This window comes from Equus przewalskii, chromosome 2, assembly GCF_037783145.1.
Source record: "Equus przewalskii isolate Varuska chromosome 2, EquPr2, whole genome shotgun sequence".
Taxonomy (NCBI): Eukaryota; Metazoa; Chordata; class Mammalia; order Perissodactyla; family Equidae; genus Equus; species Equus przewalskii.
Window position 1 is genome coordinate 81,744,780 of NC_091832.1, and position 576,716 is coordinate 82,321,495.

Here is a 576,716-nt window from a genome sequence, read left to right on the forward strand (position 1 = left end):
CTTCATCTAAAAATATAGCCTATCCTCATTCTCCTCTTTCAGTGAGGCCTGCTCACTGAAAATGGGCCCCTACCTTTTCGAGACCTTTTTCTCTACAAAACAAGTATGGTTCCTTCACTTGTCACTTCTTTAAGAGAAAGCCCAGAACATTCGCACAGCCTCCAAGAACAGTAATCATCAGGATCACAGTTTCCTCACTGGTTTGGGCTAGATGATCTCTAAGGCTCTCTCTATCTCCAAGGGTCTCTGAGTCTCTAAAAGGATTGCCACAGGGGCTGGCCCGGTGGCACAGTGATTAAGTTTGCACGTTCAGCTTCAGCGACCCCAGGGTTCACTGATTTGGATCCCGGGTGGGGACCTACGCACTGCTTGTCAAGCCATGCTGTGGCAGATGTCCTACATATAAAGCAGAGGAAGATGGGCAAGGATGTAAGCTCAGGGCCAGTCTTCCTCAGCAAAAAAGAGGAGGATTGACAGCAGATGCTAGCTCAGGGCTAACCTTCCTCAAAAAATAAAAAAATAAACTTAAAAAAATAATAATAATAATAAAAAGATTGCCACAATGAATGCTCTGCCTCACCTATCGTGACAGTTCATTATATTGCTGGCCCCAGTGAAATACTCCTCCTGAGATACTCAAGTCCTGGAATTCATGCCCTTGTGTCCTCCCCTCCCGTTGAATTTGGGCAAGGCCTGTGACCTGCTTGAACCAAGAGAATGTGGCAGAAGTGATGCCATGCCTGTGTCAGGACTAAGCCTTAGGAAGGCCTGGTAACTTCTACTTCTGCATTCTTGGGAGCCCTGAGGTGCTATGTAAGATGTCCAGCTTCTCTGCTGGAGAGATCATTCAGAAAAGTTGAGGCCCTGGGCCTTCAAAGAGAGAGAGAGAGAGGCCCAGCCACACCAGCATCTCAGCTGAGCCCAGCACATAGCTATCCAGCCAGCTAAATGCAGTCACATGAGTGACTACTGGCAAGGCCAGCCAAAGAACCACCCAACTGAGTTCAGCCCTAATTGCAGAATCATGAGCAAATAAAGTGGTTGCTGTTTTAGGCCACTAAGTTGTGGGGTGGTTTGTCACATAGGAATAGACAGGCAAAAAACAAATACAATTATGATTCTACAAAACAAAGGTTGGCAAGGGATGTGTGTTAGGCCAAGTGTCTGATGCTTTTCCCTATGGAGGTGATAGAAGGTAGAATTGTTCATTTGTCCCAAGCTGTAACTATATTAATCACGTCTTTTTATTCTGTATTTTTGATGCTTTGACATCTCGGGGCCTTGCTGACCCCAGAGGAACTGTCCCTTCCTGGGATACACAATTCCTGGAGATAATAAAGGGCTCCAATAAAGGGCTTTCATATGCAAGCCGACCAATCCAGAGCCTGTACTCCTCACCTCCTCCTTCATCAGGTTCTAACGCTCTGGGCCACTATCCACCTGCCCTAATCACCAGGGCCAGGTCTCAGACAACCAGGGACAGCCCCTATGCCTCGGACCCCACTGAAATCATTCAAATTAGCCAATTCTAAGCCTGTAAACCCTGCGTTCCCTATTCATTCACACAGAAACCACAATAAAGGGTCTTGCCCAGGTTTTCCCCTGCTCCCTCTTCCTCCCAACTAACCCTGGTGCTTCCCTGTGTGGCCCTCCCCCATGGCATGGCATGCCCCTCCTCTCGGGATCTGTGAGTATAACAAACCATCTTTTCAATGGCAGTCATCTCCTGATCGGTTAGCCTTGCTGTACCTAAATGATAATAAAACCTGCATAGTAAAACAATAACTTGTGAGTATAAATGAGTGAGTGAATCCTATGGCCAGAGTGACTCTCATAGGTAACTGAGATCGACGAGGCAGAGGAGGTTGGGAAGGACCATCTTGTAACATTGTGCCACGAAAAATAGTAACCACTATTTTTGAATGCTTCTCATTAATCCTCAAGATAACTCCAAAAGGTGGGTTTTATTGTCCCTGTTATCTACAAGTGAAAATTAAGACTTAGATTAAATAATATGCCATAGTAAGCAGCAGAACCAGGATTCCAACCCAGTTTTGCTGGAATCCAAAACCAGCACTCTTCTCATAGGCTGCCCCAACAATCTTTTCTAGGCTTATCGCAGTTTGCCAAGTCTTCCTACATTATACAATACCTTGGTCGGTTTTCTGTATTGAATTTTTGAACAAATGAGTTTTATCTTCTTTACACACTTTTTTCTGATTATGAAAGCAATAACTCTCAGTGACAATTTGAAATATAAAGAAGAAATTTAAAATCACTCATACAAGCGCTCAGAGATAACCATTGTTAACATTTTGGTGTCTATCCTTCTAGTCTTTTTTCCATACCTATTTTGTACATATTTTACAAAACTTGGATTAAACTCAGTATCTCTTATAACCTACTTTTTTAACCCCAAAATAAATTGTGAGCATTTTACCATGCCATTAAATACTCTCCTAAGATAGGAATTTTTTTTTTTTTTAAAGATTTTATTTTTTCCTTTTTCTCCCCAAAGCCCCCCGGTACATAGTTGTATATTCTTCGTTGTGGGTCCTTCTAGTTGTGGCATGTGAGACGCTGCCTCAGCGTGGTCTGATGAGCAGTGCCATGTCCGCGCCCAGGATTCGAACCAACGAAACACTGGGCCGCCTGCAGCGGAGCGCGCGAATTTAACCACTCGGCCATGGGGCCAGCCCCTCCTAAGATAGGAATTTTAATGGCTAATTTTTACCACTTTATAAATACTATAGTCATTTATTAATCCTCCATTGTTATCATGTGAATTATTTCTAATATTTTGCGATTAAAATGCTGTGTTAATATCCTCCTATGTCCTTATAAATAATTCTTTGTGAATATCTCTGGCTAATATTTTAGGATAAATTCCTAGATTTAGAATTGCTGAATCAAAGAATACGCACATTTTTAAGACTGCTGATATTTATTTCAAATTTCCCTCCAAAAATGTTCTACCAATTCCCACTTATCCCAGAGTCCTTTGTTTTAAACATAAAATGACTCTCTACTAGAGATTGCTCTGTGTGTGTGCATCTGCGTGTGCCTGGGTGTGTATGCGTGTGAGTGCATGTGTGACTAAACCACCCACAGGGTCCTTTCCATGCTAAGTACAAGCAAAGTTTAGTCTTTAAATAATATCTATAGTCGGTAAATAGACTCCTTAGACTTGAAATCTTTATTTCAAAAGAGTAACTTCATTTCTCAAAGGGGCTTGCCAACCTAATAGGGGAGTGACTTGTTTTTCAGCCATGCAGAACTGTGACACGTGACACTACCTATACTGCTTAAAGGACAGGTTTCTGTGCAGCTCTCAGATACACTCAGATTGGGAGGAACCCGTGTAATATAAGTCCACAGAAAGAAGGCTAGCAAGCAGCACACACTACTCCAATAAAGGAAGGGTAGCTAAAAGAGGTGGCATTTTATCTGACTCTAAAAAACTAGAGAGGTGCAGAGTCTCAGAATAAAATGCAAGGCTGTATCACCCCCCTGCATACACAAGCAAAGGAACAGCCGCTTACCTGGTGTGATCTAAAGTGTTCCCCGTACAAATTCATGCTCCCAAATGTCACCTTCCCACCAACCTTTTGTCGTGTGCCCTAAATTCTAAGTAGTAACACCTTTGGCTTCAGGCTGAAAGTCCCTGTCGGGATGCAAATAGATGAGCTAGAAGGGCTAACACCTTAAACCATTAGCAGCATTAACAGCTCTGCTCAAATGAGCTTATCAAGTAGCTGGAGTCACCTAGAAAGGCCCCAAGGAAATGAGACCAAAGTAGGTGATATTACACAGAGGCCAAAGTCAGGGCAAGTGGGTAGCAAAGAAATGTCCTGGATGATCTGGGACATCTGGGACAGAAGGATGGGTCTGGTGGCAAAAGGGACAACACTTGGTGTTTTGGGGGTCCCAGAGTTGAGAGGCTTCAAGGGAAGTGTTCAGTGGGGTTCAGGCAATTAATTGGACTTGTTGGACCAAAACCTAGAGCCCCGTTCCCCGCTGGTCTCTTCACCACCACAGTTCAGAGCAGAAAACGGATCTGCAGCTTCTATTCCCTGCCACCAGCGGAACTTCCAGCAAACAAATTACTCCAAGTGGCGGCACCTCTTACCTCGTCCTCTCCCAGGTCTATATTTATTGTTAGTACCATAGACTAAATGCCTAGTGACCCTGTGTACAGTAGAGCAGAACGCTGTTCGGTCTTTTTGTGCCATCCTTTCACCTTCTGGCTGCTATTAATAGTTTTTCATGGCCAATTTTTTCAGAATTGGGTGGCCAGGTCCTTCTTCCTAGTCTGTCTGGTCTGGAAGTTCCACTGAAACCTGTCCACCATGGGTGATCCTGCTGGCATGTGAAATACTGGTGACACAGCTTTTAGCATCACAGTAACATGCAGCCACCACAGTATGACAACCAACAGATGGGTGGTGTGGTTCCCTGACTGGGAAAGGAACCCGGGTTGCTGCAGTGAGAGCACTGAATCTTAACCACTAGACCACCAGGGCTGGCTCAGGTGTATTTACACAGTACCTATCTGAGGCGGACCCTGCACAGACCGGGTTACACCCATCAACAAGGCACTGGTTACATCAATGGCAACCCTGAGGAGAGTTCTCTGTGCTGAAGTAAGGCACTAAATGGAATAGCCTCTTAACTGGCACATTGCTATCAGTATTATTATGGCTGTCTCTTCATGCCTGTCACTGGATTATGGTAATTTTTTTTAGTCATGGGTTTTAATCAGAGTTGAAGTCTCTGGGTTACTGACAGCTCGGGAAAGTTGTAACTGCCGTAAGATTGACTTCACACTGTCACAAAATCATAACATAAGCAGAAAGCTAGAGGCTCCCACAAGCCTCCTCCTGCCAATTAAAAAGAAAGCAACTTTCTAAACAGCAGGCTCCTTTTCCAGGCTTGCCACAAAAGGGAGGGAAGCAGAGGGCACCTGCTTCTCCCTCCTTCTTCCCCCAAAGTTCAAAGCAAGAAACAACGATCCTGGCCAAGGTAGTCCTAGAAGCAGATTTTGCAATTTAGCTAATGGTATCTACAGGAAGCTGGAAATCATTCCTTTGACACACTGTGGTACTTAAACAGCTTCCGGCCTTGTGGCGTTCTCCTGACCTTGCAGTACCTCCTCACAGACATTGTGTCCAATCCTTCATTTGAAGAACCACAACAGACCTGGGCACGTGGGTCATGGTAGCTAGCCTCTTTGGAGGTTATGAGACAGAGGCACTTGCACCTCTGGCCTTGTCTTCTTGTCATCACATGCAGTGGAAGTTCCCTCCTGACCAAATGGGACCCCAGCTGCAAGGCATCCAGCATCAGGCTGTGTGTTAGGCTGAGATCACTAAATCCCTTTCCTGTCACTACAGAGAAGGCATAGGAGACCATAGTACCAGCCTTAGACAAACTCTAGATGTTTCTCCACTTTGCCTTCAGAGTCATTCTACTTCCTCCAGTCACAACAATTTCCCCATTTCTAGTACCATCATTCTTAGGGACCCCAGCATAGGCCACTCTGGCATCTAACTTAGGTTTGTCCTTTACATCCATCCAAACTCCCATTTGCCTAAGATCCTGTTCTCAAATAACTATTACAGAGGGATGACCTGAATACACAAGGCAGGCTAGGCTAGGTTATGCTGAGTAATAAACAACCTTAAAATCTCAGTGACCAAAACAAGGGTTTCTCACTCATGTTGCATATCGATCACAGGTTGCCAAGGGACTCTGTTCCTCAGAGTCACTCAGTGACTCAGGCCGCCAATCAGCAACCCACGCCACCATCTCAGAAGTTGCAATCATCATCCCCAAGGGAAAAAAGACTCTAGAGTCTTCTCCTGGCAGTTAAATGCACTGGCTCAGAAATTATTAATATTACTTCCACTCTCAAGTCATTGGCCAGAATTAGTCACATTGCCCCATCCAACCAAAAAGAGGCCAAGAAGTACAATCCTCTTTTGTGCATCAGAAGAATAGAAATATTTGGTGAATTACATAAATGACTAACAGACCAATTAATTAACTGACACTAAGAAGACAAATAAAGATTCACAGAGTGAAGAGTGCCCCTCCCGGTGGTATTCACTAGTACAATGAAGCTTATTGTGTTCAACTCTCCAGTGCTGGGCAGGGAGGAGCAGATAACGGAAACTGTCTACTCACAGTTCTCAAAGTAGTTTGCTAGAGTGAATCCAAAAATCAGATAACTATGTGTGGAAGTTGCAAAGGGTGTGCTGCGAACGTTTACCAAAGAATATGCTAAACAATTTAAATTGGGGGTGGGGAATGAGGGGAGAAAGAATTGGAAGCCAAGATAGGAAGCTGAAAGGGATTGTGGGATGATGAAGATGAAGCTGGACAAGGATAATTTTTGCTGTTAGCTCCTAGTTTTCTGGAAGCAAGAAAACAAAAAATCCATTGTGAAAATTATAGTATCAGTCTAACGCGAAGCAATTAAGGCTTGGAGCAGAGTTTGAAAGAAAGAGACATCTGATCTCAGAATCTGAGATTCTGGTGAACAAATAATTGACACAATGAGAGGACGGTGTGGGGAAGATGGAGACGCTCGTTGTTCATGGATCCAGGAGAAGTGCTGAGCCTTAGCAGGACCTCCTTGCAACAACAGTAAGAAGCTGAGTTTCAGAAAACAGAAGGACAGCAAAATAATGTTCTTGTGCCCTAGCAAGTGCTATATATGTGCCCAGGGCAATAACCAGCAAACCCCAAATATGACCCATGGTGTAGCGTTGAAAATGCATCATCAGAGCCAAAGCAGGAGGGAGGAGGAATCTCAAAGATATCTGAGCACCTTCAGAGCAATTCAGGGAAACAGACCTACGGGGTGACACCACACCCGATCTGTCAGCAAATTCTGTTGGCTCTACCTCTCACATATAACCCAAAGTAGAATACCTCTTACCACCTCCGCCTGCCACCTTCTTCCAAACCACTCTAATCTCTTGCCTGGATTTTTGAGGCAGCCTCCTAACTGGTCTCCTGTTTAAACCCTTGCCTCCCGATTGTCTATTTTCTATGAAGCAGCCAGAATTATCCTCTTGAAATGTAACCATTCCTCTGCATTAAACTCTTCAATGGCTTCCCATTCTGCTCAGAGGATCCCAAGGACTTCCCTTGACTTAGAAAGCTCTGTAGGATACAGTCCTCTGAATCTTCTGGGACCTCATGCCCCATTACCACTTCCTTACCCACTCGGCTCTGGTCACACTAGCATTGCTGCTCTCTCTGCCAAGCCTTTGATCTCAGGGCCTTTGCACAGGCTGTCCTCACTGCCTGGAAGGCTCTTCCCCCAGAGATCTGCACCAGGCCTTGCTCCCATGCTTCCTTTGGTCTCTGTTCAAACACCACAATATCAGTGAAGTCTTTCTAACCCATTTTATGTAAAAGAGCAGCCGCCACCTCTAGCCCTGAAGGCCCTATGCCCCATCAACTCTCTTTCCTTAACCGATTTTATGTGAAATGGGTTGTCACATGTCACCTATCTTACATTCTACTTGTTTAGCTGTAGCATAAGTAAGCTCCCAGAGGGCAGGAGTGTTTCTTGCCTGATTTGTTCACTGCTGTAACCCGAGTATCTAGAACAGGCCCTGTCACAAAGCATGAGTTTGAGCTCAATAAATATGTGTTAATTGAGTAGAATGAAATTTACCCCAACCTTACTACTGTGTGTATTCAACGTCAAAGAGATAGTCAAGGGACAAGGCATTTCTTTGTCTTGAAATGCCCTGTGAGGATTCAGGTCTCCTCCCACTCCTACCTGGTATCAGCTGCCATGGATACATGTTTCCTAAAGGGGTCAAGGATGCGACAGATGCTTTACATTAGCTTTTATGTCCTCCATAAAATTAACAACAAGCAAACCTTGAGTAAAGGAGCTATAATTCTGTCTTGCAATTCCGATCTGACACAGAGCGTAAGAGCTTGGCTCTCGAGGCTAAAAGCTGTTTCCAAAGCCCTCCATGGAATTATACCTCTGTAATTCATTTACCGTTATTCATTTTATATATGTTTACAGATACAGCCAAAAAAATCACACGGCCAGCAAAACCAAAGCAAAGCAGAAAAGATAACCTAGTGGTTTTCATTTTTAAATTACAATCATTATATAAGACACAATATTTTGTCACACTACAGCACTTCTAAGCTAAATAAGAAATACACTTAACATCAACGTAAACAGAATACTATAGCTTTTTAAAAGAATGAATATTACCTTGCTCTGTCTTCAGGGGTGTTATTTTCAATAGCAATATCAATTCACAAAGAAAAGTCAGGAGAATAAGTATGGCTTTTTAGCCAAGAAGATTCACATCTGCAAACAAGATCAGACAAAGTATTTGATAATATCCTTGAAAGGCCTCTACAGTTACCGTCCCACCCCAGCTATTTTCAACTACCCAACCAAAAACAATCCAATAAGCCTTATGTCCACATTTCTAACGAAACAAACCTTATTAAAAATAAACGAGTATACAGATGGGCTTGGAGAGATCAAGCATCCAATCCACCTTTTACGTTTCTTTATTTTATTTCATTTTAAAACCATTTAGGGTATTCAGAAGCAGTCTCTTAGAAAGAAACATTGGGGGAATGACATTTTCCATCTACCAGACACACCCAGATAAAGATAAGAAGTATGTACTTTCTGCAGCCAGTGAGCTGCGACTTCATTTGAGAGGGAACGCAGAGGACCTAGAAGACTCCCCAAGTGCCAGTTTCAATCCGCAAGACATTTGGCTGCGACTTACAACCTATTTCATAGATAGGCTGCTGAACGGCCTCCAGATGGTGTGTATAAGATTTTACAAATGTTTTTCTTCTTCCAATCAGACACGCCCTTTCAACTATAGAAAACTGTCCATAAGAAAACTGCCCAAAAGACTTCTAGAAAAATTCAGCAAATTCAATTCACAAATATTTTGGAGCACATACTATGTGTGAAGCGCCATTCTGGGTACAGAGAATACAGTTGTGAATAAAATAGATTTAAAATCCCTGCCTTCTCTTCTAGTGTGTGTCTGGGGTGAAGGAGGGGGCAAGATGTAAGCAAAATAAGTAAATTATAGATTTTTAAGGTGGTAATCGCTAGGTGCTATAGAGAAAAATCAAGTGGGGAAAGAGCCAGGGAAGGTGGGGGGCGGGTGCAATTCTACACAGAATTAGAGTAGGCTTCACTGGGAAGGAGACATTTAAGCAAAGCCTTGACAGATGCTGATACCTAGAAGAGACTTCCAAGCAGAGAGAACAACAAATACAAAGATCCTGAGGTGGAATGAAATCTTGCCCTTTGCAACAACATGAGTGGACCTTGAAGGCATTGTGCTAAGTGAAATAAGTCAGACAGAGGAAGACAAATATCATATGATTTCACTTATACGTGGAATCTAAAAAAAAGAAAAAGAAAAAAACCAAGCTCACAGATACAGAGAACAGATTGGAGATGGAGAGTGAGGAGTGGGCAAAATGGGTGAAAGGAGTCAAAAGGCACAAACTTCCACTTACAAAATAAATAAGCTCTGGAGGATGTAATGGACAGGATGGTGATGACAGTTAATACTGTATTGTATATTTGAAAGTTGCTAAGAGATTAAATCTTAAAAATTCTCATCACAAGAGAAAAAAATTCCGGATATATGGTGACAGATGTTAACTAGACTTATTGTGGTGATCATTTTGCAATATATATGCACAAATATGGAATCATTATGTTGGACACCTAAACTAATATAATGTTGTATATCAATTATACCTCAATTAAAAAAAATAATAAAGAACCACATGAGGATCAGAAGCTTCCTGAATCAACAGAAGGTGTCATATCCCTGCTCTTCACTATGCACATGTTGTGGGGGGAGTCACTCAGTCTCTCCTTTAGTCACCCATTCTCTCCCTGACCCATCACTGTGCTAGGAGCCGTGAACAACAGAGCCAAGAGTACTATTTCCATGCTCAAAACCTGCCAGTCTAGTTGGGGAGGCATATGAAGCTACCTCCTCCTTTCTTCTGCTGTTCTTGCTCCTCTCTGTTTTTCTCCTCCCCCTCTGCCCCTGCCAGGTCTCCCTGACGTCCTCGAGGCACCAAGCCCCAAAGCGTTGCCGACTCCTGCTCCTGACAATGGTGAGCACCATGGAGACTGCTCTTGTTTGTGGCTATGTCCCTATTTGCTGTCTGATGCCTGTTTACATACAGCTCCCCTCTCACGAGTGGCATGGCCCTGCCTCTGACTTTCTTCTGTTTCTTTCTTTCGCTCCTAGTTAAGGTAAAGCCCCAAACCAAACAGGACCCAGCCCTATAAACTCCAGAATCAACCTCAGATTATCGACAATGTGACCTTCCATGGGGCCTTTAACTTAGATGCACACAGATCTACTCCTACCAGGGAGAAAGGAGAGTCGATCACTCCTTTCTGAAGCTGTGTTCCATCTTCCAGGTTTCTTGGCCCTTTTAATAAATGAGCTCTCCGAGTGCCAGAGGTCATTATGGTTTCGGTTCCTGATGCCTTTGAAAATACAGCTCAGGTTTTGTCCTGGAGATCATGTGGGCCTAGGAACCCAGAGTTTTACTGTCTACTTAGTTTGTAAACCATGTCTTTTAAGCAGATGCTATGGCAGATGGTAAGTGATACCATGGGGTGTTTACCCTGATGGAATCCTTGCTAAAGTTCACCTGACCCACCCGCATCCTCTAGAAGCCAGGACATTCTAGTACCTGTGCTAAGAAATCCATCAAAACCAAAAAGACCTGTTAAATGGTAAGTAATAGTAATGGGTCTGTGCTAATGAAAATGCAGAGCTTCTCCACCCAGAGTGGAAAAAACCAAGCTGAACCCAGCATCAGAGATTTTCCAGCGAGGCTGTCACTGTGATCTGCGATGTGCTATCAAGATGAAATTGGAACCAAGTGTACTTTATTCAGGACATCTGTGAGATAAAAAATATAATGCTCCTTTTCTATCTTTGTGACATTGTTCGCAAAGATGTGATTTGGCTGTTAAAACCGCTTGCGCTGTATCTCAAGGCTATGGTTGACAATTCAAATAAAAGCCTCTCTCTCTCTCTCTTTGGTTTGCTATCTGAACTGCAGTTAGCTGTCATGGCCATTCCACATACTGGGGCACTTGGAGAGGGGGCAAGGCATTTAACTGACCTACTGGAGCTTCCCCTCGGACTCTGTGCTTCTGATCTCATTTAATTTCCTGGAGTTCTGGGAAGTGTTGTGTTGTTTTCCTTTTTAATGCCTTCAAAATCAGGTGCAGTGTTAAAAGACAAACAATGATGTTTAATTTTTAAGAATTTTATTGTATACACTCCGCAGAAAATTTAGAATATACATATTAGTACGAAAAAGAAAATAAGATGCCACCATTTTAGACTAGCACTGTGAATATTTCAATGCATTTCCTTCTGATCTTTTTCCTATGCATGTGCGTGAGTGTGTTTTGTTGGCTTGTTTTTGTTCCTGGAGTGAGGGTAGGGTGTGTCTGAATGATCAAGTTTGTGAACTCCTCATTAACTATTTATGACAAACATTATTCCAACAACCTTTAATTCTCAACAGATGTGGGCACACTATTTTTTGCCATCATCATTACTCTGCAAGGAACACCTTTCCAGACGAGTGTCTCTCTGAATTTCCATAAACCACTTGAGTCTTCATCAAAAGAAACATTGTGAAATGTCTCTCTCTACAGAGAAGCAATGTTGTAAACATAGAATCTTATCTAAAACACTCAAAATTACTGGCCTTTCCGACTCTAGCTCAAGCAAGCACTGTATTTTTATTTGCTTAACCTCAAGCCCGCTCAGAACCTTGAGTCAGCCTGATATGTGGGGACATCCTGTCCTGCAAAAGGTGCTCCCAAGATGTCCTACTTACTACCTCTTCTCCCCCAAGGGTGCCTCTGGCTTATTCTTCAGAATAAGTCATTCATAAACTAAATCCAAATGGACTAGTTCCCTATAAAAAGGCAACTTTCAGATATATCTGTACATTTTCACTGGAGACACTGGGTTATTGAATTTCTATTGAATGCTAGTTAAAGTCTTGTGGTGCTAAGGGGGAGAAAGATGCAGTTTAAATCCAAGAAAAGAAACACTATAATGTCACTCATTGGGATCTAGAGTTGGCGGACAGCTATTCAGTCAGCCCCAATATTCGCTATTCTTTGGTTTGTGACATTTTCTCATAATTACGGCACACTCCCATTAAGGAAACCCCAGGGAAAACTAGTGGTTTGAAGAGGAACAGTGTGGCCTCCTTGAAAGAAATTTCACTTTTGGAACAAGAAAAAGGTGTGCTGTGCATTCACTTGTCTTTTGTCCTCTGAGCTGACCTTGCATCAAATTCAGGCCAACAGGAGTTTGGCCAAGATTTCCATCTGGGAGGCGGAGTAGTTAGGACTAACCAGGGGCTGTCATGTCAGCTGCAGGTGCCTAAGACCACCATTCACTTGAAACTTTGGGCAGAGTGTTGCTTGCTTATTTTCTTTTCTCTACAGTCAATGTAGACATTCATTTTCGATCGCATACAAATTTTTAACATTTTGAGACGTGGAGGTAAGAGGAAACAAAGACACTATCATTATCCATTTGTTTCTTGAAAGCTAGAAATCGCAGTATACTATGAAGAAGATCTGAAATCTCATCCACATCAGGGGGACATTAAATTGTTGTGTTAAATTGTTATTGAATTTCCCTTTCCTGGGTTGTGGAAGGCAAGGAAAAGAGAGGGATATTCAAACATCACTGGGACATGTAGAAAAAATCTGGCTAAGATGTGGCTCAATGATTGCTACTCGAAGAAGCTGCACATATGTTCAAGTCTGCAATAGTCTTCTTATTTAAGGACAATCACGGGCTTGCAATGATTTTTCCACCTCTGCTCCTGATGACTTGCCACTATTCCTTTCATCATTTTAAGCTATTCGTAAGTAACTGCTGCCATCCAATAGGCGAATTCCAGACTTCTAGGCAATAAAAGTTAATCTTTTACATTAGGATGTGCAATCTGAAGTAAACTCATTGATTGTATAGTCAAAAATCCACAGGCATTAGTGGCAATCTCTTAGCCAATTGATTACACTTTGTTATGCTAGTTTCATAGTAAAATTAACTGAAGATCCAAGTAAAAACTGTCAGTATGAGTCAGAGGAAACAAAGCTAGAAAACATAGCTTTCAACTGTGAGAATATTGGGTTCAAGACCCAGCACAAAAATGAGAGAAAATGAAATAAAAAAATTTCATTTTTACAGAACGGGTCAGGGTCAAGGGCACTTCCATTAGAAATAATATTCTATAAACATGGAAATCAGTCACTTGTTCTCAGGAAATGTGAGAGCTAGGAAGAAACTTACAGGGGCTGACATTTTCACTGGGTAACAAATGCTGACCAGCAAGGAAATACATCAACAAACGCCTAACCCAGAAAAGAAGAACAGGGAAATCTAGAAGATAAAGTCCCACCTCCAGGGAGAAACCTGAGCAGTTCTTGGAAAGTGAGGAAGGGGAAGCTGGCTGAGAAACTTGAGAGGGAAACTTCACATTGATCACACCCATCTGATGGTGTGAGGGTCAAAGAAGCCAAGAACAGGAAAACATACAAAATGGACAAGCTCTTGAAAGAGAAATCCCAACTAATGCAAGTAATCAAGGGTGTTTAAAGGACAACTAGTCGAAGGGAATTGCCTGAGACATTAATGCGGGTGCCTCTGCCATCACCTTGAGCGGAAGGCAGATTTTACACGGATTGCAACAGTCATTTTCATTTCATAAAGCCTACATCTCTGGAAAATTGGGTTCCATGAATTGAGATTTTTGTGATATTAAGCTTTACTGCCACCTCTCCAGTAGCTGTAGAGGGGTGATTTATTTGAAGTATTTGGAGGTATAGAACAAGCTTGTAAGAAAAAAAATGAGTCAAAAGTTTGAAAATTAATTGGATAAATCAATTTGATAAGTACTCAAACAACACTGATTTTGGGGGAAAAATAAATTGTGTATCACTTAATAAATCTGAAATTAAATGCAGTCAATTTTCAATTATCAATGCTAATAGAGAAAAGGCAGATGAGCAGCAAGATCCTCAGAGAACTCTGAAATCTCATTTCCATCTCAGTCTTTTTCCCATTTCCATTTCAATTTTTTTATGGAACTAATTTGAGTTTGGAAATCTTCTCTGTTTCCTTTCTAGTCATTAAATAAACATTTATGAGGGGCCTCCTGTATGCCAGGCCCTTGACAGGGCATCCAAGAGATAGAGACCAAGGCCAAGGGGCTGACAAAGACTCTAACAATAGAGTTGGTTTCAGTTGTTTCCTTTTATCACCCCAGCAAAATGCATAGCATAAATTACAATTAATGAAAAGAAGACAAATGCCTTTAGTAAATATGGACATCCTTATTACAATTCTTCTCTAAAATAGAGTTTTTCACTAGCTCTCATTCTTAATCCTGATCTATGTATGAACAAGAAAATAGCAGCTGGGGAAAAATGGAGAAAGAACAGAAACTAGGCAAAAAGCAAAAGGAAAGTATATAGAAAATTAAGATATAAATAGAAAAGCAGAGTATAATTCTTTTACAAACAATGTTGAAACTAACCCCAATTCTTCCTACTAGATAAAAAGCTATAAAAATGGATTTATAAATGAGAATGTCATGACTAACAAGCTTATGTGGAGAGGATGTAGGAGTGAGACAGAAATGATGTCCATTCCATCAAATACCTAAGAAGAAAAGGTAGCTGAAGAAATCAGTAAGCAGGAGCATTTGATCCAAATTCATTCCAGAAATGACCAATCAGAAAGTCCATGACACAAGGAACATTATCAGGGCCATTCATAAGGCACTCCTTCTACAAATCATTTTCCTCTTTACTCATTCCACAAACATTTGAGGGGCACCTACTGAGAGCCAGGCACCCACAGAGCCTTTCTAACACAATGGTGTACAAGAAATGTTTTTTGAAACAGTAAAAAGACAAGAAGAAAATAATGGATAATCAAGCGAATGCTTCAGAAAGTCTACACGTCCTTTAGCATCCACAGCCCTCTGCTGGGTACTACCTTGTCCTGGGCTCCTGTTGGGCTCTTTCTCACCTACCCATTAATAAACAATCTTAAATCCCAGTTTCCATGACTTCAAACTTTCACGGACCACACCAAGCAAGTGAACCCAAGTGAATCTGGTCGACTAATTCTGAGGAATCCGAAAAAAGGCAGGCTGTAGAATTTCAAGAAGTAAGATTAATGAACTTATTCTTAATTCTATCACTCATGGGCAAAATGGAAATATAAACATTATGTTACCAAATACCATAGAGATACCAGGTATATTCATTAGATAGTTCTAGTCTCTCACAAACAGAAGTGTCCCTAACTTGAGCCGTCACACTCAGCACCACACCTTTCTGCTATAATAAGATATGCCCTGTGCCTGACGGGATCTTGGTATCCGGGCTCGTCAAGCATCCACAACACTGGGTGGGATGACATTGCAGGTATTGACACAGCTGTATAAAGGTGCAGCACAGGCTCATGCTAAAGTCAAATAAGTGATGCAAAGGGCTGAGAAGAGAGGATGGAGAGTAGCGAGCGCAGGCTGAGGAATGTCACTCAAACACAGGCCAGTGCCAACATCTGAAAGAGAAGTAGCATGGACCTGACTTAACTACAGAAATCCAAAAGGTGTTCTTCCAGAATTCAGAGCCTGATCAATGTTGTCTCAGAAACTAGAGCTTAAGTAATAATAACAAACTCTTACATACTGACATGTACATAGTTTTTAAAGCTCCCCAGGTGATTCTAATGAGCAGCCGAGACATAGCATCACAAAAGCTTCTAGTTCTTCCTCCTCCCTCCTCCAGACTCCACCAGGAAAGTTATAGGTTCTTAAAACATAAAAATAAAGTCACTAGATAAGGCTATCTGAGAGTGTCACAAGACTTGCCCAAGACTAAATCCTTGGGAACATGCTTGTCAATCTGAAATAAATGGGGAAAATTGCAGAGCAAAATTAAGTGGTTGACTGGTCAAGGCAGTGGTGAAACGTGGTCCATGCCTTAATGAAGGGGACAATATGATCTCCTTGGTGCCCTTCTGCTAAGTTTTTTTCCCCTGTAGGGGAGGAAAACCTTTTTCCTTTATCCATCTTAGGTTCATTGGCTGGAGCCCTGCAAATTAGACTGACCAAAACAGATTAACAAGAGAGAGGAAAAAAAAAAGAAGTTTATTAATATGTGTGTTGCATATGCACACAGGAGTATTCAGTGATAAGTAAGTCAAGGGGATAGTTAGAACTTAGGCTTATATAGCAGCTCAACAAAAGAACAATAAATCTCATAAAGAAGTGACAATGATACCAGCTCAACACAAGGCTGACATAAGGGAAGCCATATTATAGAAAAGAAACCATACCGTAACTTTGAATGACCTTTGATTAACTAATCCAGACATGCTCTGTAGATTTTATGGCCCCTCTCAGTTGCTATAAGTTGATAACTTTGTTCTTTGGAGTTCTTTAGGAATGTGATGACCCCTGAGCACAGAGTCTATGCTGATAGCCATTATCAATGAAAACTGAAAGATCGGGGTATAGGGCATTGCTCTTGGTCTCTGATACATATCCAGTAAAACAGAGGACTGTTGAGAACTAAGACCAGATGTCTGCCTCACCTGGAGACCAGCCCCTATGGAGCTGGCCTGTGATCTTTGTTCTGCAAGATGGTTCTTTCGGACATTAGTTGGTCATCTTCCCCCTTGCTAGCAAGCTGTAATAAATCCCTTTCTCTCCTACCACCTTGCTTCTCAACTATTGGCATGTCTTGGGCAGGCAGACGACCCCTCTTGGGCAGTAACAACAAGACAGAGGAAAAGGGCTTTAGGCTTTTAGGGGTGGCAAATTGTGGGAAGGTAAACATATGGGGGATACTAATGGAAGATAAGGGTTGTTCTGGCAAGGTTTGTAATGTAGATTCCTCTGCTGCCTGCCATCTGGGTTGATAGAGTCTAGAGCTGTCTCTAGCAATTAAGAATAACCTTGCCCTTTCTGGTAGAGAGAAGGAAGGCAGAGAGCTTTTCTTGCGTCTGCTTTTTTTTTTAATTGCCTTCAGCTCGAAATAATCCTTATGCCAAAGTGGCATATTTTAGGGTGGCATACTCTGAACTCCTACACTCCTTCAGGGCTGTTCGATGAGCTGGAAAGCCCTCTGTGAACTCCCACCAAGTTACTCTCTCTGTCTCATCACCCAGTTGATTTCTTCTTTGGCACTTGTTACTGAGTAACTTATAATTACTAAGTACATTAGAAATGATATTTTGAAGATGATTTAATTAGCTTTTCCTGTTTGTTTTTGTACTGGCAGGCCCAAGGTATCCATCTGCCATGGGGGAAATTAGAATTTGTTGTAGAAGTAACAAAGAAAAAGGATGAGGGTGGTATTCACTTCTGACATGCAAAATAGGATTATGAAGCAAAACAAGAGCTTTACTAGCCAGGCATCCCATCCGTATTGAGAGGATTTCCCAAAGTCCTCTAATATCCTCTTTATGGAGGGCCAGAAATTGAGTTCTTCTGTTGTGGTGAGAAGCTATCCCTTTCCCCGAAGACAGGAAAGCTGGCGAGCCTTGTTGCTCAGTGAGGGGGACGTAATGCAGGGGAAGTCAAAGAAAGAAAACCAAAGCCTGGGCAAGACTAGGGGAGTAGAGAGAAACAGAGGAGAGAGAGTCCACAGACCAGCTTTGAACGAGAGAAGGGTAGTTGCTGTAGATTAATGAGTATGGTGAGGGTAACACCAATAGCAAATGTGAGCTCTTGCTCCCACCTTCTGTTCGGGGCTCTGGAAGAGACCACTCAGCTTAGAAGTTGGCTCCTGCAAACTGACTCTGCAACGTCATTAGGCAGAGAAGGCTCTGAGCTTTAGCTTTTCTGAGCCACACCTCAGTTCCCATCTAATATGAATTCTGAGTTAAAAGCAAAGAAACTTGACTTTTTGGCTAGCCTGTGCAGCCTTTCTGTGGACACATGTACCATTTCTGTCAGGTTTATTGAAATAGTGAAACTGGTTTTACAATGTGAAATTGTAGTGTTTCTACCTACTACAGTCAATATTTTTCAGAATTATGAATTCTAGACACCCAAGCAGGAGTCAGGGGCCCTTTTCTATCAATTACCAACATCTCCCCAACTCCCAACCCAATGACTGTGAATACATACGCTTGCTTACTCATTTATCAGTCATTATTTATCAAGCACTGCAATGTACCAGGTGCCAGGATATATACAGCTGACAAAGAAGTGTCCTCAAGCAGCTCACAGCGCAGTAGGAAAAGGTGACAATGTAAACAAAGATTATAACACTGTGGTGAGTTGAATTGTGTCCCCAGAAAGATATGCTGCAGTCCTAACCACTAGCACCTCAGAATGGGACCTTATTTGGAAATAAGGTCTTTGTAGACATAATCAGGTGAAGGGTAGTAGAATGTCACCCCAAAATATGACTGTAGGAGTTCAGGACATACCATCTCAAAATAGCCACTTTGGCATATTATTTTGAGCTGTAGGCACTTGAAAAACAGCAAATGCAGGGAGAGTCTTTCTGTGAACTCCCTTATCTACCTAATGACAAAAGGAACTCAATTGTCATGAATCCCCTCCCCAGGAGTTTCATCAACCAGGGAAGACTAACTCTCATCACGGGAGAAAACACTAGAAGTGGACACCACACCCGGACAAACTTTGTCACAAACCAACATACCTCCCATCTGTTCTTCTAAGGGCTCATTCATCTTCCTAAAAATCACTTACTCCCACCTCAGAGGCCAACATCTCCCCTCCTGTTTCCCTGTTAAGATGGCATTCAGGGGAAAGCCTGGTGGTGTAGTGGTTAAGTTTGAATGCTCCGCTTCAGTGGCCTGGGGTTCGTGGGTTCGGATTCTGGGTGCAGACCTACACACTGCTCATTAAGCCATGCTGTGGCAGCATCCCACATACAACATAGAGGAAGATTGGCATAGATGTTAGCTCAGGGCCAATCTTCTTCACACACACACACACAAAAGATGGCATTTAATCCTGAATTCTAAGCCACCTTGGGGAGCTACTCATTTTTCCCTGGGTATCTCCCATGTATACATGAGGTATACATGCTAATAAACTACTGTTTGTTTTTCTCTCATTACCTTTTTATTACATCTCAGCTAAGAACTCAAACGGGTGCAGGAGAAATTGCTTTTCCTCCCCTACAGCAGTTAAGATGACATCATACTGGAGCAGGTGGGCCCCACTCCAATATGACTGATGTCCTTATAAGAAAAAGACAAGAGAGACAGACACACACAGGGGAGGACACCATGTGAAGAAGCAAACAGAGACTGGAGTTCTGCTGCCACAAGCCAAGGAAGACCAAGGATTGCCCGCAAGCACCAGAACCTAGGAGAGAGACAGGGAACTGATTCTCCCTCAGAACCCCAGTGGGAACCAACCCCGCTGACTCCCTGATTTGGCATTTCTAGCCCCGAGAACCATACAAGAAAAAATGTCTGTTGTTTTAAACCACCCAGTTTGTGTGATCTTTTACAGCAGCCCTAGGAAACTCGTACAAGTACCACACAAGGAGTGCTTCAACAGCGCATTCACACAGTACCGGGAAGCACAGTGGAGGGAGAAAAGACCCTCGCACAGGAAGTGGGACGCTCAGTCCAAGTGGTGCAGAAGTGGTCAGAGGCAGCAGCTGCATGAAGTCCCCAGTTCAGCCAGAACAATGCAGCAGACCTAGAAGAGAGGCTCCTCCATACTCAGAAACTGTTTAATGGCTCCGAGAGAAAATCGAGCCCATGGTGGACCATGATGGAACTCAAAGTGTAGGGCAAGGAGTGTTCCAATGGTATAAGTAAAGGAAATGAGGACTCCATGACAAAGCTTGAAAACAGGAGATGGAACAATGCTTCTCCAAGTATGTTTTTAGGGCCTTAAGCAAAGGAGCCCAAGGAAATGAGGCATCAGGGAGCAAGGTAAATTCATAAGCTGTAGATGCAGTACAGCCAGCTACTGGTGCTCATTGGAGAAAGGGGGATGTTGCTCAAGGAGATATTATCATCTTCATTATTATTACTTCCACCAAGAAGACACTTTATCTACCAAGCTGTTAATTCAAGAAAGGCTTTCTTAGTTGAAACGGATTCCTATCTTTTTGTACCAGATTCTTAAAATAAAGGTATACCCCCAGAGAATGTGTATTTGGAATTCCAAGGGGTTTTCTAGTTAAAATTTACTCTGCCATCTTTTAAAACAAATGAGTTCGGTTGCACAAATACATTCATGCCAAACCATTTCTAAAAGAAATGCACTTCAAGCTTCATAGATCATATTCGAGTTTTTATTCCAGTATTAGATGTCATTGTAAATCACAGAAAGAGGAGAGGCAAAAAAGTTTGAGCTATTGTTTCACATTGCAGAAAATGTTATTTTTTTTTCTAATTCCAGTTTAATTGAAATTATTTACCAAGGTAAATATATTTACCATGCAGGAAAATGTTTCAAGATACAGGTAGGGGGAAACACATAAATTTTTCTCAATCAGACTATTGAGCAGGATCTTTGGCAAGTCTCCTGGAAAAAAACATATTAACCTTCTGTTTTTCAGAGGCTGGTTATCCAGGTCTGTCTTCTTGCTCCTACTATCGACTGATCAAAGTCAGAGAGAAGCTGGGTGAGTCAGGAGCTTGCAGGGTCCTTCTCAGTCCTTGCTTCTGGTACATTTGCCTTTTCAGCTTCACATCTATTAAAGGGTATTCCTTCATGAGTTATTTTATGTGGCATAGCCTAAAACCTCAGCACCCAGTAAGCAACATTCTCATCCTCTTACGGATAACGCTAGCTCTGCAAATCCAGAAATAAGTGATATTAGAAAGAAAAAAGTAAAACAGAAAATTTACATGCAATTAAGGACCCGAAGTCCAAATGGCTGGTTTTGATTAACATGTCCCCTTTTCCTAATGCTAATTCATTTGTTCACTTATTGGATTTCAAAATTGCACCCTATGCCCTCCAGCCTCGGCAAACAAAGACATAATTTAAAATACCAAGACACAAATGTGCTATTTATTACGGTGTAAAAGAGCTATTATTACAGTGACATTTTTTTTCTTCAGGAAACTAGCTCTTTTCAAGTTATTTACCATGTTGTCAAGTATTACCATCATTAATAATGATAATGATAATCATTGAGAACTAGCAATGTGCTGAGGGATAAATAGAGCACAGAGCTAGGCATGGTCCCAACCTCATGAAACAATGGTGATTTTGTTTCACCCCAGATTTCACAAAGTGAGGATGGCAGCTATCAGGAAAGTCTTTACCCATTATCCTCCCTCATCTTTTCAGTTTCAAAACTCCCTTTTGCAATTCCTTGTGCACACAAAGGGTGTGAATTCACTGCCGCCTCCTTATACGTGACCAGGCATGTGTGTGCCCCAATCCTTGCAGTTCTTCAGGCTGGCACTAACTGCCAGATTCCCCCCCACACTGAGTGGGACTGGATGTGAGTACCACTGGATGTGCTATTAGTGGAATCTGTTATCAAGTCACAAGACAAGATGCCAGTCTGGCACTATTCTGCAAACTGGAAGTGCATGGGGGAAACACAGACCCCCTGTCTGACGATGAATAGCTAAGCTGTGAAACCAACTGACTGGGCACCTACTAGAAACTAGCCTGTCAATAGGATTGCACTGCATGAGACAGAGCATCATGTGTTCGTCTGTCTGTCTATTTGCACACATGTGCTTCCTTCAGCTTCATAAATGCATGTGGAAGTATATAAGGAAAGTAAACGATAACTGAGATTCTCGGGCAGTATCTCGCTTGGATCAATGTGTTCTGATAACATTCTGAATATCAATCTAAGTGAAACATTAAGGGCAAGAGTAGAAATTGTATAACAGCTCTTTTCTAAGGAGTAATCTCTTTGGATAATTTATTCTCACTATTTTCATGGATGTGTAGGATGAAATGTGTAATTTATTTGTATCACATCACAGAATTTGACTTAATACAAAGTTAAAAGTACACCCCTCCCCCAAAATGTCAATGCTCTTCATCCCAAGATTCTGAAGCTTTATTTTGAACATGAGGACTATGGTTGTGGAAGATAAGCAGTAGCCTTTCTTATTTCCTTCTGCTCCTTCCTTGGTTCAGCTTCTACAGAACAGAGGTCAGAAAGGAAACCAAGCAATGCTGGTGGAGGGAAACACTCGTGGAAGCACCCTATTTGGTGACATTTCGGTTTCCTGGCTCCATTTCCTATTTATCCCACTTCTTGGCCACCTATAGACTCTAATCACAGAGGATGAGAGGAGGATCCTCATACGCATGTGCACACACACACACAAACCTCTAAAACATAAGCTTTTCTGAAGGCCACAAGCAGAAATCATTTAACAAGAAGGAAAGTGAGTACTCATCCTCTTAGCCCTAATTTCTACTCAGTCATTCAGTTTTCAAAACCCTTCTTTTCCTAGGCAGTAGATAGAGACACAGACACACTACACATACTTACAAACACTATGTACAGAGAACACGCACACATGCTAAAGATCAACTGCAGCTCTTGAGAAAAAACATATTATTCTGAGATCCAAACACAGCCTTAGCTTTTGTATAATTATCTCAGTGGGAGTTACCTGTGTGTATCAAAGGGTGAAATTTGGTCTAGGCTAATTAAGTTTGCTTTCCTTTTGTCATTTAGACACATAGAGTTGTATTTCCAAAATACGTTGATCATGTTTTTAAGAAAGAATTTTTCTTACATACACTTATAAGTTAAAAGTGCTATGGATAAGGACTTGGTTGTCAATAGTTCTCAATTTTTTTCTTCACTGGGAGTTACAGACCGGTATCAGATTATTTCTGAGACAGATGTTTTCCTTCAATTTTTAGAAAAGGGAGAAGGTGGAAGCAATATTGAGCTTTTTATTTAAATGACCTGAGATCTGTGCCTTTAAACTTCAATTACAGACCACAGATTTGCTGCTGAACCTTCTGTAAACCTATCAGTTAAAAGCCTGTGTAGTTTTATGGCATGTCACCTCCAGCCTCTGATTAGCAAATTGCAGGCCAAGCTAAAACACTTAAGCAGTGCTGCCGCTTGTCTCATTTTGGAGGACTAGATCATTACAGTTTAGTAATTTAGATAAATCCTTGCACTCTATACTTCTTCCCTCTGTAGAGATCTGTTGCACAGAGAAGGCACTCAGGGACAAATTACACACTACGTTTTCCTTATGAGAAAATGCCAAAGAAATTTGCACTGATGGAATTTATGAGGGGTTTATTGCATTCACTATCTGAAATTACCTTGTTCATTTACTCATTTATGGATTGTCTCCTCCTCTAAAATGTAAGCTCCATGAGATCACAGACCTCATCTGTCTTGAGCGTTGCTATATCTCCAGATCACTGTTCGGAGTTCAGCAAATATTTGTTGAATGGATAGATTCATTCATTCATCCACTCCTCAAATATTATAGGTGAGAAAAATAAGTCCCATGCCTTCAAGAGGTTCACAGTCTTTTACAAGAGACACAAACACTAAACCACAACAATGCAAGAACATGAGCCTAGGGGAGGGTAGCAAACATGAGATATTACCTTTAAAAACAGAAGCTACTGGGGCCGGCCCGGTGGCGCAGCGGTTAAGTTCGCACGTTCCGCTTCTCGGCGGCCCGGGGTTCGCTGGTTCGGATCCCAGGTGCCGACATGGCACTGCTTGGCAGCCATGCTGTGGTAGGCGTCCCACGTATAAACTAGAGGAAGATGGGCACGGATGTTAGCTCAGGGTCAGGCTTCCTCGGCAAAAAGAGGAGGACTGGCAGTAGTTAGCTGAGGGCTAATCTTCCTCCAAAAACAAAAACAAAAAAAACAGAAGCTACGTATTACCTCCATGTATCATATATATGCTATGCTACAAACACAGATATACTCACTGTATTACCCCCCACTGATTAGTTATTCATTCAACAAATATTCATTGAGCACTTGGGCAATGCTGCCCTCCTTATAATTTGGAACCACTCCAGAGCATGAAGCTGGCAGTCCCAAGCCAGAGGGAGCTTAGTGTCAAAGGCAAGCTGGGGTAAAGTCGGGGCTGGTGAGTGGCTTAGGAGGTCTCCACAGTCAATCTAGTCATTGGTTGGGGTAGGCAACTAGTATCAGAATATTAGAAGTCAGGAGGGCAAAGTTCAATACTTTCTATAAGTTCTCAGTTTGGGCACCAAATGGAAAGGCCATACTGTCTGAAGCTATTTGGGGATGCCCACAAGGTCAGGAAGGCTGATTAGGAGATAACACACCCCGCCTCTTCCCCTTGTTGTTTCCCAATTTAGGGCTTCTACTTTTCAGGGCAGAATCAGGACTTGGCCCAGAGCCCTGACATCAGAATGTCTTCGAATGTTCTCACTCTAGCCATCCCTGGCTTAAGGACCTTTGGGACCAGGGACACAGGACTGGAGGCCCTTTAGATAATGAGCCACCCAATGCCAGGACAAGTCATCTCTATTTATTATGTGCAACTTTATTTTAGCACACAAATTAAATTACATCTGTGGCTTTATTTGGACTCAATGCATGGTTGAAACAGTTGCTTTATTATTCAGTAGCTAATAACAATAATAATAGCTAATATTTACTGAGTGGTGATTATGTGCCAAAACTCCATTCTAGACATTTTCCATTGACTAACTTACTTAATACTCATAACCACTCTTTAAGGTAGCTACTGTTACTATCCCATCTTACAGATGAGGAAACAGACCCAAAGAGGTAGAGTAATTTGCCCCAAATCACAAATCTTAAATGGTATGATAAGACAGAACCCAGACAGCCTGGCTCCAACCAGCAGACACCTAACCACTGATAATTGCTACAAGGATTGAATGCCAGCTATGTGCCAGGGGCTTTACGTTTGTTTCTATCTCTGTAAGTCTATTTCATATAACAACACTGTAAGGTAGGCTTTATGTTCCTCATTTTGCAGACAAAGACATTTATGGATGGCCCAGAAAATTCTGAAATCAGGGTGTAAACCTTGTCTGTCTGTCTGTCTCAAAGGCCTGCGCACCATCCACTGCCCAGAGCTTCCTCTGTGACCTTCCTTTCCACTGACCTTGAATAGTATCTTACCTGACTCTTGTTTTTTCTATTCTTGCTTTATTTAGCTTGCCCTGGTCAAAAAGAGCAACAAGAAGTCCTAATTAAGTCTCATTAGCAGGTTCTGTTGTATTTTCTGAGAGTTATAATGTTTCACATTAACATACCACTATACATCTTTCCAATAATGTTCATTTACATGCCTTCGTTTGATTGTCCCAATAACCTAAGCTATAAAAGGTGGGCATTATTGTCCCTTATTTCTGAAATGAGTATGCGTTGAGAGAGAGAGAGTGAATAACACTCCCAAGGGGCTTGCACCTGGTCCTGCTCTACTCTCATTTACTCGCCTTTGTTTCTACTTTGTGTAAACATCCTGAAGCAAAGTTTGATAGGTGGGAGAATCAGACCAACAAAAGGAAATCTGTCTCTCATCTCAGAGGGACCATATGGATTTCTATGTTAGCTTCCCTACCTGCCATAAAAACATCTGAAAAGAGATCAGAGCATTCCAGTTAAATACAGAGGACTGGACACATGTATTTACCATTACTCCTTCTTGAAATTATATAAAAATGACAGAAAATGCCTAAGCAGAGCATAAACCCACAATAACAAAGATACTGAAAGAGGAGATCAATCTAAGAGGCCCAACATCTGAAAAGTAGGAGCACTGGGAAGAGAGAACAGAGAATTACCAAAAAACTAATTCAAAATTTTTATCCAGAACCGAATGGTAGAAATTTTAGATTGAGCTAGTCAATGGAACACCCAGCTTAATAGATTTTTAAAAATCTACATAAAGAGACATTGTTATGAGATTTTGGAACACTAGGAAGAAAGAGAAGATCCAAAAAGCATCCAAAGAAAAAAAGCAGACAACATAAAAGGGTTGAGAAGCAGATTGGCATAGCACTTCTCAATAGTAACACTGAAAACTAGAATGGAACAATGTCTTTATAAAGTCTAGAGGAAAAAGAAAAAAAAATCTGGAGGAAATTATTTCCAGCCTAGAACTTTAAGCCCATCCAAATTATCAATCAAGTATGAGGTTAGATCAAAGATGCTATCAGAGATGCTTCTCAAAAAGATTTACTGCTAATGTGTCCTTTCTCAAGAAGCTACAAGAGAATACGCCTTATGAAACAAGGAAACAAATCAAGAAAGAAGACATAGGATGGGATCAAGGAAATACGAGATGCAAAACATTTCACCAAGTGAAGGAAATCCCCAGGATAATGATAGGATTGTTCGAGAAGACAGTTCTGTATCAGGACCAGGGAGCAACCAGCCCAGATCAGAACAACAGGAAACAGAGGATCCCAGAAGCATGTCTCTAAAACAAAGGTGAAATTGATAGATAAATATATGTTTGGCTGTACTGAGATGCAATTTACACTTAAATTAAGAGCTCAGGAATAAATTAGGGATGTATAAAACTAAGCAAAGGAAAACGTAATTCAGTCAAAATTAAAAATTAAAAAAACGATATGTAACTACAATATACTACATAACACAACTTTGATTCATATTGATATGCTCATAACAATATAAACATTGAGTATTGAGTGAATAAGATTATGACAATTATATTGCAAGAATGGGTGAAGGGAATGGGAATGGTATTTGCATAAGGCTGCAAGAGAGGCAAACTTCTCATTTTCCATAGTAAAATAAACAGATAATATTTAAAACAAGAAAAGAATTAGCAGCACAATGTTGTTGTTTTTGTCTGAATATGAAGGTAAATGCTGGGGAAACAGATAAAAGAGTTAAAAATAGTTACCTCTAGGAAATGGGAATCGGGATGAGTTAGAAGATGGTCAGAGGACACAGTTCTTTTTAGAAACTATGACAGAAATGTTGTTAGCTTCGATTCTTCCCTTTTTCCTTGGTAATAGAATCTCAATTTTATTCAGGAGAGCAGCGTGCCCAGATCAAACGCCACGTTCCTCAGTCACTCTTGCAGCTCAAGTGGCAATGTGACTTCATTCTGGCCAATGAGACGTAAGCAGAAGTGTTGAGTATGACATGGCTTTTGTCCTTCCCTCTTTCTTCCTTCCGTTGCCTGGAATGCAGACATGAATGGCTGGAGCTTATTGTGACTAAGGCCAGAGAAGCAGAAAGCTAGAAGGAGCTTATCTTTCTGATAACTTCAGGAACTGCCAAACAAGCCCTGGGCTATCTAGCACTAGACAGCTTTTACTATGAAAGAATAAACCTTATATATTTAAGACACCGTTATTTTGGATTTCTGTTAAATGGAGCTGAAACTAATTCTAACTAGTACATATATTTTAAGTATCTGCCTGGCTTATTAAACCATGTATGTGTGCCCTGGATAAAAATTAAAACTGAAAGAAGGGAAGGTCAGCAAATGCATGAAGAAAAGGGCTGCCAGATCCACACTTTGGAAAATTTCTTTAGGACCCTGAATGTCCACCTGAGGAATGATGCTCCTTCCTCACAGACCTCATTGCTAAAGGTGTGTCTGAGACGAAGAATACACTGGATGGAACTTACGACAGATGAGACATTACAGAAAGTAAGATTAGTGGTTTGAAGAAATAGTAATAAAAACTATCCAAATAAAAATGCACAAAGAAAAAGGAAATTTAAAAAATGAAAAGACTCTCAGGAAGCTGTGGGATGTCATTAAGGGGCCTAATATCTATGAAACTGGAATCCCTGAAGGAGAGGAGGGGAGAAGGAGGAGGTGAACAAAAAAAATATTTGAAGAAATAATAGCTGAAAATTTTCCGTATCTGGTAAAACCTATAAATCCACAGATCTAAGAAGATAAATACATCTCAAGTACAAGGCACAGCAAATAAAATTGCTCAGAGCCAGTGATAAAGAGAAAAATCTTAAAATCAGCTAGAGAAAAAAACTGTCAGTCTAGAATTCTACACTCAGCAAAAAAAAATTGATAATAATATTTAATAATAAAGGCAAAATAAAGCCTTTTTTGTTTACATGGAAATGCTGCAATCATTCCTCATCAGCTGACCTGGACTATAAGAAAGGGTAAAGGAAGTCCTTCAGGCAGAAGGAAAATGATAACCAATGGAAATATGTATCTACACAAAGAATCAAGGAGTGCTGGAACTAGTAACTAAATGGGTAAATATATATAAACATACTTTCTCCTTAAGATTAAGAACAAAGCAAGAATGTACATTCTCATGACTTCTGTTCCGATTTGTCCTAGAATTTCTAGTTGGTGCAATAAAGCAAGACAAAAATGTGTCTGGAAAGGGAAAAAGTAAAACTGATTTTATTTGCAGACAACATGATTGTCCATGTAGAAAATCTGATGGAATCTACAACAAAGCTAATAAACTAATAAATGATTTTTAGTAAGTTTGTAGAATGCAATATGCAAAAAAATCAGTTATGTTTCTACATACTAGTGACAAACTATCCAAAATTAAAACAATATCATTTACAATAGCACCAAAAATATAACATAATTAGGGATAAAGCTGACAAAATTCTACCAGACATGTACACTGAAAACATTGCTGAGAGAAATTAAAGAACTAAATAAAGACTCAATATTGTTAAATGTCAGCAGTCCACAAGTTTATCTACAGATTCAATGCAATCTCAATCAAAATCCCAACAATGTCTTTTGTAGAAATTGACAAACTGATTCTAAAATTTATATGGAAACACAAAGGACTTAGAATAGCCAAAACAACTTTGAAAAAGAAGAACAAAATTGGAGAACAAAAACCAATGTCAAGGTTTATTATAAAGCTATAATAATCAACACAGTGTTGTACTGATGTAAAGACAGACATAAAAGTCACTAGGACAAAATGGAGTCCAGAAATAGATCCACATATACATAAACAACTTATTTTTTTACAATGATGCAAAAACAATTCTGCAGAAAAACAATAGTCTTTTCCACAAATGGTGCTGGAACAATCAAATATCCATTAAAAAAGACAAGACCTTTGATCCATACCTTACACCATACACAAAAATTAACTCAAAATGTATCATAGACCAAAATGTAAAACCTAAACTATAAAACGTCTAGAGGAAAACATATGAGATAATCTTTGTGACTGGTTCCCAATTCATAATTTTGGAGTCCATCTTTTATAATGCAAAAAACCTTGTGCACATGCAGGCTGACATCTGACTTTCATCACATTGACCTAGAAAGGGAGAGTGGAATATGAGGAACCCATACAGTTAGAATAACTCTGCCTCTGATCCAGAAACCTCATTTTTGCTCTCAGGAATATACACACACACACACACACACACGCACATCCCATCTCAGGTAACTCAATCATTCTCATGGTCTTAACCATCACTTGTCTTCTTATGACTCCCAAATTTATATTTCCAGTCTAGCCTCCTTGGTGGATACTTAGATCTCCCACTGACATCTTGAGCTCAAAGTGTCCAAAAGTGCACTTAGTATCCTCTCCCACACATCTGTTTATTTTCCTAAGGAGGCATCATCTCCACTTAGTCACGAATGCCAGAAACCTGGTGATCACCAAACACATGTGACAGTACAGGAGAGGCAATATTCACATGTAAGTTCAATGTTTGTAGCCAGAATGACTCAGAGTGGTTTATTATTAACAGGAAAAAGTCCAGGGACAGAACATTACATCCAGGAGGCAAGATGCTGAGATTGTGGACATGTTGATTTCAAGGTGCTGACAGGGCATCCAGGTGGAGATTTCCAGCAGTCAGTTGGAAACGCCACTGTACATGACAGATTGCTGATCTTGGTTACAGAAATGAAAGTTCAAGAGCTTTTCTGAAAAGTTTAAGCTGTGGTTTGACAGGAATCATACTGTTTGTAAGAGTGAAAACATTCAGAAGCATTCAGCTGTGGAGGACAGACCATAGGGAGGAAGAGAAAGAGAAGAACATTGAGGAGAAAAAGGTGTGGCATTTGGAATATGCTTTTCTGGCCAGTTAAAGGACAGGCAGCACCAGTCCAAATTTTTGTGGAGGTCCTTTACTAGAGAGTTCTTGAATATATGACTTCTTTCTCCTCTGCCTGACAAAATCTCTTTCCTCTATTTCCAGCTCCCTCTCTTACCCGATTTTTTTCCAGTCTGGGAGTGCCTGCATGAGGGAAGGCAGCGTCCATGACAAAGGCCTGGCTGTAGGTTTTTCACTCCACTGCTTTAGGAAGGCAGACAGTAAGGAATAGGTTAGCCGGAAAAATCTTAAGGGTCTGGCTGCCCTTTTTGATTTGTGCATTAATGCTATGGGGTTGACAGCCTGCCTGAGAGACGCTGAAGGGATGTGTGTTCTGCATGTCTGAAATTTATTCCTTTGGCTCTGTAAGATGTGACACTGCATAATGCCCATGAAGAAGTAATTTTGATCCTGTGACTATGTTGGCAAAAGTTCCAGAAAGACATATGGACATAGTCTTCTGGACATTTGTAGAAGAGCCTTCCCTTAGGGGCTGCCTTTGCACGCTTGCTTTCCCTTCCAGGCTTATGGCTCTCACCTTAGCTTTATTCTGTTTTTGCTTAGGAGATAAAAAGCTAAATTGTATTCAACTGAAGGAACTAAAAATATTAATGTAAGAGCAAGTCATCATTATGACACATATCAATTTCTCACCTCTGAGGCAGTGCACAGAAGCAGGACTCTGGCTATCAACCCAGCCATGATCAGGAAAAAAGAGGTCTGGGTGTATCTTGGTACGCACTCTGAAAATATGAGTCTTCACCATGCTGGGGGGCCAGCATCTTCATCTATAAATTTACGAAGAGGTGACAGAAACAAAAAAGTCTTCCTAGGAATGATAACTTGCTTAAATATTACTCTGCAACAAGCTGTTCTGTATCTAGGATCCTATATTTCAGGGATATTTGAGGAATTGCTTATTTCTCACTGGAACACATTTCAGTCTGTATACATTTTTATTTCAAAATAGTTAGGATAGTACAATAAATCCAGCTGTTTCCCCTAGGTTTCTGTGCATGCTTGAGAAGTAACCACTTGTTCAATTCAAACTTTATTTACAGCATTCGTTTAATTCTGATCTTTGTTTCTCTCCTCAAAGAGTCTGACTAATATGGTGATAGAAAAAACTCAGATAATACCAAAGCCCAGCCCCCAGTCCATGGAAAATTACTATGTCCTGCTCTGAAAGTTGCCTTTTAAAATTAGCTCCCAGAAGAATGCCAGTTAAGAGGTCTGCCAGGAGCCAACATTTATTCACTTACTAGTGTTTTATAAATCCTCTTCGAGAAACTCCTTTGGAGCTATACTACCGGGAAAAGGAGAAAGAGACCGAAACTGTGGAGACCGCGGTTCCCCAGGGTATGAGGTCTTCTTTCCTTAGGCTTAAGTGATTGCCCCCCAAGGAGGCATTCAAAATCACCTTGCTAAAAAATTGCCTTGGCTAATGGCCAGCCTTAAAGGGACAAGTTATTTATCTCAGTGGTCACTACACTATCAAAGCCTAAGCAAATGATTGTTCTATGAACCTATGCAGAGCAATTGAGTAATCACACACTCTTCTGTATTCCTACACATTATGCTTATAGATGAAGCCAGTCTTACAGAATCTGATTATAGACTCAGAGAATTACGGATCTTGAAAATGGCACCAGAGGTCATCTGATCCAGCCTCCTGAGCCTCAAAGCTAGTGGATAGTAAGTTGCAGGGGCACACGGACACTAGCAGGCTATCAGGACCTTAGATGGTATTTGATTCATGCACAAAATTCCCCTGCACATGTCTAAGGTAGACTAGAGGGATGTGCGTTTGGCATGTCGATGGCTGTCTTCACATGGCTGAAAACAAGACTGCTAATAGGTTCTCAGTTTTACCCAACTGGACAAACTTTTTTTCTTAGTTCTAGTACAAACAAACAAACAAACAAACAAATAAACCAGGAAACGGCTGATTGCTCTTATTTGGGTGAGATATTCCCTTCCCCCAGGAACCAATGTACCATGGCTCTGTGTGTATGTTCTTGTGTGTGTAGAGTAGACCTGGCTTCATGGGCATGCAACCTGTGTAATCACACAAGGACCTATGCTTAGAAGAGTCCCATGCTGGCTTAATGCTCTGCTGTTGCCATCTAGAAATTCTTAATAATTTTTGAACAAGTGATTCTGCACTTTAATTTGTACTGTATCCCATAAATTATGTAGCCAGCCCTGGCATGGAGTCCTAGATCAGCTTGGCAATCTCTAACATAGTCATATGGATAGAGTGGGCGGAGAAGGGGAAATAATTTGCAGGAGCAGTGGGGAGATGGTGGCCAGCACAGCTAGCATAACTCTGAGAACTGAAAGGACATGAAACATGAAATGTATGGTTCTTGTCCTCAAGAATCTCAGTCTAGTGGGGCAGATTCTCTTTTCAAAAGTTTGTCTTTGCAATACCCACATATCCAAATGAATATAGTTATCTTGAGTGGGAATGGGAACATCTGACTGCTGTAAGAAAGTGGAGGTTCCTCAAGAACTAAAAATAGAACTACCATATGATCCAGCAATCCCACTTCTGGGCATATATCCAATGAAAACAAGATCATTATCTTGAAAAGATATCTGTACTCCCATGTTCATTGAAGCATTATTCACAATAGCCAAATTATGGAAACAACTTAAGGGCCCACTGATGGATGAATGAATAAAGAAAATGTGGTATATATATATACAATAAAATATTATTCAGCCTTAAAATAGAAAGAAAAAGTCCCGTCATTTGCAACAACATGGATGAACCTGGAGGGCATTAGACTAAGTGAAATAAACCATGCAAAGAAAGACAAATACTGCATGGTATCACCTACACGTGGAATTTTAAAAAAAGAAGTTGAACTCACAAAAACAGAGAGTAGAAAGTGGTTTCCAGGGACTTAGGAGTGGAAGAAGTAGGGAGGTTGGAAAAAACGTACAAACTTTCAGTTATAAGATGAATAAGGTCTGAAGATCTAGTGTATAACATGGTGACTGTAATTGATAATTGTATAATTGAAATTTGCTAAAAGAGTGGAGCTTATATGTTCTCACCACCCCAACCCCTCGAAAAGTAAATATCTGAGGTGATGGATGTGTTAATTAATTGGATTGTGGGAATCCTTTCATAATGTATATGTGTATCAAATCATCATGAGGTACACTTTCGATATCTTGTAATTTTATTTGTCAATTATACCTCAATAAAGCTGAAATTTAAAAAAACACAAGGAGAATGTCCACCTTTGCTTTTAACATCACAAAAACTAGTGTTTATAAAATTATAAGCTAGTCTCTGATTACACATGGAATTAAGAGTCTCTCGTACAACAAGAGTGACGCCACTCTAGCAGCAGTGACTTACTATTACAGGCTGTTAAAAAATATTCTTTCTACCAAAATCCCTAAAAAATAGCAAAAAGTAAGCCTTAAAATGGTGCCTGTAGCCTAGGAAGGACTCAATGAATAGATGGAGAAGAAAGCTGAGCAAACAAGAGAAAGAAGGAACAGAGAGAAGGAGGGAGATAAGTTGGCTATGCTCAGTTTTTCAAGACAGTCAAGTTGCCCAGGAAGACGATGGATGGAAATCATTAATATAAAGGGTAAGCCATAGCTACAGCAATAAATTTTATGAAATGTTAATTGGGTTTACTCTCAGAACTCTTCCTTTCATTATTATGTTTAACACCAAACACTAAAAATTTAATCAGGAAATTCCATCTGGCCAAGAATTTTAATTTATAAAATTCCTTTTGCTTCTGAAGATTAAAAGCAATTCTCTGAGTGAACTGAGCATTCTAAGAGAGCCCCACACAGCCCTGAACAAAGACCCTAGAGTGTCATTTCCTTTTATATTGTAACATCTTAGAGTCAATTACAATCTATAAATAAACTTGCATTTTACAGAAATGGCTCTACAAAAAGCACCATGCTGGAATTCAATACACCAGGCTATTTTTAAAAGTGTTTTGATTTTTAAAAATTAATTATAGGCTCTAGATAACACAAGACTTATAACTTGGCTTACTACAAGTTTTAGGTTGCTTAACAACTCTTTAAAACAATTCTTCTACATCTGTGCTTTATGTTAAGTGTAAGTCATGCGGCCGGCCCTGTGGCCAAGTGGTTAAGTTTGTGTGCTTCGTTTCGGTGGCCCAGGGTTTCGCTGGTTCAAATCCTGGGCGCAGACATGGCATCGCTCATCAGGCCACGCTGAGGCGGCATCCCACATAGCACAACCAGAGGCACTCACAACTAGAATATACAACTATGTACTGGGGGTATTTGGGCAGAAGGAAAAAAAAAGATTAAGTGCAAGTCAATGTTAATCAAAGATTTTATTGATTATGGCTGCCCTATTCTATAATAGAGAAAATGGAATTACTAATAGTCTGAAATCAGTAATAAATGTTGTTTACTTTTAAACATATAAATCTGGTGCTCCTGTTTTTAGATCTCTTTGGTTTCGCTAGGTGTAATACAAGAAGTTATCTGAGACCAAAATGAATCTTTGAAAGAAAAGCCCTTCCCTTAAAAACAAATACAAGAGAAAAGCAAGGCAAATTTGGGGACAATGTTTATCTTGGCAGAAAGGTATGTTTAACTGTAAATCTATGAAAAAATAATATTGTGAAATAACGAAAACTTTAGGCCTAGATATATTTGTCCAGTTGAATTTGTTAGTTGATTTTCTATCAAGGGACAACAGAGAAGAGTTCTTGATGTAGATGAGACTTATATGAGACCACATGCTTGGCAAACATTATTGCCTTTCTCTTATATCAAAAGGCATAGATAGTATGATATAGAAGTTGTAGTATTTAGAAATTTTAGGCCTCAGAAAGTAAATATTAACTGCTCTTTCAAGGTTATGTGGTTTAAAAGTGTAAGAAGAAAGTGATTATTTCTGTCTCATCTTAATCAACAAAGAGATGAAATGCCTTTGTCTTTTCTGGATTTTGCTCTAGAGAAACTATCTTTGGGTGATTTTCTCCTAAGAATTCCTTTGGAGAGGAGCAGACATCAGCTATAGTAACCAGAGACAGAACAGGACTTTGGATACACGACTCTTGTAACAGAAACTAATTGATTTTCTGTAATTTGGCCTGTCTTGTCACAATATATTTCAGACAGAGGAAAATTACCACTTCTAAGCTTGCTGTTTCTTGACAACTGAAAATAAATAACAGTATTTTCTGAAAGAAGAAAGAGTAAACGCAACATTTGATTCAATGTTGCCATAGAAATCCAACAAAAAACACATACTCAATTTTGTTTTTCAACTCCGTGGACAACAACTATTAACTTACACAGTGAGAAGCACAGTTCATGTGATCCATTGCACAACAGAACCAACGCAAAAGGATATTGTCACTTTGAAACAAGTGACACCTTAGATCTCTGTTGGGTAAAGAGAACACAAGGGCATAAGGATAAGTCTAGTTAAAGTTTCTAGAAAGAGATAATAAACAATGTAAGCAAACAGCAAAATATTCTTGGTCTTCCTTGGGGAAGTGAGCTACTGTTTTAGTAAAGAGAATTGCTGTAAGGGAGGTTGTTACACAGCAACTAATGTCCTCTTGTCATAGATCCCAAGAGAAAGGCCCCAGGCACATAAAATGGTTGCCAGTCCAGAGAACTAAGCAAGACGAACATTTTCTTTCCTAAACTTAAAATTCTTCATCTTGACATCTGCTAAAGACACTAAACTCTGAGAGATTGTGAAATGTCAAACTGACTCTCATAAATTGTGAGAACATTTCATGAGATTGTGTGAATTTTGGTGTGGCAAGGAGAGGTAATGCATTTATTTAATAAATCTATATAAAATTTTAATAATCATGGGCTTAGAATCACTGCAAAATGTTTCCCAGAGAAACTGAATAAATGTACTATGGCAGCCAAAATAAAGTTAACGGCTTTAGAGAATGAACGCAGATAGACTATTACAGTAGATGGGCCCTTGTTATTTCTTAGAGTGGCATTTTATATAATCTTACTTTCTTTTGCCTTTTGAAAAACACAATATCCAGTCCCATTCTTAACATCATTTCTTTTCATTTTTACTACATATGAGACAGGTGAAAATGCCTTTCAGTAGCAAAGCTGGTCTAAGTGTGGAATCAACATCAACTTGAAATCACTACTGGGTCAAGTTATCAAGTCTTATTGGTGAACTGGAATCTAAAGTCAGACTCCAAGGAAACATGTCTGTGCTGGTCTTTCCCTCCCTAATTAGTATTCTTGAATCCCTGGGAAATTTTTTCTGCCTCTCTCTTTGCATTTATCTCAGTAGTTATATCATTTGATTGCTAATGTGTTTGAATCGAGCTGCTTGATTTTAATTCAATCTGGCACCTCTTCATGGAGCACTAAATTTCCTCTCAATCGCCATACATTAAACTGTGGTGAGTTCTGAAGGCTCTGCCACCAACAAGATTTCAGCCTTTATTGCTTTGTTCAGCCCATCCACTCTTGGTTCAAGGGCAGCCTAGTTACAGAGATCCCAGTTCAGATACTCACAGGTAATGACACCGATTACCTGGCAGGATGTGTAAGATAAGCCTTTCTGTTCTCTTCTGCACCACCCTGCTGGACTCTGATACAACTTTCCTTCAATTATCAAGTAGGAGTTCATTTACTAAAGGAAAAGTGTCATCAAAACTCATGTGTCTTGGTGGCGTAGTTCTTTAACATCATACTTTTACTCCTGAGAATCTTCAGACTTAAAATCAAGAGACCCTTCTGACCCAAGAAAAAGACATCATCTATTTTGGAATCTAAAAGCTCTTGATCATTATTTGTGCAGAATCTTGAAATTAGATAATCCTGAAATAAGAGATTGCTTAGACGTGTGTGTGCACGTGTGTATGTTTGTGTGCACGTGTATGTATAAAAGCTCTGTAACTTTGAAGGCCAAATATCCAATTGCAAAACACAAAAGAGAGAGCTTCTGAGCGCATAACAGGGATCTGACCACATGCTAAACATAGCTTACGGGGACACAGAGCTTAACATGTTCTACTACTGATACTTGTGACTCAGGGGTATCTTCTTTCAAGTAAGTGGTGAGTCATGGGGATGTGTAGAGGTGGAGCGTCTTTCTTACACATGATTCCTGTTTGCTTCCAGGATTAGTCAGATTTCTAGAAAAGAAAAAGCCTGGGAAACAGCACACCATCCCTTGAGACCAGATAGAAGAAGAAAGGACATGAAGAGATTACAGTTTACGGGCCAGGCAGGCCTAATAGCAGCAATGTCCTGGCCTCATCTTCCCCACATGGCACTTCATCTCCACAAAGACATTGGACAGGGTGTTCTATTTCCCTGCATTGCAAAGGAAGAAAAAGTTATAGATTTCTTTGCCTCAAAGCAATCTTCTAGAGAAAGCAATTGTTCCCTCCACATCAGTATTTTATCAGAATCAAGATGTAATGGTAAAATAAAAGGAAATGAATCCTGTCCTCCCGGTGGCCCGGCATGCACGTATCCCCAGCCTTTCTTCTTCCCCAATGACACTTAACTGGATCTTAAAATGCGGTTTTTTTAAGAGGGAACTTTATGTTTTCAGAATGCTTTTTCAAAAACAGGACTTCCTCAAGTGCCAATGTTCCTCCTACATGAAAATGATGCTGTCAATTTTTGTCATATGTACATCATCTTAAATGGATTTTTTTAGAGAATTTATACTAACCTAGTCACCCTCCCCACATGGCATAAAATTCAAGACAGCAGGCTGGGTGCTATAACCATAGAAACTAACAGTCCCACAGAGAAACGAAACTCACGACTATGTTAAGAAATACTAAGACAACCACTCACATTCAGCCCTGTTAGACTGCAAGGGGCATTTTGTTTGTGAGTTTGCTAAATGTCTTTAACACACTGCCTTTGTTTCCACAGGACCAAAGCAGTTAATCAAAGAAAAGGTTAGTTAACACAATTTTAAGATTCAAAATTGTATACAAATAGATTACGAGACACGTTGCCATGAAATACTATTAGAATGAATAGTGGAAACTACCTCCTTTAAATTTTACCTGAAATTTTAATGTTTATGTTAAAATTGTTTACTTCATTTTTAAAAATGGAAACTTAGAACCACTTATATCATTCCCTCACATTGTACCCACATTACAGAAGAAGTTATAAATCCTGAAATACCACGTTTTCACATCATTTCTCCCATCCCAAATCAGTGAAAGAATGAGAAAAAGGAGCAATTACAATTAAACACGACTTAGATTTGGGAGAAAAAATGATTTGTGTTCAGAAATCAACGTCTTTATATAGATACCTGGGGATTTCGAGTCAAACACAGAGGTAACCAAGTTCATTCCAACTCTGACATCTGAAGACTCTCTAAAGAATACTAAACAAAATCAAGCACGTTACTCTAGACATACTTCCTGACTATTGTCATTTATAAGTAACAACTCGAAATTCTGCTCTGGCTTATATATCTTTTTAAAACCTTGTTCTAAATTTATTTGTACTGTGTCAATTATGTGAATAAAATAAGAGCTGAGAAACTCTCCCTAAGAAAATATTTTTGCTAGAAACCCTGTCCTGCTACCTTCTGAGTTTCTTGAAAATGAAAATCTCTTGTGTCTTCCAGATGACAGCCACCTTTTCGGTGGAACCAAAATAGCTCTCTCAGCTAGAGAGCTGTCTGTCAGTAAGAGTTCTGACAGATATCAGATTTGGCATGCAGAAGGAAGGCAAGAAACGGTCCCATGGTAGGAGGTTTGGGGGAGCACCTGACTAGCTAAGGAGAACGCAGGAGGGGCGCTTGGAAGACAGTGCACTCCTAGACACCAGACCACGCACGAGGAAACCAATGAGCGTTTCTGGAAATGACAGATAATCCTGGGGGAGAAGGGAACCATTAGCTCTTGTGGGATTTTGAAGGGGCTGTGTAATAGGCACAGAATTGGAAGGTTTCCATTTGTGAAAGGAATCAAATACAAGTTCATGCATAGGATTTTCTCTCCCTCTAGTGGTGGGGTGGGAGCCTTTGAAGTGATATGCTATCAATGCATAATACTGCTTTATAAACAAAGATGAGTTTCCATTACAGTGCATTTTGCCCATAAAATTAGGATTTTCATTAGGTGTGCTGCTCTCTCCTATGGTGGTTTTCAAAACACCCCCAACCCTTCAATGTTAGGGAGTGAATTGCCTCCTAGGTACACTGATTACCAGTGGCAAGATACAAAGGATCTCCCTCTCCTTTTGGCTAAAAGATGCCCATGCTCACTCCCAGGGTACAAGATTCTTCTCTCCTCTGAAGTCTTATCAAAGGTGGAACCATGCTGTGATCAGAGGCAACTCTCCTGATCCCCAGTCTGGCCAGAAAACCCAAGGAGCTAAATACAAAAGAGAAAGCAATCTTATCTAGTGTAAAGGTGGGAAATATGGAAACTAAAAGGGGATATACTAATAAAGGATCTAAAGAGTGATCTGAACCTGATAGAAAGGGCGATATGTAATTAGAGATAAATTTTGAAACAAATCTCCACCTCTACTTAGCAGTCTGTCATTTCCCTCATTTTCATTTTCAGTCACATGAAAATATTTCTGGTGTAGCAATTTGGATCAGTGATAGTGGATGAAAAAAGTAGGAAGGATAGAAAAAAATAAATAACAGCAATTCTAAGGAGACTAACATTGCCTCCATGGAGGCATTAAATTGCATAATATAACTGTACGAGAGTATTAATGGAAATAGATCATAGGTTACAGATGTCAAATCAATAGGTATTGATCAATAACTGAAAATCTATCATTATGAAGTATATAGAGTATGCAGGTTTTTCCCCTGCTACATACTCGGAGTTAGGTATCAACGATGCCTACTTGACTTCTCCACTTGTGTGTCTCCAAGGCAACCAAACTCATATTTTCCTGTAAATCTGTTTCTTTTCTAGTTTCATTATCTCAGTAAATAATTCCATTAGCTATCCAGTTGTACAAGCCAGAAATCCAAGAGTTACTTGACCTCACCTAGTCTTTCACCATCATATCCAATCCATCACTAAGTCCTTCAGTCTTACTTCCTGAATCTATCTCACATAGGTCAATTTCTCTTTGCCTCCACCACCACACTATTTCACTACCTCCCTCCTAAACAACTACTCCTCCAAAGGGCATCCACTGTCAAATGCATTCTCCACACTGCATTACATCATTCAACAAATATTTTTGAGGGGCCTACTTTGTACTCTGGTAATACTGTGTTGAGTAAGACAGACAAATTCCTCATTCTCAAAGAGCTTGTGGAGACAGAAGACAAACATCAGATAGTTATAAGCACTATGTGGAGAATTAAAATAGGGTGATATAATAGAGAGTGCCTGAAAGGCTATTCTAAATTGTGTCTTCAGATACAAGAAATCAGTGGGAGTGTCAACAAGGAGTATGAGTTTGGAAGCAGGAAAATAGAAGTCCACTGGGACGATGGTATCCACTATCAAGGCTTCTCACATATAAGGAGAGGGTTTCAAATACTGGCCAAGATCAAAAAGGAGAATAAGTTAAAATGTACCCGAAGGTTGAATCTAGGTCTGTCTCCAAGCACCTCTGCTTAAATATAGCACTTTTTACCTCCATGAAAATATCCTATTTTTTGTTAACTTTTCTGTATGTCTCCTCTCCCAAGAACGTAAGCTCCATGAGCATAGGGGCCATAACTGTCTTGCTCACTGCTGTATCCGCAGTGCCTAAGAACTGTGCCTGGCATACAGTAGGCACGCAAATAAGTATCTGTTGCATTAATGCACAAATTGGTGTGTGAACTGGGAGAGTAGACAGAGAAAATAAGTGAGTGAGTTGGGGGTTCAGGAAGTCTTCGCGGAGACGTCAAGGTCATTTACTTCAGCTCGAAAGTTTAACTGGGGTATAAAATCCTAGCCAGGTTTCTCAGCTTTGGATCTGCGGCACCACCTGTTCTCACTCAAACTCATCCACAAGCTCACGGTCACAAACTGAGACTCCCCGCTAGGAGGAGTCACACCTCTCGACCCAGAAACCCTCTCACCCTCTCCTCTATTTCTCCTTCCCTCCCCTCCCCGCAAGGGTTCCGGCAGCCTTCGAGTCGCAGTGCTCACCGGGAATAGTAGTCTTCCGGTCCGAACCGCTAGAGGTTTTGTACAGTTCCAGAACTACGCTTCCCAAGGGGTCTTGCGGCGGAGGGAGGCTGCGTCACCTGACCAAGACTGTGGAAGAGGCAATGGCGGCGCCCATGCTCCGCTTGTGCTGTCCTGGAAGGCGTTGGGCTTTAGCCTGCATTGACGGTTGTTCTCGCCACAGAAGAGGGGCTCCGAATGGGTGCACGTCCAGCAGGAGAAGGGGACAGAGCTCAGTGGCTCAGCAGCCCTTCATCACGGCCCAGAAGCCGAGGAAAGGGTATACTATTTCATACCATTACTGCCCACCTAAGTGTGAGGTGGAAGTGCGGGAGTGGGGAGATGATGGCCACTACAGCCCAGCCTTCAGTGTAGATGTTTTGATTGGCGGGAGGGTGTTGGGCTATAACTTAGAGTCTTGAAACCTAAACGAAAGCACAAAACAGACCCTCTACCAGCCCCGCCCCTACACGTAAACCACTGTCTTCAATTAGATAAGTATATTTGGGGAATTCGCGAGTGTAACCTCACAGGTGTTTTCTTGAATCGAAAGCTGCACAGACAGAAGAGTGGATTCAGTCGCCTTACTAATAGCACCAGCAGTGAGGTCGGTGACACTAGAAGCGGGATCTTAATTAGCTGACAGTTATTTAGCGCTACTATAGGCCAGCAACGTTCTAAAGGTAGAAAGAGAACCTTTACCTACAAGCTCTGAATAGTGATGGCTTAATATCATACGAGTAAACACCACCATTCTGTGGAGGCGTTTCATGTTGAACATGTGTATCTAGACCTAGGAGGATGCAACCAATACAAGACATCTTTGGCCTAGTTTGCTAGTTATCCTCTGAACAGCTATTTATACTTCACTATATAATACTTAAATATGTTTTGTTTTACTCAAAAACATACGGCATGTGTCTAATATTTTGTTTATCTTTTGAGCTAGTTAGGTTGGTATTATTTTTGCTTTTCAGTTCGAGAAACAGGGAAAATGTCCAGAAGAATTCACTTTCTATTCTTTTCATAAATTAGGTAATCTCACTGTGAATAGGAAGTGTTTCTTTCATGTAATGAAACTGGAGAAATAACTTTGAATAGTGTTTTAGTGAATGCAGAATTTCTGATAAGGTCTTCATTTCATTCCTCTCAATTACAGGCTGTTCTTCCAAACTTTAAAAAGAAGGAATTAATCTTCTCACAATACCATAGATACAGAGCTTCCTATGTTGAAATGATTGAAACAAAACCCAATACATATAAACAAAAATCTAGATAATATAGAAAATTGCTTGGGAGAAAAGCAGGATAGGAACGACAAAATATGGAGAGAGTATGTGTAAACAGGCCATTTGCAGATTGTCCAGGATACATGAGTTTCAGGGGATTAAGCACGCTTATAAGAGCCTGGAGAGACCTGTGTATGGAATGTTCATACAGACCTAACAGAGTAGGAGGGGCCATATTAAGAGATTATTACAGCATTTAAGAGCTTTTTAGATTTGATAGCAATCAAGCATGAACAAACAAGCAAAGGAACCTGAAACTAGACCTTGGGAATTGCAAGTGATTTGGAGCACCAAAAAAATGCTACTTCTGATAGTTTAATGTTTTTCTTTGTGCAAAATTCCCAGGAAGAGTATCATTTAGTGGTGATCTGTTATATGTGTCACTCTGGTCATTTTATTTGCAAGCCATTGTTATGAAATGACTGAGAATTTCCTTTCTTTTTTAAATAATGAGCTGTGCAACTATTTATTTACCATTATGTCTCTAGTAGTAGAACACTTATGTTTATATTGATTCTAAAAATATCCCCAAGATGGGCTTTCTTCATTTACTGAATGACTAATTGGTAAAGGACAGTTAATTTAGAAAATGCTGCTTTTCTCTGAAGTCAGCCAAGCAGTTGCCACCTGATACCCATTTCTAAATTGTTTTAAGATGCCAAATTGTTCCTTTCTCTATCACCTTCCTGTTTGTACAGTGCCCTCTCCCTATGCCCTGTTGTAAATGAATTTTATTTTGCCATCTTGTAGGTGTTCGCTATGAATTGCTTTTGATTTAGTCATCAGTACAATATGACACACTGTTTAATGTAAGGATGTAAATTTTTAATAAGTTAAAAACACAAATAGGAAATTAACATTTGTGGTTTAGGTTCACAGAAAGTCATGCATGGTGACAAATCTAACTACTTCTTAACCACTCTATCTTTCTCTTTAGTGAACACGAGTGGGCAGCTGTGGTAGGTTTGGAAATTCATGCCCAGATTTCCTCCAAGTCTAAACTCTTCTCTGGATCTCAAGTCCATTTTGCAGCACCTCCAAATTCTTTGGTATCTTTTTTTGATGCATCTCTGCCTGGAACTTTGCCGGTAAGGTTTTTATTTAATCTTATTTTCATTAGAAAATGTTAATATTTTACTGAACATAGATAATGATTTCCTTGTTTTAATATCTTGGCACAACTCTTAGGAGATGCTTCTTTAGGGAATTTTGGATGAAGTGGGATGGACTAAATGTTTTCTAAAGACCCATCTCTATAATTCTGTTTCTAAGTCTAAAGTCATACCTTTATTCGTACATTTAATCACTTGTATTTTAGAATGTCTACTAAATACCAGACACTATGCTATGAACTGGAACATAAAGATAAGCAATGATTCTTGCCTTTGAGGAGTTCAAAGACTAGTTGGGGAGATGGGTCTTATAAATGGAGTACTGTGATCACTCCTAGGAAGGTAATATGCAGAGGATGGTTTTGGAACCTAGTGGAGGGCCACCTAATTCCATAAGAGAAGGACTGTTGTGAGAATTTGGAGAAGGGATATGGTTGGTTAAGAAAGGATTGTTGAATGAGGTAGTGCCTGAACTGAGAAGCCAGGTAGGAGTTAGATAAATGAAGGAGGAAGAGGAAGATGCTTCCTTTGACTAGCATCATATATCACATCGTATTATGGTGTAAGGTCGATAATGATAGTGGTTGTTGAAAATTAAGTGGTCAATAATGGAGGAAAAAGTCAACTACAATATGCATTGTATTGCATATTGTGTGTAAACTGCTTGTATAAGTACTCATTTTCACTTGAACCCAAGGAATGACTGGGTCCAATGTACCCATCAGTAAGATTTTTAGCATATATTTTCATGTATTTGGCTGAATTTTGAAGAAATTCAGGATGGAAGGACCAATGTGAATATTTGGGCTAATAAGTAGCTCATAGTCTGTCCAGGACGTATAATATCAACTGGGTATGGGGTTTCCTGCCATCCTTGGAGGGAATGTGAATATATGTTGGTGATGGTGTTCGGGGAGGTTGTCACAGGTGAAGTCCATACTCTAACATTTAAATACAAGTGAAGGCTGGTTGAAGTGAGCACCAGCAGGCTTACAGGAGCAGAGATTTACTTTTCTCAGAGTCACTGCCCAAAGTGGCAGGTTATAGGCAGTGCCCCCAGTGTGCCTGTTGTACCAGGGCTTTGGTTGTATTGGGACAGTGTCTCTATCTTGGAACTTTTTCCTTAATTGTGCTTTTTGTCGTGGAGGACTCTCTTCCCTGAAAATGATGTCTAGGGTCACTTTTGATTTATTGCTGGGTCTCTCTGGGGGAAGACAAGTATAGTGCCCCTCTCTTCTTCCCTCCCTCCCCCTCTGTCTTCCTCTCTGCCTTTCTCCTTCTCTCTCTCTCTCTTCCCCCCCATTCCCACCCTTCCTCATTCGCTCCCTCCCTCTCTCTGGCTTAGAGTATCTATCTATGGAGAGATTTTTTTTGTTTGAACAGATGCAGTTTTTCAGTTGTAAATGTATGAGTTCTTTTTTGGGCAGAGACTCAGATAGAGTAGAAATAAAGTAATATCTATTCAGACAAGTGAAATGGAAAACAATTCATCACAACACTTCTCCTTTTTTCCTACTGAGCTCAGAACATTTTTTTCCACATAGTAGTTCATTATCAAGAGACTAGACATAACCTCTGAATTCTTTCTGGGTTTTTCCAGCTGGGAAAAACCTAGCAAGGTATTTATTACGGTTCACAATTAGAAACAGATCTGTTTTGTCAATAGGCATAATAGGCTCTTCAGTTGTGGCTAAATGTGTTCAGATATTAGAGACAATTCAAAATAACTAAAATGTCAAGATGCTTTTGAAGACTTCTGTTATGCACCAAAGAAGAAGACACTTGCTGGTGATAAGCATATCAGTAAAACAGTGAAGGTGTTTCAGGTATTTGAACATTGAGAACTTGGTTTATATTAAATGACAGTCTGGAAAGGCTGGAAATCCAGTTTTACTCGAGCTGGGATTTGTTTTTCCCCCTCAGAGTCTACCACACTCATGGTTTGAGTGCGTAATAGGTTATCCCCTCAACAGAGCTAAGCAGCCTCCTTTTTAGAAATGTTTCTGAAGAAGATAAACATTTCTTTAAAAGACCTATTTTAGTATGTGAGCAAAATTATACCAAAACTACCAGAATAAAACATTGCCACTCCCATAGCATTTTGAAACCCTGTGATTTACCTGTATGTAGATTTAAAATATCCTGAAACATTTAGACTGTTGTCCTTCTCTAAGCCCTATGGAGATGGTGTATTGATACTCTGATATTCTGACTCTCCATTTGGTTGTTTTTGTATAAAATGTGGTGACTGTTTGTCAGATACGCTGATAAGAAGATAGAAAAAGGCAGCCAAAAGAATTTAGGTTTTGGTGTAAAGTCTTTTTCTACAGACTGAATTTGGTCCATGTGTAATTTCATTTGTTCTGCTTGCCCATTAAAGAGAAGATATGATAATCTGTGTCTTTCTGTAGGCATTTGATTCGCCCTCTCTCTTGATTGTGTCTTCATTCATTCACTCAGCTGACATTTATTGGATGCCTGCCATGCGCTAGCCATCGTACAGCTCTAGTGACACAGCTTTAAAGAGGTAAAACATAGATAGGGTCTTGTCCTCATGGAGCATGGACAAGTGAGCAGACAGTTGCAGTACCTTTTAATGAACATGTTGGAAATACAGGGTGCTCTAGGAGCACATAAGAGAGGCATTCAACACAGATATAGGGGATTTGCAAAACTGGCCAAATAGAAATTCATAGGATGTACAAAGACCAGAAGCAAACAGGACACGGCTTGCTCTAGGAAGTGAAAGAAGTTCCATGTGTCATAGCATAGAAGTTGAATATGGCATGGCAAGAGGTGAGGCTGGTGTGGGAAGCATGGTCTGTACCATATAAGCCCTGCTAAGGAGTGTGGGTCTCATTTGCAAAGAGGTAGGAAGATGTAAGGAGAATACAGGGTCAGAAACTCCAAGGAGAGGAGGGTTCTGAGAAGGAGGGAGTTCAGCAGTGTCAGATGTTACTGAGAGGTCAAGTAAGGTGGAGATTAGGAAGTGCCCTTGGATTTATCCACAGGGGTATCCTTTGCAAGAACAGTTTCAGTGGAGCGATGCGGGTAGAAGGTAGGTAGCAGTAGATTCAGAAATGCAGGGATGTTGAGGAAGAGGTGAGAGAGTGGGGCAACTGTTTCACGAAGTTTGACTGTGGAGGAAAAGAGAATGCAGTAGGTGGAGGTGGAATCAAGGGAACATTTTTTTATTGTCCTGTTTTCCTTAATATTGAGGACACTTGAAAATGTTTAAATGCTGATGAATTATAGTCAGCAATAATGTACGCTTTAAAATATGTTAAGAGGGTAGATCTCACGTTGTGTTTTTACTGCAATAAAATAAATTTCTTTTTTTGCATGCTGATGAGAAGGAGCCAATGAAGAAAGGGCAGTTAAAGAGGCTTTTGATTAATATGGCAAGTTGAATGTATATATTTTAATCTGTCTCTCTCCCTACCCCAAAGAAACCCACTGAAATGACAGTAAAAGAATTGAAAAGTTATAAATCTGCAAGAGAATGGGAGAGGAGACCAGAGTGCGTGAGAGACGGTGGATGGCAGTTGCCTGACTTGGCAGACAGGAGTTAACTGTAACCCAAGAGAGGCACAGAAAGCCTGCAGAAAGAGACACTAGTGAGAAATGAGATGATGTGCATTACAAAACCTCAGAAAGGGTCGGGATGTGGGATCGTCGGTATTGTGGAAGGCCAGGGAGAGGGGAAAACAAAGGAATTACTTCAGAGTCTGGCTACAGAGCAGTTAGACCTAAGGTCCTCTCTCTGACCTTCTGCAGCTGCCCCACCCCCACAGGAATCTATAGTTTAGAGAAATTCAGCTGATGATATACTCCCCTTGGGGACTCCAGGCAGAGCAGAAGGCACTGGTGTCAGACAATGCCTGCACTCGGAACTCCAGGGTCCGCCCAGTCATTTTCTCTGCACTGTTTGAGGAGCTCAGGGGACCTGGTATGGCCATCTCTCTTCTTTCTCCCCTCCCCCAAGCAGGAATCTGCAGGAACTTATTTGGAAATTATATGTCCCTAGAGGGAAGAGCTTCAGGTATTGATATGGGTTGGGGGGGGTGGCGTGTCTCACAATAAAAAAGCTACCTGGCCACGTTGAAGGCCACTAAGCCAACAAGTCCTGGATGTTTACATAGAACTTTTAATCAGCATCTTAATACCTTACTGTAAAATGTAAATTGGAGCCAACCCTGATAGCCCAGTGGTTAAAGTTCAGAGCTCACTGCTTCAGGAGTCTGGGTTCACTTCCCAGTTGCAGAACCACACCACCCATCTGTCAGTAGCCATGCTGTGGCAGCGGCTCACATAGAAGAACTAGAACAACTTATGACTATCATATACAACCATGTACTGGGCCTTTGGGGAGGGAAAAAAGAAGAGGAAGATTGGCAACAGATGTTAGCTCAGGGCGAAACTTTCCCTGCAACAAAGGAAAAAAAATTTGTTGTTAAAAAATGAAAAGTAACAATAATAAAATAAAATATAAATTGACTGCCAAAAAATCACTAGACATTTGAGGAAATTCTTCAGCATAATGCACAGAGCCCAAAATAAAAAGAAACTAAAAGAAATAAGAGGCAACATATAAGGCACAGGGTAAAAGAATACTTTTAAAATTAAAAGCTTTTATAAATATTCTCAGAGAGATAAGAGAAGTAGCTGCATCCTTGAAACAACATGATACTGCTTTTTAAAAATAAATAATCAGAACAAAAAGCTCTTAGAAATTAAAGTTATGATGGCAAAAAAAAAGAGAGAAGGATAAAGTCAAGAAAATCTTCCAGAAAGTATAACACACATACTATCAATTAGACAATAGGTAAAAAGTAAGAAAATTAGAGAATCAATCCAGGATGTCCAACATCTGGTTCATAGGAGTTCCACAAGAGAGAAAATAGGTAAAAGGAAACTATCAAACAAATAACACGGATTGATTTCCCAGAACTGAAGGACACAAGTCTCTGAAAGAGAAGGGCCTGCCAACAACCCCGTGCAAGGAGTAAAAATAGTCTCACATGCAGGCACATCATCATGAGGTATAGAAATGCCAGGGATAAAGATACGATGCTAGAACTTACAGAGAAGAAAAGAAAAATCACATGCAAAGGACTGGGAATCAGAAAGGCATTGGACTTCTTAAGAGCAGCACTGAAGGCCAGAAGAGAATGGAACAGTGCCTTAAAAAAATCTTAGGAAAAAAAAAAATCACTCCAACCTAGAATTCTGCACCCTACACTGTAAATCAAGTATGACAGTAGAATTATAATATTTTCTGACAGGCAGGTTCTCAAAAAATTGTCCTTTCATTATCACGGGAACCTGTTGGAGTAATGGAGAGGTACCAGATTGCCAGCTCTGCAACAAGCCCAGAGAGCTGATGGAGAGGAGGAGGGGTGACTCCAGAACAGAGAGCTTCCAAGGGAAAAGCGGAGGTGGGGCGGGAATAACATATATAATGTTTGTGTCGGAAAGAGATTTTATATATAAGCTGGAGTCTTTGAGAATAATAAGCAATAGGTAGTAAAAAATGAAGCAAGTAATAAAATGAAAGACCTCTCGAATTTAAAAATGTGGACAAAGAGAATAGATTAGTGGCTACCAGGGGAAAGGTGGGGTGGGGGTGGGCACAAAGGGTGAAGGGGTCCACCTACAATACGAATGACAAACATTAATGTACAACTGAAATTTCACAGGATTGTAACCTATCATTAACTCAATAAAAAAAAAAAATGAAAGACCTCTCAACTCCAGGAAAAACAAAATGTTCAAGAAAGGAAATGTAATCATAGTGTACTTAGCTCAGCAGAGAAACATATTTACATAATAATAATAATAGAAGCACCAACTACTGATTTAACAAAAGCTGTGGTATAACTGGGATATTGGGAAATAAAAGAACTAAGTGCTTATCTACGATAATTGCAAGTCTTGTTCTAAATTGATAAAGCAATAAGAAAGTAATGTAAGAACATGCTTTAGGAACATTTTTGGCCGCAGATTAGGGTAGGCCTCTCTCCTTTTCAGGCCCCAAGTTGGTTGATTAGTTTTTGGGTTTTGGCGTTATTATTTCTTTTTGTTTTTTATTTTTTTACATGAGGCAATGAGTGAAAAATTAGAGCTCCCAAGAGACAGATTATTAATCAAAAGGGTTTTCAACAAAATTTTTTAAAATTTTATATAAAGATAATATTAAGAAATATTCAGATATTACCTCTGCTGGTTTCTCAGCCTTCTGTTGGTGAAATTTCTTTCTTTTTTGCTCCCAGAGTCCAAACAGTGACAGACTCCCACTAATCCTCCACCTATAACTCTTACCCTTACCCTGATCTTAGGGAAAATAGGCTCATCCACGTTCATCATTCACACTCAAGCCCTTTATGTGGTGGGAGTCCCTGTTTCCCCTCGGGTGAAGTGACCTACCTGCTTACCAACTTGACTTTTTGTACTTTAATGTTAAAGTCCAGCTCATCATGGGGTTGCCCTTGGGGGCAGCATATTTGGTTCTAGAAGAGAAATATTATAAAGTAGCAATCATGGGTAAATTCTTGTGAGACAGATTGAGGTATAAAAGTATTACAGTATATCTCACCTTATAACTTATATAAATTTTCTCTTGAGAATGGAATAGGCCAAGTCTGTGGCTCCATGTTCTAAAAACAAGAACACTGTGTCATTGGGACAGTTTATCAAGGCTGTCTTTTTCCCAGATTAAGGAAGGATTGTCACATGGCAAATGGCCAAGAGCCTTGACCAGCAGATGCTGAATTTTCCAAAGGTCCCCTGGCATGGCATATTATTTAAAAATAGGAAGATAAATACCAGACAACTCAAAATCTGAAGGTGGTTGCTATCAGGGACCAGGACTGGTGGGGGAGGGTGGCGGGAACTGCTGCTGCTGCTTCTCATTATTAATTATTTCAAAATGCATGCCTGTAACATTTTGTTAAACAATTGAATGTTAGGTTTAAAGGAGTAACATATAGGGGAGAGAAAATTATTGCTGGAACCGGGTTCCTGAGAAAGCAGGAGGTGTCCTGAGAACAGGGGGAGAAAGACAGCCCTCCCACTGTAACCTCAGGGAACATGTGCCTCTCTGCCCGTGGGCGCAGGCAACTTTTTAGGTGGGGTTGTGGAAGGCTGAGGAAGCTCCCATCTGATTTTTTTCCCTTTTCCAGCAAACACTGTTTTCTTACATCTGGCTCTCTCCTTTTTGGTGCTCTTTCCTGTCTGTGTTAGTCTGTCTTGCATTTTGGGTCTGTGGGTGATGCTCTCTCTTAGTTTTTCTGTGCCTCCAATCATTTCTGTTTCTCCCTAGCTCTTGAATGATAGTAGAGAATTCTAAGTTGACAGTTATTTCCCCTCGGCACTTTGAAGACACGATTCTATTGTCCTCAGCATCTATTACTGCTGATGAGAAGTCTGTGTCCGTTGTAGTTAATCTGGTTTTTTTCTCTCTGATAGCTTTAGCCAGGATATGTCCAGGTATGGGTTTGTTTTTATTTATTCTGCTCAGTACTGAGTGTGATTTTTCCACTTGAAGACTCTACCCTGGACTGTGGAAGTATCCCTGGGGGATGAATTCATGGTGCCCTCTGCCGGGGCCCTTTGGGCTTTATTGAACGAACAGTGTCTGTGTTAATTTCTCAGCCCCCGACTGTCACATAGCTTGGATAGTGCCAACACGCACACACCACACCCTAGCCAGGTACAGGGCGAGGGGCTCTGATTTCTCAAGACTCTCTTTTCACTCATGGCCTGACGTGGGTGGCCTCCTCCTTATCAACTCCTCCATTTGGTGGTACATTTTCTGACTGAACCAGGATTTTGTGGCTCCCAGCTCCTTACCACAGTGCTTCACAGCCTTGACTTTCACTCCTGAGGTGCTTTAAATCACCAACATCTGGTGTCTCTTCAAACTGGTTAACGATAGTAAAATCAACTAACAGTTACTGAGTGCTTGTTGTGCAGCAGGCACTGTTCCAGGTGCTTTCATATATGTATTAACTTATTTTAACCTTGTAACAACTCTATGAGGCAGTTCCCATCATTATCCCAATTGGAAAGTAAGTGGAGAAGCCGGAATGAAACCCAGTAGATGGCTTCCAAGTTCATACTCCTACCCCAGGGTGATACATGGCTTTAAACTCTCACTACTGCTGTGGGCCCCAGGAGATTTCCTTTTTTGCACTTGAGCTTGCCTCTGTGTGTGTGTATCTATAAATTTACATGTATATATAAATATCTGTCTGTATGGATATTTATATCACCCCCTCACCACCACCCCCAGCATGTCTGTACTACCAGCTCTGTATCACTTAGGCTGCTATCTTGACCAATGGTTACAAGCCCCCACCTGATTCTGATGAGTAACCCTTCTTCTGAATGTTGCTAGGACCACAGGTGTTTTATCTTTTTATTTTACCTTTAGTTTTGGAGTTATATGGAATCCCATCATAAATCTTCAGACTGAAAAGGTTATTCAGCCCATTTTCCTGCTTATAGGCAGGATTACAGCTAAACCAAGGACAGCGTTCTTTGTTTTTATTAGCAGGGATTCAGCCTCACTCATTACTTTAACCTAGTAAAACCTCTTACTCTGGTACAGAATCTTCTTTAATTTATTAAATAATTATTTCTCTGCAGACTTATAGAATTTTAGGTTATTTGCTTAGAGTTAGTTATTTCCTATTTATCAATGTCATTCCAATTTCTCTACTTGTAATGCTTTGTATATGAGATGTGAAATGAGAAGAAAAATAGGAAAGAAAATATATTTGATAAACTGTCATGGGATTTACAAGTTTGTTTGTTTCATAATTTGCTAATGTTTCCAGTAATAGGGAGGTGTCAGCCAGGCATCAACTATGTTTGAAATTTATGCCTGTGCAAACCTACTTGCTTGCACACGACACACTCATTCTGTTATTTGAAATGCTTGGCCCCCTCCAGAAATGCAGACGAAAGTGAAGAGAACATTGTTGCCTCTGCTGAGGCTGGTAGGTTCCTCAGCTGTGGGCTGTAGCTAACTCCTCGTGATAATCAGGCTGCACCACAATTAAATTAATTAGAAACTAGTGACTCTGCTCTCGTTTTGCTTGTCTGAAAGCGCTTATCTGTACATAACACAGAACCCTGTAGTAACTATGAATGTCTCTTGTTTCCAGAACTGGGGATAGGGGTATAAAAGCTGTTTTCCACACATGTCTGCAAGAATATTCTCCTCTTTTCTCAGGATTGGCCTGTCTAAAAAAGCATTTGAGGCTTTCCATATCAAAGATGTTTGGAATTGGCCCTGGCAGCTGTGGAATGAAAACTGGAACTTGAACATTGTTCACTATATTTTCCAAAACCTTTCTTTGTTCGTACAAGTATGTACTACTATTAGCAAGAAGAAGGAGAATGAAGAGGGGGAAAAATATAATGTGAATAAATCTGATGTGAGGCCTGCCCTCTGGGAACCAACAAACAATGCAGATGTCATGCTTTATGCTGGAGATTCATTCTTGAACATGTATGCAGATTGCACCATAAGGGATCTTGCCCCTTAAAGAAATGATAATGTGACTGCTTTTGTGAAAAATTTTGAGATTAAGTTATTTTTTAAATTTCATATGATAGATTTATTTAAAGCTAGGTAAATCTGTAATATTCTAGCTCTCTGAACATAGCAGATATTGGTAATAACTTTTGTTTTGAAGGACCTACTAGATTTTGGAATACTTGACTAGCTCTAGAGAGCAGTAGGCTGCAGCGCTTTCCTGACCCTTCATTCTAAATGTAATTATAAAAGTTGTTTTTAACTCAAAACTTCTAAATGAAATAGAAAATCAAGGAAACAGCATTAGGGAAAAGTATTTAAATGCATACATTTATAATCAGATCTATATTTACCTCTCTGTCCATTCACACTTAGATGATGTTTGGTTTTTTGACTAAGAAGACAGAATGTCGCAGTTTTCTATTAAAATTGTTTTCCATTTCAATGATTTGCTTTAATGTAATCTGTAGAACTTATAATTACATTGTGTTCTCAGACTTTAATCTTGCCAGTTACTCTCCAAGTCGCTTCTCTAGTTTTCCTTCATCCCTTTGCAGAGTGGGGGTGCTCCAGGAGTGAATTGTGTTGCCCCAGACCCTTGCCCCTATAAAAGAGATGTGTCTGTGAGCTCATATACACAAATGTGGAAAGGTTCCCATTCAGCTCCTAAGCTCTTCTGATGGGCCAAACTTGCCTTATGATGTCATTAACTGGATGTCTCCCATGAACTCAGATGACTCATGACGATGATGGACTTTCATGTTCACTAGGCAGCATGATCTCACCTCCCCAGATGTGGAAAGCATTTGACTTCTTTCCTGCCACGGATCTTTTTCCAGCTTTCAGTGGATTCTTGACTGCCCCCTCTTCACAACCATTTTCACTTCCCCCACCTCTCTGCCAGTCTTACATGGAATATACCCCACGTGAAATCTAACTAGTCAGTCACGCACAAAACGTAATGATGTTTCGATCAATGATGAACCGAGTGTACATTAGTGGTCCCATAAGATTAGTACCATGTAGCCTAGGTGTGTAGTAGGCTATACCATCCAGGTTTGTGAAAGTACACACTCTATGATGTTTGCGCAATGACGAAATCGATGCATTTCTTGGAACGGATCCCCATTGTTAAGAAACACACTGACTGTATGAATAGTTGAGCTTCTACTTTATATCAATATATATTTGTTTCACACAGTTGATTGATTATCCTTTTATGAATGTTGTTTATAGGGGTTTCTGTGTTTGATTATATGGTTCTAAAAAGCAGTTCATGGATCTTTCTTGGGCCATTTGACAGTACCTTGCATAAAACATGTATAAAATACCCTTAATAAATATTTCTCTATATAATTACATACACTTACATGCACATACATGAGTCCATATGAAAGAATTTTCCAGGTGTCTAAAACCCTTTTGATATTTTTTAACCTCTTTGTGGGAATCTTTCTAAAATGCATTTTATACTTTCTTGCTTTTAAATAGAGTATATTGAACATAAGCTAACCTTTTCTTGATTATTCAAGGTTATCAGCAACATCAGTTGTTGCTCAGTTTTGTAATATAATGGTGCCTTAGAGGGCTATTGAGGTGTGTAAAGCTATCTAATTTACAGTAAATGGCTAATGATAGCCATTCTTTTAAGGTTTCATATTATAATCTTTTTCCTTATTATTACAGTCATCTACCTCTCACCTCCTTTTTTAAACTACTGTCAGTATATTTCACTCTAGGAACCCCTTCTTGCTCATTTTCCACTTCCCAATTATTACTTCTGATCTGCTCTAGCCCAGAGAGCCAGATTATCAAATTTGTTAATGTAAGTAACAACAGGGCTCTGAGTAGGGACCTATCCTGTGAAATGAAGTACCTGGATGGTGTGAAGCTGGTTAGCTTCTTGAAGTTATAAGCAATATGGGAATAGAGTAGGGAGAGATCCTGGAAATCAATTTAGTCCTTTTAGTTTACAGATGAGAGAACTGCTGTTGTGACTTGCCCACAGTCACACAATTACTTAATGTCCCAGTCAGATTAGAACTCTTGTTTCTAATCTCAGTTTAATGTTCAGCTTCCAGTCTTTCTTCCACCATAATTGGAGTTGCTAGAAGTCTGATTTTTGTAGGCGCCATTATTGTGCGGGTATTATATATTATATATTTCAAAACATGAATACCATTAAGATGTAAATGTAATGTGTTTATAGATGTACGTCCACCTGCTTTTACACAGTCATTGATTAATCAGCATTGACATTGATTGTATGTGCTGTTAATTACAATGTGTACTAGGTGAGAGATCTAAATCTAGGGAGAGAGAAAAGAGGAACTGTGATGATTCAGAAGAAAAAAATGGATAAAAGAAATCTAACCTAATTAGCCAACAATTCAGTGCCCCAGGCACTGGATTTCCCCACATCCACTATTAAGAGAGTAGCCCTGACTGTGGGCAGCTCTTAGCTGTACATATCACCATGCAAATAAGGGTTATAATAGAAAATTCTTTTAGGATCTTTTCTCTATGCTTCATTCTGGGAAATTTTCTCTACACTCTCTTCCCTTTCACTAATTCTCTCTTTGTTATATCTACTCTTTAACGTATCCACTGAGTTTTTTTACTTCATTGAAAATATCTTTCATTTATAGAAAGTCTGTTTTTCTCTTTTAAATCTCTCTTGGCTTTTTGAAAATGTCGTGTTCCTTTTTTATGTATTTGGTTCTTTATTTCTGTAGTAATTTTATTTTCTTTTATTGCAGTAAGGTTGGTTTATAACATTATATAAATTTCAGGTGTATGTCGTTATATTTTGATTCTTGTGTAGATTACATCATGTTCACCACCCAAAGACTAATTGCAATCCATCACTCTTTAGTAATTTTAAATCTACTTATTTTATAGTCTGTGTTCAATAATCCCATTACCTGAAGTTCTTGGGCCGTCTTGTTCTGCTGTTTGTGTGCCTCCTGATTCTGGCTAATGGTAGATGATCTGTGTATTTTGTAATTTTGGATTGTGAAATCATGTTTGACAGGGCTTTATTAGTGGGAATCTTGTGGCTGGGTTGACAGCAAGTCTTTCCAAAGGACCTTTTCATTGGCCTTTCCCAGATGCCCCAGATCTAAGCCAGGGCCATTTTTCACATTTATCTCTTAGTTTGGGGGTTCCTAGACCACAGAGTTAGTAAATTTGAACCCCAGGCCTGCCTGAGAGCAGACTTGTGACAGTCAATTCTTAGGGCAGACTTTTTTGTTTTGTTTTAACCCCACATGTGGACTAAGCTTTTACCAAGATTGAAACCTTTCAGGAGGGAACAGAAGGTTTGACCATGTAGCTGGGGCTGTGGCCAAGGCTGTGAATGTGGGTGACTCAGAGACTCAGAATGGGGCAGGAAAGGCATCTTTACACCTCTCCCTGGCTTCCTTTCCTCTACTACCAAGATATCCCTCCCTTCTGATTGCACTTCTTCTGCATTGTTCTGTGTGTCTTGCAGTTCTTCACACCGCTTGCGACTGAGATCTGTGCACATCCCAGCTCATCTTATTTGTCCTCTTGTCACAGACACAGATGAAGTGATTGAGCTCTTTCCAAATTACCTCTAATTATTCAAGGATGCACACTCTCACTCATTGCTTTTTAAGGTTATTAGTTTCCAAAAAAAATTTTATCCTTAATGAATCATTCCCTTCACCTTTGTGTGGAAATGATGATGCCATCTCATTCCTCCCAAGGACTAACAAAAAGCAGTATGATAGAATTGAGAGGAGCAGCTGGCTCTGGTGGGAAGAACCCATGAAGAAACTGAGGGTTTGTTTTCCCCTCCATCCAGCCTTGGGGGACCTGAGGGGCCTCATCTGGCCAGGTGACTCTCAAGCATCTCCCTGAGCCGGCCATGTGCTCCTTTCCTGGTAAGGGAACGTCTCCAGGCAGCACACTCATCTCCCTAGAGATTCATTCTTGAGCAGGAAACCTTCAGTATTGTGTTTGGAAAGGGATTTTCTTCCATTTCTACGTCCCCTTATGCAGGTTTGTTTTCTCCTCAAAATGTATGCTTGGATGAGAGATTGAGCACAATAACAACGAGCCCTTGTTAGCAAAGACAGTGCTGTACTTACAACTCGTAACTGTGTAGAGTGAATTTGGTACACTGCTGCACCCAAAAGTCCGTAATACTAGCAAGTGAGGTGGGAATGTGTAGAAAATAAAATGTAAACAAATTACCAAAGATGCCCAGGAGTATGAAAGCCTAGGGGTCTTTTGTTGATATAAATATATAGTAGTTAAAAAAATTACCTAACAGTGTTCTGTGACACTATTTTTGTCTCTGACATTCAGGCAGCTCATACAGGCTTTGTTCTAGTGATTTATACTAGAAGCCTATAATAAAAATGCAGCCTGAAATCATGCAGCTGGGTACCATTCATTTTTCTTCCACGGACAGTTCCAGAACTTAAAAAATTGCGGACCTGTGAAAGCTCTTCCCTCGTAGGAAATGCATGTCCTGCTATGGCAGCTGGCCCTCTTGGGTTTCTTCTGCTTTGTGGAGTCATTGGTAATGCTGTAGGGGTTTCTAGATTGGTTTTATGAGTGCTAGAAAATAGTTTCCAGGAAGATATTCTGTGGTTTTAGAGAGTAAATAAAAATAATACTCCATCCCGCTCTTGAGTCAGAACCAATTGAGAAATCAGCATAGAAGTCAGAAGATGGAGATGAACATACCAGCTTTATTACCAATAATAGCTTGATTCAAAAATGCAACTTGATATATAGCCAAATCACTTCTAGTAATTGCTGCCTAAGTTGAACTCAACTCCCCAAAATTGTAGGCCTTCCACTTGCAGAAAGCTTGTCATGTGGCCAATGTAGACCAGAATATACCATCCCTGTGTGCATGCCAATCAGAAAGAGCTCATATGGGCTTTTTTCGGTGGTTTATATTGGATGGCTATAATAAAAATGCTGAGCCCAAAGGGACCCACCCACATGTGCTCGATTCCTTTTCCCAAAGTCACTAGTCAGAAAAGTCACTACTTTTTGGGGGACAAAAGAATATAGAGTAGAGAGCAAAATCCAGCCACAAGGAAACATGGAGGCAGGAGAATAGACGATGCCCAGTTCTGCCCTCGAAAGCATAGGCCAGTTTTACTGTATCTTCATTGTGTCTGAGAGTAGATGTGAGATACTCTTTTTGGGTGGCTTCTGTGGAATTCTGTCTCCACACCACAAGTATGTACCCTTGTCATCTAAGGCCATTGAGCCTTAGAAGAGCCTTTCTTACTTGGTCATTTGTATGTGTATTTTCAGCTTCACATTTAGTATGGGTGGAGGAGTTGGCTGTTCTCTACACTGCAGCATCTGGGGAATTTTTTTTCTTAGCTCTTTTTAAAATCTTGGCAAAATTAGGAAGTCATTTTGCCATTGGCATCCCAGATATGACAAGTGTAGGCTTGGTGATATTGGCACAGTTAGTGTAGTCAGGCTGGGCTCCTCTGAAGAGCATCCTGTTCCTCGTGGCAGAGGGTTCTTGCTAGCGAGCCTTCATCTTTGCCAGCCTTCCACCGCTCGTTGTATCCATATAACAAGGCCTGGAGCTGGGACAGGGAGTATAAGTGGGAATCAAAAAACGTTAGTGTTCCCAGGAGCCTTAAAAGTATTCTGTTTCGAATTTGGATGCATGAATCTGCTTTTACAAGCATAAAAGCAAGAGGTGTCATCAATCAAGGGCCTTTGTCATGCTCTGCAGCTTTCTTAGGAGATGCAGACAGGCAGTAACATGTGATTGTCAATAGTGTCTTGAATTTTCAGTGATGTTCACCAACTCCTAGGCCACCCCAGTGAGCAAGATCAGGGGCTCCAACCCCAGTTGATAGGAGAAGAAACTGAGGGCCTTAGTGACTTGCCCAAGGACACAGGGAGGTCAGGAGCCTAGTTAAAAATAGAAGTGAAAATTGTCTGCTTCTGATTCTTAGCATGAAGCACCAAACTGCCTTCGCTTCTGCAGTGTTTGCTAATTGTTCATTTCTGACAAACCTAACAGGGAATCTTCCTCTATTGCCGGTTGTAAACATTTAAGATGCCTATAGTCACTCGTAGCCTTTGTCTGCTTATTACAACCAGCTAACCATCTTATTCACCGTATTTCTTGTTCTCTTCCATTTTTACATGTATGCAGAGAAGTTAATGTATAATGAAAGCAGTTCATAAACTCTCAAGTGGCCTGTAAATGTTATTTGGTATTATTACGATGCTCACGTTCTTAACTTTGCATCGTTAAAATATACATATGGACAGTTCCATTTCATTGTGGCCAGTAGGGTTGAGCAGGGAGTGTTACTTGTGTAACACTCACCTGAAATAACTTAAAATGGTGCATATCACAACAGCATGAGTAATGTTTAATATGAAGTTCTCAATCATAGATGTCCTTCAGAGAAGCACAAATTGAGAAATTACATATACGTTTACATAGTGAGGCAACAGAATGGAAGCATTATCAGAAAATGAGATACATGTACAACTTTGGGGGAGGCTAAAAGTATTCTCGACTAGAAAAGATATAATTGGGGAAAATTATTTTCCTACCAGGTAAAAGAACAAATCTTCCTTTCATGCTCTTGATTATATGTATGTTGTCTATATGCACTATTTATATACTTATATATAGTTAGTGCAGAATTCCCTGCTAACAGATTTTTCACGTTGCTAGAAAGATTGCACCACACTTCATTACCTACACAAGGACCTTAATATGTTCCATCACTTAATTATGGCATAGGAAAGTTTTAGATAGCTATAGTATCTAGGATATTTTCTTTTCTATAACTGATTTTCAGCAACAGTGAATGGAAGCTTCTGATACACATGTATGGTTTACGAGTTACCATCAGTTTAAATAGCTCTGGCCTCCTCTAGGCTCTCTCTCCCCCTTAAGGCTTATAACGTCTCACTTTGATCTCGGGTAGAATTATCAACTTCTTTCTCCCTCTCTGACACTTTTTATTTTGAAAAAATTCAAACTTACAGAAAAGTTGAAAGAATAGTACAATGAACGTCCGTCCTGCACCTAGATTGTTTTTTTCCTTTGGATGAGCCATTTGAGAATAAGTTGCAGACGTCGTGGCAGATCTTCCCTAAATATTTCAGCATCAGAATCCTAGGAACGGAAACATTCTCTTATCCGATTGCTGCGTAATATCATACTCACGAAAGCTAACACTGATACGATGCTCTTATCTAAGACACGGTTCATACTCAAGTTTCCACATTGTCTCAGTATTGTCCTTTATTTTCTTCTCCCAAATCTGGGATCCAAAGATCACACATTGTATTTAGTTGTCATGTCTCTTTAGTCTCATTTTTTTTCTTTTTCCTTTTCCTTTCCTCTCCCTTTCTTTCTCTCTATTTTCCCTCTCTCTCTTCCTCTCTCTCTCTTTCCTTCCTACTTTCCCTCCTTTCCTTTCCTTTCATGACATGACATTTTTGTTGTTGTGGGGGAAGATTCACCCTGAGCTAACAGCCATGCCCGTCTTCCTCTATTTTGTATGAGGGTTGCTGCCACAGCATGGACACCAAGGAGTGGTGTGGTTCTATGCCTGGGAGTTGAACCCAGGCTGCTGAAGTGTAGCATGCCAAACTTAACCACTAGGCCATGGGGCTGGCCCCATGGCATTTTTTAAGGTCCAGGCTCTCTATTTTATCTTGTTATCTACTCTTGAAGCAAACATAATTAAGGTAATAGGGGGTTTTACCCTGTGAAAGTTTGGCTTTTTTCTTTTTCCTCTTAACCTCCATGATTTCATGGCTTACTATGAAGCCTCTAACACGATGCTGTGTTCCCCTTGGATGTATAAAATTAAAGATAGTTTTTTCTTTCTAAAAATCTGTGTCCTGATAGACTCTTCCAAATGCTCACTCCTCAGGACGTTCCTGGGACTGATGAACATAGCAGCTGCACTTTGGATAGAATGGCATATATCTCTATGAATTTGCTTTTGATATTCACAGGCCTTGTTCTATCAAATTCCCTGTCCATACTAATAGCAAATACCTAGCCAGCATTTCTTAGAGTTCAGTTGGTTCAAGCCAGTTGTTCGTTTCCTAGCAATAGTCAAATCTTTCAACTCAATACTCTTCTTCTGTTTAAAGATGAAAATAGATTTCATTCTGGATCATTAGAGCTTATCACTCATGAAATTAAAGTTTCTTATCACTAACTGATTACTCTTGAGGTTTCAGTAATGTGAAATAGTTTGTCCTTCCATTGAATCTCTCCAGGTATAGAGTCTTCTGGGTAAATTTTAGGATAGATTAGAAAAGACTTGGCAGTTTCAGCATGAGGGAAATCTAAAACGAACGGGTTTGTATGTTTTAGTTTTTTTAATATTAATATGCTTTTCTTAAAAGTTATAAACAAGAGAAAGACAAATATTCTGAGTTAAAATGGAGAAAATCTTTCTCCATTAAAGATCCTGATCCTATCCCAAAGTTTTGTTCAAAAAGAATAATGATTTGTCTTTTTACTTGATTCCCATGTCTACTCCATGCCTTCATACATCTCTTCTCCACAGACTCTCTTTGAATCTCAAAAGTAACTACTATCTTAGAAGACAAAAAGTCGCAGATGCGTGGTGGGCAACAATGGGATGGACTCCTTTTTCCAAAATTGGCTCAATTAACTATTTTATAGCTGTTCAACTTGTTGGAAGGTAGTTTCTTTCACTTGAGAATGGAAGCTTTTTCCAGCTACAGACAAGCATACAATGTCACCCAGGAAAATTTTGCTTCACTATAAAACAGAGAAAATGAGGTAATATAAGCTTCCTGAGACATTAAGAAATATGGGCTCTATTCCACTGGAGGTAACACACTAATTATCACAAAAGGTGTTGGTTATCATTTAAGGGGGAAATATTATGTTGACATAGTACATAATTTCAGCATCTGTTGTGCCTTACTTTGGATTATAAATCCAGACTAATGGATCCGTGGAGCTGCTTAGACCTTTTCTGATTAGATTTCCTTGCCTCCCGGAAAAGCTTGCGTAGGAAAGATTCAGTTGAGATGGGCATTTTGCATTTAACAACACTTTCGTTCTGAAACTAGTATTTACCAAATATCTGCCACTTCTTGAGTCATTTTATTTAATTCACAGAACAATCTTGCAAAATAACTATTCTTCCCTAACAGATAAGGAAACTGAGGCCAAGAGAGGTTAGGTAATTTGTGCAAGGTCACACAGCTAATAAGTAGTGGGAGTGAGATTTAGACTCAGGTCCTTCTGACTCAGTTTTGCCCCAGTTTGTCAATTAGTAAGTCTGTCAGAGATCAGATTAATTGCCAATGAGTAATGCCAAATTAGTAACTGTTGGGAATGTTGTGGGAAAGAGAAATAGAGATCTGTTAACCTGCACACCCAATCTTGTGTTTTGCTGGCTACGAATCACTCTCAAAACTTCCTGTCTGACTTGGCTAAGTGGCCAAGTAGGAGACTCCACAAATGAACACTGTAGTAGTTGGGCCATTGGCCTGCAACTCCAAAGTGAAATCCAGCACACAAGCTGTCATGAGTGAACTCTTAATCTAGGCTAGAGGCAGGCCTAGAGCTGCCAGGCCCAGAGCTTTTCCTTCCTTCTTCTACAAGCCCAGAGGTGAAGGTCAGATCTTAGTATTCCAGTGGTCGGTAGAAGAGAAAGAGAGATTGCTCCAGTGCCTAAGGCCATGCTGGCTGCTTTCCAGCCCTATCTGGTGATGACTGTGGGCACCGGCTCTAGGCCACCTGACCTTGCCAGTTAGACAGAGGCAGGAGGAGAATGGAATCCCAGATGAGGAGAATGGGCCTTCTGACACTTTGGATCAAGGAAATATCCCTGTCCTTAATCCTGACTGGTCCTGGGGAGTGAAATTGGTTCCAGAGGGCTCGGAATAGAGGAGCACTGGCACTAAGGGATGGCTGAAATTGCCGGACCACACCCTTCTTCTTTGGAACAAGAGTTGTTTCCTGTGAGATGGATATTTGATTTTTTCTGTTTTTGTGAAAGATGGATTTAAACAAAAGAGAAAATGTTGCATTCACTTTTTCCCTTTCCCTGGGCAATACTCATGTTTAGGATAAAAAACATATATATATATGTATGTGGGTGTATCCATATAAATATTTAATATCTGCATAAAGCTAGTAACTTTCAATGGTAAAATTCCACTTTGAAAAATTCTCTTAACTAACTGGTTTTTGCAAGCTTAATTATCATAACTCAGGAATTTTTGCATTTGTTTTGGGTGATGATAAAGGAACTCAATGGTGAGAAGGGATGTGTGGGTGAGGAAATGGGGGAACCGTTTTTTCTACCATAATGAAAATTTATCTGTGCGGTAACTTTTGCTTTGAATACGAATCAGAGGGAACTCAGGCTTTGAGACAAATTTATGGTTAGCAGTAAGATAAAGGCCCACTTTACTGCCTTATTTTTACTTAATAAATCTTAATTACTTTCTCTCCATAAATTAAAGCATTTACCATGCTATATCTTAATCATCGGATTTGTCATGTATAGCATTAGCTTCACAGAATAATTGCCATTTGGGCTTTTTGTAAAACATCACCTTTATAGTCTTTGTTTTAATGCTCCAGAGGGATTGCTAACTGGGTTTTCAGTGAGTTCAGAGTCTTGTGATGTTGCCTCAATTTTTTATGGAGGTACTGATACCCGTTGGACTAACTTTAGGTATCATAGCAACAGGGGCTCACCAGTTGAGGGTAAAGTAGGAAGGGGAGAGAAATGGTGTGAATTACAGGCTATTCTGAAAGACATGCAGTTTTATTCCTTTGAAGTATATCAGAAAATATTTCCTGGTATAGGTCCCAGAGATTGACTTTAGTGAGTAGATATATTTGTAATTAGTAGAATTTCACATAAATGTGCTAAAATCCTAGGGAATATTTTATTATTGACTGAAGTAAGTTATGCAGTTTTCTTCATTGTGTTAATTTGCTTAGCAAACCCTTTCCTAATAGTTAATGTAGACTTAGAGTTCAGTCCGAGACAAGTTGAGTTATCACAAATGCTCCTTATAAATGAGTAGAATTTCATAATTTTTGGCTCCCAGTGTGTGAAAAAGGAGTCCACAGAATTTTCGGTTTTATGTTGATTGGACACACTTGAGAGTGGTGTCGTTTTATTGATTAGCAATTTATCAAAAGAATTAGTCACGTCACAGAAGTGAATATAAAAGTATGTATCTGCTGTGCAGTCACGGCTTGTGTGTCCTCAGATCCTCGCCTCACCATTCCCATGTTCCGCCGCAGGGGGCTCGCCTACAGGCTGCAGTTCCTCGTGCCCCAATCAGCTGGCATCTGGCTGGTTCAGCCACCTGGAGGCTCTGCAGAAGGACGGGAGGTGGGAGGAAAGAAGCAACAGGGTATTTCTCCTTCCCTCTCTGGCAACGTCACTGGTAGTGGCTGGGTCTTGTCCATGGCTCCAGCTACTTGGAGACAGGTCTGCCATGTTTCCAGCGTTCTCTGGGTAGCCCATACTCCAGCTCCAGCAATGCTAAGGCTTCCTCCCATCTCCCAGCCCTGGGGCAGGAGTGGTTTCGTGCTGTGGGGAATCTCCTAAATTGCCTCATTCATGCCCTCTTTGATGTCTCAGCTCTTCTATCATCTGTGTAATAAAGCCTCAGCATTAAATTTGTTCTCGTTTACATGGTAGGAGCGGTTTCGTTTTCCTGACATATGTATTTTATAGAACAAATTTGCTTTTATTTCATAGCTTATAGTCTTTTGGATGTTGATAAAGGAAATGTTAAATTATTCATTACCTCAGTTAATGTTTCATCAGCTTGCTATCATTTAGGTAATGGGGCAAAGAAGAATAAGAGAAAACAACTCAGCTGCCCTCAAGGAGCTCATTCTGGTTGGGAGACAGCTTTACCAGAGTGTGGGAGCTGAGAAGGAATACCTAGACTTGGGTAGTGGTGCCAGGTGCTAAGATCTTCCTCAAGTGGATGAGGAAGAAGGGTGTTACCAGTGGAAGCAGCAGTTTGTACAGACACTAGTCGCATACATGGCTGCAGGAGAGTCTGTTGGGTTAGGGATAGTGGAGGAAGAGGAAGCTAGAAAGATAGCGAGGCTAAAGCACAAAGGGCATTGAAGACTCCACCAAGCACTTGGACTTTATCCTCTTGGTGGTGAGGAACAGTGAAGAAGATGTTCAGCAGGGGAATTATATGAACAGATTGAGCCTTTAGAAAGGTCCCTCTTGAATGGGGGTGGAGGCAGAGAACCTGGCCAGACAGTCAGTGCAGAAGTCTTGACTGAGGGGGACAGTGTTTGAACAGAAGCCTGAATTAAACCAGAAGATTTGGGGAAGGGGAAAAATCAAGATATACTAAGAAAGTAGAATATGTAGAACTTGGTGATTTATAGTGGGGGATGTGTTGGGAGTTGTCCTTAAATGATGGCCTGTTGTACTCAGAGATCAGGAAATTCTTGTTTGGTTAGGCTAAATAAATCTTAAAACTAAAAGACTGTTCCTCAAATTGGGGTCACAGTGTCTCCTTGGAGGTGTCATGCACATTTCTGGACTGTTTATGCTGCTTTATGCTCTGGATGTGTTTTAGGTTCCAAACAAGTTATGGTGGCAGCACGACTCTGGTTTTACAAACAAACCAAACCAATGATTCTTTTGAAAAACCATTCACTATTCCCCTCCCCGTGCCCCCTCGCCCCCCCCCCCCATGCCAGTATCCTTTTCCTGGCCATGATCTAGCCAGTCTCTCTCCACTTGTCATGAAATTTATTGACTATCTCATCTCCTTCCTCTACCAGTCACACCTTTCTTATCTTCTGATTAAATAAAAGAATTAGCCTCTTCACTTATTCAAGAAATTGTTTCATGGATGCTAGTGTCTAAGGGTTTCAGAAGTCTAGCAATGAAACATCCCCTGCTAATTGGGGATGTTTGAGAAAACCTATAAGGTTTGCTTATTATCATGCCCTCCAGATGCCAGAGACTGTGTGTTGAGTATTTTACAAGTTAAAAGATCACAATGCTTGCCCTTTAGAAGCTCAACATCTGAAAACAAACCTATAGAGGTAGAAACTGGCAAGAAGAAAATGTTAGAAACAACATCTGCTTTAAATTACCTACAGTAGGATTTGGATGGGTAGCCGCTCAGAGTTATGGCCAGGTGTTAGTAGCCTTGATAGCTAACACTGCCGAACGTTGTTCTTTGAAGATTTAAGATTGAGTATAGGAGTTGAGAGCCTGGGTTCTGGGGGTCTGACTTCCTGGCTCTCCCACTTATTATATGTGTCACCTTGGCCAAATTACTTAATCTTTATGCTTCCTCCATTATCTGTAAGATGAGGATCATCATAGTATCTGCCCTAGGATTGCTGAGAGGATTAAATGGCAAATGTACGTGATGTGCATTGCACACCTCCTGACGTGGTGCAGTGTGCAGTGAGTACTTGCTGTTGATCATAACTGAACCCAGAGTGAAGGCTCCTAAAGCTCACTTGAGAAGGGTGTGCTGTGTGAGTTCCAAGGGGCATTGCTTTCCTTCCACGTGAAAGCTGTTGTGGCTGACCCTGAGATCCTTTGTAGTCTCTTTTGTTAATTGCAGAGAAAATGCTTTTTCAGGACAAGTTAGTCTTTTGAGTTTCCAAGCTACCTCTTTGATCACATCATACATGATTGGTATCGCTTCTGGGCATTTCCAGAAACAAGTTTGAAGGCCAGCAGGTGATGGGTGACACCTTAGAAGAGACTCAGGCATCACTGCCTCTCTGAAACCTTCCATTGGTATCCATCACCTCCCTCCTCATTCCAGTTCAACACATATTAATTGAGCACCTGTATTAGGCTCCAGGGATGCAAGGATGAACAGATGATTCCCATCCTCGTGAAACAGTGTACTATGTAAACAAATTCGATCCACTGTAATGCAAGCACAAATGGAAGTGTGAAAAAGGTCAGAGAGGTACACAGGAAGAATAGTAAGGAAAATTTCACAGATTTGTTGACGTCTCAGTAGATTTTGATTGGAATAAGAATGGGGAAAGTCACGGATCAGCATGGTTTGTACAGGAGAATGGGACAGTATGTGTGTAGGGGGATGTGATAGGATGTGAAATGAAGATGTGGGCAGAAGCTGGATCATGTAAGGGCTTGGCCTTTGACACGTGGATATTGGGGGCATGGAATGATTTTAGGCAACAGAATGCTATAAGATTTGCGTTTTTACCAGCATCATCCTCGTACAGAAGATGAACTTGAGAAAGATGGTGGAGATCCTGGCAGGTTCCTGTCCTCACTGCAGATTCTTTGAGGCCAGTGACAGAGTCCTATTGACTTCTGTATCCCTAAAGCCTAGTAGTTTATAGATATTGAAGAAATTTTTTGTAATAAAGGCAGGCCAAGTTGAATTCTCCATTTCTGCATCCTATCCTCAGAACATGCTGACCTGGACCTCCATCTGTCATAAGCAGCTTGACTAAGATCATAATAAATTCTTTTTTCTTGGCGTTCTTTTAACTGGCACTCTCTATTTACTAGCCCCTCTGTGCAACTGTAGTGTGGTGATGATTGATGTTTATAATTCTGACCCCGAGGTGCTTCAAGCTTTCTAAATCATCAAAAAAAGATTAAAGTATATTCAATATCGCTGTAATGTTTGTGTGTTTTACTGCATTCTTATTCTTTGGAAATTGATGGTTTATCAAGTGCCTGTATACTCATGTGCTCATAGGCACAGTGAGAGGCTGTGATCACCCACAACTCTTCACTCCCTCGCAGTGCGAGGCACCGGGAGTTTATTAGCAATACATGCTCAGAAATAAGCAAGCAAAACAAACCTAGGTGCTCTTCATGCCTGGAAGGAGGAAGCACGTTGGCCCCAAAGGGGCAGATTGGACAGAGATGAGAGAGAAAGTGGTGTTTGGAGAAACAGTGGGAGTGATAAAGCAAGAACTGGTACAGACCAGCGAGTCAGGCAGTTTACAAGCCAGCCCATGGTGCAGCCCAGCCCAGGAAGAGCAGGGCTCAGGGCCAGGACACCAGCTTCGTGTCCTTGTGTGCCTTGACCTGGGTCATCAGGCTTGGGTTTGGCAGCATTCTCCACCAGCTATATTTGTATTGCAGTAACAACTGTTCAGTAAAAAGACAAACATTAGCAAGTGAAAACATCAATAACTAGAGCATCCTGTTCCACACACACACACATCTTCCCATGAAAACCGTTACTACTGCAGAACTGATAGTATTATTCGGCCTAAAATGAAGAACTCCGAACAGAAGCTGTAAGATGGCTCCATTTTGTAACCTGGCTTCCCTAAAAAGCATGTGATGTTGTTACCAGGAGGGAGTTTTGCTGTTTGGGATTTCTTTTGGGGGTTGTATACTACAATAAGTAGAAATGCCTCTTACATTTTGTTGTATAGATTTGTTTTTAAAATCTCTGTGTTTGATCAACAAGTTACGCCTGTGTCAGGGCAACACACTCATCGTCCCAGGCCGGAGAGCCCGTCCCCGACCCCCAGGGATTCTCTTTGCCTCCCTTTAGGCAAAGGCGCCTGAACTCTAGAGCTGGCTTGACCGTTTGCCAGCTCTGTGATTTGGGCGAGTCTTACAGTCTCTCTGAGTCTTGGTTTTTTCTTTTTCTGAAATAGTGGAATACTACAAATTCCTTTTTACAGGGTTGCTGTTAGGGTGAAATAAAATGGTGGATGTGAAAATGCTTAACTGGAAAGCCCTATAGAAATAATAATATACTAAATATACTAAAGAACATCATAAATATTCTAATAAAAAATAGAAATATGTTTCATCAGCGAGCACAATGTCCTCAAAAATTTCCCCCAAGTAGAGTGGGGAGAATGAGCTCTATTGAATTCCTACTATAGAGTAGAGGTTCTAGCTGTTACTTTATCCACTCTGCAAGGTAGATATCAAACCTCTGTTTCAGAGATGAGGAAACTGAGGCTTCCAGTCACACAGCTGTATATTCATAGCGGGAGTGGGATTTGGACCTGACTCCAGAACCTAATGCTCCTTTCTCCTTGTCTCTAGTTGTCTGTCTTATTCCCAACCCCCACCCCCACCCCAGAGTTCTTAAAAGCTGTTCATACCCTTTTGGGCTAGGGGGTCTACTAGTCATTTCTTGGTCATTCACTCCTGACAGTGGGCAGTGTGGGATCCAGAGGAACTCCTCAGCTCTGAGGGCCTCTGGAGGGACCAGCAGCTCAGGGAGAGTCAGGGCGTAGGGCCTGCTCAGGCTCCACTTTTAGAGGCTGGGCCAGGCCTGGACTGAAAGCGTGGAGGCAGGCATCCCACCTTTCCTAGCTTTGAGGGAGTGGCTACAGCCCTGTAGTTTCCAGAAGTTCATTCTTTCTCTGTCAAGGTGTTTTCCAACCTCACTGATGTTGTTTGTGAGCTGCCTCTTGGACTCTCCTCTCAGGAATCAATGCCTCTCATGTATTCTGACCAGCTCCTTGTTCTGCTTGCAGAGGGAGTGAGATTAACTTTATTCCATGTAGTAACCACTCTACTGAGCTTTTCTGGGACCTTCCCTGTTAACTTTGATGTCAGGTATTGGGGGAAAGGATCCCTGATGTGGCAGTTTATTAAGTACCCAGGGTGACCCACCGCTGCATGTATTTTCTTTTTTATATGAACTTCTCCTGATTCCAGAGAGACAGAGTTAGCTTGTGAACTGGAGCTGCCCACACAGAGAACCAGAGATAATGCCCGTTGAAGGCCAAATTGAATATTCAGGGAGGATGTCAGCGTGTGGGAGAAGCATTTGTTCAGACTGTGGATCTGAGAGGAGCTGTGTGTCGTGTTTCCATAGGTTCTCAACAGGAGGTGCGTAGAAGCGGCGGTGATGACAGGCCTGGCGCTGAACTGCCGCATAAACAAGAAGTCCTTGTTTGACAGGAAGCACTACTTCTATGCAGACCTCCCTGTAAGTATGCTTTGTGACCCGCCCTCTGTGCATGCTCAGTGCTGGGGGTTTGGAGCAAGGGAGGCTGGCTGTGCCTCTCCTGTTTGCAGTCAGAGCTCTGTCCGTCTCAGCGGGCACTTCTGGCCAGCCCTGATGAAGGCAGGTGCCCCCCGACGTTTACTAGATTGGATGTGATTGTCCTGATTGCGGACTCCTTCCTTAGCCTCATGCTTCTGGTGGCTCACTCATAATTGAACGGGGAGTAGAAGCCGCCAGTGTTCTCAGGCTCGGCCCAGCCGTGGTGTTTGCTGCTAATTGCCTGTTAGGACCAAAGCTAACTTTGTGGCTGATGCCGTGGTAAACGCATACTGTAGCTCTGTAGACAGTGAGAGCGTCCCTCTTTTAAGCTTAAGTTCCTAATAATAGGACTGTCTCCGTTGGAGACACTTCTGTCATCTCACAAGGGGTAAATCAGTGGACACTAATAAGCAGAAACATGCACCAGAAGCCTGACTAACAGCAGTAATTGGCTGAGCAGTAAACCCAATATTAACCTGCTTTCTCCTTAAAATTAGAAAGTTTGTTTAAGAGAAGCCGGTGTGAACTACAGCCAATTTTTCATAATATTGAACTGAACCAAAACTGTGATGTTGAGTGTGTTTCCCAAAATAATGTTTCATTCTATCTGAGCCTCTGATAGTAAGTATGGCCCTCCTTCAGATTTAGAAAAACAGTAGTGACAATGTGGCTTCACATTATTCTCCTTGAACTGAAGATTAGGGTGAGCTGTTTTTTAATGGGTGAGGGCAGGAGTAAAATTAAATAAAAATGCAGTTAGAACCTGAATTCTCCAATTGCTGCTGCTTTTCCCCTCTGGCTGCCAGCCTTTTAGCAAATTATGCTGCTTAGTAGGATGGAGAGAATTAAACTGCGTTTTTTCATCTTTAAAAGTGGTAACCAGTTTGGTTAAGGTGGGAGACTGACCAATATGTGACTAAAATGAGATGTTTTGATTATCTGTGGCTTTCTCTTCTTTCTAGACCAGGTAGCTCAGATAATCTAGGGTTAGTCTTGCTAAATCTTACATGGAACATACTTATGCTAAAGAAGTATTTGTTGTTTATCTGAATAAACAATTTATTCAAATTATTCAAATTGGACTTTAACTGAGCATCCTGTGTTTTTTCTGACAACCCTGCTCAGAATTTAATTTTTACAAATTGAGACTTCCTATTTCAGTCCAGGGAATGAGTTGGCCTAATGCAGTGGTTTTCAAAGTATGTTCCCCAGGCCACTAGCATCAGCATCTCCTGGGAAGTTGTTAGAAATATAAATTCTCACGTGCCTCCCCAGACCTGCGGAATCAGAAACTCGTCAGGTGGGGCCAGACAGTCTGTGTTTTGATTAGCCTGCTGAGTGATTCAGATGCAGCTAAAGTTTGAAAAATGCTGGCCTGCTGACTAGGAGCGCAGACTCTGGAGCTAGACCATCTGAGTTGAAATCCTGATGTTAGTACTTACTAGCTCTGTGGCTTTGGGCAAGGCCCTGTACCTCCCTCATAGGGTTGTCATGAGGATTAAAGGGGGTAAGGCACTGAGGACAGTGTCTGGACCACAGACGCTACAGATGCTTCAGATGCTTCAGCTGTTATTCTGTTTCTCTCCAGTTCTCCGTGTTGACCCGCCATCTCTTTAGTGTGTGTTGATGATGCGTGTGTCATTTGAAAGTAATTCTTCCTCTCCACTTAGAAGGAGGTGAGGGATTCCCTGCAACACCCATCAGTATGTCAGTACTGCGTACTTTCCATTAGCCGCGTGTGAGTGTCACAGCGTTTTTTGGCTAGAGGAGCAGGGAAGTTGGGTTAGGGAGGGCAGCTGGCATGCGTGGTTAGCTTACAGAGCAGGAACAAAACAAGCTTAAGCGCACCAGCAACTGCTGTCAGCCCCGCTGAGAGTAGATGGCAGAATGCTTAGCCAGCACTTCCCAATAAGGGGGGTTCTGTCAGGAGCCCAGTAATCAGATGCGGAGTTTAGGCTAATGAGCTAAGTGGAAACAATAAATTCTTTTCTTAGAGGTCTCTGACAGTGAGATTATTGTTATTCCCCAAAATGGTACTTTGGTAAGGAAGATGAGATTCGTGTTGTGTGTTGCATCATTATTGGGGGTAGGGGGCTGCAGGGAACGCAAAGGGGGATGGGAAAAGCCAGAAGAGGCCAGACTAAATTATGGCTGCAGTGCATAAACTAATTTTTCTTCTCCTTTTCCTTTTTTCTTTTTGTTTTGTTGTGTTGTGTTTTTAAGTAAGCCTGTAGTTTTGTGACATTAAAAGCAATAGTAAACTGGACCTAGCTTTTATATCTGGACTAATGACTGTGTAACCCATGTTTGTGTGCAGGCAGGCTACCAAATTACCCAGCAAAGGCTCCCAATCGCTGTGAATGGGAGCCTGGTGTACAGCTTCTGTGCAGGCAAGAACCGGAGTCAGGTGATCAACAAGACAGCGAGGGTCAAGCAGATCCAGCTGGAGCAAGACAGTGGCAAAAGCCTCCACGATGACCTGCGCTCTCAGACGCTCATTGATTTGAACAGGGCGGGTAGGCTTGGAGATTTTCCACTATTTTTCCTTCCAGCCACCTCTCTTCTCCTCCAGAGTTCTCCCAACCCAATTGAGGAAACAGGCCCAGGAACGTGACAGATGGAGATGAAAATATCAGCTTTGGTGTTGGCACAGCTGATTAGAGAGCATGGCTTGAACTGTGATTACTATTGGGTTTGCTAATAATCCACCCCTAAAATGAGGCAGATGTAGCTACCTAGTCACGGACCCAACAGCTGGACATCTTAAGTGGCCTTTAAAGAAATGAACCAAAGTTAAAAATCAAAATGTAGGGGGAAGAGAGAAACAATTCAGAGTCTAGAACCCACTTTGAGAGTCCTTCAGTAACGCAGGGTTTTCCTGAGACTTCGGCCTAACTTATCTGCTGATCCAATTGGAGAGCTCCAGTCAGACTGACCCTGCCTCTCTTTGGTAGGAGTTGGCCTGCTGGAAGTGGTCCTGGAGCCCGATATGTCCTGTGGAGAAGAGGCGGCAACAGCAGTCAGGGAGCTGCAGCTGATACTTCAAGCCCTGGGGACCAGCCAGGCAAATATGGCAGGTGAAGCCACAGGAGCTGTGTCCCTCCTCCTTTACCTCCTCCCTTTCTGCTTCCAGGCTCTCTTCTCACTGGAGTTTTGTTCTCTGCATCAGCTACATTGAGGTGGTATACCTCCTTTTTTCAGCCTTTTGCACTCTTGTTTGTTTTGTTTGTTCTTAGAATTTTCCTTGGATTCTTTTCTGAGCACCCAACCATGGTAAACACACAAACAACAGTGCAGAGAGACTAAGCCCAAGAAGGTGAGATTACGAGGCAAAGGACTAGATGCTTTCTGCTGGCTTCATGCATCAAAATGTTGAGGATTAATAAAATAATGTGTTTGAACAGTTTCATCTTTCTCAGAAGGGAGAAGCTGTGTTTACCCAGAATAACTCTTAGTTTGTGAGTGCTGTGTGGGTGGCAGGTTTTTGCTGTTTGATGCTTTTCCGTTAGGTCTCTTTCTTTTCCATCTTTTGTAGAATTTTCATCCATGTACAGCTGAAGCCAAATTCTAGCAACTATAAGCTAAGGTTACGATTTCACAAAACTTTAACTTTGAAATAAAATCTTAAGTTCAGTAGAAATATAGTAAGAAATTAAACAAAGAAAAAAATACTTGTACCCTTGAGACCAAGCAAACTGGATATCATTGATTACATTGGATTAAACTGGATATAAAGATTGATTGAGTATTGGTCAAACTCAGTTTCTTCATGGCTCGCTGCCTTGGTCCCTTCCTAATGCTGCCTTGCTGGTCCTGAAGTCCCTGGAAGTTCATTTCTCCCATGGTTTTCCGCTGTTTTCTGTTCCCAGGGGCTTTTTAAAAATTGCCGCCCGCAGAGCACTCCCTGATAGAGTGGAGGAAGGATACAAGTTCTGCATATACAGTTGTTGATCTGTACTCAGTACAGTGGTGTGTTAGTGAGGGTTCTCCAGAGAAACAGAACCAATAGAATGTGTGTGTGTGTTATAAAAATACGTATGTGTGTTTATATATAAGAGATTTATTATAAGGACTTGGCTTATGTGCTTATGGAGGCTGAGAAGTCCTAAGATGTGCAGTCAGCAAGCTCCGGGAGAGTCAGTGCAGGAGAGCTCTTGCAGGAGAGCAAGCTCCAGGATTGCCAGTGGAATAGTTCTAGTCCACGTCCAAGGGCCTGAGACTCAGGAGAGCCAATGCTGTAAAAGTCCGAAGGCAGAAGACTGATGTTGCAGCTCCAAGACAAGTAGAGCAAATTACCCCCTACTCAGCCTTTTTTTCTATTGAGGCCTTCAGCGGATTGAATGCGGCCCATCCACAATGGGAAAGGCAATCTGCTTTATTCAGTCTACCATTCTAATGTTAATCTCATCCAGAAACACCCTCACAGACACTCCCAGAATAATGTTCAGCCAAATATCTGGGTACCCCATGGCCCAGTCAAGTTGACACATAAAATTAACCATCATAAGTGGTCCAGTGGGTGCAAGTAAATACCAGTGATTATGATGCTTCATCTCTCTACCAGTTTATAATGCTATTTACCAACCTTTTTATGTCTCATAATATATTTGCATGTTACAAAGGGACTTCTGAATTTCTAATGCCACATTTGTCACATGGGACGTCTTACAAGCAACAAATTGTAACATCAGAGCCCTGGTACAAGTTGAATTTGGAGACAGAACTTGCTGATTTGCTATCTTCTTTAAGCCAAAGACTGGAAAAACACAGCCACATAAGTTTGAGTGGTGTAAAGGTTAGCTGCCTACAAATTTGTGTTATAGAAGTGAGGCTCTGTTTTAGAATAAAAGCGCTCTCCATTTTAGGTTTATGGCTCATGCTGCTTTTTTACCCCCAGAACATAAATGAGATATGGGCAGTTTGAATGGCTATCCATTTATGCACTGAGTGTTGATTCTCTGTTGCTTTAAAAAAGTTTTTATTATTCCATTCTTCCTCAAAATAACTATTTCCTACCAAACTTATGGAATAATAAACAGGCCACCTGTTAGCTGAGAAATAGTCCCATCTGGGACCTTGCCAAGAAATAAACCATAACGCAAGAACTCATCAGTCAGTGACAGCTGAGAGGGTTCATTAAATCGCATTTGTTGTGACACTTTTTGTTGCTTTTAAATACAAATCCAACAGCTTTGCCCCTAGCACAGCAGCAGAGTTGCTCTGGTTGTTATACAGTGCTCTGGGGATTGAAGGCCTGCCTGGAGTCTGTGGGGGTCCAGCTTTTATGCTGTTAGCATTTTATCTGCCCCGAGCCCTTTGCTCATTCTGCTGTCCCACGACCGACCGTAGGACCACTGTGTGTCAGCAGTGGAGACTGCAGCCTGGGAACTGAGGACCACCCTAGGGAGGACCCGTGGATCCCCAGCATGCTTTGGAATGACTCTTACATTGCTCTGGGCTGTGATTCAGTGAGTTCCTGATAGTTTTGCTAATGAGCATGGACCAGCTCAGCCCAGGTTCCAAAAGTCATTTCCTTCTCAGTGGATGTCTGCCACTGTTGAGATCCTCAAGGCAGTCTCTTGAGTTGAATGTGTACTTGATGTAGACGTACTAAATATTTCCATGATAATGATATCTGCCAGTTTGAACATTTAGTAGTGCTCATTGGTTCACTAAACATTTTTTAAAATTAATTTATCATCTCATTTAAACTTTATGACATTCCTGAGAGATAGGTATTATTATCCCTGTTGTACAGGTAGGAAACTGAGGCCTAGAGAAGTTGGGTTATTTGCCCAAGGAAGTGACCGAGCTGGAATTTGATCCAAGGTATGCCCGACTCCAGGAGCCCTTTCTTTAAGCACCGCAACAACACTGCTTCCTAGTGGCAGCGATGACACTGTCATAACAGCCATAGATAATGGCTTAGAGAGGCAGTGTAGCAAAGCATGGGTGCTGAGGGTGCTGAGGTCCCAGACCTGGGTTGGAATCCTGGCCTACACGTCTAGCTGAAGGAACCTGGGCAAGGTGTTTGATTTCTCTGAGCCTCACTTTCCGTACTTATACTTTAAAGGAAGACACCAAAGAGGAAAGGAAGTCATCCTAGTCTTCAGATAGAGTTGGGGCAGCTGGATGGTGTCACCCTTTACTGAGATAGGGAAGATTGGGAGAGGAATGGCAATCTGGAATTCCGTGTTGGATGGAAGTTTGAAATGCCTAAAGGATGCCTAAGTGGCTTTGTCGTTGAAGCTATATTGTAGGGAATGAACGTGGTGTAAAGTGTATAAAATTGCTCACAGGTCCTGACAGATGGCCTGTGCTCAGTCAAGGTTGGGTGCTTTTGTTAACAAGAATAAATAGTATTACTTCTGCGGAATCACCACTCATTTTGGATGAATAAGCTGTGTGAAATATGTTTGATAAAATTTGGTCACATTATTATTTTTTTGGTCAAACCTTGTTATTTAAGTTCTGGAGAGTATTCATCCATCAGAATGAGATAGCTTAACAGACCTTCTCACTAACTTCTCAGGCCCCTGCTGTTTACAGAAACAGTTTTCTCTCCCGATGTTATATCTCTGATGTGTGAATGTGTTTTAGAAAAAAAATATGTGACTGCACCATATCACTGTGCTCAGCGGTATAGTTTTTTAGTTTTGCTGTTACAAACCTCTACTTCTGGAGGGTAGAAATTGAGCTTAATAACATTCTCGTGATGTGTGAACCAAGGCCCTCCCTCAGTGTTGCAGAATGCATTGAAGTAAACCTGACTGGTAAGGCTTTTGCGCACTTGAGGCAATTTAACTTAATTTGTTTAAGAGGTATTTTGTCTTCCCTGGATAGAATGTCTTTTATTAATGTTTGATACTGTATTTGAATCCAGGCTAGTGAACTCTCTTTCAACACTGCAGGATGCTAAATGATTCCTCTCAGACATTTATGTAGTATGGTCTTCTCTGGGAGAGACTGAAATTCATGCTTTTATTCCCTTTCCAAATTAGAATTCTAAATTGTGAAAGATGGTTTCGTTTTTAAAAGCAGGTGAGGTCCAATTCAAGGCTCCCTTGAGTTCAAAAAAAGTTGTCTCCCCAAAGGCTTAATATCCATAATATATATAGAACTCTCGCAACTCAACCACAAAACATCAAACAACCCAATCAAAAAATGGGCTGGAGACATGAACAGACATTTCTCCAAAGAAGATATACTGATGGCCAATAGGCACATGAAAAGATGCTCATCATCGCTGATCATCAGGGAAATGCAAATCAAAACTACACTAAGATATCACCTTACACCCGTTAGAATGACAAAAATATCTAAAACTAATAGCAACAAATGTTGGAGAGGTTGCGGAGAAAAAGGAACCCTCATACACTGCTGGTGGGAATGCAAACTGGTGCAGCCACTATGGAAAATAGTATGGAGATTCCTCAAAAAATTAAAAATAGAACTACCATACGATCCAGCCATCCCACTACTGGGTATTTATCCAAAGAGCTTGAAGTCAGCAATCCCAAAAGTCCTATGCACCCCAATGGTTATTGCAGCACTGTTTACAATAGCCAAGACATGGAAGCAACCTAAGTGTCCAGCAATAGACGAATGGATAAAGAAGATGTGGTACATATATACAATGGAATACTACTCAGCTGCAAAACAGAACAAAATCATTCCATTTGCAACAACATGGATGGACCTTGAGAGAATTATGTTAAGTGAAATAAGCCAGCGAGAGAAGGACAATCTGTGTATGACTCCACTCATATGAGGAATTTAAAATTATGGACTAAGAACAGTTTAGTGGATACCAGGGGAAAGGTGGGGTGGGGGGTGGGCACAAAGGGTGAAATGGTGTACCTACAACATGACTGACAAACATTAATGTACAACTGAAATTTCACAAGATTGTAACCTATCAATAACTCAATTAAAAAAAAAAAAAGTTGTCTCCCAAGTATTGGGATTTGGTTGAGCAGAGCCCCGTGGACTTTGGAAGTTTCCTTTGAGCTGAATGGGCCTTTGAGATGATTCCAGCTGTAGATTAGTCCTATTCAGACAGAACTTTAGAACTTGTCAGGAACCTACGGTGAGACAGTAACCGGTCTGCTTATTGTTGAGGAAAATACCAGAGTTTTGGCTCACTCAACAAGGTATTAATTTATTGAACAATTACCATGTGCCAGACCCAGCTCTCGGTTCTGAATAGAGCACTGAAAAAGACATTGTTCCTGCTACACAGAGCTTATATTCACAAGGGAGAAAGATACATTAACAAATAAAACAATTATAGAGATAAGTGCATTAAGGAAATAAATAGGGTGCCATGATAAAGCATAACATTGGAAGGTACAGGCCTTTCAGAGGAGGCAGCATTTATTTGAGACCTGAAGGATGACCCCAGGCCGCAGCCAGCGTAGAACTAGGGAATGGACACTCAGGGAGCAGCAAGGCAAAGTCCCTGAGAGGAGAAAAAGCTCAGAATGTGCTCTGAGGTCACAGAGGTAAAGAAGCCGACTGGAGCGGAGGCGTAAGGAGCAGGGGAATGTGGCATCAGAGAAGTCAGAAAAGATAGGCAAGGGGTAGATTACCAACGCTGGTAAGAAGTTTGGATGTCATTCCAAGTGCAGTGGGAAGTCATTGAGGGGCTTTTAAGCAAGGGACTGTTTAATGTTTTAGAAAACCGCTCTGTGGAAAGCAGATTTCAGAAGGGTAAGAGTAGGAGCAAGGAGGCCAGTTAAGAAGCTTTTGCAATAGTTCAGATGAAAGAGGGTGTGGACAGGGCTGGTGTCAGTGAAGGTGGAGAGATCAAGATGAGTAGATTCAAGATGGCTTTTAGACATAACAGGGTTTGTTAACAGTATGGAAGGCAAGGGGCAGGAAGAAATCAAGGATGCCTTCAAGGAAGTTTGAGAAGCTAAATGGTGGTGCTATTTACTGAAACTGGGAAGATGAGGACAAGAATGGCTTTGTAGAAGGGCTACTCAGGATTTAGTTTTAGAAATTGAAATACCTGTGAGACCTCCAAGAGGTGGTGTCAAGTAGATATTGAAGGTCAGTGTGGAGCTCAGAGCAGAGGTCTGGGCTGAGGAGAGAAATTTAGGAGTTATCAGCACATGGATTGTATGTATTTAAAACCATGTACCCCTACAGAGAGAGTAAATGAAGAAGACAGTCCTGAGTTTGGATGGGAAAGAAAACACCAGCAAATGAAATGGAAATAGAGTGTCCAGGGAGATAGGAGAGAAACCAAGAGAGCATAAAATCTCAGCAGCCGAGAGAGGAAGATATTTCAAGAAGGCAGGATTAGTTGGTATGTCACATGCTGCTGAGGTGAAGACAGAAGGTATCCTGTGTTGGATTTGGATTTGGTGACTTTGACGAGGCATTTTCAGAGAGCTGGGCATAGAAGCCAACCTGAAGTGGGTTTAGGAGTAAATGGGAGGTGAGATGGTGGAGACAATATGTGCAAGAAACAAACTAACTAACAAACAAAACTTGTTCAAGAGGATTTGCTGAAAAGAAAATCAGAGAAACCATAGCTGAATAACTGATGAGGAGAGAATTGGGTTCAAGGGAGTAGGTGTTTGGTTTTCAGTTTGTTTTTTTAATGAGAAATCCTATTGCATATGTATATATCAGAAGTAATGCTGAGTGCCAGCCCTGATGGGCCTAGTGCTTAAAGTTTGGCATGCTCTGCTTGGGTGGCCTGGGCATAGAACCACACCACTCATCTGTCAGTAGCCATGCTGTAGCAGCCACTCACATAGAAGAACTAGAAGGACTTACAACTATACACAGCTATGTACTGGGACTCTCAGGGAGGGGGGTGGGGGAAGGAGGAAGATCAGCAACAGATGTTAGCTTAGGGCGAATCTTCCCCTGCAAAAAGAAAAAGAAGTAATGCTGAGAAAGAGAGATTAATGACTGATGTGGGAGAGAAGAGTAGAAGAGAGAACTTAAGGCAAGAGAGGTGGAGATTTAAAAAAAGATTTAAAATCTGGGTCCTCAAGGGCTTTCCATTCTGGTCTTAAAGATAAGATTAATTCAAAAAAGACTATAGTCATGTGCTAAATTCTGTGGTATTCATTGTGTATATTCTAATAATTCAGAGGAGCCACCAGTGGTGGCTAGCTTATGGATATGAGTTTCTAGGAGGAGAAGGTGGTAACAATTAAGTGAGACCTTGAAGCTTGAGCAGAGGTTGAAGAAGGGACAGTAACACTGATAAAGAGAATGTACAGGAGCCAGCAGAGTAGACAGGGTCTTGTATGCAGAAAGCTCCTCTGATTAAAGGAGAGCTTTCTCATGGAATGAGTAGTAGAAAATGTGGGTCATGTCAACGAAAACCAGATGAGGGCTCTTGAATACCAAGCAGGGGAGATGAGATGATCCAGCAGGAGCTGGCTATACACTTGAGCAAGCAACAGGAATGATGAAAACCATGTTATAGCAGGCTAAAGTCATAGCCACATTGTAGGTGACTGGACAAGGAGGGCTTGCGGTGTTAAGTCAGGATGCTCTCCTGTAACCAGGGCCTGAAGTTCCTCAGGCGAGGGTGGCAGCAGTGGAAATGGAGAGGAAATGCCAGATATGAGGGATGTTTGGAGGGAAGAACTGATAGGATCTAGTTGTCAGTTTGGATATAAAGGGTAAAGAAAACAGAAGCAGAAGATGACTTCAGGGTTCCTAGACCAAGAATCTGGTGATGTCAGTAGTGGTGGGGACTTCTTGAGATGCGGGTAAGCACAAATTGTCCCAAAGGTGCTACAGGATTTCATAAAAAATGTTTAGAAGTCCACGCTAGAGTAATTTCTGGACCGAAAGTCACCTTTTCCCTGACTGTTGGCATGGGTGGCAGTTGGAGCCGAGGGTGGGTGAGCTCTTTCCCTTTTCTGAGGGAAGGAGTGGAGAGCAAGGCAAGCAGCGGCCGGCAGCCTCCTCAGACCTCAAGAGGAGGAGCTCCTCCTCGAGCTCTGGGGAGACCGCCATTCCCCCATTCAGCCGTGGAGGAATGACAGAGACGACCTCCAAGGGTCTCCTTTTCTTGGCGTGGAATTTATGTATACTATTTTATTATGTTAATATGCTTTTGCTGAGGAATCTTGGAAAATGAATTTATTTATTCAGCTCATCAAAACATCCCGGTTTGTCAGATTACTTTTTAGTTTAAAAACCTGCCCAGGAAAATAAAAATCCAGCAGTTTGTCTTCTCATTGTGTTGTGTTCTGTCTTAGTATAAATATTGTAATCGAAATTGGAGAATAGAGAATTTGAGCTTTACCTTGTAGGGTGTAAAACGTGATTATTTCTTATCTTCATCTCCCTGTTTGTCTTGGGATTTTGCCTCCTTCTCCTCAAGGGCCTCTTAGTGCCCTCCACAAACCGCTTGCTTCCTTAGGGGTTATGGCTCCTAATCTGAGAGGGCTCTCGGGGTCGGAGAAGGTCCAGGATGGGGACGGCCCCCCACAGACTCTCTGCCTACCAGCACTGTCTGCTGCGGCAAATCCTCAGCAATCAGGAAGGATTCAGAGTCATGTTTGTGGAAGGAAGAGATTATTACAGTACCTGCAGGACGAGGAAGGAAAAAGCCCAGGGTTCTGGCTCTTGCCCTTGAGCTGTAAATTCTCAAGGACTCTCTTATAAATCTCCTGGAATCGCTGTTGGAAATCCACATTCCATTGGAGAGCAGTGTAGGGTTATCAGACGATCGTTTCCGAGGCCCTCCCCCCAACCCAGCTCTGACACTTTGAAAAAACTTCAGAATAAAACTGCAGAGTAAATCTCCATTTTAACAGTGTTGTTTTTCTTATTTGGCAGAAAAGAAATTAGATTTCCCCAGCTAGTAAATCCAAAATTTCTCCTCTTTCCTGCTTGTGCAGAAGCGCACACAAACACACACACAGATACACACACAAATGCCCCAATGCCTTGGGACTGTAATTCTCTTCAGTGGACAGCAGTACCAGCCATGTACTTCAGGACCAACCATACAAACAGCAAGTAGAGTTAGATATTGCTTGCCTGGACACTGTTTTACCTTAAAAAGACCATGTTGCCTAAAAGAATTTCTAGAGAGTTGCCTTTTTTCTTTCCTTTTAGAGGGCCAGTTGAGAGTGGATGCCAATATATCTGTGCATCATCCTGGAGAGCCTTTGGGCGTTCGAACTGAAGTGAAGAATCTCAACAGTGCCAGGTTCTTGGCCAAAGCAATAGGTGAATATCAGCTGTTATTCCTGATGTACCTCTTTGTATCAGTTATCTTTTGCTATGTAACAAGCCACCCCAAACCTTAGTGGCTTATATAATAACCATTTCAGTTTTCACAGTTCTTTGGATTGGGTGGTTTTTCTGCTGGTCCTGCCTCAGCTCACTCATGTAGCTGTGGGAAGCTGGCAGCTCAGCTGAAACAGAGGATCTAAGATGACCTCACTCACATGTAGGGGCATTGGTACTACGGGTCTGCTAGGTGTCTCTGTCCGCCTTGTTTTCTTCATTTGCTTGCCTAGCCTGGGCCTTCTTTCGCAGTGGGGCATTCCAGGAGGATGAAGGCAGAAGCCTCAAGGCCTCTTGAGTCCAAAGCTCTAGAACTCACACAGTGTCTCTTCCAGGATAGTCGGTCAAAGCAGATTGAATTCAAAGCAGACTCGAGGGAAGGGGAAATAGACTCCACCTCTTTGTTGGAGGATCTGCAAAATACTGTAGCTCTGTTTTTCCACCTACCGCATTCTTTCTGATGAGCCTGAACTTTATAATGTCATATTTTCTCATTATAGATTGGCCACAATTTGACCTAATTGGTCAATATGTTTTTCTGCTCTTTACTGTTTTTGCTAATAGATTGTATGCGACTATGTAATCAAGTATTGGTCTTGTTGGAGTACATGCTGTGGGTATTTCAGTGTTAACAAATATATAATAATAATTAAAATAGAACAGTTGAGCGAGATGAACATCTGGGGCAGTCCTTCAGGAATTGCTGACTGTGAATCTGAGGGGAAGACATCTCAGAGAATAAAAATATTCTTTAAAACCAGAGGGCTCTAGAGAGGAAGAGAGGAGGTAGAATTTAAAGTCACCCCTTTGAGGTGCACAGACCACAAGACAACTGAATGTGTTGCTACAGCCAAAATGTTGAGTAGAGTCCTGGATCTTGTCAAGAAAAGTATTAGAAACAATACAGAAAAGATTTTCTAGTCTGGTATAAAACCGTATTATCTGAACCTGAAATGATCTACCAGGGTCAGTGAAGACATTCTGAGTCTACAAATTTTTAGGACAAAGGCATTAAAATGGTCAAAGGGATAATATGTGGGAGGGGAAGGGTTAGGGGATGGTCCCTTATGAAGACATGCTGCTGTCTCCAAAAGGAGACGCAGTCCGTGCTTCTGAAGCCATGGAAGGTTGGGTCAGGGAAAACCCTTCCAGTCCAAGTTCGTGAAGGGGAAGCCTGAACGAATGGAAGAAAGTTCCACTTCACTAGTAGATATTCAGTGTTCTGGGACTCAATATTCTAAGAGGTGGTGACGTTAACCTCAAAAAACAGACAAGCAACAAGATTTTAGGTAGATTCATCCATGATGAGTTATGAAGGAGACTCCTGCCTATTTTTGGCTGTCCCTAACCTTCAGTTGTCCTATGAAGTACCCTTTGGAGCAATAGTCTGAGATAGAATTCTACCTGTGGTCTGACTCAGACTGGAAGAACCAAAGCTTTACTATTATGGGCTTAATTCTCCAAGCCTATAATTCCCACCCCCCACCCCCCATTTCTCTCCCTACACCAGGCCTTTTAGCCATCACCTCATGTCAGTTGAAGAAAGCATTGGAGAGGGGGAGATGAGGAGCAAAAACTAAGATGTTTTGGTGTTGCTGCTTCTTATGAGCTCAGATGAAAGACTTTGGATTTGGGCAAGGGAAGGTGGTTCGTGATGGGGGTGCGGAATTACGAGGGAGGCTAAAGCTGTTTTCATAAAGGAGCTTAGCAGTTGTGGCGATGTTTTGATTACCACAGTCTGCCTTGTTTGAGGGTGAGAGAACATGGCATAGAGCTGTGGCTCCTAATCATTTGGGGTCAGAGATCCCTTTGAAACTACAATGGAAATTCTGGACTCTCTCTCTCCAAAAATGTACATATGCACACACTCACATTTTGTATATAATTTCAGGAGGTCCCAGAACCCCCTGAAGCCCATCCACGGATCCCAAGATAAGAACTCTTGATAGGCGGGCAACAGTCCTAGATGTGGAGTCACGAAGCCTCGGTGTGGGTCCCAGCCCTTCTTCTGCCAAGTTGTATAATCTGTACTGGGTTGCTTGAGCTGTCTGAACCTGAGTTTTCTCAAAAAGTGAGAGAGCGGAGCTTCCTAAAAGGCCTTTTCTAGCACCATTGTTCTGTGAGTGAGAAGAAAGCAAGCACATAAGGGAAGAATTATTATAAACAGCTCTCTCAATTATTTCTTGACTTAAAGATTGAAAAAGATTTCTAATTATTGCTTGACTAGATGAAAAGAATCAAAATATGGTACTAAATTGCTTTGTTTTTCTTAGACTATGAAATTCAGAGACAAATCAATGAACTTGAGAATGGAGGTGAAATTCTAAATGAAACTCGCTCATTTGATTCCAAGCTGGGGTGAGTTTGCACTGATGGGCATCTTGAATACAGCTGGGTGCTACAGGCCAGCCGTGTACCCTTGAAGAAGGTATTTAGCTTCTCTGCACTTTGGTTTCCTTATTAGGAAAATTAGGAAAATACTGTACCCCACAGGGATATAATATACCCTCGTAAGAGGGCTGGTAAGAGTTTTAAGCTGGACCAGACTCGTACATAAGCGCTTAGTCTTAGCTACTGGCCTTCCCTTGCTTTCAGCTTACCTGCTTTTTGGCAAGAATTTTTACTTCCTCACATTCTGTCATACTTAAGCTCTACCAGTTTAAGCTAGAGGTAGAGGAAAGCTTAGAGCTGGTTGTAGATGTGCCTTTTTCTGTTTAGATAACTGTGACTCTGGTTCTCTAACTCTCAATTTTGAGGATTTTATACTTTTAGCAGAAGACTGAAAAAAGCTCAAAAGTATAGAGTTTGAGCTGGTTAAAAGCTGGAAGGGTTGAAGCATTTTCTTTTCTCCCTTTTTCTTTTTTTCATTATCTTTCTAAATATTTCTCCTTTTTTAATGTTGTTTTTTAATATGGTTGTGTAAGTGTCTCCCAAGGAAGGCTGAAGAGCTTGAATTTACCCATGTCCTTTATTGTAGGGAAGCCCTCTCTGTGTAGACACACTAGCCAATGCTGCATGCAATGTTTAATGTTTTCTTATTTGTCCATCGTAGGTGCACCATACCGATGAGAGACAAAGAAGGAAAACAAGACTACAGGTGGTTACTCCTCTTGTCAAAATACCATTCTGTATTTGGGGTCAGGGACATATTTCAAATCTACTTACAGATCAACATAATGATCCTGGGTAGTTTTTAGGAACCACTTTTCGTTGTTGTTGCATGATGGAAAATCTAGACCTCCTATTTTATGTGTGTACTGAGAGATAGAAAGAATATTTTCTTGATTTGGTGGCCTCAGAATGCCTTATTTGATGGGATTCAACTATTGGAAGACATTTGTTCACTCATCACCTCTGTGTCAGACTTGTTATAATTGAGCTAAAAGGATAGCAATTGAGGATGGGGCTTAGGCTGTTCTTATTCTTATATTCAGTAACAAATTCAGTAAAATACTGATTGATGTTCCATGAAAAAAGAGATGTGTAAGTTAACAGCATTTCCCTTCAAACGTCAATTTATGCTATTTAATTGATAAATTAAACAAATTGGATTTAATATGAGACCCAGAAATAAAACAAATAGTAAGGATAGGCTTAAGATAAACTGTACCTTTTGTTTTTTCCCCATTGAGTTTAGCCGATTGCAAAGATTGAAGTTTTAAGCAACAGAGTTGTTGTTGAGGTTAGCCCACCTTTCCTTTGTGAAGTGCAGGAAGATGCAAGTGCAGCTATTGCTGTCAATGAGGAACAAATGTAGCATCATGATGCGGGAAGAAGCAGCACAGAAACCTTAGCGTGAACTTCAGTTCCAGGCCTCCTCTCCTGCGTCTGTCAAAGTCAAGATTATTTTAGTTGCTGTGAAATTCTAGATTCAATCTGTACTTCCCAGGACTTCTTTGTTCTTCAGTTTTGCCCCTACTCTGTTTTTATGCTTTCTTGCTAAGCATGGAGTTTGGCTTTTAGCTTAGTTGGTGGCATCAGCTCGACTCCTCAGGTTAATAGATGGTGGGATTCAGGAAGCCTCCCTTTGGTTTCCTCTTGCCTTCGCAAGTCGGCTGACGGGTAACACAGATCTTCCGTCAGGTGATGGGTTGTTCTCATTTCTAATCTCTTACCTTGGAGCCACCGTTTGTTCTGCATAACCTGCTTCTCCATTAGCCCTTTGACAAGTGTGGGCAGAGAGAAAATGTTAGTGCTAGAACAGAACAGAGGGAGAGACATCTTTGTTTCATAAAATTGTATGCAGTGGTATAGCTTCCACATTTTTTAAAATTAATTGACTTTATTTTTTTAGAGCAGTTTTAGGTTTACAACAAAAGTGAGTGGAAATTACAGAGAGTCCCCATAAACTCCTACCTCCTCCCACCCACCCAGCCCCACAAGTTTCCCCTAATACCGTCTTGCTTTAGTGTGGTCCATTTGTTACAATTGATAAACTGATACTGATACCTTATTATTAACTAAAGTCCATAGTTTATCTTAGGGTTCACTGTTTATGTTGTACGTTCTGTGGATTTTGACAAATGTCTAATGACACATATCCACCATTACAGTGTCGTACTGAATAGTTTCACTGCCCTAAAAGTCCCTTGTGCTCCACTTATTCCTCCCTGCCTCCCTCCTCACTAGCTTCTACATCTTATTTCAGCAAAATCCGTTCGTTTCTTCCACTTATCAAGAAGGAAAGTATTTATTTTTCTTTTGACTTTTGCTTATTACTCAAATACTATTAAAAATAGTGAAAATTTAAAAATGGGGGAAAGTCATCTTTCTCCCTAATAAGTAAGTGGTTCTCATTTGGTCTTCTTTTTTCGAGTTCATCATTACTAATACATGCTTTATCCACAATTACAAATCACAGTGTGGCATCCACCTTGCGTTGTGCCTTTTCCACTCATCACGAGTTCGTAAGCATGGAGAGTGGCAGATGTGGTGGCTTTGACCTGTAATTTACACTCGTGCAGAAACTAGTTCCTGGGAGCCAGGAAGAGTTGATAATACAGGACATTAGAAAATATTTGCAAGTAACATGGCATCTAAACACAGAAACTTTCATATTACTGATAGATTTTTTTTTTCTTGTTAAACCAAATGCTTCAGAGTCAGGCCCGGTCTCCTCTCTCTGCCTAGGTTTATGCCCGAACCCAACCTCCCTCCCCTGCTGCTCTACGACACTGAGTCTCTGCCCGCCGGCGCAGACCCGCAGCAAGTGATCGATATTGACCGGATTCGGGAGCAGCTGCCCGAGCTCCCCAGCGTGACCCGGGAAAAGCTTGTCCAACAGTATGGGATGCTGCCGGAACACAGCTTCACCTTACTGGTAAGTATTGATCAGAAGCTAAAATACACCCAGCTCGGCGGCTCGGGTAATGCTGTTCAGTGGGCCCTGAGTGGAGCGGGCAGATTGCTTCGGCTATATGATAGATGGTTCTGAGAAGAGCGAGGCCTGATGATCTTTGCTCATTACCCTTTATAGTAAATGCTCCTCATAAAACCAGAAGATGAAGCAGAATCTCGTGTCAGTCATTTTTTCTGTGTAGAAAGGAACAGCTGCTCACAGGAGCCGTGGAGGCTTCCTCAAGACAGTCCAAATGTTATGGATGAGTGTGTGCTCATATGTCTGTGGGACAGAAGAAAAATCGATGTATAGGCTTTCTAGATATCTGGCAGTATTGAACCGTGACAAGGTCTGACAGGAAGTTAGGTTCTCAAAAGCTAGACAGTTGTTTTACCAATTGCAGAAGAAAAGATTTATTCCACACGAAATGCTGAAAACTCTGACTAAAAGTATCGGTCCTTTGAGGCTTGAGGATGCATCTAAGGGGGCCGTTAGAGACTCTGACGCCACTGAGATCTGCTTAGGGATTTTCCAGCCTTTTCAAAGCTGCTTGGGGCTTTGCAGCTTTCTCTGTCATGGCAACATTAAAGCGAGACGGCCTCAGCGAGTGTAGCATTTTGTCACAGTTGTCTTCTACTTGTCTGTTAGGCAGGAGTGGAAAGTTCTGCTGTCACATCTTTCAGAGACCAGGCATATGCCATGCTCATCTTTTGGAGCAGCGGAATCTATGGAAACTCTGGATTTTTGCATTTTAAATGACCAATAATAAATATATAGGGGTGTCAGGATATACATATTTATGTGTATATTTATATTCTTCAATAATGGCAACTCAGCCATTTCTGGTACAAGGTAGGCAACCAAATGTTTGTTGAATGATTTTTCTCTTTATCATCTATAAATCAGCTAATTTGAGAAGTATCCAGAGTGTCTCACATGAAAACTCCTCTTTTACTACCAATAACGATTAGGCATGACCAGGTATTTTCCCATACTTTAGTCAGAGGAGATCACTATCTCCTGTGGGTGCTGTTGTCTCTTATTTAGGCCTCTGTGGTGAGTATATCGCTGTATTTTACTTACTCATTGGTGTATCTTGTCCAGCGCCTGGAAGGAAGGACTGTTTCATCCTCTCACTCTCTGTTACTCAGCACAGCTTCGCACATCAACAGTGCTTAATGCCGAATCTCTGTAGGAAGCAGTTAGTCAGCATCTCGTACAGAACACCTTTTAACCTGAAGCCTTTTACAACTCATGTATTTTTCCTAGATTGATTTAACCGAACTGAGTTTTAGTCTTTTACAGCTTTCCCACCATCTTGATCACTTGAATTTCCAGCCCACTTGAAATCAATTCCAGACTAAATACTAAATGCTAAATTCCAGTCCTGCATTTTATAACATATTTGCCAAATTATATAGGGGACACGAGGACAGGGACGGAGGCTACCCAGCCTCAAAGACGTCAGTTCCCTCTCTCCATTTGGCCTTCTACCAGGTGGACAAAGGCGACCCTTGGAGGTCGTGAATGATGAGCTCCCGTTTCTTGGCCATTTCTTTGCTCAAGACTGTGATTTGCAAGAAGAATCCAGTAAATATGTTAAGAATTCTTTTCATATATCAGGTTTCTGCATAAGAGAAGTGAAAGACCTTTCAGAATCTCCTCCCAAGAATATGGCTCTTTCTGTCCAAGGCACTGTCTGAAAACATACGCTCCCCTCAGAGAGCATCTCTGTAGGATTGTCACACTCGGCCTCTGACCAGCTTGTGATGGGGGACCGTCTGCCTCCCTTTGCTGAGAGGAGGCTCTCTGAGGGTAGAGACATTTTTACATTCGTGTTTGTGTCCCAGGCTCCATGCATGCGTCCTTCCACTGCCAGAACCCAGGAGGCCTTGAAGAAACGTCTGCTGAGACGTGGCAGAGGAGTGAGTTTGTGTTTTCAAGTTTAAGGCCCTCTTTAGGGAAACCTGCCTTTGATATATTCAGTTCAGCACTTTTATCAGCATCTCATATGTAGCAAGTACTGAGATAGGGACAAAGATTTAAAAAAAATTTTTTTTTAAAGAAGAGGTTTTCTTTGGTTTCCAGGAGTTTATATATACACACATATGACACTACAGCTAACCCAGCACCCGAGGCAGATTGCATTAGACAGATGTATGATGTAGGAGGGGAGCCCAGAGGAGGTGATGATTAACTTGATTGGGACAAAAGGAGAAAACTTCAAGGAGATGATTTTTGAGCCAGTTTTGAAGGGACTTATTTTTTGGTATCTTAAAAATATGCTTATTTTTTTGGCTTGCAGATAATGTAGTATTTTTTTTTAAGGGCTAGTACTTGAAATTTCCAAGATAAGTGAGAAGAGAACTTGATAAGAGTGGAAAAAAGAACGATTCAAATTGTTTTTCTGAAATTAGGCATCCTGAGCTCTCTCTATGACTTTGTAATCATTGGAAGCTGAGATACTCATAACATACTCGAAAATGATATGTTCGTATTTTTCCCTGCCTTCATCAGAAACACAACAGATTGCTGAGAAGGGCAGATGCACAAATCTAATGAACCATCTTCCAATTTAAAGAGTGCCCAGGAGTATTCATTAAATAAATAGCAGCAGTGGAGGTGTGCTTTGCAGAGCTTCAGCTCCCTGCTCCCTGCCTTTGGATTGCTTATTAAATTAAGCATTAAGCACCTACCCGCCCCCACACACATGCCTTACCCACAAATAATAAAAAACTTCAGATTTTAACTCCAGTCTTTAATTTGTCTTGTCATTTTATTGTGTGGTAAGCACTGAATTATCTATTGTTAATTTATCCTTGATATTTACGGAACTCTAATATTATATTCTAACTCTATAATATTCTATCTTAGCATCTGGCACATAGTAGGCACAGTGAATATTTGTTCAGTGAATGGATGGACGCATGAGTGAGCTCGTAGGATACTATTCCAGTACTCGTGAGAGTCCTGGGGGAAGAAATTTTCTTGATGAAAGCATCCTGTTTCCAAAGGTCAGATACATAGCACTCCTGACAACCCAGCAAATCATAGACTGATCCCCGTGTCATTGATCTCTGGGCGAGAAGACCTGGATGGCCGCTGCAACCACGCCATATACCATGACCAGATGCGAGTCACTTGGTGTCTCTGACTCCTGTTTACCAAACTGGTTTCATTAGGATATTAAATCAAATCTGTATTCTGATTTTCTCTCTTAAACCATTCTGATAATACCCTCTCAGCAGAAAACCTGTATTACTCTTTTTTCCTCTGGCCACATAAAAAGTATCTTGCCCCACGTGGAACTTCAACCTGTTTAGCTAACCTTGCTTCCCTATCTTATGTCAAATTGCCTTGATTTCTGACCTCAGTTGTAAGGATTAAGGAATAGAAATATGGAAGCTGAGATGCAGGTATTAGGAGTCTGAAAAATTAGAGATTCTGATAGCATAGTGGGTCCTTCTCTGAGTCAGTATATCCTAGAGTAATTATTAGAATGATCAAGTTTGTATCATGTGCATATTTCCTAGCAAATAATCCCAGGGTGATGTCTGTGGGGCATCTCTTCCTAAACTCTGCCTTCCCTGACTCAGGGAATGCAAGTGAATTGTAGTCTCTTTCCTGAGCAGCTCATGACAGAGGCTGCTCACTAACAGCATGCTCTGCGGGTTGGAGTTCGGGGGACCCTTTTTAATCTGTCGTCACAGGAGCCCTCTGAGGTAGGTATTGTTGCTCTCCCCATCTTGCAGGTGAGCAAACAACCTCTGTGGTTGAGTCTAAGACTTTAATTAACTGCGCTGAGCCTGTGGGTGAGCCAGGTTTAAACCAGGCCGACGTCAGGGCCCGTGCTCTTCATTTCTAATCTCTGCTGCCCGCCTGCATGGATCGTGTGCCGCAGTGCCAAATAGGAGCAACGTTTCAAGTTCGTTGCTGCTTTGGGTCACTTAATAGAGAGAATGTGATTTGTAATTTTGTTAATATTAGTGCTTTGTATAGTCCCACTAATGCTTCGTGAAGCACAGTCCTCTGTCTAGTTCGTTTAAGACTTTGACCATCCCTCTTGGTTTTTAAGATGCCAGACTGCTCTTTAAATAAACACCAAGTGCTGTCTACTAAATTTGGTGAAAATCAGTCAACTTCAATGAAAAGCAGAAATTATGTTCATTTTCCAAGTAGGAGATTTAAGTCAGAGAAATGTAAGCTCCCCTCTGTAGCTTTATTTATTTTGTTTCTTAAACTTTCTGCCCTAGGTAGTTGGCTCCTTGTGACTGAATCATTGAGAAGTCTCTTCATAGGGCAGGGGGTGTGGGTTCGTGGGTTTTGTGGGATGATTTTGCCTGGTGCCTCCTGTCAGGCACTCGGCACATGGTAGGCACTAGGTAAGGAACGCATGTGAGTTCACAGGGTGACTCTGAATAGACAGAAAGATTTCAATTGCATCTGTCCTGGGAGATTTCAGTGGAGGAATGGTATAGCATTCCCCAGTTTAGTATTTCTTTAGGGCCTGCCATACTCTCCACAAGGCCCTGTGCTGGTGTCAAATGGGAGAACGTTATCTTTTCCACATTGCTTTTAACTCTCATGAGTAGCCCTATGGGCTGATGGGTTAAAACACTGAGTAAGAGACACACTCTTGATTCCAGATCTCACCTCTGACTCTTAGGAACTGGGAGCGCTCTGCAAAGGTTACTGGCACTGTTACCCTCCCCAGATGAAAGAGGAGGGTAATGACCCATTTACCCCAAAGATGATAGACACAGCAGGATCTTCACTGAATCTAGAAAAATCTCAATACAGGCAAGCAGACTCCCAAGATTATGCTGCCAGGGAGAACAGTGGCACCAAAGAGCTGTTGACACATCAAGAGCCACAGCAGGCAGAATTTTAAGAAAAATCCAGCACGGCCACACTGAGACTGTAGGAAAACATGATTGTGACCCTCCATATCAGTGACCTTTGCTGCCGTATGTGTCTGTCTGTCTGTCTTTGTATGCAGCCTCAAGCTGTGTGGTCTTATTTGAACAACTTCATTTTCCCAAGCTGGTTATTTCCCATTTAAAGTCATAATCCTTTGCTTCCGACATCGTGGAAAAGGTTAAGGTGTCTCCAAGGGACAGAGAAGCAGAAAAGATCATGGCTGTGGTTGGTTGTTAAGTGGATTGTTTTCCGAGAATTTTGCTTTTTGTCTCTAGTAAGCTTGAAATGACTTGGTTTTCTTTCTGGATGAATTGCTTATAAAATCATTTCCCATCATAAATATCTGTCTATCCCATAGGTAGTACTACTTTAAAGCTAATAGTTTTAAAAAGCATCTGAAACCATATTGACTGGGTTTAGACTGCCCACATTACTGGGGAGCAGACTACTCATCTTCTGACTACTGCTGGAGGAAAATTCGTTTGGTCAACATTGTCACTCACCATAGTTCAGCTCCATGCAATTTTCGAAATTGATTTTACTTTTCATTTTACAAAATTGCACCCAGTGCTTGCCAGCTTAAGGGTGCTTTCACGGTTAGTCTATGCACTGGAAAAAGAACCAATATTTTGTTCTGGTAAAGTTGAATAAAAAGATGCATCTTCTGACTTTACTCCTTCAAAACCAGCAGTTCATTTATTTCAGATGCAAGTGATGAGGGGCCTTCAGAGATGAAGATCCTCTGGGCTCAGAGCCCTCTTACCCTCAGGGACCAGCCCTTTGGGGCAAACGTGCAGGGAGGAGTGAAGTCCTGCGTGGCCAGCCTGGGGGACTCGCAGGGGCTCTGTCCCTAATCCATCCTGAAGCCTGATTTCCTGTTTGTGGATGATTTCCTTTTTGGGACAGTTAACAGAGAGCTGCTGTTGAGTAACACAGGTTCCCTCTGTGTGGGACCGTTTGACGACAGTGGCTTCGGGCACATGGAGATGCGATTAGAATCAGAATTGATTTCTTGACAGCGAACTTGTTATGTCCCATTCTTGCAGATAGAGTCTTCTAATTATACCTGTCTGCTGTCAACTTTCATTACCTGAATTATTTGGATTTTGATTATCCAAGGGAAAGTATTATTCCCAAGTTGGTTTCCCTCAACATCTCTCCTGCAGTTAATGCGTCTCAGAGAATGTAAACTCATTTTCACGTTCGTCTAAGCCAGCTATAGGTGGGAACCCTCCCTGAACGGAACTGGTACCCTGAGTTGAACTCAGAGGCTTATACTTCCTGGCTTGGCTGGGAACAGAGCACAAGTGAAATTGTTGGGACCAGAGTTTTGCTCAGATTTTAGGGGCTCTCAAGCACTGCTGGGAACATGACCCAGAGGTGGAAATTGTGGGGACCAAATAGGGCTGTAGACCTCTCTAGTTGTGTATTCCTTGAGACAGACTGGAGAGCACACCCTGGGTGTTTCTGAGTCAGTTTCAGGGCTCCTACAGAGCACCACAGTCTTGAAAGTTGCAATGATTGTTCAGGATTCTGGCTTCCTCCGGACGTACTCAAGTGGAGAGTGATGTTTCCTATGCCAGCCTCACACCACCAATTAACTACCTGGTGTTTTTCCTCCTGAAGATTTCTCTGGATGAGTCATTTTTTTTGCTCGCTCGATGAAAGATTTCCACAACCAATTCTTGTTTCCATGAAAAGCAGAGGGAGGACTCATTCGACTCATTCGTATCATAGATCCAAGTCACCACCCTATTGAATGTTCCAATCCTTAATCTAACCAGAACTTCTGCTTTCTGCCTTAGGACCACCACTCTCTCAGGGCCTCCTTACCTAATTTCCATCCCAACACTAGCATTTGGTGTTATTTTCAGGGCCACTTTTCACAAAGTTGTTGGGTCTGTGTTCTGTTTTTCTTACCATGTAAGAATGACCAAATTCACAGGAATAACAAGAGAACATCAGAGTCCCGATCGATATGCAGATACTGGGCCCTCTTACAGGGTCTGCAGAAATGTTCAGTGGCTGCTCACCCTGGCACCCCTACCACGGGATGGATGCAATTCCAGCTGGTACCTCCTCAAAATGACTCATCATGCTCATGCCACATGAGAGCCTTACCCGGTTGAAGCCACTGTCATTCAGTCCTCAGATGCAGAGTCCCCTTTTCTGTCAGCTACTCCCACCACTGGCATGACCTGCCCAGTTAGGTATAAAGTTACCCATGGCAGACGAGTTAGAATGCAATAAAATACCTATGCTTAGTTCCAAAAGTATGTGAGTGATAATGGGATTTACTGTGTAATGTCAGAAAGTACTTCAGAATTGGGCAGTGTCTTGGTTTGGTGTACTCACTGTAATTTCTCTGAGGAGAGGGTGTGGAGGGGATGCAGAAGAGAGGCCCAGGGGGCCTCTGGCTGCCCTTCCATCCCCAGGAAGCCCAGGGCAGGGGATGTGCCACTGTTTTCCTCCCTGATCTGGGAACAGATGTGTGTCATGTCACAGTGGAGAGTGCCACATGGTTTAGGTGTACATTGGCAAAGGCAGAAAGTGAACTTGGCTATTTTCTCCTTCTAATTTCTACGCTAATTGCTGAGGGCCTTTGCAACATTTTTAATATGTTAAGAACCTTTGAACAGCTGGCAGTTCTCAAATAAAATAATGAAAGTGGTGCAAAAGTGCTTTTTTCGTGAGCTAGTTGCTTGATATTGTGCCTGGCCCTAGTAAGTGCTCAGATTCAGCCCCCAGGAAGGCGGGGATGTGACATTCATTCATCAGAGGCAGCATAACATGGAGGTTAAGAGAACAGCCTGCAGAGTTCATATCCCAGCTCTGCTGCTTTCTTACTGTGTGACCTCAAGCACTTAGTGCTCAGTGTCCTCAGCTGTAAAAGTTCTAGTAGTACCTAGCTCATAAGGTCGTTATTAGAATTAAATCAGTTAATATAGAGAACCTACTTAGAACAGTGACTGGCACTTAATTATTGTTGCTGTTAAAACTGTTATCATTAATATCATTTTCAGCAGCAGCCATGTGCGGCTCCCCGCAGGGCTGGCTGCTGATCTCCGTGTCTAGCTGGTGTCCAGGAAATACTCTTGAACTCGAGAGCGAGCCCAGGATTGCTAAGCTAGGGTCCCTGTAGCTGCCAGGTCACTCCCTGCCACATAACCAGCTGTTCTTCAACTTGTACTTTGTGGGCTTTTTCTTCTCTAAGTCTGCCACTGGGCAGCTGTCTCTATCAGGTGTCGTTCTACTTCTAAATATAGCCCAGCCACATTTCTGCCCTATCATCATCTTCACAGGGTGTGTGACTTAGACAGAACAAGAATGGCAGTTGAGAAATCAGCCTTCATCCTAGTCCAACGGATAGTCTTCTGACATTTTATCCTATCTGAAGGTAGAACTCAAAAGACAACTTTGTGGCACATTGCTTCCAGGGCCTGATGCGGGGTAAATTGGGGTTCCTTCCCAGAGCAGGTGCTGAAGGCGAGGTGATCCCTCTGCCTTGCCTCACACTGGCGTTGACCAACTGACAGATCCATTAGCAAAGGAGGGTTCCTGTTAGTGTCCAAGAGGCTGAGCTGGCATCGGCTGTGGGTCTAATTGAATGCTTGGGGAAATTTGATTAAAATGTGAAAAAGATGCTTCCTGGTCATAGAGCTGTAACACTGTCTGGTATTAGACAAGAGACAGGACCAGTTGTCCCTGCTGCTTTAGCCATCTCTGAAGGAACATTTAGAGTCACACTTGGCTAGGAGACTTGACGCATGGTGTGGCTGAAGTTTCAGCTCCCTCTCATGTAGGGTAGATCAGTGCTGAGTCGAGTGCTTGCTCGTTGCCTTTGAGAAGGACATTAAGGGTGACCTAATGCAGTGGCCTTTCTGCGTTGCTGTTAATAGGTTTTTATGTAAGGGAATTGCTGGCCCACAGTTTTCCTGGGAAAATCAGATGGCTGCACTGCCACGTTCACCAGAGACTTCTGAGATTGGTGCCAAGCTTATTAGCATTTGCCAATCTCATAGAAAAACTAAGACCTTATCTAGAATGCTATGTGTTTTTTTCTGAAAAGCGGGCTTCTGATCTGAAGAGCCAGAGCAGGCAGCCCATGTGTGACTCTTTATTGATCCATCATTCTCTGGGCAGCAGTGGCTCAGCCTCTGTCAGCCCCGCTGCCTGAAGCTCACCCCATCCCAGCAGCAGGTTTTCATGTCTGCTTCAGACTGTGTGCTGAAAGCCTGTATATCCCCTAGTGAAGCACAGTTCCAGCTCGGAGAGGCTTCATCACAGCACTGACACGAAAAGACAAACAGAAATCTGACTTGCCATGTTATCCATCCAATAAAAAAACCACCCAGGGGTAGAGGAATAGATATTCATCACGTCCCAGCAACTCAGCCAAGCCTGGGAGTTCAAGTGCAGTATTTCTAGGAGAATTTAGAAAAACCTTTCCTTGGCAAAGCACAGAGTTCTCCTCCTGACAGCTCTTTTCACCAGCAGGCCAGCCTGTCTGGGTTAGAACAAAGGGAATTCTGCCCGTCTGATTTGGGCCGGATAGCGGTTTTCTACTTCCCCAGTGGTTTGTGTACCATCCTGGGAGTTTGAATACTTTTCCTTAAGTTAAGCAGAGCTCCCTCTTCATGCTGCATGGATTTGCCTTTATCTGTAGTCAGGCTTTGGCTGCTGAGGTGACCTTTGCCCTGGTTTAGCATGAGCAGAATAATAGCATTGGCTTGAAAAGAGATTCGGGAGGTGATTATGGGATTATTCAGTAGGCTTGTCACCAGAGAATTTATGTTACAAAGAGCATATAGATTTTTTTTTATTATGGAGTTTCTACTGTAGCAGCTGTGTGCCTGTGTGTATATTACAGCATCTACAATTGCTAAACTTTCAGAGAACTTTTGTTAGTATGTCTTCCTTCCTCCCAGTATCTTATTTTTCCAGAAAGTTCTTGTAGTTAATGAAGGTTCCCTGAAAGGGGTAAGGTTGTGGGCCTTACCTGCAGTATAAAGTTAAAAAGGAATATTTCAAGGAAAGCATGGTTTGGTTTGATTTGAGCAGGTAGGGGAAATCTACTATTTAAAATATGCAGTGGTTCCTCTGCATTTGGAAACTTCAGCTGCCCCTATGTGAGTGGAACATGTGTTTATATTTCTTACTGAAAAACGATGGATGAACTTAGCCAAATTTCTTGGTTTTGCCAAATCGATCTGAGCTGGCAGTGAGTCATAGTGCATAACTTGATGAGTGCCTTGAGGTTACTCTTCTCCATAGTTGTGGCCATTCTAATATTTAAAGGTGAACGTGGTATGATAAAGAATGAGCATTAACATGTGATTTTAAAAAGATACCCATGGAGATAGGAGACGTCGATTCCATCCATTGATGCTTACTTACCAAGCAGTATCATGGCCCAGCACTGACTTAGCTCTAGTTATAGAGTGAACAGGACAGCATGGCTCCTGATTCACAAGGCTGACGGTCCAGAGGGAGAGAAACAATGCAGTTGTCTTCAAATAAGTCTCCTTGATGAGCCAACCTGGCTGATTGTGTTCCTGGAGCAAGACGAGAGGCCGGTCAGCTGTGCCAGGCTCGGCTCAAAAGGTTATGTGGTCTAAGTGGGTCACATGCGCGTGTGTCCTTCCTCATTTTGAAAACCATTTTTCTCACCTCTTGGGATGATATGAAGATGAACACAGTTACAATCCACTTTTGACGTTCTGAGGTAGAATGTTCTGTTTGTTCCTTCTTGATTTGCTTCTTTTCTCACCTTCTTATTCTAGCAAGCACTAGGACTTCCAGCAGAGGATAGGAAGAGACAGGACAGTCAATTCAGACCAACATCATGGGCCTGAGGATACGGGATGCAGCTCAGGATGAAGGTTGTAGGGTACACAAAGCTGACACTGAGAGGGCAGGCGAGTTTGGGGGATGGTGAATTTCATCATCCTCTGGTCCACAAGTCAGGGCTCTCTGAAGTATGTTCATTCCTTTGAGAAAATGCTATATGAATGCACAGTGACAGTAGTAGAAGAAGTAGAATATTTGCTATTTACCGAAAGTGATCAGAATTTCCTGGTGATGTCTCCGTGTTTAGGAAAGTGCGAGTAGATGTGTCAGAGGAGGCAAAGGTGACAGTTTCACATTTGCCTTCAGAGTGCTGATCTTTCGTTTTCTGGAGGCTTTATATAATTTTTTTTTCTTTACAGAATGAAGTTGGCCTACTGGAGTTCTTCCAAAATGTGATGAAAGAAACTAGGGCAGAGCCAAAAAAAGTGACTAGTTGGGTCCTCAACACTCTTCTGGGTTTTTTAAAGCAACAGAACCTTGCTGTCAGTGAGAGGTGAGTGGATCTGGGGATTTCTTTCTTCCTTTATGATGAACTCTGTGCCCAGAAGCAGCTGAAATAGGGCAGGGCCAGTGTTTTGCTCTCCTCGTTCCCCCTCAGGATCTCCTGACAAGACATGAACCTCCCCCATGAGTTCCAAATTCTAAAGCTGGCCTCTGTCACATCTGAAAGGTCATTTATGTGTTCAGATCTCTGACTCTCCGTGCTGTCCTTGGTACTGTGCTTGGGCTGGGGGCCTGAAGATGAATAAGACAAGGGGTTTACAAGCTGCGGGGAATACAGACCTGTGAGAAAACAGTCAGTCCCCTCCGTATGACCCTGTTGTACTTCAGGCATGCGTGCGGTACTGTGAATGCACAAAAAGAAGCCCTGAGCTGAGGCCGAGGAAACCAACTGAGGTTTCCCTCAGAATGAAGGAACTAGATTCCCTCAGAAACCAAGCCCTGAAGAACTGGTGGCAGTTGTCAGGTGGTGGGAGGGGCAGGGGCATTCCAGAGAAAGGAAGCAATCCTGCAACACTCAGGGACAGGCAGGCTCAGGAGGCCCAGAAACTCCAGGGTGCTCAGGCAGGCAGGCAGGCAGGCAAGGTAGGGGGAAAGCTCCCGAGACAGGCACAGGTCACCTGGAGGACTTGGTATGCCTTTGTCAACAGCTCTCGGGAGCCACAGATGACAAGTTCACTCCAGTTTCACTTTGGGGGAGTGGGACGGAAGAACAGACTAGAGGCAGGTAGCCCAACTGGGAACGTCCTACAGGAGTGCCAGTGAGAAACGCTGGGCCTGAGCCGAGGTGGCCATAGCAGGGCTGAAGTGAGGCGGACCAAGGTGAGAGCAGTTCTCTCACACAAGCACAACTTCCAGATTTCCTGCTTGGGCAGTGGAGTAAAATGGAGGGCAGTGCTTTTCAGTGTAGTGGGAGGTAAAGGAAGAAGAACAAATCGAGAGGGCTGGGGTAGGGGAGGAAGCCATGTTCCTTTCCGGACGTGCTGAGTTTGAGCTGCTTGTAGAACAGACATCCCCCTCACAGGGGTGACCGTTACGCAGTCAGATATGCAGATCTACAGCTGACGAGAGGTGTCTGGGAGGTGTGAATCTGAGCGCTCTCATCTGTCCGTTATTCAGCACAGATTTATTTAGACTCTGCTCTGTGCTAAGCCTGGGAAAGACCAGTCAACATGACAGACACAGTCCCTGCTCTCAGAGCTGACAGTCTAGAAGCCGGTGATTCCAAAGCGGTGGGTTAGGTGCTCTGAGAAGGGGAAGGTAACAGCTAAGCTAAGACCTGAGTGAAGGATGAGTAGGGTGAGTCAGACAAAGTCCGAGGGATAAAAGTGTTCCAGGCCTAGGGAACAGCACGTGTAAGAATCTGGAGGTGAGCCTGGGGGTGCCACTTTTGGGAATGCAAGCACACAGCCCAGTGTAAATGTGCATGGACTTAGCAACGTAGAGATGGGACTTGAAGTTGTCAGAGCAGATGAGAACTGTCACCGAGGAGCCAGCGTGATAAGAGGGCTGAGGAAGGAGCCTGAGACACTCTCGACTTTAAGTGAGAAGCACGGACAGAGAAGGGAGAGGAAAACCAGGAGAATTGGTGACACAGAAGCCGAAGAAAAGGAAAGTTTCAGGAAGGAGAGAATGAGCAGCAGGTTTAAGTGTGGGGAGTGGAGGAGACAGAGTTCATTAGGGACACATAGGCAGGTGACAGGGCCCTGGCAAGGTCTCAGTCTCAGCGGTGTGTCATTGTCTCAGCACCATCCCACGGCCATGGAGAAGTGGGGTGGAGAAGACAGGCACATTCGATATATGATTCCAAAAAGTTGTTAGTTCAAAGAAGTTAACTCTATACAATGCCAGCTTCGTGTTCAGCCTCTTGCTCGCAGTGTGTAAATGCATGTATTAACGTGGCCGTGTGGGCTCAGTTCCCTTCCTTCCTTGTCTGCGTATCAGCAGTGACCTTGGATGGGTTCCCCTCTCTGACTCTCAGATTCTTCACAGTTAAATGCAAGTGACGGTACCTGCCTCCAAGGGTTTTTGAGAGGGAAATGTGCAGTGCCTGGCCCATAGCAGGCCCTCAGCATTGGCTTCCTTCTCTTTGCCATGTTGGTATCTTAAGTACCAAAACAATGGCCACTCTTAGTTTCCTGAACTCCTGTGGCATCTGTTGCCTCTTGGTCTTTCATTCCTGTCCTCTCAGGTTTGACCTCTCTATTCAGAAACTCCATTCTTCACACTGAAAATACTGTGGCCATTCAGTGAAGGCTGGAGCCACCTGGAAGAGTTTATGGAGGAGATACAGCTGTCCCAAAGCCTTAAAGGATGGATAGGATTTGGTGAGGGAGAGGGCTGGACGATGCCTGTGGGGAGCCAAGACGTGGGAATGACTAAGAGTCGGCAGGTTTTTGGACTAGGGAGGAGCACAAGCCAGTAGGAGCAAAGGGAGGAAAACAGCAGAAGAGTACAGTTGACTGTATAATGGGAGCAGAGCTAGAATATGGAGGGTGTGGAAAGTCACAGAGGAATTCAGCTGTGAATCTGGAAAATAGGTGCGAGGACCACTCTGTGCAGTGTGCACGGAGAGATGAACAGGACCCCATCCCAGCCCTCAGGAAGCTCTCAGTCTCCTGGGGAGGACTAGACTTGTGCATCAATATTTTAGTTCAAGGCAGAATGGGTGCTTCCTATTTGAGAACCATACGCAGAGCAGAGAGGAGGGAGATAATGTTAGCCAGAAGAAGCCAGGGAGGCTCCCAGAAGATGCGGTTTGAGCTTTTGGAGGAAATATAAATCTTAGCTTTAAATTTATGGTTTTCCATATTGTTGGCTGTAATTCCTAGGGTCACTGAATTTTAGTCTTGGCAGAGACCTTAGATATCTTCTGGTTCAGCTCTTTCATTTAGCAGAGAGGAAATTGACGCCCTAGGAGGTAAGGTGACGTGCCTCAGGTTGTACACCTGCTAAGACTGGAAGCCACGTCCCCTGACTTTCAGATCAGTTTCTGTATATGTTGAGCTGTGAAATTAGGGCTTTGCTAACCATCATTTTGGTAGCTTCTAGAGGAACTGAGGTTGATAAATTTGCCTGTTGAGTGAACTTGGACCCCAAGTACTTACCCAAACAATTCATAAGCACTAGAGTTTTAAGGTTACCCAGTTCTAAATAAAAGTATACCTGGTTGTCCAAAATCAGGAAAAGAGGAAGCTAAGCAACAGTTCTGTTTTACAATTTATGTAGAGCAAGAACGGAGGAGCCAAAACCACGCTGTAGCAGCTTTCTTCCTCCATAGTTCAAAGAACTTTTAGCTGGACTGGATATAGCAGCCTCACCTTGGAACAAGCATTAATTAATGAGCAACCTCAGCCGCTAGGGCGAACGTTCCCGAAGCTTAGAGCAGCAGTGGCTGCAAAGCTAGCAACAGTCTCATGATGACACCAGGCAAGGAACCCTCTAGAGATCAAGTTGGCAGGAACTAATTTTGCAAATTAGCATTCATCTTTAAAGACCTCTCAGAAGACTGGGGTTTAAAGGGTCCAACCAGAAAAGCTCTTGTTGAATTTGGCTTTGTAATGATTTTGAGTATATTGCTTTGAAAGTTGTTTTTTGTTAATAACTCATTCTACATTACAATTCATAACAGGTTTGATTTAGGTAAGAAAGTGGGAGTTACAGATTCCCTGACCAAGCATTTCATGGTGAAAGCAGGCAGATGCGGGTGTCCAGTTGTCCGATCCAGCTGAGGAGCCCGAACTTCCAGGTCAGCTCTGGCAGCAATTCCTGAGGCCCTCGGAAACCAGGGACGGCCTTTGAGGCCAGAAGGGCCTATGCTGACAGGAAGATTAATCCAGTAGTGTGGTATGTGGGATGGCGTCCAAGAATGGGGCTGCAGGAGTTGGGAGCCTGTTAGAGATCACCGTGTCCACAGTCACACCATGTCAGACATGGAGGTATTGGGACTGCAGAGGAAGGGCTGGCTATCCTTAATGTTTTGAAGGATCCCTCGGATTTGGTAATATGGACTAGATTTATGCAGAGTAAGCAATGAATAAAGCAAAGACAGCATGCCAGTTGGCACCCAGGTGACTAGAAGCCTGATGGTGTCATCTGCTGAGACAGAATCTGTGGGGTAGAAGGGCAGAGGAGCTGGTCTGTGGAGAAGATAAGTTTGGTTTAAAACAAGGGTTGGCAAACTATGGCATGTGGGCCTGCGGCCTGTTTTTATACAGCCTGTGAGCTAAGACCAGTTGTTACCTCTTAAATAAACCACAACAAAGAAGAATATGTGACAGAGGCCACGTGTGGCCCACAGAGCCTTCAATATTTACTATCTGGCGCCTTCTGGAAGTTTGCTGGCCCCTGCTTTATTGCATGTTGTTTGGGTGAGATGAGACCTCTCGAGAGGTAGTTGAATTTAGTGGGAGAGAGAACTGGACCCTGAAGAGGCAGTGACAGTCTTGGGGACAAATGTGCTTTCCTCCTTTCGCAGACTGAGGGAAAGGCAGAGAATCACGGAAAAGAGCACCAAGGCTGCTCGTAGTTACAGGCAGGAAGTAAAAGAAGGACAGTCGGAGAAGGAAGAGAATCTGGAGGCCCAAGGAGAAGGGGTCTTCACCAGGGAGTTTAAACATAGCCCGGAAGTCAGGAGGCAGCAAGATCGGGGAAAGCTGTTATGTTTGGCAACAAGTGAGGGAGGTGATCTTTTTAAGAGAACAGCTCTGTAGAGGAATAGCCTTAGAATCCAAATGACGTGCCCTTAAGGAGGTAGATAGTAGCCACTAATGCTAGGTCTTTATTGGTAGAACTGAGGTGAGAAACCAGACAGAAGCAAGTGTCTACATGATCAGTTGAAGGCATTTTTAAGACACAAGATCTGAGCATTTGTGAAGGTGTGAGATTAAGGCCACAGGAGATTGGAAAGAAACGTCTGAGTAAAATTCATAGGAGTGGAAAGAGATGGGATTAAGAGCCTGGGTTGAAGGGTTTGTTTTATGGAAGAGGAGGAGGGGCTCATAGAAAATTCTGAATCTCACATCAGCTGATGTTCTTACGAAGTGGGAGGTGAGGGTTTGTGCCAAGAAGGGGAGTGGGAAGGAGACTGTCTTGAACAGTTGCTTGGGTGGGGGCACCAGGTAGGGGGCGCTAGGAAATTAGTGAAATGAACAAAAGGATTATTGACCAGCAGGAGCCACCTGGATGTCCAAGTCCCAGTGTCTTCCTCCAGGAGCTTCCTGTGTCCCATTTTAACAGAAGCAGAGAAGGTAGACTCTGGGCCTAAGGTGAGCTTGGGGATTGAGATGAGCAGCACATTCCACAAGTATGGGGCAGGGTTGGGGGGAGTGGGGTTGGGTTTGTGGTGGTAGAAATGTTAGGGTGTCTGCTTCTGGAATATAAGCTGGGGATGGAGTTGTGACCCTAAAAGAGCTCTAGGGGACTGGATGAAGTTGGGAGATTTGAAAGATCCCATTTCTCCTCCTCTGTAGATACACTGGCCTTGGAGGGATTGGAGACCAGCACACAAAGCTTAAGCCACTGATGTCAGGTTCTTCATTAGTGGAGACATGTTCACTATCCGGAAACCAGTATCACCTGACAGCAGCAAATTAGTAACTTGTGCTTCTGTCGCCTGTATATTGTCGCCAGATCTGATGGTTTATTTATTTAACTGATGAGTGGAGTCTTTCAGGCTCAGCGGAACAAGTACATATCTTTGTCATCATCTCGCTGGAGGTCAGCCCTGGCATATCTGGAATTTGTATATGCAGTATACCAGCTTTTCCCGTTGGGGGATCAATCCCTTGACATAGATATTATTGACCGAGTGTCAAGCATTATGGGTACAAAAAGGTGACTGAGAAACCCCAAGTGCTGTTAAGTCAGTGGAGATATTTCATAGTGTAAATTTATGACCTAACTAATGAATTAAGGCCATTAGATGGAAAGTGAAATATTTTCAGTTGCCTTGTGTTCTGTTTCCGTCCTTCTCCATCCCCACAGCCCTTATATCATTGACTCAGGGGGAGGAGGGGCCCTCTCATTCGCATGCTCAACCTCAGTGCTTCTTACGGGTTCCACACACAGTCTACACTCTAATTAATCGATTGTGCTTTCTAGGATTGTGGAACATCCGAGAAACCCAAATTTAAAATTTAAAAAAAAAAAAACTGATTCCTTGTTGCTTGTCAGTAAGGGTAGGAGGTTGGAAAAAGGTTTTCAGTGTGTTTCCTACCCTCTAACTCGTCCTCCAGTTGAGATTTAATCACGGTGGTTCCCACATCTTCTGAATACCAACGTAATAACACCAGACCCTCTCCAAACCTAATTTCGACCTGGAGTTACCTTTATCCAGACTTTGGGATAAACAGACACTGTAAGGATGATGGGCAGCCTTTGTGTCAGCTGTTTTAATGAACAGCCCGCAGGAGGTTTCACTCTACTGGAATCAGACCACAGCAAGTCATACCTGGTTAACTTGTGCTCAGTTGCTTTGGAATTCATGGGAATTGGCATGGAGGCTAAGTGGCAGTCTCCTTTTTATTATCTAAGAGCTTACAAAGAAATTAATAGCAAATGATAGCAATCAAGACTTAAACAGAAGGTGTTTTCACCTGGCATCACGCATTCCGGCTTTCATTTATACAGACTCACTGATGTGCTGTTTATAAGTCCTCCCTATCTATTGAAAACAAGTCCCCTAACGACCTCAGACAGACAGCGTTTCGTTAGTCTGGTTGCTGTACATGTTTAGAAATAGCAAAACCATATATTTTAAAAGAAACAGTGTGTAATTCAGTCTTGTCTTTCACTAATCTAGGCGCTCACCCCCCAACCCTCACCCTTGAATGTGAATTCATGACACCTTACGTGTTTGGTTGTCCCTTGGCCTTTTGTTTCGTGGGACCTTGGCAAATATGCCACGTCCTAGAAGTATAACTATAATGAATTCTGGGCCCTTCTGTGTCCAGAAAGCCATTGTGAGCCTGCAGGAGAGACCGGTCTGTGGAGATGTCCATGAGGATGGATAAAGACATGGTTGGTCATTGTGTTCTTTTAAAAAAAATGCTCTTATAATTAAAAGGAATTTATATTTGCACAAAAACTCTCAGAAAAGTGGCTTTGTTAGCTGTTTTCTTTGAAGTAATCTTTAGGCTGATCTTTCAGTTGAAAATATTTAATTACCGGGTTTTTTTCCTTTTCCTCCTCATGGTTCATGAATTTTGCAGCCACCTCCTTTTTTTGACTAATTAAACTGAGCAGTTGTCTGTTGCTACAACTTCTGCCAAACAGCTGTTATTGTTGGGTGGTAAAATAAAGAAAACAACACTAGTCACAAAAATTTGTTGTATGCTAAGATACAAGATAAGTAAATAAAATAGAGCCCAGTTGGCTCATTATTTTATTCCTGGTTGTGGGTTTAATTATTTAAGCCTACAAAATGAAGTGCTTTGATTCTGAATAACCATAAATGGATATGCTGACAGTGTGAAACGTACATTTCTTTTCTCTCCTTGTGGGGGTTGCTAGTCCTGTCACCCCTTCTGCACTGGCCGAGCTGCTCAACCTGCTGGACAGGAAAGCAATTTCTTCATCAGCAGCTAAACAGGTATGTCCACACTTCCTAAAGCTTCTCGCTGCTCTGCTATCTCGATGAATGTTTTATGTGAAATTCAAATGCCAGCATTAAGTGAATTTCATAATTGAAGTATTCAATGCTTGTGGGTGCTATTTTTATACTGAAAGGTAGAAACATTTTATTTAGCAAAGGAAATAAAGCCAGTATGTGCAATGCAGGTAGTTTGCTTCTCATCTACTAGTGTTTGTCTTCGCCTGCAATGTTTCCCAAACATTTGCTTCTGTAAAGGGCTGGGGTCCAGCAGCTTGTGGGGGCTTCAGACTACGTGCACCTTCCCTGTGCCCTGCAAGGCCCACAGTAGGCTGGGCCCTGCTCCCTGGCCCTCTGGTGCTCCCTCACGTCCTCTGCAGCCTCCCAGCCGGTACCAGGGGCTCATCTGTCTTCATCTCGTGGTAGCCCCCTAAAATTCAGTCTCCCAGTGGGAGGGTGAGGTCAGACAGACTGCTTCCTCACACTTAGTAGACAAAATTTTACACACATGCCCAGTGTGTGAAACTCATCATCAGAGGTGGCCTTCTGCCTCATCTCTGCCTCCACCTGACAGTCTTAGGTGGGTGAAGATTCCTAGAATTCAGAAAACTCTACAAAGAAGTACTCAGAAAGATAAAGAACACCAACACAGCTGCCTGATCTCGACTTCAGATATCGCAGTTGTCAATGCCTCAGCCAGAAACTTAATGTTATTTTAATGATGCCTTTTACATTTAATATTTATATGCATTGACAGTAGTGGCAGGTTACAAAGCGAGGCTTTGGAAAAGCGTCTGCTTTTGGCTAATTATGAGGCACCGTGGAGCATACTCCGCTCTGTGCTGTGAAACTGGAGACAAGAACTAATAAAGGCTCTGTTTACCCACCACCCAGTGAGGCTGTCAACCACAGGGACCTCGCCACATTTAGGAAAGGATTTTGGTTGCCTGGATGTCAGAGGAATACAAATGTTTATGACAATGCTCAGCAGTAGCAGAAAGATTAGATGGCCTGAGGGCAGAAAAACATGATATATATATATATATATAAGAGCAGATGAATTGTAGCATTTGAATTGAAAGAGGAAAAAAATCTTCCCCTTCCCACTCATCTTGCCCCACCAAGAACAGGGGGAAAATACCTAGTGCAACAAATATAATAGGTTCAGTGGGAAGAAATAGAAAATGCTAGAAGATACTGTCAACTGGGTTCAGATATAGACAGACACTTTTGGATTCTCTCAACTTCCAGTGTGTTTAAAGGAGGTGGGGTGAATCCTGGCTTCTGTGAGGCAGTCAAATAAAAATAAAAGTAAATGTTAAATGTGTGCTGCATAAGGGAATCTGCCTTATATATCATTGCCTTGAGGGGCTGCTTTTTTATTTTTCTACTTTGTTTTCTGTCTTTAAGAAAATCACTTACTGATTTTCTGGTGAAAAAGATGTTATCTATTCATTATAAAGAATTTAAGTAATGCAGAAAAATGTAAAGATTTTTGAATTCTACCACCTTGAAATAACTACCATTAATATTGGGTGAACATCATCCCAGGCATCTTTCCACGCATATGTACCATTAGAAAGATGGATTGGGGCTGGCCCCGTGGCGCAGCGGTCAAGTGCTCACATTCCACTTTGCTGGCCCCGGGGTTCGCGGGTTCGGATCCCGGGTGCAGACATGGCACCGCTTGGCCAGCCATGCTGTGGTAGGCGTCCCACATATAAATTAGAGGAAGATGGGCACGGATGTTAGGGCCAGCCTTCCTCAGCAAAAAGAGGAGGACTGGCAGCAGTTAGCTCAGGGCTAATCTTCCTCAAAAAAAAAAGAAAGAAAGATGGTTTGATGGCATGGGCAGACGTAAGGTTAGAGAAATACAGACTTTCGAAAATAAGAGGTTATGATATATTGTTTTTTAGTTTATGTTTTTATAAAGTGTACAGTTCATTCGTTTTTAGTATATTCACAAAGTTGTACAACCATCACCACTCTGTAATTCCTGGAAAACCAACCCCACATTCATTAGCAGTCACACCCCATTAATCCCTCACCCTAGGCAACCACTAATCTACTTTCTGTCTCTATGGATTTGCCTGTTCTGGACGTTTAATATAAATGAAATCATACAATATGTGGCCTTTTGTGTCTGGCTTCTTTCACTTAACGTGATGTTTTCAAAGGCTATCTATGTTGTAGCATGTCAGTATTTCATTCCTTTTTATGGCTGAAGAATATTCCATTGTCTGTATATACTACTTTTTGTCTATCACTCATGAATAAATGGACATTTGAGTTGTTTCCAATTTGGGGCTATTATGAATAATGCTGCTTTGAACATTTCTGTACAAGTTTTTGTTAAAGCGATGATGTTTTCAGATTTCTTGGGTATATACTTATAGGAATGGAATTTCTGGATCATGTGGTAATTGTATGTTTAACATTTTGAGTAGCTGCTGAACTGTTTTCCAGACTGACTGCATTTTACATTCCCATCAGCAATGTGTGAAGCTTCTAGTTTCTCCACATCCTCGCCGGCTCCTCTTATTGTCCGTCTTTCTGATTGCAGACATCCTAGTAGGAGTAAAGTGATGTCTCACTGTGGGTTTGACTTGCATTTCCCTAATGACTAATTACATTGAGCATTTTGTGTGTCTTATTTTTACAGTGTACTTTTTTAAAAAAGAAAAAATGTGTTACAATTAATTTTTACTGAATTTAACAGAAGACTCCAAGTAGACCTTGGGTTTTAGAAACCCTGTGAGCCAGAGGGTGCTCAGGCAGAGCAGAAAGACTCTCTGCTTCTACTAGTTATTCGCGTTTCCTCTGACAGAACTGGAAGAGGTTCCGTTAGTGATGAGATGACCAGGAGACGAGGAAGAGAGTTCACCAAGAAACTGACTCCTCAGCATGACAACTGTGCAGAAAGAGTCATGCTGTCCTGGGGACATTCTGCATTCTAAAGAATCTCCCACATTATGTCTAATTTATTATTAATCCGTCTCTCTCCACCTGTCTCTCCCTTACGTTATTTTCATCCTTTACACATTTCACTGCACCTTCCTCTGGGTGTTCCAACGTGCTTCTGAGATTTACAGACCTCATCCCTTCAGGACTCCAGGGGCCAGGGGAGTTAAGGGGTTGCTGCCATGAAGCAGCCCTATTTTTCAGAAGTGGAAAGAGAAACTCAAAGATTATTTATCATGATGAGCCACACGCTGGTAACTGTAGACAAAAGCATCTGGATTCCTCTCAGAGGATCCAGTTCCGTCTATTGAAGTAGCGGGTGCAGCCCGCATCTCCTCCCCTCACCCAGGACAGGGCCCACCAGACCCCCAGCCGGTATCATCACAGCTCACCTGCAGCCAGCATCCCAGGATCCCAAGCCTCTTGAGACTCAGAGGCCCTGGGTGTTGTCCAGACTGCTGGCCAGCCAGAGCCACAGGGGAGATCGTGTGGGACGTGTATGTGTCTCCTTTGTGCAAACCTGAAATAGATTTGGATGATCCGTTGTCCCCCGAGGGTTGTCCAGTTAGAGTCTCCAGGGGCCCAGGCCGAACTGGAACTCCACAGAGATGGAGATCGAATTTTAACATGCAAGTGTGCCTTTTAACCAGTTTCCTCTTGTCTACTTTGTGGTCTGTTTTAAACAGAAATCCTCAAAAACCTTTTAATGTAGAAAATGTTGTCTGTCATGCAGTAAAACCGTTACAAATGATTTGATGTCTTTTTCTCCCTTTTAAGGGGTGTTTCAATTCTTTGCACATTTTACTATGCCCTGCTTCTCTTAGGGGCTTGGGTTGCTGTTTGTGCCTCTCTAGAAGAATGACTTTTCACAATACTTGCCTTTGACCAGAGGGGGCTCCCCGCTCTGTGACTGCGACAGCTCCCTCCCTGCCCTCTCCCCTAATAGCTCTTTCCTCCACACTCTGACCCCTGAAGCTCCAAGACAGGCAGGGACAGGCGAAGGGTCTGCCTGCTTTCCTTCCATCCTTCTTCCTTTCAGATACTTAAAAAACAGCTTTAGCTAGAGAAACAGTTGGGTCGTAGTTAAGAGGGTGTGTGAATTCAGTCCCCAAGGAACCGAAGGCTGAGTTTCTGCCCCGTGTGTCAGAGCTGGCTCTGGTGGTCGTTGTGTGACTGGGGCCTCCCAGCTTGCATGACTCCATGCTTTCGGTGGCCATTTATTAGCACGGATGACCAGCGCTGCACTAGGAATCCCTTGTTGTGTATGTTTGTCTTGGGTGGGCAGCAGCAGGGCCTGGGAGCTGCTCGCCTGGCCAGAAACAATTGCACTTCGATAGCACTTCCCAGGGTGGTGATTAAACACAGACAAAAGCTGAGGATTTATGCTGCAGCACGGGGCTGGCAACCACAGAGGCCATTATGTTTGCAGCAAGACGGCCCAGAGCCCTGCAGAGTCTGGCCTGGAGGCGGGCCGGCCCCCTTCAGTGGCTCTCACCCTGCTGGGCTCCAGCCAGGACTGCACAGTCTGTGTCTTAAATAGGAATGAGCAGAGGGTTGGACAGCTGGAGTCTACTGTGTCAACCCAGGGGGCCGGGGCTGGGGTGCAGTGACCACTTGACTAATTTGGGAAGTTAATAAGCTGATGTGTTCTAACTACAGGAGTAAAGGACACTCCAGCCACCGGGCTCCCATTTTTTCCTGGAGACCACTGATGTTTCTCTAATGTCCCTCCTTTGCGCCCTTACCCTGCCCCACTTTCTCAGGGAGCAGCCAGCCTCTCTGCATTTCAAAGCATCCCTTCTAGCTTTTCTCCTGCTTTTCCTTCCAAATGGTGTGGTTTGGCAGCGATCCCTGAGCTGCCTCACATCGCCTCTATTCTGGTTATTTTGGCTCAGGCAAATCCTACCAGGGGTTGAGCCTTTGGGGTCCCAGCCGTATTAGGTGCCAAGCAAGGCTGACCTCCTAGTCGGCCTGCTCAGGTCTGCTCTGTGCTTTCAGCCGCAGCTGCAGTAGCTGCCAGGAGAAATGACGTGGGCCTGGGAGTGCCCGCCACCCCCACCCCATGACCTACCAGGCAGGCCTGCCCCAGGCTGGGGCTGCCAGGAGCGCCCGTGTCTGCTGAGCTTTGCGCCTCGTTTTCCTGTAAAGAGATGCTGCGTAGCTTCTTTGTGAGTCCTTGCAGGTGATTTGAGATGTCCACTCTCTTCCTGAATGTGGGACATTGTCAGCTAGGAACCTTTTTAGGAGACTGTGCAGATGAACAAAATAAACACTGCTCAGTCTAAACACCCACCAGGAAGGAATCATTTAAATTACAGTAAATACATTTGATGGGTATTAGGTTTTTTAATTAATATGAGAAAGTACATCTGTAACAAGTGAGACAAAAGCAGGCCACAAGTTGTATATGTTATTACAACCCTGTTACAGAGCAGAAAGAAAAAGATGGGAGGGAAAACAACACCAAAATGCTGACATTGGTTATCTTGAGGGAATGAGAATACAGGTGATGTCTTCTTATTTTTTCTGTATCTCTTTATTTTCTACAGTGAACGTGTATTAACTTTTATAATTAGAAACACTGTTTTAATAATTCTTAATTCAAGAAGAATAAATATATCAGGGAAAGGGGGCCGAGAAACTCTTCAGACTTGCTTAGGGCAGCCCCTGAGTATAACACACTGTTCTGTCCAATTCTTCTGCTGCCGACGCTCCATTAATAAGTTTGTTGAGGGCGGGGGAAGTTCTGACCTGCTTTCGTGCCCCTCTCTCCCAGTGCCTCACTCACTGACTCATTGTCGGGCTGAGTAAATCTTGGAAGGATTGAGTTGGAGACACGTATGTTCAGTATTTTTCTAAGAGCAGGGACAAGTTTCCCTAAGCAGCTGTGAGGGGTGCCCTGCAGGGGACCCACCAAAGACACCCCTCGGCCACAGTCACTGTGGGCGTCCTGACAGCTGAGCTGAAGGCGCACTCCCCTTCCTAGGCATATCAGTGTTTGTGGTTTGTTTTGATCCAGATTGGGGAAACTTTGGGCCCTGCTGAGACTCCAGGCATCCTCCCCTGCTTTTCCTTTGCTGCACGTGCTCATTATTGATGATCTCTTCTTCTGGGAGGAATGGCTCTTGGGTGGCCGGTTCTTCGCCAGAAGGGTCAAAGGGAGGGTTCTGCACTCAGTGCTACTACAGGCTTAGAGGAGGGAGGGGCCGCAGGAGACTAACAGGACCCCCGCCCCCACCCCGACACACACCCCACCGCTTACACTAGAACAACAAGAGGAATGAGGAAAACTACCCTAGGAAATGCCTTTTTGAAGAATGTTTTCCTTTTTCCAACTTTGATAAGTTTGGGGATTTGTTATTTTTTAAGTAGAAGAATACACACACCATTAACTGGTTAATTATCCGTGCCAGATTTGGGTCCAGCTCCACCTGTAGGGAATAATTGTGGTAGGCCAAGGGCCCCTGTGGATTATGATTTATGTTTTTAGTTATTTTAAACTTTGTGTCTTCATTATGGGGCCACTTTCCTTGCCCCCCTAAATCATGTTTCCTGGCGGACTGGGTTTTCTGGACGTCATCTAAGTGCAGTGGTTACCTCTGCAGCCTCTGTGGCCCCATCCTTCACCAAAACGTCACCCCAGTTAACTCATTCAGTGGACGTGAGACAGAACTGTCCCTGGCTCTCTGGACTCCTGTCAGCAGGGGCCCTGTGAGTAATCTACTCCCACCTGCCCCAGCCCCTCCCTGCCACGTGGTTTGAGTCAGCCAGTGGGGAGGACCCGCCGTCTCCACAGGCACGGTGTCCTCCTCTGTTCTGAAGGAGCAGCTCAGCGTGGCGAGACTCCAGGTGTCTGCACGCCCTCTAGAGTGGCTTCATTCCCGGATGTTTCCGGAGTGACAGGGCACCCTGTGGGCCAGGCCCACTCAGCTGGGAACTCATTGAATCTGCTTTTCCTGGCCCAGCTCCACTTGTCCCAGCACTAGCAAGTGGAGCTGGCAAAAGAGCTGATTCCTCGCTTCTCTGACCCCCTCTCCCTCCTCTGGCCTGCAGGTGTTCGAGGAACTGTGGAGGAATGAAGGGAAGACCCCAGCACAGATTGTTTCAGAAAAGAAGCTGGAACTGATGCAGGATCAAGAGGCACTGGAACAGCTCTGCCACGCCGTGATGGAGGGACATCCTCAAGTGGTAATTCTCACCCACAGGGAGAAGAGGGTCTTCACGTGCAGCGGGAGTGGGGTCCACCCTCCTGGCCAGCAGAGGGCCAGGGCGGCCTGCAGGCCAGCCTGAGGGCGAGAGCCAAGAGCCTCTCCACCGCGCCCTCTTGCAGCTCAGCGGTGCCTCCCAGTAATGGCTGGCCCAGGTTCACCAATAATGCACTGAATATTTTTGTCAGATTTTAGCTAAGGTTAAGAGATGATACGAGGTGAATATTGGAAAAATACAACTTTTCCTATAAGGAAAACCCACTCCTGGAGTTGAATCTCATGGAGTTTGTTTAAAGGGGCGTTGTCACGCTCACTAGATCAAGTTTTGACCTCCCAGCCATGTCGGCCTCTCCCAGGTTGGCATTTTGACGCTGGTGTAGCCAGCTCTGCTTTATAAGGAGGCCTCTAAATAACAACTCAGCAGGCGTGACTGCAGAGGGGAAAAAAGGTAGGGAAACACTTGAGCTTCATGCCTTTAAGAGGTGGGAAGAAAGGCAGAAAGGAAAATTACTTGTAAATTATGGGAGAAAATCCTTGACGGGAGCAAAGTAGAAAACCAAGTCATTTTGTGTTCTGAGCATAGAACCAAAGAGAAAAAGCTAAAACGAGTAGCATCCCTCTCTCCCCAAGTCTAATCATATTGTCTAGAGAGATTTTTCAGTGGGGGAAAAAAACTGCTAGCCTCTCTTTCGGAATAATACCCACCCACTCACCCGTCAGCTTGCCGGGGACACTAACAGCTCTGTAGAGAGCTCTTGATAAGGAAAATGAGCTCACGCTGAGTCTGGGCAATCTCCATCTTCCGGCCTCATCTGTGGTGACTGATAAAGACACACTCTTAGTCCCGGGCAGGCTCGTTCTCAGCACTGAGTGCAGATACTCGCAGACGTTCCTGCCGATCAAGATGCTGCAGAGCAGGAGGTCGGAGCCGGTGGCCCTGACAGTCAGTGACTATTTGATAGGAATTCAGCACCTCCTGCCTTTGTTGTCCCCGTCCTGCCCACCACAGTGCACCCCCCCACACACACATGCTCTGGGAGAGTTGCCATTTTGTGGATTTGTTTTCTGGTAAATGGAGCTTCTGGCAGGGAGTGGGGGGAGAAGGCAAGCCGTGCATTTCAGTGCCTGCCGAACACCCCCGGAGATTAGAGTGGTACCTCACTGATTAGACGAGATCATTCATCTCGGAGGACTGCAGAGGGGCCCCTGACAAGACTCTGAGAAGCTCTACGTCCTCATGTCCCTGTGGCACCCAGGAGGGGCGCACCCTCGTCTCTGCGCGCCAGCTTCTCTAGCTGAGGGCCATCACTCATGATACGTCACAGGCCTCCTCTTGTCCATTTTAATCAAAAGGCAGAGGAGCCAACATCGCCTTTGATGGGAGCCTAGAAACCTCCTCAGTTCGCCTCCCTCCCCTTTTTCCTTTTCTCATTTTATATCTAATACTAACAGGGAAAAAAAAGACCAGAATTTAAGTTTCAGTAAACATAAAGCTTAATTTAGGATTTTTAGGTATGTCTCTTTATTTTCTCCTTTAAAACAATTTCTATCTTTAAAGGTAATGGATGTGAAGAAGGGAAACCCCAGAGCTATAAATAAACTGATTGGGTTGGTCCGAAAAGCGACTCTCAGCCGAGCAGACCCGACCGTGATAAAGGAGATACTGGAGAAGAAGCTGGCCTCGTGACATGTTTCGGGTCCCTCTGCCTGAGGGGGCCAGTGCAGCCATGGCCAAGAACCGAGCCTGGGAAACCTGACCGCTGTGTGCTTGAGGTGCTGCATCTCCCAGTCCCTGGCCCGGGCAGAGCCGGGTGCCCCAACCGAGCCTGTGCCTTGGGATGCCCCGTCCACAGAAGACCAGCAGCCTGGCCCCTGTTTGCATCACTGACATCAAAATGGTTCCATGACAGCTGCAACAGCTAGCGGTTAAGAAATAGCACATTCTCGTGAATTAAAGGAGACCTACTGTTACCATTCTAAGAACACTTTTCATTCTGCAGTTCCTTCCGCAGATATTGCTGAGCATGTCCTAAGGGCTGGGCGTTGTTCTAGGTGCTGAGGATCAGCAGTGATAAGAGAGACGTAACCTGGATGCAGTATTTCAGACCTGAAAATAGGTTAAGGAAGATGAAAACACAACAGAATGAATTAATTGACACAGCTAAAGACAGACTGTTGAGGGCAGTCTCCGGAGGGTGGGGAGGGAGGAGCTTATTAGTCTGAGGTATTAGCAGCATTCACCCATCCACGGAGTGAAAGTCCTGTTGCCCATTCGACTCCCTAGGGATCCCAGAAGGCAGAAATCTGAGAGACTTTTTTTTTTTGTAAAAAAGACCACAGAAGTTTTCAAATAAATTTAATGAATAAAATATATACTGAAATATCACATAAAAATTAACTTACACTTCAAAGATTGTGCAGTTGACAACTCCCCCTTACCCTCAGGCCAAAAAAGATAAAAAGAAAAAAAAAGCTGTAACATTAAATTGATTTGTCTTGCCTGGAAAGAATAAGATTATAAACTAGTAAGTCAGAATCTTGACCTTTAACGGTAATGGTGGTGCAGTTGACGGTATCTCCATGAAGGCTGCGCTGCCTTCATCCCGTTCTCATGACAATAATACTCTACTCTGTCTGTGTAACGCACTGGGGCACCCCCTTGTTCATGTTATGCCTCTGTTGCCTCTGACTCACAAAGCTCGAAGACCAGTTTTGCAAATGCTGTTTTTCAAAAGCTCATGTTAAATAAACTGTGACATAAGTAAGAGAACAAAATCGTTGGAGGCCCTGATTGTACACTGGATTCGCTAGCCTCCTGAGAAGAGTACAGGCATTTCCGTCGTGCATGGTGCCCCAGTGGCAGCTGGGGAGCTGGAGAAAAGGGGACCTTCCCCACTTTTCCCCACCAGCAACTTAGCAATGAACGGTTCCTGAGTTGCAGACAATGCTCAGGACTTCCATATCTAGGAGTGAGGAAAGAAGCGTCCCTCTTACCCAACCAAAAAAGCAGGAGCAAAAAGGAAACCAGTTGTGCGGTTTATTTTAGACAAGCATGAAGAGGTAAGGATTAAACGAAATTATCTTTTTTTTAAAATTTGAGACTTAGAATTATAAGAGAATATGTTACATTTCCCAGGAAGCCAGGTGCCCCTCACGCATTCTGTTGCAATACTGAAAACTAGTGGGCCTGAAAGTAAAGTATTTTCATTTAACCTCTTTTCGAGAGAAAGACCGAGTCAGTTCTCACTCCACAAGTCTCTGAATTACAAACGGGCAGAGGTGGTCTGAGACTGGAATCTGGCAGGATCATTACCTTGTAAGAAATAATGAGGTTCAGTTTTGTTTTACAAACTCTATTTTCACCAAAGGTCTGGCTTCTTTGTCATCAAACTTTACCAAAAGTACTTGAGGATCTTTCCAGACCATTTTAAATCAAGAGCTTACTTAAAGGGGGATTGTGGGGAGCAGCCAGATGAAGACAGTTTACCAAAACTATTATGTCAAGTGTGAACTGTATTACAGATTGATCATTTCCAGAGAAAAATGCCATCATTAAAACACTTGACCTTTACAATGTTAATTGTCCAGCTCTCACAGTTGCCTGTGGTCTTGAATGCCCACTTGTGAAATCCTGAAAATCGGATTGTTATGTTGTTATAACTGCTAATAGGAAAAAAGAAAAAAAAAAAATCAAAGCACAGCTCAGATATCTTACTTGGAACCTGACTAGATATCGGAAAGATATGTTTATATAACAGCCTAAGAAATTCAGAGAGTATGGCTCTGCTCGGAAACGGGCCTCAATGAAACCAAGTTTTAAATACACGTTTGCATGAGTGTGAATTTAGTCTGGTTCTTTGTTTGCTATTCAGGGGGACATCTCATTAAAATGTATGAACTGGCACCATACGTGAAGCCATTGCCATCTGTCATTGGAGTCCATATACCTGTAGTCTGGAGGGGAATGTGCTGGAAAACTGGCTCTTCCCCAGGTCCGCCTGAACCAGCTCTGCCTGGTCTGGCCCAAACCGTGTGTTCTGTTGCTTGAGGTGGAGGTCGGCTGGTTGGCTGGTTCAGGTGGGAGGCTAGGATGTCAGCCTCACTGCTCAGCATGCTACCTGGCACAGAGTACGTATTTAGTAAAAGTTCATTAAATTTCTAAAACAAAATTAATGGACAGCCTTTTGTGGGGCCCCTGTGTATGAAAGGTTGGAGGTGCCAACTACTAGGCTTTTAAATTCTGGATAGCCAGGTCTTGGAAGGAGCTCCTTGACTCTCTCCAGACTTAAACATCAAAGTTTTAATGAACTTCTGTTCCTGTTTTTCAAGGTGTAGACAGCCCAGGAAAAAGAAAGAACTTAGATCATTATTTAGACCAAGTTAAGGATACTGTAGCTGTTCCCCACACACGTACACTTCTTTGTAATTATTGCTAATCTGGAAGAAGGCTATGAAATTTTTGAAAGTACACACCCTCCTAGAGCTTTGAGTTAGTTGGTTAATTGAATATGTAGCTTATGGCCATGACCCACAATTTACATTGTATTTTTCATTTCCATTGAATTAGCTGCATCATTTCAAGGATTCTACATGGTAACTTTTTGCAAAAAACCACTAAATCTATCTGAAAGGCCATGTTATTTACCCATTACCAAAGGCAGCATGGAAATGGCTGCCATGCTTCTTCAACAGATTTCAGACAAATGCATTCACAGATTATTTGTGAACAGAGCTGACCCTCGATTTGTGAGATGGAAAGCATCTGAGTGAAATCCTCTCTTGCTGCCTCCCTTAGTCAAACAACTTAGCAAAAAATCATTTAAATAAGATCGTCAACACCAAATTCCCTCTTTTCAAATATCTCCTGGGCAAAAGGACCCTTGTTATAGGTGGGCCTTTTGTACACATACGCCAATAAAAAGTCAGCTGACACGCTAAAAAGCACAGAGCCTCTGCAGCCTCAGCTCCATGAAATTTATAATCCGGCCTAAGAACTCCCATCACCCTTGTCAGGATCTGAAATGACATAGTAAATCTGAGTTCCCCAAAAGATCCCTGCAACACATATTGAACCCGTGCTGACAGAACGCACTGGCAGCCTTGTTACTTGTGTGGGTGACAGTGAGTTAGGTTTACTCACATGTTGTAAGACAGGAACAAAATTCAGAATGACTCAACAGGATAGGGTCAGTCCCAGAGAAAAATCATCACCCATTTTAGGATTCTGAGTGCAGAGGCCAAAGAAGTGAAGGCTTCCCCCTCCCTTGTCTCTGTCCTTGTCCCTACAGAACCTTACCAAAAATCTTCCACTAAAGCCCTGTTTATCCAGCTAATGAGCTACCAGGATAATCTGTCCTCCAAAACAAGTAATGGCCTAATAAATGCCTGAACGTAGGGAGGATTTACAGAGGCAAAATTATCCCGAAAACAATTCTTGGTCTTCGAGAGCTCTTTCTAAAGCGTTAGGTTTATGATGGTCATTCAAAAATAAAAAAAAAAGAGTCAACTCCATTTTCTTAAAATGTTTCTGCAATGATGTGATTTAAGAATGGAGTGTAAACTGTTTGGACAGTTTTCTGTTTGAAGCTGTTATTTGATGGAGAATTAGTGTCGTGTGATTTATAGACTGATGGTTGAAGCAAGAAGGGGCCTGAGAATATCTTCTTAATGACTTAAAGCTGATGTGGCCTCGGCTACCAGAGGATGCTGTTTCCAGGAAGAGCTAACACTGCAATGCTGGCTGAGATTCGCAGCAAGCCACAAATTACACTGGCCGGGGCCAGTGACTTGAAGTAGCATGTGCGATAATAGCTGTCCTGCAATAAAGTGTTTCATAAAAATGGCAAGCATGACAGCCATTTCAGTAAATATAGGGCTGGTAATTAGCAATTAAATTGAACTGCCCTTAAATGAGAACTGGAGAATATGCTGCAGATACCTAACATTCACACCAATGACACATCCCCCCTGTGCCCGGACAGCTCCTCCCTCAAGAAAGCAGCCTAGACACACTGATCCAGATTCCGAATGGGCGGCCCATCCACAACCCCACACCTCTAAACAGATCTGGAAACCAACCCACATGCCCACTGCAACCAAGCTGATTTAGAGACGGCAAAAACAACTTTCAACCCTGAGTACCACTGGCTGCCCAAATTGAAGAAGCAACCCAAATATTCACATAACCTGATTCTAGATGCTATTCATAAGAGGATGCTCTCCTGACAACACCCTGGCCCCTTGATGTCTTAACGGATTGAAAATCAACAACTACATCTGACCTACATAAAAGCCACTTGCTAAGGAAAAGGTACTCCCGAGGGCCCGTAAAAGAACAAAATGTGCCCTCCCTACACGTGGCAGAGACATCAGTTCCAACCCCAGCACATCAAAGTATTTTCCAAAATAATCCCAAGTAAAATGGGGACAATTTCATAATTCCTCCAAATACCCGGGAGAGGAAGTATCTACTGATAAAGAAAATCACATCTCTAATTGGTACTCCAGCATCCTCATTTCATGGCTGGGATTTTGTATTTTACCCCATGAAATGGTATGAAAGCTAAACTCAACCTGGAATTTCTTTGTTTAAAATTTTAAAGACATCTACTTGGCTATTTCCAAAAATCAATTTTAAATATCCCAGTGATCTCATCTACTTTGAACCACAGAATTCACTCCATCTGGAACTTTACCTCAGACCCTGAATTATGAATGGAGGTTAATGTTGTGATGTTCCAGGAACCCTTGACTCGCCTTCACTGCCTGGGACCATTATTAGGCTAGACACAGTGACGCCAGCCTCAGGGGCCGCACCAAAGCGTTTGTGTCCACTGTGTCCTCCAACAAGTAGCAGAGCATCTGACGTGGGAGCCTGTCACATAGAAGAGTGTCCATACTCTGGGACCATATTTTGAAGCATGCCAAATATTTTTAAATTTTTTCCCCCAAACTCCTTACAAAAAAGATATTTCTATGGGCCTCACCTATTACTTTGTGACTGGAATACTCTACTTCATTACTATGATTTGTTCCCACCAAGGAGTTCCCATGGTCACCCACCTGCTGTACAGAATCATCATATCTGCCTAGATCAACGTTCCTCCCCCCGCTCTCCTTAGCATTTGCTCTTCTCCTCAGGTTTCTGCTGTTTTTCCTCTGGCAAGTCCATGCCATTCCCTGAACGAACAACCCTTACCTAGCCCACCTGGCTGTTGCACTCAAAAACATGGTTTTTCTGGTTCTGTATAATGTGCTTCCAGGTTAATTTTCTGACTTCATTTTGAAAAACGCTGCACACGGTACTAGGGAGGAGGGTGGCAATGGATTCAGAAACATGCACCAGCTTCCAGTTCCAAATGGAGAGGGTTATCATGTGAGTTTGCCACCAGCACCCCACTGTGGGAGTTAATTCTCCTGCCTCTCACTCCAGACTCTGGCCATGTCTGTCCTCCTTTAAAGTAAGTCTACTTAAGTACCTATTAAAAAAAATACTAAGAGGCACGACATCGGTCTCCTTCCCAAAGGGCCCCTCCCACAAAGGGGACTGTGGGGCTCTACAATAAAGCAGCGTGGACTCAGGAACAACTGACACCGTTACCACATAACGGGGAGAAATGTAAATCAAACCCAAACCTAAAGAAGACAGTTTCCAGATGTGACTTTAGCATTTTATATACTAGGTAAGTCCAAACTGGGAGATAAATACTAGTGCAAAACAAAATCAGAGGATAATAAATTACAGCTTAAATTCCATCTTTCTCTTCTCTACCTTCAGCAACCTTCTTTCCCAGTGGAGACTAGTGCATCACACAAGCAGGCCAGTCTGCTGGGTCCCATACATTCTGGCCGCTGCACCCCAGGTGGGCAAACCATTTTTCAAGACGAATTTGAAGTCAGAAATGTATGCCAAATCAGTATTTTTGGTTTCTGGCTTAGACTCAGAAACACTGCAAGGCTGGCTCCTAGGAGCCACTCAGGCCAGGCCAGAGCTCCTGGGGTCTTCAGTCCACCGGCCAGCTCTCTCTCTCTCTAATACAAAGCTGCTTCAAGATCCCTGAGCCCCAAAAGGGCGGCCTCCGCTCAGGAGAGTCTCAGACATGATCCTTCCTCTCCCCTCCTGTACAAGGGGCCTGATTAAAATGAAACCAGTGCTCCAGAAGCACAACCTCCAGACCCGGGGGTCAGCAGAGGTGCCCACCAAGAGAACAGAGAGAGCTGGGCTTCCCATGTCCCTCCCAAGAGGGAGGCTTATCCTCATTACATGCTTCTCACCTGCCCAAAATAGAGGGGGGTGGACTGAATATCCATAAATATCAGTTATTTATGGTCTCATTTTTAGCCCACAACTATTCTGTGCGTTTCCCCCTCTTGGTTTGTTGTAAGGAGACTGTGACTCTAAGTATAATTATGCCTCTTGGTGCAGGCTGGAAAGCAGCAGAGAGGCGCCACTACATCATGTTGGGGCTCCTAATGAACCCCATTACTCAGAAGGCAGCATCTCCGCGCGCACTGAGACACCAGCAGGCACGTGGCTTTGCGGGGGTCCCCCATGACCTGTGCACATTGACATTCCCGCTCCCAAAGCGGCTGCACAGTTCCTCTTTCTCTACAAAGTGCAATATATTAGAAAAAGGAAACAATTTAAAAGAATTACCAATGTTTTTACAGGTTGCATTTAGTTTACCTTTATCCTTTTGCCCCATTCCATACGCCCCCCCCCCCAAAAAAGAGCCCACTGTGAAAGAGCTTCACAGATTAGTCTGTTTTTCATAAAACACTTAAAAAAATTAATGATGGTTGTCTCTTCCATGAGTATGTGATACCATGCTTTCTCCATCTGATCAATAAGCTCCTAAAAACCAAAGTCACAGTTTGCATAGGTATATTTCATTTTGTGCAAATCTTACTAAAATAAGGCTATTTTCAGTGTTTAGGTAGTGACATACTGATTAAAGAAAGCTCTCAAGCAATAGGAAAATCTCCCTGCATCCCCAAGCCTCTCCCAGGCGGACAGCGACACCAGTGGTCTGCCTGCACTGTAAGGCAACACACGTCGGGCCGAGTACAGTCTTGGAAGTAAAATGCAAAGGACATATGATATGTGCTTGTGTGATGGAGGCAAGAGGGGCTCCATCTTTATTCTTCCCTTTTATAAAATGGAAGCGGAAATGCAGAAGGCCACAGGGGTGGATGTACATTCTTCATGTGCTGTTGAAGAGCCAGCCTTCGGACATGGGCACTTCCAGAAATCACCGAACCCCAATATTCGCTTGGTGTGATCCACGCTGCAAGATGAGTAAACTCAAAGGGATGGGAGAATCACAACCAGAAAATCTGAGGAAGAAAAACTGAGCAAAGAAACCTGCCAAAGGAGCACCCAGCTTACAAGACTTACATTCTATGTAACATAAGGTGGAAAGACCCGGCTAGAGAGAGAGGAGGTACATGGAAAATCCCCTCCCACAAATCAAGTATTGTCAGGAAATATCAAAGTAGAAATTTTTGTAAGCAGCTCTGCATTGAACATTCAGTCAAGACACTAAAACCTTAAAAAATAAGAACCTCTATTCAAAAAAAAAAAAAAGAGCTAACAATAGGAGTCCTCAAAGTCCCCCAGGATCTTGTAGCACAGAATGGAGTGTTCCTGGGCCAAGGCAGCCAGTTCCTTCAGGAACTCTGGGAAGAGGGCAGCGGCCAGCATGGTGTTCCTCACCGGCAGGGGCAGGCTGGGGGGCACCCCGGCCACCTTGGCTCTGTTCGTCAGGAAGGGCTGAAGCACTCTTGGGGGACCATCCAAAAGGTTCTTGCCACTTTCTGTCCTGGAAGCATCCTGAGTGGGATCTGAAACCAGAAAGCAGACTGTCACGGTGACCCTCCATAGCCTTTCACGTCCACCGTCTTAAGTGAAGTGTGCGTGCCTGGGGGATGGGAGCTGGTGGAGAGGGTCCGGTCGTGGGTTCAGCTCCTGCAGCTGACTGAAGTCTGAGGACACGGCCCTTGAGCACGACCTCATCCACTCTGTGGCACACACATCTGCCCAAGAGGTAGCCTCCACAAAGGGCATGTGAAAGGACTTTTATCCCAAGTCCCGGATAAGCAACGTTGAGCAGATATTGTGGCAAGAATATCGGTTTATCAAGAACCCTCCATGCCCAGGACCTGGTGGGGGAAAATGAAAAAGGCAATCTCTGCCATGACATCAACCACTGAGCTCACGGCAGTGGTTATCTCTCCAGCCTCCCGGTGTTGGGGACCATCCTACCTTTGCCAGTTAAGCCCTGATCACACAGCAGAGCTGCAGGAGGCAGGCTGGGTGAAACAAGCCACTCTCTGCAGCTCGTGCTTCGGCCTCTGGGGCTCCTCAGAGACCCCCAGCTCCTTCTGGCCGGCACCTCTGGCCTTTTGTGGAGAAGAGAATGGAAGAAGCCTTTTAAAGGCTGGAAATAATGGAGAGGAAGTTGGGTGCTGGTAAGAACAGACTTGGAAGTTCCTGCAACTGTGGGCATCTGGTGACAGCAAGTGGCTTGGAAGCATCCATTTCAGGGAGGTTTCCAGGGTTTCTGCTCTCAGTCCCAATAACACAGGTCTAAGATGATATGAGCCCAAACTTTAACACATTCAAGTGATTTGCATTTTCATTTCAAATCAGCTTTACTAATTAAAACGGCTCAACTTTCCCAACTATTTAATTCCTGAACATCTCCAGCCTTCATACATTTATAGGAATTATTTATGCCTTCTTCTGTCCCCTTCTCAAACAGTCTCATTACTCCTTATAAATCATTATATTCAAGCTCTTCATTATTTTGGCTGCTTTTTAGAATTCAGTCCCATTTTTCAACACTCTTCTCAGAGTGTCGCTTAACTACAGTACTAAAAATTCTTGACATTTATAGTACTTTCCACATCTCACTACTATAGTCTTTAGTGTTAAAAAAAAAAATCCTCTGCTTTACTGCTTTAAATATCTTTTTAGATTAAAGCTTATCACAGTTCGTGCCACAAAGAACTGAAGAAGTTGTTGAGAGTCTGTCTACTGCTATCTTTCAGCAGGAACTCACGACATGTCCTGACAACAGAGTAAGGACAAATGTTGACATCACTGAGGTACACAGCCAACCTTGGAGACCACCCTAAGCACCCCCACCCTGGCCGTCCACACTGCAGCTCTCCAAAGGGCCCAGCGAAGCTCATGAAGGAAGCTGGCCTGGATACCAGTGGACAATGGGACACTCACGGGCTCTAAGCCAAGACCAAGACCTGTATTGTTCATGCTAGTTCCCCCACCTGGAATTCCCATCCCCGTCTCTGCACACCTAAATCTTACTAGCCTCAAGAGGCACCAGTACAGTGGTTAGGAGCACAGACTCTGCCACTTACTGGCTGAGTGACATTGGGCAAGTTGCTTTATCTCTCTGCACTTTAATGTTCTCATCCGTCAGAAGCTCACAGAGTCACTGTAAGGATTAAATGAATCAACAGGTATAACGTACACAGGGACCTCTTGCTAACTGTCAGCCATCACATTATCATCAAGTCAGTTGCTACTGACTTCACAAAGCACTTCCTGTTTCCTGCCCCTGGAAGTAATTCCCTGTTCTAGCCTCCCACCCCACTTGATTTATCAACCAAGGCCTGCATTGCCCTTTAGCCTTGCATTGTTGTTTATGGTTTTTCTCCTCCACTAGACTTTGAGATTTCTGAGGGCTGAGCCCCTATCTGATAATGTGTCCTTCGTGGCCCCTAACACACTTCCTTATTCATAGTGGAAGCCAATAAATATGTGCTGAATGAATGAGGGAAGGAACTGACCAACATCAGGTCTTCCCCACAGCTGATTTTCCTGGAACTGGTTCATATTCCTCATCTCCATCTTTTTCTTTCAAATTCACTCTTTCTCTTCTCCCCCAAGACAGGTATCTGTGGCTCATTTACGTAGCTTTATCCCTGAATTTAAAAAGTGTCATCACTAAGGCTCATCTACCCAGGATGAATCCGAGAACCAAAATTCATTCTAATGAAGGCAGGAGAGCACCAAGGAGAGAGACTGAAAACTAGCAGGAAATCCTTACAGTGCTTCCGTCCTATCATCACGGGCTTTCAATGTGTCACAAGCGCCATCGAGCTCTCAACTCAAAAGCAAAGAGACCCAAGTTATGGTCCCTACCTGGCAACTAGCTTATCATATAATGTCTCAGTTTCCTTCTCTGTGAAATGGGGATAACTCCTACCTGACGTCCCTTCCAGAACAAGACCAGCGAAAGGACTCAGAATACAAGTAAATACAAGGAACTGTTCCTCTGTGGTCTGAAAGTAGTTGAGGGGAAAATGAAAAGCCTGGCAAGTGGCTGAGCCTCAGAGACCAATGGTCTCAAGAATGACAATGAGACAGCTGGCACAGAAGGTCCACCAGCTCTGGATCCGCGGTCACACGGACTTTTACTTCTCTCTGCATGTTAGTGAGGAAGCTTGTTTTCCACGGGGGCTGCCAGGAGGCCAAGGGAATGCAGGGCCTACACGATGGAGCAGCTCTGGGGGACAGAAAGTCTTCTATCCCGAGAGAGGCTCCCACAAGTCAAAGTCACCTGAGTGTAACAGACCTTAGAAAGCATCAACCACAGCTGACTGTTCTAACAACCTTACACAGTGGGAATGAGGTGCCCTGCCACATACGTGTGGCATCCAACAGTCTAAAGCCAGGACAAGGCACAGGTGTGAGGGACCCCACAATCCCCACCCACCATCCCTCCCTGGAACGTGTGGGTTGAGGTTCTCTCTTGCCATGGAGAGCCTGAGAGGCCAGCCAGCGTGTGCTTGCAGCTCCCTGAGCCGGGCAGGGCAGTCTCAGGCACTGGAGCCTCGTGATCCTAGCTGACCAGCCTGGGCCTCTAATTTCAGCTTCCTTATGTGAAAATGAAGCTAACAGTACCTTTCTTGCCCATTTCCCAGTGCTGTTTGAAAATAAAAACGGACTGTCTGGGAAAACATTCTACAAATTGTAAAATACAAATGAAGACCAAGCCCGGAGTGTAATGTAAGGAGACTGAATTCACCTTCTGTCTAGCAGATTGCAAAAATGGCCATCATTCTTTGCAGCTCTTCCCATCAACAGATGGGGGTTTTGCTCCATTCCTGAACCTGGGCTGGCCCAGCAACTTGCTTTGGCCAACAGAATGCAGCAGAATTGCCTTTGTGTAAAGCTCCAAGCCAGAGCCTCAAAAGATTTTGTATGTGCCTGTTCTTGCTCTTGCAACCCTACAGCCACAATGGTGACAAGCTTGGACTAACCCGGTGGATGATGAAAAACACAGACCCCCATCATCCCCATCACCCCAACCAGCAGCTACCTATGTGAGTGAGGCCATCCCAGACGTCCAGCCACCTGCTGATGGCAACACGCAGGTGAGTCCAGCCAAAATCAGCTGAGCCTGGCCCAGATCAGCAGGACGTCCAGTAACCAGGCAGACTCAAGAGCACTCAAAAATGGCTTTGTTTCACGCCACTGAGTTCTTGCAGTGGTTCATTATGTATAATGGCTAACTGGTGCACCTTCTCTCCCAGGGCGAGTTACGGCAGCACGCTCCCTGTTCAGGAGGAACACAGCTGTAGGACTGTGTACTGTGGCTAGGAGAGGCCATGTGGGGATGTGGGGCCTGCTGTTCACCTCCCCACAGAGACGTTTCCCTCCTTAATGGCCTTGCTTGCTCTTCTCAAGAGCTGAAGCTTGAAGCCTGCCCCCTGCATTTTACTGGTGGCACATGGCCCACCTTTCTTTCAAAATCTGCCTTGTGGTACCCTAAGGGCTCTTCACGCCCAGAGGTCTACAGCCAGAAAGGACTTGAGAGAGGGAAAACAAATGCTTCATTTAAGAGTCGAGGAACATGAGGCCCAGTGAGGCAGTGACCAAGATCAAATAGCCACACAGAGGCAAGGTCAAGCCTTCAGAGTTCGGGATCTTTTCAGCTTCCTTTAGAGGTTTAAACATTGCCTTGAGTTACATTTCTGCCTTCAGAGCCGGTTTCTGGCCTTTAGCCCAGACCTGCGAGCCCCACTCTCTCCAGTGTCCACCTGCCATGAAGAAGCTTGTCTTGTCCTGAGAGGTAGCAAAAGCCAGTGTGAGATGGGGCATTTCCTAGGCTGCATTCACCAAGGCCTGAGTCACAGCTGAGAAGACAACTGGTCATCAAAACTATCCATCCTGGGCTTGAACGAGGCAAACGAGCGGCACTCCCAGGCTTCACCAGGGCCCCAGCCTAACGCGCCAAGAGCTGATGGAAAGGTCCTCCCAAGGATTTTAAGCTGAGCATAAACTTTACTTCTCCCAGTCCAAATGAACATTTTTTACTTTCCAGAGCCCTAAAGCACATTTCTTTTTGGCCAGAGAGTCTCTGAAAACATAATAAAGAGAACAGATGCCCTCCTAAGGGTAGGGCTGGCCAAAACCTGGCTCAGGGCATGCATATAACGCCTCTTTCTGGCCCATATGTGCCGAGTTATTTATTCTAGCCTGGCAGCAACCCACACATCACTCCTTCCCCGAACCACTCTCAGGGAGGGAAACAAATGCTCCGCTAGACCCTCCAAACTGGGAACAGGCCAGGTGCAGGCAGGGCGGACCTTTCTTTAGGTTTAAGAACACCAAGAGGAGGCTCCTCCCTGCTGGGTAAAAATGAGAATATATTTAAATGCTTTAAGCACGCAAAAGCCAGTGCAGGCTCTGCGAACCCAAATCAGGACGCTGGGGAAACGGAGGGGCAGTTGAAGGAGAGACACAGGCTCACCTTTGGTTAGTGACTCTGGGGTCAGGTCGGACATGTCCACTCGGAAGAGCAGGTATTGCTGGGCTTGTATGAGGAGTCCTGGGAAGTCTCTCTCCACCGAAGCAAACTGTTCGATCTTGTTCTTCACAGATGCAAGGACCTGTCAACAACAACATTAATGAGGCTGATGCTTCACAACGAATTCCACCCACAGTTATCAACATATCATTCAGGTAGAGCCCTCCTTGCAGGAACTATTACGATATTAGGCATCTGCTCATTTTTAACTGCCTGGGCGTTCCTGCTAGGACACCCTCAAGACATCAAACTAAATGAAGCTTTGCAGTTTGTCTAGAATAATCTACACAACTAACGTAATAGGACAAGGAAGGTGAGCAAATGATTTAGAACAGAGGGATTTTTGAAAAACAACGAGATAACAAGGAGAAAAAGAGAAGGAGCTCCACTCATTAGCAACCATATAAGCAACAGGTATGGTGGATGTGGCTCAGTTAACGGACCTGATACAGAGAACGGACGCTTGGCTGGAAGACCATGTTGGTGTTGAGCAGAAAGGAGCGCAGGAGTGGCTGGGGGTAGCTGGCTAGCTGAGTAATGATCCCAATAAGCAGCAAATTAACATGCAAAGAGTTCTCCAGCATGTTCTCCAGCTTTGACAGGACCACGCTGATGAATGGGCCTGTGGGAAGAACACAAGACATGAGGGCTGGCTGGGCATACAGGACGTCTTTCCCCGACAGCGAGGGGGCCGCAGCTCCCGAACCCCCAGAGGCCCACCATGTGCAAATCAAATACAGACACGGCAGATACAGCCAGGTCTTCTGCCTCAAAACTGAAACACAAAACAAACCACCTCCACAAAAAGAAAGCAGAAAAATATGCGTAAGAGCTAATATTTTGATTGCATGAGTGCTTTAATACTTTGAAAATTATCATAGACATTGAAAAAAATAGACAAGAAATAATTTAATTTTAAAAATTAAAATATACTTTGCCACACTATTTCTGTATTTTTAGGGGCTGCCAATGCTCAAAAACATGACATCATCATCTCGTGATACTGCGTGCCGGAGGGCTCCATGCGAACATGAGAGGCTATCAAAAGTTTAAGTAACAAAAAATCTCTGTGCTATTAATTAAAGAATACCAAACACACGTGAACTCTGTTTACCAAATAGCAACACTGTAAACAAGATTGTCTATCCCCAGCAATCACTGTGAGAAAGATTCTGTCTTGTCAAATGTCACAATGTGGAAGAATCAGAAGAAGAGAAAGACAGGGATGAATGAGGCCTGGGTTGCAACTTAGCAGCCCTGGGCAACTCAGCAACCGCATGTTACTTTTCAGATGTGAGTGAGAGAGAGAGAGAGAGAGAAGGGCCTGGGTTTGGGGAGATATAGTTTGCTGTATCATAGGTTCCTTAAAAAAGAAAATCCATATGACTACAAAGGCAGTTCATTAAAAACTGAGGCAAAAAGAAGCTTCGACTAATTTGGGTCACTATAAAATTAATATGCTTTATGTTCGAGTTCATTGAAGACAAGGAAAATCAAGAAAATAAATCTGGCATTAATAAAATTACTTGAAGATGTTTTCCATTTTTACCATAAAAGTGGTCCATTAAGCAAAATCAATGAGAATTTTATATTTCCCCCAGTGGAGCTATTGAGGATGCCACTAAACCGTGGAGTGTTTATAACAAAAGCACACAACCCTTGATGAATAAACGTGCCTTATGAAGACTCCACCAACATTAATAGTTTAACAAAAACATACCTCATCACAAGATGCTTCGTTCAAAAGCCTTGGTAGTGTAAGAGAGTAAAACCCTTTGCAAGAAAACACAAGCTATCTGTGAGAAACGGAACACCAACCCTTTAGCCATGCAGCCGAATAACAGGGTAGCGGCAATATTCCCCTAGGAACACAGGGGATGTCTCTAAACGACCTCAAAACACAGAAAAGGCATCATCTCCTCCTGCGTCGAGCTTAGCCTCAACTTCTCCATCCTTGGGATGGCAGGCAGGGCTCCTCAGTCACTTTCCATAACCCAGGAGGTCAATGAACTCTTCAAACAGAGAGTCTTTGCAGAGCCCTTGCTTACTAAACAAAACGGGGAGAGTTTGCCAAACACATTCAGAAACTCTGGGTTGGAACCCTAGTTTGAAAAGCAACTTGATGGTGTTCCCATAAAGAACCCCAGAAATGTCACTGATAACTCTTCTTGAGGCATCACAACACAATTCTAGCTTTTGAGCTAGATCTACAAGGAGAAGGCTGCCGTCCTCACCCTCCTCAAGTCCAGACCCAGTCTTTCCCCATCCCCTCTCGCCCTTTCTCCTGCCGTCCCGGGCTCAGCATCTGTTTCCTTCCAGAGGGAACAAAGATAGGTGAACTAAGTCATATTTAGGTGAGCAGAGTCTTCTGTAAAACATATGTCCTAATGTGAGCCCTCAAACTCCCCCTGATCCCAGACTGCAGTTGGCCTCATCCAGCCATCTGCATCAAACATGAAAGCCGCTAACCACGCAGTGACCAGGGGAGACCATCCACAATCCATCACTACCACAAGGGAGGAAAAAACAAAAAAAACCCAGCTTGAACCCAGGCCCTGTGGAGAGTGTCATCATCGTCTCACTTGAGCAACAGAATATTAGACCAAGGCCAGCAGACTGTCATTATAATCCACTACTGACATTAATTATAACTTCTTAGGCATGTGCATTAAGAAACACATATTAAACCCTTTCAAATTTATGTTTTATTCTTAGTTGATTTCTAGCACTTACAAAAAAACTGCTTAGCAAAAAGCAGTTGCTAGGGGAAACTGGTAAGGAGCTGAAGTCAGAAAACTCAGCTGCAATTCAGAAAGCCACCAGTGTATATGGAGAATGCAGGGCGTATTTTCCCCCCTTTTCTAGGAGGATAGATAAACTCCCCACTTATAAAATATTTCATTTGTCAGAACAACTAAGACCATCTCCACCACCCCTCCCTGTCATTCTCTTCTCTCCCCTCAAGGAACCTCTCCCTGCCTCAAATCCACATACCCGCCTCCTGTATTTCCTGACTCCAAGAATGGAGCTGCCATCAATTCTGTGCCTCGGCTCTGCCAATTCCACCTTGGACAGACCTCCTGAGTGTGGACCTTCCTTCACCTCTACTGCCTGAGGTCAGTCTCATCATTTCTTGTCTGGACTCCAGCAACAGTTTTGCTATTTTAACAGAGATTAAAATGATTTAAATTTTTTTTTCTTCAAACAGCGTAGGAGTGTAGGAGTATAAAATGAAGAACAGGCCACCCCCTGGAGGCAATCCCTGTTAACAGATTTGAGTATATTCTTCCAGAAATGTTTTATGTGTGTAAAGAAAAAAAATAATTGAATTATTATTAAAAACATTTATTAATCACTTCTTATGTGCCAGGCAGTGTTCTAAGCACTTCTCATGTATCAACTTAAATATTCACCACAACCCTGGGAAGTATGTTTATTATTTATCTCCATTTAAAGATGAGGCAGAATGCTAAGTGCACACAGCTGGTAAGGAAAGAGTCACAATTTTAATTCAAACTATGTGTTTCCAGTGCCTGTACGCTACCTCCCAGGGGTGTGTGGGTGTGGGTGTATGTGGGTGTGTGGGGGTGTGTATGTGTGTCTATCTCCTGGTATTTTTTTTTTAAACAAATGACAAAAAGACAACATTCTGTACACACTGTTCTGCACCTGGCTTTTCCACTTAGTATTTCCTGGAGCCTGTCCGATCTCAGCACATCCAGAGCTGTCTCGTTCATCAGAGGGCCTCAACATACTGGACTGCCGTGCATGTTGCATTAGTAAAGCAGTCTTCTACTGGTGAACACTTGGGTTGTTTCCAGTCTTTTCTATTATAAACAATGTTGTAATGAACATCTTTGTAAATACATCTGGACACCTAAGCGTGAATACAGCTGTGAAAACATTCCTGGAAACAGAATTACTGGATCAAAGCTTTAGTGCATTCTGAATTCTGGTATGACAAGAGCCTCTTACTAAATCTGCCTGCCACCTCTCCCCACTCCAGTGCTGTCTCCACACCACTCCAAGGCTAGCTGTTTCACACACGCATCCAGTCACATCACTGCCCAACTTCAACAAGCACTTTTGGGCTTGTCTTCAGTGCCAGGAGCACAAGGTTCCCATTCCTCAGCGTGGCCCAAAGGCGCCCCACAAGCTGGCATCAACCAAGCTTTCTAGCATCCTCTCTCACCTCTCTGCCTCCCACCACCCACTCTTGGTCATACCCCCATGCACTGTCAGGCTCCTCTGTCTTCTCCTGCTGTCTCCTCTGCCTGGACTATTGTTCCCACCCACTTTTACCTGTAGCTTCAGTACACCATTCCAGTCCCTCCTCCATGAAGCCTTCCCCACGCCCTCCACTGGGCTCCCACAGGACTTGGCATACAATGACTAGTACACATTTCTCACTGAGAGCACAGTTCTTTGTTGATGTCTCCTCTGAAAGTCTGCGAATTCCTTCATTTTTGTGTCCTTAGGACCTAGCATAGAACCTGCCAAATATTAGACGATCGATAAAAGATTGCTGGATGCACAAATGAAATTAATTACACAAATGGAATGCTTTGACTTTGCTGAGAAGCAAATTCATTTCAGTGGAAATCAACATTCCTCGCTGAGATGGAAGTTAAGCCTAATGCTACAGAACACACTCAGAGGTTTGGAAATGATGAAGTTCACATACGTGGAATTAGAAAAGATGTTTCCTGAAGTTGTGCACAAGTTTCAAAGGAGGAAAAAGGCAAGGTTTTAGTTAAAATTTACCTATGTGTATCCAAAAACTCACGTTTTGTTGGTTCTCAGATTTATCCTCTGCAAAATATTGTTGTTATTTAATAAGGTGTTTTATTAGCTTTTTTTTTTTTTTTGCCCTAAGCTATACTTTGTTTCCTGTTGAGGAAACATATTTCCCAGAGATGAAGCTCCTTTCTAAGATAGCTGGCATTCTACAGAACAACCTTCATCAGCCACAGGTAGCCCTGGAGGCCTGGAGAACCCTGAAGGATGAAGCTGGGATTTCCTGCTGGGTGAAGGTAAATGGAGGGAGGCCTCAGCAAAACCAGGACGTGTGCTAGGTTACGCCTGCCCCTTTCTCTCCAGCTGGGCTCCCTGCCCCTCCTTCAGCCAGCCAGGCCCGCCCTGCTCCCTCCACCCCCCAACCGTCCCCTTATCAGCTGGGAAATGCAGATTATCTAATTCTTTTTACTTATGATTGACTGACTGATTGAATTTTAATTAAAACCCACTCACACTGAAATCTTATCTCAACTAGAACCTCAAGCCTTTTAATTGTGGAATTAAAAGCTTTCTCCCCCTTTAAATAAATTTTCAGGCATCAGTAAATAGATGGGTAAATATTGGAGGAGGGTGGGAAGCTCCCTGAAAACCATTAGGCCCACCTGGCTGGACCAGAGGTAACATGATTTGATCTACTTTGGGTGACCCAAGGAGGTGGGAGCATGGTCTCTCCTCACCAAGTGCTCCCTGCTTGCCAGGGAAGGGCACCCAGGTGGGCTTAATGGGATTAATAACAATAATAATGGCCTGTAATAACAATAATACTGACTCTGCGCACACACACACACACATTCAGTCCTCACAGGGGCAAACAGAGAGTCAGGGACACTAAGGCCACATGGCTAGAAGCGCTAGAGCCAGGACTCCCCCACAGGCCTGGCTCCAAGGCCACTGTGTCCCTCTGTGATGCTAGCTCCTTCAGCATCACATCCGAGGGTCCCACTCCAGTTGGGTCCACTCCTGAGCTTGATGAACCCTCTGTGTCAGTTCCCTCCGTACCACGATTCGCAGATTCAGATTTTACTGGCTAATATTTAATGTTTCCAATCATAATTCCTCACCCCAATCCACTTACCTGATGTCCTATCCTGTCCCTTTGCCTCTTACGTGGTTTCTGCCTGTTGCTGGTGGCGTATCCCTGGAACACGCCTATTCTTTAGCAGAGTCATGAGTTTATGCGAGTCTACTCTACTTATTTTGGACGGAGTTTTGTGATTATCCGAAAAGAGCTCCCAGGCAGAGGCACAACAAACCCCAGTGGTCTCTGATGTGCACACAGCTACACTGATCCAGCAAGTATTCTGAGCACCTGCCACGGGCTCTGTCCACTGTGCAGGTGCTGCGGATGGAGCACAGCACAAGTCAACAGCCACAGAACATGCCTTCCACCGGGGACGCCATAATCGTTTTTAAATACACATAAAAATAAATGCTAAGGAGGGAAATAAATTAGACTAAAGGAAATGAGGCTATTAAATAATGAGACTGGATTTCCTGTATGGTCGAATCAGTTCTATTACTTTATCACAGGCATATCAAGGGAAGTTATGAAACAGTAAAATTTAACCTCTAAGTTGCTGGGGGAGAAAAACAAGACAATCACTGCAAGAAAGACAAAATAAAATAAAAATGAAACCAGCTCTCTTTGCTCTTTACAGCAACACCTCATCCCTCTGTTAGGTAACTTAACAATGCTCCTTACCTCCATCTACCTCACTTTCCTGGTGCAGTAAGTACAAGTACTTTCAAAGGCAGAAATCACAAAGCAATGAAAGACCGTCACCTGTGAACGGGGTGCTCTGAGTCCTCACGGGATGGTGACTGGCAAAGGCAGTCTCCTCTCTCACCCCAAACAGGGACGGCACAGGCTCTGGGGCAGGAGTTTCCGCTATAAAAGAGTCAAAGTCGTCGTCCTCCTCTTCTAGTTCCTTTTTCCCCTCCTCCTCTTCCTCCCTGTTTCCTTCTTTGCTCTCGTCTTCCATCCCCTCCTTCTCTTTTGTGAGAAGCAAAGGATCAGGTGAGGAGAAATTCTGTTCTGTCAAGCCCTTGGTGCCAGAATCCAGGTCTTTAATGATTTGGTCACACTGGGCAATGAAATCTTCCCCCTCCGGGTTAAGAACTGTCAGGTTTGAATTATGCTCTGCCTCAGAGACAGGGGGTGCTAACTCTGAGTCTGGTTCTGGGGCGACTTCAGGCTCATTCTCTTGTTTTGGTTCCGTGGACACATTTTGAAACAGGTCTGAATTGTCCCTACTAGGTTCCTCCTCTGAATCTGTTTGTGGCTGAGGGCTGGGCAGAGGGCCGTTGTTCATGGGGGGACCCTGAACCTCGGACTGGGCTTGACTTGCAGTTTCCTCCTGTGAATTCCCAGTGTCCTCAGAGTCCTTCTCAGCACACAACCTGTACACCATCACGTCGTCCTGAAAGTCGGATTCTTCAATGTAGGACCCTTTGAAGAGCAGGATGGCATTCTTCTTCATCTCCTGGATGTGTTTAGGGGGATCAATTGGTGCCGGCGGGTCTGAATTCTCCAGATTGTTGTAAGGCCCAGGGGAACCCACACCTGCCCCTGGGGAGATTCCAGTGTCGTAGCTGTCATCCCACTCCAGCTCCGTCTGGCCCTTCTCCTTTGTTGGAGCCAGCTGAGACCCTGTCTTCCTGGGGAGTTGCTGCGGGAGCCTGAACACAGGCTGGGCGGAGTTGGTAGCGCTCTCCTCTGTCAGACTCCGGAGCAATGTCTCAGGATGGGGGGAGTCTCCGTCATATAGGGCGGACCAGACACGACAGTCCCTCATGCAGCGCAGGATGTTGGTGTGGGCCTCCCAGAGGTACTGCAGGTAGCTGATGTCCAGGGCTTTGCCATACTCCACGATGCAGGCCGACGGAGAGAACGCCTCTGGGAGTGGCTGCTCCATGGGCCCTGTCACAGGAGGCAGAGACAAGTCTGAATGACAGAATGAGGCTCTTTCTTACACTTTAGAGAGGGTGAGGACCAGCGTAGTGGACAGAGATGTGACTCACTCAGGCTGCTAAGACTTTATCTTGCCAGCTAACTGGTTCTAATAATTTCTGATTAAATAACTTCTGAATAATAAAAAGTGGTTAGATTTTTAAGAAGGAAAGAACAGAAACTCTACCCTCATAAAATATATAGAACCAGTATGGCCAGTCAGATACTGGCTATATTCAACATAAAACTCTTATTTGGTATCAGTCGTTAGAGAAATAAGAGCTAATAATATCAACCCCTCACGTTGTTGAGAGGATTAAATTAGGTAATATATCAAATATAGTACCTACCACAGGGTAAGTCATAATTAAAAAGATTTTTACATTGACTATAAAGTGGAAAGTCTGTAATCCATGAATTTGGGAAACAGATTTTCTCTAGAAAATCCTGGGTTTGTAGAAAAGCCTGTTAATTCATTCTGCCTTCCTGGGAACTACTGGGATGTTGACATGTACCAAATGGTCTCTTATGATAAAGTCATGTTCACTACCAAAACAATCCTCTTAACTGCTTCCTCTGTTATCACATGATGCTCTGCCTTTGATGTGAAAAGTTCTCAAACGGATAACTGAAACAGCTGTGAAAATGTCTGCATTTACGCTTACATTTTCCTTCAGGAAAATAGAAGGACTCAGACAAGGAAAAATACTCTACCATTTCTTAAACTCCATCTACTATGTGGCAGGTGCTTTATCAGTGCTATCTAAGTCAAGCCCCACAATAACCCTACATGGCAGATATTATTTTCTCCATTTACAGATGAAGAAATTGAGGCTCAGAGACAAAAGATCACCCAACTGGTCAGTGGCAGAGCCGCAACTCAAGCACAGGCTGTCCCCCGTCAACCCCATTCTTATCAGGTTCAATGCCACAACTTTGCAAGCTTCTTGTCTCTTCAATATTTAAATCTCTACCAGATTGGGCCAGAGTTGAACCTTTAAGAATACACATTTTCAGGTCATTAGGGTAGACATAATCTGTTTTTTACAGCTCTACTATTAAAAGGTTAATGTTTACCTCTTATCCACTTTAAATAAGAAGACATCAAAAACAACTACTAGCCATATTTATTTAGCACTTACTATGCCAGGTTGTCCTCTAAGATCTTTACATGTCCTAGGTCACATATCCTTGGAACAACCTTTGCGGTAGGTACTATTTCACAGATGAGGAAAGAAGTTTAGAATGGTTAAGTAATTTGCCCAAGAAAGTAGCAGAGCTGAGATTCAGACTCCTAGCTCTAACCACTGCACAATAATTACATTATCTATCCACCCACCTACCTACCTATGTAACCATCCATCAGGCCACTTATCCGCTGTAAGGCAGCCCCAAAAGTAGGACAGTAGAAAGAACATGGAATTTGGAATCAGGGGACCTACCAGCTGTGTAACCTTGAGCAAGTCACTTCCTCTCTCTGAGTTTGTTTCTTCATCTGCAAAATGGGAATACTACTTTCTTCAAAGGATTAAATGTGATAACAGAATAAGAATGTGGCAAGTTGCAGGCACTCAACAATTGTATGTTTAACTTGAATGTTGAATTCTGCAGCAAGGTCAGTCACAGAATCGTTCTTGAAACAACTTTTTCAGTAAATAAAAAAGACATGAATTTTCAAATATGTCTTAAAAAATAACTATTTGGGGGGCTGGCGCCGTGGCCGAGTGGTTAAGTTCACACGCTCCGCTGTAGGCGGCCCAGTGTTTCGTTGGTTCGAATCCTGGGAGCGGACATGGCACTGCTCATCAAACCACGCAGAGGCGCATCCCACATGCCACAACTAGAAGGACCCACAACAAAGAATATACAACTATGTACTGGGGGGCTTTGGGGAGAAAAAGGAAAAAAAAAATTAAAAAAATGAAATAAATAAAAAATAAAAAAAATAACTATTGGGTAGGAAATATAAGATATCCATACTAGTTTACCTAACAGGAAAATATATTTAAAATACTTGTTATACTGCCACATAACTTATTAATTTCTATGGTACACTGTATCTTTATTTAAAGACCAAGAATCAGTAAGAGAACTTTAATTTCTAAAAATTACATTTATACCAAATGAGCTGATATTCTCTTAGTCGAGTAGCCTGGCTCTTAGAGAAAATATATTTTCTCTAAGAGGACTGTAGCTGGGTAGACAGAATGCCATTGTTTGGGGGGATAGCAGAATACAGATTGCAAACACCTGGGTAACACCAGGACTGGACCATTTCCTAATGGTCCCAGGACAAGCAGAATCTTCCTGAACTGAAACAATCTTCTGACCACCACAGATACACAAATGCCCCCTTGCTTTAGCTGCCTGCCAGAAGGCCAAGGATGACATGAATGGCCATTTAAATTTTACTTATACAAGATCAAGTGCAGCTGGCAAACAGCACATGAGTACTATAACCCCTGTAAAAACAGACTGCTTATGAAAAACCCCTCATTCAATCAAATGAATCAGATACTGTCACCATATCACAAATTTCAAGTTTTATAATGATATGTTATTGGCAAACAAACATCCATAAATGGGTCATTTTGGAAATTAAAATAAGGGCTAATTCTATCTTAGCTACAGCTATCTCTACATGCCCAGCCCCATTTTGTTTAAAAAGACATGCCGGTTCACGTTTTCACATTTGGCCTCTCAGGATGCCACTATATAGCCTAGTTAAAATAAAGGTCTGGGAATACTGACTAGGTGCCAGCTGGGCACTTCAATCAACACTGATTACAAGGTGTCCATAAGTCCTTACAAAGCACAAAAAGACCCCCAACTAGTCATTCATAAAAGAAAGGGGACTCATTACACTATTCCTTGTCTACCCAAAGAGACACATATCCGAAGGAGAGACGGAATTTGGCATCCTTTCATTTAGAGATCATCACCAGCGAGTTCCTACCTGAACTGTCATGTGTACACTTTGACCAAAGAATATAATCCCTCTCTTGGTTCCCAAGTGTCAGGGTGATCCCACTGGAACAGCAGACGGGGGTCAGGGCGAGTAGCTTGGCTGCAGAGACAGAGTAACAGTCTCTCTCCTTCACAGCCCACCTCTGACTCAGCATCATGTGATTGCAAGGGATCAGATACCTGCAACGACAAAAAGGCCCAGCATTCAGTCTCTGCAACGTCCCTTCCCAGTCAGCCACCTCCTAAGCCATAATCAGGACTAGCCATGGCCAAGGTAGACTCATCTTCTCCCCACTCTCAATCCATCCATCCCACCAGCCCCCAGGGTTCACTCCCTTGCTTAAAAAACTAGTCAAGGGCTTCTTTCTTCTGACAGAACAAACCCCTTGCAGAGCATTTAAGGGCTTTCACAATTTAATCTCCACAAACTTCCTCATTTCTTAATGGATCTGCCATCCCTCTTTGCCTTCGTGCCTTTGCATCCACTGCAACCTTTGCCTGGAACGTGCTTTCTCCTTCCTCTGCCTGACAAGTGCCTTGTCATCCTAGAAAATCCAGTGTCATCTTCTCTAGGAAGGCTTCCGGGCTTCCTACTCCAAGACAGAGCTACTCTCCCCCTACTATGCTCACAGTCCTCTACTAAAGCACTATTACCTAGTATCACAATTATTTCAGCATCTGCCTCCTCAAATAGTGCTACCAGAGGAGGGACCTCCTTCAATAGTTTTGCCTTATAATCCCAGAAATTCTGACTCACAGTGGGCACTGAAGGACAGTGGTTGCACAAAAAGGCAAAGAACCCCTCCACAGTGCAAACTTCCTCTCATATTCTCATGGGTGACCATGAGAAAATATGGTGGCTGAGGATTCACCGAGGAGCACTGGGCCCCGTTTCACACAAAACGGTGATCAAAAGCATCTTAGTATCATGATGAGCCTGGAGACAAGAAAATCTGGACAATCATTTCTTCACTTCCAACAGATTTGGAGCACATCAGTGGGCTTCATGGGTAGAATAAAGTGTGTTTAAATGGTTTAGTTTCTTTCTCTCTGTCTTTTTTTTTTTTTTTGCTAGGGAAGATTCACCTGAGCTAATATTTGCTGTCAATCTTCCTCATTTTTTTTGTACGTGAGCCATCACCACAGTATGGCCACTGACACACAAGTGGTATAGGTCCAAGTCCGGGAACCAAACCTGGGTTGCTGAAGTGGAACATGCTGAACTTAACCACCAGGCAACCAGGACTGGCCCTAGCTTACTTTCTTAACAGAGAAAAGGGCTATACTGTTTATTTAAACAAAGATGGGGCAAATGGGATGGAGGTCTCATAGCCAGAACCAAGTGTCACAGGTGTGTGCAGGAGCCAATTTCAGAAGAGCATGAGCCCTTACGTGAACAATCACAATCTTCAAGAACCAGAATGTTTTTGTTTCTGTATTCAGCTTTCAAGAAAGAGGCAGCACAGAGGAAAACAAGCTGTAATTAAGGATTCAGTGAAAAAGATAAGAAGTACACAACTTTCAGGGTTTTGAGCCTGTAAATATAAAGCTGTCTCCCACATCTGTTGATCCAAATGAGGAACATGTATTTTTATACTGATGACTGACCTACTGCAAGAGCCTGAGTCAAGGAGGAAAAAAGATTTAACTTTCTTCATGGTACTTTACACCACAGGTCTTAATAACTTTCAAGGTATGAAATGACAAAAACTTGCCATGTAACTTTCCTTTCTCAAACAAAATATCAAACCATTCCTCAACTACTCTGCCTATCTAGTAGCTAGGTAAGGGGGTCCTGTTCTCCTCTCCCCTATACTCATGGGCACATGCACGCACACACGCGCACACACACACACACACCCCCTGAAGCCTAAACTACTATCACTAAGATCCAGAACACAACGCATGCATCTGATGTAGAGACACCTATTTTCATAAGTTCCGTTGCATAAAAGTCAAAGTTTATAAGAACAAAAAGGAAAGATGGAAGAGGACAGTATGGGAAAGGGGGCAGGTCTGTTCTAATTCTTGGCCCTGCTTTGGGGACTTATATCTGAGCCCTACTGGAGAGGAAACGGATGCTGTAGGCAGAAAATGAAGGAGTTCTTTTCACAAGGATCTCTGTGAGCAGAGACACTTTGGTGACCAAGAATGATGCAGAGAGAGAGGCCTTCTCCCACCTGTGTGAACACAGCACAGCTCCGGCCCCACGGGCACAAGGGAGGGCAGTGCTGCTCCAGCAGTCAGCACCCATGTACTCTCAGAGGGGCGGGGGGACCAGCAGGGACAGAGGTGAGACAGCACCAACCAAAGGGGCCACAGCAAGTGAGAAGACCATGGCAGACGCTGCCGTGGCAACTGTGGTGGAAGACAGCCTTGGTGATGAAGACATGTAAGACCCCTCCCTTGGGGCCCCGGAGAAGTGATGGCTGACACTTTGCAGGGGGCCAAGGTCTTAGAAGAGGGGTGGAGGTGAGAGGCAGAGAAACCTATCCTGTGGTTGTTGATGTGAACTCCACTGTTCTCAGAGGCTGGTGACGCCAAGGCAAATTCAGATTACACAGGATTTATTGTATCCTTATTTTGATCATTAATTATTTAAGAAGTAAACTGCTTCAGTCATTGAGCAGAAACTCAATCACTAGTTACAGCTCAAACCAAACGTATTTCATGAGTTAAGTTGATAGACATAGATTTCTACTCTTTGTTTGAAGTAGTAAAAAAATGCAACAATGCATCAAACCTAATAAAGCTATTTATCAAATATCACCAGTGGGTAGCTTGAAATTATATTAGAACAAAGTGTTACTGGGAATTTGCAACTTTGCAAATACATGCTTTCAGTAGATACTAAGCATTTTCTTCTTGAGTAAATCAAATAAAGAGAGATCCCTATAGGTTGAAGGAGAGGTTCTATAAAGTCAGAAATGAGGGATCAGTTCAAATGAATAGCCCCCCTTACATCCAAAGCAATACTTCTACTGAGCCTTTATAATGAAGCATTATCCCAGAGGGAAGAGTGGGAAAACCGGACACTGACCCTCCATCTTTGCATCATTTACAAGGAAAGATTAGGAACAGAATGACTATCAGAAGCTCCCCAAATGTCACATATCAAAATGAAGTGGCTGTCAATGGCAGAAAAATCATTTAGGAATTTAGTATAGGTATTTGTCATCAAACTATCTTTTCATTTACACTATGCTTATTTTACTTGAGGATTTAATTTAAATTCGGGAGAGAGTAAAAAATCAGAGACTAATAAATATCTGATTTTAGAGGTCCAGACTACTTGAGGCCATTCCACATTATAGCAGGAAAAAAAAATACATTGTCCACATTGTCCTCACTTTTTTCATTATTTCCCAACTCTCTGTAACCCTGGGTCTATTTCCTATTTTCCTGGATATCACTCATTAAAATAAATCATCATCACTTCTGAAACAATTCAGTGACAACCAATTGATAAACCAAGCACACATATTGCCTATTGCTACACTGACGATAAAAACAGAACAAAGCAGTGAAGTCCAGCGAAGTAAGTGAGGTGCTTCTTATGAGATGATAACCTCAGTAAGGCACCAACGGGCAAAAATCTACAAGGCAACATTAGTGAATTTCAAAAAGATCATTTGTTATTCAAAGACGTTCTGGCCACATTTCTCCTATCCATCTTACCCCAGGCTGGCTTATATATATATATTTTTTGCTCTCCTCCAAACACCTAACTCCCATGCAAGATGGAAATGTTCCTGAAGTATACATACAGCTTCTCTTCAAACTAACAGCCTCTATCTGAACACAAAGGCAATGCAGTTCATAAACCTGACAATGGACTAGCACTTCTGAAAAACACACCCTAACCAGAATACTCAGGGACAGCATTCAGCAATTTAACTCAGCAGTTAAATTTTGCCTAAACTGGAAGTGCCAGGGACACGGGGGGGAACTGTCACTTCACTGCTTGTCAGCATTTCCTGCCTGCCTTTGGCCTATCATATGTCACATTTGTGGAGGTGGACAATTTCTCCTTGGTTTTCTGCTCACCAAAATAACCTCTCTTTTTGAGTACCTTATTTCAACTTATTTTTCTGATATTTTGCTAAACGAAAGAAACATATCAACTACAAATGGATTATCACTTCAAAATGTCAATATTTCAGAGTATTTGGGTTGCAACAAAAATTAATGTAGTTATTATTTATCAAATAACAAATAACTTCATTAAAAGGATTCACATAACCTTCACTGCTCTAATGCCTCTCAGATCTCCAAGTTTATCATGTACATTCAAATGACTACAGTGGCAACCATAAAAAGGATGGATTATACATCTATTTTTTTTACGGCCCTTAAAATAAAGTTTAAATGACTAGAAGAATCCGGATTTTTTCATTTCCTTGCTTTCGGTACAGATTCTAAATCAGAAAAGACATTGTTTTCATTAGTTGAAAATGTTATTTTCTAGAAAATACCCCTCCTTTAAATTCATGGAATACAAATTTACAACATTTCAAAACATTTTCACAGATATCACCACAGTGGATCCTCCCAAAAACCTTATGAGGTAGCAAATTCCCAAACCAGAATAGGTCAAGTCAAAGCAGCAGTTTACTCTCCCTCTGAGGCTCCATGTGGATATGTTATATCTTATCATTCTAGCCTCCATTGTTCATATGTCCTTGTTTTCATATTTTTTTAATCTCCTAATCTCTCTGCTGCAAATTTAGTAACTTCTTTAAATCTATCTTCCAGTTCATTAATTCTCTCTTAAGCTGTGTCTTAAATGCTTTACCCCAAACTGTTTTTCATTTTAATAATTACCATTTTTATTTCTAAGAGCTCTAGTTGGTTCCTCCTCAAATCTGCCCGTCATTCTTTTTTTTTTCCCCCTGAGGAAGATTTGCCCTGAGCTAACATCCACTGCCAATCTTCCTCTTTTTGCTTGAGGAAAATCTGCCCTGCACTAACATCTGTGCCAATCTTCCTCTATTTTGTATGAGGGTCACCAACATAGAATGGTCACCAATGAGTGGTATAGGTCTGCATGCAGCAGCAGAACCTAGGCCACGGAAGCAGAGCACGCCGAACTTAACAACCAGGCCATAGGATCAGCCCCTAAAATATCCATGTTTTTAACAGAAAATAAAAAGTGTTGGCAAAGACATGGAGAAACTAGAAACTTTGTGTGCTGTTGGTGGGCATGTAAAATGGTGCAGCTGCTATGGACAACAATAAAAAATTTTTTTTTAAATAGAATTACCATATGACCCAGCGATTCCACTTCAGGGCATATACCCAAAGAACTGAAAGCAGGGTCCTGAAGAGATATTTTACACCCATGTTCATAGCAGCATATAGCCAGAAAGTGGAAGCAACCCAAAACGTCCATAGACAGATGAATGGATAAACAAAATGAGGTATAAACAATGGAATATTATTCAGCCTTAAAAAGGAAGGAAATTCTGACACATACTACAACATGCATGAAGCTTGAAGATACTAGGCTAAATGAAGTCAGTCAAGCACAAAAATGCAAGCACCATACGATTCTGCTTATATGAGCAACCAAGTGTAGTCAAATTTACAGATACAGAAAGTAGAATGGTGCTGCCCAGGGCTGAGGCGAGAGAGGAACGAGAAGTTATTGCTTATTAGGTACAGAGTGTTAGTTTTTCAAGGTGAAAACAGTTCTGGAGATGAATGGTGGTGATGGTTGTACAACGATGTAAATGTACTTAATACCATTGAACTGTACACTTAAAAATGGTTAAGAAGGTAAATTTTCTATTATATGTATTTTACCACAATTAAAAATAATTTTAAAATGTAGGGGGAAAAAAATCAGTAATTCAGAGGACAGAGACCAGGAGGCAGAGGTCTGCGTGCCTGCCACGTGCCCGACTTCTAAGTCCTCTCATCTCTCTTCTCATGGATTGTCCCAGGCAGTACAGAATTAAAAATAGAGAAAGTATTCAATAAAGGAGAATTATCATCATCATCATCATCATCCTCATTAAAGAAACAAAGAAGAAACTTGGTGTCAGAGAGCCTAGGACCAGGTGGTCACGTCTGGCATTTTCTCCATGATTCCAGTCAGAACCCGTGATAACATGCCCTTCTGGCACGTTCCTGGGAAAGTACTAGTCCTTGCTCGCCCTGGAAATAACTAGCCCTGACTTGGACATGTAAACATTTTAACAATAAGCTAATTCCTCCACCTTCATAGGGTACAGGTCTGGGTCTCAAAAGAAGCATTAACTAACACAGTCTCTGAGGACAGTTTTTAACCCAACAAGCACCGCTTTATGAGCAGACAAAAGGTGATGAGAGTCCACCTTGTAAAAGTCACTGAACAGCCAGTGTCCACCACCTGGGCTAACTCTGATCTGGTGACTCAGACTTAGGAAGCTCTGCACCTCTGAGCAAGGCCAGGCTTCCAGGTACACTGAAAAAGACAGCTGCTTTTCATGCCATCAAAGCAGCAGTATTCAAGAATTTCACATTTCAATATAATCAGGTTTTACCCTGGTTGGAGGCAAAGTCTGGTTTTTGGCAATAAAAAAGGCTTTAACAAGTTGCTCTGACGGATTTCACAGAGGCCTTGCTAATGCGTTCTGTCATATCAGTAGAGGCTTGATGGGGAGCTAAAGTAATCCTTTTAGGACAGATAACTAATGTTCTACCCAGACTACCCAGGGTATTTCTTTATGACTGGATTTGTTCTTTGCTAATACCTTACCATTAGTTACTGATGACCTGATCTAAACCCCTAAAAAGTCCAAAACCTCTTTTTAAACTAAAAAAATGGATAGGTGATACTCTCCCATAAAACGCTAACTCTGTGAGGCCTCCACCAGCGGTTCTGCCCCCACCAACTTCTCCAGCCTGGTTTCTTTATCGCTGCCTTTCGCAGGATGCTACAGTGACACTGCACCATTCCTTAAACACCATTCCTTTAAATTCCTTAAAGCCCGTTCTCAAACTCAGTCAAGTACCAGAACCCCCTGAAGAGTCCGTTAAAACACAGCTTACTGGGGCCCACCCGCCCCCAGGCTTTCTGATTCTACAAGTGTGGGAGAAGGCCAAGAATTTGCTTTTCTGATGAGTTCCTGGGCCACGCTGCTCCCGTTCCCACGATCACACTTTGCCATCCCCACACTTCTCCACAGCTACTGCTTTGGAAATGCTGTCATATCCACCCGGAACGCCATCTCCTCAGCAATTCTACTCTCATCCCATCAAAACCCCAACGGGGACCAGGGGCAGCCCCAGCCTCCTCCCTCTCCCCCTGCTCTCAGCTTCTTCCACCCTTGTTCCCAAGGAGGGGTCAAGGGAAGTCTCAGAAAATGCAGAAGGAAGGATGAGGTGGAGAGCGTGCAGGATGACCCAGGTGGTCTTTTTCCTTTTCGCATCCACAGCACCAGAGAGGAGTGTGAGAGCAAAAAGTCTAACTAACTCTCCCTCTCCTCCTTTACAAAAGCAGATGCTGCCCTCAAGGACCCCATTAGAAGGGGCATAGCTGGGCCAAGGCAGGACTTGGTGTTCCTGAGTCCCCTTGACAAATGACCAAATTAATGTCATCTTAATAGCAGTCTACTTTGACTCCCGACATCTGTCTTCCAACAGCCACTCCATGAAACCTTTCCCATCTGTACTTCTGGAGGACATACCTTTTCTATCTTGTGGATAAGCACTTTTCAATTCATCTGCTCCATACCTTACTCCCTTCTCAACTGTACACAGAAAGAACTCATTAAATATTTACTGAATTTAATTGAAACATACTCGCAGGTCAGATAGTGCACACTGTATGTGTACCATTACTAAAGCAAGAGTCAAAGAAATTATCAACAGCATTTCCTATTTGGAGAAGTTGTTTTCAGTAACACAGGTCCCCTAAAAAAGCACGTTAGAACAAAAACAGTCAGCCACGTATCAGAAGAGCTTTCATAAAACCTGAAAATTTCCGAACATTCTATCTACTGTTTCCAGGAGCCTACTATAATACACTGCATTTGGCCCCCTACAAACTTTTAATAGTAAAACTAAAATTAGCTTTGGGAAATAATGCAAAACTTAAATTCATTTTCTTGATAATTTTCTTCCTTAGAAGCATGGCCCCAACTTAGCTTATATTACCAAACAGAAATATGACAGCAATAATACAGAGTGAGTTTTTCTTTAAAGAGAGCAAAAGATGGCAACTCACCTTAGAACTAGCTGCAGCATCACATCTTCACAGTGTAAACCGATGAGAGTTCTAAATAACGCCAAGGACACCACACAGAGCTGGGAGGCAATAAACACACATTCAATTTCAGACATTGGAAGGATAGCTCTACTCCCCACAGGTGGTAAATAAATCAGAATTACAAAATAAAACAGCCTTTTTTAGCAGTTTGGCTAAAAACATGCTGCTGCCAGAAAGAATGTGTATTCAAATTATCAGTTCTCCTATAAGATTTGACTTAAAAGTCTATGCCTGGAATTATGCCATTAATCAGAAGTACCCTCCTACAAAATGCCTCGGCTCATATTTCCAACTTTAAAAGATCCAGATAAACATGCCCCCTAGATTCCCCAATAAACACATGTGCATGCCCACGTGAGCACACGCACGCACATGCACACACAAACTCCTACTTAAGTCATTTGTTTTCCTAAGTTATTTTCAAATAGGACATTGGTTATTTATAAGACAGGACTAACAGAAAACTTGCATATACTCTGGCCACCTCTCCCTCTAGAGTTCTCAGCCCCAAGCCTCAGCTCTTCTTGACTTGTCTCTTGGCTTTGGGGCAAACATTCTCCTTGGTTCCATTTCCTGTAGTGTGATAATACACTTTTCTCGAAGTTCATTAAAACACAAGAATTCTGTCAATCTCTGATTTCCAAAAAGGAAAGATAAACAGCCAAACAGGGAAAACCCAAAGGTGTATTATAAAATCGTCATGCCTTTTGGGGAGTAAGCTTTAATCATTCTATCAGGCAGGCCACTTAAGTAATTTAGGCCCTCATTTTTGCATAGGAGAGTAAGTGCTAGTCTGTCTTCTAGGCAGGATGGGCTCAAAACCTGGCCACCGAAATCCACAATGTTGTAGAGAAATAGCTGTACTTGGCCTGTCCCAAAACATCTCCTGTGCTCAGGACAGGTCAAACCTTGTAGTTAGCCAGAAGCAACATATTTCATCCCATTCGTTCCACACCTTTGCACATGCTGTTCCTTTGCCAGGAATGCCTTTTCCTGTCTCCTCCACAGGCCAACCCCTACTTATTTTCAAAGAGGTACCTTAGGCATCATCCTCCCTAGGAAATCTTCCTTCTCCTTCTCCCAGTGTTACCACTCAACACACCTCCTTTCCCCAGTCTCAGGGAGGTGTCCTTCCTCTACATTGCCATAGTAACCCCTGCATATCACTGTCTAGGGTGCTCAGCATGGTATATTTGTCTTTTTATTATTGAGTTGTAGTTCTTTATTCTATGTGTGAGCTCCTTATCAGATATGTGATTTGCAAAACTTTCTTCCCATTTTGTGAGTTATCAATTCAATTTCTTTCTTTTTTTTTTTTTTTAAAGATTAGCACCTTAGCTAACATCTATTGCCAATCTTCTTTTTTTGTTTGTTTGTTTCTTCTTCTCCCCAAAGTTCCCCAGTACACAGTTGTATATCCAGTTGGAAGTCCTTCTGGTTGTGCTATGTGGGATGCCACCTCAGCATGGCCTGATGGGCAATGCCATGTCCACACCCAGGATCCGAATAGGCGCAACCCTGGGCCACTGAAGCGGAACGTGTGAACTTAACCACTTGGCCACAGGGCCGGCCCCTCGATTCAATTTTTTAATGGTGTCCTTTGAAGCACAAAAGTTTTCACTTGTTTACAGATTTTCAATTTCTTCTTGAGTCAGTTTCAGAAATTTGTGTCTTTCTAGAATTTGTCCTTCTCATCTAAGTTATGCAATATTTTGGCACACAACTGTTCACAGTATTCTCTTATAACCCTTTTTATTTCTGTAAGGTCAATAGTAATATCCCCTCTTTCATTCCTGATTTTAGTAATTTGAGTCTTCCCACTTTTTTTCCTATCTAAAGGTTTGTCAATTCTGTTAATCTTTTCAAAGAACCAACTTTTGGTTTCATTGATTTTCTCTATTGTTTTTCTATTCTCTAACTTATTAATTTCTGCTCTAATCCTTATTATTTCCTTTTTTCTGCTTGGTTTGAGTTTGCTCTTCTTTTTCCAGTATCTTAAAGTGGAAGGTTCACTTAAGTGAGTTGAGATCTTTCTTCTTTTTTAATGCAGCTGTTTATAGCTATATATTCCCCTCTAAGCAGTGCTATCACTGCATCCCATAAGTTTTGGTATGTTGCGTCTTCATTCTCATTTCCATCAAAGTACATTCTCATTTCCCTTGTGATTTCTTCTTTGACCCACCGCTATCTAGGAGTGCTGTTTAATGTCTATATGTGAATTTTCTTTCTGTCTATAATTTTTAATTTCAATCCATTTTGATCAGAAAACATACTTGATGTGATTTCAATCCTTTTCAATTCATTGAGGCTTGTCTTATGGCTTAGCATAAGGTCTGTCTTGGAGAACATTCCTGTGCACTTGAGGAGAATGTATATTCTGCTGCTGTTGGGTGGAGTGTTCCACAGGCATCTGTTAGGTCTAGTGGTTTATAGTGTTGTTCTAGACAATTTCCTTGCTGACCTTTTACCAAGCTGTTCTAGCCATTATGGAAAGTGAGGTATTGAAATATCCAATAAGTATTGATGAATTTTCTATTACTCCCTTAAATTTTTCACTTCATGTATTTTGGGACTCTGTTCTTAGATGTATATATATTTACAACTGTTATATCTTCCTGATGGGTTGACCCTTTATCACTACAAAAGTCTTTCTTTCTCTCTAGTAACACTTCTTGTTTTAAAGTCTATTTTGTCTATTATTAGTATAGCCACTCCAGCTTTGTTTCGGTTGCTATTTGCATGACATATCTTTTCCCATCCTTTAACTGTCCATCTACTGGTATCTTTGAATCTAAAGTGTATCTCCCTTAGACAGTATAGAGTTGGATCTTTTTTTAATCCAGTCTGACAATCTCTGACTTTTGATTGAATTTTTTAATCTACTTGCCTTTAATATTATTATTAATATAGTTGAATTTATGTCTGCCATTTTACCTTTTTTTCCTGTATGTCTCATGTTTTTTTGTTTCCCTATTTCTCTTTTACTGTCTTCATTTGCATTAAGTGAATATTTTCCCTAGTATAACATTTTAATTCCTTTAATTACTTTTTTCATTATAGTTTTTAAGTTATTTTATTGTGGTTGCTCTAGACTTTACAATATACACCTCATCAGACTCTACTCCGGATTTATACTAAATTAGTTCCAGTGAAATATAGAAATATTATTCCTACATAGCTCTGTTCCCTCTCTCCTCCCCTTTGTGCTATTATTGTTAGACATATTATATCTATATACATTACAAACTCAATAATACACTGTTAAATTATTATTCTTTTGCTTTTAAAACAATAATTGCAACTAAACAGACACAGCCTTTGGGAAGAGGGTTGCAAAGGGTGACACTAGTAGTATAAGTGGATTTTTAAAGTTAATCAGAGCTCCAAACTAAATAATGACTACCTAAATTCACAAGTGCCCAGACTTCCATTCCAAAACATTTGCAGACAGAAATATGCTCTCTAATACCCAGACTTGAGACAGTCTGGTTCCTTGGCTTTACCTGCACTTAAGTTCATATGTTCCCCTACATCCTGCCTCTTCAGAAGCACACTCTGCTAGATCTACAGAAGAAAGTGCCAACCCAGATAAATTGAGAAAAACGTTCCATGAAAGGCATGTAAGTGCCACCTCCCTGACAAAAGGATTTCTGATAGCAAAACACATTATCTAGTTCCAAAATAGAAAGGTAATGACTGCAAGAAAAAAATAGGGAAAAGAGAGAAAAGAGAACATCATAATTTTATCCCAAAAACAAACTCCCCTGAAATCTGTTAGGAGTTATAAATTCCTCTCCTCTGGGCTTTCCTTACCCGAAACGGGGTGTTGATTCGGCTTGTGAGAGTATCAAGGATGTGGACGTTCTCGTGCTGGTGCAACAGGATAAAACGGAGGAAGATCTCAAGTAGTGCTGGTTCAGAGATGCTACGTAGGAAAAGGTCCAGATATGCAGTTGTGGTCATGACCTCCTCCACAGTCACCTAGGACCAACGACAGAGTGAGCACAGGTAAGCATCCTCTCGATGCTGTGATACATGCCTCCCGAGTGGCCTCTGGCCTCACCACAGTGACCCCATCAAGGCAAGAACACGCCTGCCACAAGAACATACTTCAGAGCTTCATCTGAAGCCTATAACCTATTCACATTCCACAATACCTCATGCTGCTTCTGCCCTTTAATTCGGTAAGAAAAAAGCAAAGGCATGAAGAAGCAATTCAAGTGTTCTGACAACACTAATCATCAAATGCAGTTCAAATACCATAAAGATTTTAGTGTGTAATCACAAAGGGGAAAAAAAGATAATGGAAAGTATTTACACTGTCAGTAAAGGATTAATTAGAAAGTTCAGTATAACTTGTTTCATTATTAGTCACTCAACAAATACTTATTGGGACCTGCTACGTACAGGAGCTAGAAACATAAGAACATATTTACTGTCCAGGAAGATGGGTTATATATATGATTTAACAAACAAAATAATAATAAATGACAAATGAGAAGTACAGACACAAAGTGCTGTAGATATTCAGACACATTTCTGGAAAGTTGCGAGTCAAATTTTTATAACTGAATAATATACATAAAGTGCTATTTATAAAGTACTAAAAGAGTTTACTGCTTATAAAGTAACTGTGACTTTTTTTATAACACAAATTAAGATTTTCTATGTGGTGTGATTTTCCCATGCAGTAAAATGTCAATCTTTCAGGGAATAGAAAACTCTGAAGAGTCAAGTTTTTCAAAGAGCTGAGGATTTGATGCTTAACGCATCAAAATTTTAATTTTAAACATTTTGAGTGGGAATATTTTAAGAGCTATATACATTTCTTTGTCTTCCTAAAAGCAGACTATAACATCTCTTGCTGAATAAGGATCATCAATGGCTTTATTGTCTATAGTACAGAAATACTCAAACTGGGATGCATGAAAATCACCAGGGAAACAGCTCAAAATTTCAGATTCTAACACTATACCCTAGAGATCTTAGAAATCTCCCCTGTCATGAGTCTAGTGCACTTGATGCTAAATGAAACAGATGGTGATACTTTTTGAGTGATTACATCATCTCTTTTCCAGTTTTCCATCTTCTTTCTTCTTCTCTTTCAAAGTGTTAACTATCACTTTATCATATGTTAAAGGGTTGTTCTCTCTCTTTTGTTTTTTTTTGGTGAGCAAGACTGGCCCTGAGCTAACATCTGTTGTCAATCTTCCTCTTTTTGCTTGAGGAGGACTGTCCCTGAGCTAACTTCTGTGCCAATCTTCCTCTATTTCATATGTGATATGCCGCCACAGCATGGCTTCATGAGCCAGTATGTAGGTCCACACCTGGGATCCAAACTTGTGAACCCTGGGCTGTCAAAGCAGAGCATATGAACTTAACCACTATACAACCAGGCCAGCCCCCCCGGGCCATATTTTTATAATACAATCATGCATCACTTAAGGACAGGGACACATTCGGAGAAACACATCATTAGACAATTTCGTCGTTGAGTAAACATCATAGCGTGTACTTACACAAACTCACATAGTATAACCTACTATACATCTGGGATATATGGTACTAATTTTATGGGACCACCATCGTATGTAGTCCTGTCGTTGACTGAAATATCATTATTTGGTGCATGACTGTATGTGCATTCCTTTTCCCCTTGCAATTTTCTGCTTTCAAAATCCACAAATCACTTTAGAAACCACATCTCTAAATCTGCTATATAAGCGTAGCTACACCCTATGTGGCTGCATCTATACATAAATGCTTAAATCACTTTTATAAATTTTCTTGGTTCTTAAGTACATTCTGGATAGATAAATCCAGATGGATATTACTGAATCAGTTTTGTCTGTTTTCTTTATTCTAAGCAAGGCATGCCTATACAGTACATTTGAATCCACTCTCTCAGAATCTACTGAGTGGCCTGAGCACTGCATCAGAGTGGAAACACCCTCCTCCCTCCAGCTCAGCACCAATGCTCTGAGCCCTCAAAGATTCAACATACCACTGTGTCAGATGACCAACTTTAAAGGGCTCTCTGTGGCCCAAATACAGCAAAGGGAACAGGTAAGCATCAATCACTTGCCAAATAAATTACCTTGAGAAGAGTGCTTCTCATGGGCAGCCCCTGCTTCTATCCTCGGGTTTTCTGGTGTTCTCTAGTCTCAAGCTCATGGTGCTCTTAATGCTGTCCTGGGACACATGCTGTCTTTTCCTTTATTACTTCAGGGCAATGTAGAGTCTGGCACACAGAAGGTACTTAATAAATGTTTTCTGGATAAACGACAGCCCTCAAGGATCTAGTGATTTACAATTGCCAGAGTTGAGCTTAATTTTTAATTCTTCCCTCTTCTCTGCATGTGTTCTGAAGGCTTCAGGGACTGGGGACATTTTTTATAAAGACCTATGAAATAAGTGACGTCGCCAAATATAGCTAAGGGGGAAACTCAAAACAACACTACACGCATAGTTCCATTAGCTCACACCCATTCCTCGACTGCAATCTCAGGGTCCTCTGGCAAAAACTTAATCCAAAATCATTTAGATAAAAGTCTAATCCCTCACAATCTTGGTCAACAGAAAAAAGTAGCACTAATCATTCCAAAAGGGCCCTGCGTGTAGTTTCTGCAATACCATATTTTCAACTTACCTAGTGAGCACTGTGGAGCTGACGTGTCACGCAGAATCCAGGAGCTGCCTTTGCACACCACAACGCAAAGAATGCAGCATCAGCTTTTCCCCCCTTACGTGACACATGACCTTAATAAGCTCAAAAGCACAGCAATAAACTCTTTAGAATATAAGTCTCAGTCTTTGGGGGCGGACATGAAAGGAGGGCATTAGCATCTATTGTTTACTACTCTTAGGCTGGATAAATGAAAAGATTTAATTTTTTTTTTTTTAGAAATCAAAGCTGTCATTTATAAGCTAAGAGGATTTAAGAAAGTACTCGGAGGGGCAGCATTTACATAACGTGCTATAAATATTAAAAACTCATTTCCATTACGCATCAAGTCACAAACTCTTTATAAATCGAGGTCATACTCGCCTTAAACTAACCCAAAGCAGGAAAATCTGGTTTCCTTCTCTTTCCATCTCTTCCCTCTACCATATTCTCAGAGCCCTGAGAAGACTTTTATCCCAGAAAATCTTTTCTGCCACATTGTCTTCCTTTTAAGAATCTTCTTCTAATTTCCCGCATAGGCAACCTCCTTCACAAGGATGAGACCAGAGGCTAAGCGTGATCACCTGAAAGCTAGCAATGAACCCCCAGGGGAAAGCGACTCTGCCATGCAGAACGTAAAACTGAAGCTTCTGCTAATGCCCCAAAGAGGAAGTATTAACAAAACAGGAGAGCAGCCTCCTCTTCATGGTCCAGTTATGAAGAACCATCAGTTGTTGATGCAAGTAAGACCTTTTGCCTTAGAGATGATCGTCAATATTTATTGACCTTGTTCTATAAAGAATTGCAGAGAGCTACAAATTTACACAGAAATTCTAGTACAGTCATGCACTGCATGACAACTTTTCAGTCAACAACAGACCACATATACAATGTTGGTCCCTGAGATTAGTACCATATAGCCTAGGTGTGTAGTAGGCTATACCATCTAGGTTTGTGTAAGTACACTCTATGATGTTCACACAAAGACGAAATGGTCTAACAACGCATTTCTCAGAACATATCTTTGTTACATGGCACATGACTGTAGTTGAAACAGTAAATGAGGTTTGATCTTACTACCATATAATTCACAATGATAAAGTTTAAGGATTCTAAAGCTTCGGAATGTTATTTCTTACCAAAGGTAGACCACAATGACTGCAATAACGTAAGGAAAACTTTTTACCACAATCAAATAAATTATTATTGACAAGATAAATAACAACTGTGAGCCCAAACAATACATCTGCTTAGACATTCTTATATGCTTACTTTTCAGCCCAAGTTCTAGAATGGAGCCCTCACTCGGGTAGTTCATTTTACTGCTATCAAGTCCAGTTTAGTCTATCCTTTGAAATAAATCTTTTCACCCACTTTCTCCACCCTCCGCCAGCCCTTATCTGAGTCCTCCTTCATGCCAAGCGCCGTTCTCCAATCCCTTAAGCTGGTGTTTTTCAAACTACAGTTTGAAACGCAGAGGTGGACAGTGAAATCAATTTATTGGTTTGCTAACAGTTTAGACCAAATTCAAACAGAAAATACTAGAGTACATTGTCTGCAGTAAGGGTACATGCTGTTTTGTGAAACTTTTGTATACATATACTGTTCAAACTGTATGTAATACAATATGTTGTATATGTATGTGCCTTGTTATATATTCAGTTACATATATATGTCTATGTTCATATATATACACATATATATAATAAATTTCTGGCTGTGGAATGCAGTCAAAAACATCTGAAAAACACTAAAGTAGCACTGCCACAACCAAACCCACTCACAGTCCTTTCTGCCATCCTCTCGCCCACCAGCTCAGTCGAAGTCAGTTCTCTGAACAGGACAGCAAATGAATTTATGGTCAATCTACTCCTTTTTAATCTTGGCCTAAGAGCTCCGACAGTGTATTTTTATTTTTTTATTAAAATCTCAAGCTTCTCAGAAATGGACAAAATAGTTTGTTTCCTTTTAAAAAGGGAGTGAGTGGGAAGGGAGAAGTTGACACTATCTGCCTCATTCCACTTCTGTAAAGTCAAAACTCTATCAAAAATGAAGGCCAGGACCAAGCCCAGCCATCGTGCCCACAAGTGAGCGGCACATTAACTTAATGCACAGCGTAGGAGTGAAATTGAGCACACAGACCCTCTGACCTGTCTGCAATCAGCTCTAGTTGGGCAGTTCTATTTGCATCTAAATGAGCATCAGAATCCTCCCTATAATGGCAGGTCTATATGTGTCCTGAAAAATACATTTCCCACCTGCTAATTGTTTTTTTTTTGTGATCCAGTCACATTGGAACAAACAGATGGGTCCTACCTTTTGTCACTCAGGCAGGTGGCAGGCAGTAGGGTCAGGTGACTGTCACACCCTCTCTAAGTCAGAAGCCACCCTTTCCTTGGCTTTTCCTTTGATGTAGAGGAGAAAACTAGCTGGCTCACCGAGTCATCTGTAAGCTCAGCTCCAGTGGCTCCAACTGGAGAGTTAGGAAACATTGAGACCCAGGTGAACCCTGCCCGCTGAAAGCAGCAGTGAGGAAAGGAAAGATGAGGCTGGATCGCGTGGAACAGGAATGAAGGAGTCTGTACAGAGGACACAGGCTCAGAGCCTGCTCACTGCTGCCAGGGAGAGACAAGCTACTGGACAGGCAGGAGGCATGTCCACCAAGCGCAGCCAAGGGCAGCAGCTGCATGGGCTCTTCACACCTTCTGCCCTCCAAGGACACCGAGCACAAAGAAGAACATTCAAGAACAGAAGGGAAGACAGACACTCCAATTCTCAGCAAGCGGCCCCAGTGTCTCAGCCAAAACTTCAGGAGAGAAACTATTCAATTATTCCAAGTCTGAAAAGAGTCTGCAGTTGATGATTCAGGCTCCCACCCTCCTGGCCCCCTCCCGCCTCCCTTCTGCTCCTTGACCTCTCGGTTACACGCTTCATTCACACCACCGCCAGAAACGGGCTGGGGAGGTAAATGGAGGTGATATCCACAGCCCGTGAGTTTGGCTATTTCTTCCTAAAATATCTGAGGAAGGGAGAAATTAAAATGTTGGCTAGAATGAGGACTTCAGCAAAAAATTTTAAGGAAAAGATGTTGAAAAATATAGCCAGTCTCTTCCCCTTATTCCCAGGATTTCTTCAATGTACCTGTAATATGTTAGTATATCAATATTTTAATATAATTAATTAAATCAAATATTAATTAATTAATTCTATACAATAAACTTCCTCTTGCTCATCAAGCTCTCCCTGGAGGAATCAGAAAATGACTATTTCCAAAGCCTCCCCTCCTATACTATGTGTGTATAATTTGCACCCCACCACTTCATTATGATATAACTTATCAGACTGTAATTCAATATACGATCCACTGTATCTGAACCTCATCCAATAAAGTTTAGTTACTGAAATACTCCAAATACCACATAAGAAAGGCTCTGAGGTCAGAATTAATAGGAAAAGTGTGGGGTATTTTAGCTCAGAAGCAAAGATCCGAGGAGTATTCCAAAGATCACTTGACCCATCCCTTCCTGTTTACTAATTGTTCTGGAAAGATCCTTCTTAGTTGCAATATGAAGGAGCATAGAGACAACAATATCACTGCCGAGGTTTTGAGCACCTCCTGTGTAATTAAGGACTCTTCTCAGCATATTGTTTCAGTTCTTTCAATCTACACAGTCTTATGAGAACCGACTTGATCTAAGAAGGAAAGATACTTATTGAAGGGACCGTGGGTTAGCTAAGAAGCAGGCTTAGAACGGAAGGGAGGGCTGACACCAGGAAACACAAATGTCCATGAACCCTCTTCTAAACTCAGACAGGGATTACCCAGCTTCCTTTGCCGACACAGCTCAGTAGGTCTCTCCGAGCAGAAAGCATCCTTCATCAGAAAGGAAGATTCCACCTGCTGTAATTTAAAGTGTGCCCAACCCTGCCCTCATGTTAAGAAGTGGTGATGGAGAAATGCTTCCCCCAAAACTCAACTTTCCTTCCTATTCTTGAATTATTAAACCCCTCCACTTCCTCTTTTCTAGACTAAGTCCATTCCCTTTCTCGTTTTTCTTAATGCATTTATCCATCCTTTAAGATGCAGACTTACTGGAGAAACGAGTATGTCTGACCTACAGTGTGAATTCTCAAAGCACCTGCTGCACCGGCAGGTAGTCAAAGGGTAATCAATAAATGTGTCAAGATGGAAATCGGCAGCCCTGTTACTAACAAAAACACTCGGTTTTCACAGCCCGTGCTGGGGATGCCTTCATTAGCGAGTAGTCAGATTAATTTGACAATACGTGAATAGCAGAGGAAATTTTATGGTGAATAACACTTCATTGAAAATACAGAGCCTAACTTATGCCACGCTCTTGAATTATGGCAACCTAGAAAAGTGATCCATGGGGAAAAAAAGAAATGCTTCCTCAGGCTTCCCCCTAATTTCTCTTCTTGATTAATTAGACAGTACTATTGAATTCTAATGAGACTGACTTTAAACCCAGCAGTAGAGGGGAAATGGCTCATAGGACAGAGTCTCAACCAGCAGCTGCTTTAGAATGAAGTATCTGAGAACAGTTATAAGAAGGTGGCATCTAATTCTTCCTGGCCCCCATTCAATCTGCCTACTGGGTTAAATGCATCCTTTGGGTGTGGAATCTTATACACAGACCAATTTTCGTAGACACCAAAACTATAACAAAGGCACGTTCTGATGATAAGAGACAGATTTCACTCCTGGCTTATTTTCTATGAGAGACAGAAAGACCTCAACATAATGGAAGACTGAGGAAACACACAGGTGTCTGCCCAAACGAATTCAGTAATTCTAGTCTTTCTGGCTTCTTTTCTCTGTTCTCCCAAACCTGCTCATCATCTGGCACTGGATAATCACAGGGTAAGGCACTCTGAGGAGCATCCTGTCAGAGCTCTTCTTCCTCTATCTCACCTGAAATGCGCAAATGAGAGGAGAGGGGGCCCTTAAAAAAAGTTAGTGTGGGGCAAAAGAAAATTATACCAAGAAGGTAAAATAAACAGCTTATAAACTTCCTTTCTGTTTTCCTTGCTTTTTGGTTTTCTTACAACTACCTGAAGAAAAACTTGCAGCGCATTTGTGCTGATAAATTTTTAATGTTCTCTTAGGAGAGTGCAGAGAAAGAACAAAAGATTCACACCAACTTTCAGACCAGATTCTCCCTCCCCTCTCCACGTTTGTCTCCGAGGCGAACACCACCTGGCTGCCTTAGGTAAGGTGGGGTTTTGTTTGAGTTATTTCTTGTATTTCTCTGGGTAGGGAGGGTAGGACCCTTCCTATCTTGTATTTCTCTGAGTAGGGAGGGTAGGACCCTTCCTATCTTTTCATAATTCTGATGCTTAAGAACTGAATCCTTCGGTACAGCATTCTCTCCCTCATGCACTTGTTGAAATTTAAAAGAAAGAAAGAAATCTAATTTTCCATTTCAAATCAAAAGTAAATGTAAGCTTAATTTATAACCCTAATTTTCCTCTCCTACAATGGAGAGAAGTGACATGAAGCACTACAGACAGGTCAGAGATGAGGACGCTTCAAAGTACTTTACACTGATTCAGACTCATTATTACTCTGTGCATGCGTGCATGTGTGTGTGGGTAGGGTGTCTCTGTGTTGGGGGGGGGGGGGCAGGGTGTGTGTGTGTGTGTGTGTGTGTGTTAAGACAATGAATTCGGTTTGGTCTCCGAACGTCTATAATTTTTTAAAGTAGTAAAACCAGGTGAGAAGAGCTGTACTAGGAGAAGGGGCAGAATCAAGTATGTCCAGGGTCAAATGTTTAAGGCCACCTCTAGGCTACCTGAGACCCAGACTCTGAGCCAAAACCAGTCCATATAGTGCATTTCTGCAAATTAGTAAAAAGCGTTCCCCTGGGCAGAGTAGCTGCTCAGGCCCACAATTTATAAGCAGAGGCATGGCCAGAGCAGAAGGTGCTTTCTGCCAATTAGATAAAGGAGCCCCTTCCTGTGGGTGGACACAGCCCCATGCAAGGGCACACAGTCTGGAAAGCAGGATATGAACTTCATCTCTCCTACCTGCCCCCTCAGCAGGGCATCCTTGAGCAGTGGACAATCTCAACAACACTACACTTGCCCAGTCTGTGCTCTTCCAATAATTTTAATAACAGAAACTTCCAACTTCCCATCAATAGAAACAAAATTTTGTTAACACGGAAGAAACTACTAATTATCTCCCCAACATTCATTCTCCCTTTCTTCCTTGGGAATAAACCCTAACTTTATAAAAGCTAAAAAACTACATTTCCCTTCTTCCTTTGCATCTAGGTGTGGCTGTATACATCCTGGCCAGTGAAGTATAAACAGAATTGGTGTATGGACTAGGAAAGGGTCAATAAAGGGAATTTTCTGTTACATAAAGGGAGTTTTCTGTGATCTACAGCTAAACTTTACACAAATTGATATAGTGTTTTCTCTGAAAATAAGATCTGCTTTGTAAGTAAATTGCTATAGAGAGCTCATCTCCAGCACTTAAAATAGTGCCTGGCATATACTGGGTATTCAAATATATTTGTTGAGTGAATGAATTAATAAGTGAATGTTTTATACCAAAAGAAAACCAACTAACATTTGCAGACCATGATAAAGCAGAAATGTAATGTCAAGACTAATCTCATAATCCATTCTCCAAATAATCCTCCAAAGCATGAGAATAGTGTTTTTCAAACTTTTTTAACCATGACCCATCATAAGAATTATATTTTATAACATATAATTTTACCAATACTAAGTATAATGTATTGATATTTTCTATTTTATTGTTTTTTTTAAAAAAACGTTTTCTTCTTTTTCCTTTTTTTTTTTTTTTGAGGAAGATTAGCCCTAACATCTGCTGCCAATCCTCCTCTTTTTGCTGAGGAAGACTGGCCCTGAGCTAACATCCGTGCCCATCTTCCTCTACTTTATATGTGGGACGCCTGCCACAGCATGGCTTGCCAAGTGGTGCCAAGTCCGCACCTGGGATCCGAACCGGTGAACCCTGGGCCACTGAAGTGGAACATGTGAACTTAACCGCTGTGCCACCAGGCTGGCCCCTATTTTATTATGTTTTTAAGTGCTAATTGTGACTTGTCAAATTGACTTTGTGACTCATTAATGTGACAAAACTCAGTGTTTAAAAATTCTTTTTAAAATATATAGATACTTTCCATTAATTCATAAACAAATAAGAGCCAACACTAAAGTTTAATTTTTTAATCAAAAACCTAAAATATTTAAAATTTAATGGAAAGAAACAGTGGTAGAAATAACCAAAACTTTGTGCTTACTTTGATATTTTTATATTAAATATGCTCACTGATGTTTTGGGGTCTCTAGAACATAAAACAAATACAGTTATGTGTCACATAACAATGTTTCAGTCATTGATGGATTGAATATACGACGATGGTGTCATAAGATTAGTACCATATAGGGGCCAGCCCCGTGGCCTAGTGGTTAAGTTCAGCATGCTCTGCTTTGGTGGCCTGGGCTCAGTTCCCAGGCACAGACCTACACCACTTGTCAGTGGCCATGCTGTGGCAGTGACCCACATACAAAATAGAGGAAGACTGGCACAGATGTTAGCTCAGGGTGAATCTTTCTCAAGCAAAAAGAGGAAGATTGGCAATAGGTGTTAGCTCAGGGCAAATCTTCCTCAGCAAAAAAAAGATTAGTACCATATAGCCCAGGTGTGTAGTAGGCTATACCATCTAGGTTTGCGTAAGTACACTCTATGATGTTTGACAATGCATTTTTTCTGAATATATCCCCATCATTAAGCAACACATGACTATATCAAATGTGCACTGGAAAAATCTGCCTGGGACTTAGGAGGAGCTGAGAGCTGGCTAGTTGACCTGTCTTCCTCCCATATCAACTCTGGCCTTCTAGTCCACAGTGGCAAACAGCAGCATCCTCTGTGTGCACTCATCAAAGCTAGGCTGTCCTTTCTCCAAGCTTCGTTCCTAACTTTCTGCTCTGGGTGGTTAAGTACTTATGTTAGCTGTTCTTTCTCTTTGCTAATAACAAGGGAATCACAAATGTGCTTCCTTTCTAAGCTGGAATTCTCAGTCTACAGATAATAATTTAAGGACGAAAAAGGCATCATGGGTTAGTAAAAAAATGGACTACAGAAGGAACATAATAAAACACTTACATTTTAATCCTTAGTATCTGGTGACCTTGGGCAAGTCAAGTAATCTTCTGGCATCTCAAAATGCTACAGCTGTAAAACAGGCATCGTGCCTTGACCTGCTGTGTCATCTAGCATGGTAAATTTACATATGTCAGTGAAAAGTTTCACAATGAGATGTGGTGAAAGCTTCTGTGAAAAATGCCTTCCTCCACAGATTTTGGTGAGAACGTGAAGAAGTGAGGCTCTACAAGATAATAGAAAAGCACTTTGGAACACTTAGTGGACTCCCTAATGCAAATAGAAAGCCACCGCAGAAACCTGCTGTGGACAATCTAATATAAAGAATTGAAAAAATCATCTATTTCATATCCTCTATTCCTCTCACAAATAGTAAGCTCACAGACTTTGAACATTTCTTTTCAAATCATGCGCCTTAGTGTTCTCAGCTATAAAATGATGGTGCTGAACGAGATGATCTATCCTCTCAGTTCCAGAAATCCGAGATTCTTTGATCCCATGTGAATGACGTGAAACAAGAGCTAATCTCAGTTCCTTGCCTTGGTAATTTTATCTGCCAGCATAATCAACACGTCACTCTTCTAATACAGTGATAAGGGTGCTAGCCACTTTCTTTTGATACATTTATTTAACCAACTGCATATTTTTTTAGTGTTTTTCAAGTGTACAATATACTAGCAGCTGAGGATACACAAAAGAAGTATAAGAAACATCCTGTCCCTCGTGGTACTTAGAGCAGTTGACTGGTAGAGCTCACATGATGAAACAAGCGCTAAACTGCGTGGTCCCCAGTGAAAGCTCAGCAGCAGTTTAGAGATGAGAGGAATCAGCGTGTGCTTAAGCACAAAGCTTAGCCCAACATGGGGACTGTACTGGGATTTAGACTTGACAGACTTAATATTTTAGACAGACAGACAGGAAATGGAAAGAAAATCCAGCAGGAACATGCTAATAAGAATAGAAGACGATGAGGACACTGCTCTGACTTCGGATTTGCACTTGAAAACAGTGGGGGAAGGAAGGTTAATAGGCAGGATGAGCCAGATTAGGAGGGGTTTTCAGAAATAAGTGAAGGAATCTGGATTATCTTCTGCAAGGAACAGGGACCATTACAGGTTCCTGAGCATAGGAATGACAGTTAAACCACCCCCTATTTGTTTTTTAACATGAATTACTACTGCCAAATTTGCTAGAACTTAGGAAGGTTGGAATTTTGTAGACCTGATAAAGAAAAATGAAGTCTCCAATCCTAATGTTTCCTCCCACATGCAGGATCTCCTAAGAGAGGATTTGTGGCCTCTGTCTTCCTCCCTCAGTACCTCTTCCCCTGGGGAGGAGGAGTAACTTGTCCTTTTGATGAGCCTGGGCCTTCCTCTCTCTTTTCCTGTGGGAGTCATGCTACCATCAGGAAGTACACATTCTTTCTGCTCCTCCCACCACAGGTTCTGTGGTGCATCTGAGTCTGGCTAATTCTGGAGCTCAATACAGGAAATCTTGCCCACAGATACACACTCTATTCTCCAGTATCAGTTTAATTGGTAATAAAGGTGCTCTTTTGGTCTTCCATCTGCCTCACTCATTTTTGATAATTCTCAACTTGTCAGAACTCAGCTGGGGAAGAGAGCCCTTTATACCTCAATTAGACTACCGACTTTTCTAAATCTGCATTACAGGTCCCTCAGCTATACAGATTCAGTTTACACTGATTCAAATAAATGCTTATACTCTAGATCCAGTGCTTCAGTGAAATGGGAATGTACTCCAGACACTGCCAACTTAAGGCAAATGACAAAGGTGGCACCAAGACAAACTAATGGCAACACACTGGCAGTCCTATCAGGGAACTCTGTACAGCAATTGAAAATTGATGGCTGCTATATTGGGGCCCTTTCCTCCCTCCAGTCCCTCATCCTGGCATCTCCTCTTCTCAGCTACCCAATGGTCCAATCCTTTCTGGATGTCCAAAGCCCACAGCACCCCATGGCACCAGGCGTGAGTTATACTAAAGTAAGATTTCCCTAGAAATCATATTTTCCCCTCTTCCCTACTATCCGTCTTCCACATTGTTTAAATAAAAATCTGTATTCTATCCAGGTAAATAAGCAGGATACATACAAGATGAATCATCAGTGAAATTAACTTTTCTAGGGAGCAACTATATTTTAAGGGATTGATATGTGATGAGAATAAATTATAACATGTTGATTACGTGAAGATGAAAATTCTGAGTACACCTTTCTCAGCTGGGACCTCTGTCGACACCCCTTTGCCATCCCCATTCTCAGCCCACCAGAAGGAAAACTGGACACATAGGCCATAAAGTTACTTATATCCCAGGCACCACTACCACAGGAGGGGGAAAAAGTTGTTTATTATTCTCAATATCATCATTAACTATTCCTATTCTTAATAGTAGGTTCCAGAAATAGCTACCAGTATGGAGTCCCAGCTATGTGCCAAGCATTGTGTTAGGTGCGTCACAAACATTATCTGAGTTAATTAACTCACCTTGGCCCTGCAATGTAGGTATTAGGGTTCTCATCTTACAGATGAGAAAACTGAGGCCCAAAAACTTGCCCCAAAAGTACACAACAAGTGGCAGAGACCAGGTCTGCCTGATACCAAATTTCATGTTCTTTATACTATTTTGAGGAGAGACCAAGACAAGAATTCTAACAATTCCTTGACATTTTCGTCCCTTGGCCTCTGAAAACAGAGCAGAAATACTTTGAATAGTTGTACCAACTATGTGGAGTGATTAAGGTCAAAAAGACTGTCTCCCACTACAAGAGTTCAAGTTACGGTGCTTTGGAGGATTTATACCCATCCCTACCATTTTACCACCCCATCCCTCCTCCAACCACTTCAGCTACATTTCTCAAAAGCACGCTGCTCCCAGTGACAGATCAGGACTTTACTTCAGAAAACACTGAGCAGCTTACTCCTGGAAACCACAAAAAGCTGAAATTCATCATTAAGTCAACAAGAGAAAAAAAATGCTCTTTAAACCAATAAGACAAAAAAAAAAAAAAAGATTTAATGTGAGACACCAACTTTCCTACTGTCACTGGGACAACTGCCAACAATATAGAATCAATGCTCTCAGATGAGGACAATTATAATAACACATTAAACTGCCACTCACAAAAGCATTAACTCCAGGCCCTCACTGCTCCAGGCTATCCCTGAAAGTACTCCATTCCTCAGACCTGGATCAAACAGCAGGACTTACTCCATCAGCACCAACTAGAGATGTAAAAATGGAGTCACTTAGATGCAACAACAACTTCATTATTCCAATCACAAGACAGTACAACTTCTGGCCCCAAGGAGAATACTGGTATTCAAATATGGATCTCCAATGTTCAAACTTGATTTAGAATCCAATGATTCACAACACACTTTCAAGGATATTATACAGCAGTGGTTCTCAACCCTGGCTCCATAGTAGAAGCACCTTTTAAAAAAATACCCATGCTCACACCCCATCTGGATCCAGGTAAGTCAGAATCACCAGGGGTGGAGCCAGGCTTCCCTTGTTGATTCTGACCTGTACCAGGGTGAGAACCACTATCACAAAGGAGGCCTACGCTCCACAGGTGCTAAGGTGCCATTTAAGATACTTCAGCTGATAGAGTAACAAAAGTGAAAAAACAAAACAAAAAACCTGGTTTTTGCTGAGCAGTGCTCTGTAAATAGAAAGATGACCAATCACATTCTTTTCAAAGAAAACTCAGGCCCAGAGGTAAATGAGCATTTCAGGTCACAGGGCAAAGTCAGTGGTGAGAACCCCGCCCCATGTTGCCCACACAGCTATCAAGTTACCTGCTTGACAGATACCATCTTCTGCCACCTGCCACACGAGATAAGTATTTTGCAGAGCTTGAAAAAAGATTCAAAATCTTTATTCAAGGAAACAAAGGAATAATTTAGAAGCTTCCCAAAACTTCATTTATCCAACTGGGTAGTAGAATACTGTACATTATGGAATAAGTTAATTGCCCAAACAAGTACTAGAGGATTTCCCAGGCATAATAGCAGGATTTGACTAATTCCCAACTATTATGGGAAGACCCATTACAGAAGAGTTAATGTTCTAAATTAATGAGTAAAAGAATCCAAGCACTGGTTGAAAAAAATAGGTTGATATGTGACCCATTTCCTTACCCTCCTTCCACCACCAAAAAAAAAAAAAAGAAGCATGGTCAATGAGGTACCTTGTTTCTAGCACTGTGAGGTACCAAGTGACCCTACCGTCATTCTGGGCTGCTAATCTCACTCTCATAATATGAACAAAGGGTTCCATGTGAGAATCTGCAGATTAATTAAGTAAAAATATTGTTCCTTTCTTTTTAAAGTAGGGCCACCAAAAACTGAAACCCGAGAGGCTCTCCTCAGATCCACTAGATGGTGCAAGCTCTCCTTTTCGAGCAGACTCACCAGGGGAAGAAACTCAAGCAAGACACTGAAAAATTAATATGGGCGTACCTAAGCAGCCCCTGCACTGCACAGGAGCCTTGAGAGGAAAGGGATCTGCTCTCTAAGAAATCTTTCTATTTTTCAGTTAAAAATAGAAAAGTTTTTTCTAAATTCTGCATTGGAGCTCAGAAGTTAACTTATGCCGTGGAAGGAATCACATAACTAAGATTTACCTCAGAGAGGGGTAATGGAAAGAGATGATATTGAAGCCTTAAAGACCTCGAGATTTGGGTTTGGTCCAAGGTTGGCCAGTAATCACTGGGAGAGCCTGAGCAAGTCACTTAACCACTCTGGTCCTTAACGTCCTTATCTGAAAAATGAGGAGCTAAGACTAGACAATCTATGGAATTATGTCTAGTAGTAAAATTCTCTGAGGGTACATAATGTACTGGGTCTCTATCCCCAATTTAATCTTTCCACTTAGATTTAGCAAGAACACAGAGGATATGTTTCATATAATCCATCCAGCCTGAAATTTGTTTCAACTGAAATTTTATTAACTCGTTTACTGAAAAACTGAGATGTTATCATTCTTTTACTGAAAAACATCTACAGAGCACCTATTGGGCGTATATACCATGCCAGGGAATAAGGACACAGAGACGAATGGAGTCCCTCACCTTTGCCCCACACATAGATCCTTTATGAAATTGAAGTCTAATGGATTTCACAGTTCTAAACTCCTAAATTCTGACAGACAGAATGCTATCTTCAAAGAAAAAAACTGGACCGCGAAATCTACCAGTTCTATTAAAGCATTTAACACAAATATAAATATCACACATGCTTATCCAGATAGTTTGATGTCTTGATAAATAGCCCTGGCAATGATATATTGCCAGTTTTTTTAACTTGATATCTCATAGGCAACTCAAGCCAAAAACAGTAAAGAAAAGTTTGCCCACTTCATACAGTCTCATTTCTAGACATGGGGAGCACATTTCAAACATGTCTCTTAGAGCCCTCACTGATGCTTCAGTATTATATTTTTTGTTCATTTTCCTTTGGCTTCTTTCTACAAAGTGTCTATATCTTCCTTTATATTTTTCCAGCAATATCTGTCTCAAATCTGGTCACTTCCCTTTAGGACTTCCACAGCAAATAACAGTTGTCTCACTGTCAGCAAAAGCCACCTCTAGCCAACCCCAAACACCCCTCCCCTCCAGAACCTCACTTTTCTCTGACTCCATGGCAGCCCAGCACGCCAGCCATCAGCCCGACAGCAGTTCATCAACGTGACTTGGGCCCAACGGCTCTACTTAACCTTTCCTTTGCTTTCTCCTCTCATCCCCTCCCATTCGCTGCACACTCACACATCCCTACTTAGTCACCATATCTATATTCACACATTCACTTATTTATTCAAGAAACACCCAAATACCTATTATGTACAAGGCAATGTACTAGATATGCCACTATAAGATTTGTTCAATGAATGGATAAATACATAAAGATGCACTAGCCCCACTTTCATGGTGTCTACCACCTGGCAGAAGACGTAAGATAAATTAAACCCATAATGATCATACAAGGTGACCTTTGAGTGCCACATGAATGATACCAACCAAACTCTAGAGAAGTGAGGAGTGACTGTCTATGCCCTTGAAGGAGGTAGCGTGTGGTCTGGACACTGGAGGGTGAGAAAGATTTGGATAAGCATAGTTGGAGGAGAAAGGCATCCCAAGAAGAGAGAACGCATAAGTAGAGGCATTTAACCTGAAGGCCAATTCACCCTCAGGGTGTAGCAAATGATCCACGAGAGCCAGAGAAGTGAGTCTACGGAGAGGGAGGTGGAGGAAGTTTGGGATTAGCCTAGGGAAAGAGTCTAATAGTCGGACTCTCCCAAGTCTACGTCTCTGAGTTATTTCTCCCAGTGGCTTCATGGCTACAGTTCTCTACCTATTTCCTTCTGGCAATATGCCAAATTTTATAAATTACAGATCAATGAAAGGGCTGTTTGGTCATCTATGATTTTCTGACAAGCACATAATAAGAACAAAAACACTAATAAACAAGTTACAGCACTTACTCTGTGCCAGGCACCATTTTAAAGTATCAATTCATTTAATCCTCACAAATCGTACAAGGTAGGCACTATTATCATCATCCCCATTTTATAAATGAGGAAAGTGGCTCAGAGAAGTTAAAGGTTCTGCCCAAGGGCACACAGTTAACAAGTGGCAGAGCTGGATATCAATCCCGGCAGTTTGATTCTAAAGTTCACACCATGCTAAATCCTTTGCGAAGAACTTATTCACTGGATACCACTACATCTAGGTTTACGTCAGTGAATAAATCTGCCTTCCTCTTTGCTCTCTATTGTAAGTCTATTTACCTGGGCCAGTATTTCTGTTTGCTTTGGCACAGCATTAGATACAGCATTATAGAAAGAGGGATGCCCCCAAGACACTAGGAAGCTAGCTTTGGGCCAAGGTGATGATATCATGAATCCTATGGACAATTAGTTCACTATTTGTTCTGTGAATACACAAAATGAGAGGAAAGATTTGGGTCTGCATTCATAACAATACGGCCAGGTCTCAGCTGAATACATGCCATGTGCCTCACCTGGAGCCTCCACGTCTACAAGATTTTCTTTAGAAAAAAAAGAAGTGAATGTTCTGATACCTTCTATTATAATCTATTTCCACATTCTCAGAGGCTTTCACAATAATTACTAGATATTTCATTATGTTCCACAGTTGGTCCAAAAGTGATAGCTCTGGGATAAACAAGGGACTCCCTTTTCTATATATTAATGAAGGGAAAAGTATATTTGTATAGGGACCTAAACGTCTGCGTGCATCATCTTTACACTTAATAAGCTAGAATATGGGAAGTGAAAAGAAGTAATAATGGTTACAGTCAACTGAAGGAAATTTGCCAATCCCATCTTTATTGTGCAAGCTCCAACTACAGGGAGCACTAGTTTTCCCTTCTGCTCACAGCACCAAGGCATCTGGTGGAACCGGGGCAGCAGAGGAACAGTGACGCCTTATAACATTCTGTGATATACATGGCATCAGTGAATAGCCAGTGTTTCCATTGCCAAGCTGACAACATTTCCATCTGAAAAGAGTTTTTATGATACTGACATCACCATCCACATATTTTAATAGCATCACACAGGAGAGCAGAGCTGTTTTCATAGTAATAAATAATGGCACTTGCCCAGCATCCTGAACAATATGAGGTATTCCCCTCAAACAAACACTACACATACACTGAGGGACAGAAACACATTCTTAGATCCAATACTTAAGAACCTAGCAATCTTCTTTCACTACTCACCTTTAGATACTACTATTACTAAGTCCGTAAATTATGCAAACTATTTTGACCTATGTTATCTGCTTTGATGGCTGAAACAGCTCCAGAGGGAGGCAGGGCAGGCCTTACCCTTATTTTAATACCTTGCTCATTTGGAAAAGGCTCCACAGCTTCCCAAAGCACTGTTATCTACCTCCTCAGCTGATATTCACCACAGTCTTGGGAGGCTGACAGGGTGAAGATTACTATAGCTGAAAAAACTGGATCCTTAACTGGATTAATACCGTTGAGATCATACACAAAACTAGAAAAATCCTAGTCCAAGGAAAGAGCATAACTAGCCAAAGAGCCAGGAGACGGGCATACATCAGGATGATCAGTCAAGTGTGGTCCTTGGAGCACCTGGGTGCTGGCTGAAGGGCAAATCCTGGGCCTCAACCCTACCTCTTAAATCAGAATCTCTGCTTCTCTGGATTTGGATGCCAGCAGTTCCCAGGTAATTGTCTTTGCAGATTTAAGTTTGAGAACCTCTGGGATTAAGAATTAGAATAAATAGGAAAATAATTCTATGAATAACTGAGTTGAGAGAGATAGGAAGAGTAAATTCAAAGTTATGCTGTCTATGAGATAATGTGAAAATGTGTTAAGGACCAATAAGCATATCATCTAAAATCAAAATACTATAGTGGCTAAAAATTGTATAAAATTCACTGTCCAGTAACAGTGTCATGCGAAGGATGTCTCATTTTAGAGATTCAGCTGGTTAAGTTAACAGATGATAACGTATTTAGTACTAAGAGCCAGAGACAATATGCACTTTAAATGTAGTATCTCATTTATTCTTCACAAGAATCCAACAAGGTAGGTATTATTATCCATAGATTATATATATATATGATGAAGGTACTTGCCACAGTCACATTGCTAGTTAAGGAGCAAAGAGCCAGAACTCAAACTAAGGTCTCTTCAAAACCCATTTTTTGAAGTGTTAAGCTAGGCTGCTTCCCCATATTGTATTAATCAAATATAATGCATTAACTGAGTGTACTGGATGGCACACACTTTCAGTTTTCAATTACTAAATCAAGTATTTCCAAGTCAAAGCCTCTTGGAACTGTCACTAAAATCTTCTAGGTCTATTTAATAGCTGGCTCTCATTGGATAGAGCAATTATTAATTTAGGCTGTCTAGAGCTGGCCTGCTTAATATGATTTTTTCAATCCACATTTAATAGTGCTACTGCCGATCCATGTTACATAGCTGCAGGCCCACGGCAGGACTGGGCCTTTTAATTACCTCGTTCCGCTGCCATTACCGACAACTACAGGAGTCGTTACATCTGGCCTCTCCGCTTCCACGATACTCTTCTGTTTAAGTAACTGAGGAGACAGAAAGATTGTTTGGGCCCCACCACTGCCATCCCAGCTCCTCAGGCACAACCGGATCTCCAGCATCAAACAGGGACCATGACAATAGAACATAACTTTGAGATGCCGCCAGGTGTATCGAGCTTTCCTGCTGAGCTCAAGCATCCGCAGCACACGGCTTCCCCAGCGGCCAGAGGGCCCTAATGGGAATACCTTCCTGGCTGGAGCCACTGGAGCCTACCTCAGAGGCTGTGAGATGGTAGCAGCGGCTCTGAAGAGGAACGAGACCTCATTTCTCCAGGACATCTTTAAGACCCCTTCACTTGACCCGAGAGCAGCCGTCTGTGGGCCCAGGTGAGCGCACAGGTATGCCTTCAGTGCAGTGGAGGACAAAATCATTTCAAGTGACTGGTTTACTCCAAGCACAGTAAGAAACAAAGTTCCATATGAACAAGTATAGCTCAACAGCATTCCAGGAAAAGGAATAAGGAGCTAGCAAACACGGAGCAGGACATTCAGGAGCCTTTAGTGATTGGACACCTCGGGTCAATAATGTAGAGAATGGGTTTTAAAAAGCAAATTACTGAAATGCCCAAGCAGAAATATGAAATGGAGAGACCAAAATATTATCGCACTATGGGTTTTAGTATGGTTCACCCCAGAGCTGGAGTCGAGTTTGGAGCTCCATAACTCAAGGGAAATTACAACAGATTTAGCAAGGAACGACGAAATTTGAAAAGTAAAATCTCAAAATTCTAGGGCCAAGATGGCATCCTAAATCCATGTTTTTGATTCCTTCTTTCTTCCTATTTTCCACTGAAAGGAATGATCTAATCAATGAAATTTTACAGCATTACTGGAAACTGGACATAAAACTTCAAAGTGTTTTTCATCAGGAAGTGACGCAGATGACAGCAGAGTGACAGACTACCAACATACTAGGCATCCAAAAATGCAACAGGAAGCCTGCCAGAAAAGCAAGTAGGAAATCTGTGTCTACCCTCTGGGCCACCCCAGAGCCCCTCCACCATCTCCCAGACTAGAGATGCGTGAAGAAGGATGGACAGGAGAAACGAAGGTAAGTAATAGGTAGGGACAGGCTGCTCTGCCCACTCCTCACTGGAGACTAAGAAGAGCATGACATAAGGGGTCAGTGTATGCCTCCCATAAACTCAGCACCCAATTACAGCTCATTAACATTTATTAAGGGTGATAGTTTGAAGATGATATTTAATTGCTCTTAAAATCTCCAGTCACTTGTTTCACTGGGCATAAAAGTCAAAAACATCCCTAGCTAATGAGAGCCCAATTGGGCTCTAAAGGGGTCCTAGCCTACCCTACCCAGAGACACACTACTAGCAATTATGCGATTCACATGTGTGGCTACTCCCAGCCTCTCAGAATCTCCATCTTTTCTTCCCTAGTCCCCAAAAAACTTCCATCCATCAACCTAAGTCAATAAGCCATGAATTATTGAGCTCACAGAATACAGATCATGAATATGTATGTGTGTATTTGAAAGACAAGATTGTAAAACAAATAGGCTCCACAGTGGCTTATTGAAAGCCAGCACACATGCCTGTAAGAAAATGGCTGAAATTATTCTACCCCTGTATATTGTTCAAGCAAGGTTTTAGCACACAAGAAATGGTGGAAAAATTGGTTTTTCTGGTAGACTTTTTGCTTCTGTTTTTCCAAGCGCACTTGTATGCAATAATTTGCTGAATGAAACACAGCTGGCTGCTCTTTGCAAAAACCAAAGGTACAAGCTTTCTTTGAGGTCACAGTTATTACTGCTAACGCCTGTGAGCTGTATGCAGAAACGGATGGTGTATAATTAATTTCCTTCCATCCATCCTTTACTTCAGCACACTCGCTTCAAGGTCTCTGCCTCCAACTACTACAGATAGCCTCAAACTTCTGCCCTAATTTCCTAACAGTCTCCAAATAAAGGAGCCAAAATAACCCACAAAACAGGAGAACATCCAAGTTCACAAGACACTTGACAGAAATAATATGACTGAGCCCGGGGTGCTATTTACACAACTCTCCCCCCTCCAAACACGCTGCTGCTCCCCTCTTTCTAACCCCGCTGGAGCCAGGGCAAACACTGAAGCCATCTTTGGCTGCTACTGCCAACTGTCAGCTGGTCTCTCGCCAGCCTAGGACCCCCTACACAACACACCTGGACAAAGATTCTTCCAAGCTAGTGACAAAGTCAATCAGCCAGCTTCACTTCTGTTTGTCTGCCACTCCTCAGCCTGATCACTGCATTCAAAAAAAAGGGGGCAGGGGGAGCTTGATAATCCTTTCACCAGGCCATCTTTCTCTACCTGGGGACTTTCTTCCACTATTATCATCATCTTCAAACATTTACTGATCACCTAAAATATAGAGGATGCCATGCTACTCACTAGAGTAGATGTCAGCAAACTTTTTCTATAAAGGACCAGAGAGTAAAATATCTTAGGCTTTGTGAGTCACATCCAGTCTCTGTTGTATACTCTTTTTTTTTTTTTAAACAATCTTTGAAAAATGTAAAAAATATTCTTTTTTTAAAGTGTGGTAAAATACACATGATATAAAATTTGCCAACCTAACCATTTTTAAGTGTTCTTCTTATACACGGAATCAGACAGCACTTATCTCTTTATGACTCGCTTATTTCACTTAGTATAATGTCCTCAAGGTTCACTTCTATTGTGGCATGTATGAGAATTTCCTTCTTTTTTAAGGCTGAATAATATTCCACTGTATGTGTAGACCATATTTTGTTTATCCATTCATCTGTAGATGGATGTAAAAACCATTCTTAACTCTCAGGATATATAAATACCGGCCACAGGCCAGATTTGGCTCACAGATCGTAGTTTGCCAAACCCTGCTCTAAAGGCATAAAAAAAGCATATAACATAGACCAGCGGTTCTAAAACTTTCTCAGTTCATGGCACCTTCAGTATATCACTAATTTTTCACAGTACCTCTAAGCCAAAAGAAATACCCGACCACCCCACTTAGTAAGTACAGTCATGTGCCATGTAACGACACTTTGTCAAGGACAGACCACATATACAACAGTGGTCCGGTAAGACTAGCACCACACAGCCTAGGTGTATAACAGGCTGTAGCATCTAGGTTTGTGTAAGGATACCCTACGATGTTTGCACAATGGTGAAATTGCCTAATGATGCATTTCTCAGAACATATCCCCATCGTTAAGTGATGAATGACCGTATTTAAGTGCAAACAACTTAACATGCAGTTAAGTCATAACACCCTAACTCCTACTGGGCTCTCAGACCTTGGGATCAGACTGGATACGGCCAACCTCATCCCCTGTTCCACACTGATTTTCATGTGATACTTGCTTTAAAGCACAATACCCACCAAAAACTCAGCTTCGCAAAGGTATGATTATATTGAAAGGAATGTATATGATTTAATGCTGAAACAACTATTTCGAGCTAGTAATTCACGTGGTGTCCAATAGATGTCACTGTATTTCCTTCACAAATTTAAAGTATCTTGTAGCTCCCCCGTGAATTTACTGAGAAGCCCCAGGGCTTCTTGGCACACTATTTGGGAACGGCAGATATAGACTCTTCCAGGGGTCTCAGGATAGAGATGGGGAAAGAGAGTCAAACACCAAGAATATGCTAAACAATAGAAAGGAGCATGCTCAGCGCTAAATGACTGACACAGACACTAGACTACAAATTCTAGAAAAGAGAGATTCCTAGAACCCCCAACGTCAGAGACAGCTGCAGGAGGGGGTGGGATTTAAGCCGGTCCTTGAAGAGAGAGTAAAACCTGCCAAGAGAAGAGGAAGGCAGAGAGCATTCCAAGCAAGGGAAACAGACTAAGCATAGAAGAGGCCCTGAAGCAAGAATGAGGATGCCTGGAGCAGGGCCAGGAGCATAGTGCAGACCAAGGGAGCCAGGTAAGGTTTTAGAGGAAGGGTGATGTATTTAAAGATCTGTTTAGAGAACTTAACCCAGCAGTTATGTGTGAGACAATCTCAAGAAAGGAGTTGTGTCAGTGAGACTCCAGTAGCAAAAACTAACCCTGGTCAAGGTGTGTGGAGATGATGACCTCAAGTGACATTGTTGGGAGAAGATACAAAAAGGATCAGACTAACGAACTTTATGAAAAAAGCTTGGCGCTAAATACAGAGAGGGTAAGAGAAAAGATTCAAGAATAATCAAGGCTTTTAGGCCAGGTAACTAGCAAAAACAGTATTATTTACACAAAGGAGGGTGCAGAGGATGAATTCAGGCGGCCTGGGGAGAAGGATCTTATGAGCTTGGCTTTTGACATTCTAAGTCTGAGGGGCACAGTGGGTCATTCAGGCAGAGAGATCCAAATGGCAGTTGAATACTCAGGCCACCTGTGTAGAGTTGATGGCTGATCACAGGGGTTGATTGGCAGAAGACCAAGCCCTCAGCATGCCCACATTCAGGGCAGGAAAGGAGAAAGTCAAGTCAGTGGAGCGGACAGATCCTAAAGGACTAGGAGAGTGTGGAGTGCGGATGTCAAAGGAGAAAGGAGGTAACGCTGGTCTAGGAGTCAGAAGCCTCAGGTTTGTTAATAAACCCATTCTTTAAAATCCCAATATCTTTAAACAAACATTTAAGTGCATTTGGTGATGTGGTGAGGGAAAAGCTAGCAGTTGCACATAAGGGAGAAGCAGGCATCTCATTCAGCTAGTCTGGCAGGGTTTATGGCTGGTGAGCGGGATAATCCCTTCTCTTTGGAATCTTTATTTCCTTGGATCCCTGGTTTCTCCACCCCTTCCCCCCAACCCTTCCCTTCCCTTGAACCCCCTCCTTTCTGTTTATTCTTTGTTCATCACCACACTTCCCCAATGCCCGTCCACACCGGCTGCCGTACTTTCTCACCGCCATACCGTCCCTGATCCCCTTATCATCTGACCCCTCTCTGCACTGAAACTGCTCACGATGCATGTAAATGCTCATCTGCCCCAAATAAGGGTCATTTCTCAGTCCTCCTCCTCCCTCACTGCCCGCCCGCACACCATGGCGCCCAAACTCACTCCTCCAAGCCTTGGTTCCTGCTGGAGCTCCCTCTCCCTGACTGTCCTTCCCCTTCAAGGTCCAGCACCACGTCACCGTCACTCTCTCCCTAACTACTCACTCCTCTGTGTCGGCCTCACAACAGGCCCCCGCCCGCCCTGGCTTCTTTCTCTGTTACTGCACTTATTCTAGTCCATCTTGCTTTAAGTTTGTGGTTAACACGTCAGTCTCCTGGGTCCCAGATTATAAACTCCAGGGAGACAAGAGGATTTTTCAGTCACCTTCATTTCCCCATGGGGTCTGGTAGAGTGCTTTGCACCTGCTGCACACACACTAAATGATCTTTGAACAAATGATATTATCCTTTTACTGCATATGCGATGGCAGAATTTGTCCTGGAACAACAAGGTAATACTTTTGCATATAACAGTATGTAATGTTCAGAATGCTCTCATGTTTGATTTTCATTCCCTGTAAGGAGGAAAGAGGAGTATTACTACCCCCACTGTGCTGCTGAGGAAACTGAGACTCAGAGAGGTTTAAAGCTTTGCACAAGGTCACACAGCAATAAATATAAGAGTCAGGACTAGAACCTAGATCTTCTGACTCAGGGCCTCGTACTCTTCCACTGTACACCCTGCCTCTATGTGAATCCGTGTAACAATAAGCCTGACTTGGTGATGGTTACCTGTTCTTTAGATATTTCTTTGTTGTTTATTCATATCCAGTATGTTGTTAGCATACCTGCCTGTCACAGTGAAGTCTAACTATGATTTAGGTTCCAGACGACAAGGATCAATACACAGAATTAGGCAATCACTATAAACTATAAAAAATAAACTTTCTTATGTGTTTCCAGAAAATTTTAAGCCACAATTTACTTAAGCATTAAACCCAAACACATTCTATAGGTGCCATCCATACCTGCTAATTAACACTCTAAAATGCTGATGCTAGTAAATAAGTGTTCTGGATGGCTTCCATTTGCCCCTCTATATCTACTCTCTGTCTTTCTCACCCTCCTCTGAGGCCCAGTTGACTTGTACGGACCAGTTTTTTTCCACAGTTCCCTTGACATCTGGTTTTCAGCGGGAGATTAGAGAAAGAGAAGAAAATGAAGTTTGGCTATCTATACCCGACTCCCCCTCTGAGGGGCTGCCTCACCTTGCTTGTGATCTACGACTGAAGTTCACAGTTTTTAATCAGGTGGCCCTCTCCCTATAGCTCTTTAAACCTTTACACACATATTCAATCCTAGAGGTGGTAACCATGGTAAACCTGCCTAGAATATGCCCAAAAATTCTTTAGCACTCCTACCATGTCTATGTCTTCTGTCCTCAAAAGAGGGTGGGCTCTGTGACTATTAGGAATAGCAAACTATGATAGAAGTGACACTGTTTCAATTTCCAGACTGGTGAATTCTACTTTCTGTCTCTTGGAGCCCTGAACCAACACATAGTAAGTCCAATTACCTGAGGCTGCCATGTTGTGAGAAAGCCCAAGCTAACCCTGTGGAGAGACTGTGTGGAAGGAGGGAAAGAGAGAGAGAGAGAGACCCATCAATCCAGTCAGCTCCAAGCTATTCAGGCCCCAGTCACTGTACTCATCCTAGCTGAGGTCCCAGACGTCATAGAGCAGAGACGAGCCGTCCCCACTGTGCCCTGCCTGAACTCCTAAACCAAAGAGTTCTGCTTTATATCAATAATAAATGGTTGTTTTAAGTCACTAAGTTAGAGAGTAGTTCATTACATAGCAACAGATCATTGAAACACCACACTCTTGTCCTCTCACTACCCAATTTGAGTACCATCAGTTCCTTCTGGGGCCCTGATTGACAAAATCACATTCTAGACTTCTCTTCTTCTGGGGAAATGGCATAACTGCACTTCCCTCTGAGGTCAGATGTGGCCTGGTGACTTGCTTTGCTTTAGACAATGAAATGTGAACAGAAATGACGTGTCATTTCCAGACAAGAGCTTCAAGACTCAGTGGGCCATGCACTATGTTCTCTTCCCTCTGACATTATGACCAGTTATATCAGTTCCAGATGGTGAAAGTTCTATCAACTTAGGTCCCTGAGTGAGGATAACATGGAGAAAAGCTTCCTATAAACTGCTCACCCCACACTCCAAAATAGACGTGGGGTATGAGAAACAATAAACATTTGTTGTTTCAGCGTGGGAGATTCTGGTGTTGTCTGTGACTGCAGCATCATCACAGGACTAAGACAAAGTTCCTTTGTCAAGCTAATCCTGACCAAAACGACTCCATGCAAAAGGGGACCATTTGAACTCCTGAATATTCTGCACACAAGGAAGGAGGTCTGTAAATTAAGCAAATATATATGTCCATCTTTTTTACATCAAGAGCCAGGAGTACCATGGAAATCAGTCAACCGTATGGAACCATGGGAAAGCACCTCTTAGACCTCCAACTACAGGGAGCGTAACTGACCAAGGGCTCCTGCTGCAATCTTTGTCACACTCCCACAGGCTGCTCCCAGCCAACGACCGAATGCAGCATGGATACTAAGGCAGACCCGTGCCTGGGAAACACAGGCTTCCTCCAATGACCTTTCTTAGATGGCACAGCAGTCTAGGACACTCCCAGCCAACCTGTCCCTCTCTCCTTCACTTGGGTCAGATTTATACTGCAGTCTGACAACTCTCCCCCCTTCCCCACCCTGCTCCTTATTTTCTCTCTCACAAGCATTTCCCTTAATAAAATCCTTGCACTTTTAATCCTATCTTGGCACCCGCTTCTCTCAGAACCCAGACTAATACAACCATACCGATGAAGATTCAGCCGTGAAAATTTAGCTTTGATAAATTAAACATTCAGAGACAACAAAATTAGCTCTTGCTGGGTAAGAGCTGTCCCATTAATCTAAAGTCATAATTAACCATTTTTGTACAACGTGATGTCCATATCTATGGCTAGATCTAATTCCTAAATGGCCTATATTAATCTAGTATCATTTTCCTTAATGACTTTTACAAAGTATGATTTTAACCTCTCTCCAAAATTTATCCTTTCCCAAATGTCCAAAATAGTTTTCCAATACTTCATCCAAAACCCTGGAGACCATGTGTATTTTGGAATTAAAACATCATATTTTAGAAAAGTAACATGTATATCTTCCATATTTGACATAACCAAGCATGTCTGGGGCAGCACCCTATAATCAAATACACTAACGTTTCTTCCACAAAACATACAAATATTAACACAACTGGGATAAAAACCAGTAGCCTCAAGACAGTTCAGGCATGGATTTGCCACCAAATGAGTTCAGCAAAGATTAGGTTGTGCCACTATACAAATTATTAAAAAAATTTCAGTATTCAGAGCTTTTTGAATTTTTGAGTTGTGGATAAGGGATTGGGAACCTGTATATCCACACTACAGAAAACTATGCAGCCTTTTTAAAAAAACAGACACTCTTGTATTAACACAGAAGAATAAATGGCCATCCCACAGTGCTGGATGAAGAAAGCACAGAGCAGAACAACTTGCAACAGCAGCATGATATTATACATATACAGAGTAGGGAGAGGAAAGGTGGAGACCATCTTCACTGGCCAAGCACCCCCACTCCCCACTTTTTATTACCCACAATTCTTTGTAATAACTTCATCTCCGGTTAAGAAATGCTGTGGAAATATTGTTTATGAGTATTGATTGTGATGTGGGAAAATTTTTTAAGTATGAATTTATTTATATTATTTATGAGAGAATAAGTTCACCTCTGCAAACTGCCTACATTGATGGCAGGTAACTAAAATATTATGCATAAATTGGGGGGCTGAGATGGTGCGCAGAATAAATTTATTTAGGATACTAAATCAGGTTCCTTTGTCAAGGCAAGGGACACATAATATGAAAACAGGGAAAGGAACCCCTACAGTAGACCTGAAACTTCCAGATATCCCTTCCCACATCATGGGAGAGGATACAGGATATAGGATGTGACTGGTCCCACTAGGAACTCCTCAAGAAACACCTAATTCTGGATTCTTTCCTCATCTGCCTCTGAGCACCTATCCTGCCACTCACGAAAGGCTATTTCCTTCATCAACTTCTTCGGGAGCCAAGAGCCAAAAGACTATCTACCTTCCCCCTTTTCCTGCCCCCTTCCTAAACCTTTCAATTCTACATGATAAAAAACACAAACACACAAAAAAAGATGGAAAGCAGGGAGAAAAATTAATTGAGGAAATATTCTCCCTAGTCGCTAAATAACCCTAGGAGAAATGGCCTGCAATGGATAAAAGTTAAGGAATCTTCATTAGGGACTGGAAATTCAAATCTAATATAGTAAGGCTCACTTTGCATTCTATATATTCAGTATTGACCGTATTTTTTTTTCACAACAAGCATGTATTAATAACTTCATGATTTTTTAAACCTCATGTTTTAATTACAGGCATAACTGAGAATAATATCAGTTAACATATGTAAAGTGATAGTCTCATTCTCTGTGAACTACTGTCTGGGAATGTACTAAGGGCCAACGCTCTGTTTGGTACTTCAACAAACATCATTCCATTTGTGTGCTGTTTATTCAACCTCCTAAGTCTAAGGTACTGTGCTTGGCACTGGAGGTACCCAAGTAAAAAAACAGGTGTGAGCCCCAGCCCCAAGAAGCAGGCATGCCAGTCTGGAAACAGACATTAAACAGGTTATTGCACATTTAATGACTTGATTCCACTTGACGTAAGTGCTACGACAGAGAAGTACAGAGTGACCAGTGAGATCCTCAGAACAGCTCTCTGAGGCCGATCTCATCCTCAGTTATGAACAGAGTTATCATTAATATTTGTAATATTAAAGCATGCCAATTATAATAACATAAAATATCCTGAACAAATAATAATTATCACTATCACAATAATGACTTGGGAAATTATTTTATATCAACTGATCAATGAGGAAAAGCATGGGAATAAATGAGGAAGAAAGCTTAAGTGTGTGAGAGAGTAGATGGATAACTACTGCCAGAGAATTTCAATAGCACTGTTGTATTCCTCCACAGAAGAAGATTTCTCCATGCAGAGGCTTAGAGACCTTCCATACAAGATGTCCAGCTCACCTCCAGAAGGCCAGATACTAACAGAAGGACAACCTGGAAACAAATACTAGGTTTGTATTTTCCAAAGACGTGTCCCATATTGTCCAAGACGGACTTAATTTTAAAGACATGGTCCTTTTGTGCCCATAAACTACTAAAAGAACCTGTAAATCTCAATATATTGATGTTTAAACCATACCCAAAATTACCCTTTGAACCTAGAAGTAACACGAAAATCCTGGTCAGACCAAGTACCCCCTTGGTTTTGGAAAATAGTGCCACTATACTCAACAGGCACTAAAGGTTAAAAGATCAGGACCTGCCGCTCTAAGCTAGGAACCCCATCAGCCTGTAAAGCCAGTCTTCAATGGTGCCATAATCTGGTATTCTTAGATTCTGTAAAATGAGAGGCCATGGAAATGGGACTTCCAGATGTAGAAAAGTGGGCAGTCCATCAACAAGCAGGTGAAAAGTTGTTCCTTTCTTCTCTCCCTACCAGGGTTGGCACTTCCAATAGCTTGACAAAGATCATCAGAATTAAGTACTGTATATGTCTCTTTACTTAGTGAAGAAAAAACTCCTTAAAATTAGAATTCTGGGTCCATGGGTGTCTCCTGACAGCTGACAATGTAAAAGATATTAGTTGATTCATTATACAAAATGAGAGTGTCATAAGGAATTCCGAGTGGCGCTAATTAGACAGTCAACCTTTGATGGGACCTTAACTTGACTTCACTTTAATTTTTGCTGTCACAAAATTGTTATAATAAAAAATTATGTCCAATTAAGGAGACGGCAAATCCATGACACTTGTGCTACCACTGCCCTCTCCACACCCACAGGAAGCCTTGCACTCTCTATGACAGACTTGGCCTCCGAGGACAGCTTAAAAGAGAGTTTCAAGTAGCCACTGTCCATGAACTGAAGTAGGCATGAGAGTCAGAGTCTGTTTGCCAGTCCTCGTTTAGACTATCTGACTTGACATTCACAATGCCATATTCTATGACACCAAATGAATCCCTTCAAACTTAAGCTGTCACCACTATCAAGACCTGTGTTTGATATTGCTCAAAAATGTGAATGGAATGAGAAGAAAAATAACACTAACGTCCCCATTAAGTGAATTATACTGTGTTCACCTTCCTCAGTTTCCATCAGTTGTACTACGAACAGATAAAAAATTACATCAGCCAAACACTGACCTTATGGAGAGCAGGAGCCAAGACTGGTACCAAGAATCCATTGTAAATGTAATTGACAAGCTGATTACGAATCAAGGGGTGAGCCACCTAAGAGAAAAGCAGGTAGTGAGGAAAAAGACAAAGAGTTCAATCTTTAGGTCTTCTTAAAATCAAACATTTCTGTGTACATCCTGAATTCAAAAACAAAATCCAAATTTTTGGTCATTTATTCCAGGGATAAAGAATAATTTAGGCTTCAAAGCACCACATAATTTTTTCACATGGTTTATTCCAGTATAAACAAAAGCTGGTAATTTTCAGTTTCTATTTGAAAAAACAGACAATAAATAGACTGAATATATATAAGGACTCATGAATTAAAATTAACTGGAAAATATAATTTTCACCCTATAATTTCATCTATGTTCCATCTCAACTTATGACTAATTTAAAAAAAGAATATAACTGTCAAATGGACAATTAAATACAGTTATTTTGCTAGCAGAAAGAATTTTCTCATTTTGAAGATGCATTTTCCAATAATCATTTATATTGGGGAGGAAGGCATTTAGAAAACCTCTTCCTAAACAATAGACACTGTTCAAAAGTGGAAAACATTATCAGAGGTACAACACTTCCTATATTTGATTTTCAAAATACATTTAGCATGGAAAACCCTTTACTAATATCTTTGGTAAGTAATCTTTTCAGTAGTACTCCCAAACAAAAAAAGTCTTAAAAGTATATGGCCTCAACTTCAAAATAAAGAATGAAATATAAGATTTCCTTGTTCTTAACCATGCCTGTTAGCTTTGCTTCCCTTTCTTTAAAAAAAAATAATAAATAATAAAGTCAAACAATAAAGTAAAAAACAATTTCTAGGGAAGTGAGGCTACCTCTTTAAATTACTGATAATCTGTCTCTCTGTATACATTTGGGGAGGAACTAATAGTTTCGTCTTTTTTACTTCCACACATTTCTGCAAGAAATTGTTGATGGACTACAATATTAAAGGAAAAAATAACTTACGATGTAATCTATTTATCTTATATATAAATAAAACTTCCTTTGACTTAGCAATAAAAATGAGATGGGAACTAAAGCAATTTACTTGCATTTTCTTCCAGAAGCTATTTCTTTATTTGGTAGATAAACAGATTATAACTAACATTTTTCTCCTTACAATCACCATAAAGAAAATTTGATTTCTTAATAAATCCAACATTAAGGTAATATTCATGCTGTATAGAAATAAAACATTTTTTTGACGAAAACCTACTACATCCTTAAATATATATAAAATCTGATTTTTATTGAAAACAGTAACAAGAAATCTGAAGGTAAAAATCTAATCAAGAAGCCAAATATAACAGAGTTCAGTGGTTGTTTTTTTCCCTGAAGCAGGCCAATTTCAAAGCAAATTTAATTTGTGTTGCTAAGAAGATGCTTAACTTCTCCTAAATTCAATTGGGATAACAATATTCTTTATGTAGTATGCACCATTAAGCAAAATAAAGTGTTTTCCTTTGTAGACTCCCAAAAAGACCTTGAAGTAAAAGTGGTATAATTTGGAGTATTTAGAAGCCTAAAAATATCTATTTAATGAGTCAGGCATTGAACTGATTTTTGATGGTTAAGTGGATAATCAAAACAGAATTAACGCTTTTTATAAGGAAGAGAAAGAAAATCTATTCATTTTTTTCTCAATTAAAACTTCCCAGAAACCTATAAACTAAATTTTTACTCTTCAAGGACATTCAGTATACTTAAAGTAAAGCATCAATATTCCATAAACATTTACTACCATTAAAAAAGAAATGTTTTGGGGCAGGCCCCATGGCCTAGTAGTTAAGCTCGGCACACTCTGCTTTGGCGGCCTGGGTTCAGTTCCCAGGTGCAGACCTATAACCACTTATCAGCGGCCATGCTGTTGCAGTGATGCATATACAAAATAGAGGAAGACTGGCACAGATGTTAGCTCAGGGTGAATCTTTCTCAAGCAAAAAGAGGAAGATTGGCAACAGATGTTAGCTCAGGGCAAATCTTCCTCCGCAAAAGAAAAAAAAAGAGAGACATGTTTATAAACTAATCCTTTACAATGCTTGTATTCTGAATGGACTGTAACAAAGAGTTCCTTTATTGTGCCCCAGTACCTGTATGACAGCATTGCAAAACTCCAGCGAGTTCATGAACTGGACAAGAGAAGGGAGGAGGAGCCAGTCATCTTTCAGAAGGCAGTGCCATTCCTCGCCTTTCTCTTCTAGCTTTGTAGGCAGAGACGAGTAGAGACCACTGAGCCCAGTTGCAAGTACCTGTGTTCAGAAATAAAAATGTAATAAAGTCTTTCCCAAAGTTCTTAACCTGCAACCTACAATTCCCCGATGATGCCAACGCTGCTGGTCCAAAGACTGCACTTTAAGTAGCAAGATATTAAAGAATTAGAGGATATCAGCTAGCTGGGAGGGAGTCCACAGGTGGAGGTAGCAGGGAAGGACAACTCCCGCAGAGGGCACAGCAGTACCAGTGGTACTTGGCTAATGCATACATGGTTGATATGGATTGCTTATCTCTTATGTGCCAGGTATATGCTGGGCTGACAGTGTGAGGAGCGAGGGAGACACACGCAAAGATGAAGAAAATATGATTCCTGCCCTCAAGGTGTTCAGGAGAGGGGCAAACTCATAAACAATGTGTTATAGTACAATACGTTGAGCACAAATACAGAGAAGGCACATACCCCAGTCAATGGGAGGAAGCCCTGAACACGAGCAAATTTAGAAAGCACTTTAGTCTGATTTTCACAAATTATAGCAAGAAGAAAGAACTGGGGGTCAGGGGTCAGTCAGATGTGACAACAACAGGTCAAACAGAGCTAAAGTGGATCTGAACTGAAGCATAGCAGTAGGAAAAGAGGAAGAAATAAATCTGAGTATCCCATGTAAGGAGGATGTGAGGATGACCTAACTATGACATCTCTCAATCCAGTATTAATCCAAAACTCAAGGGGATCACTTCCTCCCTCAGCGCTCTGTTCCTAAAATGAAACTGACTGTGTTTGGGCTTAGTAAGTGAGGGTGACTGAGAACTTAAAACTGTCAAGTTATCCAGTTTGGTCACTAAGAAAATGGTGATGCTTTAACAGAGACAGAAATGCAGAAGAGGAACACACTTATGCTGAGTGCCTGTTGATTTTATCTTGTGGAGTATAAGACCAAGGCAAACAATGAATTTCACAGTAGTAGAGGCCTCCCAACTGGGAAGTGATGCTAGCCAAATGGCACCTTAGAGATGCTGATCTGGCACATGTGCAAAGGATGGACGGACAGGAATGGCACAGAAGAGAAACAAGGAAGTGATCTATAAAAGGCCATTGCTCTAGGGTAAAGCCTGAGGTAATGAGGCACTCAAAAGGGATGGAAACATTCAATTGTGAGGTAGGCCCAGAACAGAAATAGCAAAGTATTCATTGATCTCAAAGTCTAATAAGACATGAACAAGCAATTATAAATAGTGTAATAAATGCTCAGAATCCATAAAAGAAAATATGCGGTGCTGTGAATATACAAAAGGCCCATAACCCAGACTTAGGGCGTTGAGAGCAGGAAATGTTCTCAGAAGAAGTGATGCTCAAGCTGCTGAAGAATAAATAGAAGTTAGCCAAAAAAAAAAAGAGTGTTGGAAGGAAGACTATTCCAAGCAGAGGATGTACAAAAGCTCAAAGGAGAAAAAAAAGATGGCATGTTCTAGGAATTAAGAGAAGTACAGTATTATTGGAGCATAGAATTACAGGTAGAAACAGGCTAGCAAGGTAAGCAAGAGTCAGATCCTGCAGGGTTCTGCAGGCCAGAATAAAGAGCGTGAGGGACATCCCAGTGGACAGCCCAGGAGACAGCTGTGTGGGTCTAATGCTTAGCAGAGGGATCTGGACTAGAGATGGAGCTCTGGAGCCCTCCATATGTAGATGGTACCTCAAGCCATCCAAACCAGAGAGACAGGGAAGGGAGTTTAGACAGATGAGATACGACAAAATAATCCCTAGTGCCCAGCATCAGAAACAGAAAGTCAGAAGCAGGTATGGATTCAGGTATGTTGAACTTGGAAAAATCATCTACAAACTCATTGTTGCCTTTCCTTTTCTTGTGTCCTGTTCCCACAGCACCCTCTGTATCCCTTTGTGTAGCAACTGTTTTTCTTGGATTTATTAGTTTATTGGCTGTCTTCTCCATCTCACCCGGTCTGATTTGTTCACTCCAGTCCCCACTGGAGGTGTGGATGATTTGTCCAGTCAGGTATGTTGAGTATCAGATGCTAGCAGTACTTCCTAGGAGTAACACATCCAGCTCAGCAATAAAGTACAGGCCTGGGGACTGAGAACCTGGAGGTCTTAGCACAGAAAAACCAGATGCCGCCATGAGAGGGAGTGGGGGCGGCAGGTAAAAAGGAATAGGAGCCCACAATGGAGTAGGAAGGGCAGTGAGAGAAACAGATGAACCATTTCCACATTGGAGAAATCAAAAGATTATATACATTTCTCTGTTCTGTTTCCTAGTGACTCATTCATTCACTCACTCATTAAAAAAAAATTACTGAGCACCTTTCAGGCCAGGTACTATGTTAAGTGCAGGAAATACAACAATGAACTGGATAGTGCGTTTATCCCTTTTTCAAACTCAGGGCATCTGTGGTCCCAAAGGAGAATGTCCCCTATTTAAAGTATTTAATTCCTTGTCAACACATCCAAACAAATCACTTCAATTCCAGTTTTGAATGTGACCAGGGTGAGTTGCCTGTTATAAATTAGAAACCTCTAGCCAGAAAGAACAGAGACCAAAAGTTCTCCTTTAAGAGAAATCTAATCTTGATGCCACATTTTTTAAATCAATTACATTTGCTAACTCATGCTAAATTAACCACAGAACAAAGGCTTTAATTCTGCATACTCCTGATGCCTTAACCACTTTGAGCCTTTGAAGATGAATTCATAAAGACAGACTTAATTTGTCTGACTAAAAAGCTGGGAATAACTATTCCGTATATCAATATAATTACAGCAACATTAATTTTCAAATTACATACATTGGTGACAGTAATTAAAAATAACACATACTTAATATTCACTTTTTTAAAAGAGTATTCTGAAAAAGGCATGGCTGAGACGCACACAGAAGCCTGCCTGTACGGAAGGACGGTGCAGTGTGGTAGCTGGACAGGCAGTGCTGCCATGTTCCTGCCCCTGGAAGGGGAACTAGAGACTGTCTCTATCTTCTTCAGAGTGGCAAAGAGACATGGAAGAAAACATTCTGCAGAATAAAGAGTACACATACTCTTAAGAACAAGATTCCAAATCTTTACTGCTAAATATTTATACCCTCCTTTCCAAGACTTTGCTCAGAGTTCAGATTCATTCACCTAATCCACATATATTTCTAGAACACTGACTGTGGGCCAGGCACTACGTAAGCTTGGTCCTGGGGAAAGTATAGTGAACAAGTCAGACCAGGTGAGACGGAGAAGACAGACGATAAACTAATAAATGCAAGAAAGACGACTGCTACACAAAGGGATACAGAGGGTGCTGCGGGAACAGGGCAAGGGAAAAGGAGAGGCTACAACAGACTTGTAGATAATCCTTCTAAGAGTTCAATGGCACAATCTATTTACTTTCAAATTTCATTTCGAACTTAAAAAATAAAAAAAATATATAGACATCAAGAGCTAATTAAAAATAAAATACCCATCCACTATTTTAGCCTTTTATTGATCCTGACCACAAAAAAGGTAATTGTAAAACATTATATTTATTCCTAACACATTAAGTATTAACCCAGTATTTTTAATTTATCGTCTCTCAAGAGTCTCCTTAAAAGAAATTAATCACCATATAAAACCATTGAGGATAACAACAGACATTTGAAAAGCAATCCACTTCCCTGACAGCAGAATAGCAGGGTAGTTGTCGAGACCACGGATTTTAGTATTAGATCAACGTGGTTCTGAACAAGACTCTGCCATTTACAGGCACTTATTAAAGTCCTCTAAGGTTCAGTTTCCTCAGTAAGTTATTGCAAGAATCAAAGAAAATAATGCACATAAAGAGATAAGCATCATGGTTTACACACAGCAATGTTTCCAACGGAGGGAAGAAAGACGACATGCACAGAGACTGAACAAGTGAGGGAAGGTCTATCTTCAACTTTAAACAGCTAATGGTACCCGGTTAATTTTAGCAAAAACAAAACGATTTTTAGCAGATGGCTTTAGTCTGAAGCTAGCAGCAAAACAGCTGGTGGGGACCATTTGACACAACTTGCCAAAATAAAAAACTTCATAAATTTTGGATATGGGATAAATAACTTTCTATCTGTGGCTATGTACCTAAAGATTGCTTATTTCAACTTGCATTTCTTGATTCATGTATGAGCTGTTTTCTACAATTTTGCCAATATATAACGGGTGGCAAGGGTGTAATCATCAATATTTGGTTAAAAAAAAAAAACAAAAGAAGTGATAGGGTCATACAGAGTCCCCAGTCATCCACTAGCACTAAACTGTTGCCAAGAGTACTCTCATTCTCCTTCTTTTCTTGGGAAAGCACATCCTGAGATAAGAGGCAGCGGAACCAGCAAGCTCTTCCTATCGACTACAACAAAAGTTCCCAAAGTGGTACATCTTCCTAAAAGAGTCATTACTCTTCCCAAAGTCTGATGCTAACATACTTTGACAATCATACTAATTAGAGAAAGCTTTTTGTCAATTGTGGTCCTTAGCCAGATGGTTAATAGAGTATGCTTTTATCTTCAACAAAAAGAGGACTTTTTTCTTTTTAATTATGTTGGCAGATGTAATTATAGAAAACTGGGTCTAAATGAGATTATGGGATCTATCCTGAGGGGCAACTTAACACAACGAAGCTCTGTGTTCCATTCTAGCAAATAAGATCAGCTGGAGATGTTTTTCCTCCAATTTTAATGAACTGTACAGTGTTTTAAAACATGTTTTTATAAAGCAACAATCGCAGTGAAATCTGCTTATGACATAATAAATGGAAATCTAAACATTAAAAACAGCTCCATTCTAGGTCTAATATACCTAAATTTTTAAGTATGAAATATTATAAACATATGAAACAGAATAGAATACCATCCCCAAGACTGAACAGATTTTAATGTTTCGCCATAATTTCTTCAGAGCACTATTTTTTGAAAAAATAAAGCATTACAAATAGAGCTAAACCCTACTCCACTCCCATCACCAACTCTTCTCCTTCCTTCATTTCAAGTGTAACTACAGTCTTAAACTTACTACATATTATTCCTGTGTTTGTTTTTGTACTTTTACTGTACACATATGTATCCAAACAACAGCTAACACTAAGATTTTGTGCCTTAAAACTTTATGTAAATACTAATATACTACATGTATATATGTTTTTATTGGTATTCACACATGCAGATATAGTTACAAAATGTGATTTATGCATTTTGAATGCTGAGTAGTATTCCACTGATAGAGAATAAACCAGTTTATCTTTCCCTTAGTATATTTCTATTTCTCTCTTCCTCAAATCACTGTTCCATTGAATATCTTTGTGCCTGTATCCCTGTCAACATGTGCCAGATTTCCCTAGGGCAGATACCTAGAAGTGAAGATCCAGGATCGGATGATATGCAAATATTCAATTTTATTAAATATTGCCATAATACTTTACTGAGTTATTATACCAATTTATATTCTCAAGAGTTCCTGTTTTTCCAAACACTTGATAACACTTGGCATTATCAGATGTCTAATGGTTAGCCACTCTGATGAGCATTATCTGGTGTCTCATTGTGGGTTCGATTTGCATTTCCCTGATGCTAGGGAAGATGAGCATATTTTCATATGTTTAGTGACTTTGGGTGTGATCTAGGAATTGTCTGTTCATAATCTCTGCCCATTTTTCTAATACATTTTTTCATTGTTTTCTTATTCATTTGTAGCATTACAAATATTTTTGGGTACCAATTATCTGTATTTATGTGTGTTGCAAATAATTTCTCCCAATCTGTGTTTTTGTTCTTAATTCTGGTCTTTTCTTTATGGTTGGGGCTTTATAGGAAGTCTTGATATTTTATTACTTATGTACAAGGTAGTGTTTAAGCACATGGGACCTTGAGTCAGACTGCCCAGGATCAAATTCTGACTCTCTCTCTTACCAGCCATGTGGCCTTGTATAAATTTACTTAATGTCATTGTGCCTCAATTTCTTCATCTATAAAAAGAGAATAACACCAGTATCTACAGTTGTGAGGATTAAATAAACACACGTAAAGCACTAAGAACAGTGTCTGGCATATAGTGAGCTCGCTACAAATACATTATTGTTACCATTATTCATAATTATCTCAGCTATTCCTGGCCTTTTACACACTTTTATATGACTGTTAGCATCAATTTGTCACGTCCCACGAAAGGCCCTACTGGGATTTTGATTTAAGTCACATTAACACCTCACAAATTACACCTTACAATTACAAAGGGGAAATTTTACCTTTGCAACAGAGAGATCTAGTGGTCACCACCTTAACCAAACAAGTGATCAAGCGCAGCATCACCAGCAGTGGGACAACCTAACACACGCCTCTTGATGTAACGCAACAGGAAGTGTACACCACCACCTGTAAGGTATTCTTGCCAAATTTATTTAACCTGAATTTAATCACGCACTTATACATAACTTCCAATTTGAAGGAAATACAAGGGATGGGGACAAGTCAAACTACACAAGAAACCAACCCAGAATGTGGCGTGTTCTACAAGACGATGGTTGATCTCTTAAAAAGTCAGTGTCACAGGGAAAGAGTGGCAGGCTCTGTACAGATTAATAGGGACTAAAGAGACACGACAATTAGAAATGTACCTTGTATTGGACTCTAGTTTGGAAAAAAAAATCTAGAAAAGTCATTTGGGGCATAATTGGGGACCCAGATATTAGATCATAATATAGAATAACTGAATAATTTTCTTAGGTATAATAATGGTATTGTGGTTATGTAGGAGAGTGTCCTTACTTTGGAGATACTAAAGTATCTGATGTCTGTAACTTAATTTCAAATGTCTATAACTTAATCTCAAATGGTACAGCAAAAAACAAGCATAGATGACAAATAACACCAAAGTATGGTAAAATATTAACAGTTTCGAATTTAAGTGGTGTGTATATGGTGTTCATTTCAGTATTCTTCCAAGTTTTCTGTATTTTTATAATAAAAAGTTGTAAAACATAAATTACATTAACTTTATAGATTGATTTGCAGGAAAGTGTCATCTATATAATATCTACAAAGTACAGAACTTCCCATTTATTTAGATCTTCTTTTATGCCCTTCAATAAAGTTTTATAATTTTCTCTGTAAAGGCTTTCATGTATTTGTTAGATTTATTCAAGACACTTTAGGATTCTTTTGCTTTTTATAAATGATATCTTTTTTAAATTTCCTTTTGCATACTGATATGGTGAACCACATCTGAATATTCTGATGATTTGTTTCAATATTTGCATTTCTTCTTTAACAGCAGAGCTACCCAAAACAATTCAAATAAGCCCAAACTCAAACCTTTGTAGAGCTCCCTCACTATGCTATTTATTTTTTAATAAGCTTCTACCTCCATAACATTGCACATATCCAGCTCCTCCTTTTCATTCTCATTCCTACCACTCTTGTTTCTAGACTCTAATGTGTCTCCCTACTTCCTCAGCATCTCCCAAACTCATCCACCTTACAGAGTCACATTAAACTCCTAAAAGAATTCTGATTATGTTGTGTTCCTGCTCAAATTTCTTTAAGAGCTCTCCAAACTGGATACAGCAATTGTGGAAGGCAGAATAATGTATGTGTATGTGTATGTGTATGTGTGTGTGTGTGTGTGTGTGCACGCGCGCGCACGCGTGCGCATGTGTGTCCCTTCCACCAAAGCTGTCTACATCCTAATCCCTAAACCAGTGAATATATTAGGTTACACGGCAAAAGGGAATTAAGGTTGTTAATCAGCTGATCTTTAAATAGGAAGATTATCCCAGATGATTCAGGTAATCCCAATGTAATCACAAGTGTCTTTAAAAGTGGAAGAGGCAGAAAGAAGAGGACAGTCAGAGGAAGGCCTGACTACAGAAGAATGGTCAGGGACATGCAATACTGCTGTTTGTGAAAACGGAGGAAAGGGGCCATGAGCCAAGGAATGTGGGTGGCCTCTAGAAGCTGGAAAAGGCAAGAAAACAACTCACCATGAGAGCCTCAGAAAGGGGCACTGCCCTGTCTTGAATAAATTCAAAACACCTTGATTTTAGCTCAGTGAGACCTGCTGGACTTCTAACCTACAGTAAGATATTACTACTGTAAGATAATAAATTTGTGTTGTTTAAAGCCATTAGTTTCTGGTAATTTGTTACAGCAGAAACAGAAAACTAATAAAGCAATATATATTCCAAAGATGCTTAGATTCAGCATAAGAAGTCCCATTTTTGCTTAAGATATATTCTTTAAAAAGAGTTGTTAAGGAACTGCACTATCGAAGGAGATAAGGAAGGGAGATTTAACGTCAGCACAAATGAATGGAATTTCACTTCCCATTTGACTATCGAATCTTTGTCCAATTTCTTATTCCATTGGTCAGAACCAGAAAAGAAGAGACACATGGCACTCTGAGTTTCTTAATTGAAATTTTTTTTTTTTAATTTTCACTCATTTGTTTGCCCTGAAATAAATATTCATCAGACACTAAGTGACCCTGGTTTATTAGTAAAAATAGGAATTTAGTAGTATAAAGAAGATTACTGCTTTTGAACCTTTAACAAAGTAAAATACAGTATATTACTCACCAGGGTTGCTATTAGCATTTGGGGCAGGTCAGTTCTTTACTGTGCAAGACCATTCCACAAACTACTGGACATTAAGCATCCCTAGCCCCTGTACACTGAAGGCCAGCTGATCCCTGGCCACCCCATGTCCCTGTGACAACCAAACACATTCCACATACATTTCTAAATGCCCTTGCCCCTGGTCAACAACTACCCATATAGTGTTCATTAACAATGAATCTAATCTACTTATGGCAACTTGCTTGGCCTATTCCAATAAAACTCACTAAAGGTCTTACACACTATTCCAGCAGAATCAGGCATATATAGTTTATAAAGAAATATAACGAGGTGATTGGTAAAAACAACAATGGAAAAAAATGGGAAATTTTCAGTGAGTTGGGAAAATAAAAATTTTTTAGCTGTTGCTCAACATATCTGACAAACCAGAAGAAGACATAAATCTGTCATCTAAACCCCCCTTCCAAAGACAACACTAACACCAAAAAATAATCAGAGCCTTAAGGCATCTGAAGAGTCCCAGACAGCTCCCGTTATTTTCTGGAACTGTGATTGGGCCAGGCCACTCCAACACGTGCAAAGGACCTTACACTTCATTTCTCACCATACTAATGATTAAGAAACTACACAGTGTAGAGTATTTCTTGCTACCTCAAACTGTAAATATGTATTTTTAAAATAAATTCAGTGCTTTGTATCTACAATTAGGATCATTATCTTGCTGAGAAACAAATTAACTTATGAAATCAGTTGTGAGGCATCTCGCCACATGCCATGAATCATTGGTGCAAAAACAACCTGAAAAGGTAAGAATATAGAAAGAGCAGGTTTTACCAATGGTGCAGGGTATGCTCTTATAAAAAACTAAAATAGTTCCTAACCCAACAGAAATGAACCAAGAAATCGTAACACATATAGTTTCCCCTGTTGGCTTATTTTGAGAGGACACTGCTCAGCCAAATAGCATCTCAACTTAGATTCCTCTGCTCCCTCCAAAAGATTTCCTCTAAACATCTTGCCATAGAAGATGCCAAGTACAACTTGCTGAAAAGAAAGGAATAAAAAAGTATTTATCATTAGCACAGGAGAGGAAAGAGAAGTGGGTGGAAAACATGTCAACGAGAGGAACTTACTGGACAAAAGTAGGTGTTCTCCACGATGTGATGGGCCACCATGCTGTTCTCAGCAGAGAGAGACATGATGAAAAGTAAAGCATCCCGGGCCTGCTGACCTACGGCCCCCTCTCGGTGAATGAAGGGAATTAGAAGGGAGAAGATGAGGAAGTTGGCAGCACCTTGGTCCTCACTGGTGTGGAAGAAGAGTTCCAGAATGGATGGATCTTTGGCAAGGATGGAACAGAGCTGATTGAGCAGGACAACCAGCTTCCCCTCCACAGCGGGGGTAGTTGTTCCAGAACAAGAGCTAAGCAACATCATCAGGGGCTTCAGAATGGGCTTGTGGTGGAGCAGAGGCTGGTGAGACTGGGTGACCAACATCTCATACATCTTTAGCTGCTCAATTTTAGTCTCATCAGTAAATTCCCGCCTCAAGCTCCAAAGGAAGAGTTTCTCCATGATGTTCTCAGAGACCACAAATTCCAGAATTGGCCCCATCGCAGCATCCTTGGCTTGTTCTTCAATCAACAAGAAGAGCATGTGTTCTACATAATTCTGCACAGCACTGGCTTCATCTGGAGGGATGGATCCATATTTCGCCTGGGTGTTCTTCAAGGGGTCATGCTTCTCTAAGATTTTCACAACCTGTAATCAAATCAAACGTTTGTCATCCCCACCTGATGTTTAGCATAAATACAAAAACACACCACCACTGATCATACCAAATTTTCATGGAAAATTCGGAAGCCATGGCCCACAACAAAATAAATGTGAGCATTGTGTTTGTCTCTCTCTCATGTGAATAAATTGAAGGGGTTAAACTAGAAAGAAGATGTTTGAAGATGTTCATTTATAATAGTTATAAATTTTGACAAGCTAAATGTCAAAGAAAGTAGTATGGTTATATAAGGTTAAGCTACAAGCATTCCTGGGCCTGTTATTATGAAGACTATTCAGCAAAATGAAAAATTGTATAAGTGATACATTAGATGAAAAAATAAATTACATGTATATAGTTAGATTCATAATTATCAACTACGTCAAAAACATGGATGTGAGGGGGCGGGCCCCGTGGCCAAGCAGTTAAGTTCAGATGCTCTGCTTCTAACCAGTCTGGAACCTGGGTACGGATCTGCACACAGCTCATCTAAGCCATGCTGTGGAGGCATCCCACATAGAGGAACAAGAATGACCTACAACTAGGATATACAACTATGTACTGCGGCTTTGGAGAGGAAAAACAAAGAGAGAGGAAGACTGGCAACTGACTTTAGCTCAGGGCCAATCTTCCTCAAAACAAAAGAAAAAACATGTATGTGAAAAAAGCCTGAAAAGAAATATGGAAAAATAGTAATTGTTTTTGTGTTCAAAGTGATGACAAGTTCTTAAGCTTTTTCCAAACTGTCAAGAATATAATATTGCTTTTTAATTTTAAAATATATTAAATTAGTAAGACTACACATGTTTTCCTACAAATAGAGTTGATTTGGAGATTTCAGCAGGGGAACAGAGTTCCCTGTATACCCTTGACAGAACAATACCCCTCCCTCCTCTACTTGGATGGGCATGCAACATTAGGAAGGATGAAAGGAAACTGATGAACAAGAGACACATACCTAGCAGAATCAACCCTAATATATGGCCTATGTTGAAACTTAAAAAACCAAGGTTTAGAACTCTGCATTTCTTTAAACCAGAAAAAGTTCTGAGACAACCAATTACAAAATAAGTCCCTAAAGTACAGAGTTTCTGTTTGGGGTGGTGATAAAGTTTTGGAAATAGTGGTAATGGTTTCACAACATTGTGAATGTAGTTAATGCTATTGAATTATACACTTAAAAATGGTTAAGATGGAAAACTAACAGACTTTACCACCACACAAAAAGAAACCAACTGACAGTAAGAAAGAAATAAACCCCAATTAGGTCATGTGACAGTCCTGGTGTTTCTCTCCCTTACCACTGCTGGTCTGTGAATGCTTCCTTCCTCTATCTGCTCATCAATACTTACTTCTACTTTGCGATGTGAAAATTAATCATATATCTCAACTTCCATGTAACTTTATGATTTGAAATTTCTATGATAATATCCATTCAATTTACTTCCCTTAAAATGTACACAACATGAAAATTTTTAAACAATCAAACATCTTATCGATGACTTTATCTTTGTTCCTTCTTGCCTTTCTGAACTGCATGTTACATGGAATATGTTTGCCTTTTGCAGCATCTTCCTGGCCCAGTTCTCTGACATGCTGTTACATGTTCTATATTTAGGCTATAGAATTTTTGCAAGTCACTGGGGAAGCTGGCAAAGGTACAATGCTTATGTCAGCACACATGAGCAATGAGGGAAATTTATTTCTCAGGGAAAGGCTTAGTTTTTCTCCTGTCAGAAACAAGGCAAAGGCACCTTTATGGACCAAACAAGTATATCCTTATAAAATGAATAGATTTCCATAGAATCTGTAATTTCTATTGACTTCCATTATAAAATTAATAATGCTATCACCCAGGAAAAAATCACCCCGACACCCTTGACATTTTCAACCAGGAAGGGCTTCAGTTAGGAAGTACATGGCTCAATGCCTGGTGGCCCCAGTGTGTGCATTGGACATCCCCTCTCCTTTGCTGCATGCTGGACTCCAGCATGCCCCCACCCTTCCCTACCCTCCAAGAAGCCATCCAGAACTCCTCGATGGCCTGATGACCTCACTGGCAGAAACACTGGGACTTCTGGCTGTCCTCCTTTCTCTTTGCTCTGGCCTCAACATTTCACAGCGCAGGAACACAGTACCACACTTGTCCAAAAGGGGCCTCCACATCAACACGGCATGTTCTCCAGGCCCAAAGCCCTAACTTCAAGGCTCTACATTCTGAAGAACAAATCAGCTACATGTTTCATCAGTTCTATAATTTCAAAGTCCACATATCAAGTTTACGTATGAGAGCTATCTACACAGGTAAGCCTCGGGGTAGAAATGTAATTATACTCTCATGTGTGCCCAGACTGTCTAAACTGCCTAAAATTGGGACTGTGCATTATACATTCACAGTGGCACGGCAAATTAGCCCAATCTTTCTGGAAAACAATCTGGCAATATGTAACAGAAGCTATAAAACTGTTCCTGCCCTTTGGCTTGTTAATCTTACTTTGGGGAAAATGCCGCAAGGAAACAACCCAAAAATAATTTGTTAAAAAATGTCCACACCGGGGCTGGCCCCGTGGCCGAGTGGTTAAGTTCGCACGCTCCGCTGCAGGCGGCCCAGTGTTTCGTTGGTTGGAATCCTGGGCGCAGACATGGCACTGCTCATCAAGCCATGCTGAGGCGGCGTCCCACATGCCACAACTAGAAGGACCCACAACGAAGAATATACAACTATGTACTGGGGGGCTTTGGGGAGAAAAAGGAAAAAAAAAAATAAAATCTAAAAAAAAAAAAAAAATGTCCACACCAATGATAATTTCAATAATGAAAAATAAAAATATTATTGACTCAGTTAAGAATAAGATAATTATAATCAAAATGTTATATCATCATATAATAAAGCTATTAAAAATAAACAAGTCAATTAATACCATTACATGCAAATGTATACATGAAATAATTTAAGTTAAAAACTAAATATACTGGGCCGGCTCGGTAGCACAGTGGTTAAGTGTGCACATTCCACTTCGGCGGCCAGGGATTCGCCGGTTCAGATCCCAGGTGTGGACATGGCACCGCTTGGCAAGCCATGCTGTGGTAGGCGTCCCACATATAAAGTAGAGGAAGATGGGCATGATGTTAGCTCAGGGCCAGTCTTCCTCAGCAAAAAGAGGAGGATTAGCAGCAGATGTTAGCTCAGGGCTAATCTTCCTCTGTCTATTCAGAAGCATAGGTATCTGTATCCTTACTCTTGAAATTTGCTCTGCTGAATGCTGTGTTTTATAATGATGTTTTCCTTATAATTTCTCAGTTCTTAACTACTCTTCATCCTGTATTACTAATATTTGACAGTTGTTTAAATAAAAGAAACTTTATAATAAAACAAACAAAAATAATAATAAAATAATAAATAAAAATAATTTAAAAAACCTAAATATACTGACAGATGCATGATTAGAAGTGTCTGAAAAGATATAAACGAGATTTTAAGGTTAATTAATTCTTTCCTGTAAATTGATTTAATTTCATAATATAAAGATAAAAGTAGACAAAGTAATTTTGTACTAATGTCTAAAAAAAGGACCAAAACATTGAGTTAGAAATAATAATTGGAAATCTCCTTATTCTCAGAAATTCCTAAGCAATATAAATTTATACATATGAATATTATTTATACTATATGCATGCATGCAAATATTTATTACATATCCAAATGTATATATGTAATATACAGCAAAACTATTTATATGATCACAAGCTACATTTTTCTCATGAATTAATCTTTGTTTATCTTATTTTTCCAATGCATTCCTTCGCAAACAGACCTACTTTTTTTTTGCTATGAAAAACCTAAAAAAGAGAACTGAGATTTCTACACAGAATACAAACTATTTAGCAGCTTTTAAATTGAAGCATCTTTTACCCTCTTTATAGTAGCTCCCCTATATTGCCTTCTGGGTTAACGGACAGAGAAACGTGAGAAAAGAGCTATAATAACCCACGGAGATATAAGGTTTGTTGATCATCTGGAATGGAGCAGACACATTAAGAGCCCTTTACTCATTCCCAGCGCTGGCCTGGTGGTTTTACTGCCTGTAGGGTGGGTGTGTTAAAACCAAGGCTTATGAGTCATGGAATACACAATGTTCAGCAAAGTGCTGATTATGCCTGTGTTGCCACATGTCTTTAACTTCTCTTCTTGAGTGTCAGGACCCTCCCAGACCACCTCTCTTTCCCTTCCAGGGAGAGACACCCACGACCTGCTTTTACAACTGGACTCCAGGGCCCCACACCCTGGGACTGGTTCCTATTCTGACAGGGAATGACTAAGAAGCTTCTTGGCTAGAGCACAACCGGCACTGAAATGCCATGGAACTTCTGTTCTCATGTCCCAAGTTGGCTGCCCCGTGCTATCATAGTTCTTTCAGTTTCTGTAGACTGATTCCTGATGCAAGTTGGACTTTTCCTTGTTTTTTCCTTTTGTGCCCTCTTCTCACATCACTCCCACCTAACTCGGATATTCCTGTGTCCCTGATTTCTGCTCGCTGCCTGGTTTCACCTATTTATCAACTGTGACCTTTCTGTCCCACGGATCCATGATCCCACAGTGGTTTCCCCAGGCGTGGCCCATTCTTCTGATTACCTCTCCCCCATACTTTTAACCTTGCCTCAGAATTACCAGCCCTGGCTTCTTCTCAGTCTCAGGGATTCAGTTCAGGAGAAAAAATGCAAAGGGCCTGGAGGGATCCCAGTAGGGAAGAGAACGAAAGCAAGCAAAATACGCTTTGCAAATATTTCCTTTACTAAACAGTTCACTTTGTTAGGCTGAAAATAAAATTTAATAAACTAATCAACCCCTCTTAAAGCCTAAGCTCATTAAGCAAACCAGCTGAGATGAGAAACAGCACTGTAAACATTTTGCTGATCATAGCTAGGCATTTGTTGATCCACAAACTTTAACAAGTCCAAGCTGGTGTGTGTGTGTGTGAATCATGAGCCTATATCACATACAGAGCCACGTGTAAATTATCACAATTCTCAAACGAAACAAACACACAAAAAAATCAGTAGTATGAACAATGGTATACAAATTATCATCTGACCAACACAGCTAAATTTTAACCTAACTTCAAAGTCATTTGACCTATAAATATGATTCTTGAGGCTAAATAAGATGAACAAATAGCATATTTCTTTCATCCAGGAATATCAGTTACTCCCATCTTTAGCTCTAATGATGGCCCCCATTAGTCAGTGATAATGGGCCTGAATTTCAAATATCCACAAATTCCAAATAAGAAGCTCAAATACTTTCAGAATAAAAGACCTACAAAAATCACACAATCACACCTTAAGCTAACAAATGATTCTTCTTCATGGTAAACACAAGTGTTTCTCTGTCGGGAGACTACCTTTGACTCCATCTTAATATTGTTCTACGTCTTATATATGTGCATGTATCAATAGATGATTATTTATGCTACTTTGGTTAGAGCCTAGTTATTTCAAGAAAATCACATGAGTACAACTCATACTTCCAAATCCTTTGGAACGCTAATTTAAAGTGGCATTGTGGAAAAAAAAAGAAGTTGCTAAGTAACATTTTCCATCACACAGAAAAAGGGCAGGATTTAGCAATCTTAAGCCAAATTCCACTTAAAGCACCAAATAACTACAACAAAAGTAAGTTTCCATCCAGTCTTTGTTCACTGCTTAACAGGTGTATTTGGGTTATTCCTTGTATACCTATCCCCATGAGAGACCTTTACTTAGTCATTTCTTTTTATATTAAGATACTAGCCTAACAATATATGTGTACTTGCACAGGTTGGTTAATGTCAGCTCCAGTCTTGAACTCCAGAGACTTGTCTACATCTGGGATAAAACAGGATAAAGCAGGAGCTATACTGACATTCCATACCTCCCTGGGACCAAAGATAGTCTAGTAATTACTGCAATAGAGATACATGGTAGGAGCATCTGCCAATAAGATAACGTAATAAACTAACCCTGAAGTTAGGTATATTTTTTTTAATTTAGTTATATATGGAAAGGACCTGAGAGCAATGATCTATGTCATAATATTCCAGAGAACACTGTCATTTCAACCATAGCAGAAACAGACTTATCACTAACCATACAGTGGGAGAGTCGCTGATATTTCAACACGTTCCACCACTTTAGAGTGTAACAGAAGCACAAGCTAAAACGCCTTGGCCCTCTAAAGACACATGGCTTTTGTTCTGCTTTACTTTCTACTGTCAAGTTTAGAGCTACTTGAGAAGCTGAGAAGAGAGAGAGAAATTTTTTAAATGTTAACAAACATCACTTTACCAAGACATTAAGAAGATGAATCTTAACTTCTGTCTGTCATTTAGTCTAGAACAAGGCACAAACCAAAAGAGTGAAGATGAAAAGAAGAAGACAACGAGTTTCACGGGGAACAGACTGAAACACACATCTCAAATCCACATGTAAGTAAGAGCTCCATACTTCTTTCATAGAGTCAGGCAACTTGGAGTTCTGTATAAGATACTGTACTTAAAACACATTATCTATTTTTCATCACTGTGGGAAGACATCTGATTTAATTAACTAATCTAGATGATTCAGCTGTTTCCCATCCTCATCCCATCCAAGAAGAAAAAGGTTACTAAACCCACTAGCTTTGTTCATCCATTGCCATTACTTTGTTTGAGCTCTGAAATGTTCTTAGCTTTAAAAATTGTATAACAGCTTATTTTTGGAGCCTGAGGATGGCGAGGAGAAGTTTTGGGCAATTAACTAACTAGAAGCATACAGAAATGTGCATTTCCAATTGATTTTTTTTTTTAACCCATCACTTTTGTTCTCGCGGCTCTAAAAGCAGATACCATTTAGTTTATAACAATATTGATTCAAAGCTTGAAAGGAGAGGATAAAGAATGAATAGAGCAAGGTCTATGAAGCTTCACAAAGTACCACTGTGCCATTAAGAAGGACTAGTTAATTCACATGGCAACATAGTTGAATAGTTTATCATTTGGTGGACCAACGCTTCTTACTTCTTACTCTCTCTTCCATTCAGAAGAAGCAAAGAAGCAAAGGCAAGAGAGAAAAACAACAGTCTACTAGACTATAAACTGTTCTTATAGACAACTACAAAAATTAGACACACACACACACACACACTTCTCTAGATCGCTGATCATTAAATATAAATCCAGAGACCTTTCTGGTAGCAAATTATAAAAGGTTTTAAAATTAGTGTATGTTGAAGGCTGTTTTCCAGGTTGCCTAGCTCTTCTAAAGTTATAGTTCATATCTCCTGTCTTTCAGTTCAACATTTTATTGAACATCTACAATATGCCACACTCTGTTCTTGGCATTGGAGATGTGGGTAAATTACAAATGATCTCTGATCACAAGGAGCTTTATGAGGTTGGGAAGAAGGTATTGTACACATAATTTTAATAAAAGGTGGTTTGCATGACAGTGAAAGAACATTCAGGGTGCAACTGGAGCACAGAACGGGACCATGAAAGAGGGCAGAGAATGTTTCCTGGAGAAAATGATGCCCCAAATGAGTCCTATAAAAGAAGAGGCATTTAACTAGAGGGTGGGATATTCCAGGCAGAAAGAAGAGCAAGTACCCAAGGCAGAGAGGCATGAAATAGCATGATGGGCACTGCCCAGGGCTGGGGGTGTCTAGGAACTCCAAGTAATTTTGCATTTCTGGAGACTAAATGAGTGAAAGAGGCCAGGACATAAAGAACCCTATGTGTCATCCTAGCCTGTAGGTGGCCAGATACCACTGAAATGTTCAACTAGAGAAACAACCCAGACAGATCTGAATTTTAGATTCATTGCTCTGACCACTTACGATGCAAAATGGCATCTCAGAAGGTGAGAGGAAGTACAGGCCAGAGGCTACTTCTTCCAGCTTGGATTCTCCAGTGTCATTATTAGGAATGTATCTATTCCCGAATGTCCACTATAAAACTATTCTGGGAATGCCATGAGATCACTAGACCCAGGGAACAGTTTGGAAACTCAAGTGCACCACTGGGCCACTCAAGATCTCCCTCCAGCCACCCGCTTGGATCACAGACTGCCTTGAATGATGGCTGGTTGTATAACTAGCTGTCCCTGACAGACTGCAAAGTGTAGGTGGGCAAGCAGATATCTTCCTCTGTCAAAGTTTGCTTTTAACTCAAGGTCTGGAATAGAAAGTACTAGTAAACAGTAGAACAGAACCTGTCAAACGTAATTATACTGAATTTGTACTAAAGTATCCTAACAAACAGAAAAACTTGACACCACAGGCTTTTGTTGCCTTCATTCTTCCTAATTTAACATTTAAAAAAGCATTGTACTTGCCAGCTAATGGGACACCTCAGTAAATAAAATGCTGTCGTACAGTTGGGTCTATGCCACATTTCTCACCGCCCCTACAGGTTTTCTTGAGCTGCCTTTGGGGAACCCAGGGGCTACAGCCACAGTAGTCGTAGGAGTTCATGTCAGATTTTAGCTCATTTCTCAATCCTCTGCAACTGCTCTTCATCCACACCCTGCTTGAAAACCTGACAGCAAAGTGCTAATGTATGAAACTCCAAACGAATGAATCAGTGGCATTTATTCCTATCAACTGAAGGTCTCCATTCTTATCTCACACTTAGCCCCACATCTCTGCCTTTCCCGGGCTTCCTTGCCCTTTTTTACCATCCAAAAAAGCTAAGCTGAGCATTTGTTCCCAATACCCCTTTTCTAAAACGTTCTTTTCCTTTCTGTCATCAAAACCTCCTTTGCCCACAGTCAAGCTAACATTCTCCATTTCCCAGGCCATTTCCATCCATAAAAGACCCTTCCCTTGACTTAATTCCTGTAATCGTTATTATTCATTTTGTAATACTGTATCTCACATTGTCATCCAAATTAGATTATACATTCTTTAAAAGCCCACACCAAGGTTTATACATTCCTGCGTCCCACCTGTGATGCCTACAGTGATGTACCTGAAGTTTGGACTCAGTAAATCTCCATTCAACAGTAACCACATTGACATCCACATGAATTTCTTCAATCAGTATTTTTATTCATAAAGGTAATAGAAAGGCCCTCAAGAGCCTTTGGAAGTAGACAGAGACTGAGGGTATTTTCCAGATTTACTTAAAAGGAAAAATCAAGCCTAAAGATTACAGTAAGAAACTTTCCCAAAGTTAAAGAAATGACTGAAACAACAGTAAGACCAAGAGTGCCCCCGCTTTACAAAAAGAAGTGTTTAATCACTAAACACCATTTCCTGTGATAAATTTATCCTTACCCTCAACTCAATATTTTCCTTCACTAAACAGAGGGTGTTATGCATCAGCACTAAAGGGGGGCGCTATGCTTCAGATAACCCAACACGTCTGATAATGCTGAAATCATTCACATTGGATATGGAAATGAATAATATGATTCCGGGACCACTACTTACTCCTTCACCAATGTAAAAGAGCATTCACACATTGCTGAATTAAGACGCTATAACAGCATTCTAACAGGAAAAAGCTTACCCAGGATAGAATTTGACAGGGCAAATGATCCACCTACATAAAATCAAGAGGTGGATGATACATTGTGTCTTTGAAAAGTGGTACGGAATACTAAATGGATTACATCACAGAGACCCCAGCAGGAATGATTACAATCAAAGGTGTTACACACAAACAAATAAAACAGGGCCCAGAGCAAAGAATAATATTAGAATGATAGACTCCTTCAGCCAAATGAAATGACTGAGGCTGAAAATGTTCTCATATAAAACATCTGACTATGAGCTCCTACCAGTTTAAAAATTGAGCTCAGATAATGAAATAAATTAAAACACATACACATACTAATATATTATGTACATTATAAACACAAAATAGAAATTTTTAAAAGATAAAGATAGAAATAGAGCTTCTAAAATATTCTTCCCATACCCAATGGACTATGGGGCGATAATATCCCGTGGGGTTCACTGCCCCACTCTGGAGCCAGTGCTTTAAAATGCTTATAAAAGTGCAAAGCCAAAGATAATTACTCTAATTATCTGGAAAACTCCTGAATTACTTTCTTCCCTTTGCTAAAGCACATGTGTTCTTAATATCCAGAGCAAACCCATTAAGATTCTAACAGTAAAAATCAGAGAATGGAAAATGCATAAAAAAATCTCGGAAGCTTTACACTGGATAGTGACAAGAAGTTACAAAGCGTAAATGGCCCAGAAGCAGAACTGGTTTTGGTTTTGATCTAAATTGTGTTCCCTGGAATTGCTGTGATTTACAGGCTCAGTGCTTTAACACAGGTGCTGTTTCCGGCCACAGGAAGGAACTGGGTAGTCATTAAAAAACTGTCACATAAATAGCCACTTTCCAGCTCACCTGAGGAGTGCAATGTTGGACAATAGTAAAGAATGCCAATTTTATTTATTTTACTACTTGCAAACTCCCTGAGGAAAGGTGTTAGCCGGTAAATTTTGTGAACATTCAACCCTCAATTATACATACAAGCAAATCAGAGAAGAGTCACAGAGAAGTCAGATGAATAATCAAAAAACTTTTATAGTCAGCTTTGTAATGAATTCAGATATCACCAGGCATCTTCTTTCCTTAAATTACACAGGGACCATCAGCCCAAAACATGGTGGAGCACAGAGGCCAAGCACACAGGTCTTGAGGTCAAGAGACCAAGGTCTAAGTACTCCCTTGGAAACTCACTAGTTGCATAACCTCAACCAAATTATTTAACCTCCATAATTTTCCATTCCCTCATCTGTAAAATGAGAAAGCTAACACTAATGGCCTTACGGGACTGTGGAGAAGATTAAATGATATAAGGCTTTTGAAGTATTCAACACAGCACTTGGTAAATATTTAATAAATGTGTATTTTAGCATTGGTAGAGTGTAAGAACTGGATGGAAGACAGCAGGGAGGAGAGAAAGAGAGAGGATGTAATCACGGTCAAGTATATTGCAAAGCGATGTAAAAGTCAATTTAACGTCATGGGGGGGAGCCCTGTGGCCGAGTGGTTAAGTTCATGTGCTCCGCTTCAGCGGCCCAGGGTTTCACCAGTTCAGATCCTGGGCACAGATATGGCACCGCTCAACAGGCCATGCTGAGGCAGTGTCTCACACAGCATAACCAGAGGCACTCGCAACTAGAATATACAACTATGTGCTGGGGGGGTTTGGGAGGAAGAAGAAGAGAAAAGAAAAATGAAAAGAAGATTGGCAACAGATGTTAGCTCAGGTACCAATCTGCAAAAAAAAAAAAAAAATTTAAGGTCAACTGCTATTCTTCTAAAAACATCTGAGGAACATACATGTTTCCTAGTTGCTTTTGTGAAAACCGTGGTTTTTAACCACATACATATTCTAGGAAAACAAGAAGAGAAAATTGCTTTTCTTCCTACCTGAAAAGAATTTCTTCACTATGTTTCTGGAAGCCTAGTTACCTGTCACACAAGTAGGAAACTCTGGTTCAGTGTGATGGACTCTGGGGCTACGCAGACCAGCAGAGAAGGTGGAACTCATACATTACCTGCGCCCAGTGGTTTTCAAATACAATCATGCATGTTTCTGGGTCAACTCCCTGCAGGCTCACAGCCTGCTGGAGTTTGCTTTCTGTCGCAACTGATGACATCATAAACCTTCATAAATCAATGCTTCTAAGTCATATTTAATCTTCACAAAAATTTGGCAAGCAGTCACTAACTTTCAAGTATCACATTTCTTCACATTTCACCTTCCAAAACCTGTAATGACAATAACAAAAAAAATGCATCTGTTATGTTCATATGTTAAACAGGGCACTATTAAATTTAAATCAAAGTATAGACATTTTCGAAATCCAACACAGAACAAATTATCTACAGGATAGACATTTCTACTCAATCCAAAGGTTTCTCTATTTTTCCCTCACCTTACTAAAAATATACTAAAACATACTAAATATACTAAGTTACTAAAAATATAAAATAATGATGCTACCAAAGGTACCCACATAACTTAAACAATTATTGGGTTTATTCTCTCCACTACCACCAACCACAACCCCCTAGGTTATAATTCTAAATCGTTCAAATCTAGTTTCTATAATCAAGCAAGAACCTATAATGCCAATGTCTGTGGAGTTTAAAAACATCCAGAAACAGGAAAAACATTAGTTAATAGTGACAGAAATAAATGGCTTGATGCAACTTGGGGTGGTTATAAAACAGCACCCAGACTCCTGGGTCCAATATTATTGAATTTTTTTTTTAATCAATGACTGTCATAATGAAATTGAAAGCATTCTCAGTCATTTTGTGGCTACAGACTAAGTTAAGGTTTCTAGCTTTTCTGAAAAATAACAGAATTCCAAGTAAACTTGACAAATCAGAGATAGAAAAGATCCATTAAAAACAAGATAGTGCTTACTAGGTGGGAGTACAAAGTACCACACTTACAAATGAAAAATGAATTATGTGGATAAAATATGAAGAAAGCCTGACTACAACGTAGCCCGCAGGGAGAAAAAAAGATATTGAGGTCATAGTGTACAGTGAACACGATCCAGCTGTATGGTGCCAACTCACTGACAGAAGCAATAAGATAGTGGTATTATCTCACCAGTTTGATCAGCCCATAAAAGGACTGGGTACAATTCAAATATTATTTTTTTAGTGTACAGATTGGAGAGTGTTCAGAGAAAAGTAATTACATTATAATTACTAGAGCACTGGAAACCAAAACCCATGATAAAATTTCCAGATTTTTAATGCCAAAAGACAAAAAACAAAAATGGTTATTTTCAACTGAGTAATATGAAAGGCATTACAAGGAGAACACTGATCAACTGTTCCTCCTACAAACAATAAAATGTGGGAAACGGGGCTTAAGGTGATGATTCAGGTTAGACTTATGGGTCAAGCTCTTTGTGGGGAGTAGAATTAAACACTGGAAAATAGTTAAGGAATATTCAAAACAAGTGCCTCTATTGGGAGATGGGAGGCTAATCATTCAACATTGAAGGATCTTTAAAACATATAATTCCTAATAATACAAATTTGTTGTTTTCAATAAGACATCATCCACTGCCAACCATGGCCCTTTGCCACTGACAGGCATGTTTTGTTGGACCTATCTGGTGTTTTAAAAATCAGAAGTGGCCGCCCCACGCATGCAGGGTATGAGTTTCCAGTCCCCACAACTCCGTAGGATCCTACAGCCAGCCTCTTCATCTCATTTTGGCCGCTGGGCTAGCCCTTATGGATAACATCTCAATGTGCAGCCCTATTTTAAGCGATGAGAGATAAAACAAGTTCTGACTCAACTTCCTCGTTGTCCTAAACAGAATACTTCTGTGAAAATGCAAAGGTCTTTTACTAAGATGATGTAATGATGATAATGAGGAAAATCAATGTTTTTGTTTATCCCAGAGGTTGAAAAAGTAGAAGATTCCTTGCCTTCCAGCTCCAGGATTCTCAGATTCTTCTTCAAAGGTACAAGGGGAGCATACATCATGCCAATTGCATCTAAATCAAAATCTAGAAACATGCTCTCTAAGATCCTCTAAGTTGGTTCTCAAAGGGATTTTACACGCAATCTTCAGATAGTGAGACTGCATTACAAACAGGATAAATATTTTAGCTAAGGTCATAAACTCACAAGTTAGTTTTGATGGAAATAGACTGTGAGTCTCTTGATTCCCAGTCCAGTGTTTTTTTCTAAAAAACTACATTCTCCTTTCTCCTGTCTATAATCCCTGGCTCTATTCCCTTAAGGAATCTGTATTTTCTCTGAGAAAAGTGCTTCTCACTTGGTTGATGCTTATCTGATCATACCTTTGAGGCAGATGCCTGAAGAATCTAAATATGTCATGAATACAGAAACCACAACATGAAGAAAACTTGGGAGAAGGGCCAGCCCCGGTGGGCTAGTGGTTAAGTTCAGCACGCTCCATTTCAGCAGCCTGGGTTCAGTTCCCAGGCACAGACCTACACCACTCTGTTAGTGGTCATGCTGTGCTGGCAGCCCACATACTAAAAAATAGAGGAAGATTGGCCCGGACGTTAGCTCAGGGCAAATCTTCCTCAGGAAAAAAAAAAAAATCTGTAAAGAAAACTTGGGAGAGAAACCAGGAATGTCAGGCAAGTCAAGCAAGCCACGTTTGAGAAGGGAGAAACTATGACAGAAACGAAAATACTACCTAACACACCCAGAGACCCAAGAGTTGGGTATTTCCACTCTCTCTCTCTCTTATTCCTACGTTAGAGCATTAAAGCACTGGAAGGCCCCCAGGGTAATATAAAACTGAAAGAGATGGCTCCATATTTAGGAGAGATGTGTAAGGACATATTTCCTCAAGCACCAAGGTTTTCAATATATTTCTCCATTTGCCTGTTATCAGGATTTACTTTTTTCCTTTTTTGCATTTTTCCACTTCAAGCTTTTAATTTAACTCTTAGATCACAGCTAAAAGTCCCACGTGAAGAATAGAGAAGGACAAAATCAAGCAAAAAGCCATGAGTAGGTTACGAGGCTGCAGTCACTAGAATGTGTGCTTGCGTCATGAGCACGGCATCATTGGACATTCCCCCTTCCTTGCCCTCTGCTCTCTTCAGCCTAAGGTGTCTGAAGCTGGGAACGTTTAAAACTTGCCACTCCTGGCACCCAGTCAGCCTGTTCTTCCCATAAATAAACACAAGCACATCGACTCAAACTTCATGCCTGAGAGAGAGCTCTATAAAGCATTCAGACTCTAATGAGTGATTTTCTCTTTCTTCAAACAATCAACACCCAAAAATACCCAAAAGACTCTATTTCCAACAGTGATTGCATGTGGTTTTGTGGTGTGGTTGTTGAGTTTTTTGGCAGGAATGTAGAGATGCGCTATCACAATAGATGTATAACAGCCTGAAATATCAGCACAGATTCTATACTGCAAAGACAGAACTGACTTTTTTACGTCCAAAGCCATTACTGAGTAATCACATTTTATATCATACTAATATTATATATAAAAATATTTTCCATCAATAAGGAAAGAAAAACTCTATTATATTATTGTTAGAGAAAAATAACTGATATAAGAATTATATTTTTATTTGCCCTTTTTTGAAAGTATGTGATATCTTTTATTTGACGATGAAAAAAGCTCAAGCATATGCTTCCATATCACAGAATTATAAAATATACCACACAATTATAAAAGCTTAGATTCTAGTCATACAGACCACACCTCTTTCCAATATAAAAATTCCTTCACCCTCACAAAAAAAACACATGGATAAGGAGAACAGATTGGAGGTTACCAGAGGGGAAGTGGGTAAGGGAAGGGCGAAAGGGGTAAAGGGACGCATACGTGTCATGACAGATAAAAACTAGACTATCAGTGGCAAACATGATGCAGTCTATACAGAAACTCATATATAATAATGTTCACCTGAAATTTACACAATGTTACAAGCCAGTATGACCTCAATAAAAAAATTTTTTTTTAATTCCTTCAATCTCATTCCCAAATAGACATTTTTATCCAATTTCAGACTCTTTCGAAAACTACAATACTTAGGAAAACTATAAATGTCTCAAAACCACCTTTTTTCCTGAACTACCATTGACTGTAGTTTAATGTATCCCTCTTTCATTATCAGACTGAATTTACAATGTAAACATTGTGGCATTGAATTACGTATCATATCATACTATCCTTCAATTCTTTTATCTATTTAAACAAAATATCCTCTTACAACGGATTAGAAAAAAATTCCTTAAGAAAGAAATGGATGGTTACCTTAAGGGGAGACAGAACCAAGGGAATATTTTTATTAAGGAAAAAGTGTTCATATCTGCAGGCCTAATGGGAAGGAATCAATGAACATAAAGAATTTGAATATACAAAAAAAAAAAAAGGATTTTGATGGAGCGAGAGGGGCAGAAGAAAGGTAAGGTCAAGACCACAGGTACGAGAAGCCTAGAGATAAAAGGGAAGCAAAACTGAGTCTTTTCATAGTGAGTTACCAAAGCAGAAGTGATGTCTTGAACTTGATGTAAAGACACGGCAGGCTCCCTCCCCACCTTTCCTCCTTCTTCCCTCCTGATGTTTCTCTGGTTGGTTTGTTGAAATGGATAGAGAATTTAGGTGGATTTAAAGCGGGGAACAAAGGGTTAGGGCTAAGAGTTTTTAGCTCAGTCCTCTAAGCATGGAAGTCAGAAAAGCTGAAGCCCCTATTTAGGGACTTCAGCTCTGAACTGGGAGACAGGACCCCAGGACTCTAGTTCCAGTTCTAAGTAGCTGTGAGACCTTTAGTAAAAATAGGGCTCTTGGTTTAGAACCTTGCTTAGGAGGGTAGTTAGGACTAAATGATTATTTCTTAGATCTCTCCCAGTTCAAAAGTCATAATTTTATGTACTTTATTGCAACTGTTATAGTAATTGGGGAAGGATAATCAGATAACCATTAAAGAAGGATAACGGCATATTATATACAAATCTTTGTCTGAATTCTAGTTGTAAATGGGATTCTATCTGTAATCTTTTAATGACTAAAGCATATTTCACCTACGGAACCCAAAGCACAGGAATCACCCTCAAATATAATTCGTGGTTGGTTGGTTGGTTTTTTTCTGAGCAACTGCCAGTAGAAAAACTCTGTTTCCAATGCACTTTGGAATGCCCTGAATTGGCTGCTACTAAATACATAAAAAGTCTATTACTGTAAATGTGCTTATCATGTAAAACTCCATCTAAGGGTGAAGACTCTTCAAATGTTGGGAACACCTGGAGAGGGGCACCTTGTGCCCTCAATTATAACTAATAGCAGCGGGGGGAATTCATTTTGGGTCAAACTACCTCACATAACCTCTACTTAGAGCCTAATAAAATCCTGTTAAACCTAAATCCTCCCTGTGCTCTAATCCTCTGGCTCAGCTTCCTTTTCTCTCTCGCTGTCATATCACATGGCAATGCCGGGCTGTGGAGAAGAAAGCAGGCATCTAACAGCCCCTGATTCTTCTGGACCTTGCAAAGCCTCCTTCAACCTCCCATAGTTTGACTCTGGCTCATTCATTGTTCACCGTCCAGTAAAGCACTAGCTTGTTTTGTCCCCCCAAGCTGTAGGTCACCAGTTAACACACAGAGCATGTACAAAGAAAATTCTTCCAACACGTACATTCCAAACGGTTTCAGGCTTTGATAAATGCCTGCTTCAAAAAAGTACCAAGATTATGGAAAATTCTTAATAATGCCATGAAATAATTCCACCATGTTTTACATCTTAATTTCATTACAACAGGCTGCCAACCAGGTCATACCCAAGTGCCATGCAACTGACTGATAAGCAGAATAAATGGAGAAGAAAAATTAAAACTAATATGCAAATTCATTACCTGAAATTTGTTTGGGGACTTAATATTTAAGGCTACTTAAGAAACTAAACGCCTATCGGCAAGGACTTGGAATGTAAAAATTATAGCAAGTGTTGAGACACCAGCTCATTGGTGACTGAACAGAGAAGTTTCTTATACACACGAAGTGATTTGTTGAAACATGAAAACTGGACCATTCTTGGAGGAAGTCTCCTCAACAACTCAATCAATCACTATAATCTTGGTAGTATGTACCATCCTTTCACATCATTATTTTGTTGAAAGCTATTAAGAACAACTCAGTTAAGATTTCTGCCACAAAACCCTAAAATTTAGCTAAGGCAAATGCAGAAATAAGATTATCTGACAACTTCTGTGGGGTAGTATTTGAAAACAGAAATTTGAAGTAGATGCTCTGAATTTCTCTAAGAAGACTTCTTCTGATGCTAATGAAGTTCTTCTCAAGAAACATTTCTGGGAAAAAAAATATTTAAGTTTTTGACCAACATGTCTTGGTCATTTTCTCTGGAAAGGTAGATACCTTTGGGAAGTTATGCTATTTAGTCTAATACCTGTCTTGACAGCTCTATCAATCAGAATTAGCTCCCTACAGCAGTCTTTCAAATGCCTTCATGTGGAAATTTTCAGATATGCAACCTGTAGTGTAATCAAGATGTTGCGATGACTCCCTTTTGGAATAACAACATGAAAAGCCTCCTTTCCGAAAATGTCCTTCAGCCATGCATGGCATAAGATGTCCTAAGTGCAATGAGTGGAGCAACAACAATATTCCATTTATAGCTATGAATCTCATAAATTGTGGGCATATTTTCTGGAGAGAGGTGGCTATAGTTTTCAGCCAATTCCAAAAAGGGTCCATGAAGTGCCTGCCTTCAAAAAAGTTTAAAAGCTGCTTCAAAGATGCATTCATGAGGCCGGCCACATGGCCGAGTGGTTAAGTTCCCGCGCTCTGCTTTGGCAGCCCAGGGTTTTGTCAGTTTGGATCCTGGGCGCAGACATGGCACCACTCATCAAGCCATGCTGAGGCAGTGTCCCGCATGCCATAACTAGAAGGACCCACAACTAAAAATATACAACTACGTACCGGGGGGCTTTGGGGAGAAAAAGGAAAAATAAAATCTTAAAAAAAAAAGATGCATTCATGTTAAAACCATGAAGAGTCCCAAAACAGAGGCTACCAGCCAGTTCTGAAGAGACAGTTGTGAAATTTTTGTGACTTCAGTGATAACAAAAAGTTCTGTTTCAGCAGCTTGGGGGTTGTTCCAGCCTGTGAGTAACCATGCTCTTGAATAATAATCACTTCAGGCCTCGTGCCTTACAAATTTCATGGCTGGCTGGGCACTTCCTCTCCTACGCATAACACCGCAGCGTGAGGCATCAGAGTGACTAGCAATTATTATAATGTTAGCAACAGGCTCAGAAGTCAACAATCTGCTGGTCTCTAGAACATGCCCTATGCCAATTAGGACAAAGCACCTTTCTTCACCAGTCTATGAAACGGGCCATGAAGAGCTAGGTGCCTTTGTGTACTATAAACATGACAGAAACGCAGTAAACCACTCGTGCTTGAGCTAACTGATACAGGTATCCCGCCTTCAGGCAGGTGGAATAATAGAAGCACGTCTGTGGTAACCTAAGACTATGAAGTTCTAATTTCACATTTCTTTATATTTTATGAACATAAACATAATGTAAGACTTCCTTACACGTTAAGATAATAATCCCTCTAACAAATGGTACCACTATCATCCCAAGATCTAAAAGACTACATTTTTTTCATCTATGAGCAGGTAAAAGATTCTAGAAGTAGATAATAAAAACCTACAGGTTTAAAGTAGTTTACCACTCACATATATATTATTGCTATGATTGGTTTATCATCAAGATAAGATGTCATATTGATAAAAATAAAAAGCAAGATCTTCTAGAAGCAAAAAATTTCAGTGGGAAAAAAATTTTAACTTGAAATCTCTCCCTCTTGAGCAACAACTACATAGGCTTGAGTAGTATACAATCAAGGTCCAGATCTACACATATCAAGAGGTGACTTAAGAGAAGTGAAAATGGGCTGCATCTCATACACCTCAGGTGAGAGCATAAATTGGTGTTCTACCTACAGGGAGCAATTTGGCAATAGTCTTCAAAACTAAATTTGATCAGCAAAACCAGGTCTGTGCATTTATCCTATAAATACACTTTCACCTTACAAAATGGCATACTGAGTTGTCCAGCTGTTGCTAGACTTAATACGTACTGAGCACTTCTCTGTGCCAGGTACTACTCTAAATACATTACACCATTAACTCATTAAATCTTCTCAACAATCCTGTGAACCATATTCCCCTCTTTCACAGATAAGGAAATTGAGGCACAGAGACGTAAAAGAACTGGTCTAATCAAGATCACACAAATATCCTGGGGTCTGACCCAGACACATTCTCTTAATTACTAGCACCTTTCTACCTAGATGTTCTTTGCAGCATTGTTTAGATAGCAAACAATTGGAAAATCCTAAATGTCCATCAGTAATAGTCTGGTTATATGAATTATGGTACTTCCATATAATGGAATACTATGTGACAATTGAAAAAAAGGACACAATTCTGAATGCACCGATATGGAAAGGCTGTTAGGAGATGTACAGAACAGCAAGTATAGTATGACGCCATTTGTGTAAGAAAAAAAAACGCAATGTGTTATTCTCTAAGCTTGTAAATGTAGAGACGATCTCTGTGAAGAGCCACAAGAACTCTAAGGTGTTGCCTCTGCAGAGCAGCACCAGATGGCTGGAGATGGGGGGACAGGGAGACTTGCTTTTCACTGTGTACCCTTCTTCACTATTTTAATTTGGTACCATGTCTATGTACTACTTAGCGAAGACACTTCTTTAACTTAACAAAATAAAAGCAAAAGAACACCCTAAAGAAAAGGAAAATACCTAAATTCAGCTTAAGGGTAGCAACTACAGAGGACTTGGAGTCTCTTCTTCATCTCAATATGAAAGGAGAGTGCCTGCACAGTGATGATAGCCTGATGAGTAGGAGGAGGGAGAAAAGAGTACCTTAATATAAAACGCTATTCGAATCATTTATAATGACCACAGATGTTCGAAAATATTTAAAAGGAAACATGCAAAGGAAGACCAACTACACCTGTAGTTTTATGAGTTAACGTTCTGTGGAATAAATATGGATGAAAATGACATGCTAGCAAAGTGTAAAGAGTTCAGAAGAGTGGTAGCCTTATTTTTAAGGACCACTTTTTTAATGCTTATTTTAATATTATTGTGCAATAATACTTATTGGATTAAATTTATTGTTTACCTTTGGTTTATGGGGTTCACAGCTCTAGGAATTTGGAAAGTTACTAGGAAATTGCCAAAGTTTTGTGGGTTTTTTTTTTCATTTTTCTTCCCAAATCCCCCGGGTACATAGTTGTATATTCTTCGTTGTGGGTCCTTCTAGTTGTGGCATGTGGGACACTGCCTCAGCGTGGTTTGATGATTAGTGCCATGTCTGCGCCCAGGATTCAAACCAACGAAACACTGGGCCGCCTGCAGCGGAGCGCGCGAACTTAACCACTCGGCCACAGGGCCAGCCCCATCTGCCAAAGTTTTTGTCAGGCTAGATCAATGGTTCTCTAAATGTAGTTGGAGGAACCCTGGAGTTCCCCAAGACCCGTTCCAGGGGTCCCCAAGGTTCTCAACAATTTTTTAAGGGCCTCTTTTTAAGAAAAAACAAAATCACTCAAAGTAAATATAGCTCACCATGAAGATTTCTCATATCCAAAAAAGCCTCCAGTATTGCAATTTACTGTAGTTATACTTGAGCAGTTTCACCACTATTCACTACAACTTTTTTAACTATTTGGGCTTTTTTAATAGGATTTTTTTTCAACTTGTACAAAGCCTATTCTTTCAAACCAACATTTGCCCTGAAAATCAAAGATCACTATGCACCTGTAAATAAGTTTCTTAAACTTTCTCTTTTAAAAGTATTGTACTCATTAACAACTGACCTCGCTGCTCTAAAGCCTTCACTTTGCCACAAGCATCATTCTGTGGAATTCTGAAACAGAACTTGGTGAGAGACTGGTTACTCCTGAACGGAGCAGTGCTGCACCTCAATGAGAGGTACGTTCTCTCTCTCTCCTTGTGCAGGAGATACACACACGTGCATGCACACAAACACAAATCTAGCTCTGCCCACAGACATTGAATATGATCATTAGTTGCTGACTTTCCAGAGACTCTATAACAGAAAAGTCATGTGTAATTTGCCATTAACAAAGAGTAATGGAGGCTCTAATTTCTGCTTGGGGGTCTGGAATTTAGATTTACTGTGATGCTTTTCCAAGAAATAAAAGTAAAAGCTGAAACGACTTACATTAAGCAGTTCCTCTGTTGCAGCAAGGATGGCTTACTGATCGGATGGCTGCCAGCCCCCCAAGCAGACCTGCAGAGAGGCTGTCCTCACGGGGAGGAAGGCATTAATTTATCTATAAGCCTCCTGAAGCAACTACGTAGAACACAACTTTCCCATATTCTGCTTCTATTCATCCACACTTGCCTCTAGAGTGACTGGCACAGTCTTGAATGGTTTCAGGCTATCTACGCTTCTTTAATTAAAACTCTGCTCCACTAAATTAACATGTGTGTATCGATGACTTTTGTACAGAAGGGAAAGAAAGAGAAAGAAAAAGCAAGAAAAGAAAAATCAACGACAGTGTCTTAAATTAAGTTTTGCTTCAGATAAATTTTGTATTTGGCACTATTTCTCCCTAGGGTTGGTGCTTCAGGTAGAAAACAATGAGCAAGAAGAGCAGACAAGGGTTCCTACTTTCCCCTCGAAAGCATCCTGTACTTTAGAGCTAATTAACTTCTCAAATCACAGGAGTTGCAGGGAAGAGTATGGAAGTAAAAGAGGAATCTGGCTAGTTCCGTTTTTTGGCAATAATTTATTTAATATTAACATATATATCCATAATAATCCATTTCCATTTTATTCCCTGTAGGATTACCAAAAACTGATGATCTAACTCAATACTATCAGAATGGAATTGCAACTTACTTGGAGATTGGTTCTAATGTCGGTGCACAATGCAAGGCATGCAAATACTCAAAATTACTACTAAATACCCTTTAGCAAAGCACTTGTTGGAAATCAACATATTTTTTCTCATTAAGTGGGAGAACTAGTTGAGTACCCCACGAAAAAATAGGCATTTGGGATCAGGTTACACAAAAAATAATGTGTGTCTTTCAAACACAAGAATTACTTTCAGCACAAGGAGATACTCACACCATGAGAGGCAGGTAGAAACTGGGACCAAACAAGTAAAGAGATATACATCTAATCCCCCAAGAATAAACTCAAAATTATCTGAACCTTTTAAATTATTGTTCTCTTCTTCTCTTTCTGATTGGTTGGTTGGTTGGTTGGTTGGTTGGTTTTTTGGTCAAGAACACACAAACTGGATAAAGTTACTACATAACATTGGAGCGTTCTTCAGAATTACTACCCTGGAGGAGCTGCACAAACGTTAACTAATTTTACAGCAAATCTGTACTAAGTTCCCAGTAGATAACATTTCCTGCTCTCATAGAAACGGAATCTAATATAGGTAAACCATCCAGGAGACAACTCAAGCAAAATTAAAGATAGATCTTTCCATTAAGTAAATGTCTCTGTTTCAAAAATATTTTAAATTTATACCCACAGATATAGCATACAAACACTGCCAATTAGAAATTCAGTAATAAACATCATACTCTGTAGAAAGACTTCTCAAAAGTGAGGAAAAGGATAATGATAGAATGAGAATCAAACAAATATAAATATTTGGGCTTTTAGGGAGACCTGATCATGCTAATGTTAGTATTTATCTAATGAACTGGTAGGGAAATTGGTAGCAATAACTTCTGGCTCTGCCATACAAATTGTTCATTTCTAGGTTCTTGCTGTGAGAAATCTAAAGAGAATTTTGCACTTGAAATCTGGCCATATTAGTTCTGAGGGTTTCCAAAACTATGCTTATTATAATTAAAGTACATTTAAAATATAAGTATTTACCTTAGCACCAGGGAGTCTTTCACACATACACTGTTTACTGAGAGAATACAAAGACTCTCTCCAAAAAGTTGCCACAACTTTTTTCTATAGCATGTTCTGAGAATCTAAGCCTTAAAGCAAGAAAAAAGTAAAGTGCTGTAATGCTGGAATTAAAGACTTTATAGGATTATATCACAATAACATCTTCTTTAGTCTAACATAATCAGTATTCTATATTTGTTGCCTGCACAAAACTATAATTACTCGTTGATTTGATCAAAATTGCTAGTTAACTTTAGCAATTCAGTCTGCCAGCCAGCCTTCGGGGTAATTAGTCAAATCAACAGTATATCAAAATGACTAATATGTTTCTGAATCACAGCTTCGACTACCTACAACATCATGGCAATGCTTAGGTTCAGCTCCAAAACTCAGTTCATTTTGTTTCAGTCCATAGACTATTTTCCTCATAATTTAATTTATTCTGTACACAGTTGAGAGTTTTTCCTCCCCTTCAAGGGAAAAAGAAAAGTGACAATAAAAGCCAAAGTACAAAATTCAATGAAACCAGATATTCTTGTTTCAAAAAATACGAGGAGGAGGAGGAGGAAAGTTGTTTCCTTATTGTGTGACAGGAGTATAGTCAAGGAGAAAGAAACAAAAATGGATTCTTACCACCTCTCTGTGCTTCAAATTCCATTAAAGGCCACAATTCTGTTGATTTGATGCCAAATGCCTCTAAAATGTTCTTACCCAAGAAAAGTGTGTTTTTTGAAAGAACAAGGAAAGCAATACATTTAAAGACTGGAGAAAATTTTCTTCCATTTACTCGGGTCAGTGAAACATCCATCATACAGAGACACAAACACCTTACAGAATAAAAGATCAGAGGAGCTACACTAGTAGAAGATCAAAGAGCCAGAGCCTCTAGGGGAATCAAACAAGTAACTGTGTGAACACAGCCCCTTGTGATTTCTCTCCTACATCTAGCTTATGTGATTGGGGGGAGAACCAGGAAGCAGAACATGCTAGACAAAAGAATGTGATTAAGAAATAATTAATTCTAGTTTGGCGCTCTCTCTGGAGAAAGAATCTTTTCTAAGTCATTAAATAGACTAACTATATAATGAAAATTTTAGAAAAGCAAAAATGTCCAAATTATCTACACACACTAACTACAACCAAGTATACGAAATTAGCATATGCTCAGCATAACAGCACACCCAGTGTAAATGATGAGAGATACATTCGGTAAATGGTTGCTAAAGTGTCAAAAGGACCTGGATGCATTTAACAGACGCCCTCAGATCTTATTCCACCTGCCTGAGCTAAAAAAGAACACTCTGTCCATCCCTGTTACATGTACAGTTCAAAGAACAAGTTGTCATTAAAAGTTGAGGGGGAAAGAATTCAGAGTAGAAATATAACATGACCAGTATTATTCAGCAAAAATTTTCAGCATCCCAAAACCTTTGAAGAATGTGTTTGCAAAACATTATGCTGCACACCTACCAAGTGCCTGCCTTAACCTGTCTTATTAATATCTTTCTTCTCTAAACCTCTCAGTTTAACTACATCTCCCAATGGTGGTATGTTTCTGCTTTGTGTTGTAGTTATTTCAGAACCAGACTCTGGTCTCCTTGAGGGTAGGGATCACATCTTATGTTATTCACAGGTGATTCAAGAAGCATTTATCCACTGCCCCAGATCTACAGAGTGAAGGATATGAATAAGATCCAGCCCCAGGCCTTGGGAGGAAAAGCAGCTCACTGAGGGCAGATGTTTGCCTGGGCAAGTAGTGGTAGTAGCCACCAGTGAGAAGGGCTGCCATTTTATCGGGCACTTACTCTGTGCCAGGCACCACATTAAACTGTCTATTTAATTCTCACAACCACCCAATGAGGTAGGGACTACCATCCCCGTTTTACAGATGAAGAAATTGAAGCTTAGAGAAAAGTGACTGGTCACATGGCTAGTAAGAAGCAGAGTCAAGAGGACTAGGAGGACTGGATGGAAGAAGGAGGAATCAATTTACAGCCCTGATTAGGAGAGGGAACTAGGAATGGCTTCACCAAGGAGGAGCTCCTTCATAAGAATGTATCTGATGGTGACACAAGGAAGCAATTCACCTAATCAAATGAGAAGTGTGTTGATAAAAATATGACGTAATTTCCTGCATTCCAGCCTCTAATGAAATATCTCCATTTGTTTGTTTGTTTCTTTGTTTTACAACAGTGTCGTAGAACTTGTACCCATAACAAATCTAACTTTTAGGAGGATTAGAAGTTTGAGGATGACAAAATAATGGCTTGAAGAAGCTGTAAACACTAGTGAACTAGTCATTGCTAATATCACAATGTATCACTCAAACAGCTAGTTAGACAAGTTGAGGTTTCAGCCCCTGGAGATGCTGTTGCAATTTCCTGTTCACCTAAGATCTAGATATGCAAATAAAGTCCAACTGGTTAGTAATTCCAACACATGTTAGAAAGATGAACAAAACTGATTATCCTATCAGTAAAAAGAAAAAAAGCACTAAACATTAGCCATTTAATATATCCCGATTCATCACTTTAGTTCTGAGAGGGGCTATCTCTATCTATTGAGAGATGCATTACCCAAAATGCTGATTCAAAACATTTTTACATTTTCTTTTTCATATGGCATAAACTGATCAATAATATGAGGGGCAGCCCACAAATTCAGTTGCATATCTACTGCAGTTTTTTGTATACAATTTAGATTAGCCAAGTAAGATATAACTGTATGTGTTTTTCTGTAATTGTTTATAAAATACAAAACCATGCAATATTTTAAATAAAAATTCAGGCATTAATTCTTATATTAAATCCTCTCTGTGGATTGGATTCTGCAATTTGGCTCCTGGTTGTGTAAAATTTCTGTGGCTCATGCTCATCTTCTCCATGCAGCACAGTCCAAGACTTTTCCTTGGATAATTATAATACAAAGCACATTCCCGTGTGAACAATTTAAGGATCTGCGACTTAGCTAGATTTGGAATTTAATACTAGAATAAATCACATCGTGAATTAGGTAAATCGTATAAGAAAAGTGATGGTTCTATTTTTATAGGGTTATGTATCAAACTTTCTTAACACACAAGGGAAAACTGGATTTGTTAACAGATGACATCTTGTACAACTACTCATCTACCTTAAGACTATATTCATCACACAAAGATTATCCGATGACCTTCTCTTCACCTTCCTCTAACCTTTTATTGAATTTCAAGAGTTAACAGCACTGTACTAGATGCTGTGACATCCACCTAGTCCTTCCAGGACCAAGAGATTTATTCTGCCAGCTGCTAGGAGTGCTGCTGGCTGTCAGCCCACTCTAGAAATTGCCCTCTGCTGAAAACAGCCACTTTGCCCAAGATTACGCTCTGCCCTTAAAGACAGGCCATATCCATGCCTATACTAAGGGAGCGTGTGACCCCCTGGCCCCAACTCAGGACAGCTCCAGAGCTCTCTGTAGGGTCAGCCCAGGCCTTTGTTGAGACTTTATGGCAGTCCAGCATCTCTCTCTGCCCGGTCCTGCTTCCTTCTCTCTTCACGGGGATTGATTCAAAGAACACACCCTAACAAACTCCTGCATGCAAAATCTCCATCTCAGTCTGCATTCCAGGACAACCTGCAACCAGCACTATCAGTCAACTACAATAAACTCCATATCTAAGGTTATTCAAGACACTTAAAAAGAAAGAAAGTCTTTTTTTTTTTAAATAAGAATTCTTTAAAATGTTACATGCTTTCAAACAGAGAAAGAACATCACCATTGCTAGGCAAACTAACAAAAACAATACCAAGTCTGCTTCAATAAGCTCAATCAATATTTTCCAATATTCAGTCTTTTATAGTTCTAAATGATTCCCAAACCAATCTTAAGAACTTAACACAAAAAGTGGCTTTTATTCTATGTGCTTACATTACCATTTAAAAAGCATTTATCCCTTATGTTAGATTGGTAGGTGATTTAGCAAATCGAAAATAAATAAATACCAACAACCTGGAGAATAAAACAAATAAATTAACCCAGCTACTTTTTTTCTTTCAAAAATAAACCCTTTTCAAAGATTTTTCGAGTCATCTGATTACGGGAGAGAGAGTAGGAGAGGATGGAGAAGGAAAGAGACATTTTCCCCCTCTACTTTAACATATGTTCGTGTCTCTTTCAAAAAAACTATTCTTAAGCTATGTGAAAAGAAGGACACGTGTCCTATACTACATTTTGTATTAAGGGAACTGTGTTTCCAGGAAGCTAGCTCATTTATTAAATATAACTTTGATATTTCCAAAGCAGTTGTCGCTATGGTACAGCACAAAGAACACGGGGCCAGGGGTCAGAATTCCTGGGTCCCAATCCTGGTGCTGGCACTGACCAGAAATGTGACCTCAGGAAGGTCATGACAATATCCTGTGGCATCCAGTGCTGAGATCCCACTAGATCAGCAATAAAGGGCATTGTTTGGTTAGTCAGGGAGACCCAGGTTCAAGTCCAACTTCTATCACTTACTAGCCATGTAACCTGGGCAGGACATTAAACCTCTATAAGCTTAAGGCCTCATCTGTAAAACAGAGGTGATCACAATGGTGCCTACCTCCCAGGGCTGCTAGGGAGATGAATGTGACACTGCAAGTCAGTGCTGAGCACAGTGTATTTCTCATTGCAAACACTAATAAAAGTGTGTTATTACTATTAGCTATTTTTCTATTTGTGCCTGCAAGAGCCCAACAGCTTTGGGAGAAACAGCACTTGAGGCATTTAAAAAATAATGACTATTAAAACTCTCTGTGTCAATTCACTGCTTTTATCAGATTCATAGTCTAGATTTCCATAGAAGATTTTGTTGAGGAAAAAAAGTGTCTAAGAAAATTCAAAGAACATTGACTAGATACTCTTGGAGCTTTAGCCTCAGAGCTGCCATTTACACACTAAAGTAGAGAAGTGTACCCTGACTGTTTCAGAGACCTTCTTTCTAATATATCTCCAGCACTGCATCTGCAGGTACTTCTGCCACTTCTCACACAGTTTAGGATGCAACTGATGGCCAGCAGTCCTTTATGACAATTGTTCAGAGGACAACGTCCAGCCAATCAATGGCACCCCAGCACAAAAGCATGTCACAATTATTTTCTCCTACTTTCTGAGTAGAAATAATCCACTCTAATCAGAGCTGCCAACCTAGAGAAAGAGTCACCACGCAGTTTTTAAACTAAAGGAACAAGGGGCAAGCCATGGAGTAGCTGGAGCTGCTGGAGCTGATGAATTGGGGACCAAAAAGTGCTTTGGGTTTAGTGCAATTTGAGCCATGACTATGGCCCTGGATCAACTATCACATTATCAATGACTAATCGAAATGTTACTGATCGATAAGAACAGTGAACAAGTAGTCAACAAGGACAGTAAAACACCTGGAGTTTCCCAGTACCGTACATACCAGAAGTCCTTGTTAAACCCATGACCTATGACCTATTTAACTGGAGAAATGTTTATCAGTCATTTAAAAATGTGACGTAAACAATATGTCTACTGTAGACAAATTAAGTAATGATTAAATTGTTTGCACTCATTATAATGGTGACTTGGAATAATACTTAATGACAGAGGGAAATGCTCACACTATAAATGTTAAGAAAAGCAGGATACAAAATTACGTAGATGGCATGACCATAATTATATATAATGTATACATATACCCTATATCATCATGTGTGTATGTACAATATTTATAAATAAGATTAGGTGGAGAGAGAACATGTGAATAGCAGTTACCTCCAGCTGTATTTTATTTTCTTCTTTGATGTTTCCATATTCCAAATTCTCTATTTTAGCATGTAGTAACTCTATAATCAAAGGAATTTTTGTACATATACAGGGCTGAAGGATACAAAATAATGAGGACTTAAGCAAGTACTTACCTATTCTGCCTATTACATACATTAAGAGTTCAGACGGGGAGACATCACTATGGGCTGGGTGGCTGAAGCGATGTGTGGAGGAGTTCACAAGCAGAATTTAGGTTTATAGAAGAGTGCATAAGAGTTTTCACTCTAGAGCTGGATTTCCTAGATTCAAATCCTAGCCCTGCCACTTACCAACTGTGTAAATTCAGGCAAGTCACTCAAACTCTCTCAGACTCAGTTTTCTCATCTATAAAATGGGACTGGATCAGTTCTTTCCTCATAGAGTTCTTGTGAGCAATAAACAAATTGATGTAAGTAAGGGTTTTAGGACAGTGCCTGACACAGAGTAAGCATCATATAAGTACTAACGTAATTATTAGAAGGGCATTTTAGACTACACAAGCATAATACATTAATAGTTCATTCTGGCTGAATTCTTACTGTGTCAGATACACAACTACTCACACCTCACACCTCTATGAAGGAAACTATCCTCATGCCCGATTTATAGATGAGAAATCTAAGGCACAGATTGTCAAGTGGCTGAACCAGCATCTGATCTCAAGCTAATATGAGCCCAGTGCCCATGCTCTTAACTATGGCACTATCCTGTAGAGAGCAGTAAACAAGCTTACCCTGGGCAGATGACTTACTTTCCAAGAGTAGGGGAACTACCACTGACATAGTGCATGGAACCGAATAATGAAAGCCAGGCAAGGGAGTTAAAGCTCTAGTTCATTAGGCAATTGGGAGCTGATAAAGATTTCTGAGCAAAGCTGTAACAAGACAACAGAGGAATGTAAGGAAATTAGTCTGGCAGATAAACATGGAATACATTGGAATGAGTCAAAAGGAGGCTGCTGACAGAGAGAGATTATAGACAAAGCAGGCGGTGCGGTGATGAGGGACTGGGCCAGGTGACAGCACAAAGAGAAAGTACAGCTGGGCAAATAAAAAAAATAAATAAAATAAAAATAAATAAAAAACGCTTTGAAGGGAAAACTAAGAGAAGTTAGGAACCCAATACTGGGAGCACAAAAATAAAAGAGAGAAACAAGTCACATCTCACAACCGACTGAGGGCCAGACAAGAAACATTCCCTTTTATTTTGATTTCTATAAATTTTGTGAAATGTCTACTGCAATTACTTATTTGTAAAACATTTTTTCAAAACCTAGCCAACTGAAGCACAAAACGACACATCGCACAACATTGTACTCTGTATAAGCAACGTTTGGTGACCGAGGTGTACTGCAGTAAGTGACTAAAGTGATTAGCAAGAAATCATAGAGCGTCAACATCTATTGTGTAAAGGAAGTGGCTATTTACAAAATCAAGATAAAGAACCCACTAATGGCTAATACTGACAAAGAGCCCACATCTGATAACATCTCCCAGCACAAACACAAGCTGATTTACCCCTTGTTTTAAAGAGGCAGCCAGAGCTTGCTAACAAAAACATGTGATTGATCTAATTAGCTTACTGAACTGAGGAAAACAGCGTGACAAAATCATGTGTACTCACAGATTAGACCATCCAGGACAAAGCAGTGTCGTATAAAAAGCCTATCCTTCAACCTAAACACTCATGCTCAGTAAAAGAGGACGAAACCCAGCAGTACTCAGCATGTAGAGCTTAATGAATATTATCGGATGGTGATGACACAGACAGGAGTCTCAAAAGAATGAGCTCTCATGGTGGAAAAGAGAAGAAACATAAAGGACTGTCAAAATGTATGTGCTATGGCTAAAAGTCCAATTACCAGCTCAGGCGAGGCAATTTTACTATATTATGCCTGCATTAACATTCCCACTCTCAACTTAATGCTTTATTAACCTAACTGATAATGCCTGTCTTCACTTGGGGTTATTAGCAAATATAAGCGATATCTGTTGAGACTGGCAAAGTCATTCACTCATTCAACAAATATTCTTGGGCACTTAGTATGCGAGGTAATAAGTGATTATCTAGTCTTTTGCTGCTAAAGCAAGAGAAAATCTAAAAATCAGTGCGGTATGCTAAAAACTTCTAATGGAAAGAGATTAACAATCTAGATAAAGGAAAAGTGACAATACTAGCTTCACCTAATAGTCTTCAGACCACAAACAGCAGTTGACTCACTGGTTACCATTAGGGGGTACGATTTATCCAAAAAGCAAATTTTCTTCCTCAAGGAGGGTATTATTCAACTGTGTTTCTCTCATGGACTCAGGCCAAAGTTAGTATAAGGAAAATTTTATGTAGTTGTTAATCCAAATTGTCTTGCCTGTTTTACCTTCAACATCTCTACCTAGAAGGATCCTCAGTCCACGAAGCCATAGACGCTTATGCTTCTGGAGCCGTGGGTTAGTTGGGTGTGACGTGAGCAGCTGTGCAGCCTGCCTGATTTGGAAAAGCGGGACACATCCAAAAGATATAGTGGGAGTAAAACAAAGAGTCGGCCATATAAGCAGACTGTTAATATTTTTTATTTTCCAAACTTACTTTTACCACTAAGAGCTTATGTAAAACAATTTATCAGTTCACATCTGAAGTAAGGATAATTTATTATACCCAATTTTACTGCTATAGAGTATTCCGAATAGCCTTGAACTTGAAAAATGAATCACTTTATATCAGCTTATACTGAATAATGAGTATCACTTAGAAATTTTTCATAGGAAAAGAAAACAAAATGCTGATTTTACCAAATGTATAATTACTTCTACTTAAGTATTTGAAAAACTAATACTAGCCAGAGCTATGGTATAAAATAAAAGAGTTAAACTTCAAATTTCAGTAAGAATTTATTTTTAAGGTATTTATAGAAACTTTGATTTAGAGCATTGTTTTCTCTAAAGAGAATACGCCCCCCCAACTTGGCTGAAGATTAGTCTTAGTCAACTACTCAATGTTCTGTGGGATGGAAGAACTGCAGAAATCCTGTTGCCAAGGAGACGATGGTTGGTAAATAAATAGAAAATTACATGTAAGGCACAGAATCATTAAAAATGCACACTTTAAATACCTTATTTTATCATGAACCATATAAAAGCAAATTCATTTGCCGATATTTTCACATAGGCCAAATCTATTTTTTCAAGTACAGGTCTACTAATTTAAGTTTAAAGTTGTCTTTCCTGCATAAACCATACTTAAAATGTATAATACATAATTTCCAGTTTGCCTACTTGAAGTTGAAAAAAATCTCAGTGTAAATCAATCTAAGTGTAGAATCAATCCCATAATTTAAACATATTCCCAATCTTTCAGAGTTATCTCTTCTGTATCTAATTTAACAGCAATGTCTTACAGCAACTTGCCTTTATTTAGTCTTTCTAAAGAATTCAACTGCATAGAAACAAACAGCTTTCTTTTCCCACACATATTTCATCAGTTTCTATGCCATGTGATGAAATTATATAATTACTATAACAATGCACCCAACTCACCAGTGGAAGGAGTTGGACCTGGAGAATACCCTGGAAATAGCCAACCAGACAGAGGACTCAGCAGGGAGTGGACATAAATCAGTGCATTCTCCAGAGAGAACAGAAAGAACCAGCAATCCAGGGAACCAGTTAGATTGGTTAAGAGAATTCCCACTGTATTATAAAAAGAAGCCAGTTTCTGTCTTCAAGAGCTAGCCTCTAGCTTAAAAGGGTATCACCAGGCAAAGCTACGTCTTGTTTAGAGGAAATGTCAGTTAAGTCTCTCAGGGAGGGAACTTATGTGTCTTCCTGTGACATGCCTATGGAAGAAGTCCTACAAAGTCATTCTTTTTGAGAAAGGAAGCAAGTACTGCTATCTATATAGCCTAAGCTTATCCCTGAAGTTTAATTTCCAGTATTTACACTGAATGATAATCCCTAATAGACAAGCCAGTAGAAAAATTAGAGGACTTGAGCAGCCCACTTACAAGAAAATTGACACAGATTTGTAGTCTCTCACATTGTGCCCTTCTCCACAAAAGACACTGCTCCATATTTTCATAAGACTGTTAAAATTGGCAGCCAGAATACTGAATCCAGCCCACAGACTTATTTTTTTATTACTATTATTTTTCATTTGGAGATCTTTCAGTATGATATTCATGGCTCCAGTTTACCACAGACTCCACTACTCCCTACCGTCTCACACCTGCCTCACCCTAGTGGGCATGCCACTGAATCAGTTGGATATATAATTCCACCATAACTTAATTCTGTATAGGAACTTTGGTTAGTCTCTGGCAACACTAGGAATGCTCTTAGAGACAAGGCATTTGCCTTGGCAGAAGCATCCAACCACACCGCTAAAGAAAGACCAGAGAGTTCACTTACTATGGAGAAACAGAAATGACTGACAGCCTAAGTAGCTGTTCAAAAACTTCAGCCTTCACAAGAACCATGTTGGAACCTTGCTGAAATGCAGATTCCTGAGGCCCTATCCCTTCAAGTTCTGATGCAGTGGGTCTGACAGTGGAGACCCAGGAAAGTACATTTTAATAAGCACCCAAGGTGCTACTGACGCAAGGGGTGTGATAATAAAAATATTAACAACAACCTAAGTGCTTACTAGGCCCTGCTCCAAGCACCTGACATGTAACAACTTAATCCCTGGACCAACCCTAAGAGGCAGATACTATTATTATCCCCGTTTTACGAATGAGGAAAGTGAAGAAGAGAAAGATTAAGAAACACGCCTCTGCTTACTCAGCTAGTAAGGAGAAGAGCCGAGATGAAAAACTAGGCCATCTAACTAGAGTTCACAGTCAACCACCTTGCTATGCTACTATACTATATGTTGGCCTAAGAAAGGCTGTAAAACATAAAATACAAGTCCCTAAAGGTTTGCAGCTTCTGACTCAGTAAAAGCCCTTTACCTCTTCAGGGGAAGACATTAGTCCCAAGAATCCTTGTTTTCACATTCATCACCATCCTTCCTGGCAAGAACAAAGAGCTCCTTTTACATGTTACAATTAGAGATACTGTAGAAGAACTGGCAGGAGAGACTGTGATGAGGATGCATGATCAGATTCAGACGCCTCCATTCTGAAGCAGGATTGCAACATTTTATGAAAGCTCTTGACGACGTGAAATAAAAGGGAGACCTTACATTCTCCCAAATAAAGATGGGAAAAAGGGAAAGACAATAGTCTAGTTATTGATAAAGCTAAAAATATTCCAACCTGACTCCTACATAGTTATCTCAAGTTGCAAAATTATGATCAACATTAGAGGGTCTCTGAGGAACAAACCAAAGGTCCATGCCACCTACGCAAAGAGTTCTGGAGACTTGACACCACCAGCACAATCCACAAAAAGAAAAAGTGGTGAACTGAACCTCATCTAAATTAAAAAACTTTTGCTCTATAAAAGCCTACATGAAGAAGATGAAAAGACAAACTAAAGACTGGCAAAAAAAATCTGCAAACTACATATCTGACAAAGGATTAGTGTCTAGAATATTAAATAACTCTCAAAACTCAGCAGTAAAAACTTTAAATAATCCAATTAGAAAATGGACAAAAGACATGAACAGATATTTCACCAAAGAAGATATACAAAAGGCAAATAAGCACATGAAAAGATGTTCAACATTATTAGCTATTAGAGAAATCCACATTAAAACCACAATGATGTATCATTATACATCCATCAAAATACACTAAAATAAAAAACACTGACAACCTAAATGTTGGCAAAGATGTATAGAAACGGGATCACTCATACATTGCTAGTGGGAAGATAAAATGGTATAGCCACTCTGGAAAACAGTCTGTCAGTTTCTTAAAATACTAAACATGTAGCTACCATACAACCCAACAACTGACCTACTGGGTATTGATCTCAGAGAAATGAAATTTGTTCACACAAAAACCTATACACAAATGCTCATAGCAGCTTTATCTGTAACAGCCAAAAACTGGAATCAGCCTAGACTTCCTTCAACAGGTGAATGGCTAAACAAATTGCGATACATCCATACCATGAAATACCACTCAGCAATAAAAAGTAACGAACTATTGATACCAGCAACAACATGAATGAATCTCCAAGGAGTTAGGCGGAGTGAAAAAAGTCAATTTCAAATGGTTGCACACCGTACGATTGCCTTTATTTAACATTTCTGAAATGACAAAATTTTATAAATGGAGGACAGATTAGTGGTTGCCAGGGATTAGGTATGGGAAGATGGGCACTCGGAGGGCAGGAGGGAAGTGGCATGATTATAAAAGGGCAGTAGGAGGGATAGTTGTAGTGCTGGAACTGTTCAGTATCTTAACTGTGGTGGTGGATACACAAAGCTACACAAGTAGTATAGTTGTACAGAACTGAATACAATAATACAGGCACACACAAATGAGTACAGGTAAAACTGGGAAAGATCTGTGGATTCTATCAATGTCAATATCCTGGTTATCATACTATACAATACAGTCATGTGTGACTTAATGATAGAGACACATTCTGAGAAATGCGTCATTTGGCGATTCCGTCATTGCGTGAACATGATAGAGTGTACTTACACAAACCCAGACAGTATAGCCTACTACACACCTAGGCTATACGCTACTAATCTTATGGGACCACCGTCATATATGCAGTCCGCTGTTGACCAAATGTCGTTATGCAGCTCGTGAGTATAGTTTTGCAAAACGTTTCCATTGAGGGAAACTAGACAAAGTGTACAAGAGATTTCTCTGTATTATTTCTCACAAGAGCATGTGAATTACAATTATCTCAATAAAAATTCAATCAAAAAAAAAGGTCCATGATCCCAAGTGTGTAGTGAAATCAAGCACTGCATGCCTTCACTGGGAAGGTAAAATGGCACAGCCTTTCTGGCAATGCTAGCAAAAGTAAGAAACACACACATACCCTTTGATCCAACAGTTCAATCTATAGGGTATTAATTGCAATGAATCATTTATGACGTGTCAAACATTTAGGTACAAGAGTGTTTATTTCAGCAGTGCTTTTTTATAAAGACCAGAAACAACTAAATGGTACCTTCACACTATGAGATTCTCTCTAGTCATCAAAATAACCTTTGGGGAGTAAAACAGCTGACCTGGAAAGATAGTTAACATATATGCAGTTGTTCCATGAATATTTATTCAATTCCTACTATGTGTCAGGCACTGTTGTTGCACGGGGAACTTTGACGTGCCCAACAAGGCATGGTCCCTGTGCTCACTAACTGTACAGTCTGATGGACTGTCCTCTACTGATAAGGAAAGCAATCAGGTGAGAAAGCACTATACATACATCTCTGTGTGTGATTACGAAAACACACGCACACGTACGTATATATACTATAAATTCTGGAAGGACATAACCCAAAATGTCAAAAGCGATTATTTTCTGGAAAGTGAGATTATGTGTGTGTTTTATTTAATTTTATTTGTTTTGCTTATCTATATAGTCTAAATTTCTACAATAAACAAGTTTCACTGGTATTAATTTTAACTATTGGAGGAAAAAAGGCTGGTCCCCAGAGAGTAAGTGCCTTTTTTTTGTTTTTTGTTTTTTTGGCTTTTCAGTTTCTTTTGTTTTCTATCTGGGTACAATCAGAATGAAATTTTTCTAAATCTTGATTCAGAGAACTCAAAGACCTCTTCAGTGATCAAAGTGAATAAAGGCAAGTTAACCAAATTGGATTACCTCAGGGTAAGAATCGTGCACATTCATAACAATTACATTTCCTCAACTCAAGTTTGTAAGAAATTTCTAGCCCTTGGATTGAGCTGCTACTTGAGGAGGTTTATGTTGTTTGCTTTTGCTAATTTTTCTTATCACTGAAACAATGCAGATGCAATTTTCTTACAGAAAAAAAAAATAAATGCAGATATGCAAAAAAAAAAAAATCCCAGTAAGTTAATATCACTCCTAACTATTTTAAGCCCCAGATATACAACTTTAAACTAATATCTATGTGTGCATATTTGCTAGTTCGTGTGGCTGCACTAAGATGGGTTCACACTGCACATACTGCTTTCTAAACTGTATACATTTTTTTTGCTTCACAATACATGCCATTTTAATGCATATTTTAACATTAAACATGTATATTTAACCAATCTGCTAGTGTTTGGATATTTAGTATGATAAATAGTAGATAATGAACATTCTTTTAACTAAATATTTGAGCATTTCCTTGGTTTTGTCCTTCAGTTAAAATCCCAGAAACGGAAATATCGGCTCAAAGGGTATGTATACCTGAAGGCTTCTGAGGTAAGTGGGCTTCCAAAAAGCTGATTTAGACTCCCAACAATTAATTAGTCTAGGAAAGAAAGTGAGCAGTTTTTACATGCTCCCTAATGCAGCTGACCAACAATAAGGATTAACTTGTTCCTGGATTTTCTAGAATTTCACTTTTGAAAAAAAAAATTATTTTAACAGTAGATCGAAACAGAGGAATTATTTGGTTGTCAGTTACATTAGAAATTTCAATTTGTCAATTTCACATTAATTGCAGGATTTTGTCAGACCCACTAAGGCAAACAAAAGATCATCTCTGCAGGACTCTGGACTCAATTCAATGATCTTTATGTAGATGACCACTGTGGATTCCTATCTGACATCTCCAGATCTTTACCCTGCAGAGATCAGCCTCTCCACCAACATCTCCCAGGCTAAGACAGAGGTGGCCTTTCCATTGGAACTACCTCACAGGGAGATGCGGGAATAAACGAGATGACGCAGGCTCCTTGCACCTGCTTTAAGGCACAGTACTGTAGCCCAGTGCCCAGCACATATCAAATGCTCCAAAAATGTTGTCTACTGTTAGTACTCTATTATAATATAACTTTAACATGACATAATGACAACTTAAACACCAGCTAGTTCAATCTTCTTTTATTTTATAGATGAGGAAACCAGGGTTCACAGAGCTAGGACTAGAACTCAGGTCTCCTTGATGCCAGTCTGAGACTCTTTCTCTAACACTCCTCTGTCTGTTGGCACGTTTTCTCTGTACAGAGTGAAGGCTAGAGACACTTTAATTCACACAATTACACTTAATCAGAGCAATCTGCAATTTGAGATTTAAGTCTACATGCTCAAAATATACTTGGTTTATAGATATCTGCCTGGTTAAATAATAATTCTCTAAAGCAGATATTTTAAGTTGCAGGCTAAAAGTAAATCGGTTTATATCTACCTCAGAAGATGATGAATGATTGATTATAAATCTCTACACTGATAGAGGGTTTCTGATTGCATTAGATAGAGGCCATGAAGACTAATTAAAAATGCTCATACATTCATCACCACTGATTGTGCATAATCCACTGCAGAAAGTACAAGTGCGGCACCTTCTCTAAAATGACAGAGGAAACAGATGAATTTCCACTTAGATCTCCCAGAGGCTATCTGTCTTGATTTCAGAGTAAATGGGCTTTCCCTAATAATGTAAATCACAAATAGAATGACAGTTCAAAAACCCTGGACCAAATTTTACTATTCTATCTGAGCAGGGGCTAGCCAGGGCTGCTCACATGACACGTGATCAATAAATAATTACAGATGGATTGGTAAACAGGTCTATAGGCATACTTTAGGGATTTTCAAAACTGATTTTTCTAGGCCCCTACATAATTGGAAGTCACAATATGTGGTCAAGTGAGCTCAAGGAAATACATCCTGTATGCCACCAAAAACAGCCCTTAAGCTGGTTCATACACGAACTCCAGCCCTATAGTGAGTGGCCTGTACTGATCTTTCCCCACTCCTTTGGGGCCACAATTATTATCTGACAGTACACAGTGCTGCATTCACCCAGGAAAACATCACCAAAGTAAAACAATGACAGGTGCTCTCTAACAAGGAAAGACGGGTGGTTCTCACCTCTGTCCTCTAAGGAAACTTCCACTCACCACACATCACCATCACCAATACATGCAGCTGAGCTGAGAAGAGGAGGATGGGACGGGGCTGATGGTCAATCTGATTTCTCCCACTCCTCAGGAAATATTTGCCCCGTACTCACCCCTATCCCAGAAAGCCACCACCACCAGGTTCCTCTTTGACCTGATTCAGGAGTTAGCATCCTTACCTAGCTTCAGGATGAGAATAGGAGAATCCACCCATTATGCTGCCTGAAAGTGCCCCAGTGCTTCAGGAGCATGTACTCATCTTCTTCCAGAAGGCCCCTGTGGCACCTCTCTAAGTCTGCAGTGGGAGCAGCCAGGGACGTGGGGAAAGAATCTGGCCCATGGAACCTGCACAACAGAGGGCATGTCTGGGGAACTGGCTTAAAATCAAAATTCTGTTGAATGAAGATATTTGTCGTACTAGCCTTTGATCCGCTTGACGCATAAAGGATCAGAAAATGGATAAGAAATTACATAATCTGCAATAATAGCAAGGAAAAGTATTTTGAAATTAACAGTAATTCAATACAGCAACTATAAACCTAAGGTAGGAAAAGAAAAAAATAATGAGACTCTGAGCTTGAAATGTCATCTTAGTTTAAGCAATAAAAGGACAAAATCAAGAAAAGATATAGACCAAACAATATCAAAATTGTCATGCAGTTGCTCAACCTCTGCTTTTTTAAAAACAATCAAAAAGCAGCAGTGAATTATGCAATGCCTCACATCCGCATACTCTATGTTCCTTCCATATGAATTACCAGCAAGTGAAATTTACACTTTTTATTTTATAACTTTCTTATACACTCCTAACATATTCCTATGTCGTTGTTGTTGTTGTTGTTAATTCTTGCCTTCTTTACCTCATTCCCTTCTTTACACATCTCTCACTGGGCCCTGGAGATCCAGAGTGTGGCCCAGGTTCTGTCGTTATAGATATCAACGTAATTTACATAAGGATCAGTATGTCTCCTTTTTCCCATTAATTTATTCAACAAATTCTACTCCGCACCCGGTTCAGTGCTAAGTACAAGGTATACAACATGGAACAAGTCAAACATGGTCACTGTTCTTACGGAGTTCAAAGTCTATAAAAATGAGGGTTAGATATGAAATCAAAATTCCTTTAACTTCTCAAGTTTTTGACTTTTCTCTCTTTTTCTTTTGATTCTCATGGCACTAACTTTATCTTTTTCATTTCCATTATTAACCACCTTTAACACCCCCAAAAGAGTCAGTATCATAAGAAAATTTTATTCTCTAACATGAAGATTTAGCCAGATTGGTATACAAGGCAGGAAGGAAGAAAATGCAACAGATGGATTCTATAAAAATCAAGGCTTCAAAAAGAGGTATGGCAGCACTGTTTTAGATCAACATCGAATGTAAGTAGAGGTTACAGGAGAAAAATGGGCAGGGGAGATGAGGAGAAAGCATAACTGGCTCCTCCTCCTCAAAAATTGGAAGCTGATCCCCTGAAAGTCTGGCCACTGGGTCATTCAATCCTGATTGCTTAATGAAAGTGTACAAATCAGCAGACAGTACGCCTGCGTGTTCCAAATGTCTCTAATTATGACCAACTAGATGAAGGTCTTAGAAAATCACACTTCACCTTATTGAAAGGGTTGCTGGCACATGATTAATTAAAACACCTCAGCTTCCAACTACATTAGAAACACGATAATTATGTTCATACTAAATGTGCTTTATAACACTTGAAATGCTTCAAACCGTAGGATGACAACAGAATAAAAACAAGAAGACCATGCTTTAAGGCTGCTGTCCATTACTATGTTGCTGCAGCTCAAAGATAAGAGCTCCCCCTTTTGGGAATAACGAGCATTAACAGTTCTGAGAAGAAAATGCACTAATTATCATGATTAGCATTATAACAATATTAGCAGCACCTAACTTTTCTTGAGTTATTACTATGTGCCATGCACTGCACTAAGAGCTTTTCTACATGCCTCAAGCTCAGAGAGACTGAGTAACTTGCCAAAGGTCACCCAGCCAGGAGGTATCAGAGTAAGAAGTTGAACCCAGATCTGTCTGGCTCCAAAGCCTATACTGTTAATCACTAGACTGCCACCAAAGAGGTATGTAATGTCAAAGGAGAGGAGCAGGCAAGAGAGAGAAGGAGTTGGCAGTTGCGAACATCTTTATTTCCTCAAAGCACAGTTTACAAGATTAAAAACCATTAGAACCACAGAAGCTGAATATGGAACCATGAGAAAAGTCCAGACAGAATTCCAAAGAATTCCCCAAACAAGTATCAAAAAACCTGCCTTCTCACCCAAGGTTGGTAAAATTTGGACAAAGAGAAAAGGTGAGGCTATAACGTGAGGACAAAGTGATTTATCAAACAGGTGCCTACACCTGGGGACAGGCAGTAGCGCCACAAGTTACCCAATAAACATGTCTTGTATGCCCACCGTGTGCTAGCTGCCAAGCTACTGCCCTGCTTATGGTCTCTAGCCTCCATGTGCTGGAGAGAAATCACAAAACCCAAATGACACAGAGAAACTACATACAGAACCTGTGAAGAGGAAATGAGCAGGATGGACAGGATCTACTCAGGAACGTTCCCCTCTGGGGTTCTTCAACTCCCATGAAGACTTCTCAGTTTGAGAACCTCCCAACCCAGCCCCTAGTTCAGCTGCATTATAGTGAGAACGGCATCAACTTCCAAGCACTGAGTTTTAATTATTTCTTTTCAATAGCCAAAAACTCAGAATCTTTCCTAGAAGATCTTTTCCTTGTGATGGAAAAATGAGAAGCTACCCTAGTTATCAAGCACTAGGAAGAAATTCACAGTCCCGGCCCTTCCAAGAACAAGAAAGGGCCAGCTCTATTTCAAGTTTCAACACGGCCTTGCCTCATCTTTGAAGAACTCCAAAGTAAAAAACATGTCAGAGCCCAGTAGAGTCAAAAATCTGGCTTCAAATTCCAGTTCTGCCACCTCCTAAGTCTCTAACTTTAAGCAAAGTATTTAACCTCTTTTGGCCCCAATTTCCTCAGTTTCAAAACAGGAATAATAACTTCCATCTCATTGGTATCTTGTGGGCATTACATGAGAGTGTACTCTTCACCCCATCACGGCATATGCCCTGCTCACAGCCCCTTCTAAAGGAAATTGGTAATATTGCCAACCAATGCTTGAGGGAAGCCCTAGGTAATGATTTTCTGTACTAAAACACACACACACACACACACACACACACACACACACAAACACATGCCATTAACCTGCTAGTCATATGGAACAGAACCTGACAGGACCGGGGTGGAAACCAACTAATCCCTAGGCTGGCCATCAACCTGTGACAGGATTTAATCTCAAAGATGATGGTTAATTAGCTCAACCATTCAAATTCTCTTCGAGATTTGGACTAGGAAGTAAAGCCAGCTGGTAGCGGGCAGTGAAGCAGATAAGCCCCAAGACAGACTAGCAACTTGGAGAGCAGCTGGGTTACCAGGGAGGGCAGGTTCTCAGAATGATGCTCCACAGCCCCTCAGCAAAGGCCCCCAGAACTAGTGGGGATCCTAACAGACTCTGATTCCAGCCTCCAGGTGTCCAGTTCCCCTCAGCCCGTGCCCTTCATGAAGCCTGGCTCTTGCCTTTTCCAAGAACCTAACAATAAGCTTCCTACAACCTGAGGTCACAGGAGTGTATCTCTGTTCTTTGCAACCAGAGATAAGGCAGTTAAGGAACCTATACCCACCTGTGAAATAGGCATGAGTGGCAGAGAATCATTCACCAAGCTGCACTGTAGGACCTCACTGAACGGGGAGGGAAACTGAGAAGAAAGGATATGACCCATTTAGCAAAGAAAGGTTCAAGACGCCTTTTACAGATGCAGGCTACCAAAGGAAACAACTCAGGAGAGAGGGACACTCCTGTTCTGATAAACATGTGGGTATCTTTAAGAAGTTCCACAAAATGAAACACTGAGTGAAGTCTAAAAGCCCTCACACCTTTGCCACCTTTTACAGCTTCCTTTGAAGGGAAAAAATAATACTCTGACACGTCTTGAGATTGAAACAAAGATAAGTGTTGCTGAAATGTTTTCCTTTTGAGATAAATTTTCAGTAAGGAGTGAAAAAACAAAGCAGACTATTCAAGCCCCCTCAAAACAAAAAATAAAACAACAATAAAAGCCTTAAAGCCAAGACTCCCTCTTCCCCCCACCCAAATACATAATTTAGAAAGTGACAATCAAAATAACTAGCTGCATTAACCATGCAGGAGCCATTACATGAAGCTATTCCCCACAGCCACCTCCTCCTAGCCTGGCCTCCAAACCCATGCCGGTTTTTCTGGTGAACCTTTGGGGTCCCTTTCCATTTATCATTGATTTTATTATCTGGCTTGCAACCCAATTTGTTCCACTTCGTGTTCCTGGTTTAAATATGTGAGTTCTATATTTCAACACAATGGACGACGGGTTTCAGCAGACAGCCTCAATGTACATTTCACAGCTACCTGCTTCAGTGCGTCTCTCAAATCTGCATACAACAGAAAATGTGTTTGCTGTAGATTTAAAAGCGGCAGCAGACAAGCACTTCTGCATAAATCAAACCTGGGAAAGGAGTCAGGGGTACTCTAACAGACCAAAGCATAATTTATCTGGATTTACTTTTTGTCAGACCACTACTCAGCTGAGCTGGAAAATTGTCATTCCTGTTAGCTTTCCCTTCAGCCACCAAAAGAACCAGGCTCAAAGCAGCTGCTGTTTTGACAAAGTATTCGCTTCTCACAGGGGTGGGAGTGAGCAGAAACATTCAGATCTAAAGCCACTGGCCTGGGTCCATTCAACATGTTGTGAGAAATACCTGAGATAAGAACACTTAAGGCTTCTGTTTGGAGCTACATGGTTTTTATTCTGTTCTCTCACTGTGCCAGATTCAATGCCTTCCTGGCATTGAGTGGCAATAGCTCAAGGTAATAAGCAGTGAATCACAACAAACTTCATTGAGTGTTTTCTTGCAGCCTATAAATAAAATGAGAATCTTTGAAGCTAGTAAACCTTCTGAGGCCTGAACATCTCAAGGTTACTCATTTCTAAACCTCTCTGGGAAGGATATAAACACAATCAAAAGAAATACGGTTTATGATGAAAAAAATTTCTTAATGCACAAAAATTCTCATTTTAATCATTAGGACATTATACTAAAGCATTGCAGACCTTTAACTTCTCACCTGCTATGTCACCAAAAAAAACCTCATTTTCCAATAGGGTTTGAAAAGTGCAGAGGTGAATAGACAAACATCAGCTTCAAGGAAAAGCTAGGGTGCTGAATTATTTTTATATGATGAAATTGAGAAAATGGACCGAATTGATATTATTCCTCAGTGTGCCACAAAGTTTCAAAACATTTATGCAACAAATGGCAAATGACTTTTTAGGAACTCAGATAACTTTAAGTGGAAATTTTCAGTTTGTTGGGAGTATCTCCCCAGGCCCTCTTCTCTGGCCCCAACTGAAGGGTGCGACCTGGCAGTACTTTGGCATTACAAGAGGCTGGTTGCCCTGCCTCCCATCTTTGCTGACTGGACTGCAAAAACGGACTGAGCCAATCAAATTTTCTCCTCCAGGAATTAAATCAGAATTGGAAAATGCTAAATGAGTTTCTCTAGTTGCTTCAATAACTGGGACATAAATTCAGGAGACATAAAGCAGCCCACTTTAGCTATGTGGAATGAAAGCCAGTTTAGCGAGAGAAAGAAAGAAAATGGAATATAGTGCTGAGCTGGCATTCCCGTTCCTGGACTGATGGCAGGCTGAGCCTGAGTTTCATCTGTCCTGAGGTCCAGCTGAGCCTAGGTTCCTTAAGATATCAGTATCCTTTCAATAAATTTCCCTTTTTATTTAATCTAGTAGAGCTTTCTCTTAATTTCAACCTACTTCAACCAGGTCTAGAGCTAGAGTCGCATAAACGTGGGATGAAGGCTAAGTAACAGTAGAATCATCCTTCAGCGAGTGAAAATAAAATAAGATAATCACCAAAATGCAGCATCAGAAAACCTACTTTGATCCAAAGAGATGGAGCTGACATGCCATTTGAGAATTTGGTTCCTATTTCTGTCATCTATTTATTATAGCCTCTTAGTTCAAATTCAAAGAGCATCAAGTTTCCATGTGTCAAATGGGTAACACTCCCCTTCCAAGGTCACTTCTTGCTGTCCTCCCTGCTCCCAACCATACTGACACACAGCAGCAAGTATCTCTTGCATCTCCCCTTGAGTGTTAATTTGCACATGCTAAGCTTCTTCTCAGAAGCCTACATTGGTTTCCAACTGTTTGATGTGTCAAATTAAAACACCTGAGAATGTGTTGCATCCATTAGCTCTGCATTATCTAACCACCGTCATAACGCATTATGCCTAAACTCAGTGAGTCCTAGAGTCAGCTCTCTTGTTCTTTATCCCACGGTCGCAAGACTGCCACTCCAAGTTGAGCCCATGGCACTTGCTGGTGCTTCCTCTCAGAAGTGAGTAAAGAGGAGGGATCTCCAAGTCTGGACACTTGGATGCCGGTAGTGATTCTTCCATTAAGCAGTTACCCTTTAATTTCTACAGATCGGATTCCTTCTCTATTAAAGATGCTGGGACTTGACCACTGGCTTTTGGCTTTTTTCCTGCCCCAACATATCTAAGAAGTATGGCAAGAATATAAGAAAAACTAAGTAATAATATAAGAAAACAAGATAAAATATGTCACATTAACGGAGTAGATTATCCAAAAAGAGATGGCTATTGGCTTGGCTGGCGGCTTGGCACAAGTGGAGCTTGAGCTAAGCCATGAAGCATAGGAAGGACGTGGGCCTATGTCACTTAAGCTTTCATTTATTTTTGTTGGTTGTTGACAAACGGTATTAAGAAACCACTGGGAAAAAACATATATTAAGAGATTGTACTGGGAAGGAAGAAGAAAGAAACTATTCAAAAATCTATCACTTATTAAGAAAGGTTTCTGTAAGGCAAAGGATAGCGCTAAAGGGGGAATCCAAAGATAAGTGGACACAGTCCACTAGCATCTAACCTCTGAGGGCAGGGACTCTATTCTGCTTTGCTCACACTGCACCCTCAAACCCTAAGATGACCTAGCTGAATGCTCAATAAATGTTTGTTGAAAGAATACATAAATATAGCCCCTACCTTTAAGGATTTATGATCTTTTTTTTAATAGAGAATAAGAGAGAATATGTTGTCCTTTCCCTTCAGGATCCCTGATAAATATGGCATCCATTTCACTTAAAGGGAGCCCTGTTAGGGATAACAGAGGAAAGAACGTAAACCTGACACAATAACCATTTTATACAATATAGGATCAAATCCCACCATGTTAGCAAGTAAACAAATCTGTCACGTGACTCATTTTCTATGCTGGGGCATTAGCTAAGAATGAGCCTTTTAATAGAAAAGAATAAGTCATTCCACAATGGTAAGCCCAAGAACTCTCTGAAATATGTATTAATTTGCTTCAAAAGGTTACCTCCTCTTAAGTTGATTTCCCCCTCCAAATGCCTCAACCACAGGCAATTATGTCACATGCACCATATACATGCAGTCCAAATGACAAACAAGCCCCTTAAAACAAATGTATTACCATAGCAACAAAGGGACTACATTTGCCATTCTCTACCTGCCATGGCCCGATCAATTATTTAACATGCCTACACTACAGTGACATTGTATAAATGATCATGTTCATTAGCAGCAAGAGTCAGCTCTGAGCAAACCATAAACACTAGACAGCTAAACGGATCACAGACCAAACACACAGACCTTGATGGTGATGTCAAAGATCACAGCGCAAAGGGAATGAGGGAGAACAAAATGTTCTTAATTTTAAGCTGCTACTTTAGCATTAGATGAGCACACAAATCTCCTAGCTCTTATTTAAAAAAAGGAAAAGATATACATAAACTGATTTTATATATATAATACATGTTATCCAAAATTGCTGGAAACAGGATGATCAGATGAGAAGATTAGAGAGCCAAAGGATGAAATTCATCTTAAACTTGTTTTATGGTTTTGGTTTTTGTTCTGTCCCCTATTCTGGCTTTTTCTCATTAGGAGAATAGGCAGGAGACTGGAAAACTGGACACTGAAGGGTATGTACAGGAGTCAGCAGCCAGCTGTGACCATCCTGGTTAAATCACCATTGACTTCCCACAGGGAGATTCCTGAGCAGAGAACAACTGAGGACATCCATCTGGTTCCAGGAGAAAGGAGAGAGAGTCTTTCATCAAGAATAACCAGAGACTGGGCCAACCCCGTGGCCGAGTGGTTAAGTTCACATGCTCTGCTTCAGCAGCCCAGGGTTTCACGGGTTCGGATCCTGGGTGTGGACCTAGCACTGCTCAACAAGCCATGCTGAGGCGGCGTCCCACATGCCACAACTAGAAGGACCCACAACTAAAATATACAACTATGTACCAGGGGGCTTTGGGGAGAAGAAGGAAAAGACTTTTTAAAAACAATAAAAAAAAAAAAAAACCCACCAAAGATTGAATTCAGTCCAGGACTCTGTAATTCACTCTGGGACATACCTCAAAACCTTAAGGCCAATACATCTAAAACCAACAATTCTCTTAAACCATCTTGTAAATTTAATCCAGATAGGGGCTGGGTTAGAGGGGCCCCTGTGTCTTGCGTCCACAATGACCCAGTCACAAGATCAGCACTGAAGGCTGGAATCAGCACTGGGGCTAGAGTTGAGGGCAAATACCTTTTTGACTTACTTTGTTATACTCTTTATTGTCGCCCCTCAGAAAGAGGAGGAAAGAGAGAAAAAGGGGGTAGCCCTCTGGGGGTAGCCCTCTGAGAGAGTCTAATTTATTTATAATAGACCATAGACTGACAGTGAAAGCTTCACAGAGACAAGAGTTTATAGTTGGCTAAAAATAACTGACATGGCCCAGAAAGGAAATCTCTAACTTACTGACAAATTAAAAGGTAGAAATAAAAATTTGAAGAACCCATTCTTCTACAGAGTTCCTATGATACTGTTCTAGATACATATAGTCCTCTTTCTCATTCACCAAAATCTAGCTTGCAACAAGCTATAGCTATTAAACTTTGATTACAGACTGCAGAGATGACTTAATTTATGAAAACTGTAGTTTTCCAGTCTAGTAGCCTTTCCATCACAGATATTAATTTTTATTATTGTAAACACAAGAAAACCTTTTAAAAGACTATGATGTACAATTATTTCACTGTCCATATGGAAAAACACCAAAGTTTTGAGAACATGAAAAAAATATGAAATATTCACCCCAAATAATTGTTTTCCCCTTAAAATCTACCCTCCCCAAGAAAAGCATTACAAATACTTAAAATGATGACTAGGGTGTCCTATACACTGCAGACTGCTCCTGTAAGTAGATAAATTATCAAGTAAAGAAGCTAAGCATTTACAAACACTTCACACAGTGGTATAATTTTATTTATATAGCCACATAAAATAAAAACATGGACCTCAGGGATCATTTACACAACTAAACGTCTTGCTGATTACCACATAAAAAAGCTTAAGACAGATAACCTTTCACATTTGACAGTACACAGGACATGAGTTATGACCACTGCTCTGTTTCCATAATTGAGTCAATGTCTTTAGACAATTGGTCAAATATCTGCCTCTCATTTTCACTTACCTACCATGCATGCAAATACATGTTTACAATATATTATGAGACCCATGGAGAATAATTAGTTCTAAGAAAGTCCTTTTGAAGTTTTTAGTCTTTATACTTCTCTAGTCTAATAACTTAGTTGGACAATATAATAGAAGCAATCCATAAATGACATTTAGAAGCAAAGTGAATTTTCTTCTCCCAGATGATAAGGACTTCATGCCTGCTGGTCACAGTACTCAGTCTACCTTCTAGCCAATAACAGGCACTCTCATTTGTCACAGAACTAAAAATTAGAATACACTATGTCAAGCTAAACAATAATGTTACACTTGTACATATTTGCCTTTAAATTCTGTTTATAAATTATTTCTATCACTTGTAATTTAAATAATCAAAGATGAAACAACAGAAGTAACATGCATCACGGCATTGTTTTCAACAGCAAAAAATTACAAATTTCAAAGAAGTCCAACAGTGGCAAAGTGATTCCATATGATTATGCACATCCAAACAATATGCAACTATTACAAATGGTGCAAGACAAGAGTAATCTAAGTAGATCAATGGAACAGAATCAACGGAACAGAAGACGAGCCCCACATACACAGTCATGATTTTCAACAAATGCACCAAGGCAAGCCAACAGGTGAAGAAAAACCTTTTCAACAAATGTGCTGGAATAACTGGATATCTACTGGAAAAATATTAACCTTGATCCCTACCCTGCATCACTCACACAAAGTGATTCACAATGTAATACAGATATAAACGTAAAAGCTGAAACCATAGAGCTTTTAGAGGGAAATATGGACTACCATCATGACCTGGGAGTGGGTAAAGGTCTCTCAGACAGGTAACAGAAAGCAATAATATAAGAAAAATAATAAATATGACTGTCGAAATTTAGAAATTCTCATCAAAGACACAGTTAAGAAAATGAGTAGGCAGGTCACAGACTGGGAGTGAAGATCGCAAAACAAATATCTGACAAAGGACTAGTACCTGCATATATAAAGAACTTGAACAACTCAATAATAAAAAGACAAACAACTCAATTTTCAAAATGGACAAAATATCTAAACAGTTACCTCACAAAAGAAGATATGCAACTGGCCAATAAACACATGAAAAGTGTTCAACGTTATTATACCACTATGCACTGACCAGAATGACCAAAATTTAAAAGACTGACAAATTCAAAGATGTGGAGCAACAGGAGCTCTCATATAATACTTACGGAAATGCAAAATAGTACAACCAGTTTAGAAACAGGTTTGTCAGTTTCTTACAAAGGAAAACATACACCTATCCTATGATCAAACCATTCTATTCCTAGGCATTTACCCAAAAGAACCAGGGGGGGTGGGGAGGAATATATATATATATATATATATATAGTAAGGGCCGGCCCAGTGGCACAGTGGTTAAGTTTGTGTGCTCTGCTTCGGTGGCCTGGGGTTCGCCAGTTCGGATCCTGGGCATGGACCCTACCCACCGATAATCAAGCCATGCTGTGGCAGACATCCCACATATAAAGCAGAAGAAGATGGTCACGGATGTTAGCTTGGGACCAATCTTCCTCAGCAAAAAGAAGAGGATTGGTGGTGGATGTTAGCTCAGGGCTAATCTTCCTCAATAAGTAAATAAATAAATAAATATATACACATACATATATAAATACATGCATATGAATGTGTGAATATGTATTATATATACCTAAACACACACACGTGTATATACATACAAACACATACGTCCACAAAAAGACTTGAAGAAGAATGTTCATAGCAGCTTTATTCTGGAAATACTCCAGATATCCACAAAAAAAGGAAATATCCCAGGTCTCCATCAATAGAAGAATAAGGAAGCTGTGGTATATTCACACAATGAAATACTACTCAGCAATAAAAAGGAATGAAACTATCGAATAATAACAGCAACCTGGATGAATCTCAAAAAAATTATGCTGAGGAAAAGAAGCACCACACACAAAAAAGTATATATTGGATGATTCCATCTATATGAAATCACAGAACAGGCAAAACTAATCTACGGTGAAAAAACTAGAACAGGGTTGCATCTGGAAAGGTAGGGGGAGGGGACTGACTGGAAGGGTCATGAGGGAACTTTCTAGGGTGATGATGATGCTGTATAATCTATGCCATGATACAGTCTGAGTTACACAGGTGTACATGTTTGTCAAAGCTTAGAAAATAAACATTTAAGATGTATGCATTTCATTGAGTAAAAATTTTTTATCAAAAGAATTCTGTAAACAAATAGTGACTTTTAGTTCATGATAAGCATGCTAAAGTTTTTACAGGAAATTTCCTGATGTTGGCAATTTACTTTGAAATGTATCAAATAATTAAGATGAATTAATGAATAGAAAGAAGGATGGATAAATGGACAGATAAGTGACAAAGCAAGTATAGAACAATGTTAATAGCAGAATCTAAATGATAGGTATAGGCCTTAACTGTTAAATTCCTTCAACTTTGCTATATGTTTGAAATTGTTCATGATAACATTATTCATGACAAAATGTTGATAAATAAGGTGTGAGCAGTATATTTACTAACATTGAAAGATTATATATATATAGTTTAATATAAAAAACAGGATATAAAATAGCATCTATAAAATGACCACATTTTAATTTTTTAAAAGGTAAAATTATGCACAGAAAAAGGCCTGGGAAGATAACCACAGTCAGCATATTGGTGCATTTAATAACTACATTTTAACCCTGCTTCACAGAGGGACAATATATTACCCATTTATAAAATAACAGAGCACTGCCAGTCTCCTGGATTTATTACCCAGGCCATATTAATGATAAGTTTTAACTGAACAGCACATACATATTTCAGACTCTCCAAAGAGTGCTCTTTCTAGTTGGGGTAGCCTAATGAGGATCTGTCCGATCAGGCTAGGTTTTGGGGTCTCTTCTCACGTGCTTCCAGGCACCTTGTCTGTATCTCTACCAAAGCATTTTCATACTGTTTTGCAACTGTGTATTTCCCCCGCCACATCATAAACTCCTTAAAGGCAAGAGCTACATTTTGAAGTTCAACTTAGTATCTCCAGAGATTACCACAGTATTTGGCACATATGGGACAGTCAATGAATGCTAAATGAATAGAAGAATCAATGAATGAACAACCAGCAATTTCAAGAGCCCCAGCAAGGACTCTCAGTTCAAAAATATCTCCTTCACCCCAATTCCACTGTAACTGAAATAAGATCACTAGAAACTGTTACCTTTGGATTCACTACTACTGTTACCAGAAAAATGTTTTAGAATGTAAAAATTCTTATGAGACCACAATAAACCTTTAAGTCACGAAAACCCACTACTAGATTGCTGCTCCTTGGAGGTAAGAGAAAGAGATCACATCATGGCTGGATGCTGAGTCGAACAAGGTCCCTAGGACAGGAGAGGTTCAAAAAATACACTCAGTAGAAATCGTGTACACAAACTGTTGACAGGTCAAGCAAGAGGTGAACACCAGAGGAAGGTGGGTGAAAGGGACCTGGGAACTCTCCATATTATTTTTGCAACTTTTCTGTACATCTAAAGTTATTTTGAAATAAAAAGTCTTTTTTAAAATGCTGACAGGGAGGGCCCCATGCAAAATGTGAAGGGAGGAAGCTAAAGAAGCATGAGGTGTGTGGGGGCACTAAAAAGGAAAAGGCCAGAACAGGAGAACAAACCTTTCCTTCCCAGACTTGTCCAGGACCACCCGTATTTTAATACTTTCCGTTGTAGGAAAAGTATCTGAGCTTCCCAAAAGGTTTCTGCCCAAAGAAGAAAGACAAATCAATCCTTGACTAACTGACGCTTCCAATCGAGATCACAACATGTCAAGAGAGAGATATAAGGGGGGGAGGGGGGTGGATCTCTTTAAATATATTTATACCTACACAAAACAGAAGGAGTAACTGTACCAAGTATGCATGGTATTTCTAAAGTACTTCCAGTAGCTCAATGAGAAAGGAACATGGAGTGAACAAAGGAGGAGCCCTGGGGTGCAGCCTACCTGGATGCTAGACTTCCATTGGCCACCATTATTCCTTGCCCCAACCACTATTTACTTGTTTGTCATCTAAGAATGACAACAGAGGTAAATTTCACACAAGAATAAGCTTACAAATGGTGCTCTCAGTCTCTAAGGGCAGAAATCACATCTGCTGATGCATTTTGTACCATCCCTGGCTCAGTGCCCCATGAAAGTAAAGAGCTTAATAAATGCTTCCAGCAGTGCCAATGGCTGAAAGAGCTTGTTTCCCATCTCATTTACTCTCCTCAAGTAATATTTATTAAGTATTCATTTGTACAAGGGTAGCCCCTTGCTAGGGGCTATTTGTATTCTTCCCAAAGAATGCCTAACATTGCCCACAGGGAGGAATTTCATACAAATCTAAAAGAAGGGAAAAACTGTTGTTCTAAGGGTTTCCTGGATTTATCTTGGGGGCAGAAGTTTTAGGACGCATATTCCCTCAAAAGTATGAGTAGTTTTTAAGGAAGGCTGGCTGGGGAAGGGGAGAGTACATAAGAGCTGACTGGTGGGGAAATAAGGCTTTTCCAACCTCTGAGCTGTCTGTTTGCTCTGCTCCGTCTCTGCCAGGACCCAGACAATCCCCAGAGACTGGCCCTACCTGGTTCCAGGACTACCGTGGGTTCCGAGTCCAAAGCGCCAATTTTTGTTAGCCCATAATTCCAAGCTTTGCAAGAATAATAAAGTCAAACCTTGATCCTGAGAGCCTTTCTACACAAGTACACTGCTGAATTTTTGGTTCAACCAATGATTGTGATCAATGGTGTGCTGCTCTTCACCCACTGGGCAGGTAGAAGGCACCCTGTTCTTCTTCACCCCCCTAGTCTTTCACTCAGAGCTCCAGCCTGGGGCCACACACAGTCACTCACTTATTCTTAGTTCCTGTGTTCGGAAGAGGAACCTCTAGATGAGCCAAATCCCATCCCAAGGCAAAAGGCTAACAATTGCAGAGCCAGCAACCTAAGGAGACAATGCTGGCCCGTGATCAGACCTTGATATGCTTAATATCACCACACTGTGCATGAAGGCGGTCCCCAGAGGCTTTCTCCCCTAAGTAACTGTGCCTGCCTTGGTCTTTCCTAGATCTTAAGTGCCCAAGAGGTTGTTTTTCTATTGCAGATGTTGCACCTCTCTGAGATATTCTAAGATTAAATACCTACTGAGTTACTCCAAGCCACAGAGCCACATAAAATTATGCATTTCTGTTACATAACCTCTACTCATCTCCCTAGTTCCATCTCTGTGCCTCTTCCAAACCTTTTCGTAAACCTGCTGGGTAAGGTCTGCCTGACTGCTCAGCCTTCCTATGGCACCCCCTCTAGTCTTCACCTTGAAATGGCCTCTTCAGTTTTCATTCTCTATTCTCCGTCTTGTCCTTCTGAATCTTTCAGACTCAAAAAGCCTCAGGAAAGAGTCTCTAACTTCAGTACCACGACTGCTTCCAGGATCAGTAACATTTACCTTTACTGTCTAAATAATACATGACATGATCTCTCTGGTAAGCACTATCCTACGCTATCCTTTTCGGCTCCTGATCTCCTCTATCTCTGTAAATGTCTCCCTCTCTCTCTCAGATTCAAAACGGTGGTTCTCAAAGTGTTTAAATTCATGGGGGGGTGGGAGAAAGGTGGAGAGAACAGCGGGGGCTTTTCCATAGGTCGTTATAACTTTGAAAATAAATGATAAAAACATCATAGACGTCCCTTGTCCATTTAATTGTCCAAGAGAGCATTTCTTATAAAATATAACATGGATCTAAGATCATCTGCCACATCATTTAACAACATATAATGACATGAAAATAAAAATACATTAGATAACTCCTTAATTATCGAACACTAATAAATGCATATATTGACAAAAAGAGGTAATAAATGGAGAATTTGGGTTTGAAATAATACCTAACATGTTTTAACTTTTTAAAAAATGTTTTTCTGGGGCTGGCCCGGTAGCCCAGTGGTTAAGTTCAGCATGCTCCACTTCAGTGGCCTGGGTTCAGTTTCAGTTCCCAGGCGTAGATCTACACCACTCGTCAGTGGCTGTGCTGTGGTGCCGACCCATGTACAAAACAGAAAAAGGTTGGCAACAGATGTTAGCTAAGGGCGAATCTTCCTCAGCAAAAATAAAAAATAAAAAAATAAATGTTTTTCTTATTTTCTAGTTTCTATCTCACTCCTTGTTGTCTTCCTTTTAAAAATTGGATACAGCTATTACAGCATAAACAGAGACAGTGGTACAAGTCACTGAATTAAGCAGTGCTACTCTGGATAGGAAATCTCAGCTAGAAACAAGTACTTCTTGGTGAAGATTATGGAAGTCTCATTTTTTACTTAAACACTAACGGAATGTCATATTTGATTTCTCCTTTGTAGAAGTGGGAAGATTTGCCCTCTGTCCCAGGTAACAAAGTTGACTTGTAAATAAATTTAAGAAATAATTACCACAGTTCTAAATCTCTTCCCATATTAGATAACTGGTTTCATATTTTTATGTTCTGATATTCAGCACTCTTTCAAGGTATGTCTTTTTTTTATTTGGTGGAAATACTTCTCTGGCAAAGGTCATAGAAAACTCAGTAAAGCCTTGCAGTCATGGTAAATATTTTATTAACGATCCTGTCCAACAAATCACGCCTCTCTACATACTCACCTCCCAGGTCAATTCCCTTCCCCTATTTCCCATGACCCCATTCAAATTCTATTCCCAAAATGTATGTCGTGCCTGCCCTCATTCAAGAACATGATTTATGAATGCAAATATGCTAGAATCTGAGGCCTGATCTTTATCTTTCCAAAAAAACCATATGACAAAACATCTTTAAATAAAAGTCACTGACCAATCTTGGCAGACTATCAGTCTCCTGAATATAGCATAATCTGTCCTACTTTATTAAGAAAGCTTCTTCAAGTCTGACTACTGATTCTTTCAATATCTAGCTCTAGGCAAATGAAAATGGTTTGCAGATGGACCAGAGCTCAGAAGATTATTAAACTATTTTATATTTTTAGAAACCCCAAATTATTCAGTGCTAGCTAGCCATTAGGTACAGAAGAAGATTTTGTTTGTGTCCACTCAGTTTATCATTAATGGCCCCGAACAACATATAGTTTTGTTGTTAGTTCACAGCACACTAGTACAACTAAAAACATTCCACTGGGTGCCCACCAGGCCGTGCTGGAGTTGTGTCATTTCCCTGTCTCCTGCAGTGATCACAAGGATAGTGTCAGCCCACATTTTCCATACAGTTAAGGAATTTAAATGACTGCTATACTGAAACATTTGTTTTACTACATTAACTTCATATTCTTGTTCCGAAACTGGACTGTGCCCGTTTTGTTTTTCTGTATTTGTCCCTTATTTGTCTCTGAGGAAACAAGTAAAAGTGGTAACTCTATTGCAATCCCACAGAGAGAAAAATGCTAGATTCTTCTGGCATACTTATTCCTTCTAGGTTCCATGTAGTTCAGTGGTTCTTCCCAAGCGTACCAGGAAATACTAAGTTCCAAAGGCCTAACTGTCCCATTGTGACAACACCGGACTTTCTCCACAACACAGGCTACTGTTGGGCAGATCCTAACTTCATACCTTTTGTCCTCAGATTTTGTCCTCAGATTTCCAATCAATTCAGTTACCACCCTCTATCCTTACTAATTAGAATTCCACTCAGGTTTGCTTTGAATGCAAAACAATAGGAATGTCCCCATGGCGCATGGATCCCAGCTAAAGAGAACCTACAGGTAAGTATTCTCCACACCGCTTATAAGGTTATGTTTTTACAAACTATGAATAGCCAGGAGAGACAACTTTTGACATCAAATTAGCCTCAACAAAAGCAACTCAAGATCATTTGAGTTACTATTCTATTCTAAAATTATCCCATTTAGTTCAGTGCTTCCTCCCCTAATATTTTTTAAGTATATATCTTCCCACATTTAATTAGAATAATATCTCCCAGGGAAAACCTTTGCAACTCACTTATCCTAAAACATTTACCGGGAACAAGCTACAGTGCTTAAAATTGGCCAGTGATCGTTTCCAAGGTGAGAGGTTTTTTTCCTATGGTCATGATTGGCAATTAGTAATACCAGCTCTGGGAAAATTCCAGGATAGGTTTAACATGCATGTGCCCTTCAGCATGGAACACTGGAGCCTCAGTGGGTCATTAAGCCAGGTATTAAAGTGAACATTCTAAGGAAAAGTATGACTCTGTCCTCAGATACTCCGTCAGCATATTCATCAGGATGTTTGAAGTTACAGTTAACAGAAACCCAACCCCAATCTGCTTAAGCAAAACAGAAAACATATTAGCTTATCCAGCCAGGAAGAAATTTTGGATAGCACTTAGAACAAAAGAAAATTGGAGTCAGGACTCAATACTGTCAGGAAATTTGTTTGCTCTCACCTACCATCCACCTTATCTCTGTGTCTCCTTGCCTAACGGCCTCCTTCCCTCTACACCATGTGTGTCTTCCGTGTAATCCAGGAAATAAACTCCAGGCTACCACCTGTCCTGTATTTACATCCAAGACACCAGTGTCTTACCCACCAGCTGAATCACAAAAGTCCTGGGGAGGATTCTCATTTGCCTGATTAGATCACATGCCTTTTCCTGAACACTTCACTGTAGCCTAGAAGACGGGGCAGCCCAGGAGATGGGGATCTCCAATTCATCAGGCCTCCATCACACGCTTACTTTTGTGGCCAGGAATGGGAGGTAGGGACTAGGGAGGTAATAGACCAGCAAGATCATTATCCTTATCAAAATCACATGAAATGGGAAAGAAGTCTCCAAATGGAAGGAGCCATTATTACCAAAGGGGCAATGAGAGAAAACTATTCAGGGCAGCAATAATCAGTAGCTAACAGTCTACAATAGATCTCTTCCACACAAGGACGAGGTGGCCATCTACTCAGGTGTGATTCCTAGACATCTTCTAAATTTTGAGAAAGGGACGCAACCTGCCACCCACTCAGATGACCACTGAAAAGAATATGGATATATTCTTAATAATTTTGAATAGCTGAACTCTGAATGCTCTCAAAAAGAGAATAACCTTGAACTCTCTGCTGCTCAGTTCTTATCAAAATCCTAGTTTTAGGAAACAACATTTGAGGAAGATTACATGAAGGATTTACTGTCTCTCTTTAACTACTGGTTACCTTTCCAACAGCCACTTTGCCCTTTTGTTGTTGTTGGAAGAATGATTTTGTTTGGGTATCTACCCCGGCTCCACATGACTCAGGGTTAACTCTCCCTTTAGGGTTAAACTCTGATGAGTTAAATTCTAGGCCAGTCATAATGGTCCCGTGCTCCTTGCTAGGGCTGGTTTAAGGGCTGGCAGGTGACCCATTTCTGGCCAACGAGACAGGGGGGGAGTCTGCTATGGAGCTTCTAGGGTAGGCTTCCCTGTTCCTATAAAAAAGACAGAAGACTAGCTGGAACTCTTTCTACTTCTGGACAATACCGCAGCCACCTTGCAATCCAGAGAAGGGCTAGCCTAAAAGCAAACACATTGAAGATGGTGGAAAAGAGAGATCACTCATTGATGACACTGTAGAGCTGCCAAATAACTTAGTCCTGAAATCTATCATAGAAATACCCGTTATGAGGGATTACAAAATTCCCTGCAGTTCAACTGATTTAGATTTGGAATGTTCTGTCTTTGGAGTAATAGATACACCAAGAACGTTTCTTTACCCAGAATGATCAGATTGGACAGTTAATTGTTGAAGAGATGGCTAACCAATGGAATCATCAAAAATTACATAAATTTTCATTTAAACATACGAATATACATCCATTCACCAATCTTTTCATGTAAGCCCAAGGTGTTTTGTGCATGGGACTCTGCTGATTGGCATTATATACCTTGTTTCTTACATAAACTACCTCCATAATGCATACTTATACTTCTCTAATTTGTGATTCTTAAATACAGATTAATAAAGATACTTGCTAAGAAATCTGAATGCAAAATCCTTATAGAATTTTTACAATTTTTTCATAATAGTTCACAGTTGTCTCACCTACACCAAATTTAAAAGCAACTTTTTAACTCATTCCCTCTTTTTTTTTTGCTGAGGAAGATTCGCCCTTATCTAATACCTGTTGCCAGTCTTCCTCTATTTTGTACATGGGTCACTGCTACAGGACAGCTGAAGAGTGGTGTAGGTCCATGCCCAGACAGCAAACCTGGGCTGCCAAAGTGGAGCACGCCAAACTTAACCACTAAGCCACTGTGCCGGCCCCTTATTCTCATTAATTTTTTTTTTTAAAAGATTGGCACCTGAGCTAACACCTTTTGCCAATCTTTTTTCTTCTTCTTCTTCTTGTTCTTCTTCTTCTTCTTCTCCCCAAAGCCCCCCAGTAGACAGCTGTATATTTTTGTTGTAGGTCCTTCTGGTTGTGCTATGTGGGATGTCGCCTCAGCATGGCTTGATGAGCAGTGCCACGTCCACACCCAGGATCCGAACTGGCAAAACCCTGTGCTGCCAAAGCAGAGCATGCGAACTGTAACCACTCAACACAGGGATGGGCCACTCTCATTAATTTTTTCCAAATCATTAAAATCTGTTTTCTTAGAAATGTCTTTTTGCTCTCTTATTTAATTGCTTTATACAATATTTAAATTATTTAATTATAATATTAAGTAAAATTTGCACACACACACAGCTGACTGATGGTAAATATAAGATTCAACAGGAGGAAACCCAAGTGCACAGGTCTATTTAAGTAGCCATTAGCTGCTACTACAAGTCAGCATGCTGTGGACAGCAGTCACTATGCTTTGCAGAGAAAATGGCGGCTGGATTAATCATGAAATTTGGTGAAGCAAAGGTCAATTAAGAAAACTTATAGAGGCCGGCCCTGTGGCTGTGTGGTTAAGTTCGCACGCTCCACTTCGGCGGCCCAGGGTTTCACCAGTTCGGATCCTGGGCGCAGACATGGCACCACTCATCAGGCCACGCTGAGGCAGCATCCCACATGCCACAATTAGAAAGACCTGCAATTAAAAAATAAGCAACTATGTACTGGGGCAATTTGGGGAGAAAAAGCAGGAAAAAAAAAGAAAACTTATAAACTTGTATCTTATTGGGTATATGACTTCCAAATATTTTCTCCCTTTCTGTAGATAGTCTTCACTTTCTCAATAATATCCTTTGATGAGACAAAAATTTTTAGATTTTATGAAGTCCAATTTATCTATTCTTTTCTTTTGCTGTTCATGCTTTTTCGTGTCATACCTAAGAATCCATTGCAAAACCCAAGATCTTTAAGATTTACCCCTAGATGTTCTTCTAGCTGGTTTATAGTTAACTCTAATATCTAAGTCCTATCCCTTTTGAGTTAATTTTTGTAGAACAAGTGAGCTCAATAGTCATTCTTTGCCATGGTTATCCACTTATCAGCACCATTTGTTGAAGAGACTATTCTTTCTCTATTAAATGGTCTTTGACCCTTGTTGAAAATCAACTGGCCATATACGTTTGAGTTTATTTCTGGATCTTCAATTCTATCCCATTGGTTTATATGTCTATCCGTATGCCAGTATCACACTGTTTCGATTACTCTGACTTTGTAGTAACTTTTTAAACCAGGAAGTGTAAGTCCTCAAACTTTGTTCTTCTTTTCCAAGATCGTTTTAAATAATCAGGGCCTCTCGCAATTCCACATGAACTCGAGGACTGGCTTTTCCATTTGGGGGGTAAAAAAAAGCCATTGCGGGGCTGGCCCCATGGGCCAAGTGGTTGGGTTCCCGTGCTCTGCTTCAGTGGCCCAGGGTTTCACCAGTTCGGATCCTGGGCAGCGGACATGGCACCATTCATCAAGACATGCTGGGGCAGCGTCCCATATGCCACAACTAGAAGGACCCACAACTAAAAATATACAACTGTGTACCAGGGGGCTTTGGGGAGAAAAAGGAAAAATAAAATCTTTAAAAAAAAAAACAAAGCCACTGGAATTCTGATAGGTATTCCACTGAGTTTATAAATCGCTTTGGGGAATATTACCATTTCAACAATATTAAGTCTTCCAATCAATGAACATGGGTGTCTTTCCATTTATTTACTCGTTTAATTCTTTCAGCAACATTTTGTACTTTCCAGTGTCTAAGTCTTTTTTACCTCCTTAATTTTTATTTTTTTATTTTAAAATAAAAAGTAATAATTTTTATTATTTTAATTTACCTCCTTGAATTTATTCCTAGATTTTTTTTTTTGGACGTTTTCTTAATTTCCTTTTAGGATTGTTCATCTCTGGTATATAGAAACACAACTGATTTTTTGTGTGTTGATCTTGTACCCTGCAACTTTGCTGATTTTATTAGCTCTAGTAGTGTTTTCACGTGTATGCTTTGGGATTTGCTACATATAGAATTATGTCAGATGCAAACAGAAATATTTTTACTTCTTTTCCAATTTAGATCCTTTTATTTTTCTTCATAGCCTAAGTGCCTTGTTTAGGATTTCCAGGACAATGTTGAATAGTAATGGTAAAAGCAGACATCCTTGTCCTTTTCCTAATCTTAGCAAAAAAGCTTTCAGTCTTTCACCATTGAGCATAATGTTATCTGGGGGTTTTTCATAAATGCCCTTTGCCATATTAAGAAAGCTCTCTTCTCTTCTTTGTCTTCTGAGTCTTTTTGTTATGAAAGGGTGTTGAATTTTGTCAAATGCTCTTTCTGCATCTATTGAGATGATCACGTGGTTTTTTTCCCTTTGTTCCATTAATGTGGTATATTACATTGATTTTACTAGTGGTTACCATGGGGATTACAGTTAATATCCCAAATTTATCCCAAACTAGTTTGAATTGATACCAACTCAGCTTCAATAACGTGCATTACTAAATCTGCTCCTATCCAGCTCTGTGCCCCATTTTATATTGTTATTGTCACAAGTTACATCTTTATACACTGTGTACCTGTTAACATAGATTTCTAATTATTGTTTAGATATTTGTCTTCTCCTATAAATCACATAGGAACAAAAAAGAGGAGTTACAAACCAAAATTACAATAATACTAGTTTTATGTGTAACTATAGTTACCTTTATCAGTGATCTTCATTTCTTCATATGGCTTTGAGTTACTGTCTAGTGTCCTTTTGCTTCAGCCTAAGGACGCCCTTTAGCATTTTTTGCAGGGCATGTCTGCTAGCAATGAACTCCCTTACCTTTTGTCTATCTGAGAATGTCTTACTTTCTCCCTCATTTTTGAAGGAAGATTTTGCCAAATATAAAATTCTTGGTTGACAATTCTTTTTATTTCAGGACTTTAAATATATCATCCCACTGCCTTCTAGCCTCCAAGGTCTTGATAAGAAATTGGTTGTTCACCTTTTTGAGGATCCCTTGTATATGACAAGTTGATTTTCTCTTGCTGCTTACAAAGTTCTCTCTTTGTCTTTGGCTTCCAACAGTTTGATTATGATGTGTCTAACTATGAAACTCTTTGAGTTTATCCTACTTGGAGTTTGTAGAGCTTCTTGGATGTGTAACTTTATGTCTTCCATAAAATTTGGAAAGTTTTTGGACATTATTTCTTCAAATAATCTTTCTGCCCTTCGCTTTCTCTCTTCTCCTTCTGGGACTCCCATAATGCACATATTGCTAAACTTCCCTTTTTTTTTTTAAGATTGGCACCTGCGCTAACATCTCTTGCCAATCTTTTTTTTCTTCTTCTCTCCAAAGCCCCCCTGGTACATAGTTGTATATTTTAATTGTGGGTCGTTCTAGTTGTAATATACTGCTAAACTTGATGGTGTTGTATAGGTCCCTTAGGCGCTGCTCATTTTTCTTCATTCTTTTTGCTTTCTGCTACTCAGACTGGGGAGTTTCACTTGCCCTACCTTCACATTTGCTGATTCATTCTTCTGCCTGCTCAGATCTCCTGTTGAATCCCTGCAGTGATTTTTTTCATGTCAGCTACTGTACCTTTCAGTTCCAGAATTTGTATTTGGTTCCTTTTTATAATTCCTATCTCCTCATTGATATTCCCTATTTGGTCATACATCATATTCTCCTGATTTCCTTTATTTATTTATTCATCATTTCCTTCAGGTCTTTCAGCATTTTTAAGATAGTTAATGTAAAGTCTTTGTCTACTAAGTCTAATGTCTGGATTCCCTCATGGATGGTTTCTGTTAATTTCTTTCTTCCCTATGAATGAATCATACTTTCCTGCTCTTTATATGCTTTGTAATTTTTTCTTGAGAACTAGATGTTCTGATAAGTGTTTCATATGCAGAAAATATAAAGAATTCTTACAGCTCTACAATAAAAAGATAAACAACCCAATTCGAAAATGGGCAAAGGACCTTGAATAGACATTTCTTCAAAGTAGATATTCAATTGGGCAACAAGCCTATGAAAAAGATGTCCAACATCATTGGTTATCAAGGAAATACAAATGGAAACCAAAATGAGATACCACTCCACATCTACTAGAATGGGATTAATAAAACAATTAAAATTTTAAAAAATAAGTAAATAAGAAGTGTGGTTAAGGATACAGATATATAGGTACCCTCATTCATTCCACTGAGAAGTAAAACAGTATAGCCACTGTGAAAAAAGGTAGGTGGTTCCTCAAAAAGTTAAACAGAGAATTACCATATAAGCCAGCAATTCCACATTTAGGTATATACTCAAAAAAATTGAAAACAGGTATTCAAACACTTGTTCACAAATGTTCATAGCAGCATGACTCACAACAGCTAAAAGGTGGAAACAATCCAAATGTCTGTCAATAAATGAATGGATAAACAAACTGTGAAATGTGCATACAACAAAATATTATTCAGCCATAAAAAGGAATAAAGTACCGATACATGCTAAAATTTGAATACACTTCAAAAACGTGGTAAGTGAAAGAAGCAAGACACAAAAGGTCACTTATTCTATGCTTCATTTTATGTGAAATATGCAGAATAGGGAAATCCACAGATACAGAAAGCAAATTTGTGGTTGCCAGGGGATGGCGAGAAGAGGGAATGGGAGTGATTACTTAAGGAGTAGGCCCTAGTGGTCTAGTGGTTAAGATTCAGCACTCTCACCGCTGCAGCTTGGGTTTGTTTCCCGGTCAGGGAACTACTGTAGCGGCTGCCTGTTGCTGTGATGCTGAAAGCTATGCCACTAGTATTTCAAATCCCAGCAGGGTCACCCATGGTGGACAAGTTTCGGTGGAACTTCCAGACTAGACAGACTAGAAAGAAGGACCTGGCCACTCATTTCCACAAAAAAAAAAATGGCCGTGAAAACTCTGTGAATAGCAGTGGAGCACTGCATGATAGAGCGCCAGAAAGGGAGAGACGGCACAAAAAGACCAGGCTGTACACACGCTCGCTGAGAGTCAGGATCAACTCAACAGCACTAACAACAATAAGGTGTTCTTCTGGGTTGACAAAAGTTTTGAAACTATAGAGAGATAGTGGTTGCACAACAGTGAATATTCTAAATTCCACTGAATTTTACATTTTAAAATGATCAAGTGCACATTGCATGAGTTTCACCTCAATTTAAAAAAGAGGAAAACAACTTCTACTGTGTCTTAAATTATGTCTCTATATCAGGCTTTAGCATCAGAGCCTCACACTTCAACTTCACTGCTTTATCTCCTGCAAGAATCACTACTACTACATTGTACTCTAGCATTATGTACTTGGCTTGAACTGAGTGACATTACAAGTATCAGCTGTATGAAAATCATTATTGTAGCTGTCGTAAGCATATTGTTAACAGAATGATGCCTTCCCTGGGGCCCAGTACCCTCTTCATAAGGATCCACAGGAGTAATTCCTCTCAGGCATCAATTCCTGCAAAGGTTCCTGGATAACCAGTATGTTTTTAATCCTTAAAGATACTGTGTGACTTGAAAGACTGCACTAGAGATGTTTAGAGGAACCTGCTCCACTCACACCACCTTCTCACAAATCTCCAGAGTGGGCCGCAAGCCTTTAAACCTTCTCAAGTATTTGAATTGGGAGAAATAGAGAGAAGTCAGAAAAAGTAAACAAACTGGGTCACACCGATGGCAGAGGACTGGGGTAAAGGTCCTAAAACTCCTGCATCTGAGGTCTGCAAACACCATGAATCCAGAACCAAACTTCAGCCTCAGGGAGATTCAGTCCTCTTCAGGACACCTGCTCTTAGATCAATGTGATGCTTCAACTTGTGGCTCTCCCTAATTTGAGCCAGCTGTTCCCAACAAAGCTCAGATCCAAATTTATGGTCCACGTTCTGTAACAGGGGCAGACCTTGTCAATGCATTTCTGTGGGCTTTAACTTATTGTAGTGCCTTATTTTCACCTTCACGATTTTTTTTTATCCTATATTTCTATTAACCATTCAATCGTTTTTTAGGACAAGATGGAATATAAATAACAAGAAAGTAAAAATGAGTGCCACATTACCAGTCTGTATGGAAAGTAAGCTACCTGTCTACAGACATAACCACAGTCCACCTCTGTGCAGTGGTGAGATGATTCACCATTGGGTAATAATATTTAAGATAAATTGTTTAGGAGCTGGCCCCATGGCCGAGTGGTTAAGTTCGTGCGCTCCACTTCTGCCCACCAGGGTTTCCCCAGTTTGGATCCTGGGCACGGATATGGCACTGCTCACTAGGCCATGCTGAGGCGGCATCCCACATGCCATAACTAGAAGGACCTACAACTGAAAAAATATATATATACAGCTATGTATTGGGGGGATTTGGGGAGAAAAAGCAGGAAAAAAAAAGAAGATTGGCAACAGTTGTTAGCTCAGATGCCAATCTTTAAAAGAAAAAAGATAAATTGTTTAAATTTTCTTACAAAATATCAGCTCATTTTTCAACAATTTGAAATTACAGCACTCATCAGAAACCTTAATCTAAAGTTATCTACTATCCAGTTCCTTTCTTAGACCTGGGGAAATCACTCATACTTGAGAGGAATGGTCTCCAGTACAACTGTTTTCTCCATTTTATCATACACTTTTATCCTTGTAACAATGGTTAAAGTGTATACATTTATGTCTTACTGTCAGCTTCAAATCCATTTTGAAAACAAGCAAAGTTAACCAGAGATTGAAAGAATAACTCAATGGTCATTGCTTTCTTCCTTTCTCCCTTTCCACCCTCCCTCACCATTAGAAACTCAATGTAGACGATTTTTATCAGTGGGCACAATTGTCTCAAGTTGTATCCTGGAAAATGTACAATAGTGCTAAGGAACCAAAAAGAATATGATGAGATTCAACAATACTTCTAAATAACACGTGAGTCAAAGAAGAAATCTCAAGAGAAATTTTAAAAAATTTTAAACTAACTGAAAATAAAAATACAACTTATCAAAATTTGTGAAATGCAGCAAAAGCAGTGCCTGGAGAAAAATGCATAGCATTAAATGCATTAGAAAAGAAGAAAGATCTAAAACCAATAACATAAGCTTCCACCTTAGGAAATCAGGAAAAAAAAGAGCAAATTAAATCCAAAGTAAGCAGATGGAAAAAATAACAAAAATTCAGAGCACAAATCAATGAAATTGAAAACAGAAAATCAACAGAGAAAATCAATGAAACCAAATACTAGTTTCTTATCAAGAAATTCTTAGCCAGATTAAGAAATAAAAGAAGACAAATTATTAATATTATAAACGAAGGAAGGGCCATCACAACCAATCCCATGAACACTAAAAAGACAATAAAGGAATATTATGAAGAACTCTAGGCCCACAAATTTGATAACCTAGATGAAATGCACCAATATCTTGAAAGACACAATCTACCAAAATTCAAACAAGGAGAAAAAGATCATCTGAGTAGGCCTATATCCATTAAACAAATTGAATCAATAAGTAATAATCTTCTAAAACAGAAACACCAGGCCCAGATGGGTTCACTGGTGGATTCTACCAAACATTAAGGAGGAAATTATACCAATTTCCTAGAATTTCTTCCAGAAAATAGAAGCAGAGAGAATACCTCCTAACTTGTTCTATGAGGTCAGTATTACTCTAATATTAAAACCAAATAAAAACATTATAAGAAAGGAAAACTACAGAACAATATCTCCCATAAACATAGATGCAAAAATCCTCAACAAAATATTGCAAATCAAATCCAACAATGTATAAAAAACATGTGGTACAGAAGGATGAGGAACAGGCTTGGGCTCAGAAGGCCTGGGTTAGAGATTCAGTCTGTCACATACTGTTTAATAGCCTTGGGGCAAGTCATTGAACCTTACTTTCTCAGAACTGACACCTGCCTACCTACTGTATAGTATTAAAGAAATCAAATGAGAAGAAATGTGCAAAAGTACATCAAATTATATTGCTGCTCCAAATTAGGAAGCACTAATTTAATGAACAGCAACAGTGATACCCTGAATGACTAGAATCAAGAGCAGGAGTTACAGAAATCAAAGCCATAGGTTTAATCTCGGATTGGCTTCAAATTCACACTGGCGTTCACGGCAACAGACCGCAGCGCCAAGACTTAAGTAGCCACCTCAAGGATGCACAGGCACCACCAGGATCTGACACAAACTCCCAGGAAAACGACTTAAAGATTCAGATCTGCAGACAGTGGCAAGACACCACATCTCTCAGGCACCTAAGTACTTGACAACAGTGCCATCCTATGCTTTTGCAGAAGCTGCATTTATTTTCCACTAAGTGTTCTGGCAGACTGCTTTACCGGAACCTATTACGCAGCCACCAATTTATTCCAAAAAGGGAGAAAATAGATACACACAAAAAAATTCATTACCCATGGGGTATGTCACAGTTAATGGTAATTAATCAAACTTTCTTCCCTTCATGTAGAAAACCAGCCACATAAATAACCATATCAGGGATCAATGGAGCATCTGTTTCATCCTTTAAAAAAAATCAACTGGCAGAATGCTGCTCAGATTTTCTGAAGTGGTTAAAGAAAACCCTTTTCAGAGAAAGAAGCTGCATTTTTCTTTGAAAAAAGAAATCCATCATCTCTTTCCTAAATTCATTTTCTATACCATACATTCTTTTATACATGTGTACACATTAACACAGGTGCTTTTGATTATAAACACACAGAAAATTTAGGCTAGTGACATAAAATATCAAGATAAAGCTTTACAAATTTCATTTGGCATTTCAGGAAAGCAAATCTCGTTTGGATGTATCTCATCTGTACATATAAATAGAACAACCATATGTATAAAAAAATGTTTAATCTTCTGATCCCATGTCTACTGAACAAAATGAAGGAAAACTGTCCCCTCCATAAACGGGCAATTTATTCTGTCAACTGACCTAAATGTGGGTGTTTATATTGCCTTTATTACTGCTGGTATCACTGAAATTCAAATTCCATCTATCCTCTCCAAAACCAAACCCCACTGGGACCTTCATTCCCTATGCTCTTTAGCAAATCAATATTTGCCCAGTGAAAATTATTTAACCGAGTGCCATTTTAACCAATATCCCTGATAGATGCCCAAGCAGCAGCAACAGTACCTTTCAGTGCCTCAGAAACTCTGAGAAACACCTAAACATAAAGGTACATACTAGCGTGTCTATGGTGAGTAACCTATTTGAAAACATAATATGTAACACTGCCAACTATTTCATTTATCTTTCTCTGATTTATGGTATTTCAAAGAATTATGCTTACACTTTTCTTTCTGGAAATGTCTGAACATATTCCCTTGAATTCCCTAAACATATATCTGGCTAGATTAGGTCACTAACTCCAAAACCACAATAAACACTACTAATAACAGCTAAGGCATCAATGGCAAGGTGCTCTACACTGTTTTAAGTACTTTATATACAAACTAATATAGTCCTGACAACAACCCTGTGAGGTAGGTATACTATTACTTTCCCTATTTCACAGCTGAGGAAACTGAGGCAGAGAGAGGTTAAGTAACTTGCCCCAGGTGACGTGGGCAGAGCCAGGATTCAAATCCAGGCAGGCTATCTCCAAAGTCAGTATTCTTCCATCCAGATTATACAGCATTTCTTAGGATAGATTAGCAGATTCTTTTTTTTAAGGGAAGGATTTGAAGAGAATGGCTAATCTCAATCTAATCCAGAAAAAAAGGAGATTTTTCTATGTCTATTAACTTAATCACAAATAGTAAATTAGTAAGTTCTACCTAGTTAACTGATAGTTGCCTTCTTTTATTGAATTCCTAGTAGATTAAAGTGGTCCTTTCCTCTGTACAAATTTTAAAATTTCCCCATGTCTTTCTGCACATCTTCTATGCTGGCAATTACAAGTCATTAAAACATTCTCTAATAATAGCATGATAGTGGCCATAAAGTCACTCTGGGAAGATTCCATCTGACACAAAGTCCTATAAACAGTAGCAGGGTCTGCTCTATGACTTCCAATCATCAAAATAAAAGAAGATTTCCAGAAGAAAACTAGGAAAAAATCAAAATCTATGTGGAGAATGGAGGGAAATGCAAAGATAAGTTCTAACTGGCATGCATAAGGACTTTGCGGCCATTTTGTAACTAGCTTACTTTATGAAGTCATATATCCGAATCCACTCAGGAATAACATGGTCAAGGAAAACGAGGACGTTAAAGAAAATCAGACCCGTGGCACAACCTGAACCATCAGCTGGAATGGTTCGGCTGACAAGGCTGGACTTGCACTGGGCAGGTCCAACTTCACGTAAAAAAGAGAGAAGTTCAGACCAATACATAAGCCACAGGATCCAGAGGTTTCTGCCCAGAGAACGAAGCTTTAGCTAATAGAAAAACCACATGAATAGAATAGATGCCAAGGCTCCAGTTCTTAAGAAACAAGCAGGGAAAAGAAAAGGGGGCCTGGACTCAGGTATATAAGAAGAGTAAAGTCAAGCTCTAACTTTTTTCTGTCTTTAGTTTTCTCTTGCTTCTCACTCACCAACGAAGATCTCCAACCTCCTTAACATCTGCCCCGAAATACAGAATACATTTTCAGACCCCGTGCATACTCTTGTTCTCCAACCACACCCCTAAATGAGAACCTGGAAAGATACAGTAATCACTTCTATTTTATTGCTTAATAACTATCTAAACTTGTTTTAACACGTCATACATTTGCCTTTTAGCATTTTACTTTGAACTGAAGATTGCAAGGTTTTTTGTCTTTAATGAAGATCTGAACAGGTAGAAAAATATTAGGGAGGAAGGGAGGTTGAAATCCACCGAGACAGAGGCAACCTCATTTCATTCTTAAGGATACCAGGGAACAGAGCCAGGGCCAAACAGAGCATGGCCACCCCTATCCAGACTGCCCTCCTCTGCCCCGGAATACTGCTGGGGTAAAATATCTTTACAACTGGCCTCTTCCAAGTCCTGAAGGCAACTGCTGGCTAGTGCATGTTTGTGCTGGCCGGTCATTCTTCCCTACAACAATGGAACCCCAGAGGGAATGGGGGCTGCTGCAGAATCATTTGTAGAGGTGGTCCCTGAATTCATACATGTACCAAATATTACTTTAGCCCAGGGTTTCTCAACCTCTACACTACTGATATTGGTATATATATATATATATATACACATGTGTATGTATGTACACGCGTATGTATATATAAATGTATATCCTCACACTTGTTAAACTGGTAAGGAAGACTTTATTCAGGACTATTGCAATAGGGTCAGTAGATGGAAAATTACTAAGACAACACATTAAGGGTAGGGGATGCTAACTAAATTGATCTAACAGGATTCTTGCTGAATACAGGCCAGAGTGATCAAATATCAAGCGTGGGGGATAAGGCATTTGATCAGATATCAAGGGAGATAAGATATTAAGAGTGGGGGGATTTTCACTAAACTAACTCAGCAGAATTATTGCTAAAATTGGGCTAGGCAGGCCAAAGACAGGATGCGAGCCAAGGCTGAGGCCTAGTCAAGAAGAAAGTTCAGGGGCCGGCCCCGTGGCCGAGTGGTTAAGTTCGTGTGCTCCGCTTCAGCGGCCCAGGGTTTCACCGGTTCAGATCCTGGGCGCAGACATGGCACCGCTCATCAAGCCATGCTGAGGCGGCATCTCACATGCCACAACTAGAAGGACCCACAACTTAAAAAAAAAATACACAACTATGTACTGGGGGGCTTTGGGGAGAAAAAAGGAAAAATAAAATCTTTAAAAAACAAAAAAAGAAGAAAGCTCAGAGGAACCCCACTAAAATTTGGGCAAGGAGAGGGTCCTTGTCAACATTTTGGATCAGTTAATTCTCTGTCTTGAGGGGCCATTCTGTGCAGTGTAGGATATTTAACAGCATCTCTGGCCTCCACCCACTGATCACCAGCAGACCTCCACCTCAACTCCAGTTGTGACAATCAAAAATGTCTTGAGACATTGCTGAATGTCCTCTGGGGGCAAAATTGCCTCTGGCTGAAACCACTGCTTTAGAGTGACGGCTGGCAAACTTTTTCTGTAAAGGGCCAGATAGTAAATATTTTATGAGGCTTTGTAAGATCTATATACGCTCTTTCTACGTATTCTTCTTTGTCTTTTCTTTTCAACCATTTAAAAATGTATAAACTATTCTTAGCTGGTGGATCATAAAAAAAAACAGGCCACATGACGGATTTGGTCCATAGGCCACTGTTTGCCAAACTCTACTTTAGACTAAATACCACTTTTCAAATAGATAGAGACAGTATACAGATGGTACTATATTTAACAAAATACAGATTTATTTAAAACTATGATTAGGGTCTTAGTAACTTTCTATCAGTATTATTTTCTCATCTGAGGGAGAACAAAATTGGAGGGAGAATCTTGTAGCAGTCCACAGTATGTTTTTATATTAGAAAAGTACGCTCATTCTCCTAGCCTGGGGAAAACTGCTCAAAACTGGTCCAGCAAATCTGCCCTTTCCCCCTAAACATAACCCAAATCTTGCATTCCCATCCCTAGGTCCCAAAATCCCCAACTATATACTGTTGTTTTAGGGGTTTGTTTTTGTTGTTTTTTAACTGACACTATTTTGGTTTATATTTAACATGTTTTTCATACTCTCTCTCTCCTTATCTAATGTCCTGGATTGCATCTCTAAAATTAATCTATTCCTGGCTACAGAATCTGTGAATACGAAATAGGTCACTGGGACAATTTATCTTGCTTAAAGGTCAGTTACGTGAGCCCATATGCTCCATGATGCTCTCAGCTTTTGCCTCTAGAAACAAATATATACTTATGTATTAACAGGATTACCCTGGAAACGATGACATAGTAAAAATGACCCTATAACTATACATAAAGATTATACCACAATCCAGCTACTGAGTGTGAGAATTTAAGTTTTCTGGTGCTTTTGTTTTTAACAGCTACAACAAATGCCACTGGGGAAAAAAAAAAGACCCAGCAACTTTCAGTTTACTAGATTCCATTAGGCAAGGTCTAAATTACCAGGAAAACGGACAACCTATCTCTAAACAAATGCAGGAAAACATGTCTAATATGTAAATTACAAACCCAACAGGGTTTATTCTTCTTTGATTAAAATATCAACATAAAAAAATCACCTTTGATGCTGAGACCCTAAATAGCAAAGCAGCAGGTGATCACCAAAATTGAAGGCATATTACTTTCAACTGAACTCATTTTTAAATCAAAAGAATGATACATAGTCATTGTAAAAAAGAATATATAGAACATGTAAAGATAGTAAAAATCACTCAAAGCACCATCACGAGAGAAACCATTTTTAAAGCTTTAATACCTTTCTTTCTAGTCTTTTTTCTATACTTTCTAATAATTTCATAAATTTTACAAAATCAGAAGCATAATATATGTGTGTGTGTGTATATACACAGTTGGCAAAAGGTTTGGCAATAGATAAACAAGGGATCTATATCTTTAATCTCTTCTGTTCATTCTCCTATAAATCTATCATAAAAACCCAGAAATCTAAACAAAATTATATGCAAGTGTATTCAATCATTCATCGAAGAATATTTCTAATAGTGAATAACTGGAACAAGCTAAGTGTTCAATAATAAGAAAAGGATTAAATATATACGGGAAATCCATATACTGGAATGAAGGACAACTATTAAAACTGGATTTTTTTTTAAGAATTTAATGACTTGATATTAAATCTTGATTTCTGCTCCTTCCATTTAATATTATATCCGGAGCATTTTCCCAAGTCATTAAATTCTCAAAAAAAATCCAATTTATGGAATTTAGATTTTAGATGTATAGAAGAATGAACAGAAAGAGATTTAAGATAGAGATTCCTTATTTCTCCATATCTATTGCCAAATCTTTTGCCAAATGTTCTAGCCATTTACACGCTCACCAGTAGATTCTGGGGTCCATCTCAATGAGACTAAGAAGTTGTACTCTTAAATCAACAAGTACAATACCCAGAAAAAATAATAAGGATTCATAAAAGCAATCCTTTAGATTTTTTGGATGCCTACAATTAAATCTCCTAAAATATTCAAAAAGATTGCTAATTTTATGTAAAGTGACTAGAGAAAACAAAAGGCAAGACTCCTTTCAAATCCACATACACTATATATATATATATATATATATAACATAATATATATATAAAATATATGTATATTTTATAAAAAGTGCTGACATACTGATCTGCAAATTATTTACTAAAACGGTCTATGATCACTTAAGAGGAAATCATCCTAAGCTATCTAGGGATTTCTAGTTACCACTCAATATCTACTCTCTCCTTCCTTATTAACAGAACCCCAATTTTGTAGCAAGCAGCAAAGAACTAAGGCAAAAAACTGTATCTCCTAGCCTCCTTTGCAGCCTAGAAGTGATACTGTGACCACATCTGATCAATGAGTATAACAGGAAATCCTTGGAAGTCCTTTCAGGAAAGCCCCTAAAAGGGGTGGGGTCAGGAGGCAGAAGCTAACAAGCTCCCTTTTGCTTTTTTCTTCTTCTTCTTCTTCTTCTTCTTCCTCTTTTTGCTTGAGGAAGATTGGCCCTGAGCTAACATCTGTGCCAATCTTGCTCTATTTTGTATGTGGGATGCTGCCCACAGCATGGCTTGATAAGCAGTGTGAAGGTCCATGCCCAGGATCCAAATGTGCAAACCCTGGGCTGCCAAAGCAGAGTACAGGAACTTAACCACTACACCACCAGGCTGGCCTCTCCTTTTTGCTTTTTCACCTGTCCCTTCTTTCCTAGAATGAGGAGCTGCAGATGACTAGACTCCTGGCAGCAAAGCTTGAGATGAAAATATGGAGGCAAGGATCATACCCAGGAGAGTGGAACAGAAAGAAAGAAGGAGCTTGGGTCCCTGATAATCAAGGAAACACTGTACTAAGCCTGGATAGCATAGTTCCAGACTTATTTCACGTGGAAGAAAAATAATGCCCCAATGCATTTAAGCCTCTGATTCTGATAGTTACTTATGGATGAACCTAACTCTAACTGACATATTACCTGCTGGAATTATCTTACAAAGATAAGAAGCAGGTAGAATTGGCAGAAACAAGCGCATTTAGCTACTCAGTTACTCTTCCATACAATCAATATTTATTGAACACCTATGCTGGATGATAGAAACACAGAAATAAATAAGATACAGCTTACAATTTAAAAGAAGCAACTGAACAAACAAGTAAAACAAAGTTTGACGAGTCACGTGGAAGGGCAAGAACGATATGCTATGGCAGTAAATAAGGAAAAGCACTTACAGCATTATTCACAATAGCCAAGACATGGAAGCAACCCAAGTGCCCATCAACTGCTGAATGGATAAAGATGTGGTAGGGGTGTGTGTGTGTGTGTGTGTGTGTATACTGGAATATTACTCAGCCATTGAAAAACACAAAATCATCCTATTTGCAACAACATGGATGGATCTTGAGGGTATTATGTCAAAACAAAATAAGCAAAAAAAGATAAACACCGTATGATTTCACTCATATGTGGAAGATAAACAAACACATGGATAAGGAGAACAGATTAGTGGTTACCCAAGGGGAAGGAATTGGGGGGTGGGCGAAAGGGGAAAAAGGGCACATATGTACAGTGACAGGTAAAAACTAGACTATTGGAGGTAAGCAAGATGCAGTCTACACAGAAACTGATATATAACACTGTACACTTGAAATTATACAATGTTCTAAACCAATGTGACCTCAATAAAATAATTTAGAAAAAGAAAAAGCACTTAACCCAAACTGTTGGAAGGTAAATGGGATCAGAGAAGGCTTTCCAGGTGATACGATATTTAAGTTGAGACCTGAAAATGGACATGGTAGTATGGTAGTGTTAGCCAGGCAAACGGGGCAGTGAGGGAAGAGTATTTCAGAGAGAGGGAATAGCAGGTGCAAAGGCCCAGAAGAAGGAGAGAAAACAGGACACATTATAGGGAGTGCAAGTTTACTGTGGCTGCAGCACAGAAGTGGAGCGGGAGTGAGGAGACACTCGTCTTAGGGACTGCCAAGATGCCACCCGTCTCTGGGCCAGACTAGACTCTGATTTTTTTTTATTGTTCTTTTATTACAATAAATAGAAATTAAGGATCAAAAGATAGCGTTTTCCTTTTATTTTCTAATTCTCAAAGTGTCAGGTACCACCCAGATATTCCCTACACTCTTCTAGCTCTCTGCCTTATGGTGAGATTCTTCAGATGTCTGAAGTGTCCTATGCTGAGGATGAGTGGTGCCTGCTTCACAATGAAGGGGATAACAGAGGGTTTGTCTAGCACCGGATGACTGATGGTGGAGTGGTTAGGCTGCTGAATGCCAAGAAGTGTCATGATGAGATTTACTACCAGGAAGAATAATACTCTGACAATAATACAAAGACATGGATGGGAAGAGGACACCAATTACAACAGTGGAGGCAAGCGATGATAGAGACCTGAACCAGAACACTTACAGTGGAATGCAGAGAAGTGGAAGCACACTTCTACAAGAGATTTAGTAGGTGGACTCAAGAGGTCTGACCAGACATGCAGGAGAAAGAGGGCAAAGTAAAGGGGGAATCCTAGGTTTCCGGCTTGAGCTGCTGAGAAAGGAAGGCAGGAGAGCACAATAATGAAGACTACATGCTCTGGGATTCCATCTGCACCAATTAACAGTTTTGCTTCTTTGGGAAAGTTACTTAAACTCCACGCACTTCAGTTTCCGCATCTGTATAATGGGAATAATAACAGACTCTATCTCAAAGGATTTTGTGAGGAGTTACATAAAAGTTCTCAGAACACTGCCTGGCATGCAGGAAATGCCAGATCAATGTTAGCTACATAAAGGGTGATGATGATGCCATTCAGCAAGACAGGGGACACAAGAGGAGGCACAGAATTCATGGGAAAAGGATGGTGAGTTCCATTTTGGATATGTTAACTTGATCTACCTGTGGGACATCCAGTAGGCAGCTGATTATATGGGGCTAAAGCTCAGAAGAGAGTTGTGAGAGTCAGATGCTGCTTTATAAAGGGTGGTGTCACGGTGACATTGGAGCAAGGACCTGGCAGACATGAAGAAGCAGGCCCTGAGGGGACAGCATGTAGGTGAGACGCGGAAAAAAGAAAAGAACTTGGGCAGTTCCTAGGGAACACTGACAATCAAGGGATGGACAGAGGAAAAAAGATTGAGAAGGAACAGCCACTGAGACAAGAGGAAGACCTGTAAAAAATAATTCTAATTTTAACAAGGTGGCACCATTAAAGAAAGAAACACAAACATGAATGACAGTGAGAAAGGATAAACATCATCATGCACTGGGAACAAGCTTACAGACTGGAAATAAAGGATAGGGACAAAAAATAACATCTCAATAAAAAGTGATATTCCCTAAGAATCAGTATTTACAGTTTATTAATTATTTTTAGAAACTACTTAGAAGAACCATATAATGAAATCTCCAAGTTTACAAGAGTCAGAAAGCTCTTTTCGAGAGTGAACTGCCTTACCTATGAGGATAAGCCTCAGAGAAATCTCATAGTAATCTGAGTAGGCAAGAAAGAATCATGTTTTTCAAGGCAAGAAATCAGAACATAATGGCTTCAGTGAAAAATAATCCAAACTGCATTTTTCAAATAAAGTTCTGGCCCCCAAGCCTTCAGCTACTGAACCCAAAAAAGCCATTTTAAACCACACCACTTTGGGGCTTGAAGAAAACTCAGAGATATCCATTGGTCCGGATCACAGATTTGAGAACTATTTTGGAGAGCTTGCTGAAAAGCAGATAATTGAGTCATCTGAGACCTACTGAATCAGAATCTCAGGGTATGAGGTTAGGAAAACTATTCTGCTTTTGAAATTTTTTAAACAAGCTCACCAGATAATTCATGTGCCCACCAATGTTTGAGAACTCCTGACCTACCTGCTCAGGAGACCAAAGGCTAGAGAAAATGAATGGCTTGGACAACAGCACAGAGCTAACAGAGTGTCTAGGGCAGTTCTCAAACTTCAACACGCTTCAGAATCACCTGGAGGACTTGTTAAGTACAAATTTCTGAGCTCTGCCCTAAGAGTTTCTGATTCAGCCCAAGAATCTACATTTCTAACAAGTGTCCAGGTGAAGCTGCTGCTGCTTATCTGGGGACCACACTTGGAGAACCTCTGGTCTACACTAGAGTCTTTAGAGACTTTTCTCCGAGCACATCAATTCAATGCAGCCTTGTACCCTTAAAGACCAAGAAAAGACAGGGTATTTTTCAGGAATGATGTTGAAAATGAAACAAACACGACCAAACATATATTACATACTTTTATTCTAGGCTGTTCTGGTCATTTCGAAGACACACACAGAGCTGGAAAAGATCCAAACTAAGCTAGAATGAAATTATAAGGGTCAGGGAACACATGAAGACAAAAATGACTAAATAAATAAAAAGACTAAATTCACAAAAGAAGGTAGAGGTGGACCATGATTTTAAAATCTACAAAATTTTGAAAAGATGTGTAGAATGAACAAATTTCAGAATTATATAACGTTAGGTAGCTGGTTTGATTACTTGACAGTAAGAAGTCATTTTTAGGTCTCTTTTTGCATTATTTACTCAGAAAAGCTAGTCCCGAACCAGTCTCGAGGCTAGATTTTTATTCAAAACTACTTTTGAAAATGGTTTCCCACTGGTTCCACACAAATCCAGAGAAGCCACAGAAAAACATTCCTCACTTACCACCTCAATTCTGCATGACGCAGACGTCCCGGTATCACATTAGAAGGGACAGCATTCTAATGCTGCCATAACTGCTACTCTTTTCTCATGCAGACAGATCTTAACCCTGAAATACTGTATTCAAATGTATAATTCTCTCAACAGCTCAGAATATCTGTAATTGCCTCTGTCTACCTGCTATTTGTCTCACTGTTCTGAGAACACATCCAAAATTCATAACAGATGAAGTCCACTGACAGCATCTCCTCAGGACTATCATACACATTTTATATCATATTGTCTTCAACCCTTTTCAAACCCATTTTCCACTTGTGGTTCTTGCTGTGCTACCTTTAGTATTTGCTATCATTTCCCCTGAAGAAAGTAATACATGAGTGTTACATCCTTTCATTATCCATGTTATTCCTACACCTGCCTAAACTGCTGCCTCGACCTTAAAATATCCTCACACAGGCTTTCCTCTTAGTTACATATGTTTGCTTTTGTATTCTCCCCACTCAACTCCCAACACCCTCCTGTCCTCCCAAAAATAACCTCACTTCTAAGGGCACAATATCTGGTTTTTGACTTTTTCAAAACCAGTGTAAATATCATTCTGTCAACACACATATTGCTTTTTAGAGCTGAGAGGCAAAAACAGGTTCCAAGTAACTTCTCCTACAGACAGGTGATTGGTTCGAGCTGGCTATAGGTTTTTCCTTGGATTCTTTACTGGTTATTTTTTACCATGAGAATGTTGATTCCGTTTATGGCCCTGAAACTAAAGCTCCCTAAAACACAGAGGATCTCTCAGGGGCTGGAGTTAACTAGAAAAAGCCTTATAACAGGACACACACATGCTCACACACACATCTACGTGAAGACCAAAACTCAGAGTTTGCCATAATCAAATCCCAAATATAAGAAGTCACTGCCCACCAAATAACTAACATAAAACTTAAACACAGGCTCTATGCTTACCACAATTATTAAATCTTAGTCTAAGCTGAGCTTCAAATCTACAAAACATCCTTTTGTTTCTGAAATATTTTCTTAATTAGAAATAGGGGACATTATGAGAATTCCTACATAGACGCAACATAGCCATTTATGATTGTCTGCTTTTCTTTTTCTTATCCTAAACTATCCTTAAAAGCATAAACTTCACTTCAACAAATAGCGTTGGGAAAATTGGATATCCACATTCAAAGGAATGAAGTTGGATCCTTAATTTACACCATATACAAAAATTAACTCAAAATGGATCAAAAACTTAAAATAAGGGCTAAAACTATAAAACTCTTAGAAGAAAACATAGAGGGAAAGCTTCATGATGTTGGATAGGGTAATGATTTCTTGGCTATGACAGCAAAAGCACAAACAACAAAAGTGAAAATAAATAAGTTGAACTACATCAAAATTTAAAACTTCTGAGCATCAAAGGACAGAATCAACAGAGTGAAAAGGCAACCTACAGGATGGGAGAAAATATTTGCAAACCATATATCTGGTAAGGGCTAATAATCCGGATTATGTAAAGAACTCCTACAACTCAACAAAAAAAAAGACACATGACCTGATTAAAAAATAGGCAAAGGACTTAACTAAACATTTCTCCAAAGAAGGTATACAAATGGCCAACAAGCATATGAAAAGATGTTTAACATCACTAATCATTAGGGAAATCAAAACCGCAAGACAACACCTCACCATCAGGATGGCTACTATCAGGAAAAAAAAACAGTGTTGGCAAGGATGTGGAGAAACTGGAACTCTTGTGTACTATTGGTGGGAATGCAAAATGGTACGGCTGCTGGGGAAAACAGTATGGTTGTTCTTCAAAAAATTAAAAATAGAATTACCATATGATCCAGTAATTCCACTTCTAGATATATACCCAAAATAGCTGAAAGCAGGAATTCAAAGAGATATGTATACACCCATGTACATAGCAGCACTATTCACAAAAGCCAAAGGCTGAAGCAACAGTAACGCCCATGGATGGATGAATGGATAAACAAAACGTGGTGTGTATAGAAATGCAGCGTGGGGGGAAATGGGGAGTTGTTGTTTAATGGGTATAGAGTTTCAGTTTTGCAAGATGAAAACATTCTGGAGATTCGTTGCAAAACAATGTGAATATACTCAACAATACTGAACTATACACTTAAAATGGTTACAATGGTAAATTTCATGTTGTGTATTTTAATAATTTTTTAGTATAAATTTAATAGAATATTTCATACCAATAAATGTTTTAATAAAGAAACAAGCATATGAAAATAATAGCATTAACTTATAAATCTATAGTCACAGATTTATTTTACATAAAATACGTTATCTCTCAATATTAATGCACACAGAACGTTACAATATTGTATACAACTTTTTTTTTTAAAGATTGACACCTGAGCCAATAACTGTTGCCAATTTTTTTTTTTCCTTCTTCTTCTTCTTTTTCTCCCCAAAGGCCTCCAGTACACAGTTGTGTATTCTAGTTGTGAGTGCCTCTGGTTGTGCCATGTGGGACGGCGCCTCAACACAGCTTCATGAGCGGCACCATGTCCACGCCCAGGATCCAAACCAGCGAAACCCTTTGCCGCCAAAGCAGAGAGCATGAACCCAACCACTCAGGAATGGGGCTGGCCCCTATTGTATACATCTTTTAAAGTAAAAGTATAATCTGTTTATAAAATTGAAAATATCTAAAAATTAACACACTTTATACACAAAGCTTACACTCTGTAAAATTAACAAATTTATAGGAATGATTACTAACGAATGTACAGGAAAATAACTTCATATCAAAACCTACTGTTTCATTTCATGTTAATACTCCCTTTCATTTGGGGGATTCAAAAAGCTTCACAAAATCTCAGGGTACTATAAAGAAAGGATTTCATCTGAACCATACATTGCACAGCAAAACTTTCATCACAATGTTTACTGAAAAATGCTCGACTGGATGCTAAGTGTAGTGTAGCATTGACTCCAGGGGCCTCCAACGCCTACCCCATTTACTCTTTACCCTCAACTTGAATAAGATACCTGAAGTACAACTTATTAGCAAATTTGAAGAGCAGATATTTCATAAAACTTAGTATTTGGCATCTAGATGTCAAAAATAGATTTATCCATTTGAATACAAGGAAAAATATATCCATTTTGTATTTAGACAAAGTTCAAAGTGCAGTTTTATTCAACTACAGTCTCAATTTGATCTAATAATAAGCTAACACATAACCCTGTGTCAAAACAGTATACGAAAAACACTGGCATTGTTTTATGCAAAGCAAAAATCAAGAAAATAACTATGCAACATATTTAAATCAAAAAATACAGAGATTAGGTAAAAGTATGATTTTATTGTCCTGGGGCTGTTAATCTTTGGTGGTACTTACTTGTGAAATGCACATTCCAAAATTCTGCCCCCTACCATTCTGATTCTGATACACTAGATTGAGGCCTAGTAATATGAATTTTTCATGTGCATTTTTAACAAGAACTCTAATAGCACTTTGAGAAACAATGAAAAACACACAGATGGTAAGATGCCAACTACAATGATGTCGAGGTATACCTTATTAGGATGTTTAGATCTCATCTTATTTAACCTGATTAATACAGGAACCCTTGCTACAATACTCACAGATTAATTGAGTGATTGATTTTAATAAGAAAGTATATCAACATTTACATAGTCAAATAAATAACATATGCTTCTCTGTAAGCTACAAGCCTAATCACTTATTTTAACAATATAACCATTATCCGAAACTTAGTCACCTCTTCTTAGAACTAACTTGCAATACAGTGTATGAGCCTTCAAACACATGTACAAATTAGAATTAAAAAAAATTGGTTTATTAGGTTATTGCTCCTTCTGGTTTTTGATCAAAATTAGAGCTCCCCAGACTCATCACCCTAGCTCTAAAGGAGGTTAGACTACTTCCCAAATACATCCTCACAGGGTTGAGATTTTTCACAACAGAAAACAGGATGTTTAAAAGAATGCTACCAGAGAATGAAGGTGCAGTTTCTCAAAGAAAAAAAATTTTTAATGTTTTGAGTAGAGGATAGAGTATAGCTTCTCAAAAAGACTGTTTTGAACAAGATAATGTTCACTTGGATGTATAAATTCAAGTAGGCTCATTTTTTTTAAGTATATGATTGAACGTGACTGAACACATATCAATAGTAATAAGAAAAGAAGACATTACCTGTGATCACTCTCTTCAAGAGCCTACTGCCGGGTTGTAGTTTCTCACCTCACTCTATTAGAGGGACAGAAAAGATTCCTCCAACACTTGGCACTGCTGGAACCTCCCAGAAGACTTTCAAAATCTATAGAAAGGAATAAAAAAGGTTCCACAATCATTAATAAACTGCAAAAACCCAATCTAAGTTTCTCTAGTTTTCTTCCCCTACCATTTACCATCATTTGCTGTGCACTGGGTTCTCTGCAGGTTGCACTTATCTTTATTATTAAAAAAATTATAAGCAAAAAGTAAAATCTTTATTTAGAAATCTGAATGCTAGCCAAAAATGAGAGACTCATGCTGGGTAGCAGAAAGTAGAGAAGGATTCTTCCATCCTCTAGGAGACGCTAATTATATGCTTCTTTTAGAAGAGAAAAAAAATATGAAGCTAAATAAATCCATATCCATGCATCAGCAACATCATATTAAGATAATGACAACAAAATATAAAATAGCAAAGTGAGGACCACAAATAACTTTCATAAACAACTTGTTTTTTTAAAGCTTGCTGTTTTTTGGGTTTTTTTAAAGACTGGCACCTGAGCTAACAACTGTTGCCAATCTTCTTTTTTTTTCCTTCTTCTTTTTCTCCCCAAAGCCCCCGAGGACATGGTTGTGTATTCTAGTTGTGAATGCCTCTGGTAGTGCTATGTGAGACGCCATTCAGCATGGCCTGACGAGTGGTGCCATGTCCACGCCCAGGAATCGAACTGGCAAAACCCTGGGCCACCGAAGCAGAGCACATGAACTTAACCACTCAGCCACGGGGCCAGCCCCAACAATTTTTTTTAAATGTGCAATACTCCCAAAATATTCCCTGGTACCTTTGACCTATCTGGACATTGACAGTTGAAAGCTCAGGTTTTTGCCATCTCATAGGCAAAGTTTACTTTGGTCTTAGACACACGTCTCATATCATCAGGCCTAACTGGGAAGATACGTTTCAGAACACAAATGCATGGCTCAATCCATACTGTACAACCAAAAAAACATGAGTTTGAAGAAGGCTGGGAAACTATCCTGCCTGAGAGAAATACAGAGAACCAAGAGGTGTCCAGGAAAGCATAGCAAAGACTAACCCCAAATGCATTAAGTACAAAAGGCAGAAGCTAACGCAAATGTTAAACAAAACCATGAGAAGCCACCATTCAAGATCAATACAGGTGGAAGCTAGAGAAAATTTCCAAGAAAGGACATTTTTTTAAGAAAGGAATAAATACTATACCTAAATTTAAAGCATAGAAACCATTTAAATGCCCAATAAACTGGGGAAGAGTTAAGTAAATGTGACCCCCATTCATAATTTACTTAACCACGTTTTTTCCGCCATCAAAAAATTTTGAGTTTATAATAAAATGGGAAAGTGCCATTTATCATATAAAGAAGAAAGAAAAAGAGGAGTACAATGTTGTAATTACATATGATCACAACTAATTATACAAAAGCAAGAAACAAGAAGCAATTTGTTCTGATATAGTTATAAGTATTAGGTAAAATACTTTCCTAACTCTAGATGGGTTAAGGTGAGCAATTCAAGTCGGAGTCTAGTACAACAAATACAGTCAGCCCTCCATATCCACGGGTTCTGCATCCACAGATTCAATCAACTACAAACGGAAAAGCCTTCAATGGGTGCATCTGTACTGAACCTGTACAGACTTTTGTCTTCATTATTCCCTAAACAATACAGTATAACAACTATTTATAGACCATTTACATCGTATTAGGTATTATAAGCAATCTAGAGGAGATTTAAAAGCATATGGGAAGATGTGCGTAAGTTATATGCAAATACTATGCCATTTTATATAAGGGACTCGAGCGAGCATCCACACATTTTGCTATCTGTGGGGGAGTAGGGGGTCCTGGAACCAACCCCCTGCAGATACCTAGGGATGACTGTACATCTTTTCAAAATCTCTGTGTAACAAGGATTAGGCACTAATGTAATAATTTTTCTGCAACAGTCCAATATATTATTAGATGGTTATATATTATTAAAAGATGGTTCCCTAGAAGTCACTATGAGAGTTTTTGTGTGTGTGTTTGACCTACAAATGCCTGAAAGGCTTGAAATGTAATACCTTTTCTTAGACCAAATGTTTCATGAAAGGGAAAAAAAAAAAATAGGGGAGGTGATCTCAACGTGACCTAAATCTTCAAACCTGGGCACAGGAGTGGCAGTGACCAGGCACAAGAGTGAGATGGGGTATGCAAAGTAAAGAATAACATATCATAAGCAAATGAACAAATACTTCATGTCAAAATTTCCTCAGTACCTTCAAATCTGCCTTCTGCACTCTAATCATTAACCGGGGACCTTGCAGTATAATTCATAATCAAATCTCTGGGCATTTAATCGCAAGAGGTCTTAGAAGTAACAGAATTCTACTTCTTCCATAATCCCACAGGAACAGTTTTATTATCATGTACTGGAGAGACACAGGCTCTTCTACTGCCTTTTAAGAACTGCAGATTGCTTCCAGATGCTTTTCAGGTGATTTCAAGTCTTTCCTCATTCTGTGACTCAAATTATGAAAGGGCATCTGTAATTCATGAGAAATATTTCTCCCATCCTAGTGTCCATCATCATACATCCTCTCCTTACACTCTACATTTTTAGGCACTCACACACATATGCTTTTACTTAGGTAATAAGGTATCGCTGTGTATCAGTAAGGACTTCACTGAGAACCGCTCTTATATTTTACCAGCATGATTCTGCCAGCAGCAACACTCCAAGACTTAAAGCTGAGTCCTTTGACAGTAATGTACAGAATGACATCGAAAGCAAGGTTAAATGGAACTCAAGTAAATTGAAAGGACTCTCTTAAAATTCACTGGATCTTGATAATTCTCTTGGTTGTCATCTCATTTAAAAACAAAATATGTCTCCCGCTAAAAAGAGGGGAAGTTGGCGGTTAACAATTCAGTCACACTCAAATCTCTCCTCAGGCAAGTGCTTTTCTTCTAACGAAACATTCTACCTCCACATAATAAAATCAAATTCAGGCTCACAATCCTTCTGTGGAATAGCTATGCCACATCCCTAATTTCAACAGAGGAACAAAATTTAAACCTCATTTCCAGATAGCATTAATTCAGTAAATTTAGGCCTCTACTGTGCTGAGTTCAGAAATCTGCTAATAGGGAATGCACAAAAAGCACAGCAAAACCACCAAATGAAGACTGTGTGGGTGGGGGGAGGATAATTAATACCCACATCATGGATTTCTCTCTGTATCAGGGAAACAAATGCAGGGAGCGTTTATACAGGAAGTGTGGATTTATCCATAATATTGTATTAATTGACCTGTGTTATAATCAAGTGCTTTTCTGGAGGGTAATCAACAAATGAATCAATCAAGATAGAAGTCTCGAACAACTGAACAAGTTTTCAAATATATGGAGTTGACTCTAACCTAATTATTGAATAATTTCATTCTCCAAAAGAACTGAACTGAGACAGGTTATATTCACATGTGGAAACTTGCAGAGTAAAATAAAATACTCTACATTGGCCCATAATCTTCCCTTAAACATATTATTAATAAGTCAGTCTTAAATGGATAGACCTAAACCCAATTCCTGAATTTTACAGATGATAAAAATGAAGCACAGAGAGGCTAAGTGAACCATTCAAAATTACACAGCTGGTAAATGGTGAAGACAGAGGTAGAACCCATATCTTCTAACCCACAGTGATGCTCTCTTCTCCACGTGAAGCTAACGATTCCCCAACTACCTACCCATTCTGTTGATTTCATTCTTCCCCGTGAACAGCAAAAATTTCAAAGCTCTGGGAAAACTGAATCAAACGACACTTCAATCCTCAATTTCCATTCAATCAATCCCTGAGATTTCACAGTAATTATATAGATTCTCTTCTTTGCCTAAGAAAACAGTGTAATTGGGACAATTTTGAGAAGGTCTCAACCACGAAACAAATTAGTGAGCTGCAGCATATCAGGGAGGAGGAAAAGCAGGCAGAGAGAGAGACTACTGGCATCTTAGAAATGAATCGAGAACGCCGATTTATTAAAATGAATAATGAAGGTGAATAATATCAAAATCTAAGTATTAAAGTGATGTTTCCCAACATGACAAATACTCATAACCTATTTCTTAAAGGAAAAAAAAAGTAATAATCATCATTGTTTAAGGTTCTCTATTCAAATAAATTTGGGGAATGCTGAACTCTAAACATCCCTCTTGAATATTCGGAAAGCACATTATGTGTAGTAAGGCTCTAAGAAGGCCTGTATGAAAGAAGCCTGCTTAGCGTCATTTAATCCAACATTTCCCAATCTTATTTCACCTTTGGTTTGCAGAGCTTGTACTGACATCCTCCAAGAAACATACTTCAGGAAGCACACATAGCATTTTGATGAAGAACATGAGAATGCCACTCATTAAGTAGCATTTTTAGTGAGAAGGGCTTCCTCTTCCAGGCCCAACCGTTAAAAATCAACTCTTGAGATAACGGAACCCTGTGATTACATGAAGATCACGACCACCACCACAAACATGTAGCAAGTGCTAAGTGGAAGGCACTATGCTACCTACAAATTTTTTTTTGAGAAGGAGTGAGGGTGTCTTCAAATTCAAATTATACTCCCCAGAGGCTGTATCTATTCATAAAAAAGCAAAACATTTTTTAACACAACCATATTATATACAGTGTCCTGTATACCTTGCATTTTCCACCAAACAACATATATTAGCGATGTTTCCAAAATGATACATAAAGAGATTCACTGGTATTTTTTTATGACTGGACTATTTTCTATAGTACTGTTGTAATGTAATGTATGTATTCAGTCTCCCGTGGATGAACATTTCAGTTGTTTCCAATCTTTAGCCATTATAACCACTACTACAATAAACATCTTTGTACATAAATTATTTTCTCATCCATATGATATGTATGTATATGTAGGATACATACATAGTATATTTGAATGTGTGTACATCTAGAATGTACATGAGATAAATTTCTAGAACTGAAGTTTCTCGTCAAAGGACATGAGATTTTTCATACTACAGATTTTGCCTAATTACCCACTAAAGAGACTACCATTTTGCACTCATAATCTCTACAGAGTAGATTATTAAACTTTTTAATTTTTGCCCATCTAACAGTGATCAACAGTACCTCAGTATAGTTGTAATGTGCATAGCTCTTATAATGAGTGGAGTTACACATCTTCTCATATGTTTAAAAGCCACTGTTATGTCCCTTCCTGTAGAATATTTGTATACTTTGTCCATTTTTCTATTGGATTGTTGGACTTTTTCTTATGGATCTGTAGCTCTTTATTGGGGAAATCAGTCCCCTTGTGATATCAGAAGTAAAAATTTTTCCCAATTTTATTGTTCTTTGTCTTCATGCAGGATTTTTTCAGGTTTTTTTTTTTTTTTATGTAATCAAGTTTATCAATCTCTTTTATGGCTTCTCAGTTTTCTGTCTTACTTAGAAAGGCCATACTCCAAGATTATAAAATAATTTTCCCATGCTTTCTGCTATAACTTATTTTTTTTTAATTTCTATTGACTATAGACTGATTTTGGCTTAACACTTGAGATATTGCTCTAAATAGTTTTTTCTTTTTCCCTCAGATGGCCACCTGTTTATCCCACTAGTACTTATTGAACAGAGTATCTTTCTCCAATTAATTTGAAAGACCATCTTTATCATATGCTAAATGTGGCATCTGGTAATACCAATGTTTCGATTACTGTAGCCTTACAGTATGTTTCTGTAACCACAGGCCTTCCAGGACCAGTTCCACTGACCCTATCTCTTACTAACAGAGTGATTAAGAATTGTCTTTCGGAAAAACTGCAGTCACGTAGCCAGAGCATGTGTAAAAGAAATCGTGATCTGAAACAATCTCGGAATTAAAGAGCCTCCTCCCCTACGGAACCTAAGGACCAGGACATGATGGGAACTTGAAGGTTGGACTCTTACCAGAAGCGAGGGGGTCCCTCACTCAGGAAGGTACGGTGTTCAAATTCCTTCCCCACCTCATCAAAAATGTTTAGAACCCCATCACAAATGTTTAGAACCCTGTCATAAATGTTTAAAGCCCTTCCATAAATGCTTGAAGCCCACCAATCAAAACCTGACCCACTAGCATTTCTGCGTGCCAGCCTGTTCTCCCTAACCTCTTAAATTTCACCTCAAATCCTGAATGGGGAGATAGATCTGAGGGCATGTGCCCCGTCTCTCTGCAGATTGATCTCACAGAATTAAAGCTGATTTCTCCCCACAAAGGCTGATGCCATAATTAATCAGCTTGTTTATGTGCATTGGGCAGAGTACCCCAATTTTGTGCAGTAACATTTCAAATCTCTTTTTCAGAATTGTCCTATTTGTGCTTATTTATTTTTCCATATGAACAAAGAATAAGGTTGTTTAATCCCCTCCTAAAAATTTTGCTATTTTTAATGGAATTATGTTAAACATACACATTAATTTAAGGAGAACTGGCATCTTTATATCCAAGAATATGACAGGCATTTTCACATCTTTTTTGTATCCCTCAGGAGCATTTTCAAATGCCTTCATATATATCATACATATTTCTTAAGTTTATTCTTAGGTATTTTACCCTTTTTTTAAGTTAGTGGTTTTTTCTTCCACTACATCTTCAAACTAGTTATTATTAGTGTATATGAAATCTACAAATTTTGACTTATTATTTTGGTAACCATGCACATTTATAAATGACCTTATTCTTTATAATTAGTTTTTCACTTGATTCTCTTGGGTATTCTAGTCATATTGTGCTATCGTTTGTGAATAATGTTCACTTACCTCCTTTCTGGTTTTTATACCTTTGTAACTTTATTTTCTTTCTCTTGTCCAACTACACTGACTTGTGATTGCAAACACCATTAATAAATACTGAAAGTAGTGAACATCCTTATTTTCTTACTGACTTTAATGGAAATGTTCTCAAACTTCCTATTAAGCCTGAGATAGTTTTTGGATTGAGATGGACACACATTATTCTGCTAAGGATATTTTCCTACTATATTTTTAGGGGTTTTTAAAAAAATCAATAATTGGTATTGAATTTTATCATACACCTTTTCTATCAAAATGACCGTATGATTTTTTTATACATATATTTAATAAGATGTTGAATGTCATTAACAAATTTCATACTACTGAACTTGCATTACCAAAACAATCCTCACTTGTTATGGTGTATTATTCTTATAATGTGTGCAAAGTTCATATTAAATGTGTCATCTCACTCAATTTTCTAAGCAACCCCACAAGGTGGGTACTAACATCCCAGCTGTTCTGGCCCTCGCTCACTGTACTCCAGCTCTCCTCCTCACTGCTCCTGACACACACCTAGCTTGCTCTGACTTCAGGTACTGTGCAGTGCCTGCCAGGCTTGCTGTTCCCTGAGATCCTCTGTCCCCAGATAGCCTCATGTATCATTCCTCTCTACATTTATTTCTCTGCTTACAGGTCACCTCAAGACAGAGGTCTTCCCTGTCTACCCCACATAAAACAGAAAGAAACCACCTTACAATCTCATCACTCTCCCTGAGATCCTGTTTCATTTTTGTTTGTAGCAACTGTCATCATCTGTCACATATATTTAATTTATATTAATTTATATTCCACTTCCTTCAATAGAACATAAGCTCCATGAGAGCAGGGGTTTTGTCTGCTAGGCTCACTGCTCACTTCCCAGAACCAAGAACAGGCCTGACACATAGAGATTATTTAACATTTGTTAACTGAACAAATGAACAAATGAAATGAATGAATGAATATCCACTCATAGATAAGAAAACTGAAGCTTAAAGAGGTTAAGTGACTAAAATCATACAGTGGCAGAGCTGGGACTGAAACCCAAGTCTAACTTTCAGCTGTCTACGCTTAACCCTTAAAACAAATGACAGGCCATTTTAGGCCACAGAAAATGCTCATGTAATCTTATGAATACTAAAGGGCAAGTTAGTGACTCTATTGAAAGTCAGAAGACAATTGTAGATGGTCCCTGCACAAGGTAAGTGAAAGAATCAGAAGATGGCATCCAAAGAATTCCCTGGAAATTATGGACATTCTCTCTCCTCTCTAAATACCCATGTGCCTCAGAGCAAGCATCATAAAGCTCTGACCTGCATCCACATGTGTCCTTAGATATCCGGAAGATAAAACTGGATGCTTCAGGGCTCACTGGCCATTAAATATGTGTTTACTACCAGTGCTGGCAGACACAAGGACTAGAAGTACACTCCCTCAGGGACCAGCCATATTACAACCAGCACAGACATAAAAGACCTGGCTTTGAAAATTATTTGCTCTTTCAAAGTCTAAGAATCATCTTTGGTTTTAACAGGCAATTTACAATTAGATATTTTTCATGTTCTTTCCCTCTTCTATCATTGGGGTACTTGCTTGAATCAACTTTAGGCTAGAAACAAAATTTTATAAATCTCCATTTCTGACATTAAACAGTATCTTTAATTTTTTTTTCCAGAATTCAGTCAAAACAAGTATTTTAGAACTGTGGGGCTGATCCAACATTGCAATGTGTCACATTTAATTCCATCAATGTAAAGAATAATGAGCAAAGATTGAGGTAGTGAAGCATAACTAAATGTTTTGAACCTGTGAATTTAAAAAGCAAAGCTCATTTATGTTATTTCTAAACAGTAAATAAAATCACTTTCCAACATTTCACTGTCAAATTACAGTAATTTTTCCGCCAGCACATACTTTAGGAATGCCACAAAAAGGACTTTTCTAACAGTTCATTCTATTGCTAACCTTCTAAATATTTCTCTCATTGGCTTCTATTCAAAGGTAAATGGAAGGCAGTAAAATTTATGGAAAATATATTCAACTGCTTAAAATACATCAACTAAAAGAAAAAAGATTTTAGAGCTATGTTATGTGTTGTGAAATTATATCTCCTTTACTTAGTCTCCAGTTTCAACGAAAGGTAAAAAAATTGACAGACTGGTCAAGTTCCAAATCACCTCCTACACAGAGCCCAACTCTTTCACCTCAAATTCTCACCTTGGTCAAGGCCAGAGTAAATACCTGTCCTTCACATTTTTACACAACGTCACTTTGTGTGCCACAAATACAAGCTTTCACACCAGGGAAGAAGCGAATTCCAGTGCACTGGACAAATTTCCGCTCTCTTAAACTAGCCTGTTGATCGTTCCCCTGACTTTCTCCGCTGTCAAGACAGTGAAAGGAAGAAAAGGATCTTTCTGTAAAAACTGTAAACTGCAACCAGATAAGTTTGCTCTTTAAGCAATTCACAGAGAAAGGTAAAATAAAACTCCGGTTTAGGTTTAAAATTTAGCTATGAAAATTATACGCTAGGACTTGACCAACATGTTGCAAGATTTTAATAAAATAAGATTATTAGAGCGAAGTCAACTGAAGTCAAATTTTACATTTCATGAGCCAAGGAAGAGACATTAAGAATTTTTTTAAGTAACATTTAAAAGATCCCAAACTTTATAAAATTAAGAAGAAAATGACAGTTGTACCAGTTCAGTTCAGAAATGCCTTCAAATAGAGAATTTAGGGAATCTAAAGACCATTGACGATATAAAAAAAAGGAAGACTAAAGGCTTAAAATCCTTTTTATAACGAAAGATTAATAATGAGAAAAATTCAACTTAATAAAATGCAGCTTAATATAAAAAAATAATTTATTCATCTTGCATAATACTATTTCATTTTATTTAGTTCTTTCTCTAAGAATTCTAGAGATTTTTATAATATTGTCCACTTAATCCTTCATTTACCAGTATAAAAGGAAAAAGCATTGCTATTATCATTTGCAAACCTGCAAGAGATTTTAGTAACAAAAAAAAGATATAGTTTCAGCAAACTTCAATCAAAGAAGACAGGAAGTACACTCTTTTTGCTTGGGTTTCTTGGAGGAGATGGGAGTGAAACATACAATAAAAACGGAAATATACGCCATCTAGGACTGGCTTAAGTAAGCAAACAGATCTGGAGTTTATTGGGCCAACGGTCTTGCCGCGCATGGACCTACAGGAAAAACAAGTTTGGCAGACTCCCAGTTCACACTCCAATATTTGAAAACACCTTTTTTATATTAAGTTATATCAAGCGCATGTTTTATAATTCTAATAGACTAACATCGGGTATCACCACTTACATTTCTGTCTTTGAATCTTAGAAGCAAGAAATGTTCAGAAGCATGTGGTAGCTGACAAAATTCTAACTTTCATATGAAATCCCTAACAGAAAACATTAAGACAACGAAGTAAATGGAGCAGGAGAAAGAAAATCCACCATTTTCAGAGGTGGAATCAAAAAAGAGAGTGAAGTACATATCCTTTGCAGTCACAGGGCATCTTGTACATGTCTCTATTAATATTTGTTTATGTTTTTATCTCCCTAGGAGGCTATGATCTCCTCCAAGGCAAGGACCTGGGTTTATATCATCCCAGACTATCAACCATTGAATTGAAATAAATGAACCAAGTGTTGAGTCAATTAACCTTTCTTAAATTCTCCTGACAAAAAATATTCACAACATTTGTGTTATATAAATTTTATCTGAATTAAAAAGAAACTCCCCCCAAAAAGAAAAAAATCATGGCCTGAAACGCATGTTAAAAGTCAACTGGCAGGGAAACGGCTTTTTAAAATTATTAAGGCAGGGGCCAGCCCAGTGGTGCAGCGATTAAGTGCACATGTTTCACTTTGCAGGCCTGGGGTTTGCCGGTTCGGATCCCAGGTGCGGACACAGCACCGCATGGCACACCATGCTGTGGTAGGCGTCCCACATATAAAGTAGAGGAAGATGGGCACGGATCTTAGCTCAGGACCAGTCTTCCTCAGCAAAAAGGGGAGGTTTGGCAGCAGATGTTAGCTCAGGGCTAATCTTCCTTAAAAAAAACAAAAAAAAAAAACAAAAAAAGCTTTAAATTATTAAGGCAAACCTACTTTAAAGTCAGATCATAAGTCTCTGGACTCTAACATAAGGGTAATATGTTTTAAAATAAACAATAAGCCTTGTAATCACAAGGTATTTCCTAACCCTACATATGTCCAGAGCCCTTAACTGTCCAGACAGGTGAATACACAACCTCAAAACACCCATTAAGCTATGGGTGGTTTCTGGGTCAGCTGATGGCATGCCATTGAAGCTGACTGATGCTCTTTATTTAGATACAAACAGATTCTATAATATTAGGTTTCACCATAGGAAACGTGGATTGGGAGTATGGGTTTTTTCCTCACAGGAAAAAATACACTAATGTTTAAAAAGAAAGAATGATGCTAGGCCAGTCCCGATTGCCTGGTGGCTAGGGTTTGTCGCGCTCTGCTTTAGTGACGTGGGTTTGGTTCCATGACACAGAACCACACCACTCATCTGTTAGTGGCCATGCTGTGGTGGTGGCTCACATAAAAAAAGAGGAAGATTGGCAACAGATGTTAGCTCAGTGCAAATCTTCCTCAGCAAAAAAAAACAAAAAACAAAAAGAATGATGCCAAAAGAGATCTGGAGTTAAAAGGAACTTCAGGAAATCCAGAGGCCTGCTCTGCTTCAGGCTCCCTCCTAGCCACAAGCATTTAATCTATTCTGCTTCTTCCAAGAAATGTAAAGACCACCACCATGGGTGGAGGCCTGATTGACTGAGACATGGCCCTGGAGCTCCTAAACGAAGCATCTGCCCTTCATCTCCCTCAATCTCCACTGCATCTGCACCCAGTGAAGATCGAAACAACAACAACAAAAATCTTATCCAGGTAAAAACATGGTTTTGGGTCACATTCACACCAGTCAGCATTTGAGGCAATTAGCTAACATCATGCCCACTGTCTTTGCCCCACAAACTAAAATCCTGGGGGAAAAATGCAGTGTGGCCACAGGCCAAAGAAAGAAAACAAAAAACGTCAGTAAAGGATGCAGAGGACGAAGATATTATTATTAATTACCCAGTCTCAACTCCTAATACTGACATCAACAGCTTCAAGAACACAGAGCTTTCACGTGACCCATCAGATTTCACTTGATAGACTGTAAGACGGCAGGGCAGAAACCCTCTTCTCTTTATTTTCACTGTTGTTCAAACCACAAATGTACAAACTCTAAAATTAATACACATAATTTATATTCCTCCCCCCAAAAAAGTCTAAATAACATTAATATGCATATTCCTGACAGAAATAAGGAGTCACTTGCTCAAAGTTAACTGTCATAATCAAACCTCTGACTTGCTGACAGAAAGAACCACTACCCTACACACTAATGCCTTTTCTACCCACGCACCGCCAGGAAACTGAAATAAAATGATGGACATCTTGATGTCCTTTTTAGTGACCCCATTGAAGTGAAATAGTAATTCAAGTCAGGACAAGAATCTTTATAAGAAGTTTTCTAAGCACAAATACTCCTTTTGGAAAATGCTCTGGCCCTAAGCCCTCAGCACAGATACCTTTTATGTGCCAGCCTGCCTTTACACACAGAATATCATTATGGAATCACAGACACAATGCATTCGCAAAATAAAAGTAAATTAAATATCCACATATACAGCTTTCTTTTCTGCACTATTAGACAAAAAGCACAAGTAGAATAAGTGAGGCACTGACCTCTAGCTTGAACACAAATGGAATTACCCTACCACACATTATTTAAAAATGCAAAGCACAATCTCAAGTTAATTTGTCACTTGGAGAAATCGCTGTGCTTTTATGATAAGAATTCATTTATGAGAAGCTCTTAGCACAATTTTCCCCTTAACCTTCTCAATTTATCTTACATTTGCTACTCTTCCATAGCAAACTTTTATGTGCAATTTTAAGGCTGTGTAATGTAAGTTACAAGGGCACTAGTCTTTGACACCCAAAGAACAATCTAATGAAAATGAGGTGATGCTAGCAGCTGCCAACGACTTGCTCTCTTCTGACCCAATATGCTAAAAAATATAGGATTTTCTATGATCTTTGTGGAGGAGAAAAGAAGAGGGGCTGGGGCCGGCTTTTATTTGACTGAGAAGTGGGAAGATTATATCTATAAAATTTTGTTGAAAAATCACTAAAATACAGAACAGCAAAAAAGAAATCCACAATTTTAACATGATCCATTTCCTTTAGAGAGAGAATAATAATTGTAGGTGCCAGTTAAACAACTGGTCTTTTATCCACAATGAACTTTTGAGACTTCTCTAGGCATCATCCAAGTGTATTTAGAAGTAACCAGAGCATGAAGTAGTGGGAGTGTCCAATGCTTTCCAATTAAGGATAAACTTAGTGATACTGTTTCACGCTTTTCTCTAAGCCTCAGTGTGATCAACTATAAATAGAGATAATATCTCCCCACTCTATATACCTCACAGGATTGAATTTTTAAAGGAAACTATACCTGAAACTACTGGATAAGCAGGTTGTTGACAGCAAAAAGTAAGCACCCTTCCCACCAACAGAAACAGCAAAGCATCATTGCTCAAGTTAAAGAATCAGTCTTACTCTACTTAATGTATATAGTAGCACCTGAGGGGACCATAAGGCAGGCTAAGACATGGTTGCCAATCCCCCTGAAAGCTCTTCCATCTCAAATGGCTGCACATCTTGTGAAGATTTCCTAAAACTATTATCCAAAAGCAGCTAAAACAATCATTAATCAGCTTTTTTGGGGGACAGGGCACAGATCCTTTCTAGAATCTAATGTGGACCCTCTACCCACGAAAAACCATATCCATACATCTAAGCAAGGGTTATTTTCCTGACATCAAGGGTGGTTCTTGGGTCTTACGTTAAGAATCCCAGCTACTGAATGAACCCCAGGCTGCTGAATGACTGACTAGTTAATCAGAAAGACAGAAGAGAAAAGAAACAGGTTGATAACCCTAAAGCGGATAAGATGATCATGGTTACATAACTGCTACACTTAGGAAATCCTCCATCAGACTCGTACTGGAGACAGAAAGCTAAAGGTTTGCGATTTCGAGTTACCTCAGCAGTCTTCAGACAAATGAGTCCCTGGCCTGGTCAAGCAGAAAATCACTTCCTTTCATTAAACAACCAGACTTCCAACTAACACCTAAAAAACAATGTTAACGTACATCCAGTGGCTACTTCAGAATTTCCACATAAAAGGGACCAAGGGGTGGTAATCTAATTGGAAGCCAGAGCTGGAGTATTTGTTTCAAAGATAAAGTTGCTTAGGACTTCACAGAAGATGGAGAAAACATCATATTTCCATAGCAAAGCAAGAAGAGTTCTATAGGAAGTGGGAGGAGGAGGGAAGCAGCATTCACACACACCCCCAAGCCAACCCTTGGCACCATCACTGTGTTCTCCAACACCAGTGGTTCTCAAACTTTAATGTGCAGCAGAATCACCTAGAAGGCTTGTTAAATACCAGTTGCTGGGCTCCACCCTCAAGGTTTCTGATTCAGCAGGTCTGGGGTAGAGGCCAAGAACTTGCACTCTAACAAGTCTGAAGGGATCCTGCTGCTGTTCAGGGGACCACACTTTGAGAATCACTGATCTAGACAGTTAGAGCCTATCCATGTAGGACATCTCAACTTCTTAAGTACCTTCATAGTCTCATCCAGACGCCATACTTGTCATCAAATTAAGAAAACAGCACCACTCTGTCACGTGAGTCAGCTTCTTACCTGTGGTACCTAATGGTGCACATCGGTTGGGCTGAATATTCACAACGTACAATAAGTGTCTTGACTAGTGAGTTGTCTATAGGTAATTCACACCACAGATAAATGCAGAGGAAGAACTCTGAGCAGTGTGTCTTAAAATTTTACCCTCAGGAAGCAATAAACAGTAAATTGGTGCTAGGAAGATTTACTTAACACAGCAAAACAACCATTACTCCAGAGCTGTGGTTTTCAAATTGAGCTCCACAGAGCCCCAGATGTTATATCCAGATACCTCAAGGTTGGGGTGGGGAGTAGAGATATGACAGAGGCTTTTGGACTCCCATTTTTAGTCTCTCTCTGAACTAGAAATTCAGCTTTTTTCTGATTTACACATTGGTATAAATTATATTTATGAGTGGTTTTACTGTCCCTTTGAGGGAAAGAAAAGTTCAAGAACACCAGATTTGATTACCTCTATGAGTCCCTTCACTTCTGTGATTCTATTATAATGCAACAATCAAAAGTTGAGTGGCAAGCCAGCCCTGATGGCCTAGTGGTTAAATTTCAGCGTGCTCTGCTTCAGCAGCCCGGGTTTGGTTCCTAGACACAGAACCACATCTCCTGTCTGTCAGTAGCCATGCTGTGGCAGTGGTCCACATAGAAGAATTAGAAGGACTAGTTATACTAGAAAATACAACTATGTACTGGGGCCTTGGAGAGAAAAAAAAAAACAGAGAGAGAGAAAGATTGGGAGCAGCTGTTAGCTTGGGGCAAATCTTTGCCAGCAAAAAATAAACAAAAAATAACAACAAAACTTTAAAAATTGAGTGGCACATTACAAAAATAAAAATATCAAACTGGCCCAGGAGGCTGACAAAATGCTAAAAATAGCATCAGAATGAATGGCTAGCAGTCAGATCACATTTGCTTCTGGGATAAAGGTCTAGACGTCATACACAGAAGCTTCCAAACTCACTGAGGGAAGCAACTGAACCTCTGTAAATGGAATGTGAAAAACAAACTCTAATGGTAATTTATCTCTACTTAAACTTGCCCTGTCAAGCAGATACCTTGCAGAAACAAGAGTCTTTTCAGTAAGTGCCAGGGTGACACTGTGAGATACAGAACAAGATGCCACATGCTCAGGATTGTTTTCAACAAGGTCACTTACTAAACTGCTAAAACTTTTCTTTATGATATATGTTTGCAAGCTACCAGGCAAGTTATGCATAAAGTGCTAGGATCATTACTGTAGTCCACAAGTGGACCAAGCTGAAAAGACAGAACGGGGCACAGGGCGAGATAAAGGGGAGAAAAGGTGGTTTGGGGGTGATGGACAACATAGTATTATTATGCTTTAATTTGTAAGTCACCCATAATTCTAGTGTTCAAAACCATCTCTGAGGGGCAAATAAGGAAATAGAACCTTATAAGTGGGGGGGCATCCATTCCTGGGATGTCAAAACTGTTTAAAATGACTAGAGTGTCCTGTCATGGAAGACATGGGTTTGGTATTTTTAAAAAAGCATAGTAAGGGTATCAAAGCTACCCAGATCTCATACACACATCATCATCCTACTTTCAACCAATCCCCATTGCTACCTTCTTTGGCTAGGGCAGCATTTAGAGGTAGGGAGAAAAGATAATCTCAGTAAGTCAGTAATTTGCAATCCAATTCCAACAGACAATCTAAACCACTCAGCAAAACCCATCTCTTCTAAACCAAAGCAGCCAGAATGTCCCTAGTGGTATCTGCTCTGGGGAACGTGGAGGGTGGAGAGGGCATCAGGCAGAGGTGTTACGTAGTCATTATTTCGTTCAACAAAAATGTTTTCTGAGCTCCTTTGGCAATGATGAATAACACACACAGATAAGGGAGGACTACTGTAAAGTCATTCCTAACGACACAAGGGTCTAGGTTAGAGTCCAAAGTCAAACTCAAGGCAGTAATTACAAACAATTGAAAATACCCCCTGAAAATTCCCTAAAATTCCTCATAAAATATAACACTATGCTGTTTCTCACTAAGTCCAAGATAACCAGTATTTCCTGCCCTTTGAGGAAGACGATTGTCACCCTCAGGTAAACACCAGATGAAATATTTGGCCTGCACTTTGTGAATCATTCAGTTAAACCCAAATGCTCAAACTCTGAGAGGAAATGAAATCTCCCTCCACACAGCAGGCTCATATCTCCCAGCTCATGTTCACTCTAGGACTATGCTCTCATATTTCGATTGTCATTTCTTGTCCCTTTTTTTTCTTTTGGCCAAGTGCATTAGTTTAATTCCTAAGAGTAAAATATGCATATCATGACTGCTCTGTAATATCACCACCTTAACATTTACCCAAAGACATGCCCCAAATGACCCCATTTCTTTGAGTCAACATATTGTGAACTCTTCTTTTGGATGCAAACATATGACAGAGAAGGGTTAACCGTTAAACATGTTAACTCCACACAAAACAATCAGTTTTACCAAAGTAGCTCATTTATCTGCAAAGATGAGAGACACGAGGGAGCAAACTGGTAGGTTTTGGTAGGTGGAAAGAAAATCAAGATGCAGAATATGAAATACATTCCCAGAAAATTAGACCCTGTCAGGGAACAATGTAAACCCATGGTGCACCCCAGAAAGAGGACTGGAGGAGAAAAGAGGGGGATTCTAATGACATACATTCCAAAGTTCTTCATGGTCAGCTCTACCCTCATACATTACAAAGCAGAGCCCATTCCCAGAGTCCTTCAGGTGAGGGATGATTCAAGAAACAGAGATGGGCGTGGTAGGCTATTCTGATTCAACTCAACTAGATTACCCACTCAATTACATAGTCCCAACTACTGTCTTCCACTCCCTTCAAGGTCACACAAACTGCTGTGGTTCCAAACATATCCCTGGAGCTAATACAGGCACCCACATTCTTTTCCATTTCTATTCTCACACAGTCATAAGAGCGAACGCCACACCCACCACACCCTAGCTTCTGCCGGGCAGCATCCACAAAGTAAACTTGACCATTTGCCGGGAAACATGGCCCTCTCCTATTCCCAGAGATGCAATATACGGGTTTCCCCCCACTATCCCAAAGTAGAGCGTTCCTATGAAACCTTTCGTAAGCTGAAATGGCATAAAGCGAAGAAGCAATTACCATTACTGTATACGGGAAAAATTTTTTAACATTCCCAGAAACAAAAGAAAACCTACCAAAATAAATGGAGACACAGCACAGAGGCTCACAGACACAGGTCACAGCTCTGGTGGCTTGATGCCTAGGCGCTGAGAGTAGTTCCCCGGAAAGGGGCTTGGGGGCACCACTCTCACTGCTGGGGCGTGAGCTGCCTCTGCAAAGGCTCCCTGCGAAACGAACGCTGAACACCATCTTCCCTTTCAGCCATTTGTCATAAAAGCAAAAATCCTCTTCAGATTTCTTTCGGTTAGTGAAAACAAGTACTACAGTAGGTGTTTTGTAAAAGCAAAGTGGCGTAAAACGAACTTTCAGAGAGGGGAGAGAACCTATACATTATTCCAGTCAATCACCAAATGTTTTCTCAGGAAACAAAGAACTCTTCCAGTCTCTTCCCCTCATCTTTTTTTCAGTCTTTTCTCTCCTTGTCATACTATAGTCCTACTGGGGTCGCCCTGGGCAGGCTCCATATCTAACCATTGTTTCCCCTCCTTCATGTTATTATTTATAGCTCACTGGACATTGCTCTGTCTTTTGTCCTCTCTAGAGTCCACCTGGTCTTCATTTGTTTTTCCTCCACCTTCCAATCGTCTAATCCCTAGCCTCCAGTTCTCTGGAAGAATAGGTGGCACATTTAAATGCAGAAATGCACAAAAGAAAACTGTTTATACTAGTCAAATGAACATCATAGACATCTTCATACAAGTACACAATTTAAGCCCTGTTCCATTCTTCTGGATGCAAATACTTTAGCAATCCTCCACTCTTCCACATCAGCCTTAAAACCATTCATCTCTGCGTTTCCCTCCTTCAGGGAATTCCTCGGCTGCTTAGAGCTTTTACTTGACCTCTGTCCACACTTATCACCATCTTAAATTCTTCAGCTGATTTTGGAAATGAAAAATTTTCAGCAGGCAATTAAAAAAGATTAGTAAACCTGTTCTTGACAGGACTAGATTTAACTCTAATGAGATAAAATGACAAGTACATGGCTTGCTGCCACGGTATCAAGAACAGTTTAAGAATTAGATTCAAAATAGCTGATAGAATCCGAAAGACAGAGTAACCTCTGTACATTTTATCTTTTGCTTGGTTTGCACTCTGTGCAAGACATGAAACTCAAAATATTAAGATATTTTCCTACTTAAGATACTTCCTACCAGTTTAGCAAGAGACCTTCAAGACTTAGGAAGAGGTGTTGGGGAGGTTACTACAGCGGAATACTTACTAACTAGACGTAACTAATTTTATCTACAGTGAATATGAAACATATACAGTTTTCCTGAATTTTGTGCTCTGAAACACTTCAGTAACATTTTTTTCTGTCTTACAGAATAAAGTGATTATTTCTTTGCTTAAAATGCTTACCTCTCTCACACAAATATTTAAACCTAATAATTAGAAGAATTTAACATGGGACCTATAAAAACTTTAAATTTAAAATGTATCCACATTTGAAAAAACAGTATGTCAGCATTCATATTTACATAACAATGTATTCTCAAACATCAAAAAGAAATGTCATTTTTCACTAGACATCCACAATTTCAATAAGAAATGTTTTCCCATATGAGGGAAAAAGTCAACTCTTAAAACACGAAAAATCATAAGCATTCAAAATAGCTGACTTGAGATTCCCTTAGTTTCATTTGTCCATAAAATTAAGAGCATGTGTCCTATAATACAAAAAATGTAAAAAGCTGACGTTCAAGTTTATGCAAAAGCCCCTTCTCACTCCCCCACACCACCAACCTTAAGGAGCAGTTATAGTGTTGGTAGCCCTACAACAAGAGTATTCATCCTTTAAGCCATCCTAGCTTCAACCAGTTCTGGTTTCTTGCTTCAGACACTGCTGTCACAAACCCGACACTAGACATAAATAACGGCGATTAAAGCAGTATTACCTTGAACAAGCAATTAAAAGAGGCTGAAAAGCAGCAACTAAACTCCAAACCATTTGCTCTCTCACAATAGGAAGCTGAAGATAATCTTATTTACTAAACATAAATCACTTGAGATCTGGCCAAATTCTTAAATGATATTCCAGATGGAAAACACTGCAAAGCCAGGAGCTGCTTACATAAGTATTTTCCTCCAACTCAGAAAACAAACTGGACCAGTTTTTCTTGTTGCTTCTAGGAAAGTGATCATTTCAAACCAGTGAAACAATCCAACAGAAGGGCTTCCCTGGACCCACTCAGGCTCTATTTTAGTCCCACCCCTACCCTCCTTCTTCTAGCAGTATTAGGTTTCCTGCAGCTAAGTTTGCTTCCTCCTCCTTCAGTATCTATTTAAGTCTCTAGGCTGCAGAAAGCAAATTCCATTATTCAATCTTACCTTCTCAAATATTTTTGTATTTACATTTTTCAGGAAAAACGTCACGATATAGTCCTTTGATTTTTTTCGTGTGTGTGTATACTTCTCTTTTTTTAATTCTCTTTAGCATTCGGAGAGGTTTATGCAAACTGGCCTCTCAAAGAGGCTGCTGTGTTTCCTAGGGTTCATGCTCACGTGCAGCTGGTTAGGAATAGCTTGGCTTTACTTTTCATTTCCTTGAGTTAAAGTCACTTAGACAGAGAGGCTTTGAGAACTAGAATGTGCAACAAGTCAGTGACTTGTTTGTTTAAAGGAGCTATGTTAACAGCCAAATATTTTCATTGTGCTGGTTAATTCAACCAAAGGTTTGTGAGGACACTTCCTTTATGACTCTTTTTTACTACATATTATGGGAAATGCCAGTGATCCTGACAGAGGTCCACTATGCCCCAGAAAAGCTGTTCTGGGGCATGTGAGAGGGAGCCCGAGATAACCAAACAAAAGACAGCAGAGAAGTCAGTCCCCTCCACCCAGACTAAAACCTCATTTAGTTTTAAAGTATATTGTAACAGGAAGCCCTGGATTAAATGTCAGACCCGGAACGTTTTAGTTCTTTATTCTACAGTTCTAGATATTCCCTCATACACAGTTAAGAAACCAAGAATACAAAATATCCCAGTAGACTTTACTCACAACCGCCAAAACCTCCAAGTTCCTACGAAACTTCCATTGAGTCTGATTTTCCACCCCTATCTACTGCACGCACCTCTAACCCCACACACATCTTCTGCACTTCACAGGAACTATTACTTTCTTTATCCCCTACCAAGGTAATCACCTCCCAAGGCACCTGGTGAAGACTTCGAGAGCTGGTCCACACTGCAACAGACCTGATCCTGCTGTTTCCTCTTCCTCTAGGACCAAAACACTGCCCTTTATCCCAGGCCTGGCTGCTTCCTCGAAGGCCACAAAGCTGGTCCATGCCAACACTCTGAGCAGCTTAACCACTGAGTGACAATTTTCTTCCTACCCAATGCAATTCGAAGTTCTGTGGCCTAAAATCCACAGTCAGACAAATCTAGCTTTGACTCTGCTATTTACCATCTCTGTGACACGGGCGAATTAACCTCTCTAAGCTTCGGTTTTCTCTCTAACTGATGGGGATAATAATAGTATCTACTTTTACTGTGAAGACAGACTGAGATAACGCATATGCCAGGCACACAGCAAGTTCTCAAAAAATGTTAGCTAGTTTTACTATCACTAAACTACTACTCTACTACCGTTATTACTACAGGGATAACTGGCATAAACTGGTAGGCTTCAGGCTAAATTCACACTTTCTGTTTGGCTGTCACAATATATTTTGATTTTTGTTTTTTTATTACTTTTGGAGAGGTAAGCATTCTCCAGTCTGTCACATTCCTCACCACTCTGCCTTATAATCTTACATTTTCATTATTCTACCTGTCTGGTCCCTGAGTTTCTGACACTCCTTCCCCACCAAACACAAGTTCTCACAGCTACAATGGATTCTGTTGTTGTGGGGTTTTTTTTAACAAAGACATTACAGAACTAGGGCAGCCAGACATTATACTAAAAACAATGCCTTTTTAAAAACCATAGCAAGCAGCCACCAATTTCCAAAAAGGTTAAGACCTCTCAATCAGTCAAAAGGCATACATGTGACAGGCAGGGAAAAAAGGCATAAACGTAGCTACTTTGTAGTTTTATGGTCAGCAACAACATCCAAGACATGGAGAATTTGTGAGGTTCTTCTAAAACATGGAATCCCACTGTCCTGGTCTGGCACAAGATGGACAGACCAAATATAATAATGGCAGATCGGAGAATATACTTCAAAAGCCAGGCTCTTCTCTGAGTGCAGAAGGCCAGTGTCCAGTAATTTCTTGTTCCAAATGCACCTGTCAGTGGTCAAGGTCTTAAATTCACCAATAGCTTCATACATATCGAAAAATTAAGTTGTCTGATATTTAGTATTTTTCTTTTCTTACTTAGTCTATACAGATTTTCCATTAATAACAAAAAGTCATAACTAATAATTAAGAAACACATATATATACACCTTCTTAATAACATACATCATTTCTGGGAAAAAAATTATAAAAAGTACAAAAAATTAAACACTATAAGACTGTGAAGATATTTACCTATTACAGATTTGATATCATAAAATTAAACAACCATAATTCTCTTTATTAGAAAATCTCCATCTCCTTCTATTGTTCCCAAAAATCTATCCATTGAAAATAGTCTCTTTAAAATAAAGACATTTGCTTTCAAATACTCTAAAATGAAAACCTATGGGCTTTTTTCAAAGTTTACAAAAGATTTTCAAAATAATCAAATATAAGGTAGACAAGTTATCACAATAAACAATACAATGATCTTGTATGAATCCAACTCATATTTATTCTTCATGGAATCTGTACGCCCTCTGGTCTGAGAATCCAAAGTAAATATAATTAAAGTCATTTAAATAGAAAAAAAATAAGGGCTATCCCAGAATGTTAATCATGATTACTTCTAGGTGGCAAGAATATAGGTGATTCTTTTTTCACGTCTATGTGTGTGTTTTCTAAGTCTTCTGCTCTAGAAAAAAGTTACTTTCATTATCAGATGAAAATTTTACAATACAATAACAATACTGTACCTAACTACTTTTGGAGGAGCAGCGTATATTTTCTAAAGGGCGGAGCCCCTTAAGGAGTCAGGAGTCAAAGTACAGGAAGTAGCTCTCTCTGATAGTCTTCATTTGCTTTGCCTTCATTTCCTCTTCTGGGAGGTTACTGACCAACTCTCCTCCCTAGAGTGCCAGAGCACTTAAGCTCTGTACCACACAATGCAGTCCTTTCTGCTGCCAGCTGGGTGTGTTCTCTAGCGCTCCTTCTATCTTATACTCCAGACTACTTGCAATAGGAACTACATTTTACATTTGTTTTATAAACCTCTACAGAGTGTAGCACAGCTCTCTCAACATACAGCAGACTTCTGATATCTATTTGCTAAACATAAATGAAACAACTCGTCAATCAATTAATTAAAAGTAAGGTGAACCCAGCCTGCTGCTTCTTTGCCTTTAGAGGCAGCGCTGTATTGTGTGTAGTAACAAAGACTGAGATGCAGTCCCACTGACCCAGATCAGGGCTACTGATGGGAACGCTTTCAGAAAACACCCAAAGCACTGAAGGAAGAAGAGCCTTCTCCCTGAGTCAGCTCTGAACATGCAGAGAGAAACAGACCTGGGAGGTGCCACATCTCAAGACAGCAATGAAGCCCACTCCGGCTCCTTGTCACCATTCCCATGGAAAGACATGTGACATTAGCTGGGGACTCTTAATCCAGCTTTACTATTCCAAAGAGAATTAAATCAGCAAATCGTATGAGGCAAAAGAGTAGCTGATCCCTGCTGGGGGACGACCTGCCCTCCTTTAGTGACAGCAGTGGTTATCTCAGTTTACAAAGCCTATAAAAAGCACTGGCAGAGTTTTCAGGGTTCTTAGACAAAGCGCTATTATTTCAGTGACGCTGAAGACTGGCTAATAATAGAGGAAACATCCTTATATTCTTCGGCTTCAATAGCTTTAATTATATTTATTGTGAATTCTCCAACCAGTGGGTGTACAAATTGCACAAAGAAAAATATGAATTGTATGCGTAAAATTAATTTTACCGGGTACCGTGATGCTGCTGTTAATCCTTAGCCCTATGTACCCGTGATTGTTAAACTGAGCTGCTTCTGAGTCAAATTATCATCTACACAAGCTGTAGTTTAGAATGGCAAAATGGAGGAGGGGTGGTGACTGGGCTTTGACCTCCCAGTGAGAGGGATGGCTCTGTCTGTCTCAAACCACAGTAAAGAATGAGTTTTGTTCTGCCCTTGCAAGCCACCAAGAACTGCTCTTGGAGTGAAGGGAAATCCACACAAGTGGACAAGCAAAGAAAAAATAAAGCCACGTAAAATTTCCCATTTTCACCCACAAACTAAGTTAGGGGATGACTCTAATCTTTCAGGAAGTTGTAATGCAACCTTAATGGTCAAACATATAACTCTTTCATGATTTCAAAAATGCCCTTCGGGAAGCTCCTGTGCATCTCTCAGTTTCCTGTATTTCTCTACAACCTGTGCTCCAGATTTCTGAGTCCTAATTTGCCTAACTTGCTCCATTTTCTTCACTATCCTGTAACTGTTAGGTACGCAAGTGTTTTTAAACAAACAAAGCTGTAAACACTTAGGAAGTGAAAATTGCCCCGGGGAAAAAGGTAACAAACTTACTAGCCTCTTTACTTCTGCAACAGAGTCATTTCAGAGTCTTTGTAGTGAGAAATGCCTGAGTTTTGGCAGAGCTGGTCCTGTATCACACAAGCAGACCCAAAGTTACCTAGGAACAAAGTTCCTTGCCCAAATAAGGAAAAGAATGGCTGCCAGTCTTTCACACCAATAACTCCAATGCTTCTCAGTGACGCTCCAGGGTGATATGACTGAATCAAGAGATATATGAGGGACCCACCCCACGGCCTGGTGGTTAAGTCTGGCACGCTCTGCTTCAGCGGCCCAGGTTCACGGGTTCAGATCCTGGGTGTGGACCTGCACCACTCATCAAGCCATGCTGTGGTGGCGACAGACATATAAAGTAGAGGAAGACTGGCACAGATGTTAGCTTAGGACTAATCTTCCTCAGCAAAAAAAAAAAAAAAAAAAAAAGCATATGAATGCCACATCACAACCCTTTGAGAATCAACTCTCTTTGACTTAACCCTCTGATAATTAAAAAGCTATATTGTATCACTACCTTCCCACGACAAAACCAAAAGAGAACTACATTATATCTGAAAGCCTTAATTCCCAGTAATCCCATTTCTACTATCAAAAAAATAGAAAATAACAACTGTTGGCAAGGATGTGGAGAAAGTGGAACCCTTGTGCACTGCAGGTGGGAATGTAAAATGGTGCAGCTGCTGGGGAAAATAGTATGGTGGTTCTGCAAAAAATTAATTAGATATTAATTAATAGAATTACCATATGATCCACCAATTCCATTTCTAGATATACACCCAAAAGAACTGAAAGCAGGATCTTGAAGAGAGATTTGTATACCCATGTTCATAGCACCATTATTCACAACAGTCAAAAGGTGGAAGCAACCCAAATCTCCACCGGTGGATGAACTGATAAACAAAATGTGATACACACATACAATGGAATATTATTTAGTCATTTGATTTCACACATATGAGGTACCTAGAGTAGTCAAATTTATAGAGACAGAAAGTAGAATGGTGGTTGCCAGGGGCTGGGGGGAAGGGAGAACAGAGTATAGAGTTTTGCAAGATGGTAAAAGTTCTGGAGATGCATGGTAGTGATGGTTGCACAACAATGTGAATGTACTTAATGCCACTGAACTGTGCACTTAAAAATGGTTAAAACGGGGGCCAGTCCAGTGGTGTAGTGGTTAAGTTCACTTGTTCTACTTCAGTGGCCTGGTGTTCACAGGTTCAGGTCCTGGGCACAGACCTACACACTGTTCATCAAGCCATGCTGTGACAGCATCCCACATACAAAATAGAGTAAGACTGGCAAAGATGTTAGCTCAGCAAAAATCTTCCTCAAGTAAAAACAGAGGAGGATTGGCAACAGATGTTAGCTCAGGGCCAATCTTCCTCACCAAAAAAAAAAAAGTTTAAAATGATACATTTTTTTATTATACAGTCTATTAATTTGTTGGGGCTACCACAACAAAGTTCCACAGACTAGGTGGCTTTAACAACAGAAACTCATTTTCTCACAATTCGGGAGGCTAGAAGTGTGAGAACAAGGTGTCAGCAGGATTGGTTTCTTCTGGAACCTTTCTCCTTGGCTTCTTGATGGCCATCTTCTCCCTGTGTCTTCCCATGGTATCCCCTTTGTAACTGTCCATGTCCACATTTCCTCTTCTTATCAGGACACCAGTCATACTGGATTAGGGCCCACCCTAATGATCTCATTTTAGCTTATTTACTTCTTTAGAGACCCTATCTCCAAATACAGTCACATTCTAAAGTACTGGAGGTAAGAGCGTCAACATATGAATTATGGGGAATGCAATTCAACTGGTAAATTTTTATTTTTATTTATTTATTTATTTATTTTTTGCTGAGGAAGATTTGCCCTGAACTAACACCCAGGACAAACTTCCTCTAATTTTTTTAGTATGTAGGCTGCCAAGCACAGCATGGCTACTAAGAAAGCAGTAGAGGTTCATGCCCAGGAACCAAACCCAGGCCGCCAAAGTGGAGCACACTGAACTAGGCTACTGGGGCTAGCCCCACAATTGTCTTTGTGGGAGGGGTGTGGTGAGGAAGATTTGCCCTGAGCTAACATCTGTGCCAATCTTCCTCTATTTTGTACGTGGGTTGCCACCACAACATGGTCACCAGCAAGTGGTGTAGGTCCACACCCGGGAACTGAACCTGGGCAGCCGAAGCAGAGTGTGCGAAACCTAACCACTAGGTCACAGGGCCAGCCCCAACAACTTTTTTAAAAATACTAAAATAAGTGAGAGCAGATGGAGGGAAAAGAACAACCTGTGGGAAGGCCCTGAGGGAGAAAATGGATGGTGATTAGAGGACACAAAAGAAGGCCTGTGAGGCTACAGCAGAGGGGGAAGTGATGGTGAGTATTATGAACAGAAGATAAACGAAAATACAATCCTTGAAAATTCATTCCAAAATTTACAAACTCTGAAAAAGAAAATAAACCTTCTTAAAAGAATAATCATAACAGGGGCCAGCCCCATGGCCAAGTGGTTAAGTTCGCATGCTCCGCTTTGGCAGCCTAGGGTTTTGCAGGTTTGGATCCTGGGCACAGACAAGGCACCACTCATCAAGCCATGCTGAGGCGGCATACCACATGCCACAACTAGGACCCACAACTAAAATATATGACCATGTACTGGGGGGATTTGGGGAGAAAAAGCAAAAGAAAAGAATAATCATGACAAAGAATAACCGGCTTATGTAAAAGAGGTATTGGTAGTTACCATACATGAGTAATCTGCGTTAACTTTTGAAAGACCCCTCTGCACTCAAAAACAGACACACTGTGGAGCTGGCCCCGTGGCAGAGTGGTTAGGTTCGCACACTCCGCTGCAGGCGGCCCAGTGTTTCATTGGTTCGAATCCTGGGCGCAGACATGGCACTGCTCATCAAACCACGCTGAGGCAGCGTCGCAAATGCCACAATTAGAAGGACCCACTACGAAGAATATATACAACTATGTACTGGGGAGCTTTGGGGAGAAAAAGGAAAAAAGTAAAATCTTCAAAAAAAAAAAAAAAAACAGACACACTGCTTCCGAGTGTCATATCTGCAGTTTTGTTAGAGTCCTAAGTTCTCCAAAAAAGAAATTTTTTTCAGTCTTGGAGTCTTTTAAAATTATTATTGTCGTGAAATATATATATATAACATAAAATTTACTATATTAACCATTTCATCGGGTTTTTATTTATAGAAATAAAAATTATATTTATAGAAATCACCACTTAAAAGAAAAGTTAACATCAGGGTACACTGTTAAATGGAGAAAAAAATAGGTAATAATTAATGCTATCATTTTATAAAGCCGGCTTACTTTTCCACTAAATTTCAGAAATGTGTTAACCAGAGTTAAGAAAAATACTCGAGCTCTCACATTAAAGAGCTAGACCAGCATTCAAAACCCAGCTCCCCTACTAGCCCAAGCGCCAGCCAACCTGTGTCTGATACCACTGAGACAGATGTGTCAGCATCAGGCATTGCAAGTACCAAGCATCATAAGCATCGTACTCCAACTTCAATAGCATGAGCTCCAAAGAAAACATTCTGAGTTACTGAATGTCAAGGATACTTTCTCAACCAAAATTGTTTCACAATAGGGGTGGATTAGGAGCAGGGAAGGGAAAATGACACCAAAATTTTTAAAGTGCCAAAACTTACTTCTCGATTTTTTCAGAGATTAGACACAATCAAAAAGAGAAAAAGAGAAAATCTCATAATCGTATTTGCAGAAAATTGACTACTGGACATGAGCATTGTTTTTTTCTCCTGGTGGAATGGATCCTGCTCACAAAAAAATAAATTCCATCATATATTATAGATATATACTTATATCCACACACATACTTATATATCCAGACTTTATAAGGAACACCTACCACTCAATAAGAGAAAACTAACTGGAAAAACATGGCAAATTTTCATAGAAGAGAAAGCACGAAAGGTTAATAGCCATATGAAAATATTTATCTCTAACCTCATTAATAATCAGAAAAATGAAAGTTAAAGTCACAATATTAAATCCTACTACCCATAAATTACATTTCAATTTTTTTTTTTAAGATTTTATTTTTCCTTTTTCTCCCCAAAGCCCCCTGGCACAGAGTTGTGTATTTTTTTTCAGTTGTGGGTCCTTCTAGTTGTAACATGTGGGACGCAGCCTCAGCATGGCCCAATGAGTGATGCCAGGTCTGCGCCCAGGATTCGAACCAGTGAAACCCTGGGCCACCGAAGTGGAGCGCGCAAACTTAACCACTCGGCCACAGGGCCGGCTCCTAAATCTCAATTTAAAAAATACACAAGATATGATTTCACAACCACCGAACACGCAAAAATTTAAAAATCTGATCACATCAAGTGTTGCTGAGCAACAGGCAACTTCATACACCAGTGTAGTACACATTGGTACACCAGTCTGGCAAACAGTAGTCACTGCTTCGTAAAACTAAACACGTGTAGGGGCCAGCCCAGTGGCATAGCAGGTAAGTGCCCATGCTCCACTTCAGCAGCCCAGGGTTCGCCAGTTCTGATCCCAGGCACGGATGTATGCACCACTGTCAAGCCATGCTGTGGTGGGCATCCCACATATAAAGTAGAGGAAGACAGGCACAGATGTTAGCTCAGGGTCAGTCATCCTCATCAAAAAGAGGAGAATTGGCGGCAGACGCTAGCTCAGGGTCAATCTTCCTCAAAAAAACATACGTATACTCTATGACCCAGCAATTCCACTCTTAGGTTTATACATTAGAGAAACTCTGGCATATGTGCAACAGGAACTACGTTCATACCAATCTTTCTCATGATTGCAAAAAGTTACACGACAACACAAATGTTCACCAGCATTAGAAAAGATAATGAAATGTTGTATATTCCTACAATGCAATGCTATACAGCAGTAAAATAAATAAAATATAGTTTCATGAATAAACACGGATGAATCTCAAACACATATTCTTGAGTAAAAACAGGAAGGTACCAAAGAGTACATGTTATATATGATTCTAATTAAAAGAACAAAAGCAGCTAAAGTTAACCAATATACTTTTAGAGAATTAACCAACACATAAGGCAAATCCATTTTTTAAAAAAGCAAGGGAATGACTAAAAAATGAAGTATAATGGTCACCACAAGAGGCAGAGAGGATGAAGAAGAGGCAATCAAGGAAGGACATACAGAAGTTTCTAAGGTACTAAAAATATAATATTCCATTTCTCAAAGCTAGTAGGTACCAGTGTTCATTTTATTATTTTACTTTAAACATACACTGATACATATTTTTTTATTTGTGAGTGTGTATGTATGATATATCTCTCATTTTAAAAAGTAAAATTAAAGCCAAAAACCAAATGCTATTTTTTAAAAGAACAACCTGACGAGGCTTCAATTTCAAGACGGTCCATGGCATGGTTGTCCCTCCTGAATCCCTAATGATGTGAAAGTATCAGAAGACAAAAACAGAAGAATTCTATAAGATTAAAAAGAGTTGGCTGGAAGAGAATTTTAAATGGACAAGAGATTTCAACAAATTTCTGGAAGACAGAACAGGAAATGAGAATGAGCTGACAGATGAGCAGTGAGGACAAAGCTGCTGCCCAGGGGCCACACAGGAGGCAATCTGCTCAAGAGAATCCCAGGGAGGCTCATGGCTCAGAGTCAACAGGTGTCACAGAGTAGGGAGGATGACAGGGGGCCAGAACAGGGGGGCGAAGTGATGACAGTTAGCACTCCCGCCCCAACTCCCCTACCCTCGAACACAGCCTTCGGGCAGCTTTTGCCGAGTGGAATGACAGACAAAACATCTAGGGGTTCACCTCTAAAGGAACCAATCATGATGGCAGGGAGCAAGAGACGGTTTGTGAAGGCTTCCGATGTATATTTTGGTCCCTCAGAGTAAATCCTCCTCATTAGGGCCCTTTTAGGGTGAAGCAAAGCTGGCCAGCAGACAACCCAGTACCCTACACACACACACTGAGCTCTATTTGGAACTGCTACTCAGGGAGAGATGCAGCTGTTGGGGGGGTGGGAATCTCTACATACAGATCTTTTTAAAATAGTGGAGGATAGGCCAGCCCCAGCGGCCTAGTGGTTAAGTTCGGCACACGCCACTTCAGCAGCCCCAGGTTCAGTTCCCAGGCACAGACTTACACCACTCAACTGTCAGTGGTCATGCTGTCACGGTGGCTCACATACAAAAAGAAGAAGATTGGCAACAGATGTTAGAGCTCAGGGTGAATCTTCCTCAGCAAAAAAAAAAATAGTGGAGGAAACTCTCTCCAGTCCTCCATTCTTAATTATGAACACACAGGCAGCCAACCCTACAAGGGAAATCACTAACAATAGGGGGGGGAAAACTGACAGTGAGAGAAACAGTTAATTCAGGAAACAGACAAGCAATTTAAAAAGACATAATTCTAGGGGCCAGGCCTGTGGTAGCGCAATTAAGTTCACGCATTCTGATTCAACAGCCCAGGGTTCACAGGTTCAGATCCCAAGCACAGACCTACACTACACACTGCTCATCAAGCCATGCTGTGGCAGTGTCCCACATACAAAAAGCAGGGGAAGACTGGCACAGATGTCAGCTCAGAGACAATCTTCCTCAAGCAAAAAGAGGAAGATTGGCAACAGATGTTAGCTCAGGGACAATCTTCCTCATCAAAAAGAAAGAGAAATGATGCTAATACAACTCAAAGACGCAAGAAGATACAATAACCATTAAACAAAAACGAGACAATGAAAATAAAATGATTAGAGAACAATAAAGAACATACAAAACATTTTTGAAAATATGATTACCAAAATAAAAATTCAGTAAAAGTGTACTATAAAATAACAATGAGGAAATCTCTCAGAAAGTGTAACGAAAAGACAAAAGGATAGAAAACATGAAAGAATAGATTAGAAACAAAGAATCAATGCAGGAGGTGCAATATCCAATTAAAAGCTGCCCGATCTGTACCACGATAAGTCTTCCCCAACCCCAACCCCAACCCCAACCTCAACAGGTCAGTGAACCCAGGGTACTATCTGATCCAGAGGGAATAGATCCATAGGCTGAATTAAGCAAATCAAGTTGTTGCTTCTGAGAATCTGACTTATGAGAAATATATGCTCTAACACGGCCCAAAACCAAAAGATCATGTCATTGCTGGCAGGTATAAATATTTTGGCCCATATAAAGGAGAACGGAATAGAGAAGCAGAAAAAGACAGAAAGAGAGAGGAGGCAATGTGACCACGATTCTTAACTTTTAGCCCATGCCATAGTCCCTAACAGGTCCATTGGTGTCACTGAGATTGGCCGTTAAATCCTACGTTTTGAAGGTTATTTTATTTAAGTTAACTTGAATGGCTTTCTGTTCTTTGCAACCAACAAACTCTGACTAAAACAGTAGGTATCTATTGCCTGGAACTGCACAGTAACCAAGAGATACCACATTGTGTCTGCTCTAACGCGATAACACACTGCCTTTCCCTTCACCAACCAGCTGTGCAAAACACAATATTGGCTTGCACTACCTGTCATTCTGTCAGCATTGGCACCGATGTGAGCTGTGTGGTATTGTTGAATATTATTAAGATTAAATGTGATCAAATACTCCTAATAATTAAAATGTCAAAATCCAAGAGTAAACATATAGCATATTCAATGAAAACTTGAAATTGTGGAACAATGGGAAAAAGGAGGAGAATGTTAACTTGCTTTACAATATGGAAAAAGAAAATAAATAGTTCAAGATTTTGGAAAGAGAACGAACAAATTAACGTCTTTTGTGCCCTCACTGAGTTTTTCAATCAGCCTGAAAAATTAGAAAGCCATACAAAATTTCTCTTTTGATGATATGAATAAAGCTGATTTACTTGGAAAGGGCATGGAATGCCATTGTCTAGATTAATCTGCACTGAATAAGAAAAAATATTCTTTGAAGTTCAAGAAAGAGAAGGAAAGTCTTTTGCATATTTGGAAGGTAACTTTCATGCATTCTGCAGAGTCAAACCACAGCCTGAGAACCTTAAGCCAATGTCTGAAACCCTAAAAAATGCATACAGTGTGATTGAGCAGGGGAGGGAAAGGCCACCAGGTGGAAGGTAAAGGGAGGGGGTATGTATGCTTCCATGATTAGCAGCCACCAAGACTAGTCTTTCCTAGACTTCCTGATTTCACAAACCAGTAAAATTACATATATACGCACGCACGCGTGCACACACACACACACGACCAATTCAATGGCCAACTTTCTATTTTTCCAAGTAAAGATAATACTTTTAAAGCCATTACTATTATTAGATATTATTACCATCATTTAATTTTTTTTTTTTAAAGATTTTATTTTATTTCCTTTTTCTCCCCAAAGCCCCCCCGTACATGGTTGTATATTCTTCGTTGTGGGTCCTTCTAGTTGTGGCATGTGGGACGCTGCCTCAGCGTGGTTTAACGAGCAGTGCCATGTCCGCGCCCAGGATTCGAACCAACGAAACACTGGGCCGCCTGCAGCGGAGCGCGCGAACTTAACCACTCAGCCACGGGGCCAGCCCCCATCATTTAATTTTTTTAAAGGACATTTTAACGCCAAAACCAAGTAGGAAGGACTCGATCTTAGCATTTTCTAAAGCCCTTGAACACTTCATCACAAGCTGGTGAACACACTTACACGAAGTCGGTTTTGTACCACAGTTACGCAGGTTTTGCTTCAGCTAAGATTTGTGATTCATTTCCTAACCCCCAAATCCATTATTCCATTGGTCCCTTCCCTCAAAAAGACTGTCATAAAGGTAATAAATATGCAAATGGACTATTTAAGGATAATGCAGAATTTGGGAGCCCAAAAACATGATACAGAGGGCTTCATGTGAGTAAGGGCTGAAAAGCTTCCCTAGTCGATTAAGTAAGATAGATTCGGATGGGTGAAGAAGGAAAACCTACCACACGATGAACGACAGCACAGGGTGAACAGCGGGACTTCAAAGCAAGAACGGAATGCTTTAGGAGACACTAAGGAAGAGGCCTCAGCTGAGGAGAGAACTGACAAGGAGCACTAGTGTGAGACAAAACTGGAAAGTCTTATGAGCTTTCACCAGATGCCAGGCTGCAGAGTTGGGACTTTGTTTAGAAGCAACAAGGAAGCTCCGAAGGGACAAGCATGACAAAGGGAGCATATTAGGAATATTGACCCAGGAGAAGCTATGATTTAGTAAAAAGTTTAGGCAACGTGAATTGATGTCCTGGGCAGTTAGGCAGTTACCTCTAGTTCTGGCTCATAAGGCTCTGTTTGAGAAGATTCAGGCCCACCCACCTGTGTGAAAACGTACTGTCACTATTTCTGCACCTAGAGCCTTGGTGGGAGCGACTGTCTAAATCCCCCTGAAAAATCATCTAATTTTCTCTTTCCCAGGTGTGGCTGCCAACTCCTCTAGGATTTTGCTCTCGGTAACATGAAAGTAGTATCATTGGTGCAAATAAGGAAATCACGAAGCAGAGCTGTTTTAGAAGACAATCATATGTGATCAATTAACAGAAATGTTCACTAGGCAACTTAAGGTTCATTCAATTGTCCGACAATATTTACTGAGCTCCTACCTGGCATCTACTATGCGGCAGGCACCTGAACAAAAAAGATAAAGATCTCTGTGCTTGTGAAGCTATAAATAAATACATTACAAAGAATGTAAAAAGTGCTTTGGAAAAAAAGATAAAAGCAAAAACAAAGACTGATACTAATCTTAAAAAAAAAAACAAAAACACTAATTGAAGCTAAAAGAAGGGATAAGTTCCCCAGAGAGTGTACTATTTGGCTAATGCTCCTTCTACTTCTAAAATTCTACTATTCTAGATCAAGGAATTTGACACAAACAATCTCAATCTTCTTGCATAAGCAGAAGGCAAGAACAAAGCATCACACAATTGCTGTGGCTTGAAGAGATATCAGCGATCCATCGCCATGGTACTGTGCCCTTACAGATGAGGAAATGGAGGACCACAGAGTTCAGCTCACGTCATCTTAGAGGGAAACAGGACTGCAGAACTCTTTAGCTTTTTTGTAGCTTTTAACAGCAGAAGCCCTTTCAGTCAGTTCAGAGGAGCCTCAAACCCTATTGGAAGCAATAAAAATAATTTTTTTTAATTACATAGATAAATGGCTTAAGCTATATAATAGCAATAATAAAAACAGCAAACACTTACATAGCACTTACTTGGTGCCAGACACTCTTCTAAATCCTTGTCATGAATAATGAACATTTAATCCTCATAGGAACCCTATGAGGCAGTCAGACTCCAGAGTCAGTGTTTCAAGGCCATGCCACCCCCTTCTAACTACTTGTGCATAGCTTCACAGAACATAATCTTCTATCATTAATAGAATGGGTATTCCCATTAGTTACACCCAGAAACTAAGGTCTAGATTTTTCATTTGGTCCTAGCAGAGTTAGAACATATTTGTATGTCAAACACACTATTTAAGCTTCATTTGAAGAAAATATGGTTTAGAAGTAAACTTGAAACTAAATAATAGAATTAGTATTATGCTAAATAACTGGTATTTCATTAATTCAATAAAGGATCCTTAAAGGCGTATTTTCAACTACGTACTACTTCAAAGACATTCTTTTAAGACACTTAGCAAAGTTTTAAAAAAATGAAATTCCTGGAAAGCACAGTTTTTGCTTTTGGGGTTTGTTTTTTTAATTAAACAAATCTTATGCTTTGGTTTTCAAAGGAGAAGAAAGAGAGAAGTACAATGCAGAGAAGTTCTTTCTCTGTTAGTATGTTTCCAAGCAACTAATTATTTAAAGTTTTACTATTGGAATCATGACATTTACCAATAACATGTGATAACTCATAAAATATAACATATTTAAATTTAAAAAAAAAGAAAAAAAGTTTCTGGGGCTGGCACAGTGGCACAGCAGTCAAGTTTGCACATTCTGCTTTGGCGGCCCAGGGCTCACCAGTACATATGCCGGGTGTGGACCTACACGTCACTTGTCAAGCCATGCTTGACATAAAGTAGAGGAAGATGGGCATGGATATTAGCTCAGGGCCAATCTTCCTCAGCAAAAAGAAGACGGTTGGCAGCAGATGTTAGCTCAGGGCTAATCGTCCTCAAAAAAAAAAAGTTTCTCCTTCTCAACACACCAAATATAGATTTTGTGAACTTCATTATAAAGTATTACCAACTCAATGTCTAAAGTTGATGATCTTTTGCCTCCAGTTAACTAGGTTCATTTTCACTTCAATGGACTTTCCTATCAAAGAGTTTTGATCACATGTTACATACTATTACAATTCACTCCATGGGTCTGTCTAGATTCTTTAGTTGTAGTGGAATTTAATCATACAGAATAACAGTTGAATACATGAACCATTGGCTATGGCTCACAACCATTTTATTACAACTATTTTTAGACATTTTAGAGATGATAGTACAACTATTTTAGACATTACCCAGTGATCTACACTATTTGTATGCATAGATCTCAAAGCTAACTTCTAAACCTTCACTGATTAAATTGTTCCTCACGTAACAAACCTCTTACCTTTTTTCTATGAGAGGAAAGAACTAATCTTTCTTATCTGAAGCAAAGTTAGGAGATGCCAGGCTCCCTTTGTTACAGCAATATGTTTAGATACGATACAAAGCGGAAAACAGCATATGTGGCTCCTATATTCAACATTCTTCTCTCTTCCTTAGGAACATCTCCTTTCATTGAACCACATTTTCCAACAGACAATCCCTGTGACCCTCAGCATATTTGAAAACCTTCACTGGCATACTACATAATTCTTTCTCCTTATCCTTATCGCCATGGAAGGCTCAACATGGAGCTATTTTCGAATGGCCTAAGAATACTCAATTCAGCCATTATTTGAGTGCCAAATGTGTGCAAGGCACTATGATAGCACTGTAAAGAATATAAGAAAAGTAGTAGACTCCTTGTCTTCAAACAGCTTTTAAACTAGTAGAAAAAGATAAGTGCACCAATCACTGTAGCCACAAGGTAGAATGAGAGCCAGAGGAGAGGTGTTGTAGACATTTAACGGGGAGGAGTGGGGAGGAGTGGGGAGGGAGGGACTCAGCTTTGCTGCAGCCAACACCCAGAGGGAAACACGATCTGCTAAAAGATTCAGTGTCCACAGGGTAAAAATAAACCAGTTGCTCAGAGAAAGAACAACTATTTTTGATACTTACATCAGAAACAAATTCAGCCTATGGTTCCTGATAGAAGATTCTGTCAAATGTAATAAAATCCTAAGGATTTTTTTTTTACAATAACCAATGATATGTTTGAGCAGGGCTGAAAAGCTCTAATGAAAACCAAGAAATTTAACATGGACACGAGGCAGAAGAGCTGGCCTCAGCAACACCATGACAGCAAACTCCCTATGTGTGGCACACACAGAAAAGGTACGGAAGCGTTACTGCCACATTTAGAATGACTGCATTTCTTTTTGTGGAATGAGATGGGGTCTAAATAAGCAAACGCCACTGTGTTATTTAACTGAATTCACTTTTTCTTATACAAATTGAATCACAAAGATATTTTGAAGTCAACACTTGACACTTCATGTAAATAGAAAGTAGGTCACCAGTCTGAAACAAACAAAAGTGACTTATATCTAGGAATTACTATTTTTAAAACAAAGTTCCTAAAATACCCCATTTGGTATTCATTTGATTCTACAAAGTTTTTTGTACCACTTAAATTTATATCTGCACAGGTCTGCAGTCTTCCCACTTTAGAAGAACTAAGGTAGTTTGAGGGAAGCATGGCATTTTGTCAAGTTTAAAATTGGGAGAAAACTTCTACTAGAGGCTATATTATATAGGGCAAATCCAATAATAATAGATATCCCTTTATTTGGCTATTTTAATTTATAAGATTTTTGTTATAAAAGAGTCTAGTTACTCATCTGATCACTGAAAGCAAAAGTTTCCTTCCACAGAATGAAAAAGAAAAGATTTTTCTTTAGAAAACAAAATCTAAGAACGATTGGTAGTAAGAGGTCAACTCTTTTTACCTAAGCAGTGATCTGTTCATTGCTCAACAGTGAACAACCCACAAATATTACACAGACTTCTGAGATAGAGTTTGCATAAATTGATTGGGAATAAAAGCATTACTAGATCACAGTAGCTCAAATTCCAGCGATTAGTCCCAGGCCATTAATAACTTCGACTCCAAGTTTCCACATGGATCAACTATTGAAATTATGAATGACTGACAAAAAAAATCCAATTCTTATTGCGAAGATTCATACACCTGGAAATGAATAACTGAGCAAGAAGCAGAGGGGACAGGGTCAATGTGCAAATATTTACTCATGAACTTGGCTCTCGCTGTTGTATCATTTTTCAGTTAGTTTTACAGTCTACGATTATATGTACCATTTGCCTAAAAACTATCAATGAAGACAAAGTTCATAGAGAACAAAGAAGATATAAATTTAAAATATAATGAGTCCTTGTATTTATGTACTGACCTAAAACACTCTAAGTATATCTCATTCATATGGTAAACAGCACAGCGGCATTATTTATTTAGGCTTCATCTCACTCAAGAAAGAATTTGAGGTGGCTTATGAGAAATGCATGTACTAAAGAAGAATACTAAAAATCATGACAAAGGAAAGCAGAGAGAAGAAAATGAAGACTGTAGCTAGAATAAGAGATATTGGAATAGAACTCAAATACAGAGACAATAAGATCCTACAATTGAGCAGAGAATTTGATTCTGTGCTTCCTAGAAGCCAAGGTGAAAAAGTAAACATTGTTAGTTACATGATTTTCCAAGAGGAACAAATATTTGCCCTCCTCCAGGGAAGCAAAACTGTTTCCTATTATCACCTGAGCTTACATTCTTAGAATCAATTTTCTCCATCCTCTCACCAACTTCCCACATCTAATCAGTAGTCTGCCTTACTATTACCACCTACACACGGTTCCCACCATCTGTAATCCAGCCCAGGGCCACTACCCTGTATCAGATCCCCATTACCTCAGGGCCATCACAATGGTCTTCTGAATTATCTCTCAGCCACCTCTCTCTCCCCACTCCAATTTATCTTACACACTACTGCAAGAATAATATTCCTAAGGCTGTGATTAAGTCACTCTACTGAAAACCTTCAGTGGGTTTGCTCTGCTTACCTGAAGCAACCTGGTATATCAGGCCTAACCTCCCATGGCTTTCTCTCTCACACAGCCTATGCTCCAGCCACTTCATAAATCTAGCCACTCCCAAAATAAGCTAGATCTTTCCACTTTTTCCCATGGTAATATAACCATGAGATGCCCTCCCTTTCATCTGTGCATGTTTAAAGAACAAGTTTGAATATCGCCTCACTGAGGAAGCCTTCGCTAATTCTCTCCGTGAAAAGTAACACTTCCTTCTCTCTCATCCCACTGCACTTGTCTAGGACTGTAATTCCAGAGAGTAACTATCACATCCCATCATCAGTCTCTCCTCTGTCTAGCCTATACTTCAGACTGCTCCACAATTACCATCCCAAACACACATCTGGTCCTGTCAGCACACTGCTTATAGTCATCCCTCAGTCTCTCATATGTGCAAGGCCCTCCACGGTCGGCTTCACCCACAGCATTCGATTCATATATCGATCATTGCACATATTGAATCATACTGGAGTTAGCTGTTTACATGTCTGTCTCCTCCTGGACAAGGATCAAATCTTACTAATCTTGAGTGATGTCAGCATCATGGCAGAGTGAGTTGTTCCCTTTGTCTCTCCCCTTTAAGTTACAACTAAACAGACATTCATTAATCAAGAGAGGATTCCCTACACAGTACAACAGGATGCCTGAGATATCCATGCCGCCACACATCTGAAGGTGGGTGGAATGGATCCCTGGGAAGCAGTGGAAATAGGGAAGTGCACTTCTCCTCTGCCCCGGCGGCAGTGAGCCAGGTAAGTGCAACTGTGAGAGGAAGCCTGGGCAGCCCAGCCCACGTGCAAATGCTTTTAGAGTGACAGCCTGGCCTGCAGGACCAGCCACTGTTCCTCAGTGGCCCCGCCCATGGGAACACTTCCGATCAAGTGACAGCAGCTCAACCCCCACGTAGGCGCCCCTCCTGCCTAGCGCTGTAGCTCAGGTGAAATCACCAGTGAGTGCAGAGACCTTGCCCATGCGAGAGTGACCTGCCAGCAGAGCACAGAGGCCCAGCTGTGGTGCGCAACCCACCCACAGAGTGCAGAGTCCCCACCCACATGAGCACAACCTGCAAAGCAGCTGCAGCCAGCCCATGCAAACACAGAGTGGCCCCACTGGCCCAGCTACCAGCAGACGAGGTGGGATCAGAAAACACAGCTCCCGCCCTGCAGACAGGGGTGGCAGGTGGAATCTGTGAACTGATACTACCACAAATGAGCCAGCAAAGGATCAATTCATCAAACACCATTAATAACTACAGTAACACTTCAGAGAGGTAGGAAAATGAAGTCTCCAAAAACCAATTGTGAAGTCACAGAAGTTTACAATCTAAATGACAGAAAACTCAAAATACTTGTCGTAAAGAAGCTCAATGAGTTATAAGAAAACTCAGAAAGACAGTTCAAGGAGCTCAGGAATAAAGTTAATGAGCAGAAGGAATACTTCACCAAAGGGATTGAAGCTCTAAAAAGAAAAGCAAACAGAAATTCTGGAGATGAAAAACACAATTAATGAGATAAAAAAATAATCTAGAAACCATAAAAAACAGAGCTGAATTTATGCAGCACAGAATTAGTGAATTAGAGGAGAGAAATACAGAAATACTTCAGGTGGAGGAGGAGAGAGAACTGGGTTCTTTTTTGGGTTTGATTTTGTTTTTATTTTTTGTTTTTTGAGGAAGATTAGCCCTGAGCTAACTGCTGCCAATCCTCCTCTTTTTGCTGAGGAAGACTGACCCTGAGCTAACATCCATGCCCTTCTTCCTCCACTTTATATGTGGGATGCCTACCACAGCATGGCGTACCAAGCATTGCCATGTCCACATCCAGGATTTGAACTGGCAAATCCCAGGCTGCCGAAGCAGAACATGTGCACTTAACTGCTGTACCACCGGGCCAGCCCCTGGGTTTTTTTTAAATGAAGAAATTCTTCAAGAAATATCTGACTCAATTAGGAAAATCAATATAAGGATTATAGGTATTCCAGAGGGAGAAGAGTGGGAGAAAGGAGCAGTGTTTGTTCAAAGAAATAATAGCTGAGAACTTCCCAAACCTGAGGAAAGAACTGGACTTACAAGCACATGAAGCCAACAGAACTCCTAATTAGATCAATGCAAAAAGACCTCCAAAGCATATAATAGTACAACCAGCAAAAGTCAATGACAAAGAAAAGATATTAAGCACAGCAAGGCAGAAGAAAATAACCTACAAAGGAACCCCTATCAGGCTTCAGTGGATTTCTCAGCAGAAACTCTAGAGGCTAGGAGAGAATGGAATGATATATTCAAAATACTGAAAGACAATAACTGTCAGCCAAGAATACTCTATCCAGTGAAACTATCCTTCAGATACAATGGAGAAATAAAAGCTTTCCCAGATAAACAAAAGCTGAGGGAGTTCATCACTTACCTTATAAAAAATGATGAAGGAAACCCTCCTACCTGAAACAAAAAGCAAAGGTTTACAAAGCTTGGAGCAAGGAGATAAATTGACAGACAAAATCAGAAAATTGCATCTCTCTATCAGAAGAGGTTAACAAACACTTAATTATAACATAAAAGATAAAGGGAAGGAAAGCATCAAAGAAAAGTATAAACACTTCCATTTAGTCACAAACTCACAACATAAAAAAGAATAATTTGTGAGAAAAATAACTCAGAATGGGAGGAAGAAAGGGATGGAACCTGCTTAGGCTAATGGAGATAAGAGGCTATCGGAAAATGGACTATCTCTCATCTATGTGATCTTTTATGCAAACCTCATGGTAACCACTAGAGAAAAATCAGAGCAGAGCCACAAATCATAAATGAAGAGAAAACTGAGAAAACCATAGCAGAAAACCACCAAAAGGAAACGGCAGTCAGAAATACAAAGGAAAATATAGAAAAACAGAAAATGAGATAAAATGGCAGTATTAAGACCTCACAGATCAGTAATCACTCTAAATATAAATGCAGTGAATTCTCCAATCAAAAGACAGAGAGGAGCTGGATGGATTAAAAAGAAAGACCAAACAATATGCTGCCTCCAAGAAACATATCTCAACTCTAAAGACAAACATAGACTCAGAGTGAAGGGATGGAAGACAATACTCCAAGCAAATGGCAAGCAAAAGAAGGCAAGTGTTGCCATATTTATTTCAGACAAAGCAGACTTCAGGATAAAAAAGACAATGAGAGACAGAAGGGCAGTATATAATGATAAAAGTGACTTTCCATCAAGAGGACATACTTATGAATATATATGCACCTAACACAGGAGCAACAAAGTATGTAAAGTAACTATTACCAGACCTAAAGGGAGAAATTGACAGCAACACAATAATAGTAGGGGACCTCAACACCCCACTTACTTCAATGGATAGACCATCTAGACAGAAAGTCAACAAGGAAACAGTGGCTTTAAATGAAATACTAGATCAGGCAGACTTAATAGATATATGTAGAACATGCCATCCAAAAAGAGCAGAATACAGATTCTTCTCAAGGGCACATGGAACACTCTCAAAGAAAGACCTTATATTGGGTAACAAGGCAAGCCTCAATAAATTTAAGAAGACTTAAATCATATCAAGCATATTTTCTGACCACAATGCTATGAAACTTGAAATCAATCACAAGAAAAAAGCTGGGAAAGTCAAAAACATGTGTAGACTAAACAACATGGTACTGAACAATGATTGGATCAAAGAAGAAATCAAAGGAGAAATAAAAAAATAACAGGAGACAAATGAAAATGAAAACACAACACACCAACTCTTATGGTATGCAGCAAAAGTGGTCCTAAGAGGGAAATTTATAGCAGTGGAGGCCTACCTCAACAAAGACAACAAAGCTCAAATAAGTAATCTTAAACTACACATACCAGAACTAGAAAAAGAACAAAAAAAGCCCAAAGTCAGCAGGAGGGAAATAATAAAAATTATGCAAGAAATAAATGAAAGAGAGATTAAAAAATAATAGAAAGGGGGCTGGCCCCATGGCCGAGAGGTTAAGTTCACGTGCTCCACTGCAGGTGGCCCAGTGTTTCATTAGTTCAAATCCTGGGTGCAGACATGGCACTGCTCATCAAACCACACTGAGGCAGCGTCCCACATGCCACAAGTAGAAGAACCCACAAGGGAGAATATACAACTATGTACCGGGCGGCTTTGGGGAGAAAAAGGAAAAAATAAAATCTTTAAAAAAAAAAATAATAGAAAGGATGAACGAAACTAAGAGCTGGTTCTTTGAGAAGAGAAACAAAATTGACAAGCCCTTAGCCAGACTCACTAATAAAAAAAGAGAGAAGACACAAATAAACAAAATTAAAAATGAAAGAGGAGAGAGGGGCCAGCATGGTGGCATCATGGTTAGGTTCATAGGCTCTGCTTCGGTGGCCCAGGGTTCACGGGTTCAGATCCCAGGCACAGACCTATACACGCTCCTCAAGCCAAGCTATGGTGGCGTCCCACATACAAAAAATAGAGGAAGACTGGTCGAGATGTTAGCTCAGCAACAATCTTCCTCAAGCAAAAAGAGGAAGATTGGCAATAGATGTTACCTCAGGGCCAAGAGTCCTCACCAAAAAAAAAGAAAGAGCAAGCAGGGGCCAGCCCAGTGGAGCAGTTGTTAAGTTTGCACACTCTGCTTCAGCAGCCCAGGGTTCAGGGGTTCGGATCCCAGGTGTGGACCTACACCACTCATCAAGCCAAGCTGTGGCAACAACCTACATACAAAACGTAGAGGAAGATTGGCACAGATGTTAGCTCAGGGACAATGCTCCTCGGCAAAAAGAGGAAGATTGGCAACAGATGTTAGCTCAAGGTCAATCTTCCTCAACAAAAAAAAAAAAAGGGGGGGAGACAATACAATGGATATCACAGAAACACAAAGGAATATAAGAGAATACTATGAAAAACTATATGCCAACAAATTGGATAACCTAGAAGAAACAGATAAATTCTTAGACTCATATGATCTCCCAAAACTGAATCAAGAAGAAACAGAGAATCTGAATAGAACAATCACAAGTAAAGAGATAAAAAGAACAATCAAAAACCTCCCAAAAAACAAAAGTCCAGGGCCAGATAGCTTCTCTGGAGAATTCTACTAAATATTCAAAGAAGAATTAATACTTATCCTTATCAAACCACTCCAAAAAACTGAAGAAAGTGGAATGCTTCCTAACTCATTCTATGAGGCCAACCTTACCCTAATACCAAACCAGACAAGGACAACACAAAGAAGGAAAATTACAGGCCAATATCACTGATGAACATAGATACAAAAATCCTCAACAAAATACTGGCAAATTGAATACAGCAATACATTAAAAGGACCATACACCATGACCAAGTGGGATTTCTACCAAGGATACAGGGATGGTTCAACATCCACAAATCAATGTGATATACCACATTAACAAAATGAAGAATAAAAACCACATGATCATCTCAATAGATTCAGAGAAAGCATTTGACAAGACCTAACATCGATATTTGATAAAAATTCTCAATAAAATGGCTATAGAAGGAAAGTAACATAATAAAGGCCATATATGACAAACTCATAGCCAACATCATACTTAACAGTGAAAAACTGAAAGCCATCCCTCTGAGAACAAGAAGAGGACAAGGGTGCCCACTCTCGCCACTCCTAATCAACATAGTATTGGAGGTTTTGGCCAGATCAATTAGGCAAGAAAAACAAATAAAAGGTATCCAAACTGGAAAGAAAGAAGTAAAACTCTTGCTGTTTGCAAATGACATGATTCTATACATAGAAAAACCTACAGAATCCACCAGAAAACTACTAGAAATAATCAACAACTACAGCAAAGTTGCAGGGTACAAAATCAACTTAGAAAAATCAGTTGCATTTCTATACACTAAAAATGAACTAGCAGAAAAAGAACTCAAGAATACAATTCATTTACAATCGCTACAAGAAGAATCAAATATCCAGGAATAAATTTAAACAAGGAGGTGAAAGACCTATACACTTAAAACTACAAGACATTATTGAAAAAAATCAAAGAAGACATAAAGAAATGGAAAGATATTCCATGCTCATGGACTGGAAGAATAAAGAAGTTAAAAATGTCCATATTACCTAAAGCAATCTACAGATTCAATGCAATCCCAATCAGAATCCCATAGACGGGGGGCCAGCCTGGTGGCACAGCAGTTAAGTTTGCATGTCCTGCTTCGGCAGCCCAGGGTTCTCCAGTTCGGATCCTGGGTGTGGACATGGCACTGCTTGGCAAGCCATGCTGTGGTAGACGTCCCACATATAAAGTGGAGGAAGATGGCACAGATGTTAGCTCAGGGCCAGTCTTCCTCAGCAAAAAGAGGAGGATTGACAGCAGATGGTAGCTCAGGGCTAATCTTCCTCAAAAAAAAAAGAATCCCATAGACATTCTTCATAGAAAATAGAACAAAGAATCCTAAAATTTATATAGAACAACAAAAGTCCCCAAGTAGCTAAAGTAGTCCTGAGAAAAAAAGAACAAAGCTGAAGGCATCAAAATTCCTGGCTTCAAAATATACTACAAAGCTCTAGTAATCAAAACAGCATGGTACTGGTACAAAAACAGACACACACATCATTGGAAGACAAGTGAAAGCCCAGAAATAAAACCACACATTTATGGACAGCTAATTTTTGACAAAGAAGCCAAGAACATACAATGGAGAAAGGAAAGTTTCTTCAATAAATGGTGTTGGGAAAACTGGACAGCTGCATGCAAAAGAATGAAAGTAGACCATTATCTTAGACCACACAAAAATTAACTCAAAATGGATTAAAGTCTTGAACGTAAGACCTGAAACCATAAAACTCCTAGAAGAAAATACAGGCAATACGCTCTTTGGCATTGGTCTTAGTAGCATCTTTTGAAACACCATGTCTCTCAGGCAAGGGAAACAAAAGAAAAAATAAACAAAAGGGCTTCATCAGACTAAAAAGCTTCTGCAAGGCAAAGGAAACCAAGAACAAACCAAAAATACAACCCACCAACTAGGAGAAAATATTTGCAAATCATATATCTGATAAGGGGTTAATTTCCAAAATATATAAAGAACTCATACAACTCTACAACAAAAAAACAAACAACCCAATCAAAAAATGGGCAGAGGAGATAAACAGACATTTTTCCAAAGAAGATATACAGACGGCCACAGGCACATGAAAAGATGTTCGACATCATAATTATCAGGGAGATGCAAATTAAAACTACAATGAGATATCACCTCACAAGCATCACAATGGCTATAACTAACAAGACAAAAAGAACAAATGTTAGAGAGGATGTGGAGAAAAGGAACTCTCATACACTGCTGGCAGGAATGCAAACTGGTGCAGCCACTATGGAAAACAGTATGGATATTTCTCAAAAAATTAAAAATAGAAATACCATATGATCCAGCTATTCCACCACTGGGTATTTACCCAAAGAACTTGAAATCAACAATTCAAAGAGATTTATGCATCCGTATGTTCACTGCAGCATTATTCACAATAGCCAACACGTGGAAGTAAGCCAAGTGCCCATCAACAGATGAAAGGATAAAGATGTGGTTTATATATACAATGGACTACTACTCCAGCATAAAAAAGACAAAATCGTCCCATTTTCAACAACATGGATGGATCTTGTGGGTATTATATTAAGTGAAATAAACCAGCTAAAGAAAGGCAAACACCGTTTGATTTCAATCATATATGGAAGATAAACACATGGATAAAGAGAACAGACTAGTGGTTACCAGAGGAAAAGGGGGTGAGGGGTGGGCAAAAGGGGTAAAGGGGCACATACGTACAGTGATGGATTAAAAACTAGACTATTTCTGGTAAGCACAATGCAGTCTATACAGAAGCTGATATATAATAATGTACAATTGAAATTATACAATTTTATAAACCAATATGACCTCAATAAAATAATTTTTTTTAAAAACCTAAAAAAAAAATCTTACTAATTTTACTATCTAATGTAGCCATTCAGTCACTTTCTGCATGTCATCCTATTTTAATTCTCTGCAGAGCAGGTCTTTTCTTGCTTATTTATTGCCTGTCTCCTTCCCACTAGAATATACATTGAATGAGAATATAGACCTTGCCTACTTTGCTCTCTACTATAGTCCCAGCATCTAGAACAGTGCCTGGCACATGGTAGGTGATCAAAAGTTTAGGAGGAATTGACAAATAGATGATTCTCAGTGTCTAGCCCAGTCCTGGCACACCAATGGTGCCAAATAAATGTCTGCTGAGTGAATGAATTCTGTCTTGTATAAAAGTTATTTTTATATATATTTTACTAGCTCTGTCAGTTGGTGATCTTGATACCCTCTCTAGCATCTAGCATCGTGCTTTACACATGCTAGGCCCTGGATAAATTTCTATTAAATTGATTGCTGGTTCAATAAAAGCTCAAGTAACAGTAATTTATCTTCTAAATCTGAATTTGTCTCATCTTATTGATAAGAATCTGTATTATTTCTTATGCCACATAATGCCTTCATAATACCACAGAGTGGTAAAGATCACCAGCTTTGCTGTCAGAGAGGTCTGGGTTCAGATCCCAGCTCTGTCACTGATTACCTAAATGACTTTGAGCACACTATTTAACTTCTCTTCACTTCAGCTTCCTCTTTAAAAAAAGATTAGGAAAGCTGTCATGCGAAGCTGCCTACTTATTTCACACCTAAATGAACAGTCAGTCCTAAATCCTCTACTACCCCTTTTTACCAGTTTTAAATTGTTCAGCTTATGTTAGAATATTTTAATATATGTTACCTGAACTTGAGTAGTCATTATTTAAAATAGTAGGGGATTATGTTCATAAGGTATTAATTCTCCATTAACTTTTCATGACCTTACAGCATCTCAGCGCTCATCCAGTGAGCACAGGTGACTTGAGCACATTACTGCCATCATTCCTAAGACTTCTTCGAGCCAAAGCAAAATAATGCCCCAAGGTGACACTACCTCACACAGAAGAGTAATTCTCTTTCCCTTAACATCCCACACAGGAAATAGGAGAACAATCAGATAAGTGATGAGCACAAGAACTGTATCCATTAAATAAATTATATAATAACATGATCCCAGCTTAAAATTAGATGATTTATTAAAAAAAATAATAAACAGCTTAATGCCAAAGTAAGTGCATCTTGGTCAAAATGCATTTGACATAATTAAAATCCCTCTGGGAACAATTCCGTCTGGAGGTAGGGAGCTGTTGGCTAAGGCTCATGCAGATAAATGTCAGTGATTCAGGTACGAGGTTATGCCTCAGTCACAGACAGGCACAGGCACTGAGATTCACGCAGACAGGCAGAGAACACAGCGAGCCTTCTGCACAAATGCTGACAGGTCTTTTTCTAAGAGCATCATTTAACAAAAAGCAGTGACCTGCCAAAGAAGATAGTTAGCATAGAACCACTCTTCAAAAGACCAAATTCAAAAAATCATTCTCTCACAAATGTTGATATTATCACTAGGCACAGAAAATGTATTTGCAGAAGGAGTCACAAGAAATATGTCTGCATAATACTTTCAGCACTGAAGCAGCATGAAAATGTAAGCCTTTACTGGCAAGTAGTAAACCAAACAAAAAGTAAATAAAAGCCAAACCTCTGTTGTTCAGGTACAAACAGGAACATTTGAGAATAAAAGGTCAATAGGATTTTTGTTACTAGCCACTAACTAAGGCTTCCCACCAAAATGTTCACTTACAGAGCTGTCGACTGTTCTGAACGCTCTATACCACGTTGAGTTAAGTGCATTTTCCCAAAGGTGAACAAGCGAAAAGTACAGCGCTCATGGTCACCTGAATGGAGCTGTGACAAATGTCCTGTTAGAAGATAATCTTCAACAGCTACAGCTATCAGTTCAGTCTATCCAAAAATGTTCCCGTAGATTAAAAGGCACAGACATATATGTGTTATTTTAAATTCAGTTAGTTCTGCTTAAAATCAATGCTGATTTAAGTTACTGGAGAAAGGTAGTACACACAGCAACTTTCTTCCAAAATCAAGAGGTAAAAAGGTAGGGTCTAGCACAAAAGAGGTTAAGGGCTAGTGGCTAAAGCAACAAAAGCATTGAACAAATAATCTTGAATAGTAGACCTTGGCAAGAATCCTTGATACTTTTCAATGAAAGAATGTGGTCCCAGTTCTGTGATCTTTCACACTAACAGAGACTTTTGCTAAACACAGACCTCAACAACTAAGGAATTTAAAGCACTTTATAATAAACCCAATTCCCTATCACATTCCTTTCTGGTAAAAAAAAAACAAATTTTGCAAGACTTATTTTGCCTGTAGAGGATGAAAAGCACAAGGATGAAGTGAGTGACTTAAGAAAGTAAAATGCACTCCTCTGTCCCATGGCCAGAAGCAAAAGTGACACATCCTTACAGCAAGAAGAGAGACTTCATGAACAATTTTAACAGAAACACAGCAGAAGGCACACATCCACAGGAGCATTAGCCCCTTCAAAGCCTACATGCTTAAGACAAAAACGTCTGCCAATGCTCAAGACATCTTAAGCACAACTCCTTTAAGGATGCCTTCATGTCTATAACATTCTTTTGAAATTTTCAACTGTGGCAAATTTGGTTCTTTGAAAATGGAATTTGATATCTGTAAGCTGGAAATACATTTAGAAAATAAAGAGAATCATCAAGCTGAATACTGTTTTCAACCAAAACGATAAGTGTTTTTCTTACGTGGCTTCTTCTAAAGACAATTCTTTAAAATTGTTCCAAACTTCCTAACGGCAGCAGCTATCGAATAAGCAGGCAACCTTCCTGGATAAACTCTTTGAAGGGCACATTTCACTTTTTACAAGGTCTTTGGTATTGGCATTGTGTGTACACCTAATCCATTAGGTAACAGTTATATCTGCTTCCATTTTTTCATGTCATTCATTCATTCAACAAATATTTATGGTTCACCTCACACATGCTAGGTATAGTGCTAAATCCTAAGGATATAACGTTGAGCAAAAAACAGGCCCACCACCCGTCCTCATGAAGACAATTTACATAAGCACATAAATTGTAACAAATAAGTCAGTCCAATGAGGAAAAAAAAGATACATAGTGATGTAAAAACCTATAATAGTGAAACCCAACTAGTGTAAAGGGGCTTCCCTGAGGAAATAAGGTTTGAGCTAAAGATAAATAGGAATTTACTAATTAAGCAAAGGGAGCTGATGGGGAGAGTATGGAGATGGTGGGAATGGGGGAGGAAAGCATTCCGAGCAGAGTGAACAGCATGGGCAAAGGCTCTGTGGCTTTTTAAAAGAATATGGGTATGTTAAGAAATGAAAGAAAGATGGTGATGTTAAAGCATTGAGAGCTAGTAAGAGAATGGTATGAGATGAGGCTGGCAAGATAGCCGGGCTGAACTCCACAGAGCCTGGCACACATTAAGGATCTTTATTTACCTTAAGAGTCATGAGAAGTCCCAAGGGGATTTTAAAATGGGAGGGGATGTGGGGAAGGAAAATGACACCATGAAATCTACACTATTTAAACACCCCTAAGGCTGGAGTGGAGAACCAATTTGGGAGTGGACAGGATAGAAGCAGCAAGACCAGTTAAGAAGGTACTGTAATAATCTAGAAGAGAGGGTAGAGTTAACACAGATGAGAGAAATGAATGGATTTGAGAGATACTAAGGATAGGAAATCAGTAAAGGGTTGGATGGTATTCTATTTTCCTTATTTACTCAAAGATAATGCTTTGGTTTTTGCCTAAGAGTTCCTCATTTGTTAATTATTTGCAAACCAAAAAAACATCACGCAAATGTTAGAGTTCTTTTTCAATCAGCTTTCTGCATTATATTTTATATTCTAGATAAAGAAGAAAAAGTAGCAAAGAGAAAAACAAAACTTAAGAAGTATCTCATTTTATGCAAAAATGTGTGTTCCTGAAAAATTGTGCTATACCTGGGTAATAAAAGAACCTATATCTTAAAGACTATTCCTGAGTAACTACTTCTTCTGTGCACAAAAGCACACACTAAAAAAAATGCAGAACAGATTAGCATGATACTATAGCAAATGAAAAGTAAACCACTATCTTGATTATTTCCATACATCATTTCTCCTTTATTACAGGGTAAATTGGGTGATTTTACAATTCTAAAAGGATGGAATGGCTAAGAAATTTAATAATCACCATCAAATTTTATAATAATCTATTTAGTAAGGAATTAGAATGACCAAGAAGCTTGCAAGGATTTAAATCGATTCTTTCACCAATGACTTTATCCACACGAAAAAGTCATTTTTTAACCTACATTACTACGATATACCATCTCCACTCCACTCTCTGCAAAAAAATACAGCTTTCTCATAAGCCTGGGTTACAATGTCATAGTAATGTAATAAGAAGTTCAAAATGTAGTCAGCTTTATCGACTATATGAACACATATACCACAAAAAGTCTAATTTTGTACGAATTGGTCACATGTTTTTGTGTCTGACATATACAGACCAATTTGTACCACAGCTCAGAACAAACATAAAAGAGGTAACTGAGTTTTAGTAGTCTCAGTATCAACAACAAATGTACCAGCTAAATTCTAATTCCATGAGCTAAAAAAAGACAGTCTAATTATGAGATTTTGCAACTAGAGTTTATATCACCCCAACAAAATGCAGCTTTTAACTTGGAAAGAAACAAATTCAATATGAAAATCATTGAGGAAAGAATATAAAACCAGAGTATGTCAATAAACTCACTTCTAAAGGCTAAATGCACTTTTAAACATGCTGCTTTTGGCAATTTAAGCCATAACCCAGCCATTATTTGATCAGATATTCTGTATATGAATTTCTGGTTTCCTCCCTTAAAAAAATCATTAAGTTACTAAAGTATATATGAAGTAACATGAATAGCCTAAACTAGTATCTTGACAGTCATGATCATTTATAATACAGACACTTAAGCCTGAATTGGGCATACAGCGGTATTTTGAGAAATATTATATTTCTGATATGCCACAGTAGCTCCCTGAGAAATGCTGTGCTTTGCCTCATGTGGTTATTTTTAAATGCATACCTCAAAATCCTTTCAGCACAGGGGTGAAGAATGGAAATCATGAAAAACCTCATTATTTTTTGTTTTTTAAGGAAAAACAGAAAAAAGACAACGATTTAGGAATTAAAATCTCAAGCCTTATGACACTGTAGGACTACCAAAAAAAGCAATTTGCAGAAAAACATTAATTACTACTGAACTATGCCAGGGAGTGTACTCTATGTGCCAAGTCACAGCTCTCTTGGACATTTTATGATCACATTAAAACACAGTTGAAAGATGAGCCCTGTAATAAAAATGTTGACCCTCTCATGATTTCATCTGCTTGACAAAGATGTCATGATAAGTTATTTTGCCCATAAGTCTCCAGAGACAACCATGCTACTTCATGCACTCACCAATTATTTTAGCAAGGAAGAGAAAAAGGAGTTCTCTTATCTAAGCCTCATGTCATCTTACATCTTACAATTTCTGAATTTCACGTGAAAGGATTTTCATTCACCCTTTACTTTTCTTGAGGAGCACAAAGATGTCTAAAAAGATAGTGAAAGCTTAAAGGATTAACCAGGATATTAAAAGTCTCATTCTTAATTTTTATGAAATTTTATCTGGGGTTATTTGGCATTTTCCAGATTCTGAGAGGAACTGATTACTAAGGAATCTTGGTGTGAGAGTTTACCTTTTTTTGTTTGTTCTTACTTTTTATTATGGAAGCTTTCAAAACATGGAAAGTAAAGAGAATAGTACAATGAACTGCCATCACTCGACTTGAAAATTAACAATGTGTGGCCAATCATAATTCAGCCAATCTAATCTCTCATTTCCACTCCTTGCCTCTGCTGGGTTGTTTTAAAGCAAATTTCATATATAAAATCTGAGGTAAGCAGAAAAAACAGTCCCCAAAGAGAAATCACTTCCTAATCCCCAGGAGGTATGAATATTACCTTAAGTGGGAAAAGATGTGACGATAATTTAGGCTCTTAAGGAGGAACTGATCTTGGATTATCCAAGTAGGACCTAAATGCAATCACATGTGTGCTTGTAAGATCGAAGCAGGGGCCGGCCCCATCGCCGCGTGGTTAAGTTCCCACACTCCGCTGCTGCGGCCTAGGGTTTCGCAGGTTCGGACCCTTGGCACAGACATGGCACCACTCATCAAGCCATGCTGAGGTGGCGTCCCACATGCCACAACTAGAATGACCCACAACTAAGAATATACAACTATGTACCGGGGGGCTTTGGGGAGAAAAAAGAAAAAATAATAAAATCTTTAAAAATAATAATAATAATATTAATAGATGAACGTATAAACAAATGAGCTATATGAAAATAAGTATCCTGAAAAAGTTATAATACAATTTCTCCAAAATTGCTACTGGCAGCTTGAAGCCTAAATGCTGGCATTGCTCTTAAAGTAATAGGTAAAAGGAATGAATATTTAAGACCACTCTGTCAGAACAAGTTGTATACAACTCCCCAGGCAGTGATATTTCAAAACAGCAAAAAGAGATTTGTGAGCATCTGTCAATTTGTGACATGCCTACAGCTCTCCAATTGCTCAGAGGAATATTCCTGTGTCATCATTAGACACTAATAGTTATTGAGCACTCCCATGGCTTGGAGGCAAGAACAGAAGGCCTTTAGGAAGAAAATGGTTCTGTCTTCACAGCCCAGCAAAGAGAGAGGCCAGGAGAACAGTAATGGCAATTTACTGGTGGAGAACCTAAAAGTCACGAGCTCTCATCTCTGCTTGATCTGCATCCTTCAGGCCAACCTTCTCAACTCCATGCTTGTGTCTCCAATTCCTGCTGGACAAGTCCACATGGAGCTCCTGCTATCAAATTAACTTTGAGGTAATAATAGTTTTTCAGCATCTAGCCAAGTCCCTTCCATTGAAAAATGTCCCATTAGTGTATGTTAGTGGTGGTCTGTTCCTTTTTTTCCTTTCTCATTTTCTTTTTTTTTTAAAGATTTTATTTTTTCCTTTTTCTCTCCAAAGCCCCCCGGTACATAGTTGTATATTCTTCGTTGTGGGTCCTTCTAGTTGTGGCATGTGGGACGCCGCCTCAGCGTGGTTTGATGAGCAGTGCCATGTCCGCGCCCAGGATTCGAACCAACGAAACACTGGGCCGCCTGCAGCGGAGCGCGTGAACTTAACCACTCGGCCACGGGGCCAGCCCCCTCCTTTCTCATTTTTATCACTTTACTTGAGGACCTTATACCATAAAGGCACTCTTCTGGGTAATATAATGATTATTCCTAGAAGGCCAGAAGACGAAACCAAAGAGGCACATTCCCCCATATATAATCTGGCAAAAACACGGCCCAAGGGAGGGTATGCCTGGCATATACTAACGAACAGGCGCATCACTTGGTGGGACAAGATTTTGCTAACTTGCATACTTCGGTGAAAGACAGGATCTAAAGATCTCATCACAGTCACAGACTCAAAAATACCTCAAATGAGATAGTATTTGTGAAAGTGTTTTGTAAACCATGAATAGCCAAGGGACTGTTAGTTCTGTTACTGATGTGGCTATTACAAAGGCACAGATCTGGGGAACATGTAGTTATATCGTTTGAAAGAACTAACGAGGTATGGAGAGAAGGGATCTTCAGTAAGAAGAAGGACAAAAGAAAGAGAGGTCCCAGAGGATACGACAGAAAGCCTAGGCAACAAAGGGGGGTAAAGGGCTCCAAGTTAGCACACTCCCACTCAATTCAACAAATACTTACTGAATGTCAGACATTGGTCTACGTCTTGGGATAGACAGCCAAAGACAGCCAATACTAATATAGCCCAAGATCCTTCACCTTCATGGAGTTTTATATTCTTATTCAGTGAGACAATCAATAAACAATACATACAATAAATAAGTAAATTTTAATATGTTAGAAGATAAGCACAGGAGAGCAGGGTAAGGGGGATGAAAAGTGTGGAGGGTTTGCAATACTTTGAGCTTAAAAGATGAGCCGAAGAGTAGAATGTGGTCAGATTTCCAATGCTGTTCCTCAACAGCTAAATTCAATTGCAGGAACAATGAGGAAAATCATACTGTGCTTGAATGAAATTTGCATTAAATTTGACAAACCCAAATTGCCTAGGAACATACAGCTCATTTTCCATACTTCTTCTCCTTCACTCTTATTCAAAATTATTCACAACCACGTGCTACACAGCGTATTTACAGAGGAAGATATGAAAAGACTTAGCCAGAGGTAGAGCAAAGGGAAATTACAAGAAACAAGAGCAAAGCAGATGACAGTAAAAGTAGTTGCAAACCAGTATCTCAGGAAAGGGCTAACTCAACAGAACTTTAAATATGACAGGTTTTTTCTTAGGAAAAGTTGGCTCTGGGTCAAGGATGATTTATGTTTCATTTCTAGTAACAACCCCAGAAAACTGGCAGAGTGTCCCTGGAGCACCGCATTGATAGAGTTCTGGGTCCTGTGGGAAGTGAACTAGACATTTCTTCCGTGGGCTCAAGATGAGGGAGTGTGAGCACGCAAGCCCTACATTTGCCTTTTCTTCCCTAGGAAGATCTTAGTGCTAAAAAAAAAATTAGTAAATGCTCACCGGCCACTTACTAATTGAAAGGCAACACCAAGAACAGTGGAAGATTTGGAAGAATAGAGCTTGGTCCAAGCCCTAAAGGGGTTAATAATCTAGTTGAGAAGGAAAAATGTATTAAAGATAACACTAGAAGGCAGCAAATACCTAAATTCTTAAAATTTCAGTAGAGATTCAGATGCTAGGAAACTACTACAAGAAAAGACAGCCAAGAAAGGCTTAAAGGAGAACACAAGCTCTGACCTGGGTTTTAAAGAGTGCACATCACTGAAATAATTGGAAAGAGGAAGGACTGATCCCAGCAGAGATGGAGTAAAAGGAAGAGGTAGGTGTGCTCAGGAATGAGGAAGAGATCAGCAGGGCAGCCAGAGCAGAGGATGTACACAGGGCACCAGGTCATAGATGCCTTGAGTATTAGTCAGAGTTCTCTAGAGAAAGAGAACCAATAGGAAAGACATATATAAAGGATAACATATATAGTACATAGTTCAAGTTCAAGTCCAAGTCCAAAGGCAGGAAAAGACTGATATCCTAGCTCAAAGACAGTCAGGCAGAGAGAGTGAATCTCTGTTACTCAGTCTTTTTGTTCTCTTCAGGTTGTGCAGGGATTGAATGAGTCCCACCCACAATGGGAAAGGCACTGTGCTTTACTCAGAATACGATTCAAATGCTAATCTCATCCAGAAACACCCTCACAGACACACCTAGAATAATGTTTAGCAAACTATCGGGGCACCCCATGGCTCAGTCAAGTTGGCACACAAAATTAACCATTACACCTTGAGCTGAGTCATCACCCAGTAGGCCACAAGGATCATGATTGGTGACAGGAACAAAGCTTTACTTTATAAAATCAAACTGAGTATGGCATGAAAATGGACTAGAGGAAGAAAAATTGGAAACAGAAACAAGATAAAAAATATTATAATTGCCTATGTGATACTAAGAGGCAACAACAAACATTTATAGGATTCTATTCACTATAAGGTACTCCACTAGGTGATCTTGTCACTCAATAGTTTAACTTGATGTCAGGATCCAAACGTAGACCTATCCAGCAGGAATAGGAGAAGCAAGCCTAGGATTCCAAAGGTCAGCAATAAGGATGCAGATTTAGAAATTATCCACGTAGGGAAGGCAGCCAAGTAGAGAGTTTGCTCCTGGCACGCCGACCCGGACAGAAGCTCAGAGGACAGCAGGTTGAGCAGCCAGGAAGAGTGAGGAAGCCTCACCAAACCTACTCCTTTTGTGATTCACTGTGAAGGAATGACCACTCCTCAGTGACAAACTAACCCTAAAACATGATCAAGAGGTAGGTTTACTTTAAGAAAAAAAGGGAGAAGGCAACACAACCAGTCCCCAGACTCCCAAACACAAGTTACAAGCTGATTTTTACCATCTACAGCAACTCCAGGGTCTACTTTTCAAATAGGACATGCAAGGTCCTAAACAGTAACACAGTGGAGAAGTACAAGAAGGAAATTCAGAGAAGGTCAAACTTAATCAAGCGGATAAGAAATTAGCATTAACTATTAGGTTTTTAATACGACTCTAAGGTAAATAGCAGGTAGTCTAGCGTTTCCTGAAGCAAATCAAGGTCAATGAAAGTTCTGCTGTCAGACTTTTCATAAGCATTTAAAGCACTACATCTTGCTTAAAACAAGCAAAAGTGTAAACATTTTGTAATACACACAAACAGGAGAGATTTAAAATACTCAACTTACAAAAAAAGTTACTAATGTTAGTGAATAAGCAATAATCAAGAATAATACATTAGACATGTTGCATCTTCTCACAAAAAGATCAAAATACGAGTATATACAAACTATAGTTTCCCCTATGTCCAAAGAAATTCTTATTTTATAAGAAAAGCTTTCATACAGAAATATTAAGTAATATTTTTATAATAAAATACATATGGACAGACATCATCTATATTTGTAGATGTATTTTTCTATACTCATTCTGATATATTACAAAGAAAATCATGAATGAACTCCAAGGACAAGTTCCATAAATACAAACAAAACAGAAGGCACTCATTTTGAGAAATGAAACATAATCCTCTAATTGAATGGTTATGAACAAAGCTTGGACTCAATGAAAATATCAACCAACTCTCTAAGATGGTCAATAAAAACTCTGCCACAGGAATTCCTGAAATGTTCCTGCTTCAGTGAATATGAGTCATGAAATTTAGCCAAAGTATCTTATTTCACATTTTCCACATACAGAAGAGTAACATCAGTCCCTGGCACCTTCTACAAGCCTAAGGATCCTAAAATTGACCCAGGATCAATACTTCAACAGAGGTAAACTTTCACAATACAAGGAGAGGAGCTAACATACCCTCATTCTGCATTCTGCAAAACCTACTGGATTCTCTGAACTCCTTAATGGCATGTCCTAGAATAATGTTATTAAGAAAACGTTTAAAAAAAAAAAAACAAACTATGCTCCATAAAAGCTAATTAGCAGCTCATCCAACAACTGGAGGGTATTTTTATAGCTGTTATCAATTACTATCTTCTCCAGGGGAAAACAGTAAAAGCAGACAGAACCTGAAATGTGAAGAAATGAGGTGAGCCCTATCTAAAAGCTCAGAGCCTTCTGCTCCTATGACCTCTTGTTTTAGTGTCTGGTCATGGATTAATAATTTCTATCTTCAGTCTTATACCTTCAGAAAGAAAAAAGGTATTAATATAATTTTAAATGGAATTTAATATAATTTTAAATACTATTAGAGGAAGTATAAATTAGAGAAATTTAACATTTTCATATCTCTGTCTCTTTCACAAAACTTTCCTACAGAAAACACTCACACAAGTGTACTTTAAGGATCTTCTCTAAAGTACTGTTCTTAACATGGAAAAATGGGAAACGACCCAAATTTCCAACAGTAAGAGATTGTTTAAATAACCTGTGATGCAATACTATACAGACAGGATGCTCTGTATGTATGGTCATGGAAACATTTTCAAGATATATTAAGTTAAAAATAAAAACCAAGTTGAAAGTTGTTTAGTATTACGCCAGCTGTTATTAACAATCACAATAATAAGAAATATATTTTAACAAAGAAATTTTGGGGGAAAAAAAAATACCTATTTATAGCAGTTTCCCCAGAATATAAGATTAGACCGCACTTTAACTTTCAACATTACACGTCTGTAATGTCTGAACATTCAATAATATGTATTTGTGTATAATCAGAAAAAACAAAGTTTAATTTTAAGTTAATGATATAATTGGAAGGGAAGTAGGAGAAAATCTCACGTATAAAGGGAAAACTTAGTGTGTTAGAAACTGTTCTATATGACCCCTAAAATATCATCAGCCTCTATCTCTCTTTTAGAAGACAGTTAGATCCTTATTCTCAGAACTTCATTAAGCAACACTCATAGATATTGGACAAGCTCCATTAGCATCTCCCATTAGTCACAGCTTCTCAAGATAAAAGTTTAGCCCAAATTCCAGTATTTATCAAATTCAACTGAGCAACACTGTCAATTCCTAAATAGCTGCAGACAAACTGCCAAAGTGTGTCTAATTCTAATTCAAAGTTATTACAGAATTAACAAAAAATACAGGAAACATACCGAGTCTGAAAGTTCTAGAGAGATTTGAAGCATTTTCAATATGGAAATATGAGGAATTAAAGATAAACTTTTTTTTTTTTTTTGCTGAGGAAGATTCACCCTGAGCTAACATCTGTGCCAATCCTCCTCTATTTTTTTGTATGTGGGACACCTCCACAGCATGGCTGGTGAGTGGGGTAGGTCTGTGCCCAGGATCCGAACCTGCAAACCCAGGCCACCAAAGCAGAGCACATGGAACTTCATCTACTTGGTCACGGAGCCAGGCCTACTGATAACTACATTTGAATCCACAGTCCTGTAATCTATTCAAACATTATAAAAACCAGATAGAAAGAGGAGAGAATTGCCTAGCAAAGTAATTGAGGAATCACAACCAGGGGGAAAATTTCCACCTGCCTGGGGAGGAGTTAAACTTGTGCTGGAAGGGGTTTGTCTCTATAGTTATGTGACCTTGACAAAACATTTAAACTCCTATACCTCAATTTCTTCACCTGCAAAATGAAAGAACTGGGAATAAACAATCTCTGTGGTCCCTTTCAGCTCTAAAATTCTGAAAAGAAACTTTTACTCTAACCTTTCCAAAGGATTTTTTTTTACATAATATAAAATATAAGATATAGGGGCTGGCCCAGTGGCAGAGTGGTTAAGTTCATGCACTCCGCTTCACTGGCCAAGGGTTTGCAAGTTTGGATCCCGAGCACGGACCTAGCACCACTCCTCAAACCATGTTGTGGTGGCATCCCACAGAAAATAGAGGAAGATTGGCACAGATGTTAGCTCAGCAACAATATTCCTCAAGCAAAAAGAGGAAGATTGGGAACAGATGTTAGCTCAGGGCCAATCTTCCTCACCAAAAAATAAATGAATAAATAAATAAATATATAAAAGATATAAAGGTATAAGGTACATAGCCAAAAACAACAGACCCCTGTCAGGTTCCTCCTTAAGTTTGAGTACCATTCCCCAAAAGAAGCTCCTTCAACTCTTCGAGATGTTTCTTCTGGTAATTACTTCCATATTTGTAAATCACACATTTATATTGCTATTTCCTGATTTCAATTTTAGACATTACCAAAGTTCTTTATTCAGTCTATTGGGGCATTTATGCATCTACTCCACCTCCCCAGGTACAACTACATTGTTGAGATGCAAGGATATAAACATAACATACACATATATATGTATACATATTTATATACACTCCTATCCCCAACGAGCTCACACTTTGGTTAATTAGAAATAAGATCCCATTTCACATCCAAACACTTCACAAGTTGTAGCAGAGAAAAAAATTAAAAGCATTGCTTCTAAATCAGAAATCCTGAATTCAGTTCTGAGTCCACCACATACAGGAGCAAAGTAGGCACCTAAAAGTTCCTTATTCTCTCTGAATCTTATCTGTTTTCTTCCTGTGTCATCTGAATATAACAGCACCCACTACAAAATGGTTAAATTACAAAGCACAAATATGGTACACGTCAAAGTACTTTGTTAATCATAAAGCACTATAAACACATTAATTTCTGTTACTGTCTTTATTAAGAGATCCCTATAAATGAAGTCCCTGAAATTATTGGTTCCTCTTGAACACTGTTCCCCTACCTAGGCTAAAAGTTAAGAGTTGGAATTTGCTGAGAGTAAGAGTGAAATAGATGTAAATTGTGTTCCAAGGCCAGAATCTGAGGGTCCAGCTCTTCAAAGGGCCTATGAACCGCCCTAGGAGACAAAAGTACACAGAATAAAGACCAAGCATCTAAGCAGGGATCCGAGAGAACAATTTTGCTTTAGATTTGCAGAGAGAGGGAGCTTCCTTAACAAAAAAATTTTTTAAACAATACAAGAACATAATTCCAAAAGTCACTCCTCAGGCAACTTTTGCTTCTTCTAATAGGTACCTCTACATTTCTACATAATTTGTTTGTACATCTGCTTCTTGATTTGTCAACATTATCTACTGACTTCCTATTATGGCAGAAAGAATTTGGAGAGAAAGTGTTTTGAACCAAACTTGGGAGGCAACATGCAGAACTGTCCAGCAATGCATTACTCTGACTCTGTAATAGTCCTTTCTTTTCTAGTCTTCGAATGCCTACATTAAAAGTGATACAACCCATAGTATCTCTATGTAGAGGCAAGAAGAAAGCTAGCTGGGCAGTTGGGTCTAAATTATTAAACCACTCTAAATCTCTCTCTGAATCCAGTTCAGAAAAGCTTGGTTTCTCTTGCCCTTTCCACCCTCCCCACATAGTTTAATCTTGTTTCTAAAGCTATAGGACAAATGATAAATGGGACCCCAAACTTAATTTATTTCAAGACAAGCACGGACACAATTCTTATGAGCTCTGTGGAAAGGGATTCACTGGAGCTAAAAGAAAACAGTCTTTAATTATCTGAAAAGTTATCTAAAGCCAACAAGTATGCTGCACTAAAGAGTAGATTTATGGACTGAATCTCCTGCTCAATTTCTGTCCAGAGAAGACCACTGAAGTTCTCCAACCGTGGACTTCGGTTGCAGTACACTAGGTTTGGGCCCCTTCAGGGACAACATCCTGTCTAGTGCTAGGTGTACAAGTGAACTTGAGGTCAGGGAGGTGACCCCGCCAAGCAGGCTAAGGAGAGGAAATCTTTTCTCTCTTTAATCAACAAGATAAAGGTGATTAAGCAGGAATTATTTTTTTCAATGACGTACATAATTCCATCAGGTCTGCTGTGGCTATTAGCAGAGAGCAGCTGACTTCCTAATGAGATGAATTTGATAGCAGGACCCTTTCAGAGAAGAAGCTAAAGAATGGGCCCAATTTACAGGGAAGCAACAATTGGTATGCACTGTTTACCACTACTCCTCAGGGCGGTCTCTCCTCGTTTGGGGCTCCTTCCCCCCGACAGGGAATTTTCCCGTCCCTGGATGGCTAAGGCTGCAGGACCTGCTGAAGGGTGGAAGCCGGAGCAGTTAAGAATGGACGGATCCAGGTAGGTGGGACGGTGCTGGGCTAAGTCATTAGCTACGCTCACGTGATTCCCAAAGTCCCAAGCAAACACAGCTACCGCTGCCACCAACACCTCGCTCTGGCCGGGCTTGAAATAGGACAGCAGCTAGTTCCGCTCCCTAGCAGAAGCGAGGTTTAACAAGGGAGCTTTGTTGAGGTCGGGGCGGGGGACACACACACACACCATCAGTAACAACGATCGCGACTTGAACACAGTTTCATTAGAGAACTTAGGAAACTGAGCGACGGCCACCCAACAAGAAATCCTTACCCCAGAAAAGTGCTGCAAACCTCCGAGTGGCAATGCCTCTCTGTCTCTTGTATAAACGAGGAGGTTTGGAAAGAGAAACTGAGTCCCAGATCTCTTTGCCTTTACCTCTTCCTCCCGTAGGACCCCAGCTCTCTGGCCCCAGGGACCAAGGAAAGGGGTGGAGAGCCCTGACGTCCTTCTCCGTCAAAACAAGCTGGCCCGCTCTCCCCCGGGGTTAGTCGCCGAGTAACGCCTGGTCCCGAAGCTCTGGGAGCCACCTCCTCCCAGCCGTGCCTTGGCCCGACGCAGTCACCTTGTTTGGCATATTCCCAGGGGGCCCCCCATCCCAATACCTGTCCCTGCAGCCCAGCTGGGGGATGCAAGAAAGGGACACCTCGGCTCTCCCACTCCCTTAACTCCCTCAAGCGCTAATATGAGATCGGCGTGCCACGTACCTGTCAGCGGCCGCGGCTCCTCCTCCCCGCGCGGTGGGGGACTCGCCGGACAAACGTCCCCGGACAGTCCAGAAAGTTTGCGCCGCGGTCCTGGGGACGCGGGTCCCGGAGCCGCCACCCGCGCTAGGCACCGCGAGGAAGGGGGAGCCGGCTCCTCGCCCGGTCCGGCCGCCGCTCGCAGGTCCCCGCCCGGCTCCTCCCCGCGCGGCTCCAACTCCACAGCCGGGCCGGGGGAAGAAAGGAGGAGACGGGGTAAGGTCTGAGCGCAACTTTTCGACGGTGCGTCAGCCGCGGGCAGTGCCGCGCGGAACCCGGGCTCGCCCCCGCCCTCCCCGCGCCCTTGGGAGCGCGGGCGGGGCTGAGCCGGGGCGGGGCCCAACCTGCCCTGCCGGACCAGGGGAGCGCCGCCCGCCCCGCCCCGCAGCGCCCCGCCCGCCGCCAGCCCCGCCCCTGCCCCGCCCCTGCCCCGGGACGTGCCGCTGCCAGGTGCGCCGGGCTGCGTCGGCCGCGCGGCCGCCCGGCGCCGGTTTCCACGGTGAAGGAGGAGGGGCTTCTGAGGGAAAGTTTCCACCGAAACTTAACCCGGGCGGCGTGGAGGACGCCTCGCCCTTGGGGGCTCGCCTTTCGCCAGGGCCACGCCCCTTCACACACATGCACACACGCACGCACTCACACACACGCACACGCGCACACACCACCAAACAAGAAAATTAACCGAACGGGGGAAGTGCTGCGACGCTGAGGGAGTCCGACACCCCTACACGGCGCGGCCACTCGGGACCCCTCACTCCCCACAGGTCTGCCAGCGGCCGCCGGCGTCCTCTCCCCGCTCCAGTTTCTTTCACCGGCGCCTTTTTTTCCTGAGGCTTGATTTTTAAATGCTAATACAGTCCCGAGAGAGCTGAGTCAAGTGATGGAAACGTTCGCCTGTTGTTCATCCTCCTGGCAAACTCCCTGAAGGGGGCAGGGGGAGCTTTGGGCTCAGCAAACGTCAATCATGTGCCAGGGTTGGGAGGGAGCGGGAGGAGACGGGAACGAGGGTGGCTCTTTTGTGTTTTAAGGGGAGTCAGTGTTATCCGAGTTGTATGTGAGTATATGTGTGTGTGTCACACGTTCACTGGCACTTCTTCCTCCAGAAAATGAGGGCTTTTTAAGTTGGATAGTTCTACGGCAAAAAGGAAACTTCCCCCAACTCAGGACTCTCTGGAAGATGGGAGAGCAGAATCCATTTCCCTAACCCCCTGGGTGGTGGTGGCCGCCTGTGGCGCTGCCCAGCGTCTCAACATCCCTCCCAGAGCCCGGACCTGGGACCTCGGACGGCCTGGCCCCTTGTTTGCAGGACACGCGGAGCTGTGCCCGCTGCTGGGCTGGGCGGCGCAGCCTCCCTCCCCCCGCCCCCCGATTTTTCCGTCTCCCACACCCTCTGCGTGCTTGGGTGGCGAAATCAACGCTCTGCTTTCTGGACTTGAAACCCCGGAGGAGGAAACAAATTCTTGGTTAGAGGCCCTCTTGGCATTTTCAGAGCCCTGTGGTTGGTGTGGCTGAAACTTGAGGTGAGCCTCAATCTAAGCAGGTTGGGCCACACCGCAGCTTGTAAAGGCGGATGTGGAGGGTTTTCTACCGCAGAAGCATCCTGCTGGCGCCTCACCAAGTTCTCCTTTGGAGGAAGTAACTTCCTCCCTTCATTCCTGATGAATGGCATCCGGAGATAACCAAAATCAGGTATATCTAGTTTCAAATTCTCTTTTGCAACCATGCTAGTGGGATGATACAAGCTTCCAGCTGCCTTCTAAGGCTGTCTGCCCCCTCTGCTGTGCTCGAGGACGGCAGCAGGAACGCAGGTTGCACTTGCTGCCAGTACCTCTCAGGACTCACTTCCCTTCCACCTGTAACAAGTGCAGACAAGTGGCTCCTAAGTAAAAGCTGGGGAAGGACAAGGGAGACAGAGATGAAAGTGGAAGCGAGGAAGTTCTGCACAGCAGGTCACCTTGCCCTCCTCTAACAACTGGAACGTGGGGGAATCGTTCGTTTATTCAACCAATATTTATTGAGTGCTTTTTGCACCCTAGGCACTCTTCGAGGGGTCAGGGACACAGGAGAATGAAAACATAAAAATCCTAGCCTTCACGGAGCTTGCCCGTGAAGATGATAAATGAATAAGGAAAATATGTGGATTGCCATATGATTAGAAATGCTATGGGGAAAAATGAAGCAGGGAGGGGGCTTAAGGAGTATGAGGGGTGCTCTTTTAAATAAGGTCATCAAGGAAAGCCTCTGGAGGAGGTGACTTTTGAGCAAAGGCCTGAAAGAGGTTAAGGAGTAAGACATCTGAGCAGACAACTTTTGAGACAGAAAGCACAGCAAGTACAAAAAGCCTGTGGCAGGAATATGCGTGGGTGAGCTAGAACACCCAAGAGGCCAGGGTGGTAGAATGGAGAAGATGAAGTGAGAGAAGTAAGAGATAGGGATGATGTACCTCAGGCGAGGCTTTTACTCCGAGGTGGGAGCCGTTGGAGGGCTTTGTGTAGAAAAGCAGCATCTTCTGACACATTGTAATAGGATCACTGACTGCTGGGAGTAAGAGCTGAAGCAGAGACCAATGAGAAGGCTATTGAAATAAACCAGAAGCAAGAGGCTAATGACTGGGACCAGAGAGGGGCAGAGTGAAGAGCTGACAGGGGTTCCTCACAAATCGTGGGGTAAGAAGAAAAGAAAACAAGGATGACTCTGAGATTTTTGGCCTGAACAGCCGGAAGGATGGAATTGCCATATCAGAGATGAAGAAGACTTCAAAAGGAGCAGGTTAGGGGTAAAATCAAGAAGGCCAAGAGAAGACAGGAAAGAAACTACACATAATGTTAATGATTTTCAATTTCCCCAGCTTATAAAATGAAGAAAATAATACCTAGTTCGTTCGAGTTGTTTTAAGGATAACATGAATTACTGTAGTGAAGTGTCTAGCGCAGTACCTGATACAGGGCAGGCACAATGTTAGTTCCTTCTCTGTAAATGTAAATTTCATACATATATCCATTATGCCCTCTGGGAGAGGAACAGAGTCATTGTTTCAGAGAAAATGAGTCTTACTAAAAGTAAAGGAGAGGGAAAAGAGAACAGGAAAGAAAGGACATAAAATGAAAATAAGAAATGAAGTCCTACAAAGGTGCCTCATGCACGCGGTCTGTGATAGTAGTTTCTCCTAAATTCTGCTTCCTCAAGGGAACAAAGTATCAGAACTTGCTAGTTTTGGAAAGGAGTTTGAAATATGAAAAGTTTGTAATTAAGCAGAAAAAATATCCACAACATATGTAATAAGCAAAGAATTTTAGTTGTTATTCCTTATAGAGAATTCTTTCAAATAAATAAGATAGAAAAATAGTCAAAGGAGATGCACAGAGAATTCCAAAAATAATAATAATAAAATATAAATGGCCAATATATTTATTTTAAAAGTTCAACCATACTAATTAAAGCTAGAATGAGAGACAATATTTTCTTATTTATAAATTTGGCAAAGATTAGCAAAAATAATTATGCCTATTGTTGGATGTTAGACAATATCATACCAAGCTGAAGGAAGTATAAATTATAATAATCTTTAGCAATTTGCATCTAAATCTTTAAAATCTGCATACTTTCTGAACCAGAAATTTTACTTCTAAGAATTTATTCTAATATTCAAATATTTGCTAAAAATTTACACATTAGAATGTCTGTTGGTATCATTTAAATGTGGTGAAAAATTAGAAATATCTTAAGTATCCAACAAGAAAGAATTATGGTAAGCATTATATGTTATGATGTAGCCATGTTGTGATATTTAGGCAGATTTTTTTTTTAAGATATTGTTGAGGGGCCAGCCTGGTGGTGCAGCGGTTAAGTGTGCATGTTCTGCTTTGGTGGCCCAGGGTTCACTGGTTTGGATCCCGGGTGTGGACATGGCACCACTTGGCAAGCCATGCTGTGGTAGGCGTCCCACATATAAAGTAGAGGAAGATGGGCATGGATGTTAGCTGAGGGCCAGTCTTCCTCAGCAAAAAGAGAAAGATTGACAGCAGGTGTTAGCTCAGGGCTAATCTTCCTCAAAAAAAAAAAAAAAAAGATACTGTTGAATATCAAATGGAAACATGTTCACAATATATTATTGTATAAAATAAGCCTACTACAAAACAGTATGGAAAGTAAGATTCTCCTTAAAAATGTTAATAATTATCATCTCCATACTGGGATGACAGTTTATTTTTATTGTCTTCTTTGGGCTTTTCTCTATTTCCAAGTTTTTTGCCATAAGCAAGTATCACATTCTCTTAGGAGTGGAATTGCTAGATCATAGGCTGTATACATAATGAGATTTAGTTGATACTGCCTAGAAGTTTTGCGAAGTGGTTATACCAATTTACACTCCTACAGGCAATATATAAGAGTTCTAGTCTGGGGGCCACCGCATGACCTAGTGGTTAAGTTTGGCACTCTCCACTTCAGTGGCCCAGGTTCTCTTCCAGGCCAGGACCTACACCACTCTTTGGTGGCCATGTTGTGGCAGGGACCCACATACAAAATAGAAGAAGATTGGTGCAGATGTTAGCTCAGAGCGAATCTTCCTCAAGCAAAAAGAGGAAGATTGGCAACAGATCTTAGGAAAAAAAAAAACAATTAAAAGAGTTTACTCGGCCCCGTGGCTGAGTGGTTAAGTTCGCGTGCTCCACTCCAGCGGCCCAGGGTTTCACCGGTTCAAGTGCTGGGCACGGACATGGCACCACTCATCAGGCCATGCTGACGTGCCATCCCACATGCCACAACTAGAAGGACCCACAACTAAAAGAAAAATACACAACTATGTACCGGGGGGCTTTGGGAGAAAAAGGAAAAATTAAAAAAATACAAAATAAATTAAATTAAATTAAAAAGTTCTGGTTTGGAGCAATGCATTTTTTAAGAGCATACATCCAGGAAATAGCCAATGATTTGAACCCTAACACTTTAGAAGTTACAATAATTAATTAAGCAAAAGTTAGAAATAAGTAAATTGGTTATGAATACATATGTTAGTAACAATATAAACCTTTTCTAAATTGTACTTTTCATTAATTTATCTCTTTTTTTTACCCTCTTTAGCTGCATTATGTATAATATGTCAAAACACTGAAATTAGCTACCTTTAATGCAGAAGCTGGACAAGATGCCCTCCTCTTTTTCTTACCTCCTTTATTCCCACTCAAAAATATAATTATGTCTTAAATTGTATTATACATTTCTCAAATTATTATTTAAAATACCAAAAATCCGTGATTATATGAAAAAAGGAGAGCAGTATCTCATTAGCACATGCACACTTGGACACACTCTTCTTTCACAGAGCTCATGGGACTGTAGTCTGTGTCTTAACACCTCTGTGAGGAAGTGGAGAAAGCGTATCACCTCTGTTTATCAAAAACAGAAGTTAAGGTGCTGCATAGAGAAGTGAGCAGTCTGAGATGAGGACATCAAACAGATCCCGTCATTGACCCAGATACCTTGGAATCTAGACTAAAAACGGCATGAAGACATTATCATTTGTAGTCAGATTAAATCTAAATTTAAATTATCTTCTAAATTTGCTTCTCTTAAAAAGAGCTCAGAAATGAACAATGTGTATCCTGTTAGAATGTTAATTATCCTGTCAAGAAATTCTTCTTTCTAACAAATACATGAATAAAAACCCATTGCTTTTGAATGGTTTCCTCTGCTGGGGGAATTATCAAGTGGTCAGGGTCTACTCCACTGTGGATGAAAGGCTTCTTTATTATTAAAACTCTTCTCAAATCCATCTGTCTTCTCCTTCAAAGTGAATCTCTGTAGCATGTTAAGGGCCTGGGTTCTGGAGCAGATGCAGCTGACAGACGTGTGTTCAAATCCCAGCTTTCCAGCCTTGTGACCTGGATCAAGTAACTAAGCAACTTCATTTGTTGTTGTGCCTTAGCTTTTTCTCTAAAAAGAGGCAATCATAGTACCTACATCATTGGTTTGTGATGAGGATTGTATATCTCTAGCTCTGTCTTTCTGAGCACAGTCTAGGGCACATAATAAGCACTCGGTTAGTAGAAGGAAATAACAAAAATCAGGGCAGATATAAATGAAAGAAACAAAAAAGACAATGGATAAGATCAATGAAACTAAGAGCTGGTTCTTTGAAAAGATAAATAAATTTGACAAACTTTTAGCTAGATCCACCAAGAAAAAAGGCAAGAGGACTCAAATAAATAAAATCAGAAATGAAAGAAGAGACATTATGATTGATACCATAGAAATACAAAAGGTCACAAGAGGCTGCTATAAACAATTATATGCCAACAAATTGGACAACCTAAGAGAAATGGATAAGTTCCTAGAAACATACAGCCTACTAAGACTGAATCATGAAGAAATAGAAAACCAAACAGACTGATTACTAGTAAGGAGATTGAATCAGTAATCAAAAATCTCCCAACAAACAAAAGTTTAGGACCAGACAGCTTCACTGGTGAATCTACCAAACATTTAAAGAAGAATTAATACCAATCCTCAGACTCTTCTAAAACATTAAAGAGGAGGGAATACTTCTAAACTCATTTTACAAGGTCAGCATTCCCCTGATACCAAAACCAGACAATGATGCTACAAGAAAATTACAGGCCAATATCCCTGATGAACATAGATGCAAAAATCTTAAACAAAATATTAGCAAACAAAATTCAACAATACTTTAAAGGGATCATACACCGTGATCAAATGGGATTTATTCCAGGGATGCAAGGATGACTCAACATCTGCAAATCAATCAGTGTGACACACCACATTAACACAATGAAGGATAAAAACCATATGATCATCTCAATAGATGCAGAAAAGGCATTTGACAAAATTCAACGTTCATTTATGATAAAAAACTCAATAAAGTGGGTATAGAGGGAACATACATCAACATAATAAAGGCCATATATGACAAGCCCACAGCTAACATCATACTCAATGGTGAAAAGCTGAAAGCATTTCTTCCATGATCAGGAACAAGACAAGGATGCCCTCTCTTGCTATTTTTATTCAATATAGTATTGGAAATCCTAGCTAGAGCAATTAGGAAAGAAAAATAAATAAAAGGCATCCAAATTGGAAAAGAAGTAAAACTGCCACTATTTCCAGATGACACGATATCTTATCTAGAAAACCCTAAAGACTCCACACACACACACACACACACACAAACCCTGTTAGGACTAATAAATGAATTCAGTAAAGTTGCAGGATACAAAAATCAAGATACAAAAACCTGTTGCATTTCTATGCACTAATAACAGACTATCAGAAAGAGAAATTAAGAAAGCAATCCCATTTACAATTGCATCAAAAAGAATAGAATACCTGGAATAAATTTAACCAAGAAGGTCAAAGACCTATACTCTGAAAACTAGAAAACATTGATGGAAGAAATTGACGGCACAAATAAATAGAAAGATACTCCAGATTCATGGATTGGAAGAATTAATATTGTTAAATTGTCCATACTACTCAAAGCAATCTACAGATACAATGCAATCCCTAACAAAATTCCAAGGGCAGTTTTTCACAAAAATAGAACAAACAATCCTAAAATTTGTATGGAACCACAAAAGACCCTAATAGCCAAAGCAATCTTGAGAAAGAAGAACAAAGCTGGAGGCATCATGCTCCTTGATTTCAAACTATTATAAAGCTATAGTAATCAAAACAGTATGATAGTGGCATAAAAACAGACACATAGATCAATGGAACAGAATAGAAAGCCCAGAAATAAACCCACACATATACGGTCAATTAATTTACAACAAAGGAGCCAAGAATATACAATGGGGAAAGGACATCTCTTCAATAAATGATGTTAGGAAAACTGGACAGCCACATGTAAAAGAATGAAACAGGACCACTCTCTTACACCATACACAAAAATTAACTCGAAGTGTATTAAACACTTGAATGTAAGACCTGAAACCATAAAACTCCTAGAAGAAAACATAGATGGTAATCTCCTTAAATTCAGTCTTGACAACAACTTTTTGGATTTGACACAAAAAGCAAAAATAAACAAGTGGGAGTCGGCCCGGTGGCGCAGTGGTTAAGTTCGCATGTTCCACTTCAGTGGCCAGGGGTTCACCGGTTCAGATCCCAGGTGCAGACATGGCACCGCTTGACAAGCCACACTGTGGTACGCGTCCCACATATAAAGTAGAGGAAGATGGGCACAGACATTAGCTCAGGGCCAGTCTTCCTCAGCAAAAAGAGGAGGATTAGCAGCAGATGTTAGCTCAGGGCTGATCTTCCTCAAAAAAAATTTTTAAAAATAAGTAAATAAACAAATGGAACTACATCAAACTAAAAAGCTTCTGCACAGCAGAGGAAACCATCAACAAAATGAAAAGGCAACCTACCAAATGGGAGAAAATATTTGCAAATCTTTTATCTGATAATGGGTTAATATCCAAAATACATAAAGAACTCATACAACTCAATAGCAAAAACAAAAATAATCAAAAAAACACAATCCAGTTTAAAAACGGGCAGAGGATCTGAATAGACATTTTTCCAGAAAAGACATATGGATGGCCAATAGGTACATGAAAAGGTGTTCAACATCACTAATCATCTGGGAATTGCAAATCAAAGCCACAATGAGATTACGTCACACCTGTTAGAATGGCTATTATCAAAAAGACAAGAAGTAACAAGTGTTGGTGAGTATGTGGAGAAAAGGAAATCATTGTGCACTGTTGGTGGGAATGTAAATTGGTTCACCCAATACAGAAACAGTATGGAAGTTCCTCAAAAAACTAACAATAGAACTACCACACGATCCAGTAGTTCTACCTCTGGGTATTTATCCAAAGGGAAATGAAAACACCAACTTGAAAATATATATGCACCCTTATGTTTATTGCAGCATTATTTACAATAGCCAAGATATGGAAACAAACTAAGTGTTTATCAGTGGATGAATGGATTTTAAAAATGTGATATAGAGATACAGATATTCACACATACACACACACACACAATGGAATATTATTCATCCGTAAAAAGAAGGAAATCTTGCCATTTTTGCTGACATACATGAACTTTGAGGGCATTATGCTAAGAGAAATAAGTCAGAGAAAGACAAATAGGGCACGACCTCACTTACATATGGAATCTAAACACACAATAAACAAACAAACCTGGGCTCATAGATACAGAGAACAGATTGCTGGTTGCCAGGGTTAGGAGTGGGCAAAATGGGTGAAAGAGATCAAAAGGTACAAACTTCCAGTTATAAGATAAATAAGTCATGAGGATGTAAAGTACAGCATGGTGACTACAGTTAATAATACTGTACTGCATATTTGAAAGTTTCCCTCATGATATGAATCGGTCCAGTTTTTTGTTTAAAATATTCTTCAAGGGGCCGGCCCAGTGGCACAGCAGTTGAGTGCACACGTTCCGCTTCAGCGGCCTGGGGTTCGCTGGTTCAGATCCTGGGTGTGGACATGGCACCGCTTGGCAAGCCATGCTGTGATAGGCATCCCACATATAAAGTAGAGGAAGATGGGCACGGATGTTAGCTTCCTCAGCAAAAAGAGGAGGATTGGCAGCAGATGTTAGCTCACGGCTAATTTTCCTCAAAAAAAAAAAATACTAAAAAAAATTTTTTTTAAATATTCTTCAAGCTTTCATGACATCTGAGGGTGTTTTTTTTTCTCCTCTCTTTACAGGAGTCACCCATTCTAACTGTCTAACTGGTCAGTGATAAACCTTTTCTTAAAAATAGAGGTGAATAACTCTGGCATTTTCCAAGTTATCTCTTCCTTTTGTTCTCTACTGTATATTGTCCACTGTTATACTCTTAAGAATGCTTCCATTTATTTTTTAGACTTCTCACAAATTGTATTCTCTTCATGCCCTACTACATACACTTTACAGTGGATGCTTTATCCTAAGTCCTAGGCTACAACATGACACATTAAACTCTTCGATAGGAAACCTACAGCCAGTTTCAAGAGCTTTCTCTGAGTAGACAGTGAAAGATTATAATTAAGCTGCTATGCGGAGCTTTTGAAAAGGAAAAATTCAACAGAAAATTATAGCCACAGTGAACTCTTGATTATTCATAGGATAAAATTCCATGAATAATTGAAATCCACAGGTTATCCTAATAAAATCTGCTTCCCTCTGTCATAGTCCATTCAGGTGGCTGTTACAAAATACCACAGACTGGGTGACTTATAAACACCAGAAATCTATTTCTCATAGTTCTGGAGGCTGGAAATCTGAGCTCAGGGTATCAGCATGGTTGAGTGAGGGCCTTCTTCTGAGTGGCAGACTTCTCATTATATACTCACATAGTGGAAGGGACAAGGGATCTCACCCAGGCCTCTTTTATAAGGGCACTAATCCCACTGATGAGGACTTCACCCCCATGACCTAATCACCTCTCAAATGTCCCACTTCCTAACACCATCACCTTGGGGGGTAGGTTTCAACATATGAATTTTGGAGGGATACATTCAGACTACAGCCCCCTCTATGCCATTAGCCTTTATTTCCTACCTTAATTCTCACTTAATTTGCAACTCTGATCACCCAAAATTTGGAAAGGTGGCAAGACTATAAAATTCACTGTTGTAGTTAACAAAGGGATTATGGTTTATAAATCAAATGTATCCATGTGAAGGATTATGGGAACTCACATTAGAACACAGCTAATGTCCAAATATGTGAGTCCTGGGAGTTATTCAGTAGGACATTTTATTCAGTTGAGAAATAAAAGCAGATATCAGATTGAAACCATGCCAAAATGAAAGCATTAAAAAAAATGAGTCCTTCCATCAAATTCAAAAATCATTTTGAAAGATGTGCTGAAAACTCAAGAATAAGAACTAATAGAAGACACCTGTGCCCAGAAGAAGACGCTAGCACAAAACAGTGGTTCACAAGTGGTGCATCCTCCCTTCACATAGCAGCATCAGTATCACCTCTGGACTTGTTAGGAATGGAACTGCTTTTTGCCCTGCTCTAGACCTACCAATCAGAAACTTTGTGGCTTAGAGCCCAGCAATTTTTGTTTTAACAAGCTCCCAGGCGATTATGATACATAGTAAAATTGAGAACACTGGTGTAAAACTCAGGGGGAAAATATTTAAAGGGCAACTCTTCATCATAACTAATTTACATTCCTCCAATTCTAAATAGCTATGGGAGTTGGCCACCCACAGCTTATCTATGATTTGCAAAGTGAAATGTAAAAAAGTGAAATGATATAAGACATAGCATAAAGTAAGGCGTGTATGATGTCCTGTTATCAAAATAATTCCTAATCTAAGCATGTTATGTTCGCTACTCTCTACCTCAGTCATCAGGGCTTATCTCTGTGATATAAAACACTCAGCTCTTCTTACTCCTCCCTTCATCCTCTGCTTCTCCTGACCCCCCTCAAGGCTTCTCTGTGTCCACAGTCTTTGACAATGAATTTCAGTTTCTAACTGTTTCCCAGAATTTGTGAAAATATAATTAAGGAAGAGTGAAATATCCAAAGCTAAGTAGCTTTAGAAAAATAAAGGGCCTTATCTGTAGCCTGAATATTTAGTTCTGCAATATAAAGAGTTACATATTTTTATTCTAGCCTTGTTTACAGTTCTTTAGCATATTTTATTTGCAAATATTTTTCCTTTTGAATGTGTTTCATGGAGTCAGAATATGATGCCATTAAGATAAAGTAATTGTTATTATTTATCAAAGAGGCATATGATACAGTTATAAAAATAACAGCATAGGCAGTTTATCATTTAAGAGCTCTTTAAAAATGTATACATCCTTGAAGTTGGATTTTCTCTAATATCACTAAATGTTGGGGAAGGCAATACATTGAATCAGAAACGTATTGGAATTCATGCTTTTTTTCCCTTTTCTTAAATCTGCAAGCTGTCTTTTACTACAAAAAGTAAAGCAAATAAACAGTGATCATCACACAGTGAACTATTGCTTAATTTTGTAATGGTGGAAATCTCTCCAGCGCAGTGGTTCTCATCCTTAGTTGTATATTAGAATCACCCAGGGAGCTTTTATAAGTACCAATGAATGCCCAGGCTGTATCTCAGAACAATTAAATAAAAATCTCTGGGGGTGGAAAACAGATATCAGTATTTTTTAAAGCTTGTCCAGGTAATTGCAGGGCAGTCAAAGTTGAGAACCACTGTTCAAGTTGATCAAGGTCCTTTTACAGAAGTGACTATATTTAGAGTGTCTAAACTAGACATAGAATCTGAGGACATGAACGAAGCACCTATTGATGATAATTATCAGTTACTAAATCCTTAGCTCATGACCATTTCACATAACTCTACTTATTCAAAAATCGTCAGTGGCTATACAAAAACTAACTCAAAATCATCAAAGACCTAAATGTAAGAGCTAAGTATGAAACTCTTAAAAGAAAACAGGGGAGGGTTGGCCCCATGGCCAAGCGGTTAAGTTCATGCGTTCCGCTGCAGGCGGCCCAGTGTTTCGTTGGTTTGAATCCTGGGTGCAGACTCAGCACTGCTCATCGAGCCACGCTGAGGCAGCGTCCTACATGCCACAACCAGAAGGACCCACAAGAAGAATATACAACTATGTACCAGGGGGCTTTGGGGAGAAAAAGGAAAAAAATAAAATCTTAAAAAAAAAAGAAAGAAAACAGGGGAGAAGCTTTGTGACATTGGATTTGGCAATGATATCTGGCATATGACATCAAAAGCACAGGCAACAAAAGTGAAAATAAATTGGACTACTTCAAAATTAAAAGCTCCTGTGCATCGAAGGACACAACATAGTGAAAGGTAGCCTATGGACTGGTAGAAAATATTTGCAAATCATATTTCTAACGAGGGGTTAATATCCAGAATATAAAAAAAACTCTTACAACTCAACAACAACAACAAAAAAAATCCAATTAAAAAATGGGCAAAGGACTTGAGTAGACATTTCTCCAAAGAAGATATACAAGTGGGCAAGAAGCACATGAAAAGATGCTTAACATTGCTAAACATCAGGGAAATGTAAATCAAAACCACAATGAGATACCACCTCACACTCAATTGTATGGCTATTATGCAAAAATCAGAAAATAACAAGTCTTGGCAAGGTTGTGGAGAAATTGGAACCCCTATGCACTGTTGGTAGGAATGTAAAATGGTGCAGCTGCTGTGGAAAACAGTATGATGGTTCCTCAAAAAATGAAAAATAGAATTACCATATCATCTGCCAATTCCACTTCTGGGTACATACCCAAAAGAATTGAAAGCAGGATCTCAAAAAAGATATTTGTACACCCATGGTCATAGCAGTATTATTCACAGTAGCCAAAAGATGGAAGCAACCCAAATGTTTACCAGCTGATGAATGGATAAGCAAACTGTGGGAAAGGTGCTCCTTTTTGTTCTGAGTACATGGCAAACTCAAAAGAGTATTATTGTTATTAGTATATTAGTGCTGTTGCTAATAGCACCTGATGTTTATTGAGTGCTAATCATGTGCTTGGTACGATGCTATGCATTTGCAGCAGCCCAAATGCTACTCTCAGACCTCCAACCACATCAATCTGGGCCTTGGACACTGAGCTCTGACACTATGTCCTGTTTGGCCTAAGCTTCCCATGGACTGCTCCCGGCCAATTCCCGAGCATGGTAGAGATACAAAGGCAGGCCCGGTCCTGGAGATACATGACTCCTCTGAAAGGCAACTAACTGGCTGGAGTCCTCCCCAACAGCCTTGCCAAACCTTATGTAGCCTGCATGGCAGTCTAGGATGCTTTCATCTAACTTGCTTTCCTTCTCTTCCTCACTCATGGTGAGACCGGCATGTGGTCTGATGGCTCTGCCCACCCTTTCATCTCCCTCTCTATCTTTTCTAACGTGGGGAAATCTAAAAACAAATCCTTGCATCTTTAATCCTTCTTCTCACAGGACCTGGCCTAATACATTAAATGCACGATTTTAGTCAATGCTTATAGCAACAGTCGTACTGTGATCATCTCCACTTTATAAATAGGAAAACTGAAGCTTAGAGAGGTCGTGAACTCATCAGCGGTGATATTAGGATTTGAACTCTAGTCTTTCTGACCCTGAAACCAATGCTTTCAATCAGTACATGAGTAACACAAATAGCAATGTGGATGGTTCCTTTACTTACTAAATATGTGTGTGTGTTTTTAATCTGGAAAAAATGTTCTAAATGGAGGAAATACAGAGAATAGTATAATAAATATCCACAAGCCTAGTACTCAAAATTAACAAAAATGATCAGGTTGTCAAATGAACTCCTGTTTTAAAAAAAATATTTAAGTAATAAATCACTACACTCAAACATTACAGATAGAATACCCAGCCCCAAGCCCATGGTCTTTCTTCGCTCCCCACAGGAAACCATTTTCATGATTTTGCTGTGTGTTCTTCCATTCTATTTTTTAAATAATTTTAATATATACATTTGTATCTACAAAAATATATTGCTTTGTGTGTTTTTAAATTTTACATTAATGGATACACACTGTTTATATGTCTCTTTTGCAGCCTGCTTTTTAAACTATAAACTATATTTTTCAGATTGGTTCATGTTACTAGTTCATTCTTCTAAACCAGTGGTTCTCAACAGGAGGCAATTTTGCCTCCCTAAGGAGCATTTGGCAATATCTGGAGATATTTTTGGTTGACACAATGGGAGAGGAGGGAGGGGTGCTGCTGGCATCAAGTGAGTAGAGGCCAGGGATGCTGTTAAATATCCTGCAACACATAGGACAGCCCTCCACAACAAAGAATTACCTGGTCTAAAATGTCAATAGGGCCAAGATTGAGAAACCCAGATAAAAACCAGTGATTCTCAAAGTGTAGTCCCTGACCAGCAGCGTGGGAATCACTCAGGAACTTGTTAGAATGCAAATTCTAGGGCTCCGCCCCTCACCCAATGAATCAGAAACTCAGCAGGTGAAGCCCAGAAATCTATGGTTTAACAAACCCTCCCGGTGATTCAGATGCACACCAAAGTGAGAACCACTGATCTAAACTATTGTATAGTATTCAACTGTATGGAAACACCCCGGTTTATTTATCCTGGGAACCATTTCACATTTATAACGAAAAACAATATTCTCTATACTATGACACTCATTTGTCTTCCTATACTAGACCATAAAATATACATCTTATCAAACTCGGATATTTTAGTAGTAATAAATATCTATTAAATGCTTACTATGTGCTTGGTATTATTCTAGATGTTTCTCATCTATTAACTGCTCATAACAACCCCAGGAAGTAGGTGCCAGTTTATCCAGCTTCACAGCTGAGAATCTAAGTAGCTGAGCAGTTTGCTCAAGGTCACACAACTAAGTGTCTGGCTGAGCCAGGATTTGAACCCAGGCATCTGGGACTAGAGCCTGTTTCCTTAGTATTACACCTACTCCCAGAAGCATAGACCATACGATTTGACTTAATGTTCGGAACATAGTATAATGGATGGTACATCCAAATATCTAATAAAAAATGATGTGAGAATGAGAGAAAAGGGTGAAGTGAAGATGGAATCTAATCTACATTTGGCATGCTTCCACCAAGCACAGAATCCACATTTTATCTAAAATACCTCAAAGCACCTGCTTCAGCCATAAACACAGGCATTTATATCACAAACGCATGAGCCTCCACATTAAACTTGGAGGAAGAATCTGACTTCTCAACACTGGTTTGTTTTGGGGGGGGGGGTTTTGATTAAAAACAATTTGGAATTAGGTTCATTTCTGGTCTAAGAATGGGAAACATAGATGCTAAAACCTTAAAGTTACTTTTAAAACCCCCAAAAAAAAAAACCTTAATGGTAGCCTATAATCATTTACTGTGGTTTTCATTTTTCTTGAGTGTCACATTCTATTTTGATGTGGTATGAAAAGTTTAGTGACTTTCATCCTAAAATATTTAGGATGCCACTAGGCATGCGTTACATGAGAACACTGTTTATTAAAGGGAGAGCTATTGGTATTTTGGGTGTGACAATTGTTCATCATGTAGAACTCTCCTGCACATTGCAGGAAGTTTAACATCCCTGCTCCCCACCACTAACTGCCAGGAGTGTTCCCAGTCATGTTACAACCAAAAATGCTCCCGCACATTTCCGAGCTTCCCCTAATGCCTTGATACTCAAAATGTGGCACTTGGACCAGCAGCATCAGTGTCACCTGAGGGATTGTTAGAAATGCAAAAGGTAGGGACCACCCCAACCTAGAGAATCAGAAACTGCATTTTAACAAGATCTCAGGTGATTTGTAAACACATTAAAGTTTGTGTAGCAGGGCAAGACCCCCTTTCAAGAATCATTTCCCAGAGAAACTCTTCCTACATTTATCAGGAATACAAATGTGTTCAGATTAGAGATGCTAAACATTTGGCAAAGCAGTTCTCCTGATTGAAAATCAGTAACTTAGAGCATTACTGAAAAATGAAGCTGACATCCAATGGGATGCAGAGTCAAATGGTAGATGAGCACAAGTCCAACAAGATTGTTTGCACCCTTCAAAGCATCTGTGCCTATAGTTAGTTGCCTAGATAAGTAAGCCAATACCCTGCTTTTTGTTTAAACAGGTTTGTGTTGGATTCCAGTTACATGCAATGAGAGAACCTAGGAAGACAGAGTCAGGCCAGATTATGAAGAGTCTTATAGGCTAGGTTGAGTCTTACCAGCTAGGCTAAGGGTCTGCCCGTGGCCGAGTGGTTGGGTTCACGTGCTCCACTTCTGCAGCCCAGGATTTCGCCCATCCGGATCCTGGACGTAGACCTAGCACCGCTCATCAAGCCATGTTGAGGCGGCGTCCTGCATGGCACAACTAGAGAGACTTATAACTAGAATATGTAACTATGTACTGGGGGGCTTTGGGGAGAAAACAAAATGTTAAAAAAAAATTGTATGGGCTAGGCTGAAGAACATGAACAGATGCTCCCAACTAAGTGTCTGTGAATGGGTTACCCAAGTGCCAAGAGGTTGATCCTTTCAGCCTTTTAGACAAACATGGAGCCAGAGATGGCCCAAGACCTCAACTGGTCACTCCGGCCTCAAACAACTTTGCTCATTTACCCTAGTGTGCTAATGGTCATTTCTATGTGTGCCCTGATGAAGAAAATACTGGGAATTATTGTTGTTGACAGTGGGAAACCACTGAAATTTGATTTGTTTTATTTTAAATTGTAGTAAGACACACATAACATAAAATTTACCATCTTAATCATTTTTAAGTGCACAGTTCAGTAGTGCTAATTACATTCAGATTGTTGCGCAACCAATCACCAGAACTGTTTTCATCTGGCAAAATTAAACTCTTAGTTAAACAACATTCCCCTATTCCCTATCTCCCTCGAGCCCCTGGCAACTTCCATTCTACTTTCTGTCTCTATGAATTCGACTACTCTCGGAACCTCATATAAGTGGAATCCTACAATATTTGTCCTTTTGTGTCTGGCTTATTTCCTTTAGCATAATGTCTTCAAGATTCATCCATGTCGTAGCATGTGTCAGAGTTATTATGAGTGATTTTTTAAAGGAAAGGATTAAAGTTTCCCTCCTAGAAAATAATTCACAGTAGCCAGCATCCTCGTAGGTGCAGCAGGACATGTTTGGAAGGAGCAGAAGATTAGGATGAACTCTATCTGTGCCTGATGTGATGCATTTCCCATGGGAAATATACTTTCCTCGTTTTCATTGAACCCAGAAGTCTCCAAATTGATACAATAGTAAGTAATCATTTTTTCTTAGAAGAAACTTCAGTAGAAGTTTCTATTCAACTCAGGTAGACATTTCCTGATAGTTTCAGTGAAAGAGCCTGCAACCGCTAACCAGAAAACTGTCAGGTGTCCAATTTATCCTGCTCACTTGTTTCTGTACAGTATTTGATAGGATGTAGTAACCTTATGAATCAAAACTGAATGACTCAAAATACAGAATAGGGTTTGATTTAGAATCTGAGTTCCTTTATTTGATTGATTTTGTTTATGACAACTTGCAACCTTACCCTTTGAAAATATGTATTGCATTCATTTTCACCCATCAAATAAAATCAAAGTTTTATTTCCCTTTTCATCATTAAGAGAATAGAATTTTTCTCAAGTAAGTATTCACAGTTAACTCATGTATCCCTAGAACCTTGGAGACAGTTACCTGTGAATACTAATGAGGTGGTCATGAAAGAGTTGGTTGTTAATTTTTTTGGCTGATGGTCTGGTTGGTCGTTACTCTGCCCCACAGTGGCAGAATAGGGGAATGCATGTCTCTGGAAAGGGATATTTTTCCCACAGGCTTAATCTTCATCTTCAGGCTCTCATATGTTTATTCTTCTTCCCACTCATATGATATTTAAATATCTACTATGGGTGAAAAAGGTTTTAAGAACTAGTTTGCTAAACTATTCGCTAATCTATTATCAGTTATTTTTTAAAAAACCAAACGGAGTAGAATTCAGCGTCCCAAAAGCACTTACTGTGATTTCTGTCATTATTTTTAGAAACTTATAATTATTTTATCATTTATAAAATAATTGAAATTGGTAGATTGCAGTGTGCATTAGAGCATATTCCATTCAAACCATGATAAGAGATGCAGTTTTACATTTCCAGCTCTGAATGGATATTTTAACTTTTGTCCTTAATGTTCACTAATTACTGTAATTTTTGCTACCCTTCCTCTCATTTAAACATTTCCTAAAGTTCTAGAACTTGTAAAGGCAAGACATTAAGAGAAATCTTTCTCAAGTATAAACTTTTAAAATAGTCCTATCTAAAATCCTTATATGTAATGACTCATCGTTAAGCTAGAAATTTTAACTTATTAAATATAATTGGTAAAGTTACCAAAATTAAGCATTTCATGATACTGTTTTCCAAAGTTTTATTATTTAGTTGCTTCTAAATCTTGTGTGAAAGGCAGGAGCACAATGTAAGCCTAAAATATATATAAAGTTTTTGTACAACTGGAATACATATCAATAATAATGTTTAACAACTGTATAGAACTTTATAGTTTACAGTGCTTTCAAAGAGTTAAGTAATGAGGACTTATCAGGAATTCTCAAAATAATTTTAAAACAGTTCTTCTTGTTGAATGCATTGCTGTTCAAAGAGATGTAGCCTCTCCCATATATATATTTAGAATTTTTGGACTAGTAAAAGGAAAAACTTGGGGCCGGCCCTGTGGCCGAGTGGTTAAGTTTGCACACTCCGCTTCGGCGGCCCAGGGTTTCACTGGTTTGGATCCTGGGTGCGGACATGGCACCGCTCATCAGGCCATACTGAGGTAGCGTCCCACATGCCACAACTAAAGGACCCACAACTAAAATATACAACTATGTACTGGGGGGTTTGGGGGAGAAAAAGCAGGAAAAAAAATAAAGGAAAAACTTTACTACAAAAATATGAAAACACGTAAAGGGCGTCTCTTTCCGCACAAGATGGAGTAACAGAGACCAGATTTATTCTCTTGCCTGAAACAGCCAAAAAAAAGAAAAAGAAAAAATTTAACAATAGTTTCCAAGGCAAGGACAGGAGGCAATGAAGAAGATTCTCCCTGGAAGATGAGACACGAGGAAGAGGATCCTCATGATGGCTGCAGCTTACTGCTTTGGGAGGGGTTCCAGGCTGCAGTGCACAGCCCAGTGGACTCCCTGAGTTGAGATGGAGCTGATAGTCCAAGAAAACCAAGATGGTTAGTGTTTACAGGACAAAGTACCAGAGAAGAATGAACTGCACAGAGAGAGAACCCTGGAGATGTACAGAGGGCCCCCCTGAGTATTCAGCGGAGTATTGATTAGAGCATGAGCGTGAGGAAACTGCCTGAGTCGGAGGAAAAAATTATTTGGAAGACACAAACTACCAAAATTCACTCAAGAAGAATTAGGTAACTTAAATAGTCCTATATATCTATTTACAAAATTAAGTATGCAGTTAAGAACCTCCCCAAAAAGAAAACTCCAAGCCCAGATGGTTTTACTGGTGAATGCTACCAAACATTTAAGGAAGGAATAATGCTAATTAGGAACAAACTTTCCAGAAAGTTTAAGAGAAGGAAATACTTTCTAATTCATTCCATGATGCCAGCATTCGCCCGACACCAAAAACAGACAAACATATTACAAGAAAACTATGGATCAATATTGCTCATTAATATAGATGCAAAAAATTCTAACGAAATTCAACAATATATAAAAAGGATAGCACATTATGACCAAGTGGGATTTACCCCAGGAATGCAGAGTTAGGGTTAGCTTAACATTAGAAAATCAATGTAATTCATCTTAAACTAGAAAATAAAAATCATATGATCATCTGAATAAATGCAGAAAGGCATTTGACAAAATCCAACACCCATTTTCTCAGCAAATCAGGGAACTTTATCAACCTCGTAAAGGGGATCTATGAAAAATCTACAGCTAACATCATATTTAACTGTGAGAGATTGAATGCACTATCCCCTAAAATCAGGAGCCAGGCATGGATCAACACTTGTTTTCAACATTGAACTGCAGGTTCTGGGAAGGAAGAAGTAAAATTGCTCTTATTTTTAGAGAAATTATTGTCTATGTAGAAAATCCAATAGAATCTACAAAAAGCCACTAGAACTAACAAGTGAGTTTAGCAAAGTTGTAAGATACAAGATCAATATATAAAAATCAATAGCACAAACTAATCTGTATGACACTGTGATGGTTGATACACGTCACTATATATTTGTTAGAACCGATAGATGATACAACACAAAGAGTGAATCCTATGTAACAAACTATAGACTTTAGTTAATAATACTGTATCAATATTGGTTCATCAATTGTAACAGATGTACCACAATCATCCATGATGTAAACAATATGAGAAACTGGGAAGTAGAGAGAGTATGTGGGAACTTTCTGTCCTTTCATTTTCCCATAAAACTAGCACTGCTCTAAAAAAGTCTATTAATTTTTTAAAAATCACTTAGGTAAATTTATGATTAAGTAAATTATGTCAATTCTCCCTAAATTGATATCTAGATTGAATGCCATCCCAATCAAAATCCCAAGAGACTTTTTTGGGGGGGTAAAAATTGACAAGGTGAGTCTAAAATTCATATGGAAATGTGAAAGACCTAGACTAGGGGGCCGGCCCCGTGGCAGAGCGGTTAACTTCGCGCCTTCCGCCTCAGCAGCCCAGAGTTTCACTGGTTCGGATCCTGGACGTAGACATGGCACCGCTCGTCAGGCTACGTTGAGGCGGCATCCCACTTGCCACAACTAGAAGGACCCACAACTAAAAGTATACAACAATGTGCTGGGGGGATTTGGGGATAAAAAGGCAGAAAAAAAAAGAAGATTGGCAACAGTTCTCAGGTGCCAATCTTAAAAAAAAAAAAAAGAGTGAGGCAAGATAGCATCAAAAAAAAAAAAAAAAAAAGACCTAGGATAGCCAAAACAACTTTGAAAAAGAACAAAATTGCATGACTAACCCTACTTGATTTATTATAATATATTGATATATTATATAAGACTTATAACACCATAATGTTCAAAATAGATACTACTGGGAGGAGTGTAGATTGAAGCACCCTTTCCACGTATCTTTGATTCAGTTCTAGCAACTTCTAAAAAAAAATAATCAAAGACACTCGCAAGAACAAAGATAATAAAATCATCATTATTCTTAGGGGCTAAAAAGTAGAAAATAGATATTTAACAATGGGAGAGTGGTTGAATAAATTATGGTACACACTTATGTTCAAATAAGTATGCAGCCCAACCATCAAAAATCATACATATAATGACATGGGGAAGTAGAGTTATGTGAATTCAGCAGGTCACAAAACAATAGGTTCCTACGTTGTTTAAAAATGTCTGTTTATAGATCTGGAAGAATATATAACAAAATATTTACAGTTCTAAGTAAAGAAATTACCAATTATTCCCCCCCCAAAAAATCTCATAATGCTTTTTTAATTTTAAAAAGGTTTTAAAATTTAATTTTTTTGAAGTTCTATAATTGGAAAGATATATTTATCTAAACAGTCATTTTTAGCATGAAAAAATGATGGCTATCTCAAATTACATCTGACAAGTTAAGATCCTGTTTTAAACTGGAGAAAGAAGAACTCTGTCTAAAGGACTGTAAGATAGACCTTCAAATCTTTGTTTCTCCCTTCCTATTCATTTGTTTTTCATTTTGCAGTCTGTACCTGCTATTGGTTTTTTTTTATATTTTTAAATAAAATCTATATATGCTTTCTACAGAAAATTTGAAAGATACAGAAAAGTACTCAGATGAAAATAAATCTATAATCACTACTAGTACGTTCTTGTGTTTCATTGTCCTTTGAAGGGCTTGCGAGTCCTTCTCAATCCCCAGCCTGTATCAGTAGAAGATCCTGTTAAAATGCAAACATGGAATCAGTCCCATGAGCTAGCATAGCCTCATGTAACTATGGTACGATTACAAAATTGTTCATCCTTTTGCACATGGTGGGATGGGTATTTGTTTTGGGATTTTTCATTAATTTTCTTCTTAAATCTAAAAGTATTCATATATTTTGTAAAAACATAAAACACTGTACCAAAAAAAATAAAATCAACAATAATTCTACCATCAAGAGATTATCACTGGTAACGTGCAGGATCTCATTCCGTGTAAAGATATATTATATAAACACTTTCATAAAACTGGGCTCTCTCTAGATTTGGATTCTACTATTTCTCACTTAACATTTTCTCACTCTCATTTCCCCCGCCTTTAAATAATCTCTAAAACCGATCAGATTTTTTTTAGTTCATTAAAAATAATTGTACTTCTTCGTATGAACATACACAGTGTCATTTCGTCAGCCCCCAACCATTGGACATTTTGGTTATTTCCAATTTTTTTGCAAGGCATGAGGACACATAAGCGAGTCCTATAGGGACCATCACTTTACAAATATTTTTGTGCTCCACACATTATTTATGGTAGGGGTTTTTTTAGGCAGGGGAAGGGTGACAGACAAAAGAAGAAGGAAGCGCGGAGGGGTAGAAATGGGGCTAACGTGCTCCACCTAGTTCAAGGAGAACCGCAATTGTTGCTTTTGGGAGGGATTCCCTGGAGCCCCGCCCCGCAGACCGTTCATGGCTCATCTTCAGTTGCTACTGTCCGCTGAGCTGCGCTGCACCCCTGTGGCCCAGCCGCGGCACTACAGCACAGGAGCGCCAAATCAGAGTGGTTTCAGGGTCGCCCTTGGGATTCATTTCTGGACTGATTTTTAAAATCCCACTTAAAACTGTAACTTTTTCTTCACCTCACAAATTAAAAATGTACCAACTCAAAATGATAGAATGTGTGGGATTTGGGTGGGTAATGAACACTTCTTTAGAATAAAAATAAACACGACTTATATCCCCTGCTCTTTTCTCCAGCCTCAGCCTGGTCACTCTGCCCGTAGGCACTATCCTCTAGCCGCAATAACTACATCCGAGTCCCAAATGCGCCAGGCTACTTTTTGCTTGTGGACTTTGCATATGCTAACAAACCCCATACCCCCGCCTCTCTATTTGTCTTCCACATTTCAGTTAAGGCTTAAATTGATTCCCTTTGATTCCCTGAGATGGGGTTGACTGTTGATTGATGCTGGGAGTTCTCCCAGCTCCGAACAGTACTTCCTGTAAACTCACCTCTCTTACCCACTAGACCAGAGGGTCTTTGAACACAAATGGCTCCTCCTCATTTTGTCCACCACTTTTCTTGCCTTGGAGACAGTAAGTTGCAAACAAAAAGCAGGAATCTAATATGTTTGAAGGGGGAAAGCACATGAACACAGATAGTTTTAATATATTCTCTCAATTCAGTTCCATTATATTCAAATTCTGCCAATCTTTATGGGGTGGCTACTCTGTCCAAGAGTCCTCACTGATAGCATGGGAGGGGAAAGGGAGGAGAGTGTAGCTATGGGTGAGGAACTCCTATCTCCCGCTATTAACTTTGCACAATTTATTATTCCTTTCAGATACTTACTCCAGGACAAGGTTTGAGGCGTTGAAATCCAATATTTGGACCTCACTTGAGAGGTCAGGCTCAGGCATGCATACATTTTAAAGCATTTTTTATCTGCTCACTCCCATGATTCTAACGTCTAGCTAATTTTGAGAACCTTTGCCCCAGAGTAGCTGTATCATTGTAGGAAACTCCTGAGTCCCAAAGTCTTAACCGGTGAGAGAGAATGGCGGGAATTTTAGGTAAGTTGGTGGAACACTACTAGAGGACAGGAGCAATTCTGGAGATCCACTGGTTTTGCCTGCTCAGCATCCATTCTTCTTTCTTCTGCTGGAAGCATCTTGATTTTCCTTTAGAGAAGCCCCCTTCGGCACCCTGAGTCCTTGCAGTTGAGGCAGGGTTGATTCTCATCCTTGCTCTTCCACTTCCCTCCCAAAACACACACACACACACTCACGCGTGCACACAGGTGGTACATGCACACACAGCCCATCCAACTCTGAATTTTCTTTCTTTTTCAGCTGGTATTGCACTTGGATTCAGTCACATCTGAACCTTTAGACTGAACTTCTAGCCTTAGACTTTTCAGTTATTGGGCAAAAAAATCCTCTGTCACTTTTCTTCCCTAAATGAGTTTGAGGTGAGTTTTATCATCTGCAACCCAAAATTTTCGATCACAGAAATTTATGAGACTTTCAAATGAGATAAGCAGCTTTATACTCTGTCTACTTACAGAAAGGGATGTGTTAGTTGATGTGTCCTGATACGTTGAGTTTTTTTTCTTGTTCTATAAGATTTCCTTTATTGTTCTTAGCAGAGCTTAAGTTTATTAAACATGAAAAGCCCATTTATTAGGTCTAGTTTAGCCCTGCTCAGGGTATTTGTTTTTGCCATGGGTTTTTAAAAGCTGCCCACACGTATCAAATGGAGATAAAGAGACATTTCACAGAGCCGTTGAAGATAAAATGAAATAACATGTGAAATCACTTTATGCTATATAAATGTTTGGTATTATTACTGCGGGTATCATCATCATTATTACCTTTCATTTTCTGTCAGCAAAGTTCCTGGATAGTTATTTATTGTTAGTAGTATTGATAGCTGTACAAATGCAAACTGTGATTGATGGAATAAATGATGAAAACAGGAAATTTGACTCCTTTTAGGCCATAATCATCCCAGGAATGTTGTAAAAGATCAATGGAAATAGTGTATTCAAAGGTGCTTTGAAAACAAAAGTGCTATGTGATTATAAGGTACTGTTATCTCAGCCCTGCAGGTCCCTGAATGTTTGACGTTGTTGATTTGCATATATGTTTTATTTCAGAGCTTATTAATATCTGATATTTGTCATTTAATTGTAAAACAAAAAACCCACAGGCTCTTTTATTGAGTGCAATTTTATACAATGAATGGCTTTATCTTGGTTTTCATTCTCTTCAGCCTCTCTGTGGCATTTACCCGCCCCGATACCCACTCCTTCAAATTCTTTCCTCCCTTGGAGTCAGTGACACTACATTTCACAACTTCTTCTTGACCTTTTCAATTACTTCTGATTCCCTCTCCTCCTCTCCCAGTTCGTAACTGTGGGGATATGCCAAAGGCTCTGGTTCTCTCTCCTCTCAGTTCCTGGAGAATTCATCCATTCCCATCTATCTGGCGTCAGTTCATAGTTCCATCTTCGTACTATTTACTTCAACATGTCCATCTTGCCGGTATCTCAGTATGTTCAAAAAATGCTATTCCGATTGGCCACCTTTGCAAGTGCCCCATTTCTGTGGCTGACACTGCCATCGTTCCCATGTCCCCACTCTCCTTGTTGCTTCCCTCTCTTTCAATCCCTTTTTCCAGGCTTCAGACACTTCAGTACTTTTTTCTCTGCTCTCCTGAGACCACCACATTAGCCCAGGCTGTCTTCATCCCCCTCCCTGTCCTCATAGCTGCTCTCTTCAGCTCTAGACTCTCCCCATTCCTGTCTGTCCTGTGGACTGAAGCTAAATACGTTTCCTAAAATGCCCCTTTGGGAGCTCTGTCAGAGCAGGAACCATACACTGGGCATCTTGGTGCCTCCAGCACCTGGTACAGTGCCAACACATATTATGGCTCTTAATGGACTGTCATTCCCTTACTCAGGGGCATTGCTCCTGTGCGTGTGTGTGTGAGATATCAATTTTAGACTTCCTAGCTTGACTAGTTCTCCATAATATAAATTATTCATCCTATCTTATTTCCAACTGCTTCACAGAGTAAACCAATCCAAACCAAGCCAATCTGATTTTTCCTTGTATGAACTTACACTGCACTGATAATTAAGACCAAACTGTTTAGCAATCATTAGTTCTCCACTATCAATGTCATTTGTCTCTGTAACTAGATTATGATATCCTGAAAGCCTGAAAATCTGTTAACTGGCTGCTATAGAACAGTCTTTTGATCCACTCCCTGCCAGAACACCCCTTCACCACAAATACTGCTTCTGGTCTTATAAAGTAAAAAAATCTGGTTTTCCTTTGTATATTTATATTTACTTTTATATTTATAGGTCCATAACATGTATGTATATCTCTCATAGTACCTAACATCATGCTGAGTACCAGTGGTCACTTGTTAAATATTTGTTGATTAATACACATAGGACTGAGCAGCGCTCTACTTTGATTTACTCTTTGACCCGGAAATCTAACACAGAATAGCATCTTGGAGGCCTGACGTTAATATCTTTCTCCGGAGACATAAGAACTTACCTTGTAGCAGACTGAGTCTTTTGATACTGGGATGATAGGACCCGAAAGTATTTATTTTAGCTAAAAAAAAAAAAAAGAAGAGAAAGCAGTGATAACAGCGGTTGATAAACATGACTAAATAAACTGTGGGACTTACATTGAAAGACTGCCTCTGAGCTGCTACAATGTGAAAAAAAACAGAAGTGGTGGGTAGGCCAAGGGACTTTTACTAGTTCAGTCTTGCATCATTTCTGATTTTTTTCTTTTTTTCTTTTTGGCCAAAACAGAAATGACCAAATTATCACCTGGTAGCCCAAAAGATTAATGGACCTATTTTCAATTCCTAACTTGAAGCAAAGCGGTTATTTTCAGTACCCGATAGAATCTGACACATTGTGTCGATGCAGGAAGGAGCTCAGAAATGGAGTCTTTAAGGCAGTATAATTCTGCATGTATTTGAATAATTAAAACTTATGTACCTCCTCCCCCAGCCATCCTTTTATTCCTAGCACACTGCAGACATTAATGACGTGAAGCAATAGTGCACTCGCACACTTTCTGAAACAATTGCGCTAATTGTGAACTTGCCAACTCCTAACAAAAATGCTAGTGTGTATTGCTCTGCAATTGTGCTCAGTTCTACGAGGAGATAGAAACACTTTTGTCTCCAGTAGTCAAGGCTCGCAGATGGGTCACTCGGCCGAGGCAGAATTGGGCTATGCTCTTGGCAGATGGATTGGAAAGTTGGCTGACTTATTCAGAAACCTGATATCCTGATCATCTCCAGCCTCCACAGATAGACTCTTCTGACACACAGTTAGTTCAATCTCAATCTCATCACCACCCCTCCCCATCAGCATATTGCTTGGAAAAATTCTTTTTTTATTATGTAGCTCACTTTTGTTCTGTTTCTTTGACACATGTACTTGCATGTACTTTGCATGCTATATATAGTTATATATAAAAATCTCGCTATATATATTTGTTATATTACATATAAATTTTTTAATATATTTGTTATATATTATATATAAATTTCTCCATATGTATTTGTTCTCTCTATATATTATATACATAGAGACAGAGAGAGCGAGTAGGGTTTCTCAACCTCAGCATTCCTTTTTTTTTTTTTAAGATTTTATTTTTTTCCTTTTTCTCCCCAAAGCCCCCCGGTACATAGTTGTATATTTTTCTTTGTTGGTCCTTCTAGTTGTGGCATGTGGGACGCTGCCTCAGCATGGCTTGATGAGCAGTGCCATGTCCTCGCCCAGGATTCGAACCAACGAGACACCGGGCCGCCTGCAGCGGAGCGCACGAACTCAACCACTCGGCCACGGGGCCAGCCCCTCAACCTCAGTATTCTTCACATTTGGGGCTGGATAATTCTTTGCTGTGAGAGGCTGTCATGTCATAACAACCAAAAAATGTCTCCAGATATTTCCAAATTTTCTTTAGTGGGGAAAATTGTCCCTGGTTGAGAAGCACTGATATAGAATAATGTTGAGTGAATATTTGAATTAAGGTCTTGATGGACTATACATACACAGGCACAATCCACTACAGAGTACAACCACATAAAAATTCATTAGAACTGAAATATTTCCAACTGAGAGTCACTTTTATTTCAAGAAACATAAAATACAACATAATTAGAGTATTAAAATATTGAATGGACCCTTCAATTTTGTTGCAATTTGTCCTTCTTAATCAAGTATATTTGATATACTAGGCTTTTATTCAAAACATCTCTCTGAATAAGGAAGAAAAATGTTTGCATAGATTGCTCACCTCTCCTATTCTGCCCTACTAGAAGTTCTTACTGTATACCCAGATCCTGTCCTAAATGCTTAAAAACATTTTTAAACGAAGTGGTTCGTGCAGCTTAGTGTCATACATAAATGCTAGCTTTCAATAACTTTAAATAATTATTGTTATCTTATTCAATCCTTATAACAACCCTTTGAGATATAAATTATTATTACTGTTTTACAGATGAGGCTCAGTTAAGGAACTTCCACAAGGTCACACAACCAGAACATGTCAGAGCTACCTCTGAAACCCAGGTCTTTCTGACTTCAAATCCTATGTTTTAACCATTTCTTTTTAAATCCCAGAATAAGGGAACCAAAGTAATGAGAAGAAATAAATCATCCAAAATCCCAGAGGGATTACTTCTGTGGCCCCACTGGGATTATTGCAAACGCGTGATGATGGTGGTGACATGAAGTCCTCTCTCACTCAGGGTTCACTCTGGCCCACTGTGGCCTTGAAAATGTCACGCCATCACTGCTCCTTCAAGGAGCATTTCCTCTTCGAGTGCCTTCTGGTAGTGCGTTTAGACACCTGAGTTCAGCCCACACCAGGAACGGGATAACTTCTGAATAGGATTTTGATCTATGAGGAGGTGACACAGGGTTGGTTACTGCTGGGATTGGTAAGAGAGGAGGCTCTAGAATAGATGTTGGAGAGGCTGAGAGTGGTGGATCACAAAGTAGGCAAAAAGAGAAAAAGATTGGAAGGCAAGGTAGGAGGAGAACAAGGTAGGGGGAGATAAAGGTGCATGGCCCAAAGTAGGCTGAGAGAAGCATGCTTATGGGCTAAGGAGGCAAGGGAAAAGGTGTGTTCTCCAACCCTGGGGGTGTCAATAAATTTTGACTATCATTACACAGGATCTCTATTAGTTTGCTAGGGCTGCCATAACAAAGTGCCACAGACTGTGTGGCTTAAACAACAGAAATTTATTGTCTCACAATTCTGGAGAGTAGAAGTCTAAGATCAAAATGTCAACAGGGTTGGTTCCTTCTGTGGGCTGTGATGAAGAACGTGTTCCGTGCTTGTCCTCTAGCTTCTGATGGTTTGCTGGCAAGCTTTGGTGTTCCTTGGCGTGTAGAACTATTACCCTGATCTCTGCCTTCACCTTCACATAGCGTTCTCCCTGTGCAAGTCTGTCTCCAAATATCCTCTTTTAACAAGGGCACCAGTCGTGTTGAATTAGGTCTCACCCTAATGATCTCATTTTAACTTGATTACCTTTATAAAGACTCTGTCTCCAAATAAGTTAACATTCTGAGATACTAGAGGGTTAGGACTTCAACATATGAATTTTGGAGAGGTATGATTCAACCCATAACAGGATGCAAGTAACATTGAATGCTTAAGAAGAAGCAATGAAATCCTCCACCTCTATTCCCTCTTCAGCTCTGACCCAGCATGGGTGACACCAATGCTCCCATTCCAAGTTCAGACACTGGAAGAGCTGCTCCAGATCAGCAGCTGGTGAGGCATGACCACACCACTGCCCTGTCTCTGGGGGAAAAAACTCACAAAATCTACTGTGGGTGTCTTTTTGAAAATAAGCTTGGCTTTTAGATAATGAAATTTCTATTTCTGAGCTAAGGAAGTTAAAAAAAAAAATATGTCCTTCAAGATAAATGGATTTAGAGGTAAAAAGGAACACCCTTTAAATTAAACAATTTGAAGGACTTAGACCATGTGTCAGTGACCCAGAAGTAATTAAGACATAATTAAGGTACACTCGAGTGTAGGGACAGAGTTAATTCATACTCAGTAGAGTGGAACCCAATCATAAATTTAAGCCTTTGGAGCTTGAATCAGGAAATCCTCAGGGTTCTAGCCAAAATCATTTGAACATCTACGTGAGACAGTTTGTCTTTGCATAGCACCTGTTTTCTTTGTCCTGCAATCTTTGTCCCCTACTCCTCTGGTCACGGCCCAGACCCCCTGACCACAGGGGAGTCCTTGTAACCCAAGCTGAGTTGACTGTGGTGCTCCATCCCCCTCCCCACCACCCACCCCATTTCAGTGTTAAGCCCAGGATACACACATGAATCAAACCAAGTCATTTTGAGCCTTTATCCAGAATTTTCTATTGGAACTGTGGGGAGAAAGCTTGTTCTCGCCTATTAGGTCACAGTGCAGGAAAGCTTTGAATCAGGGGCTGTCAGAAACCATGTTCCCCACCAGCAGGGAGAATGAGGAGAAGGATAAATAGAGAGTTCTGGTGACCTTGAGCACACTTATAATCTCCTAGAACCCAGAGTTACCTGGTTCTGGCTTTTTTTTTTTTTTTTTAATAATAGCTTTATTGAGGAATAACTCACATGCCATAAAATTTACCCATTCATCAATGGTTTTTAGTATATTCCTAATATTGTACAACCTTCACCACTATCTAACTTTAGAACATTTTCATCACCCTCAAAAAAAACCCCGTACCCATTAGTACTCACTCACCATTCCCCCTCTACCAGTCCCTGGCAACCACCAGCCGGCTTTCTGTCTCTGTGGATTTTGCCTTTTCTGGACGTTCTTACTCTACTTTCACACTATTTTAAAATTGTTTCGGAGATTGCTTCCCCAACCAAGGCGGGGACTGTCCTGCGCGGGTACTGGGGTACCTGATAGGCACTTGTGGGAATAAGATCTCCTAGCAGAGGGTTCTCCCCTCTCTCCAGTAATTTTGGAGCAGAAGATAACCTAAGTAGGTGCCTTAGCTTGGAGCTCCTAGTGAACTCATGCCTAGAGGGTGGTGAACTTTTGTGTGTTTATGAGTGGTAAAATACACATAACATGAAAGTTACCATTTTAACCTTTTTTTTTTTTAGTTTTTTGAGGAAGATTAGCCCTGAGCTAACATCTGCTGCCAATCCTCCTCTTGTTGCTGAGGAAGAGTGGCCCTGAGGTAACACTCATGCCCATCTTCCTGTAGTTTATATGTGGGATGCCTACCACAGCATGGCATGCCAAGCCGTGCCATGTCTGCACCCAGGATCTGAACCAGTGAACCCTGGGCTGCTGAAGTGGAGCATGTACACTTAACTGCTGCACCACCAGGCCGCCCCCATTTTAACCATTTTTAAGTGCATAGTTGAGTGGTATTAAGCACATTTGCATTGTTATGCAACCATCACTACCATTCATCTCCAGAACTTTTTCATCTTCCCCAACTGAAATTCTGTACCCAATAAACAATAACTTCCCATTCCCCTCCTCTTCCCTGCCCCTGGAAGCCTCTATTCTACTTTCTGTCTCTATGAATTTGACTACTCTAGATACCTCAAATAGGTGAAATTATATCGTATTTGTCCTTTTGTGACTGGATTATTTCACTTAGCATAATGTTATAGCATCTTTTTTTCGCCAATTTTTTCTACGGTGGTAAAATACACATAACATAAAATTTGCCATCACAAAAAAATTTACAACACAAAAATTAACCATTTTTAAGTGTACAATTCACTGGTATTAAATACATTCATAATCTTGTACCACTCTCTCCACCAGCCATCTCCAGAACTCTTTTCATGTTGTACAACTGAAACTCTATATGCATTAAATAACACCTCTCCATTCCCTCCTGCCTCCTAGACCCAGGCAACCACTGTTCTACTTTCTATCTCTATGATTTTGACTACTCTATGTACTTCATATAAGTGGAAATAGACAGTAGTTGTCTTTTTATGACTGGCTTATTTCACTTAGCATAATGTCCTCAAGGTTCATCCTTGTTGTTGCATACTTTAGAATTTCCTTCTTTTTAAGGTTAAGTAATATTCTGTTGTGTGTATATACAGTCACATGTTGCTTAACAATGCAGATATGTTTTGAGAAATGCATTGTTAGGCCATTTCATCATTGTACAAACATCATACAGTATACTAACACAAACCTAGACAGTATAGCCTACTACACACCTAGGCTATATGGTAATAATAAGTTTATGGGACCATTGTCACATATGCAGTCTATCATTGACCAAAACATCACTATGTGGTGCATGACTGTACTCCATTTTGCTTATCCATTCATCTGTCAATGGATACCTAGCTTGTTTCTACTTTTTGGCTATTGTGAATAATGTTGCTATGAACATGGGTGTACAAATATCTCTTCAAGACCTTGCTTTCAATGCTTTGGGATATATACCCAGAAGTAGAATTGCTGGATCATACGGTAATTCTATTTTTAATTTTTTGAGGAACCTCCATACTGTTTTCCATAGCAGCTGCACCATTTTACATTTCCACAAATAGTGCACAAGGGTTCCAATTTCTCTACATCCTCACCAACACTGTTGTTTTCTGGGTTTTTTTAATAATAGCTATCCTAATGGGTGTGAGATGGTATCTCATTGTAGTTTGATATGAATTTTCCTAATGATTAGTGATGTTGAGCACCTACTTTGGGAAATGTCTGTTCAAGTCCTTTGCCCATTTTATAATCAGATTGTTTATTTTTTGCTGCTGTTGAGTTGTAGGAATTCTCTATATATTCTAGATATTAATCTCTTATTATATATATCATTTGCAAATATTTTCTCCTAAAGTGAGTCCCCAGTCGACAGCATTCAGTTGGATTATGTTTTTTAATCCACTCTACCAATCTCTGTCTTTTGATTAAAGATTTAATCCATTTACATTTAAAGTAATTACTAATAAGGAAGGACTTACCTATGTCATTTTGCTATTTGTTTTCCATATGTCTTCTTGCTTTTTTATCCCTCATTTACTACCTTACTATCTTCTTTTGTGCTTAGTTTATTTTTTGTAGGGAAACACTTAAATTCTTTTCTCATTTCATTTTGTGTATATTCTATAGCTATTTTCTTTGTGGTCACCATGGAGATTGCATTTAACATCCTAAAGTTATAACACTCTAATTTGAATTTATACCAGCTTAATTTCAACAACATACAAAAACTCTGCTCCTTTACAACTCCAGCCTCACCCCTTTTAGTTGTTGATGTCACAAAATTACATCGTTATACATTGTGTGCACCAAAACATATGGTAATAATTCTTCTAAATGCATTAGTCTCTGAAGTTATGTAGAAATAATGTGGATTTATGAATCAAAATTACAATAATACTAGTTTTTAGACTAACCATTTTTTAATGTTTTAATCTTTTAATGTTTAATTTTTTAATCTCTTAAATCATGTATAAAACAGAAAGTAGAGTTATAAACTGTTGTTACAATAATGCTAGCTTTTATAATTGCCCATGTATTTACCTTTACTGGGATCTTTATTTCTTCATACAGTTTTAAGTTGTTGTTTAGTGTCCTTTCATTTCAACCAACAGGACTCCCTTTAGCATTTCTTGCACAGCAGGTCTAGTGGTCATTAATTCCCACAGTTCTACTTGTGAATGTCTTAATTCCTTCCTCACTTTTGAAGGACATTCTTGTTTGGCAGTCTTTTCTTTTAGCACTTTGAATATATCAGCTCACTGCCTTCTAGCATCCAAAGTTTCTGAAGAGAGATCTGCTGATAATCTTATTGAGGATGCCTTGTATGTGACTAGTAGCTTCTCTCTTACTGCTTTCAGGATTCTCTTTGTCTTTGTCCTTGTCTTGGAAAGTTTGATTATAATGGGTCTTGGTGTGAGTCTCTTTGAACTCATCTTGGAGTTTATTGAGTGTCTTGGTTGTTTATATCCATGTCTTTCATCAAATTTGGGAAGTTTTCAGTTATCGTTTCTTCAAATATCCTCTCTGCCTCTCTCTCAGTCTCGAGACCTCCTCTTTCTCCCTTTCTGAGACACTAATAATTTGTATGTTGGTCTGCTTGATGGTGTCTCACAGGTCTCTTAAGCTCTACTCATTTTTCTCAATATTTTTCTTCCCCTTCCTCAGACACAATAATTCCTATTGTCCCATCTTCAAGTTCACTGATTCTTCTGCCTGCTTGATTTTGCTTTTGAATCCCTCCAGAGAATTTTGTATTTCAGTTACTGTACTTTTCCATTACATAATTTCTTTTTAGGTTTTCTGTCTCTTTTTTTTAAATTTTCATTTTGTTCATACATCTTTTTCTTGACTTTCTTTAGTTCTTTGAGCATCTTCAAGACAGTTGTTTTAAAGTCTTTGTCTGGGGCCAGCTCTGTGGCTGAGTGGTTAAGTTCACGTGCTCCACTTTGGCAGCCCAGGGTTTCACTGCTTCAGATCCTGGGCACAGACCTAGCACCCAGCATCAAGCCATGCTAAGGCAGTGTCCCACATAGCACAACTAGAAGGACCTACAACTAGAATATACAGCTATGTACTGGGGGTTTTGGGGAGAAGAAGAAGGAAAAATAAAGATGAGCAACGGATGTTAGTTCAGGTGCCAATCTTTAAAAAATAAATAAATAAAGTCTTCTTCCAACAGACCCATCACCAGGTCTTTTTCAGGGACTGTTTCTGTTGATTTGCTTTTCCTTTAAATGGGCTGTACTTCCCTATTTCTTTGTATGCCTTGTGATTTTTTTTGTTGAAAATTGGACATTTGAATCTAATAACATGTAAACACTGGAAATCGGATTCTCCTCCTTTTCCAGCGTTTGCTGTTTTTTTGATTGTTGTAAGCTATGTGTGCTGAGGATCAGCCTGAGGCGTAAACTTAAGGTCTTCTCAGGTCTTTACTGAGCCTATGTCTTTTGGTGACTTTCTAATTTCCCTCATATAAGTAGTTGCTTTTGAACATCCGGGTCTTTCATGTCTGGCTCCTAAAAGGTAAAAAAGAAAAAAAGAAGGGGGGAAGGGCACTAGCCCTTTAAGTCCCCTAGAAGTCATTCCAGTTGGGGAGAGGGACTTGCAACAATGGGTGGAGGTACAACCACAATGGCCATCTGCCTCTTTGTCTGCACGTCTGAGATCAGAAGCAGCAATCAACACCTATCAATTGGGAGAAGATATTTACAAATCATATATCTGATAAGAAGTTAATATCCAAACTATATAAAGAACTCACACAACTCAACAACAAAAACACAGCTTGATTTAAAAATGGGCAGAGGATCTGAACAGACATTTTTCCAAAGAAGATATAAAGATGGCCAATAGGCACATGAAAAGACGCTCAACATCACTAATTAGTAGGGAAATGCAAATCAAAACCACAATGAGATATTACCTCACACCCATCAGAATGGCTAGTATTAAAAAGACAAGAAACCACAAGTGTTGGAAAGGATGTGGAGAAAAGGGAACCCTCACACACTACTCATGGGAGTGTAAACTAGTGCAGTCATTATGGAAAACAGTATGGAGATTCCTCAAAAATTAAGAATAGAACTACCATATGGTTCACCATTCCATTTCTGGGTATTTATCCAAAGAATACAAAAACACTAATTCAAAAAGATATACGCACTCCTATGTTTATTGGAGCATTATTCACACCAGGCAAGACTTGGAAACAACCTAAGTGCGTGCCCATCAACAGATGAATGGATAAAGATGTGGTATATATACATACACACAATGGAATGCTACTTAGCCATAAAAAAGATGAAATCTTGCTATTTGTGATAACGTGGATGGACCTTGAGGGTATTATGCTAAGTGAAATAAGTCAGACAGAGAAACCCAATTATTGTATGTCACTCGTATGGAAGATAAAAACAACAACAACAAAAACAAACACTAGACACAGAGAATAGATTGATGGTTACCAGACAGGAAGCAGGGAGGGGAGATTGTGAAGGGAGTAAAAGGATACTTTTGCACAGTGACAGATGGCAACTAGACTTTTGGTGGTGAACACAATGTAGTCTACACAGAAGTTGAAATATAATGATATACACCTGAAATTTATATAATGTTATAAATCAATGTTAGGTCAATAAAAAAATGAATAACAAGAAAAGCAGCAATCAGAGCACAGATCCCCAATATTTGGAGGACATGGTCCTTTCTGCTCACCCTGGCTCACAAAAGCTGTGTGCAAACTGCTCCACGAACACATGCACAGCTGCCTACTCTGAGACTGGAGGTCAGAGGGATGGATAGCTAGCTGCTAGTGTGCTAAGAGCTGAAATTGACTACAATTTACCATCCCAGCCTTCCCCTGAAAGTTTCAGGCCTTCAATAGACTCCAGAGTTCCAAAAATAGTTACATCAGACAGATTCTACCAGTGCCATTGTTGTCTAGGTGGGGAGACAGATTCCTGGTGCTTCTTACTCTCCCATTTCCCCAGAATCTTCTGTCAGTTCTGGCTTTTCTTTCATCTCTGTGAGTGATCTCAGTATCTATCCAATAAATCCAGTGCTGAGAATAAGCTGATTTTGGCATTCTGTCACTTATAACCAATAGAATCCTGAAAAATACACTTGGTTTCTGTTCCAAGACTGTAGGAAATGAAATTTTTTCCCCATAGTTGAATATAGCTATACATGGCTAACATGGCAGGCACTGTTAACTCAAACTGAAAGTTTCCATAGTACTTTTGCTAGCAAATTCACTGACCCCATGATCAAGCATATTATAACTAGGAGGGGGAGAACCTCCCATGTTCCCAGTCTGTGGTTGTCTGTCTCGGCTGAGGTCTGTCTTAGAACACTAAGCAATGATAATGGCAGTATCTGGTGCAATGAAAGGGCAGCATGTGAAGAGTGGGTTACCATGTGAAAACCTCAGAAACTATCTCAGCACTTGACACTTAATTATAGAGTAAAAAAATTTCAAAACCTCAGGTAGGCCTGTCAAAAAAATTTACCACACCTTTTTATCCAGGGCTGGGTTGACAGTTTTCTGTGCTCATGATAATTAGCCCTACCCTAACATGCAGCAAGTCACCACACGTTCCCCGACTCCTCTGGAATAGAGTGTAACTGCCTTAGCCTGGCAAATACCGTACACAATCTCACCCAACCTCTCCTTACATCTTTAGTCTCTGTTTCCTGATTTGCTTCAGCCTTGAGGAGCCATTCTCAGCTTCACCTCTGTGTCTTGCATGGTCCCATCTCGACTTCCTTGCTGATGTCATGCCTTCTGCTGGTCCTCTTACCCTTGAAGGCCAGATCAGATGCTTTTCTATCAGAACAACTAGAAGTGACTTATTGATCCTTGAGCTCCTATGGCTCCTTGGTTGTGCCTCTCTGACCATTCTAACCATCATCTGCCTTTTAATGTAGCTCTTGTGATGGCATCCTCTCCTCCTCAATTGTGTACTCCTTTAGGATAGAGAGTGTAGCTTTATATTATCCACTCTACCTAAAAGAGTTTACAGCAAATTTTTTGTTGAACAAATAAATAAACCAAGGAATGTCTCTTGGCACTCAAAGCCCTCCGTTATCTGGCTTAATTCTATTAACCTATTTTCTTTTGGCTCTTTCCAAACATTTTTCATGCAGGTTGTTCTTGCCCTTGTTCCCTGGATATACCCTGTTGACTTGAAGACTTTGCTCATATTAACTCTCCATGTACCCTTTTATTTATTCAATCATTTATCCGTTCATTCATTTATTCACTCACTCATCCTGTCATTCAAATATTGACTATCTGTTGAGTGCCAGCCACTGTACAAAGTCAGCAAGAATACAAAAATGTCAAGGACTGGTTCCTTGTCTTCCAATACGATAGAGGAGACAGCTATGAAAGTTGAGCAGTAAAAATACCGTTTGGTACAGCTAGTCCATAAGAATGGTATGTACACAATAAATGTGGGGACAGAGGAGGGAGTGGTTAACTCTATCTGGAAGGTGGGGGATCGTGTTCAGGGAAACTTCACAAGGAGATGTGCCTTTAGACCAAGTTTCATGCAGAAGGTTATTGGTAAGAGTGAGCTTCAGCAAAGCGTGGTGGGCAGTCCTGGCTGTGGCACTTCTAGGCTCCCATCAAGACTTCTCCCCAGCTGGGAACTCCTCTGCATGCTGAGTTTGAGTCTCCTCAGAATGGGGTTAGGAACTGTCTAAAAGGAAACAATAAGCCCCAAATGGAGTCACTAGTGCTAACCCCACATCAGCAAACCAAGGCTTAATATCTAACCTAATTGCAGTTTCAGCCTCTCCCAGGAATGTGACCTTTAACCAGTCAATCGGGAATTACCTGGTCAGCACTAGTGAGGTAATGCATGATAGACCCCTGCCCTTCCCCCAAAGGAAGGTGACTTTGCCTGAAACGATCCACCCTTTGTTAGAAACTTCCTTTTCCCACCCCTTTCTGCCTATAAAAAGCCTTCCATTTTGTACAGCTCCTCAGAACTCCTTTCTACGTGCTACATAGGATGCTACCAGAGTCATGATTCTTTGAGTAAAGCCAATTAGACGTTCAAATTTACTCAGGTGAATTTTATTTTTTAACAGAACCCAAGACCCACTCAGACTTCCTTTTTCCATCCTAACTTGTAACCCACTGCAGTTGGTTAATAAGTTCTTTGTTTAGATAAGTCAATATCTCCAATTCTGCTCTAGACAAATCATGCACCTGGACTGTGGTAAACTCCTTGAAAGCAGGGTCTGTTTTTCCCCCATGTGTCCCCACAGCAACAACTGTGCTAGGGCCATGGTGAGGGGTCAGTGTCTGTTGAAGAAATAAACTCTCTTTTCTCTTCTTTCCCTAAGGCAGTTCCCATTTCTCTCCCTTCCTCTCCTCCTTCTCCAACTCCTTATCCACTGCCCCCTGTTCTCCCACCTCCTGCAGTAAATTGTCCTCTGGACCTGAGGAGCAATCTACTATCTAGGAAATGCAGAATGTTGTCTGGAGAGTGCAGAGCCTTCCCTTTGGGGAGACTATTTGAAGGTAGAACAAGATTAGGATAGAGGTTTGAACTAGCTGACCTTCAGCATTTCTTGCCTCCCTGAGATTTTCTGATTTTGTCTTAAGGTACTGTTTCTAAGGTTCAGATAACTTTCTGCCACACTCCTTGTTCTCCTGATTTTTTCAGGTGCTATTATTGCAAGATATAGGCAGATGATTTTCAATATACACCATCCATTTAAGTTAAGATTAGGAAATTGCTAGTTGATAAAGTATGTTTATTGTGTTAGTCATTAATAAATTTACAAAGTAATCTTTGAATTACACAATAATAAATCTAAGAAAACCAGGTTCAAGGCTATTTAGAGGAACTAGTGTATGTCATACTGCTTTGTAACCTCTGAGTGCTATATAAAAATAAGATATTATTGTTAATATCATTATTACTTATAGCTGTCCTAAATGTGTGATTTTCCTGACTCAATGCACAAGATAAAGAACTCCAGAGGTCTTTCAGTTCCTTGTCAACATAAGATACCAGTAACTAGCAGAGATAATTTTCACTTTCGCCATTCACCATGGACTCTGATCAATAGGCAGGGCCAGAAATTTCAAATGACACAATCCATTCAAACAAGGCTGTGCATCCTTTTACTGTCAGGGCAATATTTGAGGGCCAAAAGGAAGTTTGCTCAAAGTAAAACCTTATCATTGGTGGACACTGGCATTTCAGGCAAAAAGAGCAGCTACCTGTATTGATCATAAGGGTTACTCCTGACGGGAGCCTGCCTGGCCTCTTTCTGTTCCACAGACACCCCAAACCTGCCTTCAATAGCTGGGCTGTGCTGCTACATGTATGCAGTTTATCTCTTGGAAATGTAAAAACAAAGTGGACTAGGGTTATCAACATATCCTGGGAACACGCCCTCATAGGCATGTGATTTATGTAAATATATCTGTTTGGATTCAAGAGATTTTGTAAAATAGAATACAAGAAATGTAGAACAGGAGTATGAAGTCTAAGTGAGGAGGAGATTGAAAAGAAAGTGACAAATGCTTGAATTATTTGCTTTGTTTCGGGAGAATTCTGCCATGGTTATGAATTCATTACAGAATAACATTAAATTAAATGAACTACTAAATGTGAAGTATCAAGCTCATTGCCTGGCACATAGTAGGCACTCAATAATTGTCATACCTCCCTCCTATCCTCCTTCTACCATCGTGATCATCAAAGCTCATTGCCAAACCTTCAAGACATCGGATCTAGAATAAATGGGCACCAGGAACAAAGACACAATCAAGGGCATAATAGGATTCTGTTAAAATAATTGCACACCCATCCTTCAGTCAGTGCCTGAGGTACTTGATCTTTGCTTATGCAGTATACACAATGAGCAGTGTTTAAGGCAAATCAGCCTCGACACCACAGACAGTCTTAGAATTAGGTATTAAGCCAATTAACCTACAGACACTCAGAAACACAGCCAAGGTGGGGGGATTGGGTAGGCAACATCAGAAATGATCCAAGGCTTCTAGATGTGGTTTCAAATCAAGATCAATTACGAAGCTGCCCAAGTAACCTGAGCATAGAACAATGCCAGTAAAATAAAATTCTGACTTCAGGGCTGTAGCAAGGAAAGGGACCTTTTCTTCTCACGCCATTACCTTAGAGCATCAGTCATCATGATGGAAGATAAATCATAGTTCATCTCCAGCATTTGTCAAAGAGTCCTAAATATCCTAGGCACTCAATATTTACTAGACAAATGAATCTCAGTTTTTTAGAATGTTTGACAGTTGGTTTCAGGTAGACATGATGGATTGAACAAATGCATCTAATTTAACTCCCTCCAGAACCCTGCTAAAACTCATGAGGATGGGGAGAGAGGGAGAAGAAGCAACAGCAACAGAATTTTGGAGGCTAGAAAGCAGTGATCAAGGACTCGGCGACCTGAGAAAATCAAATGATAGGTTAGAGGCATTGCAGAATCCTCTGGATATGGAGAGAAGATGTAAGAGGGCTGAAATAAGGGAACTGGCTGGAGGTTGGAAGCTACTTGAGAATTAGCACTCCTTTTATATCTTCTCCCTGACCCTTTTCTTCTGGGTGACTGCCCCTCCTCCCACCCTAACAGAAGTGGAGGTTTATCCACGGCTGAAGGGGCCAGGGCTCTAGAGAGAATACAGGGATTAATTAACATAGGCATACTAAATGCTCAGATATTCTTCCAATTTCTGATATGCTGGAAGTCAAGACTTACCCTCCAGACAGAAGACTGGAGAAGACTTCTCTAAAGAACATAACTAGCTGTAGGGGAGGAAGAAATACTCTTCTATCCTCTCGGTTCTTCTGTCTGGTCTAAGAATTAAATTGACATGAACAGAATAACAGAAAATCAAACAAATTTAATAACATGTATATGTGAGAGAAACCCACAAAAACTGAGTAACTCGCCCAAATGGCCAAAGCCCTTACCTTAAATACCATCTTCAACTACAGACAAAGGAAGATGTTGGGGGTATGGTTTGGGACTCAAAGGGGAGGAAGGTAATTCACACTGAAAAGCAAATATTGGGTAAACAAATGTTTGCCATAACTTGCAAAGACAATGGGTCATGGGGAGGACTTTGATGAAATGGGCCTTGCTGTATTCCTCCCTGTCTATCACACCTAGTTTATTATATTGTAGTTATCTATGGTATTAGTTCCTTCCTGGACTGAGCCTTCTATCTTAAATTCTTTTAGGCAGTTGGGGGGAAGGTCAAAGTTTCTTTCTGAGTCTTTTGTTCTTAAAAATAATCAAGCCAAAGAGACACATTTTGGGATGGCAAATTCTGATCCCCCACATGGCCTAAGTGAAAAAGATCCCTGAAGATAGTGATATGGAGTGGAATGAGGTGGGTGTGGAATTCCCCAACAAAGAGTTTACTCACATCATCTTTCAGTAAAGTTCATGGTCAATAGGTCTTCCCAAAAGCAGAGACCTTCTAATCAGCTTTTTGCTACCCATCCTTAAATATGAGCAGGCAACTAGGATTACCAAATATTGAAGGAAATTGTCTAACGTGAAAGATAACTGAAGGACCTAAATTGCCAGATTGAAAGAGCTCACTGAGTACCCAACTCAGTGAATGCATCTAACTCTTTTTTTTTTTTTTTGAGGAAGATCAGCCTTGAGCTAACATCTGCTGTCAATCCTCCTCTTTTTGCTGAGGAAGACTGGCCCTGAGCTAACATCCGTGCCCATCTTACTCTACTTTATATGTGAGATGCCTACCACAGCATGGTTTGCCAAGCGGTGCCATGTCCGCACCCAGGATCCAAACCAGCGACCCCCAGGCCGCTGAAGCGGAACGTATGAACTTAACCGCTGTGCCACTGGGCTGGCCCCTAATATAACTCTTGTACCAAAACCTATACCAAGCATATTATCATGAAGTTTTAGAACAGCACACACAAAGACAGAATTCTCCAAACTTCTAAGGAGAAGAAGCACATACAAAGGAGTAATCACATACAAAGCACATACAAAGGAGGAATCAGGACAGCGTCAGACTTCTCAACAACAACCCTGAACCCTCAACCCTGAGGACAATAGAGTAATGCCTCCAAAATTCTGAAGGGAAATCATTTCCTACCTAGAATTCTGTACCCAGACAAACTGTCCATCAAGACTAAAGGTAGAATATACATAAATTCTCAAAAAACTTACATTCCATGCACCCTTTCTCAAGAATTTAAGGGAGGACATACTAAATAAAAAAGAAAGAGAACAGACCAAGAAAGAAGAAGATCTGGATATAGGAAAGCAGAAAATCCAAGTAAGGAAATGGGTGATATGAGTCCTCAGGATGATGGTGTATTAGCTGTATACCAGATACGGAGGTCAACAAGTACAAATTGGAGCAGTTAGACTCAAGAGAGAAGATGCATTGAGGGAGGTTATCACTAAGATGTCAACAGCCGTCATACCACTTTTTAAAATCTGATGATGGAGTGCCTGGGTGAGCCTGACCCAGGCTGTTATTTGTATTTACTCTGCCTTACCCATGATTTAATGGAGTTCCTGTTCTGCCCACATCTTCTCTCATCCCCCACGCTATGACCTACTGCCTGGGTAAGCTGAGGACATGCATTAAACCCCACCGAAGTTTTCTGTTTGAACTACTCCAGAACTGAAGATGGACTTTAATGAACTTAGAAGCAGAAAATACAGAGCAACCCTCTCCCCTAATCACAGTCTTGTCAGATGTCCTGTACCCAGGCCACCTGCCAGTTGTCCCATCTGTAATAAGTTCTGTGTTTCCCACATCTCACTCTATGACCTTGTCCACTGATTTCTCTGGAAATGGCTATTACATACTTTCATGGAAGCCAAAGCCAGATTATGGGCTAGAAATTCTGTTTGGTTTATCTCTGAGACCTTCATCTAACAGTGCCTTCGTGCCTTTTTCTTACACATCTGGGTTTCTGCTTGCTGCTCAGTTTTTATATTAACCACATATAGTGGTTGATAAAATATTTGAGAAATAAAGAATGTTTGATAGTGGTATTCCTCACATATTTCAATTACTTCCTTTCCTGGGACTTTGGAGATGGTATCCTGAGGAATGAGCCAATGAGGAGTAGATTGAAGTAGAAAGAGTCTATGTTGTAGAAAAGCAGCCTCAATGGGCCATGAGGAGGCCGAGAAAGCATCCATCTTCTCTGCTTCCATTTCATGCCTTACCTCATCTCCATTTGGCCACTATCATCTCTAATTCCAAATCTTCACCTGCTGTCAGCCCCTAGACCCTTTCTAGGAAAACAAACTACCTAAGTGCAATGCTGCACAGAGACTAAGGGTGAGATAAGGAGGGAGCTGAGTCCAAAATACTGGCCCTTTTCAATCTTCTTCCTGGCCACTGGGTCACTCTGCTGCTTAAACCCCTTCCATGGATCCCTATTGCCCCATCAATGGATTCCTTAGCATGGCATACAAGGCTCTTTATAATTTCCCTCTTCCTATCTTATCTTGCCAGTTTTACCTGTCGCCCCCACCGCCTTTTTCTCCTGTTCACAGCAATATTCAACTACTTGTAATTCCCTGAATACTATATTCACAAGTCTCTGTTTTGATCATACCTGGAAGTCTCTTCTTATCCCTCTCCTCTTCTTTGCCTGGTTAATGCCTACTGATTTTCAAGACTCAGTTCCTCCAGTAAGACTTCTCTGCCCTAGCCACATCTCCTCCCCAGATCAGATTTGAGGTGCTTCCTCTGTGCATATTTGTGCATGTTACCTTGCACTGAAAATTATCTCTTGATCTCTCTGCGTCTTTTGTTAGATTTAAATCCCTTGAAGATAGAGACAGTCTTCCATCTATGCTACTCCAGTGCCTAGCGCTGTGCCTAGTACAGATAGGCATTCAATAAATACTTGCAGAATGTAATTCTTTTTTTTTTTTTTTAAAGATTTTATTTTTTCCTTTTTCTCCCCAAAGCCCCCCGGTACATAGTTGTGTATTCTTCGTTGTGGATTCCTCTAGTTGTGGCATGTGGGACGCTGCCTCAGCGTGGTCTGACGAGCAGTGCCATGTCCGCGCCCAGGATTCGAACCGACGAAACACTGGGCCGCCTGCAGCGGAGCGCGCGAACTTAACCACTCGGCCACGGGGCCAGCCCCCAGAATGTAATTCTTATAAAGCCTACCATATATTGAAAGATTATCTTCACATATTATTTTTATTTTTTTATTTAAAAATAATTAATAGAAAATTTTAAAAGCAGTTTTAGGGTTACAGGAAAATTAGCAGAAAGTACAGAGTTCCCATATACTCCTTGCTGCGCAACACAGTTTCTCCTTTTATTAAGATCTTGCATTAATGTGGTGCATTTGTTACAACTGATGAGCCAATGTTGACACATTATTATTAGCTAAATTCAGTTAAATTTTAATGTAAATTTAAATTAGCTAAATCACATTAGGGTTCACTTTTCGTGTTATCCAGTTTATGGGTTTTGACAAATGTATAATACTGTACATTCTATGGGTTTTGACAAACAGTTACATTTGCATTATAGATAATAGTTTCACTGCCCTAAATATCCACTGTACTCCACCTATTCACCCTCCCTCCCTCCCTTGAGCCCCTGGAAACCACCAATCTTTTACTGTCTCCATAACTTTGCCTTTTCCAGAATATCATATAGTAGGAATCATATAGTACATAGCCTTTCAGACTGGCTTCTTTCAATGGGAAATATGCATTTAATATTCTTCCATGTCTTTTTCTGGCACATTGTTATTTTTAATCTTCAAAATAATTCTCCAAGATAAGTATTATTTTTTAGTAGAGGAACACCTTAGGCTTGAAGAGGGAAGATGACAGTGCAGAGATAGCTGAAATATCAACAATACCATACATCAATCCATTAAATAAACACTCATTGGGTCCCTACTTTACACCAGGCATGGTGTTTGCTTGATTCCAAGAGCAATAAGAAGATAATTTTCTAGTCCTTGAGGAACTAATGATTTAGTATATAAGACAAATATGTCAAAAAAAACTCATTTCACAGTATGGAAAAGATTACTAAAAGAGTGGGCGTCCTGTTGATATAAGAATTAATTCAGGTAATGAAGGCACTCAGCCCAGTAATGCCACATAATAAGTGCTCATTTAATGTTCACTATTATTATTGTTATTTCCTCTTAGTTTTTACATAGCCCTAACCACTAGCTATTGCTATCTCTTACTATCTCTGATCAATAAATAGCTCAGAACAGTTAATTGACTTACTCAGAAGTCACAGTATGAGGAAGTGAACTTGGGTTTACCCAAAGTCCATATTCTCTTTACATTCCTGCTGTCTCAGTGATCCTGGCAGAGGTGATATCATGTCCCAGGATAGCGACCTTAAAGAGAAGGGTGTGTTGGGGACAGTGACAAGTTGAGTGTGACCAGAGCACGAAGCATTTGGGAGAGGAGCAGTGGCCAATGGAGGCTGGCCACAGGCAAGCTGCAAAGGGCCTCCAAATACTGAAGTTCATAAAATGTGTCAGTCCCGCTAACTTGCTCATGATATTTAGCTCTAAGAACTGCTGAAGCTGAACATTCCCTTTGGAGTGCACGAAATAAAACAAGCTCTGTGTAAGACATTTTTGGTCTTGCTAAGGTCAATGTAGTGGGTTTGTTGCTGAGGAATAGTTCTGACGGTTGCTGTGGAGATGCTACATAAGCAAAGATAAGCAAAAATGTTTGCCTTCCAGAAGCAAAATTAGAGGGAAGCACGGTAAATCAAGATTCCATATGTAACAAGTTTTGCAAATAAACACCAATTTGAAGAGAAACTTCAGAAAATGAAATTGAGGTTGACCAAGTCCAAGTCTTTACAGAAGACCCATCTGCTTTCTCCCCTAGGTGGTTGGAATGCTTACATATGGGGGCATTTCCTTTCATCATCCTATAGCTTCTTTATGTGAGAAATAGAAAAAAGTAGAAATTTACCTTTGATCTCTATCACACCCTTGAAAGAATCATATGCTTTAAACTGAAAGAGCTAAGTGCTATTTGTACTCTTCTGGGCAAAAAAATGAAAATTAATTTCTGCCTAGATATTTTTAATAATATATTTGGCATTGATTTTAATATAACAGAAAAAACATCAGCAATAAATTTCAATTAAGAATAATTCAAGAACATTACCAATATTGATTAATCTGTTTTTAAAGTATGCCTTAAATGAAAGCAAACCAGCAAAGGTCATTTCAATACCATACTTTCTTGTTCCCATAATAAAAATCTGTCTGTTTTCTGCCAATATTATTTACTTATTTAACCAAACTGGTTATTAAGGATCTACTACATGCCCAGCTTGTGTCAGGCACTAAGAATACCGTCACAATCCAGGCAGACACAATTCCTGCTCTGGTGGAGTTTGGAGTCCAATAATAGCAGAAAACTACAAGCAATTGTATCAGAGGGTTAAAGTTGGGTATTCTTATTACAATATTGTAAGAGGATTGGGCTTGTGAGTACATAGAATAGTGCTTCTCAGACTTTGCATGTGAATCACCTGGGGGATCTTATTAAAATGCTGATTCTGATTCAGTAGGTCTAGGGGGAGCTGACATTCTATGTTTAAACACACTGTCAGATAATGCTGATGCCGCTAGTTCATGGACCACGCTTTGTAGCAAGGGCATAGATCATTAAGATGTAAGATTGTAAACGCATGGACTATTAGGATGTAAGGCATAGAGTAATATTAATTTTTTTCCTTTCCTTGGAGTATAGAACACTCGGTAATAATATATAGGTGAATGAGATGCATTTACGGACAATTATAATACCAGACAAATATGAAATGTTCACAAGGGGAAGAAAAAGTGACATGGGGGCTAAAATAGAGGCTAAACAGCATGCAGATTGGGAAGGGGAGGAAGTTCAGGTGATGCTTACTAAGGAAGGTGGAGTCTCTAATTGAGCCAGGAAGATGTGGAGGATGTCTACTAGTGGAGTGGGGCAAGATGGTGCTCTAGGTTGAGCGTTGGCATTGGTGTTTTCAAGGGTCAGCTCAGGGACCATTTAGAGACCAGCTAGTGGTCTTGTTTGGCAGCTCTTCCATGCAGAGAAGCAGGAAAGATAAGGCTAGAAAGGAGGCCTATAGAAAAGCCTTATGTGATGAAAGACCACCTCCAGCAAGGCCAATCCCAGCATTCCTAAGAAGGGATCCAAAGACCCTGACCTTTCTTTTTACTCAAAAGAACTTTCTGTGATGATGGCTCTATGTCTATGTTTCCCCATCTGCAAACTGGGGATAATGGTAGGAACTATTTTTTAATGTTGTTGTGAAGGTTAAATGATATAATTTATATAATGCACTTAGCATAGTACCTAACTCTTAAGTACTCAATAAATGTTAGCTGTAATAATAGTAATAATTATTATTATTTTTTGCTGAGGAAGATTCACCCTGAGCTAACATCTGTTGCCAATCTTCCTCTTTTGCTTGAGGAAGATTTTCTCTGAGCTAACATCTGTTGCCAATCTTCCTCTTTTTGCTTGAGGAAGATTTTCTCTGAGCTAAAGGCTGTTGCTAGTCTTCCTCTATTTTGTATGTGGGTCACCACCACAGCAGGGCTGCTAACAGATGAGTGGTGTAGGTCCACACCCAGGAACCAAACCCAGGCCACCGACGCACTGAACTTAACCGCTAGGCCACCAGGGCTGGCCCAACTATTATTTTTTGTATTAGTACTGTTTCAGAGACCTACTTGGGATTTGATGTACTTCATTAATCTGAAGATTCATGATTTTCATTAATTCTGGATAATTTTCAGTCATGTTTTCAAATGTAGCCTTTTCTCAATTATTTTCTCTTTCCTCTTCTAGAATTCTGGTTGCATATCCATTGTACCTTGTTACTATATCTTCCATAAATTTTAAGTGTCTTCGTTTCCATATCAATGAAATGAGGATACAGATAGTATCAACCTCCTAGAGTTGGTTTAAAATACTTAGAATAGTATCATGTGTGTGTCAGCTATTATTAACACTCTGGTTATAGCTCCTTATTCATTTAGCCTTTGGAGATATCCCTTAATTTATTAGGGGAGTGATATTGTGATTTATAATAAGGAATATATATTTAGTCTTCCTCCCCACTTCTGGCACAGAGCTCCTAAAATCCTTGGAATTTCCTGTGAGGAGGGCAATAAAGCAGTCTTTTGTCATGTTAATTAGGTGTCTTTTGGACCACACCTAAGTCTAGGGGCTGGTTGCCAATGGAGCCAACCAAGTGATTAGAGGGTTGGAAGTTTCAGTCCCATCTCCAACCTCTGAGGAGGGGAGACCGGCAGGAGATTGAGTTCAATCACCAACGGCCAATGAGTTAGTCAATCATACTCATGCAATGAAGCCTCCATAAAAACCCCAAAGGACAGGGTTCTTGGATCTTCCAGGTTGGAGAACATGTGGAGATTTGGGGAGAGTGACATGATCAGAGAAGGCATGGAAACTCTATGCCCTTTCCCCATACCCTGCTCTATGTATCTCTTCTGTCGGTCTGTTTTTGAGTTATATCCTTTTATAATAAACGGGTAATGGAGTAAGTAAAATGTTTCTCTGAGTTCTGTGAGCTGCTCTAGCAAATTAACTGAACCCAAGGAGGGGATCATCAGAACCTCCCATCTGATGCTATCTCCAGGTAGATAGTGTCACAATTGAGTCAAACTGTAGGACACCCAGGTGGTGTGAACGAATTGCTTGGTGGTGTGGGGAAACCTCCTAAACGTTGGAATTGGGAGAATTGTAGTTGTATTTTGTAATAGCAAGGTCTTTCTCTGATTGTTTAGTCCACTCTATTGTGAAATCAAAATTATTTCAGGCTCTCTTTTGCTTGCAAGCTTTTCTATATAACCTTTCTTCTGTTGGGAACACCTTCCTTCCCTCTTACCTCCTTTCATGACTGTTTAAGAGAGAGCTTAACGTCTGTAGTAGTTTGAATTGTATTAACTGTGTGACAGAAAACCCCAAATAATCATAGCTTGTTTCGGGGCTGACCCTGTGGCTGAGTGGTTAAGTTCACACACTCGGCTTCAGCAGCCTGGGGTTTGCTGGTTCGGATCCTGGGTGCAGACCTACTACCATTCATTAAGCCATGCTGTGGAGGCATCCCACATAGAAGAACTAGAATGACCTACAACTAGGATATACAACTATGTACTGGGGCTTTGGGGAGAAAAAAAAAAGAGGAAGATTGGCAACAGATGTTGGCTCAGGGCCAATCTTCCTCAAAAATAGATGTTTCTTTTTCACATAAATGGAGTCCAGATGTGTGAGGTCTGCTATGTATGCCTTCTCCACAATTATCAGGGTCCAGGTTTTTAGTTTTTTAATATCTAGCTTTCTATCTCATGGTTAAAGTTGGCTGCTCCAGTTCCAGCCATTACATCCAAATTCTAGTCAACAGAGGAAAGGGATGAAGAAGAGCATGCCCTATCCCTTTAACGTATTTCTCCAAAGTTGTACACACCATTTCCTGCTGGCCAGAATTTAGCCACATGGCCATGTCTAGTGCCATGAGATGCTGGAGAATGTAGTCTTTATTTTTGACCACCAAATGCCAAAGAGATAACAGATATTGAGGGAAACAAGCAGTCTCTGCCACAGTGCCTCTCCCATGTTCCCTCTTGGATCCTATACCTTCCTATCTTGCTCACCTCTAGGGTGACTGACTTGGCCTGGTTTGCCTCAGACTTTCCTGGTTTTGCCCTGAAAGTTCTGTGTCCCAGGAACCCCCTCCCACTCTGCCAGCACCAATCATGAGCAAGTAAACAGGGATGATAGTCACCCTATGTCACCGGTATCATGGATCTTATCATACTATGAGCTCCTTGAGGAAGAGACCGGTGTCTGATTCAGTTACATCCTCAGTACCTAGCCCAGTGCTCCATACAGGGCATGCACTCAGTCAGTAGTAAACAGTTACATAGTGCTTTCTATGTGCCAGGGACTGTTCCCAGTGCTTTACATCTATGTTGTGAGTTGAATTATGTCCTTCCACCGCCATCTCCTGTGTTAAAGTCCCAGAACCTCAGAATATCTTATCTGGAAATAGAGTAGCTGCAGACATAATTAGTTAAGATGAGGTCACATAGGAGTAGGGTGAGCCTCTAATCCAATGTGACTGGTGTGCACATAAAAAGGGGGAGTTGGATACAGAGACATGCACACAGGGAGAACGCCATGTGAAGACTGCAGTTATGCTGCCACGAGCCAAGGAACAAGCAAGGAGAGAGGTCTGAACAGATCTTTCCCTAGAACCTTCAGAGGGAGCATAACTCTCCCAACACGTTGATCTTGGACTTCTAGTCTCCAGAACTGTGAGACAATAAGTTTCTGCTGTTTAAGCCACTCAGTTTGTGGTACTTTTTTGGTTTTGTTTTTCTTTTTAAAGATTGGCATCTGAGCTAACAACTGTTGCCAATCTTTTTTTTTTTTTTTTCTTTTCTTTCTGCTTTTTCTCCCCAAATCTCCCCAGTACATAGTTGTATATTTTAGTTGTGGGTCCTTCTGGTTGTGCTATGTGGGATGCCGCCTCAGCAAGGCCTGATGAGCAGTGCCATGTAAGCGCCCAGGATGCAAACCAGCGAAACCCTGGGCCACCAAGGCGGAGCGTGCGAACTTAACCGTTCGGCCAGGGGGCCGGCCCCTGTACTTTTTTTTATAGCAGCCCCAACAAACTAATATAATATATTAACTCCTTTTAATCTTCATAACTCCCTCGTGAGATAGCTATTCTTATTATCTCTATTTTACAGATGAAGAAACTGAGGCACACAGCAGTTAAAAAAAACAAAGAGAATGCCAAGGAAAAATAAAGTGAAAGAGATACAGACAACCTGAAAGAAGGAAGGAAAGATGGAAGGAAGGAAGGAGGAAAAGAAAGAAAGGAAGGAAGGAAGGGAGGGAGGGAGGGAGGGAGGAAGGAAGAAAGAAAGAAAGGAAGGAAGAAAGAAAGAGAAAGGAAGAAGAAAAGGGGAAATTTTTTGAAAAGTTAAAATGTGGACGGGAGTAAAGAGAAAGAGAGAAGTGGCAAAGGAAAAAGATTAAAACTTGACCTGGCCAGAGAACACTGGCAGCTCTAGGTCACTGTATATAAACCGCTCACATTTTTCTTTTTCAGCTGTGTCAAGTTTGAATAAAAATGGCCTTCTGTCAGGAAACGAACGCTCGTTTTTGACACTTCCATGTATTTTATTATATTTTGAACCTGAAGCTACAGCTCCTGAGAGCCCTGGTCTTGATTTTGCAATATAGGTTTCATTTTTATTTGAAGAGAGGGACTAATAATAATCACTTGTTCCATGAATGTGACTTTGAGAGATTTGGATTTTATGCTCATTTGCTTTATGGATTTGTTTTTGATTGATGAAATAGTACTTATTTTTAAAAGCTATTATGTATTATGCTCCTTACCTCTAGTTTCATATGTATATATTCCTGCTGAAGGAAGGCATAGCTGAGGTGAGGTGAAAAGTTGGAGGCAGTAGCTTGTGAAGATGGGGCTTAATCCTTCAGAATGCAGTACACACATTATATCAGAGACCTCTCTTTTTATGGTGCTGTGTCTCCAGTCAGAAGAATATGTGGATCTGGAAACAAGGGAGTAGAAGGAGGAGTGACCCCACTTACCATCACTCCCAAAGATCTACTGAGTTATGTTTCCTGGGCTCTACAGAGATCAAGGTTCTGGTTGTCAATAGGGACATGCTCTCACCAGAAGACAGCAAGGGTCCAACTGAGTTACAAACTATGGCTGCCATCTGGGCATTTTAAGCCCCTTCTGGCCAAGGACCAGGTGAGAAGAGTGACCGTCTTGGCAGGGATAATTCACTCTGATCAACAGTGGGAGGTGAGGCTGATTTTACACAATGGGAACAGGGAGGCATACGGGAGGAATTCAAATGACCCACTTGGGTGCTTCTTGGTTCTTGGTTCTCCTTTGATCAGTTGTAACTGAACATATAAGTGAAGCAACCCCAGCCCGAGAAGGATATGATTACGAGGAGCTAAGATACCCCACTAATGAAAGTTTAGGTCATACCACCAGGTGACCACAAAGACTACCAGCAGAGGTGGTAGTTGAGGGCAACAGGAATTTAAAATAGATAGTGGAGAAGGGAGGCTGTGAGTACTGGTAGAGGCCCTGAGACCAACTGACGTGATGGAGGTTAACTCTAGCTACTTCCTGGGCATATGTGGGGAAGTGGATTTGCACAGTGCAAGGACTGGACTATAGCAGATACAGAGGTGTACTACTCCTGTCAAGAAAGCTCCTACTGCCCTGGCACAAAGAATGTGGAAAGCTGACAGCCTCTAGTTGGTTGCTCCCAGTGTCTGCCTCAGCTTTCAAGCAGCCAAAGACTGAGCAAGGTGGTAATTCAAGGGCCTAGCCATTTACACTACTGGCTAGCAGAGGCTTCATCAGGTCTGCATAGTGCTATGACAGTTCCACTTGACCAATATTTCTGTCTCTCCTGTGCCTTTCACAGGTGTAACTCTCTAATAAGTTTTTTGTACCTCTAACTCTATTTCAGCGATTGATTCCAAGGGGACCTAAACCAGCACATACTGCATAACAAACAACCACAAAACCTCAGTGACATAAAACATTAAGTATTTCTTGCTCCTTGTGAGTCTGCTGCAGCAGTTTTGGTCTTAGCTGGGTCACTTATGTGTCTGTGGTCAGCCATTGGTCAGATATGCAGCTCTGCCAGTATTGACTCCATTCTCTCATAGGTTTGGGGGTTGGTTGGCTATGGGCTGGTCTAGGTAGCCTCAACTGGGACAACTGGTCTTTCCTTCATTTAACACCCCATTCCCTAGTAGGCTCACCTTGGCTTGCTCACATCATAGTAGAAGGCTTCTAAGAGAAAAACTGAAGCAACCAAGGCCTCTTGAGGTCTAGACTTGGAATTCACACACTGTCATTTCTGCCATATTCTATTGCCCAAAGCAAATCCCAAAGCCAGCTAACTTCATGGGGTAGGGAACCACCTCTTGTTGGAGGAAATACAAATGTAAAGTATACAGGTAGAGGGAGACATAAAGAAATGGGGACATTTTTGCAAGCCATTTACCACAGGGAGAATTCCCTCCAGTGAAGTGCACTAGACAGAAACTATAGCTATCTCAGTTTACTATACTGTGCTTTTTGCTTTTTAACTATTTTTTAAAAAATAATGAAAAGTTTGAAACAGAGAAACCATAGAGAATAATATAATAAACACTCATGATCCTACCGTTCTACTTTAATAAATCTTAAATTCAGATATTTTAAGAAACAAATGTTGAAGATATTGTACTTTTAAAATCCACTGTATACCCTTGTTCATCCTTCCTTTTTCTTTTTTGAGATCTTTAGCCATAAATTTTTAATTCCAGATAGTTACTTTTTATTTAAGTTAAAGGACTTGAGATTCATGCCTTCTACTGATTCAGCAGGGGGAAAAAATGGAATTATATTCAGTCATTAAACAAATATTTATTGTGCCTTCTATTTGCCAAGCACTGTACTACATATGTATTGGTATAGTGTATCCTTATTTTTTGTAGTGTTCTCTTTGCACACTATTTTGTTACAGGGTATATATCTAAAATGAGAAACAGAGAACATTTCCTTTTAAAATGGGGACTCATTTTTGATATCTCTTACAAAGAAATTTTTTTTAATACCTTGAAGCTTTGAAAGTGAATCTGATGCTTTAGTCTTAGTCTATAATTTTTTATTCCGAGTTTCTTAACATTTTCCTTCTATGAGTTTGGCGCTTGTTGTGTCGCTTGGGTGGGTAGGATGATTTGGCATGTTTGTTTAGTTGCTAGCTGGCCACACCTTGGTGTTCTTTCATATGATTAAATTGTTCTTGCTTGTAAGTCCTATCTGGTTTTCCTACTTTAATGTGAATACTTCAAAGTGCAGTCCTCTCAGTGGTCTTTGTTTTCCGTGCTTTTATGGTGAGTAGGTTATACATTTTTTTTTAAAATAGCCTTATTGAGATATAATTTACATACCATAAAGTTCTTCCCTTAGTCTGCACAATAGAGTTGTGCAACCATCGCCACTATCTCCTTTTGGAGATTTTTCATTAGCTCAAAAAGAAATCCTGCGTTTATTATCTGTGACTCCTCATTCTCCTCTGCCCCAGCAACCTCTAATCTACTTTTTGTCTCTATGGATTAACCTATTCTGGGCATTTTGTATAAACAGAACCATACATTTTGCAGTCTTTTGTCTCTGGCTTTTTTAACTTAGCGTAATGTTGTCAAGGTTCATCCATGTTGTAGCATGTATCAGCACTTCATCCATTTTCATTGTTAAATAATACTGCATTGTATGGATATGCCACATTTTGTTTATCCATTTACCAAGTGATGAACATTTGGTCATATCCACTTTTTGGCTATTATGAATAATGCCACTGTGAACATTTATGTACAAATTTTTGTGTGGACATGTTTTCATTTCTCTTGGGTATACACCTATGAGTAGAATTGTTGCATTATATGGTAACTCTATGTTTAACTATTTTGAGGAATTGACAAACTGTTTTTCAAAGTGGCTTCACCATTTTACATTCCCATCAGCCATGTATGAGGGTTGAAATTTCTCCACATCCTTATCAACACTTATTATTGTCTATATTTTTTTATCTTAGTATCCTAGTAGGTGTGTAGTGGTATCTCATTGAGGTTTTGATTTACATTTCTCTAATGATTAATGATGTTGAGTATCTTTATGTTCTTATTGGACATCTGAATCTCTTCTTTGGAGAATGTCCATTTTTAAATAAGGCTACTTTTTAAAAGTCATTGAGTTGTAAAGTTCTTTATGTATTCTGAATACAAGTCCCTTATCAGATATATGATTTACAAATATTTTCTCACATTCTGAGGGATGTCTTTTCACTTTCTTGGTTTTCTTTTTCTGCCTTTTTTTTTTACTCCCCAAACCCCGCCAGTACATAGTTGTATATTATAGTTGTGGGTCCCTCTAGTTGCGGCACGTGGGACGCCACCTCATCGTGGCCTGATGAGCGGTGCCTCGTCCGCGCCCAGGATCTGAACCAGCAAAACCATGGGCTTCTGGAGCAGAGTGTGCAAAGTTAACTACTCAGCCACGGGGCTGGCCCCTCTTTTCACCGTTTTTTTTTTTTGAGGAAGATTAGCACTGAGCTAACATCTGCTGCCAATCCTCCTCTTTTTGCTGAGAAAGACTGGCCCTGAGCTAACATCCATGCCCATCTTCCTCTACTTTATATGTGGGACGCCTGACACAGCATGGCTTGCCAAGCAGTGCCATGTCTGACCCAGGATCTGAATCAGCGAACCCTGGGCCACCGAAGTGGAACGTGCACACTTAACTGCTGTGCCACCAGGCTGGCCCCTCTTTTCACCTTCTTGATAACGTCCTTTGAAGCACAAAAGTTTTTAATTTTGGCGAGGCCCAATTTATTTTTTCTTGTATCACTTGTACATTTTGGTGTCACCCTAAGAAATCATTGTCTAACCCAAGGTCACAGAGATGTAATCCTGTGTTTTCTTTGAAGAGCTTTAAGGTTCTAGACCTTACATTTAGGTCTATGATCCATGAGCTACTTTTTGATATGGTTTGAAGTAGGGGTTCAAATTCATTCTTTTGCATGTGAATATCCAGTTGTAAAGACAATTCCTTCTACACTGAATTATTTTGGCACCCTCATCTAGGATTATATCTTTATTATAGAACTTACCAAATTTTGCCTTGTTTTGTGGTAAACTAGATAAATCTTTGTCATGGGAGGACAAGGAACATGTTTTGTTCATTTAAAATAAGAAAACCTATGAGAAAATGCAAACTATTGCAAATGCAAAGAAACAGCACTCAGATATGGCAGGCAGTTCTCTTTTCAGTGACCCTTTCTCCCTCTTTTTCTCTCTTCCATGCTGAACATTGGGAGCTCTCATGAGCTCTCAGAAACAGAGCACCTACCATAAAGCCCGAGAGTAAATATTTCTTTTCTTCTGTTGGATCTCCCCACAGACTTAGTGTGGTATTTGGTACACAATAGTTACCATAAACATTTAGTGAATGTAAAGTGGGCTTGAGCATGCACCCCAAAAGAAAGGTGTGGGTCCTTAAAGCTCTGACTGGATGGGAGATCCAAACACTTTCAGCTGTTTTCAAACTAAGAGTCTGAATAATAGTAGAGACTGACCCCAACAGCTTAGTGAAGTCGTGCTGTTGTCAGGGTAGGGGCCTCCAATGACTCCTCATCCTGGAAGGTAAGTGGCAAATATGCTTTCACTTAAAGTGAACCGAAACACTTAAAACAAACCTCAAGGTCCAGGACCTTTTTTTCCCTAGTTTAATTTCAAGTTCTCCAGATGTCTACTTACTCAACTGCTTATGCAGTAATAAGTTTTAACTTGTGGATTTGACCTCAATTCCACAAAACTGACTGTGGTTCTTATCTGCCTAAAAGCAGCAAGATTTTCTCAGGCAGCAACAGCCACTATTGAAAATGCAAAGAAAGGGCACTCAGATAGGCAGGCAGTTCTATTTTCAGTGACCCTTTCTCCCTCTCTTTTTCTCTCTTCCATGCTGAACATTAGGAGCTCTCATGATCTCTCAGAAACAGAGCAAGAGGTTGAACATAAAGGCCTGTTTATTCCACCAGGCAGATTCCTACCGGTTCATGTCCAGACAATGTTCCTGCTGCTCAGGTATATTTTTCTGAGATTCCAGAATCTGCCCCTCTCTGTGTAAAAGTACATATGTGCGTACTGAATCTAAGATATGTACTATATAGATACACAGAACTTTCTTTCACGGTGCTTTTCAGCTTTGAAAATTTTTCACAGGGGTTGGTCTCACAGCTAAGTGCTTCAAATCACGGTTTCTGACTCCAGAGCCAGTGCTCCTGCCACTTCACCAAATCGCCTCTCTATGGATAATCAGGGACCAGGCTCTTACATGCTTTCTTCTGAGGCTTGTGGCCATTTCCTAACCCTAAGTTAATCAGAATACAGCGAGGCTCGATTGAAAACAATTTTTTTATTAGACTTCATATTTTAGAGTAGTTTTTAGGTTCACAGCAAAATTGAGCTGAAGATTGAGATTTCCCATATACCCCATGTCCTCACATGCATGGCTTCCCCCATTATCAACATCTCCCCCAGAGTGGTCCATTTGTTACAATTGAGGAACCTACACTGACACTTCATAATCACCCAAAGTTTATAGTTTACATTAGGGTTCACTCCTCATGTTGTATATTCTATAGGTTTGGACGCAGGTATAATGACACGTATCCATCATTACAGGATCTGTACAGAGTAGTTTCACTGCCCTAAAAATCGCCTGTGCTCTTGGCGAGGCTCTATCTAAAAGGACGAAAAGAGAGGGAAAGAAACAAGTGTGCAACGCGGAGGCTCGACCAAATTCCAAGCCTAGTTTGTTTCCAAGTTCAGCGGCTCCCAGCTGTCCCATCCCTCCAAGTCCGGCTGGGGGCAGGTTCCTCCTCCTCCTCCACCTCCTCCTCCTTTTGTTTAAGCGTCAAGCAAATGGGTTTCCTGTTGACACCGGAATATTGTGAAAGGGCAGGAAGAGACCAGGCCACCTCCTCTTTCCCCCCTTCCTATCCTCTTTATATTTTTGTACGCGTTTGTCTTGGTCGAGCGGTGGTTCCAGCGTGCGCGGCTGTGGGGCGGCCTCGGTGGCCGGTAACCCCTCCCCGAGGAGGCGAGGCCGGGCCAGAACCCGCCCGATCCTTGGCTCCACCGCTGCGGGGCGGGGAAGGGAAAGAGGAAGGGGGAAGAGAGGGGGAGAGAGAAAGCAGGCAGAAAGAGGCCGCTGGTGCGCCGCGAGGAGGCGGGGAGACTGGCTCGGCCGGCGCCAGCCGCTCCCCCGCGGCTGCAGGTGGAGTCCGCAGGGGTAGCCGTTTCCACAGCGGCCGCAGCCCCCACCTCCGTGCGAGGACCAGCCTTCCAGGCCCCGAGGGCGCTGGCGCGGGGCGCCGGGTGCTCGCGGACTGGGCGCCGGGGCCAGCAGCTCGCCCGCCGTCCCCCGGCTGCGCCTCAGCGCCTCGCCCATGGCTGAGGGCCGGCGGCGGGAGGACGAGGAGGAAGAGCTGCGCGAGCGCCGCGAGCTCGGGGGCCCGCGCCGCGCCCGGGGCCGTGCGCTCTCGGGCCACTCGGCCGCAGGTGAGGGGCGCAGGGAACGCGAGGAGGGCCGGGGGACCGAGGGCTGGGCGCCGCGGGGCCGCGCAGGTGTCTCATCAGTCTAGATGGGACCGGCACCTTTAACTCGGAGGAGAGAAGGAGGGAGAGTGGCTTTTCCATCCTCATCTTCCCTGACGGGCCAAGCCCGAGGAAATTCAAACTGGTCTCTACCTGCTAGTGGCCCTGGAGCCAAACTACAAATTTTCCGTGCAAACTAAGTCCAGGAGCTGCAGGTTTGGAATTTGTGGCCCGGGTGATTACTTATCTCCGGATGAGTGAGAGGCTGGGGGAAAATTCTCTGGGTCTGGCGGTCTCGGCGGAGAGCGACCCCTCCCGATTGGTTTGCCTGCGCTGCCGCAACCAGGTCGAACCAAGTGCCAAGAGTCAAGTCTGGTTTCGGTGGCCTGTGAACTTCGGACCTGTGACTGTCTGTCCTCCCTCCCCTCCCCCGTACCGCCGGAGCTCATCAGTTTTCTGTAGGACTTGCCTTAGAGTTATTTTGTGAGCCCCCCTAGTGCAGAATATAGCATCCCCAAGGGCAAATTCATTGGGGCTGAGAATCATTTCCGGGCCTCTAATTACTTTAATGATCTTGAGTTTCTGGATATACAAAGGCGGCCCAGATCAGTAGTTTGGCGCACAAGTGAAACTTGAATAAGCAGTGAGTGAATACGTGTGGATCCACACCCCTTCCCTCTTCCTGGAGCAGCTTTTCAATCAAACATATTAAAGAGGAAGTTCTCTGGCCTTTGGTTCCAACTGGAGAAGCCAGATGTCTGAAAACAAGAGGAAAGAACAAACTTGAGGAGATGACAACGAGGGGGAGATAGAGGAGTGAGGAAGATTCAGATGAGAATGGTCCATTAAATCCTCTTTAGAAAGTGGAATATCAGGCTGTGAAGAAGATTTTCTATGTGGCTTCCTTAACTTAAGAGAAAGCTGGAGAATTAAAGAGAAGATAATGAATCTGTGGGGAACAAATGGAGGGTAGAAAATGAGATGAAAGAATTTAAGTGGAACATGAAGAAATAGTCAATTGGATGCCCTTGGTAGGATCTTGGAACCTTAAAAATAATTCCTTTTGCCTATTGTAAGGACTTTCCACCAAGATAAGGCATTTGACTGTCTACGTGAACACCAGCCGTTTTGAAAATAATCGATAGTTTGGTTCACTATAAACGCAGACCTAATGAAATAATGGGTAACTGCTGGATATGAGTAAATACTTGTCTTAAGCACGCAATGAAAAAACTACAGAGGTGTACCTCCATGGAATTAACTGATTTAGACAGTGTAGGCTACCTTGAATTCCTATTACCCTCAGCAAAAGCTTCCGTCTCTCTTACAAGGCACTGTACTGGGAAGAGCTGGATTGGAGGTCGGCCTAGATATCATCCAAATATATGTTTATCTTTTAGTTGCAGTATGTTTATTTATTCCAAGGCTGGTGGAAATGGCATTTTGTAACTTGTTTTCACCAGTTCCTTAATTTCCGGAGGCTGGCAGAAGCCTTTCTAGGTTCTGTGATAATATTTTGCTGAGACATGACATTGTGCACTTTTTCCCTCAGAAAATTGGTGTTTGCAGTTTCTAACCATTTAGTATGCCCCATCTCCATTAAGGGGTGAGGGACAGAGATATTGTGGAGTGGGTAGAGGGTTAAACTCGCAATTATTGGTCTTCTTTTGGGACACATTATTTAATAGTTTACATTTCTTTACAGGCTGTGCTCCTCCTTCCTCTCATTAGTTAATGTGTTTTTCAGGCACCATCGCATTCCTTACCAAGCTTGGGCATTTGTTAGTTACAGCTGCTCTAGATGTTGCTCTCTCTCCGAGTGAGAGTATGAACTGACCCAGAGGTTTAGTGTTTCTTCTGCTTAATCTTTTTCTAATCTTTCACCTTTCCTGTTCTCATCACTCCCACCTCCCCCACCACTTTGGAATCTAGGGATTTTCTCTTTTTCTTTGATCTCACATAGCTCGAGGCCATTAACTTGGGGTTTATGGACTTGCGGGTGTCTGTGAACTCCTCCTCTTCCATCTAAATTTAGGTGTTGTTGTGGAGGTGTTTGTTTTTGCAATGTGCATACAGAAGAGCGTTTAAAACCTATAAATTGTAAAGTAAAACTCTTATAACCTACCTGGTAGTCAAGAAACAGATTATTATCAGTTCCCTAGAAGCAGACTCCAATGTCTCTCAGTCACGACCGCTTCCTTTCCCTGGAGGGAACCACTTTTTTCGATTATTATTTCCTTGCTTTTCTGTAGAGGATTAGCTGTCTGTATTTGCATACACAGATGCATCCCTAGACAATATTATTTAGTTTTACCTATTTTACATCTTCATATGAGTGGAATCATCCTGTGTGTATTCTTTAGTGTCATGATTTTTTCACTCAATATTAAGTTTGTAAGATTTATCCATTTTGGTATATGCAGCTGTAGTTTTTTTTTATTGTATTAATATAGACACTTTTTATTGATTTGTCAGAGTTCTTTATTTACACAGGAATCTCGACTTTTGTTGGTTACACGTATTGCAAATATCTTCTACTCTGTGGCTTATTTTTAAAATTTTCTTTATGGTTTCTTTTGATGTGGAAATTCTTAATTTTAATGTAGGTGTACTTTTGAATCTTTCTCTTTATAGTTAGTATCTCTCCTCCCCTCACTGTCTCCGTGGCTTAAAAATGCTTTCGCTACCCCAAGGTCATGAAGATGTTGTCCTGTTGTCTCCTATAAGTTCTGTAGCTTTCTTCAGGGAGAGGTGCCATAGCTTTTGTCAGACTCTCAAATGGGTCTGAGAACCGCTGATGGGCCTACAGCATTTTTATACTGTTTCTCCAAAGGGCAGGGAATACAAAATTCTAGGTCCTCCCCTAATCACCCAAAAGAGTGGTAGGCATTTAATAGGGTTTCATAAATACTAAATAAATTTATTCTTTCTACGTATTGATGTCTTTATGGTAAACTCTGGAAGGACTGATACAACTTTTCCAATGTGTTTTAAGCAAAATAACTAATATTGTCAGTATGAGGGCACAGAATGAAATTCGTTGTGCTTCTTACATGTTATCCTCTGTGAAGTATTATTTTCTTCATTTTGCAATTGAAAAGATTAAGACAAAAATGTTTAAGCAGCTTCCCCAAGGTCCCTCAGCTAGTAAAGGGCAGAATAGGGACTTAAATCTAGGTCTTTTTGACCTGAAAGTCCATGGTTTTCTGAGCTGTCCTACTGATTGCTAATAAAGTCAATTGCTATTAATGCACACGTTTATACCTGCATGGTGCCTGTTATATTTTAGAAATTCTTTATCTGGTTCTTTTCTGCTCAGGAAGGGCTTTCCCTGCCTCATTTAATTTGATTCTTACAACAACCTGAGAGGGAAGAGGGTACATTTTGTTATTCCCATTTTAAAGACGAGTAAACTGAGACTCAGAAATGTTAGAAAACTTAATCTAAAATAACGCAGCCAGGTATAGCTGCACCTCAGTTACCTCTGTTGTGTGTTCCAAGTCATAAACTATAGTTTCTTTGAGTTAATTCTTATCACACGCCAAGTCATATTCTCCCAGAGAATATACAGCTCTGTCTAATAAGTTAGATACTTTTGAAAACTGCACAATTCTTCTGGGCCACCATCTCTAGTTTTTGTTATTAGAATTCTAAAGCTGTCTAATTTATTTTGGAAAGTTATTTTAAATCCCATGGAAACTATGGATATATTTACACATCGTTTAAAAATCCTGCACTCGCCAAGTTCTTTAGGAAGACCTGTCTAGTTATCCCCATCAATGTAATGTGTGCAAAATGGTGTAGAAAATACTGGCAACACAAAGAGATATCTAAAATAGGCTCCCTGCTTTTAAAGAACGTGTCATAGAATTAGGGAAGGTAAGACTAATACGCTTTCAAGAAGATAAATAAGGATATAAAGTAGTCCATGGTGACTATCAAATGGAATGTAGCATAAGAGAACCAGACTGTCTTGGTTTATTTCTCGGCTCTCGTCTTGCTAACTGTGTGACCTAACCTCTCTGTGCTTCCATTCTTTATTTGCAAAATGGGAATATTAAAAAACCTATTGCATAGAGTTTGAAGATTAAATGAGTTAATATATGTAATACCTTTAGAGCACAGCTGGGCACATAGTAAATACCTATAAAGTTATTAGCGTTTACTCGTGTACTTTTGTTATTGTTGTTAAGATATCTGACGCTTAGTTGAGTCTCCATTTTTCTTTATTGGGAAATAGTTATGGAGTTTCAGGTTGGCAGAGAAAAAGGATGGAAATCTGCATCTTCACCGTTTCATAATCAAGTGTAGTTGCTTTGCTTTGGAGTTCATGCATTTCTTGGAACTACGTCAATCCTACGAGATCCCCAAAGACTGAGACCAGTTCTTCATTTGGCTTTTCTCACACATAAAACTATTTTAACATGGTTTGTAGTTGTATTTAGCTTTTCTTCATGGTCATAAACGAAAAGCTTACTCTTGTGACATAAGCAGTTATGTTCAAAGTGATTTCAGCAAATCAGAGGTAAGTTGATCATCTTACATCCTATTTTTAACCAGGGTTAATCCCTGCATTCATTCATTCATTTTTTTTTTTTTTAACTTTGAGAGTATTCATCCAGTGTGTCTATAACTTCATTGGCATATGACACTTGGGGGCAACATCGTCACTCTGTTTTCCCTTAGATCATTTCAGCTTTGCGTTCACTGGTACTTAGAGACTCGCCCTGTGAACACCTGGGTTCCAACTGAGTCTCTCTCAGTTAGCTTTAGCCTCTGGCAATTTACAGCAACTTTCTGGGCCTCAGTTTTTGCCTTATTAATTGAAGGGATGAGGCTTCCAGCCTTATGTTTTATAACTCTAGGAGATGAGAAGAAAGATAACTTCTGCCTTGGTTTATAGAGGTTTGCCAGTGTGCTAAGTCAGATCTTGGGGGATTTCTCTGGGCTCCTTGAGAAGAGCTCTGTTGGTGAGGGAGAAACCAAAGGTGCAAAGCTCAAGATATTGCCGTCGCTGGAGAGGGCAGGTACTTTAGCTTAAGTTGTCCTGCAGGCCCCTTTCAAGATAGGAGCTCCACTGATAAGGTGATGGAGACATGGGGTGTGTTCTAGGGGAATTTATGGTACTAACATATGTATAATGGAAATCTTATCAATTAAGTGGAAGATGAAAATATATGTCTAGTAGCTTCAGAACGTAGAGCAGGTTTAAGGTTGGGGAGGAAGAGGATATAGCCTGACACAGGGCAGAAAGAAGGCCTGGCCCCCTTGTTTATAAGAGGGCAGGATATCAGTTCCTGCCTGTCAGCAGTTTAGGCTTCCCTTTTAGGAGCTGTAAGCTTGCCCTTGGAGTGGGGATTGGTGTATGGTGGTATGGGGTGGGTGGTACCATTACCATTCTTTCTTTCTTTTAATAAACTTTGTTTTTTAGAATAGTTTTAGATTTACAGAAAAATTGTGAAGATAATACAGAAGTTCTCATCTACCCCACATCTGATTTCCCCTATTATTTTTATTATTTTTTTTAAAGATTGGCACCTAAGCTAACATCTGTTGCCAATCCTTTTTTTTTTTCCTCCTTCTCCCCAAAGCCCCCCCAGTACACAGTGGTGTATTCTAGTTGTATGTCTTTCTGGCTCTGCTATATGGGACGCTGCCTCAGCATGCCCTGATGACTGGTGCTAGGTCTGTGCCCAGGATCCGAACCAGTGAAACCCTGGGCCGCTGAAGCGGAGTGCACGAACTTAACCACTCGGTCACGGGGCCGTCCCCTGATCTCCCCTATTATTAACATCTTACATTAGTATGGTATATTTGTTGCAATTAGTGAACCAATATGGATGTATTTTTTTTTTTTTTTTGAGGAAGATTAGCCCTGAGCTAACTGCTGCCAATCCTCCTCTTTTTGCTGAGGAAGACTGGCCCTGAGCTAACATCTGTGCCCATCACCCTCTACTTTATGTGTGGGATGCCTACCACAGCATGGCATGTCAAGCAGTGCCATGTCCGCACCCAGGATCCGAACCAGTGAACCTCGGGCCGCTGAAGCGGAACGTGCGAACTTAACTGCTGCACCACCGGGCCGGCCCCTGTGGATGTATTATTAACTAAAGTTCATACTTTATTCAGATTTCCTTAGTTTTTATCTAATCCCTTCTTGTTTTGCAGGATCCCATCCAGGATACCATATTATGTGTAGGTGTCATGTCTCCTTAGGCTCCTCTTGGCTGTGATAGTTTCTCAGATTTCCCTTGTTTTTGATGGCCTTGACAGTTTTGAGGAGTACTGGTCAGATATTTTGTAGATGTCACTCTGTTGGGATTTGTCTGATGTTTTTCTCATTATTAGACTAGAGTTATGGGTGTTTGGGAGGATTGAGTGTTAACTACAGAGGTTAAGTACCATTTTTATCACATATTAAGGGTACATAATGTTAACATCATTTATCAGTGTTGATATTGACCTCGATCACCTAGCTGAGGTGGTGTTTGTCAGTTTTCTTTACTCTAAGGCTACCTTTAGCCCCAACCCCCATTTCCATACTGTAGGAAATGAAGGAAGTCACTATCTGCAGCCACGTTTAAGGAGTAAGGGGTTATGCTCCACCTCCTTGACGGTAGAGTATCTACATAAATTTTTTGGAATTCTGCACAGGAGATATCATTGTTTTTTACTCTCTCCTTAGCTGCTTCGGTCTCTCCAAAGATCTACAGGAGGATTGTATTTAGACCCTGCCTTTTGGGGAATGTAAGCTCAATTCCTCCACCCTAGTTCTGTCCAGGATATCTGATATGTGCTGATGTCTGGCACGTAATTTCATTTCATAATTAGGAAAGAAAGGCATGAAATACTTATGTCTGATTGAGGTGACCTATGACTAAAACTCATGCACATTTAGAGTATCAACAGGTGCAAAGGACTAATTTTCTTTCCTTTCCAATTTTAGAAATGGAGAGGAAGTTAGAGGAGGACTCTAGTATAGTCAAATAGTGAGTTAATATTTATTGTGTGCTGGGTCCCAGGTAGTAGTCTAATTGTTGTATGTGTATTTTTCTCCTTTAGTCCTCATACAATCTTATGAGGTAGGTGTGACAATTTCCTTCATTTTACAGATGAGGAACCTGAGGGCTAGAGGGAGTGAATAATCTACAGTCCTCAAGGTCACACAGCTAGGAAGTGACAGAATAGGATTCTGTGGCAGACTCCTAGTTGCCGACCCAATATTCATTCCCTCCTTCTGTAGTAAATGGAACCCTATATGATGGAACCCTGAATGTGGCAATGTGCCCACATACAAAACTGCTTCCAGCCTGCTAATGAGATGCAAGTAAAAGTTGAGTGAAATTTCTAGGAAAGTTCTTTAAAGGAAGCTCAACTGCACGAAATAGCCTTTTGCCCTTCTCGCCTTCCTTCTGCCTCTTGCCAGGAACAAGGATGTGTAGCTCACAGCAGCCATCCTGGGCCACGAGGTTGCCTTGAGAATGGAAGCCATGAACTGTGAATGGTACAGCAGAAAAGTTGATGGAACCTGAGTTTCCAATGATTAAAATAGAATCATCATATGAGCTTTTGATTGCCTGCCTCCTCCTTTATTTGAGAAAAAATAAACTCTGTCTTATGTAAGCTACTGTTATCTTAGGCCTTTATGACTAGCAGCTGAATGTAATACCTAACTGACATAAATTCCAGCTTGATCTTCTTCTTTTCCTCTCCTTACCATCCGGCTATAATGCATTTTGTTAACATGAGGTTACCTTAGGATACCTAGATTCTTTTCGCTATTTCGTGCTTTATTTCAGTGTGGCCTTGGACAAATCAGAGTCCCTCCTCCCTGCCCCCTTTTTTTTCATCTTTTAAATGGGAATTATTCATTCTCTTACTATTCTACAAGTTTATGATGGGGAACATGCTAGTAAACTTCAAGTTCTCATGTGTGATGTATAGTTCTTGAAGTGGGTCATGGTCATCCTTAGACAAGTTGAAAGGTACTGAAGGGGAACCTATAGAAGCTGAAACCAGTTTTCAGATTTTGACATTTTGCCTAGTACCAGGGCTAAATGCTTCTCAGGGAATAAATAAATAGAAGCTGTGAAGGGAGGTGATTTTCTTCCTACTCTGATGCCTATGAGCAGATTAACAATTGCATTGCTAATGAGCCCTATGACGCATGCCAGGGCTGCTGCTTAGCATTCAGAGTTCATTTGTTTTCAATATGGCTGCCTTCGTGTTACCGGAGCGCTGTTTCCCAAAGATACGTTAAGCAAGGAATCCCTATACTGGAAGACGGCTGAATGCTTTTTCTCTGAGAGCTGGCCAAGAACGAGGGCACAGGAGAAAATGTTTGCACAACATGTGGAGAAGTAGTTTTCCTGGCAATAAATATTGCCATTTCCAAATAGTCCTTTGAAACTAGTACAGAGGTGTTCATGTAACACTCGAAGGTCCTCCGGCATGGAGCCACCCATGTAAATGATCCCTTTTTGTATTGTCACCACACCCCTTGTTTCTTTATTCCCTCACAAGACTCCCCCTCCACACATACAGTAGCTCAGTGGAGATAACTGGAGCTGTCTGGAGATTACAAGGCAGATTTGTGTTACTCAATTGAGGTATAACTATTGCCAGTGGAAAGTGGTTTGTAAGTGGAATTCACTTGAAACAAGTGGTATTTCAAGTTTTAAAGTGTGCAGACTTGCATTTGAATATTACTCTTAATTAGATGCTTAATAATGTGAAATACATAATATCACAAGCTTTTTTTTATTGAGTTCATAACAGTTTACATCAATGTGAGATTTCAGTTGTACATTATTTCTTAACTGTTACCGCATAAGTGGCCCCCTTCACCCCCTGTACCCCCACCCCAACCCCCTTCCCCTGGTAACCCCTGAACGGTTTTCTTTGTCCAAGTACTTGTTTATATTCCACATGTGAGTGAAATCATCTAGTGTTTGTCTTTCTCAGACTAATATCACAAACATTTTATCTCTTATGCTTTTCTCTTCCTATTTCTTCTTCATAGATTTCTTGAGGTATTCAACTTTATAACATGGTGTGGTATTTCTCACATTTCTGTAGCAATGGGACCTCCAAACAGTGCTTCTCAAACTTTAGTATGCCTACAAATCACCTGGAGATCTTATAAAAATGCAGATCCTGGGGTGGCCCAGTGGCATAGTGGTGAAGTTTGTGTGCTCTGCTTTGGCAGCCTGGGGTTCACAGGGTCTTATCTGGGGCATGGACCTGGGACCACTCGTCAAGCCACGCTCTGGCGGCATCCCAAATAAAATAGAGGAACATTGGTACAGATGTTAGCTCAGCTACAATCTTCCTCACTCACACACACACACACGCACACACACACACACACATAAAATGCAGATCCTGATTTAGTAGGTTTGGGATGGTGCCTGAGATTCTGCATTTCCAACAAGTTCCAGGTGATGCTGCTGCTGCGCTAGTCCCTGAACCACACTTTGAATAACAAGGCTCTCAATTACTCCCCTCAGTGCCAAGGTTCTCAACTCTGCCTGGGCATCAGAATCAACTGGGGCGCTTTAAAAAAGACATATGCTCATGACCCCACCCTCAGATTTCCTGATTAATTTCTCTGGAATAGTAGCTGGGGAGCTGGAGTTTTGAAGTTCTATGTGAGGTGAGACTCACTGGCTTAGCATCTTATTAAAAAATGTGATGTTGAGCGGTTTTAGTGTGATTTCTTATAATTTGAACTATGTTTTTCCATCATAAGTAATTCATGTTGTGATGACTTTTAGTCAAACAGAATAAACAGAATCCACCATGCATTTTATACATGGATTTTATTCAGTCTCTCTGTTATCTTAGAGCCTAAGAAGGCTTCACATAAACAACAGTGCAAGGAGCTATCATTGAAGGAACCGGAAAGCAATGCATGTGATAGCTATGTTCTTTCAGATTGCAAGAAAGAGAAGCCTGTTCTGCTATCCTTAGCTGATGGAGGCTTATTATGAGGATACATGGGTAAGTTAGAAGACACAGGAAGTAGTCTCAGAAGTCATTTGGAGATAAGAGTAGCTCTAGGAAACAGATAGCAAATAGCTATTCCAGAGAACATTCCTTTGTAAGTTGGGATGATTGTTATTCCTTATGTCAGTGGCACCACCATTTTTTGTGACTCAGTTTACTTCTGTCTGCTTACGTGGCTTCTGAAGTTACTGAATAATTGGCTCTCTCTTGTTTTTCTTACAGCCAGTCTCTCCAAGAAAGAGGCTCTAAGGTTGGCCAGCCACCTCCTGCGCACAGTGCCCCTTTTGGGCAGAGTTCTCATGGTGGTTTACCTCAGAGGCCTATGACAAACTATACACATACACCTTTTCAGACCCATCCCTGGTCCTTTCTCCTGGGGGAGGATGGTAGTGTCCTGTGGTACCTACCTGGCTACCAGCCTTCAAGAATTAAGAATTGTCTGCAGCTGCTTCTGTCAGATGGGACTTTGCCCTGGGTGATATTCCGAGGTTTCTTGGAATGGAGAGGGGGTAAAATTAGCAGGCTCCATGCATGAGCGGAACACTCTGACTTTCAGGAATGAGTTCTATCTAGGACAGGAGAGGCTCATTTTGTGAAAGCCCAATGACTCAGAACAGTGCCTGGCACATATGTTTAACACATACCTGTCAAACAGAATGGAACTGAACTTTTAAAAAAATGATTCAGTGTGGTTTTTATCGTTCGTTTGGTTACATTTTATTCTAACCCAAATCCTCGTGTACACAATGATGGAAAGTGAATTCCTATTCTGCCCATGGCTTACCCTGTTGAGAAGAAACACTATGCTCTGACACGCAGGAATGTCACATTTTCCTGTTTCCTTTTAAGTCTTAAGAGCTCTAGACGTTTGTGACTTGGTGCTATCAGCACAGCTGGCGCCAGGCTCTGGGCTGCGGGGCAGCAAGTGGACGTCAAGTCCTCGCTCTCGGCGTCCTTCCCAGTGGCTCCCTGCAGGGCCTTCTTGCTGCGGGGAAGCCTGGCAGCCCTGGGCGCTGAGCTCCTGCCCCAGGCTGGGGCCGCGACCTCCACGCCCGCCCCGGGCGGGTGGGACGGTTGTCGCTTTCCGGCTGTGAGCGGCTCTCCCCGCCCGCGCGCCGCCATCTTGGGCCCTCATTGGATTGGGTTTTGAAATTTGATGTAGGTTTGGATATTTGACTGAGAGAAGGAGGCTGATTTTCTGGTAAGGAGAAAGTCGCCATTACTCGCAGCAGCAGCTGCTGCTTAAAAAGCCCCAAACCCCACAAATGTCTAGAATAGTGTGGAGGGTGAATGTTAAAGATATTTCTGAAGGAGGATTGACTGGTCTGGTGACACATGGGATGTAGGGCATCAAAGCGAGCGACAAGTCCAACGTTGCTAACTTTCCCTGACTTGGGCAAAGGAGGCTGCCACTGGGCACCCTCTCCAGGAGAGGGGCAGTGATGCTGAACGTTTAGCGTTAAGCCTTAACTAGGGCGCGTTTGCTATTAGTGCTAAATGTGATGTCGAGTCCTTACTGCCCCTCTTGGAACAAACCTTGCAGGAGCTCCTTGAGCGCAAGGATTTCGTAAACCTTGTAGAGGGTACTTTGGTACTGGTCCCCTCATGGGTTTCTAATGAGAGTTTGATGAAGATAATGAAGACTTAGGGGTTTTAATTCCAGTATTCTTTATTAATTCTTTGCTCTTTTAATTGAAAACTAGCTTTCTTACTCCTGTAGTAAGTTTTTAAAAAGTGCCAACTTTTTAGCGTATCTGAACAAAACGTTTTATTTATCAGTCACTTATTTAATGTCAGGAACTGATGCATTCCCTCTAAGAACACAGAAAGTCAGGTTCTCTTTTTAGGATGAGGAAAATGGGGCAAAGAGAACTGGAGCTGGGATTTGAACCCCAGCAGTGTTTTGTCTCCTTTAATTTTTAAGTTTACATACAGTAAAGTTGACTTCTTTTTGGTACATAGTTCTATGAGTTTTAGTACATGTATAGATTCGTGTGACCACAGGTTACAGAACAGTTTCATCACCTTGGAATTCCTGTGCTGCCCCTTGTGGTCAAACTTTCTGTGTAACCCTAACACCTCCCCCCCCAACCCCCACAACCACTGATCTGTTCTCTGTCTCTGTCGTTTTGCCTTTTCTAGAATATTATACAATCATATCTATGTGTGATATGTACATATCATAAAGTATATAACCTTTGAGACTGGCCTTTTTCATCCAGCACAATGCTGTGGAGATTCATTCGTGGTGTTCTGTGTATCAATAGTTTGTTCCATTTGACTGCTGAGTAGTATTCCATCGTATGAATGTACCACTGTTTACCTGATGAAAGATATTTAGATTGTTTTCAGTTTTTGATGATTATGAATAAGCTGCTATAAGCATTCGTATACAGGTTTTTGTGTAAACAGAAGTTTTTATTTCTCTAGTTTAAGTACCTAGATACCAGTTTGCTGAGTCATATGGTAAATATATGTTTAACTTTATAAGAAACTGCCAAACTGTTTTCCAGAGTGGTGGTATCCATTTTGCATTATTACCAGCAATGTATGAGTGTTCCAGTTGCTCCACATCCTTACCGGCCTTTGGTATTGCCAGGTTTTTCTTGTTTGTTTTTGTTTTTATTTTAGCCTTTCTGATAAATATGTAGTGATATTTCTTTGTGGCTTGAATGGTCATTTCTGTAATGGATAATAATGTTGAGAATCTTTTCATGTGGTTAATTGCCACCCATATATCATCTTTAGTGAAGAATGTTCAAATCTTTGCACTTTTAAAAATTAGATTGTTTGTTTTCATATTGTAGAGTTTTTAAGACATATTTTGCATTCAAATCTTTTGTTAGATATGAGATTTGAAAATATTTCTCCTAGTCTGCAGCTTATTTTATCATTCTATGAGCAATGTCTTTAGCTCTTTGAGCATATTGAAAATAGCCGATTTACAGTCTTTGTCTAGTAAGTCCAGAGTCTTGGCTTCCAGAGAAATGGTTTATATTGATTGCTCTTTTTTCTGTATGTGGGTGCTACTTGTTTCTTTGGATGCCTGGTAATTAACAGGACATTTTGAATATTACAGTGTAGCAACTCTGGAAATCAGATTCTTCTCCCTCCCAGGGTTTGTTATTGCTGCTTAATATGGTGGTTATTTGTTTAGTGACTTTTCTGAACTAATCTTGTGAAGTATGTATTCTTTGCGATGTGTGGCCCTGAAGTCTCAGTTTCAGCTTAGTGATCAGCTGGTGATTGGACAGAGTTTTTCCTTTTTTTTTTTTTTTTTGGAGGAAGATTGGCCCTGAGCTAATATCTGCTGCCAATCCTCCTCTTTTTGCTGAGGAAGACTGGCTCTGAGCTCACATCCATGCCCATCTTCCTCTACTTTATATGTGGGACACCTACCACAGCATGGCTTGCCAAGCAGTGCCATGGCCGCACCCGGGATCTGAACCACTGAACCCTGGGCCGCCAAAGTGGAACGTGTGCATTTAACCGCTGTGCCACTGGGCTGGCCCCTGACAGAGTTTTTCTTAAATGCCCAGAAGCCAAAAAACAAAAATCACTCTTTGCAGGTGGGCTCTGTGTGTGTATTGAAGCGCGCATTCAGCCAGACAGTGTACAACTTCCCTTAGGCTTTGCTTTCTGCTTGTGAACAGCGTGAAGGTCAGCCAGCGGTGAGAGCTTAGGGCCTTCTCAGATCTTTTTGGAGCATGTGCACACCCTGGGAATGCACATGGCCATCTAGATGTTCTGGAATATGTGAGAGCTTTTCAAGGCCCTTATTCCCCAAAGCATCTCATTCTCCAGCCTTTCCTCCCAACTTCTTTCGTTAGTCTTTTGTTTGCCCCAACTCTTATCCATTACCTCACGTAGCAGCAATTAAATAGATTTATTTGCCTGTAAGTGTTTTCAACAAACTCCCTCCAGTTAGCCACTTTTTAGCACTTAGAGTTCTGAGTTAGACACAATAAAGGTCAATGTTTTGTCTTCTAGGGCACCACCAGACAGGTCAAAACAAGTTACTACAGTTCTTTGTGAATGAGGTTTGTTCTGCTGCCTCTGGTACCAGTACTAGGAAGGCAGGCTGTTATTTTCAAGGCTATCACTGAGCTGGGGAATGGGGGATGGGACCAGGGTAAGTTAAAATGCCACAGGGGCCAGCCCAGTGGTGCAGTGGTTGAGTTCGCACATTCTGCTTCAGTGGCCCAAAGTTCGCTGGTTCGGATTCTGGGTGTAGACATGGCACCGCTTGGCATGCCATGCTGTGGTAGGCATCCCACGTATAAAGTAGAGGAAGATGGGCACGGATGTGAGCTCAGGGCCAGTCTTCCTCAGCAAAAAGAGGAGGATTGGCAGCAGTTAGCTCTGGGCTAATCGTCCTCAAAATAAACAAATAAATAAATAAATAAATAAAAATAAAAATAATAAAATGCCACAAAGCTTGTTACTTTAACCAAAACCCAGATAGTTTTTCTTGACTGTTTTGCTGTACTTAAGTGCATTAAGTGGTTGCTACAAGCTTTTGGTTAGTTTCCAGAGTTCCAAAAAAACTGATTCTGCGGTTTCTGCCAGTTTTTTTATTGCTTTTATGGAGGATGGACTTTTGGAGTTCCTTACTCTGCCATTTCGACTCATGTCACTCAAGTATGGATTAAAAAAAAAAAACCAAAAACTGATTCAGATTGTTGGTCTTTTTATGAGCAAATTGGCCTAACTTTTCCCAATAAAATACCAAAAGAGAAGGTATAGATATTCCTACTCATTTTTGAAGTGTTTGTGTATCCCACAGAAGCGTTATCAAGGTATTTCAGCAGCCTCATTCATCTGGTTACAGTGCTGAGGTCAAGACTCTCCATTTAAACCCTGCATCGGCAGCTTGCTTTTCTCGGTTCTGGGCCACAGACCGTCCATAACCTCTTTGTTGTCTTAAAATATGATTTCCAAGGGCTGTCTGGCCAGGGGAACTCTGTATTCCTCTTTGTTGTAAAAAGAGTGACTCAGAGAAAGTAGTTTTATTGCACTGTTCTGATATAAATCAGTCATGTGTTAACACTCTTGGGGGTGGAATTGAGGAGGGCATGGAGTGTGTCACTTAATATACTTCCGTATTGTTCAAATTTCCTCCAGTGAGTATTTCTTTGGAAGTTAAAAGAAAGAAAAATAAATTTAAAATGCCATGTGAAATAATTGCTTGCTGGCCCTAGTGTATTTGTTGCTCTTATTACGGTATTTTTTTCAAACCCATTTTGGCTTAAGATGAGTTACCTTAATGATCTTAGCAAATGCTGTCCTGTTCATAAAAGAAATGGCTGATAAAGTGTTCGAGGAAATGCTAGTAGGAAGGAGGTATGTAATTGTGTTTCCTCTGAAGCTCATTTTTCATACACTGGCTAATTTATCATTTGTTCACCTGTTCGGTTCTATGACATTCCCTTGTTTTTATGAAAGCCATAGTCACTTGAAAAGCAAATCCTCATTTATAACCAAACTGTTGAAAGCTGTTTAACATAATTGAAACCTACCCTTAGCATTCTCTGCCTTATTTTTTCCTGTGTATTTTGTCTCCATCTTGTGACTCAACAGAACCTATTCTAGAGGACTAGATTCGGGAGACCTGCCTTCTAATGCTTAGCTTGCCACCAGCCAGGTTTAATCTCTCTGGGTCTTGGATTCCTCGTTGACAATATGAAGGATTTAGACCAGGGATCTGGAAACTATAGCCCTCTGGGCCAAATCTGCCTCTCTGCCTGTTTTTGTAAATAAAGTTTTATTGGAACACAGCAGTGCTCATTCATTTACATATTGTCTATGACTGCTTTTGTGATATATCTGCAGTATTGAGTAGGTGCAACAGAGTCCTTGTGGCCTGTAAGCCTAAATTTTTATTGTCCAGCCCTTTACACAAAAAGTTTATTGACTCCAGACGATCAAGTTTCCTTTCAGGTTAAAAATCCTTGGTCTTAGTTTTGGGACACTTGGGCCAACTATCTGTTTTTTTTTCCCCATCAGATCACTTCCTAGCAGGTCACCAAAAAAATTCAACTGGAAGAGCAGAAGCACAAATCCTGCATTGTTATTTGTTGGACACCTATATCTGTCATAAATCCATCATATTTTGTTGTAAATGCTGTGGTTGCAGACAACCTCTAGAGCTCAGTATCTTACAACAGTTATATTCAAGTGGTGAGCTACAGCTCAGCCTCACTTGTCTTCTTCATTCTGGGATCCTAGCTGAAGGAGCAATCTCCAACTGGAAGAAAGAGCAGTGGAAAAACATGTGCTAGCTTTTAAAACCTGCTCAGAAGTGGCATATATCACTTCTTACATTTCTTTGACCAACGTGATGGTAGTGATGCAGGGAGGTGTAATCCTTCTGTAGGTGGCCCTGCAAGTCACTTGGTACCTCAAGAGGGTGGATAATCCTTCGGCAGAGAGGGCAGTGAATCACTGGGAACAGCAACATCATCTGCCGTGGCCTCCTTGAAAGGTTCACTAGTGTGAGCAGACTGAAACGAATGGCAAAAACTTGGTTTTAGAATTGTGTGCTATTTTTCCTGAACTCTCTACAACTAATAAATAACTAGAAATTGGCCGTTGAGCTTTTGGAATATATTCTAATTCTCTCAACTTGCTTATTTAATAAATGCTTAATGTAAGAATGTAATGTGTCTGGATTTCTTTTTTATAGACTCTAGATGTATTTAACTTATATTTCTCACCCTTAACCCATCTTCTCCAAGGTTCCATATCTCAATGAATGACTTGACTCAAGTTGCTCAAGCCAGAAACCTGAGTGAAGTGCTTAACTTCCTCCCTCACCATGATTACTTTCATCAGTCGGTTAGCAGATTCTATTGAGTACGTCTCCTATGTAGCCCTTGACTCTGTCCTCTTCTCTCCATCCTCATTGCTACCATCCTGGTCCAGGCATCTCTTACTGTTCACAACAGCCTTGTAACTAGCCTTTCTACCTCCTGGCTTGCTTCTCTGTAATCCATTCTCTACACAACCACCAAAGTGATTTTTAATCTAAAATGCAAACTGATTGTGTTAAAACCTTTCAATGTCATTTACACTGTATCCTCCCCTTAAAGCTCAAATTCCTTAACATGACCTTGCACCTTTTTTCTTTTATTTTTTTCTGGGAATTCCCAGGTCTGTCCTGTTTGCATAGCTTACTTTCATGGCTGGAAAAATGTTATCTTTCTTCTAGGAAGATTTTTCTAGAGCATATTTTATGAACTCACATAGTATTTGGTAGATTTTTTCACATGTAGAGACTCCAACACTTGATGAAACGTATTGTGCAAAGCTGACTGTGTGCAGTATTGAGCATGGTCCAACAGCAGGATGCTCCCATCCTGACCTTCCCTGGATAGTCCCTTGGAAGGGCTTGGCTAAGCCAGATGGGCTCCAAAGAAGGGTAGGTTGACATTGATTTTGTTTTCTTTTCTCTGCAACCTATTTTTAGAATTTTAAAATATGCTCATTTTGGAACTAGTTGTTTATTGGGCCTCTTTAAGTGAGCTAACATATTTTTCCTTATGATACCAACTCAGCAGCTTCTGTACAAAAATGATGTGAAACATATTTTTTTTAATACTATCTCCTCAAGGTATTTTATGTTAGCTCTCTGTTTCAGAAATAAAAATCACTTCATTGAACTCAGAGAGATAGGCGGTTTCTCCTAAAATCCACGCACTTGCCTTTGAAGATGCTCTGGCGATTTTAATTTTTAAGGCTGAAATGTTTTCATTGTTTAAAATTCATTGATAAAAAATTTCATTGATCAGCCGACTGCTATTCTTAATTAAAATTCCTCAAGATGTGCAAATGAAATTTGGAGCATGTTAAATCAGATAGATATTCCAAGGAATAAAGTATTCTGCAATTTTTTTTTTTTTGAGGAAGATTAGCCCTGAGCTAACATCTGCTGCCAATACTCCTCTTTTTTTTTTTTTTTTTTTTTGCTGAGGAAGTCTGGCCCTGAGCTAACATCTGTGCCCATCTTCCTCTATTTTATATGTGGGATGCCTTCCACAGCATGGCTCGATAAGCACTGTGTAGGTCTGTGCCCAGGATCTGAACTGGCAAATCCCGGGCCTCTGAAGCAGAGCACGTGAACTTAACCAATACACCGCTACTTAACCACTACACCACTGGGCTGGCCCCAGAGAGAAGAGATTTTTAAAAAAGATCTTTTTAAAGTGAAGAGTTACTTGGTTTCATCCTCCTTAGGGAGGGAGTAATCTTATCAGGGTTAGAACAGGCTGCCTTGTGATTACTTACCATATTCTGGAGGTTCTATGAATACAGGGATTTTTGAACATCTTGAAGTTACATGAAAAAATATTGTGTGTGCATGAATAGTTTCTTGGGATGCATGGTTAGAGTGATGTGGGGGAGAGGGTCCATCGTTCAAACAAATTCTTCTGGTTTTATTTCTCTAGTCCTGCCCTCTCTGAGCTCCAGACTGCCTACTCAGCATCTCTACTTCAATATCTAATAGGTGCTGCAAGTCTAACATGTATGTATTAGTTTCCTATTGCTGCTGTAACAAATTACTACAAACTTAGTGGCTTCAAACAACGTGAATTTATTGTCACAGTTCTGGAGGTCAGAAGTCTGAAGTCAGTTTCACTGCGCTAACATCAAGGTGTTGGTAGGGCTGCATTCCATCTTTAGGCCCTAGGGGAGAATCATGTCTAACTTTTTTAACTTCTAGAGGCCAGCTGCATTCCTTGGCTTGTGGCCCATTCCTCCATCCTCAAAGCCAGCAACATAGCATCTTCCCTTCTCTCTTCCTTATGCTTCTGTCTTTATGTCTCTGCATAATCTCATAAGCATCTCTTACTCTCCTGCATTCCTCTTATAAGAAGATTCGTGACTATATTGAGCCCATCCGGATAATCCAGGATAATCTCCCCATCTCAAGATACTTAATTTAATCATATGTGCAAAGTCCCTTTTACCAGGTAAGGAAACATATTCATAGGTTTTGAGGACTATGACATGGACATATGTGGGGGCCATTATTCAGCCTGCCGCAGGATTTGATAGCCTGGCATGTCTGCTCTTCCTCCAGCCTTCCTCATTTCTTTACTGGAATGACCATTCTCACCCTGTAACCTAGGAGTCGTTCTTGATTTCTCTTTTCAAATCCTTATTTTTCCCATCCTCCTATCCCAATTATCACCCTTGCTCCCATCACCCACATCCATTCCACCAAAGCACATCCAAATCCAGTCAAAATGTTATCTCAGTTTTACTGTCCTACTGTATCTAGAATCTGTCCTCTTCTCACTAATTTCCACTAAAATCAGAATGCTTTTAGCATTTTGCAGCCTTAGGCTCTCATCCTCTCCTATTCTTTTCACTCCTGGGTGTTCATAGCTAGTTATGGTATTAGGCAATGTGGACTAGGTGTCATAAGAGTGGCATAAAGTATCGCAGGACTAGACCCCAATCACTTTGTTCCAACCATGTAGAGATGGGAAGTGAAGATTTACTTGGAGAAGACGCTGTGGAGAGAATTTGGGTCAGTTGAGGATAATTATTCTGAAAGGCAATTAGAATTTCCCATTAAATATTTCAATCTTTTTTATTCTTATGACAGTGAACATTTCCTTTCAATTATTGATATTAGAGAATAAAAGTAATCTCTGATTATTTTGAATGACTCTTTCCCTTCCTCCCCTTCCTGAAGAAGGAAGATGTTTAACAAAATTCTCAGGCACCTGATTTCTAGTAGGTAAATACACTATACACTGTCAGATTTGTTGGGGAGAATATTACAGTTTCAGAATGAAGTCAATCATCTGAAAAGATGAAATACCCACTGTTGAAATAATATCAAAATATAACTTCTACATCATTATTCTGAGTCCTTTTGTAACGTCCTTACATTTTTGGGAAGACTTTACAATTTAGTGAAATAAAGGAAAAAATGGGTGGTTATTTGAAATAATCTATTTGTTATATGATTATAAGATCTGGAAATAACTACATAACTTTTTCCCTACTTGTAGGGAAAAAAAATTGCTGATTGGATTTTCAGCATCCTTAGTGTGTATAGCTTTATTGACCTTAGCAAATCCTACCTTAATTAAAATTCCTCAAGACGTGCAAATGAAAATTGGAGCATATTAAATCAGATATTCCAAGGAATAAAGTATTCTGCAAATTTTTTTTTTTGAGGAAAATTAGTCCTGAGCTAACATCTGCTGCCAATCCTCCTCTTTTTTTCTTTTTTTTGCTGAGGAAGACTGGCCCTGAGCTAACATTTGTGCCCATCTTCCTCCACTTTATATGTGGGATGCCTACCACAGCATGGCTTGCCAAGCTGTGCCATGTCCGCACCCAGGATCCGAACTGGTAAATCCAAGGCCGCTGAAGCAGAACCTGCACACTTAACCGCTGTGCCCCTGAGCCGGCCCCTGCAAATTTTTAAAATAGATTTTTAAGGGAGGAATGCTGTTGAGGCACCCTCCAAAATAGAGTTTAAGGTTGTCCCTATTTATTTCCTCCTCATTTGGTAAGTTGCGGTGTCACTGACTAAATTTGTCACTAGTAAGTGCATGACATTTTAGTTTTGTGAATACAAATGTTTATTGATATTTTTTCTCCAGTAATGTGTTACCAGATGCTGTATCTCATCTATTGAGTTAAACTTTACATTTGTGTTTTAGCAATTGAAACAGAAAATGTATTTAGTTAGAGTCCTTTTTTGTAATACAATCACAAGAATTATTTAGAAGATCTTTAGAGAGCCCTAAATACATCACAGACTAGTTGTTTTTTTGTTTAATTTAGGCAGGAGGAAAACTTCCCTGTCCATTTTTAAAAACAACTTTATTGAGATATAATTTACATACCATACAGTTCACCCATTCCCTGTTAATTTTTAAAATCATTTCCTTGGGTTCTTTGAAGGTGTTTTCCGTATATTCACTACCTCCTTTTCTTATCAAGGGACAGAAATAAATGGGTTGAGATGTACAAGGGAAGGGTATTCCAAGTATGGAGGACAGATAAAATAAGGCCTTGAGGGATGAAGGAATGAAAAGAACGTTGGTCTGGGTAAGAAGGGAAAAACAAATAGGAAGTAAGGTAGGTAGGTATCTTAGTGATGAATTGTCAAGTAGATGATAAGAAACTTGGGCTTGGGCCTTTCTTCGCTTTGGTAAATTGGACCATATTCTAAGGGTAGTGCAGATGGGGAACAGGGAAGGCAGGAAACAGCACACAGCCTCATGGAATCACCTTCCATACTGATGTTCAGGGTACCGTAGCCTTCTAGCGTTTTGCTCATTAGCGCGTGCATGGGATGCAAGGTATTGTGGTATCTGATTCTCCGTTCTCTCTGCTTCTTATCTAAGTCTGCTACCATCCAACTACCCTCTCTACCATCCTAGCCCCCTCATGGCCTGCGCACACTCTCATGGTCGGTGGTGTGGGATTTTCTATTCTTTCATCATTCCCCTGCTCTCAGTGTCGTCTCATCTCACTGAGAATAAAATTCAGAGTCCTTACTGAGGCTTACTCGGCTCTGCAGGACCTGCCCCCTGCTCCTCTTTGGTCTCAGTTGCTACCCTTTGTTCACAGTCTTCCAGCCTTGACCTCTCTGTTCTTCCTCACACACACACCTAGCGTACTCCTACTTCAGAAAATTTGTACTTGTTCTCTCTACCTAGAATGTTCTTTCCCAAGTATTTGTTTTGCTTCGCTCCTTCATACAGGTCTCTATAAGATGTCATCTCCTTAGAGAAACTTCCTTGACCATTCTATATAAAGTGGAATCTCCCCCCGATACTGCTTCTTCTGTTTTATTTTTCTTTATCAGACTTTCCTGTACATGACATTATAATAAACATTTATTTTGCAATTCTTTATTGTTTTTCTCCCCCACTGGAATGTAAAATCCTTGAAGACAGGCCTGCTATATTGTATGTACTGCAGTATCCTCAGTGCCTCAAATGGTGCTTGGGACATGGTGTGTGGCCACTTAATACTGTTGAATGTATGCTGCCATGTTATCCGACCTACATTCAGACTTCCCAGGAGAAGGGATCTGTTGGGTTGTCCAGTAATGAGTGCATCCGTTGGGTAAGATGCTAGGCCAACTGCCCACTGCCCCTTGGGCAGCTGTTAAGTCAGGTGCTGCTTATCCTTGGTATATCCAACCAGTAGTGGTCATGTGGTCATCTTCTTTCTATATCCCTTTCTTTCTACTTGAGTGGGCTGGTCCCTCCAAAAGTTTTAAGTTTCAGCTCTAGGTTCACGAGAAAACTTTTGGCAGATCCCATGCTGTGGAACAGTTGCTTCCTTAGGGTCTGGAGGAATGATAGGAAGCAGTATTTTGGCTTTCTTGACTTTCTTTATGTCCCGTGCTGTGTTGTCCTGACTTATACATTTGTGTGCTTTCTCTTCCTATTTGTTCTTCACCAGCTCTTAATTTTAGTCTGTTCTTTCTCCTCCATTTTCCTTCATTGCCTCTCTTTTCTCTCTTCTTTGCTCTCATTTGCCATTTTGCTTTGTTCTCTGTGTCATTCCAGAGCTTGCTTAGCTTGAATTCTTGTGTCTGAGAAACGTTTCGATTTACCTGCTTTTGTGTTCTCCATTCTCTCCTTTGTTCCTTATGGCTGAAGAGATGTGAGAAAGAGAACAGGACTGAAATTCTTTCCTTCCTTCATCCTCTTATTTAACTAATATTTGAAAACCTACTTCGTGCAAGACATTGTGCCAGGTTCTAGGCTACCTCAGTAAACAAAATACCCAGGTTCTCAGTTGGGGAGACAGAGAGGTTGAGTGCTTATCATTCAGTCAACAAATATTTATTGAGACTGGGATATAGTGATTAGCAAAAACAAAATATTCTTACTCATGGACCTTACATTTTGGTAAGACAGATGTATATTAATTAGGGAATTACACAAATGAATGTTAAATTACAGCTATGTTGAGTCCTATAAAGGAGGGCTACATGGTGCTATGAAAATATATACTAGGGGGATTTGTTCTGGTCAGGAGAGCTGGGGACAGCTTCCATGAAGCAGTGAAGGGTGAACTGAGATCTGAAGGCACTGTAAGAATTAACTAGGTAAAGGCAGCAGGGCAGAGGGAATAGTAGATGCGAAAGTCCAGTGCTGAGAAGGGGCTTGGAGCATTGGAGGAAGTGAAAGCATAGAGAGCAGTGAGGCCGAATGAGGCTGAAGAGGCAGGCTGGGGTCATATCCTGCAGGGCTTTGTAGGCCCTTTTAAGGACTTTGGTCCTTATTCTGTGAGCAATGGTATACTTCTGGAGTGTGTAAGCAGAGGAAAAAGGGAGAAAAGTTTTTTTTTTTTTCATTTTTAGAACACTAGTCTGAATGCTGTGGAGAATAAATGGAGTTGAGCATAGGTCTAACCAAGGGAAAGGACCTGGGAATGCCATTTAGGAGGCTATAGTGGCAGTCCAGATGAGAGTGAGGTTAAGGGTCAGCAAGGATTTTAAGCTTCCAAACCTACCCTCACCTCCTATTAAATGTATTTATTTCTGCAAAAAATTACTTTTGAAAGTTAACTTACCATAAAAAGTACAGATGCAATAAAACTTAAGTTCAAGCAAATATGAAATGGAGGATGATTTAAATAAAAGGGGGTATGAGTGGAATTAAATTACGTAATCTAGGATAAAGATAGTAACTGAAATGGAGTATAAAACTTTGCTCTGAGCTCCTGGAAGCTTAGGCAGAGAAGGAAATAGGATAGGTCATGTGACTGTTTAACAAAAAGAAGTATGCTGGTTAAGCAAAGGCTAGTCTTTTCCTTATAAACATTTAAAGTACTTTGTTATAGAAGTGATGTTAAACAACCCGGATAGATCCAGATTATTGAAACCTAAGACCTTGGAACTAGAGATCATAGCATTAATCCATTTTTGGTAGTAGTTCACATTGGTATTTCAAAAAGTAAAAATGTCAGAAAAATTCAGAGTTGAACTACATATATGCATTTCTCATTCAACCCCTTGCTATCCCTAAAGGGGAAGTGTAGGATAGTAGAGGAGATGAGAAACATGGATCAGGTAAGAAGCCCATCATGCAACCCATGGGTGTGAAGTAAACCGTTATAGGACCTTTCTTAGGACCTTCTCTTTGGCCTTCCCCAATACTTTTTTCTTGTCTGCTTCTCCAGTAGCCATTTAATTTGTGTCTATAAATAAGTATTTATAGAAGGCATGCTTCCTGCCTTGCAAGGTGCATAGTCGGGAACAAAGAATGTCATGCACAGAAATGGCGCCTTATTTCTCAGCTGTTCACTTTCCAACCACTGAAACATACTTCCAGAATCAAGAACCATAAAACCAAAATAATTTCTAATTATTTTAATGAAGTCATCCAGAGTCCCAGTGACTGTCCTTTGAGTTCTCTGCACCTGGGGCTTATTCTCCATGCATTCCCTTCCTAGCCCTGTACTTGGCCAGTGGCTTCAGCTATACTGACTACTCTCCCGATAAAATGTTAGGCCCGAAGGCACAGGAGGGTCCCAGGAGAGCCAGAGAGAGCCATACAATAGGGAACAAGAAGTCAGATAAGTCCAGATTGTTGGCACTCAAGATCTCAGCTCTTGAGATAGTGGTGTTAATCCATTTTTGGTAGTAGATCACATTGGTGTATACTCCAGGCAGAGATTTACCACATCTTATTCCCCAGTTTACCAATCCAATCTGGATCCGTACACCATTAATATGACATGACAGAGGCCCTCCAGAATCACCCTAAGGAGGAGATAAAGATCGTGAGCATAGTGAAAAGGCACCATGAAGAGGAGAGTAGTCATAAGAGGTAGAGAGCTCCTTAGAACGGGACAGTGGTCCCCATGGAGCTCCAGAACTCTGGAGTGGGATTTCCGACTTCATGAGGGGGAGATCATGGGAATTCTAGAATCAGAATTTGAAATTGGCAGAGACCTTAGCTAGATATATCAATAGTTTGAAAATAATCATCTTTAATAAAAAAGAGAAATTAATGGGGTGAGTTTTTCCTCTCAATTTATTTAATTGAATAAACTATCCTTATTTTTCTATTCTTAGGTTTCTATTGCCTTTTTTTAGTGTTAAAATAATCCTTTATTATATAAAATGATAGTGATAGTAGTTGTGGTATGTCTCTCAATCTTGCTGTCTCTTTCTTTTTGTAAGAGCTTTATTGAAATATAATTCACATACTACACAATTCACCCATTTAAAGTGTACAATTCAATGGTATTTAGTATACTCACACTGTTCAACCATCACCACAATCTGTTTTAGCACATTTTCATCACCCTCAAAAGAAACCTTGTACCCATTAGCAGTCACCCTCATTTCCTTCTAACCCTCCCAGCCCTCGGCCAAGTGGTAATCTACTTTCTGCCTCTGTGGATTTGCATATTCTGGAAATTTTATATAAGTGGAATCATATAATATGTGACCTTTTGTGTTTGGCTTCTTTCACTTAGCATACTTTTTTCCAAGGTTCACCCATGGCGTGGCATTTATCAGTACTCTACTCTTTTTTATGGCCAAATAATATGCCATTATATGGATATACCATATTTTGTTTATCTGATCAACAATTGGTGGACATTTTTTGGCTATTATGAATAATGCTGCTATGAACATTCATGAACATTCAGCAAATTTCTTATTGACTTAGGTTTTCATTTCTCTTGGGTATATACCTAGGGGTGGGATTCCTGTGTCATATAGTAACTCTATATTTAACATTTGGAGAATCTACTAGACAGTTTTCCAAAGTGCCTGCATCATTTTACATTCCCACTAGGTATATGAAGTTTCCAATTTCTCCACATCCTTGTCAGCTCTTGTTATTATTTATCTTGATTCTAGTATCCCACTGGGTGTGAAGCTGTGTCTCACTGTTGTTTGATTGCCAAATACTGAATATCCAGATGGGAAGTCGTGGCAGATATATAGAAACATAGCATGTGTGTGTGGGGTAGAATAAAACCAAATGGTCATTCTAGAACTAAAACAAATCTGAAATAAAAATTTCTTTAAATGAACTTAACAGTCAAATGTAGCTGACAAGAGAAAGAGGCAATGATCTTGAATATAGACTAATTTAAAATGATCCAATTTGAAGAACAGAAAAAGGTAAAAATAAAATGAACAGAGTATCTGGGACCTGGGTGAAAATATCAAAAGGTATAACTTATTCATTTCTGGGCTCGACTAGAACAGGAGAAGAGAGAAATGAGGCAGAATAATATTTGAAGAAATCAAATGAAATTTTCTCAAGTTTTGGTGAAAGATAAAAGACTAGATTAAAAACACAAAAATTCAATGAATTCCAAATAGGATAAATACAAAGAACATCACACCTAGCTCATCACATTCAAACTTCTGACAATCAAATATGAAAGAAAATACATAGAAAGCAGGCAGAGCAAAACAACCCATCACACTCAACAGAGGAAGACACAAATCGTGGTTGATTTTTCATCAGACAGTTACGATCAGTAGACAATAGAATGAGATCTCAACTGTAGAATGAAATATTCTTACTTGAAAAAATATAAAAGTTAATTCTGTGTCAACCTTTTAATATATTTATAAAAGTGAACAAGTCTGTGAAAACCTAATGACCAATGGTTAGCATTGCTTTAGATCAACAGTTGAAGAGATTAAATTCATAGATAAAGGTTAAGTGACTTCAGGGTAACACAAGAATTATTGTCAGAACCCTTGTCTACTGATTTCTAATCCACTGTTGTTTACAGTTAGGAAAACCTGGATCCAAATTAAGATCTCATGTTAAAGAAAAAATTTCAGGAGCCAACTCGAACCTTGCAACCATCCTTCATTTTATGAGTATCACCAGGACAAATCCTGTCTTCTTTGATGACCTGCTCTAATTCTGGCAATAAGAAACCTATTGGGTTGTAGCGTTGTTCCCAAGCCTGGCAGTCAGTGATGAGCATTTCTGCTTCCTGGAGGTTGGAATGGTATCAGTATCTGTAGAGAAAGAGAGGAATGAAAGGAAAAGCAATCTGGAAAGGGGTAGGGGCAACATTCAGTCATGGTGTGCAGAAATCTCTGAATGGGAATCTAAAAACACAATCACTTTCCAGTCATTTTTGCTAATGAAAGAATTTTTGGGGTACAGTTAATCTAAAACACCGGATAATTCAAAGTAATTTCTGTATGTGAGGTTTTTCTAATGTGCTAATGTGGGGTATTCCCAATGTTCTAAACAAGAAGGAATTCTGATGCATTTTGATTAGGTAAAGATGTGGGTATTCTGAAGCATTCTAAAACTTCTTGCTTTCCCATTTTTCTGCTCCCAGTTCATTTCCTGTCTTGTCTTTACTCCATCTTGGGAAAGAGTTAACACAACACTTTAAAAATACATTTTAAAAAATGCTAGGGGCCAGCCCGGTGGCACAGCGGTTAAGTTTGCACATTCTGCGTTGGCGGCCCGGGGTTTGCGGTTCGGATCCCAGGTGTAGACATGGCACCTCTTGGCACGCCATGCTGTGGTCGGCGTCTCACATATAAAGTAGAGGAAGATGGGCCTGGACGTTAGCTCAGAGCCAGTCTTCCTCAGCAAAAAGAGGAGGATTGGCAGCAGATATTAGCTCAGGGCTAATCTTTCTCAAAAAAAAAAAAAAAAAATACTAGACTCTCTCTATACTTTAAATCAGATTTGTTAATCTCTGTTTCAGAGAGGTAATTATGTGTTTAAATTGTTAGTATCTGCTCTTGCAGCTATAGACTCTAGGCAGGATATGAATAAATAAAATAAACATATGAGTGTGAAAGAAGACATTTTATTTGAAGACTTATAGAAAATATCAAAGGTTGATAGGTTGATCTGGTTTTGTTGAAAAATATTTGCCATAGTAATGACATGCCTAAAATGTGAATGTTCTGGAGTGGGTACAAGAGGATGACATATAAAACGATCCCCTTGTCTACCCATTCTCACCTTCACTTTCCTTAACTTTTCCCCGTCCAATCACCCAGCAAGAGCCTGGAACTGTTAACTGCTTTGTGATACTGGGCAAGCAGATGGGCAGGATGAAAGAAGTGAAGGTGAATCTAGAGACCAGTTTCAAGAAGGCGATGTCTGCAGTTGTATTTTGGAATTTGGGATGGATGATGATTTTGGACACATGATGCTTTATCCCTTTATGTGAATTGCCTATTTTAATCAATTCCAGCCAGACAGTGTGTAACCAAGGAATCCAGGTCCTAAGGAGAAGAAAAAGAGGAGAATAAAAGTGGAACATGCTTATGTGCTACAGCTGGATCAGAACAAGCTGCCTATGTGTAGCACTAAGTCTCAAGGCAAGAAAGGAGGGTAACAGATTTGGAATTAACCAGACTGCTTCCAACTTGGACTGGAGTTGGTTTGTCTCCTTTTCTCCTTCCCTCCCTGATCACTCTTTCTTCTGTTGTCCACTGTTTCTATGGTCTCCTCTTAAATGCTGATAGCCAGAGTTTTGTCCTGCATTTTCTCCCTAATTCTCTTATTCTCCTCTCCCATTCTCCATGATTTCAGCCATCACCTGTAATGCTTAATTGCCAGTTTTTGTTTCTCAGCACATACTTTATTTCTGAATAAAAATTTAAAGCAAAGTATAACCACTTAAGTTTTTTTATGTATATATACACACATATGTAAAAGTTCATATATATATATACTATTTAAATTGTCAAGTAGTTTGATAAGATATACAAAATAAATAAATAAAAAACAGAAGTTCTCTGCCTTATTGCCCTCAGTTCACACTATCCAAAGGCAATATCTTTCAATTCTTAGCTCTTTCTTTTAGTATTTTCCCTGGTATTTTCAAAAAACCCTAAATATTGCTATTAAAATTTTTTTCTTTCAGTTTTAGAATATTGTATTTTTACTGTAGAAGGTGAGGATTGACCCAACAATCGCTGCCAACCCTCCACTTCCTTTTCACCATCCTCTTATCCTAGTAGTACAACTTTTGTTGGATCAGTACTTAAAGTGTATGTTCTTGTGACTATGTAAACATTATTTGCTACTGGGCCATATTGGGTACTGTGATTACATTTCTTGTAAAACTTTCTGCTTCTCCTGGAGTTAATAATGTGGTCTCCCTTCTTTGTTTTCTTAGTTTTCTGTATATCTATTACTAATTCATCATTCCTCAAACTCTCTGCCAGAAGTGTAAATCTCTCAGTGTTGAATATTCTCAGGCATTCAACCCATACATAGTATCTTTTCTGGAGACCTCTGTCCTCTTGCTCCAATCTTGGCACTTTTCTTGATGATTTTCCTGGGGATTCTCTTCTGTGTTCTATCTCTTTTTTTTCTGGATCTCATGTTTTCCTGCCCCCTCCCCCCCCCCCCATTTTGGTGAAGCACATTCTCCTATGCTTCCTGAGAAAATGTGCATAAGAGGTAATATTTTTACTGCTTTGTAAATTTGAAAATGTGTTAATTCTATCCCACACTTGATTGATAGTTTGTATATGGGTAGAATTCTAGTCTGGAAGTAATTTTCCCTCAGCATTTTAAAGTTCTTACTGTATTTTCTTTGAGCTTTCGGTGTTGTTATTGAAAAGTCCTATCATTTTGATTTCTGTATATGTTAGTTATCTGTTGTTGCATAGCGAGTTATCCAAAAGCTTTGAGGCTTAAACAACATACATTTATCTCACAGTTTCTGTGGGTCAGGAATCAGGTGTGACTTAGATGAATGCCTCTGACTCAAGGTCTCTCAAGAGGCTGCAATCAAGGTGGGCTGCAGTCATCTCAAAGCTTGACTCTGGAAGCATCTGTTTCCAAACTCACTTATATTGGCAGGCTCTGAGTCTTCACTAGCTGTTGGCTGGAGACGTCAGTTTTATATGGGCCTCTCCCTAAGGCTACTCACCACATGGCACCTTCTCTCACAGCAATAGCTCTGAGAGAGAGCTCAGATTGTGACCCCAAAAAAGCTTAAGACAAAATTCCCTGACTGGCGTTTAGGAAGTGATTTGGCAAAAAGTAAGAAAAGTTTCTAATATAGTGCCTATCTTGAGATCATCATTTCTTTTTCTACCTCTACGCCCTGTCCCTAGTCCAAGGTGACCTAGAGTTTCCTTCTGCCTACCCATCTTACCACTTTGATTTGTCTGTTGATTCATTCATGAAATCATTCAAGTATTTATTGAGAACCTATCTTTGTGCTAGCCACCAGCTAGAATTCATCATTGCATGTAGTGTGCTGCTGTCAGTATCCACCTCACACTGATGAGGGAATCTCCACAGATGTGGATGGCCCAAGTGCAAGCTGACCTGCCAAGGCCAGTGCCCTGCAACAGCATCCTGGCCACCCACAACAAGGCTCCAGGATACAGTGTGTCCACACACTAGAGAAAGAGGAGAGAGGGAAGTGTGGAAATCTGTGTGTCCTGTTCCTCTGGTTCCATCTTCTCATCATCCCCAAACTCCCATCCATTCCTAGGACCTGAGTCCTCCCTAGCCTCCATACTCCATCCTATTCCAGTTCTAAACCCAGTAGTCTTGGGCCTAAGTGGAGACCACTCACCTGGCAGATCTTTCTTTTTGGGAGAAGAACATGGGCAAGACCCTAAGATAGACATACCGTATCATTAAAGTATAATGACACATCTTATATCTAGATTCACTGAACAGAGAGGCTTTCCATATATTGAAATGTCTCAGGTTGATGTTAAAGGCCAAATTTTTATAAATGTCTACCCGTTAGTGGGGATTGATGTGGATTAAGGCTGCCCCAGCTAGAGAAGCCCAAGGTGACCTGGCCTACATGCCAAACTATATGACCCAGTGGACTTTTTTTTATGGTATGAATTAGGACTGCCCCAGGGAGAGAAGCCCGGGGCATCCTCACCTGCATGCCGATCTATATGGCCAGATTCGTATCTAAAGTTATATGACCGCACTATAACCAGACCCCATCTGCACTGAAATCATTTAATGACTTTTTACATCATCTTTTCTTTTTTTCCAGTAAAAATAAGTCACGTACCCATGCCTTATAAAATTAGCCCTAACCCTCAACTCGGGGCAGCAGCAGGAGCTCTGACTGCCCGTGGGTCTTGTCCCCACGCACCAGCTCTGCCTGCCCATGGGTCTTGTCCCCATGCCAGCGGGGGCAGCAGCAGGAGCTCTGACTGCCCGTGGGTCCTGTCCCCACGCACCAGCGCTGACTGCCCATGGGTCCTGTCCCCATGCGGCAGCAGCAGGAGCTCTGACTGCCTGTGGGTCTTGTCCCCACACACTAGCTCTGCCTGCCCATGGGACCTGTCCCCATGCCAGCGGGGGCAGCAGCAGGAGCTCTGACTGCCCGTGGGTCTTGTCCCCACACACCAGCTCTGCCTGCCCATGGGACCTGTCCCCATGCCAGCGGGGGCAGCAGCAGGAGCTCTAACTGCCCGTGGGTTCTGTCCCCATGCACCAGCTCTGCTTGCCCATAGGTCCTGTCCCCATGCCAGCGGGGGCAGCAGAAGCAGCAGCAGCAGGAGCTCTGACTGCCCGTGGGTCCTGTCCCCATGCACCAGCTCTGCTTGCCCATGGGTCCTGTCCCCATGCCAGCGGGGGCAGCAGAAGCAGCAGCAGCAGGAGCTCTGACTGCCTGTGGGTCCTGTCCCCACGCACCAGCTCTGCCTGCCCATGGGTCCTGTCCCCATGCCAGTGGGGGCAGCAGCAGAAGCTCTGCCTGCCCATGGGTCCTGTCCCCATGCTATTCCACACTATTCTCTAAATAAAAGAGCACTACTGCCAGATCTTGAGAGTCTAAGAAATCTTTCTTTCGACTCCTCGGCTCACCGATCCCGCATCAGGGATCTTGATAATTACATACTTACCTGCCTTCTTTAGCAGCATACATGGAACATAATCTTTTACTTGATGATTCAAGGTTGTCATCAGGACTATCAAGTATGTAGGTTGTAAATCCAATGATGCTTTCAGATGTTTTAGAGGTTTATAAGCTGCTTACTTTTGTCCTGTTTTCTTTAACTGAATTGACATTTTGTAGTACTTGTATATCTTTTTTTGGTCCCTGCTATCTTTTTGCTACTCTCAGCCTACTCTGCTTATAAATGACTGTGAGCAAGAAAAATAAATGAACAAGCTTGTGCCTGAAATCATTGAATAGTGTTTGTACTTTGAGTTCCCACTGCTTGAAATGCTTTTTTCCTAGATTCTCTTAGCTAAATCAGTCATCTCCTTCAAGTCTTTGCTCAAATGACTCCTTACTGAAACCCTCTTTGACTACCCTATTTAAAATTACAATATGCCTCCTGCCCCTGCATTCTAGATGCCTCTTTCCTTTCACAATATTTCTTTCTAACATGCTTGATGATTTACATATTTAATATGTGCATTGATTATAAGCCCCATGAGGGTAAAGATCTTTGTTTTGGTTCCTGCTACATCCAAGAGCCTTGGAATGGTGCCAGGCATATAGTATCCTCTCAGGACTTTCTCAGGGCGCGCTATTCAACAGTAACATCCCGTGGGTGAAGTGTCGTATTATTCTATATGATAACTTATTGAGCCCAAAACCCTATGCCTGTCCCTTCCGCACTGCACCTCAGGGACTTACCTGGCAGAAGGGATAGTAGAAAGGCACAGCCAGCAGGGCCCATGTCTCTGTCCTCAGAATCAGCGCTTCCTGTTTCCTGGACTCAGGCTCCCAGAGAGGGGCCAGCTGGGGAGCAGCCAGAGAAGGGGGACAGGACCAGCTTCTCCTCCTGTTTGGATTCCTCTGCTTCACCCCGTTCCTATCCTTTGTTTTTTACCTAGGGCCAGGCACTGAAGGGATGGCACTTCAGAAGTGCAGCTGCAGGACCCAGGGGGAGGAGCTGGTGCCTGAGGTGCCCCCTGCTGTCCAGGGAGGACAGAGTGTCTGGGGTTCCTGCCTGTTGGGTGGAGGAGGGGAGGTAGGAGGGGTGAGGGCAGTAGCTGCCTGCCTGGAGCAGATTGGAGGGCACTGGAAGGAACAGGACTCTGTCTCCTCTAGCAAGGAAGCAGGAGGTGGACAGGATTCTTCAAAAGCAAGAAATGGAAAAGAGGAAATAAATCCAGTACCTGGCTAATTTTTCCTCAGTTTTTTGTTTTCATCTTCATTACAGTGTTAGCCATAGAATATTACAAGTCAGATTTTCCAGGGAATAGACTCTAAGACAGAGATTTGTATGCAAGAAGTTTATTGGGGAGTGGTCTCAGGATCACTGCTTCAAGAGGGGATGGAAGCAGGATTGGCAGAGGGAGAATTAGACTGTAATATATTTGCAACAGAGGCCTCAGCCAGTCCTACAAATTGCTCTGGAGCTGGGGTGGCCCTTCAGAGATGTCCTGAACTGAGATAAGAAGGCTGGGCCTTTGACCTTTTGCATGATTGGATGTAGGCTGCCTCCTAGGAGGGAGCATTACCTGTTATGAGGTGGCTCTGTTGGCAATTCTTGGCATAGGGCTTAGCTGTGAACTGTTAGCAGCCACCACTGCTGGTTGCTAGGAGAATGAATGCTTCAGTCCTGAAAGGGGGTCTGGGTGGTGCAGCACAGCATCAGCTACAGACTTCTTCCCTGTGCCTTTTGTGTTTTCTGTATCAATTGTTTGTAGGGTTCTAGGTCTGTGGAGGCAGAATTCAGTAAACTGTTAAAGCATGTTATCGCTCTCTTATAGCTTAAAATATTGAGAGGTTTGGAAGAAACATATGATTAATTAAAAAATAATAGAAGACCAGACAATGTAGCTATTTTGGTAAGGTTTATTCAGTTATAAGCAACAGAGTCCCACTTAAACTAGCTTAAGCAAAGAGGGGATTATCTTAAACATATTGTTATGGGCTCAAATGTGTCTCCCAAAGAATTTATACATTGAAGTGCTGATCAGAATATGACCATGGGGCCAGCCCCGTGGCTGAGTGGTTAAGTTCACACACTCCACTTCGGCAGCCCACGGTTCGGATCCTAGGCACGGACACGGCACCACTCGTTAGGCCATGTTGAGGCGGCGTCCCACGTGCCACAACTAGAAGGACCCACAACTAAAAATATACAACTATGTACGGGGGGGATTTGGGGAGTAAAAAGCAGGAAAAAAAGAAAAGATTATGACCATGTTTGGAGATAATGTCTTTAAAGATGCAATTAAGATAAAATTAGGTCACTGAGGGTGGGCCTTAATCCAGTATGACTGGTGTCCTTATAGAAAGAGAAAATGTGGACACAGACTCATACAGAGGGAGAAGACGGCTTTCTACAAGGCGCAGAGGCCTGGAATAGATCCTTCCTTCACTTCCCTCAGGAGGAACCAACCCTGCTGACACCTTGATATCAGACTTCTCACCCCTAGAACTGTGAGAAAACAAATTTCTGTTCTTTAAGCCACTCCGTCTGTGGTTTGTTATGACAGCCCTAGCAAACGTATACAGATATCTATGGAACAGTGAGGAGAACAGAGTAACAAGGACATCTGGAGCTATCATAGGACAGACTTGGAGACCAGAGTGGGAGACCAGAGCTGGAAGGGATCTCAGGATTCATGATGGCTCAAAAGAGCTCATAGCAGGAGTTCAGGATCTTCATTCTGGTCCTTTGCCATTAATATGGCTCAACCACAGTTCATGTCGTTTCTTTCTATCCTACCATAAATGCCTCAAGTTTTTCCTCATTTTCCGTTCGGATTCCCAAGAATTTGGACAGATCATCTTTTCTTACCAGGCCACAGGTTCACGGCTATGGACTAATTGTCTTTGGAGTAAGTGCCGTTATGCAGGAAGCAGGAAAGATGAGGATGCAAAAATATGGCCAGCTAAGCAGCAGAGACTGTTGTAGTGGGACAGATGCCAGATTTGCTATATCTCAGTGCAGTAAGATGTCTACCTCTTTAAACACATTTTTTTAAGATTTTAGAAGTGAACACTTGAAAAAAGTTAATTTTCTGTTACTTATTTACTGACTGCCCCAACTATGAATTTTTGCCTGTGTTTTTCAGATCCTCTTGTCTTCTATTTGTATCTGCTCGATGGAGATGAAAATCTCCTACTATTACATTTATGTTAGTTCCTCTATATATTTTTAACAGTTCTTGTTTTATGCATCCTGTTTTTGTGCAAGTGGTTTATATATTCATTCTGATTATGTATCTATCACTCTCTGTGCTTTTTATCATTATGTAATGACTCTCTTAGTACTTTTCAACTTGATTTTTTCTGAAATTAATATTGCAGTCTCCAATTTTATCCTGCTCATTTAATTGAAGAAAAAGATTTCCTATTCATATCGCAACCATCTATGTGGGCATTCCAATTAATTTATGGTACTTACAGGCAATTTTAACTATTCGGTCAACTCATTTAAGTATAGATTTTTAAAAAGTCAGACCTCATCTCAAATTTGAGATGTGCCTTCAAGTCATGTTTGGAGTAAAGGTAGTCATTTTGCAAAGATATCAAAGCTCTGTAGAGGTCTTTCTGTTGATTTATCAAAGGAACGGAAATTTGCTAGACACTCCTTTCCCTGTGAAGGTCTTGTGGTTGTCCTAGATCCTTGGACTTCTGTATTCCTGGACAAATCTGAAGTTGCTGATTAATACTCTTTACATATTGGTTAGATTGCTCACAGAATCTCTTCTTTTCTCTTTTGTTTAAATGCTTTATAAAAATATGTTTTTGGTATTGGTTTCAATTTAGTTGGAAATAAGCTTTATTGGAGGTAACTAAGACACCAGCTCCTTACGCTGAAAATGAGAAGTAAAAGGAACAAATTAAATAGTTGTCTTGCTTTTCTTGTCCAGATTGTCATTCAGAGTAAAAAAATGAGTTTAGTTAATGAGGGAAGAATTCCAGCTAATAAATGTGGTTGGACTGATAGAATTTGAAAACCACCACATGTAGGCCCTCAAGAGATAATTAATTCAAGGAACGATTATTAATAGTTGAAAGCTTTAGATGAAAGGTTGATGGAGTGCTCAGGCTGTAGCTATTTGAACCCTGTGATCAATCTTAGCATCATGAAAAGTAGGATAAGGCAGACATGTGCCTCCTGATATGACATAGTATGAAGCAATATCCAATGAAGTATTCTTGTAAAAAAAATGAAACCTGAATCTCTGAAGCTACTTCCACTTACAGCAAATACAGGGGATAAAGGAGTTAAGTTAAATTACAACATGAGGAAGTTAACAGTCAAATCCAGAATGTGGGACATTTTATAAAACAACTGACCTGGTTTCTATAATAAGTCAATGGTGTGAGGGTAAAAAGAGAGGGAAACTCCTCTAGTTGAAAAGAAATTTAAGAGACATAAGTGGGTATACTCCTTGTTTGGATCCTGATTTGACAAACCAATTCTAAAAAGACATTTTGATACAATCAAGGAGGTTTGACAATGAATTGGGGATTAGATGGTATGAAGGAGTTATTGTTAATCTTGATAGGTGTGATAATGACATTGAGCTATGTAAGAAAATGTCCATTTTTAAAGAGAGAGTTGGAACCTATGAGTCCTTTTTAAATCTAAGCTAAACTCTTTTATCATATTGGAGAAATCTCCTCTGGTTTTCAGCCCACAAAACAGTGCTATTCTGTTGTTTTCAAAGAGGTGGGTTGTATAACCTTAAGTCACCTTTTCCCTAAGGTCTGTATTTTCCTGTTGTACCATAAAGGCATTGGAATGAGTTGATGATCTCAAAGAACATTCCCCTACAAATATTTTTCTTCTTTTTGGTTTAGCAATGTTGGTTCTGCCATTTTACTGCTCGCTTGCTTCTTCTAAGATAAGGAAACGCCAAGGAGTTGAAAGCAAGACAGTAGGTGCTTCATGGTCACTCCAGGGACTTTCCTGAAGACAGCTCTTTTAGCTTTCTGCCTCTCTCATCATGCTTTGTCTCCAGGTTGTAGATTCTCTGTTCCCAGGTCATTACCCTGTTATCATTAAAGTTAATCTATAAATACCCCTGCTGTACAAATAATTGTTGGTTTGGAGAGTGGCACTGTGGTGGTGGTGTTAAGAGCTTTATTACTTATAATGTGGCTGTGGCCAAGTTATAACCTTTCTATCTTCGCAAAATGAGAATAATAATGCCCTACAAGATCTTTGCAAGAATTATACAGCAAGTACTTAGCTTGGGTTTGGCCTATTTAAGCGTGCAATAATAAATAATAGCTGCTGTTTTTATTATTGTAGTTGTTGAACTAATATCCCAGTTTTAGATGTCAACTTAATTCTGGGCAAACAGGTCATCTTGATGATGGCTTAAATTTGATGTTGATGGTGCCTATAGACCAGCATTTCTCAACCTTGGCACTGTTGACAGTTTGGTCCAGGTGATTCTTTGTTTTGGGGGGCTGTCCTGTGTGTTACAGGATGTTAAGAAGCAATTCTAGCCTTTACCTCCTAGATGCCAGGAGTACTACCTACGCTCAGTTGTGCCAACCAAAATGTCTCCAGACATTGCCAGATGTCCCCTGGGGGGCAGAATCACCGTTGAGAACCACTGCTGTAGAGCAAGGATACCACTTCAGGGATGCAATGTTCTCTTGAGCATGCTGAGACTAAAACAGGGACAACAGTAGATTTGCAAGTTTTGTGGCGTTTTATCTGTATTTCCAGGAAGGGCAAATGGATTCCATTGCCTTTTTTCTAATTCAGCCCATTAGATTAATCTATTGTATTGGAAATGAATAAATTCCCTATAAAACAATCTCCTAAAGAATAGCTGATTTCTCTAGCACATGTGTATCAGGCCCTGGCTTTTGTCTTTTCTGTCACCTTGCAGCAATAAACACGTATGCCCTCTATTAAAAGATTCAATTTGGTCTTAGTTCTTGGACAAGAAATTTTTAGTCTAGCTTTGGTTCCACTAACCAGTGTGTCCTGGAACTAGTTCATATCCTTGGCATCCATTATGTCAGGGCCAAATTCTGGACAACCTTTTAGAGACAACCTTCTTCATCCCAGCTCTTTGCCTTGTTGGCCAGTGTATGGTTTCCCTTGCCTGCACTCACCTTCTCCACAGGGACTGATCCTGCTCTGAGCATCTTACTTGCCCAGGGCCCCTACTGCCCTTTAACCAATCCCCCTTTGCAGAAGTTGGTCTTGATCTTTTGATCACTAAAAGAAAAAATATTTCCCATCTTACATTTATTCACTTAAACTCATAGTGAAGGAATTCTTCCTTGTAGTTTTGACAGCTGACTTTCTATAGTCTATAGCTCTCATTTTGTTATTTAGAAAATAAGGTTTGATACTCTGTTTGCAGGACACTATACTAGATGCTGCTAGAAGGTCAAGATGAGTAGGACAACAGGTTCTCTTCTCATGCCTGTTTTTACCTATTCAGAGGGAGAAGTAAAGCTGTGTGCACCCAAATTTATTATAAATGGAGACTAGGAGTGTAAAAGGTACAAATAACTGGAACCAAAGGGCAGATGTTGTTTTGGCATTGTATAAGGAAGCTGAGGACTGTAATAGAGTTCTCTAACAATGAATGGAGGTAATTTGATATAGTGGAAAGAACCAAATCTTTTGAGTCAGACAGTCCTGGATAAATCTGTTTAATCAAATATTACCTGTGTAATCATAGGCAAGTTACTTAACTTCTCTGAGCCTCAGTTGTTTTGTGTGTTTGCTTTCATTTGTAAAGGTAGGGTAACTAATACCTTCTTGAGTTGTTAGGACTAAATAAGATAATATTTAAAGTGACCAACATAGTAACTAATACAGAGGGGGCATAAAGTAAAATATAAATTCCTGCCATAGTTAGAGATGAGATAAAGATGTCATGTCACCCAGAGAATCCACTTAGGATCTTTCACAGGCAACATGACTTGGCTCAAGTCATCTCAATCTAGGCTCTGGGCCCTTAGCTTTTTTTTGTTTTTAAGATTTTATTTTTCCTTCTTCTTCCCAAGGCCCCCCAGTACATAGTTGTATATTTTTAGTTGTGGGTCCCTCTAGTTGTGTCATGTGGGATGCCGCCTCAGCATGGCTTGATGAGCAGTGCCATGTCCACGCCCACGATGTGAACTGGCGAAACCCTGGGCCGCCGAAGTGGAGCGCGAACTTAACCACTTAGCCACAGGGTCAGCCCCTGGGCCCTTAGCTTTTTAGCTTCTGAAATTCAGGGCTTGTCAGAGCATCTAGAATAGATCAGATTCAAGAGACGGACTCACTAAATCTTAGGAGACTTGTATATGAACCAGAACGTTTATTTGCAAAGAGGACTCTTCATTTCCATTATTTGGAATTTTCATTTTTCCCAACCAGGGCGCACACCTTCTTGATCTGAGTAGGGAAACCGAATTAGTAGTTTGAAGAGGCTTTGGATCAGAACAAATGGAGTGGCTAATATCCATGAGCATTTCACTTACTAGGATGAAATATGCCTTCTTTACAAAAACTAGGTGAAAGAACACTTCTTCATAACAACGTATTTTTCTAAATAAATGCAAAGTTTCTCTCTCCCTTAACAGTCTAGGGTCTGATGAACTCGTATAGTTACCTGGCTTTTGCTTTCTTAGATTCCGTGCTGACCATCCGCTTCCTAATACTGTTTTTCTTCAGTTGGTGCATAAGACTGTTGATTAAATTTATGCTTTCTCAGGTGTGATCTCATTCCTGGTATGTTGCTTTGAGATTATACCCGAATTTCCAAGTTTAGCTTATTACTAAAACACGTAAGGCATGTATTTACTGAAATTTTTTGCGTTCTTTCTACGGATGACTATCTCACTCCATCTCATCCATTATTTGTATATTTTATTTGTTAAGTTTCAGTTTTAGAGGATTCTGGTGGGCAAGGGTGTGACAGTGCTGTGTAGTGAAAATAGTTCCCATTCCCCCATTCCCAACAGTTACTTTTCCAGTGCTGCTTTATCAAGAAATGTAAGGATCATCCACTGGGTCTGTTAAACAAGCAAACTTACGCCTTGAGTTGAGTTGTATCAGATAACTTGTAAGGTTCCTTCCAGCGATTTTAAGATTCTCAATCCTGCTTCTGTCTCCTTGTTGGATTTCTTGGCTGTAGTGTCTAGATCCATCATCTTCTCTCACATTCTTTTGTCTTTTTTACTTATTTAGAATCCTACATATTTAGTGAGTTTATCTTTTCTTTTGCTGAAGCATTGTCCACACTGCCAATTATGCCTTACTTGCAATTTTGTAGTGCTGTCATCTAAAAAAAACCCCTGAGATTTAGTAACATAAACAGTGTCCCTTTGAGAATAAATTGTAATCATTCTTTGAATCTTGCTTATACTTTGTATGATTTTTGTATTTGAGGAATTAGTTTTTTTCAAGATTCTTGCTATTTTCTTCATGTGTATGGAAAGCTTTTTAATGGCCCAGATTTAATTTACTTATTTTTATGTAATTATCTCTGCAGTTATTAATGGAAATTTTCATTTTCAAACACTGATTTTATTGGTATTTAATGAAATTTGAGCAAGGGATGTTTACTTTGCTGTTGTTCATTCCACTGTCTTGCCAAAACTCCTCCCAATTATTTTTTACTACTATTTGTCATGTAATACAGAGCATCCTGGTATTATTTTAATCAACATCTTATGAAATCCATAAATTAATCCAGCTCTGGCCAGTGTCAGATCTCATGTTGTTTTTTTTTTTTTTAAGATTTTATTTTTCCTTTTTCTCCCCAAAGCCCCACGGTACGTAGTTCTGTATTTTTAGTTGTGGGTCCCTCTAGGTGTGGCATGTGGGGTGCCGCCCCAGCATGGCCTGATGAGTGGTGCCACGTCCACGCCCAGCATCTGAACTGGCGAAAGCTTGGGCCACCAAAGCCGAGCGCGTGACCTTAACCACTCAGCCACGGGGCCAGCCCCAGATCTCATGTTCTTAACCACTCTTTGTATAACAGAGGCGCAAGAGAAAGATAGAGATAAAGCAGCCATACATTTCTTTTCTTGTCTTTTTGAGTTCATAATAGTTTACATTATTGTGAAATTTCAGTTGTACATTATTTCTTGTCTGTCATCACATAGGTGCTCCCCTTCACCCCTTGTATCCACCCTCAACCCCACTTCCCCTGGTAACCACTGAACTGTTTTCTTTGTCCATGTGCTTGTTTATATTCCATGTATGAGTGAAATCATCTAGTGTTTGTCTTTCTCAGTATCACTTATTTTGCTAAGCATAGTTCCCTCCAGGTCTTTCCATGTTGTTGCGAATGGGACGAATTTGTCTTCTTATGGCTGAGTAGTATTCCATTGTATATATGTACTACATCTTCTTTATCTATTCATCAGTCGATGGGCACTTGGATAGTTTCCATGTCTTGGCTATTGTGAATAGTGCTGTGATGAACATAGCGGGACATATGTTACTTTGGATTGTTGATTTCAAGTTGTTTGGGTAGATCCCCAGTAGTGAGATAGCTGGGTCGTATGGTCTATTTTTAGTTTTTTGAGGAATTTCCCTACTATTTTCCATAGTGACTGCACCAGTTTGCAGTCCTACCAGCACTGTATGAGTGTTCCCTTCTCTCCACACCCTCTCCAATATTTGTTATTTTTAGTCTTACTGGTTATAGCCATTTTAACAGGCGTAAGGTGGTATCTTAGTGTAGTTTTCATTTGCATTTCCGTGATGATTAGTGGTGTTGAACACCTTTTCATGTGTTTATTGGCCATCTGTATATCATCTTTGGAAAAATGTCTGTTCATATCCTCTGCCCATTTTTTGATCGGGCTGTTTGAACTCAGTTGTGTGAGTTCCTTATATATTATGGAGATTAACCCCTTATCAGATAAATGATTTACAGAACTTTTCTTCCTCTTGGTGGTTTGTCTTTTGGTTTTGATCCTAGTTTCTTTTGCCTTGCCAAAGCTCATTAGTCTGATGAACTCCCACTTGTTTATTTTTTCTTTTGTTTCCCTTGTCTGAGAAGACATGGTATTCACATACATTTCTTATATGAGATATGTTCTCAGGCTACTTTCTGGTCACAGGATAATGTGAGCTGGAAATCTCTCTAATAAACTCCTTCCTAACCCCAGAACACTTATGAGCACAACCATGATGTGCTTTCAGTGGGAGGGGTTAATGGGTGACTCAGAAGGCATTCTCCCCCAATACCTCTATTTAAACTCCTGCATGCCTCTATTTAATTGCTAGATATGGTCAGTCTTAGCCTCTCACCTCCTTAGATGGGACACTTTCCTTACTCTACTTATGGAAGGCAGGCTTTAAAATGGCCCCAATGATCCTTGCCTCCTGATATTCACACCTGTTGACACCCTTTTAAAGAATAGAATACAACAGAAGTAATGAGATGTCAGTTTTTTGTTTTTTTAGATTTTTTTTAGATTTCATTTTTTTTCTTTTTCTCCCCAAAGCCCCCTGGTACATAGTTGTGTATTTTTAGTTGTGGGTCCTTCTAGTTGTAGCATGTGGGACGCCACCTCACCATGGTTTGATGAGCAGTGCCATGTCCGGGCCCGGTGTCCAGTTTCATCAAAAGAGTGAATATGAGAAATAATAGTTAGAAACAACCAAACTTTATTAACACTGAGGATCTTGCTTTCTGAGTTGACCTGGGGGAAGAAAGGCAACAAGCAGATTAGGTTTATAGGGGCTGTGTCTAGAGGGAACAGGACTGCATCTGTTGTGCTTAATCTTCAAAATCTCTCTTCAAAATCTTCAACTTCTAGAATTTCCCCTATCACCCTCATTCTCAATTGCCACTTTACCCTGGCCATACTGACCTCAGCCGGTTAGGGTAGGCCCAGGAAAATGAGAGGCAGAAGCATAACAAGGGGGAGCCCAGAGACTTCCAGACAAGGGGTAGAAGAAAAGTCAGTATGCGAGATGGCTGACTTCTCAATCCAAGATTTGTAGAAACTGATGTTTGTATAAACTCGAGGCTCATTGATTCGGATGCAGTTTAATCCCCAGCTCACCACTCCTGCCAGGACCCAGAAATCCTCCACGTGACACATCAGGGGATCTCCTCTACTGCCCTGGGGGAGAGAGGAAAGATGGCTAGGCCATGCACAGTGCAAAGGGAGAGACTCTCCAATAGTTGAGCCAAGAACTGTGGAGTTAGGGCCTGTCCAGGCTCTCCTGGGTTCACCCAGGGACTCTGAAGTTGGGGGACGTGGAGGAAGCACACTGGGGAAGGGAGGGGCTCTGAAAGGTGCCTATAGGATGGATTCTTACTATACACTGATCCATCTGCTCCTCTGGGAGTTTGGAGCAGATCCTGGCTTCACTGATGTTGGGCTTGACTCTGTGCAACAAGGTTTCTTTCTGGTAGTAGTCACTGCATGTCTGGAGATCAGTGAGGGGCACTTTCAGTTCCTTGAGTGTATAAGATGGTTTCCTATCTGTAAGGTTCAAGAGTGAAAGGTGACTTAAAAAATTAGGAAGCAATTTTAGCTATGGATATAGATTTCATGCCTCTGATTTTCAGGGATAGCTCTGATTTAAAATATTCTGCCCGCATATTAGGCAGCTTTCTGATTTCTGATTTGGGAAATAGCCTGAAGGCTGAGTTCCCTGGGTCTGAACAAGGCTGAAGGCAGTTGCCCCTGCTCAGATACCACACATAATAGAAAAGTCTTGTGATTCAGGAAAATCCAAAACAATGAATGATGGAGAATGAAGTTGTTTGTCTTTGGAATATATTTTTATATTCCATAGAATATAAAGAAGTGGTTCTAATATACTGAGAAGAATCAAGATTATTGATAGAAAATTGAAACTCTACTCTCCTAGTCTGACTTGGGACTTGCTGAGCAGTCTTACTTTCCTGAATACATCTTCATGTCTGCTTCCTCTATCCACCTACCCACACATACTCTACCCAGGTGCGGAGGGAGAACTGTATTACTTCTCACACTGAGAACTACCCTCTAAGTTCATTGCCGTGTCCTTTTCACTTTTAAGGTCTTGGCACTATTGCTAAACAAGAGCAAAAACAGATATAAATAAGCAAAGAGAGTACAGCAGAAGAAATATGAAGGAGGCAAAGGGAAGGTACAGGGTAAAGGAGAATATGAAGTCTGTGGTATCTCAGATTAATTGCCTGGAGAGTGCAATATATCTGGTGCTAGGGGTGGGATAGAGAGAAGGGGGGGAGAATGTCAGTTGAGGAAACAGAGCTCAGAAAATCTACTTATCCTCACATTGGTATATTCCAGAATAGCTCCATCCAATCACCCAGCAGGAGGTTGAGTTCTTCAGCTGAACTCCAGATGAGGGGAGGCAGATGGGCAGGATTACAGGGCTAAAGGAAACTGGGTAGGCCAGTTCTGCCACAGCGATGGCGCTCGATATGTTTTCCTGGAACTCAGGGTGGGGAATAATCCTGGACACAGGTATTATCGTCGTTTTGGAGTCTGGGCGACCAACGACCTGAAGCGACCCCACCAATACACCATATTTTCTGGTGTCCTTAGACCTGAGAAGAAGAGAAGCAGAACAGATAATCATGGGTTTCTTGTGACTCTGTCAGGGAGTGTCACAGCAGAGCCCATAGTTTTGGTGGCTGCATTTTCTTCTCTCTCTTTCTAAGCATTTGTTCCTTCAATAAGTGTTGAGCATCTTCTGAAAATATAAATGAGACTTAGACATGATCTGGCCCTCACAGGGCTTTTGGTCTTAAGGATTGTGTGTGTGTGTTGGGGAGGGGAGGGGAGACAACAAACAAGTAAACGAGTACAAAATTTTAAATTGTGATAAATGTTATGAAGAAAACAAACAGGATTTTAAGTTAGAGAGTAGAGGACAGGGGAAGAGTCTTTGGATTGGGTGATCAGGGAAAGTCTTGTTGAAGAGGTAGCCTTTCAACTGAGTCAGAAGAGGTAACTTTTCTACTGTGTCCTGAGAAGTAGGAGTCAGCTGTGAGAGCTATAAGGAAAAGCGTTCCAGACAAAGGGAGTCAAGTATGCAAAGGCCCTGAGGGTGAGAAAGCTTGGCAGTTTCTAGGAGTTGAAATAAACCTGGAGTAGAAAGGGATGAGGTTGGAAAAATGAGCAGCTATCTGATGATTCACAGTTTTTGGGCCACAGTGGGGCATCTTGGTTTTATTCTAGGTGCCTGGGCAGCCTCTGGAGGATTTGAAGATGGGAGTAACATGATCTCACCTCTGACTTTTGAAAAAATCACTTTGTTATGTGTATGAAGTTAGCAAAATCTATTATACTATTGCAGTGGTCCGAGGACAGGTATGTTAGAGTCAAAATGTATTTTGGAAGTAAAACTGACAGAATTAGTGTATGTAGTAGATATGGAGGGTGAGGGAAAGTAAGGCTTCATATTTATAGCTTGAGCAACTGGTTTTGTTGTTGAGTGAGACGGGAAAGACAGACAATAGACATAGGTTTGGGGATACTTATGGTGGTAAAATTAAAGTTCTGTTTTGATCACATTACCTTTGAGATACCAGTGAGATATCCAAATGGGAATGCATCAGACTTAGAATTTGAGACTAGTGATGTAAATGGGGGTGTTATCAGCAAATATACTACATTTTAAACCATGGGAATGGATAAGGTCACCTAGGGAGAGTGAAGAGAGAGCTCAGAACTGTGCATCCAGAGTGGTGTGAAGATGTGGGCATGCTGTAAAGGGAGGGGAATGTCTCCTTGGGTAAAGACTTAGATGGGGGTGGGGAGGAGGCGGGGTGTGGTAACTTTTTTAGGCACTCGTTTCAATCAAGATGACTGTCAAATAAGAAGCCTGAAGTCTAAGAGTAATTGCATTGAACTGAGAGCTAGCGCAGGAAACATTTGGACCTACAGCACAATGTACTGTATGGGGCAGTGCGACAAACACTGCTCTCTGACCTTCGCCAAGGAGGTCCAGTCACCCTCATCCCCTGGTGGGTCTCCCGGAAGCACTCACCGTAAGCAGCTCGCTACCGTCAACACCCACCGCTGTGAGATGAGGGTGGCCGCACAGACGTGAAGCAAGCCGTGGCGGATGCTGACCTGCCAGGGCCACTGCCCCACGTTGGCCTCCATGCCTGAGGCAATGCCAGTTGAGACTGCAGGCCGCCCACAGACTGCCGACAAAGAAGAGAAAGATCTGGGAGACCTTCCCCAGAAACCTGCCCCACTGCTCCCACCTCTCCCTGCTCATTTCCCAAACTGGTATCCTCTCTCCTCCTTGGCACGAGTTCCGTTCCCTTGGTCCACCCAGGCATCCTGCCCCTGGCTGAGGCGCCTTACTTGACTTAAAGAGATTCTCTGGTTCCTCCTCCTCTGTGCCTAGTGAGAGAAAAGGGGGAATATGGGAGACATGCATGATGGATTCTTGGTGCCGGGGGGAGGCCCACAGCCCACGCCCTGTGCAGCTTCTCCTGGGCTGGAGCCTGTACTCCTGCCAAGGACTCTTCTCACCCCCAGGGGCTCACCTGAGACCCCCAGCAGAAGCGATAGCAGGAAGACACAGCCAGCAGGGCCCATGTCTCTTGTCCTCAGAATAAGCACTTCCTGTTTCCTGGACTCAGGCTCCCGGAGAGAGGCCAGCTGGGGAGCAGCCCGAGAAAGGGGGCAGGACCAGCTTCTCCTCCTAGTTGGATTCCTCTGCTTCACCCCTCTCCTCTGCTTTGGTTTTTATCCAGGGCCAGGGACTGAAGGCATCCAGCCAGGGGCTAAAGGGACCGGACCGGAAGTGTAGCCGCAGGACCCAGGGGGAGGAGCTGGTGCCTGAGGCGCCCCCTGCTGTCCAGGGAGGGCAGGGTGTCTGGGGTTCCCGCCTATGGGGTGGGGGAGGGGCAATGGGAAGAGGGCAGGTTGGGCTTACCAGAGGAGCAGGGCTCACTTGGTGCACAGTGACCTGATGTAGGGCGAGGCCAGGCTCACAGACCTCCCTCTGCCCAACCTGCCTCGTCTGGCCTGGTTGCTCCCATCTAATTTCCCCTTGACCAAGGGTGAACCAACCTGGAGCAGATCCCTGAGCTTGGATCACAAGGGGCTGTGCAGAGTGGCTGCCCCAAGGCCTTGGCCTCTAGAACGATTAAAGAACTGACAAGAGAAAATAAAAAAGAGGAAATAAGCTAGTCGGTTAGCTGACCAATATTTCTGCTTTCTGTGTTTCCTGTTTTTGCTTCAGTTTCTACCTGTTATAATTTGTTCTTTGCCTTCCTAAGTCAGCAGGTATTTACTGGGTCTTGATTGTGTGCAAGGTATGGTGTTAAATGTAGAGCAGGATCTATAGATAAGCGTGAATCATGGGAGCTGCCTGCCTTCAAGGAGTTGACAGTCTAGAAGGAGAGAGGTGGAATAAGGAAATAATTCAGGAAGTTTTCATTTGTAATTGATATCTTGTCCATTTAAAAAAGGGAGAAGGGAACTCTGAAAGCTGAATGACAGAGCATTTGTGTGTGTGGCTTGGGCTGTTCAGCTTCATTCCTAGCTCCCCCACAGATTGGTTTTGAGAACTTTTGAGCTTAGACAAGGCACATAACCTAAGTGCTGAGTAAATGGTGATTGCTATTTTTAAAAACATGATGATGATGATGATGATGAAGCAGTTATTGAGACTCTTTAATGTTCTGGGCGCAGTGCTTGGCACAGGAGGCCATCGTGGATACGATAAAAATAAATGGGATTAGAAGGCCTGTTGAAATAAGGGAGAGATTATGCTTCCAAAAATCAAGAATGGGATTATTATGTTTATTGAAATTGAGAATTAATTTAGCTTGAAGCCTTCTAGAGACCCAGGCCAAAAAAAAAAAAAAAAAAAAGATGAGCTGCGTAGCTCACATTATCTGTTAATAAGAAGCATACTCTTTAGTCGGGAGATAACTTTGTCCGCTTGGCAATAAATTCAATGAGTTTGTTAAAATATTGTAAAAAATAAATCACATTGGTTAACATAATAAGCAAGTTTGTAGGGGACTGAGAAACATTCCTCATTTTTTATATTATCTCTTAATACCGATGCCATCATTTTGAATCATGATTAAGGTATTTCTGTGGAGAACTAAACTAACTTAAATGAAATGTTTATATTTCTGTTATATAACTTGAAATAAAAGTAGAACTTAGAGAAGATGCCTCTTCCCTCTTCACATACCACTCTTTCCAGCTGTGCTTTGGTGAGGTCCATATTCCGTAGACACTCTTTGGACTGTCTTGACATTTTATTGACACTTCATTTCCTTGACTAAGGAAGCTGTCTTGTATTTCTGCCTCTATGAAAGGCCATCTCAGCTTTGCCTAGTTATGGGCTGCAGGAAAACCTATGGGAAGAACAATTCCAGAGCCAAAGTTGTCAAAGATCGCAAGACGGCAAGTCTCATCTCCCCCTACTAGAAGGGAGAGGAGGTCTCAGAATAGAAAGCAAAAATAATTTTAGCCATAATGCCCAGAAGTTAGAGTTATAGGATACTAATGTGTATAATTAATAATAGACACAAACTCTAGAGAGAGAAAGACAGTTTAGAATCTTTGTTATAATTCAAGTTGTCCTTTTGTTTTACAGAGAGAATAAACTATTGTCTAGAAATGTTAAATTAATTCTAAATAGTTTAACATGTGACCAGTTACAGAAGTTTGACACTATTTTAGATTTGTATAACATTTTCATCCACAGTGTAGCTCTTTGAAGGAAGCCTGTTTTCATTCCCATATTATAGATGAGAAAACTGAGGACTTTGGAGGTGAAATGCCCTAACTAATTGTGTTGTACTGTGCACTAGCAAGGCTGGGAATTGCTTCTATTTCTTAGTCTAGTAATCAGATACAAATCCTAACCTCCTGATTCATTGTGTAGTAATATTTTCCTCCATGCTACAGCACCCTCCCAAGTCCAGGAGATGTCATTCATTTATTCAGCAATCATTTTTTCAGTGCCCATGCCAGGCACTGTTCTAGAATAGAGGAGTGACAACATAGAAAAAGCCCCTCTCCTCATGGAGCTTATATTCTAGTTTTAGGTCAGATCATGACAAGTGCTTTGGAGAAAAATAAAACAGAATAGGCATGCTGGGGTGGGGCATAGCTTTTAAATAGGATAGTCAGGGAAGGCATCGCTGAGGTGATTTCTGAGCAGGTATCTGAGGAAAGAGAGGCAATGAGCCAGTTGGTTAACTGAGGGAAGAGGGATTGAAGCACAGAGGATAGCAGTACACAGCCCCTCAGTCAAGGGTGTTTGGAACATTTGGGAAACATTGAAGCTGGAGCAGAGTGAGTGAGGGGCTCCAGTGATAGGAAATGAGGTCAGACAGAGAATGGGGGCCAGACCATGTAGGCCCTCCTGGGCTACTGTGAGGATTTTGGTTTTGATTCTTAGTAAAATATAAGAAGATTTTGATCTGACTTAAAGTCTTAAATGGATGATAATGGCTACTGGGTTGAGAATGGTCAGGGATAGAAGCAGGAGACCAGTCAGAAAACTGCTTTTATAATCTGGGCAAGAGGTGATGGTGGCTTTAGACCAGGTCTGTGGAGGCAGAAGTAGTAAGAAGTGGCAGATTCTGGTTGCGTTTTGAAGGTAGAGCCAATGAGATTTGCTGATGGATTGGAAGTGGGTATGAGAGAAAGAGAGGAGTTAATGACTCCAAGGTTTTTGGCCTGAGCCACTCCAAGTATGGAATTACCATTTACTGAGATGGAGCACAGTAGGGGCAGCAGGTTTTTGGGAGATAGAGAAGTTCGTTTATATGTGTGTTAAGATGCTTAATAGGCATCCAACTGGAGATATCCAGAAGGCAGTTGAATATGTGAATCTGGAATTGGGAGATTTCCACAAACTGAAGGGTTAGATTAGGGTGTCACCAGCATGTTATAGTATTTAGAGCCAAGACTTGAGATAATGTAACCTAGGGAGTGAGTATAAATAAGGCCCACTGTGAATTTTATGGACTAACCACACCAAAGTTTGATAAGATAAACAGGAACCAGTAAGAGACTGAGAGGTTAGCAATGCGGTAGGCAGAGAACTGACAGTGGTATTCTGGAAGCCAAGTAGAGAAGGTGTTTCCGGGAGGAAGAAGTGATGGGCTGCAAATGCTGCAGACAGCAAAGAACTGACCATTGGATTTAGCATCATGGAATGGTTTCAAGAGAAAGAGGGGAGTAATTGGAGACAGCAAATATAGGCAATTTTTAAAAGTAGTTTTTCTGTAAAGGGAAGTAGAGAAAAAGCTGGCAGAAGAGCCTGGGTGGTGCAGTTTTTTGTTCTTGTTGTTTTAAGATGGGAGAAATTACATCATGTTTGTGTGCTAATGGAAATATTCAGTAAAGAGGGAGAAATTGATGATGCAGGAGAGAACATAGGAGAATTGCTGAAGTGGGTATCTTTGAGAAGACAGAAGAGAACTTGGACCTAACTCATTAGTTGGGTGGGGGGCGGGGGGAGGAGAGGAGGATGCTTAGATTGGAACACCAACGGGTCTTTCATATGATAGAAGCAAAAGCAAGTTTGTGGGTACAGATGCCGTTTGGTAGGAGATGGATTGGTAGACGTTCTCGGCTGATTGTTTCTGTTTCCTCAGTGAAATAGATAAGGAATCATCTATTGAGAGTGAGGATGGGAAAGAAAGTGTTGAAGACTAAAGAAGAAGGAGTGAACTACTAGTTATATACGAGTGTGGGAGATGAATGGACCAGAGAACTAGTAGTGTGATTGCTGGGCAGCAGAAAGGATCCACTTGAATTGAAAGTGAAATTGACATAGTTGTGTGTTCACGTGGGTGGAGGTGTAGACAGAGCAGAGGGTTGGCTATCGCCATAGTGAAGTTTTCTGAAGTGGATATGATGAAGGGAGAAGGGGAGAAGGGAGTGATTATTATGATAAATCATGAACTTAAGGTGGAAAGGAGAGAAGTGAGGAACGAGGTGGGTGTAGAGAGTAAAGCAAGGTAAAAATCAGCGGATTATAAATCCTAATGGGGTTGAAAATTATTGGAGTTGGCATTCTTGATATAAGGAGTGCAAGAAAGATAATAAATGTGCTGGGAGGATGAGATGCTTTAAATTGAGGTCATGGAGATGGTATAGTTACAGGTGATAGCAAGGCCAGGGAAGACCATGGAAGTAAGAAGTGAGGTCAGGTGAAAGATCCTTGAGTCCTGAAGGCAGATTATGGTGGAAAGGCAGTGAAAGTTGGGGAGGAAAGCAGACAAGCTTATCAGGAGCATGCAGAGGTCAGTGGTTCTTCTTTCTTTCACTCTCTCTGGAGTCCTTCAAAGTGAGGATCTGAACACCGAGACACCAGGCTCAAGAGCCACTGAAACTTGACTGCATCCATCAGTCAGCAGGCTTTGTTGACTGACCTTTAACTGATATTAACTGAGATTAATCTAGCCAAATTGCTCCTTTTTTTCAGCCAAAGTTTTCCATTTGGTTCAGAAAAACCATTGTGGCAGACTTTGTTAGGTCTAGTTCACATATGACCAGGGCAGATTGCCCTTTCTCTCCAGGTAGGTCGATGGAAAGAAATCTAGAGTTAATACTTATTATTAAAATAGTAATAGGTCTGACTCCCTCTTCTGCTGCATGCTGGGTATAATATATGGTTGGGTTTTTTTTTCTTTACAATTATTGAAAAGATTTGAACAGTAGAGAAATGCATGAAGTAAAATACAAAGTTTCCTTTCTTACTTGGTTTACTCCTAGCACCTCATAGATTGTTTTTTTGAGCATCATTCCAGGTTTCTCTCCCTATCTTTCCCTCTTTCAGCCTATACATATATTTGTTTTTGCAGGGGGGTCTGTATACACGTCTGTGCATATATATGTTTATATCACAGAAAAAAGTGGAAATATTCTATATGCAACTTAATTTTTCCCACCCAAAGTCTTTCCATGCCAGTATATACAAACCTGATTGCTTTTTTTTATAACAGCTGTATAACATTACACAACACAGAAGTAGCATAATTTTAAAATCATGACCATGTTGATGGACACTTAGGTTTTCTTTATCTTTTGCTATTATAAATTATGCTGAGAAATTATACATATACATATATATATATATATATATATAATCGTATATATATATATTCTTCTTCTTGTGTACTTGTGTAATTGCTATGACATGAACTGCTCTGACATGGAACTACCAAAGGAGAGACAGTGAGTTTTAAAGTCTGATCTCTATTGCCAATCATCCTTCAAAATGATGGCACCAATTTATAGTCATTGAGAGCATCTCTTTTCCCACCTCCTCATTCATCCTGGTTATTTATCCTGACCCTCTCCATTTTAGCCAATCTAATAGGACCGTTAGGAGAAAACATTTTAACCAAACAATACCACACTAATTTGGGGCGAATTACTGAAAGTGGGGAGTAAGAAAATAGGAAGATATTTCATTCTTATTCCTTGTGCAGCAGATGGAATATTAATGCTTCTCCAAATTCTAAGACTTAGCTAAAACGGAGAGGGCCTTAACTAATTCTCTAGTTAAAGAGGAAAGTGATCAGAGGCAGGGCTGGAGAGTAATGGAAGTCATCAAAATAAAAGGGCAGACCTGATTTCTCTTCTTTTGCTCCTGAAAATGTTGCTTCTAAATCTATTTTTTTAACAAGTTTGCAGAGATTTCAAGTTCTCAGGTAAACTTTTGTAAGGTATCAATTTCAGATTTTTATCTGAGTTCAATGTTGGGTTTCTGGTGGCAACATTGGAAAGAAATTTTATATCAGTAATCACTTTTTCAGATCTTTAAACTTTGACCTTTTTTGGAAGGAGAGACCTGTAATAGTACTTATTTAATATATGATAGTGTAGATTTAGTAATGCTTTTTCATTTCCTCATGCTTATTCTGTATAGAATCTTGTACTTAAACTCCCCCTCCAGTTGAAGTTTATATTTCTTTCTTTCTTCCTTTCTTCTTCTCTTCTTCTTCTTCTTTTTTTTTTTTTTTGGTGAGGAAGATTGGCCCTGAGCTAACATCTGTGCCAGTCTTCCTCTATTTTGTATGTGGGACATTGCCACAGCATGGCTTGATGTGCGGTGTGTAGGTCTGCTCCTCGTATCCAAACCTATGAACCCTGGGCTGCTGAAGTGGAGTGTGCAAACTCAACCACTATGCCACCGGGCCAGCCCCAAAAGTTATATTTCTTGTTGGTGATTTGATAACTTTCTAAGACTTTTTTCAAAGAAACATTTGAAAACAAGTTTTAGGTATGAAACCAGAAGAGCCAAGTATAATTCTTTTCCTTTTATTTAACTAAGAAAATATTTTAAAATATTGTGACTTTTATGTGTATAATGAATATCTACCTAGGATGAAGGGTATTTACAGACTCTGAATATATGTATGAATATATGTGTGTTTTGGATCCCTTTATTATGAATTCATACTTGTCAGCACAATAATTACATACCCTTTAGTGCTTTCTAGTTGGTCTTTCATGTAAGTATACATCTGTTTAAAACTCAAAACAATCCTGTAATATGCACTTAAATGTTTTTGAGGCTCACCTTATGTCTTTGAGGAGAAGATGATAGAAAAGTAACAGATGGCCAACCAGGATATTAAGTTGACAAAGAAGCAACTTAATTTACTTTAGTTCCTGAGTAAAAAATCTTAAATCAGTATACATTTACTTTAAGAAAATCTTGGGAGTATGTTCCCACTGAAGTGTTTTGTTTGCATTTTGTTTCGTTGTGTTTTTGCAGAGGGGCTGCCAGGCAGGGAAGAGGCAGAGAAGGAGGGAAGAGGAAGATGATGGATTTGAACCCCTGTTTATGGTTCCAAAGCCAGTACTCTTTCCACTTCTCCAAGAGTCTGTTTTCTGTTCATCTTCGTCATTGGAAGAAATTCTCGATGCTCAAAGCAGTTTTTCCTAATCTTAGATCTAACTATGCTACTGACTGGATTATACATGTTTGAACGTGTAAAAGTATTTTCTTGTTAAATTAAGTTTAATTTTATACTTAATATTTCCTATTGTATGGGGATAACCTTGAAGTAAGGACCAGAAATCAGATACACTAATACCTCCTAATTAAAGAAATCTCTATTCAATGCTAGCTGAAAATATATTGGCTGGACTTTTAATCAGCTAGGCTTGAGTCTCAGCATTAAATTCCTGAACATTATGATAAAACACTTTGTCCAGTTCAGAAGTAGCTAGGCTTTTTCCAGACTCTCATTAGGAAAAAAAAGAAAAGAAATTAAGAAAAGGAAAATCATTTAAAACTGTCTCATAATTAGAAAATATGGCTAACATGAAGTAAAGAAAAATAGTAGTTTCTGATATGTCTGGAGGCAGGGTGGTTATTGTGATCATATTTAGCATTTTTTTCCTTTTGAGGCTGTTAAGAATATGTGTTTATGGTTGTCTCAGTACCAAACATAGGAAAATGAGAACAATCATACTGTTTGTTTTTTCCAGAAGTACCAGGTAGCTCTAATGAACTGTAAGAAAATTATACCACTTGTGCACAGCACCACATTTTCTTAAAAGTAATATATTTTTTATATAATATAGTCACAGTATATGCAATATAACTAAGATTTGACTCTATTTTATTTAATCCATATAAAATAAGTGAATCTGTTCATATGCATTAGGTAAGAGTTATACTATTAAAACAATGGAGGCGGGGCTGGCCTGGTGGCATAGTGGTTGAGTTCACGAGCTCTGCCTCCGCGGCCCAGGGTTCGCAGGTTTGGATCCCAGGTGCGGAGCTAGCACCGCTTGCCAAGCCACACTGAGGCAGCATCCCACATCAAATAGAGGAAGATTAGCACAGATGTTAACTCAGCGACAATCTTCCTCACAATAAAAATGGGGGTGTTGGAGATAGCAACAGAAATTGACTCTAAATGGGCATAACAGATCTTTTTAGGGTGATGGTAAGATTCTAAAATGATTGTGATGATGATGGCACAACTCTGTAAATTTACTGAAAATCATTGAATTGTACACTTCAAACAGGTAAAGTTTGTGGCATGTAAATTATACCTCAATAAAGCTGTTACATTTTTTTAAAAAATGAAATGGAAACTATGTGATCATAGCTGACCTGAGAAAACATAGGAAATCTAAAAGAACATTTCTTATTGATGAAACAGAGGGAGCTACCCTCCCTTCCCTCTCCTGGAAGTTTACAGGGAATTTCTACCACACCTTTAAGAAACAGATCATCCCAATGTTATTTTAAACTGTTTCAGAACATAGAAAATCAAGGAAAGTTTACAAATTCCTCTTTATTAAGGGAAAATAACATAGATATTGAAACAAAGAAAAGATATTTGTCCTAGAAGAAAATCAGAGATCAGTTTTGCTTGTGAATATTGAAACAAAAATCCTTGAAAGAAAAATTATAAAACAGAATCTAGTATCATATTTGAAAAGTAACATACCCATAACAGCAAAATAGTATAGGGCTGAATAGTTTAGGCTCTGGAGCTAGACTGGTTGGGAATCCCAGTACCGTCACTCCCTAGCTCCATGACCTTAGCAAAGTGACTGAACTTCTGACTTTTCTCATCAGTAAAATGGTACCAGTAAATAAGAGAACTTACTTCACAGGGTTTTTGTGAAAGCCGAGTGAGTAAAGCATTTATGTAAGTGCCTGACACTCAATAAATGTTGACTTTGATAATAACTGCATAGTTTATAAAAAATAATGTGTCAGAATTTGTTTTGTCATTCCTCTCTTGTTGACCACTTGGATTTGCTATTGTAAAAAACAGTGCAATAAATATCTTCATGTGAAAATTTCACTCATTTTTCTATTCCTAAAGATAGATTTTCAGAAGTAGAATTTTGGACAAAAAGCCATAAACTTTTTAAAGGCCCAAATTGCTCTCCAGAAAGATCATACTCATGCCTACCGATGGTAGGTAACAGTGTCTGTATTTGCACTACTTGTACCAGTATTGAACATCATCAATGAAAGGAAGTTCTTAGGTAATTTGATAAGCCAAAAATAGAATTTAATCATTTTCTGTCCTTCAGATGTTGAAAGCATTAGAACACAACCTTAATTCAAAATGTTATCGCGAAACTCCTGAAACTCTGAGAAATAGAAATGTTGTCAGTGCTCCTCTAGATGGATACCTAGAGTTGGGTTTCCCTTTTCATATTCAAATTTTACGTGATGTTAGAGTATTTGCCTTTTGTAGCTTTGGTTTAGCTATTTAATCTGATGGAGAAATTTTCCTAAAAACATCAACTAAAAAATAATCTACTGAAACAAATGCCACCAGGGAAAAACTTTATATTTTCACCCTTCTTTGTTTTTTTGTCTCCAAGGTAGTTATAAAGTCGTGTATCATTCCAGTCGTTCCCCTTATTTTTCCTTCTACAGTTAACTTTATCTCAATCTTTAAACTCTTCGGGAAGTGAGAATGCCTCAAATCCTAGTGAAAGACTCGTAAGCTTGCATGGGGCCAGTGCAAATCCATCCAATTAAATTTTAATTTAGATGACTTTTCAGCTAGAGCAAACTAGGAACTTTTATGATCTTTTACAGGGATCAGGTGTGTCTGTCCTAGGACTATCTAGAAGAGCCCAGGGTACAGTTGCCACTAAAAGCTGGGAAGGTGGAAAGAACCCATGTCTGTTCTAGATTTGTTCTCCTGGACTTGACACTGCTAAGGGAGGAGTCTCTTTTCCTGTAGAACAGCATTCATTTGAAATCTTGCCAAACAGCGATGTCCCCTTGCTTTTTCCCTAACAAACGGATTAACAGGGGACTGTGTCTTATTACAGTATTTATTCAAAACTTAAATTGATGTTAATATATTAGTGAGTTTAAAGGCTTTAGGTGAGAAAGGTCAGCAGTGATAAAACTCCTTAGCAATTTAATTATTCTTGTGTCTATTTGGATTCTGTGTGATAGAGATTGCTCCTGATTACCTGTCAGGTTTGCTGTGGCTGTTTTAGAGGGAGCCACACCCATTGACACTTGGTTAATATTTCAATTCAGTATTGGAAACACATTTTCTCTACAGATTAATTATTTTAAATTGGATGGCACAGCTGAGAGACTACCACGGTTCTAGGTGCATTAGCATCTTAGGCTCTTCCAGAATGTGCATTTCACTTGACATATGTATCTTATAGTCTCTGACTATAACAGGGTATAGTCAGGCCCTTTAAAAATAAACCTTGGATTTATGTTTAAATCTCGGTGTTTATCTTCTTCTTTTTTTTAAGATAATTCTAAGAAAAAGTCATTCCCGTGATCCTCAGATGTAGAAAGAAACAATTTAGAATCAAGTATTAGCATCTTCCTTTCTTGACTTTGTGGCAAATTCTGTTTTCATTAGGTTAACTTGAATGTTGAGCTTTCCACCTACACTCTATCAAGGTTTTGAACAATTTCTCTGAAATCTAAAGGTATAGTTCTCCAAACTCATGTATTAGGGTATCTTTGAACCAAAGAAAACTCTTAAGCAGTTTCTTTTTTTTTTTAGAGATGTGAGAAGATTCTGTGGCATCACAGTAAAATGTTTCTGGTTTACTATAGACCTGTAAAGGTCAAATTAGCTTTTGTTTCCTAGTTGTTAAATTCAGGGGCCAATAGCTATTTCACTAACACACAGAAATTGCTTAGCGTCCATACCAATCAAAGCCTACTGATACTTTGGAGAAATGTGTGTAACACTTTGGAAATTAAATTCCACAATGAGTCTGAAAATCCATTGTTTTTTTCACTCGTTGAAGACTTATTTGGAGATATATTCCCTGTTCAGTTTTTGTTCTAGCAAGGATTTGAACATCTCTCTGTTTATGGTTGTCTTCTTTTTAGCAGTGACTCTCAAACAACATTTCTCAGTCTTCCCTGAGCTTGTATCAAAGGATGGCAGTTTTCCTCAATACCCGGGAAATATTCCAGGAAGGAATAATAAATGAAGAGTTTTTGAATGTTGAGCTTTTCCCCAACAGGTGTCATGCACTGACTTAGGAAATAGCCTCGGAAATATATGATATAGATCTAATATCTCATGCTTTGTTTCAGTCTTTCGAAATAATAGCACTAATTACCATTTTTAAATCTCTTGTCCATTTATGACTTAATTTCTGCCAGTAGGCATCATAATATGAATGCCTAAAACAGTTAAGAACTTCTTGTTGTTAGTGACATCCTTACCAGAGACAAGAATCACTTTATTTACCCCCATGTTTGTTTTGAGGGTCTGTGACATCAGCTTGTACAGTTTGACTCTCACATCTTAATGGTATTTACAGTGGGTAATAGAAAGCAAGAGACTTTTTTTTCCCCTTTTTTCCCATTTCATTTTCCTTTTTATAGTATGAAGGCTTACATTTTTATTTGCTATTTATTGTGTTTTTTATTTGATTATAACAGAGTACTCTCTTAGATATTAAATGATTTTTCTTATAAATATTTGGACACAGATTACTTAGGAAGTATACAAAATCTTGGTCACGGCTTTATTTGCTCTTAGTTGATTAGCATCATGAAGCTTGAGGAGAGGGAACCAGTGAGAGGTCTTTCCTCTACAGTGCTGTTTGTTTCTGAGGAAATGGAAGAGAAATTTAAGGATATTCTCTTCTCTCTCAATCTTTTTACAGCTTGTCTAATAGCCAGAATTACTCCCATGGGATTATCACTATGTCTATCACCTGGAGTCATTATTGGGAAATTTCTTCTGCTAATTCTGTTTTCCCTCTTGATTCCTACAGCTTAGTTAGTTGTACTATCAGTGCCAGATCTGTGTTCAGCTGCTTGTGTTACCTGGGAGACTTTCTTACAGCTTTTTATTGAAAGATCATTCATCTTTTTTATTTTCCATGTATCATATTTAGAGGTTAAGATTCTTATAGCCCTAGTTAAATACAACCCCTTTATTATTGAAGCCTTCATACCAGAGGGTTTATGTCTTAGAATATTGTCATTCATTTGCCAGTCAACTGTCATCCCAGGGTATAAAGAACCATATAAAGTCATATAAAACCTATCTTTCTAAATACTCCTCCTTTCTATTCCGTTGCCATTTTTCGTTTTATAAGTGAAACTCTTACTTGTTAACAGAAATGTGATTTTTTACTTTCTTTCACTATTTATTTTAAAAGATACACCAGGATTGTGCTGCTGGAAGCTGAGTTCCCGTCCCAGATCTGCCGTTGCATGTTCTTCTGACCCTGGGCGAGTAACTTAGCCTCTGGGAACTTCAGTTTCCACACTTTAAAATGGGAATAATTGCAGGGCTGTGAGGATTAGAGTTGATGCACATGGCAGACAGAATGGAATTCCGTAAATGCAGCTCTGATTATTAACATTACTTTTCAATTTGGCATAGATCTGGTTGGCCAGGCCAATATGTGAAATTTATAACTATTTTTCTTAATGAACCAGACATCTACTTCTATAATGTTGTTAATTGGAAATCTGAACTTTTAAAATTTGAATATTATACCAAATTACATCAATTCTAAGTATATTTATTTCAGAGTTCCAATTCATGTAGTCTTATATTTCCATAAATATCAAAATGAAAACCTCAGCCATTCACTCTTTTAATCAGGGCTATTATCCTTGGCAACTTTTTTTTTCCCTGAGGAAGACTAGCCCTGAGCTAACATCTGCCACCAATCCTCCTCTTTTTGCTGAGGAAGATTGGCCCTGAGCTAACATCTGTGCCCATTTTCCTCTCTTTTATATATGGGATGCCTGCCACAGCATGGCTTGATGAGTGGTGCCATGTCCGTGCCTGGGATCCGAGCCGGCGAACCCTGGCCACTGAAGCAGAGCATGTGAACTTAACCACTACACCACTGGGCCGGCCCCCTTGGCAACTGTTTTTGTTAAAAGCTTTATTAAGTATAATTGACCCATTTAAAGTGTACAATTCAATGGTGTTTAGTATATTCACAGAGTTGTGCAACCACCACCATAATCAATGTTGGAACATTTTCATCACCCCAAGAAGAAAGCCTGACGTTTTAGCTCTCACTTCTCATCACCTCCCTGCCCCAGGCAACCGTGAATCTACTTTCTATCTATCTTTCAAAATGGATTTGCCTATTCTGGACATTTCACACAAAATGGAATCCTTTAATATCTGGTCTGTTTGTGACCAACTTCTTTTCCTTAAACATAGTGTTTTCAGGGTACATCCATGTGTAGCATGTATTAGTACTTCATTCCTTTTTGTGCTGAATAGTATTCCATTGTATGACTGTAATACAGTTTATTTATCCATTCACCAGTTCATGGGTTTTGGGGTTGTTTCCATTTTTTCCTATTATGAATAATGCTGTTATGAACATTTGTGTACAAGTTTCTGTGTGGATATATATTTTCATTTCTCTTGAGTATACACTTAGGAGTGGAATTTGTAGGTCATATGGTAACTTTATATTTAAGCTTTTTAGGAACTGCCAGGCTATTTTCCTAAGTGGCTGCACTGTTTTACATTCCCTCCAGCAGTATATGAGGGTTCCTTTTTCTACACATCCTTTCCCACACTTGTTATTATGTGCCTTTTTTTAAAATGGGAGTTGACATACAATATTTTATTAGTTTCAGGTGTATAATATAGTGATTCAGCATTTATATACACTATGAAATGATCACCATAATGAGTCTAGTAACCATCTGTCACCATACAAAGTTATTACACTGTTATTGACTATATTCTCTATGCTTTACGTTATTTGCCTTTGATTATAGCCATCCTAGTGGGTGTCAAGTGGTATTTCTTTGTGGATTCTTAGCCACTTCTTAAAAATATAAAAGTCACATTGTTCATGCTTTGGTAATTAATATCTGGTCAGTGGTGAAAGTGGTGATTGAGAAGTTAAGGCTCATAATGAAGAACCTTCTACTTACTGAATGCCTAGTGAACAGAACTTTTCTAGACTTTTTGTTTATTCCCATGATTTGCAGTTTTTTGTTTCTAGCAGTTCTCTTGGGCTTATCAGCTCTCCTCCAGCAACCCCTCTCTATAGATAGTAGAACAGAGTGAACAGATCCCAACACCTTTACTTTTTGTCTTTCCCTTGTCTATTCTTCTCCTCGAAAGATTTTCTCCTAACAGAATTTTAGAGCATGTTCTTAAAATAAATCTCCTTCTGGACGTTTATGTCCTAAGTTCTCAGGGTGGATTATTTCCTGTTTATAACTTTTCCTTTGTCATTTCTTTGAGCATTTTGTCTCTATTATCTCTATTCTCTTCTCCTGAAATGCTGATTTTATGAATGATGTGGACCTCCTGAATCTATTCTCCGTTGCTCTTAATTGTTATCACCTTCATCTCTTTGAGTTTTTTACTTGTGTTCTTTAAAATTCTCTCAACTTATTTTTTAGATTACAAATTCAGTTTTCAGCTGAGTCTATTCTGTTATTTAGCCTATCTGCCTAATCTTTTATATTCATAATCATATATTTAATTTGCAAGAACTGTTTCTTATTTTCTGCTTGCTCCTTTTTCAAGGCAGACTCTTCTTCTTTTATCGATGTAACATGCTTTTTCATCTCTGAGGATACCAATTAGAATATCTTAAGTATTCTCTTCTATTCCCTAAATTGTCTTTCTTTTTGATCCAGAGTTGATTGTATATTTTGACCTTTCTCTCTCTCTTTTTTTTTTGATGAGGAAGATTCACTCTGAGCTAACATCTGTTGCCAGTCTTCCTCTTTTTTTTCTTTGCTTGAGGAAGATTAGCCCTGACCTAACATCTGTGTCAGTCCTCTATTTTGTGTGTAGGTTGCTGCTACAGCATGGCTTGACAAGTGATGTAGGTCCACGCCCAGGATCCAAACCCGCAAACCCAGGCCACTGAAGTGGAGCACACCGGACTTAACCACTGTGCCGCAGGGCTGGCCCTTGGCCTTTCTCTTTTATACTATTGATTTTCCTTAGAGGTTTCTTTATCATTGGTTGTAGGTACATGTTTATGAATGAAAGGCTAAATTGACTAATATAAGTAGTGGGCTTGTTTCTCCAAAAATGCTTTCCTCTGAATGATATAACTGACTGTGTCAATGGATATATTAAAAGGGGATAGCAGTAGGTGGGTTTTCCTGTGGGAGAGGAGGAAGGCAAGCTCAGACCCCCAAAACTGCCATAGAAAGGAAGTTGTTATTCTAGGTGTGAGATGTATCTGGAGATGGAGTGTTTTACTGTATTGTACCTCTAGAACCTGTCTTTCCTTTCTGTTTCCCAACAATTTCTGGGTTCGAAGTTATCTCAAATCCCAAATACCTTAAGTTCTTTTTTTCCCTCTCAAGTCCCCCACTGGGAATCTTCCTAGGCAGATCATCAACTTTGTATGGATAGCAGTTTTCTGCCTTTAGATCAAAAGGGAAGCCTTGCCTGGCTCCTAATGTATTTTGGTTGTAGAGTGGGCTGGGCAGTGCTGAGTAGCTGGATGCAGCTCTTTTAATTAAGTGTCTTCATGGTTGCCCAAGGACCTACTTTTTTCTTTTCTTTTTTTGAGGAAGATTAGCCCTGAGCTAATATCTGCCGCCAATCCTCCTCTTTGTGCTGGGGAAGACTGGCCCTGAGCTAACATCCATGCGCATCTTCCTTTACTTTATACATGGGATGCCTGCCACAGCATGGCTTGATGAGCAGTGCCATGTCCCCACCCAGGATCCGAACCAGTGAACCCCAGGCTGCTGAAGCGGAATGTACACACTTAACCGCTGCACCACCAGGCTGGCCCCCCAAAAAGTACCTACTTTTTTGTTATTTGACTTAGGAGGAGCTCCCTAGGGAGAATTCATATTTAACTTCTGATGTCTTGGACTCTGGTTTCAAATTTCTCAGGAATATGATCCATTGATGACTCTCATTCTTGTTTTCTATTTTTTTTTTTTAGTGTTGTTATGGTTCCATTCAGATTTTTTTTTTCTTTTATTATCATTTCGCATTTAGCTGTAGGGGAGGTGGAGGTAACTACTTATTCACTCATCTTGAATGAGTCAAGTAAACATTTCCATGTGATTTTTCACTTAGAAGCCTCAAAATTAATATATCCTAAACATGATATATTCCTGCCCATTGTTTCATCTTGCTTCCTCATCGCGCTTTGTGCCTCACCTCAGTTAATGGTAGCATATACCATGTACCATATCATTACTCTTGCTTCCTCCCTCAATACATATTGTCCATTCCTAATCTTGTCTGCTTCCACTTGACCCTCCCACTTTCATTTCCTCTTACTCTTTACTTATGTCAGTCTTTTAATCCTGGTTTATACTGTTGTAAGTGGTCTTTCTTCTTCCATTCTCTGCCCTTCCACCCAGTCTTTTCTACCAGATTACCCTTTCTCCATTGCCCACAGAAAAGTACAAATGCTAAGGCTAGCATTCATGAATTGCCCCAGTATGATTCTGAATTAATTTTGTAGTATCATCTCCCAATATAGTTCCCTCACTCCCTGAGTTCTACCTACAACTAGATTACTCAACACTTCCCCTCAGTTCTTTGCACCTTCGCTCTTTTGTATATATGGTTCTCCTAAACTTAAATGCCCTTCATCCCATATTTACTTCTCAAATTTTGCCAACCTAAAGTTATGCTTAAATCAAATGTTATCTGCTCTGGAAAGCCTTTGAAGATTTCTTTTCTTTCTTTTTTTTTTTTTGAGGAAGATTAGCCCTGAGCTAACATCTGCTGCCAATCCTCCTCTTTTTTTGCTGAGGAAGACTGGCCCTGAGCTAACATCCGTGCCCATCTTCCTCTACTTTATATGTGGGATGCCTGCCACAGCATGGCTTGACAAGCTGTGCCATGTCCACACCCAGGATCCGAACCGGGGAAACCCCAGGCCACCGAAGCGGAAAGTGTGAACTTAACTGCTGTGCCACCAGGCAGGCCCCTGAAGATTTCTTAGTCACAACTAAACCTTCCCTTCTAATTCTGTATTTCAGTAGCTCCTGAGCATTCATTTATTTAATATGCACCATTTGATTATTCACTAGCCACCTTGTAAGTCCAAGTAACTTGCATGTCAGCTGATGCAGGAAGTTTTTATTCCTGCTATAAGGCAGATACACCAGTGATTGGTAAAACGGTAGTGAAAGTTGAAAGTGCAGTTAACTCATGCTGTAAAGATGTGCACAGAAAATACATGCATTTTGGCGAAATTGTTATTTGAGAGAGGTCTGGGAATTTGTACAAATATTTTTGTTAAAAGATTTTGCAGATTCTTACAGTTCTCATGACGTATCAGTCAAGAATGTTAACGTCCTTTTGCACTTTTTGTACTTGCAGTTTGCATTAGACATTGTTTGCTCTTGCATCTCAACATAGATTGTACATTTGTTGAAGGTAGCTTTTGTTGTATTTCAACTGTGTTCCTCAATCTCTTATCCTCCAAGGCAGTCAGCATTATCTTTGATTCTGTTTCCTCTGGGCCAGAGCTGGCTGGATCAGAGAAATCTATACCTGAGCAAGATGAGCCAGAGGGTGGCTAAGATCGATCTCACGCACCTCTATCTGCAGGTGTTTCATCCATGGCTCTGTGAGAAGAAAGCACACAACACCTTATCTGGGTTTCTGATAAAGTAGAATAGGTCCTGTATTTCATCTCTGTATTGCTGGACGTGGCGCCTAACCAAATGATCACTGTTTCTCAGACCTATTTTTTAATTGCCTGTAGTGCATAGGTTAATCCTTGAATGATGCAAACAACATATTTCAACATGTGTCAGTGAGTCTGAGTGTGGAGTAGTAGTGCAAAACTCTTCTTCGATGGTGATGACAGGCAAACCCAAGATATCTGAAAGTCTCATTTGCATAAATGACACATAAGCTGCCCCAGAGCCAATTTCTGGTGTGTGGCTAATATATCATATAATTCTGCCTTCTTATCACCCAATTTTGTGTGTTTTAAGTATCATTAAGATAGCTTTTTTGGGCCCAGGCCTGTGGTCAAGTGGTTAAGTTCACATGCTCCACTTCTACGGCCTGGGGTTCCCTGGTTCAGATCCTGGGTGTGGACCTAAACATGACTTATCAAGCCATGCTGTGGTGGCATCCCACATAAAAGAACTAGAATGGCTTACAACAAGGATATACAAGTATGTACTGGGGCTTTGGGGCGAAAAATAAAGGAAGATTGGCAACAGATGTTGGCTGAGGGCCAATCTTCCTCCTCCTCTCCCCCCCAAGAAAAGATAGGTTCTTTCTTTTTCTTTTTATCGTGATGCAAAGAATGGACTTTGCATCGCAATAAAAATACCTAATTGTATTTAAAAAGAAAATCAGCAATACCCAGATTGTTGTGCTATAAAAATATAGTAATTCTCTCAGGTCACTTTATTCTTTTTTGAAAATTTCACTCTGAGGGTACAAGAATTAACAACAAACAATGTTCTAACAGAACCCAAGTTGACCTCACAATCTGCTAATTTTATAATGAATTCTCCCTAACATCATGTACCTGTATTTATACTCTATTGAGCCCATAAATTTGCACTTAGTAGCATAAGATTATTGATAGCATTAGGTAATGAATTGGAGCTATTCTCTCAGCTCAGACAGCTGTCTTAAGATGCCCAAGTCAAAATTTTCTGTATACTTAGGAATTTATGAGAGGGTGTTTGTATGTTTTGTCAAGCTGGAAAACCTCATAGACAGTTGGAAGGAATTTAAGATCCTGGATTCAGTCTCTAAACAACACACTCTGATACTGAAATATAAGCATGGCTTATGGTGAACAGCATTTCTATACTTTTCCCTGTAGTTCATCAAACGAGTGGGACCTCCAGCCTTCTGATGTAGTGGAAAGAGCAAGGAAGGACTTTGGGATTCTTCAGATCCAGATGTCGATGAAAATAACCAATCTATAAATGAAAATTTGGGAGAGTTTATTCTGAGCTAAAATGTGAGGACCATGGCCTGGGGCCTTTCTTCCCAAAGGAAGAAAGGGCACCAAAGAAGTGGGGTATACAGAGTGGTTATATACCTCCAAAGAGGATGTTTCACATATGGTTGAAATATCCCTTTTACAATAGTCGTGAGACTGCTCTGTCGGCACAGCGATTGATGGACACAGCAGGTAGGTCTGCTGTCTCGGTGGACACAGCAGGGTGGCTGGTCTGTTGTCTTGAGCTGGGTGGTCACAGGTGAGCTGGGTGGTCAAAGGTGAGCACAGCAGTCAGTTCCTAGCCTAAGGAAAGATGCTTATCCATAAGGAAATGCCAATGTGGGGGCAAGTTGCACCTTTATCTTAAGGGCATTTGTTTTGGCTATAGTAAATGTTTAAAGCAGATATACAATGCGTGCTCAAGGGACATGTCAGGCCCTTTTGGAAAAAACAAAGTCAGGCCGAATTAGGTTTATACCAAATGGCTTCCTCATATACTCCAATATATCCTATTGCTTGCCATTTCTATTTGTCATGGGTTTGAAAATTCATGTTCCATTTCTATTTAACTACCTTCTCAGAGACTTTGCTTTTTCATCAGTAAAATGAAAGAGATTTGCATCATGGGACTTCTGTGAAGATTAAATGAGAATGTATTAAGAATGCCTCTAACATAGTAAACACTCGAATAATAACTGTCGTTGTTGTGGTTGTTATTGTTATGCTGGTAGTCAGTTCTTGAACTTATCTAAACTATTTTCTGTGACCTTTCAGGCACAGAAGTGAATCCCTTGTTTAGCTTCCTGTGCTTCTTTGTGATAATTAAATTGCTTTTTCCCCACCTTAAACAGTGCATTTTTTATTACATGAAAATAATGTTTTTACTAATTCTTCAACTCTGAAGTAGTACTTCAAAATGGTTTCATTCCAAAGCAAAATTATTTGCAGACGTTGCATGGTAATGCACAGTCTTTCTTTTCTATGAGTTAATAACAACTGCTCCTCCCTACCCCCAGCCCCCAAAAGAAACACAAGCATCACAAAGGCTTTTTTAGTTCAGCTGACTTCCAATTTGCCAGAGGTGTTGAAGAGGACTCATACTAACTTATTCAATGACAGATACTTATGTTGTACCTACTGTTTGTAAGGTGCTCTGCCAGGCATTACAGAGTATATAAAAGGACGTTGTCTTGGGGCCAGCCCGGTAGCACAGCGGTTAAGTGCGCACGTTTCGTTTTGGCGGCCTGGGGCTCACCAATTCAGATTCCGGGTGCGGACATGGCACCGCTTGGCATGCCATGCTGTGGTAGTCATCCCATATATAAAGTAAAGGAAGATGGGCACAGATGTGAGCTCAGGGCCAGTCTTCCTCAGCAAAAAGAGGAGGATTGGCGGCAGATGTTAGCTCAGGGCTAATCTTCCAAAAAAAAAAAAAAAAGGCTTTGTCTTGAAGGTACTTGTGATAGTGGAAGCAATAAGACATAGTTAATGAGAATTATAACATGAGTCAAAATGTGATAAATGCCAACAGGTCCTACGCACTCTGTGTGTGTGTGTGTGTGTGTGTGTGTGTGTGTGTGTGTGTATGGGGGAGAAGGGAAGCATTATACCTGCCCCTGGGAAATCAAATAAGGATTCAAAACAGCGATGGAGATGTCTCTCAGGTCTCCTCTCACTCAAAGATCCTGTGAGTCTTTAAAAGTGAAAAATCAGAACTGAGCACTTACCTTGGAGGCATTCTCCACAGTTGAGGAACAGATTGAGACAACTGGGCATTCTCCTTGCTGGTGTTCTAGTAGCCTTGGGAAGGTAGTTGCGTGGATGGAAGTTTGTTAATAAACTGGAGAGGAAGGAGACAAGTGGGCTTGAATGTGTAAGAAGCAGTGTGTTGTACAGAGAATACATTCTCTATCTCTACATAAGGTAACATGGCAAGGCCTGGATGTGGCTTTACTTTTTCTTGATTAAAAGAAAAAACTTTTCTCATCATTCTAGATTAGAGACCAAGACTGTCTTACTGTGGATAAAAATCTGTTTGAAGACTCAGATCAGAAAAATGCTCGTCTACGTAGGAAAGGTTTGCACAGCTGAGTGTTCTTACACCGAAGTGAGGTGCCTGGTGTTAGGAGGAGTGTGGGCTTCCCTCTGTTTCCTGCTGCTCAGCAGATGAAGGTGTCTCTTGGTTACATTGGTTTCTGATATTTGCTCACTTTGCAGAGTCAGATGTGCAAAGGTAAAACTGTGTTACGAGATCTGCTAATTAATCAGAACGAAAGGAAGAGGAGACAGTAAGAATTGGCCTTTTCCCCTTTAAAGAAAAAAAACACCTTTATTTTTACCCTAACAGCTGAAAAAGCAACCTGTGGTTAGAGATGTTATTTATCCTTTGACACCTGAAATAACAATTTTAATCTTTATTTTCTGGATTCTTGTAAATGAAATCCATACTATGCTAAAATATGGGAGCAGATTTCAGTAATTTCATAAGTAGATAAAATATTTAATCTATTTACTTTCTTTCTATCACTCACTCATCCTACTCAGGAGATTCATTTTAGAGTTCTTGAATCTCAAAAAATGACTGTGAGGGCCTGATACCCACAGGATGAGCTGGAGATGGGGAGACTTCAAGGAATGGGTTTCAAGGAATGAGATGGATGGCAATCCTTGGTTGGCACAGTTTTCCATCCTGAAGAAACGGCTTCTGTCTGCCTTTTAGTTCTCTTTCTCCCTTCTGCTGCTTACGTTTAGGGCTTATTTATCACTTTGTCAGAAGCTGCAATGGGAAAATGAAAAAAAGTGAAAATCAGATTTATTAATTTTTCATAGTAGCCCTTGGTTCAAAAGTGCTGGGAAGGGAAAGACGCTGGAGCCATTGGAGAAGAGAAGGTTTGGAAGTTATTTATTAGTACATTCCTGTCCTCTTGACCAGCAATAGGAAAAAAAATCCTACAGAATTTTTAAAAAGTCCATATTTGACAGCGGATAATTAGCCTTTTAAATAATTCTATCCACAATGTTATGAACTTCATGAATGATCTGAACCCCTGATATTATCATCATGATAGTAAACGTTTATTGAACACTTTTCATGGTCAGTGACCATACAATCCTTTATATGCGTTTCTTCATTTAATCCTTATTCAACTTGATGAGATGGGTACTGCTGTTATCCTCCTTTTACAGAGGTGGATATTGAGGCATACAGAGGTTAAATATCTTGCTGAGGTCATTCAGGTATTAAATAAATAGTGCAGCAAGAACTCAAAACAAGGCCTGTCTGACCTAGAGGTCCTGCTCTTAAGCTCTATCTAGGTTGTCATACTGAAGTATTTATTGATTTCCCATAATGGGTAGCACACAGTAGTAGATACCTGGAAGCACTAAGTGCTCACCTTCTTTGTGGAACCTGTAATTCTAAGATGCACAAATTAAAGTAAACAATGCAAAAATCAAAGATAAATAAGTGATGGGATTAAAGAAAGGGCATATTTAATATAATCTTAAAAGATCAGGGTTTGACCTGATTGGTTTGGAAGAGAGATTCCGTTGACATTACTCATCACTCCCTTTTGTGTTTGGATCCTGTGGTTGGCCCTACACCAGCTGGAGTTCAGTTCATTAGAGAAGTGTCACCTATGTGTCAGGCATGGTGTCCAACGTGGAAATGACAATACCAAGCTCTGTTTAAGGGTTTCCCCGGGGGAGTGGATGGTAATAATGTGATAGTATTGTTCATGCTGAAGTACCAGAACCTAGTTTGAGAAGTGCTGTGTTAAACCAAGTTAAACGATTGTTTTTAATTGCAAGATTTCTCAGAGCCTTTAAGATACTAATATGCTTTGTAACTATCCAAGAGGTTATTAAAATTTGGGAAACATTGAAAGCAACCCCTGTTATTGGATCACTTTCTCAGGTTACCTTTCTTGTAGCATATCTTATTCCAGGTAATGACTCCTGTAGAAAAAACTCTTAGGAATGGCCTAATATTTTTAATATGGACCTGATATTTTTAATTTGGCAATTGGGGGAGTAGAGATTTATATTTAACTAAAAGTTCTTCTTATCCCTATTTAAATCACAGGTTTTACTTGCTGGAAAAAAGTGAGATATTGTAACAATAAGAGGTGTGAAAGTAATTGTTAAGATAAGAGAATCATTAGAGAGCTTGAGGTGGGGACAGCAGGGAGGGTTGATCACAACCTTCCATTTCTGCTCCGGCACCACCTTGCTTCCCAGGACCTCAGTGGCGCTGATGAAGTCTCTGCCAGATTCACCTTGGGGTGCAGAGGGGCAGTACAGATGGTGACTCTGAGTTTTCTTCTCTGAGACTATTAACATAAAAAACCCAAATCAAAAAAAGCCTGATTCAATAGTGAGTTGAACTGAACAATCAAAATGATTTGGTTGAACCGTTTTAAAGATTATTAAAAAGAAGTAGCAACCTGTGGCCAAATAGCTGATTCTTCCATTTCAAATATGCTCTAGTTTTTCTCTTATGTGTGGTTTGGTTTGGTGAGAGCTACTTTGAGACAAAGGACTGGACCAAATGTCAATTGTTTTAGGGCAAAGGTGACTCTTAAATCACTACTGTGTTTATAAAAAGTAAAAAATGTATGCAAATTTGTAGGAAGACACATTTTTTTCACTAATGTCAGAAATATCAATAACCAGCTACAGCCTGAAGGACACAGGGCAGGAAAGGGAATGGGAGGGTATTGGATATGGTCATTATCCAAATCCCAAACCAACGTTTACAGAGGGCTGACTGTGAGGTGCAGTCTGAGACAGAGTCGGCCTTCATCATACACACTGATTAGATAAGGGACAGACACATGCCGGAAACCTTAAATAATAGTACACACTATCATGTGCTAAGTTCAAGGGAGTGGTGTAGATAGTAGGAGGGTTCAAATAGGATGTGGTAGGCAGAATAATGCTCCGCCCTCAAAAATGTCCTTGTCCTAATCCCTGGAATCTATGAATATGTCATATTGCATGGAAAGAGGAGTTAGGGTTGCTAATCAACTGACCTTGACATAAACAGATTATTCTGGATTATCCTGGCAGGCCCAATGTAATCATAAGGGTCCTTTAAAGTGGAAGAAGGGGAGAGGAAGTCAGAGTCAGAGAGAGATTTAAAGATGCTGCTCTGTTGGAAGAAGGGGCCACAAGCCAAGAAATGCAGGTAACCTTCAGAAGTTGGAAAAGGCAAGGAAACAGATTTTCCCTAGAGCCTCCAGAAGGAATATAGCTCTGCAAACACTTTGATTTGGGCCCAGTGAGACCTGTTTTTGACTTCTGCCTTCTAGAACTCTAAGATAATAAATTTTTGATGTCTTAAGCCACTAAGTTTGTGGTAATTTGTTAGCAGCAATAGGAAACAAATATAAGGATGCTGAAGAGAAGGAGGAGTGAGTCAGGGATGGTTTTATAGATTGAAGATTTAACCTTTAAAGATGTGTAGTAGTTGTAGTAGTAACAGAATTAGAGTTGTAGAATTTGTGTTCCATGTACTGAACTCAGCTCTTTATATCCTTTAATTTATTTATCCTCACAAAAATTCTAAAGATAGTATTCTTCCCCATCTTGTAGATAAGAAAACTGAGGTGAAGAGAGGTTAAGTAACTTATGCAATCACTACAGTGCCGTACTAGTCACTACAACTAGTTAATAGCTGGCCTTTTAACAACATGATGGCAGCTGACATTTATTGAAGTGCTTACTGTGCACAGGCAAGGTCCTAAGGATGTCACTGTCATTATTTCATGCAATCCTCTCAGGATCTATGGCATGTAGTGATTTGTAATTTTTCTGAGGCATGGATTTATCTAGCCAGCAGTATGGCTGCTTTGAAGGGGAAGAGACTAGAACCAGAAAATCCAGTCAAGCCACAACAGTCCGGACGAGTGTTCATCAGAACCTAAAACACAAGTGAAGACAGTGGGCATCAGAAGGAGAAAACAGATTCCAGAGACAATCTGCTTCTTTGTTGAAACATAACTCCCATATTGAAAAAACTTCCCTTCTATCTCTAATTTCTCCCTTCCTGTGTGATTAGAGTGCTGCATTTTAATGAGTTTAGGCTCTTTATAATTAGAATTAATGAAAAGTGTCAGTCTTGACATGCCGTAGACCAAGCTTTTCCACTTAGCCATGATAGCATGGGCAGCACTCATGTAAACTTCTCTATAACATGCCTTATTTCTCTCCTGCAGTGGTGACTCACAGAGATTGTCTTTAATTTTTTTTTCTTTTTTTGAGGAAGATTAGCCTTGAGCTAACTACTGCCAATCCTCCTCTTTTTGCTGAGGAAGACTGGCTCTGAGCTAACATCCATGCCCATCATCCTCTACTTTATACGTGGGATGCCTACCACAGCATGGCATGCCAAGCGGTGCCATGTCCGCACCCGGGATCTGAACTGGCCAACCCTGGGCTGCGGAGAAGTGGAATGTGCAAACTTAACCCCTGCGCCACCGGGCTGGCCCTGTGTCTTTAGTTTCCTGGTATTTTAGATCAAAAGAGTAGTAACTTTGTCACTTAACTTCAACAACAACGAATGTATTTATTGAAAACCTATCATTTAAAAGAGCAATATACTAGTCACTGTGGTAATCTCAAAAGTGACTAAAAATCAGTTTGCAAGCACACCTGAACAAAGGCGGTGAAATGGAATTAGAAAGAGGAGGTGAATAGGTATTAGTTGATGTCAGTAATTTTGTAGAATGAATATTGTCTTCTTTTCAAGTAGACATATATTTGCAGTTTTCTCTGCCTTAATTTAAGAACCATTTAAAAATTTTAGAAAAGTCTCTGAAACTCTGATCTCAGATGTAAACTTCCATCCATGCTCTATTTGAGTGGAACCAGTTTTGCTATCTTTTAAAGAGTCACCAAAGTAAGGTTGGTGAACCCTGAATATCTTCTGTCTTCTAATGGCTGGATTCATTGTTTTATTTATTCTACTTATCATAAGTAAAGAGGTAATGATATTGTTACTGCAAAGAATTCTTTTTCAGAGTGTGGGTATCCTTCCTTTAGTTAATACTGAATAGCACAAAGCATTTATGTAGGAGTGATCTGCTTTTTAAAAATGATATATATTATAAACTCCCAAGTTGGAGTTTGACAGTAATGCTTTGGGAGTGTGATAAAGAATCCTTTTATAGATAATACTCTAAATAAAGATTTTAGTGCTCTAGTGTGAGGTACAAAACAGATTGCTTTATACCACTTCCTATTCTATTGTGAATGTGTCTGTGTGTACAGTTGTCCCCCCTTGTCTGTGGTTTTTCTCTCCATAGTTTCAGTAATCTGTGGTCAACCACAGTGAGAAAATATTAAATGGAAAAGTCCAGAAATAAAGAATTTGTAAGGTTTTTGTTTGTTTGTTTTATTGAGAAAGATTAGCCCTGAGCTAACATCTGCCAATCCTCCTCTTTTTGCTGAGGAAGGCTGGCCCTGAACTAACATCCATGCCCATCTTCCTCCACTTTATATATGGGACGCCTACCACAGCATGGTTTGCCAAGCAGTGCCATGTCTGCACCCAGGATCCGAACCAGCGAACCCCAGGCCGCCAAAGTGGAATGTACGCACTTAACCGCTGCGCCACTGGGCCCACCCCAAATTTGTAAGTTTTAAATTGTGCACCACTCTGAGTAGCGTGATGAAATCTTGTGCCGCCCCACGCCCTCTGGCCCTGGTGAACCATCCTTTTGTCCAGCATGTCCACACTGTATGCGCTACCTGCCCCCTTAGTCACTTAGTAGCCCTCTCGTTATCAGATTGACTGTCCTGGTATTGCAGTGCTTGTGTTCAAGTAGCCCTTATTTTACGTCATAATGGCCCCAAAGCACAAGAGTAGTGATGCTGGTAATTCGAATATGCCAAAGAGAAGCCATAAAGTGCTTATTTTAAGTGAAAAGGTAAAAGTTCTTAACTTAATAAGGAGAGAAAAAAGATTATATGCTAGGTTGCTAAAATCTATAGTAACTTTTATTACAGTATATTGTTATAATTGTTTTATTATTAGTTATTGTTATTCTTAGTTATTGTTGCTAATTCATAGGTATGTATCATAGGTATGTATGTACAAGAAAAAACATAGGATATATATAGGATTTGATACTATCCATAATTTCAGGTATCCACTGGGGATCTTGGAATGTATGCCCGTGGATAAGGGGGTACTACTGTATTCATTCATGTAGACTGAGTCTTCCCACTAATTTCAAAGAATGATTTAGGACCTTTCACTGTCAACTTGAGTTAGTAGTGTAAGTCCCTACACAATGGGTTTGATTTTCTTTCCAGTTAAGTGATCAAAGCCAAATCCTCAAAGCCTGAATGTCTTAAACGTATTTTAATAAGGTTTGAGTTGGCCATTCTTCTTAGTTTTAATCAAAGCAAAAGATGACATTTGCATTTTTGTCATCTTCATTTCAAAGTGTTTGTTGTATTATTAGATTCAGAATCACCCAGGGGCCAGCCTAGTGGTGCAGCGGTTAAGTGCGCACGTTCCACTTCTCGGTGGCCCGGTGTTCACTGGTTCAGATTCTGGGTGCGGACATGGCACTGCTTGGCAAGCCATGCTGTGGTAGGGGTCCCAGGTATAAAGTAGAGGAAGATGGGCATGGATGTTAGCTGAGGGCCAGTCTTCCTCAGCAAAAAGAGGAAGATTGGCAGTAGTTAGCTCAGGGCTAATCGTCCTCAAAAAAAAAGAATCACCCTGAATGGTTACACATCAGTAGGATCTGTCTGGCTATTCCCTAAAAGCTGTCCCTGCCAGAGCAGGGCCCATTTCTACATAAGTGGTATACCATAAACATTAGAATCATGTATGTCCAAATTACTTAAAACCAGAATCTTCATGGCAAAAAAATTGGGGTAATCTGGAGCTCTCATACAGAGTCACTGACCCATGGTAACTTCCTACCACTCTGCAGATTCTCAGTCCCCTTGATGTGCCATGAATTCCCCCATTGCCTCCTTCCATCTCCCCACAACATTTACACACGTGCAGCCATCAACCCCCTTTGCACCATTCTGCCTTTGGTCTGCTTGCAAGGTATTCTTCCATTTCCCCAATTAGCTTCATTAACCAGGAGACATGGGTGAGTAGAGGCAGGGAAGGCAAGCGCTCTCTCGCACTGTGTGTGTGTGTGTGTGTGTGTGTGTGTGTGACATATACCTCCAAAACCAACAGACTTTTTACATAGCCATCCAACTGTGCTGACCTTCACATTGAGAGTGTACTGCTGATCTTTGAGTGACCTAAATCATCATGCTCTGCTTGGACCCCTGAAGTTTAGTGCATTGTCTACAGCAAATGTGCAGCATTTGCCAACTAAATTGTAGAGTTAGGGCATTCTTATTTTTAATAACTCTTTTTTTTGGGTAGAAATGGTGAGACTTTGGGCTAGTAAGTTATTTGTATGATTTCTAAGTATATAAAAGTTCAGAAAGGCTTTGCAAGTATATTCTCTCCAAATTATTTAAAATTAGAAACTGAAAAAAAATTTGGGGGCATGTGCCAAAAAATATTTGATTTGAAATAAATAAAGTCCATATGTTAAAGCACTATATACAGTAAAGATGAAATTTCCATGTTTGCTATAGATCTGTTCTCATTTTCCTTTAGGTTATTTTATCCAAATGTTTTATTGTTGTTGGCACGATCCAGATCTTGAATCTGCCCTCAGTGCTTTGTTTTGTTCAGTCCTGGCTTTCGAACCAAAATAATAACCTTATTATTTTGCCAGAAATTCAGCATTACCACTAATGTATTTCTTGACAATTGCACAATATTCTTGGCTGTGATGAAAATCACTTTGCTTAAAATAAGTATATAAAAATATGTGTAGACGTACAATACACAACATATACACGCTGCATATTTATATGTATTCAAGCTAAAAGATGTCTTATGGCAAAATGTGAAATCCAGTTATTTGTATACTTTGAGAAAAAAGATGAAGCCAAGAACATGTGTTTTAATTTGTTTTCCATTGTCAAGAGGTGGAGGATGGGGAATATTGTAATGGATAATTTACCCTTACCCTCAAATTATCAAATATATGGGTCTTAGGAGTAACATATTATAAACACTTGTGTATGCATGTTTACATAACACATATAATGCTAAAAGTGAGTTCGGGAAGAAAGGTATAAAATGTCTTCCAACAGATTATCAAGTTATTTTCTTGGTTTTTAATTATTAGTTCATAGAGAAGTACTATGGGGAGGCATTTGTATTTTCTTAGAGCAGAAAGTATAAAAATGACTGTAGAATTTCCTGTTTTAACCAAGAATGAAGGAGAGCTATGAGCCATTCGCTTCCTGAGTGGCTGCATTCCAGCTGTGCAGACTGGTCATAGCACATCTGCCAATGAGAACAGGCCCTGGAGGGAAGCCCTCAGATGCTGAGTCTTGTTTACATGCATTGTGACTCTGTTTCTCCCCTCCTCCTGTGTGTCATACCACTAGGAAGCTTTGCGCGAGAATTTGCTATTACATGCGAAACTAGGATCACAGCCACATCAGATAGCAATACGGGCAGACTTTTAGCTCATCTTTAGCCACAGGTAAGAGTCGTTGCTTTGTTATATCACAGCTGGTCTGCATCCAGTTTCTAGTTTTACTTTGAGACGTTATACTTTACTTGTGTTAGCAAAACTAGCATACTAAAAGCTGAAGAGAAATGATTGAAAAAATGATTAATGTGCACTGTATGCTAAGACTTCAAATTTTTAATACCCAACAAGTAAAAAACCGTAACATTTTTATTTAAAGGAGGGGTAAAACCAAGGTAAATTAAAACAAAAGTTTTAAAACGGCAATAACGCTAAGTCACTGTGTGGAGAAGTTGGAACCAGAAACATATTAACATTGTGCCTTTTGGAGAGCATTTTTATCTAAAAGCAAACATTTTTTTATTGTGAATCTTCCTACTTGTTAGTCTTTCGAGAACAGTGTCTTCCTGTGTACTAACACTTTGGTTTAAAAAACATTTCTTTTTTTTATAAACCCATTCAGAAAGAATTGATATATACATTTAACTATGTAAATTGTATTCCTTTTCTTCCATAATTCTCTCTTAGAAGTTTTAGAGTATGTTTTCATTATCTTTATGCTGCTCCACCAGCAATAAAATTAAGGGAAAAAAAGAATTCTTATCTAATCTTTGTTTTGCCATTAAGTTCTATCTTGTTAGTATTAATTTAGAAGATACTTTAAAAACTATATTTTGATAACATTGCATGGGAGGGTTTTTTTTTGTCATTGCATAGGATTTTAATGTGGCCTACACATTGCTTTTGGTTAGTTTTTCCGTAACACTGAGACCTTTTTACTGTATTTATTTTTAAGCAGGACTGAAAAAAAATCATTAGAGTCAAAAAAGACAGCTTGTAGATTTTATGGTTCTTTCTGTTGTGTATAATAGTCTTGAGGTTGCCTAACAGCATTTTATAGCAGTCCAAACAGGCGGTTTTGAAAACTTCAAGCAGCCATGCTGTTCTCTCTTACCCTATCGCAGGGTCTCTCAACCTCATCACTGTTGACATTTTGGGTGAGATAGTTCTTTGTTGTAGGGTGCATTGTAGGATGTTTAGCAACATCCCTGGTCTCTACCCACTAGTAGCTCCTTCTTCCCTGGTTGTGACAACCAAAAATGTCTTTAGACGTTGCCAAATGTCCCCTGGGGTGAAATCGCCCTGGTTAAGAACCACTGACCGATAGCACATGAGACCTAATTATCTGTGAAACATTGAAATCCAACTTCTGGAAAGTTCTGGGTGATAGAGAGTTAAGGATGAGGCTGTACTGGTCTTAGTGTCTTTGCAGATGTTGCTGTAGCTGACTGCTAATTTTTTTTCCCCTCCCCATCCTGTTAGAAGCTTTTGCCAGCCATGATTCATGGAATGATTTTTTTGAGCTGAGTAATTTGTGGCTTTTCAGTTTCCTTACTTTCTTTCCTTAGCTAAATTTGTTTTGGTTTTAGCAGAGTGTTTAAAACAGCAAAGATCTTAGAAAATGGAATAATACATGCAATGATATATTTTTCAAATACATGATTTTAACAAACCATGAAAACTCTATATGTTGGTCCTTCTTGGTATCCTTTCTACCTCCTCTGTTAGACAAATGCTCTCAACTCTGATGGAACGCTTTATACATGGGTGGACACAGCAGCCCTTGAACATCCGTTTGTGAAATCTAATGGTATGCCAGCTGGTATTTAAGAACTTTTTTTCCAGGGCTTCTAAAGTGCATCTTGACATGTAACTGTCTTCTTTCTTTACAGATCGCAACGAACGAAATAAACCAGAGCATCGTTCTTCAAGGTATGAATTTACAGTATTCAATAATTCTCTATAAAGCTTCTTGTTTGGGAAATATTGTTTGGAGGCAATGCAAGTATCCCTTTTAGAGTTATTGTAAATTTGAATCTTCTCTGGTATTCAGAGAAGCTTCACAAGGGAAATATTCTTCATTCAGTGAACAAAAATTCTTTGTAAAATTATTGGCTACCTGGAAGACATATTTTATTTTAAGAATTCCTATCAATAACAGGTAAATCTTTACAAAAAAAATATTTTATCCCTATTTCTTTCCTTTTGTGGTTTATTTTCTTCCCATTTGTTTAACCAGTATTTTTACAAATGTGTATTGATTTTTTTTTGGTGAGGAAGACTGGCCCTGAGCTAACATCTGTTGCTAAACTTACTCTTTTTTTCCTCCCCGAATCCCCAAGTACATAGTTGTGTATCCTAGGTGTAAGTCCTTCTAGTTCTTCTGTGTGGGATGCCGCCTCGGCAAAGCTTGATGAGCGGTGTGTAGGTCCATGCCCAGCATCTGAACTGGTGAACCCCAGGCCACCAAAGCAGAGCACATGAACTTAACCATTATGCCACCAGGCTGGCCCCTGATTTTTCCTAATTATAAAAACTAACATGGGGGGCCAGCCACCGTGGTCTAGTGGTTAACTTTGGTGCACTCTGCTTTGGTGACCTGGGTTCGGTTCCTAGGTGCAGACCCGCACCACTCATCAGTGGCCATGATGTGGTGGCGGCTCACATACAAAACAAGGAAGATTGGCAACAGATGTTAGCTCAGGGTGAATCTTCCTCAGCGAAAAAAAGAAAAGAAAAGAAAAGAAAAAAACTAACATAGGCTCATCATGGAAATTTTAAAAACATTTTTTAAAATACAAAGCATTAAAAAAACAAAACAGAACAGCCTGTCTTCCATCAGCTAGAGATGGCTGGCTACTGCTGAAAATTTGATGTAATTCCTTCTAGATTTTTTATCAGTGTGTATGTATTCCAAGTGAATTCTTTAAGTTCTTGTCAGATAGTTTCAAATAGCCAGGAAAGTTATATTACTTAAGCCTCTCACCCACACTGTCTGAGAGTATGTTTCACAAGACCATCACCAGCACTGAAGAGTATTTTTAAAAATCCTTTTCAAGGGGGCCAATCCTATGGCCGAGTTGTTAAAGTTCTGTGCACTCCACTTTTGGAGCCCAGGTTTACGGGTTCAGATCCTGGGAGTGGACCTACTCCACTCATCAGCCATGCTGTGGTGGCATCCCACATACAAAATAGAGGAAGATAGGCGTGGATGTTAGCTCAGAGCTAATCTTCCTCAGCAAAAAAAGAGGAAGATTGGCAATGGATCTTAGCTTGGGGAAAATCTTCCTCCCCAAAACAAAACAAAACAAAACAAAAAAACCTTGTCAAACTAATAGGTGGAAAATTGTCTAATTTCCACTCCTAAGCAAGAATGACAGGCCTTGGGGCTGGCCTGGTGGCATAGTGGTTAAGCCTGTGTGCTCTACTTCAGCAGCCCAGGGTTCGCAGGTTCAGATCCTGGGCGCAGACCTAGACACTGCTCATCAAGTCATGCTGAGGTGGCCTCCCACATACAAAAAAATAGAGGAAGATTGGCACAGATGTTAGCTCAGTGGCAATCTTCCTCAAGCAAAAAGAGGAAGATTGGCAACAAATGTTAGCTCAAGGCCAATCTTCCTCACCAAAAATAAAAGAAGAAGAAGAAGAATGACAGGCCTATATTCAATTTTTTTAACCCAGTTCTGTGAAGGATTGTAATTTTTCTAATATTGCTTTCTCCTTGTTCCACATTCCATCACTTTTTCTTTGCACTTTGTTTTGTGGGAAGTGATAAAATGATGATAATGCATTCATTAGTTTGACTGGCAGTAAAGCAAACCTGATGCTCTTTCAAGATATCAGACCCTAGAATGTGTTGACCTCAAACAAATAAAAATACAAAATCTATGAAAACTCCTTTAGTTAGAATACCAATACATTTTGCAGAAACTGTCAATCAAAATAAGTTAGTGAGACCTAAGTTGGGAGAAAAATATAGCTGAGTATTTGGAGTGTAAGGCTGGTTTTTTTTCAGGTATAATTCACCTACATTAAAATATACTCTTTTTGGTATCTGATTCTCTGACTTTTGACAAACATATAGTTATGGTAACCACCATCACAATCATAGAAAAGTTTGTAAGATTGATTTTTTTAATACTTAAAAAATAGAAGAAAAAAGACAGCATAAGAGAGAGGACTTTGACAGCATGCTTAATTGTGAGTGACATAAAGTTGGAAGGGTAATACACTGCTCATCAAGCTATGCTGTGGTGGTGTCCCAAATACAAAATAGTGGAAGATTGGCACAGATGTTAGCTCAGGGCCAATCTTCCTCACCAAAAAAAAGAAGAAGAAGAAGAAGAAGGGTAAAAAATAGTTTGGATAATAAAATCAGGATGCATAAGACCCTTGACATACTGAAGTTTTGACTGAATCAAGCAATATGAGTTTTAATTGGAACAAATGTGAACTCTTATACTTAGATCTGAAAGAGCAATGGAACATAAGGAGATAGAAGAGATGTGACAACAATATGTTTGAAAAAATCTTGAAGAGTTAATTCTTCATAAATTCATCATGAGTCAAAATTTTTATGTCATTGTCACCATCTCCCAAAAAATGTCAGCATTGATTTAATTACATTGAAAGAAGTATAATGTCCAGTATAAGAAAAGTAATAGCTCTAGACCATACTTTTGATATTGTATTCAATTCTGGGTTCACCAGACCTTGAAAAATTGAAGTATGCAATGGACTGGCTATATTGATATCACTTAAAAGAAAAAAAAAAAAAAAGAGTTCCATGCCCCTCCCTGGAGAGTCTCATTCAATAAGTGGAGTGAGTGGATCCTGGGAATCTGTTTATTAAAGAAGTCCCCTAGTGACTCTGATGTGTAGCCAGGTTGGGAACCACTGGACTAGAAGATAGCAGCTGACTTGGAACAGGGAATATGAAAGAGAAGAGGAGGGTGGGAATCAAAACTGAGTCAGGAACACTTGTGTGAGGAATTGGGTGGATTTAGCGGAGGTGTGGAAGTTTGGGAGGTGGATGGGACAGAAATAACTGGCTTCAGACACCTGGAGGGCTGCCCTGTAGGAGAGACTAGCAAAATTGTTCCTCATAAATGCTATTCCCCACTAAGAGAAGCCAGGCATCCTTGGAGGAATGGCTGATGCTAGGTCTAGGCAGGAGGAAAGTACAGGTCAGCTGGGACTCCTGGGGTGACAGAAGGGTAGGAAATGCTAAACTAATGAGATCATATCAAAAAGGCCCAGGAGGCAGCTTCAAGAGGCCCCCACTGGCCAAATCTGGGACAATTTGAGTATCAAAAAAATTTTAAATGATAGTGGATTCTAATACATTGGATTTTTAAAATTAATACATGTAGAGTAAATCATAGAATCAGAATATCACCATTTTGCGATTCTCGGTGTAATATAGTTGATTCAGAAATGGATCATCAATGGCTCCTAAAACTTGGGTAAAAAGTTGCTGGAGGGGGCCGGCCCAGTGGCGCAGCAGTTAAGTTCACACGTTCCACTTCTCAGTGGCCTGGGGTTTGCCGGTTTGGATCCCGGGTGCAGACATGGCACCCCTTAGCAGGCCATGCTGTGGTGGGCGGCGTCCCACGTCTAAAATGGAGGAAGATAGGCACGGATGTTGGCTCAGGGCCAGTCTTCCTCAGCAAAAAGAGGAGGGTTGGCAGTAGTTAGCTCAGGGCTAATCTTCCTCAAAAAAAAAAAAAGTAAAAAGTTGTTGGAGGAAAGATATTCACACTGTCTTAAAATGTGTTTTTAAGTTTTTAATTATGAAGGGAAAAATGTACCTTTTCATTGAAGAGACCTGGTGATCACATTCTTAGTCAAGAGGTCAGTGTGTACATCATCACTAGTGAGACAACCTGATAGTCTGCGCCCTCCAATGATGCGTTAGCAGTGCACGTAGCTATCACTTATGTAGTAGGAGACTTTGCAAAAAAGATAATGTCATGAAAAATACAAAAAGGCTACAAGAAATTCTAGGTTAAAAGAGAATGTGAATTGTTTTTCATCTGGAATTTTTTAAATCCCAGATTAAAGAAACAACACTTTGGGTGATAATTAAGAAAATTTAAATATGAATTTTACTTTTGATAATATTTTATTAATCTTCCTTTTTTTAGGTGTACAATACAAATGCTGTTTTGTGGGGAAATGTCCTTATTCTTAGGAGATAGATGCCAAAGTTTTAGGGGTGATGTAGTCTTATGTTTGCAACATACTCTCAAATGCTTCATGAGAAAAAACCAGCAAAAGATATATTTTTTCAGAAAATATTTGAAAATATTAATAGTTGGTGAATAGATGAAAAGCGTATGGGGTACTAATTGTACTGTTGCTTCAACTTTTCTGTAGACTTAAAATTTTTGAAATAAAAAGTAGCAGGGGAGGGCACTGTTTTGTGTTTTCCGTGGAGTCCCAGAGGGCAGAGTGTGCGTCTGAGGGTGGACCGTAGGCGGTGGATTTCCGCACCACGTGAGGAAGGATTTCCCGATATAGCTCGTCACAGATGGAATGGGCCACTCTGCGAGGAAACACTGTCGAGGGAAAGCTGGACAAGCTAGTGCTGGGAATAAAATAGAAAAGATTCATGCACGGCTAAATCATTCTCGATGCCTCCAACACCTTGCTTAGTCAATAGCCAGTCAGTATTGTTGAGAGGCCCTAATCTGGCCTCAGGAGACAGTAGAAAACAAGAAAAAGCCTCCAGCTTCATGGAGCATGGAGTGCCCCTTGTTTCGGATTTACACTTCCAATCTCTGAGAGCCTGTTTACTCTAAAGTTGGGGTCCGAGTCTTCAGAGTCGTACTTCAGGCAATGCTTGTGGTACTCTTGAGGGTATTCAGAAAGTATTTTATTCTTTAACCTCTAATTTAAACTATCTGATTCTCAAGGGCTGTGCTACTAGTCTTGGCAACCCTAGCACTTAGTATGCTGCCTGGTCTACAATGAGCATGAGGAAATGATTGTTGAATAAATGCCAAATGAAGTTCAAAGAGAGAAAGGGAAATGCCAGTGTTTTTCCCTTGAAGGTTAGGAAGAGCCTGGCTCTCAAAAGCTCGCCCATGACTGTTACTGATATGTTTGCTACAACAACAGCAAGGAGTAATGCCCTATAAGAAAGGAGAAATGTTTTTCCGGGAGAGGCCATTGTTTTCTGTCCAGGGCGTCTGCCGAGACTGGCAGTGACCTGTTGTTCCCGTCATCCTCAGCTGAGCAGGGCTGCCCCACCAGGCCAGCAATGCATCAAGCAGATTAATACCTGCTGTGTCAACAGAGCAGAAGGAAGAAAATATGAACAAAAAGTCACTTAATTTCGGTATGTTTGTTGGTTCTCCTCAGGCCACTCAGCAGCAAGAATGGTGGGCTTACAGCCCAGCAAGGATAGGAGAGATGCATTTCTTTTGTTTGTGTTTTTATAAGGCCAAACATTCCTATAGATTTCACAGTGAGAGGTGAATAAATCTGGGATGTCTGCCTGTTCTTTCGTTTCGATGCTGAAATAAGAAGGAAAGCATAACTCTTGTCAAATTAAAGGAAAAGTTTCATCAGATATAGGCCAACACCAAGACTTCAAGCTAAAAAACAACCCTTAAGCATTTTTAAGAGGCTTGCTGGATACTTTTTGATTAGTTTGTTTTGATGTTGGCATTTAAAAAATTTGCTTATTGCTGATTGACAATGTGGAAGTCAGAAAGGTCTGAATTTTCTTCTTTTCCTTATTAGTATAAATACACTATTCCACAACTTGATGTCCTGTGGAATATTCTTCTGTAGGATATTAATCAGTATGCAAGAAATAAATTCATGCACAAAAAAGTTTGTGAAATGGTGAGTTAAAAGAAAATTAGACATATCTTTCTTCACTGTGATTCCACTAAGAGTCTTTGATGTACTAAATTGCATTATAAAACGCAAGTGAGAGGTTTACTGTACAGGATTTTAAAATCTTGTTTGAGTTTGTAACTTCCTTTCCCAAACACAGCTATTAATAACATCTAGAAAATGTACTATGGAATGGCAGTTTGGGAAACTAATTGAGAGGAAAGAAGGAGCTAAAGATAATAAAGAAAATTAAGCCCTGCGGCACTCAATGTCATGAATGGAAAATTAGAAGCTCTTTCTACCACCCTACAACTCTGAATAATAGATCCTAATGACTTATGGGGGCTGAGAAACCAGCTTCTTCATCTTGAATGTTTTACCTACTACAAGGAAATAATTTACACTAGGAGAAAAAGAAGGCAACGAAACAGAGAACCCTATGTCTGTTTCTCAAAAATTATCATTTGAATCTTAGTCTTCCTAAAGCCTTCTTAAAGCCATCTATTATAACCTCCTTTAATACCTATTCTTAAAATTCACTGAAATTTCAGTAAAAAAATCACCAAAGAATTATTTTTGAACTTGACAAAGTGATTCTAAAATTTATAAGGAAGAGCAAAAATAACCAAGGCAGTTTTGAAGATCAAGAGAGAGAGGTGGACTCTTGAAAGTAATTAAGACAGTGTTTTGTCAGCAAGCAGATTAACAGGTCAGTGGAACAGAATAGAGGCCACAACAGACATAGGTGGTTACCTACAGTTCTGTATCATGTGCTATGACAGAGGGGGCATTACAGATCAGTGGGGAAAGTGGATATGTCAACAAATGGTGCAGGAGCAATGATTACCCATATCTTTAAAAATCCTGATGGAATTTGCTTTATTTTATCACATGAGGTAGAATCTAAAGACAAAGTAAAACAGAAACATTTTGAAGAAATGCATAAGAATATCTTTATGACTCTCGGGTAGAGAATGAGTTCTTAAACAAGGCTCTACAAGTACAAACTACAAAGGGAAAGATTGGTAAATTTGACTATGTGTAAATTTAAAACTTATGTGCACAAAGACATCGGAAGCATGTGAAAAGACAAGTCATGACTCTCCAATGCACATAGGCAACAAAGGTTAATGTCCAACATAAATAAAAACTACATATCAGAAAGAGACAAATCACTCAGTGAAATATGGTCAGGAAACTCACAAAAGACGAAACCCAAGTAGCCACATAATATTTGAAAAGGTGGTTCTTTGCCTTGCTGCTATTAAGATGTGTGCTAACATGATAATGAGATACCATTTCACTTCCACTGAGTTGGCACAGGAATCTCAAAGATTGACAATAACAAATATGTATGAGAATAATTTGGCATATCGTATTTAGAGAACAATTGAGCAATATCTGGTAAAGCTGAAAATGCCCATACCCTACGACCAGCAGGTATTATATACCCTTGAGAACTTCTTTCACATGTGCCAAAGGAACCATGTACAAGCATGTTGAGAGTAGCACTGTTTGGATTAAGGGAACTACAGCTGTATGTGACAACATAGATAAACCTCAGAAACATAATTTTGGATGATAAAAAGCAAGTTGTGGAAGGATAGGTATGGTATCGTGTATAAAGCGGAGTTCAGCAAATGGGCCACATCTGGCCTGCCACCTGTTTTTGCAAATAAAGTTTTATAGGAACTCAGCCATGCCCATTTGTTTGCGTATTGTCAGTGGCTGCCTACAGATTATAACAGCAAAGTTGACTAGTTACAACAGAAACCATATGGCCCTCAAAGCTGAAAATATTTACTATCTCACCCTTTATAGAAAAAGTTTACTGAATCCAGATACAAAAAAAGTTTGCAGACTCCCTTTGTCAAAGGAGAAAAACAATATTTGTTTATTGAGTATTTTTTTATGGCTACATATATATGTAATAAAAGTACAAAAAGGTGCATGGAAGTAATAGATAGTGAATTTAGGATATTGATTATCAATGGAATGGGTCAGAGAAGGGTCCACAGGGAGCATAAAGTTTATCTATACTGCTTTATTGCTTAAGCTGAGTAATGGGCTTTGCAATATTATCTGCACTTTTTTTTAAATCCTAAAAATTTTCATAGTTAATAAAGGCCTTCGGGAAGACTTTCTTATATCCTATGGCACCAATAAAGATGTTTTTACAAGACATGAGCATAAAATTGAGTGAAATTTTCTTTGACTATTTCTTTTTTTTTTTTTTTTTTTTTAAGATTTTATTTTTTCCTTTTTCTCCCCAAAGCCCCCTGGTACATAGTTGTATATTCCTCGCTGTGGGTCCCTCTAGCTGTGGTATGTGGGACGCTGCCTCAGCGTGGTCCGATGAGCAGTGCCATGTCCGCGCCCAGGATTCGAACCAACGAAACACTGGGCCGCCTGCAGCTGAGCGCGCGAACCCAACCACTCGGCCACGGGGCCAGCCCTTCTTTGACTATTTCTGAAAGGAGGAAATAGTCAAGAATGTTTGGGGAAAAAACATGATTAAACACTGTTTCATTCTACCTCCACTCATAGTCCTACTCCTGTCGTCCTTTACTCGAAGTACTGTTGATTGCTCTGTGGATTTTTATCTCTTTTTGTCATGTGAGAGTTATACAAGTAACACATGAAAATATTTTTTAGTGGTACGGAAATATGTGGTGTCTGCCTTTATTCCATAGACAACAATTTTTAAGAGTCTATTGGTTTAGTGTCCATCCTAGTCTGCTTTCTATGCGTATATATATATATATATATATGTTGTATATTCAAATAATATTTAGAATAAATGGGGATATGTGTGTGTATGTAGTATGTATGTATATGTGTGTGTGTATATATATATATATTTATGCCAGCTTGTCTTTTTCATTTACATTTTTAAAAATTTTACCATGTCACTTTCCACTTCGTTATTTTCTTAAACTGCTATATAGAATTTTCTAGTGTAGTTATATTATTATTTGTTTAATCAGTCCTCTATTGATAGCATTTGGGTTGTTTCCAATTTATAACAGAAGTGATGCTGCAATAAACATCTTTATGGTCATATCTTTGTGGTCATATCTTTGTGTATACATCTGTAAGAAAACCTCTTTTGCTCTCTCCAAGATAGATTTTTTTCCTCAAGTTTCTATTGAACTTCTATTCTCATTCACAATTATTTTAACCTTTAAAATTTTATATACCCTGCATTTCTATTTTCTTCACAAATCTCAAATAGCTTCATGGTGGTTTGGTGCCACTCCAGATTCAGTAGGGCCCGTTTCAACACCCCTGCCCATAATGTGGCCTTAAATGCCACCCTGCACAGGAAGGGACTGAAACCCAACATGCAGAATATTTGTAGCACATAGTTCAGCACTCTCACAATTAATAGTTGGTTATGTTAAAACTCATAGGCGCTACTTCGTCATGAAGAATTTGAAAGGGTCTTGGTTCTCTGCATTGGTATCTTGTTGATCTTATAAAGATGTTGAGGATTTTACTTTGACGCTTTACCATCATCATATTACAGTTTAAATAGATTAGCTAAAAGCAAAAGATTTAACTTGTTTTTGCTTTTTTCCTTTCTGAATATGTCTATTAAAATGCCATGCTCTGCGGAGCTTACTTTACTGTAATTCTGTAGCATTTCCCTGCCCCTATGTTTTGATTCCTGCACCTCTATAAACTATAGCTTCTGTGTAATTACTTTCTGGCATTATGTTTTCTAAGCTATAAGAGAAACATTACTTTTGCTGTAGCATCTGTAATGCCACAAATGAGGTGAAAAATTAAAATGTCTACAGATTTTGTGGGAAAAAAATCCTTTTGCAATGGGAGATGTGAAAGGATTATTAACATTTTATGGCATTCTACAGAGGAATAAATAAGTATATATATATGTATATAAAGTGTTGTTTTATTGTGGTTTTAAGAAATGTGACTTAAGCATTTCTTCCTAGTGTGATGGGAATGAAAATGAAGCATTTATATGGTATATTAGCGGGGTAATTGAAAAGTTCTATCTGCTGGCCTACTACTTCCAGAGTACCTAGTGTGGGGGCTTCTCTGAAGTTGTTTCAAATTAAACTGTCAGCAGGCAATTAACTTTGGAACAGCAGCTGGTTCTGTATTTATTTTTCTCAAGATGGGCATGTGTGGCCACCCGTTTCTCAGCAGTCCAGGGAGCACATGCAACTCCTGGCCCTTAAATGTTTTCATCCTGATTCTTTCCTCTCTTTCCCTTGGGTTATATTTTATATTCGTCCTTTACTTTTCTGCATTGTAATTTAGAAGCAGTTATTTACACAGTTCTACAAAATCTACATTAAATAGCCTTTAGTTGAGTGAACTTTGTATACATCTTTGTGCATCTCAATCTGTCCCTAGCTTATGATTTTACCCCAACTAATAAATATCCTTATACAGCTAGACTAAATGTTTTCCCTTATTGGTGCAGCGTGTATCACCTTCTTCAAATATATTGATTAGACCTATAAACCACAAAAGTGTACTAATTCCTGAAAGAATCTTAGTGTGGACAGAATTGCTGAACCATTATTCAATAGCCCAGTCACCTCCTGTCTCATTAACAGTCAACGGCTGTTGATCAAAATTCAATCTTATTTTATACATAAAATCCTTCTTAAAACCAGAATTCAAAAACACAATTTCCCAAATTACAATTTTTCCCACAAATACAATTTCAGGGTCGGGGACTTCCTTTTTGATTAGGTGCTCCTCTAGATAATAAATCAGAGCATTCAGTTCCGCCCCAGTGACAAGTTTTTGTCACTTCCCATCTTGTTCCATTTGAAGAGCAGCTCTCCAGAGGTGCGGAGTGAGCCTACCCACCCTTGTGCAACACTTCTAAATGCAGCAGAAATAAGGCAAGCATGCCAAAGAATGAGTTGCGTGTGACTCTCTCTCCTTTTGGAAAAGAGGATTGAAGTCAGTACCCTTTGGTAATTAAGAAAATAAAAGAATAGAAGGAAAGTATCAATTGTTGAATGCTTCGGAGTAACATTGTGTCTAAAATACAAACATCCCCTCAATTATAAATTTGTTTCCTAGAGATAATATTGTCCCGGGCACACTGCCTTGTGTAGGCAGTCCAGGGGTGCGATCAAGGGATGACAAGCAGGACTTAAAGTTTATCACCATCTATTGCCTAGCAGCTTCTCTTTGGTTACAGATTCCAAAGAGAAGCTCCAAGTAGAGAAAGTCCTTATAAGCTGAGCCGCATTCTTCAGTTTTTCCATATGGTGAATTCTTATCTTTTATACCATTGCTCTTTTTTTTTTTTTGATTTTTAAGTAAAGTTACATTTGTTTGTTCTGATTATAAAGCAGAATATGCTCATGATAGAAAATTTGGAAAAACTAAGTATATAAAAACAAAGAAAATCATATATAATCCCACCTCCTCATAGTTAATAACTATTACATTTTGATGATTTCTTTCTAGTTTTTATCTTTTCAAACAGATACTATAATTTTAATATAGAAGCTCATGAATATACTGTTTTTAAATTATTATTTTCATTTAAAATTATATCATGAACATTTTCCCATTTCAGTAAACATTCTTATAACTGGTGTATTTTTTAAAACATAATTGAGATCGTACTATACATAGTGTCGTACATAAACTTTTTCACAGAACAGTAGTTTATAAACATTTTCCTGTGATGTGATTTTTAGTGGTGTTCCTTTATGTAGGTTCACCAAATTTAATTATTTTTCTATTGTTGGATGTTTAGGTTATTTCCACTTTTTTACTATTAAAAGCAATGCTGTGATAGGATTCTTATATCTCATTTTTATGGCCCATCAATGATTACCTCCTTGTGATAAATTCCTAGCAGTGGAACTAACACATCAAAATTTCTGGATCAAAAAAACCCCCCAAACATTTTAAGACTTTTCATAGATACTACCAACTTGCCTCAAGTAAAAGGTTGCATTCTCACCAGTACAACGTTCTTTGAAGATCTTCTCTTGCGCTCCATTACTTATGGATGAACCAGAAGAACATAACCAATAAGAATATTATTTCTTTCAATTTGACTCATTTTTATATTAGAATGCTCAGATTTGTTAACCACAAATCATTTCTGTAATTTTTGTTTCAGGCCCCAAAACTACTTTCCAAAGAGATCTTGTACTAATCCACAGGCTCTGGAGATCCCCTTGCCTGGAGTTTTCAGAGGCGCATTCGAGGGCATTCAGGAGTCAGATCACCTGGATTAGAGGCATAGACATCAGAGTGTACCCCTTGAACCTGTATTTGAAATCAGGACTGCCTGCGCTCAAGTTTGGGGAACTTTTAGGGTAATCCAAATTGAATACAAAAATACTCCCACATCATATCCAAACTTGGAGAACTTTTTAGGGCAATCCAAAATCAATTTTAAAAAATACTTTTTAAAGCTGTTTATGTTCTGCTCGTTCAGAAAGGCTGTGGAGTAGAAGTTCATGAAGTGCTTGAGTTCGAGCATCGAGCTGCCCAAATTAGAATCCAGCTTCCCCATTTAGGAGCTCTGGGTTCCCTTGGGCAAGCTTCTTGATCTTTCTGTGCCTCAGTTTCCTCATCTATGAGTGGGGCTAATAATAGCACCTGTCTCTTAGGGTTACTGTGATGATTATTTAGGTGCTGTGTCAGCTAGGGTTCGACCAGAGAAATGGAATCAATAGGAGGTGTATATTAAGAGATTCATTGTAGGGAATTGGCTTATGTGATTGTGGGACTGGCTAGGCAACTCGGAAATCCATGTGGCAGATACACCGGAAGGGCAGGCTGGGACTTATAGACATGGACGGAAGCTGCTGTCCAAGATTCTTGCTTCATCAGGGAGGCCTAGCCTCTGCTCTTAAGACCTTTTAACTGGTTGAATCAGGCTCACCCAGATTATCTAGGATAATCTCCTATACTTAAAGTCAACTGATTATGAACTTTAACCACATCTACCCGATACCTTCACTGCAATATGTCAATGCATGTTTGACTGAGTAACTTGGGACTGTAGCCCAGCCAAGTTGACCCATAAAATTGACCATCACAGTTGCTTTGGACCTCAGTTAGGCAGCCCAACCCAATTTGGGAATGAGTTTCAGTGTTATCTCTGCTTTTCAAGGTCAGGGCTCTGCAAGTCTCTCTAATTCAGAAGTCGTGTCTGACAGCTCTGTTTGATATCTGTTAGTTTTATCATCAGTAACTGTACAGTTGTGTTATTCATGATCCTAAAGGGTTCTCTCCACTGGAGGCAGGGTGATTGGTCATGGCAGGATTCTACACAGGGACTTAAACTGGCATCTGCATAAACCCTCTGACCTGCGTGATGTCTCCTCGTAACGCATTCATGCCACCCTTCATGCACTCACAGATAAGCACACTGCTACACGTCTGCTTTGTGTAAACTGGTAAAGTCTGGGATTGTCAGGAACTGTTGAGTGGGCTTCTGACATAGTGACAAGATATTAGCTTTGACTACTTGGAAAAAAGGTATACATTTGGTCTTCTCTTTTTACTCATGCTGATTTTCCCATACAGCAGATGAACTTCCTTTTAGGAAGTTAATTGTACACCTTTGAGCATAATAAACCCTAACCTCCTCTCAATCTGAATACAGGATGTCTTCTTTGTTCCCTCACTCAAAGTAGGAAAGGAGAGGCTACTCAGCAGTAAAATAGCTAATGGAAAAAGTACGATAAACATTGTTGGGATACTTCCTGCTGGTCTCGGATTTCAAAGCTTTTAACAATCGCTCTGGAAGCAAGTTCCCCTGTAGTTGATCCTCTTGTGGATTCTCTTGGCCTGCATTTCAGTGTGGTTTGTTTTCATAGTTTTAAAAAGTGGGGTGATAATATAGTACTACTAAATCTTACCTCATGCTGTAGTGGTGGTTGCAGCGCAGCCAGCCCTTGCCCACTTCTCTGAGAACAGCCACCCAGCGGAAGGATAGACATCTGTGACTCAGTTTTCACATGGCCTTACCCCATTTGGCCATAGCTGGTGGATCTGACCTTTACACTGTGATAATCAAGTTCTTTCTCTTGGAATTTTAAACTAAAGACAGAACTGAGGGCCATGGTTTCTGGAGCTTGAAAATTATTTAGATTTGGGCTTGGTGAGACATATACATTGATGAACACTGGCCAGGTCTGCTGATGAATAAGCAGAGAGAGTCCAACTGTAGCAGGAGATTTTGAAGAGAAAGCAGAGATGGTGTGGTCTTAGAGAGAAAGTGAGGAAGAATGAGTATGTGCAAGAAGCCACCTTGTTTCCCAGTATTCCATGGAGTTCAGCTGTATTTCCTGTTTGTGGGAATTCTTGAGATACCCTTGTATGCTCATAATTAAAACCTGTTTTGTTTAATTCGAGTTTAAAGGGGTTTCCGTTGCTTTTAACCTCATGAGATAATATAATACCATTAGAAGAAATAATGATAACAATATTATAATTTAGAAATGAAAATTGTGTGCTTACATTGGCTTTAGGACAATAGCCTCAGTCTAGGATTTATTTCCACATAGGTTAGGATACTATGAATAGAGTGAAAAAACAGAGCAGAGTAGTACTTTAGAGTATTTACGTGCAAACTAAATCCCTGCTATCTAAGGCATTGTGTGAAGAGGGAATGTATTCCTTGTCTCGTGAATACTGACACCAGATCTAGGCCTTGGTGAGTAACAGAAGGCTTTATCGTTTTGTCTTCCACCGACAAAACACAAAAAAAAACAAACCCGAGAAAACCTTTTTAATCTCCTAAAACAACACAAAATACAGCCAGATCCATGAATTTCCAAACATTTATTTGCATATACTTCTTGACATATTATATATAATGAATAAATCCCAGAAGTGATGAAAGTCTTGAATCATTTCTAATACTCTTTAAGACACCTTCCCCCTTCTTCCATCATTGCCTCTGATTTAAATCTTCTATCCATGGGATATTCAGTGAAAGAAGACAAGTTCTCAAGGTTCCTTGGTAATTAGTTTACAATTCTCACTTATATAAGTGTTTTTTGTGTTTTCCTCTCAACATTTGGCTGTAGGTGAACTTTTTGTGAGTCAGTGAAGCATAGCGGCAAAGAGCTGAGGCTCTGGAACCACACTGTCCAAGTTCTAATCCTGGCTTCATCGTTCACAAGCTGTGAGACCTTGGACATTTACATTACGTCAACTCCTCTCATCTGTAAAGCTGAGATAATAATAGTACCTTATTCTAAGGGTGGATGTGTGGATCGGTGAGTTAAAGCTTGTGAGGCATTGGAACACTTCTCAGTTAGGTTAGCTATTGTTGTTGGAATGGATTAGTTATCAGGTCCAACTCCCTTCACTCCAGTTGGATTAAGTAATTGATTCTTATTAAGGGTAATTAAATTGGGATCTTGGAGTTTTTTAAGTTTCATATTTTAAAAAATTTAGAGTGGGCAGAATAGAGATCATTTAATCCAATAATGTTATATTATAGATGAGGAAACTGACAGTAAGTGACGCAATTATGCTCACAGAGTAAGTAGTGGCAGGGCTGAAACTGGACCTCAGATCTCTGAACTCCTCACACGGTTCACTGTCTGACAGCTATCAGAAGGATCCTTAGTCTTGAGCCCTACATGGCCTGTGTCTCCAGGAATTCACTTACAGCCTTAACGCAAGCCGATACTTTATGTACAAGGGTGGGTCACTTCTCCCCTCTTCTGTTTGGCTCCTTACTTGCATAATGAAAAGACTTGATCTCAGTATTTAAATAAAGTTCTACCCTTTATTATTTTTAAATAGTGATTGTTGAGAATACAGCCTTGAAATCACCCATAGATTTGTTTTGCTTAAGGAAAAACCTCAACTTGCATTTATAGTAGTCCTGATGTTGGAAGGATCATGAATTAAAAAAATAACATCTCTATGAAACAGTAGTGAATGCACATTTGATATCAAACAGATATATTGGGGTATCTGAAAATTTGATTCACTTATATTCTACCAATAGTTATTGTGGGTGATAAGAGCTTTGCTAGGCATGGAGGTAGTTTATACTAAATCTAGAGAATTACAACCCTATAAAGTAAAGCTACAGAAATTTTGCCCCACCCTGATGTACCTTAAACTCTATTAAGGTTAGCAGTCTTCCTGTCTGCTGAATTTTTCTTCCTTTTACTAGTACTTCTCTTCTTTGTAAAAGACCACCCCAAATATTCTCTCTTTATGTGGAGCTAGTCAAAGTGCTGAGCCCTGTGATTGAGTTTGCCTCAGTTTGGACATGAGTTCACCTTGAGAAAAAATATTTGGCTTTTGACAATGTTTTTGTTCTGGGGAACAGTGCTGTCACTCAGTGTCTACAGTTCAATGTTATACTAATTTCTATAGGGGATCTTTTCTAGCACTTTCTATAATCTCTTATAAATAAAACATGGAAAAGTAGAGTTTGCATTATCAGAGCGTTTAGAAACACACATGCATAATTGTGACAAATGAAACGTTAATGTGAGATGTGAATAACGGGAAACTGGGTGTGGGGTGTTTGGAAGCTCTCTACTATCCTCACAACTTTTCCATAAATCTAAAACTATTACAACATTTAAAAATTTATTTTAAAAAGAGATCCTCTCCCAAAAACATACATACAAAATTACTATGACAAAATAAGTTACAGCAATTCAATATTAGCATAGTGAGCAGCTTTTATTCAGCTTCGCCAAATAATATACGATAAAATGATCAATACTGAATTACTTCAATGACAGAAAGGTCATTGTTATAGAAAGTCCTAGTTGGAAAACAATCATTTCTAAGGATTAGAATGAAAAGGGAATATAAATATAATCTTTATGTTAAAATTTAAAAATGGGGTCTCAAGTTGCTTTTTGAAACATTTTGATATCACAGGGACGAAAATGAATGAACAAACTAACTAGAGGCTGCTTCCTAATTACTTTGGCATACTTCTATCTAGAGCACAGATCACCCTGTATATAGTTTATAATGGTATGTTTATAAGTCTGGCTCCCCACCTGAAAGCAGTTGTTCATCTTTGTATCTACAGGTTTGGTACATAACAGATGATCAGTTAAAGTTTCCTGATTTGAGAGGAGACACTTTCAAGTGAGCTAAAAACAACTAGAAATGTGAGGACCTCAAAAGTGTATCCCTTTTTGAGTTGCAAAAGTAAATAAATGAGCTGGAGAAAACCTTTCTGATTTCTGTTTGTGTGTTGGTTATCTTCCCACGCTGTAGTCTTCTCAGGCTGCTAAAGTGATCCAGTAGCCCTGCTACTCCCTACCGAGCATTGTTCCACATCCGCTGACTCTGCTAAGGGTGCTGACGGCGATGATAGGGGAACTGTTGGAGCTATGGTTGATTGTCCCATCACAGGAATTCCACCCAGTCTTTCTTAGACCCTTGGTGTCAGGGTTATAGTTTGCGGGAACGAGGTGGAATTAAGAGTAGAGCTTGGAAGCATGTCTTAGATTCTAACCCCATCGCCAGCAGTTAATGTTTCTCCTTCCTCTTTTTTCTCCATTTCCTTTTCTTGAAATTCCAGGGAGAATCCCAAATATTATCTGACAGGGTTCAATTCAGCCTGAAACAGCTATGTATCTCTCCTAGGAAGACTGTGGCCCCAGTTTTAACAGAGTGTTTATCTGGAAGCAAAATGTATAACTTTGTCACACCAGCTTCAAATGTTTGGAAAGACTTTCATCTCTCTGCCACTCCATCACTAGGAATGATATTTGCTACTAGATAGGTAGGACCTACAGGTAATGGGAATTACTAAGTAATGTGTCTTCCTTTTTGAAAGTAAGGCTGTTAAGAAAAAACAAGTCTATCTATCTATCTGCCTGTCTGTCTGTCTACCTGCCTACCTCTCTATCCTATCCATCCACACATTCATTTCAGTTGATTTCTATTGTTAGGAATTCTTATAATAGGAAGGACCATGCCCCAAGAAACAATTAGCATATGTTATGGACATTCTTAAGGTGACCTAGCCATTGGTTACAGGTGTGAGCAGGATAATCCTGAGTGCCACTAGAAGTTTGAATTAGGACTGGACTGTCATGCCAAGCCAGTTCTAAAAACGCCAACACTGGACTAGCTGGGAGTTTGAGTGAATGACTTTGGCTGCTGCAAGAAGGTAAATGTTACTATTCATATCTGCACAGTCTTGCCACTGAGATTCTATTTCATTATTTTGTAAAGTGTTGTTATGCTTTACCCTCTCTTTCAGTTGTGTTTCATTTGAACTGGCATTCATGATTAGTTCTATATTCGTGATAATATTTTTTAAAGATTCCAGATATCCTTGGGTGGTTCCACATTTCCTAATCTGTATTAAAATTGCCTGCTTAAAAAAAAACCAAAGAAACAGTCCTGTTTACTCCTCTATCTTCTCCACTTAACTGTAAGCTCTCTGAATACAGGGGCTCATCTTTTTTTTGCTCTTGTCCCCAGTGCCTAGGAGAATCCCTGGAACATAGAATACACTAAAGAAATAATAGTTACATTAATGATTTTAAAATTCTAAATGTTTATTTCATTTAGTTTGATTATTTATTCCCTGTTTTTGAAATTTATGCTGGAGCAATAGGGGTTTGTGAAATGTATGGATCGCTTTCTTTTTGTAAGCTGTTTGGAAATTGTATGCTTGCTACTATTCATGCAAGGATTCTGGGGGATTTTCACCCCTATAATGGCATTTAGATTTGATCTCAGCCTGTTTTTTCCAGATAGTGATTGATTATCTGATGGTTTGTTTGTACTTTTAATTATTCAGAAGTTGTAAATCTGACATGAACAAATTACTTTTTCTTTTGTTTTTTTTGCCATACCAAATCTTTTTTTAAAATAACTTACAAATTGTAAAAGTAATAATGTTCATTATATGAAACTTGGAAAATACAGAGACATAGGTAGATAAATCATAATTCTGTACCTCTTAGAGACAACTGTTCTTAACATTTTGGGTATATGCAGTGGTATGGTATTGATAAATGTTTAACAGCCAGCTCTCTGAGTGTAATTCCAACATGAATGTTGGTTGATATTTTTGTTTATATTAATGAGTAAGATCAAAGTGAAACAACTAAGACGTATGTCAGAATTTCTACCCATTTTGTCAAGGACCTGAGCAACTTCTTTGCTGATTCAGATAGTTTTCAAATATTAGAAGAGTTTCCTCAATTTTTTGTGCTATTCATAGTGTAACAACTACAAACACAACATACTTTTATGTTGAATCTGCATTATTGACATTTTCTCCATTACTTTCCTAAGTCTAGACAATCAATAAATGATAAATTAAGCCCTAGTTTGCCAATTTTTGTGGTGTAAATACTCCCACCAAGGCGTATTTCAAGCTACCAACATGACGCCACTGCTGATGAATTGGAAAGAGTTGCACAGTAGCACGTCGTTATTATATAGTGTTTCCACCACACAGACGTAATAGACATAAACATTCTCAAGCATAGATAGTATTAAAATAATTAGGAAATGATGAGTTTTGAGTACTTATTACCTTTGGTTTTATGTGACTTATTTAATTATAAGTTTATATAGTTTGTTTGTATAATTTTTAATAATGGCTACATTTAACAGCTGGCATGCAAATTTCTGAAAATTTAATGGTCAGCTCTCATGAGTTAGTATGAGCTGGCTCCAGCACACCACTGGGTAGATGTGTTTTCACTTTTTTTGTGTAAAAATAAAATATATGTATATATTTATATATAATATATATTTGTGTGTCTATATGTATGGGTTTTTAAAAGTAAGATTTTTAAAATAAGATTGGGATTGTGTAGAATATTCAGTTTAGGGACCTATTTATTTATCTTACAGAAGTAAATTCCAGTATCAGTTGGTCATGCCCTGTTACTTTGCCGCAGACTGCACTTCAGGCCATTTCACAGTGGGTATAGCTGGTCACAAGGAGGATTCAGTGAGAACGGCTGAATAAAATACCTCTCCTCTCCAGTGTGGGAGGTAAGAGGAGAGAATGAATGGGGACAGGGCCAGAATAAATCTCCTTTGTAGCAGGCTGGTTATTTCAAAGTCTGGTGCCAGTGGGGCCTTCATCATTCCTCAGGCAGTCTTTACCTTGAGAGCACTGGGAAACCTTGCTCCACTTGTCTGCAGTACAGTGCCCCATCCTTTGTTCAGCTGGACCCCAGACCTGCTGTTCTCTCCTATATTCTCTTCTGCATCTTCTTTCTTCCCTCCTTTCTGCCTTTGTCTGATGCTTATAGGAGGCAAATTTACTCTCTCTGACTCTTTTAAAATATCCTGTAAAGATAGAACTGCTTGTTTGGGGGCAGTTCGACTTGACGCCTACAATATTAATGAACAGTCCTACCCTTAAATGAAGGCATCCTCAAAATAAAAAACATAATATGTATCCTAAAACCTGCTGTTCTCTGGGCTCCCCAATCTAGAAATTTACTATACCTTTTGGGTAATTTCATATAATTGTTGGTAGTCATAATTTCAAATGACTTTACAGTCCTTTAGCTACCAAGTATTTTCTTGGTATCCAATGGAAACATTTTCCAGTGGCTTTGCAAAAAACAGATATTAGCTGGTGGATGCACTGCTTGCACTCCTTATGTAATGGAGAAATTGTTGAATATTTTCAGTAACAGTTTTCGTCCCTACCCACTGTTGAAGTTTTTGTTTCAATTCCCAGCGGAGAACAAATCTATGTGTTGTTAGAATGAACTCAGCTGTTTCTAGGGTCTGTTTTACATTCTTGGTCAAAGACTTCAGCTTTAACAGAAACTAAGAACTGCTAGTTTTTGAAGGAGTTTTTAAAATGAATTTATTAAAATGTAGTTGTTTTTATTAGCAAAATAAAGTCCTTTTGGGGTTTTTAATATATGAAATTAAGTTGATTAGGTTTTGCTGTTTTGTATATGTTTATTGTTTCATTGTTATTTCCTCCACCATTGATTAACCCTATTTTATTCTGGCTTAGACACCACTGCGATTTGGTGAGAAGATAGAAATGCAATGCTGTAGGAAACTCTAAAAGGGTAAAAGGAAGAGCTTAGCCAACCTAAAACCTTTGATCAAATGATTACAAAGCTAAGAAATGGGTGGCTATGATGTTCACATTTAAAAGATATTTTTAAAATACTATTGGTGTAGAAGAATCTTGTAGTATAACAAATAATTTATGCAATTTTATTAATAACATTTAAACCTAGCTTTTAAAAAATATTTGCCTTACTATTTCAAATAGAAAATGGAGCTAACATTTTAGAAGTAACAAGTTTTTCAGATTTTAAAGTCAGAGTTTCAAACCAGCCTAACTTCTTTCTATCTTGTTGAAAGTGTCACTTAATTCATATTTTGATCAGTTTCAGATGCTTAAAATATGTATTTGTTTTTGCAATAAAAAATAGCAAACTATCATCCCTCACTGCAGTTTTATTTTAATCCCAGAAAGAATGGAAAAACGTGAAATCATGTTTCTCACCTTTTTTCTTTCCTTGCTGCCTTCTACTAAACCCACTGATTTTTCATATGTTTTTATTAATAGCAAGGTTTTATTTTTTACAAGAGAATATTACAGTGGTTAATTGAGAGGAATTTGGTCTCATTTGAATCCTACCACATGCTGAGGTTAAGGCATCTTCCCAAATATTCTCCTTTGTTTGTAACATATTTTGTTGCTAGCCCAGCTCCAAATATCAGCTGCTTCTGGAACTTTTGAGTTCTGGTGCTGATTTTGATTGCCACATCATCAGGAGACAGCAGACACCTATGCTATGCAGTCATCTCTTCTAGGTTTCAGTACTGAATGATTCAGTGAGTTAGGAATGATGTCAAAATGAAGGCCAAAAATATTGATCTGTACTAATTGTACCTCCACTAAAAATTAATCCTCCTACTTTCACTCTGATAGACTCATCAGGTTGTGTATTGAGTCGAATTCCTCTTTTCCTCCTTCCTTCCTTCCTACCCTCTCCTCCTATGTACTTTATATCACCTAAAATTCAAATAATCTATTAATCAGATACTGTCAGTTACTTATCTCCATATACGTTCCTTCGATTTTCAGTGCCTCCAAAGGAATAGAGTTAATCTCAGGTTATTTTTTATATGTTAGATTTGTTCATGCACTAAGAAAGTAAAAAGATAACTAAAAGCTATAGCTGGAATTGTTAGAATTAAGAGCTATTCTCCATAAGTCTGACATCAAAAAGTGATACTGGTATGCCTCTGAGTTTATAGCAGCAAGTGTAGGAGGTATATCATGGCCACTCTCTATATCCCACCATCCTTTATCCTTTTGCATAGTAGGACCAAGAGAAAAATTGATTATATGTTCTGATGAGAACCAGCAGTATTGGAGTATTTATATATGTTTAGTAAAGACAAACATACCGTAAATCCCATGAAGCAGATTTTTCCAGGTGGGTGATAAACTAGCGTGTGATCAGAAACATTTTCTCCTCTTTTCTCTCTGAGTATTTTTTTCACCCTTGGACAGAGGGCTTTTACTTGGTGTTTGCTTCTTATTATATAGGCGTTAGGACTCTGAACATGGACTGTGATGTAGGAAACACCTATGTTTATTTTTTCCTTCTGTAGTGTATCTAAATGACTCTTTGGATTTCCGCCAAGCTTCCTGTGGCCTAATTTCTCTTTCCAGGTGGTGTTCCCTGCCAGTCTGTGTCTGTTGCAGGAGTTTATACCAGGTTTCCCCTGAACATCCATAAGGAAGTGTCCAAAGGGATGTGTCAGTCTTTTATGGTAGAAGCTCTGCTGCATATAGTTTTTAAAACCAGGATGACACATTTTAGAGGAGGGTGTGGATTTTTCTCTTTTTCTTTTTTTTTTTAAGATCTTCTCTTTACATTCTTTAAAAGTCATTGTTAAATAGGGTGTCACTGCATGAGTCAGTTGTTTATAGGAGACTCATTCTTTCCATATGATCTAAAATATTTTATGGCATGGAATCTGAACATGCCAAGAGGACTTTAAAAATTGCCTTAATTTTTAAAAATTGGCCCTGATTATTTTTTTTTAATTTATGGTTTATAGGCAACATCATTCCAATATGTACCTGCCTAAAAAGGAGTTTATAGTCTAGTAGAGGAAATAATGCACCAAAATACCCCTAGTAGAAAGTAAAAAGTATATGAAAGACCTAATTTTAGGAGAAGCAGAAATTGTCTGTAGACGTCTCGCTAGACTGTGAGCACCTTACAGGCAGGGACCATGTCCTAGTTGGTCTCTTTCTTTGGTTCATAGCAAAATGGCGAGAATAAAATAAGCATTAAATTTTTCATTTGAAAATTAAACTTTTTTCTTAAATGCTTTTTTGATCAAAAATACAGAAATCATCAGCTAATAAGAAAGAAGTTAGAAAAACCAGTCTCTGGATGTTGTGGATGCTTCAAACTGAAACTGCCATATATTTGTTTAATATTTTATTATCCCTCACTTTGTCCTGGCACACAATGGACACTCGTTTAGAACTATGTGATCCTTTTCATGCCTTTTACCAACAAATAACTTCTAATCATAAAATTTAATCTTTCTCTATTGTTATATATCCAGAAAAGGGAGGATTGGATTTTAGCCCTTTTTACCTTTCTAGGTTTTTCTGTATGAACTCTATCTATAGATCATTTAGGTTGACTTTAGGTTGACTTTGGAGGAAAGATATAACCCCAGAAAAGATTTATTCTTGTTACTAATTCTTTGGTTTATTCAATAGGTGTTCATTGAACACAGTTGTACATCAGACCCATAGTTTTCAACCATTTTTTAATTTCTTTTTTAAGATTTAATTTTTTTCCTTTTTCTCCCCAAAGCCCCCCGGTTTTGTTGTATATTCTTTGTTGTATATTCTTTGTTGTGGGTCCTTCTAGTTGTGGCATGTGGGACGCTGCCTCAGCGTGGTTTGATGAGCAGTACCATGTCCGTGCCCAGGATTCGAACCAACGAAACACTGGGCCGCCTGCAGCCGAGCGCACGAATGTAACCACTCGGCCGCGGGGCCAGCCCCTAATTTTTTTGTTTTTATTTTTCCTTTTTCTCCCCAAAGCCCCCTGGTACCTAGTTGTATATTTTTTTAGTTGCAGGTCCTTCTAGCTGTGGCATGTGAGATGCTGCCTCAGCATGGCCTGATTAGCGGTGCCATGTCCATGCCCAGGATCTGAACCAGTGAAACCCTGGGCCGCCGAAACGGAGCGCGCGAATTTAACCAGTTGGCCACACGGCTGGCCCCAGTTTTCACCCTTTTTGTCTTCATATTTGAAGAGGTTAAAGATTTTCTGCTCACATGCTACAGTAAATGCCACCTTTCTTAGGTGCTGACTTGACATTATGCCCTAGACCTCTTCTCAAAGCAAGTTGTACCTGCTCTGCATCATATAACAGAACCCACTTGGACAAGTTACATCTGATTAACATCACTGTATGTTATTGTATATTATACAGAGCTTCAAGTTTAACAGCACACCAGCAAAGAGTCTGTGCTGCTTATTGGTTGGGAATTACCAGAGGCTTAACTTATGAGAAGACAGGTTCTAAACATAGTGTACAATGAAAAACTCTGAATAGGCAGAATTACCCCTGAAATTCCATTAATTGAAACTTACAGGACAGTACTTCTTGCCAAGTTAGGTACCATGTTGGAGTCTGCACCATCTCTTAATAAGCTAAACCTGGCCAGTTTTCCATATTCCTATCATAGTGTTCTTCATTGAGCACCAGATGCTTATCAAGGTGACATTTTGTGTGAAAAATACCTATTTTTATACGTTAGACCCAGACACTTTTGGCAAGATGTACATACAACAAGATGTAACTGGAAATTGAGACCAACAGAACAAAACCAGCACCAAAATTATTCTTGGGGATTTGCTTATTAAGTAGATTGTAGGTGTAATCACCTGTATGATTAAATTGTATTTCTTTCTCGCTCTGAGTAGGATTGAGTTCACATTAGTTCAATGAGCACATGATAACAGTTGCACTATAAATGAGTAGAAGATGGTCTTTCTCCTTGAGAAGTTTATAGTCTAATTAGGAAGTCAAGACCATGCATGTGTGAAAAAAAAAGAAAAACAACTTAAAGAATTGGGAAGGACAAGGTAACATATTCTAATTTTAAATGTACTGTAGTTATTAACAATAGAGTTCAAAGCCTCTTCCAGGATCTTTAAACACTTGTGGGATTTCTTTTTTAATAGAACTAAAGAAATATGAAACTAGGGGCTGGCCCTGTTGCCGAGTGGTTAAGTTCGCGCACTCCACTGCAGGCGGCCCAGTGTTTCATTGGTTCGAGTCCTGGGCACGGACATGGCGCTGCTCATCAAACCATGCTGAGGCAGCATCCCACATGCCACAACCAGAAGGACCCACAATGAAGAATATACAACTATGTACTGGGGGGCTTTGGGGAGAAAAAGGAAAAAAATTAAATCTTTAAAAAAAAAAAAAGAAATATGAAACTAAATCTGCAGCGCTACTGATCACCATGCCCATTTTGTGAAAAACGTCAGGGGAAAGATGACCTAAAGGAACAGAGATCTATGTTCCCAAGGGAGATGATACAGTGCTCACAAAAGCTTGTCAGTCTGTTTTGTTCTCTTGGCTTTGTTATTGCTTCAGCTTCCCAGGAGATTAGGTATATGACAAGTATGCATTGTGTTACTCTGAATGGTTGTAAGTAGTGAATAATAATTGCAACTGAAATACAAATGGTCAATTATTTGAATTTATAAGGTAGGGTCCTGATAACTGTAGGGCAACTCAACTGGTGTTGGTAAGATAGTTCCAGAAATTTCAGCCTCATTTAATAATGGACTACAGAAATTTGTGTATTGGAAAATAGGGAGGAAATGTAACTAGCATTTTTTGAGTGCTAATATGTGCCAAGCACTATGCTGTATATTTTATGTAGTTTTTTTCATTCGCTCTTAGTAACAAACCAAAAGATAGGCACTGGTATCCTCATATTATAGATAGGGAAAAGATTCCAACAAGGAAGTACATTGGCTGAGCTCACACAAATAGGAAAGTAAGTCTCTGGCTGGCTCCAGATTCTGTACTCTTCCCTCTACTGTCATGATGCCCCAGAAAGTACAACGTGCATTCTATTTACTTTTTCTCTACCTATCCCCCATATTCTTCATGCTCACAGATTTAACTGTCAATAGAACTCATTTTACAAATTTTATAATAGGTAGTCTGTGTTAATAAAACTCATTTAGCTTTATTTGTCCTGAAACTAAATTTGTAAGTAAAGGTCACACATATGATTTGCTTGTCCTTGAAAAAGATTAAGTAGAAAAATACCTGATGTAACTTGATGTTATATTATAGATCTTGATGATTGTAATTGGGCTCTCAGTGGTGATGAAAAAGTAAGTTAACTCAGAACTTGTATAACTTTTTCCCTAAAGCTTTCAGAGTATTAATATAAGTATTTTTAGTTTTGTTACAGTCTTTAACTTTAGCAAAAGCCATTCCAGTTGCATCTCAATTCTTTTTCTTTACTAATCTTTATTCTCTAATTCCTAAGAAGGAATTTGCCCCCTCACCATCCACAAACTTTAAACTATGGAGGCTTATCAGTTTTAGAACTAAAAGATAGTTTGTTTTAGGGACTGGCCCAGTGGCATAGTGTTTAAGTTCCTGTGCTCTGCGTTGGTGGCCCGGGGTTTGTAGGTTTGGATCCCAGGCATGGACCTACACACTGCTCATCAAGCCATGCTATGGTGGCACCCCACATACAAAAAGACAGAGGGAGATTGGCACAGATGTTAGCTCAGCGACAATCTTCCTCAAGCAAAAAGAGGAAGATTGGCAACAAATGTTGGCTCAGGGCCAATCTTCCTCACCAAAAAATTAATTAAATAAATACATAAATAAAGATAATTTGTTTTCATTCATTTCAAGCAATTACATTTAATCTTATTCTTTTCCATTCCTCACAGTTTATCAGATCTGGCCTTACGTATTGTGATGATGATATTAATTTAGACACTATTAAAATGGCATCATAGCTTTATGTTTGTCTCAGTAGCAAAGTATTATTTACTAACTTGTACTTTCTTCTCCCATTACATAATATTGCCTTAATCCAGCAGGTAATGTAGTGTGATAAAAGTTTGACTGATAACACACAAGATGAAAACATAGGTTTTTGTGTTAGTCTATAACACTATTGCTTTCTGTTTTGAGAAGCAAATCAGGGTTGGCCCAAGGCTTTGTTTATAAAAATATATGTAATGATTTGTAATCCTTGATTTATAAACACCTGACTTAAAAATGTTCTTTTCATATAATGATTGACTTTCCATGTTCCTTCACAAAAAGACTTATTTTCCCTCCTGGTATAGCCATAGTACCACTTTTTTTTAAAGTGTTCTTGGTGTTAGAAATTTCTTTTACTTCTTTCTTCTCTTCTCTTCACTCCCTTTGTCCTGTTCTCTCACATCCAGCCTCCAATTTTATCCCACTACTGCCACCATCAACTAGGTGTCAGAAATGGCAAGGTCAGGGCCGGCCTGGTGGTGCATTGGCTAAGTTTGCATGTTCTGCTTCTCAGTGGCCCGGGGTTCGCCGCTTCAGATCCTGGGTGCAGACATGGCACTGCTTGGCAAAAGCCATGCTGTGGTAGGCGTCCCACGTATAAAGTAGTGGAGGATGGGCATGGATGTTGGCTCAGGGCCAGTCTTCCTCAGCAAAAAGAGGAAGATTGGCACTAGTTAGCTCAGGGCTAATCTTCCTCAAAAAAAAAAAAGAAAGAAAGAAATGGCAAGGTCAGTTTCTTTCCCATCCATATAAATCCTGTTACTCGTTTTTGTTGTTACCAGCTTAGTGGTTCTCAGCTGAGGGCAATTTTTCCCTCCAGGGGACAGCTGACAATGTCTGGATATGTTTAGGGTTGTCACAACTGGCAAGGAGTGGGGAGAAGTAAGCTTTTGGCATCTAGGAGGTAGAGGCCAGGGATGCTGCTAATCGTACTATAGTACACAGGACAACCCCTATTCCTTAACCAACGTCAGTAGTGCCAAGGGTGAGAACCCTGCACCAGCTCTATTCAAACATCACCTTTATGTTTTCTTCAACTTTCCTAGGGCTAAATTTAGACACCCCTCTTCCAGGCTCCCATGATACCTTAAATAACTTTTTTTCATATTCTGTTTTTATCTTTTATTTGTTGATCTTGTCAGTAAGACTGCATACTTCTTGAGGGCAGTGGTTGTATATTATTTATATTGGTGTCCCCAGTTTGTGATAGAATGCTAGGTACACAGTGAGAGTTCCATAAGTGAATAAATGCATGCATGAATAAGACACCCCAGACTTCTCCACTGCCTTTCTGGCACTTTAAGGAACCTCTTCTTGCTTGTCTCTATCTTCTCTTCCCTACCTCTACTCATTATTTATCTCATCAAATATTAGTGTGTTAGTCCTATCATCCATATATTTAGTTCCTAAAAATGTGAATCTGTCCACAATTCAAGACATAGAATACCAGCACTCCAGGGTTTACTCATAAATACTTTTAAAAAGGCAGGCATGCCACAAACACAATGGCTGGTGCTTACAGACCAGCTACAGTTAACAACGCTTGTACTAGGGAGATGTCCCAGACAAATTCTCGCTTGCTTTTGAAACCCTTTGCCATCATATCGTTGACCCATGGATTCTTAGTGTTTAACCTGGCTGATGATGTCTGGCATCAACACTTTACTCTATAGCATGTTCCCACTTATCCTTTAGCATGGCGTTTGAGTTCCACGCCCTTCTTAACTCCAACCATGCGTGGGTTCTTCATATGCTGTGCTCAAATCATGCTCAACTGTCTCCTTACTCTTCATCTTTTGCACATGCTCTCTCACACTCCCTCCTCAGAACTTTTCCTCCTACACATTCTTCAGGTCTCAGTCAAGACACATGTCACATTTTGGAAGCCTTTCCTCAGACCCCAAGATTGAGTGATGTATACCTTCTCTTCATCCATAGCACCTTGTGCCTACTCCTGTATACTATTATTAGAAAGGCAGTTGCAATATTTGTCTTTCTCACTGAGGCCAGAGTCTGTGCTTTCAAGGCATTCCTGGTACCTGGCACATATTATACATGTAATAAGCATTGGGTATGTGAGAGAATGAGTGAGACAGAATATCTCTTCCAGCCTGCAAAAATCACACCTATCTGGTTAAACCTTTCTGCTAGGAAATAGAGATGAATCAATCCAAATGTTGACAGTCTTTGGAGAAGATGGTACAAGGAGGTAAACTTTATATTCACTGGCAGGTTTATCAGCTTGATCAGAGGGCTGCATCTCTAGATCACATTAGCTTAACTCCTTGTTAAGCTAATGGCTTTACTGACTGGTACTTTTATTTTTTAAAGATTTTTAAAAATTTTTCCTTTTCCTCCCCAAAGTCCCCTGGTACATGGTTGTGTATTTCTAGTTGTGGCATGTGGGATGCCGCCTCAGCATGACCTGACGAGCAGTGCCATGTCCGCACCCAGGATCCGAACTGGCGAAACCTGGGGCCGCCGAAGCGGAGCATGCAAACTTAACCACTCGGCCAAAGGGCCGGCCCCTACTGACTGGTGCTTTAATGATATGCCCATGGCCTTTATTGAGGGTTTTTACAAAGAATACATTTTTAAAAATATACTCAGTTGCTTCTGCACATGGAAGGAGCTCCAAAACCAGATGTGATGATGATGGGCACTGGCACGCATTGTTCTGATTTGTGTACCAAACGAGCCAATTCCAGCAACTTCACTTACTGGCTTATGAAAACAGTTTTTTCCTCACCAAAGAGAGGGGGCAGGGGGAATGAATTTAAACTTGGAAATGAGTCGTTGCTTTGAAAGTTGTACATATTTTTTAGAATCGGTTTTTTTAATGAAAAATAGAACATGATCCAAAATATAAAGAAAGGTTGGATTTTCTTAAGTGAGATTAAGAATGACCATGGTGGTTTGCTTTATTGTTGTTTTTGACAACATTAAAATGTCATACCTAGCAACTTATATTTTGTTTTCTCCTGCATCTGCAGAGTCTAGATGAGATTACAATGTGAAATTTTGTGGATCAGCTTTATGCTTGGGGGTACTTGTGTACCTATTGAACTTTGTGGAACATCCAGAAACTTTTACCCATCCACTCAAGCCTGAATTATAGACTTCTGGACTATAGTCAGACAGTAGTGAATTCACATCTGGCTCTGCCACTTACCAGCTGTGTGACTGCAAACACAATACCGAACCTCGAAGCTTCATTTCATTTGTAAAATGGATCATGTGTTCGGCACACATAATAATAAGCTGCTATCATCATCTTCATCACTGAAATCTCATCATTAGAAATTCACTTCATTAGGTTAAGAAACTTTTAAAATGTAATTTTCTGTATTAAAAACACTTTCTTTACAGCTAACTAAGGTTATATGCAAACACAGTGGTAAAGAGTGGCCCTACAGCACAACCTGAGAAAGGCTTATTTTAAGAGAGTGGGAAGAAAGGATAGAAGGGGACTCTGAACAACTAGGGAGCCCCCAAGAGTGCTGGAGGAAGCTAAGTCATCTGGCAATTAGACCTGAGACGATTCTATCTTGGCCTCAACTTTTGGTTCTCCCCAGGATCTGCAAGCCAGTTTTCCTAACCGTTCGTTTCCCTGCTGGAAGCGTCTTTGGCTGTCACCCATCACGAGTGGTTTTATCTGCCCTACCAAAAAAAGGGGCCGTGGTGCTTGAAGAATGGAGGGCAGATGATCTGGGTTAACTGCCAAGGACCAGGACATAGGCTGATGGGCTTAGAAAGGAATGAGGATGCTGCTTTGTTGTCCTTTGTTTTGTCGGGGAGTAGCCTTGGCTCAGGTTCTGTCCAGACAACAGAAACCAGAGGAGAGCAAAGTAAATCTCAAAGAGAAAAATCTTCTAACAACATAACCTGTTAGAACTACCATCTGTATGATATCAGATCCCAAAGTGAGAACCTGTCAAGGATTGTACGTGTTGTCAGATGTTTGTGATGCCCCTAAGGGTTATGAACAAACATGAATAAAGATAATAGCAGCTCACATTTATTGAGCACATGCTTTGTTCCAGGTGTTGTGTAAAATGCTTTAATGTATTCTCCCTCTTACTCTTCACAATAACCTCATGAGGGAGTTGAGTTCTCCCTGCTTTTTAGTGTGTGTGTGTGAGGAAGATTGGCCCTGAGCTAACATCTGTTGCCAATCTTCCTCTTTTTGCTTGAAGAAGATTGTCACTGAGCTAACATCTGTGTCAGTCTTGCTCTGTTTTATGTAGGATGTTGCCACAGTGTCTTGACGAGCAGTGCTAGGTCCACACCCAGGATCCAAACCTGTGAACCCTGGGCTGCCGAAGTGGAGCACACGAACTTAACCACTACGCCACGGGGCCAGTCCCTGTCCCTGCTTTTATTCGTGAGGAAGTGAAAGGCCTTAGAGAAGCTGAGTAATTTGTTCAAAAGTCACACCAGTTAGTAAGTGGAGGCACCAGGAGTGAATGTGGGCAGTTGCACTTCAGAACCAGCTCTCTGAACCAGTGGGCTCTCCTGTCTCCTCCTCTAATCAGTGGTCATGTGGCCATATCTGCTGTCCCGTGGTGGCTATCCTTCCTTGGAGGTCCTCATGGGAGGACCCCCATGAGGCTTTCTCTTAAGACTATAGAGTGATACCTTCACCTGTAGCCTTTGCTCGCAGAAAGACAGAGATAAAGGGTCATCTTCAAAAGCACAGTTTTTGCATCCATATGTACATTTGAGATACAGAAATTGGATGCACTGCATAGCCAGGACACTACTCCAACATCTCCCAAAACTGCTTCCCCTGGGGATGTATTTGACCACAAGCCTTGTTTTTTATTTTCCCTACCACAAAACCTGTTAACCTCTAAAGGAGAACTTTAAACTTTTGAGTTTGGAAAGTGCTGTCTTAGACATAAGATATTGATGGTTGGTTTATAGATCTAGCCTAAATATGATGCTGCAAATCTTGAGAATGGTAGAACCAGGGCTGACTTAAGTCAAAATTCTATTTTGTGCCACATTCTCCTCCCCCGACAACTTTTCTTCTGAAGTATAACATACAGAAAAGTGCACAAAGTATACGGCTCGGTGAATGATCACATCTACTTAGCACCCCAGAACACCCCCGTATTCGTTTCCTAGGGCTACCATAACAAAGTACCACAAACTGAGTAACTTCAAACAATAGAAATGTATTGTCTCACAGCTTTGGAGGCCTGAAGTCTGAAATCAAGGTGTCATCAGGGCCACACTTCCTGTGAAATCTATAGGGGAATCCTTCTTGTCTCTTCCTAGCTTCTGGTAGTTTGCCAGCAGCCTTTGGCCTTCCTTGGCGTGTGGCTACCTCACTGTAGTCTCTGCCTTCGTCACATGGCACTTTCCTGTCTGTCTCTGTCTTCATGTGGTCTTCTTCTAAGGACACCAGTTATATTGGATTAGGGGCCCGCCCTACTCCAGTATGACCTCATCTTAACAAATTACGTCTGTAATGATCCTATTTCCAAATAAGGTCACATTCTGGGGTACTGGGGGTTAGGACTTCAACATATCATTTTCGAAGGGGGAACAGTTCCTCCCAAATACCCGCTGTGTTCCACCTCAGTCAGTACATCTTCCTCCTTCACAAAGGTAACAGAGTGTTTTTAAATAATAATAACGTCCCACCAAATCAGAGATGAGGAGCAAGGAGATTATGATGAAGACGCACAGTAACATCCCCTATGGCCCGCCTGGGCACACACATGGAACTTTGGCTGTTTTGGCCCTGCTTCTAAGTGCTGATTCTGACTCTTTTAATTATTGTACCTGAGTCCACAGAGACAATAGTAACACGCAGATTCTCTCCACTTTTGCACCAAGACGTTTTTCCTACAACCTTCAGTCAACCTGTTTGTGTTTTAGTGCCTCTACCTCTTCTCTATTACCTTAGACTGACTTTTTCCCCAAGTAGTTGTTTACAGAAAGCCTTTAAGAACTTTTTTAAAATATCGGTACTGCTGAAAACACTTATGTTTTTATGTTGCAGTCCTAGCCTCATGATATTGGAGACCTCCTGGAGCTGAATTGTTTTTTCTTGTCTGGCAAAATAGTCTATTCTTAAAGTATCCCTCCAGTAGAATGAACTGATGTTATTGCATCTTCCTGAAGTTTATCCTAGCTAGGAAACAAACAGCAAGGGGATTTACGCAGATTGCCACAAGCATAAATTTAAAAAGAGCATAAATTCAAAAATAAGAATAAATTTTAAGAGCACTCTGAAAAAAGTGAAGAATTTTACAAATAAGAGGTTTTTTCCTAAATCATATAATTAAACTTTCAAGGTTGTATATTTTTTATAAATTATTTCAAAAACAATTAGTCCAGCTGGTTTGAATAAAGATGAAAAACAAACTCACAAACTAGTAGCGTGAAGCTTTGCAGCTAGAAGGTTTTGACCAATGAGTAAACAAAAGGTCAGAAAGGTTCTATGATTTGCCCAAAAATCACATAGTCACAGGCAGCCAGGACCAACCAACTATTGAGTAAAACTCAAAGCAAGCAGAGACTTTTATATTTAGGTGGAGATGTTTTTAGTTCTAATCTTAGGAAGAAATGCTATTGCTCCTTAGGTCAAATTGACTATAAAAATGATCTATTTTGATCTGATAGGAGAAGACAGGAATTCCAATGTCAAACACAAAAGAGATATAGGGGGCCAAAATTCTTTTGAGCACCATGTAATTGTTGGCTGACTTCAAGCAGTGTCTGTAATTTTACTGGAAGACAAAGTATGTAGATAGCTATGAAAACAATTTTAAGGCAAAATTTTATTTACACTGCAGACATACTTCACCAGTCTCCTCACTTCCCATATATTTCAAATATCAAAGGCAATTTTGAAAAGTTTTTAATTTGTGTTTTGTAAAGAGGATAGCCAGTAACTAATGTATCAAATTTGCTGTTTGGTGCCATGTTGTGTCCCAGAAATGACCTGGCATTATGAATGATTCTTCTTCAAAAGGATTAATGAATGTGTAATCAGTTTTCTTTCCTTCTTTTTCTAGCCAAGGACCCTTGTCATCCATTAGAGCAGTAATCAAGAGAAGTAAGTTTGTTTTTTCCTGCTCTGTATTTTCATCTGTAATAATTTAAAATGATGATTTAGATATCCGGCAAATGATTGTATTTGATGGATCTTACAAAGGATCCAACAAGAGTGGTTTCTCCTAAGGTATAGTAATAAACCATTTCAGACAAGCAACTAGTTTTTCAGCTTTCTTTTCAACTTTCGTTTATTGTTAAATCAGTTCCTCAGAACAATATTTTTCTCTTACAGAACTAAGCTGTTAAAAAAAATGGATTACCTAGTGAATTTCTATGATCTAATATAAATTTTATGTAACCATTTTCTATATGTGGAGACATCTGATGGGTTTAAAAAATATCAAACTCTGTCCTTTTTGATTCATTTGCTTCCACAGTATTTTTATTGAACTGTATAAATGCCTGTGGAGATTGGCTCACACTTCCACATACCAGATAGAAGTGCTGTAATAGAATTCCCTCCAAAATGGGGCATTCATACTTTCTGACTTTACCTCTTGTCTAAAGCTTTAAAACTTGCTCTTGGTGCAAGATTTTAAGATTTTTTTAAAATAAAAGGCTCTGCAAGAGCCGCCCCCATGGCCTAGTGGTTAAGTTCAGTGTGCTCTGCTTTGGCGGCCTGGGGTTTGCTAGTTTGGATCCCGGGTGTGGACCTATGCACCGCTTATCAAGCCATGCTATGGCAGGCGTCCCACGTATAAAATGGAGGAAGATGGGCACAGAAGTTAGCTCAGAGCCACTCTTCCTCAGCAAAAAGAGGAGGATTGGCGGCCAATGTTAGCTCAGAGCTAATCTTCCTTGAAAAAAAAATGAAATATTCATGATAACTTTACATGCCTTAAAGACCTTGGGGTATAGAGGTTGGGGTAGAAGAAGGAGTAGGGAGAGAATTTTAAAAGAATATTAGGGTCTGGAATTTAGGCAAGAATTTCTTGCTGGAGGTGTAATTTGGGTTAATCAGGGTTCTAGGCAAAACCCTAGGAGTAGCTAAACATTTAGGGAGAAAGTATAGAGGATAGAGAAGATGGCAAAGGCAGAATCTTGGGAAACATTGCTGTCTGAGACCACCTATGCCTTTAAGGTGCCATAGGGCAAAAGATGCGTGACCAAAACACACAGCCCTGCTGAGGACAAGGGCTTCCTTTCTCTGAGTCCTGTCTGCTGGCTCCTACTTTTGTTTTCTGGCTTCTTACCTTTCCTCCCTCTTGGAATTCAGGACCTCTTTATTGGGGGTTATCACTTGTACCTGACTCCCCACAGATCCTCCAGGGTGGATCTTGCTCACCCTGAGGCCTCTGTGCTATGCAAAGTATAGGCGCAGGCAGCTAAGGAGGAACGGGCAAAAAGGCTGAAAAAGAATGATGAGAATAATAGAACTAGGAGAGACAGCCGTGTGTTACAGGTCGAGGGAGAAGAGGTTTTTGAAAAGAATAAGCGAACCACAAATAGCTCTTAATGCTGCAGCAAGGTCAAGCAAAAGGTGGCTGAGACTAGGTCATTGTATGTGGCACTCGGGAATTCAGAGGTGACCTTTGAGAGAGCAGTTTCAGTAGAACACTGAAGTTGGAAGCCACAGTTCAGTTTGAACAATGAATGGAATATGTGGAAGTTGGAACAGCTGGGTAGGCCACTCTTTTATGAAATTTGGTGATTAACAGAAGGAGAGGAAGGGCTGTAGCTTGAGAAAGGAGGAGGGTCAAACAGAGAAGAGATCTGAACATCTTCATAGGCTGTTTAGGATGAGGAAGCTTGGAAACGTTTACAGGCAGTGGGGAAGGAATCAGACGGAGATCAGAAGAAGAAATTGATGACGCAGGGCCTAGCAGAGAGAGGAAGGAGGAGGTGAAACAAAGGGAAGACTCTTGCTTTGAGATGTCTTAAAAAAAAAAAATCAACTAAGCCAGTTGTCTTTTAATTCTTAGATGTCAGTCACTTTGTGTACACTAAAGAATTAGTTGTTGCTTCTGTTTATTCCTAATGTTTAGGCAAGAAGGCTAAACGTCATCCTCATGTGATGCCATGTTAAATACTGAATGAAGAATAATTGTGTCATCCCTTGTCTTTTTCCCCTTTTTGCCCATTCTGTAAGAAAATTTGTAAATAATTTTTGTCTTACCCAATCCACTGAAATGTTTGTTTTGCTATCCCAGATTCAATCATCTAACCCCTGCAAGCAGAAAGACTTTATCACATTTTTAAAGCAACATTCCTTAACTTGTTGTATTTTAAATTCTTCCATAATGATTCTGGTTCCAATAAAGGCTTGAGGTCCTTTTTTTTTTTACATTCATTCTTGTGACCCCTAAATATTTTGAGTAAAGATCTTAAAAGTGTTCTAATTGGATATAGCTGGAATTTCATGCTTTTCCTTTCGTTAACTGTTTAAGAGAAAGTTATTCTCTGAAATTCAGATTTAGCTAATACTCACTGCCTCCTGTAAGTCAGGAACTGTTGACATGCATTGTAAAATAACGCTCTGCACGGTAGGTGTTAACCCCATTTTACAGATGTTAATAAGGACACTGAGTCTCAGAGAGGTTGAATGGCTTCACAAGGTAGATCTGAGTTGTGAGTCTAGACTTCCTGACTCCGAGGCCCTTGAGCTTTCCACTCCATGGATGTTCTTGTTACCATGTAAAACACATCTTGCTCAAGAAAATGTAGTTAGTGAGTTATTTTTTATTATTGCGATTTTCATTGGTAAGATAGTACTATAGCAAAGATGCTTGTAATATAATAATCCTTCTATATGTTTATTTCTTCTATGATTTAATTGATAATTTTGAATCATTTAGAGTCAGAACTAGCATCCAGCTCTCCTGGCTCCGCAAGGAGTTAAACTGCTTCAAGGAACAAACTGCTCCTAGCCCTTCCTGTAATGGGCTGTGCGACCTGGGATAATTCATTTAACCTCTCTGTGTCTCAGTCTCTTCTTCTATAAAGTGAGCAGTAGGATGATCACTGAGGGTCCTTCCAGGCTTATGATCCTGTTGGAATTTAGGAGGATTCTTTATTCGTGCTAATATTGCAAGTCCAGATCTCAATCTTTTATAAACAGCTGAATATGAATTTGTTTTATACTTAGAATTTAACTATATGAACTAGAAAAGTTTGAAAATAATTCTGTAAAATCATATCATAACTTTAACTGAAAATATTGCCTCTATTCTGTGGCCTTAATCCGAAATGCACAAAGGACTAGTAGCTTGTGGCAAGGGTTTAAAGGAACATGTTGGTCTGTGTGGGCATTGATTGATTTCTCCCGGCAACATATACATCAAATCTGTTTAATCTGGGAAAGTGAGAATGAATTAAGCAGATAGTTGAGAAATTAGCAGGAAGAGTGTGAGACACTATATGAAAATCTAAAGTGTTTCTAGCTACTAAATGTATTTAATACTGACAAAAAGTGCCAGTCGTTCTGTAAGGTTCAAGAGAGAAAAGAGATTTCATAGATGAGTAAATATAAAAAAAAAAAAAAATCAGTGGAGGAGAAGGAAAAGCTGTGATTCTCAAAGGATGTGGAGGTCTGTAAGTATGATTGGGAGACCTTCTTTCCCCTCATTCTGCTACATCCAGAGTGGAAATACTACTCTGCTCACCAGTGGGGGGCCTGTTACTAATGACCTCTGGTGTGAAGGGGTGGAATCAAGTGAAAAGCCACTGATTTAAAAGAATGTAAATTGACCACTGAATTACCTTTAAGTGTTATATCCATACTTTAAAATTGAATCCTATTGAAGTAGCAAATTGATTTTGCAAAATGCCTTTTAGATTTTTTTGCACTGTTGTTAAAAACTATGGGTAGATTTTTTTTACTGAGATTATGTGTATGAATGCCCTGGTCTGTACAGACATATCTTTGCCGCAGCATATTTCTTTACTTTCTGAAACTATGGTTCATCAACTTTTCTTTTCTGTCGAAGTGTGCAGAGTGGGGACAAACAATGGCATGGCAAAGCAGTCTTCTCCTGAATTCCATTTAGAGCATAGGCAACTGGGTTCACTCTTTTTTCTCCCTTTCCTCTTCTATAACCCCTTCTTTTTTTCCCTTAGCACTCATGAATAGTGCACAGCAAAAATGCCCCGTGGAAGAGGTATGTTTGTGACAATAACACGATGTCTTTTAATAGTGCTATCTGCTGATTCTGGCTTTAGTGATGGTGGTGATGTGATTGTAGCACTCGGTGAGCCTCTGACTTAATGAAGCCATTCTTACGAATCAGACGCGTGCCACTCAGAGCTTTAGCCTCTCTGTCCTCTTTCATTCCAGTAGACAAAATGCACCTCAGCTTGGTTTAGCTCTTGAAAAAAGCTTTGCCAACCCAACGTAGGTTCAGCTGTCACAGCTCCAGCCCCAGCCTAAATTTCATCCCTACCTTTCACCTCCACTTCTGCCTCCCCAGCTTTGGCAGCCTCCTTGCTTAGAGAGAGTCATAAGTTAATAGGAGGAAGAAAGAAAAGATTCATACCTTCAACCTTTTCAAATCAGAAGAATTGAAAAAGAGTATTGGAGAGGTATGAAGGCAACTGGTAGAAATAATTTATATCTGAAACAAATTCCCTTTGGTGCACGAATCTTACAGTATAGTACATATTTGAAGGTTTTTTTTAGAGATATGTTTAGAATGTGCTCCTTCAAAATAGGGATAATATTCTTTATTACACATATGTCTAATATGTGATCCTGTATGTGACATTTTCCAACTTGTCTGATTAAGACTTGTTTTAATTTTAAAATAAAATTTGGAAAAAATTTAAATCATCAACTTTTTGAGTTTGAGATTTCAGGGAAAAGTCACTGCTTCTTGTTCAATAATATGTGCTATAAACATATTTATAAAAGTATTTTGAACACTTTTTGCATTTATTATCTCTTAATTTAGTTAATAAAACAAAGTAAAGGTTATAAAATTCTAGAAAAGTTAGAAAATAGATGAACATTTGACCATTCCCATTCTCTTTGCAATAGTTATAAACAAATATTACAAAAGTATAGTCATATGGATTAGAATAGATATGTAAATTTTTTCTGGTCATTGTTATCTCATGTCATTGTCGTGATGCTTTCCCCATGCAATTTATATTTATTAGCTGTCTTCTTTTCTCTGTTCATTCTTCACATTATTTTCAGAACTATGGAATGTGTTTTGGGGAGTTTTGGAAATCTATATTTTCTAATGCAATTCAAATATATAACTATAATTAACTTTCTGTCATATAAAAAGATAATTTTGATTTGCTTTTCTACTTATGGATGTTAAAATTCATACATTCTATGTGATGTCAAGTATAAGTTAACTTTTTCTAATAGTGTACCCTATAAAAATTTAAGCCTGTGTAGAATGTACTTATTTTTTGTACTATACCAGTTTATTCTTTCTTCTCTAGCTTCTCGGACTTCTATTCAGAGTGAGCTTCATCGAGATAGGAGGTATGGTTATATTTATAACAGAGGGAATATATTCTGCTGATAATGAAATCAAATGTGTTATCAGTTAGTAAGTTAAATATTTCTCTTTCATAAGCAAGGTGTTACAGTATTTTGCCTCATCAGTACATTTCCTGAATTAATCTATAAGTTTGAATGATGAAGATTTTGCTTGAGATAAGAAGCAATATAAGCCTGAAAATGTTCCTTTGACAGTAATTATTTACTGAAGTCAATTTTAAAAATATTTATTAAGCAATTACTATATGTAAAGCAGTATTGTTGTAACTGCTTCAAAGAAATGCTTTGTACCTCCTAGCTACTTAGTAAATGTTGCATAGCTAAATGCATAGATGACAGGATAGAAAAGGGAATGGAAGGATAAAGAAAGGAAAAGAGTCAGGCTGGCTAGATAGCTGAATGGATAAATGGCTGGATGGGTGGTTGGAGAGAGGGAAGAAGGGGGTGGGGTGGAGGGAGTCACTGAATAGATAGAAGGAAGGACCAATAGACAGACAGACAGATGGTAGAATGGATGAAGTGTGGACAGGTGGATAAATGGATGGAATTTTATAAGACATGGTTCCTGCTTTCACCTTTCTTACAATGTAGTATAGAATAATGAAGAACAAGGACTTTAGAGTCAGACATAACCAAACACGAATCCTGACTTCACTACCTTCTCACTGTGTCAACTTGGGCAAGCTACTTAGCCTTTGTTAGCTTCTGCATCCCCCTGTATAAAATGGTGTTAATCATACCTACCTCATAAGGTTATCATAAGGATTAATGCATGTATGATGCTTAACAGTTCTTAACTAGTAACTCTAGTATTTAGTTAGATCACAGCTGTAAGCAGAGGTTCTTCGGTAATGCAGTTGTTTGATCAAAGAGCAGGTTCTACTGCTTCACAAGCTAGCATGAGAATGTGTGTATGGACTCAGTTTTGGTAATGGCAGTGCTTTTTTGTTTTTGTTTTCCATGGAGTGCTAGAGAACAGTAGAACAGATATCATCATCCCTATTTGTTAGATGAAAAAGCTGAGGCTCAGAGAAGTTGATTAATTTGCTCAGGGTCACACAGTTGGTGTTTGTTAAGAAATCAGATTGAAGATAAAATTAAAACATGAGACTGAAGAATCAGATTAAGAAAATGATGTGAGGAGCCACGCCTGAATCACTATGTCTCCTCAGTATTAAAGATTAATCATCAAATTCATACACAGACCTGACCGGGAATATACACACACACCTCAGGGTCCAGAAGTGAACATATAATCTCTAAACACTTAAAGATAACTTTGGATTGGGATGGAAATGGAGTGATGGGAAAGAGGATATTCTATTTACATGGCATCATTTCAGAGTATGTACTCTATAATAACAGAAAACTAAACTGTTCTGTTTGACCAGTCCACTTTTCTGCCTTCCAATTTATTTATGTTTGTGCTATTGGCTAGATAGCGGAGCCCTGGAATGAAGAGACTGGCCTTTCTTAGTCCTTATTCTCATCGACCACGGCAGAGTTAAGTTCAGGGTACATCTGTAACATTTTCAGCCACAGCTGTGGAGGATGGCTGTCATTTGCTCCCTGGAAGTATGCCTAGGTATCCTGTCAGAGACAGCCCAGGCCAGATAGGTCATTTCCGTGACTATGGTAGTTCTTAGGTAATTTTTTTGGGTGATAGTTGTTTTCATGAATCTTTGAACACTCGCAAATAGACAATAGCTTGTTACCAACCTGCAAAACCTCCCTGAGGCTTCTGTCTGCTAGGCGCCCGGAGATCACCATTGTGGCAGCTGAGCCGCTGAGGCCAGCCTCGTGGTTTCCAGGAGCCCCACCTCCAGGACTGGGGTTTGCCCCATCTTCTGCAGCACGCCGTTGGACGCCCAATGAGCTGGTCCCTGCTGAGGTGAATAAATATCACCTTATCTCTTTGCATTTTATTTGTAAAATGAAGTTCAAAAATAAGAACGGTGAAACTGTTAACATCTTGGCTATTGCCCATAGATGTCTAAAATCTTCATTCTTTATTTTGCAGCTCCCACCATCTTATGAACAAGTCATAAAAGAGATCAACCAAGTTCAAGTTAACACTACAAATAATAATAATGCTGCTGCAACTCCAAGGCGTACTATTACTTCTGCAACTCAGACTGACTTTTCAGAAGAAATAGACAACCACCTGCCTCAAAGTAACGCAAGTAATTTGTCCTCTGTAATTCTGACTTAGTTTTAGGGAAGCCGTCAGTAGGCTTCTAGCCTTTAAAATAATTTGCAATTTGTGCATAATTCATTGAGTTCTGCTTCCCAGTCAGTGTGATCACTCTGTACTTTCTTTATTTGTGTTTGCTGTGGTTATTATAATAATAGATCATTCTCATGAGCTGCAGCCCCCATCTCTTGGGCTCACCCTAGTTCATATCACAAAAACATCATCCTTTTAACTCATAGTTAGCATTACTGCTGATGCCCTTTATTCCCATAGAGAAAGATGTTATGTTTAGCCACTTAAACTTGATAGGATGCTAAAGGTGGTTGTCCTGTTAGGCTTTTAAAAAGCATTGTATTTGGATAACTTTGGAAAAGTAAAGCAAGAAATGTCAGAATCTTGACAAGAGAGAAATGGTTCCTGTGATAAGTCTACTGAGAATCAGGAATTTAATGGGGTTTTAAAATATTATATTGTGAATATTTCTTATATGAATAAATATAACTTGAAGAACACTCCTGCAGAAAGCTGAGTATAAACATTTCCCCATTGATTTTGGAAGTTCAATGGGGAAAAATGTGGAAGATTTTTACTTTGGAAAAGTAAAAAAAATTACTTTTTACTAATTAAGGAAACCAAAATCTCTTGGTATTGTACATGTATATTTTTAAAATCTGTGTATCTTCTATTATTTTTTCTTTTAAATTATAACATAGCAACTTCTTTTTGTTTGTCTTGGTCCTGTCAGCACTACAGGCCCCTCTCAAACCTCTCCAGCCTTCCCCAGCGGTCTCTGCCAGTGATCTGACAAATGTGGCGCCTTTAATAGTCTTTGATATTTCTGAAGAACAGAATTGTCTGGAAAACTCTGGTCCTACAAGATGTCCAGTGCCAAAACCAAGATCAAAAAGCAACCTCAGACCAGTAGCCAGAGATACTCACATTAAAAAGCAGAATCACCAGAAAATCAGCTCTGCGGCCACAGAAGAGGAGTCATCCCCAAGCCGGCCCCAGTCTCTGCTCGACAGTACCAACGACTTGGATAGTCAGGCAGTGATGAACATCATGAACACAGAACGAAGCCAAAATAGTATTGTTTCAAAGATCAAAGCATTTGAGGATCAGACAAATACAGAAACCTCGGGACTACCCAAGAAACCAGAAATTGCTCCCCGCACACTCCCCCCAAGGCCTGCTGTTTCCTCAGGGAAACCCTCTGTGGCTCCCAAACCAGCTGCTAACAGAGCTTCTGGAGAATGGGACTCCTGGACTGAAAACAGGCTCAAGGTGGCCTCCAGGGAAGGGCTCACCCCACACTCTCCACCGCAAGAAGCAGGGAGCATCCCAGTGACCAAACCTGAATTGCCAAAGAAACCAAATCCTGGCCTTATACGCAGTGTTACTCATGAGCTTCTGGGAGGAGGGCCCATGGCTGAGAGCCCTGATGGTGGGAAGAAAGCCCCAACTCCTGCTCCTCGGCCTTTGCTGCCGAAGAAATCTGTTTCCTCCGAAAACCCCACCTACCCTGCAGGTTTGCTGAAGCCAGTCACTGTTCCTCCCCGACTCTCAGTGGCATCACAAGCCAAAGCATTCAGGTCACTGGGAGAAGGACCCCCAGCCAGCCCCCCAGTTCCAGTTCTACCAAGCAAGCCCCCAGGGGACATCGACCTCATCAGTTTTGATGATGATGTTTTACCCACCCCATCTGGGAACCTGGTTGAAGACTATATGGGTTCAGAGACGGTTCTGGGTGAGTAAAAATCAGAAGCAGGGGGGGAATCTAAACTCACCATAGGGTATCTTGAAAGATACTTGCTGTTTTAGTTTCCAGTATATGTTACTGAGGTTTGTACATGTGCATGTGTGCACATGCATGTGTGTGTATAGAGACAGAGAGAAATACAGAAAGATTAAGAAACATGAAGCTGGGTGGGAGATGGAAACAGAGAGGAAGGGAAAACATGGGATCGGGAAGATGGAGACGGAGAAAGAGGGAGACATGCACATTGATTACTGTTACATGAGCCAGGAATAAGCAGACTGGGACTAGGGGCCAAACTAGATGAGAGGCTGGCTCCCTTACTCCGGTAGGTAGAGATTCACACATTAGGAGGACGCAGGGGGAATTCTTATAGATAAGTCATGCCGTGGCCCCGGAAGGACTCCTCAGATTGACCTGGCCCTGCTGGGAATGTCCGCAGAAGGGCCAGTCCTGGGGAGGACTCTGGCAAGAGCAATGCAAGGAGTGAGGACCCAGCCATGTGTTGCAAATCTTCCCTTGGGAATGCAAAGTTTTATAAATAAAATACAACACTTGTAAGTTTCCTGCCAAGAACAGGACAATTAAATTTCCCAAGAGGCAGAGAGTGTGTTTTCTTTCCTTACACTGTTCAGATAGAGGATGTGGTGGTAAAGCTTATCTTTGATTTGTCAAACTAAGCTGCTCTACTTATCATTGACAAGATTCCTTTTACTGCTCTTTACTTATTTGGGTAGAATTTGTGAACATGTAAGTTAAATAGTATTTTCAAAAGGTTAGCTGTCATCTTATAAATGTTTAACATGCATCAAAATGGTGTAGACTCTGATTCAAAACCAAATTCTGCACAGCACAAGTGTTGTTTAAATGATAGCAGAAACATATTTATTAAATGTCTATCATACACATAGTATTGTAACTGGCTATGGAGTACCTCTTATCCATAAGGAGTGGCAGGAAAAACATTAGAATATATTGAGCTTTTGCAGGGTTCCAAACCCTCTGGTGGATACTCAGACATACATTATTTAACTTAATACTTAGAGTAATCCTCTGCAACATATCATTGGCCTCAGTTTGCAGATGAAGAAAATAAGGCAGAGAGAGATCAATGTACAGTAACTTCCCAGTGTCATAAACACAATTTTCCGAGGCAGGATTCAAACTCAGTCTTTTTATTCTAAATCTAGTTTATTTTCATTATGTCATGTTGCCATCCCAACATTTTCATGAATCCTTAAACCAGGCAACACATTAAAAACTTTTCAAGTCTTTGTTACATCATTTTCTTTTTTAAACATTTTTGGTATTACAAGGTTCAAGGTAGGATAGGGATGGGTAAACCCAACAGCAGCAAATGGTTAAGGAGTGAAAACAGTTCAAGGCAAAGAAATATCACCTTTTGTAGAACCTGCTAGATTCTATGGGGATGGCAACTTGGTTAATAATTGCTGAGAATTTATTCTGTGTTATCAAGCAGATAATTACAGTCATTTTCAAAAAGGAAGGTCAATAGTATACATTCAATATGAATACAGTCTCATGCTTCATACTCAGCTTTTTCTGTTTCTTGATTTCTATCACTTCATTGCACAACGTTTAATTATTGGGACAGTCTTTAAGCAAAATATGTAATTTGCTTGCCCTACCTGACTTTAACCATTGCTCTTGACTGTGGAGTATTATTGAACTAAACACTTTATCTTCTTTCTAAACCTGCTGCTCTTCCTATATTCTGCACCTCACTAGTGATACCATCACACACCCAGCCTTCCCTGGAGAATCCTAGAGAGATACCCTTGAGTCTGCCTGTCATACAGTGGCTGGTTGTTTGGACTTGGAGTCAAACAGGCCGAGGTCCACCACTTAATTGCTCTGTGACCTTGGGCAGTACCTCTGTTTCCTCATCTATGAAACACAATAATAATATTCCTCCTAGAGGTATTGCAAAGGTTAAATGTGATTATGCAGGAAAGCCCTATCACATTGTCTGAAACATGCTAAGTGTTTGTTAAGTAGTAATTATTACTGTTACTTCTTGCCTTTCACATCCATTTAGTTACTAACTCCTTCTGGTTTTACCTTCTGAATAGTTCTTGAATCTTCCTCTCATTTCCATCTCTCCTGCTTTTGCCTCACTTTAGGCCTCTATTCCCAGATTAGTGCAGTTGTCTCCTAAATTGAGCCCCTGCATCTGCCTCACACCCATCATTGTCCATATTATGGCTACCCAAGAGATTGTTCTTTGGACCTTGTTGCTTCCCTGTTGCTTATTGACCTCCAGAGGCCTTCAGGATCACCTCTGAATTCCCCAACATAGAAAGAGATTTTCATTTGTTTATCTATTTGGGCTTTGTGACTTTTTGATGCTATATTAATAGCATTGTCTTTGTAAATAAAGGATTATATTCTGTTTGTGAAACCTTGCCTAATTGTCCTGGTATCAGCCAGAAAGTGGGAGAGGAACATAGGAGAAAGGAGAGAAACTCACAAATACTTTCTTTCTCTTTCTCATCCCTCAAAAATAAAGAAAATCTAATAAAATAGTTTTCATAAAGTGAAGTTCCCATATTAATCTCAGGAAATAGAGATCAGAAAATACCAAAGCTATGAAAACATTGTAAAGATTAGAAAAATTATTAAAGGAAAACTCATAAAACAGGCAATTTAATGGATTCATTTCTTGGGTAGAATGCCTTCCAGGTTAATGTAATGGAGCTGAGAAGCATTAGCAATTCCTCTTGACACCTTTACACATCATACCCAGTTGTCAAAAAAAGCAGAATGCTTCTGCTGTCAGCCCCATTACACAGACCAGAATAATAGTTTAGCAGCCAATTTTTTGCTATAACAGAACTCAAGGGAAAGAAATGACAGAATAGCAAGCCAAGGATGGTGAAACCAATTATGATGACAAGCATATTATTAGAGACAGGTAATGGGCAGAAAACTACATTATCATCAGTGTTTTTCTCAACCCGGTAATGAAGACCATGTGGATATAGGTGTAAAGGGGCCTGCTTGTTTGGCAGCAGGCGTAGAACAATTGGTGTTGGTGTGAGGGACTAGAAGGAGGGCAGAATAAATACTACAAATAAAAGTAAAAGAAAAATGCCGTTGACTTTCCTTAGATTTGGGCAGGAGATTCTTTTGGACATGCTCTGTGTTTTTCCTGTAGAAACAAGAGCAAACAGTCTGTGATAGAAAGAATTATGGCACTGCAGTTCCTAACCCTTTCTGGCTCACAGAACTCTGAGAATCTGATTAGCCTGTGAATCTTTTATCTCCCTTGAAAATAGCCCTTGGCTCATGGATGCACAATTGGTGGTACAATTTCCAGGGCTTTGAGGGCCTACTCTTGGACCCAGATTAAGGACTTTTACTATAGAATATTGGAAATAACCTTCAATGGACTGCTTAAATAAATGATGGTACATCCATACATTGGAGTATTATACGATAATTAAAAAAGAGGCAAACCATCTATTATCTCCCACTATGGACCAACCTCCAGGATACTATTAGGTGAAAAATGTAAGGTATGGATACTACTCATGGTATTTTAGCTACTATTGGTGTTGAAACACACATACACACAACTATGCAGTGTCTTTGAAAAGATGTATAAAAAGTTGGTTAACAAAGTTTATCTTTTATAAGGGAACTGGGTCGGCAGGAGAGAATGGGGGAACCTGGTTTTCAAATAGCTAAATATAAGCAGAAGAAGGATGAAAGAAACTGGGAGAGTTACTTCATGTCATCTTTGCTATGGAAAGAGAGCCGCCTTCCACACTGATCTTCAGCTTTGCGATGAGTAGAAGTTTTAAAAAATAATAAAATATGATTTTTCTAAGGTTATATTATTCGAGGTTACAAATAAAAGCTGATTATTATGAACTAATTATGTCTGTTAGACAAATCCAAAAATATATATCTGCATTATTTCTTATTAAATAGAATCACCTGGGTATAGTATCCAAAAAAAGAGTTTTATTTTTCTAGTTACTTTATGGAAACTTTTATGGCCATTATTGCCTTGAAAAAGCAACTAAAAGGACAAGAATTTTTGTTTTTTCCCCTTATTTTTAAGTGTTTTAGTTTGTTTGGCAGGAATGTTAATTCAGCTTAATCTTATAACTTTTCTTGTGATTAAATTTATCTTATTGGATTTATTTTCAGTTGCAAAGTAACATATATTTGCTGTAAGAAGTCAATACAGACATTTAGTAAAAGACAAAAAATTAATCTCTCTCCAGTCCATCTAAATCCCCCAAGTAACCACTGTGAGCAGTGTGTCTGTAGCCTTCTGTGTCTTTGGACATTCCAAACCAAAGCTTACAAATATGTACACATGCCTGTACTTTTTCCTGCTTTTTACAAACGTTTTTATCATGCTGTACCCTTTACTGAGCAGCTTGCTGTTTTCACTTAACAGTGTGATCTGTGGACTTCTCTCCAGGCCAGTAGATCTAACTCCTTGTTTCCTTACACCTGTCTAATATTCCCTAGTGTGTGTGTGTCATTGTTGACCCACCATTGCCCTATTTATGGACATTCAGGTTGTTGCATTTGTTTTGAATTTTTTAGCTTTTTTTTTTTCACTGCTACCAAAAATGCTGCCGTAGACAGTCTCCTAAACATTTTCACTTCTACCGGTGCTTTTATTTCTCACGACTGGATTTCCAAATGTAGGACTTCTGGGTCAAAGGTTATGGACTTTAAATATTTTAATAGTACCAGTGATCCAGTTTCCTACCTGGCAGTGCCTGGAGTTCTCAAACGTGAGGTACCAGCCTCGCTGTAGATGTTGCTCACTTATATTTCTGTTGGAAAAAAAATACCGCTCTGATGAAAAGACGTAAAAAGTAAACTTCGTACTGTGTAGCTAGAGAGACTCGTACACGATCATCAAGATGAAAAACAGGCCTCTGGCTCCACCTTCTCACTGAAGTGCTGCTGCCTGTCCTCCCCACTCATCTGCACGCCTGGTCTGGATTACAGCCCGGGCCAGCATGCAGACAGAGGCAGATGCCGAGCTCACTGACTCAGTGAGCACAGCTGGGGTAGGTCATTAGACAGACCCACTCCTGCCAAACAGCCCGCAGTGCTGGAACACTAAGACTTCCTTGCTTCACTGTATTGAGAAAGAAATTTTTTTCCAGAGACATGTATAGTAGACTAATTACACATGATGTGAGTGCCGGTTATTAAAGAACAGCTAACAATATTAAAAATAAAGACCAAAAAAGAGAGAAAGAGAGTGGATAGCTAGGACACTTTGAATACTTTGTATTTAAGTTGTATCTATGCTACTTCAATGTAAATCCTTCCGAGTAAAAAAAAAAAAGATGTCTGGACTCTTTAATGCGACAGGTGAGATCGCTGCGCAGTGTGTGGCATTGGGGGCAGGGTTCCCTGTGGCCAGTCCTCCAACAGCAAGCACATGCTGGGTGCCCCTTGTGCCCAGCCCTGCAAGGGCACTGTCTGGCCTCTTTTCTCCTTTCCCCGCCCCCGTTATTGGTGCCCTCGCTCCTGGAATGTGAGAGTGTAGGTGGTATACTGGCCCGGAATTTAATATGAGTTGGGAAACAATTGAAGTCATTCTATGCTCAAGATTTTCTTCCGCCTCCACACCCACCCAAAGAAATCAGCTAAAACCCAGCAGATTATAGGCACCAAAAGCAGCTGTTAAAGCAGAATGCTGCTTGAAAGGTAGAACACAGTGCACTACCATGATCAGCCTTAATCCTTGTCTTGAATTTTTGGTCCTTTTCCCAGCAGAAAACAGAGCCCTGAAAGAACAGGATATTACAACAAGATTGAGGGGAGGGAGCATGGTCAAGTTCCTAAGCAGTCAGGTGTCTGCAGCAGCAGCGGGAAAGAAGGTGGCTCCTTGGAGGTCAGTAGGTTCCAACGAGGACAGAGCAGAGGCAATGGCAGGGGGGAGAGAGATGAACAGAAGGGAAAGATGCGTGAAGCAGAAAGATACTATGTTTCTGTGTTTGAATAAAATGTATGTCGAGATTACATGGAGTCTTCAGATTCTTTCGTTTTAGTTAACATTACTCAGAACAGGTGAACCATTTGGGGAGTTCAGATTCCAGTAATATTTGCAATAATGGGCTTTAATACAAGTATACCTACCCCTTTTTATCCATTGGCACTGCTGTTTCTTAAAGACCTGATGAATGTTATTCAAGTTGGAAGAGTTACTAGAATATGGAAAATCCACTTGTTGGAGAGATGGTCGTGGAGCCCTCCCATTCCTTGCCCCCTGCACTTGTTTCATGCTGCACCCTCTTCCCTTCTGCCCACACCTGAACTTCCTCACCTTGCTCTACTTTTTCCTTTTCTCAATAGTATGTCTCACCTTCTAATATACCCCCTGAATTACTTATCTATTATGTTTATTGTCTCCATCTCCCTACTGGAAGGTAAGTGCCATAAGGGCAGAATTCTCTGCTTTGTTCGCTGAAGTTTCCCAGCGCTTAGAATAGTATTTGATGTGTAGCAGGCACTCAGTCAATACTGAATGAACAAAAGTGAAAAAGGAAATTACAAAGAAGTGGATATAAAATGATCCTGATTTTCATTTTTCAAAATACCTACATAATAATACATGTAATATAGGGGGAAAAATCTGTAGACAGATACACCAGGTTTTAGCTAATAATTATCGCTGGAGGGATGGGATTACAGGAGATTCCTATTATATATTTCTTAATGTTTCCCATTTTTACAATAAATATTACTTTTGAGGTAAAAAATAATGTTATAAAAAAATAAGGAATTAAAGAATTTGGTTAGACCTAAAAGAAGCAGCTTTGTTTATTTGTTTTGTGAAGACATAGGTTACAATGGAAGAAACTTATATTATTACAGGAGCCTTTTTTTTTTTTAAGTTTGGTATTGTTTTGATAATTTTGAGTTGGTTTTTTGAACTTAGACAAGACTTACCTCACTTGCGAGTTGATAGACAGGTTTCCATAGAGGGCTCATCTAGGGTTTTTTTCTCAGTAACCTAACAATAATTCTAGCATGCCACCCGGGGGGCCTTCTTAGGTGGTAGATAATAAACTCAAAATAGGATTGTACTGTACCGTCTTATCTCCCCACCCAGCAGTGTTACTGGCATATGATAGACATAGTATATGAGCAAGTGACTAGTGAGTGAGTGATGCCTCTGGTAGGATATGTGATTGTGGGCTTGCCTGAGAGCTGGTTGGAAGGGAAGGGGAGGTATCAGGGAACTGAAAGGCCTTCTTATCCTTAGCTCAGCTCTTCATATATCCTGAAAAGAGCTGGTCAGCAAAAGGTACTTACTGAACTGTAGCTTCTAACAGGCAGAACATGAGTGCTGTTCATCATGGGAGCCATGAACGCATTGTTGTACAGGGAGTATCTCCTTACAGGGAAGATCTGTGGAACAGGTACAGAATTACAGCATGTACTCATTCTGTGTTTTGTTGACTAAAGGCAAAGGTGGCCTCCTGAGATCCTGTGTGCTATATAGGGTATCCATTATACAGCATTTTATTTTATTTTACTAATCTGATTATTTTCAGATTTCTCATCTTTTAAAAATTTTATGGGGCCAGCCCCAGTGGCCTAGTGGTTAAGTTCAGCATGTTCCACTTTGGCGATCTAGGTTCAGTTCCCAGGCGTGGACCTACGCCACTCATCTGTCAGTGACCATGCTGTGGCGGCAGCTCACATACAAAAAGAAGATTGGCAGTGGATGTTAGCTCAAGGCAAATCTTCCTCAGCAAAAAAAAAAAAAAATTATGGTCATTTTTCCAAACTACTGAAAAGAGCATTTACATTAAAGAAAAAAGGACTTATTTCTTTCATGAAAAATTGGGTGGTTATGCATTTGTTTAAAATACTTACTCTTAGTATATACTGTCCATTTTAAATGAATCAGTTAAGATGGAGAAATGCTGAGTCACATATCCTTGCCCCAAAATTAAATATTTAAAGGGAGATGTGTTATTTTATTTCCAGGATAAAACATTTTTCATTTCCATGTTACTGAAATGTAGTTTTACTAAACTACTAAATTCGAGACTGCTGAGCACCCACCCTGTGCCAAGCACGGTGCTGGGGAGGATGAGGGCCCTTGATGAGCCCTGGGGATAAGTTTTCCAGTCCAGGCACAGGAGTGTCGTGGAGAAGAGGCCTTCCTTGCTGGATCTGGGATCTGGGAAGCTTCACAACAGGGGGGAAATTGACTCCTCCTTTCAATTGCCCCTCATTTTCAGGCAGACACTTATGAAATGATTACATTCCCATGAAAGATAGCTTTTACATAATTCAGGATTGTACTGCGTCTCTCTCAGAGAGGAAGAAAAGCCATATGAATTATTTACAGACCGCCGAGTTATTTCCTTTCATGAGCTCCGACTCTGTTTTTGTCTCTGCAAACTGAGATTTTGTTTATCCGTGAACAGTTTTCCCTGGGGCATGAAAAATATGACTCTTTAATTATGAATGAGGTTTTTTGTTTGAGTCCGTGTTAACTAAAACACACAAAATAAACTGTGTTTTTCATTAGATCCCTTTCAGCTCCCCACAAAAACAGAACCAACAAAAGAACGAGCAGTGCAACCAGCGCCCACCAGGAAGCCCACTGTGATTCGAATTCCAGCCAAACCAGGAAAATGTAAGCACTTCTCTGCCTTCTTTATTCGCCTCTCTGAGCGCCTGGGGGAAATGTATGCTAATTTATCGACTACTTTTGAACTTACGTGTAATCATCCATTTGTTATTATTATAGTCAAAGACATTTAAAAGCAAGTTGTTTTTTCGTAATTCTTTAGACAATTAGTACAGTAAATTTGGATTTCAGTTGTCTTTAGGCAGAGAGAATAGAAGGAGACTGAAAATCATAATAATGTGGTATCCTGTGTTAGTGCCTCTAGGAAAGATGGTAGGAAAGTAATTGAAACTGACAGCAGATGAAGTTGTATATGTCTATCAGGAGTATATTATTTCAATCTGCATAATCTGCGGACCGCTATGTGTGAATTGTGTGAAGAGTGGTAACCACATGTTACAAAAACATGTAACAATGTATAAAAATATTTTTTAAATTAGTGTAACACTATATTCCTCTATACTTCTTTACTTGATTTTTTTTAATGGTGCAATAAATGAAATTTTTTATGAGCTTTAATAAGTACTGCAAAGATATCTGATATTTATTGTAAGAGAGAAGCCAAGAGAGCCAGAACTATTTATTTTAGACCCCAGAGATTATTAAAAAGTGTGAGTCAAAGCATGTGTGTGTATATGCATGTGTGTATGCATGAGCATGCAGTGGGTTCCAGAGCAGTTCCTGGCATTGCTTAGAGTGATCACACAGCTTTCCCTGTGAGCCTCTGCTTCATTTCCTTTCATTCAATGCTTTTGCATGGCCCAGATGCATCTTTGCCTTTGTCTAACAAGAGATTCCGCCATTCCATTCCTCCTAACAGCAGAGCAAGTGTCCAAGTCCTTCGCCTATAGCATCCCAGGATTACATTGCAGGCATACCCTGGAATGCCATGAAACCTCTTAAGTTTAGGGGTTTGGTTTCCCTACAAGATACTACCCAGAAGGATCCCACTGGGTTTAGTCTCTTGATGGTTTTGTTATTAACTGATGGCTTTAAGCCAAGTATCAAGAAGATTGAACTGAGTTGCTATGAAGAATGAGGAGAAAAAGTCAAGGGTACCAAATTCTGGTGCTTTCTAGCTTCTTAGGAGGTTATATGGTAGTGTTAGATTAAAGAACTTGTGGTGTATTTCTTTTCACAACATTATATAGCCCGCAAATCAGTGAAATGATAGCTCATTGGGTTGTTTGCCTGCTTGCTCTTTCCTTGTTAAATGTATTCTGGATTAAAACAGGCATAGTGAGATATAATGGTGATAAACATTGCCTGAAGCTCATGTGGGTTTTAAGTAATACAACTTTTATAACTAACTTTATTCTTCTTCTTGTGCCAGGGTCCCCAAGACCCCCAGGTTTGATGACTCACTAGGAGGACTCACGGGACTTAGCATATAGTTGTGTTCACGGCTGTGATTTATTTCAGCAAAAGTATACGAAGAAAAATCAGCAGAGGTGCATGAGGCGAGGTCTGGAGGAAACCTGGACCAGCATCTGGGCCTCCTTTCCCAGCAGGGTCCCAGAGGGAGGACTTAACTCGCCCAGGAACCAGTTGTGACAACATGTGTGAATTGTTGTCAACCAGGGAAGCTCATTAGAGACTCAGTGCCCAGGGTTTTTAGTGGGGGCTGGTCACATAGGCACCTCATGTGCCAAAATTCAAGACTTCTAGAAGGAAATCAGGTGTTCAGCATAAACCATATTCTTTTGTTTTATCAGTTCTGGGAATAGTGGGAATCTTCCTGAAGGCCAAGTTTCCAGATGCCAACAAGGACAAGTCTTGTAAGCAGGCCTGTCTAAGGATAAGCGGTCTCAGGCCTGCTATGTCTACTCTTTTCTGCACACTTATAAATTGGATTAATAGTCCTGAAATCCTAAAAAGGATATATTGAGGAAGCACCTTTATTTATTATCCTGACAAAGGTTCAGGAACTATTAGAAAGTTGAATTCTGTACTGCTATATGTGAGAGAAATAAAGTGCCAGTTTCTGGAGAGTTATTTCTGTTTATATCAAAAACCAGTTCCCTGGAATTTTATTATTTCAATTATTGAGCAATGCATATATGCTGTACAGAAAAAAAAGTAAGCCTTTTGGTGTCTGAAGAACTTGGAAGGGACAAAGGAAGAAAGGAGCAGCTTTGTGGTACAAACCTCTTTGCTTTTCTTTGAACCTGTCAGCTCCTTCATCTCGGGACTTGTTTCTTCAGACTAGGATGTCCTTTTCCAGGATATCTGCTTGGCTGCCTCCTTCACCATTCCTTCAGGTCTTCGCTCAAATGCCACTTTTCTGTTAAGACCTCCACTGACCACATTATTTGAAATTGGAAATCTCCATCTTCCCCACACACCCACAGTGGTTAATCCCTATGTCCCTTTCTGCCAGTAAACTATCTCCTCTCTACTTTCGTATTATTACCACTTTGTACCCCTAGTTGTTTGTCATGACGGTATTATATCCAAATGATTCATGTTTCCTTGTAAGAATAAGGAACCTGCAGCACAGAGAAAGTCTTCAAGATGGCCACTGAGATGGAATGTTCCTGTTTGTGTCTGTATTCCCAGAGCAGGCCTGCCTCTCACTAAGAAGGCTTGCCTGTCTCTAAATCATTGGTTTCCTAGTAGCCTGCGTGAGTATTTTCCTCCTTTTGAGAGTGCTTTCCTGTCTGTGGATAAAACGGGAACCATTTTCCTCCTTTTGAGAGTGCTTTCCTGTCTGTGGATAAAACGGGAACCTGACAACTCATCCTCTTGTTACAGGTTTTTCATGTGAAATGGAAGCAGAGTGTGTTCATTTGAAAGAATGAGAAAAATTCCCATCTCCTTTAAATGCCTAAAAGTGTGTAGAAGGCGGCTTTCGCCTCTTTTAGTATGCCACAATCATCCTCTCTCCAAGTGCATTTGCACACAGATTTTAATTAGCTGTCACTAATTAAATCTAGCCATCTGTGGAGTTTTTTTGTTGTTGTTTATTTTAATAAGTTGAGGGTGCACTATCACTGAGTTAAGGATGTAGTTTGGATGTAAAGATATTGTTTGTTAAATTGAGGGCAGTGAAGTCCATTAATCTGAAGCAAATGAATTAGAAAACACATTTAATTATTTGGATGGGGGAGGGTTGGATATACCACCTATTAAGAAGCAGCATGCCTTATGTGATAAGCTTTACTTGGTTCCTTAGGAAAATGGCTATCATAAAAGATCCATACAGAGAATAGGTAGCTGAGCAAATGAGAAAGAATTCCCAGTTAACCTCAGAAATGTGATGGGTTAGTAGACATTAGTTAATTTTACTGACTGTTTTCTAGAAAGTAAAAGTAATCCTAAATAATTACCACAGCAGCCAGCATTTTTGAGAACCTTCTATGTGCCAGGCATTAAGTTAAGGCATTAAGTTAACTCATTATAAATGAGTTTGGGGTTCAAAACCCTGGATCTGACAATTACTAGCATTAAGATCTTGGATAGCTCATTTATTTTCTTCTCAGCTTCATCTGTCTCTTCATCTATAAAATGAATAGGATATTTATTGTCAGATTCTTCATCTGTAAAATGAGTAGGATGTTATCTAGCACTGTAGTGCTGTCCAATAGGACTTTCTGCAAAGATGGAAATGCCCAATATGGTAGTCACTAGCCACATGTGTCTATGGTGCACTTGAGATGTGGCTAGCGCAACTGAGGAACAGAAATTTTAATTTTATTTAATTTTAATTAATTAAGATTTAAGTTTAGATTGCCACACGTGGCTACTAGCTGGTGGACTGTGCAGATCTGGCACATAGATAGATGTTGGTTGGAGAAATGTATATAAATAAAGTGCTTTAACTTAATGCCTGGCACATAGAAGGTTCTTAAAAATGCTGGCTGCTGTTGTAATTATTTAGGATTACTTTTCCTTTCTAGAAAACAGTCAGTAAAATTAACTGCATACTAACCCATCACATTTCTGAGGTTAACTGGGAATTCTTTCTCATTTGGTTAGCTATCTATTCTTTGTATGGATCTTTTATGATAGCCATTTTCCTAAGGAACCAAGTTGCAATCACTTCATCCTTTGGAATCCCCAAAGACTAGAAATTACTGATGAATTACTACTATTTTTCTAGGTTTACATGAGGATCCACAAAGCCCACCTCCTCTACCTTCTGAAAAACCTATTGGAAACACTTACAGTACAGGATCTGGAAAACTCAGTAATGTAGACAGAAATAGAAACTTGGTAAGTCGTTATTATAGATTGCCTTAGGTCGAAGACCAAGCTATGCACTAATTCTAAATGCTCAACTAATGTCTTAATTATTTTACTGTTGGTCAGATTTAAAAATACCTTTATTAGAAACCAATTTCTAAGTCCCATTTAATGTGATGTTCAATATTTAAAAAATCCCTGTAGAACAAAAGAATTTGGCCACTTCATTGTACTTCATCATGAAATAATTTGTCCTGTACTGATATAATGGCATTGTCTTTTAAATGGCACTAATAATGAGGAAGTTACTGAAAATCTCTAAAAGTCTTTAACATTTGTGGAAATAGATTTGGTTCAATTATCAGTTTTTATTTAAAATAGCCAATTAGTGACATAATTTTAAGATAGTTACCATAAGAATTTGTTAATCTGAAATTTAGGGAAAAATTATTTTTTTATTTAAAATAATAGAGCTTTACCATTTACTTGTTAACAGATGGTGGTCAAAGAGTTTTAAATACATATATATATATATATATATATATATATATGTATTTTTTTTTTTGCTTTCAACCTCAATACCATCCTTTTTGAAATTCCCATAGGATAGATTGTCTTTAAGGTTTGTTTCAAAAGAAACCAATTCTTAAAGTCTGAATCAAATTTTCAGTTAAAATTTCATAATAGTTTTACATTGTGTATTAACTATGCTTTTTATACATGCAAACTCATCTAATCATCTAGTGAAGAGAAATTGCTTTGAAGGAGACATTAAATTGAATTAGCCAATATCAAGTTAATGAGATTTTCCTATAAGCTGAATTAAAATTTAGTGATCACTTGCATTTTCAAAGTACTTGGTAATAAATTTTTATTAAAACTGGGCCAAGAAAGCCCAAAAGAAGAAGACGATAGGGCCCCTACCATACTGTTGTTGAGTAGGAAAACCCCATATTTCCATGAGAGAACAGTTACTTGAAGAGATTCGTGGCTTCTACTCTAAAGGGTTGTAAAAGAGAGTGAGAGGATGATGAGTAGGCATGTATTACATTCATTAAGTCATATAATGGGCTTTGTAAACCACAAAGGTCTATTAAAATACTGTGTATTATTACATTTGGTATTAAGCAGTCCACAAAGCAACTCCCCCATTTTAGAAAAACAAGAAAAGGAAGGTAGAATAAACTAAAGCATCTGGAGAGGTACTATATTCATAATTGTTTGTACCTCACGTGAACAACATGAGGAAAATCCTGTCCTACACTGTTTACGAAGGGAGGGGGGTCAAAGCATTCTGTGCTAAACTGTAATAAATACATATCATAATAGACACACTGGGTCTGAAGGAAGAAGAGATGAGAAACAGACCACAAGTTAAATGATTTGGCTGAAGTCACACATACAGATTTCCAGGGCCAGAAAGTCAAATCTATGCCTGAGAAATTCCTTTTGTTTGAAAGTGACAGTTACTGAATGAATTTCAGACCAGAGCATAAAGGCTTCTGGTGTGGGTGAGGATCTCTAGAAAGAATATTTCACCAGTGTAATGACCACAAGGATAGGCATGGTCTTTGCCAACTGTGTCTTCTGATGAGGCACAGGACAAAAACCTCTACTCTTTCTCCTGCCTTGAGTGCTGGAGAACTTTCCATCTCAGGACAAGATGGCTGTAGTTGTGAAATCTCACTTTCTTCGCTTAAATGATAAAGAACATCAGGAGCCACTGGAGCCATTCAGTCAGCAGGAGCAGACGCTTCTTTTTTTTTTTTTTTTTTGAGGAAGATTATCCCTGAGCTAACATCTGCTGCCAATCCTCCTCTTTTTGCTAAGGAAGACTGGCCCTGAACTAACATCTGTGCCCATCTTCCTCTATTTTATATGTGGGATGCCTACCACAGCATGGCTTGCCAAGTGGTGCCATGTCCGCACCTGGGATCCGAACCGGCAAACCCCAGGCCACTGAAGTGGAACATGTGCACTTAACTGCTGTGCCACCAGGCCGGCCCCAGGAGCAGACACTTCTGTGTGCCGTATTGTCCACTGTGGGAACCCAAGGCTGCCAAAGCCAAGCACAAAGGCTGCCAGGCAGTACAGGAGGAGAGTCAGGAGACACTGCCAAGTATGTATAAGGAATCAAGGCTATAGCACAGAAGCTGGGTATTGAATTCAGGACATAAGAAGTGGTACCAGTTCTTGGAGAAAGAACAGAAGAAACATCTGTAGAGGCTGCTCAGTAATTCCTACAGACAAGAATGTGGTCCTGGAAGAAATATCTGTCTTGAAAATACAGCAAAAAACTGAGGAATTATTTTGAAATTAGAATATAAGAAACCATTCCAGAGCCGGCCCTGATGGCCTAGCAGTTAAAGTTCAGCACACACTGCTTCAGCGGCCTGGGTTCGGTTCCCGGGTGTGGAACTACACCACTTGTCTGTCAGTAGCCATGCTGTGGCAGTGGCTCACATCAAAAAACCAGAATTTACAACTATACACAACTATGTACTGGGGCTTCGGTGGGGTAGGGGGAAAGAAGAAAAAAGGAGGAAGATTGGGAACAGATGTTAGCCTGGGGTGATTCTTCCCTTGTGAAAAAAAAAAAGAAAGAAACCATTCCAAAACAGATGAACAAAGAGACGGCATCTGTAGGGACAGTACAAGCAGAAAACCCAACTTCACCAGGAACTAAAATGTGTATCCAAACATATCAAAAGCCAAAGTTCAGGGATGTCAAAGCTAGAGAAAAACTACAAAAAGCAGTTGCAGAGAGGGTCTAGTTATGTGTGGAATATCGAAGAGGAGGAAATCCCTAATCAGTGATCTTCCAAAGACTGTCGGCAGAACCTGTGCACAAACCTGGACTTGAGCAAACGCTAAGACAGTTGCTTCTGCAGGAACCAATCTCTTGTTCTCAGTTTTTGAAGTGTGTCAGATAAAGCAGGGCCTTCCAGAGCATGCCTAACATTCCTGGCCGATTTGAGTATACTGCCTTTTTGTTTTTCTGGTTTAAAATCTGCTCATTGTAGAAAGTTGGGAAATTAAAAAGATATGTAAGATTCCCCATAAAAATAACACTACTTAGAGAACACTACTTATTTAATTATTAAGGTATCTAACAACTATAGTTTTGAGAAAAGCGATAAAAGTTCCTGTCTATCTGCTAGAATGTTTTTCCATGTGTTTGTTTGTTTTAATTTTAGAGATGGCCAAAGAAATAAATGAGTTTTTCAAGTATCGTAGCGGTATTTGTCAAGGGGAAATATAGGCAACAGCATTATTTGTAAGGCATAGATTATAGTCTAGAATATTGCAGGGTTTATGAGCTGGTGACTTGCTACATTAACTGAACTCATTAGTGAAACCAAGTTTTAAGGGCAAGATTAAATTCTTTTTAAAAATAGGATTTTAAAACATTGAAACATTTTAAATGATTGCAATTATAGGCAATTAATCATTTGGTATTTAAGGAAAAGTTGTAAATATTCAGTTTGAATTAAAAGCCATGGAAGTGAGTTTTGACTCATTGATAAGATGAGAAGGAGGGAAGCAGTCTGAAGTAGCCCAGAGATTCCCAAGCTACAGTTAAACCTCCTTTATAAAAAAAAAAAAACGGCAGTGTAATTGTAAAGGGCTGGCATTTTTCCCGTCATGACGTCTTGAAGAAATGTTATTTTCTGGATGTCACTGTTGGGGGCTTAGAAAGCAGAATGGTGAGAAAAAGGAGACTCAGGATTAGCAGAATTTAGTGAGAGTTTTCCCTACAAAAGCAGAAGTTTTGGCTTTGGGATCCTTTAACTTTTCATTCAACAGAAGATCTGAAAATATTTTCCGTGTATTATACTCACTTCCCAAACCTTGGGCTATAACGTGTTCAGAAGATCTATTTAAAAGGCACAGTTTGAATCCCTTCCCCTGGAGAAATCTTCCTACTGGTCTCCACACTTCCAACTTCTCTCATCTGCTATTAGGCTAAAACATTCTAACTCTACCAATCTTTTTTTGTGGCACCTGAGCTAGCATCTGATGCCAATCTTTTTTTTTTAACTTTTGCTGCTTCTCCCCAAAGCCCCTCAGTACGTAGTTGTATGTTCTAATGTAGGTCCTTCTGGTTGTGCTATATGGGATGCCGCCTCAGCATGGCCTGATGAGTGGTAATAGGTCTGCGCCCAGGATCCGAACTGGCAAAACCGTCGGCCGCCGAAGTGAAGCATGCAAACTTAACCACTTGGCCACAGGCTGGCCCCCTAACTCTACCAATCTTTTGTTTTTCACTTTATCCTTCTTTACTCTTTCCTACAAAACTCTTAGCTCGTCTAACCCCTTTGCTGTAGTGGTACAAGCTCTCTGCTTTCTTGGGCTCTTTGTAATCCTCTTCACATGCCTTCTTTTCAGGCCATCCTTAAGCTGCTTATATGTTCCCACCCCCTTCTGGTTCAAAACCCACTGCACAATGTATAAACCATTCAGTGATGAGAGATCTGCCTGTTTGAAGCAAAACAAACTAATCACCTCCTCACTTATTATGTGTTTAAAGTTAGGAGCAGCATACATCTTATGTGTTGTCATAGGAAAAATAAAGGCCATATATTTTTTTAATGCCCTACAGTGGCTGCTTAAATTGCTACTGTGTAAGCTATCATGATTTAGACATCGTCCTTAATACCTCACGAACTGCTGGGTGCATAACCATACAGTGGAATTGGATAGGCTGTTGTTGGTCCACAACAGCAGAGCCCCTGGTCTCCTCCTCTCTGTTTTCACTTGTTTTAGGACACGGGCAATTTAGGTAGGAGCAAGTAATGAGTTAACATGGCTTAAGACTAAAAGCTCTTTTAAGCTACTTTCTGTGACTCAGCTGATTTCCACCTATAGATCCAGCCAAAAAGTTGTCCATAATTCCTCTTGACAAGCTCTTGTTTCAGATTCACCTTCACTAAAAAGCATCCTCTGATACTTGCAGGAATCCGACCACACTGGTCAAACAGGAGGCTCTGTGCGGGGACCCCCCAGGCTGCCACCAAGGTGAGTCAGTGGGAAAGCTTAAAAACTACTCACTCAGAGACTGGACTCTCTTTTCTGTCACCAAAACTGAGTGTTGTTGGCCTTAGATCTTCTTTTAGAGATACATTAAACTCATGAATTCACCCAGGCCACTAGCCTACAGCCTGCTTCTGACAGAAAGTTGTAAGAATCTCTGCTCCTTTGTTCTTTTAACGCAATCCAGAAACTCCCAGAGCACAAATATGAATCTCTATTATTTTTCCTCAGACAAATGAATGAGACTCCTTTCTAAACCTAAAACAATTCCTCTTCAGGAATGAATACACATACACACACATGCGTGCGCACACACACACACTCACACTCACACTCTTTCCGTCTCTCTCTCTCTCCCTCCCCTCATTATGAGAAACCAGGCTGGTTTTTGGCATTTCCAAAAGGAGACACAGGTTTTTGAGCGCAGAGGTTATCTGCCCTCCTGAATTCCAGGGCCATTGGAACAGAAAGCTGTGATGCTATCAGAAGATGTTACTAGGTTGGAAATTATTTTTATCATAGGAATTAAGGAACGGCTTTCAGATTAATAGTTGTTCTATCCCATTTTCAGAACTTGCTTTCTTTATATTAATGTAAATTAGAGTTTTAATAATAATTCCTCTAACACAAGTATTAGGGGAGTTTGATGTTCCTTTTCTAATCGTGTATAAGCCCCCATCACATATACCTGCTGTCTTATTATAATTTTTTCTTCTCAGACTTTGGAAGAAAGTGCTTAGTGTTCTGAAACAGTTATGGTGTGTTTAAGAGCAAATGGGGCCTTAGAGAGCTCATGATAGTAAATGCTTGTTTGTCTTGAACTAATGAATCTCTAGTGCAAGATAAGAGGGAGCTGGAACATCATGGCATTTCCTCTAATAATATAATGTTTAATGCAGCAGTCATTTGTTGAAAAAGAGCATACCGTGCATGTTTCAATAAATTGTGTTACACTAGCAGAAAGCTCTGTGTGTGTGTGTGTGAGAGAGAGAGAGAGAGAAAGTGAGAGAGTGAGAAAGGACAAAACAGAACCTAATATTGACAAACACTGACTCACAGCTACCGCACTGGCTTTCAGACCTGCAAATGGAAAAGCTATACCAGCTCGACAGCCTCCTCCCAAAGGGGCCCCTGAGAGACCACCTCCCCCCAAACTTTCTGCAACCAGAACATCAAGTAAAAAACTACCTTTTAATCGGTCTTCTTCTGACATGGATCTTCAGAAAAAACAAAGTAACTTGGCATCTGGACTCTCAAAAGCCAAGAGTCAAGTCTTTAAAAATCAAGAGCCGGTGCTGCCCCCTCGCCCCAAACCAGGACACCCTCTCTACAGGAAATACATGGTAAATTTAGCTTTTAAAAATGTTTGTGGTCAAGAGGTTTCTTCTAAAGTATATATAAGATCCATTAGTCCCTAGAAAAAGATCATGAGACAAATGTGGAACTACCCCTTGATGCTAAGAGAGCTTTAGATAAGTAGGCCATAATAAAACCTAGGTCTTTAATAAACACCATATGATTTCACTCATATGTGGAATATGAAAAAACACATGGGCAAAGGGAACAGTTCAGTGGTTACCAGGGGATGGGGGGTGGGGTGTGGGCACAGGGGCCGAAGGGGAGCACCTATGTGGTAACAGACAAGAAATAACGTATAACTGAAATCTCACATTGATGTAAACTATTATGAACTAAAAAAAAATTTATCTTCAAACTCTTAAAAAAAACCCAAAAACACCTAGGTCTTTAAAGCAGGGTTTTATTATTAGGAGAAATATAGGAAAAGGAAGCAGGGCAGACAGAATTGTGACTTGCTGTCTGGCTTGACCAAACAGAAACACTGAAAAACCTCACCCAGTAGATTTACTGATGGGAGTAACTGTGACAGATATTATAGTTTATATCTTAATATAGTTTATATTTTATAGCTACCTTGCCCACAGAGTAAAATTTAAAATGAAGTAGAAAGAAAGTTCTTGTTAAGATGGATGGTTTGGCCCTCATTTTTCCCTCTTCTTGGTCCATTTAATAGTTACCAGTTAGAAGTTTTCATCAATAATTATTAATTTTGTTCTCTTTGAATGTTTTTCTCATCATATGACCTTAAACCTTTGTCTCCATTTCCCACATTTGAAAGCAGAGTGGATGTGCTCTCTCTACTTTGGTCAGGTTAACCTGATAAAATCTAGAACAAATAAAAATGATAAGGATAGCAGGACCGTGTGCAGTTTTTAAACAGTTGTATAGCAGTAGCTCTTAATGAGAACAGTAATTGATAATTTTATATTGTTCTACAATTCCGTCATTGAGCCAGAAATTTTCTCTTAAGCCATTTCAGATTTTTTAAATTCTCCTAAAAGAAGGGTATAGACAGATAAGAAGGAGGTAGTATGTTCATGTATATTCGCATTTATTTAAACTGATGAAATTTTAATTGCTAAAACCCAATTCTTTGGGCTATGTTACTTAAAAATAATAAATAAATAAAAACAGTGGCTGATGTGTTGAGTAGTTATTATGATCCAGGCATTGTTCAAAGCACTTTATATATATTAAATAACTCATTTATTCCTCATACAAACCCTGTGAAGTAGATATTATTTCTGTCTCTATTATACAAATGAGGAGGATACAACACAGAGATTAAGTTATGGTCCAGGGTCACAAATCCAGTTAATGATAGAGTCAAGATTTGAACGCAGATCAACCGGCTCTGAGCCCATGCTCTTAACCATTAAGCCAAACTATGAAAATAGTGTTACTAGTTGTAAATTCTCTGCTTGATTTGGCTGTTCCATGTTAAGAGCCTCATTTAGGGGGAACCAGATTTTGCCTGTGGTTCTTAGCATAGCTGTATAATGTCAATAAAGCATTTGAATAACTGAAAGAAATTAATAATCTCAAAATGATGGTATGTTAGAGTGCTATGTTATGAAATAAATCCTTAAAGCCCTCATTTTTTCCATGGCTACCCTACCATCAAATTGCTAACCAGGAATCTGGGTACATTGGGAGCCCTGGGACTCTGACCGAGATGCTGGGAAGCAGCAGCACCCTGCCCAGCCTCACAGGGCCACACCCTTGCACTCTGCCTCGTTGATCCTGAGTGATCAGAGGGCCTAGGCTGCCTCCCTTTCCTTGTTGGAAGTGAGCTTGTGTGATCATGTTTCCTGGATATGCCTTTTTCATTGTGTAGGCCCTTTTGACCTGCACTCATCAGAATTTCCCAGGGCAGAGAACAGAGTCTCCTGGCCAGGGTGGGGGATGGATAAAAGCCATTCTAAGATCAGACAGAGCTGAGTGGATCAGGAAGGGACTGGGGTCAGGCAGTGAAATGGGCTTGAGTAGACACTTGGTATCAGAGAGACTCCAGGAGAAGATGAGATTCAAGGCAAACGGAAGCAGTCAGTCAAGCACTACGGGGGAGGCACCAGTCCCCTATCAGCCGTTTTTTTTTTTTTTAAAGATTGGCGCCTGAGCTAACTGTTGCCGATCTTTTTTTCCCCTACTGCTGCTTCTCCCCAAAGACCCCCGGTACATAGTTGTACACTCTAGTTGTGAGTGCCTCTGGTTGTGCTATGTGGGACACTGCCTCAGCATGGCCTGATGAGCAGTGCCATGTCTGTGCCCAGGATCCAAATTGGAGAAACCCTGTGCTGCCAAAGTGGAGTGCACGAACTTAACCACTTGGCCACGGGGCCGGCCCCCCGATCAGGGTTTAGAAGGCAGCCATTGAGAACCCTGAATTAAAGACGTGCATAACAGGCTGTGAGGTCAGGTGCTGAGTATTTATCTTTCAAACGCTCAAGGGACTTGTTGGACCTTGTCCTCTAGAATAGAACTCCCTGGTTGTGCTTGTTAAAGGGAACTTGAGGCCACATTCAGCTGCTGTGGACCTATGGGCTCAACTCCATATCCCCAAGGACTTTAGGATCCATGAATGATGGCAGGCCCCACTAGATCTAGAGCTGGAGGAAGCCAAGCCAAGAGTTTCACTGCTGGAGAAGTTGCACTGTAGGCACACATGCCAAATCCCCAAATGACCAGCAGTTTATGAGGAGCTAATTTGATTGTGAATAATCCTTTTACTGGTTCACATTTAAGCTGTCTGTGCCTCATGGAATTGCCAATGAAGACATCGTCTCACAAAACCCCGGAGAGCTCTCCTGTAAGGTAAAGTAGAGATCTTTCTTCACTGACTCATGTAAAAAGTGGCTGGCCTCTGTTACCACTTTACACATTATTAAATGCTGTAGGCTCCAAAGATTAAAATGTGGAAAAAGTAATAATGTTTTATTAAATAATAATTGCTTCAGAGAGTGGTATTGTACCTTACAGTGTGGGGACGTACTTGTGCTGCTGAAGCAGGCGGAAAATAATTACTTGGAATGCCAAAAGGGAGAAGATACTGGCAGAGTTCACCTGTCCCAGATAAAGATTATCACCCCACTTGATGAACATCTTAGAAGCAGACCAAACGTAAGGAATTAATATTGTACAGCCCTGATATCACACACGGCAGCACATTTCATAGAACTATTAATTATATCTCATCTTCAGGTTTTTATTAGCACGTTTATTTTAACCAGAGTAAAAGTTACAGTAGCATTTTACTCCATTTTAAGAATAAATTACTTTTAAGAGACTTGCCACTGTGATACACAGAGCAACTACCATGAGTTTTGCCTTCTTCGTATCTTGCTGACTTACAGCAACCAGAGCACTCAGTCATTAATTTTCAACTGAGTACTGTTATTTTTGAAATAATGTAAACATGTTTACCAAAGTGCCAGAGGTTAGTTTCCTAGCAGAATGGATAATTATTTTATTTTTAAAGAGGGCCCTATAAATGCTAAGTCTGACATAAAAAAGCACTTCCCTTTAAGATTTAAGCTTAGTGTAAACCTCATTTCTCTGATCATAGCTCATGAAATAATGAAATGAAATGTAATCCAGCAACCTGAAGTCACCATTTAGGCCTAACAGATTTGTGGAGGCTGGGAGAATACAGTGATTATTGATGGTCATTTGTTTAACAAGAAAAATGCCACTGAACAATTGATAGAAATATATTTTTAAAAGAGCTTCTTAAATTATCCAGTTAAATTTTCACTATCTGTTAGTTAATGTAGCAAACATGAAATATAATATCCACTAAACATTTAACCCAAATAAAGTATTTGGTTTGCCATTCATCCTAGTTCTCATAATCTTGTCCAATTCTTTCTTCTTAGAAGATTTTTTATCTTTTGAAGTTTGCTGAGAAACTAAACGTTTGTATTTTGAAGAGCAGAGAAGATATGTGTTAAGCTAGTTGCAGCTGGGATACTGAAATTCTGCCTTTAGTCCACACAGGGCAAGTTCTTCCAGGGCTCATTTTCCCTTTGCTTTGATACAACATTATCCATCTGTCACAGCTGTCCTTCCTCTCTCAGAACACACTAATGGCTAACAGTGGGAGTTATACTGCCAAAAAGCTTTCCTTGATGAAAAATAGAAGCTAAAAAATGAGAAGTTATTCTTTTATAACAGTCCAAAGTTTTTTCCGATTTAAATGTTACCTTACTCATCTTGTACCATAGGCTTGCAGAGAGTTAACCTCTGATGGCCAACTCCTGGTGATACTAAAATGAAGCCTTCTTTAGGTAACTTCTGGGTTCAGGGCTAGCATAACATTTTTTAGAAAAATAAAACTTGCCTATTTGAATATCTAGTTTTAAGGTAAAGATTGGTAAAAATGTGTTATACTTTCCCCTATCTTAGTAAACAGAAAATATTGAACGTTGTAGGTTGAAGTTGAATTTGTCAGTCATGGGAGAAGTGGGAGGTTCTTACCTAGCACATGGTGGGGAGCACAGATTTGCATTTAGGGAGCTCTGCCAGTTCACCTTCTACCACCTTAGGCAGTTATTTTTAACCTCTCTAAACTTCGTTTTTTGAATGTGTAAAATAGGTATGATAATTCCTCACTGAATTGTTTTTAGAATTGATTTATTGTGTGATTCAGTTTATATGAAAGTCCAGAGTAAGTAAATCCAGAAAGTAGATTAGTGATTGCCTAGGTCTGGGGTAGGGTGAATGGGGAGTGACTGCTAATGGGTAGGGGGTTTCTTTTTGGAGTGATAAAAATATTCTAAACTTAGATTGTGGTGATGGTTGCACAATTCTGTGACTATACTAAAACTGTGTACACTTTAAATGGCTAAATGTTATGGTGTGTGAATTATATCTCAAAGATATTTAAAAAATTAAATCAGCTAATTAAAGCATATAAGGTGTTTAACACAGTGAGTAGCACATAGTGAGTGAACAGTGGATGTTAGCTCTTCTTATTGCTCGTTTGTATTAGCAATTATAGTCATGTTAGAAAGAGCTTTGAAATATACAATATTTACCTGCCAGACACCCACCCTAATGATGTGGTCTAAGTTGTACTGACCCCTCGTGGCCAACCCTGTTTAGCCTGTTCCTCTTGCTCTTCGTCTCCCAGGCCAGGCTGATAAGCAGCATTGCCAGGATAGCCATGTGTTGAAGGCAGAGAAGGGAGACTAATTGGGAGACACAAGTTGCTGTCCCACCTCTTCGACCCTCTCAGACTTGGTTATGTTTATATCATTGGTCCATTTGGAGATTCATGTTTGTGTAGGATAGGCCTCTGACTACATTTTTTCCAAATGGATAGCCATCTACCCTAACAGTGTTTATTGAATAGTCATTCCTTTTTCCACAGGTGTAAATCAGAAAAAAGTGAAAACCACACACACATATATAATAAATGATGTAAATACTAATTTTTAAAAGCCCCTCTAGACTTAAAATATCTCACAATTCCTTTCCACAATCCTTGAAATTCCCTTTATGCTCATTTATTTAGGGAAAAGCTCTGAACAGCCTCTAAGAAAATGCCAGTGTTACTTTGGTAAGCTAATATAGTAAGGTGCCATTAGCCATTACTGTCTTGATGTAAATTAGTACTTCAGTTTACCTAACTTGAGAGAATGCAGCATGCCTCCACAGGTGCCTATTGGTTGAAAGCACAGATGAAATTCAGAAAAGATCTGAGTTAAGGTGCTGCTGGGTTGGAAATGGAGAAAGCGGACCATTACCCACGGCGCAGTCTGATCAGCTGAGGGCATCGTGGCTAGGGGAGGGATAAAGGAATAAAAGTGTAGGGATAGCCCTAAGGGGACAAGAGTCATTGAAGGAGGTGAAGAGACAAGAAAGGGCACAAAAATCTGCCTTCATTTATTTCACAGGCTTGCCAATGTTGAAGAGTTTTAAGTTATAACTCCAGATAATATCCTTCAGTCAGATTTGATAATGGTGATGATGTGAATAAGCCTGTCTATTCACATAAAGAAACGAAGAATAACAACTGTTTGTCAGTGAGAAAAGATCACTTTTCAGCTTTATCCTCTCCTTTAGCCAATCAAGGCAGTTGGCTAAATGGGTAGAGAATATTCAATTCTCTTTGCTAGTTTACTTAGAATTACTGTTGAATAAACCATTCAGATTAAATAGAAAATCCAAGCCAGGCATTGAAGGTAGCATCAGTTTTCAAATTAGAGAAAGCATTCAGTTAAGTGGTAATAAATGAAATGGATTTTACTTTTTGCGAATTATCCTTTTGTGGAAGTCATTAGCTCTTTTCATTATGAAAGGCAAGAGCATAAACTGCAGAACTTTCTTCTTTTCCTATCTTAATGAAGACAGAACTTTTAAGCCTTTGTTCTTAAGGTTTAGTCCTGGTCACAATTTAAGGAAAAAGGGACCCAGGAAGGGTAAAGAGGTCAAAAACCACTAATTCAGGGTAAAATAGGTACTGGTTAAAAAAAAAAAAAGTTAAGTAATTCCTTTTTGTTTGACTCTCTTGGTTTAAAAAGAAATGTTAGAAGACATTATAATTGAGAGTTATTTCTGTCCTCCCTTGGCAAGGACACATGCCTTTTCAACTTGATAATGATTCCCTTGTTTGGCTCAACTGTGTGGTTTGCATCTTGTACTCATAATGTAATTGTGTCAAGAAGACTCTAATGAGGAAAAAAAAAATGGTCTCAGGGTGAGTAACAAATCCAGCATCCATCCTGCACTTCATTCACAGCCCTGTTTTCCCCCTAAGGATCCAAGCTACGCTCAGAAGCCTGTTGACGGTAGTGCTCCTCATGCTGTTGTTCTTCATGACTTTCCAGCAGGTAAGGACATAAATAATAAAGTGGTAGAGGCTTAGGATCCAGAAACAGATGTCCTCCTTGGGTTAACCTCTCAAGGATATCCTTCTTCATTTTCTTCGTTTTCTTCATTTCTTCATTTCTGTGGCCTGGAGAGGTCATCTTATCCATCACCCTGCCTTCAAGAGGAAGGGTCAATTGTACCCACCCATTCCAGAAAGCATAGCTGCATACCCTTGCCTTTGAAGCTCCCCATGAGAGAAAGAGTTAGTTTCCCTTACAGAAGAACAAATAGCAAATTACCTACCCGTTGCCAGCTTTTTAACTCTTTCAAAACGGTGGGTACCAATTAACAATTATAATACAATTAATTCTAATTTAATAAGTGAAGTTCTTTTCTCCTAAGAGTTGTAAAGCCTGCACACATACCTCAGCTATTACTTATGAGATGAAAATATAAATTTTTCTAGTCCCTTTTTACATACCTTTTATGTTCAAGGCTACACAGAAAATAACCTCCTGGTTTATTTATAACCTCTTTTTATCCACTTGGTGGACAGATTTTTATTTTAGTATGAGTCAATTTACTTGCTAAAGAGCTGTAGTACTCCCTTAGTTAATATTTTGAGATTGAAATGATTTTTAAGCATGACTGAGAATAATAAGAATATTATACCATGTCTATAAAACTCTTTTATTGTTCAATATGTATTCAGCAAAGGGTTTGTATTGGCACAGTAGGAGTCATTGCCCAGCATGATGTTGTCGGGTTTTTTTTTAACCATTTTCTATCAGTCAGTGCATGGTAAATATATCTAATTTTGTCTTGAAAGAAGAAGCTCATAACAACAATATCCAAAAAAAAGAATATATTTTTTTAACTCAATTTGATTAGTATAATTTGTTCCCAGAATCAGTAGAACATCCTGCCTCAGTGGAGAGAACTAAATGCTACTTTATGCTCTGCTTTAATCAAATCTGCAACCAGGATAATTCATCATTCATAATTATAATTTTATGTTACAGAGCAAGTTGATGATTTGAACCTCACTTCTGGAGAAATTGTTTATCTTCTGGAAAAAATAGATACAGATTGGTACAGAGGGAAATGTAGAAACCAGACTGGCATATTTCCTGCAAACTATGTCAAAGTAATTGTAAGTGGGTTGTGCTTGTTAAAATTGGTCATATGTTCAGTGGGTTCTATGTAGCTTGCAGTTTGGAAAAAATAACCAGAATCCTGGATTCTTGGGTTCTAGTTCTCTCTCTTCCATGGATTCATTTGGTGTTTGGAGAATTCAAAAAATAAAAGTTTGTTCAACTAGATAATGGTTAATTATTCTATTACAGAGTATTAGAACTTACTGCCTATAAGCTATCTGAAATCGTAAAGTGAAAAACTACTACATGTTAACTGGTGAATCAACTATCCTTGGATCCTTGATGAGCACTTAAGGATATATGTTAATTCTTTGAAACATTTAGTAAACAAGAATTAAATGGTACAGTATTGTCCTGAAGGAATGTTCTCTGAGGTTATGGTACCACTTCTCATTTTCTTTGGAGTGCATTTAATTTTTGGGTTTTTTCATCCTTTCCATTCCTATTTATTTCCTTTTTTTTTTTTCCGAGGAAGATGAGCCCTGAGCTAACATCTGCCAATCCTCCTCTTTTTGCTAAGGAAGACTGGCCCTGAGCTAACATCCGTGCCCATCTTCCTCCACTTATATGTGGGACGCCTACGATAGCATGGCTTCCCATGCAGTGCCATGTCTGCACCCGGGATCTGAACTGGTGAACCCCGGGCCGCCAAAGCGGAACGTGTGCACTTAACCACTGTGCCAGTGGGCCGGCCTCTATTTCCATTTTTAAAAAAATAGATTTGGGAATACTAAAGTACCTTCATTGGAGGTAGTGTTCCATTAATGGTTTTTCACATAATAATTTCAAATCTGATTGGGAAATATTATATTAAAGCATCAGAATTTTGTATACCTTCACAACCTAACTTGTGAAAGTAGACCCAAATGGTAGGGTTCTAACTGCTAAGCCCAGGTGGTTGTGAAACATGCAGATAAAATCAGACTGCCACTTGAACACTTCTATCAATAGGAAGAGTACGATTCGGTCCCTGATATAATTTATTGATACTGGAAACTATCAACTAAAGCTAGCTTAAATAGTTGAGCATTAACAGCTTATCTGGGAGGAAAAAAGCAAATGATTTTCCATTACATCAAAAACTTAGAAAACAGATATAACAGAAAGCCTGTATTTTTCAAATATAAATGAGTTTGAGTCTCTTGAATTACAAAATGTGGGTCTTAAAAATTGACCAGTATATGTATGCCCTGATTCTTTGGAGAAATCCGACCAGATTCTCTAAATTAATATTAAGAGTAATGTTTGTTTTAGCACTCTTCCTCATTTTTCTTCTGCCCAGTGTTGCAGTACTTTAAAAAGCACAATTACCACACTGAAATCAATCACGCTGAATCTGCCACATTATTGGTATAAGTGTTATTTCTAAGCCTACAAGTTTAAAAAATTGTTTTAAAACTTTGAACTTTTAGAATTCATCAAGAAGAGGACTGATTTATTTAATATAAACCTCAAAGCTTTAAGTAGTTTCTAGACTTAGTGCATTATGGTCAAATATTTTATTACAACCCGGCTCCACTAAGCCTTGTAAATGAGGTATCATATAAAGTGCTTGCCGCTTAGTAGATGCTCACTGAGTACTAATTCTTTTCTTCCTTCCCTATTCTCGCTGAAGGGAAAAAGATGTTCCAGAGTTATGAAAATGGAGAGAATCCAAAAATTTGAATAAAATGTTTTGTTTTGGGCTCAGGAAAGTATTGCAGAATCCTACCAACACCATGAGTAGGTGTGGTGGTGCGTGAATGCCTGATGTCTAGTTTCTATCTTCAGTCCTCCTCATCCAACTTGGAGGATATAGGACATAGAAAACTCAGTCAGGGGTAGAATGATATTAATGTGCTTATTCCAGCAAATAAGAGAAGGATTGATGGGCTATTCAAGGAAAGCTACATTACAAGTTACGTGTTTTTTTCAAAACCCAAATTCTGAATTTCTCACCTTTTAGCATGAGTTTAACACCTAGCTAAACTGGATAATTTCAATCATGCATTTTCTAATTACTTAGCCTAAGTAAGATAAATTTATCTTACTAAAATCTGAAAAAGTAGAATTGTTGTTTTGATTTTGTCTTTACTAGATTGATGTTCCAGAAGGAGTAAATGGGAAAAGAGAATCGGTTTCATCTCATTATGTTAAGTAAGTTTTATTTGTATTTTTTTGCACAAAATACAAAGGAGGTGAGCGTTTGTATCCTAAAGAATTACCAAGCTTAAACACTTCAGATGTGTGATTATTCAGATTTTCACTATGTCTTTTTAATTATGAGGAATGCTTTACTTGTTTAAAAAGCTGTAGTGGATTAAAATTCTGATGAAGATGCAACATGCTGATAGAAACTGACATAAGCAACTCTCCATATCAATATAGGACGTCTGACAGCAACAGAGTCTATCCTGGTGTTTCCCACAGCCTGGCCTCAGCTTGAGCAGAGACATTTTTGCCATCTAATGCATTTTGTTTTGGCCTTCTGGTGTTTATCTACTAACAAATTTTTATAAGATTGAAATATTTTGTCATCGAAAGTATTTAAACTTTATAGAATAAATATGAGCCCTAAATAAAACCTGCTAGATATTTTGTGTTATTTTGTTATTAAGAGGAAGTAGAGGAGAGGAAGAGTTAAGCTGGAGGGGTCTTCCTTTATGTCTGGTGACCTTTCTCTGAATTTACATACCCTTTTATGCATTGTTGTAACTCCTTTGTGATTTAAAACACTGCCACAGTGCACTTTTATTTTCTAGCTAAATGAGCAAATTAATAGAATTCACTACCTGCTGAAAACTGTAAACCTGTCTCTGAATAGGTCAGGCGTGAGGAGATGCTCCCTGAGGACTTCAGAAAATAAATGCAAAGGTTATCACAAATAAGAAAACTTCTGATGCTACCGTAGTTGAATTCTACTTCGGGTTCAATTTTTCTCCTATTTTTAAGCAGTGTTTTATTTACTCTGTCATCAGGTTGAATTTAAAGTGGACTTTCACAGCCATTGATCCCTTGACCTGACTTAAGTCAGACTGATTTGTGCCAGTTCCAACCTTTTCTCTTCAGGCAATTGCATCGCCTTAGCTTGTTGCTTTTGCAACTTCCTTTCTAAAGCCTCAAATCAAAGGTTTGGTATTAAATCATGCCTTCTAGAGACACAATTACTTTTATCTTATTTTTAGTCAAAATTGTAGATCATTTAAAGATTGTTCTAATTCTCAGAAATGAAGCCTTTTCATTTATTTATTTACTTATTTATTTTTTGAGGAAGATTAGCCCTGAGCTAACATCTGTACCCATCTTCCTCTACTTTATATGTGGGATGTCTGCCACAGCATGGCTTGATAAGTGGTGTGCCTGGGATCTGAACCAGCGAACCCTGGGCCACCAAAGCGGAGCATGTGAACTTAACAACCATGCCGCCAGGCCAGCCCCAGAAATGAAGCCTTTTTAGAGGAAATACAAAAATCTTTCTTTTTTTAAGTGTTTTGTTTGTTTGCAGGAAAAGATTTGCCCCAAGCTATCATCTCTCTTTTTTTTTCTTTCTCCCCAAAGCCCCAGTACATAGTTGTATATTCTGGTTCTAGGTCCTTCTAGTTCTTCTATGTGAGCTGCCGCCACAGCATGGCTACTGACAGCCGAGCGGTGTGGTTCCGCACCCAGGAAGTGAACCTGGGCCGCCAAAGCAGAGCACATGGAACTTTAACCACTAGGCCATCAGGGCTGGCTCCAAAAATCATTTTTAAAACAACAGTGCTAGGTGTAAGATTAAGTGTTATAAGATTATATGCCAAGTTTCTGTTTTCTTCAAACCTTCTAGTTTTGAAAGCCATTCATCTATGTGTATAAAACTCACTGATTGATTCAACATGTATTGAGCATCTGCTCTGCCCAGCTGTTGCCTGTTGCATTCTGCCATGGAGGATTGAAATCTTGCCCTGAGATTCTCAGGGTTAGCACTCTTAAACTCAGTGCATTTGTGATTGAGAGGGTTCAGACTCAGCCATGATTACTGTGGCTCAAGGATACAAAGACATGGAGACAGGGGAGATTCTGTAAGGAAGTAAAGGTGATCAAAAGACGTGGCGGCATAAACTGACCACCTAGCTGCTTATCTGCAATTCTGCATGTACTCTGTGACCTTGACTTTACCCTTTCTGAGTGAATAGGTTCATATCTAAAAAGTAAAGACTATCCTTTAGAAATGTAGCTTATTCCATCTGACGAAAAATTTTAAATTATGCCTCGTATACCTTGTTCCATAGTAAACAGAATAAATGCTTATTGAAAGACTGAATGAGAGTTTTAAAGCATTTTGAAAGTTAGTACTCTGCAGTTTAACCCACAAATGTGATCTTCTTTATTCAGAGGCCCAAGATGTGTTGCTCGGTTTGAATATATTGGAGACCAGAAGGATGAGTTAAGTTTCTCAGAGGGAGAAATTATTATTCTTAAAGAGTATGTGAATGAAGAATGGGCTAGAGGAGAACTTCGAGACAGAACTGGGATTTTCCCTCTTAACTTTGTGGAACTTGTTGAGGATCATTCCACCTCTGGTACAAAGGTTTTAAGTGAGTATGGAGAGTATAATTTTTTATTATGTCCTATCCTAATTCAGCTAAACCAAATAATAGGATAATACATAAACTGCATAATAATTCATATTACCATATTTTTTAAGGTAGTATTTTTATGGTAGTATTACCATGTTTTAAATGGTAATAGTCATTATTGGGATGGTCATTATTGTGGTGATTAATTTTGGTATTTTAGGTAATTAGCAATAGCTTCATATCGGAAATGGCAGACAAAGGATCAGACTTTTAAACAGAAATGGTCTATAGACTAAAACAATGTGTATCTTCCTTCATTTTACAGTAGAGGAAACAAAGCCAGAGAGGGTAGTGCCAGTCAAATCTATGTGCCCAATACACGAAGAGACTCATCTAGAATCCCAGACTTTTTGCTCTTACCCTATGGTTTTCTCCAGTACCATATGGTCTTTACATCTCAAGTTTTGACTTTTTTCTTTTTAACATAGGCACAAAGTTACCCTCGAAGACCAGAAAAGAAGATTCTGGTGCAAATTCTCAGGTAGGCTGCTTGAATAGGTAACTGTAGTGAAAGCTAGGTTTCAACTCTGAGAGGAATATGAAAATCATAATTATCAAGAGAAAATGTTGTGAGTCATTTTTCAATTCATATAGCAAATGTTTGAAATAGTTAAATAGTTAATATCTTTATTGTATATAGAGCTCGTACAAATGGATTAGAAAGACATGCAAACCCTGAGAGAAAACAAGGAAAGAGACATGATTTGAATAGTCATTAAAAAGATACTGTAAGTGGCTCATATTAAAAAAAAAAATTAACCTTACTAGTAATCAAAGAAATGCCTTGTAAAGCAGCAATAAAATACCGTATAACATATCTAGTTAACAAAGATTCAATACATCTTAGCACTAAACAATTATAAATATATGAATGTTAAAAAAGAGAAAGTACAGGGACCAGCCCGGTGGCATGGTGGTTTAGTTCATGCACTCTGCTTCAGCAGCCCTGGGTTTGCAGGTTCGAATCCCGGGTGTAGACTTACACACCATTCATTAAGCCATGCTGTGGTGTCATCCCACATACAATCTTCCTCAAGTGAAAAAGAGGAAGATTGGCAACAGATGTTAGCTCAGGGCCAATCTTCCTCACCAAAAAAAGAAAAAAAAATCATTGGTGAAAGGGATAAAGGGGCACATATGTTTGATGACAGATAAAAACTAGACTATTGATGGTGAACACAACGCAGTCTATACAGAAACTGAAATATAATGATGTACACCTGAAATTTATACAATGTTTTAAGCCAATATGACCTGAATAAAATTTAAAATATAAAAAAAAAGAGAGAGAAAGTACAGATTATTATTATTACGTCCCACCCTAAGTAAAGGATTAAAAAATGAGATCAGATTTTAGTCACAAAGATCATCATAGTGGTGTTGTTATAATAGGAAAAAATTGGAAACAGCCTAAATATGACCATTATCGGGAGAACGTTCTAAGGCCATGAAAAACTAGATTTATAAAGTAAATGTCATGGGAAGAAAACATATGTTATAGGAAATTGAATATATAGCATAAAAAGACTAGAAGGAAATATATTTTACTTGTTAACATTCAGTTGCCTTTAGGTGGTAAGAGTATAGGTGGGTGGGTATTTTTCCCACTTCATACATTTCCAAACTGGCCAAATGTTTAGGAACATTTGTATTATTTTTATAATAGGAGAGAGAAAAAAGTGGATTAAAATTTTACACGGTATAACATGACTTCACAAATGTTTAAACTGAATAGGCATGTGGGCGACTTCCATGTTTTTAGTGACATATTTTAGAAGAGTGAGCCTGACAGGGTCATTGTTAGTCAAAATGTCACCGGCCATTGGGCTGTGTCTCTTAATTCTTTCCTCCTTGCCCACTGATCCAGTCAAACAAGAAAGAAAGTGACTACAGTTCTCCAAAAGGACATGCTCACATCTGCCTGCATTTCTGGGGAATGAGAAGTACTATTCTTTAGGGTTGGTTACTCAAGTGCAGGAGCAAGAAGGCTGGGGTTCTGACTTTTTGTTTGCTTGGTTTTTTGTTCTTGTTTTATAAGTCATCAGTTGTTGAGAACTTAAGATGTGCCAGGTACTGTGCTGAGCATTCTACATTCATTATCTCATTTAATCCTGACAGCCACCCTAAGATGAAGCTAAGGCTCAGAGAAGAGAAGTATCTTGCCCAGTGTCAGCTAGGAAGTGGCACAACTGGGTCTAGAACCCAGGCCTGTCTGGCTCCAAGCCTTTGCTCTTAGCATTATCCTTCCTCCATGCTTGAGCGTCTTGAACATAGCTCCTGTTCCAACTTGGCAGAGACACCTCTTCACAAATCAGAACCTTCCTCTGATGTGTTTAGGGCAAAAGCATTCTCACTGGAGCGTTCCAACATGTTAGCCCACCACTTTTGGGTCGTTATCCTGCCAGCCTTAGAGCTAACTGCTACTCATAAAATTGAAAGTGTGAATTAATGAAGTCTTATGCCATGGAATCTGATAGCCTCTGAATCAGGTAAAGACCTGGAAATTAACAAACTGCCCGTTCTGGTCCTTCTTAAAGTAAAGAAGAGCTCTACTGAAATTTTTTCAAAGTATCATACATACTATACATAAATATTATATGCTTTCACCTAATTTTTTAAATGTAACTAATATCATAGATCATAATTAGAGAAAAGTTTTTACTTAAGCATTGTATGTCCCTTAAAAGCAAAAAAGTCACAAATTCTATCACATCTGTCATTTATAATTATATTTTAAGAAAAAAGTTATTGGAAACTTTTATTTTGATAACTTGATGGCAACATAAAATGTTGGGAGATTTGAAAAAGCCTTCACACTTTGAGATCTTATGACCCCTTAACTTTTTTTCCACCACTTTATAAGCTTTGTAGAAATCAATTTTAAATAAAATCTTATATTTCTGACCAAACTTCTGATTTGTGACAGAATAACAGTCTTTCTGGAGAATGGTGTGAAGCCCTTCACAGTTTTACAGCGGAGACCAGTGATGACTTGTCCTTCAAGAGGGGAGACCGGATCCTGATCCTTGAGCATCTGGACTCTGAGTGGTACAAGGGCAGACTGCGTGACAGGGAGGGGATCTTCCCAGCAGTCTTTGTGCGGCCCTGCCCAGGTATGACAACTGCAAGAAATGACTCATTACTCTCTACGGGGATCCCAAGACCTTTGAAACAATATGTATTTCTTTTCCCTCTGGCCATGTTCAGTTTAAGTTATTTGCCTACATTTCAAAGAATTGATTCATAAAGTTATGTACTCTCGTTATACTTTGTTGGAGTTATGGGGAAAAAAAGATAAAAATGCTTTCACTTAATAATGGCTAATTTTGTCTACTCAATATATTTTGTATAATTTTTTTCCTGCTAAGAGAACAACCTTCATCTTTTTGAAAGTTAGATAAATTCAAAATTAATTGTAAATAATCTGTCCTGGAAATGACAGGGGGATTTCTTAACGTGTTTGATTCATATTTTAGTTCAATGTCTTTCTGTATATTTGAATTTTTGGTGTCTTCACAGCCGAGGCAAAAAGTATGTCTGCTTTAGCCCTGAAGGGGAGGAAGGCCAAAGCCTTATATGATTTCCATGGAGAGAATGAAGATGAGCTTTCCTTCAAGGTCAGAATGTGTATCTTTTTGTAACTGCTAACTGCATTAAGCAACTATAAATTTTGAAATGTCTTCCATTAAAGGGTGGAACATTGGATGGAGTACTCATCATTAGCCAAGAATGAACGGATCTCAGACCCTAATTCTAAAGGAAGAGTTTAGAGAAGCTGAATAGGGCAAAAGTGAATTATCAGTAAGGCCTTTAGGTACTCAAAGAAAACTTTATTGGCTTGATACCCACACAATTCCCAGGCGAATTCCTTATTCCTAGGCCTTATAACATCAGATCTCAGGGATATTGTTGGTATATTTTGTTGGTAGCCCTAGTAAAGGATGCTTCTTGCAGCTTGCTACTGTCATGTCTGTGAAATCAGTGGAGAAATCAGATGGTACCTACTACAGCTGGCCACTGCAGAAGTGCCTCATGAGACACTGGAGTCTTATCCACAAAGACACGGACTAGGCTTTAGGGAAATGATCCCAAAAGATTAAGCTGATTTGCAGAGGTTTTTTTAGAAGCCAAAGTTTAATCTTAATCTTCCTTCATCTAAGTAAGATTAATAAGCCTCTTATTTTTTTTTTTTTTTTAAGTAAAAACAGAATATGTCCACGATCCTGTTTCCCCAGTCCACAGTTGGACCATGGTCAGAGAAAAGCACCCAGGTAGTACTATGGGACTGTCCCCGAGGAAGGAGTGGTTTAGTCGTCATTGCTGTCAGAAGAGCCTGTGTCAGACAGTGGCAAATTCTTCATCATTGGAGATAGTCAGTCAGAGGCAGGGATGCTGTAGGAGGAATTCAAGCATGAAGGAGTGATAGGACAAGGTGAGACTTAAAACAGTGGGTGTTTTCACTGAGACGAGGTTTTCACCTGTTTACAACAAAATGAGAAAAACAAGGTGATGATGTTGGGTACGTGCAGGCTTTGGGGAAGTCACGAGTAAAGGGGGTGTGCTAAGATATGTCAGTATAAGTTTGCTAACTTTCCTGTTTTGTGATGGAGTTTACCTTGCTTCTAAGACTTTCTTCCATTTTTTTCATATTAAAATATCATTTCTATTATAAAATATTATTAGTAATTTATAGATAGTTCTTTTGCTAAATTATAATCTGGTAACCTTATATCAATTCTTTTTTTTGTTTTGTTTTTTGGTCCTTAAAATCCAAATGTTTGGAAACTGTTGCCCCAGTCCTTTCAGTCTTGAGAGTCACTGGCTCAAAATTAATTTCTTTTATCTTTACATAAAATGTTACTGAAGGTGAACACTCTGGATTCAAACTTTGTGGATGTTCTTTTGGCTTTCGTTTAAGTTATGTCAGTATAAATAACAGAATTCACGTAACAGTATCCTCCAGAAAATAGGTTATCTTCATTTTACAAATGCCTGACTATGAGCAAGATGGTTCTAGAGTTTTTAGTTAAGGGATTCTGTACTGCTTTCAGTATTGTTGATCATTAATTTTTTATTAAATATCCACAGACTATTAGTAGATAAAACTTTATTTTTTAGAAGAATTGTTCTAGTCCTTAAAAAACTGACATGGTACGTACTCTGAGCTAAGAAAATTAGTTTTAGTCAATCATTGTGTTATAATTTAAGAACCATAAGGAATTTATTTATAATAGAAACTTTCAATAGCCAGAATTTTTACAGATTTTAGCAAAGTGAATTAATGACATTTTATAGCATTTTTCCTTTTCATTTTCCATAAAGAAAGGCCTTAAAGCAAACCATTTTTCCAGAGGGCAGTGTACCAGGGCTACAAATAAATCCATTTAGCCTATAAAGATATTCTTAAAAGTAGCCAGGGTCATCTTGGACGATTATAGAATCTTAAACTCAGATTCTAAGAAATGGTTAGACACCATAAAGAACAAAATAGTTTCAGGAGATAATTTGAAAAAATATGCTTTATCTGTTGAGGAATTATAATTCACACGTGAATAAGACACACACGTGAATAAGACACAACCTGAGGAGGATAAATCAGTGTTCTGAGTCAGGGTGAACTTCTTTAGGAGAGGAAAGAATGCAAATTTGATAGTGAGGCCATGGGGGAATGGAATAAAACCAGATGGTAGAGGAGAATGTACCATTATGTGGAAGAATAAATGTAGAGTACAAAATGCTGAGGATGTTGGGAAAAGGCAATTATAGTAAAAGCCTTTCTAAGTAAGAAGGTCCATTGTAAAATGTGGTGGCCATATTGCCTAATGGTTAGCAATACAGGCCCTGAAATCACACTAGATTTGATTTCTATCTCTCCCACTAATTAGACGTGATGCTGAGCAAGTTACTTAATCTCTCTGAGCTTCCATTTTCCTTCTTTAAAATAAGGAAATCTATAAAAATATCTCTCTAAAATGAGAATTGTAATAGTCCTCACCTCTAGGACTGCAGTGTTGTTTAAATGAGTTAATTCCTATAAGGTACATAGAGTAGGACAAGACATACAGTTAAGCACATGGCTCACTCTCTCATCTTCAAGTCTTTGCTTCAGTGTCACTTTCAGTGGGGCCTTCCTTGACTGCCCTAATGAGATGACAACGCCACACTTTCTGTCCTCCTCTGCCAGCTTGTTTGTTTGTCTACCCACTCTAGAATGAGGTCTTTATTCGTTGCTCTGTCCGTAGTGCCCAGAACAGTGTCTGACACATAGTGGATGCTTAATAAATAATTGTTAGATGAAAAATAAACATTTTTAAATTAAAAAATATGTATATAATACACACACATGATAGCTGGTATTGCTATTTATTAAAGAAGAATTTTAGATCAAGAGTGGTGAATTTGGGGGGCACAAAATACGAGCAGGAAAATCAAAGTGCAGCACAGGTGACACTGTCAAAGGAATGGGCTTTGAGGAACAGGCGTCCAAGTAAATGGCATCATCAGGTACAGATCATCTTTGTGGTACCTCATTTAATCCTCTCAGCAAGTCAAGATAAATGAGATACAAAGAGAAGATGATACGTGCCTCTCCAGGTGGGTGCTCACCGTGTAGATACTCAACAGAAACTCATAATTATTTCCAATTCCTGTCTTCCTACAGGCTGGAGATATAATAACAGAGCTGGAATCTGTAGATGATGACTGGATGAGTGGAGAACTAATGGGAAGATCTGGAATATTTCCCAAAAACTACATTCAGTTTTTACAAGTCAGCTAAAGGTGAAGCTTGACTGTGTTCCTTGGCACAAGAACTCACTTGAACTATCACTTTGACTATCAGATATGTTTTTGCACTATTTTTTTTTAACTGAAAGAAATCTCTATGCTGTACATGGTACACTAGAATTTTCTGAAAGCAGAAAATGTCTAGATTTTGAGGTTAGCTTTCATTCACAGTAGAAACATGCCCATGGAAACCCATGAGCAAGTATTCTAACAAGGAAAACATCAGGCAGGATTAGCAAGGCAGATACAGACTTCCCCAGGGAAAGCGTCTGGGGACATGGCAGCATGGGGAGGCTTACAAGCAAAAGTTGCACTTGGACATCTATTTCATCAGCACAAGTGAATTAACCATGCTTCTTCATTTTTTACTTTAGTTTAAAAAGAGGACGTTTGATATTCTACATGCTGTAACTATCAGGACATGGTTGGTAATCTAAATTTCATTTTTGATATTCAAATTAATTCTAACAGCTTGAGCGTATTATCCTCATTACCAGGGCAAATCCTTACTTCAGGAGGGGGTAGTGTATTAACTAGCTGGAGCCTTTGTCAGCATGAGGTGAATCAGCTCATGCTCACCAAATGCTCCTTGTGTTACTAAGGGTTTTCCCCTTTGTCCAAGGAGTTGAAGGGGGTTAAAATTTTGTGTATCTTAGTCAGGAGAACCAAAACCATCCTGAAATGCCTTGCTAACACAACTAACCCTTCCACATACCTGCCGTACTTATTTCTTTCCTCCATGTATACTTTATGTTAACAGGGTTATTATAAAGCACGTTTTCTGAATCTGCAATCATTCTTTTGACAATTACTGGTAGCCAAAGAAAAATTCATTTTCTTTGCGTTACCCCAGTAATATATAAAAGCTGTGTCTTGTAGTGGTACATTATGAATCACATATATCTCAGAATACAGAGCAACTGTTAAGATGGAAAACAATGCCAAACCCCCACAGCTCATTTCTTCCTAATATAATCAGAATGAAAAATAATTTAAGACCGAATGCTGATACTTTTTTGGGATTTTTTTCCCTGGCTCATCCCTGCACAATTATTAGAGTAAATAAAAAAACCACTTTCCTGCTTTCCATTGTTATGCATTCCAGGCTTAGTATAAAAGTGGTTCCTCACTTGACTAGATCAATTACAGCTTATGGGCTAAAGCCAAATAGGTCGAAGACAATCTTCCAAACAGATCAATGGAATAGAATTTCATTGGAAATGTAAAACACTTTCCCAACAATGTTGATGACTTTCTTCTGTTTTTGAGAAGAGTTTCATATGCTGGGCCACCTTTCAGCTTTTGTTATTATTTCCCATCATCCAAAGTTAGGCAGCCCGTGGTCAAACCATTGTGTGAACACCACATGGTTTTCTGTAAGGAGGAGAGATTTACTTTATCTTTGATTAAAGTTTATCTCCCAGCTATATGGTTACAATTGATTTTGGAGTACGGGAGCTGTTTTTTCTACATGGTTTGGATAAAGAAGACAGTATAAAGAAAACTCTTGTCAAATTTCACTCGAGTAATTTCATGAGAAACGGATTGTCCCAACTACATTCCCATTTGCAGAAGGCTGTACAACAGAAGGAAGGGGGGAGTGTCTGCAATAGGATATGAGGTATATTTCTTTGCATAATTTTAATATGTCAAAGATCGTGAAAATCGAGCTTTATTGGAGAAAAATATCCCTCTTAAATTTTGGCCTTCTGTCAGCAGAATGATAAGTGCAATACTTGTAAATCTACTTGACACTATAATAAACTGAACCGAAATTTTCAGTCTTTTTCTCACACTAGACTGAGTTTTTTGAGAATAAAGGTGGTATCTTATCTTTATATCTCCAGCCCTTTACACCATATAGGCTCAGTAAAGATTGGTTGGTTGGTTGGCTGGTTGGTTGGTTGGTTGGTTGGCTGGTTGGTTGGTTGGTTGATTGGTTGATTGGTTGGATGAATGGATAATTTTCACATATATACTATCGTGGATCCACCAAGATCCAATATCTTTCCTCTTTAATTTTTGACAAAAATCTTTATTGAAACAAAATTCACAGTTTTATGTTACTTCACTCTGTCATGCTACATTTTTTTGCTTGACGTTTACTACCCACTCAACTGACAGGAAGCCAAAATGTAGCTTGGAATGGGTTTTCATAGGTACTTTCTTTTTCTGTATATTGATTAAACGTAATTTTTATACTCAGTCGGTTTCATAGGGGAGAAATAGGAATGTATTCTTTTTCCTTCCAGGAATTTTAGGTGAAAACCTGATATTGTTCATCCAAGCCTCCTCAAACTAGAATTTCTGAATCCTTTTTCTTTGGTGGGTTAAGACTGGCGAAGTCGTTTGGTATATTATTCTTTCCCTTTTGAACACTAAAAGACAGCAGATTCCTTTAAAAGATGCCCTTGTTTACATGGCTGGAGGGGTGATGTGATATATCTGTCATTGTGCTCATGGAAATCACAGGTTTTTAATATAATCTGAAAGATTAATAATAAAAAAAATCTGCATTTATCAAAATTTATTATTAGAACTGGCATTTGAAAAAAACAAAACATCATTTTTCCAGAGTCTGTTATATGTATATATAAGAGTTAAGTACTCTTAACAATAATTGTTTAGTTTTTTATTTAGTTTCTTAAGCTTAGATAAATATACCCAGAGAAATAGTGATGGATATATGGGCTAATTATAAGGGGATATTTAGTATATAATCATTAATGGTTTATTCCTTTTAATTAATGTTACATGCATGTGGGCCATACGATTTGTAATTCAGTGCCATTTTGAATACCATCAAATGAACTCTTAACAGTGAATTTTTTCAGAATAGGAAATCATTTTCTAATCTATGCCTTCTTACTTCTCTGTAATTGAGAGAAAAAATATATAGCCTAATGCAGAGCAACAGCACCATCTAGGGACCTCTCACCTAATTGCAAGCTCATCCTGTTAAACTGCGGAAGAGAGCGCAGACCCGAGCTAACCTGCAGAGAGATGTGAAATGATTTGCCTAAGGTCGTACAGGTATGGCAGAGCCTAAAGGAGAACCTAGCTCTACTGGTTCCCAGTTCAGTGCTTTTCCATTTGTTGTGCTAAAGTGGTACATTTCTCTTTAGCAGTTAAACAAGTAGAATCAATCTGTTTTATTGGCCTGTAAGAGTTGTAACTTCTCAGATATCATACTTATGATTAGGACGAGTTGCAGAGAATAACTTAAAGCCTTGAATTTATTTCTTTCAAGAAGAAAATTCCTGCTCAGCTTCACAGTTTTATTTAGACAGTTTATATTGATGTTACCTAGAAACTCAAATGTGAACTGATCGTTAATGGGAATTCTAAGAGAATATTTGAATGCTTGGAGCATCAGATCTTGAAAAGGTGTGTGGAAGGCTGAGCTCCTGGTAACAGCAGAGCAATCCTAAACCCAGCTTTGCATACATATGCGCAGAACACTGTTTTAGTATTTGGAGTTTAATAGGTTAACTGAAACACTGTTAAGCTAATAAATTTGTATTTCAGCGTCTGGGACATATTCTGGATTTTTTAAAAGGAATTTTAATTACATGTACACCTTGGATTGTTTATCTTCAAATACTACAAATTAGGCAATAACTCAATGCAGTATTTTTCAAGAGAAGTAATGATTCAAATTCATAATTTAGAAAGCAAAATTACCTACCATTGTGTATCCTCTTTTAACAGAAATTGACTGACGATCTTAATACCAAAATATTGGCCCATTTTTAGTTCTTCTTTACAATTAAAATAAAAGGAACAACTACCTCTGTTTCTCCAATCATATCCAAGTTTTTTAATTGGATAGAGCCCTAACTCAAAGGGTTACTGAGGCCTACCACATTATTCCCCAGACCCCCAAGTGGCCAATAGCTGAAGAGCAGACTTGTGACTTCTAAAGAGCCTCAGAGCATGTGGCTAACCCTTCAATGAAGTACTATACCTAAGATTACTCTACGGAAGGGAGACAGTGGTGTCCTCTTCAGACGTATGAAATGTCAAAGCTATTAAAAAATAAACATACAGTGATGAAAAAAATCCAATTCATCTGTATATACAGGGCACTTTAGGGGAAGATGAATGTGGGGCGGCAGGCAGAGGCCTGTATCTGCTGATCGGAAGGGCCTGGTTGGGCAATGAGAAGGCCTAGTTGTCTACTGCAATGAGGCAGTTGGGAGCAAGGGCTAAGAGCAACAGAAAATAGGGCACTAAAACACTGTACATCTATAAGACTAACTACCTAGCAGGATGAGTGCCCCTAGGCAGGTGTATCAGGCTGTTCCTGCTGGATGGGGATGGATGGCCTCTATATCGTATTCTATTGGACACAGGGAAGGACTAATTTATAAAGAGCATAAGGGTAATGATGAGACCATGGCAGCTGAGTACCTCAGGGAAGATGAGAACCAAGAATACCTTCACAAATACGGCTACTGAGCAGACCCCGCACACTGATGGTCCCCACAAAGCTAGCAACCAATCACTCAAGCTGGTGCCTAGCTGCAGAAGATGAGGTCTTCTTTTTTAGGATTCAGCAATGAATTCAGAATGAATGAATTCAGCACTGCCATCAGGCCATAGATGGCAATACTAACCATGACCACTGGAATGTTGGACATCATGATCAGATTGGGCCTTGTGACTCCTGGAGGTGATACCCAGGCCACCATACAGAGCCACACATGGAGCCAAGGTCCTGAATATCATGGCAGCCAAGAAGCCCATGACAGAAAAAAAAAAAAAGAAGTTTATTTAGGTTTGGTTCCAGATCTGAGTAGGTTTGAAGAGGTGTATTAATTGGGTGGAAAACATACCCCAGAATGGGACAGACAGACACTAAAATGCAGCAAGTCTATGAGCTATCTGGCTAGACCCACATGTTTTTTTAAATTGGGGCATAATTTGCATAAAATGCATAGATACTAAGTATACAATTCTATGAGTTTTGACAATTATATACACTTTTGTAACCATCAGTAAATAAATATGTAGAGCATTTCCATCATCTAGAAAGTTCCTCATACCCCTTCCAGTCAGTCACCACATCCTCCTTGCCTCCCTCATCCCTTTCCTCCTGCAGAGACAATCACTGTTCTGATTTCTATCACCCTAGAAACGTTTTGCCTGTTCTAGAACTGTATAAAAATGGAATAACATAGTATCTATTCTTTTCTTCTGGCTTCTTTTGCTCAACATAGTGTTTTTGAGATTATCCATGTTGTTTTGTGTAAGAGTAGTTCATTCCCTTTTATTATTCAGTGGTATTTCATCATATGAATATACCACAATTTGTTTACCCATTCTACTATTGGGTTTTTTTCCCAGTTTTTAGCTATTATGAATAAAGCTGGTATGAACATTCTTTCTTTCCTTTTTTTTTGGCTTTATTGAGATATGATTGACTGGTATGAGAATTCTTAAACAAGTCTTTTTGTGCACATAGAATTTCAGTTCTCTTGGATAAATTCCTAGGAGTAAAATCGTTCAGTAGTAAAACAGATGTATGTTTAATTTTATTTTAAAAGCTGCCTGGGGGCCAGCCCCGTGGCCGAGTGGTTAAGTTCATGGGTTCCACTTCCGTGGCCCAGGGTTTTGCTGGTTGGGATCCTGGGCGCGGACATGGCACTGCTCATCGAGCCATGCTGAGGTGGCATCCCACATTCCACAACTAGAAGGACCCACAACTAAAAGTACACAACTATGTACCAGGGGGCTTTGGGGAGAAAAAGGAAAAATAAAACCTTAAAAAAAAAAAAAAAGAAGCTGCCTGTTTAACAAAGTGGTTGTATCATTTTACACTCCACTAGTGATGTTTGAGAGTTCCAATTACTCCACATCCTTACCAACATTTGGTTTCATCAGTCTATTGGTATTGTCAGTTTAAGCCACTGTAGCGAGTTGCATTTTCTTTTGACAGAAAACAATTATAGTACCGTGAATAGACTTCTGAGAGCTAATGACACCTGCAATAATTTCTTGACCTTGACTTCGTGAATGGTCTTAGCAAGTGGAAACTCACTACCCTTCATAGCTTTCAAATTTTCATTGCCTATCACCGCATTATATCCAACAGAGAATTAATCACCATTAAATTGGTGTGACTGGATATTCAATAGTACTAAGGAATTAGTATTGAAATTTACAGATGTGTCAATAGGATTGTGGTTATATTTTCTTTTTAAGGAATTATTTTAGAGATACATGCTGAAATATTTATATTTGATATCTGAGATTTGCTTCAAAATAAATGGGGAGGAGAAAGTATCAGAAACTGTGCAGTGTTTGACATTTTACCCAACTTGTAAGCTAAAAAGTTAGTCTGCCACAGTTTTGTGGATGCTGATGAAAGGCATGAGATTCCTGGGTCAGAAACAAAGGACTTTATTACTCACTCATTACAGAAGCAATAGCCAGAGTTTCGTGTTCATTTGTGTCAGTTTCCTTTCCCCCCAAATCCCACAGAAGTGATGCAAAGGGCCCATCACTCAATAGGTTGCATTACAGGAGAGGGACACGAAGGTTTACCACATTTATAGTAAGTGGAAGCAAGCCTGCCCTTTTTCCAGGGGGAAACATTACCTCGCCCCTCAAGGTTGCTCACAAGGATGCAAACAAAACCCTGAGAAATGGACCAGGGAAAGAGCAGCCAGAGAATTGTGTTCTTGGCAAACCCAACAAGAACACACAGGGAGACTCAGGCTCTGTAGCAGATTGCCTCTCAGAATTCACTCCTCTGCCTGACATGTTCTTGGCCAAACTTGAATGAGTATGATCCTCCATCAGCCGCTCTGGTTAATCTAACAACAGAGGTTAGAATCTCATACAAGATTTAATTAAGGCTGTTATTGATAAGACTCAAAGCAACAGGTGAAGCCAACCTATGTGGTACTGACCTCAGTCATTCTTTCCAGGGTGCCAGACTCGGCCAACAGTGAATTAAGTCCAAGTGGGGAGCCGTAGGTCTTATTTTAGGCAGCTAATATGTATTCTAAAGCCAGGCCTTTATTCACTATGGCCTGTGCAAGTGAATTTAAACTGATCTGCTAATCTTTGGTGTCATTGTCAGTAATTAGAGGGGTAATAGATGGACCAAAAGCAACCCCTGTCCCCAGTGGAGAGAAATCTCATGACTCATTTTTTCCCCATCATGCAAAAATACACCCAAAAGCACACAAGTCATTTCAATTCCAGATTTGTTGTTAAACCTGATTTGGATTATCATCACATTGGTTTGGTTAAGTCATGTGGGCGTGTCACCAAATAGTTGCAGCTTCGCTTGCCATTTTTGGCATTGTCCAAGGCCACTCAAACTGTGATCAGCCACACTGAATCAAGGTTGTGTTGATCTGTGAGTTTGTACATGTTTGCATTTGGGAGTTGCTGTTGATGGCATCAGGCACAGCAGAATAATTCAGGACCAACTACGTCTACATGAGTTTTTCTGTTTTCATAGCACATGGACAGAGTTGACAAACCCAATAGCAAGTCAGACTGTTAGCTGCAACTGCCACTTGATTCAGGTAGCAGTTTAGGATGAAGGGTAGTGGTTCTCAACTGGGGGCAGTTTTGCCCCCCAGGGGACATTTGGCAGTATCTGAAGGTGTTATTATTTGTCACAACTTGGAGAAAGGTGCTACTGGCATCTAGTGGGTAGAGGCCAGCAATACTGCTAAACATCCCACAGTGCATAGGCCAGTGACTCAAAACAATGAATTATCCAGCCTAAAATATCAATAGTGCCAAGATTGAGAAACTATGATCTAAGGAACAAAAGTGCTTATTTGTTTCCCTTCTCTCATTCCTGGGATCGAAGATGTTTTCTCCCCACATGCCAGGGTTATTGTCTTCCCTCTACTGCCACAAAATTATTGGTACCTGTAATTTCATCCTTTCCCCAGTCATCCCAACTTTCACCCAAACCTTTTGTCCTGATTATCACCAAGGAGGCAACCAAAAGGAGATGATCCTTTTCTGGGGATTACCATATTCTGTGATCCAACTACCTTACTCAGGTGTATGGAACAGGAGGAGGTGAAGATAGCAGAGTCAGAAACCTTCGTAATGGTCAACAATACTAGATATCTGCGGATGGTAGGGAGCCGTGAAATATCCATCAAATACTCTCGCTATTGGCTCATTGCTGGATGGTCTTTGTGACAAAAAGTGCCCATTGTCAGATTCTAAGTGGTCTGGAAAACTAAGTACGTGACACATAGGGACACATTAGTTTCAAGGCCGACAATTGTGTGGGCAAAGTCAGTTGATCAGACTGGAACAGCGACATCATAACCTAAAAATGTGTCAACAGTGCTGAGGCACTATCAGTCACCCTGAGAGGTGGCCAAAGGTCCAGTGTAGACTGTCAGTAGTCAGTCTGTGTAATAGGAACTCATTTGCCTCAAGACAACTTTCGGCAGGAGTCACAAATCTGGCATGCATGAGAAAGAGTTCTTTACCATGTGCATAGCCCATTGATGGTGGACTTGTTGCCATGTATGGGGGCAATCTGGGTGGTGCAGGCTTGATTCTACAAGGTTATATCAGAAAACTGGCATTCACCATAAGCATCTACATGAGTGACCCAGGTGGTCCAATCAGCAGTCACAATTTGTTCCCACAATTTACAGCCCTAAAAAGTGGTATCTTTAATCTGCCTGTATATAGTCTTTCAAGTGGCAGACCAGATGGCTAGGCCTTGGACAAAAGTCCAAGAGTCAGGAAAGTATTGGCCAGATCCACAAGATCGGCCTTGAGTTCAGCCCACTGAGCAGTGACCATGTTCACTTTAGTTCTGCATGGCTGGTGCTGATGTTGGACAGCCACAGCAGCACAATGGACGCCATCAGCTTTTAGCTGAGCCACCAGTGATTCGGGTCCAGGTATTCAGGGGATCTCTGTGAAGTGAGGGCCCCATTGAGCCAGCAGCTATGCTTCAGGTGATGGGGTGGGAGATATGGTTTTCCAAGAATTGCTGTCACCACTTCACGTGAATGGAGATGCTCAGGCTGCTGCACTCTAGAACACACTATTTTTGCCTGACCAGGAAGACCTGTTTACTGAGGCAGATTACTGTCTGCAATACCCAAAGCATCCAAGAAGGAGTTGGGCCTCCTTTTAGGTGGTGGCAGGTCAAAGAGATAGCAGTTTTTCCTTGACTACTAGAGGGATTAAACATTGTGAATCCACCCACACAGTCCCAAGAAACTATACTTGGTAAGCAGGCCCCTGAATTGTATTGGTTTATCAAACACCCCTGTTGGTGGAGGTGTGAGAAAACCACAGTCAAGGCCTATGAGATTGAGGATTCTGACTTCCCAGCCAACAGAACATCATCTATATAGTGAAAACTTTGGACATCAGAGTGTAGAGGCCCTTGTGTTAAATTCTGGCCCACCCACTGGTGGCAAGTGGCAGGGGAATTTGTCCCATTAACACTTTTCTAAAAGTAGCGGTGCCTTGAATGGAATAATCTCCTCTGAAACTTTACAAGCATTTACAGCACAAGCGTGTATACATCAATCTCATGTTTAGCAGTGGAAGACATAACAGTACGCTGAACTGGCCCAGAAGACCTCTCTCACACACATAAAATACTTAGTTTATAAATTAAAAAATTATTTTTATTCATTGCAGGTTTTGCCCAAACCCCATCAGTTGAATTTGAAGCTTTATTTCCTTATTTACAGCAGGCATCAGTAAGGTTTTTCTGTAAAGGGTCAAGAGTCAAAATTGAGGCTATTATGTAGGCATAATGAGAGGAAACAGCCACAAAATTTTTATTAATGAAGTTCAAATTATGTTGGTAATTGAGTAAGTTTTTTTGGTAATATGTGTCCTTTTTGTGGTGTGGGGGATAACATTTTAGTTAGTTAGGGTTCAAGTTACTGATCTCCATCATCAAAATTGATTGTACATGTTCACCTGTTAATGCTGACTTGTAATGAGACTTTGGTATTGCATCTTTGAAGATGTCTTTTCACACAGATGGGTGATGCATGTGGCACTCAAAACGCTGAGTTACAACTCTGTTGCTGCAATTTACAGAGTGCTGCTCCTTAGTGTGAAGTGATGAGTGTGCCACATATGGGCTCTGTTGCAACTACTCATCTCCGCCACTGTAGTGCAGAAGGCAGCAATTGACAACACATAACGATTAATGAGTGTGTCTGTGTTCCAATAAAACTTTACCTGTGGATACTGAAATTTGAATTTCATATAATTTTCAAGTGTAGTAAAATATTTTTATTTTTTTCAGCCATTCTTAGCTTGCAGGCCATCCAAAACCAGAAACTGGCCAGATGTAGCCCATGGGCAGTAATTAGACAACCATTAGGCCAAACCATTTTTAAAAAATGAAATACATTCTTTCTGGAACCTTTTTCAAATGAACCCTTCTAAGACAAGAGAACTACGCTAAGCCCTATTCAGAAATGTAGCACAGCGGAGTTTGACTATTGATTATATGCTATCTCACTAAATGATGTCCAGCGTCAAGAGGAAAACCATTTATGTAACTCAATTTCTGGTCCCCACCCTCTTGACCTGTTTAAACCCAACTTCTGTCCTCTATGGGAAGGAAGCCCCTGTCATTTGAAACACAAATCTACAACTAATGAGACCTTTTCTGTTGAAAACATTTGCTTCTTCACTTTGGTATACTGATAGGGAATGTCATTCATTCCTTTATTCAATACTGAACTTTTAGGCACTGGGAGTAGAGCAGTGAACTAGGACATAAAAAAAAGCACTGGCTTCCTGGAATTTTTCTAGTAGACACAAGTAAAACTGTATTTTTAATAGGACAAACCCATCGTCAGGGTCTGCTGAGACTTAAGAGGTAAAGAAGCAAGCTCCACGGCATCTAAGGGAGTAGTAGTCCAAGCACAGGGAAAACAAGGGCAAAAGCCCTAAGGATGCACCTGGTGTGCCCAGGAATAGTGAGGGCAGTTTGAGTGGAAGAGAAAGGAGAATGGTAGTAAGACAATTCAGAGGCAAGCTCACATGGGACTTTCTGGGTGAACTGACCATTTATCTAAAATAAACTTCCACTAGAGGGGATTCAGGGAGACCAGACAGGCAGTTAACAGTCCAGGTGCCAGTCATGGCTTGCTCCAAAGTGATAGCAATGGAGGTGGTAAGAAATGGTTAAGAGTCCAGATAGATTTTGAATAACTGTGAATGGTCAAGGATTAACTACAGATTTTGGCCTAAAATGGAAGAAGGGTAAAATTGTTGACACTAGACCAGGAATACCATTTTAGACATGTTACATGTGAAATGCCAATTTGACATCCAAATGAAACTATCAAGTAGGCAGTTGGATAGACAAACCTGGAGTTCAAAGACAGGTATAGGCTAGAAATAAAAAAATCTGGGAGTCAGCTTATTTGAAACCAAGAAATTGAGTATCACCTCCAACACTAAGGTCTGTGATTGAACTGAAAGAGTAGCCAGTGATGTAGGAACTTCGAGGTGAGATCCTCAAAGACAGGAGGAAATCAACTGTCAAATGTCACCAACAGAGGTCAAATAAAATGAAGGCCAAGAATGGACCACTGGACTTAGCAACAAAGCCACTGTTCATCTTGACAGTGACTGCTTCCTTAGAGTGATGTGAGGGGAAAAGCTGAATTGTAGCAGACAAAGCAAAATTAGAAACAAAAATTATGGTTGACTCTTTTAAGCTTTGATATAAGTGGCTGAGTAGGGTGATATCTTTAAGGGTAGAGGATTCATTTGTATGCTGATGAGACTGGTAGAAGGAATATTGATAAAGGTGAGAATTGTTGGAACCATGAACTTGCTTAGGCAAGAGGTGGGACCTAATGCTCAAATGTCCTAGCATTACTCACCCAATGACAAGAGGGAAGGCAGAAAATGTGAACACATGTATACATGACAGGGTGGAAGTAATGGGAATTTGTGAGGCTGTTTTCTCATCTACTTTAAACTTTCTTCATGATTTTAAGGTCATCAGCTGAGCAAGAATTAGAACGCTGGAGGTTTGAGAGAAGGGTTATAGAACAGAATAGGTGAGGGACTACAGAAGGAAAAGCTAGACCGTAGGCAGCATTACACGCCCCCTTACTAAGAGACCAATAAACAAGTTCTCTAGCCAAGTTTAGCTTCACAGGGGAGGTGCACAGTGCGGCATTTTACAGCTAGAGGAAAAAGACAGCTTTTGGATTAAAAAAACAAAAAGCCAATGGGCTCTTCCCTTTCCATTATTCAATCAGTCTAGTAGAGTGGTTCTCAACTGTCATCCCTGGCCATCAGCATTACCTGGAAACTTGTTAAAAATGCAAAATTTCAGGCCTCACCCTACAACTACTTAATCAGAAACTCTGGGGGCAGGGTCCTGCAATCTGTTTTAATAAGCCTTCCAGGCGGTTTGAGAACCATCTGAAAACCTAAGCCATGTAAAGAAAGTGTTCCTTTTATTATCCATCTATAATGCTTCCTGATCACTACAGCTCTAAAATAGATCACTACCCTTTCTCAGCTACTTAGTATCTAAGAGCAATGGATAAAATCCATTCATTCAACAAGTCAGAAAAGTCCACCAGACTTATCAATTAAGAAGATCTGATTCACGAAGCTGTCAGACGATTTGAAAAGAACGACCAGAAATAAAATATCACAAATAAGATTTTTTTTAATTTGTCTCCATCAAAAGTCTGAATTTTAAACAGATTCTTGCACTGGTGGCTCGTATCCGTCAGCTCGTTCAACTTTAGCACCTGTCTCATCCCCAGTAGCTTTTCCAGAACTACTACCTTCACCATGAAGCTCCATGAGTTTTCCCACTAAAAGGAAGAAAAAATTCTGTTAGTTATAGTACACTGTATATTGAAACAATGGTCTTCAATACTATATAGGTATGACAGAAAAAAAAGCCATCTGGCCTCAAAAACACAAAAACAAAACACTAAATAATGTTTTTTCTTTCAGGAATCCTGTGATTTTTCACTTACATTCAAACTTGGGCTTCTTCAGCATTTTTACTTTTCTAACAAAGACATCATGGAGTGGATAAATAGACTGGCAAGCCTTTTCTATGTCCTTTCCAATACTGTCTGGAATCCTGCAAACCAGTAATGACAGATTAGAATAAACCTACACATATAATACCTCATTTGACCCACATAAATCCTCATGTAAAATAATCTATTATTGCCCCTTTTACACGTGAAGGTTAAATGATCTGAACTATACAGCTCATTAGTAGTAAAGTTAACATTTGAACCTTCTGAGTCCAAGCTTTATTTCTTTTCCATTACTCTTAGTCAACTGCATGGGAACATCAGAAAAATGTTAACAGTTTTATCACCGGACATCATATGGGACCGAAACACATTGTCATCATCTATTCCCATACATTATTGTTTGTGGAGGATTCCATCTACTCAGTGTATTTTCCAATTAAGGCAAGAGCATTTCCTGTGCTTCAAGTCTCACTAAATGCCATGAGATAGCTTCATCCAAAAAAGTATAAAGAAACCAAATCACATTTACTGAGCACGTAATATGCTTTTATTTCTACGGATGTAGCTAAACGGTTTCAGACAGGATTTAAGCACAGATCTGACTCCACCTTGTCTCATACGCTTTTCCTCATCTGAGGGATCATCAGAGATTCAGGCTTGTATTGTGTGAGGAAAAAGAAACACTTACAATTTATTGACCACTTCTTTCAAGTCATTGGTCTGCACCTCTCGGGTCATGATTTCCATCATCTTCTTCCGGATCTGACGGACCTGTTGGTGCTGAGCATAAGAGGTCTTCCGAATCTGATTGTTGCGTTTTTTAGTAAAACCAACACAGAACAGACGAAGCAAATAACCATCGGTAGTCTTGACGTCAACATGAGCTTCAATCATGGTCTAGTGAAAAAAAGATAGCGTCAGATACACTGTTTTTTTTTCTCCTCAAGTACCCCTAGTACATGGCTGTATATTTTAGTTGTGGGTCCTCGAGTTGTGGCACGTGGGATGCCACCTCTGCATGGCCTGAAGAGCGGTGCCATGTCCGCGCCCAGGATCAGAACCAGCAAAACCCTGGGCCACCAAAGCAGAGTGCGCGAACTTAACCACTTGGCCACGGGGACGGCCCTACACTGGGTTTTAATGTAATCGATTTTTATCCCTCAAACTGTAATATAAAAAAGCTGGAAGGTCAGGTACTGATTACACAGTATAAAGCCTAGAATTAACTTTCTTGAAGTAAACTTATCATTAAATACCCCAAGTCCTTACTATCCTTCACATCTAATTAAATAAATACCAAGTCCTCTCAAGTGTCTTCCCTCTTCCTCTCTAGGTGACTTCTCTATCCTCACTATCACTATAAACAGCACCCACCCACACCTTGCACACATGCCAGCCTCTAACAGCCTGCCCTTGCCCCCAATCAATTGTACAACTCGGCAAGATAAGAGGAAAATAGGTTCTAAGAGACTCTACAATATGGACATCTACTCTCCATCTTTTGAAAACGTGCGCTCTGAATAGGTGAAGTGTTGCAATAACACTAAAATGCACATATTTTTAAATGTCCTTTATATTCCAAACTAAAGCCATGCTGAGGATTAACTATTCAATTTCACAGCTAAAACAGAATAAAAATATCAATAATTAGCCATAGTACTGCTGAAACTTAAAAAACAATCTTAAGTAGTGACAAAAACTGAATTGCCTTCTTTGCGTTTTGTAAATATTATACCTTAGTTTAAAAAATGAATATAATGATAGCAAAAAGACCTTAAATATTTCCAGAAATGCAACTGTAAAATCTTAGGGGAATGTCAGAAATAAATGTAACGGTATAATCAGTATGTATCATCTGGGACCGAAACATCTTGTCATCATTCATTCCCGTATACAAAACATCCCCAAACTGGGTGGTTAGCCAGACACATCTGAACCAAGGTAATTATTATTTCCTGTAATACTACTATTGTTTACTAAATGCTTTCTATGCTAAGCATGTTCACACGGATCTTGTATTTCATCCTCCTAAGTCTGTCAGATGATACTCTTACCTACATTTTACAGATAAAGAAACCAAGGCTTAGCAAGCTTTAAGTTACTTGCCAATGAGAACACAACTGGGAAATGAAGCCAAAATTTCAACCCTACACCAGAGACTCTGCCACTCTTATTACGCTATCTTGCCAGAGGTAATCAAGACTAGCCCACTCCACCCTTCCACTATAAAACTCACTGAACTTCGAGGTCCAAAGATATTTTGAAGATAGGCAAAAACTGCAAACCCGCACCCCTGCACCTAGATGTTCCCCAACCAGCCACTAACTCAGGCAGCAAGAAAACTTGGATGATAGCCCAGTATTAAATCTTGAACTGAATTTAAACAGATAAATAAGAGGAACACGGCTTGCTCAGCTCAGCTGTTGCTCAAGTTCAAGAGCGCCAATCCCAGAGTCAGCACTCAGCAACAGCAAGAAAACATCAAGGATTAAAATGAAATCTAAACCTCAACTGCATGATTTGCTCCTTCCTGTCATCACACCATGGCCTTCCTGGTGATGCCAGCCACAGCACCACGCACTCTACGGAACTTTTGTTCTCACCTGCCATTTTTTGACCATGGAGCACATTTTGTCACGAGTAAGATCCATCCCATGGAAGTTAGTTAGGCAGTTTTTGCCCTGAACATCCTCAGTAATTAGCTTGAATTTTCTAAATGCAACTTCGTCATTCTGCAGATCAGCAAGGCTCACTTCAAAAACACGACCCTTGAGGCCATCAGATGCGATTTCTATAAAACAAGAAATCAATTGTCTTATTAACATTAGGAACCACAGAAGCAAAGTCAAGCCAACAAAGATTATGCCCATGCATAAAGTTGAGCTTAGAAAATGGTAAATTATAAAGACCTTAACTTTTGCTAATCAAGTCCATCTTGACACCAATGACTTACTGACAGTGCTCATTAGAAGCTCAAAACTATTCATGCACCTTTTCTTAGTAATTCTAAAAGCACCACCTTGCTTCTACAAGTGTTGTACCAAAAACAAGCACCACAGGGTCCAAAGCTGCAACCAACAGCTGACGTTTCCTTAAAGCTCCCATGACAGGACCAACAGTAGACCAAGATACATCCATGTCTCAATTCAAGAAAAATACAAACCAAGATTAAGATACTCACTGGTTCCTTGAGTTCTCGTGACTAACGTTTTCCCGATATTTCTTATATTGAACATAGCTGGTGCTTTCACATCATACCAATCTTTCTTAGAAAATGGATCAACCCTGGATTTAAAAAAATGCTTAAGTTTTATCGCAGATCACGTAATTTTTTATTTTTTTTTCAACTTTCCTCATTCTAGTCATCTAAAGAGCTAACTGACATGTAGAAACAAGAGTAAACTATTTCTCACACAGCGAGGTGAGGGGCACACATGTAAATGAAGATCTTCCCACTACGTGTTTCACTGCACAGACCGGACACTTTGATAAAATTATGCCACAAACGTACACACTCCCCACTCCCATCGGTCCTTCGACTACATAGGCAGCACTGCCTCCAAATAACATGCACGTCTTTTGAACTTTACTAGTACATGAAGACACGTACTGGTAACCCAGGCTCTTCAGGGCCTCACGGGAGCCTATGAGGAGCTCCCAGGTTCCACCCGGCTCAAGCAGAGGAGGAGTGTAGGCTCGTGGGTGCACAAGAAAAGTACCTTCCTCAACTCCAGCTCTTGGAGTGGCATCTATTACCCGTGGAATTTACGAGGCCCTTGGGCCTGCAATACAAAAACATGCCAGCCCCGAGTCGCGACGACACTCTGGCTCAAAAGGGGAGAGAAGACCCAGAAGACCAGGGGAAAGGCAGCCGAACAGCCGCGACCCAGCACCCAGATCCGCCAGGCCGCGGTTTGGCGTTTACCACCCCGGCACGGCCCGCGCAATCCAACTGGCATCCTCGCCATCCGGCCCACGCCGCGACCCAGAACCCGCCCGCCGACTCCAGCAGCACCCCAAAAAGCGGCAGGCCACGACAGTCGCCACTTACACTTTCTTCTTGGCGCCCTTTTTCCCTCCTTTCGTAAGGCGCTTGTTCTTTCCCACCGCCATGACGCTGCTCAGTGAGCCAAAAGGGCGGAAGTGCAACTCGCGCGAGAACTTAGGCTGTACGGGGCGGGGCACGCCGTCTACGTGACCTGCGATCTTGCGTTCTTCCGTCCTCAAGAATATCGGGACAGCAGAAAGCGCCACTCTTCCGACTGTGGCTGTGACAGCGCCCTCCCGTGTGGGGAGACCG

General features: G+C 40.1%; 6 protein-coding genes, 2 long non-coding RNA genes and 2 other non-coding genes across 59 annotated transcripts in view; 3 read left to right on the forward strand and 7 right to left on the reverse strand.

Annotated features, from left to right (window-relative positions):
* Positions 1-20,399: 20,399 nt before the first annotated feature.
* On the reverse strand, positions 20,400-27,250 carry LOC139082059 (uncharacterized). Of its 2 annotated transcripts, none has more exons than XR_011537753.1 (3): positions 26,969-27,250; positions 23,686-23,840; positions 20,400-20,815 (listed from the first exon to the last, which is right to left on the reverse strand). It is a non-coding gene; the product is annotated as an uncharacterized lncRNA (long non-coding RNA). The 2 variants fall into 2 exon arrangements; XR_011537752.1 differs by having other exon boundaries at positions 20,400-20,916; positions 26,969-27,154.
* A 13,988-nt stretch (positions 27,251-41,238) lies between these two features.
* On the forward strand, positions 41,239-115,871 carry GATB (glutamyl-tRNA amidotransferase subunit B). 5 transcript variants are annotated; one of them, XR_011537750.1, is made up of 15 exons: positions 41,280-41,562; positions 43,509-43,659; positions 70,076-70,189; positions 72,564-72,762; positions 73,201-73,323; positions 82,349-82,462; positions 84,796-84,880; positions 85,575-85,619; positions 87,653-87,842; positions 98,990-99,123; positions 102,763-102,977; positions 104,302-104,398; positions 106,644-106,722; positions 113,737-113,871; positions 115,450-115,871. XR_011537750.1 is itself a non-coding variant. In XM_008526218.2 (13 exons), the coding sequence occupies exons 1-13, from the start codon at positions 41,387-41,389 to the stop codon at positions 115,576-115,578; spliced, it is 1,674 nt and encodes a 557-aa protein (XP_008524440.2). In that variant the 5' UTR covers positions 41,239-41,386; the 3' UTR covers positions 115,579-115,871. The 5 variants fall into 5 exon arrangements, 2 of the variants coding, with proteins under 2 accessions (XP_008524440.2, XP_008524448.2); XR_011537749.1 differs by having other exon boundaries at positions 104,305-104,398; XR_011537751.1 differs by having other exon boundaries at positions 102,763-102,879; positions 104,305-104,398.
* Positions 115,872-116,234: 363 nt separating this feature from the next.
* FHIP1A (FHF complex subunit HOOK interacting protein 1A) lies at positions 116,235-340,694 on the reverse strand. Of its 7 annotated transcripts, XR_011537748.1 has the most exons (15): positions 340,309-340,694; positions 277,756-277,879; positions 207,099-207,312; positions 194,920-195,546; positions 185,082-185,240; positions 182,950-183,036; positions 151,513-151,680; positions 147,658-147,737; positions 139,435-139,625; positions 135,312-136,448; positions 132,401-132,558; positions 131,726-131,890; positions 129,175-129,353; positions 128,675-128,813; positions 122,994-123,734 (listed from the first exon to the last, which is right to left on the reverse strand). XR_011537748.1 is itself a non-coding variant. In XM_070611568.1 (14 exons), exons 3-14 carry the CDS (start codon positions 207,201-207,203, stop codon positions 117,991-117,993), a joined length of 3,015 nt encoding a protein of 1,004 aa, XP_070467669.1. In that variant the 5' UTR covers positions 207,204-207,312; positions 277,756-277,879; positions 340,309-340,694; the 3' UTR covers positions 116,235-117,990. The 7 variants fall into 7 exon arrangements, 6 of the variants coding, with proteins under 6 accessions (XP_070467669.1, XP_070467671.1, XP_070467670.1 ...); XM_070611568.1 differs by lacking the exons at positions 131,726-131,890; positions 132,401-132,558 and adding an exon at positions 116,235-118,005 and having other exon boundaries at positions 123,607-123,734; XM_070611570.1 differs by lacking the exons at positions 131,726-131,890; positions 132,401-132,558 and adding an exon at positions 116,235-118,009 and having other exon boundaries at positions 123,607-123,734.
* A 57,404-nt stretch (positions 340,695-398,098) lies between these two features.
* SH3D19 (SH3 domain containing 19) lies at positions 398,099-561,187 on the forward strand. Of its 36 annotated transcripts, none has more exons than XM_070611583.1 (22): positions 398,823-399,259; positions 477,336-477,375; positions 511,380-511,420; positions 515,476-515,516; positions 516,811-516,853; positions 518,624-518,762; positions 518,892-519,045; positions 519,811-520,812; positions 529,376-529,483; positions 533,580-533,692; positions 538,620-538,681; positions 539,775-540,039; positions 542,801-542,869; positions 543,035-543,175; positions 546,816-546,888; positions 547,891-548,021; positions 550,103-550,161; positions 552,376-552,578; positions 553,049-553,101; positions 555,547-555,733; positions 556,140-556,237; positions 559,282-561,187. In XM_070611583.1, the coding sequence occupies exons 4-22, from the start codon at positions 515,501-515,503 to the stop codon at positions 559,396-559,398; spliced, it is 3,033 nt and encodes a 1,010-aa protein (XP_070467684.1). In that variant the 5' UTR covers positions 398,823-399,259; positions 477,336-477,375; positions 511,380-511,420; positions 515,476-515,500; the 3' UTR covers positions 559,399-561,187. The 36 variants fall into 36 exon arrangements, with proteins under 36 accessions (XP_070467672.1, XP_070467673.1, XP_070467675.1 ...); XM_070611582.1 differs by having other exon boundaries at positions 398,839-399,259; positions 518,609-518,762; positions 518,892-519,054; XM_008526294.2 differs by having other exon boundaries at positions 398,839-399,259; positions 518,892-519,054.
* Positions 423,661-432,056, reverse strand: PRSS48 (serine protease 48). The gene is given in 7 exon segments (XM_070611604.1): positions 423,661-423,795; positions 423,798-424,058; positions 426,131-426,299; positions 427,263-427,540; positions 429,519-429,582; positions 429,584-429,677; positions 431,882-432,056. Coding segments are annotated over 7 exon segments (1,062 nt in total). The 5' UTR covers positions 431,943-432,056.
* On the forward strand, positions 424,223-427,931 carry LOC139082061 (uncharacterized). The gene is made up of 2 exons (XR_011537754.1): positions 424,223-424,313; positions 427,508-427,931. It is a non-coding gene; the product is annotated as an uncharacterized lncRNA (long non-coding RNA).
* Positions 441,802-446,286, reverse strand: LOC103554991 (serine protease 48). Of its 4 annotated transcripts, XM_070611603.1 has the most exons (8): positions 446,207-446,286; positions 445,678-445,917; positions 445,493-445,531; positions 445,167-445,326; positions 443,447-443,721; positions 442,479-442,645; positions 442,025-442,279; positions 441,802-441,853 (listed from the first exon to the last, which is right to left on the reverse strand). In XM_070611603.1, exons 2-7 carry the CDS (start codon positions 445,727-445,729, stop codon positions 442,034-442,036), a joined length of 939 nt encoding a protein of 312 aa, XP_070467704.1. In that variant the 5' UTR covers positions 445,730-445,917; positions 446,207-446,286; the 3' UTR covers positions 441,802-441,853; positions 442,025-442,033. The 4 variants fall into 4 exon arrangements, with proteins under 4 accessions (XP_070467704.1, XP_008524547.1, XP_008524555.1 ...); XM_008526325.2 differs by having other exon boundaries at positions 441,802-442,279; XM_008526333.2 differs by lacking the exon at positions 446,207-446,286 and having other exon boundaries at positions 445,678-445,974.
* Positions 561,188-572,067: 10,880 nt separating the features above from the next.
* Positions 572,068-576,716, reverse strand: part of RPS3A (ribosomal protein S3A) — a 4,919-nt gene continuing 270 nt past the window's right edge. The window contains exons 1-6 of the mRNA XM_008526350.2: positions 576,468-576,716; positions 575,598-575,701; positions 575,020-575,207; positions 573,105-573,313; positions 572,405-572,514; positions 572,068-572,236 (exon numbers count right to left, since the gene is read on the reverse strand). The exon at positions 576,468-576,716 is cut by the window's right edge and continues 270 nt beyond it. Coding sequence (XP_008524572.1) covers positions 572,115-572,236; positions 572,405-572,514; positions 573,105-573,313; positions 575,020-575,207; positions 575,598-575,701; positions 576,468-576,529 — 795 coding nt within the window. The 5' untranslated portion in view covers positions 576,530-576,716 and the 3' untranslated portion in view covers positions 572,068-572,114. The remainder of the gene's footprint in view (positions 572,237-572,404; positions 572,515-573,104; positions 573,314-575,019; positions 575,208-575,597; positions 575,702-576,467) is intronic.
* On the reverse strand, positions 572,730-572,801 carry LOC139082135 (small nucleolar RNA SNORD73). The gene has a single exon (XR_011537863.1). It is a non-coding gene; the product is annotated as a small nucleolar RNA SNORD73 (small nucleolar RNA).
* LOC139082132 (small nucleolar RNA SNORD73) lies at positions 574,230-574,302 on the reverse strand. Its single transcript, XR_011537861.1, has one exon. It is a non-coding gene; the product is annotated as a small nucleolar RNA SNORD73 (small nucleolar RNA).

Bases quoted from the DNA above. Each gene is read 5' to 3' on its own strand.
- GATB (XM_008526218.2), top strand. From the start codon at position 41,387: ATGGCGGCGCCCATGCTCCGCTTGTGCTGTCCTGGAAGGCGTTGGGCT. The intron at 84,881-85,574 runs GTGAGTTTGCAC...TGTCCATCGTAG, and splicing joins TCATTTGATTCCAAGCTGGG to GTGCACCATACCGATGAGAG. The intron at 99,124-106,643 runs GTGAGTGGATCT...GGGGGTTGCTAG, and splicing joins AACCTTGCTGTCAGTGAGAG to TCCTGTCACCCCTTCTGCAC.
- FHIP1A (XM_070611564.1), bottom strand. From the start codon at position 207,203: ATGATGTCATCAGTTGCGACAGAAAGCAAACTCCAGCAGGCTGTGAGC. The intron at 147,738-151,512 runs GTAAGGAAAGCC...ATTGCCTCCCAG, and splicing joins GAATCAACACCCCGTTTCGG to CTCTGTGTGGTGTCCTTGGC. The intron at 136,449-139,434 runs GTAGGAACTCGC...CTCCTGTGACAG, and splicing joins GTGTACACATGACAGTTCAG to GGCCCATGGAGCAGCCACTC.
- SH3D19 (XM_070611571.1), top strand. From the start codon at position 398,621: ATGGGTTTCCTGTTGACACCGGAATATTGTGAAAGGGCAGGAAGAGAC. The intron at 477,376-516,810 runs GTATGAATTTAC...TTTCTTCTCTAG, and splicing joins CCAGAGCATCGTTCTTCAAG to CTTCTCGGACTTCTATTCAG. The intron at 546,889-547,890 runs GTAAGGACATAA...TTTATGTTACAG, and splicing joins TCTTCATGACTTTCCAGCAG to AGCAAGTTGATGATTTGAAC.
- LOC103554991 (XM_070611603.1), bottom strand. From the start codon at position 445,729: ATGGGCCCTGCTGGCTGTGTCTTCCTGCTATCGCTTCTGCTGGGGGTC. The intron at 442,646-443,446 runs GTGAGGATAAGT...TGAACCTTACAG, and splicing joins CTATTCTGGAATATACCAAT to ATAGGAAACCATCTTATACA. The intron at 442,280-442,478 runs GTAAGAATCCAT...TCTCTCCCCCAG, and splicing joins AGCAGATGGATCAGTGTATA to GGCAGTAGAGGAGATCCCCT.